General features: G+C 46.8%; 30 protein-coding genes across 53 annotated transcripts; 16 read left to right on the top strand and 14 right to left on the bottom strand.

Annotated features, from left to right (window-relative positions):
* Positions 1-16,636: 16,636 nt before the first annotated feature.
* On the top strand, positions 16,637-17,307 carry FAM163B (family with sequence similarity 163 member B; the record flags this gene model as incomplete). Its single annotated transcript, XM_080355806.1, has 2 exons — positions 16,637-16,729; positions 16,915-17,307. 2 exons carry the CDS (start codon positions 16,637-16,639, stop codon positions 17,305-17,307), a joined length of 486 nt encoding a protein of 161 aa, XP_080211932.1.
* Positions 17,308-20,397: 3,090 nt separating this feature from the next.
* Positions 20,398-43,415, bottom strand: ADAMTSL2 (ADAMTS like 2; the record flags this gene model as incomplete). Its single annotated transcript, XM_080355702.1, is given in 20 exon segments — positions 20,398-20,516; positions 21,787-21,931; positions 23,021-23,197; positions 23,308-23,478; positions 24,307-24,462; positions 25,877-26,090; positions 27,573-27,699; positions 29,337-29,440; positions 34,554-34,935; positions 35,614-35,956; positions 36,730-36,905; positions 37,338-37,418; positions 38,327-38,450; positions 38,553-38,698; positions 39,763-39,865; positions 40,264-40,339; positions 40,960-41,102; positions 42,106-42,217; positions 43,246-43,280; positions 43,284-43,415. Coding segments are annotated over 20 exon segments (3,066 nt in total).
* Positions 43,416-52,188: 8,773 nt separating this feature from the next.
* Positions 52,189-59,095, top strand: MYMK (myomaker, myoblast fusion factor; the record flags this gene model as incomplete). The annotated part of the gene is made up of 5 exons (XM_080355901.1): positions 52,189-52,323; positions 54,799-54,913; positions 56,935-57,083; positions 57,767-57,883; positions 58,949-59,095. The coding sequence occupies 5 exons, from the start codon at positions 52,189-52,191 to the stop codon at positions 59,093-59,095; spliced, it is 663 nt and encodes a 220-aa protein (XP_080212027.1).
* Positions 59,096-78,342: 19,247 nt separating this feature from the next.
* On the top strand, positions 78,343-82,617 carry SLC2A6 (solute carrier family 2 member 6; the record flags this gene model as incomplete). The annotated part of the gene is made up of 10 exons (XM_080356077.1): positions 78,343-78,443; positions 79,056-79,218; positions 79,301-79,507; positions 80,013-80,124; positions 80,642-80,853; positions 81,000-81,152; positions 81,478-81,586; positions 81,815-81,988; positions 82,239-82,384; positions 82,462-82,617. 10 exons carry the CDS (start codon positions 78,343-78,345, stop codon positions 82,615-82,617), a joined length of 1,533 nt encoding a protein of 510 aa, XP_080212203.1.
* A 5,642-nt stretch (positions 82,618-88,259) lies between these two features.
* Positions 88,260-94,711, bottom strand: CACFD1 (calcium channel flower domain containing 1; the record flags this gene model as incomplete). The annotated part of the gene is made up of 5 exons (XM_080356017.1): positions 88,260-88,353; positions 88,791-88,898; positions 89,036-89,161; positions 89,589-89,661; positions 94,588-94,711. The coding sequence occupies 5 exons, from the start codon at positions 94,709-94,711 to the stop codon at positions 88,260-88,262; spliced, it is 525 nt and encodes a 174-aa protein (XP_080212143.1).
* Positions 94,712-97,511: 2,800 nt separating this feature from the next.
* ADAMTS13 (ADAM metallopeptidase with thrombospondin type 1 motif 13) lies at positions 97,512-114,002 on the bottom strand (the record flags this gene model as incomplete). Its single annotated transcript, XM_080355748.1, has 27 exons — positions 97,512-97,670; positions 97,954-98,135; positions 98,482-98,658; positions 99,125-99,271; positions 99,622-99,928; positions 100,412-100,616; positions 101,121-101,250; positions 101,801-101,902; positions 103,069-103,204; positions 103,614-103,795; positions 104,068-104,148; positions 104,705-104,825; positions 106,144-106,292; positions 106,498-106,624; positions 107,174-107,237; positions 107,340-107,491; positions 107,936-108,040; positions 108,493-108,643; positions 109,184-109,318; positions 109,645-109,791; positions 110,513-110,637; positions 110,723-110,806; positions 111,576-111,715; positions 112,088-112,229; positions 112,429-112,712; positions 113,551-113,617; positions 113,928-114,002. 27 exons carry the CDS (start codon positions 114,000-114,002, stop codon positions 97,512-97,514), a joined length of 3,876 nt encoding a protein of 1,291 aa, XP_080211874.1.
* Positions 114,003-115,025: 1,023 nt separating this feature from the next.
* REXO4 (REX4 homolog, 3'-5' exonuclease) lies at positions 115,026-119,859 on the top strand. Its single transcript, XM_080355962.1, has 8 exons — positions 115,026-115,221; positions 115,482-115,834; positions 116,121-116,273; positions 116,349-116,542; positions 116,742-116,830; positions 117,382-117,456; positions 118,230-118,304; positions 118,980-119,859. Exons 1-8 carry the CDS (start codon positions 115,039-115,041, stop codon positions 119,079-119,081), a joined length of 1,224 nt encoding a protein of 407 aa, XP_080212088.1. The 5' UTR covers positions 115,026-115,038; the 3' UTR covers positions 119,082-119,859.
* Positions 119,624-131,348, bottom strand: STKLD1 (serine/threonine kinase like domain containing 1; the record flags this gene model as incomplete). Its single annotated transcript, XM_080355961.1, has 19 exons — positions 119,624-119,695; positions 121,455-121,534; positions 121,848-121,985; positions 122,511-122,639; positions 123,056-123,184; positions 123,705-123,833; positions 124,178-124,312; positions 124,701-124,817; positions 125,524-125,607; positions 126,213-126,343; positions 126,790-126,950; positions 127,048-127,160; positions 127,668-127,783; positions 128,263-128,333; positions 128,537-128,641; positions 129,276-129,350; positions 129,909-129,953; positions 130,422-130,517; positions 131,334-131,348. 19 exons carry the CDS (start codon positions 131,346-131,348, stop codon positions 119,648-119,650), a joined length of 1,917 nt encoding a protein of 638 aa, XP_080212087.1. The 3' UTR covers positions 119,624-119,647.
* A 353-nt stretch (positions 131,349-131,701) lies between these two features.
* Positions 131,702-144,733, top strand: SURF4 (surfeit 4). Its single transcript, XM_080356204.1, has 6 exons — positions 131,702-131,865; positions 138,438-138,624; positions 139,746-139,822; positions 140,420-140,463; positions 141,427-141,613; positions 141,845-144,733. Exons 1-6 carry the CDS (start codon positions 131,818-131,820, stop codon positions 142,109-142,111), a joined length of 810 nt encoding a protein of 269 aa, XP_080212330.1. The 5' UTR covers positions 131,702-131,817; the 3' UTR covers positions 142,112-144,733.
* Positions 144,734-144,871: 138 nt separating this feature from the next.
* On the bottom strand, positions 144,872-147,831 carry SURF2 (surfeit 2). Of its 2 annotated transcripts, none has more exons than XR_013923042.1 (6): positions 147,678-147,831; positions 147,227-147,381; positions 146,899-147,002; positions 146,310-146,501; positions 145,442-145,743; positions 144,872-144,970 (listed from the first exon to the last, which is right to left on the bottom strand). XR_013923042.1 is itself a non-coding variant. In XM_080356203.1 (6 exons), the coding sequence occupies exons 1-6, from the start codon at positions 147,783-147,785 to the stop codon at positions 144,887-144,889; spliced, it is 810 nt and encodes a 269-aa protein (XP_080212329.1). In that variant the 5' UTR covers positions 147,786-147,831; the 3' UTR covers positions 144,872-144,886. The 2 variants fall into 2 exon arrangements, 1 of the variants encoding a protein (XP_080212329.1); XM_080356203.1 differs by having other exon boundaries at positions 145,577-145,743.
* Positions 147,832-147,841: 10 nt separating this feature from the next.
* SURF1 (SURF1 cytochrome c oxidase assembly factor) lies at positions 147,842-152,117 on the top strand. The gene is made up of 9 exons (XM_080356202.1): positions 147,842-147,988; positions 148,933-149,014; positions 149,139-149,266; positions 149,634-149,716; positions 149,849-150,040; positions 150,327-150,399; positions 150,774-150,936; positions 151,342-151,423; positions 151,623-152,117. Exons 1-9 carry the CDS (start codon positions 147,923-147,925, stop codon positions 151,687-151,689), a joined length of 936 nt encoding a protein of 311 aa, XP_080212328.1. The 5' UTR covers positions 147,842-147,922; the 3' UTR covers positions 151,690-152,117.
* Positions 152,118-152,439: 322 nt separating this feature from the next.
* RPL7A (ribosomal protein L7a) lies at positions 152,440-156,624 on the bottom strand. The gene is made up of 8 exons (XM_080356205.1): positions 156,583-156,624; positions 155,868-155,988; positions 155,282-155,431; positions 154,415-154,555; positions 153,977-154,056; positions 153,519-153,649; positions 153,112-153,181; positions 152,440-152,608 (listed from the first exon to the last, which is right to left on the bottom strand). The coding sequence occupies exons 1-8, from the start codon at positions 156,583-156,585 to the stop codon at positions 152,504-152,506; spliced, it is 801 nt and encodes a 266-aa protein (XP_080212331.1). The 5' UTR covers positions 156,586-156,624; the 3' UTR covers positions 152,440-152,503.
* A 66-nt stretch (positions 156,625-156,690) lies between these two features.
* MED22 (mediator complex subunit 22) lies at positions 156,691-163,293 on the top strand. 2 transcript variants are annotated; one of them, XM_080356055.1, is made up of 4 exons: positions 156,691-156,830; positions 157,491-157,571; positions 157,904-158,112; positions 161,799-163,293. In XM_080356055.1, the coding sequence occupies exons 1-4, from the start codon at positions 156,708-156,710 to the stop codon at positions 161,989-161,991; spliced, it is 606 nt and encodes a 201-aa protein (XP_080212181.1). In that variant the 5' UTR covers positions 156,691-156,707; the 3' UTR covers positions 161,992-163,293. The 2 variants fall into 2 exon arrangements, with proteins under 2 accessions (XP_080212181.1, XP_080212180.1); XM_080356054.1 differs by having other exon boundaries at positions 161,793-163,287.
* A 392-nt stretch (positions 163,294-163,685) lies between these two features.
* Positions 163,686-165,981, top strand: SURF6 (surfeit 6). Its single transcript, XM_080356053.1, has 4 exons — positions 163,686-163,942; positions 164,266-164,481; positions 164,739-164,830; positions 165,286-165,981. The coding sequence occupies exons 1-4, from the start codon at positions 163,849-163,851 to the stop codon at positions 165,955-165,957; spliced, it is 1,074 nt and encodes a 357-aa protein (XP_080212179.1). The 5' UTR covers positions 163,686-163,848; the 3' UTR covers positions 165,958-165,981.
* Positions 165,982-166,422: 441 nt separating this feature from the next.
* Positions 166,423-188,032, top strand: CCDC180 (coiled-coil domain containing 180; the record flags this gene model as incomplete). Its single annotated transcript, XM_080355747.1, has 37 exons — positions 166,423-166,491; positions 167,049-167,272; positions 168,089-168,171; positions 168,708-168,817; positions 168,914-169,042; positions 169,234-169,344; positions 170,201-170,296; positions 170,399-170,562; positions 170,788-170,907; positions 171,437-171,516; positions 172,450-172,538; positions 172,768-172,890; positions 173,518-173,691; positions 174,195-174,310; positions 174,722-174,848; positions 175,601-175,640; positions 175,747-175,985; positions 176,507-176,724; positions 177,210-177,385; positions 178,004-178,184; positions 178,708-178,854; positions 179,481-179,625; positions 179,817-179,933; positions 180,344-180,442; positions 180,688-180,801; positions 181,463-181,662; positions 182,095-182,165; positions 182,519-182,705; positions 183,258-183,332; positions 183,714-183,780; positions 184,117-184,261; positions 184,458-184,618; positions 185,382-185,519; positions 186,355-186,466; positions 186,703-186,808; positions 187,351-187,489; positions 187,901-188,032. 37 exons carry the CDS (start codon positions 166,423-166,425, stop codon positions 188,030-188,032), a joined length of 4,824 nt encoding a protein of 1,607 aa, XP_080211873.1.
* A 3,321-nt stretch (positions 188,033-191,353) lies between these two features.
* Positions 191,354-196,354, top strand: LOC308047556 (globoside alpha-1,3-N-acetylgalactosaminyltransferase 1; the record flags this gene model as incomplete). Its single annotated transcript, XM_080356139.1, has 6 exons — positions 191,354-191,415; positions 192,084-192,146; positions 192,847-192,897; positions 192,996-193,031; positions 195,099-195,233; positions 195,670-196,354. 6 exons carry the CDS (start codon positions 191,354-191,356, stop codon positions 196,352-196,354), a joined length of 1,032 nt encoding a protein of 343 aa, XP_080212265.1.
* A 5,385-nt stretch (positions 196,355-201,739) lies between these two features.
* RALGDS (ral guanine nucleotide dissociation stimulator) lies at positions 201,740-255,618 on the top strand. Its single transcript, XM_080355775.1, has 18 exons — positions 201,740-201,888; positions 249,213-249,323; positions 249,820-250,013; positions 250,359-250,433; positions 250,604-250,797; positions 251,184-251,305; positions 251,442-251,657; positions 251,778-251,881; positions 252,227-252,311; positions 252,955-253,032; positions 253,121-253,207; positions 253,483-253,515; positions 253,730-253,851; positions 253,974-254,069; positions 254,225-254,426; positions 254,650-254,976; positions 255,120-255,234; positions 255,431-255,618. Exons 1-18 carry the CDS (start codon positions 201,868-201,870, stop codon positions 255,604-255,606), a joined length of 2,358 nt encoding a protein of 785 aa, XP_080211901.1. The 5' UTR covers positions 201,740-201,867; the 3' UTR covers positions 255,607-255,618.
* A 2,337-nt stretch (positions 255,619-257,955) lies between these two features.
* On the bottom strand, positions 257,956-264,114 carry GTF3C5 (general transcription factor IIIC subunit 5). The gene is made up of 12 exons (XM_080355774.1): positions 263,965-264,114; positions 263,096-263,321; positions 262,679-262,877; positions 261,808-262,003; positions 261,506-261,610; positions 260,880-260,994; positions 260,373-260,453; positions 260,033-260,130; positions 259,415-259,497; positions 258,967-259,109; positions 258,168-258,330; positions 257,956-258,060 (listed from the first exon to the last, which is right to left on the bottom strand). The coding sequence occupies exons 1-11, from the start codon at positions 264,100-264,102 to the stop codon at positions 258,173-258,175; spliced, it is 1,542 nt and encodes a 513-aa protein (XP_080211900.1). The 5' UTR covers positions 264,103-264,114; the 3' UTR covers positions 257,956-258,060; positions 258,168-258,172.
* A 605-nt stretch (positions 264,115-264,719) lies between these two features.
* LOC308047468 (bile salt-activated lipase-like) lies at positions 264,720-269,183 on the bottom strand (the record flags this gene model as incomplete). The annotated part of the gene is made up of 11 exons (XM_080355984.1): positions 264,720-264,930; positions 265,364-265,561; positions 265,778-265,981; positions 266,535-266,721; positions 266,860-266,977; positions 267,200-267,307; positions 267,577-267,707; positions 267,808-268,005; positions 268,350-268,472; positions 268,788-268,938; positions 269,118-269,183. The coding sequence occupies 11 exons, from the start codon at positions 269,181-269,183 to the stop codon at positions 264,720-264,722; spliced, it is 1,695 nt and encodes a 564-aa protein (XP_080212110.1).
* A 3,003-nt stretch (positions 269,184-272,186) lies between these two features.
* Positions 272,187-282,245, bottom strand: LOC308047498 (bile salt-activated lipase-like). The gene is made up of 11 exons (XM_080356030.1): positions 282,136-282,245; positions 276,447-276,597; positions 275,891-276,013; positions 275,382-275,579; positions 275,151-275,281; positions 274,774-274,881; positions 274,452-274,569; positions 274,125-274,311; positions 273,368-273,571; positions 272,668-272,865; positions 272,187-272,435 (listed from the first exon to the last, which is right to left on the bottom strand). Exons 1-11 carry the CDS (start codon positions 282,148-282,150, stop codon positions 272,225-272,227), a joined length of 1,644 nt encoding a protein of 547 aa, XP_080212156.1. The 5' UTR covers positions 282,151-282,245; the 3' UTR covers positions 272,187-272,224.
* A 2,046-nt stretch (positions 282,246-284,291) lies between these two features.
* GFI1B (growth factor independent 1B transcriptional repressor) lies at positions 284,292-295,657 on the bottom strand. The gene is made up of 7 exons (XM_080356031.1): positions 295,503-295,657; positions 290,698-290,822; positions 289,184-289,330; positions 288,529-288,791; positions 288,133-288,270; positions 287,508-287,673; positions 284,292-287,066 (listed from the first exon to the last, which is right to left on the bottom strand). The coding sequence occupies exons 2-7, from the start codon at positions 290,810-290,812 to the stop codon at positions 286,888-286,890; spliced, it is 1,008 nt and encodes a 335-aa protein (XP_080212157.1). The 5' UTR covers positions 290,813-290,822; positions 295,503-295,657; the 3' UTR covers positions 284,292-286,887.
* Positions 295,658-299,715: 4,058 nt separating this feature from the next.
* On the top strand, positions 299,716-330,731 carry TSC1 (TSC complex subunit 1). Of its 12 annotated transcripts, none has more exons than XM_080355771.1 (24): positions 299,716-299,853; positions 300,954-301,169; positions 306,857-306,919; positions 307,128-307,303; positions 307,996-308,099; positions 308,752-308,904; positions 310,934-311,078; positions 312,110-312,264; positions 312,584-312,657; positions 314,112-314,290; positions 314,735-314,844; positions 315,081-315,204; positions 315,590-315,705; positions 316,024-316,096; positions 316,835-316,933; positions 317,028-317,598; positions 318,308-318,351; positions 318,791-318,957; positions 319,601-319,783; positions 320,157-320,267; positions 320,651-320,773; positions 321,768-321,955; positions 322,056-322,217; positions 322,983-328,151. In XM_080355771.1, exons 4-24 carry the CDS (start codon positions 307,198-307,200, stop codon positions 323,467-323,469), a joined length of 3,474 nt encoding a protein of 1,157 aa, XP_080211897.1. In that variant the 5' UTR covers positions 299,716-299,853; positions 300,954-301,169; positions 306,857-306,919; positions 307,128-307,197; the 3' UTR covers positions 323,470-328,151. The 12 variants fall into 12 exon arrangements, 10 of the variants coding, with proteins under 10 accessions (XP_080211897.1, XP_080211893.1, XP_080211895.1 ...); XM_080355767.1 differs by having other exon boundaries at positions 300,769-301,169; XM_080355770.1 differs by lacking the exon at positions 299,716-299,853 and adding an exon at positions 299,942-300,018 and having other exon boundaries at positions 300,896-301,169.
* Positions 329,159-333,860, bottom strand: SPACA9 (sperm acrosome associated 9). Its single transcript, XM_080355773.1, has 3 exons — positions 333,334-333,860; positions 330,786-330,988; positions 329,159-330,318 (listed from the first exon to the last, which is right to left on the bottom strand). Exons 1-3 carry the CDS (start codon positions 333,475-333,477, stop codon positions 329,937-329,939), a joined length of 729 nt encoding a protein of 242 aa, XP_080211899.1. The 5' UTR covers positions 333,478-333,860; the 3' UTR covers positions 329,159-329,936.
* A 553-nt stretch (positions 333,861-334,413) lies between these two features.
* Positions 334,414-396,425, top strand: AK8 (adenylate kinase 8; the record flags this gene model as incomplete). Its single annotated transcript, XM_080355887.1, has 13 exons — positions 334,414-334,491; positions 336,862-336,946; positions 340,553-340,602; positions 341,320-341,433; positions 347,206-347,274; positions 353,969-354,050; positions 355,197-355,268; positions 355,476-355,676; positions 358,786-358,917; positions 359,863-359,952; positions 371,967-372,105; positions 393,569-393,649; positions 396,179-396,425. The coding sequence occupies 13 exons, from the start codon at positions 334,414-334,416 to the stop codon at positions 396,423-396,425; spliced, it is 1,440 nt and encodes a 479-aa protein (XP_080212013.1).
* Positions 396,426-399,788: 3,363 nt separating this feature from the next.
* On the bottom strand, positions 399,789-410,825 carry GTF3C4 (general transcription factor IIIC subunit 4; the record flags this gene model as incomplete). 7 transcript variants are annotated; one of them, XR_013923005.1, is made up of 6 exons in its annotated part: positions 399,789-400,354; positions 402,073-404,667; positions 405,262-405,350; positions 405,982-406,112; positions 407,900-409,720; positions 410,478-410,825. XR_013923005.1 is itself a non-coding variant. In XM_080355831.1 (5 exons), 5 exons carry the CDS (start codon positions 410,823-410,825, stop codon positions 404,603-404,605), a joined length of 2,454 nt encoding a protein of 817 aa, XP_080211957.1. In that variant the 3' UTR covers positions 399,789-404,602. The 7 variants fall into 7 exon arrangements, 1 of the variants encoding a protein (XP_080211957.1); XR_013923006.1 differs by having other exon boundaries at positions 399,789-400,189; XR_013923007.1 differs by having other exon boundaries at positions 399,789-400,189; positions 402,081-404,667.
* Positions 410,826-410,939: 114 nt separating this feature from the next.
* Positions 410,940-453,592, top strand: DDX31 (DEAD-box helicase 31). 2 transcript variants are annotated; one of them, XM_080355832.1, is made up of 20 exons: positions 410,940-411,184; positions 412,207-412,460; positions 412,650-412,725; positions 413,208-413,251; positions 413,683-413,753; positions 414,108-414,172; positions 415,024-415,068; positions 416,228-416,269; positions 417,671-417,735; positions 418,565-418,684; positions 419,060-419,166; positions 419,497-419,732; positions 420,073-420,249; positions 422,466-422,525; positions 428,250-428,300; positions 430,310-430,449; positions 435,684-435,765; positions 441,632-441,743; positions 446,473-446,653; positions 453,157-453,592. In XM_080355832.1, exons 1-20 carry the CDS (start codon positions 411,125-411,127, stop codon positions 453,302-453,304), a joined length of 2,136 nt encoding a protein of 711 aa, XP_080211958.1. In that variant the 5' UTR covers positions 410,940-411,124; the 3' UTR covers positions 453,305-453,592. The 2 variants fall into 2 exon arrangements, with proteins under 2 accessions (XP_080211958.1, XP_080211959.1); XM_080355833.1 differs by lacking the exon at positions 453,157-453,592 and adding an exon at positions 447,012-447,251.
* A 5,207-nt stretch (positions 453,593-458,799) lies between these two features.
* BARHL1 (BarH like homeobox 1) lies at positions 458,800-464,811 on the bottom strand (the record flags this gene model as incomplete). Its single annotated transcript, XM_080356076.1, has 3 exons — positions 464,078-464,811; positions 460,698-460,920; positions 458,800-459,094 (listed from the first exon to the last, which is right to left on the bottom strand). The coding sequence occupies exons 1-3, from the start codon at positions 464,526-464,528 to the stop codon at positions 458,800-458,802; spliced, it is 969 nt and encodes a 322-aa protein (XP_080212202.1). The 5' UTR covers positions 464,529-464,811.
* Positions 464,812-469,832: 5,021 nt separating this feature from the next.
* CFAP77 (cilia and flagella associated protein 77) lies at positions 469,833-526,538 on the bottom strand (the record flags this gene model as incomplete). The annotated part of the gene is made up of 6 exons (XM_080355983.1): positions 469,833-469,901; positions 477,876-477,971; positions 479,457-479,559; positions 491,532-491,763; positions 492,317-492,416; positions 526,410-526,538. The coding sequence occupies 6 exons, from the start codon at positions 526,536-526,538 to the stop codon at positions 469,833-469,835; spliced, it is 729 nt and encodes a 242-aa protein (XP_080212109.1).
* A 217-nt stretch (positions 526,539-526,755) lies between these two features.
* Positions 526,756-537,389, top strand: TTF1 (transcription termination factor 1). 4 transcript variants are annotated; one of them, XM_080355958.1, is made up of 17 exons: positions 526,756-526,864; positions 527,753-527,815; positions 528,130-528,984; positions 529,078-529,335; positions 529,424-529,666; positions 529,752-529,982; positions 530,087-530,338; positions 530,448-530,749; positions 531,545-531,795; positions 532,630-532,815; positions 533,102-533,180; positions 533,471-533,601; positions 534,114-534,342; positions 535,180-535,269; positions 535,483-535,548; positions 535,883-535,968; positions 536,403-537,389. In XM_080355958.1, exons 3-17 carry the CDS (start codon positions 528,142-528,144, stop codon positions 536,561-536,563), a joined length of 3,408 nt encoding a protein of 1,135 aa, XP_080212084.1. In that variant the 5' UTR covers positions 526,756-526,864; positions 527,753-527,815; positions 528,130-528,141; the 3' UTR covers positions 536,564-537,389. The 4 variants fall into 4 exon arrangements, with proteins under 4 accessions (XP_080212084.1, XP_080212083.1, XP_080212086.1 ...); XM_080355957.1 differs by lacking the exon at positions 527,753-527,815 and adding an exon at positions 527,851-527,951 and having other exon boundaries at positions 526,813-526,864; XM_080355959.1 differs by lacking the exon at positions 527,753-527,815 and having other exon boundaries at positions 526,815-526,864.
* A 1,389-nt stretch (positions 537,390-538,778) lies between these two features.
* Positions 538,779-562,411, top strand: SETX (senataxin). Its single transcript, XM_080356201.1, has 26 exons — positions 538,779-538,950; positions 539,232-539,374; positions 540,227-540,407; positions 540,682-540,892; positions 541,131-541,240; positions 541,400-541,619; positions 541,905-542,024; positions 542,543-542,714; positions 543,065-543,155; positions 543,839-548,350; positions 549,143-549,242; positions 549,748-549,924; positions 550,275-550,504; positions 551,027-551,194; positions 551,759-551,915; positions 552,256-552,357; positions 553,122-553,234; positions 553,629-553,700; positions 554,500-554,649; positions 555,172-555,279; positions 556,117-556,304; positions 556,671-556,763; positions 557,354-557,518; positions 557,983-558,081; positions 559,824-559,911; positions 560,918-562,411. The coding sequence occupies exons 3-26, from the start codon at positions 540,228-540,230 to the stop codon at positions 561,659-561,661; spliced, it is 8,370 nt and encodes a 2,789-aa protein (XP_080212327.1). The 5' UTR covers positions 538,779-538,950; positions 539,232-539,374; position 540,227; the 3' UTR covers positions 561,662-562,411.
* The last annotated feature ends 1,126 nt before the right edge of the window (positions 562,412-563,537 follow it).

Raw genomic sequence — 563,537 nt, 5'->3', positions numbered from 1 at the left:
GTAAATGTGAGGAAGGCGATAGCATAATTATTCGTAGGTTGGTGTTGGCAGTATTTGGTTAAAACAGCAGCTGTCTAGGTCTGCGCTCTCAGAAACACATGGACGTTGTTCGGTGCATTAAAAGGTAGTCTGCAGGCTCGGGGGGGCTGTGGGAGGGAGAAAGAAATCCCCCAAGGGAAGATGGCTTTTCATTTCCCCATATCGAGTGGTTTCAGACAGGATTATTTATATTTGACATAACAGATCACCAAACTAGGAAGGTAGTGGGGGTGTGCTCATACTCATTAAGGTAGACAGTTTTCTGACAGAATAAATTAAAGGTAAGAGAAGACTGCACTGGGAGGTTCAACAGATTGTCTTCCAGCCTAAAATGAGCAGTGAAATCAGCATAAAACCTAGATGGTAAAATCATGCGCTTCAGTCATTCATGATGGATGCCTGTCATTTTAGGAAACCTGGCAAAGATCCCAATGTTCAGAGTGCAGACAGTGCTCCTGAGTGACCTCATTTGAGCAAAAGTACCCAGAATGATGGGGGTTTTTTAGTCATTGTATCTTGTCGTCAAATATTCCTGTTAAGGGAAAATAGTTTACATGAATTGTGCATGAACTAAGTGCCTGAACTATCCACACACCTGTATTTAAGCACGTGGCCCGTTGCAGTGGCGTTTAGATAACGAAAGGTTCTTTGCAACCTTTTGTGGTTGTTTTTCATCTATTCTGAAATGAGCAGAAAGATGCATTACGGCTGTCAGTTGGTGAAAAGAGATTTCAAACACCTTAAAGACCATGCAGCTGTAATTAGAAGTGTAACCTCCTTCCTCTGCGTGTCAGGATTGCTGTTCAGAACGATGACAGGACCTCTTAGGGAATGGTGCTGTTGCTCAGTAGATATAAAGAACTTCAACAAAATCCCCCACAAAGTGGCTTGTGTTGATTTATCACCCTTCAGTACATTGGTTGTCACTTATGAAAGATGTGGGGATGCGAAGGGAAAGGAAAGAAACAGCATTTGTTCCTTTCTGCTGTCTTGTCAGTGAACGCAGATTACAAATACAGGCAGTTCTTAAATACCTGAGCACAAAAGAGTTGCAGAACATTACCAGTGCTGTGGTTACTGCCTGTATCTCTGCTGTGTTTCTCTTTGCTTTCCAGCAAAGCCTGGTAGTTCGATCTTTTTCCATTGAGACTGCAGCAGTCCCAAAACCCTCGTGTAGGTGACACAAGAGCCAAACCTGAAGGTTTAGGTCTCACAAGCCTTGCGATCTCAGGAGAACACATTCCAAAGTGGCTGAGGGACAGAGGACCCGCTCGCTGTCAGTGGCATGTTGACCCAAGTCTTTCTAAAAGTATTCCCATGTCTAAAGCTGAAGAACATTTGCCCACCCTGCAGCTGTACCTAAGCACCCTCCTTAGCATCCTTTAAAAGTTTTGCTGGGAGCAGATGCAAAGAGATAAAGGTGCTTAATGCCCTCAGCTTAGAGAACTTAGTTGCATCCTCACAAGCTGAAGAAGCCTGTGCCACTGACCTTTGGGCACAGCAGGTTATGTCCTCGCTGCCCAGCACGTGGGTCCATGAGGGGTTTTGCAGCTGGCCAAGCTGTGAGGTATTTATGTAACTCAGAGATTTTCATTTGGCTGCACAGTGCTTAGCGGTATTAGTGCTGGTGTAAGAAATGGGGATAACTCGGTGCCTTTTCACTCATCGTGTTCTGGTACCTGGCTGTTGTGTTGTCATGGATATGGAGAAGGACGTGGCCAGTGAAGAGGTGCTTGTTGCTGGCAGGGCTCTGGCAGGCACAGCTTGTGATGCAACTTAGAACATTGAAGAAGAGCAGGGAAGGAATGAAGGAGAAGTGGCAGGTGTTGAGGTTGAACTTGCAGCTTGTTCCCATTCTAATTTACACTTCTTCCCGTGTTGTTGTCTGTTATCTCCTCATCACCTAATTTATTACAGTAGGCAGGACTGGTTTGTCCTTTGCCTGAGAAAAAAGTATATATCCCAGCACCACACATTGGCAGAGGGATGACAAATATGTTGGGTGATGGACTCTGATCCTCTTCAGACCTTCAAGCTACAGATCACAGCTGAGGCCAATCTGTCAAGGCTGGTATGTCAGGAACCTGGGGAGCCTGTGATCCCCATGAGAACAGCCCTGGGCAGAGGTCAGCTGGGAAGATCAGGAAACAAATTACAAGTCATAATAATATTTTGATGCATCCTTGAACCCACTTCTCCCTTGAAAGCTTAATAATAGCCATGACTTGTTCAGGGCACCAGAGCAAGGACCTGGCTCCCATGGACTGTGCGGTTCTCAAGGTGGCCGTGTCAGAGGCAGCGTGGAGGTGGGATGGGAGCGGGGCTGATTTAGACCAAAATCTAAACACCGAAGATTTTGTCTTGTCCTCCATGGCCAGGAGTGTGGATTTCTCAGTGGAATCAGGAGGACAACAGTGTAAGCATCAGCCTGGGATGCTGTTGGGAGATGCTGGCATCTCCCTGGCTGTGTACTCATGCTCCTCTTGGCAGAGCACGGAGTGGAGACAAGATTAGAGTTGGGCTGGAGGGGGTTCGTTTACTCTGTCACTTCAGACAGAGTTTGATCTTGCTTGTTGAAACAAGCACCCATGGTGGGCCAGAGCTGGTGTTTGGCTTAATTCAGAATAATGGCACAAGACGGGCCGAGACATCTTCCTTGGGTTCACTTGGCCCTGAAGGCAACTCCTCATCTCTTACCTCCAGGACAAAAGCCACCCGCAGCAACACATCACCCAGCACGGCAGATTATGAGCTTGCCGAGCTTTGCTTGACAGCAACGCTGATTTTGTCCCCAGACGGAAAGCGTGTGCTGCTTGTACCTGCCCATGGGCTGCAGGAGGGATGCTGAGCTGAAGGTGCACGCAGCTCTGCCGCCTTGGGAATAGTCTCTCTGGTCCCCAGCTTTTAGCAAAGAGATGAAAACTTGTCACATTCTCTCTGCAACAATATCTGACGTTATCCAAGCAATTTGCCCTTGGTGTTGTTTCCAGAAATAGTTAGGCCTATGGTAGACACGGGTGACATCTGGATGCATTACTGTTGAGTTCAGAAACATTCAGTAAACAAGACAGGATCTGTTGTTTAAAGGTTATTTCAAAAGACTCCTAGTGAGTTATCTGGCTGTGCAATGGAGAAAGCCTTAATGGCACTGTGATAATTGCCTTTTTCTGAAGGACATTTTAGAGGAAAGTTGCCAGAAACTCAAAAGCAAGTCTCAGCCCATCCTTGTCAGGCCAGGAACCTGATCCAACCTGAAAACGTGAGTTTTTCTTTTTAGTTCAGTCAGATCAAGCCTGGGAATTGTGCACCTGGCTGTGGGAAGAGCAGGCTGGGGGGCACAGACGGGGGATGTAGGGGAGACCACCAGCAGTTCAACAGTCAAAAAAAGTCTCAGATCAGCATAATAGGGCAGCAGGGTTTGCATCAGCAGGGAGGGGGAGAGAAAGAGTCCTCCCTGAGGCTTTGAAAAGAAAATAAATGTTATTAGAAGCGAGTAAAGCAACAGCCTCTGAGCACCTGAGACGAGGGTGGGCGGCTCTGCAGGGAGAGGGGGGCTCAGCGAGGCCGCTGGAGGAGACACTCAGCAGCCCACGTCTTTATTTGTCACGTCGCTGTTCACTTAATAGCCTTCTTATTAAAAAATAAGGCCAGTGAATTTTTGGCAGAAGGAAAGCACCAGCCATCATCCCCTGCCCGCACCCAGGTGACAAGGATGCTGCTCACATGCGGCAGAAGGAAGGAGATGTGGCTTTGCTGTCACTCACACCAGCCTCACATCTGCATGCTTTCCTGCCAGAAATCACTCCTGGCTCCTTACCTTGGCCCCAGGGCAAACAGAGTTAATTCTCACCGTTAATTTTATGCCCCTCTGGGAGCCGTGATGGGGAGAAAATCATGTTATGGTCTCTCCATGTTCTCCAGCCCAGGCTCTTCCAAGGCTGCGCTGGTTGGCCTCTCTTGGGCAGGGGATAAATGAAATGATCCTCTCGCCAGGCAGGGGATGAAGCCCTTGGCACCACCAGCTCCAGGTGTGGCTTTGAGGCCACTCTATGGCTTTTCTCTAGGTACAAGTTCATCAAAGGGTCTTGAGCCGCTGAAGCTCATAAGCTCATTATATTGGGGGAATTGCAAGCAGCGGGTGCACCACACAGCTGGGATTTCCTTCCTTTCTGCTGGAGGGAGCTCGTAGCAAACTGGGAGGAAAAGTCCTTTGTGGTTTCATTTTCTTCTGTGCAGAACAGTCTCGTGTTCCTCAGCTGCCTGAAAATCTAGGCTGGACAATAATGAACAAAAGTGGCCTCTTGTAGCACTGCCTGCTCTGCTCATACCTGCGGAGCTGGCATCAGTCAAAGCCATGTTGTCTCTTTATTCACTTGGAGTTTCGAGCTGTTTGAGGTTAAAGGGGAAAACACATCAGCATTAATGAAAGGAAACTGGCTGCCTGGGGGAAGATAAATACCCAGGATTCTGGGTGATGTGGCTGCTTTGAAACCCTCTGGGGACAGCACAGCCTTGTGATGGATCCAGAAGTTGTTATTGCCCTCGACCTCTCCCCATCTTAGGTCACTTAGACCGAAGTTGATCAAAATGTCTTGAGATTCAAAGACTCATAAACTGGCACCAATCACAACAGGGAGATGTCTTAGATTTTGTTGTAAAGGATGATACACAAGCTCCATCGAGGCGGGTATTTGCTGTGATGATGCCAGAGCGTGCCTGGAGGCAGAGGGTGTTCACAGGCAAGTGCCAGACAAGTCCCTGAAGCGGCTGCGCTACAGCATGTGAATCTCAGATCTGCTAAAACATCCACTTAGAGGCACCGTTTCCTGTGAGAAAAATAGCTTACCTACAAATAGCTTTGCTTATTTTTATTCCCAGTATTCCACCTTCACTCCTCTGGGTTGTTTGGTTTTTTTTCCCTAGGAAATAACACAGTATTTTCCGAGCTGACCAGCAGGGACAGTGCAATCCCAGTACAGAGCCCACGTTTGATCCCCATTTAAGCAGAGGTTGTTGCTTGGGCTTTGCCATGCAGTCTACAGCTGGATTTTTTTTGCCTTCAGTGTGGATTTGTTTTAAGACCAGTCGCGGGTCCTGTCTGAGCTTTGGCAAACCATTAACTCTCTCCTTTACCTGTTACCAGCCTTTGGTATCATTGCTGAATTACAGCTTGTGCATTTCGGGGATGCTCGTTCTTCCTTCCCACAAACACCATGGGATGGATTACAGGGTACGGACAAGGTTTACTTAAGAAAAACATCCCGACCCTTAAATATTTAAATCGATTCAACCCTTAAATATTTAAATTGATTGACAGTCAAGAGCAGCTCTCCTTTGATGCAAGTAACTGCTGCGATTTGGCTCCACTGTAAAGTCGGCTGGAGAAAGCAGCCGCAGAACAATAGCATGCACGTTGTCGCTCTTTAGTTAACACAATATACGTGAGTTACATAGCGAGACGTGATGCCTTTTGTGGTGATCCAAGCTATACTCCCCCCTGCAGAAAATAATATAGTATTGAGGCTTCCAGAGGCTCATTTTTGGAGCAAGTGCTGCGGGAGAGTGGCCTGGGCAATGCGTGGCCTGGCTGCTGGGGATCTGTCCCCATGTCCCTCTGCAAGGCATGCGAGCGGGGATTTACAGGGATGCAATTTCTAAGGCTCTAATATGGAAGGAAAAGGAGGTGTCTCGGTTTGATTGGTGTCGCCTGCTGGGTAGCTAAGCCCTGGGAAGATTAGTGGTGGGATCTGGGGAAAAATAGCCGTGCTGCGAGAGTGGGAGTGGAGTCGGATAAAAAGTGTTGATTTGTGCTTGCTGTTAGGCAAATTTTGAGTTTTTATTGTTATATTACACAAAGGAGGGACTGGGGGGAGTAATTCAAACTTTTGTCTGTCCCATGGGTTTCCTTCGCGACTGCTTTCCTTGTGCAAACAGGGACAGGCAAGAAGCTGCTGCTCGTGGCCGCAGCTCTGCCAGGAACGTGTGTCCCCCCCATTCCCCATCCAAATGCATTGAAGTCTTCAAAAGGTGTTTCTCAAACCCCTCCACGGCTGCTTCAACTCGAGTCCGTGGGTGGGATGAGCCCGGCTGCTCTTTATCCCTCCCGGGCAGCCTGGATGTGACATCCCCTGGGCAGGCAGCGCCTCCTGAGATAAAGACAAGCATAATATTTATGCAATTAATATTAAGACAGTTCCAGCTTGCTTTTTCTGATTTGCAACAGTTTAGCATTACTGACTTCCCAAGGATTATTTCTGATTCTCACGGTAGCTCGTGGGAGCAGATTCAGCCCACAGAAAGTGGGGTTTTCTTGGGTGCGCATGTTTTCCCTTGCGTTTCTGGCATCACATCTTTGTTTTTGTTGTATTTTTAAATAAAACAACATAGGTTACAGAAAACACAAAACTGTGATACTGGTTTCTGAGAAACCAAGCACTGATCTTAATTGCTTTCTGGCTACCTTTGTAAATATTATGATATATTGGCAGACCAAGGGTTGGCTTTTAAAATACTGTCTGACTTGATTGGTAGTAAATATAAAACATGAATATTGCTGGGCTATGGCTGGAGAGGATTAGAGTCGCCCAGCCTCAGAAATGTGTAACACCAGCACGCTGTTGCTGTAGCCAGTGCTGGGTTTTGCTCAAAAAGAGAAGGTTTCCAAAACTGAATACAGAGGAGAACATTTGCAGGAACCTGAAAAGAAAAAGCGCTTTGGTTGATAGGGATGCCAGCATTGCCGCGTAACCCAAACATCACAAACTTGTGTGGTTTCATGATGTCCTAATTAAACCAGCCAGAAGCAGAACTGAGGCATCGTGTGATCGCAGCAGAAGTTCCAGGGCTCCCATGTGCTGCCTGGTCTCTCCGCTGTCAAGCCCAGAAGCAGAGGCAGCCGGGGCACAGGGTGGTTTATTCAACAGGCCGGTGGTTTGGGAAGCAGTGAATATATTCCCAGTTCCCAGAGGAGCCCCTGGTCTGTTTAACCTTGCGAGGGGCATCTCCTGCTGGCAGAGCTGCATTGCGAGCGGGGTGTCTGCGTTTTGATGAGCTGAGGTCTGCTAATTGGGCACAGGGCAGCAAAGATGCTTGCATTTGCAGGTCTGGGTTTTGTAAGACTTAAATTTATCCATTAAGCAGGTTTGTGCCTGGTTTACCATTGAGGCAGGCTGTTAATAGCACGCTCGTTGTGTTTCTACAGCATCAACATGGCCAGGGGGATGTTTAGAGAGCTACTTTGGTTATGGGTTCCCATTTCATCCCAACAGCTCTGGGGCAGAAGGTGTTATTTAACAGTATGACACACCTGCTTCCCAACGAGCTCAAGCAAACATGTTCAAGTGCCGTGAGCTCGCTGTGCAAGTGAAAAAAGGTGCAATTCAGCTGGGATTCGGGAGTGAAGTTGGGGCAGCGCTGGGGTGCGAGTCTCCTCCTGCTTTCCAGGAGGGTTGGAGGTGTTTTTGCCTGCGCATCCTTGTGGGTTATGGGCAGATGTGGTGGGAACAGCCTGCCTCAGTTTCCCGTGTTGGCAGTAGCCTTGCTTTGTCTCCTAGGGATGGCGAGGGGATGGCGGAGCCTGCGTGCGGGGAGCAGGAACCTCCGCGTCCCTCTCAAGGGCCTCTCGAGTATCCAGGAGTCATTTCAAAGACAGGGCTTGCGGCGTCCCGGTGCTGATGCTAGGCAAAAAGATCCATCACGTGTGTTTTGATTTCTGAAAGATGCTGTCCCTGGGAACAGTCGATATTTCAAACATTTGATCCCAGCAGCTCTGTTAAGCCCACGTGGTTTTGAGTAGAGCAATTTGTGTGAAGGTTTTCTCGGTTTCTTTGTTCATCTAATGACAGTTATCAGCTGAGCTGTATGAATTACTTTATCTTTTCCACTTTTTCTTGCTTATGATTTTGTTGCTGTGGGGTTTCTTTTTCCTCTGAGTTAAATACTTCCCTCTCTCATCTCCCAGGAAAAGCTGTAACAGAATTAAGGTGAGGACAAAAAGGAAAATTTACTGGAACTGGTTCAGTGTAAGTTGCCAAGAATCCGAAAATTACCCTCTCAGACGGGTCTGTATTAATTCCCCTGATGCAGCAATGATAAATCCTTATTTAAAAGGATAACATAAGGAGATTTTACTGCCTGTAGGAAAACTCCTGGTCACAAGCAGCGAGGCAGCCCGTCGCCCTCTTGTTCATGATCAGAGCAGTTTGCAATTGTGCGTGTCCTTCCCCACGAGCCGTGATGCTGACACCAGCCCAAAGTGACGTTGTCCAAGGCACAGATACAAAGCAAGACAAGCCCCACATTGCCAGGTCTTGGGGACAGTGCCTCTGCATTGGCGGCAGCACTAAATCTCTGCAGGTCCACTGCATATTTCCAAAATCACTGAGTTCTCTCTCCCCTCTTCTCTTCTTTATTCACACACCACACTACCTTGATGGGCTGGAGTGGGAAAAACACTCTGTTTGCTTCGCGTTCCATGGGTTGAACCTGAGCTTTTGCCAGAGCAATGTAAAGCTGTAGCTATGGAAACTCCCTACCCTTTTTTCTTGTGATTTTTTTTCCTTCAAGGCAGCAATGTATATCTCTGTGGAGATCCCAGCTGGGGCTGCTGTTGCCTGAGTGGTTGTTCAGGCAGCCCTGAGAGCTCATCCCTGGGACATGCTGGGTGGTCGCTTTCAAAATCCAGGTGAGCGAAGCAATTCTGGAAAGAGTTGCTCTTTCAGAAGGATAAATTCCCTTTTTTCCACCTTTGGTGCTGTGCTGTCCCGTGGGATTGTGATGGAGAAGGAGCAAGACCTGCTCAGTGAATTGCAGGAAAAAGTACTGGTCAGGAGTAAGATTTGTTAGTTCTCAGTAATCCAATACAAGCTTTTCAGGTTGGCCAGGGGACATTTCCAGCCTGCAAAACTGTCCTGCTAGAAGTTGGCTCCCCACCCCACTTTATTTCCCACTCAGCAGTGATTACGGTAGCTTATCTCAAGCTGCTAATACCAAAACCTGCTCTCTCTGATGCTAATACCTCAGGGAGACTAAATAATAATTCAAGAGGTGATTAAATGATGCAGGGTGGAAAGACAGCCTGTCTTTCTTCCTTTTTTCTTCTTTTTTTTTGAAGGAGTTTAGGCTGCTTATGTGTGTTTGGGATTACAGCCTGCTTTCCAGCTCGTGTATGGAAATAATTCCTGGTACTTAAGCAAAGTGTGATTGTTTGGGTAGTGAAAGGTGGGACTGGGGAGGGTAAAACCCTCTGGTGTGGTTTGACAGCAGCTCTGGAATCCTGACAGAGCCCAGCTGGCCGTGCCAGTTCACCCTGCACAGGGTTGGACCTGCAGGCGAGTCCATCGTGTCTGTCCCAGTTCCTTCCTTAGGCCTGGCTTTGGGTTTACCTCCCCTGGACTGAGGCCAGTGTAGGGCTGGTATGCAGGGATGCAGCGCTGGGCAGTTCTGAGTTGCTAGCATCCCTATTGATACTGATTGCATCCCTATTGATACTGATTGCATCCCTATTGATACTGATTGCATCTCTATTGATACTGATAGCATCCCTATCGATACAAATAGCATCCCTATCAATACCAATTGCATCCCTATGGATGCTTTTTAGGATGTGGTTGTACCGTTTTACAGAGGGTCAGAATGGCAGAGCAGTGTGAATATACCCTGCTTTATTCCAGACCATGCTGAGGTGTCTGCAGACACCTTCCCTAATCCCAGGGAGACAGCAGCACCTTCGCGATGTCCCAGGGGCACTGGAAGGGACATTCCCAAGGGCAGCACACACACCATCCAGGTGATTCAGCATTTTCCCCTGTCCTTCCCCAGCCGCACCGTTGCACTCCGTTTAGCATCTGCAGTCATTTAAATTCATGCCTGGAGTTGTGCTTAGTAAGCCTCAATGCTGCTTTGATGAGCTGTGCAAATATTATTTTTCATTAGGCGTGATTTGGTTGTATTAAATGACATTATTGCCTCATTATTGCAGAGCACATATTCCCTCTTGTGCCCTGCTGGGCCAGGCAGCCCCGAGACCGATTCGCTTTGAAGGCAGCCTGCTTAAGTGTGCTGAAAATTCAGACGGCTCGCTAAGTGCCAATCTCTGTTTTAAAACCTAATAGTGGTAATTGGCAGAAGGGGATCCCTCATTGTCCCTTGAACTTCTGGGTTTTTTAAGCTTGTGGAAAACTGAACATTTGGAGTGGCTGTTGGTGTGTGATGTATCTCCTGAATAGCCTGGGCCCCCTTTGCTGGGTTTTGGGGGTGATGAGCAGCTCTTGTGCAGGACAGCCTGGCAGGGACACGCATACGGTGTGTCCTCAGCATATGGAAAAAACCCTACACAACTCGTTGGAAAAGCAGTGGCTTTTCTAGGAGTTTTTGGGCTGCTGTGCCATATTTAACAAAACACTTTGGATTATAAAATTGTGGGGTTTAATGATACATGTGATCATTATTATATCCGGTTAAATGGGATGATAATCAGAGCAGACAGGAGCAGGTTGCTGTGGCATTTGATCATCCCCGTTCCCCAGCTCAGCCATCGGCACCGCTCGGGGAGCACCAAGGGAGCGTTTCTTGGCTGTGAAGGGCTGAGAATGGACACAGAGGAGGAGAACAGTCCCTGGCCCTTCCAGACCTTTGGAGGAGTTTATAGTGGGTTATGATTGATGCAAATCCAGGGGATACATCCCCGTATCAGCCCAATGCTCATTGTGCATGAGCCTGAACCTCCAGGCTGAACTCTCACTGCCAGGGCACTAAAACCTGCACAGGAAAGCACCGAGCCAGTGCCTGCGGGTGGAGAGGGTTCTCTCGCACCCCAGGTCTCATCACCTTCCCATTGCCGTGGTGTTGTCCTCCTGCCCTAGGCTGTTCCCAGCCATCCTGCGAGCCCTGGTCCCCAGCACAGCCCTGAGCTGCCACCCCAGCCCTGCCCAAGCCACCCTGTGCAGTGGGATCCTGTTCTGCAGAGCTCAGCACTATTCCAGCCATGTCCCATCTGCTGAATAATTTATCAGGCACTCTGGATAGATTGCCTTTGAAATGTGTTGTTTCTGGTCTGGACATCAGTGGGAGCTGAAATATCAGGGTCTGTCCCAGCAGGGTCACTGCGGGCTTAGCTGAACCGTCAGCTGTGTGTCACTTCTGTAAGGATATCAATGACCTCTGTAATTGGCTTCAACCCAGGTAACTGCTCTAAAGCCACCAGAAGGGGACATGCAGTTTCAAGTGGGTGTAAAATGTTTTGCTTCTCATTCTGATTTGTCATTTGAAAGCCCATGGCAGTGTCACAGGCTGCAGGTGCCAGCCCAGACCTGGCTGCATCTCCCAGGTGCTGGAGCCCTCTCCAATGTCCATAAACTCACTTCCAAAAATCCTTCTTATTCCAGAGACTGTCACTAGTGGTGCAAACCCCCACTTTCAACACAGGGAAAGCACTGAGTGCAGGAGCTGCTCTGCAAAAGACCAGTGTCCGAGCAGATACTGGGGTGAGTGCAGTCCCAGTGGGTGCAGATGCAGCCTCCAGCACCCCAAAGGATCTGTCTGCTATGGATGAGACCATGAAATTGAGAGTAGCATTCTCCAAACAGGGCACTGCAGGGAGTTAAGTGCCCTCTGCTTATAAAATGTTGAAAAGCAACTTGGAGTATGGGATGCCGGGAGGTGCAGGGGGTCCCACATGGGCAGCACTTGTGCTGAGATGAGGAAGCACTGATTGATGAGACATGTCTCATCTTGTCCTTGTGTTGTGTGCTCAGATGCTCTTGTCAAAGCGATGGCTCTGCAGACACTGAGCCCCCACGTGCCCCTTCCCCAGCCCACCCTCCATCAAACCTGGCTATTTCAATCCCTGCTCTTTGCACAGAGCATCAGCCCCCAGGCCAGGAGTGCGAGAGAGAGAAAGCAAACAAAAGTGATGCAGGCCTTCTGCTTGAAAGTGTTTTTTATATGGAAAGCCACGTTCTCTGCCTGTGTTTCTGGCAGCTGCTCTGTCCGCTGGCTCCGTAAAAGCAAAGTCTTCTGCTGGCACGCTGCCCAGCTGTTCCTAGCAGCCCAGCTCCTATTCATTGACTGGGTAGGATTACAGGAACTGGGGGAAATGCAGAAATAAGGCTGTATTTGCCACCAAACTGTGTTTTTGGCTTCTAACTTATTTGCTGCTTTCCCACCTCCCTTCACACGGGTGCTTTCTGGGGTTTGCCCTTGGGCAGAGCTGTAGCACTGACGTGGCACTGGTGGGGCAACAGGGGAGCATAAGCCAGGCTCACCCTGAATCTTTGCAGCATCAAGAGCTCAGGTTCAGTGTCCTCTGCACTGGCCAGTTTGTTATAGTGGGATTTCTTGTTACTCATGGCCACAGTCCTGGACCCTCAGTGCTGCCTTCACCCAGCTCCAGACTGGAAAGCAGCAGTGGCAGCAAGACCCAGCAGCTGTGGGGAAGCAGCATCTCAGACACTTGGCATCACTTGTGCTCTCTCATGTCACCGGCCTCTTGCTGAGCTCTTGTCCGTTCTTCTGAAGTAGGGCTTGGTCAGAAGCATCAGCATCAGGGTTTGTTGTGCATGGATGAGCTTGGAAACAGCCCTGTCACCTACCCATGATGAGACTTGCAGAGCTCATGACCCTCCATCTCAGAGGGTCAGATTTGTGCTCAGCTGCTCAACTCCCAGTTTCCACACAGGTCTTAATCTTCCCAACCTGAACTTCCCCCGCACCGAGGTCTCTCCCTTGGCTCTTCTACCCAGAGCAACCCAACAAGCTGACCCTCCAGCAGCCATCACTCATGGTGCTTGGAGGAGGCTCAGAGCTGGCAGAGGGACCTTGCCTGGGGCGCCATGCAGTGTCACTCCCCCCTCGGAGGCCATTCTGGGTGCAGGAGGACACCCCCGCACAGCACCGCGCAACTCGGCCAAGCACACAGCACAGCCAGGGCTGTGCTAGCGCAGAGCAGAGCCAGGACAGTGTCACTTCAGGATACGCTGCTGTCCTCCTCCACTCCCAGGGAAATGTGGGGTGGGTTTTTTTTCCCCTTTTTCTCTCCCCTTTTTGCATTTTGACCATTTGGAAGCCCGGGGCAGAGCTGATCTCCACTCCCCACCACGCATGAGACCCCAGCGGAATGGCGGTCAGAGCTTTCATGCAGGTCTGAGCTGAGCATCCCTCATGTGTGGGCTGTTTCTGGCTGCATGTTTATTCTGTGTATTTTTTATGGTGGGGTCCAAGCTCCTGCCTGCTCCAGGTGCTGGGGCACCAGGTGTGAGCAAATCCTCCCAGCACTCATGTCTGTGCTGCCAGTTGTTGCTTCTTACCTCGTTTGGCTACTTTAAATCTCCAGCTTCTGCAGACGGGTGAATAAGGGCAATTCCCAGCTTTCTCGTTAAGTAGAGAGCTGTGCTGCTTCTGGCTGCAGAGGATGCAGGTCCCAGGGCTGCTGGGGGATGCAAGTAGCACTGCAGGAGGACAAGCCCTGGGCTACAGCTCTTCATAGGTAAAACAGGGTCTCCTTGTGCAAGCAGTGTTTCAGTGGGACCCGCTCTCCCTTTATTTGGTGCTTGCCACGATGGCACTTTCAGCGACTGCAAAAGGCTTTGGGTTGACTGTGTTGCCCTGGGGATGCGAGTAGGGATCGAAGGGGATGGGATGGACAGAAGTCTCTTTCAGGTAGAGGTCTGGCCTGAAGATTGTTCTTAAGACCTGTAAATCCCAGGAGATGGCTTAGGTAGGCACTTAGGGGTCTCTTAGAGAAATCTCACTGTGGTCTTCTCAGCATTCCCTGGCTCTCATTCTCCCACAGCTTCAGCAGGAAGGGTCAGGCCAGCCTCCAGCTGTGGCTGGGGTGCCCCAGCACCTGGAGCTCAGCGTTTTGGAGCCGTGGTTAGCTCGGTGTTCACTGGAGCCCTCGGATGGGCTGAGCTCAGCCTCCCCAGCTGCTCTGGAGCCTTCCTCCCACGCAGGCATCCCGAGAGGCCCTGGCTGCACAGCCAGTCTGTCCTGTCTCTGCAGAGCTGGCCTGGGAGCGAGATGCAGCTGTGAGCAGCCTCTCCCTGCTCCGAGCATCCTCAGCAGTCCAGGGGATGCTGGGGTGGGGTGATTTCTCAGCCTCCCCTCTTCCTTCTCCTTTCTGCGTTGCCAAGTGCAATTCTGTTCTGTTCTCTGTTGCTTATGGGTTGGGCTGCAGCATGTCGAGAGGGTCCCTTGGTCCCTCGTGCCAGTGCCCAGGGGTAGTGGGGAGCAGAGGCTGCTGCAACTCTGGCTCCTCATGAGCAGCACAACCTCAAAGCCCATGTCCTCAGCTATGGCAGGGGTGTCAGTGGGAAAGAAGCTACTGAGCCAGGACTGGAGCTGATGGGAGCTCTGCTTGTGTCTTCTCCAGGTTGAAAGGAATAGAAAAGGCCATGGTGCCACTGTAGCTGCAGCAATAGGTGTCCTGCCAAAAGCAGGCAGGCAGCAAGAGATTGTGTCTAAAACCAAACAGCTCGTCCCAGAGCAGCCTGTAGCAACCATACAGTGACATGTCTTTGGTTTTTGCAGCACAACCTGCCTTTTGCACACTGGGAAGATAAAGCAGGTTGCTGGGGAAGGGGGAGGCATTGCACCCAAGCTCCCCTGTGCCCAAACTAGCTCTGAGTAACCCCAAGAGGCACCATCCCCTGTCACTCTGTGGCGCTGGGGACCACTTCCCTACAGCAAAGGGCTCCTGAGCCAGGGGCAAACAGCTTGTGTGGGGTTAGCATCCCACCAAAGCCCCTTCCCTGCTGTCTGGCAGTGATGGAGGACGTGCTGGGGGCTGGATTTGCATGGGGCAGAGGGGCTGGGGGGGTTCAGGCATCCTCGGTAGCTCGAGGGCTCCTAATGTTACCAAGGGGTGAGGACGGAGCCAAGCGACCGTCTGCTGGGACCACATCTCCCGGTGCCTGCGTTCCTCATACCAGGGCTCCTGCATACTTTCTCCAAGACCACAGCAGAGCTGCAAAGCACTTCCTTTTACCAGGATATTTATTACTAAATATATGAATCTGGGAGCCTGTGGAGCGTGAAATTAGGAACAAATGTATAAAGGAGGTCTAGACAGGAATTGTTCTGCTTATGGGCCACCACACGCTCTGCTTTCCTCCCCCTTTGCAGAGTTTAATGCTTCCAGGTACGCAGCTTTAATCAGACAAGTATGTTATGGGAGGAAAAAGAGCGAAATACAAGTGGTCTTGCCCTGGGTGGAGCGGTGGCTGCGATGCTGTGTCTGGCTGACCGTGACTGGACAGAAGCCACAAAAACTGGCTTTGTGCTACCTTGGCTTGTCCCCTGGGTAGGTGGCTGTTTAATTAACTGGTGAGGAAGCTGAGGAGCCATCCCTGGCAGAGCCCTACCTGCCACCTTTCATCTTGGGATGCTGATCCTCTCTGATGGGTGCAGCACCCGTCTCTGAGAGGCTGCAGGGCTGAGCATCCCTCTTTAAACTGGAACCGTAGTTTCTAAACCACTAATGCATTTTTTTGCAAACCCTTACTCTGACTGTGTTCCTTCCCCCCGAGCCTCCTCAGAGTATTTTGCCCAAGCACTGAGGGCAGGATTTGGCTCAGTGCTTGCCCATGGCCGCACGGTGCTAGAAGGCATTCAGACATCGTTATAAATTACCTTCCCTCCTACAGCGCTCAGCAGCAACATAAAATGCGATACTGCTTTATCCATTCAGCACTTACTCAACTTTAGCAGGACATTAAGCGCCTGAAAATATGACACCGATTTATTTTCTTTGGAAGGAGGTTAAATCCCTGACAGATACATTTGCTTTTCCTCGGGTGCTGAAGTAATTTGGGGCTGGGGTGGCTGGTTTTTTCGTTTTAACCTGATAGCGTGAGCTGGACGCCAGCTTTGTTAAAGTGCTCATAGAGTAGGTGGCCAGAGTATGATTTCTCTCTTAATTTATGTCACTTCTCATGTTCCCACCCTGATGCTCGCAGCACTAAAGGGCTGCTGGAGCTTTAGCTGCGGAGCAGTGCCGGTGTCGAGGCTGCTGTCTGCACAGCTGCAGGTGTGTGCAGGCAGGTCCGCATCTCCCCAGCATCATAGGATCATAAAATAATAGTCTGGGTTGGAAGGGACCCTGTGGCAAAGAGCTTGCGCTCATTCTGCTGCGGCTTGGCCGTGGTGAAGGCGAGGAGCTCAGCACTCGCTATGCCGGGCAGACACATCCCGGAGCCCAGCTTGCTGCTTGGGGAGGGAGGGCGCCTGTCCCTGCAGTCATTAAAGGCTCACTTAGCAGCTCCAGTTATTCCAAGTTAAAATAACACATTGTTTTCATGGAGAAAATGGATTACAGGCTCAGAGAAAAAATGTGTACAGCTCAGAAATCCTTACTGCAAAGCTCCTTCCCCCATCACCACAGCTCTAGGCCACCAGGTAGGAGCTGGGGGGGGTGCGCTGGGTGCCACGGACACTGGGCAGAAGGTTTTATTTCCCTTGGGTTCCCCCTCCCGCATGCAGATCAGCCCAGGGTGACCCCAGAGCTGCTGCTCACTAAATGTCGCAGCACCAGCTGATCCCCCACTGCACCCTGTCACCCCGTGTGCTCACTTTTACAGGCTGTTAATGGAGAAGAGGGCGGATGACAGCCGGGACCGTGGTCATCACAGGTGGAATATTAGCAACTGTTATTTTGCTTTGTATCATCGCTGTCCTCTGCTACTGTAGACTCCAGGTAAGGCTGGGGGGCGGGATGTGACCCCAAAGGGTGCTGCTGTGGTGACAGGAGCCCATGGGCAGCCTGCTGTCCCCTCCTTGCTGATCCCATGTGCTGACACACATGGGGCAGCCCCTCGGTGACAGGGGAGACGGTTTGGGATGTTGTCTGAGCCCCAGCCCTGCGCGGCCATCCCGTTTCAGTACTACTGCTGCAAGAAGGATGAATCCGAGGAAGATGAGGAGGAGCCCGACTTCGCCGTGCACTCCCACATCCCGCCGCTCCACTGCAACCGCAACGTAGTGCTGACCAACGGGCCGTCACTCTACGCGTCCTCGTCACCGTTCGGCAAGAAGCCGGCGCCGAACCGACCCAGCTGCCCCAGCTGCACGCCCTTCGAGCCCCCCACCTTCTTCCTGCAGGAGCCCCCCGAGGAGCTGCACAACGGGGGGGACCGGGTGAGCTACAAGACGGTGAGCCAGGAGGATCTGGATCTGCCGGTGAGCGTGGCCAACCTGCAAGCCCTCAACCCCAACCGCCTCTCGGCCATGCGAGAAGCCTTCTCCCGCAGCCGCAGCATCAGCACCGATGTGTGAGGTGCTGGCTGCTCGCCCAGCCCCGGAGCATCACATCGCACCTCGCCGCTGCTGCCGGGGCTTGGAACGTCAGGGAGAACTTTTGGAAATCCATAGGAGCGTTTTGAAAAAGGAAAAGAAGAAAATAATTGAATGTATTCCTATGTTCTGTGGGCAGGATTGTGCTAAATGGTGATATAAAGGGGTAACAAAAAAAATAACCAAAAGAGGAGTGAGGGGGAGGATGGTTGCAGCTGGGATGCAAGGTTTTCTAGGGTTGTGTTGCATTTTTTTTTCTCTTTTATAAACAGGATTTTGATATTGTGCGTCCTTTTATACAGAGTAAACATCCCCTCCTCCTCAACGTTCAGCTGGAGCGCTGATGACAAGCAAGTAATGGGGCATGGGGTTGGGTGCAAAGTGGCTCACACAGCACATCAGTGGGTACCTGGTGGCCTGGTGTGGGGACACGCTGCAGCCGATGGCTCCTGGGTCCCGTAGCAAAGCAGGGCTGTGGTTGCCCACCCCTCTGCCACCCCTCCTGCACTGCTCTGTGTGTGTGTGATGTGCACAGTCCTGCCCTATCCCCATTCCTCAAGCTGATTATTTATTCCTGGGTGACAGGCATGATCCCTGCAGGGTTAGGATGGCCGGTGGGTGCAGAGCCTGTCCCTGGCGCAGCCCTTCAATGGAGCTGGGCTGGGCGGGCTGCAAACCCATTGCATTACCTGGCTGTGGAAATTTGGATGGAGGAATACACCTGTACCCACCCCCTCCGAATAATCAGCATCCCTGCTCCAAATAATGCCATATGTGACTTCTGAGCGAGAGCTGGGCAAGCAAGAATGTGACTGTGGATGTCCCCACTCCCCCTGCATGCACATTTTTACATGCATTTGTGGGTTTTGTTTGTTTTTAAAAAAGACATGACACTTTCTCCCCACCCAGGAATGGATCAAAACACTTTAGATTTAGGCAAAGCCACATCTTTTGCATTTTTCATCGAGCCATTTCCCACAGCCGGGCAGCCTGGACCCAGCCAGGGCAAAGCAACAGGTACAGACCCTCTGCACTAAACCAGCTGCAAAGGAGCCATTCGGTTAATTCAGTGCTTTGGGAGAAGGAATCACTCATCACAGCAGCGCTGATGTGGGCACTTTCATGCTCTGGTTTCTCCTGCTTGTCTCGATTCTTCCCCTCCAGTCTCGCAATCCTCACCATTTGTCTGACCAAACAACCCTCTTTCTCCTGGATTGGGCATTATTCAGGTTAAAAGCATCGTGCTGGACTTGGGGATGGCTGGTGGAGGATGGACTGGCTGCAAGGGACTCAGGTGTCCTCGGTGCCATGCTCGGGCTCAGCTTTCTTTTTTAAAGATGACATGGGAAGCCACTGTATGCAGCCCAACTGGATATTTTACTTTTAACCGCGATGGCTTTTAATTCCAGAGGAAATCTTTTGAAGTACAAGTCAGTCTTTGCAAGTCTTTGACTTTTTTGGGGCGGGGGGGAGGGGGGCAGGTTCTGTTTGGGGTGGGGAGGGGGTGGCTGGGTTTGGTTTTGTACATGTTTAATATTCTGAGCTTGGTCCCTGCAGTGCCACATCTTGGGAGCACAATGTTTCTGCTCCGGGGGTGGGAAACAACCACTGTGGCCACGCTCCTGTGTACAGTTCTCACTGACGTTTGTTTCCATGCATTGAGCCCTCCTCTCTGCATTTCTCGTGGCCGTACTTCTCTTGCCAGCCTTCTTTAAGTCTTCTTTATTTTTTCCCTTTCTTTCCTTCCCATGTAGCTTGGAAACTGGGCAGAGGGTTGGCTTTTGCCACCCTTTACCTGGTGATCTGTTGTACAGGACTTTGGGGGAATCACAGAGCGGGGGGAAAGAATTAAAAAAAAATGTTTAAAAAAGAAATAAACTACTTTGCCATGGTTTTTTTTGAGGTTGACCTTTTTGTCCCTGCGTCTTCAACCAGAGGGTCCTGTTTGCAAAGCTTTCACCCAGGTGCGGGAAGTTCGTGCTGCTGTGGGAAGCAGGGGAGCAGTAATTGGGGTGCAAACATGAGCACAGGGGATGCAAAGAGCCTTTGGCCCGGCCTCAGTGAGTCATGATGCATGCAGAAACATGGGGCAATAACCCCCTTGGGAGCATGGAAAGGTCCTTTTCTTGCTGGCACCATATTGAGCCTCTTTACTTGCAAGCTCCTGAGAAACCTGAGGGCTCCGAACCCAGAGCAACCAACCTAAAATCCCCGGCTCCATGGGACTTTTCCTTGTATCACTGCCTGAGCAGCCACCATTCCCCATCTCAGAGCTGCTCTGCTCCTCCCGGGGACCAGCAAGTTCATACTTCGACTCCAGTGTTCCCAGCACACGGGGCAAACACCCGATACAAACTGGACAGTAAAACAAGATACCACCATAAATATGACAACTTTATTAAAATATACATAGAGTACAAATTAATGATTATGTGGATAAAGTTCACTGTCTGTAAACAAATATATTAAAAAAGAGCACATCTTTTTTTGTGATATAAAGTGCAGTTATGTTTCCATATTATATACAATATGTCTGCATTATGGGGGGGGGGTGTAAGGACTATGGAACTAACATTTGATTATAAGATAAAATTCTCTGAAAAAGTATACACCTACATATTACAAAAAAAAAGGGCTTGGGCTCAAGTTCATTTAGCAAACGAGAAACAGCTTCCCACCATGTTAAATGCAGCTAATGAGAGAGCACAGGGATAAATTAGGAAAGAGGCACCAACCCCCTTTGCGAAGGGAAATTTGCACTTCACAGAATTCACATCTTCCCATCGTCAACCCCAAACTTGCATAGAGGAGAGAATCTAAAGGACAAAGACCTTGTGAAACACATGCGTGTACCTGCAGTTCGGGGAGGAATCAAATATACACGACTTTATGTACAGCTCTGATAACGGGGGCTCCCAATGTACAGCTTGGCACCCGAGCCGTGGGGCAAGGAGGGTAGTTCTGCATTGGTGGGGGTAAAAAGAATCACAGAAAACCCAAAAGTATCCTTAACACCGGTCTGTGGGATGTGTAGCGCTTACTAAATGGAGTACGGAGCCCTGGCGAAGGGCACTAGGAGTGGGGCGTGCGGCAGGAGCGGCAGCAGGCTTTGCTGTAGTACCAGTGGCTGCACAGGTTCACTTTGATGGCCAAAGCGCAGTTGGTTCCTGCCTGGTCCTGGCAGCTGTCGTCTGGAGGAGAAAAAGCAAAAGGCAATGATACAGAAATGAAAAAAATAAACCATTGCGAGCTCATTAACTCATTTTTTTTTTCCCCATGCACAGCCTGGCTTGAACGCCACAGGCTGTGCAACAAATTAGTCTGGATATAATTGCCACCTCCTTTATATCTGGCAGAGCATCCCCTGGAAAAAGCCATGGAGCTTCTCCACAAATATCACCGTCAATGTAGGCAAAGGCACGAGAACATGCTTCAAACCCATAGGATTTATAGCTACATATAAAGAAGGTGCTTCAAACTCACAGGATTTACAATTACATATATATATATATATATATACACACACACATACATATATATATACACACACACACACACATATATGCGTATGTATATGTGTGTATATATGTAGCTACATATATATACACACACACATATATACACACGTGTGTGTATATATGTATACACATGTGTGTGTATGTATACACATACATATACACACACACGTGTATATCTATGTGTATATATATGTATATATGTATACACACACTTGTGTGTGTGTATATATATATATATATATATATATATATAAGGTGTTTCAAAAAGGACCCAATGGACCCAATTTCAAAGATATAGGAATTTCAGATTGGGTCTGTATTTTAGAAACACACTATTTTGCTGAAAATCCATTGGATGCATGAAACCAGGCACCTCCCAAGCACCGTGTCACATCCCGGACCCCACAGGACGCCAGCCGAGGGCACCCAGCAGGTCCAGGCCTGAGCCAGGAGCCGGCCCCAAATCCGTCTCCCATTTCCATGCTTTTCTCCCACACCGTCCTTATTCCCAAATCCCATTAAAGAATTAGAACCGTGTGTTCACTAAAGATCACGGGGGCTTTGAGCCAGCAGACGAGTCAGATAACGAGACAGTTACAAATCCCACAGGACATTTGGAGACCAAAAAAACCTCATTAAAATAATGGCACAGACCAAACTTCCTAGACATCAGCTGGAATCAGAACCAGCAACCGAGACAGCTCTCTGAAACTCCCTTTTATCTTGAGGTCAGAGCATGCTGCTTTTGAACTCGCCCCTTAATTTAATGGGGTTATCTCCAGAAACAGCCAGCCCATGGTGCCCCAATACTTGGGCACAGAGGGAGAGCTGGCCCCTCTACACCCTCCCCGGGATCACTATCAAATTGGGGGTTTGTGGTAGTTAAGATGCTGGGAGGTGCTGCTTGGTGCAAAATCAACGCCGGGGGTGCTGTGGGGCTCACCTGGGGGCTCCGTGGGGCAGGGTTGTAGGTCACAGGTCTGTTTGCCAACCGGCTTCACCAGCGGGTCGCAGCCCCGGACAATGTCCTTCCCTTGGTAGCACTTCACGTCCCGCATCCTCACGCCAATGCCGCAGGTTTTTGTGCACTGGGGAGCACAGAGAGGGAGTGAGGTGCGACCCTGCCATCGCGGGGGTCTGTGCTAAGCCAAACCCACTAAATAAACACAAAGTGCTTGCTGAAGATGTCAGGGTAGGGGGGGTGAACTGTTTCCCTGGCTGAATGTCACGTCTCAGCCCTGCACCGCTGGCCTCTTGCTCCATCTTTGCTGCCAGCAACATCAGCCGCCTGCAGCAGCTTCTGCCCCGGGACACATGGATGTGCTTCCATCCCGGTTTGCAAGACTAAACAAAATGAGGCGCCTGGAGCAAGGATGGGGAGGGCTGGGAGGGAACCGGGCGCAGACCTTCACAGCTCAGCCCCACGGCTGCTGGAGCCCGGCTGCCTCTGCAGGGTGCTGGGGCAAACTGCACACCCAGCTCTGCATCCCCAACCTCTGCATCCCCAACCTCTGCATCCTCAGGAGCCATCCCTTGGCCTCCATGCACACCCCCAGGCACACTTCCACCAGAAAGAAGAAAAAGGAACAAGAGGAAAAGAAAAAGGGGGGTAAGGGGAAAAAAGAAAAAAAGAAAAAGAATGAAAAAGGGGGAAAATTAAAAAAGGGAAATAAGAAAAAGGGGAGGAAATAAAAAAGGGGGAAAAAGAAAAAAAGAGGGGAAAATGAGAAAGGAAAAATGAGAAAGGAAAAAGAAAAAAAAGAGAAAAGAGAGAGAAAAGAGAGAGAAAAGAGAGAGAAAAGAGAGAGAAAAGAGAGAGAAAAGAGAGAGAAAAGAGAGAGAAAAGAGAGAGAAAAGAGAGAGAAAAGAGAGAGAGAGAGAAAAGAGAGAGAAGAGAGAGGAAAAAGAAGAGAGGAAAAAGAAGAGAGGAAAAAGAAGAGAGGAAAAAGAAGAGAGGAAAAAGAAGAGAGGAAAAAGAAGAGAGGAAAAAAGAAACCAAAGCCCAAGCCAGCCCATAACACCTCCTCTCATTGTTGTTCCCCCTGAGCCAGTCCCTTGGTACGAGGGGATGGGGCACCACATGCTCAGCACTAGCGCATCTCGAAGGAAAGGCATTTTTCTCCCGATCTCCCTCCCCCTGAACCCCCCATGCCCCCCTGAGCCTCCTCCCCGCTCACCTCCGACCAGGGGGTCGTGTACCACTTGAAGCACGGCCGCTCGAAGCATGTCGTCTCCTCCACGGGCTTCTTGGCCACGTCGCAGTCGGCGGGGTTGCGGGTCTTGATCTTGCCGTTGACAATCTCCAAGCAGAGCACAATCCTCTTCTTCACGCCCCGGCCGCACGTCGTGTTGCACTGTGGGGGTGCAAGTGGGACCGGCTGAGCCCCACACACCCCTGCCCGCCCCCATCCCTCCTCCATCGCCCCCCAAAACCAATCCCCAGCCTGGCGGGGGCCGCACTTACCCGCTCCCAGTCCTGCGCCAGCCAGTGCGAGGGGCAGTTCTTGTCCCCGCAGGGATGGATGGCCAGTGGTTTGGTCTCCAGGTTGCACTGTGACTCCGGCACCACCCGCCCATCGCTGGTTTTGCAGTAGACATGCCGGATCATCCTGCCCTGCCCGCAGCCGCCGCTGCACTGCAACCACAGCAGGCAGGATGGGTGCTCAGCGGCGGGGAAGGCAGCACAGCTCCATCCCCATCCCCATCCCCATCCCCATCCCCATCCCCGCAACACGAACAGAGATGCCTCCCCAACACCACCATCCCCAGATCACAGAGGGATTATTTGGGCTCAGCTTAAAATAGCTGCAGGGAAGTTCAGCACATCCTTCCCTGGGCAGCCCCACGGCAGCCAACACATCCCACGGCCTCAACACGCTGGTGCTGAGCAAAACTCAGCACCTCTCAGGGAAGCACCAACGATCAGGGAAACCTGGGGTGACACTCTGAGAGGTCACAGCAAAGAGGACAAGTGGCTGCAAATATTCCCCCATCACTGCAAAGGGCCAGGCGGACGCTGCCCCAAGCACCGGGGGAGGCAGCGAGTGCTCCCCGGGTCTTCTGCAGTGATGCACGGTGTTTCACAGAGCTGCTGCTGCCATGGAAACTGCTTATTTTTAGCTGATGCTAATGTACCAGAATCTGGGTAAAAATAGCTTGGGATGGAGGGGTCTCTGTAGCAGAACTGTGCGGGAAGGGGAAAAGGAAGGGGAAAAGGAAGGGGAAAAGGAAGGGGAAAAGGAAGGGGAAAAGGAAGGGGAAAAGGAAGGGGAAAAGGAAGGGGAAAAGGAAGGGGAAAAGGAAGGGGAACATCATTTGGAGGTTCTCTCTGTCAGAGCTGGAAGCTGCCGGAGAGGATGAGTCTGACCCCAAAACTCCCAGCACTAGGGACACAAACAATCCGCAAGCAGGGCCACCTGCAACAGGTCACGATGGCCACCTGGCCACCCCCCCAGGCTCTCACCGGTCCCCAGTCTGAGACGGTCCACTGCCGGTCGCAGGGCGGCCCCGTGCAGTTCTTCTCCGCCAGGGGCCGGGCGCTGGCATCGCACATCTTCTCGTCCTCCGAGCAGCGAATGTCCCGTGTCACCACGCTCCGCTCCCCGCACCGCGCTGAGCACTGCCGGGAGGGGACAAGGTCAGTGTCAGCGCCCCCGCAATGGGAACTGGGAGCCACTTTCTGTTTTTTTTACATTTTTACCATCAACTAAAACCAGATACTGAAAACACATGGATAACTTTCTGTAAAACAATCTGTAGCAAAGCCGCTCCTCTTGCCCAAAAACCTCCCAAGAGCTTCAGCAGTCAGGTTAAGGGGCAGGAGGGCTGTATCCTGCTCAGGTGCTGTGTAAACTCTACTGGGTAATGCCAGAGGGTGAAAATCCAAAGCACCAAAAATGCCCAATCAGAGCTGAAAAGTTTTAGCTGTCACTTAGAGACAGGGTGAGATCTCTCGCCTCCTTCCCAGAACAGCCAGCTCCTTTCCGCCTCTTTGGAGAATGTTTTCCCCAAACCGCATAACTGAAAATTTTTATGCTGTGGATAAATTTGGCACCGCACAGCCCAGTGACATTATTTAGAAGTGGATTTGAGTTACTACAGTCTCACATATACACATTTGCTCCATGCATAACGTAAAGCAGGGAAAAGTGTCAACAGCACAGCGCTCAGACGCGCTGTGCTGATATGTTAATCCTCAGATCCCTGAAATGTGCTGGGTTTTTTTTCTAATGCCTATTTCCCCAGCCAACTTGGCACCCTGCTTCAGATGGGATCCAAATGAGATTAGCTTTGCTGCTGGCTAAGAACAAACTACTCCAGGACTTGTCTCAAGCAATCTGTCCCTGACACATGCTGGAGGAGAATACAGATTTCTGTAAAATAAGCCACTCTGGTTTGCTACGCCAGTCAAAATAACGTGCCAGCACGTGCGCAGGGAGCTCCTCTCTACCCAGCTGGGAAAGTCAAAACATCCTGCAACACCAGGGAATGCACCGGCTCCTCCATCAGCTCGAGGGAAACGACGCACCCCGGTTTCCAGAGGAAAGGAGGCATTTAAATTAGAACAAAAAAAGTGTTTTGGGAGCCTCCCCGGAGGAAGAGTCCGATCACTTGTGGTGTAAAACACGGGGTGGGTTTGTGCCCGCAGACACTTGGCTCGGCGCTCGGTCTGCTCTTGCTTAGAAAGGTCTGGGCTTGATTTGGGAGCAGCAATGACATTGGCTCCTTTGCAGAGAGTCAAGGAGCGTGCGGGATCCAGGGCACAAAAGCCACAGGCAGAGACACCCAGGTGTCGTCAAACACCCTGCGAGTGACTGATGGTGTGGCCTTCTCACCCCAGAGGGGACCCAAGCCTTCATTTGAGGGAAAAAATTACAGGTACATGTTGCTCCACATGAAATAACTGCAGCCAGTGCCCTAAAAGGCAAAATCTCTGATGGCCAGGGATGAGTTTCAGCTGGAAAAGGAAAGGAGAAGCGCTGGCACATGCGCTCACCCGCAGCGTGACCAGCCCAGCATCCCCGGGGACTCACCTCGGACCACTCCGACATCTCCCACTGGGGCCCGCAGGCTGGGTTCTTGCAGACCTTGCGCTCGTCCGGCCGGGTGATGTCCGCGGACTCGCAGAGATCGCTGTAGACGGAGCTGTCGAATCCCGGAGAGATCATCTTCCAGCAGCGGACGATGCGGAACTGGTAGCCCTCCCCGCAGGTGCGGGAACACTCGCTCCAGCTGCTCGTCTCCCACCTGCGGAGACAAGAGAGGCCGCTGTGATAGGCACGGCTGGACCAGAGCTGGAGCATCCCCCAGGAACACCCTGCCTGCTCCCGGCTGGGGGACACGGCTGCAACAGGAACGAGCTGTGGTCCGGCTGCCAGCGTGCAGGAGGTTTTCCCATGGGATGGGATGTACTAACTAACGGTGGTTTCACCCAGCAGACCTGAGCTCATGCCTGCAGCAGCAGATGCTAAAACCAGTTTGCTGAGATGAAGGAGAAGCCGTTGCGATGAGGCATGGACCCCAGCAGGGACCCCACATCTACCAGCACATCTCCGCCATGCTTTTTGCCCACGTTTGACCCCTCTTTTCTGCCCATCCAGATAAAGGATGGAGAGTACATGACCATCCATCGCCCTGCAAATTCCAGCAATAATGTGACACAAAACTGCCTGTGCCCTGGTGGGACAGACATTCCTGTACCACCAGTCTAACTGCAAACCTCGCGAGATGGGCTGGAAGAGCTGGGGTCTGCTACCAGGCACTGCCGCTTACTGTCCCCTGGCACTACTGTCCTGACATTACAAGAATGAAGCAGCTTGTAAATCAAGGGAAAAGATATAAGAAGTCAAGATTTTTACAGCACAGTCACATTATATCAATCATAGCCATTCTGAACTAAAGAATAAGCTAAAAAATGTAAAAATCAAAATGAATCAGACTTCCAAATCCTCTGGACATAGGGCTGCCCCATGCACACCAGCTCTGTGTCCCATGTGGGGCTCCAGGCACAAGCAGCCTGGGAGATGTCACACATTTAGAGGTGTCACCTAAATTCAGAAGGGAGATGAAACTGAGGTCTTTCCCACCCAGATCAGTCAAAAATTTCTTGGTGCTTTCTGTTGGAAAAGTCTTGCCAGCTCTAACAGCATCCCATCTGCTGCTGTGCTGGTGAACGTTCTCCTCGGTTCACCCACCGCACAGCTGCAAGCCCCGGTAAATCACAGAGCAGCTCTTCCCTCTCCCCGTGCAAACCACGTAGCTGGAACAGCACAACTACGAGGAAGGTCGGCTTTGTAAAATCCTAGTGGGATAACCTAAGCATGAAAAGAGCCCTAGTGCTTGTGCTAAGATTTCTGCACCAGCCCTTGCCCTGATACAAGCAAACCTCAGTGACGTTTTGGATGCCCAAGGGACCACTTTGCAAGCTCGGTCCCTCCATCCAATTCATTCCAGTGTGCGCTGGTCAGGGCAGGACAGTGCCTGGAATCAGTGGCAGCCCCAGTGCAAATTTTGCCAAGACTTACAGAAGTTTTAACCTGGCAGATTCAGCTAAAGCACTCAGGAGGAAAGTCTTGCTGCATCCTGGTGCAGCCCAGGCAGATGCAACTGGGGGAGGATAAAGAGGGTGCTATAGGCCATCCCTGCTGCCGCAACCCCCAAATCCACACCAACCCCCTCCCCAAAATACATCCACGGTGGAGAAAGCGCAGAGCCCCCAGGAAGTGGTACCTTGGCTGGCACTCTCTCCCAGCACAGAACTCATGGACGGGCTCGGGGCGGGTCATGGCATCACAGTACGTATCATCCACTTCGATCCCATCATAGCGAACACACATCGCATATGTGGACATCACTCCTAATTTCAAAGAGAACACACACACACAACAGAGGACGCTTGGTGACTTTAACATCCAAACCCTTTTTTTCTTTAAGCTCTATATTCCCAAACTTCATCCCAATGGAAGGCGGCAAGCTGGAGTTTTTGGCCCGCGGGATGGATGCTGCTGGGAGGGAGGACCAACGTGGGCAGCATGGCCAAGTTTGGCTGGCTCCAAAGGCGGGCACGGCCACCAAGATCAATATATGACTAACGTTTTTATAGGAAACGCTCAGGGCTCCCTCCACCTCACAGCCATCAGCTCATGGGTGGAGGCAACAGGGAAATCAGTCCCCAACCCACTCCTTTCCCCACCCCCCCCAGCCTGCCATGCCAGTGTAAATGTTGTGAAGTCCTTTCTGGGACCTGGCTGGGGACCAGGAGGCTGCTCTGGCTACAGGTAACAAGAATTGCAGCTCTCAGGAACATATGGTTTACATGAAACTAAAAAAATCCCATAGATCTACAGCTCTTGACATGGTATTGCTTCTCGGTGATATGTCATTAAGAAAAGGCAACGAGAAAGGGGAAATTTAAGTAAAAGTTCTCCCTGCTAGCTGCAAACCAGGGCAGAGCAACCTGGCCCAGTCAAGGGGGAAATTTTGTCAAAGGGGATCAAAGAAATCCAAAATGTCCCACAACATGTGGCTGATGGGATCCCAGGGACAGGGACGGCTTGTGAAGCTCTCGCTGTGGGCATGTGGCTGCCGGACAAGAACAAATGCTCTGGCATGCTTAAAAAATTAAAATCCTCATGTTTGCTCTTTTAAGAGCTGTCCCTTAGATTGCGGTCTCCTCTCTCCCCCTTTTTTCCTTCTTTCTAATTCCAGAAGCACTGCGGGGTCTGGATTGTTTCATGGACAGGGGAGCGGTGCAGGCGAGCGCACAACCCGCACACGCTCCATCGCAAGTGATGGGGCCAGGACCCCCTAACCAAGGAGTAAAGGAGGAGAGAGACCAGGTGGCTGAGGCTTTTGGGGAGGCAAAAAGGGGGGATTGACGCAAAAATAATATAGGCCAGGTTTTGATAGCCCTGGCATCTACATTGCTGTTCCAGATTTACACCCTCGCAGCCAAAATCTGGCTCTGGGGTAGAAGGAGTGGGAGAAACAAAACAAAAATCAAAAAGCCAAATGCTATTTTGTTTCCTGCCAGAGCTGAACAATCTTCAAAATTTCACCCTGTGGGAAGCAGTCGAGCTTTACAAATCCCTCTGAATGGTCAAAAGGGGGAGGAAGGGAAAAAAAACAAGAGGCAATATGCAAGGTGTGGGGATCCTGCCGAGCCCCAGCGTGTCCCCACAGGGCTGGGAAGCAAAGATGACAATCGGTGCTCCCCAAAGGGCATTTAGCAGGATGAGGGATGCACTGAGCACTAACTCTGAGCCCCCACACACCTGCGAGGTCGCAGGGCTTTGCAGGCTCTCAGCCCCCGGCTCCTCTCTCCACCTTTGCACCCAAGTGGAGCAGATTCAGGGTCGTGCTAAACCAGCTCCAGAGATGGTGAGATCCCCTACACAGCACCAGGTCCTTCCCCTCCCTCACAGACAGAAAAGTGACTCACACACCAGGTGATTTCAGCAGGTTGTGCAGAATTTGGCTGCTTCATAGAACTACCTGTGGTACATGTAGAGCTGCAGGGTTCATGGGAGGAAAGCTTCCACCTGTACATGTCAGCAGCACTCACACCTTGGCCCTTTCTTAACAACTTCAATCTGTTTCTAGCGATAAGCAAACAAACAAAAACAAAAAAACAAAAACAAAACAAACAAAAAAGGCATTTACAAGGCGAGCGGTGACAGGCCACGTCAGACACACACATCTGCCAGCAGGCTGCATTCGATTGGGTTCGGGTTTGGGAGGGGAATTTGCTTTATTTGATGGTTGGGTTTGGTTTTTCTGATTTTTTGGGGTATGTTTTTTTGTTTTAATCAGTTTGGTTTGTTTCACAACATACCTGTCCTGAGCCCCAAGTAGAATCCCCAGCCCGGTTAGAGGCAGAGCTTCCACTGTCTAGAAATAGAGAGAATGGGATAAAAATACCCACAAGTAGTAACAGTTCAGAATTTAACAAAGTTTTCATTTTTTTCTGCTCAAATACACCTGGCCCTCGGCATACAGCGACTAAAGGTGCAGTATCTCCTCCCCTGTGTCTCCAGGGCTGTGCTGCTCAACCCGGCAGAGCTTTCGGCTGCTCAAATCTCAGCAGCTCACTCCTTCCGAAAGCCAACACGTGGCACAGGAGTTTATGAACTTGCTTCTCAAAGCACACTTTGCTTTTAAACACCAAGGCATGCTATTTGCCTACCTACTGCTTTTGCTGCTCTTGTTTGGGGTTATTTTGTTTTATTTTTAGCTAGGTAAACTTGCATCTCTCATATCCATGCTCTGCTCAAACACGTAAAGCCATCAGGAAAGCAGTAACGGAGTCAGCCTGGTGTACAAAAATGCATTTGTCAAACCAAGAATAACAACTTCTCCCAGTTCAGTGCATCTGACATGCTGTGAGGTTAAAACACACCAGGGATACTGCACCTTTACAACAAAAGGCTTTAATTCTGTTCTCATACCTTTGTTCAAACCCTTGAAACGGCTACACTGAAATAGCGTACAAGGTTGTATCCTGACATCCACTTGTCTCTGGCCTGGCGAGATATGCAGCTTGTATGATTTCTAGGCAGCAGAAGCTCTGAAATTGCCTTATTTAGTTGTTCGTAAGAAAAAGTTGAGGTCCAGTCTATCAAATCAACCTTTAAAAGGACACTGTTGAGAATCCAGCCGCTTCCTTTCGGACCCACCCTCCTTCCACCGCCAGCACTGAGCCTCCAGAAGGATTAAACACAACAACAATCTCGTTTTCCCTGTTGACTTTGCCTCTGTCAGTTTGGCAAACTGTTGCTTCCTGCGTTTGAAATGGAACCGAAATGAATGTGACTATTTTCTTGCAGAAAAATAACCACCTCGGCTCACTATAAATAGTGGTTTATCTTGCCCAAACAGCTCTGCCTGGGGTCCTGCATCAGCCCCTGGTCCTGGCTCAGCCCCAGCTGCTATTGGTGTGCTGGGAGAGGGCTCAAAGGATGGCAGTTTTCAGTAAGATTCAATAAAATATAGTCAATGTTTGCTTTTTGTATTTTTATTTTCCTGGAATACAGAGTATTGCCTAGATCCTCCAGTCTATACCTTGCTCTTAGAGGCACCAAAGTATACACCAAGTTATCCTGTGACTGGGAACCCTGTCCCTTGAAAGGAGAAAATAATCTTCAAAATAAACTTTACATAACATCTGAGGACAGAAAATCTTTCAACAGTGTCCCTTTAATGTATGTTATCCTAAATAAAGAGCTGCTTCCATGTGTAACAAGGGCACAGGGACAAGTTCTTTCCAGAGAAATCAGATGCGTGGTCATAGGGCAGCATTCAGCTCTTTTACCATTTCTAGCAAAGACAAAACTGTTGTTTTGTTCTCCTCTATATGCAAACAGCAGCACATTGTCCCACAAAGCTGGTGGGCTTTTCTCCTCAGTATGAACCTTTTTATAAAGTTGAGTATTTTCTTCCCTGCCTGCACTTCGCCTCTGCTTTTCTACCAAAAATTAGCACCAGTCCCTCACCCCGGCTGAGTTCTGGGCTGTTCATCTTCCCAAAACAATCCCCACGGAATAGTTATCCTAACAAACACACACAAACACCACAGGTCAACATCCAGAGTCTCTGGGTTTGTATTTCTGTGTTTTATTTCAGTTTTTATTTTTAAGCAAAGGGGGGAACTCAAGGCTCCTGTTGCAGGATCAGCCCTGGCTGCGCAGCACAGGATGAAGGACAAAGGGTAGAATCATAGAAAAGTTGGAAGGAACCTTCAAAGCTCATCTAGTCCAACCCCTGTCATGAACAGGGATATCTTCAACTAGAACAGGCTTTTCAGAGTCCCATCCAGCCTGGCCTGGGATGTCTCCAGGGATGGGATACCTGGCTCTGCCCTGTCTGGCCCCAGAAAGACTTGAACTGCTCCAGGAGAATAAAGCGACACAGCACCCCTACCCCGGCACACGAGCCATGTGCCCGTTCCTGTTCCAGCAAGGCTTGTTCCCAGAGAGGAAATAAAACACACCAGGCTGGTGCAGGGGGCTCCTGTAACTGGGTAACTCCATCCACACTAAGAACTACAACAGTTTAGAAAGAAATTAAATGCCCCACCTCTAACCAACCCTGTCCCAGTCTGCAAAGAGATGATCCTCCTTCGCTTGTTCATTGACAGGGAATGAAAGTGAGCAAAAAGCCACCGTCCATCCCAAACTAATCAGGGGAAGGATTTGGGAGGTCTCAGGTCCAAGTTCCTGCCCAGAACTAGGCTGACCCCAGTAACAGACTGGGTCCCACATGGCCCTGCACAGTGCAGTTTTACCCATCTCCACGGATGGGGATCCCCCACTCTCAGCCCCACACCCAGGACAAGAAGTTTCTCCTTCTGCCCCATCACCATTTCCATCAGTGTGGCTTCTGGCTGTCCCCTCCAACCCCTTCCTCCTGGAGGAACAAGTCCAAGCCCCAATGTTCTTCCCACACCTCATGCTCCAGCACCCAGCCCATGACCCACCAAACCACATCCCACTGCCCATTATGGGCTCATATCCTGCTGTGCTGGGTGCCAGCAGAAGCTTTAACCCTGGTCTCTGTGAGCTAAGCTGGGGCTCCTCATCCATCATTCCCACCCAGCAGATACAGTTAGTAATTAGTTTTACGATTGCAATTGGGCTTGAACCAATAAAGCTAGGGGAAGAAATAAAGGCCTTCTCCCTTCCACCCCTCTTTTTGTTTTGTTTTGTTTTTTTTTTTTAATAAAATGACATGTTTCCAACAGTGTATTTCCTATACCCCAGCTGCCACATATGTCTGCCTCCACTGGCCTTTCAACCACTCTGCCATGGCCCCTCAGTGAGGAGCTGAGTATCTCCCAGTCCAGGCTATGGATCCAGCCTTTTGGCTAGTGCAAAACTCAGCAAGCAAACACTTCTTTTTCAGATCTGAAAAGTTCTTGTTTTAGTCTAGAGAGCTGGGGGAAGAAGACCGAGCATTGTAGAACTAAAGCAAGGGAAGAATGGGTCAAAAAAAAAATAAAATGCAATTCACAAAGGGGTTTAAATCCCCATCTTGTCTTCAACAGATGGGCAGCCAGAAACAGTGGAAAGGGCTTTTCTGCACCACAAAAAGCTGCACTGGGGCCACTGACAGCCTTTTGTGATTATCCTGTAATAGCCGAGCTGCTCTGAAGTTTAAAGCATGCAAAGGTCCCTGTATTCCCAGGAGGTAGGGAAGCATTAGCCCCATTTAACAGCTACTGGAGGGGGTAGTCGAGGTCACCCAGGGAGAGTGGTGGGGACCCCAAGGGGTCACAGGCCCTTTGTCACCCCCACGGCACAGTAAGGCAGGGGCTGCCCTCGGCTGTCAGAGTGCTAATGAAATGCTTGCTTTGGCAGCTGAAAACAGAATTTCCAAGCCAAGCCACAAGAAGAGATGATAGACTCAAGCCCTTGGCAAAGTTTTAGTGTTCTTATCATTAAGAAGTTTGTTGATATGTTTGGCTGCTTGGACATTTTCTTTAGCATAAGTTGCTTTAGCATAAGCTGATGTAAGTTCTGGGTAAATACAGCTAACTATAACCAGAGAGCATCTGCTCAGTGCTTTACATCTCCCGAAGCTCAGCATCATGTTTTACTGCTGGTGAAGACTGAGAGACAGAAGAGTCGAAGCAGCAGAGCCAGGAGGAGACCCCCAGGGAGGTTTGGGTGCCATGAGGTGCACAGCAAGACCCACATCTATGGCTGTGGGTCTGGGACCTGGATGACTCTCAAGAGTCCAATTTCAGCCCAAACTATCCAGGGATTGCTTTAATTTTTGGGGTGCTCTGGGGAGCAGCCACAAGACCCTGAACACAGACTTGTGGTCAAGCACTAGCCCAAGACTCCCTTTCAACCAGCCCAGCCTTGCCTGGATCAATTCTGCTGCTAAAGATAGATTAAGCCTTTATTTTTTTTTTTTAAACCTTCTGTCAAGGTTTTGATTGCGGGGTTACACCTTCCCACTGCATTTTCTAGCACTACCACTCCAAACAAGCCATTAAAAGAAGCCTGAAGTAATGGTCCTAACGTCAAATCACTGAGCTGCTGCTGGAGAGTTTTTGATATTCTTGTCGAAGCAATGACTAATTGCACTGCTGCTGCGCACATGAAGGCAGCAAACCAAGGCTATTTCTGTAGGCCCTACAGAAAAGCTGCTGTTGTCCTACTCTGCCTCTCCAGCAGTGGTTAAGTGGGCAGGAACACGTGTGCAAGCTGCTGGAATCATGTTCCTGCCAACATGAGTGAGGAGGATCAGGGGTGGCAGTCAACAGGGTGGGTAAAAAGGGGCCAGGACCAACTTCTGCTGCATCAGAACTCAGAGGAAGGGGCTGGGGGAATCAGAGCAGGACGTCAAGAGAAGACAAAAGGAAGAGGTTTCTTTATGGCCATGGCTCTGATAATGAGCTGTGACAGGCAGAGAGCAATTCACAAGCTGACAGCCATCACCATGGACTTGCCAAAGTCCCCACTAAGGAGGGCAGTGAGTTTTCCTCTTTCTTAAACATTCTCTTGACCTTCTGCTCCCAAACCTCCAGTCCTTTCTTCCAGATTAACCCCCACCAGAAAGCTTTCACATACATCATCCTACCCCCACTTACCTTCTGGCTTCCAAAGCAGATAGAACCCATGCAATGGGGTCTGCGCTGAGTACAGCGCTGTTGAGTTAAGAATAGCAACAAACAGGATTGACTATGGTTAAAGACATGTATCCTACCTTGCTTTGTGGGTTCTGTTCCCTGGAGGGCTGGTCATGGTGACAGTGGCATTTGAAAACAGTGTCTCTGCAGATGTGTTGACAGCTTTGCTGTTGCTCAGCTCCATGTAGGTGCTATTAATGGTGTAGGTCACGACACCATCCGTGTCCTCGTAGTCAACATAGAGGCTGTCAATGTGTGGTCCCACATTGTTGATTGGGTCTCCCTGGGCAAAGATGCTGTTCACGGTCATGTTGAGCACCAGCTCCTTGGAATCCAAGGTCTTGTCCAGCAGCTTGTCCGTGATGGCATTCTCCGAAAGGAATTCCCTGGAGGTGAACCTGGGGTCCAAGTCTCTGTCGTCATGGTCTGTCTGGTAAGTAGACCTGGTTACGTTTGAATCTAGATTGGAGCCAACAGGGGGAAACAACAGTGACAACCACAAAATGCATTCAGGCTGGGAGGCGAAAGCAGGGACACGCTGGAGCAGCCACCTGGGAGGCCAGAGGCAAGAGCTGGGGTCTTGGGGAGGGGGAAATCTCATGGGGTTGTACCTCTCTGGGAAGAGTGTGCAGCTCTGTGGGTCTCACCCTGCTATTGCATGGCCAGAGGAGAGCTCAGCATCTGCCAGCACTGCCCCAAGCAATAGCAGAGGGCAGAAAGGAAGATGCCCACCCGGCCCCAGAGCCCACGCAGCCATGCTGGGAAAGCACTCGGGGCAGGTTGGTGGTGGGATGCCCAAGGGACTGGAGTGGGAAGGAGGTTGCTGGGGGCTGTGGAGATGTGGGAGGTGATGGATAGATGTTCAACGGGGAGCTTTGTGCACCCAGGGCTCCCTCCTGTCCTTGGCATGAGGCAAAGCACAGCAGGGCACCAGCAGGGAGACCTTACCCACAGCCACCCCCCACCCGCTAGAAACCAGAACCTGAAGGGCAAAGAGGATTTATGAGCAGAGACATTTTAAAGAACTTTCCAAGGTTTCCAAAAAACAATCCAGCAGAATCACCAGAGGTAGAAACAGAGCATTTCTCAACAAGAGCTCTGAGAAGCAGAACAGTGAGGCCCAAGTCTCCTCCTTACCTTGGGGTTGTTTGCCCTTCAGTTTTGGCTCACAGTCAATTGTTTCTGCTCTTTCATAGACCTCATTGGTTTCCTGACCTTTGCTCAAGTTTAAATCTTCCTCCGTGTCCTGCCTTCCAAACACCTGGTTCTCCAAGTCTATCCTTTCCCTGGAGATTTTCCCAAAATAGGTTGCATTGTGCTGGATAAAACCCAATGGCACTTCTCCATCAAACTCTCTGCTTTCCTCGCTATCTGACTCAGAGAAGGTGTAGTAGATGGGCTGCAGATTTTTTGAGTGTGGCTTCCTCAGGAGGGTGTATTCAAACGTGATGGATGGACTCTTGCCATTTTGATTCCAGACCTAGCAAACAAATTAAATTATTAGCGGATGCAGTAAACATATGGCACACAAAGCTTGTGATTTGTCTTCAGCTTGACAGTTGGTGAGCATCTACTTTGCTATTTCCAATCTGCTTTCCTTCATATTGCCAGCTCCCTACAGCTGGATCCCAGCATCATTTTCCAAGGGTTATTTGGCAGCACAGTCCTGAGGATCAGCCCCAGCTCAGGGAAAGGGACCCAGAGCTGCTGTACTACAACCAGCCTAAGGCTCTATCAGCACTCAAGGAGCCATCTCTTCCCCTTCCAGAGGAGCTTGGGGCTACATGGAAGATGGCAGGACCTGGGCTCTGGCTGGCTACCCAGAAGGAAATTAAATTACTTTTCTTCATATACCTGATTTTAGTTGGTTTTCTTTCAAGAAAGAGTTGAGGTTTAAGTTTTGTGCACTTCTCTAAGTTATCTGGCCCAATGTCTTTTACTTTTCCCAGGCAGGTAACTTGGCTAAAAATGCCAAGGAGTAAAAGAAACATCCCCCCACAGTGCTTGAGGTGTCTTCTCCTTGCAGAAGAGGGTTTCCCAAGCACACCTTCAATATTCACACACCCACACAAATAAAATAGGTTCATGCAAGGAACTGGGCACAGCCTCTACTCCCACTCCCCTCCTCAGGCTGCCCAGGAAAGCTGGGAAACCACAGCAGGACCCTGCTCCCTGCACCTCTTCCTCAGTCCAACAGAAATCCTCCCTTCCCCATCACCCTCAGCCTTGCAAACCTGACAAGTCAAAGCTCACCATTATATTCAACCCTTGATTTGTTGGTCCTTGTGCAACAATATACTCTATGCCAGTCTCATAAACATCCATGGGCCTGCGGTACTTGAACACCGTGCCTGCAATGTTGAAGTTCTTTGGACTGTCAACTTTGTAGTTCCCATTGAAGAAATAGTAGCCAGCTTCATCAGCCACAGCTGCAAACGAGAGAAAAATCAGCACCATCACATGCAAGAGCAGAAGTATGGAGTTGTTCATTCAGGGGAAAAGACTAGTAGAGTGTCACAGTAATAAAACAAGCGTTTCTCCTACATTGCAATGCATTTGTCACCCATTTCCAACACACATCATATGGGTACATGCCCCAAGTTCTGGGCTACACTACAAGCTCCTGAGCATAGGGGCAGGTGGCTCGCATACATTAAGGCCATCAAGGCATTGCTATATACAGCCCAGGTGCTCAGACTGCAGTGAGGAGAAATGCACTGGCTTGGACAAGGTGGTTGTGATTTACATTGACTACGGATTTAGCTCATGTCTGCAATAAAACTATGTTCATCTTCACATTGGAAAAAGCATTAGCTAGTATAGGCATGCATTGCAGGGAAGTACCAAGAGGTTATACACACCCAGAACATCTGCAGATTTTTTTCGTTCTACTATCTGAATATCCCTTGCTCCAGCAGGAATGTGCGTTACCAGAGAATAGCCTATGGGAAACTACAGATTAATGAAAGGAGCTTTGTAACAAATAATCTGAACAAAACACTCCGTAGTCAACACTGCAATGTATCAAGCAAACTGGCCTTGAGGCAAAATTAGTTTTAAGGATTTAGGGATTAAAATAAACTAATGTTGATAACTGTTAGGCTGCAAACGGACCTTATTGATAACAAAATAAAAACGTGTAAACTATGCATCCTGATTTATGGCAGAAAAACACAGCCAAGGGGAGAAAAGGATACAATCTTTATCTAAACATGATATTTGTGCATGTAAACTGGCATAAGAAAAGATATCTGAAGGCTGTTTTGTTAGCTGCAGAAGCAGTCCTGTGTTTCAGTATTGAACCCTGCACTGGCTGCTCTTCCCAAAACCACAGCAAGAGATGACATGGTTCCCCTCCAGCTCCGCTTTGCTCAGCACCAGGTAAGTGATGGGGTGAATCCTCCTACAGCCACTGATGTTCCTGTAGCTTGCTCCTCAGAGAGCATTAATCATTTATTCCTGAGTTAGGTCACTGTACTTAGGTTCTGTTGCTTTATATTGCACTCATTTTGGAAATCCTAGTCTTTCAAAACACCCGAGCTTCCTGTTATTACAAATCATTTAGTTCTAGTCTATTTTAGTCTTATTTGTCATTACCCAGTAAGAAGTCAGCCTCTTGCATAACCCCCTTGCACCATTCTGCATCAGAGACCTCAGGCTTCTGATAACAAGGGTCATGCAAAGGTTTTCCCTGCCTAAATTTACGAGTGGCATTAACACACCCAGAACATGTGGGAAAAACTGAATCAGGGCAGTTGGTAAGAGCTCAAAGCAGTTTATCAAAAAATAAATATATTTTATAAATGACCCTCTGATACAAATAAAGAAAAAGAGTCCCCAAAAGCCTTACCAAGATGAGAATTTCCTTTCCGGTAACTGCCGGTCACATGAGTGCAGCTGCTCCCATCTCCTTGGCAAACTCCACATTTATCCAAGGTGTGGGTGGAAAAGAGAATGCCATCGCATCCAATGGGCTAAAAAATGCACAAATAGAGGATCGAAGGTCAGGCAAGTGTCACACCCATTATAACTTTCTGAATACTACTAACAATATTTTTGCTATAATGTTTAACAACCTCACATTTTCCAGACACGCAAACCCCTCGGAAATCAGTGTATTTGCAGGATGTTCCATCCCGAGCCTGAACCATTAACTGTCTCTGACCATCCACAGTGGTGCAATGGAGGTCACAGGGCTTGCTAGAAATGTGAACATAGTCATCTAAGGGGAAAGCATATAAAGACACATTCAAAAACAGCAGAAACACAGTAACTTTCATCCTACCAATGTCAATGAATCTCTGCCAAGCTAAACAACAGCAGCAACAGCACAATTGCACGGCAGCCAGCAGTTCAGAAGCTGCCATCTCTTGTGTTCCAGGCTGGACAGGAGATTGCGCTTCTGAGAGCGTAACAGCCCACTGCTGCAAACCTTTGCACAGCCGGGCAGTCCCCTCTGCTGCCGGGGACACAAACGTCCAGTGATGCCAGCGGTGTCACCAACGGCAGCCCAGGGGACACATTGAAGCAGCAATTCTGTGCAAAGACTTGCAGTAGCGATATATACACATTGCACAAAAACATACGCATGTTCACTTAACATTTAATACACAAGTTAAATTAACATAGATATATTGATATAAAGTACATACACAAGGAAGACTATATTCAAAACCCTAGTAGCTTAACCAGCGCTCAGGAGCCTCCTCCTCAGGAGAAGGATCCTGGGCTCCCAACAGCTCTAAAAATCAGTCATGATTTTTGTTTAATGCCTGATGTTGACATGAGTTAGGTGCCTAAAAATTAACTAAAATCTCAGTCTCTGACTCCTAAGTTATTTCTGAGCTGCTCAGCCCAGCTGACCAAGCTGACTGACTGCATCTTGGTGACATTTGACAGAGCACATGAAGGGTGTGGGAGTGAGCAAATGTCACCAAAAATGCAACACAGCCAGTAATGGCCCCAGCTCAAAGGACACTTGTGAGCCAGACTCTTCCTGCCAGTGCTGTGCATCACCTCGTGCTCTCACATCCTCCTCCAGACTTTCAGCTCTCTGGTCCTCAGGAGCTGCAACCAACACAGGCAACAGCTATGAATTGATGTTATTTTCTTTTCAAGCTACCCTGCAGCTGCAAAATGCACCTTTGAACTTAAGAGACAATTGATTGTGTCTCTGAAAAATCACTTTAAAACATCAGAGGAGGAGCCTTCCTGCGGGCTATAGCATCATAACTATCAAAATATTTTGGCTAAGCATTATGAAGCACACAAAGAATGTCTTGTTACCAGGATATAAAGGTTTCCATTGATATGTTTTGCCGTTATACACATGGGAATTAAATGATGAACACTGCTCCTCTCGAAAGCTCCTTCCGTTTGCAGGGCACTCCTAGAATGGGATACATTAATATCCTGATGAAAACAAAATGTAGGAAAGGTTTCTGGCATGTCTCAAACAAAAGCAAGGAGTGTTTCCATTGCCTGCCCTGTCCAGAGCTGCATCCTCCTCCCACTGCACGGACAGCTGAAGAACCCCCCCGGGAGATGGTGCAAGAACCACCCGCTTGGTTTTATGGCCCCCAGAGCAGGCAAAAGGCCCAACACTCAACACAATGGTGATGGGCATCAAAGAAGGAAAACCCAATTGCTTGGAGGGGCAACAGAGTGACAGCTACAGGACAAGTGGTGTCACCTCTCCGAGGGACCCAGAAATGCCACCACACAAAGCAAGCATGAGTTTCTACATTTTGTACCAAGTGTTCCCAATGAGAAAAAGGATATCCTTACTTGGATTTTGCAGAGCTGGTATCTTTTGGATGTTCCAGTGCAAGTTTTATTAGCCAGCCCACTCACTGACTTTCTTCTGAATAAAGAAACGATGGTTAGATAGGGGTCAAACCTTTCATTTCCCTTTTAAAAATATATTTGTCCCCTGCCTCTACATAGCAGAGCCACACAGAGACCTATCACGGTCTCACTGGAGTTGACAGCAAAGGTCTCTCTGGCTTTGTTACCTGCAGCATCAACTACTCCTATGACAGCATCCTAGGAGGTATCATGGGAACAAGGTTTGGAAGGTGTCATCTAGCAACAACACTGCCTGGAGAAGGTGGAGCCATGCACAGAGCAGCTGGGATCAGTGGGTCCCCAACCAACCCTGCACCACAGTGTCCTCACTGCTGTGCCCAGAAGCCTTGAGAACAGAGTTGCACTAAAATTGTTGCCCATCCGCACTAATCTCTGCAGGAGAAACTTCAGGGCCAGCACAGGAATAGTTTGGCTGGTCCTCCTGGCAGGGGTGCCCAGGGCACAGCATCCTCAGAGACACACTTACCCTTCTGTGCAAGCAGGTTTGCTAGACAACACCTTTTCACCAGTGCTTATCTGCTGAGCGACAACCTCCTGGACCAAGTCTACCCTCCAGCAAGCTGGAGCTGCCCCAAGCCCGGCCGGTGGGTGCCGCAGCTCCGGCGGGTGCCGTACCTCTGCCGCAGGCAGTGCCGCTCCTGGGACTTCACACCTCCCCCGCAGGTCCTGGTACACGCCGTCCACTTGGTCCACTCACCCCACCAGTGCGCGGTGACATCTGCCCCATCCTCCAGGCTGTTGGAGCTCTGCGCCAGGTCCTGTGTGAAGCACCGGGCAGGTTGGGAGGAGAAGCAGCGTCAGCATCTGCACTGCAGAGCCCAAGGACATCCCCTGGCCAGCCTGCCCTGAGCAAACAGGGCATTTCCTTCTCCAGCTGAGGTCAAGCCTGAGATTTCCATCTTGCAAGAAACCCTGCATTTTTCCAATTGTGTTTTCATTACAAATTGGAATGAAATGGCAATATTTGGGATTCCTCGGGAAAGGAAACGTTCATTGTTTCACTCAGTTGGCAAAACCAAGCTCTCAAACAACCCTAAGCTCTCCAAATCTTTTGGTGCTCTCTGACTTTTGCTCCACAGTGAATTCAGGGAGCTAAAAAGTTTGTTGCAGCCAAAAGTTCCACTGAAAGCTTCAGCAGACCCTTGCAAAACCACTCTGCAGCGGGAGAGCGTGCCAGTGGATGCTAGCAGGCTGGAAGAGCCCTTGTGCTCCCTTTGCAAATGCCACCAGGTTTGTCACTTCAGGAGGGTCTTTGACACCCCATCTCCCACCCCTTGGCCACCACAGGCAGCAGTGTGACAATGCAGAAGGCAAAGGAGCTGCTCCACCAGCAGTGTCACCACCACTTGTGCTCAGTGCGGTGTTCACAACCCTTCACAAGGGGCACAGAACGTCCTGGGGAGTTCCAGCTATTGCTCATTGCAGGGGCAGGATCCAGAATCACCTGCTGGTTAGGAGGTTTCTATTAATTCTGCGTTTACTGGGAAAGGGAGAATACTGTTCTATGCAAAATAAATGAAAGCTCCGGACACTGAGAAAAGGAACAGTGCTGATCCAAGAGCACAGCATGGTCTTTCAGAGCCTTGGAAGTGATCCACGCACACTCTTAGCCATGGATGGTACAGCTCAGGTTAAGCCCAGACTAAGGAGCTAAGTCGAGTCACATCCCTGCACTTTCTGGAGACCTGACGCATGCACAGACCAGTCCTGAAAGTCCCAGGGGTTCCCTACCCCAGACCCCCAGCAAAGCAACACCCTTACCTGAGCTATCACAAAGACAACGTTGCCCACGAGGAGAAGGGCGAGGATGCCTTTCAGCTGGGATTGCACACTGACGGAGATGCTGCTCCACCTCCACTTAGATATCTTCATCCTAGAAAGTGACCAAACACCATGCTAAGCAAAGCTTCCATCCAGCCCCACCACCCCTCAAGAGCAGGGGCTGCTTTGCAGCCTGGGTTGTGCAGCATGTGTCTTCTCCAGCATTCCTGCTCAGCTAAGTGACACTAGCCACCACTGACTGCAAGGGCTTGATCCTGAAGTTATATTTAATTAGTAGAAGCATTAACATGGTACAGGTTCACATCCCACCTCGGTTGCTATCTTCCAAACCACAACCCTGCACTGGTTCCCAGTGGCTGCACCTGATACCACTGATGAGAGCTGGGGCTCCAAGCCTGTCTTGGTAGAGAAAGTGGCTTACATCAAAGCAAGCATTGCATGAGAAGCAGCAAGTAAGAAGTGCCTTTGGACCTACAGAGCAGTGCATTTAAATATCCTCATTTACAGAACTGTTCCGAAAAGAACAAGATGAAAGGCTTCATATACAAAAAAATGCAATTAACAGCCATTATTATTCCTTTTTTATTTGTTCCACTCTAATTCCCACCAATTCCCAGGGAAGAAGCCTTTTCTTATAGAAAAGAAACCACCCACAATTAAAGAGCAGAAATGAAGTATCCCAAGTGTAAGCCTTTCATCTCTTTCTCCATCTGCCTCATGAAAGAGAATAACCTAGAATGGCATTTTCTTAAATAAAAATCCAGCTCAAAACCACAATACATTTTATTGTGAACCTCGCTGCAAGAGCCAGAAAGGAGCAGGTTTCAGGAAATCATGCTTCCAGGCAATCAAAGCAGTTCATGTCTGTAAGAAAGAGGGGAAAAAATATTCTCCCTTAAGCTAATTTCCCTTGAAAAGTAACAAGACAGTATCTTTGGGAAGCAGGGAGGTGGGAGAGTGGCTACTCCTGGGGGTAGGGGGCAGGACTGCAGACCTGCAACATAAAAGAGCCCCCTTCCTACCCCTTTTTCTTCTTGGAAGGGCTTTTGTGGCAGCTTTGGAAATGCAGAATCGCTGGCAATGCCAGCACAACTTTGGTATCTGGCTTACAGAAATTACCAGAGGGCTTCCAGGTCCCCAACTCTGCTTTGCAATCACCCCAGGGTAGAGGTCCAGCATGCAAAAGACACTTTCCAAGAGGCAGATCCATTGATTAATGGAAGCCCAGAGCGCTTGGCTGGGGATCCTGGGGACAGGTGGCTGAGACTTGCCTTACACTTGGTTTTCATTAAGGCTTCCAGACACTTCTGACTCAAAGCCAATAACAGAGCTCGCTCAGAGTTTATCCTAGAGTCGCTCAGAGCTGCATGTTTAAATAGAGGAAAAATTAAAGCCGGCGCGGGGCGGGAGGGGGGAAATGTCGCCGACAAGTATCGCGGAGATGGTAGCGGAGGGAGCCCCGACAGAGCCCGCAGCCCGGCCGGAGGGGAATCCCGGAGCGGCGGCGGGGGGACGATCCGCCCCGGGCAGCGCTGCCGGGGCGCGGGGAGCGGGGCCGGGACGGGCCGTACCTGGAGGCGGCGGGGCCGGGCGGGGCGATGCTCCGGGGCCGGGCGGTAGCGGCGCGGAGCAGCAGCAGGAGGAGCGGCGGCGGCTCCAGACGCTCCCTCCCTCCTTCTCTCTCTCCGACTTCAAAGGGCAGCCAAAAGCGCCGGGGCTTCGAGCGAGGAGGAGCCGCCGCAGTGGCTCCCCCCAGCCCGCGCCGGCCGCTCTTATAGCGGCGAAGGGGGAGGTGGAGAAGCAGGGGGGGGAAAGCGGGCGGAATTCACACCTCTCGGCCCGGGATGCCCCCACCCCGGTTAACCCCTCGCCTCCCCCGGCGCCGGCTCCGCGGCCGCCAGCCGGTTTCCTGCGGCGAGGCCGGGGGGGCACAGGCGGGGGGAGCCGCACGCATGCGTCCCCGCCGCCCGCCCGGCACACGCAGCTCCGAGGTTCCCCCGGGGGGCTGCACGGCACCGGTACCTGCTGCCTCCAGCCCTCCCCACCTCGTCGGCACAGAGCGAGGTGGCCAAAACCCTCCGCATCCTGCCCCTGGAAATGCAGGGAGAGCTGGCTGGGAACGGGCTGCCGGGTTTTTAATTGCACTTTCTGCTGAAAAAGAATTCAAATCTCTGTGATCTTGTGCTTTCAGTGTCATTTGCTAAGGTGCCGCGTCAGTCATGCTGCTTGAAACACTTTTCTGCCACGCAGGAGAACAGTGGTGCTCAAAAAATTGCATTTGGTGCACATGAAGGGCCATTTTGGATGAGAACGGTCGCCCTGGCTCAGCAGTAGCTATGCATGTATTGTATCTGGTATCTGTGTGTGTGTGTGCCAGAGAGAAAAGCCTATGGCATAAAGATGGACACAGTCATACAGTAAATGTAACCTATATACAATATGCATGGTCTGTTCTCTGTGGTCTTACACCTAAAATATGGTTGCTGAGACACCTCACCTACATGGTGACACATGTTCCTACGCATTCCTTAGCACATCTCCCCTGCGCACACTCTGGTGACATCCCAGCAGCTTTGAGCAGCTCACCTGAACCATTTCCTCTATCGCTAACCTTCCTCCAGTGCTTTAGCTCAGACCTCTCCTCCTTCCCCTCTAGAATTGTCCTACACAGGGCAAAATCAGCGCTCCCAGCACTGGGTCTGCACCCAAGGTGATCACTGCAGTTTATGGTGGTTATTGTCACCAGCTGCTCCTGGCCCTCGATGGTGACGTTCAGCCCCATCACCATTTGCCATGTGCCAGGAGCCTCGGGGTGTACGCCCACCCTGCCGTGGGGCACAGATCCCTGCACAGCTCCCAGCACCCTGCCCAAAACACTGCGGGTCCGTGGTGGTGTTAATTTGGAGCCAGTCCTCCCAGGGATGGCTGCGTGAAGCTGAGCAGAGAATCCGTCCCAAAAAATTTACATGGGAAATGAAGTCTCCTTTTCTGTTTGGCTAAATGTCTGCCAGCCTGTTTTAATTTACCCAGCTAGGTTGATTTGCAACTTTCAATTTTCCATCGGTTGGCTGTGACCAGGACACTGGGAAAATTTAGCACTTGAGTTCACCCAACTACTGCATTTCAAAATATCCCAGCCGAGACATGCAGGAGAAAAACCCTTTCCGTTTCGGAACAACCAGGAGGGAAAAGTCTGAACACGAGAAGTTTTAAAAGCATCAAAATATTTCACATTGAAAATGCCAGAGCAGCCTGTGTCCATGCGAGCCCGTGTCCTCCCAGTGCTCCTGCTGTCCCCAGGGTTTCGCAGGAGGTCACACCCCAGGAGACCCCATCCCTGGGTGACCCCCAACCCCGTCCTGCCACAGGGATACCCCTGGGAGGACCAAGGAGGGTGGGGGAAGGTTGTCCCCGAGGCAAGCACTGGGGGAGTCAGCAGCAGGCGAGACGCATTTGGTTTCTGTGTTTCACCAAAAGTTCATCAAAGCCAAAGGACTTTTTTTTTTTAATGAAACAGTTGAGATGACTCAGCGGTTTCTGACGCAATCCCCATTTCATCGGAAAATTCCTAACCAGCTCCTAGTGGCAACTGATTGCTCCCATAAATCACGCAGTGTTATCCCTGGCCGCAGCAGCGCGGCTTACGCAGCCCCGGCCCGTCCTCGTGAAATCAGCAGGAGCGATGCCATCGCCTCGATGGGAGCACAAACAGCCCTGAAAACAAAATGCACCGGAGACCAGATCCAAAACACGAGCCTCTGTCCAGCTTCACATTGGCCAAACCCCACGGCTCCAACGTGGGGCTGGAACAACCCCAACTCCTCCCACCCCAAAACCCCCGGGGCCAGTGTTGCCCCCAAACCCCTGGGGCTGCGGGTGCTTCTGTCAAGGCTGCCGGCAGGTACGGCATTAATCACCAACAGCCCGGCTCAGACGACAAGAGTTTTTTATCTCCCAGTTTTTGGCATAAGTGTTAGAAATGATTTGCAGATGTTATTTACTGCTTTTGGGCTTGGAGTAAATCGAGACAAGATGCACCTGCATGGACAGCGAGAGGCTTTCCCACCCAGGGACGGTCACTGAGGGCTCATACTGGACTTTCCCAGGGAAATGTAGGATTTGGGCGAGGGTCCCTGAAAAGCCCTGCTCCTCGCATCCCACATTTCGGCAGCCCTGGCGCCGCGCATCCCCCTCCCAGTACCACACAAGGAGGCTCAGAGCCACCGGCACAATGCCTGTCCCCACAGTGACGTGGGGCCGGTGCGCTCTTACCCCGACATCCTCCCCAAGGGACACACGGCAGCCGTCCGGCAGGCAGCTGCCAGGCTTTCCATCCCAAACCGAGGCTGTGTGTAATTCAGAGCACAAATAAAAGGAGCGACAGACACTCCAAAATAACCTCTTCCAGCCGGGGAAGAGTCGCCGGCGACTGGCTGCTGGTTTGGCCAGAGAAGCGCCTGCAGAGGAAAGGAGTTTCCATGGCTGCGATGAGTTCCACAAAGTGCTGGGCTGGGCACTGTCGCTGCTCAGTGGGAGCCGAGGCTGCTCAGCCCAGCAGAGACACGCTGCACTCTGCAGGATCGGGCCCTCTCTCACCTCGGAGGGGTCGGGGGGTCCCTTTCTTAGGTAGAGAGATCTCTGTCCGTAGCTTGGAGCAGAGAATGATGGCAAGCTTCCACCGACGCACACCAACCATCTCGCTGTGGTCCCCACCACGGGACACCTTCCCATCCCAAGCCCAAGAGCCAGAACCCCAAGTACGTCCCTAGAGCAGGTTCTCCATGAACGATGCGCCACAGGACTCAGTGAACCACAAGCATGGGCTGCAGCATTCTAGCACCACTTGCCCAGCAAAATTCACCCTTTTCTGGCTCAGCCCTTGTGCCAGCACAGCAGATGGGACAGTTCTGCCACAACCAGCCCCACCAAAACGCCGTCTCAGATCCAGGAGAGCTGGGCTGGAGGAGAAGCAGGAGCGCGGTCTGGACCCCCAGCAGCTTCGTCTTTGCTCGGGGGCAAGGCAGATAACTGATTTTCTTATATTTTAAAGCTGCCTACAGAAGTGACCCATTTGTTCAACACTTCTGCACAACTACACGCATTATTTCCAGGTGAGTCCGATGTGGCGTGGGCAGATTTAAGCCAGACACAGAGCGGGTGAGGTCCCTGTATGGCCAGAACGTTGCCAGGGGAATCAAAAAGTGGTAAAGTCTACAAAAAAAGGCCCTGGCAGCCAGCCCTACCTTCTTCTCAAGAGCTGTGGGCATGGCCTACCACTGGGTAGCTAAAACAAGCAAGAAGAGACCAAAAAACATGTCCTTTGGAGACAGTCCTGGTCCCTTGCAGAGTGACCTACGGCACAGTGTTGGGCAAGGCGCTTCATCTCTGCGTGCCTCCACGCCGTGTGGATGGCAGTGATTTATATCATGGTAGCGTGAGGGTTTCATCCGTGGAGATTTGCAAAATGTTGAGTCAAACTGAACAAGCCAAAGCCACCAAGCTGCTCTCACCATCAGATTCCTATTAAAAAATATCTCTGGGCAGTTTGAAAGCCACAAGCGACCACAGTGACCCCAGGTAGAGTCACGGCCATAGAGTTTCAATGGCTTTAAAAGACTTTTTTTCTCTGCAGATTTCTTTCACTTTGATCTTATCTACTCCCAAAGTGTACACGTACCTGGAGCTTCCAGACAAGTCATGCTTGGTTCAAAATTTTAGCTATATAAAGATTAAAAATAAAATAAAGTACAAAGCCTTTTCTTTTAAAGGAATGAGTTTGACATAGAAGTTGTGCAGTATTGTGCTGAGGGACATCAGCTATGCAGCATTGCCAACCACAGGCATTCAGAACTCATGAGTCAGACTCCCCAAAACCCTAAGACTGGTTTCATTCCCTTCTGGATTTTGAGCCTTCAAGCATCACAACTTCAAGCCTTTCTCTTCAAAAAATGCCATTTTTGACCAACGGGGTGAGAGCTGAGACCTTCATATCACTACTGTGCTCCAAGAGTAAGGACTGGAAAAAAGACAAAACACAAAACTAAACACCATGAAACAAGCAATAAACCCCTGCACTGCCCCCCTGAATTTGGCAGCAGGATGGACACCCCGAGACACCACAGAGGGTACGAGCAATGGAAACCTGGTGACAAGAAACAAGATGTCCTCACCATTAACCATGGTAATGGGCCGCAAGAGGGTGGAGGAGAAGGGAAGAGTGAAAAAAACCCTAAGGCAGTAAGAATTGAGGATACCTGTGAGGAATATGCATAATAGATTTATCCAACAGGGAGACAGGAAGAGGGAATTTTTTTAAGGGCAAGTATTCAGCCAAAGCTGCTTAAAATGGGGCCAGGCCTTGCAGAGAATGGATATTTTAAGTGGCAATTTATTCCACTAATAAAACCAGGAGGCTGCAGGTGCTTTGGCAGGGCTGCGGCCGGAGCGGGCGAGAGCTGCAGCTGATGGGAGTGAAGGGGCTGCAGCACAGCTGGTGGCTCCGCATTTATTGGGCTCCTGTTCCCCCGTGCCAGGGCTCGGGTATGGATTTCAGCTCTGCAGAGAGCCCGACCCACACCGGCGTCTCGGGCAGCGGCTCTGATCGCAGGCTGCGGTAGGTGCCGAGAGGATTTTATCCAGATGCTGCAGCCATCCCTGCTCCAGCTGGGCAGGGAAGGGCTCGCACCGATGGGCTGCTCGTCGCTTGCGCCAGGTCCTTTCGCACCAGGGGGTTTCTTGATCAACTTCCTAAAGCAGAAAGGCAAGAAGACAAGAAATCTTTGCGAGCTGGATGGTGCTGCGCTGCTCCCATTGCTCAGCGCTCCGCGGGGCTGACCGTGCTGCTCCAGCGCCATGGTTCCTGCGCAATGCCCTGCTGGAACCAGGCCATGTCCAGCTTCTTGAGCCCGGAGTCAGTGTTGTAGAGATGACAAATCAAGACTCTGAAGTAAGGAAAGTGGTAAATACCACTTTGCAGTAAGCACTGAATTGTAGCTCACATCAGCGCTTGTATTGCAGGACGGAAAGCACATGGAGAAGCTGCAACCTTGACTCTCCATTTTGGTGTCACTACCACCATTATTTCCAACCTGGCAGTAACCAGGGACACATGATACAGTCTACACCACACACAGATGAAAAATCATCCTATACTTATCCCAAGGAGAATACACTCTCAATACTCTCACTTGACACAGATCCCTCATCCTCTGTTCCAGTATATACCACTTCCAAACTATCGCTCTCATATTAAAAATAAAACTATCTATGTCTCTCTCTCCTTTACTGCAGTGTCTGAGTTGAAAGGGTAGAAGTACTTAGAGAAAGTCATGGTTAATGTTACCCTGGAAGGATCCAGGACGGCATACCAGAACCTGGTTTTGGCATCTGGGAACGACTTTTCAGCCATATATATCACCGTTCCTGCGTGCACGCTGGTCCACACAAAATTAGCCCTGTGGAATGTGGATTTAAAATTCGCTTTCCATAAGTACTTAAATGCAGGAGCTAAAATTTGCTCTTTCTCCATTTCCTACCTGTTTCGGAGAGAAGGAACAAAATCCTGGCCCTTTGTTATTTGGGTTCCTTCCCGGGAAGGTTTGCAAAGCCCATGTCTAGCACTGCGGTTTGTTTGCAGCCTGAACAAAGACCTTTTAAGCAGCAGCTCCCGACAGGAGCTCGCCACCTGCCTGCCTCTTGCCTCGCAGTTTATTTTGGGGTCTCTTTTTCAATAATCGCTGGAACACATGTGCAAACCGGTGTGGGTTTTGTTTTGTTTTGGGTTTTTTTTCCTCTATGCCTACAGCGCTGGCTGCAAACCAAACGCCAGCCCAGGGTATGCAGCTGGGAGAGAAGAAAAAAGAAGGAAAAACCCAACAACCTGTGGAATGTTTTCTTGCTCCTGAGAGCTCCAACACTTCCCCGCTCAGGGGAGCGCTCGCCACAGCTGGCACTTGCTGCATCCAGCAGCCAACGGGGTTTCCTTTCCAGTGGACTCCAGCTGGATTTTGGGCAAAGGATGGGGATGAGGGGGTTGTATTTAACAACTGCTTGATCATATTTTTCAACTGATGCCCTTTGGCTTGTTGCACAACCACCACCTTTGCATGTCCTTGCAAATGGTGGCTTGTTGCACAACTGCCATGTCCTTGCAAATGGTCCCAGGAGGGCGAGGGAGGCTGCTTTGCACCCAGACATCGAAGCTTCTCCTCATCAACAAATTCTGAGCTCTGTTTTCACTTCTCTGACAACAAACTCATGACAAAAAAGCAGGGAAGACAGTTTGCTTAGCCAGGAAAGCAGAGTAGCTTGTGCAACCATCTATCCCAAACCCCACTCAAAATCCTTCCACAGACAAGCCCGGCCGTACAGCACACAGCAGCCCCAAGCACCTCCTCTGTCCAAGCAGTTCATTCAAGAACAATATGGAATAACAGATGTGTCTGAGGATATGTGACAGAAAAGCAACAGGGCACTTCGGGGTGTGCCGGCACTCGGCTCCTCCTTCCTGCTCAGGGCTGGACATGTGGGGAGAAGCAAAGAATTTATGTGCTGGCTTGGAGGGATTAATTTTCATGGTTGGTAGGGACACCAGAATTTTTCACTATTTATCAGCAGACATTCAGTTTTGCAAGGACTTATAGTAAGTTTATGGCTTGTCCAGGCAGGAGAGTGGCTGGAGAGGTGGTGTGGGCAGCGTGGAGGCCCCAGGCTCTGCAGAGGGATGCTGCCTGCAGCCCGCCAGGGAACGTGGATGGTCCCAATGTCAGGCAAAACCAGGAGCCCTATCCAGCTCATCTCAGCTGTGCCCTGGAAGGCTTTCTCAGCACAGCCCTCTTGGGTCAGTGCTTTCAGGCTGACGTGCCATTCTGACCGCACACACAACGCCCCCACGCTCCCCTTCCCGGAGCCCTTCAGACTTAGCTGGAGTGATTTAAAGAGCATTTTTCCTCGGTGCATGTCTGCCTTTCCACCGGACCCCCTCCCGGGGGACATGGGAGCCCATCCGGCCTCAGAAATAGATGGTGGCTCATATCACAGCTCGCAGCCTCCTCCCCAAACCCGCAACCACAAAGGCTGTTGCTTAAGCATAACATTCCTGCTCCCTGCGTCCCAGGAACAGCTGTACCGAAAAGACGCTGAGAATCCCTGCGACACTCCAAGGAAAAGATATTAACCCAGGAGGGAAGCAGCAGTGATATAATAAAAAGTCACAGTAAAAGAGTGAAGCCACTGAGTGGATTAGCAGCCCAAACGCCGCTTGGCTTTTGGTCTCCTTTTCCTCCAGCTTTTCTGCGCCGCACGGTGGTCTGCTCAAATTCCTCCACCTCAGCTCCTGAATTTCAGACACATCTCCTGGAGGTGTCCACACTGCAAAGCCTGAGGGCATGGCTGAGAAACTTAACTGTACCCAAGCGCATGGGAAGGCATGTACACATGTGCAGCAGGTGTTAGACGCTGTGTCACACAAGCTCCCAAATCCTATGCTCCACTCGAGCAGAGCCACCAGCTCCAGGTCTGCCCTCACGGGGAAATAAAAGGCAAGTTTGGAGCTTGGTGTGTATTTCTCAGGTACAGCAAAGGTAGCAGGATACATCCTGCTGTTTTAAAACCTCCCAGTACCTTCCATGTTCCGGTTGTTCCCTGCTTCGTGCCAGTGCAGAGCAGTGGATGGTGACCCAGGCTTGGCACGGGGGCAGCGGGATGCAGGGGTGGGATGTCCCCATGGAAAGCAAGCAAACCTGCAGCCCTCACCCTTTGCAAACCTAGGTTGGACACCCAGCACAAGGCGTGCAAAGGCAACATTCCCCTTCACTCCTTTAAAAACATCCAGGGAGGCACAGAGCATCTGCTGTCTGGAGCCACCGGCTGCCTCAAGAATGTCACTGTTGGGGAGAGACGGGAGCGAAGGGGGTGGCAGCAGCAGCTGTTCCCTGCCCGCAGCCCTCCCGGCCACGCAGGGCATTTAAATTTTAAAGCACACTCTCCACGGCTGTTTTCTCCGCCATCCTTGTCCGGCTCACAGAGACCCCGTCCCGGGAGCCACCAGCCACTGAGGCACCCATGGGTTCACTGGTGGCCAAGCTCCTTCTGCCCACCATCAGCACCTTGGTCTTCCTCCCCACCATCAGCATCGCGGCCAAGCGGCGCTTCCACATGGAAGCCATGGTTTACTTCTTCACCATGTTCTTCGTGGCGGTAAGATGTCCCCATACCCCCCCTGCATGTTTCATCCCCCTGTATCAGGTCTCTGCGGGGAAGGACAGTTGGATCCCACCCAAGAGCAGTGAGCGCGACCCCCAGAATATCCATTTTCAGGTTTTTTCCCTCCATGTGCGGTGCTGATTCTTCAGTTTAGGATGTGCTAAGGGGTGGCCTTACACAGCCTTAATGGTGTTTTATGGTTGTGAGGTTGGGGAGAAGGTCTGAATGCAAACGATTCGCAATGTTTTGGAGCTGGTTTTTCTCTTTGTTTTACAGCTGGTAAGTGGCCATGCTGAATTTGGGGTTTAAATTGTATACAGAGTCTCTTGCTATGCTTCTGCCATTTTTCTCCAAAAGCACGCAGTTGAATTATTGATTTTGCAATTGCTAACTGGCCATGGGAGCAATGCTGGAGTCAGGGGAGTTTCTTCTGCACTGGGAAAGACTAAAACATGCTGCTGAGCTAGCAAAAAAATTAACCCTCCACCCTGGCAGAGCGGTTTGAAAACCTGTGTTTCACCAGGCTCAGAATCACCCTCTCGCATGGGAATAATGAGCTGAGAAATCAGTTCTCTCTACTTATACAAATTAATTAATATTCCCGCTCCTTGCAACAAGCTGCCCTGCGCATTGTGTCACTGCTAAGTGCCTCCGTACACACATCGATTGAGCACCTAAAGCATTATTTCCATTGGAAAAAAGTCTTCTATTTATCTCCATGGCAATGCTCTGCTAAAGAATATGAAGGAAATAGCCCAGCAACCGAATCAATATACAGTTTACCTCTTCTCGCCACCCATTTCATGAGGACTGTTATATGCCTTGTATAGAGACAGGGAAACTGAGGCAGGGAGTAGATAAAGCACCTTTCTGGTGTGAAAAGCTTTTCTGCAGCAGCAGGGCTCTAAACCAGGCCAGTCGCTTCTTCCTAAGGATCCACCATTTAAACCTCCAATTAAAGCACAATGAGAGGGAGGGGGTAAACTCTGCCAATTCCAGAAACACTACAGGACTAGTTAATAAAAAGATCCCAGCTGAGTTCCCCCCCTCCAGCTCCCTGGGGAAGCCAGACAGCTACGATTTCATTTTGCATCGGCTTTGTGTCTGCTCCACCTCCCCGAGAAGTCAATAGGAAAATTGGCACGTGTTTTGAGGGAGGTGGAACAGGTTCTCACCAAAGAGATGGAAGAGGCAAAATATCTGGGGAAGGGAAGGGAAGGGAAGGGAAGGGAAGGGAAGGGAAGGGAAGGGAAGGGAAGGGAAGGGAAGGGAAGGGAAGGGAAGGGAAGGGAAGGGAAGGGAAGGGAAGGGAAGGGAAGGGAAGGGAAGGGAAGGGAAGGAGCTGCCAGCATGATCAGGGGTAGGAAGGGCAGCAGCTGCTGCTGTTGCCTTTCTTGTAGCATCCCACTCCTCCTCCCCCTCATCAGTCAGTGAAAGCACATGTCCATCGCAGACAAGTGCTGCGACGCTGGCCAGAAACACACTCTTTGTCTTCCACCCTTTCTCCTCCCTATGTCTGGGCTCCCCGAACCCCATCTCAAACAGAGAAAAGAATTACAGCTGTGGCGCGATCTTTTCTAGAAACCACAATGAGCCAAAGGACTTGCAGTAATTCCCATTATAAATAATATCAGCATCCCCGCTGGGCCATGACAGCCGGGATTGTTCCAAGGGCATCCTGCCAAGCAGTGAAGGGACTTCTTCAGAAACAGCGGAGCACGCTGGGGCTACCACGAGAAACCTCTCCGGGCTGAGCGCTCGGAGGGGAAGGCGAGCGCCAGGCAAACACTGGGAACATTCTTCTGATTGCACTGGAAAATTTCTCTTGGCTTGGTTTGCATCTATGTTGCATGACAATGGCTTTTTTTTTTTTTTGCAAATAACCCAATCAATGAGCTAATGGGCAAGAACCCGCGGCTTTTAAGGGAATGCATTAATGAGTGAATTCCCCAGTATTCAGACTCTGGCCATATAAACCCTATTTAGCCTGGACAGTGACCTGGCATCTATACACATTTCATCAGGACACTCATTTTGAATAGTTTTACAAGGATCTTTCGCAATTACAACCATAACCTCAGAGTCCTCCTGCTGGAGAGGACATCCCCACGCCGCCCGCGTCTCGGCTCGAAGCAGCTTAGTCATCAGATTGCAAATTCTGGCAGAGACCAAGAGGCAAACTAAAGTTTGTCCACAAATAACTTGTACTAAGAGAGAAGAATGCTGATTCTTGAGCAATTCACAATTAGGAATGGTGACATTATATCTCAAATATATTCATTACTGTGTATCAGTGACCTGGGTGTATTTGAGATTGCTCTGTTCCTGGCTGGCCATCCTTTCAACAGCCATGCAAAGACTGTTTCAAATCAGTTGGTAAGAATGTTTATGTTAACTGGTCTGTGGGTAATGGGTAAGGAACTAGTTTTCCAATGCTTTTCTTTGGTTTTGTATTTTTTAATTTAATAGATTTACCACGCATGTGATGGCCCCGGCTTATCAGTGCTGTGCTTCATGCGCTATGATATCCTGGAATACTTCAGCATCTATGGAACAGCCCTGTCCATCTGGGTGTCCCTGATGGGTAAGCACCGCTCTCTCAAGCTTCCCCCCCAGCACCACCTTTGGCAGGTCGGGCAGGATTTGTCACCATCACTGGTGGGACAGTCAGTGGGTGAAACCCCTAGAAATGCTGTTGCCTTTGAGCTGCCATCTGCAAGACTTAGCTCTGACTGGCCTTTTGGAAGTCATCCCGTGCTATGGTTAAATCTATTTTTATATAGTTCATGCCCTGGAAACCCATTTCTGTTGGTGGGGTCTAGACACACATAAAAACTGTCCCGAGTGGTGGCTGGGGGAGTTTGGCTCTTTGGAGATAAACAGAGCTCTGGCACCGGGTGATCTTTAGTGGGGTGTTCCTACACCTTCACCAGCTCTTATGCATGTCCTGACAACAGCAGAATTGTTTATTTCAAATTGGCAAGTAACACATGTAGCCTTGTGCTTTAGTTCAAGGCAGGGCAGTGCTATGAGACGACTTAGTTTGAAACCTCACATAGTGGGGAATCTCCCATTTCTCCTCATTTTCCCCATATTGAGCCCATCAGCTTGTCCTGTTCTGACTTGGGAGCACTAAGAAATGCAGAATGTGCTGGTGACATGCAAGTCCAAGTGGTTTAGTCAAAGCAAATGTATCTTCCTAGTTTCTCAAAAGCCTAGTCTGGGCTGACAGGAAACATTAGATCAGTTTAGAAAAAGCAGAAATATATTTCACTTCCTTTTTATTAAAAATCCCAACCTACTATTGCCATATTATTCAGTTTTCCCATATTTCCTTCACTTTCTTTTTTTTTCTCATTTTGTTCCTCATTTGCCACTGAAACAAGGTATAATAGAAATGGGAAAAGAAATGATGGAACTAAAGAAGGATTAAAACTTCAAACCTATTATTTTCCCATTTTGCCAACATGATTTTTGGAAGGACCTGAGTATTTCTGGCAGGAGAAGAGAGCAGGGCAAGGGCAGAGAGATGAGGGGACAGTCCCTTTCGACAGCAAAGGCTTTGCTCAGCACATTCGGACTCCCACACTGTCCGCAGCACTCCAGTGCTCTCTCTGCTCAGCTAGAAAAGGCAATGAGGCAAATCATCTCCAAAGGGCATTTTCAGAAGATAACAGCAATGTCAGGGTAGGTCAGAGCCGATCCAGACACTTTGGCTCCTTGCAGCAAAATTCAACTTGATTGCTTCATTACTGCATTCAAAAACCTTGCAAAAAAAAAAGTACAAATCCCAGACTACAACGTTTAAAATATTGACCCCCGGGGAAACAACAGAGATTAAAATGCGGACATTATCCCTTAGCCAAACTCCCTATAAAACCGCGATCCAAGGACATGGAAGGTGTGGTGACTGCAGCCCAGGGAAGCCTCTCGCTGTGGCTTGTAAAGCCCGAGCGCACATGTGCGGACGCAGACCCTCGGGCACGCTTCCCGGAATGCAAATCCAGGACAGCCATAACACAGCTGTGCAAGCTGGAAAAGCATGGAGCCCACTGGGATCCATAACTTTTATCAGTTATTACCCCATCCTGTGCTAAACAAAAGCCTCTAATAATTTACTCGCACCGGTGACTTCCAGCTTGCAAACCTGTGGCAGGTGCCAGCAGAGATGGGCAGTACGGTCCCCACGGCAGCGGCAAGTGTGGTCCTGATGCTGCAGGTGATGGAGGATGCAGTGGGGGGAGCCAGCAGGTTAGGGAAGGTTGGAGATGTGGGATGAACCCAAGAGCTGATGGTGAACTCACCTTTTCTGGGTCGGGGCAAGAAAGAGAAATACAGGTGGGAAATCTCCTTTAGCCTCCAAACACAACAGTGAATAAAAGATCTCTGAAATCAGCTCCTAGAGCTGCCACTCAGATGCCTCAGGACGGCTCGCTTTGTCCCTATGTGCCTCAGTTTCCCCAGCTGTGAGGCATAAGAAGGGCAATCAGACATGGATGCAATGCTAAGGGTCTCCGAGGCAGGGGGGACAGACCCCAGGGAGGCTTTAGGGGAGCAGCCAAGGAAGCAGAGGGGCTGAGCTGATGCTCCCTGTGCTCGGTGCAGCCCTGGCAGAGTTTGACGAGCCAAAGAGATCGACCTTCGTCATGTTCGGCGTCCTCACCATTGCTGTGAGGATCTACCACGACCGCTGGGGCTACGGCGTCTACTCGGGACCCATCGGGACGGCCGTCCTGACAATAACTGTGAAATGGGTATGTAGGGAAGGGCACCACACTAGGGATTTGGGGGATGTTTGTGATGGGGAACATCACTTCTTCAGGCAGAACACAAGCAGCCAGCAAGCAGCCTTTGTGATAAACGCCAGATTTGATCAGTCTGAGCAATCTACTACATCTCCTGCCCCTGTGTTTTGAATCAGGAGGAATGTATTTATGGAGTTTTTACAGCTACTCAGAGGCAGAAGGGTCTGGTGAACTGCCCCGGGGCTGGTAGAAGAAACACAGTGATAAAATGGGAAGGAATCTGTCTGTAGTCTGCCTGAATCTGGCTGGCAGCTCCTGGGACATTCGGGGACCGCGGTGTGTGTCCCACACACAGCAGATGCTGTGACAGGGCTGGGAGCGTGGGGGGCAGAGCCATTACTGGGAAAGGAGAAGGATTCAGCGATGGGACAAAAATTGCAGGAAGATGCTGCTGAGTGTCACAGAAATACAGGAATCCAAGTCCCAGCTACACATCATCACTAAGCCACATCTAACTGGCCAGTAGCTAAAATCTAGTGGCCACAACAGCGAAGGGATGGACAAGGAGAGGACTGAGAGCCAGTCTAGAGGCTTTGCCTGGTTTTATTTCAGCATTCATGAGTTGTTTGGGCTGCAAAGCAGGGAGCTAAACCCAGGTGAATACACTTAGGGTGCTCTCTCTTTCCTTCCAGCTCCAAAAGATGAAAGAGAAGAAAGGGCTCTATCCAGACAAGAGCGTCTACACCCAGCAGATTGGTCCTGGCTTCTGTTTCGGGGCGTTAGCACTGATGCTGAGGTTCTTCTTTGAGGTACCTATTTGCACATTCTCTCACTGACTTTACAAGGTGTAACGGATGTTACTGTGATAGGAGACTTCTCCCTTCACAGCGCTGGACAGCATCCAGCCTGGACAATACCCAGTTCAGGTGCAGGTCTCCAGCTTGGTGTGCCAGGGTCTGGCAGAAGGGACAAGGTCCCCCCACTTGTCCCCATCCCAGCCTCTGGCCTATTAACCGCGGTGTGGGCAGATGTGACAGCAAGTGACATGCAGGGTGCTGCTCGCTCTCTTTTCCCCCCATTAAGCGAGTCACAAGGACACAGGCCGCGCTCTCTTCAGCTGTGCATGTCCTCAAAAAGGTTTTGTTGAATGCAAGCGGGGTTGTTTTGGAAACCGGGCACGGGTGAATTAAGGACACCTTGTGGAGCCATGGCAGGAACTGGATATAACCCAGGCATGACTAGATCCAAAACTGGCTCACGCCAAAGAAAAGCCTCTCAGTTGACTCCCAGGGGCACTCGATCCCATGTTTATAACCTTTTGCTCTCGCTGCTGCCCAGTCCGCCCATCCTGTGCAAAACGGTCCGTCTGTCCCGTGCGGGGAAGGTGGTCACCCCCGACAGAGCTGCTGGTGACGCCCGCGCTCAGCCCCGCCGTTACAGCTGCTCTGTGCATTGGGAGCTGCTAGATACAACCTCACAGTCATCCCCAAGGATTATTTTTCAAAGCATTTAGTAATTGCAAATTCTAGCAGAACATAAAAATGTCACTTAGCAGAAACTGCCTCCCCCCGTGCTCCGGCCTCTCCGCCGCGTCCTTTGCGGGGTAATGAAACACTTCATTCAAAAATTGGGAAATGTGCAAATTGGAATGTGTTAAATCCACTTTGCTTTCCTTTCTTTTCTTTTCTCTTTTTTTTTTTTTTTTTTTAAGGTTGGAAATCCTTTCTTCTTTGACAGCAAAAAGAGGCAGAAGGCTCAGAAATTCTTTTTCTATTCCTTTCCTTTTGGCTACTCGCAGAAAGTTAATATTTTGCACCTAACCCCATTGCTCCCACAGCCCCGGCAGATCTCGCTAACGCTCTCCCCGTTTGCAGGAGTGGGATTACACCTACGTGCACAGCTTCTACCACTGCGCCTTGGCCATGGCCTTCGTCCTGCTGCTGCCCAAGGAGAACAAGAAGGCTGGGGGCACCGGGACCCCCGCCAAGCTCGACTGCTCCACGCTCTGCTGCTGTGTCTGAGCAGCTCCGTATGAGCAGGGCACTTGGTTTTCTGCTCCTGGGGTGACTGAGAGGTGCAAGCAAAAGCAAAGCGCCTTTCCTCAGGGACACTAGCGTCTTTTCCCACCAGCTCTGTGCACGCCCTGGGCTTTTCTTCCCTGGAAAGGCTTCACCTTCCCATGGCCAGCCCTTGCAGAGGCTGTGCTTGCTGCACACCCGGATTTCTCCCTGGAGAAGCACTTATCTGGGCTGTCACCTGTCCCCAGCCCTGGGGGACATTTGCATTCTCAGCCCATGTCACCACCTGGGCTGACCGCTGCACCAGCCTGGGAGGACCCGAGTTGTCCCCTCCATGGAAATTTGCCTGAGCACATGAGGCTTCGTTTGTCATGTCTGATTAACAGAACCTGTATTTTTGTGAGATATTTACTATTTTATTTATGCGTTCTCCTGATGTAAATAATACATACTAACAAAAAGCTTTGCAAGTCAGCATTTCTTAAGTGGTGCAAGAAATTTTCCAGCTCAGCTCTGCTCAGTCAAGGGCAGATGCCGGCCCCAAAGCCGAGCTCCAGGCACGGCCACCCCCTCCCCTGCCCACAGCCCCCTCTGTCCTGGATGGAGCTGCAACATTGGGCACTTTGTCCTTGCGGAGCTGCCCGGGCAGCGCAGGCAGCAGGTGCGCTTGTGGAGAGCATCATTAGTATGGAAAACACATGGAAAATGAGAGGCAGAGAAAAGAAGCTCCTGGAGGGAGGGGGAGGGCTGTAAGCTTATAACATCTCCTCTAACAGACTATTTACTATAGCAGAAGTGTATGATTTATTTAGACTGTCTGGGAATAACGCCAAGACTATATGTCATGGACAATTAGAGCAGTATCGATATACAGCGATGTCCACAGAAAGCCCACATTAAGCCTGGGTTCCTCTGGAAGAGAAATCCACCTCAGTCATTCATCAGAGTAACTTCCTGCAATGGGGCAACAACCAAAACTGGATGAGCTTCCAACAAAAATATACATGAATTATGAATCCCTGAGCATTCAAGAGTCACTGGCAAGCGGTGGCACAGCCGGTGCAGCTGCACGCACAGGCAGTGCTAGCAAAGACTTTCCAAAGGGTTCCCCAGCATCTAAAGCAACACAGCACATCAGGTTTGCTGCAGCATCCAGCCCCCAGGAAGTTTTGCAATGTGCTCTAAGGGTTTGCGTACAAAACTTTCCTCATTGTTCGTGTACAAAATTTTCCCTGTTGTTTGCATACAAAACTTTCACCATTGCTTGCACACTACTGGAGTACTTTGCCATGTGAGGGCTGCTCATGGCATTCCCAAAAAGCAGTCCCAAGTTCTCCAACTCCCAATTCAGAGCTGAATGCAAGAAGCACCTTGGCAATACATGCAAGTGTGCAGCTACTTCCCAAGCGGTCGCCCCCATGGGTGTCCCACAGGCAGGGCCACGCTGGCTCTCACTGAGCCACCCCAAACACATCTCCCTGTGCATTACCCCACCCGCAAATCCTCAACGCTGGGTCTCCACCAGCAGTCTCCTTCCCCCTGCACACCCTCTGCCACTCACCGCAGCCACTGATCAGAGGCATCCTGACCCCCCTGACTCATTTTTGTGATTGTTTGGCCTCCCCAGGACTGCAGTGACATGTAAAACCCTGAAGCAAGTCCTGGCGGTTTGTGGGCAGCGTGGGCATGGGGAGAGGCTTGTGTGGGTAAAGTACTGTGAGGAGAGACGCTGAGTAACTGCAACGCGGCTGAGCAGAAGGGAAAAAAGGTTGGCAAACCCCACACAGACAAGAAGGATATGTTAGCTAAAGCCCAGCTGAGTAATGAAAGCTGCTGCTCCCACCTGCCAGGTATTCAGGTGCTACACCAAAAAAAGTAACCCAACAAACACACAACTCAAAAAGCGTATTGCACACAGTAAAACAGCGGGCATGGTTTCCTTTTCCCCCCGTCCCTGCTGATGTCCTAGGACACTGCTCTGACTGCGCAAACCGTCCATCCCTTCACACCCCCATGCAGGACCAGCACCCGCCCTCAGGGCCGAAACGCAGCTGGGCACATCTGGAGGGGTCCCTGACATGGCATCAGCACCCGCTGCGGTGGGACTGGGCACCCCAACACCCTCGAGGAAGGTGCACAGACCGAATTCGCTATCACCGGAGCAGGATATCCCCTGCAATACAAACGCAGGGAAATATTATAAACATTTACAGCAACGTAGACAAAACAGTCTCTTGTAACCTTTTAGCGCTGCCGAGAGCTTTGCCTGTAAGAGCTCTTGAGCCCCTGCCAAAAATTCTTGCTGTTTTCATAAGAGTAGGTGTTTTCGTCTAAGGTGCAGTCTGAGTGCTGTGACCTTTGTCATGTCTGCTACTGAAATTTCCTGCTTCTCTGTTATTCTCTTCTTTGGTAAGACGATATGAAACCCAAAACTTTTATTGCCCCTTTTAAAGCGTCTTTATAGCTCCCTGTCTACTTCATATACTGTCTTATTCTCGAACACTGGGATATTACTTATGGGATTCGTGCTTGATGCTGCAAAAAGCATTTGGGTTTCATGAAGCCCAAACCGCCTGGGCTTTTTTTAAAATCAGCCGGAGAGGGGGGAGGAAACAAAAAAAGAGAAAGAAACAAGGAAAAAGGAATGAGACGGGAGGGACCGGGCTTTCCGCTCCAGAGACCTTGGCATCTGCGACCAGCGCAATGGCCGAGGGCAGCGACAAGGAGCCTGGCCATCTCCCCCTGCTCCAGTGTGCCTCCCCAGGCACGAAATCCCCTTTGCTTTGTTTCTGGGCATGGGGTGCATGCTGTCCCCACAGAGGTGGCATCACACAATGTGCAGCAGCTGGAGCACGTCTGTCCCGGAGCTGGGGGAGCTCAGCCTTGCTCAGGGAGCTCCCACACACCCCGTTTCACCGTTTGGTTTCAGCGTCGGGACAGACCACATGAAGGATGCACATCCCCTGGTGAGGGCTGATGCGAAGCCACAGCAGCCAGGCAGCCATGCTGAGGGTTCTGCTCCTGTCCCAGCCCTTGGGCTGCCGGGCTTCGTCTCTGCCACACGCGTGGACCATGGCAATGGGGATCCCGGGGACCTCGCTCAGCGCCGCCTGCTCCCCAGCATCCCCATGGTGGGATTAGTGGGGACCCAGCGTGTCGGGTGCTGGCCCCAAGGCTGCAGCCCCACCAGAGATCTTGGAACAGACTCATGCAAGACAGGGTGGAACTGTCCCCTCCCAGGGGACACACATTTCCCCACACTTGCCTAAGATAAAGCTGGGATGAGAGGGGAATTAGGACCTACTCCTGCTCAAGGGGAGGCTTCCAGAGATGTCTAGTCAGGCTCAGTGCCAGCTAATCTTCCAGGCAAACTTTATCCAGATCCTTTTGGCTGCAGAAAGTGAAAAACTAGCCAGACTGAAACATAAAAGCCTGGTTTCTGCTGCCAGCTGTATGGGGCACTCCAGAAAATGCCTTATCACCATGTGATTTTGAAAGACCGCTTCAGGGTCGGGTTATTTTCCACACGCTGCTATTCCCCCTTCACCCTTGCACCACCATTCCTCCACGCACATTCATGTGGTAAACCAGCCTGGACAGAGCAGGTCTGCAGGGGCAAAGGGAGTCACCACCGACGTCCTGCACACCCCCCGGGCTTCATGGCCCTGGGACATGGCACAGATGCACTATGAGAAACCAGCCCCATCCCCCAGCCTGGAAAAAAAGGGGCAGATGGAGCACTGAGACCACTTGGTGTCTCTCAGCTTTGCACCAGCTGTCCCAGCCCCTTCCTGGGTGCTAAATAAAGTCTCCAGCACTTCAGAGGAGTCAAGAGACAGAGGGGGATTTGCTGTGCCTGGTGCTACACTGCAGAAATGACAGGATGGAATCAGAGCAGATGCAACCATGGAGTTCAGCAAAGTGGAACCTCCCGCATGGTTGCAAAGCACCCTAACCCAGCACCACCGAGAGAGAAAAACAGCCATGCATCGGGGTTTTGCCTAAAACAGCGCCATACATTGTCCTGGGATGTCTCTCCTCTGCTCCTCTTTCCTCTCAGCAAGATTTCCAACCAAACTTTCCAGCCCAGTGCAGGTAGTGCAGCCCCATCCCAGCTGCCTCTGGCAGCAACGGGGTATTTTCGGGGCAGGGGGAAGCTTGGCCACAGCCCCGCAGACAGGCTGAGCCGCTCAGCTCCCGGGGGGAGTCGGGCAGGGAGCCCCTCGCACACTTGCAGGTGTCTGCTCCCCCCGGCCGCGCCGGAGACGGATGCGGATGGTGGACTCGACCCAAGTGACCAAACCCGAGCGCCGAGTCCCCGAGCCGAGGAAGGGCAGATGCGAAGCAGCCGGGCTCACTCGGCTCTTGCGGGGATGCTTTCACAGCTGCAAAAACCTGCTCCGGTCCAGATTCGGTGTCTCCAGCCTCCCCGCTCCTCCGGCGGAGCGGTCCCAGGGAGCGGCAGTCCAAGGTTTTTGGTTTAGGCCAATCTCCCAGAAATTCTGTCATCATGCAGTGCATCACGCACGCTGCCGGATCCGCATTACACAGAGGATGGCCCCGGGCCAGCACCTCTTAAAGTCAGTGGAAAAACCCTCCCTTGCTACGATGGGAGCTGGCTCGGGCCGCATATGATCTGACAGATACCACGGAGCGAGAGAAGTTGTTTTAACCTGGGAATATCTTGTGGCCCCAAAGCTGCTTCTGGAGACGGACAGGGCAGCGTGTCTGCAGAGCGGGTGCTGCTCAGGAAAGCTCCCAACCTTGCAGCAGCTTTTCAATGAGCATTTAACGAACCGTCATTGTTATCTGATCCATGTGCTCCGAATGCAAGGGAACCGCTCGAGTTTCCAACTGCACACATCATCTGATGCTCATAAAACGAGCTGATGTGTCTGGAAGCCCCAGACCCAAAGAAACGTTATTTCAATGGGGGGGGAAAAAAAAGTCAATAAAGCTTTAAAAAGCACTCACAGGGATAGACAGGGATGGGTGGCTGCTCCCCGCTGCTTACCTGTGGTTTTCTAACAAAGCAAATATTCACTGATAAAACTAACAATCGCCTTATAAAGGCAGGATCTAGTTTGCCTATAAAAGGGAAGGCTTTGGGGAAATTTTACATTCGTCTCTCCTCTCTTTCTGTATCTTCATTTGCATTTTCGTTTTCACAGTAGTTGAGCTAATCTGAATGGAGCAGGAGCAAGGGTGCAGGTTATAATCAAAGTATCAGGTAGCACCTTCACATCTGGAAGGGATTTTGACACAAGTTCTCCCAGACTGTTACAGACAGTTTAAAAGCAAAAATCTGATAAATAGCAAATGTTTAACAAGTCAATAGGAAGCTGCATTCGCAAGAACACATGGCTCAGACCAGTCTAGCACTGCCGCATTGCCAAGGGCCTGCAAACACACACACACATACCTGCAGCGTACAGGGAGGGCTTGCCGTGGTAATTTTGCACAGAATAGGGTCCAGAGCCCAAACCCACAAGCCAGAGGCATTTGTACCTTTGAAAAACCTTTGCGATCCCTCGAGAGCCACAATGTCCTCCCAAGGAAAAGTGTCGCTGCAAGCAAAACCATCCCAACACAAAAGCGCTTGCAGTGTTGCAACCCTGCCTGGTTCGGGGAGACTTCAGAGCGATAAACAAACGGCTACCCGGAATGTGGAAAGAGGCATTAAAATAGAGTGAATTATGCAAGGAGCGGGGAACAGAAGGGGAGATGGAGGAGGAAGAAATGACCAGGAAAACCACCAGAAACCCTCTGGGATGCCTGCCTATATTTAAAGATAATGTGTCCAGCCGTCTTGCCAAGTCCCACTCATTTGGAGCTGCGCTTATGTTTTGGATTAATTTTAAGGCAGTTCCTAAAGCATCTCGCTCGCGCAAGGAAGAATTTTTGCCTCCTTCGCCAAGGTGACCTTTTTAAAAAATCTCGCTCGTTATTTTTCAACCTCTCACTCATTTAAAATTGTCATCGCCCGGGAGCTGCGGGACACTCGGTGCAGACAATTCTTTTTCTGGTGCTCACCAGCCCCACAGCCCTGGAGCATCCTGGAGTGGGGCTGGGTGCAAGGATGGGGGACTGGGGAAGGCACCTTTCTGCAGATCAGAACCCTTCCCCTCTCCTGTGAGCATCACTTGGCCAAGCACTGAGAGCAGAAATCGTCCCTCCCTCAACTAGCAAAGAGAAGTTGAGCTTGGGTTTGGCTGGATTTGCGAGATGAAGTTTTTGGGCAACTCCATGGTTTTTATTTAAACCAGTTCAACCAGCCATCGCATAACCTCATCCCATGAGGGGAACGCAGAAACTCAAGGTGCTTCTTGTGTAATAGATGCTGCTCTCTGCCCAAGCAGGTCTGGGATAGTGCTCAGAGTTTTGCTCCATCTCTGTCCAGGCTAAAGGAAAGACCACACACAAAATGGTTTCAGGATGCCAGCAGCTGTGCACAAAGCATTTGGTTTACATTAATTATGTCTGGACCAAAAGAAAAAAATAAAAAAAGAAAAAGGAAAAAAGAAAAAGAAAAGAAACAAGGGGGAGAGAAGGAGAGCAAGCCAGCTGAGAAGACAGGAGGGACAGAGGGAGGCTTCTGCATCATCCTGATAAGATCTGCTCAGATCCCAAACGCGATTACAGCACTCGCCCTGTCTTAACACCTCCTGCCACCCGGAGCAGCGCGGTCCTGCCCTGCATGGCGCCTGCAAACACCTGGGTGAATGTGAGGCACAAATGCAGCCTGAAACCCTCTCGAAGACCCCGGTGGGACCCTTTCCTCCAAGCTTCACTCCATGCTCTGCCTCTCTCTTTCTCCTTTTCTGAGCAGAAATGGTCCCAAGAAAGACTGGGGAAGGTGAAGCGAATGGTGCTGCTGGCAGAGGGAGAGATGCTGGTGTGTGCTGGGAAGGGAAGCAGCAAACACCTGCCTGCAAGGACTGAGTGACTGCAATGAGCTGCACCCCTGCTGTGTCCTGCACGTCTCCTGCACATCCCCATCCCACACGGCCTCCCTCGGGCTCTGTATCCTCACCACCCCACCAGCACCAGGAGTGGGGCAGTCCCCGACCAAGGACCCTGATGTGACAGGAGCTGTATAAATCCTAAATACATCCAGTCTCTCAAGGGCCAGCAGCGTGCAGCTCTTCACCAAAACAGGTAACGAGGTCAGGTCATAACATCGGCAGGCAGCTGGCAAGAGTCAATCCACCACATCTCCCAGCACTGGACATCCTGGAGGGAGCGCAGTGGCCAAGCCCTCCCCCAGCAGCAGCTGCCCCCTCCCAGCCCAGCCAAAACCTGCTCCCCTCCCGGGCCGTCTCCTTGCATAATGAACTTTCGCATTGCAGCAGCACCGTCTCCGCTCAGCAGCTCGGGGGGCCCAGCCTGTGCACGCCAGAAGCTGGACTGACCCATGTCAGAGGTGATTAATTTATCAGGCTTTTGGCACCCACTGCTCCCCGCCAGAAAAACAATATCCCAAATTCCAGGCCCTCCCGCCCAGCAGATGTGTCTGCGGCGAGGGCGACCGTTCCAGCCTGTCTCGCAGAAGCCGCCGCGGGGATGCAGCACCCGGGACTCCCGCTCTGCCGGCCGCCTTCCCCATCCCTGCCATGCATCTGCAGGAAAAGCTGCCCGGGAGCAAAATCACAAAATGCAGGGGATTTGCACTGGGATGATGTCCCAGTGGGTCCAGCTTCTCGCCCCACATCAACATCCACGCTGTCAAACCACCAAGGAGAATCGGGATGGGTGCGCAGCTGGGGAAGGTGGCCGGATGTCACCCCACTGAGCCCTTGCGTCCTGGGGAGGAGCAGCACTGTCCTGTCCCATGGGGCTGCCTGGCATCTGAGTTTGAACCAAGCAGGCACTGATTTAAGGCCTAACTAAACTGGCATTAATCTGTATCATCAGGCCTTTAAGGGACAGATTTTAACAAAGTTGTTATCAATCGCAGAGAGGGCCAGAAGACAGGGATGGGGCGCAGCATAGCTGCAAATGCTCACTGAGCCCTGCAGCTCGCCCTCCCTGCCTCTGTCAGGGCTTAAAGAGAGGAATGGAGAGGGCAGTGATACCATTCAGATGCTGCAGAGCACTTGGACACCAGGCAGCCAAGAAGCAGGAGAAACTTTTCTTCCTTCCCCCTGGCCCCGCCGCCTCCCCTCGGGTTTTGGAGGAGGGATGGGAGCCCGTCGGAGCGCGGGACCAGCCAACCTCGGCCACGGGGAGACCTGCCGCCTTGTCTGAGCTCACCCTGACGTCAGGGTGAGGGGGGGAAAGGGGAGAACATGGGCAAACAGCCTCATATTTATCCCAAAAGGTCACAAGCGCCTTGGAAGAGGCTGGAGCTGGATCCCCACGGTCCGGAGGAGGCCAACGTCTCCTCGAAGGAGAGGTTTCACAATTCATCTCGTTCGTTCGCTGTGGCATTTTCATCACGGTAGTTCGACTTATGCAATTACATAAAAAACATCTAATGAAATCTCGGTGACACAAAACATGAACGTTTATGTTGGCCTCCCCGTGCCGTGGAGTTGATCTTGGCCGGGGCGTCCAGACAGACATTCTGCATTCTTCAGAGATTAAGCACTGAAACGCTCCGGAGAAACCCAGCTGCCCGCTCCCCCTGCAGCCGCACCGCTAATTCCAACCACATGCTCGCCGGCCGGGGAAAAGGAGCACGTACCTTAAACACACACACGGGTACCGCTGGGGACCAGCCTGGCACCCTGCGCAGCCCCCGCCTGCATCCCCATCCCCACCAGTAACCACAGGTCTCCAGAAATAAATACATGCACAGCAAACGCTATGGCTTGGCAGGTACAATGCTAGGTATAAATAAAGTACTGCAGTAAAATTGTTAATAAATAAGAGGAATAATGAGTAACAATGCCATGTTGCCCGTGCAGCACCTCACCAGTTCTCCCAGTTCATCAGCCCTTGAGATGTGAGGCCCTAGCCAAAAATCAGAGCCCAGGAGGCTCTGGGCAGTGAAAACTTCATCTTGTTTTGGTTCCCACCTCTTCCCTTTTAAAAATTCTTCTGTCGCCCATCAAAAATCAAGCTGATCTAAAAAAAAGGACAAGAAGGGGAGGACAAGGTGTAGAGGGCAGAGATTTTGTTCTTCAGGATGGTGCAAGGGGAGCTGAGTGAGGATCCACAGCATCTCTGGAGAAATGGAGGGGATGGGAAGGATGGAGAGGGATGGATGGGAAGGGGAGCAAATGCCACATCCCGCTCTCGCCCGCTTTAACCACACATGGACTTTGGGCATGTCACTGTGTCACTGGGCGATGCTGTCGTGGGTGGCCACAGCGCTGCCAAGCAGAACCACCTCGCTGGCACCAACCAGGGCACATCCCGCCACACATCCCTGCTCCCGCTGCAGCCATTCCCTTGTTTTAAGGCCCAGAGCAGTGACTCTGCTGCAAATGCCCATTGCAGCACCCACCACAGCCTGGGAAACGCGGCTCATCCAGCCAAAGCTGGTCAGTTCAGGGACAGGGACCAGCACCTGCTCATGGGCTGGATGCAGCCATGGGCATCCTGTCCCACATCGCTGGCTGTAGCCGGAGCTTTTGAAAAGCCCCAACTTGCCTGTTTTGCAAGAACACGGGTTCCAAAGTGCGAAAAACCCACCGAGGTACTCGCCAGCCCCACTACCCTTGTTTTAAGGGTGCAACATTTTTGACATACTACAAAACCATCGACAAAACAAGATGCCAGGGCTGCGGCTGCTGCTGGTGCAGGTTCTGCCAGGGCATGGGAGGGATCCAGCAATAACAAGGGGAGTATCAGGGAGCAGCTGCCCCCTCTCCTGGGTTGCACTGGGGCTCTGGCCCCACAGGCACATCGGCTGTTTGCCCACACGGGATGTCTGCAAAGGCTCGTGCGTTATTGCCTTGCACGGAAGGAGAAGGAAAGATGGAACAGGGGGGGAGAGAGAGGAAAAATAGCCCCTTATTCCACGTTCATCAAGGAAGCATCCAGCCGTCCAAAAAATTTAATGTCATATTTCAGCAAGAAAAACAGCTGTTGTGGTACTTTAAGGCCCAGAATATTTTGGCCAGGGTTGCATGCTGTGGATATTGGCTGAGTCAAGGTTAGCTGTTAAAAGGCAGAAATTCTAGACCCATATGAAGAAACATCGCGTTCCTTTATATTCAGATAATATTTACTCCCAGGCCTGTTTTGTTTTGTTTTCTTCTCCCTCCTGGAGCACAGCCTGGCCCCGGGGCTGCGGCTGCCCTTGGCATCACTGCTCTGCGGGCAGGGGGGCGGCTGCACCCGGGACACGGCTATTTGGGGTGATGGAAGCAACGGGAAAAGCGATGGGGACTCTGCCTGGTGCCCCTGACTCGAGCTTTGCCCTCCAGTTCCCAGCGCTGCCTGGCTTTGAGCCTCGTGCCCAGGGAGAGGCAGCGGGGCAGGGGACAGGTTTGCTGCCTGGTAGGGGACAACGGGTCCCCTCCAGTAGCACAGGCAGTGGTGGGGGGCGGGGTTGGTGGCTTCTCCATAGGGAGGACGGGGACCCACGAGGTGGCCCCTGGTCTCACGGCACAGCACCCACATGCTTTTCGCTGATCAGACTTGATCAGACCTTTATTTCCCCCAAAGGGATAAAGATTCCGACAAAGCTGTAGCAGTGAACTGTGGTGCCATCAACCCCATTCTCCTGGCCGAGGTGCCGGCACACCTACAAAAACCCCACAAAAATCGAGTGCAATTGGAATAAGGTGCTTTGCAGCTTTATCTTTTCATAGCTTTGTTCTATTAGAGCATATCTATGCTTTTTAAGCTATCACCCATTTAAACGTCTGTATCTAAAGCTGTTCTCCAAACCAGCTGTGCCTGGGATGGGCCAGTCCCCTCCAAAAGGTCTTTGTGCAACGGCAACATCTCCTGGGTCGAGAAAGGTGGGGTGGGAGGGGGTGCATTCACACCTCATGGAAATGAAACCCCAGAAACCCCCTAAAAACTTGACATTGCAGGAACTGAGAACTTCTGCATGGGGTGAACCCGCTGCCCCTCGACAGCAGCACCGGTGGCTGGGGGCACCCCTGGAGCCGCACACCCCAACAGCGAGAGCCTCCCCAGCTCTGCCGCCCCACGCCCAGCGCGATGCCACCCAGGCTGGGAGTGACTCATCTTCTCGTAAAGCTGGTTTGCAAAGGAAGAAAGAAAAGCCCTTGCCCCGAAACAATTCCTCTGCTTTTGCCAAGCTCGGCGGGAGCAATCCACACTGTTCCTCTGCTTCTCCGCAGCACCCAGAGTCTGTGTGTCCCCCGCCGTGGTGCCACCTCCAGAGCCAGACCCCCCAGCTCCCACCCTGTGCCGGGGCTTCCCTCCCAGCACCGTATCTTACCAAACACGGAGCCACCAAGCACAGCCCCACATATTTCACTGACCTCAGACGCTTGGATAGGGAAGGCTGCGGATTTAAAAAAAAAAAAAAAAGGAAAAAAAAGAAAAAAAAAAAACCCAAAGTCCAAGGTGGAACCGCAATGTTTATAAAATGGGTCACTGAATTATACATAAAAATATTTTCCTTGTGGATGCAATTACTTCCTGGACTTGTTATTCCACAGATGCTTAAGTTCGCCTCAAGCAACTCCAATAAATGCTTTACAGTCTGCTAGATCAACAGTAGCAGCACTGGAGCGAATTGAGCAGAGCTGTTTCAAATTTGTCAGAAAACCACACAGTGTTTTCATGCGCACGTTTTAGAAACCCAAACAAAATTATTCCCAACCGTCGTGCTCCCTTTCCTTAACGCTTTTAATGGGTTTCACATGAGCTCCTCCAGACACGGGCAGAATCCCAGGGGCTCGGGACACCCCGAAGCCGGGAGAACCCCGGGGTGAGACGGGGACCGAGCGGGGATGGCACCTCCCATTGCTCTCCCGTACAAACCCTGCTCCTCCTCACTCCCAAATTGTCCCATCTCATCCTCCTGCACAGTCTGGCTCTCCCGTTCGATCCCCGGGGGGCAGCGGGATGTGTAACCAGCTTCAGAGGCTTTCCCAAGGGAAATGAATTTTGGTAGCGAGGGGCCGGGGCTGGTCCCACCTGCCGTGGTGGCTGCGGGCGGGTGAGGGAGAGTTCAGGGGTTCGGGGGGGACACGCCACGTGGGGTTTAAAACTGCAATGAAAAAACCCCAAGGGAGCTGCAGCAAAGCTGGTGGGAAGCGAGAGAAGCTGAAGCGCTGGCACAGTCTGGATGCAACAGTTTTCCCGCATGGCAGGGACATTATTGCATTTTTTTCACCTCAATCCGGCCACTGATTTTTGCAAAATTCAGAGACACTCAGGCCATAGAGATGTGTAAAGATTTTTTCCTTTTTAGTGCATGTAAAGCTCAGCCCAAAGGTCCCTGAATAAAATCCTGATCCATCTGGTACATTTTGATCTCCAAAACCTCAAAGTTAGTTTCGTTTAAGAGCAATTAAAAATATTTAGTGCCACTTGCAATGACCTTGAACGGGAAAGCAACCGAGGGCTGAGGTGTTGGGGAACACCCCAGGATCACGGGGCAGAGTGCTGTTATGCCAATGAAATAAATTAATATCTGCCCAGGAACACTCAAGATTCACCTCAGGACTAACAGGTGGCTGTAACAAGATTATCCCGTTAACAGATCACCAGTGGAGCAGAAATGTGCTTTCAGGTCCCAGCTTTCACTCCAATTTCATCCACGAGATTTTCTCTCGGCAGGATAAATGGGTTAAGAGGTGCCTGCAAAAATGGGCTTATAAAAAGCTCCTTATTCTCCTGCTTCAAGGATGCAGCTGCCTCCTGTTCCCCCTTGTACGGGAATCTAAGCTCATCTTTGCTTTATCGTAGCCCATCGGGGCAACCCTGCTCCTCTCTGCCGGTGGCCAACGGCATCCAGATGCCAGCCTGCCTGTCACAGTGTCACAGTGCCAGGGGGACACAGCCCTGTCCCCATCCCTTGTCCCACAGGCAGCTGGCAATGACAAGGTCTCAGCAGATGATGCACAGTGGGAAAGTCCCATGGGACCTGAGAGAGCATCGTCCTCCTCAGCAAGGACACCTCGCAGGCTGCAAGCCCCAAATTCCCAGCGAGACAAATCTTTTATGAGCATTTTCACCCCACCATTGGTGGAAAGCGCTTTGCCAAAGGGAAAGAGCCGGGTTTCCCTCTGCCCAGCCCAGGGATGGGGACAGGGACAGTGTCCCCACAGCCGAGCTGCACAACCAGCACAGCATTTCCCACCTCAGAGGTTAAACCAAGGGCCCCACAGGGAACACACTGGCATTTTTATTTGGGATTAAGTCCCGGCACATCTTAATTTTCCAATTCAACTGCTGCTGAAAAGAAACATAAAATAAAACAAGCGCCGTTGGTGGGGAGGGAGGGAGAAGGCAGCACCGGGTCTGCCCACAGCCCCGAATTAGCTGCAGAAAAACATTAACGTTCCTGTGCTGGCTCCCGGCCAAGGGACAGAGCGATTCAGGAGACGGCAACGCAACACAAGTGGGGTCTGCAGGTCCTGGTGCCAGAGCCAGCGTGCAAAACCCCGGGACAACGGCTGTGAATGGGGGAGAGCAGGAGACCTGCACCCTGCTCCTGGGGATGGCCCCAAGGGGCTTTTAAATGCCCCCAGCATTTTTCTTCCTAAGGCAAATGGGTTGGAAAATGCCATGCAAGAGGTGATGTATCCTATGGGGGATTTCACTGTGGGTGGACAGCTCCAGGGCCCCAAGCCAGGTGTGCCCAGGTCGGAGGGGTCAGATCCTGCCTCCCGATGTCCAAGTCATTGTGATGGAACATGAGGAAGAAATGTTTTACCCTGAGGGTGGTGACAGCCTGGCCCAGGTTGGCCAGAGAGGTGTTGGATGAACCATCCCTGGAGACATCCCAGGACGGGCTGGACGGGGGGTTTTAAGCAACCTGAGCTGGTGAAGATGTCCCTGCTCATGGCAGGGGTGGCACTGGATGAGCTTTGAAGGTCCCTTCAACCCAAACTGTTCCATGATTCTATGATTTGGGGATGATGGGCAGGACAGCACAGGGGCAAGGACTGAGCACAGCATCCCACAGAGTGTCTCGGGTACCCTGTGCCAGCCCTTACTGCAAACATGCATCAACTCCCAATCCGCAGCATGCCACTGCAGACCCCCAGCACGCCGCTGCAGACCCCCAGCACCCCACTGTGGACCCATCAACATCCCATTACAGACCCTGCACCCCATTACAGACCCCCAGCACCCCTCGCAGCACCCATCCAAACCCTGGCTGTGGCTCAGCCTGGCTGCCGGCACAGTATAATAACCCTGGCCTGTACCCTGGTATCCGCCGACTGCCCCAGCCCTCCTGATTTTACCATTTGCCGGGCGCGGGAGGCAGCGTGCCGCGCTCAGCGCCGGCGAGGGCTCCAATCTGTTCCTCATTAGGAGGGCAGACAGCCCAGCGCGGGAGTCTGAGCCCTAATCTCCTTTCCAGTTGGTATCCGTCAGCAGATGTACAACAAGTGGTTGGATATTTTAGCGGGCATGTGTGTGTGTGTGACAGAGCCGTTCGAGCTTTTTTCTGGTTTGTTTTTTCCAGCTGGAGGAGGGGGATGAAATGCGGCGGCTCGAGCCGAAGCTTTGCCGGTCGCACGCGGAGCCCAAGGGCAGGTCCTGGCGCAGCGGCACGGCTGCCAGCTCCGCTCCGCTCCGCCGCCGGGGTGGGTTATTTTACCAAGGTCTTTCTTGGAAGAAACGGTGATGAAGTTAACAGCCTGTGAGCCATAATCGGCTCACATTAAATCAAGGAAATGATATGTTTTGTTTTGCCCTTTTTAAAAAAATATATAAAATTAAAAAGCATATTAAACAGGAAAAAAACGCACACAGCCAAGGAAGGAGCGGGCAGCAGCGCTCAGGAATTTGGGGAAAGATTTGTGTCCCAAGGCGTAAAGAAATCTACTCCTTGCCATCAGAGAAAAGCAACTTCACTGCAAATACACAGTAGAAATGCCCATGGGTCAGCAAGAGGGGAACCAAAAAACCCAAGTTGTGCCACCACAGCAGGCAGCACCTCGAAGGCTGTCCCGTCAGCTCACACTAAAACAAAACAACCCAAAAATTCTTTAAAAGTTCTTCTTGATAGTTGTTTGATTTATCTCACCATCTCTCAACCATCACAGGGTGTCAAAAACCTTGTTGCTGCCTTAACGTGGCTCTGAATATACAGGATATTTCAGAAGGGAAACTTTCTCGTGCTTGTTCTTTAAACTCTATTTTTAGCCCCTGTGCCTACGGGGTGATGGCAGAACCGTCCTCCCAAGACTGCAGGTCACCTAAGTTGTCAGCTCTTGGCACAGATAACGTCCAGCCCCTAAAGCTTGACCCAGCAACAGTCTAGCAAGGCTCGGCTTTAGCAAGCTCCCACAGTTGCTGAGGTGTAGCCTGTGCTCACCGTGTTTTTTCCCATCCTCACGAGCAACAAGTGCTGCTGCTTCACAGCACCCATGTCCCCTCCTGGCTTGGTACTGGGGCACCGAAAGCCACCGGGGCTGCAGCCACATCCCAGCTCATCCTGCCCAGAGCTGGACTTTGTGGAAAACCTGACCTGTTTCCCTGTCCAAAAGCACAACATCCTTGGGGATGCTCAGCCTCTGCTTTGCTGCGGTGTCGCTGCACAGATGTCCCTGCACAAAGATCAACCACATCACCCGAGCAAGGCCAGAAGTAAATGGGTGCAAGGACCACAGGGACCAGCTCCAAGCAGCTCTCCTGCGAGCCACCACAGCCCTGGGGAAATTCGGGCTCTGGTATATCATGATCATGGTCTGACCCTGCTCACACCATGGCCACCCAAAAGCTGCAGCAGGAGATGGAGTGAGGGACGAAGCCACCACATCGCATGCGAAGGGTTGGGAAGCTGTGATCTGCCCCACATCCCCTTTTTATTCACCACCTCAGTTTCACTTGTACCTGCGGATACTGGAAACTGTGGGTTGCGAGATTTCACGTGACCTGAAAAAAGCCCCACAAGCAGGAAAAAAAAAACATCCTGCATTTGGTAAATCCCACACCCAGCTGAAGATCACACACAGATCTTCCAGCTCATCTTGGCTTCTGGGTTAGCCAGGTCGGAAACGGGACACCAAAATCCCTTGCTGTTAGTATGGGGGATGAACAAGTCTTTTACTTGCATGGCAACCAGGAAACCCCCCAAATGCAACCCTTTTCCAATTTAAAAACAACAAAAAAGCCCTCAATGGGAAATTCTAATTTTGTTTGGAAATGTCATTTCCAAATGGCACATGAGAAATCATGCTCTAACCTAGCGCTGCTGACAGGCAAATATTTATCCCCACGAAATTTCCACATAAAACTATCACTTTTGTCAGTAGTTCTGGACACCAGGAGCAGAAGGGGGAGGCAGCGAGAGGGGAGCCAGGAGGCACAAGGACCCCTGCCCGGGTGTCAGAGCCACAGGCGGCTGAAAGCCCCTCGAACAAATTGCTGCAAACACAATGGGTCTCCTCAAGACTCATTTTGAGGCAAGATGCAGCCTTTTCCAACACTTTCATAGTACTTTTTTTCTTTTTCAAAACGAGCTGTACCATTTTTTCCAATACATTAAACTGATATAAGTCTCTGCTCCCAAGCCCCGCAGCACTTCATCATTCAGCACCGCTGCTCTCGCCCATGTCAGAGTGGAGCAGATCCTGTCCGACATACATTTCTCAGTCTATTAGGTAGAGTTATTCTTTTGCTCTGTGTTTTGATACTTAGAAAGCCATTACCATCCCTCGCATGCACATCCATCATCGGGGCTTCAAACTCCAGCAAGTCCCACAAAACTATTTTCCACTCACCATGCAGCCTGCCAGGCTCTGTTCTTCTACTCTGCGTTGCTTCATCCATCGAAAGACATTTCAGCAAGTTCTGAGGCCAACAAAATAAACAGATGGCAGCCTGAAAAGGTGGTGATTTTTTTCTGCAAGGGGGGAGCGGGATGAGGGATACAGCAGGGGAGAGCTGACTCCTGTCTGCCTAGTTGGAAAAGCCAACCTGGGCTCCAGGCACCAATGCCTGTCTGAAGCCAGGGGTGCAAGGCACAATTTTGCGTGTGAGGCACCGTTTTGTAAAGCCAAGGGGTCTTGGAAAGCTGTGGGGGGAGCAGCTGTATCTGCCTCCCCACACATGTTGCAAGGAGACTGTTCACCATCGCACCTCCGCACTGCCCTGATGGCTCCTTAGGGTGGACCATGTGCTCCCCAAAATCACCCATGGAGCAGCACCCTGCTGTGAAACACCAGCTCCGCTACAGCCTTACGGGATGCGGGTGATGCAGAGAGAAGCAGCCCTGTCCCAGCCCAGGGCAAAGCAGCCCCAGCGCTGCCCCTGAGTCCAGCCCAGGCACTGAGCGTTATTACAGCCTGACCCAGCAATCACCAGTTCAGACTTACGGGGAAGATTGATGGAAGGATATGGCCAGATGAGCGATAGAGACGGATAGCCTTGAGAAGTGACTGATTTCTCCCTTACAAGAGGAATAGAAATTAATTTATGAATTGGGTTAGTTAAGTTGCCAAGTGGCTTTGATGCAGTTTATTTTTTTGCATGTGTTCGTGATCTATTGCACAGCTGTCAGAGGGGGAGGAAGGTCCTGTTGAGCTGGAGCAATGCATCACTCCGGCCGAGGCAGCCAACAGCTCTCAGCAAAACCAGATTGCCCTTTAATCGGCCACAGGTTGGTTCACTACTTTCCCAAAACAGGCATCTTGTTCCTCCCTGGTTCACTCTCAAGGGCCTCGAGCCCCATTAGTTGTCACAGAGCTGGGGAGCAGATCAGGAGCCCCTTCCCTGTGCCGATGGCCAAGCACAGCCCACCGCTGAAGCAGAGTCTTCTTTCACCTTACCCACCCTATGTGTGTTTTGGTAGGACCAAAGTGCAGAGCAAGGATGTGGTGCTCACCAAAAGTGAGTGACCGACCTGCCCGAGGGGCACTGCCACCAGAAGAGCGAACAGGCGCTGCTAGCCCAGATACACACAGCAAAATGCGAGTGCGGGAGGTGGCCAATGATGTTTGCTGAGGAGTGGGTGCCCAGGGTGCAGGCATGAGGTCCAGGTCAGCTGGAGACTGTTGTAACATCCTTGCTCAGACCAATACAGCACTGGAAAGTTTTCAGATGAGCTGGCCTGCCACCCAAACATCCCCTTGTTCCATGACCTTTCTTGTTACAGAGAAATCACAGCCCCAAGTGCCTGAGTCAGCTGTAAATCCCCAGCATCGATCAGACACTAAAGGTGGCACTTGGTGGTTACAGAAGGGGAACCAGATTGCACAGAGAGAAGAACGTAGCAGGTTCTGGCTAATGCTGAAGCAGCACTGGGGCTCCCACACAGGCTTGGGGGTGCAGAAACTATCCCGGTTGTTCTAAAAGGACCAGGGACTAAAGTGAATGTTGAAAACAAGAGGAGCACTACAGTGGTTTAGGGAAAGACGTCTTTTGCTAATTAAATCCAAATGCAAAGCCAGGATTCCCCCATCCCTTTCCTACAGGGTGAGTTTGGACCTTGCAGCTCCCCTAGACCTGCAGATGCCCCAGCGCTGCCCGCTGAGCCCTGCGGGTTGAGGGATCAGGGCGAGGGGGCAAAGGCACCCATGGGCAGCTGCACCCAAGGCAGCAAAGATGCTGTCCCTCCCTTTTCCATCCTCATCAGCACTCCTCACCCCCCTCACCTGCCCCCCATATCCCCTGCATGTTCACCTACCTCTCATTTCTTCTCCTTCCTCTTCCTCAGCTCTGATCTACACTGAAAGCCCATCCCCAGGGTGGCTGCGGAGGCTCACACAGATGCAATTTACCCTTGTAAAAAGAAGCAGCATTGGGCCAGTCTAACTGGTACCAGTTCCTCGAGAGGAGAGACGTGGCTTTAGCAAAGGGAAGTTTCTGCTGGTGTAAACGGTTCTGCAAATGTTGTCCCTGTAAGTGCCATTGTCAGTGGTGGGTTTTGTGCTGATGGGGTCTGGGCAAGCACAGGGCAAAGGCTGTGGGTCACCATCATTTTCCCATGTCCTTTTGCCTGCTGGTTTTCTGCCCCCCCCAGTTTCCTCCCCAGAGGCCGGGCAGGCATGAGCCCATGAGGCACAGATTTCTCTGATTAGGTAATGCAGGGCAGCCTCTCCCCTTTCGCTTTCAGCTGCTTCTTCCTCCCCAAGGCAGCCCGAGCATCCGGCCCCAAGCGAAGCAGTACCCATACGGGCACCGGCTGCGGCACCGCCATGGAGCCCAGCATACGGGAGCCCCTCGTCAGGAAGATGAGCTCCTCATATCGGACCTTCCCTGAGCATGCTGGCAAGAGGCTTGACAAGGAGTACCTGCGGTACAGACTGGGCTGGGGACATGGGGCTGGGCTGTGTCCCCCATCCTGAGAGCACTGGGCTGGGGGAGCTGGGGGGAGAGCTGCTTCATGCCGCTGTTGTTCCTGAGTTGCCTTGAGATGGGGTCTCATCCTGCCTAGGGTGTGCGGTGCTGGGTGAGCCCACCTGGAAGAGCTACAGGTGTGTGTGTTTGGGCATCTGACTGTTGTGGGGGCACAGGGTCCTGCTGGGGGCAGGGGGTTTTGATAGAAACTCCCTCCCCACTTCACCGGGGTAAATCAGCTGCCCTCTGGGTCTGTGCTGCCACCCAGCTCCAGCTTCTGCTTTTCTCTGTTCGTTGAACCTGCTGAAAGCAGCCCGGCACAGAGGAAAGCATCAGCAGTGTCTGTGGGGACAGGGTCTCGCCCCCCACGACAAGGCAGGAGCCCGTGCTGCTCTGCTCAGAGAAACTCGACCAGCCTGTGGCTGTGCAGGGCTGTTCCCTGGGAAAAACCCTTCGCGGGTGTCACGAGAGCCTCGGCGAAGGCTGGAGGAAGCTGCATGACCGAGTTAAAGGTTCTGCCGGGTGTGATAAGGGCACCCAGCACATCATTCTCTCTCCATCCCTCCCTCAGGAGCCTCCACAACAAGCGGCTCTATCTGGCTGTGTTTGCCGCTGTCCTGGGGAACTTCAGTTTCGGCTTCGCCCTGGTTTACCCCTCACCGGTCATCCCTGCGCTGGAGGCTCACCCCAGCCCCGCACTGCGGCTGGACCAGCACACAGCATCCTGGTTTGGGGTAAGGATAGGGGTCATCCCTGCTGGGAGGTGGATGCAAAAAGCCCAGACCCATCGAGGCCCCTCTCCGTGTGTCCCCGCAGTCGGTGTTCACGCTGGGAGCGGCGGCGGGGGGGCTCAGCGCCATGCTCCTCAACGACCGCCTGGGCCGTAAGCTGAGCATCATGTTCTCGGCGCTGCCCTCCGCCGTGGGATACGCGCTGATGGCCGGTGCCCAGGGCTTCAGGATGCTGCTGCTGGGCCGCGTGCTGACGGGCTACGCGGGTGGCGTGACGTCTGCCTCCATCCCGGTAACGTGGCGTGGGAGGGATTTGAGCGGTGGGAGACGGAGTGGTGCCGTAGCTGAGCCTGGGGCATCCTGCTGCATCAGGAGAGCTCCAGGGCTGGGGATGGGGAGGATGCACTGAGCACAGCCAGCCTGAGCTGCCCCAACAGTGCTGGACTTTTTTGCCTGCAGAAAAGGGAAGGCAAGTCCTCAATCCCTTCCCTGTTCCTCCCAGCAGTTATTTCCTCCTGTGTTTACCAAGCACCAACCTCACAGTTGCATGCAGAGGGGAAGGCAAGAATTGTGTAACCCTGGGTCTTTCCAGTAACAGGAGTCTGATCATGCCCTGGAGCACTTCTCCCATGCTGGGGTGTGGGAGGGAAGCAGCAGTACCTGCAAGGTTGTCCTCTTCTCCTGCCAGGACCAGCCCGTGTCACTGGCCCCGCCAGGTTTCCACCGAGAGGGCGGTTTGGGTTTCCCCTGGCTGCAGAATATTGCAGCTCATTTAAGCATGTGTTGTCCCGCTCCAGGTCTACATCTCGGAGATCTCCCACCCTGGGGTCAGGGGCATGCTGGGCGCCTGTCCTCAGATCATGGCAGTGCTGGGCTCCCTCATCCTGTACGCGCTGGGCAAGTATCTCAGTGTTCGGAGGGCAGGAAACCCTCGGCAAGACCTTGGGGAAGGGGAGTTTATTTTTAAACAACTTTCTCAGCCAGTTGATGGATTCCTTCCCCTCACAGCCAGCTCGCAACCACCACCATGGGTGTGCAAAGCAGGGCTGGACAGGATTACCTTGTGTATGTGCTCAAAGAGATAAATACATAACCTGCATGGACCCATGGCCATCACCGTACCCACAGACCTGGGTCCTGCCGAGGCTTCACCAGGACTGAAGGGCAGAATATGATGACCTTTGTGTTCATCATGTCTCTTCTGCCAGCATGTGCCCTGGCTGCTGCAGGATCCTCTAAGATTCGGGGGAGTTTGCTGGAATTTCCCCAGCTGAAAACGCTTCTGTACTGGGAGAAAACCATGGAAAGTCATTCTCTAGTTTTTGGAATTTCTTTTTCCTGCTCTGGCTCTATGAAATCTCTGCTGTTGGGGTGCCCCTGTGGGGAGCAAGGCCAGGAGTCTCCTCCTAACCGTGCTGCTCTGCAGGGCTGGTCCTGGACTGGCGCTGGCTGGCGGTCGCAGGGGAGGTGCCCGTGCTCACCATGATCGTCCTGCTCTGCTTCATGCCCAACTCGCCTCGGTTCCTGCTCTCCCAGGGGAAGGATGATGAGGCCCTGGGGTCACTGTGCTGGCTGCGGGGCAGGGACACAGACTACACCCAGGAGTATGAGCAGATCAAGGACAGCGTGAGGAAGCAGGTGAGGATGGGACGAGGCTCACCTCCAGCATGGGGGAGATGTAATGTAAAAAGTGTAGAATCCAGCCTGCTTTGAGCAACTCCTGAGCCATATTCTGGGTGCCCAGAGGTGGTAACACCTCAGCTTTCTGGCTTTGTTCCCTCCAGAGCCAGCGGGTTTCCTGTGCTGAGATCAAGGACCCCTTCATTTACAAGCCCATCCTGATCGCGGTGGGGATGAGGTTCCTGCAGCAGCTCTCTGGTGTCACCTGCGTCCTCGTCTACCTGCAGTCGATATTCAAGAAAACATCCGTCATCCTGGTGAGCCTGGGGTTCTGCTCCATCTTCAGGGGTGCCTGCCCAATGCTCCAAGTTCTCTGCAGCTCTAAGACCCCAACTTCTGAAGCCTTCTTAAAAACACCTGGTTGGCAGCAATTGCCAAGCACCTGCCCTGCAAAAGGCTGCATGAGAAGGGGGAGCAGGACTGGCCCGTCTCTCTGCTCTCCTGAGCTGAAGGGTCTTCTTCTCTGGTCTCTTTCTAGAAGAGGATAGCTTGGACAAAGTCATCAGCCAGAGTCAAGGCAACACATGTAGGAACCCCCCCTTTCCCTCATTCTCCCATCTCCCACTGCTTTTGCCTTTGCAGAAACCAGAGTACGATGCAGCTCTGGTTGGCTTGGTACGTCTGTTCTCAGTGGCAATCGCTGCTATGTCGATGGATAAAGCTGGGAGGAAGATTCTTCTTTTTGTATCAGGTATGTGTCTCCCACGGTTGTGCAAGGGAAGTACTTAAGGGTTTCCAGGAGCTTCACAAACATATAGAAGTGGAAACTTCAGCCATGCAGGACTTCGGCAGGGATGGGGGTCTCTTTCCCTTGGTGGTGACTCAGTTCCTGAGCAGAAGTGTTCCCAGGCATTAAGCTCTTGGCACAGAGGGGATCACTCACCTACTGATCCCACTGTGCTGTTGCATCTCTCCACAGCTGGTGTCATGTTGGCCTCCAATCTGACCATGGGGCTCTATATACACTTCATGCCAGTTTCTCAGAATGGCACCATTGCCAACAAGACCCTGGTGAGCTCTGCCAACCTTCCTGCTGAGCCAACCAACTACATCACCCTCATCCCCCTCCTGGCAACCATGTTCTTCATCATGGGTAGGTGCGGAGAGCAAGACCCCAGGGTGATATGAAGCAAGGAGGTTTGGGCTTGGAACTGAATAGGAGCAAAATGTCCCTTGAAGACCAAGAAAGATGGCATCTGAAGTCACTTTGAGGACTGACAGAACATGAATTGGGGGCAATAATGATTGATGCGGAAGCAGGGGAAGACTGCACGGGGCTCTTCTGCACTCTGCAGTGAGCTCTGAAGCCTCAAGAGCCTCATCCTACCCCTCCTCCCCTGCAGGTTATGCCATGGGCTGGGGCCCCATCACTTGGTTGCTGATGTCCGAGATCCTCCCTCTGAAAGCCCGTGGAGTGGCCTCGGGCCTCTGTGTTGTCGTGAGCTGGCTGACAGCCTTCACCTTCACTCAGTTCTTCCTTCGCGTCGTGGTGGGTACTGCCCTGGGAGGGGGTCCAGCAGCCCCTCTCTGCACCAACTCATGTCTGCTTTCTGTCTTGCTTTCTAGGAAGCCTTTGGCCTTGAGGTGCCCTTCTTTTTTTTTGCCATCATCTGCACCGGGAATATCTTATTCACAGGCTGCTGTGTTCCAGAAACCAAAGGCAGGTCCCTGGAACAGATTGAGGCTTTCTTCAGGACTGGCCGGAGGTCATTCATGAGGTAGGAGCTGCCACTGGTTCATGTGCTCAAGGGCAAGAAAGAAAATGGTTGTGCTGCTGGAGATGGAGGCTGGAGCCATCTACAAAGGCAAGGGGAGAGAAACAGGCAGCAATGATCACCTTGCTTTGGATGTAGAAGTTGCCAACTGGAACTTGACCTTCTCTCCCCGTCATTCAACACTGCCTGCTGCTCTCTGGGCAAAACATCAACCCAAGGGATGGGACCAGGTAACCAGTGTCGGGCTGGAGATGAAGACGTGCTGGAAAACAGAACATGTGGCTGTGGACAAGAGACCATGGACATCCTCTGCTCAGCAGCCACCAAAGCAGCCCAAGAGCCCCAGGATGTGGCTGGAACAGAGTTAACAGCTGTAATCATTTTTGGCAAAAGTTCATCATGTAGTTGCAAGTATAAAACAGTTTTGCCTCCAACTACAAGGTGTTGCCTTGATTTGCAGAGAAGAGAGCTGCAAGTGGGTGGGATGGGAGAGGCAGACCAGGATGGTGACAAGAGGACCACAGCAGCCTGCAGCTTCCCAGGTGAGTCTCCTGTACTTAAGGGCTTTAAAAGAGGCAGAGCCAGATATTTTTGTATAAAAAGCTGCCACATTTTATTGTTTTAAAAACACACATTACACTAGAAGCCTAATGAACAAGACCAAATACAGTTCACAAAGAAAATCCAGGACAAAACAAAGAACAGTAACAGACAAACATTCAGCTGTAGTGCAAGTGATTCCCTGCAGGAAAGACATGGTGCATACTGACAATACTTTGTCCTGGGGCAGGTCCTTCCCATCCCAAGGAAGGTCCTTCCCATCTCCACAAAGAGGAGAGTGGTTGTGCCTCCATCACCGCTGTGTGTGGAGCCTCCACCTCCAGCACTTTGAGATTTCAACTGCATAGTTGGTAGCAAATTGCTCTTACCCCTTTGCTGTGTGTCCTGCAAGATTAAGGACTCTCTTTTAAAATTATTTTTAGAGCCTAACCCTAGGTAAAACACAGCTGCAGGAGGTGATTATGGCTGCGAGGAATGAATGGCCTTACTGAGTATCACATCCAACCTAACTCATCCCAAAAGGGCAGCACGACAAAGGCTGAGCTGGGAGATGATTTGCCCAAGCATTTGTCCAACCTCCCGAAATGCACTTGGCACCTCGAGGTCTGGTGGAGATGCTTGTGTCCTCCCATTCCTGGAACATTCATCCTCCTGGGACAAGGAAGCATGGGGTAACATAGCATATTTGATCCAGATCTCAAGAGACGCTAGCTCCTATTTAGATCCTCTGGAGGAGGAGATAAGAGAAATCACCTAAGAGATGATGTGCTTTATCAGAGGACTAATTTAAAGCAGCCTGGGACAGAGGAAGAGAGATAGGCCAAAATCAAAACCACAGAGAAAATACAGTATTAAACCTAACCTTGGCAGCCGAGACCTATTTCCAGAAAGATGTTCAGCCCTGGCTGGAATATGACTGTGTCTAAGCATGGCCTGATTGCGAGAGGTCTCGAGAGCCTCTGGTTTCCACTGACCTTCTGAAGATCAGGATCTCTGGCAGCCCTGTGCTAGAGCGTTCTCTTTCTCACATGGCTATAGACCAGGTCTTGATATCTTCACTTCAGTGAAACCCTTCCCTGAAGACAATGAATGTTTTTTCCTGAGGAAAAAAAATGACAAAGATGGATTGAGCTTCCCAGGGCTCAGCCTAAGGAGGAAATGCCCGAATATGAAATGAGGTTGGACTCTTCAGGTCCTGTGAGAACCTCATTGGAGAAGTATTTTCTGAGTGACCTCCTTTCTTCAATATAGAAAGTCTGAGGGTTTTTGCTACAACATTTAGAGTCAGAGAAATCACAGTGGCTCTTTCCAGAGGTAGAATGGTCTTCTTATTCACTGCACACACAGAGAATCAACTGATGTTACAAAATCAGCTCCTGCCCAAGTGTCTTTCCACACGTGCCAACTGTAGTCAACGCATCACCCGCTCTTGAGCTCTCATGTAACAGAACATCTGTTCCATGGTCTCCCAAGAGGCCTTTCCAAGACCTGGCAAGCAGAACCTCTTCCACAGAGACCCTATGGATGAACCATCCGGCCCAGACATCATCAGCGGGGACTGGGTTGAAGCTGTAAGATCTCTAGAGCAGGGATTTTAACTTCATTTATCCTTACACAACTCCAAGCACCCTGAAGGCGCCTCTAAACACAATTACTAACCACCATGCACTGTGAATGAGCATATTAACTACTGTGATGCTACTACTCTAAAGGTCCTTTCTATCTCCACAAATAAAAAAGCCTCTTGCCCACATGGAGGTGAGACCATCCACTAACTGTCACAGCAGCTCCTGAAAGCCACGGGTGCTGCAGGCTCTGTGTCTGCACTTTGCCTTGTCTGCAACAATAGCAGCATCTGGCTTGGTTTCAGCTGCATCACAGACAGACCAAACTCACAGGAGCTCCCGCTCCAGATGTGCACCTGTAGGAGCTGGTGCTCTTGGATCATGGATCTGAGAGCCCTCTGTTGAGACAGGCACAGGGACACTGAACAGACCCCGTGTCTTCAGGCATCATGGCCAAAGGCTCCAGCTCAGCTCTTACAGAAGAAACTCTTGAGAAGAGTCTCTGTGACCCATTTTCAACAGAAGCGTTGAGCTCCAAGCTGAGCTTCGCAACCTGCTGATGGTGGCAGCACTGGTGCAGACTATTCGACTGCTTTAGCCCCAGTGCCAGACCCCACTGGCACAAAGCACAGTGTGACAACACTGCTGGTGACCAAGCGACTTCTGCTGGCGGTGCCAAGGGAGCAGAGCAGACCCGTCCATGCCCATGAGGTGACCTGGAGCAGCATCTGCCTGAGCCAGCCCTGGGGAATGCTGCTGGTCTGAGGCATCAGGACCACCAGATGAAGCCAGCGAGGGTCCTGCTGGTTCCTTCCCACGGGTGCAGCTCAGCCTGCAAACATCACTGCGTTGCCTTGTCTCTGCCTTTTGCCTCCTGTCACTACAGCTTCTGTGGAACTACTCACAGAGCAAAGCAGCCACTACCAAAGACATGCTCGTAGCTACGTGCACCAGTCTGCAACATTCCTCTACTAAACACTACTTAACTACCCAACCCCCCCTGAAATCAGGGCAGATATCCTGTTTTCTGGGCAGGACTCTGCACTTTAAGCAGCTGGTAAATGTGCTGTACGGGGGCACCGCTGGCTGCGGGGCAGAAGCTGGTACCACTGAATTATCCTAGGGATCGTGGTATTTTCCTCCTGCAGCACCCCGTTACCAGCAGGACCCAGGCACAGGGAACACCAATGCCCCATGTATTGCACACAGCAACAGGGATCAGCCCAGACCTGGGGGCTCCAAAACAGCACAGCCTTTATTGAAACAAGCTGCATCTGGGCTGGCGGTGCCTGTTCTGTGTCCCAGACAAGCTGGTGTCAGAGCAGTCACGGCTCAGAGGCCTGGGGGAAAGGGGCTTAGCACAAAACAGCCACCCAGCATCCAGCTGCAAGGGGCTGTGTGTGCAAATAAACCCCAGCCGCGTTCCTAACGGGTGTAAATCCTCACACCTTCCTGAACTCCACCAAAGAAGCAACAATTATTAATAATAACATGAGCTGACGGCTTAGCTCCTCGGTCTGCAGGGACTGTGGCGATGCACAGGCTGCCCCCATGCCCGGCCACCCCCCAGCAGCAGCTCCATCCCGGGCACTGCCAGGGATGCACTGGCATCGTTCAACTAATACAAATACACACTGTACCTAGAGAAAGGAGGTGTTATACAGATATTTTCCAACATGACGTTGCTCAGAAGCCACAGAGCAGCTGGCAGACAGACCGCTGTGACAGATAGCAGCCAGGCTCCAGCATCATTTCTCAGACCCAGCACAAGCCCCCTGGTACCCCGGCAATTCAAATGGGACCATGAAATGTTGGTGACAGCAAGAGCTCTGCCGAGTGAGAACAAACCTCCAACACAGCAGTTGCAGCCCAGTTTTCCTCCCTTCTCTCTCCCAGAAGAGGGAAAAACAGATTTTGTCAAGTCAGTGGCCCAGAAGAAGACAAAAGCATCAACAGACAACACACTTTTCAAGTCTGAAAAATGTTCTGAAGGCTGAAGGAGGATTTTACAGCATCCCAGTTACAGCAGCCAGGGCTCTCCCTGGGTTCAGAGATGCTGTCAATGAAATCCTTCAAAGGACAGGAAACAGAGCACTTCTTTCTCCTGTATCCAGAAAAAAATAGTCCCATAAAATAATTAAATAACTTAAATAACTAGAAATAAGTTATTCCCCTTCTTCCTACTCAAAACAAAAAGCAATAATGTAAAAACCAAATAAATTAAGACCCCCAGAAGAAACCATGATGAGAAGACGGAGATCTGGACTTAACAAGCCGTTTTGTTCTGCATGATACAAAGCAAACAGAAAATACCATGTGTAAACCACTGATGGAACCTGGAATAAAGAAGCAACACACCCCAGCTACCCACACCAAAGTGGTGCAGACTTCTCTGTGTTTGCAGATGAAGGATTTGCCACCTTCCCATATAAAACTAGCTCAGGACTGATGCAAAAAGAACATGAGCCCAAAAACAAAGGCTGTACCAGATAGAAGCAAAGAGCAGGTCCCTTTGTGTGGAGGGATGGGTCACGGGAGAAGGAGCAGATGCAGGGAGAGACAACAGAGCAGAGTCCTGGGCTCACGAGGGAAGGATGCTCTTGCACATCAGTAGCCCTTACACCAGCAAAAAAACCCACTTGGCTCAAGCAATAGTGCCCTTTTTCAGCTGAGGTAAAGTAAAGCTTGTTTCCCTTCTTCCCCAGAAAAAGAGTGAAGCTTAAGAAAAGTACCCTTATTAAGACAAAGTAATTCTTATAATTCAAGTAAATTGCAGTAACTGCCTGCAGCTGTATCCAGAGGAAGAGGGGACTGTGCTTTGTAGGTGTCAGGATCTGCCCTGCAGCTCCTCTGCAGAGGTGGTCATGGCCTTTCTATGTTTCTTTTGCTGGAAGTCCTTCCCTGAGCAGCGATGTCTCCCATGCCTGGCTGAACTGGACCCATATTAAAATATACTCAACAGATGAAGACCAAGCTTAAGCATCACCATGTATTGCTAAACCCTGGTTTACTTTGTTACACCTGGGAAGGACCACACCAGAGAGCGTTACTAAAAACGTGTAACGTGCAATGGCAGGTTACCCTCAGGCATGAGGCTGTCAGCTCGCTGACTCTCGTGGGACTGGCATGGACAAGGGGCTGGCATGTCACCTTTGTCCCTCCTCACCCCTTCCACAGAGCAGCTCCCACATGGCTCTTTGTCAGGCATCACTCCAAAAAAAGGCTACCTATTCAGGCTTGCAAGGGGCCAGCACCTCTGCAGCAACAGCAAAATAAAAAATAGGGGGACTGTGAGATTTTTGGTTGAGGGATGAGGAGGAGAGAGGGGCCAACACACTGAGGTCTGGCTGCTGGTGTGAGAAGAGGGTACAGCCTGCCCTGGGCCCTGAGATCTCCAGCTGCTGCAGTGTCCAGGGAAATTGTGGTGTAAGAGAGAGGGGAGCAGGCAGAGGGAAGGGCAGGGTGGGTTTCTGTATCTTCACCATCTCAGTGTCCAGCAGAGGTTCCGCTGAGTTCGCGTGCCTCAGAGAGCCTGTCCCTCTAGGGCCCCTGTGAGCTTCTCTTCATCCATTTGCTTCTGCTGCTGGTGGATCCGGGCGTAGGAGATGGCATCTCCCCTGCAAGAGAAGGGACAGCATGGAGACATGAGCTCTGGGTGCCCACCATGGTGGGTGCAGCCCCGGCACAGAGTTCTCCCAACTGGGGCCAGGGTCTGTCCGTACTAAGGGATGCCAGGCGTGAAATGAGACTTGCTGGCCCCCTCCAAGCCCAGCTTGTCCCTTCAGAGCTGCTCATCACCCCATCCAACGGCTGCAGAAAGAGGGCTGAGACTGATGAGGCAGCCTAGATTGAGCTCAGAGCTTCAGCAGACCCCAGGATCTTCCCTCACAGGGCTTTGAGATGACGGCAGGGAGACATTCTCCAGCAGCATTTACACCAGGATGCATGGTGAGCACCAGAGGAAAGCACAGCCTCAGGGAGGAAGATTGGGGTGAGGGCTAGAGGTCTACATTCTCCCCCCTCACACCTCCACAAGCAGACTGGTCTCTCTTACTTTTTGCCAAGCGCCGACAGGCCATAGAGCACCCCAGTGGCAAAGGCAATGGCGTTTCCAAAGAGCGTGGTCAGTGTCAGGCTGAGCATCACCGGGAACGCGGCCATCCTGGAAGAGAGAAGCAACCCTCAAATCCAGGCTCTGCTCCCCATGGGATGCAGGGATGCTCGTCCATCGTGACGTGCATCCCAGCATGGTTCCTGGGATGGCTTCACCACCACAACACACCCCAGGAGCATCCTCACCCGCAGTAGAAAGCAGCTTTCTGCCAGGGCCGCAGCTTGTCCGCCCTCGTGGAGACGGCGTTCGCGAACTCGATGAACTGGCAGCAGAAAGGGGCTTCGCACAGGAACAGGACAAAGGCGTTGAGCCTCCAGACAGAACAAACCAGAGTTAATCCTGCCCGTGTGTCCCGGGACGAGGGTCAGCAATGCCCCCCAGATCCTGGAGACCAGCTGCTCCCTGTGCCCAAACACAGGCAGAAGGGGAATGGAGGGGCTGGACCCCACTATGCTCCGTCCCCTCTCCTTGATAATTCCCAAACCCCAGTGCCCCAAACTTATTTTGGATAAGGTACCCCAGTATTTACCTAAAAAGGGGTAGGGAAAGAATAAGAAAGGATATAAATAAAATAAAACAAGCATCTCAACCTGCCCAACAGTGCAACATCTGGCAATTCCCCTGCCTGCAGAGCCCAGTAGACATTTCACTCACACCCACTGCCCCTTGCTCAGCAGTTTCTAATTAACTGAACGTCCTTCCCAGCAGAAAAAAAAAAAGGAAAGGAACTCTGCTCACATCATCCACACACCGGCCGCAATGTTCAGGGGGTTGATGGTGACACAGTTCCAGAGACCAGCGAAGGCACAGGCTGAAAAGCAAAGAGGCTTTCAGTGACCATGAAGACCAACCCAGTGTGCTCATGGGGACAGGGGGGACAGAGCCCATCAGACAGGGCTGGCTGCTCCTTGAGCTCTGCCCTACAACAGGACCTCACAGCCACACCAGCACAACTCCGCTCTCCTGTATTTTGGGCTGTTTTGCAGAGCAGCGGCTGCCCAGAAGAGCCCTTTCCTGGGCCAGCACCTCCAAGCACCATGGAGCAGCCTGTGCAGATCAGTGCAGGAGGGCGGGTGGGAAGGTCTGATGGCCCAAAGAGGAGCCCAGGATGCAGGGGAGGTGGTTTGTTCCCAGCTCCTCCGGACAGGCTTCCTTTTTCTCCAAACTCTTTGTGTCTTAGCATGACACTCACACAAATATTTGACCTGCGTAGAACAGAGTATTTGCCTTTACCTGGAGTCATGTGTGTGGCACTCTGGTTTTTATTTGCTAAAGACTTACTGCTTTGCCTTAGGATGAAAAAAGAGGTCGCAGCAGGCACCTACCTCTGAGTAGCACAGGGAAAGTTCAGCAAAAACATAGTTTGCAGCACCAAGGCACACAGGCAAACAATAAATAAAGCAGAGGTGAACCCAGCCTCAGTCACACAGAGCTGGTTCTGCACTAGAGATGGGTGGAAAAGAGCCAAGTTTGGGTCTTCGCTAATACAAATGGAAGCAGATGCTCAATAAAGCAGAGCCCAAAATAGCCCCAGCACTCCCGGTTCTGTAACACAAGGAGAGGACCGAGGCAGCCGTGGCCAAGCCCAGGCAGCGTGTGCCTCCTTCCTGCCTCATTAAACTTGCAGAGCGTTCCCGGCACTTGATACGGGCCCTTTCCTCCACCGATACCGACCGGCTGCCAGCGCTCACCTGGAACCCGAGCACAGGGAGGGCAGCGAGACACGGGCTGAGTCCACCATAAACAACATCGCCCTGCGAAACTCCAGCTGAAATTATACAGCTCTCAGACACAGCCTTGGGGATGATGAAGAGCAGCAGAGTCCATCTCTGAGAATGGGACCAGCCCAGGTTCAGGTATTTGAGGTGTCTGCTCGTGTTTAGCTCAGGGGATCCCTGAGCAGGGCTGCTGTGAGCAGTCCTGACCTTCAAAAGCCTGGCACATGATTGCAAGGTTCCTTTTAAGCACTCACTGCTGAATCCTCAAAGTTCCCTTAAGAATAGTTGTCCTTATTTACCGGGCTGGGAAACACAACCGTGAGCCTATGACAGGACCCATCTAAGGTCACCTCACAAACAAGTGACACTCTGGTTTTAGGAAACAACCAAACGATTATTTTTAAAGGCACCTAGGACAATTCCACAGGACCCAAAATCCTTCAGAGTATCCTGCAAGAACAAGATCAACCAGAGGAGATGTTACTGTCAATGCTCCAAGGACATTTCTCATCCTCCCATTGCAGTGGGACCAGTTTCAGTGTCCCCACACCACAGGGGCAAACTGAGGCACTGGGGTGGGATAATCTACTCATGGTCACACATGCAAAGAGCTGGAAAAGCGATGGCAAGTGGGATTGCTGGGAGCAGCAGGCAGCACGGATTGCAGGGCACAACACCGAGGCTTCTATTATAATTCCTCTCTGTGACCAACGAACCCTTGGATGTGATGGAAGAGGCACTCCAGGGAAGCACCACAGGCTTGTGACACTTGCTCTCTCCCAGGAAAGCACGCTTCTAAAAATAATGCTAAATGACTTTCTGGCACTTCATAAGTAATAGGACAGAAAAAAGCAGCTGCATCTCTACCCCCAAAACACAGCTGGGGCACAACCCTCCCTTGCTGAACAGCCTGGCGGAGAGCAGAGGTCCAAGAGGTTCACAGCTACAAAACTGGTCTCTGCCACAAAACAGGGAGAAGCAGAATGTTACTTCCCAAGCAGGTTTTTTGCCTTACTTTTTTTTTAAATCTTTCTAACCAGTTGTTTGGTTTGGGGTTTTTTTTGTTTGGTAGGGGGGGTTTGGTTTTTTTGTTTGTTTCTATGGTCAGAGTTCTGGTTTGGTTCTGTCCTCAAACACCTCAAACAACCCTTGAGCACCCAGCACCCCCACAGCAGCCCCAGCCAAGCCCCACCCTGGTTGCCAATGGACTAATGACCCAGGAAGCCGGGGCTGAGCCAGCCCCATGTCAGCACCAGCACTAGCCAGCGGGAAAGGAGGCAAAGGGTTATAATTGCAGGAACTCTGCACTGGGTGGTGGTTGCCAACAGCCACAGAGATAACGATTCCATGACCTTCAGTCTCCTCTGCAGAGCAGCAAAGCAGCCTGGTGCACCCTTGTCCTGCCCAGACGGGATCTGTAGCTAAAAGGGGACAAAGCTGCCAACCCAGACACTTCTTTTTGTAAAGCAGGGGCCTCACAATTGGTTTAAAATGTAGATAATGCTCAATGGCACGTAAGCTATGGAAGACAGACAGTTCTGCCATTTGTTTGAGCGCTGTCCCATCCCGAATCCCTGAGGTAGCACAAATAACTGGGAGCTAAAATGGCAGGGGGGAGAACACCATCCCCACAAAGGCTCTATTCATTTCAAGCAGCTGGTCACCCTCCTCAACACACGCCTATTTTTGCTCCTAGAGCATTTTACAAAAGCCACAGACTCTCTTCGTTCTTTTACAAACAGGAACATGAGGGAGAGAAGGGACTTGGCCAAGGTCATAAGAGCCAGAAGCAGATACCGAACTGTGTTTGTCTTGTTCCTGCTCCAGCCCCTGGACCTTTCTGGCTGAACTAAGTCGTGGGCTGCAGGTGTTCACTTGTGGTAGACGTTGTCTGCCAGTCTCATCTCCCCTAATGAAATTTCTCTTCCTTTCTACAGGGATTTTTTCTTTCTGTAAGAAATAACCCAGCCCTGTAGCAGGAGCACAATCCAGCTGCTCAAAATCCTTATAGATTATTTCTGTTTTTCCATAGCAAGCTCTGAAAATAGCAGCCAACTCCAGCCTTGCTGTGTTATTAGTCACCCCTTTTCCAAACCATCCACCTTCAACAAGGTGATGCTGAACAAGGAGTGTTTTGAAGAGGGTGTTACTGGCACGGGACATTGGAGGGATCCTCTTGTTTCCCTGTGTCTTGTTTCCCTGTTCATAACAGAAGTTGTATCTCACGCTGCTTCATTTTCTGCCTGACAAACCTGGTGAAGGGACACTGTCAGGGCTACAGAACAAGCTGTCCAATTCCCCAAATCATCGGAACCTGGCTCTTCTTCCAAAAGTTGCTTCTCACAGACTCACCCAAATACATAAAACTCTCAGCCTTCCTTTAAAACAAGTCATGAGTTCTCTGAGCTGTGAATAAAAAGGTTGGGAAAACGATCCTAATATAATTCAGCTGCTTTGAAACACGAAGACAAAGAAAAAATACGCCTTCAGAGACTTGCACTGCTTTCAGGCTGCTCTAGCACAAGGTGGGCAACACCACCAACGTGACCCAAAACCCATCTTCACCCTCCATCCGCGTTCCCCTGAGCTCTGCATGGACCAAAGCCACACCAAAAGCACCAATGCTCCAGCTACATCCCCCGGCCCATGGCAAAGGTGCTGCTACGCTAAAGCCGGACCTGGGACCTGCGCTGAAGACACGTCCCAGCTGCTCTCCTGGCCACCTGCCCGGACCAGAAGCGCGGGGCCCTCAGGCAGAGCATGGCGAGGCCAAGGTGTTTTACCCCGTAAGAACAGCCCTACCAAGTCTTTCACACCTCCAGAATTTCAGCACTTAAGACGTAAAATGGTGAGAGCGGTATGCATTTCACCAGCTCGGCCAAAAAGGGTTGTGAGGAGCCTGACCAACGATACAGAATCGGCTGCAAAAATGCCGTGGGCTTGTGCAGTCGAGTCCTGAGGCAAAAGCCAGGCATGGGAAAGGGGCAGGGAGGGGGAATCAGATGGAACGCTACAGCCGAGGGAATAAATCAGGGCTGACTGCATTGGCTGAGAAATACTCTTGTTTTACTAAAAGTCGCAGACCTGAAGCAGAAGAAATTCTCCATCCTGTGCTCTGCAGGAGATCAGACTAAGCGGTCATAACAGTCCCTCCTGCTTTTAAGAGCTATTAATCTCCCCACAAAATGTAGCAAAACAGCACTACAGGACAGGCTGATTTCTGGCAAAGTTGCAAAGACTCTTTCCCTGGGAAAATTTTTTTCAGCAGCAGGTAATTCATTGCGCAGCCAACACGCTTTGCCGTATGCCGGCTCCCTTCTTCTGTGCGTCCAAGACTAAACCCCTTAAAAACACATAACACAAACCGAGTCCATTATTCACCTTCAAAAAAACCCACCGTAACAGCACAGGCAGGCCCTCTGCAATCAGCAACAGGAGTAACGGGAAACACGCTCCCGCATTCAGAATGGCAAAGAAAATAAGTTGCAGGAACACAGAAACACCCGACAGGCAAATAGGATGAACCAAACCCCTTGGCCCCAGTTCAAGCCCTGCACCTGACCCTGCTGAGCACCCCGAACCTGGCGTTTGCAATAAAATCATTGTCTGGTTTATCTGCCCACAGCCCTCCCGTGGGACCAGGGGCTCGGCCGCTGCTCCCATCCCTTCCAGGGAGCTCTGGATACGAGAAAGAAGTCGAGGATTTGCCGATCCCCCCATGCCGCCCCTTCTCCCAGGTGCCGGAGTTCAGCAAGTTTGGGGAGCACGAAGCCCATCCCTCGTGTGCGGCTAAAACCACCCAAACTTCAGGCACCTCCACGACTCTTCAACCTGCCCGAAACACAGCGAACAGATGTCTAGAGCAGACACAAACCCATAACCCCAAATGAGCGTTTTGTGGCGCATCCCCCCTGCACAAACGTGACCCCAACAAGAGGCAGAACCCCTGATACGCACTTTTGCATGCACGAGCGGCATCGAGAGGGACCCTTTGGCTGCAAGGGAATGGGGATACTTACACAGGCCCCCGAGGACCCCGGCAATCCTGCAGAGCCACCTGTACCACCAGGTCATGCCATCATCGGTGGAGGGAGCCGCTGGCTCAGGGGCTGCTGCTGGGAACTGCTCATCCTGAGAGCTCATGGCCCCCCTGCTCCCAGGGGGTCAGGGGGCAGCACCCCACAATACCCCCCCAGGTGAGACCCCCCCCCGTGTCCCCCTAAACCCAGCCGTGCAGCTGCTCCCCCATGCAGGGCCTGGCCCCCCGCAGCCCCCCCAGGGCTGACAATGGAGGGTCTGTGCCTGCAGTGGCGATGCCAGCGGAGCAGCCTCCACGTCTGCCTGCGTATTGCATTGTGGGTCCCCCCCTGCAGCAGGCAGGGCTTTGATGTCACCCGCATTAAAAGGCGGGTGGGCAGAGCCCGTTCTGTACATATTCATAAGCAGCTGCGCAGACACGGAATCTGGGGTTCACGGGGGCTTGGGGTCCCGCTGCCCCCGGTGAACGATGCGGTGCCATTATCCGGTGTGTGCTCAATAAGTGTGAATTTTTGCATTAACATGAATTGAACACTATTACAAAATTCTGCCCTCAAAATGAGGGAAACACTCCCTTTAATCTGGACGGAATCAGGTTTTCTCCCATGGAAACGAGCACAGAAGCAGGACTTTGCAAGGCAGAGGTGTCCCAGTTGGCAACCTGTTATCCAAACAAATGGTACAGGGAAACAGCCTCAATTCTCTTAAATTATTAGGTTGGTGCAAAAGTAATTGCGGTTTCAGACATAGTTTAGCACTAGATTTAGGTTATGGTTGGACTCAATGATCTTAAGGGTCTCTTCCAACCAAAATTACTCTAACTATTGCTATTATCTTTCAGATATATTTAGATTATAAGCCTTTGTTAAATACTCCAGCTTTTTTGCAACATGGTTTATACCATTTAACATTGTATGTCTCTGTTTAATCAACAGGGCTACCCTAAAACACCCTGAGAGCAAAGTAAATGTAAGATAGATAAACATACTTTTTAAAAAAGCATAAGATAATACACATATTTTAAAAACATATTTTTAAAAGGATGGCAAACACAAGCAAGCGTTTTTGATATGCGTCCACTGGCTAAAAACCTTCCTAGCCACAGATACTCTTTTGAATCAGCTTACAAACCTAAAACAATACCAAAAAAATGCAATGCAGTATAAATAATAATATATGCAATATAAATAATAATATATATAATATAAATAATATTAATATGAAGACAACAGCTGCATTTTTTGCAAATTAACATGGAGATACAGTCAGTAAGCAGAGCCTTGTCTCCACAGACTGGGAACTCTGCATAGCTGATCTGGAACAATATTTAACAGTGAGACCTGGGATCCATAGCAGAGTGGGAAGACAGATCCCATCTGCTAAAAGGTTACAAAAAAAGGATTAAGAAAAGGATGTCTTTTCATTAACATCTCCTGTTAGACAGGAAATGAAGGCCCGGTGCCTGCATCACCCACGCACCGCACCAGGATACCTGATATAACCAGCTCCTCGAGGATCTCGCTTCAAGAATCTACTTTCTAGCCCTTCCAGAAATGGAATGTAAATCTGGAGGCTGGTAAGCAAAAAACTCCAGGCTTAACCAGAACATTGAAAAAAAAAATTAAAATTAAAATTAAAATTAAAATTAAAAAAAAGCACACACTACTAGGATGACAGAAAAAAATATAAGATTTTGTGGTTGTAAAAAAGATGTCAGAGAATTCGACTGAAAGAAAGCAGAAGCAGGGTTAAAACTGCTCAGGCAGAACCATTTATTGAATCCAGCGTGAAGAGCAAGGGCAGATGTGTCCAGCCAGGCTCCAGGTGCGGAAAAGACCCCTTAAGCAGTATATTGTGATTTTGAGGAGGATGATAGATTTGGACCAAAGCACGGTGCAATGTTCAAGATATTAAATGCTCAATATATTAAAAAAAAAAAAAACAAACCACCTTAAAAATGTATTTAAATCAAACATGACTATTTGTCACTGCTCTAAAATACCTCTTCCTGCTACAACTTGTATCATGCAGTCTCAACAATCTCTCACTGCACAGTTCCTGTGAGATGAAGATACAAGCAGATTAATAGCACAGCTACTGTTACTATCTGTGTAAATAAGTCTTGGCACTAAACCCATCATTAAGAGACAGAATTACTTTATTTTCCCATAGAAAAGAAGTACTCATATCACCACCATATATAATAGTAGAACCACAGAAGGGGTGGTGGGGAAGTGAACCTCTAGATATCATTTAGACATCAGAGCCAACTGTCACCAGGGCTTGACTGGCTCAGTTGTGCCTTGGTCAGTGTTCAAGGACGGTGGTTCCATCAGCTTTTCTGGGTGACCTCTCCTTGTGCTGCACTACCCTCCTGGGCAAAGAAACTGTCTTGTCCTCATACATCTCTATTCTTCTTGTTCTAGCATTTTTTCCTTGTACACATCTTTGCCTTCTTTATAATATTGCAGAATTTCAACAGGCCTCAGTTTTAAGGGGCATTTCTTTAACAGCTAAACCGTAATTGTGGCTACTTGTGGTATACAGAGGTTTGTAACAGGGCACTGAGTAATTAAATGACTATCCTAAAAGATCACAGTGTATTACAGAAGCAGGACCTTGAGACTTCAGAGTCCAAGTCACTAACTGCAGACACATAAACTGCATTAATACCAATCAACACAGACAGAAAATCTGTATGAGGGCTATTTGCTAAATATTTGGTAGTTACATGTCTTTTACATAACCTTTATAAATACTGAGATCCCAAAGGAATCAGTAGGTATTACTGCTTTTGCTTAATAGATGGGGAAGCATTTGCAAAGAGATTAAATGTGACCTCGAGCAGTGAATGAGCAGCAGTCACTAACTGGCCCACAGCCATACTCAGTGGCCGTGGCCCCTTTTATTTGGGCTCAATAGCATAGTATTCAGCCCAGAAACTGGTTTGGTAATCCTTAATATTCTCATGAAATTCGATTTCAGCTTGGCTTCCTGTTGATTGCCAGAAGAATTGTTGTTTCCCATGGAACACCACCGTCTTCATGGTGCTTACATCGCGGACCTGCATAAAGCAAGACCAAACCATTATATCATAGCAGCCTACAAGTGAGGTACCCACGAAACACTGGGGATTGCAGTTTGGGCACTCAGGGGGAAAATCAGCCCTATAAAAAGTTTAGAAGAAATACAGCAGACGTCGGTAGTGCTCATCCACAGTTACATTAACAGAAATCAGAGCCTGACCCTCTAGGATTTGTGATGGGACTTTGCATCTGGATGCAAATACCTAATGAGGAGGTGGGTCCGTTTCCATCCAAATCATCCCCTTTAGGGTTTTGACTCACCAGGATGTAATTAAAATGTGTCTGGTTGCTCTCATTGCCCAAGTCAATATTTAGGGCACGGATAGCGATGCGATGCCGAGGAGCCACGTTGATGAAGGTCCGACACACTACTTGTCTCTGATCAGGCAATTGCACACGATTCACTATTTCACCGTGGGGACCAAACAGCTGCTTGTCACAGTCTGAGAGTTGGGAAAGGGAGGAGAAGAGAAAATTCTTTAGAGAAGTGTCCAGCATCTCCAAGAAAGAAATCATTTAAATTAAACACAGGCAGAAAAGTTTCTCTAAGGATTTTCATCTGGGAACCTCCGAGCATCAGCAAACACCTGCAGCGGGCTTGCCTTTAAAACAGAGGGGTAGTCCACATGTAATATTCATTCCAAAACTCTTCAAGAAGGGGCTTATTATCTGCTAAAAATGAAGCAAGGTTTCCATAGATTTCCATAGGCAATCATGACCTGTGGAACTCTGTAGGCCTCGTCATGGGTGCCTTAATCTAAAGCCATAGCAAAGCTTTCAGTAAGATACCTTGGTAATATTTTTTAGTTGCAGTTCTGCTGTTGTACTGAAGAATGACCCCATTTCCTGGCAGCGAAACGCGCTGTTTCACAATCACTGTGTTCGTTCTGGAATTTATCAGTGACAAAGGGAGGTTCCTGCAGCCCGTCCGCCACATCATTCGCCCAGAAAATAGCACTATCTCACCTGGAACAGATGAGCACAGGGACTAGAAACATTTTTACTTTAAGTAAAAGGCCACAACCTATCTTACATAGGTCTGGAATCAAGTAATTCCTGCATCTTGTCCCTATCTTATCAAAATCTGTCATGAAAACAGTCTGGTTAACTCATCTGACTGTACTGATTCCAGCAGGAGGCTACACAGAAAGAGTCAAAACAAGCAGTTTCTTTCACCCCATAAACTCATTTCAACCAATATCTATCAACAAAAGAGGTGAGAGTCCATTATGTATGGGAAGGAAAGACATCAATGTCATTTAGCCCTACCTGGCAAAGACTTGGTGGGACAGAAAAACTTGTAAAGTCATTGCAGAGGTTACACAGGTTCCAAGGCAACAAGAACCGTTCAGGACACCAAAAGCACACGGGCAAATGAGGTGCAGGTTTCCCAAAAGGGCCAGTTTCGTCCCCAGCACACCCTGGGTGGTACCTGCGCTGCAGTTGAGGGAGCTCTCCAGGACACGGAGCGTTATCTCCTCCCCAAGGGGACGTCCGATGGCCACCGTGCAGTCGCTGCTCTCGACACCCGTCATGTTGATGACCCCGGTGGCATTAAGAAAGAGCTTTCCACAGACACCTGCACAGCAGACACAGATGAGAAACACTTCCAGAAGGACGCAGAACTGCTGAAACACAGTTCCCATGGCACAGTGAACAAGACAAGTGCCAACAGCATGTTGTCCACATAATACATGGGAAGAGTCAGCTATTGCACCAAGTTGTCCTGAGTCAGAAGAGCTTTGGGAAGCCCACGGAAGGGAGTTTTTGTTCTGAGCTGAGGTAACATGGACAGGTCATGGCTTGCTGGAAGGAACAGCATGGTGTCCCTCCTAACCCATGCTCCTGTCCCCATATGGCAGCAAGGTCACCACAACCCAGCCACACGCAGCAAGCACCATCTCTACGTTTTGGCAGTGTCCTCCTCACCTCCACCGGTCTTTGCCTGTTCCTCAGGCACAACTGGCACAGCAGATGGAGGAAGATCCAGATCCCTGTATCTCGCCTCTTTGGCAGTTGTGGTGGTTGTCGGCAGGGCTGGTGTCACCGTCTGCAGTCCTGCTCCGTGCGACACGGTCCCCATTGCCTGCTCAGGACAGGGCCCTGTGGAGCAGCCGCGTACCACAATGGCCTTGGGGAAGTGCCTGCAGAAGACGGGGTTCACCTGCTTACGGGTTAGCGGGTTGAGGCAGAAATCCTGCCGTGTCTGAATGCCATTCCCACACGAAGTTGAACACTGCAGAGGAAGAAACCCACAGGCCTTTTTACACGTGTTTCAGTTGATGTTTATAAATAAATACATTTATTGGCATGATCCAAGGGGCTGATCTTTTGTTCACTGATGCTGTTCTGTCACTTGGCCTTTTAGTGCTCTGATGGCCCACCTCCCAGAGGATCTTCCAAACTATATCTTTGAATTATGGAACCACTTCCCAAAACCTCCAAAAATATCTGCATTCCAGAAGAAATCATGTCAAGGACCATCTTCAAACTGCGGCCAAAACCTGAGCTGAGAAGCATGAGAAGCAAACCTACGCCTGCTAAACATTGGACAGTGGAAAGGATAGAAAACACATCCCTAGAAACAGTTTAGCATTTCTGTGGGAAGTAAATGCACAAGGTGGAGGTGGTATTTCTCCACTGCCTGCCTTAGGGAAGTGAACGGGAATAAAACCACTGCACTAGACACCAAGTGCTGCATCTGAACAGGAGGAGGTACCTCTGTCCACTCGCTAAAGCTCCATTCATAAGAGCACATTCGGATGACACAGGGGACACTGGTAAGGGGCTTCTCTGCCACAGGACACAAACGCTCCTCCAGCAACATCTCCTTGCCTTGGTGAATCTGCACACAGGTGACCAGCTGAACAGCTAAGCCAAGCCCACAGCTGGAGGAACAGGGGCCAGCTGGAGTTACCTTCCATCTGACAGAGGACAAGGAGGAGAAAAATCAAGTTAGTGATGAATCCCCACCCTCTACTGCCTCTCACTGCAGAAAACGCACTGCAGCTCCCTCATCCTTCCCCCCTTCTGCTTCTCAGCAGCTTTCTTCACCCCTCAGACACTTTGCTTCCTACAGTACTTACAAGACAGCTGGCAAATGTGTCACTACCTTTTGCAGTTATGGATTTGTTTCTGCTTCCCCAAGGTAATGAGGGATCAAGAGTTTTCCAGCTTTCCCCTGGACTCAAACTCCAAAGACTTCACTTAGTTCTGCCTGGGAATATACCAGCCCAGGAAAGACTCTCAGCTAGTTTGCCAAGCATGGATCAGTGCTACTGTTTTTGCAGCTGGCTGTGCTTTCAAAGCAGAGGAGAGGAAGATAACATCCTCAGAGTAGCTTGACCCCTACTTTACCACGTCCCTGGAGACAGAGAGAGGAAGGAAAGGCCTCTCAGTGCCCCCTCGTCTCCTGGTAACTGCCTTACCTTGGCGGGCAGGGTCTGAGATCGCAGATTTCCATCCTGCTCTCCGGCTTTGGCACTGGATGACAGTTTTCTTCTTGGGTTTCTTCTTTGGTGTCAAAAGCCACACATACGTACTGTAGCTGCCTCTCACCTAGGATGGGAAGAGATATTACTGCATGGCACGTGTGCAAGGGTTGGAAAATTATCATTGTGGGTCCCTTCCAACTGAGGACGTTCTATGAAAATAAGCCAAGCGGTGCCAGCTGCACCTGTGTGTGCAGAACAAGCAAACTCTGCCCAAGCCCCAGGCACGCTTAATGCACTCATCCCCACAACTGGAACACATTTTGCTTTACCCAAATTATCTATGTGGGGAAAATGACATATTTGGGAATACAGCCTTTCTAGAAACACACAAATCCCTTATTTCTGATACAACTTTTCCTCAAGAGTTTTAAAGTGACTTTCCAAGATGAACAACCCCGAAGATCAGAAGTTTAACAGATAATCTGCTGACAAAATTGGAAGATCGCTCTAAACTGGCCGCTCGCAAGAGCAAGGATATGAATCGCAATTTGGTCCAAATTACTTCTGTGATCTTGATGTCTCACTGATGAGGGGCAGGTTGCTGAACATAAGTCCTAGCAGCCAGCCATTTTTAGACGATGTTCTGCAGAACTAATCACATAATATCATCTCACAACCTTTGTACCCAGAGAGCAGCGTGCCAATGTCCTCCAAGGGATCATCAACATCCACAACTACACTGGGGTACTGGGAGAGAAACTGCAGACTTGTAGTGCCTGTGGCACACAAGAACTGAAATATTCATGAACTACAGCTCTAAACAAGATTTTTAACAATATTGAACCTAACGGGCAAAGCAGGTGAAAATCCAGCTTAAAAAATTTACAAGCAAAGCTGTAATGAGTCTCCTTTGCAGTGAATGAGCTCCCACAAAGAGAGACCAGCATTCCTGCACCTCGAAGAGCATAAGCCTGAGAAGCAAATGTCAAGAATCAATCAGCAATGTTATCTTTTCACTCCTCTCCTTGTTTTCAAATAATGTCTGTTGGCAAGAAGGGCCTGAGCATCACTTGGAGCTCACGATGCAATTTCAGCTCAGATTTTCAACTTTCTGTTATTTTAAGTCCCAGATTATTTCCCCTTTGACTGCATTAGTTGGGAGGCCCTAGAGTGTTTCAAGTTCTTTACTTCAGGCTTTCGGCAACCGGTTCACCTGAGGAATCTGCTGGAGAAAAGCTCTCCAGACATAACTAGTCCTATAGCTTGACTTCCATAAGTATTCATTAATGTATTTTCTCAATCCTTGTCATAAAAATCTTGAGAGGCTTGCGAGTGTCATCTGTATTATCTGGTAAACAAGATGTCAGACCGTCTACCAGAGTGATCTGTCACAATCTGCATTACAGTTTCTTCAGGGAGACAGAAAGGATTAGCCATGGCACAGGAATAGAATTCTAAGAAGGAAGTTTCATAATTAGCTCTGAGGCTTTAGTTAGACACCACTTTGGTCTCAGACTTTTGATGTTTAGCCAACTTCAAATTACAGTCTTCAATAACTGAAACATCTGACAAAATTATTTAGTCTTAAAACCAAAAGTTCAGTTAAACCCTATTTAAAAATCCTCTTCACGATCAAACATTTTCACTATCATTTTGATGATTCAGCTCATTTGCTGGTTTGCTAATTTAATTCAACAGCTGTACCACGCTTTTCTTTGGTTCAGTTTAACACTGTTAACTGCAGCTCACTTTCAGCAATTTGCTATTAAATTCAGCCCAGTTGTTTAATAAGTTCTAACCAAGTATCTATTATTGATGACACATTTCTCTCAGTCAGCCCAGAAGAGCCCGTGGGGTCAGGATCTTGGTGACTACCAGCCAGCATAACTAGAATTACTTTTCACAGAGATCTGGGCAGAAAGACTGAGTATTGCAGCCTCACCTTCCCCACAGGTCACCGAACACGGCCCCCGCTGAGGAATCCACACATAGGTCAGATTCTCTTTGGGGACAAAGTAGCTGAAGGTGATGTCTGGGTTGGTGGCATTGCCATATTCTTTTGCATACCTTCGATAGACCTGGGGAAGGAAAAAGTTGTGGTCAATGCACAAATCAACTCTGACTCATTTCTTAGGATGGAGATAAGAGAAGCTGGTCCCCCTTTTCCATCCAGCCCTGAACCTCAATGCTATGACCCTCAGTTCTTGCCAGGTGCACTCAGAGTACTCACTGCGAATTCTGCGCACAGAGCACTGACAAAAAGATTAAGCCAAGGGAAAGGTTTAAGTCAGTAAGCTCATCTCCCAGACCTGCAGAAGGCCTGTAGGCAGCCAACCCTCAGCCCTTCCCAAGAAGAGCAACACTCTTAGTGAACACCATCTCCAGTGGCCCTGGACAACACCTGGATTCTGCACCGCAGCAGAGCTACTCAAACTCAGCCTGGCCAGTCCCGACTGGCCCATTTCCAACTCTGCTATTTGAATTTACCTGTATTTCAATTTCTTCTTGAGTTGGCCCATCCACATGGATTTCCTCCAGGCTTGGCAGGTTGTCCTCGGTGAGAAACACTTTGTATATGATCTGGATGTCTTCCAGAACTGACGGGTAGGTGACATTCTGGGAGATTTTTCCTTTTCCAGCCACCACATACTCTTCTTTCATCTTAACAGCTAGAGGAGCAAAAGCAGCAGTGAGGTTAAGAGATAACATGTGCTCACCAGAATACCCCGGTGCTGGCAGCTACAGACTCCCTGTTTGCTAGAAACCAGTTTGATATAAGTCAAGCCTCCCAAAGACCATGGCGTCCATCACTTCCCATTGGAAAGCATCCCACAAACAAATTGCAATATCAAGAAATTTCCTCCCACGTTCCATTTTCGTGTTTTCACAAGCTGTTTTAGCCCTGCCTTATTGTCCTTCCTCTCCTTTTCATTCAACTCACCCAAATGTGTGAAGAGTGGTCTCCGATTGGTAACATGGACCAAGGTGGTGTTGTAAGGCAGGGAGAGAAATGTAACGTACTCTGGAAGGATGGAAAGAAAAGGTTATACAGCTAATATAAAAAAATTAAGGATGTGACAGCTATGACCAGCAGGCTAAATTCACACTGACCTTAGCTCTATCAGCTTGGTGTGATTACACAAATAAAACTGAACCCAATTCTGTGTCCTGTTCTCCTCTTTCTCTTGTTCTTTTTATTTTCCCTGCTAGTATCTATATGTGATTCTGCAAGGGCCAGATCAGTTCCCAGACGGATGTTTAACATCTCAGGAAGCATCTGACACTGTCCTCAGCTCTCAATCATTTGCTGGATTTCCCAAGTGATTACATTTCTGGTCCGTGTCCAGAGAACTATGACCAAAACTCTTCCTGCACAACAGCTACCTCCCCGCTACAGCTCTTGGCTGCCTTCTCTGTTGCCTACCCAAGCTCCATCACCATATCCTCCACCAAATAAAATCAAGCAGGAGCAGAAACAAGAAGTCACATACAGAAGATTAAGAACGCTGAATACACGTACAAGTATGCAGGATATAAACAGCACCGTAATGTTGAGCCTGAGGGCGAGGACCACACACCTTTAGCTTTTCCTTCTGTGTAAGATCCGCTCACTTTGGTGCAAGTGGTATTATCACCCCCACACACCCTGCAAGAGTCCATTATCTTCTTGGAATCCATCTGGCCATCACAGCCGAATGCCTGAGCAGAGGAGAGTCTGTCAAGAACTTGCCTATTCCGAGAGGAAAACAAGTGAATCAAAGCAATATTGCCTGAATTCCTCAAACCACCTTTTTCATTTGTAATTAAATTAGATAGACGAAGATGCATTTGTACCTAGACCTACCACTGCACAGCAGTTTTAGGTGAGAGCACAAGTTTCATTAATTGTCTGGCAATTTCTTTCCCATAAGAAGCAGCCCAAAAAGTTTTCTCCTGTGACCTAAACCAAAAGCTCTGCACTCCCTCTCTTCTACAGACTCTTTCTGGAGGGGGAGCCAAAAAAATGCCCAGGAGAACTTTAAACATGAATGGCAGGTTCGAAAGGAATCTTTAGCTCCCTAAGCCCCAAACCCAAACCTCGCTCACATCCTTCAGCCTGGCCTTCAATCCCATGGAGCTCAGAGAAGAGATTCTATCCTCATTCCCACGAACAAGACTGATTTACACAAAGCTACAGGAGGATCTCAGCAGGCTTAGCGGCAAAACATGTGCAACTGCTGAATTTATGCTAGAGGCACTGATCCCAGGCTTTGGATGCTGCCATAACATACATATTTATCACAGAACAGCGGCAATCAGAACAGCTTATGCCTACACCCTCTGCTGTTCATTAGGTGGAAATGCATTACAAAGCATTGTGAACACCAGGATAATGAGAAAACCATAAAATTTTAAAAGTGTATTCTGGGAACATAAAGAAACAACAGAAAACATGCAACCAGGTCAGCATTGAGCAGTTACTAAAATGCAGACAGTGCGGGGGAGTTTTATTCACGTTCATCATGCCTTCACGTTCAAATGCCTTTCTCACGTCCAATCCAGAAAAAAAACCCGAAAGTTTTGATTCATGATGATTCAACAATCAGTTTGTCAACTTACAATTCCCAGGTTTTACTCCTTGTTTTGCCACTGCCCCGGTGTGCTCAAATCACGGAACTTTTCTCCAACAGAGTCAGAATTTTGTAGGGCTATTTATACCATGCAAAGTGAACGGCTAATGATGTCTCCTCAGCAAACACATAAACCAATTGCTTCTTGAAGCAGGGATGAATAGCCTTATGTACTTACTGCATAATTAGCAGGGTGCCTTATCTGGAGGGCATTGGCATTGGATGCACTGACAGAACAGTAGATTGGTTGGACTCCATCCAATAAGCTAAGAACAAAACTCTCTTCTTTTAAGACAAGCTCGCTCTGCTGTTTGCGACACTGTTTTCTTTTCCCCTGCTTTAAGCAAACTGATTCCTTTGGGGCAGTTGATGTGTCAGAGGTTCACCTGGATTCACCAGTCACTTACTCTGCAGGTTCCGGTTACACACAGATTGAAAGCCCCGCGGCGCTCGGACTCATCCTGCTCACATCTCGTTCCATCAATGAAACTGCCCTCGCGGCTCACCATAAATTCGTTCCCAACAGCCCTGCACATGTGCTTGCACAGCATGTCCCCTGGAGGAGGCAGGAGAAGAAAGGAGTTTCACTCTTTCAGAAAGGCACGGGCTGACCGTTAAACAATGGGAAGAAATCAAAAGGAACTGACAAAAAGTTTATCTAGGTTTCACGTGAAAAATAATCAATGCAATAGCTTTTTGGCATCGAAGTGCAGACAGGTCCATTTTCACAGGGAAACCACGGTTTCTCAGCCCGTCCTTACCTTTGGCAAAGCCAACAGCAGAAGTCCAGTTATAAAAGGATGGTTCTTCTCCAGTGAGATACAGCGGCTTTAAATTTGTTGCTGCACATTGTTCAGCCATAAAGTCCTGCTGGGTCATTGAACAGGCCTATATCCCAGAGAGAAGCATATGGGTAGCGAAAGGCAGTTACTGAGCACAGAATCCCAAAAGCATTTTACCCATTAGCTAAAGGCAGGAAATGGTGTCTGATAAGTAAAACATCAAAACAACTGCGAATAAAGAAAACCAATTTAAAGGAAGGCTGCGGGATACGCAGAGAATTGTGTTTGGAAGCTGATATCTGTGCTATTTATACAAAATAAATGGATAAGGGAAATAGGAACAATATAAGAATGTCCCTCTGAAGAAAACTATCATTAAGTGTGTCACTATTTTCTCAGTGTCTGTCCTGTTGTGAAGGCATAGAGAAAATGCTTCATTACACATGAACAATGCGATTGAATAATCCTGCTGTCTTTAGACACAGTGGGACAAACGCCTCTCCTGTTGTCAGACAGACGGAGGCTGCACGCCACATCTTTAGTCCTCCTTCCCAGAGCAGTCAGCTGTGAGAAGCGCGGTCCCAAACCACACTGCTCTCCAAGGGCTAAACAGCACTAAGAAAACAAGCTCAGAAGATGTGATGAGCTCCACTACCTGAGTATTGCACATCTCCACCTGGATGCTGGCGCCACGGCATTCCTGCCCCCCAAAAGCAGGCCTGGAGATGACAGGAAAAGAGAAGAACTCAGAGGCAGGTTTGTCCCAAGCAAAGAGCAGGACTCAATCAGCCACGAGGCACCGCCATCTCCCCAGCCCTCACCTGGGGTTGTTGCAGAACCGCTGCCGCAGCACAACTCCACCTCCGCAGCTGCGGGAGCAGGAGGAGAAGGGGCTCCAGACCGACCACTGCCCATGGACGACAGCCATGGGGTTCAGTTCTTCCAGAGAGCTGCACTGGCCCTTGGAGCACCACTAAGACAAAGAACATAGAAAATTGGCAGCAGGAACCAGAGTGAACCCAGCAGGGCTGGGATCTACAAGGGCGGCACAAGACCCCATCTTTTTGCAGGCCAGACTGTAACAAAGAATCCCAAGATGAATGAGGTACCTTCCCACAAAAGCCTAGCATAGTCCCCTTCCTAATTATGGTCTAACGTGAGGCTGGGGTTAAAACAAAGAGTTGATAGGTCATTTCAGACAGAAAGCCTTGGAGGAGAGCTCAGATATCAGGCTATAGAACTGCAAAGCAACTCCAGAAATGCAGACAAGGTGGAAACAGCAAGATCAGCTGGTACCAGTTTGTGAACTGGAGTCTCTGGCTGAGGGACAGTGAGTCCCCTCCGGCCACCAACGGTGTCTTGCTGTCCAATGAGCTCCACAGCATCCACACCCACTTCTGATCATCAGCCTCCTTACCTTGTTGATTCCACACTCAGTACCATCCAAGAGGGGAACAAGAAGCCGAGTACAGCTGGATTCATCTCCCGGTTGTACGTGGCATGAGAGAACTTCACATACGTCCTGGTGTGACAAGAAAATCAGGGAGTTCAGGGAATCACTTGGGCTCATCAACACCGCAGTCCCAAAAGCTGCTCAGTCTAAATGGCATGTATCACAGACGTTTGGTTTCCCCACAGGTACCCAACGGTGCAAACAAGACCCTTCGTTTCTCCCTCTGTTAGCTGAAGGAATCCAATGAACTACAGCTCCCTAAGACGGGACCTCGCGTAGGTGCACCCAGCACCGCCAGGCCCCAGTTTGGACAGAGGTCTTTGGGTACCGTGCAAACCTTAAAAGGTGATGGAAGCATTTTTTAAAAGCCTTTGAAGGTTTGTTCTTTGCCAAGAAGTCTGTGCCAGGAAAGCACCTTCCATCCCTTTATAATAAAAATGCCCCCAGGTCCCTTTTCCTGAATCTTGGTGCCAGAACATTTCCCTGCTGCCCCTAGCAAGCCAGACAAACCTTCTACCTACAACATTGCTGTCAGCAAAGGTGCACGCTGTGGCAAGGCTCCCAAAGGCTATTTTACACTGCTCATCTGCTCCGTAATACAACCCGGGCTTCCATCCAGGGATGCTGCCGTCCATGTCCGGCAGGTCATTTAAGCAGTTTGTTTGGCCTGTGCTGATAGAAACATAAGAAATATCACTTTCCCAGCTGCGGGCAGTAAGGACAACGACATGTTTGCAAACTTGTGCTGAGTTTCATTTAGGGAGTTGGCTGTTGCTTTCCCAGACAACACATGCTTACTGTGGGCTGTGATGGATTTAGTTGCAGCAGCTGCCTGGAGATTCTCGCAGTTCCCTGCTGCTGAATTCATAACAGAAACCCATTCCTGCTCTTCACCCAGCCAGCTCACAGCCCGCAATGCTTCTTTAAATCTAGATGCTCCGACATTTTAAATAAAATTCTCAGGCTGAGCTAGTGTCTGAGAAGTTCAACACAGCCCAAGCACGTTAGTCACCAACCAAAGTCATTTCCAGATAGCTGAAGCAAAAACTGGGTTTAACCTCAGCAACAGACACAAGTGATAAGAAATACATAACAGTTCCTCGTTTTCCAAGAATGTCCTAATTTATTCCCTGTCATTGCCTGCCCTCTCCCAAGCTCCCAGCACAGGGAAACGCTCCCGCAGGGGCACGTAGACCTGGACCGTTCCCTTACCTGACAAAGGCCAGGAACTCCTCCCGGCTGCACTGCGACCAGGTGAGGTCGATGCTGTTGTGGTTTCCTGCTGACCCCATGATGTACCCACTGCTGCTGCACCGGTTCCCCTCACCGTCATGGGGGATCCCCAGACTGTAAGAGAAGCAGCACAGTCCCCTGAGGAGAAGAAACCTCGAGGCTGGGTTCCCTCAGAGCCTCTCAGAGCAAGGGCTGAGCTCTCCCTGCAGCCTTTCCTTCTACTCCTCTCACAAAGGTTTTATCTCCTCTTTGCAGCTTCTAATTATCACAGAGCATGCGGGAATACAAGAATGGCAAGGAATTCTTTGCAAAAGTTTTGAGTAATCTATAGGAAACCCCCTGTTATGCCAAGAGATCCTTTTCCTTCTGAATCCTGTAAACCGGGGAACATTTTTACCCGTATAAAACATACTGGGCTGCTCTGGGGCTTTCCTGCTGACCTGTGCCCAATCTCGTGGGCTATAGTGATTCCAAGGTCAAAGCCGGTGTCCTGGGTAATAACACAGCTCCAGAAGGAGGAGCAGACTCCCCCTAACTGCGTTACTCCACGTAGCTCCTTGTTCCCATCAGGCAACTCCAAGTCAAACCTAAAGGGAGACAGATACAGAGGAAAGAGCGAAGAACCATTGCAGCCAATAAAGTCAGGTCTAGACATTCAACTGAATTTATTGGCAACTTCCTCATCTAACTTTGCCAGCTACCTAACATTGCTTTTGACACATGGAGCTCCCTGGGGCAAGATCATAGCAGTAGGGTCCCACGAACATCCACTGCTCAAAATTTGTGGTGATTCTTCATTAAAAAGTCCCCATGAGCCAAGACAAGCAGAACAGAATAAAATGACCTAACCCTATTCGCAGAGCAGTATCATCATCATCTCTTTGAGGAAAGAGCCCCAAAACAAAGCCATTACATGTAAGAAAAATTCAGCCTTGACAAATTTAGCCAAGGAGACTGAAAGTCAGACAAAATGTCTGAGTCAGAGCAGCACTAGAAATCTTCCACAGAAAAGACCAGTGGGTCTTCACTTCCAGTTACTGTTTGACTTTTCTGCCCACAACAAGCTGTGGTGGGTTTGGCTGTGCTGGTCAGTGCTTGGGGAACATTCCAGTTCCTTCAGCAACTGAAGACACAGCAGTTCTGACCAACTGCATCACACCAGGGCAGGAGATCAACCCCAAACAGGAGAATCAATCCACTTCGAAAGATCCTGTGATGCTGCTGGAAGAGCTGGTGTAAATCACTGTGTTCACTAGGGTGCCATCAGCCCTGTCCCCATCCCCTCCCAGGGCAGGGGACCCTCAGTACCTGGTGATGTAGAGGACAATGTCAGCGTGCTGGGGGTCAGAGTCATTCTGGGGATTGACCTTCTTGCTCCACTCACAAACGCTGATCAGCGAGGAGGTGATATTTGTGGTGATGTTCACCTCTGCCTAGAGTGAAGGCACATGGTGGCACGTTTCATCCAGCTTCTAGCAACCCCTTGGACAACACTTGAACGTAGTCCTCCCTGCTTACCTCTGGTTCTCTCAAAACCAGCATTTGCATAAGGTGAACCCTGAAATGAGCACCCAGCGAGGCATCTCTCAGCAGCTCTGCCCCCTGTTAAGAGACAGAAAGGATTCAGTAAAGGCGGCACCACAGTGACTCCCACTGCCTGTTCCCCAAAACTGGGCTGTGTTTGCTACAAAGGGAACACACCTGGTAACCATAAAGGGCAATTATAAAATCACAGGGAAGCACAACATTAAAGTATGTGCTACAAATGTAAATAAATCTGTCAACAGATGAGAACTGTTGTTAGACTTGTCAGATATTTCGAAGCAAAGAGAAACCCTGCAGCAAGAACCTGCAGGGAAAACAGTTTCATGGGGTAGGAGAGCGAATGCTAAACACTTTTTTGCAATACGCACACAGAGAAAATGCATAAACAAATTCTTAACAATAGCAAAGGGAGACATTTAGAGAAATTATGTAATAGAAATAAAATGTTGAAATGTGAAATGTAAGATTAATTGAGTGGATCTTGCTCGAACTCACCGAAAGCACCAGGGGCTGGATAAGGCTCTGGTGATAAAGCTCTTGCTACTGTATCTGACATACAACAATATTAGTAATAAAATGAAGAGAGATATTTTCTATATGGGCTTTAAACTACAACCCAAGAGCTTCTAAGATTCACTTTTCCTTGTACAAAGGACAACTTGCCATGTAGTGCCAAGAGAAGCAGAGCGGAACACCCTGCACATGAGCTCCATATGGGGAGCACGTAACCACAACCACCTCAAAAAATGCACCCACAGAGGTACGTCTGCTTGTGACACCACGAGCTCTGACACCGGGACAACAGTCCAAACAGAAAGCTACTCACGATGTTCAGGTTGGCAAGAATATATCGCTCCGTGTCCTCTTTGTGGTACAAGTAAACATCTGGACCTGCTACGACCATCAGCTCCAGATGTTTGACAGCTCCCTCAGCCCTCTTCTGCAGGCGAGAAGGAAACCGCCCTGCTGAGCAGCACAAAGGGATGTGGGGAGATTAAAATGCAAGACAACTTAAAAAGTCCTACAGATCCACTCCCTACAGATCCTGAAGAACTAAAATAACCAGCTGGAAGACCACTCCTCCAGTTGCTTGCTCAGGTTTCCCATTTCTGTTGGTTCCTTTCCCTTGGCAGCATCCTTAATAACACACGCTAACAAAAGAACAAATACCTAAATGAAAACACACTAGTAACACCTCAGTGAGGTGAGGGACATCTATCAAGTATGTTCGTATGTTTGTGGGTGCAGATTTTTCCTTTGAGCTCATTCAACCAATGCCGCTACCAGGAGATGCTTTCCCAAGCAGAACGAACAGGGATTCCTCTCCACGTACGTTACCTCTTGCTGTATTTTCCTCTCTTGAGGCACTTCTGAAGAGAATGTGGGGTCTGGAGAAGCCAAGGTCCTTCAGCAGGGCCAAATCTTTGCTTCTGACAGGCCTGATATGAATCTTTTCCTCATCTGCAATGACGACTCCTTGCTAAAGGAGAGGAAATTCCATCTCTGAGTTATTCCAAATACATTTACTACCAATGGAGAACTGTGTGCCATATCCTTCCTGTTCCTCCTTTGTACTGCTCAGATTTATTAAATGGATGGTTCACACGTGTTCGGTGCATCAAGCTGCAAACACGCAAAGGCTGGAAACGCTTGTGAGAATGAGTTCAGCACATACTCACCAGCTGCCCTTCACAGTACGTGACTCTACACTTCGCCCCAGGAGGCTGCAGAGAATTTCCACCTGCAAAGCAGTTGCCCGAGAATCGCTTCAGTAAGGCAAAGGAAGAGTTCACCACTTGCTTGCTCACAAAGGAAGAGGAAAGGAGGGCATGGTCCTCAAGAAACTCAAAGGTGTAGAGTTCTCCCCAGGCCTCAATGGAGCAATGTTGAACGCGACAGGACGTCAGCCCATTCTGCTCTTCTTTACAAGGGCAAGTTGGCTCAGCAACAACAAACTCAGGTACTGAAAGAAATGAAATCAGATCAGAACAAGAGGAGCAGTTAAGAGGAATGATGATACACAGGAAACAAATGTAGTGATCTATCTTCCTAGGAAAAAAAATACTCTCTAAATGACAACTGTGGCCTTTCAGGGTCATCACAACAACAGTCAAAGAACTTCTATGCTCTCATATGCTCCAAAGTGAGGATAATCTGATTGGGAACAGACAACAGCTATGAAACTGGCTCCTGATTTATTGGTGTTTTTGCTCTCTCGATAAGGAGAACGGTTCATTTAACAAAGGCTGAGACAGTCTTACTTCCTCAGATGTTCAGTATTACTGAGTGAGAATTATCATAATCCAGACAGGGATGAGCACTAGGTGAGCTCACAAGCAGACAACATCCTCGCTTTAAGGATTTGAGAATTTAAAATGTATCTTTATTCTAAACTACCATCAATCCAGACCCAGAATATCAGTCTCTCCACGTGTTTATTTAAAACAAAAAAAAAAAAATTATCAAGTGCATTTAAAGCTATTCTTAGTCCAAAGCTGCCCACTCAGAAGACCTGGTTCTGTTAATTCCATAGAAAAATACCAATACGGAGAACAAGGACCGCAGGAGAAATGTGCAAAAAGATTTATCATATCTCCTTCAACAGATGTTAAATACTGACCCAGTTCTTCAACCGCTTTCACACTGAAACACGGATTGCTTCACTGAGTAATGTGAGTCAGAAACGCTAAATGCTTGTCAGATCGAGGTTCATTAATAAGTGTTCTTAGTATTATCGAATGTACAGGATTAGAAATAAACTGACAGACGTGTTCCAAGACCCAAGAAGGAGCCCTGCGTACCATCAGACACTGAGCTGCTTCCAAAATAAGAGAAAACATCTTCTGCATCCAAAGCGCCGAGAAATTTCTGCAAGAAGAAGAATAGCCTCACATTTTTTTAAGAAAAACAAATGGATACAAAACCATCAGTTAACTGAACCTAACCTGGAAGGAACGCCAGCGAACAACTCAACAAGTACCGACGCCAAGTTCTCATGGCTTTATTTTGCGCTAAGCATGGCCTGCACAACAGCCACCCAGAGGAAACAGCTTTATCTTCTTGATTAGTGAGGCTGGATGGAGTCTGGCTTAGAACACGTTGTGTCGTCTCTTCTCTTTTTTTCCTAGAAATTAAAAAAGTCTTCCTGGAAACTGCATTTTCTGGAGGTCAAACTCACCTCTTGGAAAGCCGACGGCCAGCAGAACCCCAAGGGGAGCATCATGAGCGCCCGGAGCGTCAAGCTGACGATCATGCTGGAGGAGTCGCAACCAGCGCTGCGGACTCAGCGCCGGCCCAGGGGTGATTAAGCCGAGTTTTGGCCCGAAGCATCACGTGGAGCGGAAGGGGTCTGAGCAAACAGGGGAGCTGAGGCTCTGGGAGAGGGGCAGCCGGGGGAATGTCCTGCAGCCGGAGGCTTTACAGGAACAGCTGGAGGGAGGGAGGAGGGTTTGCGCAACGTTTGCAGCTTCGCTGCAGCCAAAGAGCGCGGCGATAGGGAGCGTGGAGCCAGACTGACACCGACGAGCCGGCAAAAAGACTCTTTAGCGCTGTTTGGAAGGTGTTAAAAGGCAGAGCTTTCATTACAGGGTCGCTCCTCTAATCCAGCGTGATTCGCGCTTCTCAGTATTACACGCGCCTGTTGCATATTCATTTGTTTCTACCGCTTAGTGAATGCGTTAAACATAAACTATTTACATAACCCCTCCCTTTGCCGGAAGCCTTTCTTTGGCACTCGGGAGGCTTCATCAGAGGTCTCTAGTGGTCCCCGGGGGTGTTTGGAGCCTGGTACCCCCCAGTGTCGGCTCCTTGACCTGATTTCTCCAGCACACATGGTGTCATTTTTTGCTGCTACTCAGCAAAAGTCATCATGTAGCTCTTTCTTCATTTAGTAGAACACTCCACTTTCCCAGCTTGCAAGCCTCGTGTCCAGTCTCTGTAGAGCTATTGCTTCTGTGTCAGGTTTCTGTTACATTAAGCCTGGTCTTGCTACATTAGGCTCAGTCTTAGCCTGGAGCTTTCCACGAGATTTTCGTTCCTCTTACCAAGACACACAAGGGCCGGTTTACAGGGGAAAAGCGGCTCCGTGCAGTGCAGCCCCACAGCGCCCACACCTCGGCTGCGGCACCGGGGTGAACCCACGCACACCCCCGCGCTCCCCCCGGGGCGGGTCCCGCAGCCGGAACCCAAGCGCGGGTGCCCGTTCCCGGGCGGGCCGGTGCAGCGGGAACGCCCGCTCGGCAACCCCGGCTCGCTCGGTGACCGCCTGCCCCGCGGCGCGGCCGGGCCGGATGGCGAAGCGAAGCCCCGAGGAGCCGGGGCCCAGCGCCGGGGCCCGCAGGAGGAGGAGGAGGAGGAGGAAGGTGGAGCGCGGCCCCGGGGAAGCGGCGGCCGCCCCGAAAGGCCCCGCCATGGCGGCAGCGCCGCCCCGCAGCCCCCAGGAGTTCTCCGCCAACTGGAAGGCGCTGCGGGAGGTGAGGGGAACCGGGCGGTTCGCTGCGGGTAGACGGAGCCACCCCGGGGCTGGCGGGGGAAACCGCCCGGGGAGGGCCAGGGCCGCGCTGGGTTTCCCTGAACACAGACACACGTTGTGTGGAGTAATTAAAAAATAACATTTGTGTCAATAAAGGCAGCGAATTACCCATTGCATGTAATTCTAGGACCAGCAAGAGTCTGGGGCCAGGGGGGTGGGGTCAGCAATGCAGGGGAATCAACATTTTTTTGGTCATTTTAGCTACTGAAACAAAAGGCAAATAGCTCCAACGAGACCCTCCCTACGTGTCAAACATCCACCAAAAAGCAGCATCTGCTCCCAGCTGGAAATGGCCGAGAGGTTCCAGCTATCAATGGGAAAGTGGGAAAGGCCAAACCCGCAAATCAAACGGACAGTGGTTCTGCTAAAGATGCTGCTCCTTTGGCTGAGCCAAAGTCCAAGAGAGGTGCAACAGACAAGGCTTTAAATGGCACCAAAGGTGATGGGAAAGGCTGCAAAGAAAAGAAGAAAACTAGTAATGTTTTAAAGGAGAAAGATGATATAAAGCATAAGAGGAGGAAAGCTGAAGAACACACAAAGCAGCAACCCAAAGAGTGAGTACTTCAGGCATCACACAATACTTATTTTGGGAGGTGTATATAAGGAGCACAGAGCAGTACGTTCAAAACAGTTGCACTATTCCACACTAAGTTTTGGGATAAATAAGCCGCATGCTGTCCCGCTCCTCAGATATAGCAATGAACCTGCATAGGTGACAGAACTAAACTGATTTTCACAGAGCTCATGTCTTGATGTAAAAAATAAATATGCTTTTCCTACACTTCAAAGATACAAAACTGCTTTAAGACTGTTAAATGTAATTAAATCTGTACTTACCAGGCCCGAAATCTGGTTTGATGACGTTGATCCCAAAGATATTGAAGCAGCAATAGGACCTGAAGCGGCAAAAATCGCTAGAAGAAATCTGGAACTTGAAACCAAATCCAAAGAGTCCGTGGAGAAGGTGCTGGTTAAAGAAACAGCTTCTGAAGGGTGAGTGACATCTCCCAGCAGAGCTATGGAGATTGTCCCTGTAAGAGGTGTCACCAAGCTGTCCTTGGTCTCTAGGCTGACACGAGCCGTGGCCATGGACTGCGAGATGGTGGGAGTGGGGCCCAAGGGTGAAGAGAGCATCGTGGCTCGCGTGTCCATCGTGAACCAGTTTGGAAAGTGCGTTTATGACAAGTATGTCAAGCCTACAGAAGAGGTGACCGATTACAGAACAGCTGTTAGTGGCATTCGCCCCGAGAATATAAATACAGGTAGGAGCCTTTTCCCAGAAATGTCCTTTAGGGAGGGAGGATTTAACACGCTATGGCAGAACCCTTGTTGGCTGAGCTTGGATAAGTATAATCCCAAGGATACAATTGCCTTCTCAAAAAAGCTGCAGTGTTCTAACTGTGGCTTGCTTAGCTGTCTCATGCATCTAATGCAAAGTGTTTCCTTGTGTGGTATTTTTAGGTGAAGATTTTAAAACAGTTCAGAGGGAGGTCGCTGACATCTTGAAGGGAAGGATTTTAGTTGGACATGCTTTACGCAATGATCTAAAGGTATGTGGCTGCAGGTTTGTTATTTTGAAGACAAGGCTCCAAAAATTTAAGATTGATTGAGTTTCTAATACATCTTTCTGGCTCAGATGAACACACCTGAGCTCCTAGAAGCTACAGCTTTGTTACCTCAGTTTCTTGTCATTTCATGCTACACCAAGTATAGCCCTAGTTACTTGACCACTGAAGTTCTTCCACTCCCAAATGCTAAAGGCACTGATCTGTTTACTAAATTAAAGAGCCAGGAAAGAAGCAGAATGATGAAAAACCAGCTCAGCAGTCTGGACATCATTACCAGAGACAGGTATCTCACATCCTGCTATACCAGCCCTGCAGGCAACTTCTACAGGTGATGCCTCCAGATTATTTCTGTTTCTTGTGCTAAGTAGAACCGTGGTTCTCAAGTCCAGCCGGTGGCTGGATGATCTTGGTCTTGTCCATTTATGGTTTTGAACTCTCTCTTACAATGGATGGAAGAGCAGGAAGCTGTACATTCAGCTGTATAAATTTCTATGCAACAGCACACTTTGGACTGGAAATGTTATTTCTTCTAGGTTCTATTTCTTGATCATCCTAAGAAGAAAATACGTGACACACAAAAATACAAGCCTTTCAAACAGAGAGTCAAGGTAAGAAGCTGCTGGGAAGGTGAACCTCAGCTGACTCTTGAGCTGCTGACTCACTCCTGCTTGCCCCTATTCTTTCTTTCCTCCCCAAAACAGGGGTGTCTGCTTTTTGTCATTTGAAAAGCCTAGTCTAGGTGAATGCTTAGAATCATAGAATCATTTTGGTTGCAAAAGACCCTCAAGATCAAGTCTAACCCTTAACCTAATACCAGCACTAAGTCATGTCCCCAAGAACCTCATCTATGCATCTTTTAAACACCTTAGTGTTTGAAATATATCAATAAGTTGCTTAGTTCAGTACAAACATTACCAATAATACCTGCACACAAAATTCTGTGTCTCTCTCATTCTTTAGCACTCGCATGGTCTTCATAATGATTTTCTGCGTAGCAAAATAAGACGGTACAGTTCTGCTTATGCGACCTTCTTAATGGTATCATTTCCATAGGGATATACAAAATATAGATGGCTTCAAGTTCCTGCCTAGACTGCAGGAGTAAAGGTTCAGATCATAGGGAGATATTTTAAGTTTCATAACTATATGCTCATGTTTTTTCACAAAGCATCCCAAACATAAATCTTAATAATAAATATAAAATCCTCTCAGCAGTGCTTGTGTAAATCTCTTAATTCATGAATTATTCTTGACAGCTCATCAGTAGAAGCTGAGATGTGCTATACCTTAATGAGGAATACACTTAAACCAGTATCTTTTATATAAATACACATATTTCCAATAGCGTAAGACACAACAATGCTATTTTTTCTGTTTCTAGTGTGCACGGCCATCACTGAAACTGCTCTGCGAGAGACTGCTGAACATTCAAGTGCAGACAGCGGAGCACTGCTCGGTGCGTATCTCACCAGAACATACATTCTGGGGTAGATGAACACATTAGCTGTAGGATCCAGGTTCAATCCAGAACACCGTGGCTTCATTCTCACCTCTCTGTGAAAGTTAATGAGCTCTGCATGGACACCAGCACGCAGTAAGATTGCTGTCTAAGCTTACTTACTGTGTCTCATACCGCTTGGATTATTCCTTTATATTCATAAACTCCTTTTGAACAAGTCGGCTGTATTTTGTTTAAATACTAATTGTTGTTTTAAGATCCCTGAGGAAAAAAGTAATTCTCAAGTATTGCCTGCTTACCTTAAAAGCAGCGTTCTGGTGGGCTGGATAAAATAGTGGACAGGAGGATATAACAGAGGAATGAAGGGAAAAGCAGGGAAAAGTGTCTTGATACCTCCAAGATACTGTATCAAGAGTATTTTTTCATTAGAGCTTTCCAAGTCACAATCAGAAAGAGAAGTGCGTAGCCTTGTGGTGAGACACACACTCTGAATATATATTCATCCCCTTCTGCTAGTCACTCTAAAGAACCTACACCTAGAAAGCAATTATGAAATGCTAATTAAAAAGACATTATAATGATGGAAGATTTAGCTGCTTTTTTAACAGTAATGTTCTTAAACCATGTCAGCTCTGTTTCATTAAGCCTCCTGTTTGTTCTGTTCTCTTTCAGATTCAGGATGCACAAGCAGCTATGAGACTGTACACCTTGGAGAAAAAGACATGGGAAGCTGCTGTTAAGAACAAGTCTAACAACAAAAATAGTAAAAGTTGAATGATTCTACACTGTGTTTCTATCTGCAGCATTTGCTGGTTTCACATCACATTCCAGGGCAAATTTAGAGAGAACTCAGAACTGACAGCAGCTACTTCATGAAAATCAAAGGACAATAGTTTCTGACATGATAACCAAGTGCCGCCATCCCTGTGGTACCCACACCTAATGCCTACTACTGTGTGTAAACAATACCTGTAGTCCTGCCTCTGTCAAGTACTTCATCAGTTCAATTTCTGCAGAAAATACACACAATAAGTTTTTTTAAAGTGTGTTTCTATTAGGATAAATGAAGGGAGAAACTCATCGCTTGACTGAAATTCACAAAACTAAAATCTTTATTTGAAATATTTTAAAGTCTACAAAGTAAGGCAAATTCTTGATTGCTGTTAGTCTCACAGTTGTGTACCTAAATTAACAGAATATATAGCTGGTTAAGTATTATTAATGGCCTAATATTAATCTTTCTGATGAGAAAAATATTTTAAAATATTTCTGAAGGATTCAAGCTTTTATATCTGAACCAGAAGTGCACAAGTCTTGTTCTTATACAGAAAGTTTCTCTCTTATTTCTGCAGTTTCAAAAGCATTGCATCCACAAGGGTTATTATCTCCTGGAGAGAAATATAAGAGTTATAAAATACAAGATTACCTTGTTGCTTCACTTATTTTTACATTCCTTTATTAATAAAAGCACTGTGTCTAACATAGGCCTTTCAAGTGAGTGATGTTAAAAGCACATGTGGGGTCTGATACTGCAAAATCCAAAGTAACCGTAATTAACAGACCAAATACTAATGTTCTGATTTAAATAATTTAAATGGATACTGGAAGGGAAATGGATACCAGGAAAGGGTTTTGGAGATTTAGCAGTTGCACATCGCACACTGTATTGCCAGAACAAGTGTTCTGGCCTGTCAACAGGGGACTCGGGGAACAAGGAATTACATTTACAATAGAAGGGGAAACATCAAATTACATTTACAACAGAAGAGGGAGCTTTCTTCTCTTTTGTGATTTTCTTTCTGCACTACCATATAGCTGCAGCATTCATTAAACTAGTGCAGGCAATGTCTGCAGGAGACACTGGAGAACAAGTTTGTGTGTAACTAAGAGGAAAGCTGTAAGACTAAACAGTTTTATTGGCTTGATGTACAAACTTGTCATTATTGGTTTGATGACAGCAAGCCATTGCAAAAGGAAATATTAGTGTAACACATTAAATAGCTCAAATAACTTCACCATTTCTGGTGTTTCAATACTTACCTTTTTTGGTATGACTACTTGTTGGAATTTATTTTAAGTTAAACCTGCAGGCAAATTGTCCCAAGGGTTTCTTTTGTTGATTTTCTCTTTGTATGGGGTCTGCTTAAGGATATTACAACACAAAAATATTTGGCGGTAACATGCTTTGTTCTTGTGAACCTTGGCATGTTTTAGTATGAAGAATGTAATAAATTAACAAAATGTTGCAAGAGACAAGAACATAGTTTTAAAAGATGACAACATTAAGAAAAAAAACTTAAGGGGAAAGGGACCTGGGGGTCATGGCGACAGCAGGGTGACCATGAGCCAGCACTGGGCCCTTGTGGCCAGGAAGCCAATGGTACCTGGGGTGGGTTAGAAGGGGGTGGTCAGTAGGTCAGAGAGGTTCTCCTGCCCCTCTGCTCTGCCCTGGGGAGACCACACCTGGAATATTGTGTCCAGTTGTGGCCCCTCAGTTCCAGGACAGGGAACTGCTGGAGAGAGTCCAGCGCAGGGCAATGAACATGCTGAAGGGAGTGGAGCATCTCCCGTGTGAGGAAAGGCTGAGGGAGCTGGGGCTCTGGAGCTGGACAAGAGACTGAGAGGTGACCTCATTAATGTTTACAGATATCTACAGGGTGAGTGTCAGGAGGATGGAGCCAGGCTCTTCTCGGTGACAACCAATGGTAGGACAAGGGGTAATGGGTTCAAACTGGAACACAAAAGGTTCCACTGAAATTTGAGAAGAAACTACTTCTCAGTAAGGGTGACACACACTGGCCCAGGCTGCCCAGGGGGGTTGTGGAGTCTCCTTCTCTGTAGACATTCCAACCCACCTGGACACCTTCCTGTGTAACCTCATCTGGGTGTTCCTGCTCCATGGGGGGATTGCACTGGATAAGCTTTCCAGGTCCCTTCCAATTCCTGACATTCTGTGATTCTGTGACTTCCAACTACTTGCTTTCAGTAGTTAGAAATATTCTTACAAGTTCATTCTTCACCCCATATACACATAATTCTGTAAATTTCTGCACTGTGTAATTGCAGCTATTTGAGAATGATACAATTCATAACCAGAAATAAGATATTAGCCATCTACCCTATATTATGACAGTGGCTTCTACATACCGTACTGGATGGAAACCGCCTTTTTATTTCAGACAGCAGTTCTTCCGTTTTCTGGGACAGCATATCCAGCACCATGTCTTCTGCAAATGAACAGCATAATATACAGTTACAACTGCCAATAGTATCAGCAGGCGCTAAAGGAGAGCAATGAGGGGACAGATCCACAAACAGAAGGCAGGATAAGATGAAGTTATATCACTACAACAGAGGGGCATTTATAATTATTCAAGAACAAGAGGGATGAACTCTCAGTTCCAATTCATCTTCCTTTCACAGATACATAAGTTAAGCTTTTCCTGAGATCAACTAACATCCCTGAGCAGCTGCCGTTAGTTTTCTTTACTATTTTTTGAGGGAGAGGAAGAGATTCATCTAACACCACCATGATCTCACCATACTGAACCATCTCATTAATCAGCATACAGATGTTTTCCACCACTTCTGGATCATTTATGTGAAGGCAGTAGGCATCTTTCAGCAGCTTTATTCCACTGCCTTTGGAATCCGTTATCAATCTCAAAGCTGGTATTTCTGAAAGGGAGACAAACACTGTTGGGTTAGTTGGTCACTGCAGCATTATCTGCTTTCCAGTCCCCTGGACATGTGTAATATTTTTCCGGGAAGGTGTGTCTGTTACTTTTAGTCTTCCCAAAAGCTATTTTGAAGCAAGTTTGGGCAACAAGCAGAAGAACATATACACAACCAATACTGTCGCACATGGCAGGACTGATATTTTCACGTTTACTGTTTTCACATTCACTTTAACACAATGAAACAACTTCATTGTAAAGTAAGTAAACAAAACACTCCATTTATTAATGGATCAGATTGTGCTGATCTAACACTTCTCATACATTCATGCTGGGGCCATGGGAAATTAAAAAAACTAAAATCACACCCCCAGTTTCACTATTTCCTCTCGCAGTCCTGGAAGATTAACTCAGAGCACATGTCAATCCAAATCCTACTACAAACTCAAACAATATAGAAATATCCACTTCTGAGCTGAATTGCAATTAATAATAATAATTTTTAAAAAGAATTGCTGAATGTTACCAGATAGCCTCAGAAGGCTTGCTAATGCCAGGCAGGTGTTCTTCACCAGCACTGGTCTTCCCAGGTTCATCCTGAGCGCATCCAGCAGAAGTGCTGTTGTGGGCTCATATTCATTTTCAGTTAAGCAACCTTAAAAAAAAAAAACAAAAACACAAACCCCCAAAACTTCAATATACTCAAAAGCCTTTAATACACTCAGCAACACTTCAATTTCTGCCTCCTGTTTCTGAAATGACTTTTTAATGATGTGATAAAAGTTACAAAGAAAGCATGTGAAAACCCGTACTACAGTAAAAAAAGGCCAAATAAAACTTTATGATGAGCTGATCCAGGGGTCATCCAGTTATATCATTGCTGTGGCTCATTAAAAAGAGCTTCATTAAGTAGAGTAAGAAAGTTCAGGGAAAACTGGTTGAGAGGATGCAAGTTCCTAACTCTGCTGCCATCTGCAGAGCCGGCTCAGACCAAGCAGCCGCTATTTCCCACTGACAGACAGACAGACACCTTTCCCATGCACAAGGAACAAAGAAGCTGGGAACACACACCTTGGAGTGACAATGCCCACAGAGCTGAGCAGGCTGACTCCGTAACTGGTCCATTCTGGAGATGCTCTTGAAGGACAGCAGAGATAACGGGGACGGCACTTTTCAGTAACGCGTGGTCTGTGTTGTTCTCTGGATGACCATAACAAAAAGGAAATACATTGAGCAGAGTTATTTAATCAAGTAATAATATCATAAGCACCTTGTATGTAAAATCTTAATGGGTGATGGCATTGGAGTAATGCATCATTATTTTAATATGGACAACAGCAGAGGGAAGGAATCCAAAAAGTACAAAAAACAATCAAATTTTACAGAACTAATATGTAGTAATATTGCAGAAAGCTGAGCTTCTCCTGGAGTTGGGTTTTCTTTGCCATTTGAATTATACATGGGGAATCACAGCAAGAAACTTCCAAAAATAACTGCCTTTGACAGAATAAGGTCTGCAGGATGAATATGTAGCTCATCACATAAATTGAATGGGTGGTTTGTTGCACAGAGGTAATAAAACACACCAAGGGCACCTCTCCGGAATGGGAGAAAGAAGAAAGATCCAGTTCCAGCACCAGGAATGTCTGAACTCAACTGGGCACAACACCCATGGCCTCCAAGTCACACCAGTCGAGGCACAAGACTGTGTTCTCCTTACCACCCACTGCCAGGCTCCAGAGAACTCCACAGCATGAGAGGCAGATCTCTGCATTATGAGGAAAACCACTCAAAATTGTCAGGAGGTCTGTGATTATTCCAGCTTTCCTCAGATTCTCTGCAGCAACTTCTGAAAAACACAGAGAAAGGAATTCTATACAGTCTGGTATTTTTGTCCCACTTGCTGTCCTCACACCAGACAGCACCACTAACCATATTTAAACAGTGATAATGAATCAGCACTCCACTAGATACAATTCTGTAAGTACCTGAAGCCTCAGCAGTGGATCTTATACTTTCAGGGCTGTTATCTGATAATATCCACTAGATATTGGTAAATGTTACCACTATTAAACTAACACCTACAGGCATCCACATCTCTCAGTGAAATCACAAGTTCTGTATCATATCTCAGATTAGACTATAAAAGCAGAAACATAAGAATATTCCCAAAATAGGAACAAGGTGACTCACCACTGGCTGAAATAATCATCAATAATGTACAGACCAATGAAAGTAACTCTTCATTTTCCGAGTGTTTTCTCACGGTGTCTAACAGAGAGGTAGCCACGTTCTCAATCAGCGCCATCACCACATCCTGTTCTGGAGCTGTCAAAACACATTTTAACAGAACAAAGATTTCAGTGTCTTGCAAGTCTGAACCTTCTGCTGTTAGCATGAGTAAAACATTCAATTAGCAGCATTTCTTCACATAACGTATCCAAAAGTTATTAAATTATTCTGTTACATTCAATTTATCCCCTAAAGCTGTAGATGTGGTCTATCTAGACTTCAGCAAAGCCTTTGACACTGTCTCCCATAATATACTCCTGCAATGGACTGGAGTTGGACCAAGGGTTGGACTTGATGATCTGAGGTCTTTTCCAACTCAGTTGATTCTGTGATTACTGAACCCATTTCAAACCTGATCTGCTACATCTAACTTTACAAGAGATACTGTATTACTCAGCATAAGTTGGAAGTCTCGTAACTGTACCTTGACTAAGAATTTCAAGCAATAAACTGCAACCATCTACTTGTAACTTGGGAGAATCTACATGAGTCTTCATGGCAAAAGTGGTCAGTTCTGTGAATTTCAGCAGATAGGGCCAGGCTGTGGGGAAAAGAAGTTATTTGAGACAACATCCAGTTACACAGCTTCGAACGCTCAGTGGGTATCGATGCTCCAAAATACAAGAGTTCCAGTTTCAAACAAGTTATTTTTCCTTACTGATTACAGATATGAGCAACCCTGTGTTTTAACATAATAAGCCAATACCAGTATTAAACAGCAACACATTTTGTAACTGAGTTAACATGGTGCTTCGAAAATATGAGTTGTGATCTGAAAGATTAGCCTGAAAAATGTGCAGATGCTGGGGAAAATATGAAGTTTTCTCTCATACACCTTTACTAGACACAGAAACTAGACACATGCAGTTTCCTTTTGCTCTCCCAGTGTTATAGCCCCAGGCATCACCCCCACGTTGCCCCAACACTGATACAAATTTACCTTCCTCAAATGTCAGTTTGCCAATTCACCTTAGTCTCCAATTAAAATATCATTTAGTTTTGGGTTTTTTTCCATTTGCCCATTCTTCTTATCTAGCAAAACACCTCTGCTGTGCAACAAAAGCACATACAAAACAAGTACCAACACAATCACATCAACTAGTGACCTATTCCAGTACGTTTCAAAAATGTGAAACAGGAAGAGAACAATTTCATTCTCATTTATTGTCATAAGAATATTTTTCTTCCTGTTATCTCAAAATGTAAGGAAAGAGCAGAATAAATAAACTGATAAAATAGTGCCTTACCACTTTTATCTCTCACAGAACTGGCAAAGAGCTGAATGGCTTTAACCTGTACTTCTTCTATATCCCAGAAAGCCTGCATGAATTCTACACACAAAAGGAAAATTCTTCTAAGCGCTCACATTCTCTATTTTGTGCAAGATATGTTATTTTCATTTACATGAATTCACAAGTCGTGATTGTTGAAAAGAGAAAAACTTTTTACCTAATGCATCAAACATCTAAATATTACAAAGTGTTACGATTCATCTCTAATGTGGTTGACATAATATTCCAAAAGGTCCCCAAAAATATACAAAATCAGAGCAGGGATAAGAGCTTTAAATATATTATTCTGGTAGCCTTTTCAGATTAAGATTGTATCTTCCTTTTCTAGGAGGAAAATAATGGAGCAGATCTTTTGTGGCACAAATCAGCAAACACATTAGAATGCAGACAACAACAGCAGGGGTCCCCAATTTTTTAGGAATGATCTCTGACCACATTTAACTCACACAGCAGGTATGGCTGGTAGCCTTAAGAGGTTATAGAAAAGGCTGTGTAGTGATCCTTCCTCAAAAGGATCCCATTTTATTTCAAGTAAAATGAACGTCCAGTAATTCATCTTCAGGTAGAGCACATGCTGACTGGGAAACACGCAGCTTTATTTCCTATGAAAATCACCATTACATTAATCTGATTTTCCTTATTACCTAGAACTTCTTCAATTCTTCCCTCAAGGAACACATCTATTATTTTGGGAGGCAAAGACTTTTTCAGTTTTACTGAAGAAGCACCTGCACCAGTCAGGCACTCCCTAATAAAAGGATCATCAGTGAGATCCCTAGAATTATAAGAGGCAAAAGCAGTAAAATAAGTTAGAACTGGTAAGTTACAACAACGAAAAATTCTACAGCCTTTGTTTCATTTTGATTTAGAAACCTAATAATACTTCTTTGAAGACTAGATTCTTTTTGACAGAACTTACACAATTTACTTCAAAATGGCTATTAAAAGAGCTCATACTGAGCAAGCCATGCTTGGGCTTCAAGTTAACAGCTTGTAAAATTATGTATAACATAACTCCTCAAAAAAGGGGCATCCACGCCTATCAGAACACACGCTTCTGAATGAACATCAAATCTTCACTTCTTTAATAACTCAATTTGTCAAGGCACTAAGATCAGCAACCTCAACTCAGCCTCTTTCAAACAGCAGCCAATGCTCCCATCTTCAAGAAGAGAGGTGAGGCACAGGATAAAAAACAAAGGGAAAGCATCCAGAACTCACTTTGCTGTGGGCCTCATGCAGGGCTCAATCTGTAGCATCATCAATAAAATTGGAAATAAAGGTGCAGAGCTGGTATATTCAATTTGCAGCGGTACCACAATCATCTCAAGATGGTTGGTATCCTGTCTGATATCCTGCAGAAAACACATTGTCTCTTCTGCCTGTAAGGAGCACAATATCAGAAGAGCTTCCACACACTCAAAGACACCCTGGTGGGCCCAGGACATTTAAAATGTATAATGAAACATTATTACATACATTCAGAACAGAGCAGGTCATCATGTCGAGTAGAATACAACCTAGAGACCAGATGTCAGATTTCTCAGTAAAAGAAAAACCAAATGTTTCCGGAGCCATCCAAGACTTGCAACCTGGTGAAATAAGAATCATACAGTCATGGCACTGACATTGTACTACACACAGTTTTTGCTTGCACATGCATGAACTGCAAACAATTGTTTTATGTCTAAAAATCATTTAGAGATAATCTGCACAGATTAAACATTTTTTACTGGTGATATACCACAAAAAACTAAAACACGCTATAACTAATGAATTATTTTCTCAGATGTTACTACAGAGGTATTAGGCTAAAAAGGATTCCAGCTCTATCTGTTGCAGAGTTCTGAGACTCAAACATATTATAGTTTTCAATTGTGAACACAATTAATGCTCCAGGCAGCTACCTATGAATATCCTATTCATGTTTCAGAAGACAAATAGTACAATATGGAGAGGTGGGACAGTAGATAATTTTTTCCTCTTTGGCTGATTTTTCTCTGAGAACTAAAAATATCCACCACAGCTGAAACTTTTAAAAATAAAGTAAAAAAAAAAAAACCAAAACACAAAAACACAACAGTAAAACAAATATCTACTTTCTTCCACTCTTATTTTCCATTTCATCTCATCTGTCATAAGTGTTTCTGTACCGAAGTCACTAAGCATGAAGGATGCTTCACCAGTCACAAGTATGTTTGATGGCTTGAGATTTCTGCAACACAAATCACAATGTCAGGGATTGGAAGGGACCTCGAAAGCCACCTTGGTGAAGCCATGTTGACTTCCCCTAATGACCCACTTATCCCTGATATGCCTTGAGATGGCACCAAGGAGAAGTCGTTCCATCAGTTTCCCAGGGATGGAGGGGAGGCTGACCGGTCTAGAGTTACCCGGGTCCTCCTTCTTGCCCTTTTTGAAGACTGGAGTGACATTTGCCAGTCCTCAGGCACCTCTCCTGTTTGCCAAGACTTGGCAAAGATTTCCCAACAGCATGTGAAATTAGGGTTTAATGATATTTAACTACAGATACCCAGCATCTTTATACATCAGGAGGTTTGGGTTTGGTTTTATTTTTTTTTTAGGGGGGGTGATTTGGGTCTTTTTTTGTTTGTTTGGGGGTTCTGTTTGGTTTCTTTGTTTTTAAAATATACAAGTGACCTGTCAGACAAAGTGCACGAGATTTCTACTCACCTGTGGAAAATATTTTGTGTGTGTATATAAAACAAAGCATCCACCATCTGTCCCAGGAAACTCATTATCACCTGTTGAGCAGAATATACATAAAAGTGTAACAAACAGAGTAACTTCCAAATATATTTTGGAAGAGGATTCCAAGCCCACCCTTCAGCAAAACACTGTGCCTCAGAGATTTTGGGGAGGACTTTAAGACGGAACACAGAGGAAGGAAATATAAAAGCAGCAAGATACTGTCAGTTCAGCCAGGTGCCTCTTCTGTACTTTTTACCATGTCTGTTATTTTTTCTGACTTGTGCCTTTTTTCCTTGATTACAGCAGAAAGATCTCCCTGGCCTGAGTGCTCCATTACCAGACAAAGGAACAGAGATGATATCTGTAACACAACATTACACTGGCATTGTCTAATTGTTTGCAGGTAATAACATGTTCAGTAAGAAAGATAAAACCGAGCACTTGGCCAAACTGGTGGGTGTGGTGTTCACCACTACCAAGGTGTTCTGAGATGATTCATCCCTCACAGAGAATACAATAATTACTATTTTTTATTAAAAATAGAACACATTTGTTGTTTTGGTTTTCGTTTGTGTTAAAAAACCCCCACACCATTATCAAGCATCTTATCTGAAGCCATATAGGACAATTCAAGTCAAATATATCAAATATACATCCATAAAATTTTGCCTGAGCACAGAATCTGCAAAAACTCAGGGCTTTTGGCTTTTCAGTTTCCTATAGTCTCCTGTAAAGCGTTTTTATGCAGCCATGCAAATCAGTATCGCACACTGATTCACACCAGAAGCTGTGAGTCAGTATGTAGTACTGAAATGTGATGGACTCCTTCACAGCATGTTTATTCAGGAGTTAATACAGCAGGTTTGTTTCATGTCAAATAATCTTTTTCTGTAGCATCTCACACCAATGACCCTAAATGTAAACCTGCAAAAATGCTTACACACCTACAATGTTAACCATGTATTTCAATTTAACCAATCCTATTTCATTCTCACCTCATTATCCCAAGTCACAAACAATTCCTTGTAAACACAGATGTTTGAATGATGAAGTTTTAGCAAATCTCTTGCCTGTATAGAAAAAAATACAGAGAGAGCTTTCCATAGCTACACAGTCCTTCCCACTGACCAGCACTGTAAATAATATCCTAAGCCAGTTCTTGACTTGTTCATGTCACATGTCTGATCAAATCTTTTCAATATGCAAGCTCTGTTGTATATTTGTATGTAGAGGTGTCAAGGAAAAACATTTCAATAAGACTCTACTCAGTATAGTTACAAATTGAGTTTACTAACAATAAACTATGAACAGAGCAAGGTTTTCCTTCAGCTTAAAGGCCAAAAAGATGAACTCTTCTCTGGTTTTGGCATAAAGCAAACACAGACCCTGAAAAAGGGCTATCCTCTGAGAAGAGTTGTCCATTTGAATCTACATATTCAAGCAGAGGAACATTTAATACAAAATCCTGGCCTGAGCTCAAGCAGAGGGCAGGGAGCACACCCCTCAGATAGCCTTACCCTATTTGCATCTTGACTATTTACTTAGTTAATCCTTACAGATAAAAAGCTTTGTTCTGTCAAGACTTTGGTCTTTGTAAATGAAGTAGTGAAGAAAAACCACACTGATACCTCCTTCAGGGCCTCGTTTGCTTGCTTTTCTTCAATGCATTCAACCTGCACCAAAAAGAAGATAAGATCATAACAGAGAGACAGCCAAACTCCAAGTCAGAATAATCTCGTCAGAATGACTAGAACTGCAAATTGTGTATGAACAAGCGTGAGTTTTCAATGACAGCTCCAATCTCACATTTGGAGCAGTCTTGTTGCTGGGAGGTGGCCAGAAACAGCATTTTAAACGAGTCCATGACAGCTAACCAGTCCTCCTGTACTGCCAAAGTGGCAGCAAGCTAAGGTGAACAAACACCTAAATAGGCTGGTCCCCTTTCCCGCTTCTAACCTCAATATTTTGATAAAGTGATCAAAACCTTTCCATTTCCAAATCAGCAGCATACTGAGAGGTAAGCCTACTGTGACTCAATGGCCAAGCTTGCCTTAACATGTTTGTCTGTTACTATCAGAAGGGCTCATGGAGATGACAAACATGTCAACGGACTCTTGCTTTCCGAACAATCATCTTCTCACCTGCTTTATTATATATTTCTTCTTTGCATCCATTTCTGTTTTGAGTTCAGCCACCAGCATAGTGCCCAGCGCCCCAGGCTGCAGCTGCTCCAGCACCTGTGGGGCAGAGGAGATACACCCAGGCACTTGCTCAGCTGTAAGCTGTAGAGCACCCAAGGCAGAAAAGCCCCTTCAAACCCCTTTCTGAGACACTCGGCACAGTGCACACCCCCAGTTCCCAGGAGCTGGACCACACGCACCCAATTCCAGAGACACACAGGCCTCCCCTTCAAAAATGTTTGTCCACGTTTCCCGCACGCTCAGCAAAACACCCTCATCTCCCCAGGGCCACTGGCAACCCCGGCACATCCCTCACTAGGACCACAGAATCATTTTGGTTGGAAGAGATCCTCAGGATCGTTGAGTCCAACTATAACGTAACTCTAGCACTAAGCCATGTCCCTAAGAACCTCACCTAAACACCTTTTAAACCCCTTCAGGGATGGTGACTCCACCATTTCCCTGGGCAGCCTGTTCCAATGCCCAACAGCCCTTTCTGTGAAGAATTTTTTCCTGTTATCCAATCTGAACCTCCTGTGGTGCAACTTGAGGCCATCTCCTCTTGTCCTATCACTTGCTATTGGGGAGAAGAACCCAACCCCCTCCATGCCATAACCTCCTTTCAGGTAGTTCTAGACAGCGAGAAGGCCACCCCCCAGCTCCTGTTCTCCAGCCCCCACGTCAGCCCCTTCCTCAGAGGGGTTCTGACCCTCCACAGGGCCACACAGCCCCTCCTTGGGGCCACCTGCATCCCCCTCACGGTCACATATCTACACTCTCACCCTTAAGCCACAAACCCCTCCCCAGGGTCACCCACTCCCCCCAAAACACCACAACCGTTCCCTTCCAGTCACACAAGGCCCCAGGCAGCACCTCGTACTTCTCCATGACGGGACTGGGCTCTCAATGAGGCAGCGGGTGCGGAAGGACCCTCAGGAAATGAGGCCCCTCAGCCGTTAGTGGTGGGAACCCAGCAGGGTCGGGCCGCTTCCTTCACCCTTAGGCTACACTTTCAAACCAAAAAATCACCGTTATTAGCACTGAGACATAAGCACACGGGAAAAACAATCGACCCCTCTCCCCATGACCCCTTAGGGGCGTTTCCCCAGTGGGGGCTGCGGCTCCTTTAAGCGCGCAGCGCCGGTGGGCGGGGCCTCCCCGCCCTCTCGCGGCCACCGCCCCGCCCCGCCCGCGCCGGCGCTGCCGCCCGCGCGGCGCCTTTAAGGCCTGGCCTACGTGGCAGCAGCACCGAGCGGCCTGGCGCTCTCTCCCGCCCGCCCTTCCCGCGGCCGCCTGAGCCAGCGAGCCCGGGCCCCAGGCGCGCAGCAGCTGGCAGCACCTTCCCCGTCCCGCCGCCATGGGCCAGAACGACATCATGAGCACGGCAGAGGACTTCGCGGACCAGGTGGGTACCCGTCTCTCTGGCCGGGCGGCCTTTGTGCGCTGGGCCGCTCCCTCGGGCCGGTGTGAGGGGGCGCCCCGTGGGGAGGGGCGGTGAGGCCGCTGCCTTGAGGGGCCCAGTCAGGCCTGGCTGGGGTGGTGGGGCCTGTCCCTCCGGTGGGAATCCCCGTGAGGGCCGGGGGTCCGGCTCCCCGTCGGGGTCGGGCCGGGTCGCTGCGGGAGCGGGTGCTCCTGTCCCCGGGCAGATCTGCGGCTGCTCGGCCACCGGGGAGGCGAGTTCTCCCGGGAACGGGGCTTCTCCGTGGGGGTGAATAAATGGGAAGAGAGCAGGAGGCTGAGCTGCTCTGGTTTTCCTGTAAGCCGTCTAGGCTGTTAAATAGGGCAGGAAGGTGTAGGAAAGTGGGGTGGTGGTGTCAGGAAAGCCAAAAATCAAACTTCTGAGCCACGTCTGGAAACTCAGGCTTGGCAGCACCATAGTGCTGTGCTTAGATTTGGGGCAGAAGGAAAGCGGACAAGCTTCCCTTTGGTTGGACTTGATGATCTTAAAGGTCTTTTCTAAGCAAAATGACTCCAAGCTGATGTTGTCTTGTAATCCTTCTTGCGTTTATTTCAGTGGAGACCCTCACAGATTTCTCTGTTAAACAGAAGTTTGTGATCTCTTACTGTATGTGAGAGCAGGAATGTTTCCAGTGTAAGTAGTTGATCTGCTGGTGGTGGTGTTAGCAAGACCTTCACTGTCATGGTGATTCATCTAATTGAGAATAAGAGGTGGCATCCTATCATATTTAGCAAGTTCTGTGGAAAATCTGATTCTGCCTGGTTCTACAACTGTGATTATTGAAGCAGTGGGAATCGTGTGGTGCACGATACCAGGTCACAGCTCTGAGGGGACTGTGCTACTTCTGTGTCTTTAACTGAGTTTTACTGGGAAAACCTGTTCTGCCCTTCCTCTCCACCCCCAGATGGAAGACTCATTGTGGAGACAGAGCCTCTTATGGCGTGTGGAGCATTCAGTTTAAGGGGTGTCTGGATCATCTTTGTCATCATCTGTTTACCTTGTCCTCTCATTCCTTTTTTGAGGAGAAAGTGAACTATTGCTATAGTGTTCAAATCGCTCACCAAAATTTACAGCACTTGTCCTGACCTTTTTATAACACCTCTCTATTTATTCCTGTGTGACTATTTCTAGATGTCCTTACCACCCCTTTTTTCATACTACTGAAAGCTCTTTTGTTCAGCTAAAATGCAGTTTGCTTTCTCCTGAGATGAGTTTTAAATGGCACAACTTTATTTGTGCTGGGCCACATTCTGTTTAAAGATGAGTCTTTCATTTACCTGCAGAGTTTGGGGTGTTTGCATACACTTACCCATCAGATTGCAAAACCATTTTTATGGCTTTCCAAGTAACTCCATTGATAATTCTGGCTCCAAATAGCTGCCTTGTAGCTTAATCAGACACTTTCAGTACTGGGTGTGCTGCTAAAACTGTGTCACACCAGTGCAGGAGTGGAGGGATTTACTGAACAGTAACCTTTGATATATATTGTGAAGTTAACACTTGGTGTTATGAAAACTGTTAGTCTTGGATTTTAAAAAAAAGTACTTGGAACATTTGGACTGAAATTATGTTGAAACTCCCCTTGCTGGAGGCGGAAAAAGTGAAGCTGGACAATGGCTGTTTGGGAGCTGAAGGCATTTTCCTTTCTGACCTTGATTTCTCCACTCCCTGGACTAGTGTTCAAGACCTAAGTCTTCATTTTTGTAGCAAAGAAATAAGGATCTTGGTTCAGAATGATGCCCAACTACAGGCTGTAGGGCTTGGTTTTTTAAGCCACATAACATCAGCCCAATGTTATTCAATAATCTACATACTCAGAAGTTAAGACCTTCTTTTAGTGATTGTTAAAATATTACATTGCAGTCACCATGTACTGCTGACATTGTTGTACTGAAAATAGCTGTATCTGGGGCCTGTACTGATTGTTTAGGGATACGGAACTGGTTGTCTCTCCTCTGAAATCCCCATAAGAGGGAGCAGATCTTGTGCAACCTTCCCAGTGTCTGTAATAAACTTTAGGAATGTGGGTGCCTAGTATTTCTGCCATTCTGAAAAAAAATATGGACAAAAATGCAGGGAAACTATTGAGTCATTGTGTTATAGTGAAAGGACTATAAGGGAGAACCAGACTCTGGGGATTTTATTTAATTTCCCCAAATAAATGCTGATGCACGTTTTTCAGCTAATTCTAATGTCTTGGTATCCTATTTTGCAGAAAACAGAAAGGAAAGAGAACATTTCATTGTTAGTCTGTTGGTGGGGTTGTGTGTGTGTTTTAAATTTAAAAAACTGAATTTGGAAGTGTTCCCTGTAACTTAGTCATATCAGTGCACTGATCCTTTATCGTTAGAAGCCAAATAGCCTATTCTATTCTAGTTAGGCTAGAAAGAATCTTCCCATAAAAAGTGATAGCAAAATGCAATACATGACTAATAATTCCCATTTTAAAGATTTGATTAATAAACAGCCTTTTTGGAAAAGGGCATTGGCATAAAGTACGCTTTAGAAGACAAAATGAGAAATTCCCTGCGATTAAAAACCTGATTAAGATCTCTCTGACCCACTAGAACACTGTGAGCAATCTTCTCGCCTTTTGAAACAAGCAGGAAAGCCTCTGTTTCCAGTTTTTGTGACTTGTAGACATTGAATGAGCCCGTTGTGATTGGTGTTGCTCTCCTTGTGATTTTTAGGTGGAATCTCCTAAGTAGCTTTATACAGATTGGTGAAAAGAAGTGATTTTCTTTGTGCCGTAGGATTGAGCATCCTATTCCAGACAAGATCACTGGTGTCCCGGGCTGCTGGATGTCTCTGTCCTGCCAGAACAAAGCAATCCTTTAAACGAATACAAGCCAGATATCTGGAATACGCCGTTATCAGAAGCTCCAGGCTAATAATGCTGTGCAGCCCACAAGAAGGTTTTCTGTGTAGATTAGCAGGCTGCGGTTCATCACTGTGTTCATAACTTCCATGATGCAAAACCAGACACGTGTACACACAGAAAAAAAGGCTTCTGTGTTTGGACAGAATATACCTAGGTGACAGCAAACATTCCCAACTCCTAGCTGTGTATCGGTCTTAAAATACCTGTAATTATGCTGTGGTATAAACACTTCTGACAAAATGGACTGGATTTTTATCAGATTTGAAACTGTTTGAGGTGGGATATAGTTTAGAAAGCGTGGTAAGAGTCAAAACAGAATTGGTTTATTACTTCTCTGTGGGCAGGTGTCGCCTGGGTTTGAGTATTTCAACCCTCCTTTTGAAAAATGGGGTTTGAGCAGAGATTTGATACAGGGATCCCTGGATCTTCTTGTGCATCTTCGCTTGTTAAACTTAAGAGGAGCATTTAAATCTGTCTCTGCCTTTCTAATCCTGTTAGAGGGGGGAAGTGGCAACACAAAGCCCCTCTGGTTTACATTAGTAACTTGGCTGCCAACACAGAGCCAGCTGTTCTACTTTAAAATAGTTTTACTTCAGCATTTTGTTGTCTTTTCTCCCAGTGTTTTGCAGGGATGCAGTATGTGCTAAGTACAGCTGATGCAGAGCTCATAGCTGAATAAACCACCCAGTTACTTGATGTCATGAATTTAATGCTGCCCCCTCCATTAATCTCAGCAGTTTTGTTTTGGCTTATGTGTATTGTGCTTAGCGGAGTGTGTGTTTCGAGTCCTGTGTCTTAGTAGGACACGTTTATTAACTGCAGTACCACGTTTCACGTATGTGCTGCTTGTATCTGTGTGGATCACAAAGGAAATAGGAAGTGGTCTCAGGGTGCAGCATTTGAGCCACATGTTGCTTGTGATGTGTAGGGATAAGACCAGGGTGTCTGGCAGTGTTAGTTCAGTCCCTCTTCTAGACATCTCCTGTTTCTTGTAAGTTACTCTGTTAGTTAAATTAGGTGATTCATGCTCTAATCCTCTAATCACAAAATCACTTCATGTCTGTTACATTCTCGTGGTTATCATGTAACTGTGTTCTTCCTTTCTCTTTGGATCTAGTTGTTCCTTTGGCTTGGATTTTTGTTCATACAGTCTGTTTCTGAAGGTTTTTTACTTCCAGCTTGCTATGTACAGGGGTTTCAGCTTGTTTGTGGTTGACTAAATGCAGCTCCATGCGTTACGGATGTCCGAAGATGTGTGTCGTGATAAGGTTGCTTAGCACTGCAGCTGCCTTTGGCTTTGGTCTCTCTGACTTGTTGTAAGCTGATTGGATGTGCACACTCATGTTCAATAGGTAGCATTAAATTCCCTCTATATGCTGGGAGAACAGGTAGAAGTGAGATGACTTCTTGGCTCCTTCAGCTGGACTGTCAGCAGCTGTTTGATTTTGGGTAAGGGGAAGAAGAGATGAGCTCACACGACCCATTTCAGAACAACAAAGATGAGGCCTGGGGGCAGATCTGTCATGTTTGCTTCTTTTTCCAGCCTTTCCACAGCCATGTTTTTTTCCTTTTCCTGCAGATGCCCAGCACTTGTCCTCTTTCATTTCCTTCTAGACCAAAGCTGCCTGTTCTGCATCTTGACAAGGCAGAATTAATTACAAAATACTTCTGGCTTTGTACTATTTTCAAAACATCCTTAATATTAGTCCTCAAAAGGTTTGGCCAAACACACAGTGAAATCCAGGAGAGAAGGAAGCGGTAAACCAAGATGTGTGTCTCAGTGACAAAGATCACAACATTTCTTCTGACTCATTCATCCAACTGGCTTAAAAAAGCCTGAAGTGGCAGCCCCGAGTCAGAGTACAGCTGCACTTCAAATGCACTTGATTAGCTTGAATCTTGACCCTTAGACTCTATGCATGCAGTACAACTAGTGTAGTTTGTTCCGATATTAACTGTTTAATTAACTGTTAAGTGGGTTTACTGGATTTTTTTTCTTGTGGCAATGTTCAGTTAGACAGCAAGCAAGGCTTGTCATTAGCATGGGATTTGGAGCAGCCTTTACTATTTACTAATCACTGTGGCGAGAATAAACTTTCAGGAATGGCTTTAGTCTCTCCGCACTCCCATTTACACTGAGAGCATGCAACACTGCCAGAACTTGGAAAGAAAATATTCTGCCCAAAAAGAAGCCGTATTGTCTAACCTCAAGTCAATGTAAATACCAGATTATAAAAGAAAAGGGTTGTGTGCCTTTTCTGTGGGTCCCCCCACCCCTTTCATGCTGGAAATATGCTAATATTGCATAAACTGGGTGAATCAATGAGCCTTACAGCACTTGGGCTTTGTGTGGGATAGTGGGGGTTTAAGTGGCTCCTCTGAGTTCTAACACGGGATCTGGCAGTTCTGCATGAAGGGCATTTACTGTCACAAGTAGCAGCATGTCCAAACTGCTCCTGTCACCTGAAGGTGGAAACCTGCTGGATAATCCTGTACTTAGTTTTAGATTATATTTATTTCTTACCAGCTTGCACTTGCTCAAACAGCAACATACAGTGACTCCAAATGTCTTTTTAGAGACCTGGCTAAGCTGAACCTGTGCGTGAAAGGGGCCAGCCAGGTGCCAGGGTGACAAAGCAGATCCTAGGGAAGTCTCCATTAAGTAATAATCAGTGCTGTTCAAGGAACTGAGTGACAGTTAATGCCTCTGGGTTATGACAAGCATTTAAGTTTTCCTGTGCACCTCAATCTGGTCTACATGCTGTTTGGCAATTCTGTATTTCTTCCTTTATAATTATTGTGATTGTAGAGCAAACTAACCAGTGGGTTTGGAGGATGAAGGGGTATATGGGACCAGACACATCTTGCATTCCCAAGAGCTAAGGCTCCGCATCTGTTGCATGATGATGTAATTTCCTTTTAACTACTGCACAGAATTGTATATAAAAATAACATCCTCTGCAGAAAGAAAATAGGCATTTATAATGGAAGTAGAAACTCTGTACTTGCATAGAGGGTGCAAAGTCATGCAACAGCCAGGCTGCTCTAAAATTCTGTTACACAAGTACAGTTGCTTTGCACTGTTGGTTTTCTGAGCTGTTAGAGGGAACTAGCTTGGCACAAATCTTATTTATGTTTTTTAATTTGTACAGAATTAATCTCCTGTCAGCCTGACTCCCTGAATTGGTTTGTTACATGGTGTTGAGTGCCTGAGCGTGTGGGTGGGAGCAAAACTGCCCTTTCAGCTCCTGGCTATCTGATAGTTGAGCTGTAACATGAAACCCCGAGATAGACAAACTAAACCCAAGGTCAGCCTTCATCTAGTAAGAGCTCCATCAAAACGCAGTTCTTACACAGAGGGGTGCTCCTGGATTCTGCTTTTCTCTGTCCATATCCAAAATGTTATTTGGGTGCAGCACGACAACAGGTTTCCCTTGCCGCTCCTAAATGTTCTCACACTGGAGTGGAGAAGATTTTCATTAGATCCAAATCCCAAGTCAGTGTTTCTCTCCCAATGTTGATGACCCTGTGTGCATGAGAACTGCTGACTTCAGTCTGCAGGGTGTGCGGATCTGTTATACCGTGAATATCGCCTTCCGTTCCTCCCGTCCCTGCTAACGATGCTGTCTGCCCGCAGTTCCTGCGGGTGACGAAGCAATACCTCCCGCATGTGGCCCGCCTGTGCCTCATCAGCACCTTCCTGGAGGATGGCATCCGCATGTGGTTCCAGTGGAGCGAACAGAGGGATTACATTGACGGCACGTGGAACTGTGGCTATTTCCTGGCCTCCATCTTTGTGTTCATAAATCTCTTCGGACAGCTGAGTAAGTGGCTCTAAGGCCGTTAAGGTGGACGCCAGAGCGCTCCAGTGTTTTCCACCCTGGCTCATGTAAGCACGGGATGCCTCACTGATTTCTTAATAGCCATTGACATCTTAGAACGGATAGTACTACGTGGGCTGAATGAAAAGAACTCTAAATTGATCCACTTCAGCCTTTCCTGGAAGTAGTGTTAGAGAATTTCTGGGGACACACTACCTCTGAGTTTGAGATGCCAAGAATCCATTAGAACAGTCTGTTTTCAGTTCTGTATATACCTCTATAAACACCTACCACACCCCCTGAATTCTCTAAATGAAATACTCATGTTTTCTTAAACTGGGCAGTGTTAAGACTTTCCCAGCCTGCTGATTTTATGGTTATTGATCTCAATGGCAAAGCCTTATCCTGCAGTTGATACACTGAAGCCTGAGGGAGGTGCTTGTGTCAGATTTTCAAAGCCCAGTAATTACAATAAGCCCAGAAGCAGAGCTGCTGTATGTGTGCTAGGTGGACTTAGGCTATTGGAAATGGAGAGAAGTAAAATTCTTTTCTGTTTCTGTTATGTCCCTGATCTACTGTTCTTGATTGCTCTGCCAATTTCTTGTCTTGTGCCTGGGTTTTAGATCTTTTTACCCTCATTTTTGTGTACAGTGTTGTCCTAATGTATTACAGTTACCAGTCCTCATGTGGAAGTGGCAAACGCTGTTAGTGCTTTGAGACAGGAAACTTGAGGAAGGATATAAAACAAAAACTCTGTAGGAAAAGGAGTGCAGCATGTCTCCCCTAACAGTTATCTCATTAAAAGTTTCTTTTGAGCTTCTTTTAGTGCTTGAACACAGAGAGCTGCTGTGCAGTGCTGTGTGTTGGGGGCTGCATTCAGCATGTGCTTACCCTTTGTAAAACAAAAGATACTTCTGGGGTTATAAAATATTTTAAAATACAGTAAAACTTCCTGGTTTTCAAACCTATTTGTGCCAATGTGCCATTAAAATTTCCTGCCTGATGTTTTCCATGGCACAGTTGAAAGAAATTGGAGTCTGCTTAGATCAAAATGAGTTGGTGTTCTGCAGCATCTCTTCCTGTGCAAGCCCCAAGTGTAACTGTCTTCAATTTCCCCAACTCAGGTGGCTGTATCCTGGTGCTGAGTAGGAACTTTGTGCAGTATGCCTGCTTTGGACTGTTTGGAATTATAGCATTACAGGTAGGAGGCTTAAATCTTCAGCCTTTCTAAATCATATCTTTCAAATCTTCTCTCTCAGCCCCAGTGCTACCGACATAGTTAAATACAGCTCACAACCCTGGAATTTTTCTCCAGCCTGGCCTAGTGCCAGTCCTCAATGGCATTGAACTATTTTGCTGCTTCTGTTCTTCTGCTGTGCCCAATAGATCCTTGGCTGTAATTGCAATTAGTCAGCTGGAGACATTGATTCAATTCTTGACCTTGACCAATTTAACAGAAGTAACTTGCAATTTACCTGTGTGTCAGTAAAGTGCCAAATGTGGAACTTGCAGTTGCTTTTGCCTTCAGCACACACTCGTATGAAGGGCTGTCTCCATCACCGAGGATCCTTCCTGTTCCAAACCGATAAGTTTTTGTGAGGGCTAAAGCACAAATGAAATTCTGGCTTCTGCTCCCTGTTTTACAATGACTCACTGGGCCACACTGATATTACCTAGTTTCCTTTGGTATAATATATAATTGAACTCTGCAATGGATAGTACAGGCTTGAGATTAACATAAATCCAGAACTTCAGTGTAATTTATATGGTGTTTCAACCTGTTTTCTTCTTTGCCTAGACTATTGCATACAGCATTCTATGGGACCTGAAGTTCTTGATGAGGTATGTCTACTTCTTGAAGTTCTTTTTATCAAACCAGAATGAAAACTGTTGTGTCACTGTCACTCACTGACAGAGGAAATTATCTTTGTATGTAGTATTTACCAGGAAGATTTTACAAATGATGCATTTACATTAAACAAGAAATGACAGCACTTAAAAAAATCAGTGCAGTCTGTGTTAAACCATAGACAGCAGGCTCAATACCATAGAAGGGAAAAACTAACCCTAACCCACTAGGATCTAAGTGCTTTTGCTACCAACCTCCTTGCTGAGAGCTCACAAACAACTCTCTAGACTGGATCTGTGAGCTGCCATTATTTCCTAAATGGCTAAAATAGCCACTGTGCTTATGCATGACTGAAACTGTTTTCTGAGAAAACAAAAGCATGTAGATCTTAGAGTGGTTTCTGGGATTTTTAAACCTCTAATACCTTCTGTAAGTAGACGACAGGGTTCTTAAACACGAGCTTTCTTGCCAAATCCCAAGTGATGGCTGGCTGTTACCTTTTCACCCCTCTTCTCTGAGGAGAGGGCAGGGGGCAGCACAAGAACTATACTCTGGGCTTACTACAACCCTGTAAATGTGTAACTTCTTTTAGCAGTACTGCTGTTCTGTTTTCTCAAAGCAACCTCTGAACTACTTTGGCGTATATGGCTAAATCTGAGGTACAGAATAACTTCAACACAACTAAATTTGTGCTGTAACAGACGCTGAGCAATCTGTGCTGGAGCTGTGGGTGCTGGACTGCTCTTGCAGGTTGTGTGTGTCTACACAGGCTTGTGTAAATCATTTTTGTGCACAGTGCTGCTGTTTCAGCTGTGAAAGTAATGCAGACACACATCACGAGGTGCAAAGTTGGTCACTCCTGCATGCAGATTCTGAGTTGATCCAGTGAGAAAATATTTTCAATCTATAGATCAGTGCAAACTATAATAAACCGCTTTTTCTCTGCGTTTCTGTAGGAACCTTGCCCTTGGGGGAGGCTTGCTGCTGCTTTTGGCTGAGTCGCGCTCAGAAGGAAAGAGCATGTTTGCTGGTGTCCCTACCATGCGGGAAAGCTCTCCTAAGCAGTATATGCAGCTGGGTGGCCGGGTGCTGCTGGTCCTCATGTTCATGACACTGCTACATTTTGATATGAACTTCTTTTCTGTAAGTACCTGAGTATAAAAGTATGAGTTAAGAAACTGGAGTATAGCACCAACTCCCAGACTGGCTGCAGGACTTAATGCTTATCATGTCAGTCTGTTTTCTACTAGAACTAATATTTAGAAAAGTGATTTAGTAATCTGTGCTACAGTAACTTGTTCTGCTGAACTTATCTGTGCTCTGTTCTGGTGTTTGTGTTATCTATATTAAGACCTGTGGCTTTTTCCCTTGCAGATTCTGCAGAACATAGTGGGCACGGCCTTGATTATCTTGGTGGCAATTGGCTTCAAGACTAAGCTGGCTGCCTTGACTCTCGTCATCTGGCTGTTTGGCATCAACATCTACTTCAATGCCTTCTGGACCGTCCCAGCCTACAAGCCCATGCACGACTTCCTCAAATACGATTTCTTCCAGACCATGTCTGTAATCGGAGGGCTTCTCCTCGTCGTTGCACTGGGCCCCGGTGGAGTCTCCATGGATGAGAAGAAAAAAGAGTGGTAACAGGAATAGCAACACTTCTTGGGACATAACATGTTAAGTCCAGAACTGATTCTCTATGGATTCAACAGAAACTGCCAGCATTTTACACGTACATGCCCCCTTCCTATTAAAGGCACAGATGTCTTGAATTTGATTTACAGTGGCACCAGTAATATAATAGATAAAAAGTCCTGTTTCTTCAAGGAATGTTGCCTAGGCTTATTCTAACTTCCTAGATTTGGAACTAACCCAAGGAACCTGCATTTTGCTGATGCTTCAGTGAGTTGCAGTAGAACTGTTGCTGTCTTTAATGTCAGCAATGTTTTAAAATTGGAAGTACTGTGAGCAGATACAGCTGTATGATTCAGTGTGCTGTTGGGTTCTAGCTATAACTGAAAAAGTGGATCCCCCTTTCTCACCTTCATCAAAACTGTCTTGTGCATAAGGAGTTCCATTGCTGGTTATAGCATTGCTTATCAAGGTGGAAAGTGGCATAAAAAAATCACTGTTATTTTGCTGCTCAGAGGCCTGTAACCCCATTTTGTTTAATGAGGGGAGGTCTTTCCTGCCCCCAACTAGATGGCAAAAAGAAAACCCTGAAAGTAGTTGTAACCCCCTCTAGGTAAGAAAAGGGAGAAGGTTTTTGGACATGTCCCAGTTCTGCTTTTGAGGGGAACAAGGGAGAATCCTGTATTGCTAATCAGATTTCAAGAAGGAAGAGGGGAAGATATTCCTGAAGAGACAATGTTAGATTCTGTGCCAAAGGAACTCTTTATTCAGCATTCTTTCCCCAAAGTTGCCCCTCCTGAATTTCCAAGAAGGGAGCCAAGTTGTCCTGCAGGTTCCATAAGAAAAGCTCCTTTCTGTTGTTAACCAACTTTCAGATGTATATGCCCCAAATACATATCTGAATTCTAGGTTATTGGTGAAAGTGTCTTCAGAATCACAGAACCCCCCTTTGCACTCAGTACATGCAAGATGAGAGCAGTTGATCATCTGATCTGTAGTCCTTGCTTCTTATTGTCCCTTCAGTCAGCCTCTCAGAGTCCCAGTTGGCTGAACAGTGGATGAATGGGGGTGCTGGACCCTCCAGTACAGCCCCTTCCCTCTGCTGTCTCAGACCACACCTGAGATGTGTAGGGAGGAAAGGTGGAATTTGGCTGTGCTGCCATAGCCCCAGTTCTCAACCCTCTGTGTTAACGGTTATATCAAGTGCAAAGCACAGCGCATAAGCAGCCAGGAATGTAAACTGTGCGTTCAAACTCCTCAGCGTGATGGTGAGGAGAGAGGAAGGCCCCGTTTTCAACTCTCAGTGCCATGACCTCTGTGCCATGAACATGCTTAGTGCTGCTCAGAGGAGGTGTTTTGTCCTCTTAGTAAACTAGGTGAACCTGTTTCATGAGGTGATAAAGAAAGCATGAGCCCTACCAACTTGCTAAGATCATGTTGATTCCTTGCACTGTTGTCTCCCTTGAGAAAGCTGCTCAGCTGTTTGTTGGAGGAGCGATTGAACTGAACGTCTCCAGCAGGAGCTGTTTACCACGGTCTCCTGGTAAGGACATTAACCTGGACGGTTCAGCTTAGCGGTTGCATTTTAAGAGAGAAAACAAGGCTTGAAGAACTGATGACAAATAGAAGAGCACTGTTGACTGTTAAACGAGTGATTTTTGCCATCTTAAGGGTAAAATAGCTTATGGAATAGCAGGATGTGCTGCTGCTGAAGGAAACAATGTGTGGGGGTAGATGGGAGGGGAAGCCAGCATTGAAGTTCAGGTCACACGTGGCTTTTAAATAGGTTTTGCAAGGGAAGTTTTCAGCTCAAGGGTTCATTGTGCCTGTCTCTTCATAGCAAGACTGGTCCTTTCAGTTACAGGTATGGGGAACAGGACACATTTTCTCACTTTCACTGCAGGTACTAGAATGGTTTTAGGCTACGTCAAAGCAGCCGTTCTCAGATATCCTCACTGTTGTTGATCATAGTATTTATAAATGGAATGATGAAACAACTCTTGTAAGTAGCTCTTAAGTTGGCTTTTTCAACTTGTGTCCTAAGGAGCTGGATGGTGGACTAGTCTGAAATATTGACCAGATTCCTCTGTGAAAATCGAGTCCCCTTTCCAAGAAAAGACCCCAGAAAAGGAACAGATACTGTCCCTTGCAGCAGAAATATTTTGGTCCTAAAGGGGCACAGTTAGCTGGAGGGCATTATAAGGTATTTCTAGGCAGCGCAATATGCAGACTTAGTAACTGTGAGTCCTGATGCAAAAGATTCTGGTTTCCTATGTACACTGCTGTATTCATACATCTCCCAAAAATACAGTGACCTCTCCCCGGGGCTGAGAAGCTCTCACAAGCAGGATGTCAGCTATCAATTGGCTCGGCAAAGTGTTCTGGAATTCATTCTGAATATATTTTTGCTTTCTATGTGGAAAAAAAAAAAAAAAGTATAAATTCTCATTTTATGCTGTATTTTGTACCTTAGTTGTGTTTGAAAATGTTTTGATTTTTGGAAACAATCAAAATAAAACAATGGCATCTTTGTATCCACTTGGCGGGTGTGACTGGTGACACTCCACAGCCATGCTGGTCAGTGGTGGCTTTCTCTCCTACTGCCAACACTCTTCCTATAAAGAGGTCAAGCACTGGGCCACCTGTATGTGGCTGCTGCAGTTGTCATCCTTCCCTGGGGGCTGTTAAAACACCACTTAATTCCACCCCACTGTTCCCCTCGCAGCTGTAATGGTCACCCACGATGGGTTACACAACAGGCTTCAGGCCATGTAGTTACCATAAAATTTATTTGCCGTTTGTTGCTTGCTTGAATTTCTTGGGTTTTCGATGATGACTCTTGAATTTCTTCTTTAAAGGGCCTGACTGTTTCTATAAAGAAAAAAGAAAAAAATAGGCTTATTTCCAAAACCCAAATCCAGCCCTGCCCAGGAGAACTTAAAGAAAAACTGAGTGTGGTTTCCTTGACCAACAGACCAAACAAGCCCAGCCCTGTCCTGCAAGTCAAGCACATGGTTTCCTTAGAGACAGTGGCGATCTCCTCACAGAAATGAACCTGAACTTCATCCAGCCCTCGCTTTCCAGTTTGATATGGTTATAAAGATCCAGTCCCTTCCTCAGGGGCTGCCTTAGAGAGCTACAGGTTTATCCATCTTTATGTATGTGACATTTTGGGGAGGAAAGTTACGGATCCCATAAGACGCAGCAGTCTCCCTGTTAACTCCCTGCACACAGTTAAAACAAGCGTGCAGCAGGAACCCGTCAAAGACGAGCAGTTTATACAGGCAGGAACATCCCTGGTTAAAGCAGATGGGATAAACATTTACTAGCAGTAATTCACACCTCGGTGGCTGGCACACGGGGAAAATCTATTCTCAACAGCTTTGCACCTTCTGCCGGTTCTCAGACAGGAACAGATCAAACACCTACAGGCTGGGATCCCGGTTCTGCGCTCCCACGCAGCAGCGTGATTCCCACCTTTCCTCTTTTGTTGCCAGCTGCTCTGCTGACATCCATTCTTCCACCATCCTTGCCGTTCACGTCACCATTCTGCTTGGCCCCCTCATCCTCGCTGTCTGTTGCAAAGTCATCGCTGCTCTTTGTGGTCTGTGGAGCTGCCAGGCTTTTTTCTGGGAAGAGCGCAGCTAAAATACAAAGACGTAGCTCAGGAGCAGTTCCCTGTGCACACAGGCTCTGCCTCCCCCTAGCTTTGAGGGCATCTTAAAGGTGATTTGCCAAGCTGCTTCCATTCCTGGAACACATACGAGTCACTACTGAAATCCTTGGGAAATACACACTGGTGTTTTATTAGAAAAGCGCTGGGTGCTCTCACTGGCCCAGTTCTGGGAACCGTTCAGCACAGGTGGTTCTGTGTGTTCCACCCCTGCTCTCCTGCTCCCAATATCAGTCAGAACGGCCTCACCAGCTTCTGTCAGACCCGAGGACTTGCTGAGAAATGAGGGAAGTGGAGGTGCCTAAAGCCACAAATCCCAGTGGATCTTGCACCCCTCCCCTCACACCTTAAGTAATCCAACTTAGTGATAACTGCTATTTTTTATTCGGTAGTGATAAGCTTTTCTGAAACAGAAGAACCCCCAGCGGGATGGAACTCTCAGGCCTCCGGCACACGAGCAGCAGGATAAAGAAGCTGGGAGAAAATTAGCCAGCAAACTCCCTTTAGAACATGGAGGATACCAATATTCTTACTCACGTGGGTACAGGTCGCTCATGCTGTCGTCTGTCTCCGCTCCATCCTCATCGCTAGACTTTGGCTCCCAGAACTCCTCTTTTCTGTGAGGTCGCGTGCTCCCATTCGTCTGGTCATCAGGGTGCTGCGGCCGCTGCTTCTTCTGCTGCAAGCAGGCGGGGACGTACTCCACTCCTTCCTTCTGGCACTGCTCATCTAACAGGGAGCAGCACTTAGCGAGCCTTCCCAGCCGCCCCAGTCCTTTCGTTCCCATCTCTAGTTTATACTGAATGCAACTCAAAAGTACGTCAAGCTCCAACTCTGATACACATTCACATAATCTACAGCGATACCATCAAAGCCTGGAAAGTTGTTAACACACAGACTGTGCCGGACATGTCAACCACCCTCTCCAGGCAAATTTTAGAACCGCTCCTCTCGAGTAAGGATGTTCCAAGGGCCTATTGCCCTCTACACCTGGATCTGCCTTCCTCACTCTGGAGCACACCCAGCAATAGCAGAACATCACTGTCCATCTAAAGGAAATTTAACTGGAATCTCAACAGCTCAGGGAAAAATGTTGTCTGGTTATATCTTCAGAAAAGCTACTTACATGTTTTTAGGGCCTTCTGATAGCGCTTCCCTTGGACGTGACGCAGCACGTGCTCTGGAAACTTGTTGATGTGCCGGAGAGTGAGCTTGCAAAACAGCTGGTGTCTGACAGATGCAGAGAGGAAGAAGGAACAACAGAGTTTGAGTATGCTATTACTTTATAACTTTTCACTTACAAGCACTGCGCTCAAAGTTGTTAAACACTTTATAAAGACTTTCCCAGTTTCCCCCAAACCCATAAACACTCAAGAACTTTGTAAAGCTCAACTGCTTTATTTCTGAGATGGAACACTGTGTGAAGCACAACGCACGAGAGCAAGAATACGTACAGGTTCTTTGTGCTGGGCACTATGTGGGGCTCAAACTTGGCGTAGTCAAACTCTCTGGCCGTCTTTATCAGCCGCTGGTACTTCTTGCCGTTAGTATAGGCCTGCAGCTCCGAGAGCCGACACGGCATCTCGTGGCCTGTCAGGCGGCACCTCACCTGCAGGAGAACCGGGCGGTGCGGCCGGGGATCAGCCGGGATGGGGAGGGCAGGAGGGGGCTCCGGGTCCCAGAACCACCCTCCTCCCCAACCACCCCGACTTCCACAGCAGCGGAGAAGCCCCCGGGGCAGGGAGCCACTGGGGCCGATGGGATCTGCCGGGGAACCCTCCCCGGCCCGGCACCAACGGGCCTGCTCTCCCCTCAGCCACCCCTCAATAATCCCGCAGGGAGTCACCACAGCCCCCCTCCAGGGGCAGCCCCGGCGCCCCGCAGCCCCGCACGACCCGGCCCCACCTTGCCCGGCTCCGCGAGGCTGAGGAGCGGGTGCTGCCGCAGGAAGAGCCGCTCCCGCTCCGGCACCTCCGCCATGGCCGCGCCACCCACAGGCCCCGGCCCCGCCATGCAGACCGGAGCGCGCTTCCACTTCCGGTGCGAGCAGCCGGCACCATAGAGAGGGGTGGCTAGAGAGGAGCCCGCCCGCGCCGGGACTGTCTGGGCCGGTGGCCGGTGGCGGCGAGGGGGACGGTGGCGGCGTTGCCATGGCGACGGGGCGGCTGCTGCTGCTGCGCGCGGGGCCGCGGCTGCTGCGGGAGCGACGGGAACGGGTGAGGGGAGCGGGGCCGGTGAGGGGAGTGGGTGAGACCTGAAGGGAACGGGGCCAGTGAGGGGAGCGGGGCCGGTGAGGGGAACGGGGCCAGGTGAGGCGAGCGGAATCGGGTGAGGGGAGCAGGACCGGTGAGGGGAACGGGACCGGTGAGAGGAACAGGTTAAGCCTGAGGGGAGCGAGACCGGGTGAGGGGAACGGGACCCGGTGAGGGGAACAGGTTAAGCCTGAGGGGAGCGAGACCGGGTGAGGGGAACGGGACCCGGTGAGAGGAACAGGTTAAGCCTGAGGGGAGCGAGACCGGGTGAGGGGAACGGGACCCGGTGAGGGGAACAGGTTAAGCCTGAGGGGAGCGAGACCGGGTGAGGGGAACGGGACCCGGTGAGAGGAACAGGTTAAGCCTGAGGGGAGCGAGACCGGGTGAGGGGAACGGGACCCGGTGAGGGGAACAGGGCCCGGTGAGGGGAACGGGGCCTGGTGAGGGGAACGGGGCCGGGCAAGACCCCGGCCCTGCCCCCGGCCCTGCCCGAGGCCCCGGGGCCTTGTCTGCCGTGGGTCGGTGCCCCCGTCGCGCTGTGGGGACCGATTTCACTGTCCGGGGAGAAGCGGTGGCAAAAATGAGAGGAATCGGTGGCAAAAAGGCTGTGAATGTGTCTGGAAAGGGGAGGGAGCGGGAGGGAAGGTGCTCGGCTGGTGTTTATTTCAAGAACAAATTACGATGGTGTGTGTTTTTGCTGATAGCATGGCTGGAAAGGGAAAGATCATTTTTTGTTTTGTTTATTTTAAATTCTAACCTTATCTGTAGTGTTTCTCAAGTGGTTGCTCAGATGAGATTTAAGTCAATGGGTAAACAGAACTCTGTGCAATCACTGAGGCAACTGATATAATCTAATACGAATTTTACAAAGCAGAGACATTATAAGGGATCTTTTTTGTTTCATGTAGGTATCACAGTGCTTGATCAGAAGAACGTTTTTTGGCTATCCCCTGAGTAAAGCAGGCTCTGGGCTGGTCCAGCAGACTAAAGGTAAGAACAGATTTGTTTGTGTTTCTGATTCGTTTTAACCTTATAGTAAGGGATGACACTTCCTGCAGGAATTTGGCATCTCCTCTCCTGTACAAATCCTGTTCCTCATTCTGTTTTCCTCTAGATCTGTGTTTGAGGTTGTGCAGACCACGAAGTTCTACAACAGCTGCTGACACATCTGGAGAGGATGTTTTACTCAAATGGGGGCTTCTCCTGGTCCCTCTGGCCACGTTCTGTCTTGGCACTTGGCAGGTACCAATAAATATTTCATTTTTTTCAAGGGATGAGCACTCGAGGGCTGTCAGAGTTTTCCATCTCTGGCTGTTTAATCTAGTTCAAATCACAGGCCGGGTAAAGACTTGCTGTTATTTTTACCTTTCTATTTTCCAAGTGTCCATTTGTAAGTCTTTAAAGGAGAGCTGCTTATTTTTTACACTTATATTTCACTATAAATATTTCCTCAAAATGAAGCCAGTAGCCTCCACTTTCATATCTCTAATTACCCAGTTTTAAGCCATGTCTGGGGAGAAAATCATGACAAAGATTTTAAGGCTTCGTGGGGTTATTACATTGCTCTGTTCTACCACGAGGAATTACTTTTGTGTTTGTGCGCTTTCAGGTTCAGCGACGCAAGTGGAAACTGGATTTGATTGCACAACTGGCATCAAGAATTACATCAGAGCCCATCCCTCTGACGTTAGAGTAAGGAAGCTGAGATAGTTATTGTCTGCAGAGCACTGACAGTGTGCTGGGGCAAAGAGAATCCTACAATTTGCCCTAATTTGATATGCCTATCACACAGCCATGATTTTGTTTTCATCCTGTTCCGTGCAGCCCCATGGAACTGAAGGAACTGGAGTACAGACCTGTAAAGGTCCGAGGGCATTTTGACCACTCCAAGGAGCTCTACATTTTGCCACGGTCACTTGTGGACCCTGAGCGAGAAGCCAGAGAAGCCGGGCGGCTGACATCCCACCCGGAAAACGGAGCAAATGTCATTACTCCTTTCTACTGCACAGAACTAGGGTAAGTTAGTTAAAGTCATGTTCATGTGAGCAACTCACCTGTGTTTTGAAAAGCTGAATCACGATGGTTGAGTTTATATAAATTTCTCCCTTAAAAGGCATCTCTCAGAGTCTTTAGGTCTGAGGCTTAATTCAAAATCGTATTTAAATTCCCTTATAATGCGCACTCTGACACAAAAAGGGGCACTAAATGTATGGGTTGCTTCTTTCTTTGGCACTTAGTTCTAGGCAGAAGCAAAAATAAACTTCATTTCACTCATGGGCCTTACTTCTTTATGTAACTCTAGGGTCACGATTTTAGTCAACCGAGGATTTGTGCCCAAAAAGAAACTGAAACCGGAGACCAGGCTGAAGGGACAGGTAAGGGGGGTACAGGGAATGTTGTGTGTCACCTTTTGCCCTGTGATCACCCAGAGGCACTATTGACAAACCTAGAGAGGCAGAAGCCACGTTCAGAATCACGGGACATTACTTGAATAGTCATTTCACTTCTCAAAAATAAACCTTTTCTTCCCATGTTTTTTAAGTGAGTAATGTTTTTATCACAAACAAGGAGATGTTCTTGATCTGCCTTTTTCCCTGCTGTGACAGCACTGCCCCACTGCAGGGCACAACCCCTTGGTTTATAATCAGACCCTACAAGTGCCATATTTTTCTACCAGGATCTTGTGTGCCAGAATATGAAATGAACCTTGACATTCAGTTCCTTTTTTCTCCCTTGCACTTCTCTTCAGATTGAGGATGAAATTGATCTCACTGGTGTGGTGAGGTTATCGGAAACCCGGAAACCTTTTGTGCCTGAAAATAACATAGAGAAAAACCGTTGGCACTACCGTGACCTGGAGGCGATGGCCAAGGTGACCGGCGCTGAGCCCATCTTTATCGACGCAGATTTCAGTAAGTCACAGAGGAACCCAACCCCATCTCTAGATCATGTCAGTCTCCCTTTCCGTTTAGTTCTATATTTCCTCAGGGCACTTGGAAAGGTAGAATCATGAATCGTGTATTAGAAAAGACCTTTGAGTCTAAGATATTGCATCTTTGTGTACTCTGCTAGGTTTGCTCTTTTGAAGGTGACAGGCAGCACTGGGCGGGGGGTAAATAGTGCAAGAGGTGCAAGTGGGGTTCAAGCACAACCAGCCACTTACCCCACAGCTCTGGCTTTGCTGGTGAACTGGGAACACCATTGCGTGAGAAAGAGAAGCAGGGAAAGACTTCTCACCTTCATCCCCTTTCTCACAGCAAGGGCAGCTCTACGTGGTGCAACTACAGATTTAACTTGTGCCTTGTTTGTACCTGCAGGAAGCACAGTCCCAGGGGGGCCCATCGGGGGCCAGACAAGAGTCAGCCTGAGGAACGAGCACATGCAGTACATTATCACCTGGTGAGTCACAGCGAGCGTCCCATCCACCTTCCACATCCCATCCTATCAGAAAGCTCTGCCTGGCATTCTTGCCCCTGCCTAAAACTTTTAACATTTGCACAGTGATCTGAAATAATTGTTTTATTGCACCATAGCACAGTTCAGGAGGTTGAGTCGATCGTAAAAAGAAGTAAATGTGTGGTTTTGTTCTCTTTCGTAGGTATGGCTTATGTGCTGCAACTTCATTCTTGTGGTACAGAAAATTTATACAGAAGATGCCTCTGTGAGGGGAAGGGCTGATCTCTTCTGTCCTGATCAAGAGCAGACTTTTGTGGAAGAGAGCACTCTGGTCAGTCCTGAGTAACTAAAGCACCCAGAGGTTCAGGGCATGTTCGGTAAACATATGCAGCAATCAAGCTACAGACTTTAAGCAAGACACAGACTGAGCTCCTACCAGTGTGTTTGGCTGCAGCTTGGAAGCACTGAACTTCAAAATTATTAAGTGGCTGTTGAGGCTAATGCATAAATCAGCTTCTCTAGACATCTCAGGATACAATTTTCTATCGTGGGTGGTAGTTTTAACTCCTCCACTGCTGCATTTTCCAAAAGACAGCAAGGGATTTTGTGAATCAAATGCTTTACACTGAGTAGTCATTCCTGAAGTCAGGAGTGGGTCACAGCAGTTGCACCAGAATAAAGAGAGGGACTATTGGTACCTTGTGACTTGCGTTGTACATCTTACACCTCAGTGACAGACCTGCACTAAAGGTTATTGTGGCTACTCCAGTCTAGCTGGGTAAAGCAGCCTGTGGCTTTGCAAGCGCACGAGGAGTAGCCAAAACAAGCAGCTACCTCAGCTGGAGCCGTACCAAGCTTGGTAGCATCCAACAATGCTGCAAAGACCACGTCAGCAGCCTGGGAAGAACAGAAGGACAAGAAGGTCCAGATTCTTCTCCCACTTTAGCCTTCACAAACCAGTCTTGCCCCAGAAGAGGCATTACAGACCCCACACCTGGTGAAGTGTTATAAGAGACCACTGAAACTTCATCTGGGGTTTATTATTTTTATGTACAGAAAACATGGTACCAATCCAGTACATCTTCAGCCCAGCTTGGTAGCCAGTTCCTTAGCCTTTGCTTTTTCAAGCTTAGCAATGCGAGCCACTGATTTTGGACCCAAGACGTTACCACCCCAGTGACGACGGATCTGCAAAGAAAGAACAGGTTAGATGTCTCATACAATCTCTTAATACATCATTCAGTCCACTTGCTCAATTCCACTCCTTGCTGCACAAGGGGAAGAGCTCCCTCAACTACAAAGTCCCACAGAGTCAAGCAGGGAACTGCATTTCAGAGCAGAGATGCAAGAGGTTAAAATTTTTCCCCATGAATGGTGCTGGATTCTGCTATCACTTAACATCTGGATTTAGGGGATGAGCTGAGCCTGGCTGAAGCTGTTGCCTTAGCTCCATCCTAGCCCTGCAATAGCTCCCTTTACTCCTAACTTGATGACGGTGTTCACAATTTAGCCCACAATCAGGTAAAGAATCTGGATACACTGTAAGCAAATCTTGGTACAACACCCCCAACAGGCTCAAATCTGATGTCACTATGTCTGAAATAATCTGCATTTCACTGGGAAGATTTTGGGGAGGGTAACAGTATAAATAACAGTATAAATTAAGAGGGTGGAAGCATGGAGAATCTTACCTCATCATATCTGTCATTGTAGTTGGTCTTGACAGCCTCCACCAGCTTTGCAAGGGCTCCCTTATCCTCCCTGTTGGTGATAAGTTTTAATTCCTTTAGAGCCTCAATTTAACATTTTCCATACATCTTTCACCTCAGGATTTAGGTGCTTGTAGTGGCTATGTGATTTTTCAAGTTAAGCATCATACGCAAAGGGTAAACCACCCCAACCATCAGTGCTTTAGGAACATGCACTGCTCAGATTAAAATTAACTAAAATAATCAGGATCCAACAGAGCTCTTCTTACAGAGGTAGTATTTTATTTAGTGTTACTACTTGAAACTAGAGAGACTCAAGTATAGTTCTCTGCTTACAAGCAGTTGCTTTCTCCACTACAGGGAATGGAGGCTGCACACAGAATACTTACGGGTTAACTTGGGTGAAAGCAACAGAGGTGCAAGTTTTCCTGTGGACCAGTCGGCCCAGTCTGGCTTTGCCCTTGATGATGCAGTACGGCACTCCCATCTTGCGGCACAGAGCTGGCAAGAAGACCACCAGCTGAAAAGAAAGGGAGCGTGCTGTATAACTGAGGGCAAACATGTTCTTATTCTGTGAATCAGCCTGGGCTGTGGCAATTGCTCAGTGTTAAAAAGCTCGTTTTGCTCTTCATTGTTGATTCAGGTGAAGAAATTCATACATCATTGCAAGGGCCAAGCCTCCTGGTAACTATGAACATGCATAAGCATTCTAGTTCTAGTAAATAAAGAGTTTTTATGCTTAATTTTTTCACACAATAAACTTAGCCTAAAATGCATTTTCACCCCAAGCCCAGTTCTGACCTCAGCTTAAGTTACACCAGTAAGATGTACCAGTGAGCACACTTACCTCAATGGGGTCTACATCATGAGCAATAACGACAAGCTGAGCTTTCTTGTTCTCTACCAGAGTTGTGACAGTGTTAATACCTGAAAAAAAGTTACAAGTAAGCTTTGATTCCGCTCAGTCTGTGTTCAGAGCTTTCATTTAAGCCTCATGCAACCAGCTCAGATTCCACACAGTGCAGCTTGATTATCAACAGTATGAAAACTTTTCACATCCATTCAGTAGCAAAGAGATAATATTCCATGGACAATGTGCTAAAGCTCAGGGTTAAAAAGCTCGTCTATTTTGCTCTTCACTTTGAGCTCAGGTGAAGAAATTCATACATCATTGCAATAGCTTGTCCAATTCTGTGTGGCTGGAGTAGAGCACCAACTCTCGAGTTTTCTACCTAAATACCACACTCCCTTATATGCAAACAGCCAAGTCCACATACAAAATTACCTGCTCGGAGGACCGGTGGTCGCTTAGTTGGAGCATCTCCCTTTCCTGCAGCTTTCTGCTCAGCACGAGCCAGTAGCCTCTGCTTCTTCTCTTGCTTATTTTCTGGCCTGTATTTGTGCGCCAGCTTCAGGAGCTGTGTAGCTGGAAGAGAACATCTACTGGTTAGTTAGTTGCATGAACTGAAAAAAATCTTGAGCATTACTTTTAGAAAGACTGCAGTGCATCAGCGATCTTGGTGGTTGTCATCAAGTGTATTTAGACTGCAAGGTTGGCATCATTTGCACAGTGCAAGGGCCGAGGTAGCAGGGCGCCTGCAGAGCTCGTATTCACCTCTATGTGCATCTCTGCACTGCCTGGATGAGGAAATGGCTGTAGACTCTCACAGCAATTACAGTGAAATGTGGTAAACCTTCTTCTTTAAAGCAAGCAGCATAGACACTGTCACCTGGAAAAGCCTATTTACTTGTTCACAGAAGACCTGAAGTCTTCTCTTCCCGTTTCAGTGTCAGCCTGCAAGAGCCTGCACTCATACAGACTTCTCGAACTATCTGTTTACACAGTTGAAAGAATCTTCCATGTTCTACATCAAGCTGGAAGAAGGGACTCCGATACAAACATGCAGTTAAGATAATCCTGGGTTTAGGTAATTAAATAGGAAATTAGGTATTTTCTATCCCTATCAAGAATTAAGGCAGCAAATTCAGACAGCAGCTTGCTGCTGACATCTCCCCAGTCACTATTAAAGCCTGAAAGGCTTCCAAAGATACTCTCCAGCTTACCCTTATTGTCTTATTTTCCTTTCTTTCCTTTGCTGATCATATCCCAATAATGACCCAAGCCAAGACAATTTTTGGGGCACATCCTTACCTGTCTGGCGATCCAAGGCCTGAGTGAACTGGTTAATGGCAGGAGGCACCTTCAAGCGTTTGTAGAGAATGGACCTCTGGCGCTGCAGCCTGATGTAGCGTGGCCATTTCACAAAACGTGTGAGATCACGCTTCGGCTGGATATCCTGTCCTGAAAATACAGGCTTTAATTCAAAGCTGTTCCTCACCCACAGAGCAGCAGTGTGGAATGGGCAGGAGTGCATCAGTGATCTTGGTGGTGATATGTCAGCACTATCACTCAGATAGCAAATATTCTTTCACATCATCTGCACACCATACAAAAACAGCACTACAGAAATCTGAATTGATTTACCACGCCATGTGCAAAAGCACGAGATTCATCACAATAGAATCACATAAGGCATCTTTTTAATATGGAAAATTGAGCAAATTGTCTATAACCACCTTCATGCACCTAACAAAGGACAGCTCTTAACTGCAAGGCAACTGCCTTCATCACTCTTCACACTATAGCTTTATTACAACACCCTTCTGTTTACAATTTAGACATCTGTCTCTAAACCAAAAAACCCTTGAACAAGTATCCCAAATTTCTACTTACTCACCAATGCCAAAGTTCTTGGGCCTCTTCTCAAAGAGGGGGTTGACAACCTTCTTGGCCTCCTGCTTCTTGACTACAGCAGGAGCTGGTGCCACCTTCTTGCCCTTGGCCTTCTTTCCTTTCGGCTGCAAGTAAGAAATACACTCTCTTTCCATCTTTTGCCTCTCATATTTGTGTACTTCAAAGAGCTTTCAGTCCCACTTGCAAATGCATTTTCCCAGGCATTGCCCCAGCCTAGCAGCCTCGTTCTCCTAGAGAGATCAAGTCCTTCGCTTTGACGTAGAAAAGTTTATAAACCTCCTTGAGAAAGACACGGTTTGATATCGCATCTTTCTCTCCTCGGCGGGTATGGAACCGCTCAAGGAGCAGCTGGCGCTCCCCAAAACCCACCGCGGTTACCGGACACCGAGCCCGGGCTGAGATTCGCCCCACACTGGAAAAAACGCAGCAGCCTGGCCGAGCTGCCCCGCTCCCGCAGCCCGAGCCGGGAGAAGCCCCAGTCGCTGGGCCGGGTGGCGCCGCGCTACCGGCGAGTAGGCCCAGATTCGGCCTCCCCCGGAATCATCGCCGGTCACGGCAAACCGGGCACGAAACACCCCTCCACCACCCCTTCAGGCTTCCGAGCACCCGCGCGGCTCTCCGTGCCACGCCGCCGCGCAGCGATGGGGATGGATGGCGGCGGATGACCCCAACCCCGCCCGAGCCCCACTGCCACTCACCATCTTGGACTAAGGAAGAGAAAGAGGCAGCAATGCATGCCGGGAAATATCTATGGGGCGCGACGTCTCGCGAGAGGACGGCGGGGGCGGGGCTTGAGGGAGCGGGGCCGGGCGCGCGGGCAGCCATGGCGCAGCAGCGGGTGCTGCCGCAGAGTAAGGAGACGCTGCTGCAGTCCTACAACAAGCGCCTCAAGGACGATGTCAAGTCCATACTGGACAACTTCACCGAAATCATCAAGACGGCCAAGGTTGGCCTGGGCTGTAGCCGAGCCCTGGGTGGGGGTTTTCCCCAGGGGCGACTTTGAGGGGGGATTGGGGCCCCTGAGGGGAGAGTCGGCGGCCCTGAGGGGACAAAAAAGCCCTTGAGGTGTGAGGGGAGAACAAGGGACCTGAGGGGAGAAAAAAAGCCCTTGAGGTGTGAGGGGAGAACAAGGGACCTGAGGAGAGAAAAAAAGCCCTTGAGGTGTGAGGGGAGAGCAAGGGCCCTGAGGGGAGAAAAAAGCCCTTGAGGTGTGAGGGGAGAACAAGGGACCTGAGGGGAGAGAGGGCGGCTCTGAGAGCGAAACCCCTGAGGGGAGAAGGAGCCGCCATGAGGGGAGGGCAGGGGCTGACAGGGGGGGTATGTCTCCCCTGAGAGCAGCTGTGAGGGAATGAAGAGGGTTTATTCCCTCAGTTCTCCCCGGCTGCTGCTGGCCTCCCTGCGTCCCAGCTGTGGGCAGCAAAGCGATGTTGCTGAACTGGGGAGAACCAAAGGGGAATGGTAGTAAAGATGATCCAGGGGTGTCTAGTCCAGAGACCAGCCCAGGGATTCCACGTGTGGATTAACTAAAATGCGATGCTTTATAATGTAGTAATCATGTATTGTGATTCTAGTATGTAAAGGTGGATGTGTATACTTTTTTCTTTAGATTGAGGATGAAACTCAAGTATCTCGAGCAACTCAGGGTGAACAAGATAACTATGAGATGCACGTCCGAGCTGCAAACATTGTGAGTAGCGCTCTGTGGTTCAAATCCGCAGGCAGCACTTCATTTGGGAGCTGTTGGGCTCATTACTGCATCTAGGGCAGTCTTTGTAACACTCACAAGGAGTAACTTGGGATTTAGGGTGGCTCTTGGGTGAATTTCTTCACTAGAGGAAAAGCCTGGGTAGCCTGGCTTGTGAGCTACAGGCTTCTGTCAGAATCCTCACGTAATATGGGAGTTTCTGCTTTATTCAAGGCTTGTGCTGAAGGAGCAGCTTGGGAGATCTTGTTTAAGACTTGGAGCAAAGTACTGTTTAGATACGCTATGTGCTATATGATTTTTCTCCCTGCTACAAGGTCCGAGCTGGTGAGTCCCTGATGAAACTTGTGTCTGACCTGAAGCAGTTCTTGATCCTCAATGATTTCCCCTCTGTGAACGAAGCTATCAACCAGCGCAACCAGCAGCTGAGAAACTTGCAGGAGGAATGTGACAAGAAGCTGATTGCACTACGTGATGAGATCTCCATTGACCTGTACGAGCTAGAAGAAGAATATTACTCTTCCAGGTACAAATAAGGCAGCGGATTTCTGCCTTATGAGTCCAACTCTTTTGGGGTGGTTAGTCCAGACAAACAAGTAGTCCTTACAGTGCAGGTCTTGAGAATGTTCCCAGCAAAACTTCACTGCTGTTTTTAATTGGGTCAAACTCTTTTTCTGTAACTAAAGCCATTGCCTTTTCTTTGTAGATACCCTACAGGGTATAAATGCCATAGTGAAAGAGGTATGCACAGCATCCAGCTCTAGGTGCCTGCTTTAGTTTGGTAGGTTCGACAGATAATTTGTTTCGGCTTCCTTTGTAAAAGGAGATCAATCTGCTTGAGGGTGTAGGCTTGTCTCTGACTATCCCTCTGGAGAAGCCTCTCTCTTTCCCTGGAGAGACTAACTTGCTGAGCTGGATCCTCACGTTAGATGAGATCACATCTTCGTGGGGAGTTCTTTCACAAGTGACCATGTAACACCTTGTGCCTTCACCCTTTGCTGTCCCCAGCTGCCTGGAGTCCTGCTGGGGAGAATGTTTGAAATGAGCAAAAAAGAGATGCTCAGTTTCATTGAATTCTGAAGCAGTCATAGGATTTTCTATGGAAGACTTATTACTGATTTGTTTGTGGGATTTTTAACACTTTTTTAAAAGACTCATAGGAAACAGACTTCAGAGAGTTCAGACACTTTATTTTTTAATTTTATTTTCTGCACTCCAGCACTTCTAGTTGATGATGCAGTAAATGAAAGCAGGAGAAAACAAATGAGAACCTGATTATTTTGGCTGCACTATCCCAGCTAAGTGAAGTCAGTGCGATAGTGCTATGACTTTTAAACAAAACTAAAATTTTCAAAATTTTATTTAAAATCTTAATGACCAGATTTTCTATTTTTGCTTTTCCCTTCTTTCTAAAAATGCTGAATGTCTATAGCCCCATCTGAGTCAACTAAACCCCTAATGGCTCAGTATCTTTGGAAGTTAGGCCGTTATGTATGGGTAATTTACACTTTTCAAGAGTAAAAAGATATTGATATAGCTTAGGAATTGCTGCAACATAGGAAGACAACTTGAGGTACAGATTTAGAGTTGTTTTTCAAACTTTACACAATTTTTTGAGAGGTGGCAAGGGATCCTAGGAATATCTCGGAATGAAGAGGGGTGGTCACAAACCCAAGCACCAGCCCGTGCCTTGGTAGCTCAGGGATGCGCCCATGACTTAGGCTGCATACAGCACAGCGATGAGCTGCATCCACTGTGATGCGGCATGAGCTGATAGTGCCTCACATGTGCCAGACGTGCTCCTCCCATGCTGTCACCAGCCTGTGACCGCTCTGGCAGTAGCTTTAACTTCTGGACTAAGAGGTTCTAACCGTGCTGGCGTGGTCTGTTCACCTAGTGCCATGTAGAGTAACCTTTTGTAACAGAGCTGGCACTTAAGCATGACCATTGGCGTACAGCAAATTGATTTGCCTTTGGGCAAAGAGTCAACGCAAGGGGAGGAAACTTGGCAACTGCAGAGCTGTGATCCCTCCACTGAAGCCTCACGTCATGTAGCACTTGATCGTTTGCTTTTAGCACTTGTTCCCTTCCTGTGCTTTTTCCTGTCTTTTTCTGCACCAAAGAAATTGCATGTGTGTGTAAATATAGAAACAGTGATTTATTCAGCCCTTTTATAATGAGAGCACTAAGATATTTTTAATGAAAGCTTATTGTCTAATGTGGGAAAAAGGGTTTATGTTATGTCACATAGTCGCGGAGTGATAATCGTGTTTAAATGGCTGTAAATGCAATAGCTAATTTGCACACAAACGGGCGTTCTGTGCTGACCTGGGAGCCCAGCTGGGGTCACTTCTCTGCACCATCCATTACTTTCTCACAGGGCTTGATCCTGCAGGATTTATCAAGAGGTGCACAGTCCAATGTAACTAACAGGCGTAAGGTCAGGTTTCGTTGCCAGGTTTTTTATGTGGACGTGGGGGTTTTGATGAGACCTGAAAGCAGGACTGTGACACTAAAGCTGAATAGATTGTTCTGAAGGAACCTTTGCTTTCAGTCCCTGTGTTCAGGTGGTTTCCTAGAGCTGTTCCTCTGCACACAGACCTGGCCACCTGCCCCAAGGGGAGCGGGGAGGTCCCTTCCCAGCAATGACAAACCCGCAGTCAAAGGGCAGAGCAGCAGGCTGGGCATTGCTGCTGTGGGCTGGGCAGCAGCTGCGCATTCACCCTGACTTCTGAGTAGTGTTAGGTGAGAGGCAAAGCTTAGACTTTCAGGCCTGTTCTAACTGGAGCAGCAGGAGAAACACTTACGCTTCTCATTCAGATAAAATGTTGGCACCTGCCAAAATGTGGTGGATGCTCTGGCCAGGTTCTTCTTGAAAACAACGGCCTGAGGTCTGAGACTGACAGATGACTCATAGTTCTGGTTCAGCGCTGAAGGTCTTTGCTGATTGAACCCGTCCTCATGGTGTGTTGGGGACTGTAGGGAAGGGCATCCAAAGGATTTTACAAAGGCCTCAGATATAAAACCTGTATCTGTTTTACTTCTATGGCAAAACCAGCCAGAAGAGAGCTCAGAAGTAGACGCTTTCAACTAGTGCTTTGTGTGCTTATTCCCCAAAGCGGTAACTCCAACTCTAGCTTGCCTTCTCTCATCCTAACCCCAAAACTTGTGTTTTTGTTCCATCGCTCCCTTCTCTGAGATCACAGGAGCTGTCTTGAGTGTGGGGTTAAATCTCAACATGTTTCATGTTTGTGCAATTTGAAGTGTCTCGTATCTCTGCACTTAAAATACTCCCCAAAGCATCGATTCAAGTCCATACATTAAAAATGTAAATAAAGCTGCAACAACAAAATCACTTGACCCATTGGGTTTGTTTTACTTTGAACGCAAGCTGCTTTCTGCTCCAGCGCTCACTTTGTCTTGGGTGTCTCTGTGCACAGCTCCTTCCTCTCTTTGGAATTTATTTCGGTTTTGTTCCTTTTTCTTTCATAATTTTTAGTTTTGGCCCTTCCACATTATGTTTTCCTCAGAGCACAGGCAAGAATGAGCCAGTTGTTTAAAAGCATGACTTTCCCATGCTGCTGGTTCATCCAGCTCTGCAGTGGTCAAATCCACCAAGCTGCTTTTAGAACAGCTTGGGTTCTGCTGAAAATGGTAGGAGCCATTAGTATGTTATAATCAGGCTGGGGAGCTTCAGTAGGAAGACCCAGATGTTCTGTGGAGCAGTTTATTGAAAGGGCAAGGGTGCAAAGAGGTTTCTTCTTTATCCTCACAGGGGCAGGATTTCTATATTTTTTTTTTTCCTCACATAGGTTGTGATCTAATTCGAAGTAGAATAATTCTGGATGAGTTCCTTGCCTCACTCAAATCAGTAGCAGAACTCCCATCTTTGGGGTGCCAACTTCAGCCCAGATCTCTTTGGGGACTCAGAGCATCTGGATGAGAATTGAGCCCCCGTTTCAGTCTGTAGCAACAGTTCTGTCTCTGAAATTCCCCTGATCCATGACGTTCAAGACCAACCCTTAAGGGTATCTTAGGGAAGCCCAGTCTCACAGGACTTTTGATGAATTTGTGATCACAGACCTTACCTCCATGATTGGTTTTTTGCCATTTTCTTAATGCTTTGCTTCTGTCTTGCTTCTCCCAACCTCTCCCTCCCTCTTGCCCCGGCTGTCTCTCCTTCCTGGGGTTGTTTGTTCTGGAAAGCTACAGTCTGTGTGACAGCAATGATCTGCCGCTGTGCGAAGCCTACTGGAGACAAGACTTTGCCACGCTCTCCCCCGAAAGCCTCTCCATGCCTCTGACAGCTGCCACAGCAGAGCAGAGCGTCGCCACCTCCCAGAGCTCAACCCCGTCGCACCCCCACGTCAACGGGCACGGGGCAGGCCCTGTGGAGCACTCCTGAAGAGGATCCTCTGCTGCCAAAGCTGTTCCTCCTGGCTGCTGGACGTCTTCCACCTGCTGTATCGAGCATCTCCCTCTGCCAGAAGGCACTGGAGCTGTGGTGACAGGTTTCTGCCCACTGGGTGGCCCCGGTGCTTTCTCCACCCTGGGACGTTGCCATGAGTGTTCCTCGCCCTTAAGAGAACACGATAAGTAAATAACAAAGCTGATTGTTCTAACAAATTAGAGTTAGGTTTGCTTTTACGTGGTAGTTATGTGTAGAGTTTGTTAGAAATCCAGTTTGTTTCCATGTGGAAGCTGTAGGAAGAGAAAAAAACAACCCAGCAACCACAAACAGAGCATTCCTGCAGATTTTTTTTCTGTTAAAATGTGAAGAATGACTCACATGAGAAGTACTTCACCCATTTATGTCAGGTCAGCATTGAGTTTGTTGTACTTTAATCAGGTCAGTCATGGTTTTTTGGGTATGTCTTTTCAAAGTTTATTTCAGTTGTTTTTATTTACCAAACATTCACTTTTCTCCAGACATTGGAAACAAAGTATTTCTATCAGCAAGTTCAATCTGGAATGTTGGGACTTGAACTTTTGTGGGATAAACTCGAGCCAAATGTGGGGGCAGTGAGTGTTTGGGGGTTTTTACACCACTTGCCAAGCTTATTGACGTTCTGGATGCTTTAAAGCTCTCTCAGAATGGCATCTGACAACCTCTGTTCTACTGAACTAGAGTAAGAAGCTTGTAGTAGTTTTTACACTGTCAGAGCGCTTCACAAACTTGAACTTCATGCTCATAGTTGTTTGAAAGAGGCTCCCAAGAGCCCCTTATCCAAGAGCAGTTTGGAAAACCAAGGAATCGGACTGAGGTGTTGATGGTGCCACTTGCTCAAGGCTGCAGATAGAAGCACTTCAGTTAATCTGCTTCCTTTTCCAGTGTTTACACAGAAACTTTCTGCTCACACAGCCTGAGCCAACACCAACCTGGCATTTCTTTTGGCTCCTAATTTCACCGGATAGGTCTGGAGGTGACTGGGCTGCAGGGAGGGACACTCGGTTACTCGCAGTTTCCTTCCAAAGCAGCACGTTCGGTGCTTCTGCCCGTTCCCTTGGCAGTTGTTCCAGGTGTCGTGGGCACCGCGGAGCCGCCCGTGCATTCTGGCGGCTGCATTGAACTTCTCTGGTGTTCTGCTGTAGCGTCTCCTTCCTTAGAATGTGAATTTTGCCATAACTTTTGTCCCATTGTTCTTCCATTCCATTTCTTTTTTGTAATTAAGTGGTTTAATAAAACTAACTCCTTTGTGTAATTGTTCAAGCGTGTGTTTTCAGCCACAAGGCTTCGTGACAACCTGATGGTGTTGAGTGTGCGTTGGGACAAGTGTTCCCCACGGCTCTGAAGGAAACCCCTGCTCCGTGCCCAGAGACCGCCGGTACCGGGACACCCGCCGGTACTGGGCACCGCGCACCCCGGCCAGGCGGGACTCTGGCAGCTACAGACCGAACCGGTTACGGGTCTGTCTCCTCCGACCCCGTCATCACAAATCGGGGTTTGGGAGCTCCAGATCGGAGCCGGAGCGAACCGGGGCACAGCCTGCGAGTGGTGGCCGGGGAAACGGGGCCAGCGGGGCGACCCGAGCGCCTCCCGTCTGGCTCATCACCCACGGCGGCTCTTGGCGCCGGTTCTTGCCGCCTCGCACTGCGATGCCGTCACTTCCGGCGCGGCGCGCCGACGCCACTTCCCGGCGGAGTGCCGCATGAGGAGGATGCCGCTGTCCTCCCGGTGCGCTGGGGCGGGAGCGGCGCCTCTGCGGCCCAGCCGGGGCTGCGCGGCCTGTCCGCGCTGAGCCGGGGCCACCGCGGGGCGAGCATGGCCAGCCTGGCCGCGCAGGACTCCTACCTGCAGGGCTTGGCCAGGAGGGTCTGCGCGCAGAACGGCCCGGAGCCGCGGAAGAGAAAATTCGGTAACGGAACGATCGTATCTCGGCCTTTGTCCCCCCGGGGCCGGTTTGGGGGAGTCTGCGCTTGGGGCGGGTTTGCCCGGGCGAGTGATGTTGTGTCGTTTTTTAAGAAAAAATAAACAATTTCTTCTGAAATACGGGACTGTGAGCAGTTCTGCTCACGTGGTGATCGGATGTGGGGGAGCTGAGGTGTGCAAGAGTGTTCGACTCTATTTAAATACATCCTAAGCGATGGAATTTTTGAAGACTGAGATGTGCTGTTGCAATGCTGGAACTTTATTCTTCAGAAATAACTGCATGTTGTGTGATTTGGCTCTGCCTTCCAGTGTCGACACCAGGCCAGCCCGAGGATGCTGGCAGACAGCTCAAGAAGAAGAAGAGAAAGAAGCCCAGGAAGCAAGCTGAGAAGACAAATGTTCCTTCAATCAAACAAGCTGCCTCTAACACCAATAAACCTCCCCCAGGACAGAAATCAGCTCCTCAGGCCAGCAAATCACCTCCACAAGGTGCTACACAGAGCAGAAATGAGAGCTTGGTCACAGGTAAGAACACCAGCGTTGCCATTGCCTGGTCAAAGTTACCTGAGCTGAGGTGGCTGCGTTTGAGTTGCATCACACATACAGAGTTTGGAAAGCTTTTCAGAAGTTCAGCTGAATTGAAAACGTCTTTGCTTATTCCACGTGCCCTAAAAGCTTGTGCATATGGATGTAAATTTGTAATGTCACCACTGGGTGGCTCTCTGGACCAGGAGCATTTAGTCTGAATCACAGATTTTTATCTATTTTCCTCTCTTTTTCAGGGAGCAAAAGTGAACTTGGTTCCCCTTCTTTTTCCGCGATGAATCTCTTACGTCAGAGACTACACGAGAAGATTAAAAAAGCTTCTGGACAAGTATGAAAACTCTTCATATGTATCTATATGTGTGTTTATACCATGTAAATTCTCCTTAGGCTCCCAGGGAACGTAGGATCTACCAAGGCTCAGGGTTTGCGCTAATTCCATCTCCTCAGGAAGCGTCTGTGGGTATTGCTGGAGATGTGTGTGTGTTCTGTGGGCTGGGAAAATTGTGAGAAAAGACCTGATTTGGAGGAGAGCCTGGCCCTGGGGATTTTTAGGACAAAGAGAAACACTAAAAGCCCGAACGAGGACATAGCTATTGAGTGTTAAATGAGAGTAAAGGGTTTTAAATGCTTTTTTGTGTTTAGTATCTAAAAGCTGAACCCCCAGCTTCTTGTCACAAGTGGTGTATTTCGTAGGAGAAGTTTGGTATCAGGAACTTGAGGACATCCCACTCTTAATTCTGCTTTATCCCTTTAAAGCTTCTGGTTTATGTCTCTCCTTTTTAGGACGATGCTAAAGAATTACCCCCTGCAGTCCTGGAGAGGAGGCAGCGCAGGAAGTACGAGAGAGAGAGAAAGAAGCGCCGAAGAAAGGAGTTGAAGATGAAGGCAAAAATGGAGAAAAAAGAACCTGAGGAGGTACCGGTGGAGCCAGAAAGCAAAAAGGAGGAGAGCACGTCTGAGATTGTCTATAACAGGGTTGAGGTCCATGGAGAGAACGAGTTGAGCAAGATCCAGAAGAAGAAAGAGAAGAGGAAAGCGGTGAAAGGCAACATCACTCCTCTGACAGGCAGGAACTACAAGCAGCTGCTGAGCAGGCTGGAGACCAGGAAGAATAAACTGGAGGAGCTCAAGGATAAGGACCAGCAGAAAGCTCAGGAGCTGGAGAACAAGATGAAGTGGACAAATGTTCTCTACAAGGCAGAAGGCGTAAAGATCCGTGATGACGAGGAGCGTCTGAAAGAAGCCCTGAAGCGTAAGGAGAAGCGTAAAGCACAACGCCAGAGGCAGTGGGAGAAGCGGACGGAAAAAGTGGTGGAAAGGATGCAGCAGCGGCAGGAAAAGCGCCGCAAGAACATCCAGAAGAAGAAGAAGGACAAGATGGAGAAGAAGAAAGCGAGGGCCAGGAAGAAAGGCCGGGTTCTGCCGGAGGACTTGAAAAAAGCTGGTTTAACGTGAGAGCGCGGCAGCTGCTCCAGGGAAGGGACGTTCTGCTGGGGCGGGGTGGGGGGGACTGTTTAATAATTTTTAAAAAAGTTTGGTAAGTGTGTGTTAATTAAATTTCCTATCGCAAAGAAACGCCCTCTGGCTGATTTATTGTAACATGCGCCTGCCGGGGTGGGTGGGTGGAGCCTCGAGGAGGCGTGGTCTCGAAGGGGCGGGGCTTGCCCAGGCTCCGCTCCCGCGCTGCCATGGCAACGGCGAAGCCTCCGCGCCACGCGCCCCTCCCGCCCGTTTGCCGCCTCGAGGGGAGCGCGCGGGCCGCGGGCGCTTCCCGCCTCAGCCCGGTCCCCTCAGCGCCGCTAAATCACCACAGGAGGCGGTTCAGCCCTCCGGATGCTTCACCTGCAGCAACGTTAAACAAACCCAGGCGGCAGGGCCTTTCTGTCCCGTTGGCCCCGGGCGGGGGCTGCGCTGGGCCGCATGCTGCCGCTGGGCGCCGTGCGGCTGGTTCCCCCCGGCGGAGTCTACAAACCCATCTTCGAGGATGAGGTAAAAAACAAAGAAGCGGTAGAACCATGTGAGTTAATGATGTTGGGCAGTTGTTGGCTGGTTGTTAAACTGACCGCAAACCAGAGGTCGGTTTCAAAGCAGAGGTCAGTTTCAACTTCCCTGCTTTTTGTTTGTTGTAGTCGAAAATATTTGTGTTATCTTTAGCATGTGCTTACTAATGCATCTCTGGGTGTTCCTGTGTCTTTGTGTATCAGGATGTATAACATTAACTGGAGGTAGAATAATTATAACGCAGCAGTAGATCAATTAAGAGACATCGTGTGCTGGATTCGGGCATTTCTAGCTCTGCTATTGACTTTCCATGTAACCAGCAGCAAGAGACACAATCCAGTTTGCTTCACTCTTCCTCTATGTGGAAAGGGATATATACATACATATATGTGTGTATATATATATATATATATATTTTGCATTTTGTAAACAGCCTTGCATGAAAATTGTTATGCATGTGCTAAGTGATGGTCATTATTTTGCCTTTCCCTGCTGCCTTTCCCCCTGTATTTTTATCACTTATATCATTATTCTCTCTTCAGTAGGCTGGGAAGAACGCTAACCATTTTGATTACGGTTCTTTGAAGGTTCGCTTAGTGCATTCTTTGCATGAAGTGAGGAACAAGCCCGGCTTTCCCATAAAGAATGAAAGGCTCGCTTTGGTTGGGGATCCAGAAATTTCTCCCGATGCCAGGCTGCTGTGTGCCCAGCAGGACTGTGTTGAAACAACACCCTACAATGACCCCACAGAAAAGCCGCCCTTGTCCAGGTAGAGAACAGAAGCATAAAACCCCAAGTTTATCTTCATGGCTATAGGTATGAGGCTGTAAGATTTGCACTGGGGGCTGGATGCTCCTGAATTCTTTATCTCTACACTAAGGATTTGTAATAGACTGTTTCCTTGCTGGGTGTGAATGGAGTATAATGAGCTGCTGGCTGTTGAAGAGCAGATTAGCAGGCTAATATTTGCAATGACATGCATCTTGTATGGCTTTTCTTTTAAAAAGAAATCATATGTCATCTTTGTTCAAAGCATAAGCCCAGTCTGATATATGTTATTGAACCACATTTTAAGCTATGTTAATGGTTTACATGATGCTGCACTAATGATTATATAATGAGCAAGAAAAGCAATTAGTGCATCCATCCTTTTCACCCAAACTCTTCTGCTGAATAGTGACACCCTTATTCTCACTTCTTCCAAGGAAAAACACAGTGCTCCAGCTGATGGGAAGGGCAGTGGGCAGATAAAACCTATTTCCATATTTCTCGCTAGTTCTTACTTAACAGTTCATAGATTTTTATACCTTTTAGAGGTAGTATGTGTGTCTTTGTAGTTTACACGTATTAAATCTAGCATTTATTGCTTTAATGTCATCATAGCAGACTTGTGATCAACCTAAGATAGATAATTACTCAGTTCAATTCACCTCTGGTTCTTTGAACCATAATCTTTGAAGTGAGAATGATGCTTATATTCACTTAAATGTTACATTTGCCAATTAAATTTAATATTACACCCATTGCAATTCCCTCCTGTTATGTATTTAGTATAAATCAAAGCTTTATTCTCTTTCTGTTTCAGAGAAGCTACAGTATTTCAAAAGGCTTGGAAAAGTGTAGATGTAAATGCAGCTGAGGAAGTCAGATCCCTGCCTGATTTTATTGGTAAAATTTATTTCCCTTGATGTCAGATATTTTAATTTGCATTCTTAGGAGGTGCCATATGTATAATTGTTTTAGCCAAACAAGGTACAAAATCAGTCTCAGAAACGACCTGATGGATATTTGATGGTTTGTAGGTTATTTTGAAGATGAGGAGTCTACTAATAGAAAAAATGGTTGTAAAATTGTCGATCAATCACAGTGTGTGTTGAGTTGGTAAATTCCAGTTATGGTGTAAGCAGATCTCACTCTTGGAATCTGCAATTTTTTGCAACATACCTGAACTTAGTTCATAGCTTCCATGCTTCTATCCTTCAGAAAATTGCAGATTAATAAAATCAAAGCAAATTTTGAAATATGCTTTACTGTTTTTAACCTACATTTGCATAGATTTCCCTTCCAGTGGGAAGGTGCCACGCGCTCTAACACCTGCACAAACAACACAGGTCAGAGCGTGGATTTGGTGGTTCGTTGTGCTTGCGTTATGTGTTCTGCAGCAACATTTCCAAGCTCCATCATCCTCATTTGTTTCCTGGCAGCTCCTGGGGAAACGAGGAGCGATATCTCAGAGCGCCTGGCAGAACAGCGGCGCGGCCGTCACGAGGAAGCTCTCTCCTCCATGTCGCGTGAGCTCGCTTGCATTGGCAGGGTAAGGCTGGGGTTTGTAATCCAGATAGTCCAGAGTGCTACGCTAAGGTCAGGACCTAATATTCAAGAGATCAGACTGACTTCCTTACCTTTTTAGGAGATGGAACCTTTTGTTTTGGAGCCTGGAAAATTCCTTCTGACAAAACTGATGGAATCTGACAGTAAAATTGAACTTCTGTTGAAAAAGCTTGAGTCTGACACTGCTCTGGAAGGTTTCTCAATTGAAGTAAGGCAGCTCATGCCATTGTCTCATCTTCAGTTACGTTGTACCTCACCTGTGTAAAATAACTTCGTATGTCCTGCTGTTTTAAGATATAAATGCGCTTTTTTGGGTTTTGTGGTTTTCTTTGTTCTTTGTTTGTTTGGTGTTTTTGACATTTACTTTTCAGTGAGATTGTGAACAAATTCTTCTTGCAGGGTTTGGAAGAACTGTGGAACATTATCCATCAGGAATCCTTGACCAGAAGGGAGTGGATTAGGGAAATGGATGAATCCTTAAAAAAGGTTGAATGGAGTCGAGCTGACAAAGTGAGCTGCAGTTTTAATAGCTGTTAATTTAAGCATAATATTATTATTTGCTCATAATGCTGGATGCAAAGCAAAGAGTAGTGTGTTTCCACAGGAGTAAGAAAGGTCTGCCGGGCGTTCTGTTGTGTGGGTGATTGCTGTCCTTTCACCAATAGATCATTCTCTCATTTTATTCCCATGTAATCAGTAGAAGATGCTTCTTTTCTAGTTACAAGGTTTTTGTTTCTCCAACAATTACCTGTAGTAAAGATGAAAGAAATACGTGAGCTGCTTGTGTTCTTCTACAGGGTTATTGAGGTCAAACTATGAAGAGGTGAAATGTTATTTAGTTGGGACTTAACTGTTCTGAAGCTGAGAATGTGCACAGGTGCCCTAATTTAGTTTGAGTAGGCTGGGTATCAATAGTAGAGATGCTACAGCTGTGTAGACCTCAGTGTAAACTGTGAAAGCTGTTGGACATCACAGTAAATGTTTGGATAAATCAATGGATAGTCCATAAGGATGTTCTTGTACGCAAACAAGTGCTATTTGTTATACCTGTGTCGGTTTGTCCTTTCTTTGCGATGTAGACATGATGAATAGGTCCAACAGGATCACCGGGGAATTTTCTGTTTGATTAGTTATGAAAAATACCAGACATGACTATGTTTGCTTAAATTGCCTGTCTGCTTAATTATGAATGATTTAACAAATCAGTATTTAAGGTATTTAAAATAGGTATTTTAAGATTAATTTCTTAATCTACCAGCCAATTTTATTTATTTTAATGGAAAAAAAAAAAGTCTTAAATAGTTGCTTGCCTTAGGAAATTGACACTTGAAGTATATGGATTTTTGTTTTTTCCTTTATTGCACAGATAACAGACGTACTGAGGAAGTATACTGTGATACTGGAGAAAATCTCCTTCTTCTTGCCAGCTGACATTCACAAGTTCATGAATAATGAGGCCATGGTAAATCTTTCATATTGAGAGTCTGTTTTTCCTGTGAGAAGATAACAATCTGAATATTCCCACGATGTCTTTTTTGTCTCGTTTTTATTTTTTAATACACAGCTGATTAACAGAGCACTGTTGGCTAATCAGCGGGCAATTGCCAAGCTGTTCGTTAATTTAATGAAATCAGAAATGATGAAGGATTTATCACATCGATTGAAATGGCAAGATAGAGTCAAGGACTGGAAGCTCACCCAAAAGAACTCTGTAATTCGTAGGTTCAGGTCAGACATTTTACAATTAGATTTTGGAGTATGAATAACACAAAATGACTAGTGTTCACTTATGTTTTCTATAAACAGTAATATTTTATCATTTTTCCTTTATAAAAATTAAAATCTCAGAATTCTTTTTCACCTGGTATGTATAAAACGTGTTTTGTGTTTGTATTTCAAACATTAAAGTTTCGTAAACAGATATTTATTTCAATGTATTCTTCTATCCTACAGAGAATTTATGGCAAATGAAGAAATACAGAATCCCCCAAATGTGAAAACAGAAATTGAAAATGTGATAACGGATCAGATTGCACTTAGTGAAAGGAGAATGGAGCTTTTGCAGCGCCTTGGGTATGACAAAAGAGAGAATGGGAACAAAGGAACATAGAATTCTTTCTAAAGTTAGTGAGCAAGTTGGCTACAAAATGCACTTTACTCCCTTTCAGTGTGCGATTGTACAACACAGCAGTTAAGCAGAGCCGAAACTTCTTTTGTAAAGCTCCTTTTAATGGAAAAAAGAAGTGTATTATTGGTTTTCGCTGCACCAGTTACACTAAATAAGGGATGTTCGAGGGTTAGAAATGCAGGAGCACAAAAGTAAATCTTACTGACATAGCAGAAAGGGGCAGACAAGGATGGGTAGATAAGTAAAAATTGGTGATCTTGTCAAGGCATTGTTTCCGTGTGGGAGTTTAATTCATATAATAAATTAAGAAAGAAGTCTTGATAGAAATCTAACACTACTATGTTGATATGATGACAGCAGTCTTCATGGTTTATTTTTAACAGTAATATGGTTACTCTGCTACATAATTTTAGCTTTTAAAAGGTGACTGGATTGTATTTGAAGATACCTGACTCTTGTTTGCTATTTTGACAGTGAGCTGTTCCCTTCAACATACAAAGCAGATGAGATAGATGAATGGTACATATATGTGATGAATTTGAACAAAAATATAGGTAAGCTGGAAAATAATAAAACAGTCTGGAAATCAAGCAATTCTTTATTTTATTCCAGGCAGTGATAAGTCAGGTGGTTGCTTCAGAAGTTTGTGTTTGCTCTATTCTGTGTGTTTCCATGTACCTTCTAAGTAGGTTTGAGCTAACAACATGACCAGAAAGAGCTTCCCAGGGATGGAGGTGAGGCTGACCCATCTATAGTTACCCAGGTCCTCCTTCTTGCCCTTTTTGAAGACTGGAGTGACATTTGCTCTCCTCCAGTCCTCAGGCACCTCTCCCATTTCCCAAGACTTGGCAAAGATGATGGAGAGTGGCCCAGCAATGACCTCAGCCAGCTCCCTCAGCACCTGCGGGTGCATCCCATCCGGACCCATGGATTTATGGATGTCCAGATTGCCTAACTGCTCCCTAACCCAGTCCTCATCAACCCAGGCAAACTCCTCCGTTGTCCTGCCTTCCTCTGGGGCCTCAGTGGTACGGGATCCTCAGGACAGCCTCTGGCAGAGTGGACAAAGAAGGTGTTCAGTAACTCTGCCTTCTCTGTATCTTCTGTCTCCAGGGCACACACCTGGTTCATCAGTGGGCCTACATTGCCTCTAGTGTTAGTTTTATCTGCCACGTATTGGAAAAAGCTCTTCCTGTTGTCCTTGACTCCTCTCACCAGTTCTCCAGAGCACATCCCGTCTTTATGTTTGTGGCCTGTACAGTAGCAAAGAAGTTGCTGGTGATTGTAAATAACTCACTGCTTTTAAGCATAATGATAAAACAATTTGTATTAAAACATTTCACTGGTTGGTAGTGTCGTACACATGTGAAGACGCTACCGGGTTATATTACCTATGCTGAGGCTTGGACAATTCCTCTGTCATGTTTCCATTTCACACTGCACTGTGAAATATTTCTTTACAATGGCCTGTTGTTCATATCCTCCAGATACCCACAATGCGCAACGTGTGAAGAAAATTCGCACCCAGTATGAGATGGTCCGGCAAAAATGTTTGGCAGAAATGGAGTTATGCAAGGTTCGTATCACAGCTTTGTGAATTCTTGGAAGGATTGTTAGTAGCAGTACACAATGATACAAGTTTGAGGATCTACCAAACATTGAGATAACAAATGAAATTACTTTTAATCTCTGTCTTGTTCCATTACAAAACTTACTGTCTGGGGTTTTTTTTTACAATAGCCACTGGTATTTGTACCTGAAATGAGCAAAATGCATGTTGATAACTTGGCATTCTTTTCATTTAGAATAACCTGTTGAATCTGAAACTTTGCACAAAAGAAGAAGCTGAAGAAATTGTGGATTCTGAGTTTTTCCAGTTGACTGAGAAACTACAAAGTCATTTTGAAGAAGAGCTGGAGCATATGGATGTATGTTGATTACACCTGGTATTTTTTACTCTCTGGGAGTAGTCTGTTCATCCTGCGCTACTGTCTGAAATGCCACGTGCGTCTTAGGCTATTGATGTTAGAAAGAGTTCCGTAGCGTGACTGAACACCTGCCCCATAATAAAAATAGTTTGGTGTCATTCAAGGAGAACAGTTCATAATTGTTTGGTTTATATTTATAGTAGGTTGTCAGGGTTTAATTTGTTATGGCTCATACTGCCTGGAGACAGAGAGAGACATTTAAATGAACTCCCAAATTTCTTTCAATCGGTCTTGTATGATTCCATACATGAAAGTGATTGGGCAGTTGTTACTAAAATGATAGGTGGCCAGATACTTCAGGGCATATGCAGAACGTAGTAATTCTGTGCTTTGCAGTACCAGGAGAATAAACTGAAGTTTTCGTATCTCAGCTTCTAGAACAAAAATCCTTATTCATATCCTATTTCCTTGGACTATTTTTCCCTCACCAAGTAGAAGAGACCATGTTGAATACTGATAGTGTAGTTTCAGGTGGCCTATGATCATGTCATATGTCCCCTTATACATGTATTTCACTTTCTAGCAACAGATTAATAATAACCTTTTCACTTAAACGTATTTCTTTAGAGAGACTTCAAGGAGCTGGCTAAACAGAATGAGCAGATCTGTCGAGACTTGTACAGCTATTTTCAGGGGGCCATGGCTCTCTGGGATGCCCATCAACATAACCTGTCCCAGCAGGAAAATGAACTTCAGAAGAAATTAGATGAATGCAGACGGAATCAGCATATCTTAATAAAGGTATAAGCAAAAAAATAAGGATGCGGTATGATGTAAAGAAAGGACTTCTCAATGCAGAGAACCCTCTGGAATTGAAAATACCTGATACAAAATTTAAACCGTAACCTTTGACATTTATACTGGAATGCCTACAGGGTAGTTTCATTCTGTCAGGTACATTTTTTGCTAACTGCTTGATTAACCCAAGTCATATCTTATTTTTGATGTGGCAATGATTATATTTTATATATTAAGTGGCTGCAAGTTTCTATTACTCATAAGATCTCATGGAGGTATAGTGTCTTGTCTGTTTGTCAGGTTCTCTTATTATGTGTATAATGTGCAATGTCAGAGGTGTTCATTATCTATGAAAGATCTTCGTAGTAGATGAGTTTTGATAAGATAACTTCCCTTCTTGGTGTAGAATATGTGTATATAAGTTAATTATTTGAATCATAAATAGTTATGAAGCAATTTAATAATTACTAAATCAATTTCACTAGGTTCTTTTTCTATGACCTTAGATTATGGAAGACAATCTGAGTATAGTTTTGGATAAAATGAGAAGAGCAAGCTCTGAAGAAAAGCTGAAGAAATATTTGAAGGATGCCCTTTCTTCTTTAGATGATTTCAGAGCTAAGTATGAATTTTAGTGCAAACTTTAAAAGTAAAGCATATTTGAGTGTTAGTTGTACTATTTAGGTCTTGTTTATGCTGTAGTGTGGAGGTGTTGAAAAACATTGCTTTCTACTTCATGCAAGAATGTAAAATAATGGCCACATTGAACAAGGTTAAGGCAATTAATACCCACATTTTACAAGTAGGACTGAGGAAGACTGGTACTGTTCAAAAAATATACCAGATCAATATTATCGTGTGGTATACCATGTCATCCGTGCCAATGGGATAATTATTTATTCAGAAGGTTGAAGTAGTAGGTTTTGAAAGATTGGTCAAAAAGTTAAATTTGGATTTAAAGACATTATAGTCATAATTAATTTAATTTCTCTATATACTTGAGTCCCTTAAACACTGACCTTAAATTTGACAGATACAAGACATTCTATGAAGTTCTAATGGATAAAGTAAAAACTTACCCAGAAGCCATTTTTCAGGAATTGATTTCTTACAGTACATCCGTGAGCCAATATTTTAATGTAAAGGAAATCTTCAAACAGGTATAAAGAAAATAAACTTCCAGTTTAAAATGTTATTGATGTATTAATTTTTGCTTCTTTGGGAAAATTTACACTAGCTTTAAAACTTACATTATATCACAGAATCACAGAAAGTCAGGGATTGGAGGGGACCTGGAAAGCTCATCCAGTGCAATCCCCCCATGGAGCAGGAACACCCAGATGAGGTTACACAGGAAGGTGTCCAGGCGGGTTGGAATGTCTGCAGACAAGGAGACTCCACAACCTCCCTGGGCAGCCTGGGCCAGGCTCTGCCAGCCTCACCATGAAGTTTCTTCTCAAATTCCAGTGGAACCTCTTGTGTTCCAGTTTGAACCCATTACCCCTTGTCCTACCATTGGTTGTCACCGAGAAGAGCCTGGCTCCATCCTCCTGACACTCACCCTTTAGATATCTGTAAACGTGAATGAGGTCACCCCTCAGTCTCCTCTTGTCCAGCTCCAGAGCCCCAGCTCCCTCAGCCTTTCCTCACACGGGAGATGCTCCACTCCCTTCAGCATCTTCATTGCCCTGCGCTGGACTCTCTCCAGCAGTTCCCTGTCCTGGAACTGAGGGGCCAGGAACTGGACAAAATATTCCACTTTGAGTGTTATAGCTCCTTGGAAAACAAGTGATCCACTCAAGACTATCTTATTGAAATAGCTTTATTTTAAGAAGGAATATGAACTTCTTCTAAGCAAGCAAATCCTTGTTTTTAAATAGCGTGTTTTATTTTGTTGTTGTTTTGCTTTTAGAACTTGCAAGGAGAGATAGACTTCACATTTCAAGATGAAGGTAATACGTGATTGGTAAAAATACGTCCTTTTGCCTGCATGTTTTTCAATCTGTATTTCTTTGGATTGTAACCAAGTAAAACTCTGCTTTAACTGGGAAGAACTAGTTGAGGCTTCAGAAGCTGAATGTCTGGTGGATCAGCAAGCTGAGAGCATTGTGCAAGAAACTGAAGGAAAGCAAAAGACAGATAGTTGTCAACAAGAAAATGAGGAAACCAGCACAGCTGGGAATGAGGAGATCTTTGCACAGGAAGCTGAAGAAATGGAGGAAAAAGAAGATAAGGAGAGTATTTCTCACGGAAGTGAAGGAACTGAGCATGCAGGAGAGGGGGTAAGCTTTACCCAGGTGAGCGAACAAGAGAAAGTGAAGTCTTGCACAAAATAATGATTAATAGGAAATCTGCTTTCTCCTCAGGTAGGTCTAAATTCTTTAAAGTAGATTAAATTTAGTTTTACACAAAGCACACAGGAGTCTCCATTGTTTTCATTTATTTCTGGACCGTTAGAGTTTTAGATCCTTTCTATGGGCAAATGGAGTTTATAACCATTCCTTATGCACGGCTTTTACCCTTGTAAGAAGCTTTTGCATAGATTTTTTTAAAAATACCTTTCTTTCATCACACTATTCTTAACCCTTTGTGAGTGATTTTAGCTGTATTTATATCTGACTATTAGTTTTTCAGTCTTTAGTTATGTACATTTATTAACATAACAAAAACCTTTTAAAACATTGGTGACTCTGCCTATTGAGACTTGCACACGTTCTCTGTATGAATGTTGCCGAAACTGAGAATCAGAACACTATTCTGTTGATTCTGGGCTTACACCTTTAAAGGTAACAGGTGATGATTCCTTGTTGTTTCCCAGGCTACATTCAACAGCAGCAAGGGAAAAAGCTCTGAAATTGCCATTGAGACCTTTTCCACTTCTAGTGGAAACTCTTACACAGTTTTTGGAGTTGAAGAGGCAGGAAAGACTGACATCCCAGAGACTTATTTTACAAAATATGAAAAGAAGGAATCGCTTCCTATGTACCTGAAATATGTACTTATCGAAGAAACGGTGTTTGTAGAGCTCAAGAAACGGTTAGTAGCAAACAGTTTATCTTCTTTCTTTCCCTTAGGTAACAGACAAATTTCAACTGTTTGGAAGAAACATTAGACTAAAGATGCAAAAAAAAAAAAAAAATCTAATTATATGATGCTCTTCCTCTTTTTAAATTGATAAAAATAAGGGAAAATTTTTATATTGCTTTTCATCCATGGCACTCAGAGTACCACACAAGCATTTACCTCTTACAGAACATTAATATTTTACAGAAAATTATTTAGTGACAAAAGATATTACAGACAGACAAGTAATTTGCCCAGACTTCCTGTAGAGCTGTGCAGGTAAAATGCTTGGTACTCAGTAGTGCATGCCAGCTCGAGAAGTCTGCCAGTATCATGCAAATGGGAGTGAAACCATATCTTCCTGTAATCAGAAGTTAAATTCTTAGAATTATTGTATTTGATAAATTCTTATTTATTACTTACTGTTCCTGCCTGTAATGTTTCTTTTTCAATCACAGGATTCGCCTCTGCTTTTTCGAAGACTTGGAGAAATGGTTTGCAGATGCCTTCTCCAACTCCTTTGTCCTTGTAGCTGTCAAGAAAGAGGACCTGGATTCAGAACTTGAGCAGCATCTTCAGTTACATCAACAAAGGCAGGAGAATATAGAGACAAATATCTACAATCTTCGAGCTGGTACCGACTATTTTTTACTCTGAGCATTGCATGTCTTCATTTAGAGATGATCATAAGTTGGCCAAAATATGTTTCAGCATCTGTTGACTCAGTAGTAGAGGAAAATATTTTACTGGTGCTTCTGATAATAGGCTGTCTGGTGGCTGTGAGAGTCCACAGTAAACATAGAATCACAGAATGTCAGGGATTGGAAGGGACCTCGAAAGATCATCAGCCTTCTGGCATGTCAGCCACTCCTCCCAGCTTGGTGTCACCAGCAAACTTGCTGATAGTGCACTCTATTCCCTCGTCCAAATCATTGATGAGTATATTGAATAATACAGGCCCCAGTACTGCCCCCTGAGGCACTGCACTAGATACAGGCCTCCAACTGGACTCTGCCCCATTGACCACAACTCTCTGTCTTCTTCCCTTCAGCCAGTTCACAGTCCACCTCACTACCCGCTCATCCAGCCTGCACTCCCTTAGTTTAGCTGTGAGGATGCTGTGGGAGACTGTGTCAAATGCCTTACTCAAGTCAAGGGAGATCAGTCCACCGCTCTGCCATCAACCATCCATCTTGTTATGTCCTCATAAAAGTCAATCATGACCCAATTGTAAAATTTATTTTCTTATCAGTGGAACTGTTGGTTCACAAAGAGTGCCTGGAGAACCACTGCACAGAGGTGGTGGAAGCTCTGAGAAAGGAGAGAGATAAATTTCTTGAATTTTGTGATCAGCAAAATAACATCAGCAAAAACTTACATTCCCAAATTCGCGACATGGAATCTGTCTTCCTCAGCACTCCTATGACTGAGAAGTAAGTGTGCCGCAGCTGCTCCTGACTGTGAATTTCCATGGTTAAATACTCCCGATTGCTGGTTCCTGGTTTGCATTCTTAATCTGGTTTATATGTCATTACTCTTCAATGAAGACTGCTTCATGAAACTTAAAAAAAATTGTAAAGAATGTTTTCTTCCTTTATCTCCTTGTGAAGAAATTAAAATCAGTACTGGATGGATGACAGCTTTCATGTATTTTCAAAGTACTGGCAGTCTTAAAATAGAAAAGATGTTTCATCCCTTTAGATTTTATCCAGCTTAGTGAACCTGCACAGTACTAGCAATTAACTAGTTAGTGTTGAAGAATACTTTTCAATAGCATCAACTGCTTGCTGTGGTATCTTCCAAGTGTCACAAAAGCAACAACAGTTCAGTGAGTTGTTTCAGAATACTGAAACACTCTTGAGTTCTCAGATTTTATTTGCGTCTTTACAGCCAGCAGTTTCTGAACCATAATGTGTGCTCCTCTTTCTACCTGTTTCCCCTGTCTTTTATGTTTAGGTTAGCTCCTTTCAGCAACAGCCTGCGCACAGAGCTAGATAATCATCTGAAAGTGATCCGGGTTTCCCTGAGGAATTACCAGAAGTATTTGGAGGAAGCTTTAGGAAAATTAAGGGATTCAAATACAGATTTTCTCAAAACTTGCAGGTACAGAGATTCATTAGAGTGTTGTTTGTAAATAGTTATTTCTGGGCGTCAGCATTTGTTGCATAGGCAGAACAGTAAAATTATTCTGTTATTCATCTAATTTGCTATTTTTAAAAAAATTATTAAGCCACAATTACTATACTGTTTTTATCACATCACAGAATGACAGAATCGACTGGGTTGGAAAAGACCTCAGAGATCATCAAGTCCAACCCTTGGTCCAGCTCCAGTCCATTGACTAGATCATGGCACTAAGTGCCATGTCCAATCTCAGTTTAAAAACCTCCAGGGCTGGTGAGTCCAGCCCCTCCCTGGGCAGCCATTCCAATGCCTGACCACTCTCTCTGCAAAGAATTGCTTTCTAATAGCCAGCCTAAATTTCCCCTGGCAGAGTTGAAGCCCATGGCCCCTTGTCCTATTGCTGACTGCCTGGGAGAAGAGCCCAATCCCCACCTGACTAGAACTACCCTTCAGGTAGTTCTAGAGAGTGCTGAGCTCACCTCTAAGCCTCCTCCAGACTAAACAACCCAACATTTGTGTTGGTATCTTTGTTTTACGTCTCTTTAGCTAAAATAGTCTCTGAGAAAAGAAAGACTGACAACCAACTGCTTTTACTTTGCTTTCAGATTATTTGTGGAGGGAGGTGAGTTTTCTTCTGATGAGGTCAAGTCTTTCAGCCAGTGTCTTCAGCAAGAGAGTAAGCGTATTGACTCTTTTGAAAGTTTAATCAAGGCAGATATGAAGAAAATGGAATCCAGATGCTTGCAGCAGGTGTGCACTTTCATTCTTCCAAATTATGTATTATATTGGCATATTTGATGGCTTGCTCCCAGATTGGGACTGTAAGACTGTTCTGTGTGGCAAAAATGGAAAAATTCAGTAGAAATTGTGAGTTTCTATTATTTAAGTTTTTAAAAGTGAAAATTAATTAGTTCTGTCTCTTGTTTCTGGCATTCTTAAAGGCTACTGAACTTATCAAACAGTCTGAAACAAAGTTCCGGCATGCCTTTACGAATCGAGTTTTTATGGAGAAGATCCAACGATTTTTGAGAAATCTACAAGTGCAAATCAAATCAGAGGTACAAACAGAAACATCAAAACTTGGTTTAAATGAATTATAATCATGTGTCTTTCATTCTGTTGAAGATATTTTTGACTGAATTCAGAGTGGACAAACATTGAGTGACTTTTTATACTCATTCAAAACCTGTTTTCTGTCGTTATCAGCTTTAATTGTGTTTTCACTAGGGCTGCAGCTTTGCTGGGACAGTATGGTCTTGCAGCATGTTGAGTACGTACATTTGAACTGACCAGCACTTTTCTGTGGTGCATTCAAGAACATGAAGTGGTGTTTTTGTGAATTATTGTTTTCACCTTCTCTTCTGAGTACCAGGGACTGAGTGTTTCTACCAGCAAGTGGTTTCCAAGTGGAGTCTCTGAAAACCCCTTGAATGGAATTTCACTTCCCCAATATCTGTTTCTGCTTTAGGTAGCGAATTCCAATCTGCAGGCAGAGACAATAAACTCTTACCTGGAGAACCTCCATCAGAAGCTAGAAGCTTGTGCTCATCCTACTGCAGAGAAAGAAGTAAGTTCTACTCAGCACAAAATGGTATTTAATTTGACTTGGTATTCATTTGACTCACTGTGCATGTTTGTAGAATGTAAAAACTGATAGTTTTGAGGCAGATTTCTATTCATACACATTTGGGGGTGGGTGGAAAGAGTACTTTCCAGAATTTTTGCTCAGGAAGGTTGCATGCAAGTCAGCATATTTGAAAAGACTGAAATAGCTAGTTTAGTAAATACCATCTGTATTATCATATCTTTCAGGCTTTGACTTCTGAAGAGTTGTGTGATTTTGCCCAAGTACTGTTGAAAGAACTGAAAAAGAGGAGCCAATATCTTGACTGCTTGCTAATAAAACCAATGACCCCGTGTGACTCTGTAAGATAACATCTAAGTTCTCTGTGTTTTATTTAATATTGAGTAAATTTTTGGTGTAGATGTTTGGAAGGTTTTTTGGAATCTGTGCTTCGAATTTTCAAATGAAGAAAGATGCTGCATTATGCCAATCTGTCCAAGACATTGTAACTTTAGGTCAGCTTTTCCAAGAGGCTGAGTAAATCAGTCACCACTGAGTTTACTTAATGTTAAAGATGCTCAGCATCACAATGAGCTGCTCAGTCCTTCGCAAGAGTGGATTTTCCACATGTAACACTATTCATAGATCCATATTTCATGGGTTTCTTTAAATAATTTTTAGAAAAAAAGTGTCCTGAAGAGATTATTTTATTAAATGTTGTTTTGGTTTTTAACTTCCTTGTCTGTAAAGTCTGTCTTTATTTTGTAAGCTTCAGTGGATCATTGTTTTAAGGGTATATACTTATACATGGCTTATGATAATTCTAAGAACCTACTCACAACTACTTCTAAGTGTCTTGGGGTTGTATAACTGTAACAATATTGCTATTAGAAATTTATTTCAGCCTGTGAAGCAAAAGAGTGTACGTTTGGAAGATCTGCTTTAGTAATCAGTAACTTCATGTAATGCTTTTACTAATTGCCAGCTCCAGTCAACAGGGTTTCATTTTTCTTCCGATTTCAGGAGAACTTCAGCCCTCTTGCAATGGATGTTACGTTACAAGGTCCAGTTGCTGTTGCCATTCGAACAGAGTGTCTCAGAGATGAGAACAAAGTGTTGTTGATGGGGCTGGATCCTGATGAATTTCCTGTGTTAAATCCAAGCAGAATGGGAAAGTCTGCACTTGATGATTTATCAATAAGCTTTATCAAAAATTTACTTGAGTAAGTACTTGTTTGCCTGAAGGTATTTTTCTGTAAGTTACATCTATTTAATAGCATTATGATATGTTTTGGGTATTTTTTTTCATCTACACTGTTATTTTAGTTAAAAGGTGATTACGTGCTACATAGTTGAATGAATATACAAAGTATGCAACAAACAGTATGACAAGTGTGTAATTTGCAGGTAAATATTTTAATGCACAGTGTCGCTTGTAGAAATTCTAGTTAAACAATTAGTTACTTCCATTGAAGTACTTATGTTTACACTGTCAGTTGTAAAGGTAATCTTACCTGTTAAACACTAGCTCAGAAATTTAACTGCATTTAGCATATGGTAGGGATAGAAAACATAACTAATTCTCCATATAATCCAGTATATAACTTAAAATGGCAGAGTATTCAATAGCCACTTAGCTCTTTTCTTTTTTTCAGTATTCAGCCATCCGGAAAATCTACAGGCCTGAATGTGGAGAGAAAGGATCGTTTACCTTCATCAGTAGCAGGTGTGCCAGCATTTTTTGATGTATTACAGTCATCTAAACTGTAGTTCCCCGTGTCTCACTGAGCAGGCCTAGCCTGTTCCAGCCAGTGGCGCGCACATGAACTTCGACAGAGTTGTGCATCCCAACTTTTTTCTTGGCTATCTTTACTTTGCAATAATAAGATGATTTTTGGCTCTTAACCTGTCTCTCTTCCCCATTCCTAAGTCCCCATCACAGCCAGTGAATGTAGCCCATTTATTCTCCTGCCCTAATGTTGTTTTAAATCTCCTCCCATCTACGTATTTTCTACAACATTCCTATTACTCATGCCCCAAATCACCACCTTTGCTGTTGCCACTGCTGGGTTACTTCAGCTCTGTCTGCCAGAAATGATGGGTCCTACAATGCCTTATACAATGTTCTTCATCTTGTTGAATACAAAGCACTTCTTCCCCCATCAAAGAAGAGTTCTCACGTAAATGTGTCTGGTGAAAGTCGTCGGACCTCCATTGCTCAGATCAGAAGGAAGTCGTCTTTTAACCAGAAGAAGCTAACAGCAAGGTAGGACCCCTGAAAGGAGAAATTCCACTTATAATGTTCCTGTGCAGATATTTACCTGAACTTTGCCCACAAATTCCTAATGCTTATTAGTATTAGCTGCCTTTCCGTCCATGCCTGCCATTTGGGATCCCTTTGTTTATGTCGTCACGATCAGCACTGCATTTTATTTCAGATTTTAGCTGAATTTTTGGCTCATTTTCTCCTTCATCTGCTGTTGTTTTGTACTGTGAAGTTGTTGACTAACCTCACTCTTTAATCAATATGGCTTAATTTTAGGGTGTGGTGTCTTCAGCTCAGTCTATAAATAGATGAAACGAGTTACTGTAAGAGTGAAAACAACAGAAAAGTTTTGAAGAGCCATTGAGGGTAGAATCCTAAGAATTTTTTTCCACTGAAAAATTATTTTCATGTAATACTAGTTTTAGATTTACATTTTTCCCAATTTTTCTTCAGTTTCATGTCCAGCATGTGACTGACTAGCTGAAATAATTAGCCAGAGAAGGAAAATATAATACTTGGGGATAGTTTCAAATTAATGTTTTCCCTCCCTAGGAGAAGGAAATCCAACGTGCTAGATCTCAGTGACGAGAAATTCCAAATATTTGGAGAGGAGCCTCCAGAATCTGAGTAAGTCACGTACATTTATTTGCAGAAACGGAAGTTAATCTGAAAAAATCACACCTGTCTATCTATTTAACTACTTGTTTGTTTACAATTGTGAACTATAGAGTTCACCGTTGAATTTTGAAGTATTTAACCTTGATATTTATCAGTCGAAGCGTTTACAGAATGGTTCCTTTTTATAGCATAATAATAGTGAATATAAAAATCATCCATTTTATTCTGTTTAACATCTAACATGGGTGGCCTCATTTAAGCCCATTTTGTACATTAAAATAAACATGAAAAAAATATTCGTAAAACAGTAAATATTGCCAACATGATCATTTTACAGTGTGATTGTCTTTTTGTCATTATTATTATTATTATTTGTTTTTTTGTTTCCAGTACTTTTAAGGGGATTATTATGAATATTCTCTGGACGGGTAATAACAGCTTGCTCTCTCTTGCTGAGGTAAGAAACCCCGGTGTTCTTCAGTCACTTTTGCTTTCATAGGTCTTCCTCTGTGTCAGCTAAATAACTTAGTTCTTTACAATTTTTGGATGGCCATCCAAAAATTTTCCTTTCTTCACCAGCATACCTAACTTTTAAATAGCATTTGACACGGTGTATTTTTAATCACAGGGTTTTTTATAAAGATTAACTGAGCATTTCAGAATCAGAAGAAGAAAACTGGTCTCAAGTAGAGGGTGGTTGGTAACCTTATGTATCCCTGCGACTGTTATATACCCAGATGTGACCTGTTTGAATGTGTTCTCAGTATTTCTGTTCTATCTTTACCTCCTGAAGGAGTTCTATGAAAACCAGCAGCAGCCTCAAATCACGATATCTGGAGATCTGCCAGAGACATTTGAACATTGTGCAGAAATGCTCAAACAGAACCTGTTGTCATACCAAAGTCAGGCAGATGATTACTACAATTCCTGTCTTTTAGGTGAGTTCATTCAGTTATGATACAGGCCTCCAACTAGACTCTGATGCATTGACCACGAATGTCAGGGACAGAATCTCTGTGAAAGAAAATTCCAGGTTCTTTGGCCCTTGCAGTGCATATTCAACTTGGCTGAGGGTTTTTTTTCCTTGCAACGAATACTTCTGTGTCACACGAACACCCTGTCTTTTCCAAAAAGCATTTCAGGACCAGTTGACGTTGTTTGAGAAGGAGCTCCCTTATGTCTCCCAGTTGGCAGCTGATAGTCTTTTAAGAGAACATGAGCAGAAGCTCAGCTATTCCACTGCTCAGATTCGGCACCTCTTCAATAACCAGATGGAAGAATGGGAGAATGTGAAGGTATTTATCTGGGGTACAACGCTAAATGCATCAGAATTCTAATTTTTTTTTTTTTTTTAATTAATCTCACTGTTTGCTTAATCATTCACTGCTGAGCTGGCCTCAGATTTAGTTTCTGTGTTTGCAGTTAGTCTGTGTAGTTCTTTGTGTTGCTAGTAACTCAGCCCTTTCTCTGGCTGCTTCCAGCACTGAGCTGCCTCTTTTTAATCTTGTACAGCTCTGCCTGACATCTTACACTTAGATTGTAAACTCTTTAAGGGCTGTGACATTGTGGTATGGATACACAGCTCATACTGTATGGGTGCCCTCATTTGTAGGTATTATGCTATACAGGTAATGAAATATCATTATTTACTGTCTTTCAAAAAAGAGACGTATTTTGTCTTGTAATATCAGAACTGATAACAGAATCATAACGGAGATCATGCAGACAATTTTACAGACCAGTATCTTGAGATTTTCTCATTCTGAGTACTAAGTTAAATTCAGGAAAAAAATCAAATATAAAGATATAAAAAATATCTTGTTTACCACTTGGTAGGAGAAATTATTTGTTGAAAACACAACCCAAGGTGAGATCAGAGGCCCTACTATCCAGCAGACAGGCAATTTGGTATATACTGCAAGGTTTATCTCTAGACGGCTAAGTTTTCTTTGTCTTTCTGAATCCTTTTATATAAAATGTGTGGGATTTACTTCCTTATTATGACTCAGTTGCACATTTGTTACTGAAAGGATTTCATTCTTATGTGTTTACTGAAAGGCCATGCACAAGAATCAATTACATCCCTCTTTGGGACACCCAGACAACTTACTTCAGCTGGACACTTTGTGCCAAAGGGAAATAAAAAGGCAAAAAGACCAAGCTGATGGGATTAATCTCAACACTAAGATGCTGCAGGTAATTGTAAAGCCATTGCTTAATAGGAACATAAGTGTTGCATTCGGAAAGGAGAGGACATCTTGGATACATTTTTCTTCCACATTGAAAGTAAACCGGAAAATGTAAAATGTTTTCAGTTTTAGGCAATCCTGTTCACGTCTTTTCACTTTTAAGTTATGTATCATCAGCATTAGGTCAATATATGCATTAATGCATACGCACGTGTACGCGTGCATAGATTTATTGTGGAACTAACTGATCTTTTGTATGATTCATAGAACATACTGAGGAAGAGATGATTTAGATCTTAATGTTGAATTATGGGATATAATTCTAAATTGGGAGCAACACTGACATCCTCTGGTTAGTTATATTACTTGCAGACAAAAGATGCCTGGAAGAGTTTCTTCTGTTTGTGTTTCATTAGTGCAGATAACATGCATACACACACAGAAACACACGTACCCTGCTTTAGAATGATACCTGACCAAAGCACTTCTACCCAAAGTACCTGAACTCCAAAATGGCCTTTGCTTTGGGCAGAAGGATGCATTTACAGATAGCTGCTTTTATCAAGTTCAGATGCTTAAACAAAATATGCAACTACTGGGCAACTACACACAGAAGTCTGTAGCTCTTTGTACTCTACCTTAGGCAATCAGGTAGTGTTGAAAATACCGCAGAGGCACTGCAAGACCTTTTATGCGCAACTTAGAGCCTTATGTCTGTTGTTTGCAGCTGCTGCAAAATGTCAAGGTTGAGTGCTTGTGTCGTTCTCTGTGAGCTAAATTAAAAGAAGAGGAGATCAAACTGTTAACAGATTTTCTCTCACTTGTCTTCAACGTCCCAACAGGCCTGTGCTGCCGAGTGTGCTAAGAACTTTGTTTCTGCACTAGCTGCCTTCACTGAAAAGCTGCTTCTGGAATTAGATGAGTGTGTCACTATTGATGATATACACGTAGCAAGTAAGTAAGATAATTGCTTGTTCGGGCTTCCCCTCTCTTCTCAAGATTGCTGCAGACTTTCTCTAGGAAGAGGAGAGTTTCATATGCTATAGTACTTTAAATGGACAGATTTGAATGATCAAGCACACAACAAAAAGTCTTAAAAGTGAAGAGCATCTAGCTGCTTATAGTTACTTCAAAACGTTACTAGTGCCATTGTTTTGTTGCTGCTGAGTCTGTCTTCTATAATCTCCCAGAAACTGATCCACCAAAACAGAAGACATCCACTTTAATCCGTCATAAACAAGCTGAACTTCCTCTAGAAATCTCTGAAGTTAAACAGTTAATTGAGCGTGGGAGCAGGTAATATTTGACCATACTGAACACTGTTCTATGAAATTTCTCTTGTCTAAACTGGTATCAGCCACTGTCCTCATAATTTTTTGCTGCCTTGTTGAAACCGCTGAATACTGTGTTCATCACTAGTGATGTCCTTTAACTAGTTATGGGGCAGTTTGGGTGGGTAATGATCTTAGAGAAAGAATAGCAATGGATCCAAATAAATAAAAGTGAATTACATATTGTATTGTAAAGCAACACAATTTCAGTGTTATTGCTATGCCACTTTCCTAGCCACTATTTATCTATTCAACACGTTTGATCTATGAATATACCGTGTATTTTCACTCAGCAGACAGGAATTCAATTGACTGTGCAGAGATCCTGAAGTTTTAAAAGAAAAGGTGGTTGTACTAAATAAGGGTTTTAGGCTAATCCTTTTGTGGAGATTAAAAAACTATTGAATCTTTTGCACTGTAAGTACAAGTAACATGTATTAGTATAATCTGTTGTCTTTTCTAACTTTCTTACATGGCTTTTTTGTTTGTTTGCGTTGCTTTTTAAAGGACTTGGCCAGGAATACCCATGACTACTCTTACTGACAATTCGGACTATATTATTTGCAGAGAAACCGCGTCAGTTACAACAGCAAAGACTACACTGGGCCATGTAGCAGCAGTAGAAGCAAGAGATGCTGTATATAAGGTTGGTCAGTGGGAAAGGACTGTGAGCGGGGCTGCTACTGTTGTGGATTTGCTTTTTTAAGAAGAAAACTGTAGCTATGTATAAGTTTTTAGTATGCACAGTGTTTTCAGATCTTAAAGCCATATTAGCTGTGTGTAGAAATCCTCTCTTGTCTATTTCTTTGTGATGTTGTCAAAAGCAGAGCTGGTTTCTCAGGGAGTCCACTCATTCTGACACGTTACAATGGGGAATTGTTTCAGCAGAGACCCATGGATGGTATAAGAAACAGGACACTTCATGCATTTCACCAGCATCACAATTCAAAAAGTGCCCTATATGCCATCTTATGATAGTGGATCAGGACCTGGATTTAGGCAAAGTAAAATTATATTTCATCACTACTAATTTTGTCCTTTATTGTTGTTTATCCAGAAATACAAATGTAAACTTGAGCAGCAGTTTGCCCAGATCAAGGAAGAAAGTGCAACTCAGTTGCTGACAATTCAGCATTGGGAAGATTGGTGGAAACGATCTGTCCAGAAGATTAAGGAACTCTATACGTGAGATCAGTCAAATCTTGCTGGTGTCATCCTGATCATTGTTGGTGTAAACCGACAAGTTTGTACTAATATCAGTGATGTTATAGATTCTGTTGCACTGAGAAAGTGCAATGGTCAAAGGAGCTGGTTTTTGCCTCTTGAAATAAAATAATGTGACGAATGTGCTGTAAATGAAATGGAGACTCTGCGCAGTGCTTCCTAGTCAGATCTCAGCCAGAGTGAAGTTAACTCGTTGTGGTGCTAGCTGTAATATGAGAACCTGAGAAGCCCAAGCAGCGGATTTGTACTGAAGTTCATGTTCAAGGCTCAGACACAACTGAATGTGTCTGTCATGGTGCACCCTGGGGTTATAATAGTCCAAGCCAGCCGGTTTAATAATGGAGTCCAGCAAGGAAGCTTTTTGTTCGGCACAGATGAAGGCCTTCCCATGGATATCCTCTTTCTTCACATTCTGAATGATGCTATGCTCACAGCTTGCTACTTCAGGCTTAGAAATCTGAAATACAGGTTTAGAAATCTGAAATAGTTGAAAAATAATATTTTGCATGGAATGGTCTGTAAGTGAAGTGTTTATCTGCAATCCAGAATGCTTTCCAAGGCAGGGCTTGAAGATAAAGTACTGCTTTGTTTGGGGAGCTCAAGCACATTCATTTAGGAGTGATACCAAATCGCTTTTAGAAAACTCTCTGAACAAATTTGAGGAACCTGAGTAACTATTAAAAAGGCTTTAGCTGTGTTTTGCTTTCGTTGGGAGATTCTGTCATTAACTGCAACCACATCTATTTAATTTTTGTTTGCACTCATTGTGAACCCTGGAGTTGTAAATCAGTTGAGGACAAACATGGTAAATGTCGATGAGATGGTTTTAGATGCCAGGAGATGTTCTGAATTCATCTGGCTCCAGTGTTCTTGCAGATTTGTAGCACAGAAACTGGAGCAAAAGGGGAATGCATCAGCTGTGCTCCTAATGATGCCATATTTCAAAATACATGTATTACTTTTCCTGAGGGATTAGATGTTTTGCTCTGTAAAGACACATGGAAGTACATGCCTAGTACAATAGCTGAAACCGCACTAAAATAACCAGAACACCCGTGTCTTTTTTCTTAATTTTGTGCTAATTTTACTATTCAATTTGAGGATAACTTCTATTCTCCTTTCTTCTATCTGTTCATTATCCTCTGCCCTTCCCCATCACCCAAGTTCTGTGCTATCAGTCTCTGGACACCATGGCAATAAGTGCATGAGAATGGTCAGGTGCAGGAAATGAGAATCTACAGGAGGCTTTCTGCGAAGTGGTAATGTCTGATGTTTCTAGTTAGGCTTTGGGGAAAAATTTTGAGAGGATGTTTATGAAATTAGAAAGTGGTATCAAGCTGGGGAGGGGCTGCAAGCACCATGGAAAACAACTCAATCAAGGCTCGATGTTTCAGAAAAACAAATAGCCTGGTAATGGAATGTAATTCTGTCAAATCAAATACAAAGTTTCATATGTCATAGAACTGGCTGGGAGAGGTTCTGTAGAAAAGACGTGTGGATTATGTTTGGCCACAGGTGGATTCTCATTGCCAGTGCTGTGTTCTTGCAAAATGTGCAAGTATCATGTAAGAATGTATGAACTCGCACAGCGTTTCTGTTCTGTGGGGTCATCCTGCTTTACTCAATATGGGTAAGGGCTCAACCCAAGTATTTGGGTTGGTTTGGCACCGCATTTAATGGGAATGGACTGATTAGAGAGAGTTCAAATGGAATTGACAGAAATAATTGTGGGTCTTAGAAGTCAGTGATCCACAAAGATTGAAGGAGTTGTGGTGGTTGAGCTCACGGAATAGAAGAGGGGAGGAAACATCATAGACTTGAGGTATGTCAAGGGAGTCTCCAGGTGAATGATTACTGTCGTAAAAAGGCACAGACCTGAACCACAGCAAGTGAGATCCTGGCTGGAAATTATGAAGCCTCCTGCTGAGAAGGGCAGGAAAGCCCTGGCAAGGCTGCCAACCCACTCCATGTCTATCCAGCTCTCGAAGAATGATGGAAAATCAACAGTTTGAACCCCCCTCTACATATTTGTCCATTTTGCATGTGCCAAAAGCATCAACCATGGGGGCAGATATGTGGCACTGAAAAATCTGGCATCAGTGTAGCAGCTCTCATTACAGAATTAGCACAGGAAATAGATAAAACTGGTCAAAGTGTAGAATAACAGCTAGAGGGGAAAGGCTGGCTGTAAATCCTCCGGCACTGGTGGATCTGCTGCATTTTTAGGCAAGAATCCAGGATTGCTCAGCATTAATCCATGAAGACTTTAAATGGTGGAATGCCTAGGGATATATATTTTAATATATATAAATATTTTTTAAAGTGGGATTTTGTGATGCTTCTTGGTAAAAGCCCAAAGCTGATCGGTTGAGAGGAGCGCGAGGAAGAAGCAGCAGAGAGGATTTCTGCATGGCATAACAAGGCAAGTTAAAGAATGTTTTGCTACCTGTCTTTTTACAACCAAATAAATTACAGTGGGAAAATCACACCTGACTTTTTAGATCCATTGGCACTGTTATGTGCCTCACCCCGGGCCAGGACAGAAAAGATCTCTCTGATGCTTTCTTCAGCCTCCCCCAAAGAAGCGCACCCAGTACTGGTTCCTCCCCCTAACATCACTGCTAATGATCTATAAATAGGAATTTGACAAACAGCCTTTTTTTTTTTTCGCCCAGGCTTCAGTCACATGGCACAAAGTGCTTTCCTCTTAACTTGAGACTGCATTACAGTCCCTCCAGCAGCAGCCTGGAAAGCTTGCTTTGCAGATGGAGGCTTAATGCGGGCGGACACAGAGGATGCTGTGGAGGCAGAAGCAAGCGTGCACACACCAGAGACTTCTCTGCAGTCCTGTAGTTCTGTATTCACTGAAGGTAATAATGAACGTAGCCTACAACAATTAATTAATTGGTTTGGGTGAGTTTATTAAATTGCAAAGGGTATATGCTTTAGATGAATCTACAGAAATGAGAATCTAATGAGAAAGGCTCCTCATGCACTTATACGTATGATTAAATCTCACGGAAATGGACAGTTTTGTCAAAGAGTTTACAGGAACTGCCTCAGTGACTCAGTGGCCTGCGTCATTGAGTCTGGTTCCTTCCGTATTCTGGAGTTCACAAAGTCTGAGTTCAAATGAAACTGCTTTGAGAACCTTCTGCTTCTGTGATAAAATAATCCATTTCTCTCACAGTGAGATATTTATAGCCAATTCCCCTTGCTTTTTTATTCTTTGTAGATAGAAAGCTGCTGGGAATAAGAAGTTGCCCTTACTTCTTCTCTAGAAGACATGATTTCCAGGAAAACACTGGGATCTCTTGTCTGTCTGTCTGTTGTTGCTGCATTTATCTGGTAAGCATTTGCTGGCAAGCTTGGCCATGTTAAAACATCCTGTCTATATCTATACTGTGGTAAAAGGCACAGCAGAAGAAAAATACAGGCAGTGCATTTTATAGGAAGTCTCTGTTAGAGCTGTAAGAGAACAGTAATTCGTAAAATAGATGAAGTAACACAAGTAGAGTGAGAAGCCTCTGAAGGGAGAGAGGAAAAAAAAAGACCGATTGTGTCTAAATTAGGCTGCTAACACTTTATCTGACTCACAAACAAATGTTCAAGTACAGAATATTCCGGTTACATTTCAGTTCAGGCCTTAAAAAAGATTATTATCTGTCTTTTCAAACAGTCTGAACCCACACCCATGTAGTTAGGGATAGCTTTACAGCTACCAAACATTGTTGCTTTCGAACATTGAGAATATTTACATTATAGCTTTGAGTATACTGACTGCTGAGTATGCCTTACAGATTGTCTTGAGCAGACTCAAACATTGTTGGAAAGGAACCCGAGATCAGGCATTTCTATTAATTATTAAATTAGTAATTATAGTGTATTTTTGATATTGCAATTGCTCTTATTTCACATTGTGAGTGGTTCCATTTCACCAGTAGTTAAGTGATTGTATACAAAAATCTATGCAGATCATGATCAAAACATCTTAAAATGTTTCTTTGTTATCACAGGATTACATTTGGGAATGGAAAAGTGCGCTACCTCCCATATTACCTTCCTTGCCCTGAAATATTGTAAGTATCCTGTTTTGTATCTAATGAATACCAAAGATCATTGTTACAGGAACTGTACTTCACTGACAGTAGAAGTAGTTCTTAACAAGTAGTCACTTGTTCTTTATTTTATTAATTTATAATACAAACTTTTCTGCTTTAGTCTGCTTGCCCTTCAAGACAACTCTATTTGTACAGCACCAGTGAGGACTTGTTTGTTGCAGGTCGCAGAGACTGGGATGAACACATTAACATTGGTTATTTCAAGCCACTAAAAACCATTGTGTCTAATGAGATGCTTATTTCTCTGAAAGCTATTCAAAGTGTGATGTAGTTCAGGTAGTTCAGCCCTTCAGGTGGACAGAAACAGTTAGGCAGGGAATGGAGCACATAAATGACCAAAACTTGCAGTGCCCAACAAGCATGTGCTTCCCTAGATTTTCACCCCTAAACTCTGATTTGCCCCCAGGCTCGGAGGGCTGCCAGCATCTCTCTGTCCCTATTCTGTTGTGTGCTCTGTTTCAAAACTGGTACTCATCTGACAGCCCTTGAATGTGCGTACAGGCAACATTTAACTCTCTGTACCAGAAAGAGCAATATGCACAGGAGCTGAAGCGAGGACTCGGACTCTGTCAGTACAGCAGCAGGTTCTGAAGCTGAACCTGGTTTGTGTTTGAGGAAAAGCATTACAATCCTATTCTTTTCCCACCCCATCCTCCAGCTCCATGAAACTACAATACACAGAAGAGAAGCTAATCCAGCTTTTCCCCCAGTAAGTACTGGCTTTTTATTTGCTGACCTTTAAACTGCTGTTCCTCTCTTCCGGGCATATTCATGTTTTATTAATTGGATATTTCTTCCTTTTTACAGGTTATTTTATCAGCAGCCAAGATTGCTGGCTCCAAAGTAAGTCTCTTTGTTTGAACTTGTTTGTTTCTACTGACTTTGGTTTGGGTGCTCTGTGCTGCTTATGGTTTCAAAGTCCAGGTACACACTGCACAGTACCTTGTTCCAAGAGAAGTCTGACCATATGGGTATGCCTATAGCTGTTGCTATAAGACCAAGTTTAGTCACTGTATCGTTGCTAACATGCCTACTGTAAACTCCCTGTTAATACATTAGCACACACACAGCCTGTCTGCATGGTCGCTGCCAGGAACTCTTTGAGGTGGGTAATATATAATCGCTGGAAGACAGTGAGAAACACCTTCTGGAACTGTGTTGTAGCTGTAACCAGCTGTGGGAGAGCTTTGAATCCATTTCAGGGCAAAATCAAGCAGGTGCCTTGTATGACCTTCAGCAATGGTTCCAGCTAACCTGCTGGATCTTACGCTGGAACAAATTGCAGGCACTCGCACAGACGAGCCACTGTGAGCAGCAGTCAGACCAGTGAGTTTAAACAGACGTGGAAGGTTTCAAGCAGCAGCAGCTAAGAAGTGACTTAGGCAAACGCTCCTTGTCGGCTCGTGTTTGTTAGCAGTCTCCTTCAGCCCAGCTCCTATGATCCAGCTCTTATCTCTAGCAGTTCACCTTCAACAACCACCATTCTTTTGCACATTAATAAACACACACCCTGTTGGTACAAATCTTCCACACCCCAGCCCCACTGTTTCAACAGGGTGTGTGAGGCCTGAATATTTCTCTCTTCCGTGTTGGAGTAAATGATTATGCGAAATTAGCTAGTATATACTGGACTAAATAAGAAGAGAATCGTGTAGCTTTTAGTGCTCTGTGTCTTCTGAAGGCTAGCACGCACTGAGAGGATGCATACCATGGAAATGAGTCATTGGGAAATCCAGAACAGCCCTTTAAGATGAAATTTAAAAAGCCCTGCTTAGAAAAACAAACTTGCAGATTGCCTTCTCTCTCTCTTTCTCTCCTCCTCCAAAAAAAGGATAATTATCCCAGAAAGAGAACAGCTCAGTTAGTACATTTCCTACAAACTTAATTCTTCTTCCTGTATAATTTAGTCTTTTAATCATATACATTACTATAGGAGGGAGTGAAATTGTTCTTCTAGTATCTGCTCAGACTGAAAGCGTTATATCTGGGTTGAAAGTGTTCCGCTGCCTCAGCCATCAAACTGCTCCCTACAGACCCTTCGGTTTGGTTTTTGTGCTATTATTGCCTGGGGAGTGTGTCAGACGGGAGACTGCTTCAACCTCCAAGCATGGCCCTGCGCCGCGCATGACGCATTTCATTAGCATGGTGCTACAGATGAGTGGGCAAATGTGAGTGGGCCAGGGTAAATTACACATCATGAACGACACCTTGTTTTAAAATCAAAACGGTAAGAAAGAAATCCTGAAAACAAGGAAGAAAGTTGAAATAGCATTGCAGAGCTGTAGTAGGGCATAATCAGACTCTGCTGCATGTATATTCAGTTTTTCCACTACCCACACAGGAGATTAAGGATTTTCTGTAACATTGTTACACATTTGAATGCTGGCTCCCATACAGAATTTTAAATTATATCTGAATGTGTTAAAGCTTTCCAGCTAAATACTGGAAAAATAAACTGTCATGCCACAAGCTGTGTTTTAATAACACAGCAATGGGGAATATTTTTATAGTAATTGTCATATTATTACTTGTGTTTTAATTTGTACGTAGCAATCAGCGTCAGACTGATCACAAATATGCATAGCTTCTCATTCTGTGAGTTGAGTGGTCATTAAACTCTCCTCAGTAGAAAAGTCCTATGAGCTTAAATCAGATTTAGCAGATCCTCGGGTTTTTGCCAATTCATTAAACAGTGCTTAATTTCATCCCAGGAACTGAAATGTCCATGCTTGGTAACCTTAAATAAGACAGCAGGGAAAAAGATCTGAAGATAATACCATCCATAATGAGTTAATGCTGATACACACACTCTTCTTCTAGCTGCCTTTTAAGTGTTTCTTTCCCATTTACGGGCCTTGACACTGAAAGGAACAGTTACATCTCATTAACATTCCCTTTTTTTTCCTTCAGGCGTCAGGACGTGCTGACAGTCACACCGTGGCTGGCGCCCATCATCTGGGAAGGAACCTTTAATCCCGAGATTCTAGACAATGCCTACAGGCCACTGAATCTCACCATAGGGGTGACGGCCTTTGCCATCGGAAAGTAAGTGAACCACTCAGTGCGCACAGTTCTTGGGTTGATTTACTTCCTCTGTCCGAAGATCATTTTGGCTTTTCTTGTCCTCAATCTGTAGTAAAACTTTTATGCCCATGTATTGTGTCCACAGTCATGTAAGCCCTCAAGATACAGACTCAGCACCCAAGGTACCTGGAAGCATGGTAAATATTTTTGAAGAACAAGCACGTGCCTTGGGAATTAAAGCTGTAGATAAGTGGTTGGTTGGTCAAAGCAGGGATAATTCACTTGTTTTGTCCTCCGTTGTGCTTTACCTATTGCATGTATAGTGTGTGAATCCTTGCAGCAACAGCTAGTCAACATTCCCCATCTCTTGTCTTTTTCCACTGATTAAAACGCCCTTCATAACCCACCATGCATCCCCTTGTCTCTGCTATGCTATTCACGTGTTGTGTCTGCACAGATACACAAGGTTTGTGGGCCGCTTCTTGGAGTCCGCAGAGAAACATTTCATGAAAGGCTATCGGGTGAACTATTATATCTTCACTGACAACCCCGAGACAATTCCTGATGTCCTGCTGCAACCTGGGCGAAGGTTTGTCATTGTCCCCATCAAGAAATACCCCAGCTGGCAAGAGATCTCCATGCGCAGGATGGAGGCCATAAACAAGCACATCGCAGAGACGAGCCACCAGGAGGTGGACTACCTCTTCTGCCTGGACATTGACATGGTGTTCTACAACACCTGGGGGCCTGAGACCCTGGGTGATATTGTAGCAGCCATACACCCTGGCTATTTCAATGTCCCTCGAAGCCGCTTCCCTTATGAGAGGAGAAGATCTTCAGCAGCCTACATCCCTGATGGAGAGGGGGACTTCTACTACGGAGGAGCTGTGTTTGGAGGGCTGGTCAAGAAAGTCTATGAGTTCACCAAGACTTGCCACATGACCATCCTGACAGACAAAGCCAATGGGATCATGGCAGCCTGGCAAGAAGAAAGTCATCTCAATAGGCACTTCCTCTCTCACAAACCCTCCAAAGTGCTTTCTCCAGAGTATTTATGGGATGACAGGAAGCCAAAGCCCCCTGAAATTCACCTCATACGTTTCTCCACAGTGGATAAGAACTACAAAGAGATACGAGATTGACCATCTGATCCCTGCAGAGGTGTCCTCCACACAATCAAACACACTGTGAATACAAGCATCCTGCTTGAGGCTGCAGCACACAAAAAGGCATCCAAAAGGCCACTTACCAAATGCAAGGCTGTCCTTATAGCAAGGCAGAGACGCCTTTGCCTGAGTGTTTTCCTGAAGCCTAGTAGAAACTTAGCAAGATCAAAATGGTAATTGACATTCCTGTGGATGAGAAGACCTCATTTTCACTTAAAAAAAATAGTTTTGCAGGGCAATACATTTTCAAGCATTGTGATTTGAACTCATCCTTTAGGAGGATCAGGAAGAAACTTGTGCTTGGACCAAGTTATCCCTGATTAGTGTGCAGCAGGATTTCTTGGACCCTCTCAGCACAGAGCTGGTGCCAGCCACTGCCAGTAAGAACCCTGGTCTGACAGGACAAATAGTGTGAATCCACATAGCCGTTATCTTCCAAATTCCCATCTGTGTTTTGCAGACCCAAGTTTAGACATAACTGGCACAGCTCAGACCCAGACTGAACTTCTTTGGGTTTATTTCAATCACAGATGTGCTCTGAACCTTTTCCCTGCTTCACATGTCTCTGTAGACCATGTAATCTTTTCCAACACAGAAAATCTGGTATTGAGAGGTTCATGTTCCTATCCATTGCTTCAGTCTCTTCCAGCTTTTCTAAGCTCTGTGAAATAAATTGGCTGGAAGCTGCTGGAACCAACAGCAAGAGCTGATGCATTTCCAGCAGAGAGGGTGATTTCATGTCATAACAAAATGGTCTAGTGAAACTGTGAGTTCAGTCTAGAGCTGGAAGTAGGCTGGGGTTAACATTTTCTTTGCATGAATGTGATGAGAAGCCGAACCAGGCGTTTTGCAGCCTTTAAAGCCTGACAGCTCACTCAGGTGAACATGCTGGGGGGCCCAAAGAGAGGGAAGCAGCCATGGCTTGACAACGACGACTGCATGATCGTCAACTGAGGTCACAGCATGGAGGTTCATGTGCCACTTCCCCTGCCATAAACATCTCCTCCATTACCTCCCGAGGCGTGCAAGTCTGTGCCATGCACATTTAATGTGAGCAGGGAGAGAGACCTCAGGGAGCAGCAGAGAATGATGGCAGTGCCAAGCGTTGCTGTCATGCTGTATGGCGTGGAGAGGAGAAGCAGGGGTGAAAGGGCTAAGCTGTTCCTAAGGGAACACTTGGAAAAGAAGAAAATAAAAGAAAAGAAAAAAGGCTCATTTGGCACAGAGAGAGAAAATGGGTAAGAGGTGCCTGACTGTTTTTGCTTCTCTTCGCATGAGAAAATTGCTGTATGGCAGTGTATCAAGTATTCAAAGCTTTAGGGCCCCACCGCTGATTGCAGATGACTTAACGAGCCATTTCAGTCCTGTATAAGCAAGCTGAGAATGGTACTTGCCAGTGTGAATGTATGCATTTCATCTTCCAGAAGCCTAATTAGAAAAGCTTTCACGGTACCCATAATAGAGATAAGGTACACAACATAACTGCAGTCCCAAAGCCCTAGTGGCAGTGGGTCTGTTGGTTGGTGCTCTGCCCTGCAAAGGGTCTACTCTGTTTTCTCCAGGCTGCTCTTGGTGCTGTGGCACTGGAGGAAGACACCTCTCTGCATAACTAAACCAGAACTGAATCTCCTGTGAAGATTCATTTGGTACATTTGGTAACCAGGCACCTCATTTCAGCCAACAGGGTGAAGAAAGATCTTTACCAAAATATTTCCAAAAAGATACATTCCTACCAAACCCAGGATTAATAGTGTATGTTTCCTATTTGTAAAACCATTGTGTCTGAAGGCCAGGACCGAAACTAGGGTCTCATTATGCCAGTTGCTATATATATGCATATGGATTCTTTTGTAAGCCAGAAGGAACTGTCTAGTCTGATCTGCATAGGACAAGCCAGATAATTTTATGTCCCAATGCCAGTATCAAGCTCACAATACCTGGCTGGGCTGTGCTACATCTTTTAGAAAAGCATTCAGTTCCAATAAAAACAAGAAGTGATATAACAGCCATAGATCAGCTGTGCCAATGGCTGATTCCTCTTATGCCTTAATTCTGCTCTAAACTGGTCTGTGTTTGCAGCCTGTATTTGCAGCCGTTGGGCTTCATCCTGCCATACTAAATTACCTGAATTCCTGCATAGATATTCACAGCCTATACTCGATCCACTCTGAGAGGAAGTTCTCCAGCACAAATGGTGCGTGATAGAGGGTGGTTTATGTTCCTGGGGTACCTGTTCTGAAAAACTTCTGTGAAAGGCTTGCTCTCTGGCTCCGCTTCCTTTTGGCTGAACCCAAGACCCTGTGATTGACTCAGTAATGGCCTGATTTGTGCAGTGCCAAACATGTTTATCCTCCTGGCAGCCCCACAGCTTCTCCCCAGGGAAAGGTCTTGTGTCACGTATTACCTGACACAGTTCTGCTTGACAGGGCTGTGATTTGAAGCAGTACCTAGAAACTCCCCCTGTCTCCAGGGGCCAGGAGAATGTGACTGCAGAAACACACTCCCCGGTGGAGTGTGGGAGATGCTCCCTGAATCAGCTCATACTCTCCTCTAATTAATGAAAGCCTGGACTTCTGTTGTCATCTCCTGCTGATTAATTCCCTTCCCCCAACACCAGCAGCAAGCTTGCTTTCTCTCATTTGGATTGTGCAGCTTGAGATTTGTGGGCAGTGTGGGGGCTTCGCAAGGACCTACTTTCTGATCTAAATTCTCCACCAACATCCATTGCACAGTGGGGAAACTGAGGCACGCGGTAGCAAGGCAGCAGACTGGCACTCATGCCTCTGGGATCTTCCTCCCCTCTCCACAGGGCACAATGCTGTCTCGCTTGTGCCAAGGGAATTTGGGCTTGGAAACACGCACACAGTACTGCATGAAAAGCGAATCACTACATGTAAATAAATCATCGGGTGATTTACACTGCCGGAGGATCTGATCGTGCTTTCAAGGTATTTCTGACTCAAGCCCTGTTTGTCCTTAACCAAGGCCCAGCTCAGTAGCTTGTTGCCTTCCCGAGGGCCCCTTGTTCTACCCGTCCCTTTCCACTCGGCTGGAACAGACTCATCATTCATTGTCCATCTAATTTAAGAACCCATCTGACAGGCTTTTTCTTTCCTTGCCCCAGCTGGTGACTTGCATGGTGCATTCATCCCCAAAGGAAAAACTCTGGGGGGCAAGAAACAGAAACTTCCAGCATTGAATATGATCCTAGATGGGGTGAGACCATGATCCTCTCGTTCTCCCCACTGACGGGACAAGAATAATTTCCACTAAGCCAGACTGGCACCATTTTTCACTCCTATTTGGATTTCCCTTAACCCCCCCCCAGGTGGTGTTGCCTGACATTATTGACCAGAAATGTCATTTTGAGTCACTTTAATACACAGCCACAGTTATGAAAGGACTGGCCGGTGGCTTTTCAAGGAAGGGACCATCTCTCAGTCTGTGTCCGCACAGGGACTAGTCTTCTTTGCTCACTAGAGAATGCGAGATACCCAGAGTGAGTTTCTCCTGGGGATTTGCTCTAAACTCAGAGCGCAGCTCTAAGCACCATGGTCTCTACTTTTTCACTTCAATTCCCCCTACTCTGTGTCACCTCACTGCCCCAGCAAGTCCCCGTGGGATCCCCAGGGCTGAAACATGCAGAGAGCAGCAGCTGCTCTCCAGGTGAGGTGACAGTGACAGGCGCTTTCAGGGACAGCAGGAGATGGAGAAGGAATTTACAGGAGTGGGTTGCGCTTTATGCTGAACCCCCAACCCTACAGTTCTGATCCACATGACAGTTAACACAAATAATTCAGGAAAGCGTTGCTAGCAAAATGCATTGAAGAAGTGACTTCTAAATGTCTGCCTACCCACCCAACTCCCTCCTTTATCTAAGAGTAATGCTGTACTGACTTGACTTTTCTTGAGCTATATTTAGATTAAACATAGATCCACCAAATGTCGCTGTGTCATGTAAAACTAGTGTAAAGCCATATGAACAAAAAGGCAGTTTTAACCAGAAATCCCTGCTGCTTGGCTGCCCACCTTGCCCCCTGCCCTCCTCGCTGAACCTTTAGCTAATTTAGTGGAAGTCAGATGAGTACAAATTACTTTAAAAAATGCATCATTCTGGGGTTTTTTAGTGAGTTTTGCCAGCAGCAAATTGCATCGTTATAAACCTTCTGAAGCATGTATTTTTCCCACTGTTCAGCACTGACATCGTTACTATAATTAGAATGATGTTGCTCTGTAGCAGCATCTAGTGCCAGAGCGAGGGCCCTGGCAGCACCTTTTCCTCTCCTGGCTCTGCTCCCCATCCTGAGCTGCTGGTTCTGCTGGCCTGGAGCTGCCGAGCAGCAGGACAGGCAGATGTGACGGGCTGTGCCTCATCACTAATTCCTGCTGTGACCCTGGATAAGTTGGCTCTTCTCTCTCGGTGGCTCTTGGGGCTGTTAGACATGTTGGCACTCGTATGGGTGCTGGCTGTGTGTGTGTCCTGGGGTCCCCAGGAGTGCAGTGGCCGGCTCTGCACCTCCAAACCAGGAGCATCGCACCAGCCGGGTGCGCTCAGCCGCGGAGAGTGACGCAGCCTGCTCTCAGCTCCTGCTTCTCCTGACATCACTCTGCAATGACACATGTCATCAGCCTCATAAATACAAACTGTGGGTACTGGAGCCATTCTCATGCAGCCTCTGTTTCCAGGGCAACCCTGCTCCACTCGGCCTCCGCTGTCTCACCAGCTCATGCTCCAGCACACCGACTGTGCACCAAAATCTCCAGCAGCTTTTTCCCCTGGTCTGTCTGTATCCCCGTTTTGGGTGTTGGGCTGTGCAGAGATGAGGCAGCCGGGGTGGGTGTTTGTGCACCAGTCGCAGGGTGCTGTGTTTGCCTCATTAGAGGTGTCCTGCTGGGGAGAGCGGGGCAGCAGTGCGTGCAGAGGGATCTCACCCAGCAAATGACCCGCTCTCTGCCCTGAAGCTCTTCTCCTATTTATAGCTTGCACAGCGCGGTGCCAAAACCCTCTCAACCGCCGCTCGCCCCCTGGCGAGGCCTGCACGGTGCTTTTCCAGGGCTTCTGCTGCCCTGCAGCACCCACCTCCAAGGGGGGACACCCCAAAAAAAAAGTGGGGTGCCCAGGGCAGCAGGCAGAGAGTGCACCTGGAGAGATGCCCGTGGGTACCCCAGGGGTGCAGGAGCCCCTGTGCGCACCCAGGGGTGCGGGTGCAGACGCGCACCCACCTGCCGCTGCTCAGCCGGAGCCGCGGGCGCGCAGGCCGGGCGGAGCCGGGCGCCGCCCCCGCCCTCCCGGTATCGCCGCCCCCGCCCCGCGCCCGCCTCTCCCGGCCGCGCTCCGCGCTGGCGGCGGCTCCCCGGGGCCCCATGGCCGGCGCGGTGCGGCCCCGGCCGCCGGGCAGCGCGGAGCGGCGCTGAGCCCGGCCCCGCGGAGCCCCGGAGCGGCGGCCAGCGGCTCTCCCTGCGCGGCCGGCGGAGGAGATGCGCGGGGCATGATGATGATCGACACTCAGGTGAGCTGCGCGTTTCACCCCTCGGCTTTGTCTCCCCGGAGCACTTTCCCGGTGCCCCCCGAGCTCCGGTGCGCAGCTGCGGGGGTACCCGGGCTCGGTCGCCTTCTGCACCCCGACTAGAGGGGGCTCACGGCGGCCCACGCGTGTCTGCGACGGGTGACTAATGTATGTGCGGTGGCAGAGAGCGGGTGGGCTCTGTCGGTGGTTTTCTAGGGGTCTGCCGCTGCAGGTGCATGTCCCTTGCTGCCTGCTGGGGTAGGGTAACACTGTACGTTCCAGCAATCCCGACCCCTGGTCTGCTGCGTGAGCTTTGGCAGAGGAAAAGCAACAACCTTTGCAAGGGGAGAACATATATATATATATATATATATATATATATATAGTTGTGGGTTTTTTTAATCTATGTAGTAGGTAACTGGAGCCGCTAAAAGTGGGGATGAAGTATTGGGAAGGAAAGCAGGGCAGTTTGGGACAGGCTCGAGCTGTTGGTGCGATGCTGCAGCCGTTCTGGAGCTGCGTGGCTGCTGGCAGGCTGCGGGGCTGCTGCGCGCTGGGCCAGCAAGCCAGAGCTTGGTGCTTTTCTGGTGCTTTTGAGGCAGGGGAGGATGAAGCAAAGGCATGACATTTTGGGGGTCTCATCAGAACGTGGCTCTCTGTTTGGTCTTGATGCTCTTTTGACCTTATATTCTCCTTCATATGTCCCCCCCAATCCACAGCCCTAGGAAGGGAAGTGAGGTCTGTGCTGCTGCCCTTGTGGGGGTGGCACAAAGGTACATGGGCAGCGATGGCTCCTGGGAGCACAGGGATGACTAAAGGGCTGATGCTATGATGGAAAAGTGGGCTGGGATCCATTTTTGGACTGGAAAATGTGCATACAAGAGCCTCCTCCTGCACCCAGTGGGTCCATCTGGTCTGGGCTTTATGTGCCTCGATCTAGGCCTATAAACCAAAGCTAAATTAGCTCTGCAGGGGGTAACCGTGTGAGATGGGAGCTAGTGGCATCATGTGTGCACTAGCATGCACTGTGGCATGTCTGTTTGGAAACGATAACCAAAATCCTGGGGTTTGGATCCTGACCCTGCCAGGGGTCAAGAACAAGAGTCCTCTGTTACCATGGCTGTGGACTAGGGAAAGTAATCTTGCTAGGAGATCCAGAAAATTAGAGGTGTAAAGCTGTCTAGAAAAATATGTCCAGAGCTCAGGCTCTCTTCCACGTTAGGAAATGCATGTTGCATTCCTATGGAGTGCGTTATATGAACGTTTCAACTTTAGCCTTCCCGTTGCTTCATTGTATATATGGGTAAACTGAGTCATGTCCAGGCATTTGTTACAAGCCCAGGATCCTGCGTGGTGGGTGGTACAGTGGAGAGCGCAGGTTGGAAGTCCTGATTCCACCTGTACATCCTGCTTGAAGAGGATGAGCCACTTTGCTGTTTAAGGGGCGCAATTCATCTAAGTCCCGTCATTTATCACTACCAATTAAGAGGAATTTCCAGCTGCACCCGCAGCCGCACCCTGTGCAGTGCTTATGACTGCACAGCTACATTTTTCATGCCTCATAGATGTTTCTCTCCCCGGTTGCTAAGAGAAGGACCCACACAAACAACTGGGAAAACTGAGTGCTGAAAAGTAAATAAGCTGAGCAAACAAGGAGTTGTGGGTTTTTTTTTTGGTCTCTGATCTAATTGCTGCAGGTGTGTTGTTCAGGGTGTCATGACACGTGAAAGCAAAGGTTCATGTGCAAGGGTGGATTTCAGTGCTTAAAACCCTGCACGTGAGCTGTGTCAGAAGGGAGCTTCTGTCCTCAACCAAGCTTCTGGAGCTGCGGACTCATCTCCTCTCTCCCTTACTGTCTGTTTGGGCTGGAGAAGGGAGCAGATGGTGGACAAGCGGTCTGAGGGCAGGACGCAGAGAGCCCGAGTCAGGCAAGCAAGGCTGGAGCTGAATTTGTTTCTGTCTGTCTCTCTGTCATCTGCCCCGAGGCAGAGAAGGGCACTGTGTTGAGATGGTTCCAATGGCTCAGACTTAACTCTGCCGTGGGCAGGAGGGCGAGCTGGCGACAAGTGATGGCAAGTGAGGGTCCAGCTGGCAGCAGGGGCTGGGAGGATGCCAGTGCAGAGATGCAAAGTCGCTCCTCAGCGTGGTTCAGCTGCTCCATCTGGAGCTCCCACTCATGCATGTGTGAATGTACCCGCAGACAGGGCTGATCAGACGTGAACAGAGGATGCAGCGACTGCTGCAAGCTCCAGAGTAAATTGCTGGGATACTGTAATGATTGATTTGCCATCCTGTAACTCAGTGCAGCTCATTATCTTTGGGGTCAGCTTGCTTTGAGATGACTCGTTACATAAGGAAAGGAGGGGATTTTCAGGACTTCATTTATTCTGGGCATCTTTGGGGTTGTGTTTTTGAGTTCCTCTCAGTGTTTTCACTGTGCTGTTCCCTATATGGTGCCTGGCCACTGGATCTTGAGAGTCAGGGGTCCTGATTGTGTATGCTAATCTTAAAAGTGATCTGCGCTATCTATCAGCGCTAGTTTTGCTTCTGATACCTTTCCCATTGCTATAGCAACACGTGTCTCATGCAGAATGCCAGCATGCTTTCCAGGCAGTTTATGTGCAGAAACTGCTTCACCTGCCACCAAACCACGATCACCTGCTCAGGGGGGTTTAATTGGCAACTGCCCACAGCTGCTGGGGCTGGAGGAGCAGAGAAGCTGCTCTGAGCTCTCCTGGGCTGACCCTGCTCTCTCAGGTGTCCCCACTACCTGGACTCTTCCTGGGATATCAGGGTACATGTGGAAATGTGTGGTATCTGGTGCCAGAATCTGGGATTTCTCTCCAAAGCAGAAGTTCAGGATGGCGCCAGCTCTCTCACCAAGGCTCGGTGGGTGTTAGGGACTGTTTGCTTTTTCTCCCTTCCTGTTGTCTGTAGAGATGCTGGAAGTTGTTCACCTGCAGGGTGCTGATGGGGAGAGGGCTTGTTTGCCTGCTTTTTGCAAGTAATCTTTGCTTCTTTCTCCATCTCCTTCACACGCTGCAATCACTAAATGTGCTCTGGGACACTCTTGTTCTGCTTCACCTCCCCATCCTGCTGTCCGTGCAAACCAGAGGCTGTCCCCAGTCATTCAGCTGCTGTAGGGTTGCCTTCCCACTGCAGTGATACTTGCTGCTGCCTCCACACCTCACTTAGTGCTGGTGAGGATGCGTTTTCCATGCTGTTGTGCCTGTGTAAACCCGTGCAAATGCCTTGTGCGGGCAGGCCAGGGGCTGTGCGGCCGCTCGGGGCCCAGCGGGGCTGTGCAGCAGATGGCACTCTTGTTTTCCCTGTGAGTTATTGCCTCGGGTTTTGCTGAGAAGGGTCAGTGTTGACGGAAGCCGTGGTACGGCTGGCGCCCGGGTCTCTGGGGAAGCGGCGTGCGCCAAGCTGGGCTCCGCTGCGGGGAGCGGATCCGCTCCACAGAGCTCAGTGTTTGTGTCTTGCTCACAAAGGAGGAGCTGTGCTTGGCTTCTTGGTGATGAGTCATGTGCGCCAGCTCCATCCTTGGAGACCCAGAGGTCCAATCCCAAAGCCACCCTGGGCCTGCTGTGAGACCCCAGCAAGGCCATGTCAATCACCATGTCCCTCCTGTGAAAAGAAAGCCCTGATCCACAGCTCCCTTTTGTGCTCATTCCAACTGTCCCTGGTCAACCCATCCCCCAGCTTTCCCTAGGGCTCTGTAAACAACAGGCAAACCCGTGACCTTTCCATCAGCCGTGGCTGGGAGAGGTGCCTGTGCTGCTTTCCAGGCTGCCACATATATTAGCGTTGGTGTAGTGGCATTTAAATACATGCATGGGGCAGTGGGGATGATCGTGCTCTTGCTGCTGCTGTGGCCAGAGCAGCGTCAGGCACTCAGGAGTGGTGCTGGCAGCTGTTTGGGTGCTGAGCTGTTGCTCAAATATCCAGTTTGCTCGTCCTGGGGTCAGCCCCCAGCTGCCACGGGATCCTCTGGCAGCGGCAAAGCCTCCAGATGTTCACAGGTTTCCCTGCTGGGACTGCCCGACTCCAGCCTGCGTGACCCGTAGTGAGGGTTCACCCATCTGTTTTTCCTTGGGGATCTGCATTTGAAATGACCTGATTTCCTGGGGACCTTTTGGCTTCCAAAGTCACCCTGGCTGTGCCTGCACGTTTGCCCTTGGCCCTCTGCCCTTGGCCTCCCAGGTCTCTCAGAACAGGCTCTCTTCGGGCTATCTCTGCGGATATTTGCTTTCTCCGCTGATATTCCCCTGCATTGCAAATTTTGGCTGTGGGTCAAAGACAATGTTTGCAGCCGTGAGCTGACGTCAAAGGCGGCTTGGCGGTGGCGTGCTGGGGGATCACAGGCTTGCAGGGCAGGACTCCTGCTCCCTCGAGGCCCAGGAGTGCAGTGGGAGTTCATCACTGCAAAGATTTACAGCGCCCGGTGCTCCTGGGTTTGCTGAACTGTGCTGTGGTGCAGCCCCACAGGCTTCTGCCCTCCTGCCCTGGGGCTGGTGGACATTGCCTGCTCCTCGGAGTGGGTGTAGCTGCAATGTAATGTCCTTCACCACCCTACCTGGAAAGACATTTCAAAGATGAGGGGGAAAGAAAGGAAAGAGGCAGGGCTGGGGGGGGGAAGGAAAGGGTGCTGTGGTGCCCTGATGCTGCCTGTAGCTCAGGAAGGGTGGAGAAGCGCTCTGTTGGTCTGTCCTGCTTCTGTGTAGAATCTGGAGAAGATCAGAGAAGCTTTAGATGTGGTGCCAGAGCTCTGGGCTGTCAAACCACCCCAGATAAGGCTCGGCGCTTCCCTGCAGGGTGTAGAAAAGAAAGAGAGGAAGCACGAGAGAGAAAATGAGTGAGGCGCGGTGTAGATACTGCTGTAGTCCGACCAGCGCTGTTAGGAGGGATCACTTGTGTGATGGGAGAAGCAATCCTGGCGTTAGCAGAGCAGGGGATGTGCAGCTGGGGCGCAGGTTTGCTGGCGCAGTCTACGGGCAACGCTGCCCAGGATTCTCCACGTGAACCCGCTCGCAGGCTCCCTGGAGGCACAGACCGGCTGACGTGACCCTGAAGCTACGTCTGGTTTGCATCCCCGCAGGTTTCTCAGCACATCCGCTGTTCCTTTTTATCTTTTCTCCTCCACGCGCTCCCAATCTGCTTCCCACTCCCTCGCTATAAACACTCTGCCTGGCGCGAATGCAGGAAGCAAACGCTGCAAAGGCCACGTTCGGCACAAGGAGCCCTCCTGGCTCCCTATGGACCACCGGCGCGGGGTGGGGAGGTCCAGCCCGTGGCCTCTTTGAAATCTGCCCTGCTCTTCTGGCCCCCCCTGCCGCCTCCTCCCAGCGGATTTCCCACTGCGTGTTTCCTGCTCGGCGCTGTGTCCCGTGGGGCCGCGGGTCTTTGCTTCCCTGGGGAGAAGACACCATTGGCATGAAAAACAGCGACTGACAGCTTGGCAGAGGTGGAAAGTCCCAGCAGGCTTCAAATCCTCCAGTTCAGCATTTCCATGGTGACAGGCAGACACTTCTTGGTGTCCTTGGTGGCACCAAAGTAATGAGGCTGGTGCAAGGGTTTTGCCTCAGTGTGGTGGGTTAGCAAACCAGAGCCCCTGGCCCCGCAGCCTTGTCCCAGTACAGGGGAATCCGACATGCTCCTTCCCCAGTGTTCGTGAGGGGCAGTTTATTTTGCTCCTAATGGGATAAGTGCTAAAATTGGGAAGGGTTTTGTTTGGGAGAGCTGTGCATGGCCGCTCGGTCACTGCACGTGGCACTGATGGGGACGCCTGCAGCATCGTGTCGCCTGACAAAGAGCCCATCCTGTGCCTCTATATTCATAACCCCTCATGGAAAATATTAGGCCTGGAAATTAGCAATGCTGTGTGAATAACTAATTAAAGGGAAGTGGAGATGACTGATAAATGCTTCTACAGACTGGGGAAGGTGCACTTCCACTGGTGGAAAGGCATTTATCTCCCTCCTGCCGCAGTGCAGACCCTCCTCCTCCAGCTAACCACTGAGATTTCCCGACCTTGCTGTTTGGGGGCAACTGGACCCAAAGGGCTTTTAATTGCATGATCTGCATCTTGCATGGTGGCACATGGCCCTTGGTGGGAGTTCTGGCCACGGAACCCATGGCTGCCCCACTCTCCATCCCTGCATGTGGCTCAGCAGCGTTTCCTTGGAGCTCCCCGAGGTGTGGAAGCTTCTCACCCCCATACGGGAATGCTTTGTGGCTCTGGGGTACCTGGGGCTGGGTGGGAAATGGAGATTTTTACGTCCTCTGCAAGCTTGTTTATTTTCCACACTGGCTATTGTTGCAAACTAGGGAGGAGGGATGCAATCTTGAAACGTTTTGTAAACAGAATTATTCTGAAACATACCGTTTCTCCTTAGGAAGTGGAAATGAAATTCACATTCTCCCACAAAATGTTTATATATTTTGGCCGAAACAGTGTATCTTTTGTTGGGAAACATCTATAAGTCTGACCAGGGTGGTGATAATGAGGAATAGATTGAAATGCAATTATAGCTGTTAGTGTTTCAGAGACCAAATCCTGCAGGTTTGCACACGTGGGCACTATTTTCCTGTGCAAGGCCTCCCAGCTCCTTTGTGCTCTGACCAGTGACCTGCAGCTGGGGCACGTGTTTCGTGGTAGGGTCCAACGTGTCTTTGTGGGGGCCACCACCGACACTGCGGGTGTCACAGCCTCGCTTTTGGGGAATTCACCCAGCACCTCCCAGAGCTGGACGCTGCACCAGGTGGCTCTAACTGCTTATACAACTCCCCTTTGCGCTGCTCCCAGTGCTGCTTGAAAGGGTGTTTAGTTAATAGGATTATAAAGCTTTCCTGTCGTTAGGCAACGGAAATCAATGGTGGGCCTCCAGGGCTGCTTTTCATCCGATTTACAGTGCAGTCACTAGATGGCTGTGCTGGGTGTGTGGTGAGAGGCTGGTACGGTGCTGGAGAGAGGGCGAGCTGCCTGTGGTGCTGCGTGCTGCTCTGGTGGGTCCTCCAGCAAATGCTGAGGATGCTCTTGTTCCACTGGTGCATGCCACCTGTTTCTCCTGGTCGCTGCATTGCCTGGGAGCCCACAGGCAGGATGCTGATGTAGCTCCATGATGTACCAAAGCACTGGCTGGTGTGGGAAACCGAGGAGTTTTCCCTTTCTCCAGCCAAAATTGGTGGCTTGGCCTCAAAGCTGGGAGCAGGCACCGCTCTGCAATGCCTTGGGGGGACTTCACCCCCCTCTCCACTGTCAGAAGGCAGCTGGAGACAGCAGGTTGGCAGGGTGGCTTGTTAATCTGTGCAATGCAAAGTGAGCTCACAACTCGCCATCCCCAAACCGCAGCAGGGGCTGTGGTGCTGGCAGGGGATGGGGCCAGGGGGTGCAGCCCCCTATGTGTTTGGCTGCACGTCTGCACTGTGCGGGGGCCAGGCCTGGGAAAGGTCCAGCTGCAGCCCTCAGGGAGGTCAGGGAAGGGCTCCCGCACTCTCTGGACTGTGTCCACCAAAGCTGACAGCCTTGGGGTTTGGTCAGTCCCACCCTGCCCTGTCCTTCTCCCCCTCACCCTCCTGCGGGGGGTCCAGGCTTAAAATGTCTCTTACACCCTGATCTGGGGCTGTGGCTCTTGAGAGAGATCTGCAAAAGGTATCAGCTCCCCTTGCAGCCCAGGAAACAACATCGAACCCTTTGCTGTTGTAACGGGAGGGTGGGAGGCAGCTGAATGGGAGCCCTGAAGGAAACTTCCAGGAAAAGCAACCTGCTTCAGGAATCTGTCCATGCAACAAGGGTTTTCCAACCCCCTGGCTAACACAAGCTGGCAGAGGGGACCGCACATGGTGGAAACTCCTTTAAACACACTAGCCTGCAAAACAGGCGTGGAGAGGGCGGATTGGGAGAGCCCTGGCTTTGGGCGTAGGGCTGGAAAACTCCGAGCCGCTGCAGCTGTGTCTCTTATCTCTTTGAGCCAGCGGTTTGTTGTCTGCCAAGTGAGCAGCAATGGCAGCAGGGGTGGGGGAACGGGAACCTCCTCCTTTGGGTTTGTTTAAGCTTCAACTAGGCTCTGGAGAATATGCTGAAGAGAACAGCCCTGCGCAGTGCTGGAGGCTTGGCCAGGTGGGTGAATTAGTTTGTCTCTGGCCAGTGCTCCAGGTAGTGATGCGATACATCTCGTCTGCGCACCCCCTGTTTGCATGCAGACATATGCCCAGAGGGGTGCCCTGGCCTTGCTGCCCGTCTGGTCTCTGACCACAGACGGCTGCTGCTCTGCCCTGGTTGGCACGTGGAATAAACCCTTGCAGAGAAATTGTAATTGATAACGGCGGGGATTGCCGTGGCTTGCCGCTGCCCTCGGCTCTCCATTCCCCCCAGGACCTTTTTCTTCTTTAGCAAAGATGTTGCTTGCAGTGGGAAGAGCCTGGCATGGGGACAGCTGAGCCATTTGGTGACTGTCTCTCTTGCCCGCCTGCAGTGTGGTGGTACAAGGTGCTGGTGCCACTTGAGGCAGGAAGGACCTGTTCTGTGACATCTGCCCAGGGACACAGGGTCCTCCCTCCACCCTGTGCACAAGCAGTGGTGCAGTGACCAGCATCATGGCCAGACCTAGAACAGCTCTGCCCACCCTGGGCTCCCCAGCGGTGCACACCTGGGGGCTACTGCGTCAGTGTCCCCAGCCTGGGCTCTGTCCCCACCTCCAGGGGAAAAGGCGGTTATGGAAACTCAATAAACTGTTGCCATGACAGCCGGGAGCTCAGCGCCCTCCCAGTGCCGTACCCACCGTGACAGCTCAATATTACCAGCTCCTGTGGGACTGATTTCAACAGGATGAAGCGCTTTCAGAACAGGACGAGGCAGCTGGATTGTGAGTGGCAGAGCCCTTTTATCCCGCTGATGCAGGGAAACGGTCTTGGAAGCAGAAAGGAGGCGTGTGGGTACCTGACAGTCCCTTTGCCATGGGGAAGAAGTGATCCTTGCTCTCCCTTGCATCCTCTCGCAGCCCCTTTGCTGCACCTCTGGTCTCCGTTGCTGCAGTGACCGTCTCCATGGAGACTGGTCAGGCACAGCAGCATCGCAGGGACCATGCAGGGGGATGCCACAGGGAAGTGTCCCCATCCCCTCCCCACGGGACGTGGTGTCTCCCAGGGTGCGCTCTCAGCACCCAGGGGAGCGTGGAAATTGAAATCCCTCAAGTGGCAAATGTGTAGAGGAATCCCAAGAAAGCTAATTGATTCCCCCCCTTTAATGCTTGTTGGCTTTCACTTTGCATTAGTAATTGCTGCTCTGCACCTATTAAAAGGCCGTCTCATGCTTCACGCGGGCTTGATTGCAAATTAATTTTGCATACATATCTATTCTGGGGAGCACAGGAATTTATTTGGCTCAGGATGCTGAATACCAGATGGGTTTCCAGAGGTGCAAGGTGCAGCACGGGCTGTGGCCACTATCAGGAGTAATTTTGAGGGAACAAGGGCAGCTTTGTCAAATAAATACCTCGGAGCAAGGGCGCAGATACGAATCAGGGGGGTTTGTTTTCATAACTCACTTGGACAAGACAGATTTCAGATGGGATGTACAGAGGCACCTGTGTGCTCAGATACCCAGGTGCCTTAAATTTGCACTGGACGTCGGTGTCCTACCTGCCCACAGCCTCCGCAAAGTCCCACTGGGCATCCAGCTTTGTGTCTGTGCCTGTGTCTGCCTCACTCAGTCTACCTGCAGGCTTTCAGTAAATGCGAGTTTTCTTCAGTGGGATGCTGTCAGCTTGAGGTTTCTGTGTTTTCGAAAGCAGATTTCCTCTTTTCTGTTATTGCTAAGTATCAAAGGGGAAGAGCTGTTGGGATTTTCCATTTGCCTTTTATTCGTCATGCTGCTTTGTTTCCTCTTTGCCTTTCTACCGGCCTCGCATAGTGAAAATAAACCAGTTGGTTTTGTGTCACTTCTCTTCAAATACAGCCTTCTTGTGCAGGATGCAGTGACGTTTGGGCTTGCAGACAATACATGGAGTTGCAATTTCCTTTGAAAAACAAACTCACCATTGTTATTTCTGTGGAATTTCTTTAATTTTGTGGAAGTCTTTGATGCTCGACTGCATCAAGCATTGGAGCCAGCCTTCCTTAGGTGGGCCTTTGTACTCATGAGTCACGGGGCATAAGGAACGACCAGCATGGTGGGAGAGATTGGTCACTGGTTCTCAGGGTGTTCTGGTTGTTCACACCATCGCAGCTCTGCTGGATATGAAGATCCTCCTGTGCATGAGTTTGTCACTGAAACCTGCATCCACCTATGCAGAGATTCAGTTGTGGTCCATCACGATATGCCCAAAACGATGTGTTTGCAGGGTAGGAAGGTTCAGACCTTAAGAAATAGATGCACTTCCCAGTGCAGGAGTCGGTCTCTCCCTGGGGCAGCAGTCAAGCAGTTGGGAGCAGGATGCATTTGGCATAGGGATTGCATTTTATTTGCCCTGCAGTTGCTCTGTTCCTGCCAAGACTGTTACTGGAAAACAGTTTTTTTTCCAGTAATGGTTGCTAAGCAGTGAGGTCTCATGATGGGCTTTATCTGCTCAGCTGGATCTGCAGGAAACAATAAAGCTCCAGTGCAAAATGAAATGGGGAATTGGTGGCAGTGCTGGGGCTTCCCTGTCTGCCAGGAGCGGCTGCTGGGGGACAGTGATAGCGGGGGGAGATTTCTCCCCCAGCCATCACAGGGCTCCCCGCTCCTTGGGTGCGTGGGGATGCTCTTCTGTCACCCATCAGCGGTACGTTTAAGGTGCTCAGCTGCTGTTGCTGGAGGATCTGGGATCGTAGCAGTTTCCACTCGTGGCAGCCAGACTGGAGAAGTAGGATGAAGCTGTCGTTCAAAACTCTGCGTAGGATTGTCCTATCTCGGCTGGTTTGATGCCGGGGGAATCTTTGCCTTGTACTGCTGAAAATCTCCCAATGGGAAATTGTTCAAAACCTCTTTGCTGGTTTCTGTTGGAGGACTGTGATGTTCCCCGGTGTTTTATGCTGGTGGCTGGGGAGGCTGGTGGGTGGACAGACCAGAGCTGGTGAGGAGGAGAAGGTTTCACATGGTCTCTAGGACTGTGTGAATGCCCACGACATCTGGCTGGCTACCTGGCCACAGCTTTCCATGCACAGAGTCTTCATGTCCCGTCAGCCCCGTCCACTGCGTCCCGTTGCTGTCAGTTTGAGACAGTTCTCTGGAGCAGCTGTTTTTTCATCCAGCCTCTGTTGCTATGCCTGGCATCAGTCCTGGGACTCTGCACTTGTAGTTTTCCTTTCGTTTGCAGTCTGCCTTTGTGGTTTGTGACTCTTCCAGAGGATTTATCCCTTTAGCATCTTTACGGCTGCCTGGTGGGAGCTTGCTGGGCTCTGGGGACCAGCAAAGTGGATTGAGCCCCTGCCAGTGTGTGCTCTGGAGTTACAACATCTGTCATCTGTCCTTTGCTGTTATTGTGAGGTCTGGGGAAGCCCCGCAGACCCAGACACCAGCAGATGATGGGACCTCCACACCACCTCACAGAGACTCTTGTTCCCATGGGAAAGATCAGTCGCTGAGCAGGATGATGAGTGGGTTGCTGGGGCTGGTAGCTCATGGAGGTTCTGGCACTTGAGTGTGAAATCTGTGTCCTTCTCAGGATGTTGGTGCAGTCACTTAGGCCCATTGAAAGGTGCAATCATGGCCAAGCACAGCTTATTACTGGAAAGTTGTTGTTGGAAAGCTGTTCCCTGCCGACCTGCTGCTGCAGGGACGTGATTAACCTGAGCTGGGGCTAAAGTGGGGGTTTGAATCACCTTTCCTGGAACCAGAGCTGTGGGCACTGCCTGTGCTGGAGGCACATCTCCTTACTGCTGATGGCAACGTGAAACGTGGGACTATCCTCCATGGGAGCACACATTATATTGAGTCAGCAAGACATCATGTACATAGAAGCACAGTAACTGGCCCTGCCGGGGTGTTCCCTGGGCTGTGGCACTACCTTTCTGCTATGAAAAGAGCCAGACAGTTGCCAAAATGCTGTCAGCCAGAAATTGGGAGGTAACCCTGGAAATATTGCTTTGTCCGTGCGCTGTAGCCGTGATCTCCCATCTCTCTTTCCCTGCAAGGCCGTTCCTGGGGCTGCTGCAGCGCTGGTCTCTGCGTCCTGTGCTGCTGCTCGTCTTGGCAGTACAGTGGTTGAAACTTCTGTTTGATTTCCAGTTAAAACTTATTTATGGTGCGTTTAGCCCTATCTGGTGTTGTTCCAGGCTTGTCCATTAGTTCCCATTGCTGCTCTGGTTTTCTCACCCTTGTGTTTCTCCCGGGAGCTGGACCCTGCCGTGGTCCCATGCGCTGCCCCAGCATGTTGGGCAGATGCCCAACTCCAACTGCGAGCAGCACGAAGGCTCCGTGTGTACGTGAGACCCGTCTAACCCCAGCGTCTTGGACGGCTCTGGTTCCTCTGCAGATGACTCAGCCCAGCCGGGAGGCCAGGAGGGAGCGGGGCTGGCGCTGAGCGGGGCTCACCAAGCCCAGCTTACCTAACACCGCAGGAATGCTGGGCTCAGCAGGGCGCCTTGGTGCTGCTCTGAACCCAGGCGTGCTGCGTGTGGGCAGTGGCTGAGTTTGGGAAAACCAGGACAAGGCTGCACCGTCGCAGAGCTTTGCCCGGTTGGGAGCAAAGGGCAGCCCTGAAGAGGGACAAAAAAAACCCAAAATGAAACAAAAACCCACTATGTTTTGTGCCATATTCCCTTGAGCAAAACTCTGTTTTGGAGTTGCAGACGCTCTGGTGGAAAAGGCAGCTGGTGCCAGGCTCACCTGGGCAAAACTTTCCATGCAGAATTGACCTACAAACAAAGTGATCACCAATATTCACTGTCTCTCAGTGCCGTGCTGCATTTTCAGTGCCATAAGGTTCCCAAGTGCTCTCTGAATGTGAATTATTTAAGCCTCGCTGTGGTCCTGGGAGTGCAGGAAGGCATTGAGCTGAAACTGCCTCTGACAATGGAAAGCAGGGATGGACACAGAGAAGGGAAGAAAAGGGGAGGCTCCAGCTCGGATCAGTCTCTCTCTGTGTCTCACACCCTCTCATCCTTCCAGCTCTGCTCGTTTTCCTGCCACAACAGCCAGAGGGAAATGCTGTAGCTACTGCAGGCACAGTTTGATCATAATCAGAAATCAACAGCAGGCAGGACCTGTTGTGTCTCGGAGACAATGCATGGGGTTTGTGAGCGCTGCATGTCGATGAGGCTGAAAGCCTCGCGCCGGTGCAAAAAGCAGCAGCCGGAGCCAGCGCCGAGATCGCCCTGAAAGAAAGGAGCGGCTGGGGAAGGCGGCGTGCCGTGGCACGCTGGCGAAGGGCTGTTTCACCGACCTCGGGAGCATCGCCGGCTACACACGCGCACGCACACAGGCGCACTCGCTCACACACGCGCACACACAGCCTCTCGGTGCGGCTCCTCGCAGCGCTTTGATTTGCAAGGAAGGAAGTAAGACCTCTTAGAGCAGCAGAAGCGGCAGCTGTTGACAAGATGCGCTGACAAAAATCGAGCGGGGAGAGATCTCCGAGCCGTTTCGCTGCCTGGGCTGGACGCTGCTCCTGGCAGAGGAGCCGCGGAGGAGAGGGAGAAGGATGAGCAGCCCCTCCATCCCTGGGAAGATGGAGGCAAAACCTTTGTTCAACGTGCAGAAGGCTCTGGTGCAGCCCGTGCAGATGTGCATGCTGGATATCCCCCTGAGCGTGCAGGATGATGATGTAAGTAGAAGGCAATTGAAACACCAGCCCGATTTCGGCTCCAGGGATGGGGTGGGTGTGCGAGGGGCAGAGAGGTGCCGTGACCCCACCCCGGCGCTACCCGGGGGTGGTGAACTTCTGGCAAAGTGAAAGCTGCCAAGGGCTGGCACCGCCTCCAGATGTGACTGTTTCCTCTCTGAAGTGGGGTGTTTTTGAGGCAGACTGTGGCACTTGCCAAATCCAGGGCACCAAAATGAACGGAGGAGTTTGGGAGGGAGAGGAAGCCTTCCTGGATGGTGAAAGACTTGGGTTGTCTCTCCATGCAAAAGGGAGTGTTTGCTGTGTCCGTCCTGGGGTGGCCGATGGGTGTGAGAACCCGGAAGGCAGCGAGGGCTGCAGAGCTCGGCTCTGCCTCCGCACGCCTCGGTGCTGCCCTGCCTGGTTCTGCCCTGGGCACCGATCCTGCCCTCTCACTCGGCTGCTGTGCTGCGGCTGCAACAACGTGCAGGGTCTGGCCCATGATGCAAAAATTGGTGTTGGTTGCAGCACTGAGGTGGAGGTTTCCTGATGTGCTCAGGTCAGGGGATTCCTGGTGATTCACCTTAACTCTGCCTCTCAGAAATACACCACAACCTGACTGTGCAGGAGGAAACCCTGTGATAAAGCTACTGGAGAAGCCAAAATAGGGGGCAATGCTTTCCATGACTGGTGCGTGGTGAGCGGTTGGTGTCCCGCCTGTGCAAGGGTTATGGGTGTGATTCAGGTGTTATTAAACGGCAAAAACTTGCTTTGATTTTGGAGCAGCAAAAGCCCACATTCTTGCTGTGTGTGTGTGTGTGTGTGTGTGTGTGTGTGTGTTCAGTGTTTGTAATGTCACTGCAGGAGCCTTAAATCTGAATTTTCTTGATGGCAAACAATTGGTATGTCACGGTTAATTTTACCTTCTCTTCTACATTATATGTGTTAAAGAGGTGAAATGACAGTACAGAAACCAGCTCACCTCCCTCGGAGGAGGGAGGACTTTCCTGCAGGGTGATGTGTTGAATCTCAACAGGGGTGGGCAGCCCCAGCCCCAGCTCAGCAACCTGCAAGTGTCTCTGCAGGGACAAGGGACTTGCAGACAGCCTCCTATATTTAGAAACGCCTCAGGGCTTTGCCGGGATCTACTGTGTTGCTGCACTAATGAGAATACCTGTGACGGCCACTGCAGAGCTGGTGGGGTGTGCCGGGGCTGGGAAATGTGCCCCAAAAGCACCGTGCTTCCCGCAGTGTGGGAGGGAGGGTGGGCAGCTGGGCGCTAGGAGGTGGCTGGAGCATGGGGTGAAGCGGGTGAACCAGTGCCTGGATGCTTTGTTCTCATTTAGCTTGATTTTTTTATTTTATTTTAATTCAAGCAGCAGATTTCTCAGGTCTTACACTATGCAATAGCCATTCCTACTCAGCAGCACAATCTGGTGCTGGGTTTTCCTGCGGCCCGTGGTGCAGCGTGGGGGATCCTCAGGGTTTGCCTGACACGGGTGGAGGCTTCGCTCCCTGCAGAGGGGGAAGCCTGAGCTGGACACCTGTGCTCACCTGGGAGTGGGTGCAGGGGATGCTCTGGTCTGGGTTGCTTGGAAACAACCTCCGCTTGCTGATCTTATTCCTGGTTTTGTTGCAGAATAGAAAAATAATTTGTAAGGGGTCATGCACTGTGTTAAAGGGTTTGTTGGTTGGTTGGGTTTTTAGTGAGTCCCACTAACCCCTTGGCGGCTGCTGGGTCACAGCGAGTCCCGGGAGCTGTGTCATGGTGAGGCACCGGTCAGTAATCTGGCACGTTCATACTCTGGCACATCCGTAATCTGGCACATCGGGGCATCCCCAGCACTCAGGTCATCGCTGGGGCGTCACCCACTGTGCAGGGCAGAAAGTGGAGACTCAAACTGCCACGAGGTCAGGCTAGGAGCATGGTCTCCACCATCCCCATTCCTACTTAAACTGAGGCTCCCCGTGTTGCACCGTGTGCATTTCCCACCCGTCATCACCTCTCCCAGCTCAAGGCTCTGCTGGTGCTTCTATCCCCTGCACTGGGCAGAGCAGGATGAGCCCCCAGGGCTGAGCTTTGGCTGGCAGCACCCGTGAGCAGGAGGTGGATTGGGGACCGTGCTGCCTGTCTGTGCTCAAGTACCGCTGCTTCGGGGCTGAGGATGCTCACTCCCATTTCTTCTCCTGGAAAGTAGGGGTGTAGCAGCTCCTGCACCGGTGTGGAGCTGGTACCCCCCTCTGCTGCAAAGCACAGGCCGGTGGGGAAATGTCAGCGGGGAAGTCCCAAGTGGCATTTCTGTCTGGGGAAAGATGGGGAAACTCCTTTCGCAGCTGAGAGATTCCGCCCAGCCAGGCAGGGTTTGGTGTCTCACGCCCACCCATGTGCCGGTACCTGCTTATCTCCCAGGTCTGCGTGGGCATGGTGGAGGGAGCCACGTTGGCATTCCCACCTCTGTTTCAGGACTTTGAGGTTCATGAATTGCTCTTCTTCTTGGAGGTGGCATGAGCAGGCTGGGAAAAGTGTAGGAACCGTGTTACATGGGGACCTTTAGATGCCGGCACCCAAAGGAAGCCCTAGTGAGAGATGGGGGTCCAGAAATTGATTCAACCAGGGAATGTGCTAATGAGCAGTTGGACCCTGCCTGCGCCACAGCGGGCTGGCCCTGGCCCATTGCTGCCTTCCTGACCTCTTGCAAGTTCAAGTAAAACAAATCAGCTTCATGGGAAGGGAGTCAGGGGTTTCCCTGCACTGCCCTGAGCCCCGCTGCCCATTGCAGAGGTGCTCTGGGATGGTGGGTGTTCCTCTGCAGCTGGGCTGGCACTTGGCAACCTGCTCAACCCCTCTCTGGCCTTTGCAAAAGGAGCATCACGTCTCGTCAGGCGGGAGGTGCTGGGGCAGCCAAAAGCCACAGGAGAGGAGCGGTGCCCTGCTGTGCTCCTGGCTCCCGCTGGCAGCTGATCTGATGTGGCCACGGGAGCATCTGGTCACTGTTGCACGTCCTCCTGCTGAGACCTGGCACACCCGAGTTGCTGTCAGGTCTGTACCCTTCCCTGAGGACAAATCCTGCCATCTCTTGTGCCTGGAGCTTCCAAACATGCAAGGCATGGTGTGGAAATAACCTCAGCAGAGCTCTTCTGCAGGATCCTGTCCATCATTCTCCATCACCAGTTGGAACATCGCTGTGGGAAGGCCTGGCTTTAATAATGGGCTTTCCTCATGCTGCAGATCCATTCACTGAACACACAGCTGACCCCTTTCAGGCTGCTTCCCAGAGGAGCGGGGATTTGGCCTCAAAAAGGAGTGAAGGAGACAGGTGGAGCCCAGATCGGGACACCCCACAAAGACATGAGCCCCCAGGTCAAACCTGTTCTCTCAGGACAGCAACACTGTTGGGTCCATGTCTCATGCTTGGGTTTTCCAGGGATACTGCTCTGTTGCAGCATGGAGCGGGGCTCCTTTGGGGAGTGTTTCACCAACAGGCAGCAGAGCGTGTGTGGTGCGTGTTGGGCAGAGGAGGCTTGTCTCTGTCTCTGTCTCTCTTGCTGGCTTTCAATGAGGACGTCAGTCCCTCCCTTTCATAATTCAACCACAGCAGTTGCAAAATTTCCCAGGGTTCCTCTCTTGCTTTTATGGGTTGGGATCTCCAAAGCTTTGCTAATAAAAGAGCAACAGTTTCTATATCTGGGAGATGGGGAAATCAATGAACGGACTGTTGCAAGTGATATAACGGCTTTTTGTGGCATCTCGGACAGTTCTCTGACGTGATGGAGCTTTATGGCACATTGCTTTGTCGGCTTAATTGGCAATATCCGCTGCCTGTGAGCAGGAGCCCGCAGGGATGGGCGAGCTGGTGTCCTGGCATGGTGGGGAGCTCCTGCTCACCTTGCACAGTCCTGGTGCATCCCCCCCTGCCCGCTCCTGGTTGTGCATGCAAGGTTAATAACACACAGCTGCCCCAGCCCTGTGGCATGGTGAAAATCGCTGGGAAATCGCCTGTTGCAATGGCCGGTAAATGGCAAGTCAGAGGGGGTGCAGCACAGCCTTTGGTCACCTCCAGCACGGCTGTGGTTGAGCTGGACACTTAATGCAGCTCCACAGAGCGAGAAGAAAAGTGATCAGGTGAAATTCTGTGTCCTGCTCAGGCACTTGCACCCTCCAGAGCCTGTCCTGGCAGGCTCCCCCTCTTCGCCTCCTTTCTGTCTCCTCTGCGACATCCTAACAAGTGCGCTAGGTTTGACTTCAAAGTGGTTAGCGAGTATTTTCCACTCCAGTGGGCTAATTAGTTAAATTACATTTCGTATGCTAATTTATTCCTCTAATATTATTTTTTTCCCAGCGTGCTGGAATACAGGAGAAGATAAAAGCTTAGTTTGACCTTAGAGCCGGGCTCAGAGGAGCTGGAGATGGGAACAAATGATTAGTTCCCAGGTTTGCCGTAGCACAGACTTATTACCTGCCGCATTTGAGAACTTGTTCAGTTGAGCCTTAAGTGTTTTAGCTGACTGCAACCTGGGTGACTTGGGTGAAACATTGTCCTCTGGCACACAGAAGAAAAACTTTCAGATCAGCAGTAATGAGCTACTAATTTCCAGCTTTGTTGTTCCTGTCTGCAGCACCGGTATTCCCTTGGAGTGCAGTGTAAATGGCAACTAATTAATCTGGGTGTTGGATATGTGGCTCAGCTCCCTCCCGGGGGCTGCTCCTGCGGCACGGATGCAGCGGGTGCCTTTGGGTGATGGGGTGGGTTGGATGGCGTGAAATCTCTTGTCATGGTGACAATGCAAGGGCTGAGCCACTCGGCATCTCCCGCAGCCCCGGCAGCATCACCCGCTCCCTCGGTGCGGCTCTGCCAGCGCTGGAAAGGATTTAACCGGGAGCCAAGCGAGGCCGGGGAGTTGTTGGTTGTGTTGGTCGCAGGTTGAAGCCACGCACTGAACACTGTGGTGAAGCGATAGCTGCAAACTGCCATGAATCAAACTCTGTTGTGTTTATATCAAAGGCTGTTTCTTTTCCACTCGCTGCATATGATAGATGTTATCAAGAGGGAGGAGCTGAAAACGAGCGCTGGGACTGTTTCCTGACCACAGTTACAGTCAAAAACAACAAATCCCTCCATCCCTGCTCTTGGCCAAACTCTCCTTTTCCCTTGGGTGAATCATCATTTTGGAGAAAACTAGAAACTGTGGAGCTAGGTGCTCACCGGTGCTCCCCCGCTGCAGGAGCTGCCCAGCCGGCTCGCACTGCTGCCTCGATGGAGTTATTGGTGCCATTAAAGCAATGCTAATTCTCCGCGTATTACAAGCGTGGAAGGAGCTGAAATTTCCAGTAATTGGTCAATCGATCTGCTTTCGGTATATTTTTATAAGTGGCCCGGCTGGATCTGTGCTTGCTAGTGCTAGCTGCAGAACAGAAACTGCAAAGAAAATCTGGTAAAATACTGTGTGCCAGGTCCTCTACTCAAGGCAAATCCACCGATTTTGGTGGCATTGTAACCTGTCCCTAGCTAGGGACGTAAATTATTGTTCAGGGTGACATTCTAGAGTTTCTCTGTTGCTTTGCTCTTCTCTCCCATGGTTTAGCAGCATCTTCTCTGTCTGAAATCTGAGGGCAGCGTAACAGCTTGTTCCTCTTGCAGCTTTTACTCTGTAGACATGAGGCACAAGCTCTGCCTCTCGCACTTTCCCTTTCTCAAGTGAAATGGGATCTCTTAGCTGTGCTTTTGGCTTTCTCACTCTCTGCTCTCATTTTCCATCCTGGTGATACCACGGGGACCCTCGAACTCAGCAGAACGTTTTTCATGGCCCTGGGTGCTGCCGAGGCAGATGCGCCGTCGGGTCCCGGTGCTGCTGGTGGCACTTGGCTCCATCCCTGCACCCCGGGACTGGCACCCCGATGAACGGCAGATCGGCAGTGGGATGCGGAGCAGCTGCCTCCTGACAGTTCCATTCAATAAGCGCCCGTCAATACAATTTGCTGTCAGCTGTCACTTTGCATCGGGGCTCAGGGCAGCACCGGCAGAAGCAGCTGTCGCAGGAGCGTGCCGCGAGGGCTGCCAGTGCTGCTCGGTGCCCACTTGTCTTCAAATAAGGCAAATCCGGTTTACTGACTGGTTTGGCACGTTACAGGCAATCAAAGGCGGGTTGTGATGCCCATTCAGGGTCTTTGCAAGAGCACAGGGGCACCTTGGCCCTAATTGTCCTGCCCTCCCTATGCAGAAATCACAAGGCGGTAGGTTTGGGTCTCTCCTGCATCCCAGTGTGGTCCCATCCCTCCTCTGTGCAGCTTCCCATGCTGCGTCCTGCAGTGGGGCTGGGCTGGGGATGGGGCTGTCATTGATACAGCCCCTTGATTTGGAGTGTACCAGCTGCAAACATAGGTGAAACGGAGGTTTTGCTCCATTTGCAGCCAAAAATCTGATGGCAGAGCATGGATGTAGCCCTGGGCATCTCCCATTGAGGGACTCCATGAGAGCTGGCCCTATTTACCCCATGTTTCGGCAAAACCAGCAAGCCCAGGGGCTGTGCTGCAGCTGAGACAGCCGAGAGTGGCAATGCTGGAGCAGAGGGCTGCCCTGTGTGCACCTGGCCTGCAATTAAATGCCTTGAGCTGGCCTCTGCCTGCCTTCAGATGCGGCTGCTGATGCAGACATGGGTGATGCCGCTTCTTGCTGACATAAGCTCTGCTCTTGCGGTCCGTGGTGTTGCTGGAATGTCCTCATGTCGGCACGAACTCGCTTCACGGCTGCTCCTTGGCCAGCACCGACGTGTCTAGGGCTCTCAGCACCTCTCCAAAGCAAACACGTGGCTTCGGTGGATCCCTTGGCCCTCGCTGTGCTCTGTTGTCCCCATGCATAAAGCAGCGATTTTCTTCCATTTAAGCATTGCCACACATTATAGGTACCACTGCAGTTTTCAGGTAGGGCTGAATAATCACGTTCAAATAAAGCTAAGGAACTACTCTGCCCAGAGCCCTGTCCTGAAGCAGCTTGGTTCCACTGTTCTTACTATCCAGAGCTGTTTTGATGCAAATAGCATCTTTGGTTTCAGTGTGACGTGCTTGTGAGGTGGTAAAACACTGCAGCCCACGTAGCAAAGGACAGCTGGATGTAGCTCCGTGTTGGCTCTGTCTGATGTGAACCTGGGGTGCTTTAATTACGTGATTTTAGTATTAATACTGCTGAAAGAATTGGCTCCATCTTGCCCTGGGGAGATGGCTCTCACCAGATCCTCCTGCCCAGTGGAGGAGCTGTTTGCTGTGTCATATGACGATGCTGTAATGTACGGACCGGGCAGGCTGGTGGTTCAGTTTGGGCAGAACTTGTGATATTTGGTATTTTTAACTCCTGGCTCCTTAGTCATGTGTGTGGCATCATGCACACTGGCTGGAGAGGGGAGCACATTGCCGGCACAGCAGCCTGCACCCCGCTGTTGTCCAGAGCTGGGGGTTTTGGACGTTACCTCCACGCAAATGCTGGTCGGCAGCAGAGTCTCAGGTGCTTGTCCTCCTCTGTGCCTCTATGGTAAGAAACTTTACCTTAAAGTCTTGATGTTATGAACCCCAAGGGCTGTTTACATCTAACAACTGATTTGATTATATATGTATCTGTATATATTTTTTTAATCATCTGATGTGCAGACTCATGCGGGCATCTCCTCCGCCCTGTGTCCTTGCTCCTTGGCAGCTGGACACCTCATGTCTTTGCTTCCGATCCAGTCCTGCTGCCATCTCCCTTTTGAATTTGGGGCTGGGTGCTGTGAGCTCTGGAGGACAGCCGGCAGGATCAGGCCCTGGACCTGGGGATGTTGAGGAGCTGTTTGTGATGAGCGGTGTGACGGTCTCGGTAGTGTCTGGCTGTGATTTGGTGACAGGGAAGAAAATGCAGAGCAACACCCCCAGTAACGCTGGTGTACCGAGACAAGGGAGTTTGTTCTTCTGCCTGCCAGGAAATAATACCCAAAACCCCCACCTTAAAAACAACCCCTTTCTGCTCATCCTTTTCTTCTCCATTTAGTCTCCCATGTGCACTGATCTGAGAGTCTGGGGGTTTTTCTTTCATCATAGACCTTCCCCAGCACTTCTGCTTCCCATGCTGGAAATGAAGTAGAAGTCAGAATCTGTGACCAAGTGAGGAAGGAGGGGAAATGTGGTTTGTAGTGCCAGATCCTGGGCTGACCGACCAGAGCAGCTGGGAGGCACGTCTGGGGGCTCTGGGGAGATGTGCCGAGGATGGGGGGACACAGGATGGGGACAGCTGTTGGAGCAACGCGGGGACCAGCAGCGTCGTGGGTCGGGGAGCCCCTGACCGGCGGGCAGCCCCTGTGTTGGAGCCAGAAAATGGAGACTAATCCCTTCCCCCCCACTGTGAGCAAGAGGGAATCAAAAGCAGGTGAAAATCCTGGATTTCCCTTTCTATTTGGCAAAGGGATGGAGGAAAAACAGGAGAGGAGATGGTCAAGCTACGGGACACAGCTCCATCTTTTCCTACTGTCTCTGCACCCACAGCCGCTGCCCTGGGGGGAACCAGCCCTGGCCATCCATCCCCGCTTATTGTGGGGTCAGCACAAGGCAGAGGCGAAGAAGCAGGGAAAGGGAAGTTTTCCAAGGGTTTGGCTTTTGCAAAAAGGTGACTCAGTGCATATCCCGGCTGGTGTTGCACCTGCGTGCCGCCGGGTTACGCGCCCACGTGTAATGGAAACACTGACACTGGTCCTTACCAGCACATCGCAAATAGCAAAGGGTAATTAACCATCGATACTGATATGATGTTCACTGCTGAGATGACAAAAATTGACCTGCAACAACGTTGGCTGCCCAGGAATGGATTCATCGGCCCGTCCTTTCCGTGCCACGAGAAGATCAGAGAAGTTTGGGGGTCAATGCTGCCTCACTGCTGCAGAAAGTCTTGCAGAAACTGGATGAGACCTTGGGGAGCAGCTTGTTTGACTCACTCTCTGATCCCTGACCCTCTTGCAATCGCTCAAGCATGTTTTCTAGCTTTGTGGGGCAGAAAATTCTTAAAATCTTAATTTCCGCCCAAAATGAGGTTAGTGCCATCACAGTGTCTGTCTGCCTGTGTCCTCTCTCCCCAAATGACTTCTGAACCCGCTGGCCTGCTTCATGCAGATTTGGCCAAATGCTCGCAGAGAATTAAGTCTGTGCAAATGATGAAACGAGATGGTTGAGAGGAGGAACAGAATCTTGTAAATGCTCCAAAACGTCTGTAGCATGAGTTCATGTATTATTAGACACCAGAAAATCCACGTGAGAGATGCCGCTTTACAAACACTTTAACCACAAAAACATTTTCATTCTCAGTTCAGACATTTTTAGGCACTGGAGACAGTCTCGAGACACAAAACCATAGGAAGCAACATGAGTAGTTTCAGTGCTCACAGGATGACCTTTGTATTTTAATGACAACTGAAATTCTTGAGCACTCAACATGATCCCTGGAGCCGAGACTTGAAGGAAAAACAGCATAAATCATGGAACTGAAGGTAAAAAGTGGGGAGGGTCAGCAGCACCGCGGCTGGACTGAGCTCCCCAGCGGGACTCGGTGGCACTTGCCGAGTGTGTTGATATTTGTGCCACTGTAACACGGAGATAAATCTGGCCCTTGGCCACCAGTGTACAGTATTGTTTGGAAGAACACCGCTTCCCCATGCCAAAAAACCCACAACAAAAAGAGTTTTGCTGCCCATTGAGAGAGACACTGGAATAACTTCCCCCCACTAAAACAATGTGGAGCGGAAACCTTTTAAAGTGGTAATTACCGAAGGGAAAATCATTTTATTTTAAACATCCTTTGTCCAAGGCACTAACAATACCTGGGAATTCTAAAAGACTTTTACAATTCTTAATTGACTTTTCAGCCATGTGACTGTTCCATCTCCGCAACACCCGCTCAGAGCCGGGCAATGAAACTTTCCCTTTCCAGCTCTTGCCAGCCTCTTTTCCTGCTTCTCACGTGGCCGGCACCACTAAGTGTGTGCTCCGGCTGTTAAAAAGCAGAATATTTTCATGTCCGCTCACCGTGCCCCAGACCGAGGTGAATTTGGCCCAAATGCGGCGGCAGGGGCTGTGCGGTGTCGGCATCGCCGCAGTGCCAGCTGCCGGTCCAGCTGCTGGACGTCTCTCCCTCCTCGCCCTCGTCCCCGTGGCTGCTCGGTGCCCTCTGGCTCCACTCTCGGCTGCTCACTTTCAATCACATCAGCTCCCGGCTCTGCCGCAGCCTGGCTCCAAGGTTTCACTTCTCACTTCGAATCAAGTCAGTTTTCCTGCAGCTTCCACGGCGGCTTCCCAACGCCTCCGGGTTTTGATGTATGCTTTCCCTGACATTTGTGCAGCTGAAGGAGATACAGGGCCATTGTTGGAACATCCTTTTCCATATCCCCCATTAAGAGGCTTTGTTCCTGTTTAACTGGATTTCTTATTTTAAGTTATTTACTTATGGTATTAACATTATAAGTGTGGACACTTTACTGTTGCTTCACTTATTTCCAGGATCTGGCATTTAAGCCTGTTCTACCTTATTCATATACTGGGCTAACTCTCCGTACTAAGCCTAGGCTGCATGTAAATATGTTTTAATTCGCTACCTGTAGCTCTTCAGATCAGCTTGGCACTGCAGCCTGTTTGGCTCCCATGTTTAACCTGGTCTTTGGACATAATTTCATCTTGTGCAACATCAATCTATGTGCTACTTCCCTGTACTTGTGCTATGGCATCACTTTTCTCTTGAACTTCTTAGCGGCTTCGTGGCACCATTCCCTCCCCACGTCATTCCAGCGATAAGGGAACGTACGGTGCTGATCAGGTTTGGGGAGCTGAGTCTGAGTGTGCTGGGGCAGCATTTCCATCAGTTGTGATAGTCACACGGTCGCAAACCTGCATCCCGGTCCCCAGGGAGAACACGCAGCGTGGGGTCAGAGCACGTTCCTGGTTACAACACAAGTGCTCAGTGATGCTCTGTACGTGCTGGTATGAACCCTCACAGGAGGACAGCCAGAATAAAGCACCCTCCTGCTCCCCTGAATGGAGAGTGGGACCCAAAGGCTGGTCTGAGCTCCCCGTCTGTCTATCTGTCCACCTGGTGCAGGCTGTGTGGCTGTTCATGTCACTTAAGGGCTGCAGCATCGCTGTCCGCCTGTGTTGTCCAGGGAAGGTGTGAGCGCAAGCAGGGCCAGAGGAGGGGCCGGGATGGGAGCTGGGGTGAGGGTGGGCACTCCACCAAGCAGAGCTTCTTCATTATCCACCGGGATTTCTCTGCGGATCGGTTGCCAGAGCTTCTTGTTTCTGAGAGTCTCCTTTTACACGATTCAGCTCAAAGTGTCATTTGGGCTGGTTATTGTTGGTGGAAAGACGTACTGCCTGCCCTTGAATGTATTTTGAAAGGTGAGCAGAGCCAGAGCCACCTCCTGTTTCTTTTCCAGCTGGGCTCATGCGCCTGGGCATGGAGAGCACTCACTGCTGGGGAGTGTTTTGGAAGGGGCTGCATGAAGCTGAAAGGGAGTTTGGGGAGGGATGGGGCTGCTCAGCACTACACCAGCATCCCAAAGCTGTAACAGCAAGTGATGCTGCTCCCTGTTCCATAGTCACTTACCAGCCGGTTGTTCAGCATGTATTTCGCATATTTAAGAGCAGTGTTTTGAACTGAGCTGATGCTCCCAGCCTGGCCCCAGTAGCATAGTACAAAGGTACTGGAGGAAGCAACAGTTGTGTGCACAAGTCCAGCACACACATCCCTCACCAAAGCTTGTAGTGAGGGGAATAAGTTATGTCCAGTAAATCCCTTCAGAGGTTGAGGGTTTTTTTGGGAAGCGATGCAGCTGAGAGGCAGATTAACTTAATTTTGTGCATCCGTGTACCCCTGGCTGCTCCGGGTCTGAGCGGGGTGTCCTGGGAGCGAGGGGCTCGGGGGAAAGTGACCCCAGCTTTGGGGGTCCCTGCAGGGCATGGGGTGCTTTCTCAATGAAACTGCCAGTTGGACCTTGCCCAATGTCACAGTGATCGCAGATATATGTTTCCAATATATAATGAAATCTCACTATGTCATTTTGTTTTTCTGGTGGATGAGGAGGGCTGCTTTGATTTCAGAAAGGAGTTTCCCCTGTCTCCAGTGGCTACACCCATTCCCATCTTTCCCTGCCAATTTTTATGGCTTTATAACCTTTCTCCTCTTTTTACCAGTGATTTTTTTTGTGTGTCCTGTTACACAGAGGGCCCATGCAAGCAAGGGATGGAAATTACAATAACTCCGAGCACCTGGGAGGCTTGAACCCGCCAGACACTGATCGCTAAGCAACATGGAAAAATGTTTTTCCTGTTTTCCTTTTGGTTATAAGCACCTTAGGTGGTATTTGTTAAAAGAGCTGACTGAAACATTCTGGCAGAAAGGTGATAGGGAGATAAAAGCCGCCTTTAAAGACAAACAGCTCAAGAAATAATAGTCTTTACTAGGGGAGCTCTGGTGTGTCTGCAGCGTGTCAGGCTTCAGCAGCTTAATGCCTGCTGAACCCTGCACTCGGGGGAGCCGCGGCGGAGAAACACGTGGAAAAGCAAAACGCTGCGACCCAAAGCTGCAGCTGCAAATCCCCTCAATGCGGGGATGCCGTGTAACAAAACCCACGGCGTGTTTTGTGACCCTCTCGAAACAGCGAGCCTTGTGCTGGTTTTGCTGCATCCCCCTGGCACCAGTGCCCTGCGAAGTGCTGTGAGGTCTCTTGGTGCTTTTCACAAGATGGACCCTGTTGTGTTTGGCTTTCTGAGCATATTATAATGTTATTAGTTATATTTTGCTGCTTATTTTTCTGAGCGTTTTCTTTTCACTGTAAATGGCTGTGCAGCACTTCGCTGTGAAGGTATCAAGGTGCCTCCCCCCAGAAATACCCTCACAAAGCAAGTTGTGCTCAGTTGTTTCCTAGAAAGTGGCTCGATTCCCTCCCACCCCGCATTGCCCTTATTCTGCTGAGGTTTTAGAGGTCAGCAAGCTCGAAAGAACGAGGTTTGCTTGTCACTTGCTGCCCTAATGGAAGATGCTCAAATACTACAAGCAAGTGCATGGCATAAGAAGCACAATTGAGGGGAAATATTCCTGCAAGCTCTTGAGTCTCTGAGGCTCGTGGCATAATTGCGTTGCCTTGCCGAGCTCCAGGAGCCGGCAGGCTCGGCGGGAGATGCCGTAGCCCAGCTGTGCGCAGGGGCTGCAGGAAATGAGACGCAGAATAGCTGGATGGAGGGGTTTAGATCCTAATTGCCCGGGGATTTGGTGCGCTTCCTCTGCTAGGAGCTGACAATAATTAGGAGCTTGCCTTGCTGTGTTAGGCATTTGGCGTGTTTCACAGAGGCTGAAGGAGAGTGGTGTTCCTCAATTAACCCGGCGTTTAATGAGTAGCTGCCCATAGGGGGGCCGTGGGGATAGGGGGGTTTGCAGCTGGAGAACAGGTGCCACCCGCGGAGGGGACACAAAGTTCAGGAGAGCCCGAGTCAGCCTTTGTCAGCATCAACTGCCCTGGATCCGAAATATTTGGCGGAGAATTTCCTAATAATCCATATTTTCTGTAAGCCGTGGCAAGTGGTGTGTGGCTCACCCCTATAATCTAGTTAAATGGGGACACTGATGGTGTTTGCAAGTGCGAATTGGATCTGCAAGGGGCTGAGGGCTGGTGGTGATCTGTTGGTCCCTAAATTTTGGGAGCAGCTGCTCTAATCTAATGTCTGTATACAGATTGTACTGAACAAGGCATCGTTTTCCCTTTTTACAGAAGCTCGGAAGTTTTTTCCTCATCCTGAAGTAGAAGAGATAGTGTTAGTTTATTATTATTATTTATTATAAAATAATCTTCCTGTTGAGCCTGAGCAGTGGCAACTGTTTCAAACTAAAATCTGAATGTCCAAAAAGCTTTGATTTAGGACTCAATGCAAGTGTAGCAAACAGCCTGACTTTTAGTGAAGAATTCTTTTCTCTTGGTAGCACTTTTCCTCCTAAGTGCCTTACAAACAGCAACAAAAAGGGCTTTCCCAGCCCCTACAATAGAAGGAAGTGTTGTTGTCTCCATTTTATAGCGAGCGGCCTGACCCAGAGCACTGCGGGGATTTACTTGACGTGCTTTGTGAGCTGGTGCCAGAGCTCGGGATGGAGGATGGATAATGCTGTAACTCCCCAGAAAACAGCCCGGTTCCCATCAGAGGCAGCTGATTTGGGTCCCGGTTCACTCACTTGTCGAGCAGGGAAAGCCAGGGGTGTGTGATGCTCGCGAGGGGCTTGGCTGGGGCTGATTTTTGCCTTCTGCGGCCAGGGCTGAGATCAGCTTTTTTCTCAGTTCTCTGGCATCTGTCCTGCTGTAGGTTCACTGAGGCTCAAAGGAAACAGGGGTTTGGTGGTGCCCTCGGGACAGTGACAGGAGCTTTGGGGGCGTTTGCAGGCGACTGGTGCTATGGAGAAGGCAGCGACCCCTGTGTGAGTATCTCTGAGCGATGCTTTGGGGTGGGCAGCCTCGCTTGCTCAGCCTAGGGCTTGATGGAAAGAAACAACAAAGCAAACCAGCAATATCGAGCACGGGAACCGGGTCACAGTGAGTTTCGACCTGTAAGAAACATGCTGAAAAGCCCTTCTTGGGAGCGGAGCAGGGAGATGAAAGGGAAGGGGGCTGCAGGATGGAGCTGAGCAGGATGCTCAAAGGCCACACGTTCGAGCTTGTAGTGCTGGGGAGAGATGACTCGGGGTCTGCGCTGGTTATTTAGAAACAAACTAAGGTCTGAATGTGCAGGTCCTGACCCAAATGGATTGAGCTAAACCAGGAAACTGCCTTAGGGTTTGCAAAAGCCCCGTTGTATTACCTTCTCCGTGTTATTTACCAGGCAGGGAAGCCTGCGGGCCGGACACTGCAGCAGGGGAGCAGAGACATGTGCTCTGTAGATGCTCCAGTGCTGGCCATGTGAGTTTGTATTTATTCAGCCAAGTGAGTGGCAGAAAGAAGCGCAATATGGGATTCCCCACAGCACCCAGTTCCCGTGCCCGTCTTTGCTCGATGGGACATTTACAGCTGACGTCAATGCAAAATGCTCAGTGTGTTGTGAAAAGCTTTTGCTGAGGTTGCCAACTGTAAAATGATACATTTATGTGTGTATATATATATTTTTTTTAATGAGTCACTTAAGTGTTGATCATTTTCTTAAATCTCCTGCTCCTGGAGTCATGTGCATATAAAATAATTGCATTTTTCAACAATTTCTAGACTTTCCAGGGTATAAGGAAGAAACCCAAGGGTGTGATCTGCATGTTCCCTTTTGGCTCTTTGCTTAGAGGCAATCAAGAAGCCCTGAAAAGTTATTTGTTTTGAATCTTGCAATTTTCAAGAGTGTGGCCCCTCGCATTTGAGTGATTGGGGTTAGTTGTGCTGAGCAAACATCCTGAACTTGGGCTCCTGACCCTGCTTTGAGTGTTTTGCTTTTCAGACCCAGAAGGTTCCCAGGGGAGGAGAAAGGAAACTGGCTGGCTATTTTTAAACCCTCACAGTTGCTTTCCTGCCTTATATTATTTATTATCCATTATCAGAAGTGTTTCTCCCCTGAAACCATCTTTAGCGGTCAACCAAGGGACCGGTGAAAATTGCCGATCAAAGAGCTGCATCTTTCTGTAGAGGTCAGACAAAGCTGGAGGGTTTTGGAGGGTTTTGCCAACTGAAAATGAGTAGCGCTGTTATTTATTATGTGTACTCAAGCAGTGCCAAGCAATTCCAGCGGTGGGCCATGATGACACTGCCCTGAGAGATAAACACCAAAGAAAAGCGCAGTCTCCCTCCCAAATTGCCTACAGCTCGGAGTGGCAACACTGGTTTCTGCTGGAGAACCAGGCACTGTCTCCGGTTTCTGTATGTTCCGGGTGAAACGATGCACGCCACCAATCTCATTTCGTAGCACATCTTGCACTATCAGGTGGTTTCTGCATGAGACGCCAGTGGGTCTAAGGACACCTCTGTGCGGAGCATCGTCACGTCCTTTCTGCAGCAGAGAAAGCTCCAGTGATCTGGCCAGCACCACAGGGTTGTGATTCTGTACCTGGGCAGTGTTTAAATCTATGTTATCCCGAAGGTGTGGGGCTGCCGTGGACAGCACAAGACCCTGGTGCAGGGCTGGATTCCCTTTTCCAGGGTGTCCCGGGAAGTCCCCTTGACCCTCTGTGGCTCTAGATAAGCAGGACAATAGCCCACATTGTCCTCACATCTCTGGCAGCTTAGTTAATCCCTTCCTGCCCAGGCAGGAGCTGCTCATGCCCTCAGCAGCGCTGGACGTGTCAGCCGCAGCTCCATGTTCTCAGTGGAAATAAAGCTGCGGGGCTGGAAGGCCCTGGGAGGCTGATGTTATTTCAGCTGTGCAGGGAGCTGAGGCGTAAAAGTCTGGATTTTGGTGTTGTCAGCAGGAACTGCCTGGACGATGTGATGCAGTTTATCGGCAGCGTGTGAGGAGGGAAGGGGAAGAGCCAGGGGAGGGTGAGAGCACGCTGTGCTCAGCGCAGGGGGATGGGGAATGACAGTTTTGCCTGTTTCTCTTTGCCTCTGAAAACACGATTACATTGCAGGTTCCAGCATCATCTTGGGGGCTTGGGGCCTCTTTAAAGAGGGATCTGCAGCCCTGCTGTCCCCTGGGCCCACTTTGCTTTCCCCAAGTCCCTGCTGGGCTGAGTGCAGGTGCCTTGGTCCCTGTTTGTCACTTTGCCTGTGCCTTGGGGACCTGGCATGGAGAAGGGGTCAGGCTCTGCTCCTGGCACTGACAAGCTGCCAGGCCTTGGTCACATCCCTCCTTCTCCTCGGGGAGGACACTGCCTGCCGCCCCCATGGTGACCGTGACTTTGTCACCCCATGAAGTCCAGCTGTGGAGGGTGAAGGGCTGGGCAGTGCTCTGAATGAACAGAGCGCTGCCAGTGGGGGCTGAGCTCATGTGAGGAGATAAAACTTGTCTGTTCAGGCAAAAGCACGTGCTGTTCATATCCATGCGCTCGAATTTAATACTTTCTGTTTGGGTGGTGGTGTGTGAATCTCAGACCTCGGTGCTGCACGAAGCCCTGGTGATTCAATGACCAGCTGTACAGCTTTGCTCCTTCCCGCCCCATTTAAACCCCCCTGCTCACCCCTCCGGCTGGGGCTCCGGCAGCATCCCGCACCCCCCGAGCGTCCCTCCTCCGCACCCTCCCTCGTGTTTTTTTTTCTGGGCTCGGGGTTTTTTTCACAGCTCGTCCGCCTCAATGTGCCCCCTCCCGCGGGGGGCCGGGCCGTGCCGAGCCGGGCCAGCCCCCGGGGCGGGCGGAGGCTGCGGGAGGAAATCCAGTGCCTGGTTTTACAGCCTCACTGGCTCCGTCCCGGCCCCGCGGTGACATCAGGCTCCTCGGCGGCGGGGGCGGCTGCGGGTTCCCGGCGCCTGCCCCGCTGCTGCGGGCGCTCCCGCACCGCTCCTCCCGCCCCGCTCCGCTCCGCCGAACCTCCCGCTGCCGCTTTCCCGGACGCCGAGCATCCCACCCCACAGCGGTGCCCTCCCGCCCCGGTGCGGCTCCCCGGGCGTCCCGGGGGCGCTGGCGGGGCCGGCGGCGGAGCGCGGCGGCGGGGATGCGGCGGCGCTGCCCATGGGGGGCCGCCGGCGCGCCCCCCCTTCCCGCCACAACGCCTCGCCCGGCCCCGAGAGGATGTTCGAGGGCTCCCGGCGGGCGCGGAGCCTCTGGGGGGGCGTGAGGCTGGAGGTGGCGGGGGAGAGCAGCCCCGTGGTGCTGCACAGCTTCACCCAGCTCGACCCCGACCTGCCGCCGCTGGAGGTGAGTGCGGGGAGGTGGGGGTGCTTGGGGGTGTCACTGCTGCGGTGAGTTTGGGGGGCTCAGCAATCTGCACGGAGCGGATCCCCCCTCTAGTTTGGGATTTGCCGCCTGCCCAAGGCTGACCCGGAGTTTGGTAAGGGGGCGGCGGTGCTGCTGCACGCAGCGCTGTTTGATTTTATTTAATAAATGGGCACCCCTGCTTGATCTTCTTACCATGTGTCCATGTGCCGTTGACTGGCAGGCAGGCCGCCAGGCTCTGCTGGGAGAAACCAAAGAGATGCTTACCCTCAAGATGACCAAGGAGGGGGGCAGATTGCTAAAACCCGGGGCTTTTAACATTTTCTTTGAAGTTCTGGCTGCTGGAGGCAGGAGTCTGCACAGATCTGAGCTGCTTCTGAAGGCTTTGGGCTTGTCCAAACCACAAGTGTCCTCTAGGAAGGTTACGGGCATCGGGAGGACTTTGCTGGAGGATGCAAAATATTTGTGCTTCTTTGGATTCGACCCCAGGAGGTTCAGAGTCAGACTGGTCCCCTGGAGTGGTTTGTTTGTTGGCAGTGGTGTGTGGAGGCACCCGAAATAATCTGAGTCAGAGCTGTGCCTCTTTTCTTAGTAATGGATGATCGTCTTTGGCGTGCCAGGAATGTCACTGATTCTGAGCAAAGGATGTGTTAGGAGAAGCACAGCTGGAGGAAGGCTTTGGCGTTCAGAGGTGCAGGCTGGTGGTGCAGGGGTTAATATCAGCAAGGGTCAGCAAGTCTGGCTTCACTGGGATTTAGAGCCAGCTGCAGATGTGCTTCTCAGCTCTGGATGCTTCCCACTGGAGGGGGGTGGCGAAGCCAGGGGAATCACCAGTAAAACGTTTGGAGTTACTGTTTAGATATCCTTGGGGACAGCCAGCCTTTCGGGGGGCGACAGCGCCTTCTCCCAGCGCTAAGCTATCTACCCCATAACCTGTGATGGGAAGTCTTGGTCGCCCATGGATGGGAAGGGATTTTCTCGGGCTCTGGCTGTATCGGTTCATCTCTGGCCTGGTTGCAGGGGCTCCTCAGCTCTGCCAAGAGTTCATGAAAGCTCCATCCAGCTTATTTTCCCCCATTTCTCCTCCCTGCTTCTCTCTCTTGGGGGTGGGCGTACTGACATTGTTTGGAGTACATCATCTGGTTCGTGTTATGCCTGGCAGGAAGTCCAGCCGCTCCGGGAGGCTGAGGGGCCGTGCTTTTGGCAAGGGGAGCAAGAGGAGTGGGGAGGAAAAGAGGGGTGATGCAGCGAGAAGCTCGTACCCCCGGGGAGAAGCTGCCTGGCATGTAGGAGCCCCCGTGCACCCCAGCTGCAGGAGGCTCCAGAGAGGGATTGGCAGCATCTTGGGCAATGGAAGGAAAAAGCACTGGGGCTGAGGGCAGCTTTGCATGCCCCCCCCAGCCCTGAGCAAGTCCCCGTGCAGCAGAGAAACTGCCCACCAGACCTCCTCTGAAGTCACCTTCACCCAGATTTCTGCTCCGGGCTGTACGTGGGTCCGTGCTGCGTAATGGTCGGAGCACAGACCACGCATCCGATCACTTGCGCTTTCCTCCCTGCCCTGCAGACAAATTCCTCCTTTCTTTGTACCATCCATTTGCAAGCGATGGCAAGAAAAGGTGCACCCCAGAGTGGTGTATGGTGACCTGCTGCCTCCCAAGCAGCTCTGAGATGCTCAGAGAGCTGCTCATCTCCAGTGTGTTCCCGTGCAAGGGCCTCCACATTGCTCGCTATGCCCCACGGGACAGGTTGCGCTTGCTGGCATTACAGTGCACGAGTGGGGAAACGGGAAAAAAAGAGACAAGTGTCAGTGTTGTGACAACCGTCCTGGCAGCAGCCTGGTGTGGTTATAATCCTCGGGTAGAGTTACTCTGCAAGATGCACGCTGGGAGGGGAGAGTGGATTGTTTGAATAAGAAAACCCCTGGAGACCTTCAGTGTTTTGCTAACCCCGTTAACAGCCCCGCAGCGCTGCCCCGGGTGCGCGGTGGGAGCCTGGGGCTGCCGCCTCCGCCAAAGGGAGCTGTGCTTCCCAGGCTCGGCCTGCCCCTGCGCTGGGACGGAGCTGGTTTCGGTGGAGCTGTGCCAGTTTACGGGGTGGATAGGCTGGTCCCACAGGGAATAGAGGATCCCTGGAAAGCGGCTGGGCAGGTTGCGGAGAATGCGGATCTCGTTTTCTGCTCATCAGCCGACCCCTCCTGCCCCCAAGATGTCAGCAGCGCGGACCTTTGCCTGTATCCCACAGCAACGGTATCGATCACCCGGGCATCGCTTTGAGGTCCTACTCGAGGTCTTGTGGCCACGTGTTGCCAAGTGTTCTTGCTGTGATTTTAACTGCAGAGAATGGAAAATTTAAACTGACTGTCTCAAGCAAGGGATAGAGAGAGAGCTTTGCAGACCTTTTGCTTTTGACCTTTCCCATTCCAGTCCATCCCAACTCAACAGCAAGTGTCAAACCGTCCGCAGGTTGAATTCGGTGTCTCTCCTCCCGGTCCTTGCTGAGCAATTGGACCATAAACACCCCTGCAGATGACACAGACTCAAACTTTCATGAAGCTGACATTGTCAAACCTCCAGACAAGGGGCTGGGCTGACACGTATCAAAAAGCTTGTGTTCTGTTCTAGCTCTATTTGTTTTCCGAACAATTAGGAGATTTTCAGTTGCTAAACGCATCCTAAAAACTTGAACTGCTCAGCCCAGATGGCCTTGGGGGTCAGTGCTTGTTCTTTACAGCTGGGAAGGAGGCGAGGGAGGGGCAAAGATATCTCTTAAAAGCCATTTTAATTGCCTTGGAAGAAGATCCTTTTCTCCCAGCCTGTTCTCCTCCCCCAGGCACAACCCGATATGCCCCTTGCAGTTTGCCAGATGAACATCATCTGTTGGTATTTCTTGGATGGGGACCTACCTTCTGGCTCCCTTCCAGAAGGGTTTGGAGCTGGCGGTGAGGCCAGGAACAGGCTGAGATGCTGATTATTGGTGGCTGGTGCAAGATGGGAATAACAGAGGTGGGAGGGATTTTTAATTATTATTTGATATGGTTAGAGAGGAGCTGGAGAGAGATTTCTAAACGTGTTTGTATAAGGATCGTGTTGCTGTGCCGTGTTTCCATAGGGGTGGGAAACCCCCAGTGCTGGGATCCCACTGAGGTTTTAGTGGATTTGGTACCAGTCTGGCAGCCCTGGAAACCAAAATCTTTGTTTATCTGCAAGCTGGATGGGCAACTCCCCCCCAGGGCCACTTCAGGGCCCCACAAATCACACAATTGCCCCGCTACAGCCACCTATTTTCTCTCTGTCGAGGTGAGATTACCAGACAGAGGCAACTAAATGCAGTCTCCGAGGATTTTCACGCTTCCCTGTGCCCAGGTTTGGGGTGGGATGAGCAGAAAGAGCATCAGACCAGCTGTGCCTGTGGGGATGGGTCTTGCTCAGCTGGCACCGCTGTTTTGGAGAAGGGGGGTTGGCTGTGACCCCCCTCAGTTAGGGACAGAGCATGGGCTGGTTTTAGGGCCGCCTGAGTTGGTCTGGCCACTGGAAGGGCTGCAGCACCAGTGGCCCCTCCGTCACCCTTTCCGCCTGTCTAATCGCCAGCGCTCTGTCTGTCCCCCGAGGGACGTGTAATTGAAGGAGCAGAGAGCTTATTCAGGTCACTTTAGACCACATTTAAAGGCTGGGCATCCCCTGCTTGTACTTTCTCTCAAGCCGTTATCTCCAGAGCTGCCTAGTGACTGCCTTTGAAGCAGATGTGCTCATTTATTCAAATACACACTTGCAGCAGGGCTGTTTCAGTTCTCAAATACTTCTTCATCTCCCACAGACCCAGCAAGAGGGGGGGGAAAAATGTCGTTGCTAAGGAGCGGGATTTGGATACAAAGCTGGCTGAGCTGCTGGCAGGGGGGCCGGGGGGCTCCAGCACAGCTCGTGGGGGCTCAGACTTTCTGCATTGCTTTGGTGGGATGGCACCTGCGGAGTCTGGATGGTGGGGGTTGAGTTGTAGGACTCGTCCCCTCCATAGATTAATTTGTTCATCCTGTGCTGTTAGTGTGCGTGGTGCTGGGTTAGACCCAACGGCAGCATCCACAGCCTGTCCGAAACGTGTGTCGTTTGCTGCGGGGGTTTGCGGGACCGTTGTTCTGTAGGCTGAACGGTGGGGCTGGCGCAAGGAGGGACTTGGTGCCCAGCGAGACCTGTTGAGCGTCGCTCTGCACCGCAGCCTCTGCCCGGGGAAACTGGTAGCGGGGGAAGAAATGAGCTGTTTGGCTGGTTTAGTTGTCAGTTTGTCTGATTCCTGTCCCCACGCGGGGACTCACCCACTCATCGCAGCAGCCCCAGCCCCGCTGGCTCACGGGGTTCCAATAAAGGTGCATTTGGACTTTGCTCCTGAGTTGTTAGGGAAAGGGAGCACTGAGCTCCGGCACGGGGCAATCCCCACTGCTCCGGGGCTCTGCCCAGCAGGGTGGCCTTCGGAATGGGGACGTGGAGAGGGACCGGGGCACTCATCCTCTTCCTCCTTTCAGGGCCATGTCTTGTTAACTGTTCAACAAAGGTTGATTAACATCCTTTGTCATTATTTCTCATGTATGTCCATCAGGAGCAGAGGTGATGCACGGTGAGCCTGCTCCGGGCACACGCTGCCCGCTGGCACAGGAGCAGCTTTGCTCTCGTGTAATCTGGTGTTTGCAGAAGGGCTTTTGTGGTTGTGATTTCTGTTCTCTTCACACCTGGGAGCAGCTCTCCCAGAGGTGACAGGAAAGTCCTTTCCTAAATCTCTGCTGGCGCGTGGTCTGCAGCGAGCAAAAACGGGTCTCCTTCAGTGCAGTGAAGTAGCAGCTCCACAGCGCCTAAAACCTCTTTCTCCATGTGATTTTGTTTGTTTTGTTTCGATGATGTTATGCAAATAATCTCTAAAGTCTTTGGTTACATTCCCCAGGCTGCGCTGGTACAGGTTCTTATAGGGCAGAGCTTTTACATTAGATAACCGCCGCGAGTTTCTCTCTAACATACCTGAGGGTCAGGAGTTATGTGGCAGCTGAATGTCGGGGGAGATTAAGCACGCACAGAGGCATCTGCGTGGCCTGTTTCACTTGCGTAGCTCGACAGCAGCGGGTTTGTTTTCATTACACCGTTGGTATTTTGATGAGCCCTGCTGTCAGAAACACGCAGCGATGGGGAAGGGAATCGTCCCGCTCCGCACGGGTGGTGCTGGGTGCCCATGGGACGGTGGGCACGGGACAGAGGTGGTTCCAGCTGCCGGGGACCAGAGAGTCCTCAGAGCTGACAGGGGAGGAAAAAAGTTGGTTTGACTTGGAAACGGAGCAGATTGGAGAGGAAACTCATTGGAGGCAACTTCATCTGGAATGCTGAGGCATTATTTTTAGAGTGGCTTTTCTTTCTGCTAACCACGCTTTAACAAACAGCAGCTGAGCTCAGGGCCTGTGTGGAAACCTGCTTTTCAAAGGGCTCGCTACCCGTCTTACCAGAACTTCTTTTCATGTGATGGAGCAAAACCACACAGCCTTTCCCTGCTCTTTGCAGTGGTCGGGTCTCCGTGGAGACTCGCAAGCCGAGAGCCTGCGCTCGGCTCCCTGCTCGAGCCGCGTTTTCGTTTGCGAAATGATGTGTTTAGTTTGGGTTCACTTCTTAGAGTTGGAACTAACTTCAGGAAATGGTCGTTTAGCCAAGCTGGGCAAAGCAAAGCATGTTGCCTGAGACTGGCGGGGTCAAAACTCAGCTGTGGGAAGAGAACAAGGATGCTGAAGCACACACCTTCATGTGGTGGGGCTGTTTGGGACCTCACCTTCCAGTTTAGGCCAAAACCCTGGGCTTTTGTTCAAAGACACTTGCTTAAAAGGCTCCTGTGATGACCTGCAGTTGGTGAGGTCTGATTCTGCACAAATTTTTCAGAGCTGGACTAATGCTCAGTTTGGTTTATCATCTTGAAGCAGCCTATCTTTTCTCCAAATTTTGCTATTTACTTCTGATTATTTTATTTGTTTTGTAATGGATATTTGGTCCCAGCCGCCTTTGTGCTGGTTGGGGCCCTTGGCCGGATCCCTGTGCTGAGCAATGCGGCGGCAGTGCCCGTTGCTGGTGACCGTCACTCATTACTGGGTTTCTAGACGACGTGGTTTACTAGATGCAGTCCCGCTTGCGACAGTGAGAGCTGGCATTAAGACAGGCCCAGCTGGTCCCTCCCTCGCAGACACGCTGGGGTGACTCAGAGTGTAGCTATGGCTCACACCAGTGTCACAACAAACACTCCCTGAGGTGCTTCTTTGGGGGGTATCCCACAAACCCCATCTCTCCCAGCCCTCATTCCTATGGATTTCAGTGCGTTCCTCAGTAAAACTCAGCTCTGGGAGGATGGGGCTGCTTGGGGCTTGACCCATCTTAGTCCAAGCACAACATCAAAGGAGCCGGGGGAGGAAGGTGGGCACCTCTTTGCACTGATGCTGCCCCATGGTTACTGTGCACACCTTTTTGGATATCCCAGTGTTTGTCTCCCAAAATAATTTTAAATGGGAGGGTGAGCTGCAGGGATGCTCACCTGTGGCTGGTAAACAGGGCAGGGTGGCAGGAACAGACAAGTCGGGATGGGAGCGTGTCTGCACTGGCTCGCCAAAGTGCCGCGGCCAGGAGGAGCTGACTTCTTGTGCGGTGTTTTACCTACCATGAAAGAGCTCTGGTAACGTGAGGGAATGCTTGTCTGCAAGTGCCTGCGGTGACCCAGCGCTGGGTTGAAATCTCAGTGCTTGCTGTCCCCGAGCGGACGCAGGTACTCTGCTGCGAACGCTGGTACGCCTTCGTCATCAGTAATCACTGGAAAAGGGCTGTGTCTTTAAGTGGTGACACAAAACACAGTTCCAAAAATCTGTGCTGAGTCAGGGTAGGTGAGAAAGTGGAGCAGCCCTGGATGAAGCTGCCTGCGTGACCCGGGTGATGCTCGGACGTGGTCCAAGGCACCTACAAGTGCAGGTCTGGGGAGAGAACTCATCCCAGCGCCCCGGCTGCCCGTGTCCTGCCCGGCCACCCGCGCTCCTCGTGCCACAGCCGCTCTCCACCCTTCATGTGTGCAGGATCCGGCACACCCAGCACTCAGGGCAGGGACTGCGTCCAAACCTCGCTGCTTGGGCTCCCAGTGTGCATGTTCAGACACTTGACAACAAATGGGTTTTTTTTAAGGTGTTGTGGGTTTTTTATCCTTTTTTTTTTAAGTAGTTTTCTCCCCAAAGGTGCCAATTAAACTTAAGTTCTCAGTTGCTTCAGCTGTGGAAATCAGACTTTAATTCGACTGAGCATCCTGATTCCAGACCCCTCCCGGGTGTTGGCTTGTTTACTCCTGCCCCTGTACCTGCTTATGTAGCACCTACTGCCTCGTTGACACCTATTTAAGTAATGCTCTGAAGGTGAGATTTTCTTGATTACAAAGCAAAAGTGCTTGCTCTTCCCCCTTCCAGCTTCCCACAGGCACCCCAGGGAGGAGAACAAATAGGGGGGGACCCCCAGAGAGGAGAATCTCTGCAGGTTGAGCCCTGCACTGGGACGTGTGGGACACACCGGGGCTGCGGGTGTCAGGAGGAGGCTGGGACGAGTTGTGCTCAGCCCGGAGCTCGGCGCAGGGAAGCACACGGCAGCAAATGGAGGCACCGCACGTCATCCCGGCCGGGGTGGGAGTTGGGCGCGAGGGGCACGGCCAGAGAACAAAGACTCGCATTTATTCCTCCCGTCCTTTCCCCGGCAGCCCCTCGCTGCCTCCCTGCACTGGATTGTTCCTGCATTTTCTCTGCTTCAGCTGTTTACTGGGTCACCCTGATGCAGACACACACACACAAAGAACGAGCTATCCGGCGAGGCCGTTCCTGTGCCACCGGCACCGCGAGCCCTTCTCCGGCCCCGGGGAGCACAGTGGGGCCATAGAACCGGGCTGGGAGAGCGGCCGAGCCTGCCCTGCTCCGGGGGGCCAGGGGCATCCAGAGCCCCCGGGCATCCTCCTCTGCGCGGGCTGGGGCGGTGGGATTTGGGGAGGGGGGCCCAAGAGGTCTGGGTTTGTTGGCTTTGCCCACACTTCATTCACACCAGTTCTAACAGGGGGAATGTAAGTTGATGTAAGGTGGTGTAAACACATGGGTGGACACATTTATTTCACGAGGGCTTTTTTTGGTTCAGCTTATCTGAGCTGAGGATATGTCTGAGCTAAATTGAAATTAACCTTGTTCAGATTGAAAGGAAATGTGGCGGCGCAGTTACCGTAAAGCCAGACTGCAGCCAGACAGGGCTGTGCCTTTTGGACAGCCTCCAATTCGTCCACCCCAATCTGTGCACCTTCAAAAATCACAGAAAGATAGAACTTTGCTTTCTTTTTCCCCTCTGCAAGCTACAGCAGGTGAGTTACTGCGTAGGCAGTAATTTACAGCTTCTCCAGGCTGCTCGGGAATGGTATGCGGCAAAACTCCTTGGGAATATTGGCGCGGGGCCGGTGGGTTGGTTTAGCATGGCACGAGGGGCTGAAAGCCGCCTCCTGGCTCTGGGCTGATGTTTTCTTCCTGGCATTTGCTGGAGCCATGATCGTTGCTTTGTCCTTTCTGTACATCCCACGTGCCTGGTTGGTGCCGCAGGTGTGTGCCCAGGTGTGCGCTTTGGACACGCGGGTCACTTAGATGATGGGGGCGAGAGGGAGGTTTGACAAAAGCAGCTGGTGATACTTCTTTAAATTTATTTTTTGGCTGTCTGGACCGGCACGTAGGATACAAGCTGAGAGCAGGAGAATATTTATTTCAAGGCTTTGTGTATCTGAGAATGTAGACCTGACTTTTGGCATAGATGAACTCACCAGCTTGCAAATACTGATGTGTGCAAGGGACGAGCATTGCCCTGGAGCTGCCGCAACGACCAAGTCTTGGTGTTCTGGTTAACAAGTGTTAAGACATAACTGGTATTTCAGGAGCGAGCATACCAATCGGTTTGAGGTACATCAGCTCTGAGTGCCGACCTCATCGCCGTCCCTTTCCAGATACATATGGCAGTTCTTGCTACAGCAGAAATACCACACTTGATACAGAAGGGCCCTGTTTCAGCAGTGGAATCAATAGAGCAGCATTAGATCAGGCTTGAACTATAACCTCTTTGGGACACATACCCAGTTTTTCTTTGCATTTGGATGAGGCATTATGAAGCTGACATGTTGCGTGTGACTTACAGGTGCTACTGTTCATGCACCAAAAAAAATAATCAATTTTTGAACTTGTTTCTGTTACATTCCTTGCAGATTTTTCTGTTCCACGGTGGTGAAATACAGACCTTTGTTCTGAGCTGAAATGACTTACTATGAGCCACTCAATCTTTACTTAGCCTTGCAAAGCAATATGTTTTAATTCTTTCATATACACCAGTTGTCACCAGTCATGTCGTTCTGGTTTCACTTCCAGTAATTACCCTCCGAGCTCTAGGCGAGTTTGTAGCGGTACAATTGCTCCGTAAGCGCGGGCCAGCTGCGTCCCTCGTATGCAAACCTGACCCTGCGTAGGCGTTGGTGCTGAGCATGGATAGTGCCGAAGCGCACGCCGAAGCGATCACGAACACAGAGCCGAGGACTGTGGTGCAAGAGCTGGAACTGATGTGTCGGCGGGATCTTTTTTCCATTGACTTAGAGAGGAAGCAAAACCTGCTGCCCTCAGTTTTCTTCTGAACTTCACCAGCCTGCGAAGGGAGCCCTTCCTGGCATGTCCCCTGGTAGGAAACATGAGGAAGGTCCTGCTTTGGTGGGGTTTTCATGCAGGATGCAGATATTTAGGTAGAGATGCTGGTGGTCTTCTATACTCCTGGGTGTAGGAAACACAGAGTTTGGAGTTAAGCAGGTATCTCTGGTGTCTCTGGCTCTGCATTTGCTTTTCCCTGGGGAGTCCCCATAGCAAGGCTGATCCCCCAGCACCTGCATCCCTCCTTCATCCCCCCCTGCATCACGGGGCCTGATCCCCTTGGAAGCTGAGTAGACACAGAGCATCTTTGCACATCTTTGGCTCTTGGTTTCCAGACCATAAAAAGAGCGAAAAAGTTTCTACACGTGGGAAGGCTCTTCCTTTTCTTTATAAAAGCAAAACAAAAGGCAATGGGGGAGGAATCCTCTGTATCTGCTCTGTCTCATTTCTGAACCTGAGCTCCTAATCCTCGCTCCAGCCTCTGACTCACTGCGTGCGAGTCACAAGATGCCTTTGTAACCCATCCACTAGCTGCTGTTTTCTCTTCTTCTAAGCTGCGATGGTGGAGAAGGCAGCTTTTAATATTGTCTCTAACCCCTTTGGGTTGCAGACACAGGATCAGACCTGCCCTCAGTCTCGTGCAGCCCCAGACCATGAGACAGGAGGTATAAAATCCCCCCAGGAGGCAGGTGCGGGGTGATGTGCGCCCTCCCTCTGTCCCTGGGGTGCAGTGGTGCTGGGTGATGCCCAGCCCAGGGCTGTTCCCCGCGGGCACTGGGTGCAGCTTTTCCTGCTGAAACACCCGAAGTAGAGCAAAAGCAGAGCTCGGAGTGTCAGGAAAGCCCAGCTGCAGAGCCCAGCGGCTGATGGGGTGAGAACAGACTCTCAGCTGTTGCCACTGTCTTGGTGTCCTGGCAAAAACACCCCCTTTTCACAGTGAGTTTAAGTTTAGCTTCTGGTCCTTTTTCTCCTCTTTTCCTGTTTCCTTCTTTGTCATTATTTTTTAATGGGCTGTTGGAATGCGTCCTGGTCTGAGGCAGCTCTGAGCAGGCAGGAAGGAAGGCAGAGAGTGTTGAAAACCCAAAGGAATCGCATCCATCTGCCTGACATCTCTGCGTGGGGAGAAGCGCCTAGGGCTGGGGACAGAGCCAGCAGATCAGCCCCCAAAACCAATGTACCCCAGTGCCACTATGGTCATCGCTGGGATGGTGTTGAGGAGCAAGAGGGCTCCTGTCCGCCGTGGGGCTCCCAACACAAAACACGTGCCGGGGGTCCCTGGGTGGGCAGGCGCTGCCATGGGGCACCTCTCTTTCCCCCAGCACCGGGGATATTCGGTGCCTTCCTCACAGCTTTAGGTGGACTCCATAGCCTTCCTGAGCACATCTGGGGGAAGGAAACCGCTGATGAGCTTGAGGAGCAGACGGGACGATCCCAACCCCATGGGGGAACAGCCAGCACGGGGCTTTTTGCCTGGAAGTCCCCGTGAGGAAGGGGGTTGTGCTGCGTGCGCTTGTTTTGGATGGGTAGCACAGAGGGTACTTCTGCTTTTGCGGTCTTTCTTTAGGTCACGGAACTGCAGTTGTTTTCCTTTCACTAGATGGGGGTGGCTTTTTTCCTATTTCCTTTTACTTAATGTCATATGCTTCAGTTTACATAAGAGGCCTCAAAGTTGCTGCAGTTCATTGCATGGGTTCGGGATTTGCTAATGGGAGTGAAACGAAAGTTAACTTGGGGCTTGTGTCGGGCATGGAGCACACGGTCCTTGGTGGAGCCGGTTCCTTTCGGTTCTGGAAAAAGGCCCATTTCCCGTTGCCGGTGTGAAGCGATTATTCTGAGAAGGGACTGGGGACTGTAAAGACCAAACCCTCACTTTCTGTTTCTAGCTTTACCAGCTTTCATCAGGTCCTTTTGAACTTGTGCAAACGTGGAGCTTCACCAAGAAACTCCTGGTGATGTCTCTGAGGTTCAGCTCTGCCTTTTCTTGTCTCTTCAGCCAGCGAGACTGTTAATTCCCAACAGACTCAAGTTCCCGGTTTCCCATGGGTAGGGTTAGTATCTGCTCCTCTCTTCTGGCTGGTAGCAGCAGCCCTTGGAAATCATGGTGCAAAGAACCTCTTGGTGCTGTGTTGTACCTGTCTGTAGATCAGGCATTTTGTGTAGCCAAGCTGAAAGGGAACAGAGCAACACGAACATCTTGATCTTTAAACCAGCTGTTGTCCAGGGAGCATCAGTAAAAGCACTTTAAGCAGTTTTGTCTCTTCCACGTGTGCTGAAATTAATACCTTTTTTCCAATAACAGTTCATTATTTTGTGTCTTTGGAGGCCAATGCGCTAACCCAGGACACGTGGGACCAGAGCTCTTAAGACCTGGTAATTGTTGGCTAATTGTCTGTGTAACGTGCAGGGATGCTGTCGTGCTCACACTTAATCCCTTACATTGCTCTTGTCTTACTGAAATCACCATTGTGACTGATCTCAAACGCTTTCTAAAATGCACATCCCTCGCCAATAATATGCTTTGCTGTTTGGCTTTTGCATTCTCCCCCCCGTTAAGCTGATGAGCAGGGACGAAGGCAGATTCCCTGCTGCTCTCTGCCTGGCTCCTGCGCAGGTCCCTCACACCGCAGCCCTTTCTCCAGGCTTGCAAGCCCTGGCAGCGTCTCACAGCTCATTATTAAACCTCTGCGTGAAGACGTGGGGTTCGACGCTGTGCCGTGTGCTAGAACATTCACCAGAGAGTAGCAGAGTTTATTGCACGGAGCAGGAATTCCTCCCCGGTGTAGTCACCAAAGCTTTGAACTATCGGAGGAGCTCTCGCTGTTGCTCACGCAGCCCGGGGCGATCTGCGGTTGGAGGAGGCGTCTCTCAAACCAGGCAAGCCATCTGGTGCAGACCTCCAGTTTCATATTTCAGGGGATGAACTCCTGCCGAGTTCACTTACCGCTGCTTTTGCAAAAGGCTCCGAGACTGCAGAATTGGGCGTCTGATACCCCGAAGTTAAACATGTGGTTTTTCCTTCTGCCCCTCCATCGAGAGGCCCTTTTCCTGTTGTATGGAGAGGAGCAGGACTGCACGCTGAGCTGGAGAAATCATGGACAAATGTTCATTTTCTGAGTCTTCTCTATTTTGGTGCCCACCTTGAAATGCGTTGGATCTCCCTTTTTGGGATGCTGAGTCCCTTCTGTATGAGTTTGGGGGAAGATGCAAAAACTGTAACCATCAACGTGTTCAGAGTTAGTGCTCTCACAGAAAAGCTTTGTTTAAAGCCCTGCCTGGGCCTGTTGACCATGTCTCTTGTACCAAGGCGATGCAGTACACAGAAGGGACGACTCATCTGTATCTCTGCCACAGTTCAGTGCTCAGCTGTTTGGGTTGAACCACTGATGCAGGAGGTTTGCACGTGGGTGCTGGGCTCCTCTTGTGCTGGCTGAGGCCAGAATCATGTTCCCTTCTGCTTTGAGAGGCAGAAAACTCAGATGTGTAGGGCAGGCAATGGGGAGCAGTAGCTGTTGCAGTAATATTTACCAGCAGTTGTGCGTCAAAACCCTTTAGAGACTATTTTGAAGACATTCGTCTTTGGTTGACTTGCTGGAAGTCCTGGAGGGAACTGGTGTGAGTGCCAGACTTAGGACTGCAGAGTTCTTGGTGCCCACACACACACATAAGCCACAGTTTGAGGTTTTGTGTCTCCCTCACCCCTTGTCTCCTCATCTGCAAAGGGAGAAACGTGCTCTTGGTGCAGGTGTTGGAGTGGGACTTCACTGGCTCCGTCCTGCTGCTGCTTTTTGCTTTGTTGGTTTTTAACCAACATGTGCGGAATGCACAATCAGCATCTTGGAGAAGCAGCGGTAGGAAAGAGGAAGCTCATGCAGAATATAAATAGCCAGATTTTAAAACGTACCAGTGTAGCAGCTCGCCTGGCTCTTGGCATGAACCTGGCTGAGGACCGCTGGAAGCTGCGTACTTCGCGTGTGGTTTGCAAAGGGAGAACTTTGGGGGATATCGCACAAGTCAGCAAGACAAAAAATGAATGAATCTGCCAGTCTTGAATATGGGAAGGAAATGAAATTTGCTTCTACGCGCATAAAGCTGGGTGTATCCTCTGCACGTGACATGAAATAGAGTGAAAACCCCTGCATAGTCATGGCAATATTTTCCACTGTAGTTGCACAGCAGCTGCCAGTGATTCATGGTTTGATCCTGAGACGTTTGATTTCTTTATTAACTTAATTGCATCTCAACAAGCATCTGATCTTTCTTGATATCTGTGTCTGGGGTTTACAACTGCCCAGCCAAATCTCTTTGCTGAGTTAAACTGTGCAGGGGGCTGCTCCTGCTGGACCCAGAGTTTTCCTCCAGCCCAAAGTGTGGCTGGAAGATACTCAGGGTAGGGCTGATCTGCAGGCTGGGTGATAAAAGACTGAGAGAGGCCAGGAGAGCTGATGGGAAGCACTTTCTCCATCTCTTGAAGTTCAGACCTGTTTATACATGAACATAAATTTATGCCATAATTCATCCCAGAGCATAGAACAAGAGAGGGACTGACACAGGTGTCTGGAAGGTTGTCTGTCTGTCCGCTGCCTTGTGCGGGTGCTGTCAGGGTTGGTCCAGAAGCCACTGAGTCCTGGGAAGGACTTGTGGTGTTCACAGCACGGCTGACCTTGGGAGCCTCACAACTCCTTGAACTTCTGCAAACCGAACCTCTCCATAGTCTGGCGTGACTGAAGAGCAGGTTCAACAGAAAGTGAGGAAGAAGTCCAGTAACCCTGCCCAGGGGGATTCTCTGTCCTCATTCATTACAGCCATGAATGAGAGGCTTTTTAAGGTTTTCCCCTAGCTCTTTGTGCTGGCTGTGGTTCTTTGCCTTCATTCCTTGCAAATAACGAGTACTTGACTTGAGCAGGGGATGATAACAGCAGAGACGGCTGCTGAGATGGTGATGATACAGGATGGTGGTTAAAGAGCATGTTGGGCGCACATTTGATATGTCACCTTGGGGTCTCCTGAGATGTTCAGCATTGTCTGGAGTCTGGACCTTGAGTATGGCTGTTCCTACATTTGTGGGGAGCAATCTGAGAGGAGGATGTTTTGCAGGGAGCAGCAGCGTTGCTGGGGTTCCATCCTGGGTCGCCCCACAGCAGCTTCTCCGGCAAGCCGGGTGTTACCATTGCCCAGGGCTTTTTGTGCTCCTGATGGCAGCGAAAGCCACAGGCTGGCTCTGGTCCCTGGCTGGCAATGTGATATGCAGGGGGGACATGTCCCCAGGTCCCTGCACCCCAGCGCATGGTCACCTCCCCCTGCTAACCGGCTTAATGCTTTCAGGCATTTTCCCCATCTGCTGAGCTGTGGGTTTTGCTGTGTGTTACACCGTGTCCCGCCATTTGGCATGGGGGATGGAGGGTGGGGGAGATCCCTGCAGTGGTTAAAAGGATCTGAGTAAATCCTCTTAAGAGAGGCACTGACTCAGCACAGCGTGGTGAGAGAGGAGGAGGGAGCCCAATTATCCGTGTGGGGCTGGAGCCACCGCCAAGCCCCACGCTGGCACATGGGGCTGGGGGAGCTGGGGCAGGCGTGTGCCGGGGGACCTGCCCCGAGAGCATCCCCTCTTTCCTCACTGAGTTTTAGACAATCTCCATCTCCCCAGAGCAAAAACATGAGCTTCATAGCTGGGTTGGGCTGTGGCCTGGAGGTGCCTGTCCCCAGGGGTGCAGGGATGTGTCTCAGCTGTGCCTGAGCCCACCCTGGTGCTGCTCCCTGAGGTTCCCCCCCAGCTTTGATCTCCCCCTTTGGATTTCTGCCTTGTGTGCATGGCCAGCGCTGCCAAAGCTCATGGACAGATTGTTTTCATGGTTATTATTTATTACCGAAGGTGCACCGAGGTGCTCAGTTCCCACAGGGGCAGATTACCGAGATTACGGTCACACCGGGTGGCAATGTCACCTCCTGGGAAAGCAAAGGCTTGGGGAGGAGGAAGCAGCCGGCCAGCTGTTGCCTAGTGTGAGCCCACAAAAGCATCTCAGCCACAGTTCAGCCTCCTTATCTCACGGTGTATCTTGTCCTCCCTTGCAGAGCTCCACACAGGAGATCGGAGAAGAGCTGGAGGATGGTGTGATCTACAGCATATCGCTCCGGAAAGTGCAGCTCCATCACACGGCCAACAAAGGGCAGCGATGGCTGGGGGTGAGCTGGGCTGTTTTCAGATGTTTCCCTGCTGTCAGGGCTTGGCAGGGTTAATACTAACTCATATCCTGCCCTTTTTGTACTCTCCCATATGCTCCTGTCCAGGGTGCCCCTTCAAAGCCTTATCTGGGAATCATGCATTTATGTGGGAGCACCCACTGGCCTCTTCCTCACATGGAAGGGCATAGGGGAAACAATCTGAAGCCTCATTGTGCACAATAGGGAAACCCTGATTTGCATCTAGATTTCAGCAACTTTGAGGCATTTTCTGGGATTTCCCAAATGCTCAAATCTTCTCAGCCGAGTTGCTGGTATTTGGTGTCTGAGGAGACCCAGATTCCCTTTCCCCAGGCCCATCACAAGAGTCTTGGGCATTGTATGGGATCCCCAGTCCCAGCCTAGACCCAAATGCAGCTTGTGGAGCTGGTGGGATTGTGTTGCACTCGAACATGTCTGTCTTCATCCAGCCCACTGACTTCTGCTCCTGTCCTGGCAGTTTGAGAACGAGTCGGCCTTAAACCTCTACGAGACGTGTAAGGTGCGGACGATAAAGGCTGGGACCTTGGAGAAGCTGGTGGAGTACCTGGTCTCAGCCTTCAAGGGCAATGACTCCACCTACGTCACCATCTTCCTGTGCACTTACCGGGCCTTCGCCACGACCAAGCAAGTGCTGGACCTTCTGCTGAACAGGTGAGGATGCCCTGAGCCCCAAAATGCAGCTGGGGGTGGCTGATGTCTGAGCCCCTTTGGCCAGGAGAGCCCCAGCATCTTCTGCTGCCCTGAATTGGAGAGCCAGTGAGCTTCTCCCAACCCCACTAGCATGAAGGGACACAACTTCCCAGAGAGCTGGAGTCCTTCCAGCTGCTCCCCTGTTCATGTGATTTGGGGGCTGTGGCAGAGTGAGGGGAGCAGGACAGTACATGAGAGGTTCATCCAGATCCCTGGGCAGAGCTGGGGGTGATGTGGAGGGAGAAGAGGCAGCAGTGAGAGGCAGTGAGCCCAGGATGCTCAGTGCCTCCTCAATGTGCCCCCCAGGTACGGCAAACTCCACGTGCAGGCAAATGGGGACCACGCCAGGCACACCGTGGATGAGAGGACGGAGCTGAAGAAGTAAGTCTGACCGCTGTGGGTGGACAAGATGGGTGGCTCTGGTGGATGGCTCTTTAGTTTTTGTACAAAGGCATGTTTTGTCCTGGGGGCGCTCCTGGTGCCTGGGGCTCATCGGGGTGCTGGCACACAGTTCTCACGCAGGCTTGCCTGTGTTTCCCTCCTCCCCGCAGCACCATCTCCTCCATCCTGGGTGCCTGGCTGGACCAGTACTCAGAGGACTTCCGCAAGCCCCCGGACTTCGCCTGCCTCAAGCAGCTCATCTCCTACGTGCACCACAACATCCCCGGCTCGGACCTGGAGCGCAGAGCCCGCATCCTGCTGGCCCAATTCCAGCAGCAAGAGCAGAGCGAGTCCGAGGGGGAAGGTAGGATCCTCCCCCTGCTTTCAGGGGCTCGTTTGGGGCTGCAGGTGGAGAGAGTGCTACTGGTTGGCATCGAGGGTTTCCAAAATCTTGGGTCACTGAACCCTTATAAACCCTGCATTTACATGGAGGTACAACAGAAAGCTAATCCAACTGAACCAGAAGTGGGATTTCTAAATGGATTAGCTAATCTGCCTTTAATCCTCTGCAGATGCTTGTGTCCAGGTTTAAGATGACTATCCTTTTATCTGAGCCTCGTTTCTCGAGGCGTGAAGCCAGATGGGAATTAAGAGCCTGGGAGGTGGGACGTGGGTGCCCGCGGGGGCTGGCGTGGGTCGGTGTGGCTCACCGCAGCTCCGCGGGGCTCAGCTTTGTACCATCTCTCACAGCTGTGGACCACGGCGGCTGCACCTTCCAGCTGGTGGAGGAGAACGGGGTTGGGGATGGGAAGCCAGATTTCCTCTCCTTCTCCCCAGAGATGGTGGCAGAACAATTCACGCTGATGGATGCTGTGAGTATCATTCGACAGCGCTCTGCCCACCTGCTGCTCTGGGCACAGGCTTGTTTCTTCCCATCCATCTTTTCCCCTGATCTGTTCCCTTCCCAGGGGCCCCACAGAGACCCATCTCCATCCCTTTCTCTTCCAGGAGCTGTTTAAGAAAGTGGTGCCTTACCACTGCCTAGGCTGTATCTGGTCCCAGCGAGACAAGAAGGGCAAAGAGCACCTGGCACCCACCATCCGTGCCACGGTCTCGCAGTTCAATAGCGTGGCCAACTGTGTCATTGTCACGTGTCTCGGAGACCGGTCCCTGAAGCCACAGCAGCGGGCCAAGGTGGTGGAGCGGTGGATCGAAGTGGCTCGGGTAGGACAGCTCGCTCACCTCCCACCTCGGCAAAGGGCTGAGGTTTTGCAGTGTGAGAATCCCAGCAGATCCTGGGCTTTCTTTGGCGCTGAGTCCTGTCGTCTCCTTGTCTGCCCCCAGGAGTGCCGCATCCTGAAGAACTTCTCCTCCCTCCGAGCCATCCTGTCGGCTCTGCAGTGCAACGCCATTCACCGGCTGAAGAAGACCTGGGACGAGGTCCTGCGGTAAGCAGCACCTTGTTGGGCTCCTGCGGCCGTGGGGAGGGTTCGAGGGGGAGGCCGGGCTGTGTCTGTGGCACTCAAATGTGTAGATGGGATCATCTCAGCTCCAGCATTGCCTCTTGGGGAGTGCCCAAAACCCAGGGGCCAGCATAAGGTGTCAGGGACCTAAGGAAGGTGAGGAAATAAAAGCTCCATCACCTCTTCCTCCTCCCCATGCAAAATAACCTGGAATAGCCCCCAAAAAGCAATGCCCTGCTAGAGCTGTGAGCATTGCAGAGTCCTTTGGGTAAGGAGGAGAACCCCCCATGGCAACATTGCTGACTTATCTCCGTGTCTCTCCCTGAGCAGGGAGAGCATCCGCACTTTCCACGAGCTCTCTGAGATCTTCTCTGACGAGAACAACCACTCGCTGAGCCGGGAGCTTCTCATCAAGGTACGGGGAAGTGGAGCCACGTCCTCCTGTCTCTGGCAGGGAGCTCGGGCTGATGCTGGCACAAGTTTCCACGTTGTTCCAGCCACCAGGTTCAAGCCCTGGCAGCGCTGCTGGGGTTGCAGGCAGGGGTTTCAGACAAGGCTGGGCTTTTTGCTTCTCCGCCCAAAAGTTGTCATTGCCTGAAGATAGCAGAGCAATTTAGCAAGCGGAGATAAGCAGTGGGATAGGATCCAGTGCACCAGGTGACAGCTTCTCCCCAGAGGCAGCTGCATTCGGTGTAAAGTCCTCTTGATTTCAGGTGGGGCTGTAGGTTTCCTGAAAGTCTTTCTGCAGAAAAAAGTCCTTCTGCATAGAGCCTCTCCACAGCGTCCAACCTAGCTCCAGTTTGGGGGCTGGGAGGACACAAAACGCAAAAGGCTACAAAACATCCCATTGAGGAGCTATTTATACAGAGCTGGAAATGGGAGCAGCAGTTCCTATTCACTAAGCCTCTCCCCTGTTAGCCCTGAAAAAGCTCAGCTGTGATTTCCTCCTCTTCCTCTCTACAAGGAAACTTGTGGCAATAAAAACAGGGGTGAATTTTAGCTCATCTATTAGTGCAGTTTCCCACCTGCACTGATCCACACCTCTCCCCACCATCCAGGAGGGCACATCCAAATTTGCCACCTTGGAGATCAACCCGAAGAGGGCTCAGAAGCGGCAGCAGCAGCAGCGAGAGATGGTGAGTCTGGCACAGCCATCCCCATGTCCCCTCACCAACATCTGCCAGGGCTGGTACCCACCCTCTGCTGACCCTCCTGTCCCCACAGGGTGTGATGCAGGGCACCATTCCCTACCTTGGCACCTTCCTCACAGACCTGGTGATGCTCGACACTGCCATGAAGGATTACCTGGATGTATGTAGCTCCATTTCTATCCTCCCTCTCCTTCCTACACGCAGCCGCCCCAGAGCCTGGACTGATAAATGGAGGGCTGGTGCCCCATGTGTCGTATATTGGACACTGCACCCTGTGCATCCACTTCTGTCAGCCCGTGGCCGTGGGCCGCTGTCCCGCTGTCCCTCTGTCCCTCAGCAGGGACACCCGCACGGCAGTGACAGTGAGCTGGGGGGCAGGGAGCTATGGGAGCCATATTTTTTCCCCACACTGACATTTGGCTCCTTCTTTTCCAGGGTGGGCTGATCAACTTTGAGAAGAGAAGGAAGGTGAGAGCTTTGCCCTGGCAGCAGCACAACAGGGTGGAGGGAGGAGGCTGACTTGATGCAAGCCCAGGCCGTGCTGATCACTTTGGGGTTGGCCCCTCTCCTTTTTTGCTGTCATGTTCTTAGTTTTTGGGGAGGAGGATTCTGGTTATTCGTATCTGTCCCTGTGCGTGGCGCTGGCAAACAGATCTGGTCTCACGGTCTCTGTTCGCTGCAGGAGTTTGAAGTCATTGCCCAGATCAAGCTGCTTCAGTCAGCCTGCAACAACTACAGTTTCACGCGGGAGGACCAGTTTGTGGACTGGTTCCACGGCCTGGAGCGGCTCAGCGAGGCTGAGAGGTGAGCGGGGTCCAGGGCTGCGCTGCTGCTGGGGCACTGGGACGTCCCACCGCTCGTCCCCTCCAGCACGGCGCTCCCCGCGGCAGCTCGGAGAGCTCAAACCCTCCTCTCTCCCCTCCCAGCTACGGGCTGTCGTGTGAGATCGAGCCGCTCTCAGAGTCAGCCAGCAACACATTGAAAGCAAAGAAGAACACGGGCATCATCAAGCGATGGAGCGAGTGAGTCCCTGGTGGGATGTGGGGAGGAGGTGGGGCCAGCGAGGGGTGACACCAGCTGAGCATTGCGAGGATGGAGCTGGGGTGGCCCTTGTCCTGGCAGCCGAACGCACCCTCGCTCTGCTCGATTCTCACCTGCTCCACATGTCCTCTGGCAGCCGGCAGCCACCCAGCTCCGAGCCCTGCGCCAGCGGCAGCTCCCACTCAAAATCCTTCGACCAGCTCAAGTGCGGGCAGTACCTGTGCAGCGGGGACACCACCGACTCAGTGAGCGTCACCTCCGCCGGCTCCAGCAGCTCCGACGTGGAGGAGATCAACATCAGCTTCATCCCCGAGTCCCCCGACTGCCAGGAGAAGAAGGTACGGGGCAGCTCACAGAGTTGGGGCCTCCAGAGGCAGGTGTGGCTGGGGGGTGTGGGTTGGGGGGTCCCTGGGGGCTGTTTCTGACCCACTGCGGCTGGGGAGGCCCCTGCCCTTTGCTGCTCCAGCAGCATGGCGGGGCTCTTGTGCCTCCGGTGGCTGTAGTTGTGTCGGTCCCCCATTGTCACAGGTCAGTGAGATCCCTCTGGCCTCCCTCCCCCAGCGCTGGTACGCCCCGTCTGTGGCCGACGGAGAAGCTAAAACCACTGTGTCCTCCGCATCCCCTCTCCTCCCTGCCCTCCAGTTCTGGGAATCCACCTCTCTCTCGTCCCTGGACACGTCGGGTATTGGCTCAGGCTCCAGCAGTGCCTCATCCTCTTCCGTCTCCTCCACGCCGGTGACGGCCTCCCGCACCCACAAGCGCTCGGTCTCCGGCATCTCCAGCTACTCCTCCCTCTCGCTGCCCCTCTACAACCAGCAAGTCGACGACTGCTGCATCATCCGTGTCAGCCTGGCCGTGGACAACGGCAACATGTACAAGAGCATCCTGGTTAGCACGGGGCACCCGCAGTGACACCACGGAAGGGTGGCTTGTCCTGCTCAGCTGTGGGCATGGCCCATTTGGGGAGGAGACGGTGGTGGGAGGCTTGAGTGTTTTGCACCCCTACAGTTAATAATGCTCTGTGCTCACAGGTGACAAGCCAGGATAAGACCCCAGTCGTTATTCGCAAAGCCATGGCCAAACACAACTTGGATGGAGACCGGCCTGAAGACTATGAGCTTGTTCAGATCATCTCAGAGGAGAGAGGTGTGTGCTGGGGTGCAGGGGGCCTTCCTGGGGGCTTAAGCCCTGGCTGGTCACGCAGCCCGGGCAGCACTGGGTTATAGGTGGGCTGGGAGGTGACAGCAGAGGGGTCCCGGCGCCTGGGGACAACTCTCAGCCCCACTCAGGGCCCCTTTTGGGGAAAGGGTGCATGCCTGACCCCATCCTTGGTCACTTCCAGAGCTGAAGATCCCTGACAACGCCAATGTCTTCTACGCCATGAACTCTGCTGCCAACTACGACTTCGTGCTGAAGAAGCGAGGCTTCTCCAAGGGGGTGAAGATCAAGCACGGCTCCAGCTCCACCCTGCCCAGGATGAAGCAGAAAGGCCTGAAGATCGCCAAGGGCATCTTCTAGCCTCAGCCCCACTGCCACCCATCACCGACGGGGCCTTGGGGACAGGCTGCTCTGTGCTCAGCTGTGGCCGGTCCTTGTGCCACCCGGCCCGGCGAGAGGAGCGACCCTGCCCCACGGGGGACAGCCGTGCATCTCCTCCTGCACGGAGAGCCGGGGTGCTTTGGCAACCTGTGTCAGCCTCTGCCTCTCTCTGCACAAGCTCCCGTTTCAATCAGGTGTTTTTATCTACACAGGAAGGCAGCGGAGGGGATATCTCTCCTTTCTTTTCTCTTTTTAACCTTCCATGGTGTGACACTGGTCCAGCCGCCAGCCAGCCCAGAGCTGGAGCCCGCCTCTGCCGTAGGTGCCTTGTGTCCCAGGGAGCGGTGATGTGCAGAGGGGCAGTTTGCAAGGAGCAGAGCACGAGTCATCCATCGCCTCTCCCACTTGAGCTGGGCTGCCCATGGGGCGCTCCTGTTCCTGGCTTTCCCAGCTCCCAGCATTGTTGTACCTCTCCATCCTTCCTCCGCGGGATAACCGGCATCACCACCGCCACGTCTCTGCCCGTCCTTCCCCTGGGAGAAGCCACGGAGAAGACGCAGCCCTGTGCTCGGAGCCCCGTGGAAGGTGCTGTGTCTGTGTCGTGATGGAGCTGGTGCCTCGTGCTCTCGACGACGGGAAGCCTGCATGGAAGCCTGCATGGTCTCGCTCCTCTCCCCGATCCAGCGCATCCTCCAGCTGGACTTCGCCAGCCCGTGTTCAAACCTGCACCAAAGATCAAACGCCAGCGCCTCTTCTGCTGGTGGGGGAAGCTTTGCACGCCTCCCCATGCCCCCAGCGCTGCCAGCCTAACAAGGAGGAGGAGAGCCAATTTCTGTCCGAACTTGTGCAAACAGAGACTTCGGGTCTGCTGGGCAGGCGAGGAGCCAGAGAGCTCAGGGTGCTCCAGGTGCCACCGCCTGACCCGCAGAAAGTGCCACTCACCTTGGGCTTTAACCAGACTTTTTCAAACACTGACCATGGGAGAAGCAGCAATGAGACTTTTTTTTGTATAAAACAAAGTTTACTGATTTTTTTTTTTTTTTTTTCAATATTTATTGGTTGTAAATAGAAGAGACGAACTTGTACATTTTACTAATCCAGCCTCCCCCTGCCCTGCAGCCCAGTCCCTCTCCACTCCCCACCCTGGTGTTTAACGCTGCTGGGAGGGACGTTGGCAGCAGCAGCATCACTCTGTCGTGCTCATGGGGCACAGACCCCACTGGCCACCCCCTCCCTTCTTCCTATACCACTACTCACCCGAGCAGCAGCAGAGATGCTTGTTTTAATCATTGTAGGAAACACTAACCGAAGGGGGACCTTTTTTTGCTTCTGGTTCCATCTGTTGTTATTTTTTTAAGCGCTTTGTTCCTTTCTGTTCCCTGTCTGTGGGTGCTGTGCTGCCAGGTGGGTGCAGCACCTTCCCCAGCTCCAGGAGAAGGGCCTGGGTGGCACCTGGGGATCTCCCAGCCCCGTGTCCCCTCAGGCAGCATCACCCGTCACTGCACATGATGGGAGCCCCTGGCTCCCTGACGCAGGGGCAGCCTCCTGCCTCCCCCCTGCCCAAAGCCCAGCGCCTGCCTTTGTTTTCCAGCACCCCAGGGTCTTCCCTCTGCTTCGTACCTGCCAGCTCCTGCCCCGCACCTTCCCTTCCCCTCCCACCAGTGTCCCCCAGCAGCCCAGTGTCACCAGAGGGACCGGCTGTACCATATGTATTTTGTACCACTTCAATGAAGGAGCACACCGCCCGGTGTGACTTGTACACAGCAATGTAATTAGTCTTTGCAATAAAATACTGATGCTCAAATGTCTCTGCCCCCAGGGCGGGGGTCGTCCTGAACTCCTTCCCCAAAATGCTGGCGTGTTCCTGGAGAAAAAGGAGCGGAGCTGGCTGTGGAGGAGGCAGCACTTGGTTTATTGTTTATACCTTACATTAACTCAGCCGAGTGGAGCTTTGTTCTGTGTTTGAACTAAGATACCAGTGTTTGATTTTCAAATGAACCATGTTCATTTGAACCTGGGAGATGTGGGACCAGCACACTGTCCTGCTGCATAAATGTGGGAATTACTCACTGCCAGAAAGTGGGTTTTCCTGCTGGCTTTGTTTCCAAGATCACCAGCGAGTCCCAATGCTGAAGTCATGGCATGATTTTCGCTCCCCTTAGGCCAGCAAAAGGGCAGCACCTGCCTCAGGGACTCCACGAGCACTGGAGTGTTTCTCCAGCACCTCAGCACCTTTCCTATCAAGCCTACACAGGGAGAGATCTGGGAATGCAATTTCTCCTCTTTTCTGGTATCGTAACAGCTGGTTTGGATTCTGGGCTCTTTCTCGGCAGTTTGTTGAGCTTGCTTGAGGGTTTATTAGCCAGGAATTAGGAAAATGTAAGCAACAGCTCCCAAACATCCAGAATGACAGCGACCAGCACGCACGGCAGCCTGTGCAGAGAGATTGTCGGCATCTTAGTACAAGTTGCTGCTGAACCCTCAGCACTCGAGGAACGCGAGCAGAGGTGATTCCATCCAACAGCAGCCAGACTGCTCACCGAGTTCACACATAGTCCAGAATTTCTGTCTCCATTTCATTTTCACTCCCATCAGAAGGCTTGAAGTCCTCTTCCTCCTCCTCTTCGTCATCCTCATCCTCTCCAGAGTCGTATGTCAGCTGCTCTTTGCCATCTTCGCTGCTTGTTGTACTTGAGAAAAGAGCTTAATTGAGAAGAAACAAAGACACTGTGATGCCTCCTCTCAGTGAAACCTGGGGGCGTTTGCAGCAGAGTTCATAAAACAAGTGAGAGAAGACAGAAGTCAGAGGGGCACAGCTCATGCTGCACATCTTAGCAGAACTGGATCAAGCCCAAAGCAACGTGTTCCCATACTCCAGAAACACCAGCAGCTCTGCAGGGCGGTGCCTCCTCTCCTGGCTGAGTCTGATCTAATTCACAGGGATACTGCGTGGGCCCAGCATCATGCAAAAATAATTTCCTCACTTCTTGTTCAATTAATAACATCAATAAAAAGTAAAATGCCACCAACAGATACATCAGTAAGAATAAGAGCTTGATTATCACTGAGCAAAGACATCTAAAACTTGAAGGCTGTGGAAGATGGAACTGAAAACCTTTACCCAGCCCTTCCTAGTCCCAACCCGTATTGATGCTGCAGGACAACAGCCCCAGGTCATGTGCTGTAATGAACTAGAACACAAAGAACTCCAGATGTGGCACAAAGGAGGAGGTAAACACAGGAACACTACTGCTGCAGTGCTGACTGCAACATCCTTATTCAACCCACAATGTCTCAACGCCATCGGGAAGGCAGTAATATGCTTTGAAGCATCCTTACCAGGTCTTGCAGATCTGATTATCTGCTTTATCATCAGGGACATGCTGTCTCGCAGATCATCACTGGTCTTTGGAAGGCACCACCCATCTCGCTCTGTGCATTCTGACTCTGTGCCATCATTCCGATGGATAATTTTCTGTAGGCTAAAAAGCAGCAAAAGAGAAGGAGATGTTAGCCTTCTACACTCAGGTGTAGGCTTCAAGTGAGACAGACTATGGCTTGCTTCCATTTTACTACGCTGAGCTGGAATAGCATATGTGGTTATTCAGGTAATTATCATATGGGGAATGAAGTTCAGGTGTGAAAAATCTGTTCTATTTTTATTCAGAAGCTCAACACCTCTTAAGTTTCTGGTCAAGGAGAGAGAGGAGAAGGGAATGGACTGGATCTAAACAACAGACTTTGAAATCTAGCTCTAGCAGAAGACTCAGTTGCCAGCGTGTCGTACCTTTCCACGTTCAAGTCACAGAGCTGGTAGAACATCTGCCGATAAGGGGGTAAGGCTCCTTCTTGGAAAATGTAGACAGATTCCTAAGAGGAGGAAGGAAGGAAAGGATTAATGTGTCTGCACAGGGCAAAAGGTAAAGCTGAATGAGGACTGCGGCAAAATTTCGTGGCATCCATTGTCACAACAGCACAGTTGTGCAGAGAACACGCTTCACCTCTCTTCACTGCAGCTCTGTCACCTCATAGGTTTAATTCGAGCAAAAAGAGAAGAATAAAAGACTCCTGTTTAAATATTTATTATGCCCCACCGATTTTGCAGGACAACCTGATAAACACATGGTGATTTTTTTAACTTCACTGTCCATAAAGTTCCTGTTTTATCAATTGAAATAAAATGCTCATCAGGCCTAAGACCAGGGCTTAGAGCACCAATCCCATCTTGCAGCAGGTAAGAAATACATTTAGTGCACAGCAGGTGAAGTTCTGCAGCGACATGTACAACTAGTGGCTTCCTGGGTAACCCTGAGGACATCAACTCACAACTGTCCCCTTAATGACTGACAAAACAGGAAACACCCTGTTTTTCACTGAGATTCTGGTAAAAGGGAGCAATGCTCACCTTCAGTTTATACATGCTGGAGGCAGACTTTTTTGCACCAGATGCACCGGACGTACCAAGCCCCTGTTTCAGATCATGTACGCTGACTGTATGACTTACTGAAAGACAAAGAGTCGTAATTAGGGACATCTTTCACCCTGTGTCTGCCAACAGGTACTGTGCCTCAGCCAGACATGCATCCAAGACTCTCGCAACACTTCTACTCCCTAAACAGCAGCACTACATTATAACCAGAAATAAAGCTCCAGTTTTGGCTCAGCTAGAATACAGACAACCCTGTGGGGATGGTGTGAACAAAGAAACAGAAGAGCCAGCCAGCCCTTCTGCGGGCACAGCGTACCTGGCTTCTTGACAGTGATGGGCAGACTGTAGTTATACGTGCTGCGTTTTGCTTTCACAGGCATGTCGTTGGAGGCGTAACCTAGAGGTGAAAAAAGAAAACCAATAATGAACTGAGGGCCAGCACCCTGCGGAACATCCCTGCCTGAGTAACAGAGGTGCTGGGCTGGTGCGTGAAGGGCTGGCGGGTCCCTGGGCTGGGTGACTTTAGCAAGGTGGGGAGAGGAGAAGTGTCAGATCAACAAAACCCCACCTGGGCTTTGAACACGTGGGAGAGAAGTCAGCCAGCTGTCCACTGAGTGTGGGATGTGCCAAACGAGCAAAGACACATACTATGAAATAAAGTATTACAGGAGTTAACGGAAGAAATACAGTAAGAATGAGCTCAAAAGGCGTCATCTTCGTCAGAGTAGAAATATGGTAAAAAGAGTTTGAGAAACAAGTAAAAAGTACTACCAGGATTAACCAGAAAGCAGAGAGAGCGTCTCTGGGGGTTGGGCCCTTTTACCATATTTCATTCCACAGCGAATTCGGAAGTCCAGCACTTGATAAATCTTTGCTTCGGGGTGTTTTCTGGGGTCATAGCCAAACCTAACCCATAAGCTTCTCCAAGGACCTGTTAACTGCATAAACACACATGGGAGGAGATGGTTACAAAAAGCCAGTACAATGTTGCAGAGGTTCTTAAAATAACTCTAGCATTTTCCCTTGTTCCCAAAGATTATTTAGTTTACCAGCTCTTTCCTCACCTGCCACACCAGTGTTTATATACTGAAACTTGGACAATCAATGCATCAAAGCACAAATATTTGTGTGCTTTTACAAACTAACTTGCAAGGTCACAATCAAGTGCTCGTATGGAAAAATCCTGCTGCCATTGCCAGATGAACAGTCAACTTGAGTCTCTGACTGACTTGTAAAGCAGATTAGAACCCATGGTGTGAACAGTTACTGAATCCTTCATGGTTTTAACTTCTGTTTAAAAACAAGGCTTTTCTTCCCTCCTCCTCTTTACATAACATTAAGCTCTGGTACTTAGTGCTAGGACCTCAGAAACAGGGAAGGACCAGAACTCTCAGCTGATGCTCCTTTGCTCTGCCTCCCCGCAGCCCCCGCAGGCACATACAGACTCACCATGTAATAGGCCAAATACGGCAACAGAAGTTTCAGCTTGTCTGGGTGGACACTGATATTGGCTTTTACTGCATTCCGAGACCAGACAGGACGGACTTCAAAGAGCTAAAATAGTAAGGAAACAACTATGGGAACAGTAGGAAGTGGGTTACTAATGGCAGTTCAGCTTTCAAAGTGGACTTTCTTCTGTATTTGAAGCTCTTAGTATGAGCTACCAGAACAGCAATATAAGAACTAGAGGCAGTTTTTTTCCTACACAACACGCTGCAGTATAGAGCTCAAGTCAGAAATAAGGCACGTACCTTCCTCAGCTCTTCCTCCACCTTTTTATCCACAGAGTTGGTGCACAATTTCTTCCAGGTCTGTACAGCAGCATCCAGGGGTTTAGTTGGGATTTCTTCATCATCAAAGTTCACAAAGATAGCGTTGTGTGAGCGACGGGCCCTGCTGAGGCCAATGAGGTTCTCACCAGACACCTGGGGATTGTTGTATCCCTCTCTAAGAAAGAGGAAAGGATCGGGTTTGCTTTCTGCCTGTGGCAAACACGGACTTGGGGCCTTCACGGGAACAAGTGAAAATGAAAGTTTGTGCTCCAGATTTTGGAAGAGAAGGGACTGGGCCATGTGAGCAGTGGGTTGCTTTACCTCTGGGCCCAACTCCCTGCAGGGTTTGGAACCACATACTGGTACCATAAAAGACTCTTGTGACACCACTGAGGACAGAAAATTTGAATTAAAAAAAATCCCTGCAAAGCTACACCCAGTTGCTGTAGTTATTGCAGCTCAGCAGGGTACAGGGACAAGGCAAGATAGAAACACAGGTATGAGTTCAATCTAGAAATAAGAACTTGCTTTTTTTTTTAAAGGAAAAAAAAGTGCCAATGAAGGACTACAGTGAGAAAACAAAAGATGTTTCTTGTGGGAGATCTGACAGATTGTTCTTCTGGCAAAACCAACTGGGGCCAGGAGGGAACAGGTCCGGTGAGCGCGGTCACAGGAACGTTTGGCATCGACTCCCATGCACTCTCCCTCAGCTCCAGCCGCTGGAAGCTGCAGAAAGCCGGGCTCACCGCACCCCACGCAGAAGTATATAACAAAGCAGCAAACTGTCTCACTGCCTCTCCATTCCAGAATGAACACAGCTATTTCCTACATAATGAGAAAAGGCACTAACCGGTGTTGTATATCCGGCCGATAAAAATAGTCAACGGGAGTGTCCAGTCGTGAGAAAATTGGGGGTGGGATGTAGAGGGGTAATTCTCCATTAAAAAACTCTTCCTTCTCTGGCTTGAGCATCAGGACTTTGTCATACATGGAGGTTTGTTTGCCATCAGGACCAGAGTGCATCGCCAGGTACTGGAAATCTGACATTCCTGCGAGAAACAAAAGTTAAAACATTGTGAAGTTCATTGTGAATATCACAATATTTCTCACAACACAAAGAAGCAGGAGCCTGATAAGTTTATGTAAAGGCTTATACAGCAAGGAGACTTGATTGTCCTTCCAGCTGTAAATTCTTAGAAGGACACACTTCACTTTCCCATCAGACACACTCACCTTTAAGCCACGTGGACACAAACCCAAGTATTACCTTGAAATTTGTAAACGGTGGTGACAGTCCCAACAATCTCCATTTCAAACTGGACTTCTGGCTGGATTTCTTCTCCGCCGTCCAGCTGCTTCTTCTTCTTCTTGGTCCTCCTCTTGACCTTGAGCAGCATGGTGGAGGTGGGGAAGCGATTGGCGCAGACGGGATGGCAGTAAGGGTCCTTGGGGCGGAAATACAGCTCCAGCCTTTTGGTAGGGTCTGCGTAGATCTGTCGGCGACGGTGGGCACAGGATCCATTAGCATCGTTAACATCACACCCACACAGCCCGTCTCCCCTGGAACCTGTTTGGCACCAGCCCATGACCCCACACCCTCAACCATGGGGCTTCCCCCCACAGCACCTCGGGGAGCAGGAGGGGCAGGGATGAGCTCGTCTCTTTAGTGACCAGCGACAGAACCCAAGGGAGCAGCAGGAACATGTGCCAGGGGAGGGTCAGTTGGACATGAGGAAAAGGTTCTTCACCCAGAGGTGCTGGACACTGAACCGGCTCCCCAGGGAGGTGTCACAGCCCCAAGCCTGACAGTGTTCAAGAACAGACTGGACAACGTCCTCAGACACAGGGTGTGAGCTGTGGGGTGTCCTGTGCAGGGACAGGAGTTGGACTCCATCATCCCTGTGGGTCCTTCTAGCTCAGGACCTTCTATGAACCCCGCTCCACCAGCAGCACATCGCGGGGACGCGCAGCCGCCCCCGTCCTGCCCGACACCTCCCATCCCCTCGCTCCTGCACAGCAGCGACCCCGAAACCACGCGTGGAGCCTGCGGGGAACCTTCCCCCGCTCCCCGGCAGGGGGGTCCCACGGGGAACCGCCGCCCTCCCCAGACCCTCGCAGCCTCGGGGCCCCGCTCACCCGCGACACCCCCTGCTCTCCTCCCAGCGTCCGCAGCATGGCCCCGACGTCCCGCACCAGCCCCGGGTACTCCACGCACACCAGGCGCGGCGTGCGGGGCAGCTCCAACACGGCCGAACCCCGCTCGGCCGCCGCCATCGCTCCCCGCCCCGCCCCGCTCCGTTCCGGCCGCCACCCCGCGCGGCCGCGCACGAAGGTTCCGCCGCACGAAGGTTCCGCCAGTGGGGAGTGCGGAGATGGAGGTCGGTGGGCGGTCGTACTCCCCTTCCAGCCCCGGAGCCGGAGCTCCCCAGCCCGGCCTGGTCCCTGCCAAGCAGCACTTGTGCCCATAAGTGCAGAACAGCCTTCCCCTTGGCATTACTTTCCCCTTCGAGTTTCTGAGCTGGTTTCCGTGCACTCGTGGCAACAGGTTTGCTTGCGTGTATTGCACTGTACTTATTGATATGAGTGTGGATGTTGATGGTAAGGCAGGGATATCCAGAAGACAGCTTAGGCTTGGCCTGTCCTGCCCGGGTCACACAGGCAACAAGGACAAACAAACCCTGAGCTGCAGCTCCGTGTGCCGGCAGCTCCACCAGGACATTGATCGCTCTGCCATGGGCCAGGGAACACGCTTTGCAAGGGACTGGATGTTGCTTGTTGCCTGACCTTAATATCAGGGAGAAAATCTTGTCACAGCAAAGACAGAAGCCAGAATCACTCAATTACAAGCAAGACTTTAATGAATTGGGACTCTCTTTAAAAGGTATTTTTTCTTAGCTCCACAGCAGTTCCAGAGTCTGGGAGATGTTGGCAACCACCGGCAGATTCTGATAGACCGTGTTCCAGTAGGTCACGTACCGGGATCTCAGGTTCTGCTTCACAGAGTTCTTGTTTAGGTCGCTGTTGATTTCCAGGTAATAACCACCATCAGTGGTGTAGGCTGGCCAGTTAACAGGCACCTCTGAGTACCCAGTGTTGGGATCTCTGGGGAAACACAAGAAACAGTTATGCAGTTTTATCAGGGCAGCTTGTGGATGCAATAAGGTTTGTGGTGATCAGCAGGAACTCCGTCTGCTCAAGGGAGGCTTTAAGGGGGTGCAAAGAGAGAGTTTGACATTGGGACAAGCGACCGCAATTCTGCCTGATAGGAGCAACTTGAGTCTCCCTCCTTGGTCCCCACTCACATCAGCCCTACCTGCAGATGGGGACTTAACTCCTGTCTGAGTGCCGGGATTCAGAAACAAACATCATAACTAAGTTTAAACAGAGTTCACAAGTTCTGAAAAAGCTTCTGCTGTCCCCAGGTGTTCCCTGGATGAGGAGGACCCAAAGCAAACTCCACCACTGGGAGACACAGAGCCAGGCTCACAGCAGGAGCACTGCCACGAGCCCCAAATATGGAAGTGGAATCACTCACCCTGTCCTGGCAAAATTGGTCCAGTAAGCAATCATGGCTCTTGAGAGCCTCCTGTGCTTGGGCCAGTAGCCCAGGGGAGTGGAAAAGGGTTTCCCAAACATGTACTGCAGGTCATCAGCATGGTCTGCCCCTATCCACTGTGGGTAGACGGGCATCCGGCAGTGCTGGGAGAACAAATAACTGTATGTCTTGCCAGTCCTGGAGAAATAAGATAGACTTGCTGAGTGGCTTTAAAACAAATTCCTAGCATGACAACACTGCAGGATTAGAGAAATAATGGATGTCTGAGCCACATCTAAGTGTGTACTCCGTACCAAAACACCTGCCTCCTTCCAGTTTAGCCCCCTGTGCTAGAAAAGTAGCATTTCAGCCCCCAGGCAGGCTTTGGGCTCCTGCCAGGGCTGAGCTGCTCACCGGGCATGCTGCACGTGCATATTCAGTGTCCACTGCGCAGGAATCAGGAAGATGTAGTCAGTAGCCAAAGCCACCACTGTCTTCTTCATGACCTCCTGGTCTGGGTTGTCGCCCCACGTTTGCGTGTAGATATTGTACGTCGCAGTGGCTCCACGCTCGCCCCTGTCCATGGTGAGTCCTCTGACCAAATTATAGACCTCATCCCTGAAAAGACAGGTAGTATCAAGTGATTAAAGACTGGCACCTTCCAGTGAGGCAGGACTCATGGAAATGGATCTCAGCCCCCACTGATGGTCACATCCAACCCTGCGATTGGCAATGACCTGGTGGAATAAAAACCCAGGATGTGAGACCAGATTTCACATGGTGGGCATGTGCTTCCCAGGCTTCTCAGCAGAACAGCTGGGGCCAAATTGGTCACAAGCTCCTTTCATCCCCAAAGAGGAGCCTTATGGGGCAGGTGGCCAGCACAGCCGGCATGTACCTGCTCTGGAAAGAAAGCATCAGGGCTGCCAAGCCTATCGCTCGTGCTGAGATCAGGAGCACCTTCAAGGCCGATGGGGAGGCTTCCCCGCTAGCTGGTCCTTTCTCTTGAAGGCCATGGACTTGGCAGCATATGCCCAAGGCAGCCTGGAGTGGCATGACATCTTGTTTTGGACGTTGTGCCCTGTCCACTCAGGTCTGAGTGGTCAAAGTTTGGGGCACATTAAAGATAAGTTTCCTCCTGTTAAGGGTTTTAGGACCGTTCCTCACTTACGCAGTGATTCTCACAAGTGGGCGGTTGATAGCAGGCATATCAATGCCAGCAAAGAAGTGTCCATCCATGTTGTTGACCCCAGCAAGGTAGTCGATATCAGCAGCGTTGGCAAAGAGGTTCTCTGGCATGTCTGGGAGGAAGTCTCCATCAATGACGGGAGTGAGGGCGAGTGTGTGAACTATGGGAACTGCAGCAAGAGACAAAACCTGAGTGCATTAGGAGCTGCAAAGAGAGAAGGGTGACCTGGCACATCCCAAGTCTCAAGGAACTGTAGAGAGCACAGGCTGAGTGGGTGTGGGACCACAGGACAGCCCCGGGGACTCACCGGGCACGTTAACCAGCTGCAGGGTGTAGGCTGATGTCAGGGCTTGGGGGTCAGAGACACGCAGGCAGTTGGCCAAGGCAGCGGTGTTGTCCGTGGGGCAGCCCACCTTCTCTCCAATCTGCAGGAAGGGACAGAGAGAAACCTCCCAGCCTTACCTTCCAAAGCCAGGCTTTGCTCCTGGCTTTACAGAGGCAGAGGTTGGTTTTAATATCAAAGCTGCGTGTTTCCATAGCTCTGTGTTTGTCAGCACAGCTCCTGTCAAATCCCTTGCTAGTTATGCTGTTCTTTAGGGGATCACGTCTTGGTTTTCCCATTCCCTTAGGCAAGACTTGCACGTTACCTTTTTAGCCCAGGACAGAGGGTCCTTCTGGATGGCCCAGCTGCACAGGGCGACACCGCTCTGGCTGATGGCTCTCTTGAACAATCCTGTGTTCTTCGGGCTCAGCATCTGTGGTGCACAACAAAAACAAAGGCGTTTCAGGTATGAAATCTTGAACAGACCAGCGCCTGCCAGACCCGGCCAATCTCCTCACAGCTTGTGCATCTGGCCCGCGGAAGCTGCCGGCTCTCGTGCTGTGAACAGCATCAGCAGTGCAAATTAAAAAGCCATACAGTGAAGAGCAGAGTAGGTGGACATGGCAAGTAAATGCTGTTTCACCAGAGGTCCAAAAGTGAGGACACGAGCCTTCTGCAGAGGAACCAATAAAGACAACACACCTGCAGGGAGACGCTGACAGCACCAGCTGATTCCCCAAAGATGGTGATGTTATCTGGGTCACCCCCAAAGGCCCGGATATTCCTCTTCACCCAGGCAATAGCCATGTGCTGGTCCTTCAGCCCGTAGTTCCCTGAGCAACAGAGAGCAACCACCATTGAGCAACGGCACAGCAAAGCCGACACACCGGGGACACGGGACAGGCTCCCCCGAATGGGCAGCGGCTACAGTACCTGGCAGGTTTGCGTCTCCAGTGCTCAGGAAGCCAAGGGGCCCCACACGATAGTTAAAATTCACCACGATCACGTTGCCCCGCACAGCGATCTCCTCACCATCATAGAGGTAGTTATCGAGAAAGTTGGCTCCCTGACCCCCTCCAAAAAGGAAGGCACCGCCATAGATCCAGATCATCACCGGCAGGTTGGTAGAGACTGGGAGAAGAGGAAGAAGAGCAGTGTGAGCCACAGCACAGCTGGAAAGTGCTGCCCATCAATCTTTGTACCCACTTGCTGAGCATGACTGCATCTGGGCAGGACCAGACATTATGCTTTCAATAGCTTATGGCCACGAAAAGCCATGCTCCGTACAATGGCTGAAATTCCCAACAGGGTGCAGCTGCAGGACACTGTTTGACGTGGCTCCCACCCTTCCCCCTGCAAATCAGGACTCCTGCAGCCGCCCAATATTGAGATGCAGTTGCTGAAGGAACTCCAGAGCAATTTGGCCACAAAATGCAACTGACAATCTCCTCCCTAGGTCTCTGCCAAGCACATACCCTGTTTCCTGCCTTGAGGGATCCAGATGTTCAGGTAGAGACAGTCCTCACTCCCTCGGACATCAGTTTGTGCAAGTGTCACCTGCAGGCAGCGCTTTTGGTATTCTTTTGCCTTCAGTGTTCCTGAGAGGAGAGACAGCAGGTCCTAGTTAGAGGCTTCAACTCCATCCTTTGGTTGCCCATTCATCCTCTCCTCTGTGGGCCCAGTGGGTAGCAATGCCTCCCCAGCCACTGGGACCAGTCTGAGGGAGTGACAAAGTGGGACCCTTTTCCATATGAACTAGCTTGGGACACCCGAAACATGGTTAGGGGAGACGCAGGTGCTGCTTAGGAGATGAAAGCAGGCAACAACTCTTTGGGCTTGTCAAGAAAGGACTAAAGAGAGAGAGAGGTGAGAAGGAAACCTCAAACCAAAGGCATCCAAAAGCTGGATCTTACCCTGCCAGCCAGGATGAGGTTGGGGGTCTTCCAGAGTTCTTGGAGGGGCAGCAAAAGGAATCCCTCTGAAGATGTCGATGTAGTCACCAAAGAGTCCCAGTCTTTTACTTTCGCCTTCCACAAAACCGCCCTCGGTGTACACGACACCCAGCTGCATGTGATACCATTGAAAAGACAAAATCCATTGCACAGTCCTTCATGCCTCTGGCTTCCCACGTTGCCCACCTGCACATTTTGCCCTGGCCAGTCCCCCAGATGGACGGATTTGCAACCCTCTTCTCCAGCCACCTCCTTGGACCCTTGTGCAAAGCCCACAGCTTTTGTACTTACAGTTGCAGCCCACGTCGCCCCGAGGTAGGAGCACAAGGCAAAGCAGAGGATCTCCCAGCGAGCCATGGTGAGCACACACCGGAGAGCCCTTCCCGAACTGCAGCCGTACGTAAATATAGCCTGGAATGCGTCTGTGTGTCACTGTGTGAGAGCCCTGCAGGTGTTGTTTTCGTGGGCTGGAAGCCAAACCCGAGAAAATATCTCAATCTAACAGAGAACAGAAAAAATGATAAAGCCTTGAGAAGCCTCGTACAAGTGCAGAATGCTGAAATATTATTAAACCATGCCTTAGAGCGTATTATCAGCAGCTAATGAGAAACCTTGCACACGTAACACACTGGGGATTGACAAGACTCAGAAAATGCCAGCAGATCCTTAATTTCAGTGGCTTGGTGGTAAGGATCCAGCCAGCAATGACAGACTAGTGGCCAGGCTCTGTGGACCCATTTCCTGCATCCTTCCATACTTGTTATTTACTGGGGATGTCAAAATGCAATCGAGAAGTGCATCGGCTACTGAGAACAATACACGCTACATGCTGCAGAAAGGAATTACTCACTGCAGAATTTCCTCATTTTCACTCCTGTCAGAAGGCTTGAAGTCTTCTTGCTCCTAAATTCTTTTTCAGAGCACAGGCAGCTCTAAGGAAGACAATTCCAGAGCCCTGGGTGGCATTTCAGGTATGTCCTGACATGATGTTTTCATGCCTTGACAAATTTTTATCCCATCCATCATTTCAAGGGGAGCTGCAGCTGTTCAGGAAGCCAAATATTCCTGTATCCCTGGCAGAATATGCCAGCACAGCCCTTTTTATTTGATAGATAAGAGAGCAGAGAAAGCAAATATGTATTCAGCTAATGGCACAAATGGCAGCTGATATTGAACCAGAGTGGAACTCAAAGTCTTGCATTCAAGTTCCTGACCTAATTACATAGGCCTGTGCCTCACTATTAACAAGGTTAAACAGAAAACAGAATCACAAAACCTTCAGAGAAACCAGCAGTAGTTACAGCAATTATTGACAAGGTCTGCATGCCCCAGTATCGTCCTCAGCCCAGCTAAGAGTAAGGCACGTACCTTTCTCAGCTCTTCCTCCACCTTTTTATCCACAGAGTTGGTGCACAATTTCTTCCAGGTCTGTACAGCAGCATCCAGGGGTTTAGTTGGGATTTCTTCATCATCAAAGTTCACAAAGATAGCGTTGTGTGAGCGATGGGCCCTGCTGAGGCCAACGAGCTGCTCACCAGACACCTGGGGATTGTTGTATCCCTCTCTAAGAAAGAGGAAAGGATCGGGTTTGCTTTCTGCCTGTGGCAAACACGGACTTGGGGCCTTCATGGGAACAAGTGAAAATGGAAGTTTGTGCTCCAGATTTTGGAAGAGAAGGGACTCAGCCATGTGAGCAGTGGGTTGCTTTACCTCTGGGCCCAACTCCCTGCAGGGTATGGAACCACATACTGGTACCATAAAAGACTCTTGTGACGCCACTGAGGACAGAAAATTTGAATTAAAACCCCCTGCAAAGCTACACCCAGTTGCACACTGACAGACGTCCCCTCTGCTGTCTGACAGAAAACCCTCAGGCAGCTGGCCTCTGATTTCTATGAAATGCATTTGCTGCACAACAGGTTTCACCCTCTGCATTTGCTCTGCTGTGGTTTCTGCAGCTCAGCAGGGCACAGGGACAAGGCAAGATGGAAATGCAGTTCAGACTTTATTTTCAAGTGCAGATGAAGGCCAACAGTGAGAAAACAGAAGATGTTTCTTGTGGGAGATGTGACAGATTGTTCTTCTGGCAAAACCAACTGGACCCCGGATAGAACAGGTCCGGTGAGCGCGGTCACAGGAACATTTGGCATCAACTCCTGTGGGCTCTCCCTCAGCTCCAGCCGCTGGAAGCTGCACAAAGCCGGGCTCACCGCACTCCACGCTGCCTGGGGCGTGCTGGGGATGCAGACATCATCGCCACATCACCAGGTCCATTCCTCAGGTGGACTTCTGCTGATGTTTCTGCTGTCCAGGCAGTTTCGCAAGTGTGCCTGCCTCTGTTGTTCCAAATTAAAAGCAATAAAACAGAACAGGGTGGCAGCTCAAACAGGTGACATACATGAAGGAGGCGGGTAGTGCTGCTCTGATGCTTCAAGAGCACAGGTCCTATAACAACACTGAGGTCAGAATGGATTGCAGGCTTCTTCAAGTGATGAAAAAGAAAGAAAATAGTAACTTGAAGATGTGTCTTCTAGAGGAATCTATCAAACCAGAAAAAATATTTCACTGCCTCTCCATCCCAGAACCAACACAGCTATTTACTACATTGTGAGAAAAGGCACTAACTGGATTAAGTGCACCTTTCAGTCAGTTTGCAAATGACACCAAGTTGGGTGGGAGTGTTGATCTGCTGGAAGGTAGGAAGGCTTTTAGAGGGATCTTAAGTGGCTGGATTGATGGGCTGAGGCCAATTGTCTGAGGTTCAACAAGGCCAAGTGCCAGGTCCTGCCCTTGGGTCAGAACAACCCCATGAAAGCTCCAGCTTCAGGGAAGAGCGGCTGGAAAGCTCCTGACGGAAAAGGACTGGGAGTATTGGTGACAGCGGCTGGACATGAGCCAGCAGGTGGTCAAAAAGGCCACCAGCATCTTGGCTTGTGTCAGCACCAGTGTGGCCAGCAGGACCAGAGGACCGGGGCAGTGACCGTCCCCTGGACTGAGCACTGGGGAGGCCAAACCTCGAATCCTGAGGTCAGTTTTGGGCCCCTCATGACAAGAAAGCCCTTGAGGTGCGGGAGTGAGTTGAGAGAAGGGAACGGAGCTGGGGAAGGGGCTGGAGCACAAGTGTGATGGGAACGGCTGAGGGACCTGGGGGTTCAGCTGGAGAACAGGAGCTGAGGGGAGACCTTCTGATCTCTGAACTGTCTGAAAGAAATCTCTTCTCCTAAATAACAAGTGAGAGGACGAGAGGAAACATGCTTTGCAAGGGACTGAATATCGCTTGTTGCTTGACCTTAATATCATGGAGAAAATCTTGTCACGGCAAAGACAGAGAAGCCAAAATCGCTCAATTACAAGCAAGACTTTAATGAATTGGGACTGTCTTTAAAAGGTATTTTTCCTTAGCTCCACAGCAGTTCCAGAGTCTGGGGGATGTTGGCAACCACCGGCAGATTCTGATAGACCGTGTTCCAGTAGGTCACGTACTGGGATCTCAGGTTCTGCTTCACAGAGTTCTTGTTTAGGTCGCTGTTGATTTCCAGGTAATAACCACCATCAGTGGTGTAGGCTGGCCAGTTAACAGGCACCTCTGAGTACCCAGTGTTGGGATCCCTGCGGAAACACAAGAAACACTTACGTGGTTTTATCAGGGCAGCTTGTGGATGGAGTAAGGCTTGTGGTGTTCAGCAAGGACCCCATCTACCCCATCTGCTCAAGGGAGGCTTTAAGGGAGTGCAAAGACAGAGGACATCCCACTTTTGGGAACTGCTTCAAGCAGTTAATAGGCAAAGCAGCAGGGTGAAGCACTGCAGCGAGCCCCAAATATGGAACTGAAATCACTCACCCTGTCCTGGCAAAATTGGTCCAGTAAGCAATCATGGCTCTTGAGAGAGTCCTGTACTTGGGCCAGTAGCCCAGGGGAGTGGAAAAGGGTTTCCCAAACACGTACTGCAGGTCATCCATATGGTCTGCCCCTACCCACCCTGGGTAGACGGGCATTCGGGATGGCTGGGAGAACAAGTAGCTGTACGTCTTGCCAGTCCTGGGGAAATAAAATAGACTTGATAAATGGTTGCAAGTGGAGAACAGAGAAAGGGGTGCGGGTTCATAAACATGCTCCAAATACCATCAGAACGAGAGCTTCAGGCCTGGAAAGGAGCTCCCTTGCATCTAAGAGGTGTTCTCAGTAGAAAACCTCCTTCTATCTGGTAATTTTTCTCTCTCATTTCTGATTCTCACAGTAATCCTCATTATCATCCAACTGCCTTGTCTTGTGGCATCAAACATTGCTAGGATGAGGTCTGAAGTTTTAAGGAGCAAAACCTTGTTTTAATGGGAATTTAAAACAAATACCTAGCGGACTGCCCGGTAAAATTAGAGAAATAGTGTGTGTGTGAGCCACATGTAAGTGTGCACTCAGTACCAAAACAGCTTCCTCCTTCCAGTTCAGACCCATTAACGTGCTGCTCAACCCCCTCTGCTGGAAACGGAATGTTTTGGACCCCAGGCAGGCTTTGGGTTCCAACCAAGGCTCAGCAGCTCACCCGGCATGCTGCACGTGCATATTCAGTGTCCACTGTGTGGGAATCAGGAAGATGTAGTCAGTAGCCAAAGCCACCACTGTCTTCTTCATGACCTCCTGGTCTGGGTTGTCGCCCCACGTTTGTGTGTAGAGATTGTACGTCTCAGTGGCTCCACGCTCGCCCCTGTCCATGGTGAGTCCTCTGACCAAATTATAGACCTCATCCCTGAAAAGACAGGTAGTATCAAGTGATTAAAGACTGGCACCTTCCAGTGGGGCAGGACTCATGGAAATGGATCCCAGCCCCCACTGATGGTCACATCCAACCCTGCGATTGGCAATGACCTGGTGGAATAAAAACCCAGGATGTGAGACCAGATTTCACATGGTGGGCATGTGCTTCCCAGGCTTCTCAGCAGAACAGCTGGGGCCAAATAGGTCACAAGCTCCTTTCATCCTCAAAGAGGAGCCTTACAGGGCAGGTGCCCAGCACAGCCAGCATGTACCTGCTCTGGAAAGAAAGCATCAGGGCTGCCAAGCCTATCGCTCGTGCTGAGATCAGGAGCACCTTCAAGGCCGATGGGGAGGTTTCCCTGCCAGCTGGTCCTTTCTCTTGAAGGCCATGGACTTGGCAGCATATGCCCAAGGCAGCCTGGAGTGGCATGACATCTTGTTTTGGAGGTTGTGCCCTATCCACTCAGGTCTGAGTGGTCAAAGTTTGGGGCACATTAAAGATAAGTTTCCTCCTGTTAAGGGTTTTAGGACCGTTCCTCACTTACGCAGTGATTCTCACAAGTGGGCGGTTGATAGCAGGCATATCAATGCCAGCAAAGAAGTGTCCATCCATGTTGTTGACCCCAGCAAGGTAGTCGATATCAGCAGCGTTGGCAAAGAGGTTCTCTGGCATGTCTGGGAGGAAGTCTCCATCAATGACGGGAGTGAGGGCGAGTGTGTGAACTATGGGAACTGCAGCAAGAGACAAAACCTGAGTGCATTAGGAGCTGAGGAAAGAGAGAAGCGTGACCTGGCATATCCCAAGTCTCAAGGAACTGTAGAGAGCACAGGCTGAGTGGGTGTGGGACCACAGGACAGCCCCGGGGACTCACCGGGCACGTTAACCAGCTGCAGGGTGTAGGCTGAAGTCACGGCTTGGGGGTCAGAGACACGCAGGCAGTTGGCCAAGGCAGCGGTGTTGTCCGTGGGGCAGCCCACCTTCTCTCCAATCTGCAGGAAGGGACAGAGAGAAACCTCCCAGCATTACCTTCCAAAGCCAGGCTTTGCTCCTGGCTTTGCAGAGGCAGAATTTTGTTTTAATCTTAAAGCCGCATGTATCCACAGGGCTCCTGTAAAATCCCTTGCTAGTTATGCTGTTCTTTAAGGAATCACGTCTTGGTTTTCCCATTCCGTTAGGCAAGACTTGCACGTTACCTTTTTAGCCCAGGACAGAGGGTCCTTCTGGATGGCCCAGCTGCACAGGGCGACACCGCTCTGGCTGATGGCTCTCTTGAACAATCCTGTGTTCTTCGGGCTCAGCATCTGTGGTGCACAACAAAAACAAAGGCGTTTCAGGTATGAAATCTTGAACAGACCAGCGCCTGCCAGACCCGGCCAATCTCCTCACAGCTTGTGCATCTGGCCCGCGGAAGCTGCCGGCTCTCGTGCTGTGAACAGCATCAGCAGTTCAAATTAAAAGGCCATACAGTGAAGAGCAGAGTAGGTGGACATGGCAAGTAAATGCTGTTTCACCAGAGGTCCAAAAGTGAGGACACGAGCCTTCTGCAGAGGAACCAATAAAGACAACACACCTGCAGGGAGACGCTGACAGCACCAGCTGATTCCCCAAAGATGGTGATGTTATCTGGGTCACCCCCAAAGGCCCGGATATTCCTCTTCACCCAGGCAATAGCCATGTGCTGGTCCTTCAGCCCATAGTTCCCTGAGCAACAGAGAGCAACCACCATTGAGCAAGGGCACAGCAAAGCCGACACACCGGGGACACGGGACAGGCTCCCCCGAATGGGCAGCGGCTACAGTACCTGGCAGGTTTGCGTCTCCAGTGCTCAGGAAGCCAAGGGGCCCCACACGATAGTTGAAATTCACCACGATCACGTTGCCCCGCACAGCGATCTCCTCACCATCATAGAGGTAGTTATCGAGAAAGTTGGCTCCCTGACCCCCTCCAAAAAGGAAGGCACCGCCGTAGATCCAGATCATCACCGGCAGGTTGGTAGAGACTGGGAGAAGAGGAAGAAGAGCAGTGTGAGCCACAGCACAGCTGGAAAGTGCTGCCCTTCCATCCCTGTGCCCACCAGACACTTCACAATAACCTATGGCCAAGAAAAGCCATGCTCTGTACAGGAGGCTGAAATTCCCAACAGGCTGCAGCTGCAGGACACTGGTTGACGTGGCTCCCACCCTTCCCTCTGCAAATCAGGGCTCCTGCAGTTGCCCAATATGGGGACACAGTTCTGAGAGAGAGTCCAGAGCAATTTGGCTATAAAAAACAAACGAGAATCTCCTCCCTAGGTCTCTGCCAAGCACATACCCTGTTTCCTGCCTTGAGGGATCCAGATGTTCAGGTAGAGACAGTCCTCACTCCCTCGGACATCAGTTTGTGCAAGTGTCGCCTGCAGGCAGCGCTTTTGGTATTCTTTTGCCTTCAGTGTTCCTGAGAGGAGAGGCAGCAGGTCCTAGTTAGAGACATCAATTCTGTTGTTTGATTGCAACCTCTCTGTCCATCCATCTGGTCCTCTGTGGGTCCAGTGCAGAGGCAGTAAAGCCTCCCCAGCCACTGGGACTGGTCTAGAGGGAATGACAAAATGGGACCCTTTTCCATGTGAACTAGCTTGGGACACCCGAGGCTGGTGAGGGGAGATGCAGGTATCATGTTTTGGTTTTGTTACTTAATGTGGTTGCTTGAGTGGCTTGGGGACACTTAGACATGGACTGTTGTACCGGCTGTGAGATTAAGGGCTTTTTCTTGGTGCTGCTTAGGAGATGGAAGCAGGCAACAACATCTTTGGCTTGTCAAGAAAGGACTAAAGAGAAAGAGAGATTAAAAGAAAACCCAAACCCAAAGGTGTCCAAAAGCTGGATCTTACCCTGCCAGCCAGGATGAGGTTGAGGGTCTTCCAGACGCTTTGGAGGGGCAGCAAAGGGAATCCCTCTGAAGATGTCAATATAGTCACCGAAGAGACCCAGTTTTTTACTTTCGCCTTCCACAAAACCGCCCTCGGTGTACACGACACCCAGCTGCATGTGATACCATTGAGAAGAGAAGATCCATTGCACAGTCCTTCATGCCTCTGGCTTCCCACGTTGCCCACCTGCACATTTTGCCCTGGCCAGTCCCCCAGATGGACGGATTTGCAGCCCCCTTCTCCAGCCACCTCCTTGGACCCTTGTGCAAAGCCCACAGCTTTTGTACTTACAGTTGCAGCCCACGCCGCCCCAAGGTAGGAGCACAAGGCAAAGCAGAGGATCTCCCAGCGAGCCATGGTGAGCACACACCGGAGGGGCCGCCCTCACCTGCAGCCCTATGTGTTTATATAGCCTGGAGTGCAGCTCTGCATCAAAGCCACGACCTTGGCTTGGCTCTAAGGTAAACCGGGGCAGCCTCTACACACTTGGCTTTCAGGGGGCTGAGGCCAAACCATGGCTGAGGTAACTGGCATTGCTGTGTGAGAGCCCTGCAGGTGTTGCTTTTGTGGGTTGGAGGTCAAACATAAGGAAATATCTCAGTCTGACAAAACTCCAGACAACAGAAAAAATGCTAAAGCCTTGAGAAGCCTCATACAAGTACAGAAGGCTGAAACAATATTAAACCATGCATTATATATGCTTTCTGACTGTGACAAACATGGACTTGGGGCCTTCATGGAAACACGTGAAACTGGAAGTTTGTGCTACAGATTTTGGAACAGAAAGGACTCAGCCATGTGAGCAGTGGGTTGCTTTACCTCTAGCCCCACCTCCCTATGGGGTGTGGAATCTCCTACCGGTACCACAAAAGACCCCTGTGATACCACTGAAGAAATAAAGTTTAAATTAAAACCCCCTGCAAAGCTACACCCAGTTGCACACTGACAGACGTCCCCTCTGCTGTCTGACAGAAAACCCTCAGGCAGCTGGCCTCTGATTTCTATGGAATGCATTTGCTGCACAACAGGTTTCACCCTCTGTATTTGCTCTGCTGTGGTTTCTACAGCTCAGCAGGGCACAGGGACAAGGCAAGATGGGAATGCAGTTGACGCTTTTTATTTCAAGTGCAGATGAAGGCCAACAGTGAGAAAACAGAAGATGTTTCTTGTGGGAGATGTGACAGATTGTTCTTCTGGCAAAACCAACTGGACCCCGGATAGAACAGGTCCGGTGAGCGTGGTCACAGGAACATTTGGCATCAACTCCTGTGGGCTCTCCCTCAGCTCCAGCCGCTGGAAGCTGCACAAAGCCGGGCTCACCGCACCCCACACTGCCTGGGGCGTGATGGGGATGCAGACATCATTGCCACATCACCAGGTCCATTCCTCAGGTGGACTTCTGCTGATGTTTCTGCTGTCCAGGCAGTTTCTCAAGCGTTCCTCCCTCCGGTGTACCAAATCAGGAGGGATAAAACAGAACAGGGCAGCAGCTTATACAGGTGAAGGTTTCCATCCCATCTCCACCCCATGAAACCAGCCTCACCCCACCCCTGCGCTCCCCTTTCCTGGGTGTCCCCACACTCAGCAGCCGGGGTGTTGGGGACGGATCTTGCACAGCTGAGCCCGCTCCCCATACAGAGTCCTGGAGTCAGGGCTGGTGACACGTCTGTATTTGTACATGTGCGTGTTTGTGTGTTGGTGTTACAGCCGCAGGATGGGCCGTGGGTCTGTTCATTTCGTGGGAACTCCAGGATAGGGCTGAATCAGAACCTCCCATCTCAAATACCCAGGAGCCATGAGCCAGCCTCCCAAAAGTGCTGAGCCTGGCTTAGAGAGCGTGATTGTAACTAAAAGAACTACCTATCGCTGTTTTCAGCCTGTAGGGTGCAGCAGTACCGCATTTTCAGTTTATAAACTGTAATCCCCTTGGCTCTGCCACTGGAGCTCTAAGAACACACCTGATTATTGTTACACTTGAGAGGGATCCCCCAAACCTGTGAGAACAGGTGAGAGCACTACAGAGGGAAACGCTTTAAAAGCAGACAGCCCTGGCATTACTTACACATGGTGTATGCAGCATTAATTCCCTGGGTGGGCTTGAGGGCAGATTTTCTGCCTGGTGCTGTGTTTGCATCTTTTGTGTTCCCTAGGGAAGAGCAGGAGGCACTGTGGGTACAAGCACCCAAACCCTGCTCCCCTTGGGAGCCCTCAGAGAGGGACAAGGAGCTTTTGTGAGCTGGAAGTTGTTGGTGGGATGAATACTGAAATATTCACAAAGCATATACAAGCCCGTAACAAGGTAAGTCAGTACTGCTTAGTTGTATTTTAGTGTCATTGATCTCTGTGCTGGCTGGCAAGGTTAATCAGATGGAGTGTAAAAGCGATGTGAGACCAAATCAGCTTCAGTTTATCCATCCGTAATACCTGTATACACAGCTCCTGAGCTCCTTTTCCTTCTGTACTTGGTTTTTGTGTTGCATTTAATCTAGTGGAAAGCTGTGTGTCTGTCTCACAGATGTGAGAGGACCCACTGGGCTGAGAGATTCCACCAGTGTGCCATGGGCTCTGACGGGAGTGTCTGGACTGAATACCATGGGGGAAATATTACACCACCTAGCTAAGGTCTGGCTCAAGTTTCTTCTTTACTTTCTATTCTATAGACTGTGTGCTGTTAGTTGTTAAGCTGATACCAAGTTCCACCTCAGGAGTGGTTACAGCAGGGAAAAAAGAGTTTATGGAAAAGGCCTGTAATATATAAATCTCATACAGTGGTCCAAAATGTCAGAAGTTAAACCATTATTTCTATCTGCCCTCTGCCATGCCTTGGATACCGGATGGCTTACAGAACTTTTTTTTTCAGGGAGAGTGATGTTCAAAGTACCTGCTAATGGGCTTCCAAATTATTGAAGGTCTTGGTTATGGAGAGCAAGAAGTCCTTCTGGAAATAGTTTGCTTGGTGGAACTTTGTTCCAGTGTAAACCAGGATGGACTATTCAGCTTTCAGCTATAGCAGTAAAAATCCATATCAGCCATGTTCAATGCCCGGATAGCAGAGGGCAGAATATGCTTCATTTCCTTACATGTTATGTTCCTTTTATTGTTACCAGTGTTTCACAGTGTAAAGAATCCAAATTACAACCCTATTTTTCACATTATTATTGCCCCGCTCCAAAAACCACATCTTTGCCAGGCCTTTCACCCTTGGCTCGTGCAACTTCACCAGCTTTTATCTCCCTCCTTTGCGCCGCAGTTTTTCCCCCGCTCATCTTTGTAATCTGACATTGTGATTTGTTCACTTGTGCGCTTGTTTTTCTGCTGGAAGAAGATTTGCTGAATCATTGGGGAGGAGGCAAGAGCTCTAGAGGCAGCTGGTGGACAGTGATAAAACCACGGCCACATCCAGTCGTCAGGGTTTGCAGATGACAGCCCTTCGGTTGGAGGCCTGAGTCACATTCCCTTCCGAGCTAAGATTGCTGGAGACTTTGGGATTGAGGAAGTGGGGCTGAGGAGGTGGTGCCCCAGAAATATAAATTGTTGATCCTGTCAACCACAAGGCTTGTGTTGTATGTCCTGCAGAGTTTATGATGATGTTGTGAGAGCACTTGCAGACAAGGGGCTGAATCCTGCAGACTGTTGCATGCTGTGCCTGCTTCAGTGGGAACACACAGGAAAATAGGGATTTGGCTTGAAATACGTTGTGTTACATAGTGGCTGCTTCCAGACATGCAGTAGTAAGGTGCGGTGTGAAGAAAGATGTGTCAGGGCTCCAAGGCATTTGTGTGCATGTTTATTTGGAGAGGATACACCAAATTCCACTGGTGTAACTTATGCAGCTGTTTTTGTCACAATGGGTCTGGATTTTGCCCACTGCCTAATGATCAATATAAGAGCTGGGAACTAAAATGCTTTTGCAGATGGGAAACCTGGGACATAGAGAGGGATAGTGACTGGCTTAGATCAGCTGAGAATGGCAAAGCCAGGAATACAATCCTTCTTTGAATTTTGAGACTCGTTTAATATTCTCCATGACACTAAGAAAATGCAGCTTTGGTTTCTGGACTCTTTTCCAGGTGCTGTCACATCTGGGTGTCCTTTGGGTCTGACTGATTCACAGTCAAGCTACTACAGGCTGGATCTAAATAAGGAGCTGAGGCATAGATGTCTGACTGACACACTGGTTCACCATGTCCGCACTCCCAGGATGGGGCCCTTTCAAGAACAGGAATGTTCCATCATCTCTGACTTCCCCTTCCCCAACTGAGACAAGAGATAAATTCTACTTCATAAAGAAAAGAAACCAGCGGACTTGACCACTGCCAAAAATCCCACCAGAGGTCCTAATATAGAAGGGTCTGGGATATAAGATAAAGCCTCATTGCTTTAAAATTATTCAAAAGGAAGGCAGAATCAATGGGGTAGGGTTTTCTAACTCATTTTTCATGAGGAAGCCTTGATCCTCAGAGTTGTGTTGGCCAGTGCTGAATGTGGCTGTTGTACTCACAACTTGCTTAGGAGTCCCTGATGCACAGAGGAATTAAATGGCTTAAAGGTTGTTAGTGGCCTGGAGAAGAGCAGATTACAGGCTGGAGCAGAAACAGCTGTGAGAAATTTGGCCAGAGAATAGTGCAGAGACCACATGACTCATCTCATGTAACTTTAGATGCCTGCAGATACCAGGCTCCCCAGGGAGAGAAGGAGGTGTGTTGAAGGCATGAGTTCTGTCCTGGTTTAGATATGTGCTTTAGGAGGAGGTAAATCCCTCCCTAGATATGTTACTTGCCAGAAAGGGAACCGTTGAGGGACTAGCTCACATAGGAGACATCCTGCCCTTCATCGGTGCTGCAGGTTTCCTGCCTCATATCCCATGGAGGGCTTGGGACAGCACTTGCACCCAGACAGCCAAGTGTGATCCCATCCTCCCAGTACAGGGTCAGAGCTTGCAATGGGGCCAGTTCTCTGTGAAATCCCCTGATATGGGCAGGACCCAAGTCACCACCTTGAACCCAGCCAAAGAGCCAAAGGTGAGCCAGATGCAGAATGACAGCTGTCTGAATGGTCTCGTGCTAGTATGTTGAAGCTGCTGATCTGATGCTGGTTCTACCTTGCACAGCATGTCCTCAGTAGGGAAAATGAGCAGAGGATGTGTCAGGAGGGAATCTTTTTTACCCTCCTTGTCGCGGCTGAGGTGCACACACAGGGAGCTTGCACAAATGTCAGAGAGTCTCTCTGCTATGACCTTCAGCTGCATTGATATGGTTATTGCTGCCCTGGTGATCAGCATGGAGGGGTATTTGCTGGCCACACTTTTGGAGCTCAGATGGGAATGGTCAGGGTTTTCCTCTTCTATTCACTTAGGTTTTCTTACTATTTTTCAGAAACGGTAGAGGGAAAACAAAGCCATTTGCTGTACACCAAAACTTGGTGACTAGATTTATTTTGAAATGCAAGGTTCTCTTCCCAAACCTGTACAAGGCAGCAGGGGCGAGCACTGCTGCTCTGGGCACTGAACAGGAGCAGCTTGCTCAGTAAGCACCTGAATTGTTTGCTGTAAATCTGACTCTCCGCGCTGGGCAATGCCCCTAAGAAAACCTACCCCGTGCATTCCCTCGGGCCACTATGTTCACATTTGCGACTCTCACGCTGCACTTACCAGGGCTGTTTGCATGCATGGGGGCTCCCTGCTGATGGCTGGGTGGCAGGAGCGAAGGGCTGACAGCCCTTTCCTGCCAATCTGTCTGTTGTTCAGATGAAGTGGTTGGAAAGTGCCCGCTCTCCAGTTCCCTCTTTGGCTCAGGAGCTCTGATAAGGCCTGGGCTGTCCTATCTTGCCCTGGGAGCTGTTCCTCCTCCCTAACAGGCCCTGTTCACCGGCTGACAGTTAGCAGCCGGCAGTGCTTGATAAACTTATCAGACCAAAGCTGAGGCCAGTGCAAGCTCAGCTCCTCCCCAGCCTCAGATTTCCCCATTCTTGGGGACTCCTCGCTCCCTTTCTTGCCGCCTGGTACCGTGAACACAGATCACCCTGGGGCCAGCAGGTCAGAGCAGCCTAAGGACCAGATTGAAAAATGCTTGTGCTGACACAGCACCTTTAAAATGCGGGTGTTGAGTGGGTTGTTTGTAGCATCGGTATCCAGCCCTGTCTCTCCCCTTGGAATATTATTCACCAGTGGAAATGCTGCTCATTTTTATCCTCTCTGTGTTTTTGTTCACTCTGTTTCTCCACTTGTTTAATTGTTTTAATGTGGAGTTCTCACTGGAGGGTTTTTTTTCTAAACCAGTTACAGAATTGGGTTGCTTTGGTGAATTAAGTTTCTATCACCTTTATTAGTATTGCAGTAGCACTTAGGCGTTCCAGCTGAGATCAAGGCTCCATTGTGTGAGGTGCTGTATATAGAAGATAAAGAGGAGCAGTCCCATTCCTGGCTATCTTACTGTTGAAATAAACAAGTGAAATGAAGGGGATAGGGGGGATTATTATCCTCCTCTCACAGATGGGGTGAAGCTTTCTGTGAGCTTCATAGTGTGCTGAACAACTTCAGAAATCCAGCCCTCATGTCTTGCTTGAGGTTGTGCAGGAAACATGCAGCAGATCTCAAGTCTCAGGTCAAGGCTGCAGCCTTAAGATCAGTGTGTGTCCATGGTGAATGTTAGTTGGAAGATGGTAGGTCAGGAATTATGCAAGGGGGCTAGGACTAACCTGATGCTGTGTCCCCATAACCTACAACTGTGTGGCCCTGAGGGGAATGACCTGCTATGAGGACAAGGGACTCTGCTCTTATCTTTTTTTTGCACTGAAAATGCTTTCTTGCAAAGTCTTGGGTGGAAAGCAACTGGACTTAGCACGTATTTGTTTTCCAATCCAACCTGTACCCAACTGCAGCCTAATTCTTCCCTGTCCTTTCTCTCAGTTCCTCTTAGGTCTTCCCTAACCATTGTCAACACAACATGAAAACTTCAGGTTTTTGCCTTCTCTAGGATTCCACTCCATGGAGGTGCCTGCAGGCTGTCTGGAAGGCACAGAGGCACCTCTCTCCTCCTGACAGATGCCCAGGGTTGTTGCTTTGCATGTCCCTCATTTGCTAAACAAAACAGCCCAAAGATCAGGATTTTTTTCCCCTGGCAGTAAAGGGAAGAAGTCTAAAGAGGACTGGGGAAGTACAGGACACAGGGCGGGCTCAGACCAAGGTAAAAACAATCAGCTCTTTCTTCAGCCACAAAGATTAGTTGAGATTTTGCCTTTTGTTATCTGTTTCCTTGATTGACTGACCAGAATATTTTTTTTTGCAAGGGGAAATGGTGGCAAAGGGGTTGTTCTCAGAGCACTCCTGTTCTCAGAGCAGAGGTTTTCCTCTAGGCTGCTGACATCCATGTACCCAAAGGAAGGATGGGGCTTGAGGAGAAAGGAGGCAGGTGGTGGTACCTGGATATCTAGAGAAAGAAACTGTAGTGCCTTTGTGGAAAACTCTGCAAGCTAATTCTCTCTCTTCTTCCTCCCCTCTTGGGTCACGTCCTGACTCTGGCTGTACCATCTCACAGTGTCCCTGCCAGCTGGCGTCCATCCACAGCCCGTGGTTCTGCAGATAGGATCCCAGCGCCTGGGGGAGTGGGTCGGATGGGGGCCCTGGGCTGTTTTGGCCACAGATGTTTGTTGGAGGCAGTTAGGCATGCTGCCTAATGCCATCCCAGTGTATTTCTCTGCTTGCTGCCCATACATCTAAACCCACCCTTGCATCTCCTGGGATGTGCTCACCAGGCTCCTCACAAATAAAATGGTAAGGCTGGCACTGTCTCATCTGGTGTAACTGCTCTGCACTAAGCACAGTAATGGTGAAAGTAGCTGCCAGCCCTAGAGTCCTGGGGAAATAAAAGCCAGGGTGCTTTGTGAGGAGGGAGAAGCCAGCTGTAGAAGCACAGCTTTAGGACAGAAGACCCCAGCTGCCTGTTGAAGGTTATACCTCCCACATGCCATGGAAATCAAAGATAGGAATGGAAATCTAATGGATACAGTAGCCCTTGTTCAGCAGGCTCAGAAGAACCAGCTGATTTGTTTTTACGAGTGGTTTTACAGGCAGTCCTGCTGATCAGCCCGTGCCAGCACTTCCCTCCAGAACTCCCCCAAACCGGGGAGCTCCAGAGGAGCCAGACACACCTGCTGTCCCCAGGACACAGCGGGGAAGCCTGTGCTGGTGTGTCCATGTGCTTTGGGGCTGGAGGGTATTAGGTCCTGGGCAGTTCAGATGCTGACATGCTCTTTAAATATTTCTATTTGCAGATTTGTGGAGGACAAGGGGAATAACAAACACAGTTTGCATTTTTGGCAGCAGCTTTAGTAAGCTGATATGACCTTACCTTGAGTAAGACTTGTGCATGTGTGAGAGTGTTCACACATGCGTATGTGTGCCTGGTGTCATGGTCACAACAGGTTAAACATCTCCACTGGAATCCTTGCCCTGACCAGGCTCTGGCATGACTCAGAGTTTTATTTATTATTTCATATCTAAGTTTAGGAGCCCTGTCCTGTGTGTGAATTTCCATTTGAACTGTATGGGGCAATGCTGTACTCTCTCCCTCCTCCTTTTCCCCTCTATCCCCACTGCCTGTACCTCCAGAACCACGTATGAGCCTTTCTTGAAACGGATGTTTTTAACATGAAATAAACTACGTTAGCCCAGTTACTGAGAGGGAACAAATTTACCAGATAAAACCCAGCAGGCCTGTACATGTTGTTACTGTCTGGTGTAGTGCAATAAAAATATACATTAGAATAAGTATAAATACATATTTACAGTGTACAAGTAAAGCCAGGAGTACAGACTCTGTTTGGAGCTTCCAGAGTGCATGTTAATGACTAACAGCTTAGGCACAGCATAAAACAGGAGTGAGTGCGTTCTAGTTCTCCATCAGGAGAATGGCTTTGGATTTATGGTAGTGTAACTGGGGGTGGGAAAGGACCTCTTTTTCTCTTGGCAGTAAATGAATTTTCCATTTGGATTTCCCCCCCACGATGACAGTCTTCCTTCAGAAGCATTTGGAGTGAAATGGTTTGTGCCAGAGCCTGTTCTCCAGGCTACTTTCTGCCCGTGTCATTGTCTGAGGCCACGTGTTCAGGGATGTGGGTATGGAGGGGGCTGTGTGCTGCTGCAATGCCCTGCTTAACTGAAAGCACTTGTCTTTTTTAATGCTATAATAATACTTTGTCCTTCCTGTTAAGAACTCAAGGGACTCTACAAACCTGAGTGAATGACTCCACATCATCATGAGAGGTGGAGACAGAAAAGTCCAGTGCAGTGACTTGCTGAAGGTTGTACAGTGAGAAGGCAGCAGAGCTTGGAGGGAAACTGGCTTTTTACTTGTTCTAGTGCATTGCTTCAACCCCTACACCTGGAAGGAGGAAATGCTACTGCTCTGTTTGTATAATATTTGTAAGGTACTTGCATATTATGCCAATGTGTACAGGCCAGGTCACCTCTTCCTTTAAGAGTGTGGCTGGAAAGCAGAACTCTGGCTCTTGACATTGATATCCAAGGGCCATTCCTGACCATGCAGTGACACGAGATTGCCCAGGACAGCTCTAAGCCGGTATGTCCAGCATGCAGCGAAATATTGTGGGACATACTAGCCTGGATTCCAAGAACAGCCAGTCTCTCTCACATGGCACTGAGACGTGGGGTTTATTAGGTTATGCCCAGCTCTGTGGCACGGCTCTTCCTGGAGCTCGCCTGGTTGCTGCTAACCCAGGGATCTTCGCAGTGTAGCGTGTATGAGGAATGCATTTAGAGACCCCTGTTATCAGGGATAGGAGCTGTTTTCTCAGTATTTTCCTCCCACTCCCAGCTAAAAATACGACACAGTTAACTTGTCATTTGATCACAGTAAATGCTCCGCTAAAAGAAAATGACTGAGGTGGCTGTTGCCAGAATTTATGACCTGGGCAAGTCTCTGCAGCAGCCCTGTTCAGGTTGCACACAGCTCACTGAAGGCAATCTATTTGCATGCCCTAGCCTTATCTTCCTAACTATCAAAGCAGAACATGGTTACAGCACTAGCTTGGCACAGATTTTTGCTGCCACTAGCCCAGGAGTTTCTACCTCACTGCTGGTAAGTCTGAACCAGATTTTGCACAGGGTGTAAATCCAGAGTAATAGTGACATTGGAGGAATTCCTCTGGATTTGCACTTGAGCAGGTGAGGTTATATCTGGGCTGATGCCTATTTTAGTTGGAAAGTGAGAGCTCCCACATGTTTCTGTGTCACCTACTGGGATGTGCAAGGCCCTGGAGTGCCCAGAGGAACATAGGAAGCTTTATGAGATGGGCAGCCCAACACTGGATGGAGGAGTTGGAGTCATCTTCCCTGGTGCATGCACTGGCAGCGGGAGCTCCAGCGGAGACCTGGGGCTGTCCCTCACTTGAGACTGTGTTGGGTCTCCCGGTGCCTCCGAAGATCCACCTTGCGCTGGAAGCCCTTGGCACAGAGCTCACAGCTGAAGGGCTTGAAGCCGGTGTGCTTGCGGCTGTGGGTGATGAGGTTGGAGCTCTGGCTGAAGGCTTTGCCGCATACCTGGCATTTGTGGGGCTTCTCCCCTGCAGGGCAGAGAAAATAAGAAACAGTTAAGAGATGAGAGAAGGGAGGTAGAAATGCTGTTTAGCAGACTCAGACCTGACTGCCTATGCTTGGGCATCAGGGTGCTGCCAGCCCAGCTGTTCTGCTAATGCTGCTCTGCTCCAGCACCAGAGGGTGAGAGGAGCCAGACAGGCCTCTCTGGATGGGTGGTTCCTGCCCTGTCTGCATCCAGGGCTGGCTACAACCATCACATGCTGGTCAATAACCCCCTCCTTGTGATACAGAGGATGACACGCATCTCAGTGATGCTTAGACCTTCTGCTGTCTTACCAAACAGGGAAGAATGACTTTCCAGTGCCTCTGGACACATCCCTGGTCCAGCCTCTCTCTGTCTGGGGGCTGTGTATATCAACATGATGGACTCTAATTTGCATTTGCTTCTAAGGAATATTGTTTCTTACCAGTGTGGATGTAAGTGTGTTTCTTCATATCTGACTTCTGGTGAAAGCGCTTCCCACAGTATTGGCAGGGATAGGGCCGTGTGTCTGAATGGATCAGGAGATGAGTGGAAAGGGTGGAGGAACGTTTGAATGTCTTCCCACACATCTTGCACTCAAAACTTCTTTCCTGTTAGGGAAAGAAAATCATGGGGTGCCTGTGGCTGCAAGACATGTGACAGAGCTTGAAGAGCGTTAAGCCTTTGAGAACAGTAGATTTGATAAGCAAATCTCCTCAGCTCATGGACCGATGTGCTAGGTGCAGTACAAAGAGAATGCAGGCAGAATTACTTATGGAAATGAATTGCATCTTGTGATCCAAACTCCTGTGCCCTTCAGGAGGAGGTGAGGCACAGGAGAACCAGTAGAATGATTCTCCCTGCCCACCCAAGGAATTCTGAAGGGCAGTCTGAGATTTGTGAGACCAATATCTGTGACTTATGGTCTTCAGAGCTCCTATAATTGTCGTTGCGTGCTCCAGGAAAGCAACCTAGGGAATGTCACTTCCTTGATAACTGAATAAGCAACAGCTAAGGTTCAAGCACTCAGGAGCTCTGGAGAGCTGGTTTTCTGGAAACACGCTACCCACCTGGGAGTGAATATTGGTGTGCTGCTCCAGGCTCACAGCGTGTCCAAAGGTTTTGCCACATACTTCACAAGCAAAGGGCCGGGTCCCACTATGAGACCTGCGGACATGGACCTCCAGTCCATGGGGAGTGGAGAATACCTGCAAAACAAAATGCCAGTGATTTTATTTTTGTTGACATGAGGTAGCTGTGTCTCCACCTCCGTTTTCAATTCCTTCTCTTCATTTGATTTTTCCCTCTTGTGGGCCATGTGAACTGCGTCATTCCTAGCGCCCTTGTCCCCTAATCAGGAGAACAAGTAGGTACCCATTTTGAGCTGTGGTGTAACCCAGTGAAACGCTGACACGCGCAATGAAAATCACTGCAGCCCATCCCTGAGGTTCTCGTCCAACACGCACCTTGTTGCACTTCACGCAGTGGTAGGTCTCCATGTCCGAGGAGAAATGCATGCTGTAATCCAGAGGAGGCTCAGTGCTTGGCAGGAGGTGGCTTCCGTACAGGCTCACTGGGTGCTCCAGCAGGGCTGACTGCATGCTGGAAGACATCTGCCGGTAGCTGTATGGCAAATGGAAAGCCTCCCAAGAAAAGCCGGTTTTGTAGAAGGAAGGGGTGCTTGTCAAGTTAGTGCAGTCTTTGATTTGCAGACCTGGGATGGCCATCTCTGCATTTGCAAAGGAGAGGGAGAAGTGAGTGTCATGCCATTGCCTGCAGCTGAGCACCAGTAAAAAGGTTCCCCAGGTACCATTTCCCCCATTTAATGTCTGGCCTGACCTTGGGAGTTGCAGCTGGTAACACCTCCTTTGATTCAAATCCTAATCCCCCTACAAAATTCCTATTATGACTGATTTCAATCTGAGGAAATTTTATGGGAGAGGGAATGCTAAGGGAATGTTACCCCCCCTACTAGCCCTGCTTCGTGTGGTGGTTGAACAAGTTATCATGTGGACAAAATGCTGTCAAAATAAGAGCTGCCATTTACTTAAAATCTGGACCCACTTGTGGGGGCTCCATAAGCCAGCCCATCTTTTGCAAGTGTGGTCTTGGGTAGCAGACCTTGAGCTGAAGGCCCCGCTGGCATCCTGCTCAGGTACTGGACAGGGACGCTTTCTTCTTTCAGTTCGGGTGGGTCCTTTTCTTGTTTTGGAACCACACATTCTAGGTCCTGTTTCTTGATGTTCTCGGGTGTCTTGTCTCCTACGGCTGTAATCACACAGTGGAGTCACAGTTAGTTTAATTTAGCTGTTAAGAGAAGAGTCCATTAAGGTGGGGTTTGTACTTATGTATGAATTCATGCTCAGATACATGAGCCCGTGCTGAATTCTCTGAATAAGTGCGGAGTGGTGCAATCAGCACAGCAATCAAGGTCTGTTCATTGCTGACAAAGGGAAATTCCAAGCAGGATGAGATAGGCAAGGCAGAGGGAGGCAGAAAGAAATGATAGGACAGTTGATACCCTACATAGTTAGCGAAAATTAACCCTAGAAGACCACATGTCTGTAAGAATCACTTCCCTATTTAAAACCATTTCCATTTGTGTGGGTAACTAATAATCACTAACTTATTAACTTCCCCACCCCGTCCTAAGAGAGTTTGGTATTGTTAACCTGAATTTATGGACAGCCAAGTAGGGAAGCAGAGAGGGGAGGTAACTGCTTACGCAGTTGCAAAGGTGACCACAGAGCCTGGTCTCATCCTGCCCACACTCCCATTTCTCCATGCTTGTCCCAGCCCTTAAAGACATCAACCAGCACTTATTGAAAGTGAGAGAGACACAACAAATGGCCATAGGATGGTGGCAGGAATTGAAATTAAAATGTCACCTTCTTTCTTTTTAATCAAACTTATCATAGGGTTGGACTCTAATTTGACAGCCAGGGCTAGAACAAAGGGTAAGCTGATCCTAGATTTGAATAAAGAAAATTTGAATGATGCCTGAAGGACTAAGATAATTGCCTTGGCCTGGCAGTGCAGAGGTGGCTGTGGGAGAGCAGGAACGGGAGCAGAGGGAAGACAGCGGGAACAGGCAGAAGCAGTGTTGGTTGATGTTAATATAGTATATCACCTGGGACTCCTTCCACAGTCGGTGTTTGGGTATCACTAGCATTTTCTCACTCTAGCTGTGACCTTCCTTGCAAATTATCAGGAAGAGGTGGTAACACACTGAGGTGAGAGAATGTAGGTCCAGAGAGAATGAGAACAATGAAAAGAGCAAGCTGGAGATTGAGGTGGCAAAGCTGTGAGTTTGTAGACCAGCAACCAAGTGCAAGCTCTTTTCCTAATTGTTAGTTGCCTGAAGCTGGCCATCTTTCCCCAAAATGATCAACTCTACACAACAATCTTACATCGCCAATCTCCGCAGCAGGAAACAAAGGGAGGATCTAAATTTGGTTTCAGTGGAACAGTGTGGATTTGGCCTAGAGAAAGAGGGCACAAAGTGGGGGACCAGCCTGTCCTCAGACTGACATCACTATGTGGAAGCCCTTAGTTGCTCTTCAGCTCACTCATCCTGCTCAATTATTGATTTGCCCAGGTGTATTCTTACAAGCCACATGGCTGGATTGACTCACCAGTGAAGGGAGAGGGGACTGGGTCCCATGTGAGGCTAGGCAGGTCATCTTCCACAAAGCGATGTTGATGATAGGAGTGAGCCTTTTTGCTCTTCACCAAAAAGGAACGTGGCATTTTCCATTCACTGTCCAGGCAGAAACACAGAAAAATAGCAGGTAAAACCCTGTGGTTTGGGGGGTAATTTATCATTTGTTTCCCCAGCACATCAGCTCTGTTTGCAGCAGCGATGAGAATTAAAACCCTTCTACTTGGGAGATGGGAAGTTCAGCTGAAAAGTCCCTTCACCCAGTTTAAGACCAGGGAGCGAAATTGCTGCACAAATAATAATGACAGAAACAACATCTAATAATAGGAGAGATGCACTGGAAAATCCCCACAGCCATGATGTGTGCTGGGTTTCATTCTTGTTGGCCATAGCTTGAGTATTTTGTAATTCTGGCTGACAAACAACGGTCAACCAGAGGCAGCGCGGCAGTGCTGGGTGAGACAGGTTACCTTTTGGATCTGACTCAAATATCACAGACCGTTGAAACGACGGGTTAGAAACAAACATCAAATGCTGAAATTTAATCATACAAAATTCTCTTGCAATGCATCTGTTATCTTTACTACCCAGAAGCCAGCCCGCCCTGTGCTTACTCCCCGTGGCCAGTAACTGTTCTTGTGTAAGCAGAATGACAACAGGCTGGATGCTGCGTATGGCAACATCAGCTGGCATGTTATTTGCATATGTATTTGCATTTTCCCTTGCAATTGTTCAGGATAGTAGCACTAAAAGCAAATCTTGCTATATTTCATATGAAAAATCAGCAGTGAGTTCTGGCTCTCTGGGAAAGTGTATTATTGTTCAGGTATTTTTTCCCCAAGAGCAGCTGAAGCGTAGCCTACTTCTTACTAAAAAAAACTAATAAATCCAAGTTTGCTCCTGTTAATTAGGAATGACCTGCAATGTCTGTGTAAGTCAGGACAGAGCAGTGTGGGCTCCTGGAATCCCAAGCAGCCAGGAATGGAAAAGATTTGCTCCTTGGGGTTCAGAAGTGCCCACATTTCCCCTATACGATAAACACAATCCGATAGCCCAGTGGTGTTTTGTTGAAGGGTCCGAGGGCCAGATTTGCAGAGGTGGATCACCCAGCCCATGGTTGTTGGTGAGAACTGGGTGCTCACCAGTTCAGCTGCCTTTGGAAATGCAGTGATAGGTGTCTTTTAAATCCAGGATTCCACTGTTTCTCCTATGACTTCAGGGATAACTCTCGGTGTCTCTAGCCATTTTTTTTCTCCTGAAATGACTCACCTGTTTTTCTTCATCATTTTCCTGAGAAATTTGCATGTAACTTGAGATGAATAAGAGGAAACAGAGGCCAAGAGTAGATTTGTTGATTTAATTTTAGAGGGCAAAACAGTACTGAGAATGAACCATGAGTATGCCCTTGAGAGAAGCAATGCTGAAGCATGTTGCTGTATTTACTCTTCTGTAACTACTAATGAGGTTCTTTCTGAGTATTGTACAGTGCATCTCTGCCTGGCAAAAGGCTGCGTGCACAGAGATACCCCCTGCTCAGGGATGTGATGGGGATAAGCCTTCCAGCAACGTGCTCAGCCTGTGCCCCTCACACCCCTGCAGACCCTCAGGGGGTCTCACAGCTTCACAATCAGTCCCAGTTGGGGTATCTGTGCACGGAGCAGAACTCTGCAATACAGACGCACCCCAAGCTAAAGTCCTGCCACAAACCCTTTATACATGGAATTCCCACTCGTGCCAAAGGGATTTTCCCATGTGGTGGGGCAGGACTGTGTCCACAATGGAGGGTATTGATACCACCATCTTTAGATGCCTGAATTAACTAGTTAATTGCCCTGGGCTTCCTACACAGTGAAGGATGAGGCTGTGGCAGTGGGTGAAGCCTATGCCCAGCAGTGCCAGCTGGAACAGTCTCTCTGCCACCAGCTCGAGGACCCCAAGGTATTGCTGGACACTTACCCAGGTACATCAGGGGACTGGTGACAGGTGGCATAAGCACTCCTGCAGTGTTTTATGGCGGTACCAATATGCAAAGTACCTGAAGGCACAAAGTACAGCCCCTCTTTTCTGATGGCAGTTGAAAGTAGACGTGCATGAATCAATGGGATTTTTTGGGATGTGTTTGCTGCAGCATATGTCAAAGTCAAATTTGGTCCAGTATCTTGACTGCTGATAAGAGCCTTTGCTGAGCACAATGATCTTTAATGCACTGCTGAACGTTACAGAAGGGAAGTTACCTTCCTCCACCCCATTTTACAGAGAAAACAGGAACTGGGAACCCAAAGCCGAGTTAATTAACAACTGCATTGGACTGTCTATGTGATTCACACAACGGGGTTAAAGGAAAGCAAGAAGCACAGATTGAGGGGAGATGATAGTATACTCTCTCTCACAAAACTCAAGATTATCAGTAGCAAGCTACTAATGGTTAACCATATTTCACAGGGACAGCACTGCTGTGGACAACAGACCCCGTTACATCTTAAAGTCTTTTAAGCTTCCAATGTAATTTAGCTTCAACCTGTTGCTAAAAGCTTTATTTCTATGGAGTCTGTTCTTGCTGGCCCCTGTGGCAGCAATTTCTGCCTTGACTGGCGAGTGCACAAGGGAGTTCATTGCCTGGGCAGGAGCGAGACCCAAAACCCAAGTGCTGTGTAGAATATAAAATCAGTAGCTGGCTAGAATTTACATTCTTATTCGTTTGCCATTCATGTAGCTGTACAATACTGTTGTAGTAATCTGCCATGAGGAAAAGACAGTGAAAGGACCCAAGGGAAACCTGCTTCATTATTTTAGGTACCTAATCTGAAGTACCTTCGAAGGACTTCTGCTACCAGTTATAAAATCCCCAGTCACATCTGAAAGGAGACTCAGCATTTGCATGTTCCCCTCCTATGCTCGAAGGTCCTTTATCCTCAGTGATGCTCTCTGGTGATTTTGCAGAGAATGACATGTAAAACTGTAACGTGAAACTGAAGCGCTGGCGATTGTGCGAGAACCAAATTAAAAGTTGGGGTTGTTTTGTTATGTCTTTTTTGTTTGTTTTCCTTATATATATAGGGGGATGTTTCTGACTTCAGAATCGTAATTTCACTTAATCCTGTGTTCCTTGTGAAGCCCTAACTCCCACTTAACTGCATAGGAGCTCGTGGTACCCAAAAATACAGCATTGGGCTCTTTGATACAACTTAGAACAAATTCGTATTCTCACTGAAGTAGATTGTGGAGCTGTTGTCTCTGGTTCCTTCAGCGACAGGATTTATAACACCAAACACCGTATTTGGGAACAGGTGCTTGCAGGATTGTGCCACGCTGAATCGGGAACCCAATTTGCAGAGTAAGTTCCATTCTTAAGCTTTTATTTTCCTCTAAAATGACATAATCCTGTTTTCAAATTTACCAGGTTAATTGTAGAGATGAAACCCCTTTTCACTCTACACTCAGCAGAGAGACATAATTTTAACTTGCAATTGGGATATGTCTTCATATAAGTTGATGAGTGTAGAAAGTTTTAGACTAAAAGAGGCTTATTTCCTTCCCATTACTTATATTTAAATCTTAATATTGCTTTTTTGTTGTTCTTTCTGATAAGGGTGAAGCTTCCAAAAAGAAAGAACAGTTTGTCTTTCAGAACACTACCTTTTTGAGGAAAAAAGCACAAAACAGGACACAACCTGTGTGTGAAATTTTTAAGCCCAAATAAAATAAGAGGTCTTACGGACTCCTAACTCTTTAAATAGAAAAGAATATTCACAAAGAATTCAAGTTCTTTACAACAATATTGATCACGTCCACCGTTGCGATATCAAATGGGGCAAGTAACTCGGATGCAACTTTGTTAGGGGGAAAATGAGCAGAACCTTTTTAATTGCTGTGGTAAGATGGGGGAAGTGGATGTGATGGTGGGGACAGCAAATTCTGCTGGAATTGTTGTCCAAGAAGTGGAATGGAAATGCTTGTACACCCATAGTATAGAGAAAAAATGTTTGGAATATAATCGCAGCATTTGTTATTCAAGAAACTCATTTAGCTCGGAGTGATGCTGGGAATGCCACTGGCTTTAGCAAATTTTGCCTTAGGTTTCCATGGATAGAGTTATATAGAGCAACCTGCCAAATTCTATATCACCTTAAAGTATAATATAGATGCTTTCATGCTTAATGTATTGAATCAATGTGGTGGTATACGAGCATCTGTAAATAGCTAATTCCATATACCAAAAATTGTTACACTAGATCAGCCTGTACTTAAAAAGCATGGGAAAATAATAAAATAAAAGATAGATTTGAAGCAAAACTCAACAGGAGAGACTGGATTATCATCTAGCAAAATTGGCACAGATTACCTGATGTCAGCAGAGGTGTGTTGCTTTCTGAATTTAAAGGTCTGGCCCCGTAAAAGAGCAATTAAAAGGGAAAATAACATACACCCTCTCCTCAATGCTCAAGTACAAAAGTTGACATTTAGAAACTATTCCTGCTGTGTGGAGCTTGTTGGGGTGCGGGTACCCGAGACCATCATCATATCTTTTATATTTTGTCCTGCTATTACCATTTTCACAGGTGAGACTGAAGTATATAGTGTATAATTTTTAAAGGCTTGACTCATTTGAATTAAGTGAACTATTACCATAAAGGCACCCTCAGGACAAGTGGCTTAGGCAGTGGAATATGTTACATATTTGCAAACACAGGCAAAGAAGAAAAAGCTTAGAAAAACACATGAGAGAAATGAGAAGAAAAACAATGAAATGAGGAGCATTTAAAATAATAAATCAATCACCTGTTTGGGGGACTTTGCTTTACTGGCTTCGCCTTGAAATCTCCCCGGACAAGCGGGACGTTGTCTTCTCTCTGGACTCCTCTTCCACTTTTTCACTTAGTCGCAGTCTGCTGAAATAGATACTTCTCCTTTTTTCTCTCTCTATTTTCTTGCCCTCGTTCCCCTCCCTGATTTTTCAATCAGATTATTTGTGTCAAAATCTGGCGGCGAAGCAGCAGCCAATAGAGAAGCAGAGCCCAGCAAGCATTTGCTTATCAAAACTTTCCAGGACTTTTAAAACTTGAAGAGAATTCACGATGCCCAGCTCGAAACCCCAAGGGCAGCACCCTTCACTTTCTGGGGCAGCTTTCCCTGCCGCAGGAACACTCCTCTGTCATATTGACAAAGAGCATGACACAGTGAAATAATGTACCAAGCAGACATTTGTTATTTTGTCTTTTCCTTTTCTTTTTTTTTTTTAAAAAAGACCTCTTAAGAAACCTGTATTTTTACACACATTCATCCACGCATCATATCTTTCACAAACAGACACACCATCTGTCTCGCATACACTCACATACTTGGGTCTCATAAACAAAACCATCTAGCGCATATGCACAAAATTATTTTATTCCAGAATGGATCTTTTATCTCTCCAGTTTCCAAGGAAAAAGGAATAAATACTTGCACAGTAATAACAGAAAAAGATGTGTGTTAATCAGCCTTCGTTTTCCTAGGCATATGTGTGTGCAATCCATACATATTTTAGGCACTGCTCTATCTATATACAGCTGTATATAGGATATAAATATAGATTTAAGGAAGCTCATTAAGCAAGCTCATTAACGAGCATCTTTGCAAAAACCTCTTGAAGAGCAATAATAAGAATTTGCACTTCTATCACTTGCTTTCAAAAAAGGCTTGAAAATGGGTTTGCAAATGTGAAATAATTGACTGTCAAACCCCTACAAGGGCAGGGTGGAAGGAGGGAGAATGAGGCAGAGTGACTTTTCCTATCTGGGGACAAACAAGAAGAGCTGATCTCCACAAATGCTGTTGCAGGGGGCAGTAATTCCTTGATTTTCCCTATTCTCTGATTTTCATAACCTTCCTGGCTGTGCAGGAGCACAGCAGCGTGAGCTCTACGTGCCCTCGGTTGTCCCTCCTGCGCTTGAGCAGACTGTGCGTGGCTGGAACTGGGACAGCAGAGATGCCTCGTGACAAGTTTACAATTTAAGATGTATATAAGCGTACACACAGCTGTTGGCTGCCAAGTACTGGGACATCACCATCAGAGAAATGCCTGTATAGCATGGATGTTTTCTGCTCACTATGAGCTTTCAAATGCACTTGGCTCTTTTCTCCAGTTGGCTGCATTGAACCAGAGCTCGGACTCGGGTCCCTTTTCCTGCTGCAGCTCGGGGTGGTGAGGGCACCAGGAAACAATAACCTGTTTTCCTGCCCTGTGGCAGGGTCGGCGATGGGCTGGTGTTTCCAGGATGGAACAGACGTGATCCAGAGACGTTTCAGATTTGGACAGAGGTATTTTGCATCCCGCGTGGCTCTACGGGACAGCCACACGTCCCGGCTCTTGTCCTGTGGCACCGTCCGGGCTGTGCATGGGGTTTGATGCAACTCGGAGACAGGAGTGCAGACTTCACCCACATTGAGAAAGATTCACATTTTGATCTTAACCTACCTGTCATTTACTGAGCATAATTAATTCTTGTTGTTTATAGAGGCAAACAATCCCTTTTCCCCTCCTTCATCCCCTCCTTATTTATCTAGCTGGGTTTTGTATGAAAGAAGCGTTCCCAAGGCATTGTGCTGGCAAGCTGATTTGCATTCTCTTAAACACAAGCATTTGAAGGATTACATTTCCCGCTACAAAAACAAGCACTGTAACAGAAAACCAAAATGTACATGGCAGCTTCAGGGTTTCATATGAAGACAGTTACAGGAATTAAACAAAACAGGAAAATGACAAGCTACTGAAAGGACTGAGATGTTATTTCATGAAACATTGGAGCCAGCTTCTGCCAGCACCCCTGAGCAGAGGCTTCCCATTGACATCAAGTGCAAATGGCTGCAGAATTAGTTGTGCAAAGAAATCTAACAGCATGTTCAGTAGAACCTCAGCAGCTGCTTTCAGAGGTGCTCCAAAGGCACAGTCCTCTGGAGAAGGAGGTGACTACTTCTCCCGGTGTCAGCAATGGATGTGTAGAGCAGTTGCAAATAAAACATCTGTATCAGCTGTTCTGCTTCCCCAAGGAGCCATCATCCCGCAAAGCCCAGATGTAATTGCATACAAACTGATACCTGAGATAACGGGCGAAGAAACCCCCTTTTAATTATTACTATTATCACTACACTTGAATGCCTGAAGAGAGATGGGGACGCTGCTGTGTCAGGTTCAGCTCTCGCCTGTCCTCCCTTTGTTTTACATCAGGAGTTCCTATGGAGCAGATAGTTGCAGGATGGGAGCGCAGTCACTATCACCTCGGCTTGTTGTGTTCTTACTCTTCCCCAGATTTCTGTTATGGCTCCTGTCAAACTTGTCACCTCTCCTCTCCATTGAAATCGCTGTCAAAAGGCGATTTGTACAAGCTGAATTAAAAGCAGAGTGCTAGAGATGCATTCACTCTGGGCTAGAAAGACCTTTGAGCTGACCCCGTGTGGTCATTCTTATGTTATGCTCTTCCTCTTGCTGTAATTTCCCCCATCCTCTCGTTTTGTTTCAGGGTCAGCAGAGAACCGAGAGCTGCCCAGGGCTTATCTGGGCTCACAGGGGCCTGTGCTGGCCTGGACCCACATGGGCCGTGGGGGATGTACAGGGAGCTGTCTTGCATCTGAGGACACCTTAGTTTTGTGTGTTGCCATGAGTTCTTACTACACGTTATCCGCTCCAATGCATCCTAAGCAGAGATTATTAAATGTATAACTCAGTAACAATAAACAGGTTAATTATAGCACATCATGCCCGTTGTAATGCAGTCATTTTCCTTTTCAAAGCTAGCAGCAAGCCCCTCCTGTAGCATCCATGTTCTCTTTGTCGATTTGAATGTTACGGTAATTAAGTCACAGTAAAATAACACAACTAATTGTTTGCAGCTCTTTTCTGAAGCTCATCCTAATTTCCACTCTTTTCTGTGGCAGATTTAATAAACACGTCTTCTGCACAGCAGGAAAAAAATACCATCGCTCAGTCCAGACTGTAATAAATATAAATTGCTGCGCACAAGGCAGGACCAGATTAAAACCGCAGCTTGATCTCCTCCAGACACGGGACGAGCCATCGCAGGTGCAGTGGGAACGCTAAAAATCACCCGATGCTTCCTCAGATGGGGTTCTAACCTGCTTTTATTATCTTAACACCTTGCAAATTTAACATCTGTGGCTCTTGCCAGCACCTGAGGACAATTCACACGCATTGAGGAGCTGGAGCAGCAGCTTCCCAACATCCCCACCCAACCGCCCCTCCTTGGAGAATGAGAAATGTGAGACCCCGTGGGTCTGCGGTCAAAATGTTGTCTTGAAAACCCATTGGCACAACACACAGAAGTGAAGGCGGGAGAACCCGTCCAAAGGCGATTTCCATACTTCTTTCCTAAACTCTGGATTTTCCACAAGGAAGAATAAACCGTATCTAGAAGGAAGGATGTTTTGTGTTCTATAGCTGCTGCGCTTCAGCAGAAAAAAGAAAATAAATCCTTGTCCGCGGTTTGCATGGAGTATTATGGGGTGCAAAATAAGAATAATGAAATGCACTTTGCATATTTAAGAATATAAAGCATATTCGTGGGTGCCTGCCCCTGGGGTTTCCATGGCTCGGCACACACGGCTGTCCCGTTCACGCCGCTCCAAACACACACAGGTACTTTGGAGACCTTTTTATTCCCTTTCAGCACATTCCCGCAGTACAGGAATCGCTCTCGGGCAGGAGTTCGGAACCGGGTCACGGCGGAGCGGCCGTCCAGCAGCCTCGCCCGGCCGGCCACAGGCCCGCGGGGTGCCGGGCTCCCGAACCACACACCCTGAGCGCCACGGGCGAAGGGGAAATAGAGAAATAAAAGAAAATATAAGGCTCGACCGCAGCCGTCGCCGCCATCCCTGCCGGCCGGGCCTTGTTTACCGGCCGCCGCCCGGCCCCGCCCCCTGTGACGTCGCCGCTGCCCGGGGCTCCTCGCGGCACCGCCCGCCGAATCACGCGACCTCCTCAGGGCCGCATCGCTCCCGCGCCGAGATACCTCCGCCACGGGACACGGGGTGGGCGCCGCACCCGTCACTCCCACTCTTAATCCCCAACCGTGGAGAAAGGCCCTTAAGGGAGAAGAGACGAGCGGGGCGGTGTGAGGGACAGGCGCGAAGCTGGGTGAGGTGGAGAGTGGGGCGGAAGGGTGGGACTAGTTTGTGCGGCGGAGGGATTCGAGGGGAGAAGCGGCTTCTGAATGGGAGGGGGAAGCAGGGCCAAGATGGCGGCGCCCTGTGGGCTAGAGGAGCTCTGAGTGGTAAACAGCTGAGGGGAGGAGAAGGAGAGGTGAGTGCTCTGGGCCTCCTCCTCCCTCCCCCAGCGGGGCGAGAGCGGGGACAGCCGCGGGGGCCGGAGAGAAGGAGGCAGAGAACAGCGATGGGGAGGCAGCGAGAAAGGGCTGGGGAGGAGGCGGCAGGAGAAAGGGAAGGGGCCGGGAGGATGGGGAAGGTGAGTGTGAAGCCTGGCGGGGGGCGATGTTCCCCCCTCTGTCCCCTTTCCTTCCCCTCAGGTAAATTTGATGTTGAGGTGGGTGCCGCCTGGGGGGGGGGCGGGGCTGGGGGCGCTGCCCCCCACTGTGAGTCCCCCCCCAGCCCTGAATTTTGCGCGGTTTATCGAAAAAGCTTCAGCACCCCCGTTTTCAAACGCTGAGCAGTGATTTGCAGGCTGCTCCTGCCTCAGGCGCTTGCTGAAGAGGTTCCCTGGTCCGGGCTCAGGCATTAAAACAGTTGTTCAAAGTCTGTCCCCTCGGTGGGGAAGGGTTCTCTTATTTCCTTGCTCGTGGGTAGGTGATGTGCAGTCAGGATGTTGTTTATTGCTACAAAAACAAACAAACAAACAAACAAACATTTTGCTTCCTGTTATCACAAAAAACTTGGAAGCTGCAGTTCTGAAGTTTTCACCCTTCGTTTGCTATGGATGCAGCCTCTGTTATTGTTTTATCAGTTTGGTCAGTGCTTCTTTCCTTGTTTGTTTGGTTTTTGTGTGTGTGGTTTTTGGTTTTTTGGGGGGATTGATTTGTTTTATTTTTTTAATGAGTCTTTTACAAGGCAATGAGTGAAAGAACATGCCTTAAAGGAGCACATGATTCAAACCCCATAGAAATGACACAGAAACCAGGATCAGGTGTTGTGTGCAGAATCATTTCCAGAACTGCTGTTTCCAGAGAACCTTCCAGTGGATGCTCATACCGAAGGTTTTCACTCTTTGGTCTGATCCCGTAGTTTCCTGGCATTAACTTCTGCAGCAAGTTGTTAGAAATCCATCCTAATGGAAGCACTACTGAAGTGATCCCAGGAGGTGGAAAAATTCCTCTGAAGTTTACACATATGAACAACTAGAAACTGAATCTTTGGAAACTCAGGATGTTTTGATAATTAGTTCAAGCATCGGGAATACTTCTGTCTGCAGTTGACTTTGCTTTGCTAAGCAGTAATCAGGTACTCTGCTTATCAGAAACAGCTATGCCATGTTTAAGCTTAAAATAAAATCATGACCTTAAAATCCTTTACCCAGTAAAAACCATTTTGTTCATTTGTTCTAGTTTTTTAGGGTTTTTGTAAGCAGCCTAGTCAACCCAATACTAACTTGCCTTTATGGGGAGTTGCACAGACTTACTCAGATGAAAATATAGTCAGAATATCTAATGTGTCATGAGATGAGCTTTAATTAAAATGATTTTATCTCTGGCTGTGTTTAATCCTGGCTCCTTAACTCTTTGTTACTTGAGAGTTTACTTTTCTGGTGACTAATAAAAAGTAGTGTTATTAAAGAATTCCCACATGAGATATACTGTCCAATTGCAGGTATTTTGGTGTTTGAACAAATATTTGACTGTAGTAAATATTTGTAATTTCGAATGAATGCCAGCCCTGTTTAGAGCTGGACTGCTGGGATGTCGACTTGTACCAATTCCTGAAATTCTTACAACTACCAGACACCTTCTTGGCAGCTCTGATAGGAGCTGGTGGGGCGATAACCTGTCAATCTCTCTAAGAGCTGAGCAGCCTGTAACACACATGCACGTGTGCACACACATATCACAGAATCACAGAATGTTAGGGATTGGAAAGGACCTCAGAAGATCATCCAGTCCAATCCCCCTGCCAGAGCAGGAACACATTTATATCTTTGGACAGGATACCTTCTCTTATAAGCCAATAAATAATCAAAGTTTCAATGGTGGAGGCAGGAGAGAAGTCTTAGATTTTATGGTGTGTTGCAGACATATATTTTTTGAAAGAATATTATCTCTTGGTCTGGTATGTAGCTGCTATGTTTTCATGTAGTTTAATAAATGTAATGAGGACAAGTAATAATATTTCCTTTGTTAGCAAAAGCAGTTATTTGAGTAGCATGTTAAAATGCAGAGTGGTGAACTACTCTCACTGTCCTGGGTAATAGTCTTTTTTGTTTTTAATTTAAAAGGTACCTATCATTTGGTATTGTGCATAATATTGAGTTATATCTAAAAATAATTATCAAGTTCAGGAATGGGATCTCGTATCAGATCTTAAAAAATACAGGCTACTAGAAGAAGCCAGAGACCTTCATTCTTTACAAATAAATAAATAAAATTAATTGTACTGTCAATTTCAATGATGAGTTTGAACTGAGGTGAAAAAGTGAGTGATCAGCTGCTTTCTTTCCTATTGCCACTGGTGTTTTTTCACCCTACTGTCAGTTTTCATTCATTCCTTATGTCACTTCTATAATGGTAGTGTTTAGTTCACCTGTGAAGAAAATATAGAATTGAGTATTGTCAGGAAACATAAAACAGGCTTGGATTTTTGTATATCAGATGGGAGGAAATGAGGCTTATCCTTTCATGACAGACATTGCAAAGATTTGAGTGAGCAGGGCTGCTTTGCTGTCAATCTGAATTTTCTGTGAAAACGACGATTGCTGTAAAATTCTCTGTCCTCATCCGTGGCCTCTGCCGAGGCAGCACCCGAGGACTTGACCTGCAGCAGGTGAAAAAGTGTCAGTGCTGAGCTCTGGCTTTGTGTGCTGTTGAAATCCCTTTTGTCTTATTGGAGGGGTGGAATAACCATTTACTGGGATGCCCCACATTTAACATATGAGTGATGAAGAGGGCTCAAGTGCTGATGTTGATCCTGGAGTAAATGGTTCTGGTGTCTGAATTTCTGTGTTGATCCAGCAGATGCTGAGGAGGTTCTGGGAGGAGTGTGTGTTTGTGGAGTGTGTCCCCTCCTCCCCATAACTGGCACTACCAGCTGCTTTTTCATTTGGCTTGAGATAAAAATACACTGAACAGAACATCTTCTCTTGACAGAAATACTTACAGAAGTCATAATCTCTTTCTCTAGTTAGCCTTTTCCCCTGAATATTTTTACGGTCTTTTCCTTTGTCTTGAGTCTGTAGCTTAACTGTATTGTGGTTAAGTTAGCTACCAAAAACATTTTGTAGAACAGATTGGTTCTTGGCTCGTTGGCTTCTCCTTTTTCTCCTGAAAGCTGGATCCAAAGTTGTATTGGTACTTAAAATTAATGCCTTTTATTACAATTTATTTTTATGAAAGCTCTGTAATATAAGAATAAGACATTTGCTATTGGCATTTATATCTTCCAGTGAGATTAAAATGTTGCATTTTAAAAGGTATTTAAACAGGTTTTTTCCCCACTCTTTATTATTTAGTGCCTTGGATCTTTTATATAAAAGTAATTGTAAAAGTTAGCAAAGAATCAGCAACTCAAACCATTTGGAAAAGTTACTGACTTTGTTTCAGTCCTGTTGGTTCCAAGTATGGCTTCAGGGATGTGGAAATTCTAATAGAGGAATGATTGCAATAGCCAGGGCTGGGAGCATTAAAGAGGCTCATATAGTATGTATTTCTGAGGAAAGACGTTGTGGTGATATGATACTGTGAAGATTTAAGGGAGGTTCTGTTCACCACAGATGCATCAATCCAAGAAACAAAATACTGTGGCATTCAGTGAGTGATCTCACTGTTTTACGAGGTAATGGAAGTTCCTTTACGAGGTAATGGAAGCCCTGTGCTGAGTTCCCTTATCGAGAAGATTTGAAAATCACAAATTACTGCTGGGACTGGTCAGAAATCACACCAATACTGTGGCCCCTGGGAACAGTACTTCGTATACCAGAACACAGTGTTTTCTGATTGAAATTAAAAGCCTCTTGCCTGCAAACTAGTTATTCAGCTGTCTTTGCTTAAACAGAGTGTGACACCATCTAAGACTACTGCAGGAATTTCCTGCTTTGTTCATTTGTGTTGGGCATCGTGGACCCAATGTGATTAGAGGATCTCAGTCTTACTTAGGATTTCAAATCTGTTCCTCACAAATGACTTTACAAGAGATCCTGCATTGAGAAAGCTCTGATTTGGTTTTGGTTTTGTTTTTTTTTTTAAAATATTATTATTTGTGTATAGCAGGGTGGCAACATTTTATTGGTGTTTTTACTTCAGCAGGTAAACCTTCCACCTAGTGAGTCACAGAATTAACTGGGTTGGAAAAGACCTCAGAGATCATCAAGTCCAGCTCTTGGTCCAGCTCCAGTCCATTGACTAGATCATGGCACTAAGTGCCATGTCCAATCTCAGTTTAAAAACCTCCAGGGCTGGTGAGTCCAGCACCTCCCTGGGCAGCCATTCCAATGCCTGACCGCTCTCTCTGCACAGAATTGCTTTCTAATCTCCAGCCTCAATTTCCCCTGGCAGAGTTGAAGCCCATGGCCCCTTGTCCTATTGCTGATGCCTGGGAGAAGAGCCCAATCTCCACCTGGCTAGAACTGCCCTTCAGGTAGTTCTAGAGAGTGCTGAGCTCACCTCTAAGCCTCCTCTTCTCCAGACTAAACAAGTCCAGCTCCCTCAGCCTCTCCCCATAGCTCTTGTGTTCAAGTCCCTTCACCAGTTGTGTTGCTCTTCTCTGGACCCGCTCCAGCACTTCAATCTCTTTCCTCACCTGAGGGGCCTAGAACTGAACACAATACTCCAGGTGTGGCCTCCCCAATGCAGAGCACAGGGGAAGGGTCACTGCCCTTGTCCTGCTGACCACACTATTTTGGATACAGGAAGTACCTATGTGTGTTATTGTCCCATTTTTAGATGTGGTTTGGAATACTTGTATTAATATTTTGAATGCTGGTATCACTTCACTTTGCATAAAGTACTTCAATGCATGATTGACAAGTGTATTTAAACTATGCTGGATTTAATGGCACAAGGTCACTTGAGCCATCTGTTTTAATTAGTTTAGGGAGCTTGGGAAATTATTAGTTACCTATGTGTATAGTTATCGGCAGCTAAACTTGCGCTATCAACCTTGCTTTTATCTGATTTTAGTGTTTGTGTGTGCCAGCAGGCCAATAGCATAAAATTTTAAATCCTCTTACCTACTGAATACTTAAACTGGTGTTTTTCCCATCTGTCTGCAAGTGTATTGTTGAACCTGACTTCCAGAACCCAGCCAGAGTGTCTACAAAGGTGTGTTTCTTCATTTCAGCACGCTCTAGGTTTTTTTTTCCTCTGGCAGTGTCAGAGTTAGTGAAACCTGCTGTTGAGGTTTTTACTGGTGTGATGAAGATCTGGTCCAAGTGTAATAGTATTACTAGAGGAAAATGAGAAATAAAAGCATCTTTTACATGCTGGTGGGGGGGGTGGAGAATCAGAAAGAATTGAGAAGCTGCTTGTGGGATAAAGAAGCAGAGACATGAATTTATGCTGCTTTTATTCTCAAAACAGGTTTAGCTCGCGGCTGGTTCGGGGGTGTGGTCACACATCGCTTTTGTTAATAAGACATTAAAAAACTAATTCATGGTGCTTAGGAAGCTGGGGAATCTATTGCTTAACCATAGCTGAGACTGTATGGTGAGATGAATTCAGGCACCTATGTTAGCAGGCCCTATATAGTCTCAAATATGTTTTTCTTGGGTATCTCAGTATAGCTGTAATTTAGTAAATTAAATATTACAGCAGTTACTAGGAACTAAAAAATCAGTTGACTCCTGAAAATGAGTAACGAAGTGGAAGGTTGACTCCTTCAGCTGCATGGATGAGTGGCTTTAAACTTGTTGGAAGGCTGGTGTCGCTCACTGAACATTGTTTGTGTCCTGAACAGCAAGCTCTGGGAGGAAGATGTTGAAGCCTGGGAGTCTGTGCAATGTAGAGAAAAAAAATCAGAATCCCAAACCACAAAATTTTAGAGCCCTAATATGTATTTGAGTCAAAAGCAACTCTTTTCCCCCAGCTCAAGTTTCTATTTTCTTATCTTTAGTTGAAAGTTTTGCTGACACTACCAGCCAGTTTTAAGTCTGCAGTTCTTAAGGTTTTGCCAGTGTGGGATGCGGAAAGAAATAGCATTTAAATCTGAAACGCTTCAATTAGCAGACTCTGCTTGTAGATGGACTGAAATTTTATTTGTTCTGCTCAGCTGTGCAGCTCTGATCATTGAGGGTGGGTTTTTTTTCTGTATTCTGGAATAGTGATTACTGGAACACTTCAAGAAATTTTGTTGCTAATGAAATGCTTGTTGTGAGTGTGGGGCCATATTGTCACCTTTGCATTTGCAACCAGTGCCAGATTGTCTGGTGTCTTGTGGCCCCTAATAAAAGTGACCTTGGGCAGTTCTGCAACTACCAGTGATATGTTGCAAATGACAAAGTTTACTGGTAGACAGGTTAACTCCTGCTGTCCAGTTACATTGTTAAACTTAAGAAAATACTATGTAGGTAGGTGCAGATTATCATTTAAAATAGCACTGATACATGGTTCTTGGCCAATGTCTAACAATGTTTTGACTAGAATCTAAAGACCTAACTAATTACCTTAATTCTATATTCAGAATTTAGTAAGATTTTGCCTACCATAATAAAACTCTTCAGCAGCTTTGGAAGACTCACAGTACAAAACTAGAATCTTGTGAAAGCCATGTAGTTGGAGGCAATTGCACAGCTTTACCTGTGGACAGTTCTGGAAAGGGTGATTGTGTAGCACCTTTGATGTTTTTCAAACTAAGGGCTGAATTTCTTCGTGCGTCGCTCAGCTCTGCTTAGTAAAGAACTTACTGCTGTTCCACATAAACCAGGCTTGATAAGGAAGAAATAAATTGTCTCTTTTGTTAACCTCTTCATGTTTTTTCTTTATTAGTGATCATGAAAGGTGTGTGGCTGACAGCATTACAGACAGAAGCTCAACTCATCCACAGAACAGGTGCTGTATACACAACTGCAGTAAACAAAAATCTTGTGTGTAAACTTGGTATGTGTCAGTCTTGACTTCCATGGGGGGAGCTTGCTAGCTGGAAGCAATCATTGCCATGTAAAACCTTTAAATAGGCAATAATGCAGAAAAGAGGGAGAGATTTAAGATGGAGGGGGAAAAAGGAAGCCTCATTCATCTGTTCTTTCTTCTCTCCTAGTCTGGTAGAGAGGCACCAATGAGGAACGGCCTGAAATTTTAACCCCCACATTCATGTTGGTACATGCATCATGGCACAGCAAGGAAATGTTGGAGAGCTCCTCTCAATGCTCGATTCTCCAATTCTGGGTGTCCTGGAAGATGTAACAGCTGTGTTCAAAGATAATCTCATTTGTGGTATGTATCCTTTTTTGTAATTGGAGGAGAGTTTTGCTTTTATAAAGGCAGAATAATGGCCTTTTTTCTATCAAACACAATCTTTTCAAGTGCCACTTGAAAGAAACTCTTGGTATTTGGGTTTGAAATTGCTTTAAGGATTGAGGCTTCTCTTACGTACATTATGCTTAATGGCATGGCTCTCCCCAAACAAAACAGCACATCCAGACTTTCTTGCAAGAATGATTTCTGCTCTTAAGGCATCTCTAATGTTGATAGAGCCTTTTCAGAGCATGAGAGCACTGTCCGTGTCCTTGTCCCTGAACGTGTTCTCTTTTATCTGCTCAAGGGAGAGAGTGTAAAGTTATTCCTGAACGCTTTACCTGTCCTGGGTAAAATACTCTTGGAGTTCAGCTACCTCTCTGTTTTTAAGGTTAGAGAGTGCCACAGTAATTGTGCATTATTAAAAGTCTTACTCTCCCTGAGCCAAATGCTATTGCTCGAATCTTTAGGAGCTAGAAAATGTAGTTGGGAGGTCTCATTTTCCTAAAGATCTGGTAACAGTAAATACTGGTTTGTGTTATTAATTATGTAACAGTTGTTAAAAAGTTGTGCAATATCCATGTAACAAATGTTTCATCTGTAATCTAGTGTAATGTAGTATAATGAGAGTGTATGGTTTATTTTTTTCCTTGCTGTAAACAAACTGTCAGACCGTGGCCCTGTGCTTGTCAACAACCTGGTGGACTATTACTTGGAAACCAATTCTCAGCAGGCACTGCATATACTGTCCACGCTGCAAGAGCCTCATGACAAGGTAAAAAGAACCAAATCTTGTTACTAAGTATGGCAGATTTTAGCCTGGTATTGAAGCAGCCTTTAAACAGCATCTGTTAGAAATCTGGTTTTCCATTCTGATATAGAATGACCTTGTTGTAGAGATGTAGTATCTCTGTAGTAAGAGTAGTTACGTTTTTAAAAAACTTCCAAGGTCTCAGTTTCTTGAGTTGCTTAAACTGACCCAATTCAGCAAAGAACCTTTATAAATGAAAGTTTTCTGAGGACTGCTGTTGTCTCTTTGCAATGCTACTGCTGCTTGTTTGGTGCTGGATGTGATAGCCCAAAACAAATAGGGTATTTTGAGAGGAAGTAAGAATTTTTAAATAGATTGAGATAATGACACTACAAATTGTTTTACTTCTGCTGACCAGATTTTTTTTTATTTATGATAAATGTAAGGAAGTGTAGTGACTGCTTCTGGACTGAATAGTTTGTATTTTGCTACCAGCAGGCTTAAATTTATTGCTTGATTTTATTTGCTCTTGCATGCTATGTATTTGTAAAATGCTCATAGTTTCCATAATTGGTGATGGCAAACTGCTGAATATAAATTGGTGAAAAATAACATGCACCATTTAAATATAAATACCTTCCTCTTTTTTACCACTCTCTGCAAAATCCTCTATCAGCATCTACTGGACAAAATTAATGAATATATGGGCAAAGCTGCTACCCGTCTACCCACGCTCTCTCTGCTGGGACACGTGATCAGACGACAACCATCCTGGAAACATAAGCTTTCTCAAGCACCTCTCCTGCTTTCATTACTTAAATGTCTCAAGGTAAGAACTGTAGACACTTGTACGCCTGATGGAAACGTATGTTACCTGTAATGCAAGGCATTTGTTTTCTGTTTTGATGTCATTTATTTAGGCTGTGAGAAGAGATAAAATGAATACTGAGCCACAGTGGAATTTTGTCAAGTAAATACTCTGTGCTGATCCTGTTGTTACTGACAGTCTTGTTTCTGAAAGCCACTGTCACCGTATGAATTTGAGTTAGGGAAGTTTACTACAACTTTTCTAAACGTAGGTTAAAGACAGAGGGCTGTCAGTGAAGTCAATGGATATGTTAAATATTAATTTAATGAAAAATACAGTAACTTCCCATTGGTGCATTCTGAAATTTCGCATGTAAGGTCAAATACGTGCCGTGTAGATGGGCCACGCACGAGGCTATTCCATGGTGAAATTACCTTGGAATTAGCTGGCTCTCCCTTCTTAGTTACAGATGTGCAAGGAGGTAGCTCTTTCCCCACGCTTTGTGTGTTTTTGTTGATTTGTTTCATTCAGCAAATTTATCAGTTATAATACTGTACAGCATTGTAACAGTGAAGAAAGAATGGAAAGTGTTTTGAGACCTAGAATGCATTGTCTGTAGTATCATTGAATATGATGGTGTGGAATTCATATTAGTCCCATTAAAGTGCACGATGTAGTCAAGTGCCAGTGCTCTTCAAAATAAAAACACAAGTTTGTAACTGCCAAAGCAGCAGCTCCATGTGCTGTTCCTGGAACTCCTGATGTGCCTCACTAGGGTTTGTTATCCTTTCCAGTGTGAGTCTTATGTGATGGCGAGAGGAGCGAAGTGTGTCAGAAAGGTTTTGGGAGCAGAACAGATGTGGAAGTGCTCAGGATGTGTACAGCGAGATGGGGATGGACATGAAATGTGATGTGAGAGGTTGTGTCTGACTGAGGGAGAACAGCAGCTGTAGATCACACAGAGGAACAAAAATCCATAACACTGGATATGTCTGATCAGCCCAAGCAGCTCTTGGGAGATACCAAGACCAACTCAGCAGCATCTGGCTGCAGGTTCACAGAATCACAGAATGTCAGGGATTGGAAGGGACCTCGAAAGCTCATCCAATTTGAACCCATTACCCCTTGTCCTATCACTGATTGCATCCCATCCGGACTCATGGATTTATGGATGTCCACATTGCCTAACTGCTCCCTAACCCAGTCCTCATCAACCCAGGCAAACTCCTCCATTGTCCTGCCTTCCTCTGGGGCCTCAGTGGTACGGGGCTTCTCAGGACAGTCTCTGGCAGAGTGGACAGAGACAAAGAAGGTGTTCAGTAACTCTGCCTTCTCTGTATCTTCTGTCACCAGGGCACCCACCTCATTCATCAGTGGGCCTCCATTGCCTCTGGTGTTAGTTCTCCTGTGCTGTTTATACCCTGTCCTGGCAAAGCAGAGGAACGACCCAGGAAAAAGTGAATTAAACAAGGGAAGCAAGTAGGGACACTACTGTGAAAGAGCTCAAACATTTTCTGTGTTCTGTCCTAAAATCTGATCCTCTGTTACATAGTTTCATCGAGCTACAGGTTTTACTGCCACATTCCTTTCGATCCCTGTAAACCATGGGGTTCTAGCTAATGTCTGAACTACTGCTGTATGAAATATTTAGCAGCCAGAGTAATCAGCCAGGTTCATTAGAAAAGCTTCTGACCCTTGCACTGGTAATTAGCCAACATCTCTGAATACCCTGATCAGATTTGCGATTTCTTAGGCTCTGAACACTTTGTGTTCTTAGCTCTGGGAAAGAAGGAAGGTGGTACATAAGATACTTCACATACCAGTAATTTTTTTCTACTCAATTGTGGAACTGTGGTGATGTTCCCTTTTTAACTAGGTCAAGCTTTTATGCAGAAAAGCGGCAGCAGAATAGTTATGGTAGGTTTCAGAGGGAATGTTTTCAAAGTAGAGAACTTTTTCCATGATGATGATTCAGTCTTCACCTCATCCTTGGAAAAAATAAAGGTCAACACTTTTAACTGACTAATGCAGGTTTTCTCCCTTCTTGCAGACTGACACAGATGTAGTAGTACTCACCACAGGTGTCCTAGTGCTAATAACCATGTTGCCAATGATTCCTCAGTCTGGCAAACAATACCTTCATGATTTCTTTGGTATCTTTGGGCGTCTCTCAGCCTGGTGCTTGCAGAATCCAGGTGAGATTTCAACTTTGTTGCATGCAGTTATGGTTTAGTAGTATCCTTGTGACTCTTGCACAGTTGGTGAGTAAATTCTGTTTTGAGACTCTTAATGGTCTGAGATTATTTAAATGCAGAACAAGCTATTCTGTTCTTTGATAGTTAGCATCAAGGAGTGCTTTTTCACTCAAAGTTTGGAAGTCTCTTAGATTCTTCCATGTGGTGCTGCTGCTACATGAAGTTTCACTGGACCAAAATGCTACCCTGATAACAGTGAAACACAGAGACTGATCTTAATGGACAGAGAAGGGAAAATGCTGACGTTTGAGTCAGATATTTGGGAATTTGAGATTCCCAGGTATGGTTGGGGAGGGGGAAGAAGCAACATGTAAGAGTTTATTCTAGAGTGCAACTATCAATAGTCATGGAAGTGTCGGTAAAACTCATCTTCTCAGTTACGGCATCGGTTCTGATGAACTGTTTTTGCTGAATTTGTTGTAAGGTGTCTGATGTCTATCACTAGTGTTACCTGTGTGTGTGTCTCATGGCTGTATGCACAAATGCTGTGTTAAGCCCATAGGGATGTTATTTAGAGGGCCATTTTGCATTGCAAGTAGGATTGGAGCTTACAAGATGGCTAGTAAGATTCCAGTCTGTCATGACTGCTTTTTGTGAATACAGGCTATTAATTTTTACCTTTGAAGGGATGCAAACCTTAGTTTTAATCTTACAGTCGGTTTTGCAAACTCTTGCTCACTATCTAGAGGGGTTTCAGGTTCTAGCTTGAATTAAGAAAATGTTGTGCTTTGGGAATGGCAGGATGCTGGTTGGAATTAATGGTCCATGTCTTAATTTTTGGTGTTGCTGTGAGCTGATGAGTAGGCATCGCCTATTCTCTGAGAAGACTTCACAGTTTTGCCAGAAATTATTTGTATCTCAGAAGACTTGTTTGAGTTAACATTTCAAATTTAAAAGTACTTTGCTTGCATTCTTAGAAGTTTTGTCCTTTTCTCCGGTGTAATGAAAAAGATTATAACTACTTTTTCCAGGTCATGTGGCAGACATTTATCTTGTCCATCTTCATGCCAGCATTTATGCTCTCTTTCATCGTCTTTATGGAATGTATCCTTGCAATTTTGTGTCCTTTCTGCGTTCTCACTACAGTATGAAGGAAAACTTGGAGACCTTTGAAGAGGTAGTCAAGGTAAAATGCTTCTTCTCTCTGAATTATCTGAGACAAGCAATTAATAGCTGTAAAAGGGCAGATATTTTCCAATTCAACACAGTACATTGATATAACTGAGTGCTGCTCAGCAAAACAAAATAAAAACTAGCTATTGGAGGACTGAAATCTCAGTTGGGAGCAAGATCGTCTCTTGAAATTGCAATGGTGTGCATTAGCTTTATCTGGAAATGTAGCATTCTGAACTATTGGGATCAGTAGGTTGCTCATCAGCTTTGTGTAGTTTAGTGCAACCAAACGATGCTGTACTGATAATACGTAATTCTTCTTGCTCATCCAGCCAATGATGGAACATGTGCGAATTCATCCAGAATTAGTGACTGGATCTAAGGACCATGAACTGGACCCACGAAGGTATATATGTTCACTCTGCTATTAGGAGAGGCTATAAATGAGCAGCTTTCTGCTGGGTTCTTTCAGAAGGCTTTACAGCAAAACCTTTTCTGTCAGCAACAGTGTGTGGCAGTGGTGTTTTGCCACCCATATAAACATGGGTACACCAGGTAAACACGTAGACTTTTTTTCATCCAAGCTTATGGCTGGATGAATGAGCAAAAACTCTTGTGAAAAGCTATCACCAGCAATATTTTGGTTCTAAATTCATTTTGTGTCTGGGGTAGAATCTGTCTTCTACTTAACAGTTGACTTTGTCTTAATTTTATGACTTAACCATCAAACATGCTCGTAAAGTTCTAAAAGATTTGGTTAAAATGAATAAAAAGAAACTACCACTGACCTGCTTCATTGGCATAAGGTTTGGGTGATATTTTTTTTTTTTTGGTTTGTTGAAGTACTTGGTGGGATTTAAGTGTTTAAAATGGCTTCAGCGTGTCTTGTTTTGGTACCTAGATATTGATTCAGTTAACAGATCAGTTCTTTTAACAGGTATGTCTTAACATTATCAGCTGTATTAGTTTTCTTTAGCAATAGGCTCATTTGCCTGCAGCAGCACCACTTGCTGCTTTTCTCTTGTCTCCACAGGCCCAGCCACTGAAGAGGAGAAAATTGACTCTTGTTGCTGCACAGTAGTGCTCTTGCCCCGCTTTTCAGAGCCACTAGGAAAACACTCCTAAATGGGAACCTATTGAATATCACAGTGCTCAGTTTTGCAGGCTTCTCCCAGACAGGGGGGAGGGTGGCACCACTAACGAGCACAGTTGGCACAGTTGAAGCCTTCTGATTTGGTATCTTGCACATAATATCTTACATTCGAAAGCAACTCAGCCTTTAATAGGCAGCCTTCTGTGCTTTCTCTTCTTTACAGTGAACTTCCATCCCCTGAGATAGTGGGCAGATCTAATCTGGCTGCTTAATTTAGTGAGAAAAGTTTTCGGAATGAAGGAGGTAGTAATATAAAAAAAGAACATTCCCAGAACTTGGGAAGAAAAACACAGACCTGAAACTAACATTGCAGATGGTGTTTGCTTAAATAATAAAAGATTCCCTCACTGCTGGCATGTCTCAATTTTGACTACCAACATCTGAGCCTAGTTGAGCTGATTTCTACAGCTGCTGAAGCTCAGGATCAACCAAGTCTCCGTGCGCTGTTCCTCCTTTCCAGAGTGCTCCATGGCAGACCTTTATGGATCTCTGTGTCAAAGCTGTTTGTCTCCTCTTTGAGACCCCCTCTTACAAGTCATCTGGTTGCAATTTCTGTGTGGTGCCTTGTTCCAGTTTTGACTGGGAGCGCGCAAAGCTGTCTGGAACAAATGAGCCATCCTACAAGCCAATTCCTCATATTTCCAGGAACTCTTATTTGTGACAATAATTGACTAACTTACTCTTTTGGATCCAAAAACTGTCTGCAGGTGGAAAAGACTAGAAACTCATGATGTTGTGATAGAATGTGCCAAAATCTCCCTGGACCCTGCAGAAGCCTCGTATGAAGATGGTTATTCCTCTGTGTCTCGGAAACTCAGCACAAGCTTAAAACATCATCAAACTGACCCCAGTGCCAGCTCTGACATTGACACACAGAGCAGCTATGGTAAGACCTGCTTGACTGCTGGTGAATACCCAGTTTCAGGAGGAAAACTGACCCTATAGCAAAAAGATGTCTTATTAATTTGTCCCACTTAAAATTTGATTCTTAGGCACCAGAAAATAAACTGTCATTTAAAAAAATATATAATTATATATAGATATATGCTCTGGTCGTATAGACATACAGAATGTTGGCAAAGTTGCCTTTCCACTGCCTCTTTCTCCCCTGCCCTAAAACGAACCAACCAAAAGAAAAGCTCTAGTATGTAATATGTTAAAAAGGTATTTTCTTGGGCTGGAAGAAAAGTCTCTTGTTTGCTAGCTACGACTGCGTATATTGAATGGATTTGAAATGTTTTGGTTAAAAACCTTTAAATCTTACCCAGAAGAATCATTGGTTTGTATTTGATGTGCTGCATGCTTTTAATTTTATTTTTTTAACTTTCAGGGACTTCTACCCCATATTCCACTCCTCGGCTAACACTATCACAAATGCCAGGGCAGCTACCTCAGATTCTGAGCCCACAGTCAATACGGCTGCCAACTGAGCCACAGCAGGTAAAGCAGAACACACAGCGGAGCCAAAATGCTTTTAACACTTTGCACTTTGCTCCTGGTTTCTTGTGACAATCCAAAGAAATTCGTGCTTCTGAAAACATGTTTGTGAGCTCTTCAGAAGCTGGTGTACATTTCAGGTTTAATCCTCATCTGATCTCCCGTGTCAGAACCTGGATATGGATTATTCACGTGTTCCTTTCGCTGATTTGTGTTTGTTGTGTGTTGCTTTTCCACAGGTTACCATCTGGAGTCCTTCTGCAGTGTGTGGGATGACCACTCCACCCACATCCCCTGGCATTGTCCCGTCGGAGCCATCCCAGTCTGCCTCACAACCTTACAGCAAAGCTCTTGGCACCTCTGGTACGTGCTGCGTTTTGGAGTTAGGCCTTCGAAGTTTATTTTAATAGAAATTCTGGTTGAAAATTTTACTGTCAACTTCTTAACAGGGAGTGCCACACTGTGCTGTTTGATAGGTTCAAGTCATTCTGTGGACTGAATAACCTGGTCATCTAGAGCAGTGCTAATGCAAACACAGAAGTGGGAATTAAGTCACAATTAATTCACTGCCAAATTCTGGAGCAGGTCTTTTAAAAACTGTGCACTCTTCTTTTGATAAATAGTTGAAAGAGATTTAAAAAGTAAATGGTTGAGATAGTGCTTGAAACGTACAATTCTTCACATACAATATTCAGCTGAAAGGAGGAAGTGGGAGCCTGCTGAGAAAACTTTTGCTCCTCCTTTTCAGCAGGGGGGAAAGGAACACCCTTGGGAACGCCAGCCACGTCTCCTCCTCCACCCTGCACTTCCGATGACTTTGTGCATGTTTCACTCCCTTCAGCTGCTGCCATGCCTCCTAAAAAGGTATAACAAAACTCTTCTGCCAAACAAATCTGATGGTTTTTTTTGATTGACTCATCATACATGCAGAGACCAGAAGGAAAAATCAGAGTAACTGATTTACAAAAAATGTTGCATTTCATTGCAAAAACTCATTTTCTTTTAGGTTTACATACCTATTGCTACTTCCAGTTGCACAGTTTGAAGACTGCTTAGGTTGGTTTGCTATTTAAGCCATCTCTTTGCAGGAATTCCCTTTCTATGAAACTGTCCAAGAGGTTTGTTTCCAACAAATGTCTGATGTGAAGGATCTATTTTGGTTTTTGTTTTGTATATTTTCAGGAGGACAAACCAGATTCTGGGAGGCCTTCACTGTACCGACAGCAAAATGTCATAAACAGCGATAAATCATTGGGTAAACTCTATTTTCCTCTCCTTATTACAATAACCTATTGTAAACCAACCCTGGTTTTATTGACACCTGTTCCAGTTGCCAAACACTTTTCCACAGGTTTTTGTCTTTTTCTGTGCCTCCCCCGACACAAGTTCTTTGTAGTTCCAGGATCCTGCTTTAATCTGTGGTTCAACTTAAAACCTTCTTGTGATGCTTTTGATTTCATTTCATTTTCCCTTGGGCTCCTAATCTGTGACTGAGCTGCGAGTAAGAGGTGTTTCTGCCCTGCGTGCTTTAGTGTGGATCTCCCTGGCAGCTGGCTCAGAGTTTTCATTAGTAGTCACGTTGTTGAGTTTTTATTACATTAGTTGGCTAAACTTCCTTTTTTCAGGTAAGTTCTGTGGCCTTGTGTAGCCAGATCAGAACCCAAAGGGGAGTTTATTGCTAATGTGGAAGTACAGTAATCACTCTACACTTAAGCCTATTGGTTTAGTTGCAAACAGCACATCCTTATTCACAGAGGTGGTCGCCTACACTTGTTGTACAACAGCAAATGTTAAGTTTACAAAATTACATTTTGGGATCAGGACCAACCAGTGACTGATCTCTGAATGGAACAGGACTTGGATAGTTTCCTCCTCTGGGGAAGGATCTGAAGGAAGGACAGGGTTTTTCTAGAGCTCTTTCAGCAGTGAAAGCTGAACCAGTAAGGCTGGAGAAAACAGCATCTGTACAACTAACATTTCTTTTTTCTTTCAGACACACCCGGTAGTAAAAGTTCAGTAACCTTAAGTGATCTTCCAGAGTTTTTAGGTGGTTTGTCTTTTGAAGATAGTGCTGAAAAGGACAGAGAGGAAGGTAATTTCTGTCATCCTTACATACATCTTAGCTAAGGAAATGTTTGTAATGTTAAAATACAAGATATTATGCTCCCTCCTCCCATCCTTCTCAGATGCAATATCTAAAGAGATCTCCGAGATCACAACCGATGCTGAACACATGGTGCCTAGAGGAGGATTTGACTCTCCGTTTTACCGCACAAATGAAAGTCTGTCAGGCTCTCAAAAGAAGACCCATTCAGCAGTCTCTGGTGTTCAGGGACACAGTCAGACCTCTGAGCCTTTAACATCTTCTCTGGACAAGCCTGGGCCTGAGAGTGCGCGGGAAACACCCAAACAAACATTTACTCCCATAGACAAGCCCTGCGGAGGCTCTGCCGAAAGCCCTGCTGGTAACAGGGAAGGAACCTCTGGGGAGACGCGTATTCTCGCTCCCAGCCCTTGCAAAGTACCAGCACAAAGACGAATGGTGTTTGGGAGCGGGCAGCCTCCCCTATACGACCACCTTTTTGAGGTTGCATTACCAAAGACTGCCTACCTCTTCGTTGGCAAGAAGACTGAGGAGCTGCTAAAGAAAGCCAAGGGAACCCAGGATGAGGAGTGCACGTCCTCCACTTCTCCTGTGGAAGTGCTGGACAGGCTGATACAGCAAGGAGCGGATGCACACACTAAGGAGCTGAACAAGTAGGTGACTGAAAATCGTACTTTGCAAACTTTCTTCTTAGTCTTTTTTGTGCTGGCTTTCTTTTCATAGCTTTACCTGAAAGCAGCTGTGTCTGGAAATCTACAGTGAAACCACGATCTGTGGAACTTTTCTGTTAACTGAGCTAGAGGTTCTGGGTGAAACAATTGTATATTTGCAGTGGTAACTAGTTTACTTTGCTATAAAAAGAAGGGCTGTGACCATAGGACTTTTACTGCCTTCACTGACAGGGCTTGGGATGAAGAAGCAGGGCTGTTGGCTGTGCCCAGCTGTGGTTTGGTACCACTGGTACTGAGATTTGTTCACTTTATCAGGTTTAAGTCCCACACTAGGTAGGCAAAAGTAACTGTAGAGGCCAAGGGGAGATTGACTCTTCTAATACACACGAAGCTAAAAACTGGGCAACCGGATTTAAGGTTTAGGTGTATCTGCTGTATTTCTTCTTTTCATCTTACTACCATGTTTTTTGATTTGTTCTATGCTTGTGAGAACTTTTCCAAGAAATTCCCTCCATAATCTGCCCTTGCAGTCTGCTGCTTGCACGATTCCTCCTTCTCACATACTGACTGACCATAATTGTACTTTTATTAGACTGTAAGCTCTTTTGAGGTAGCCATGCCATTTTGAAGTGACTTGCAGAGTGTTTGCATATTTAAACTGACTATTTAATGCTGCATTTTCATTTTTCAGATTGTCTCTGCCAAGCAAATCTGCTGACTGGACTCACTTTGGAGGTGAGGAAGTTTCTTGTGTTTTGGCAATCTGTTCATTTGCATTAGACTTGCTAACACAACAACCTGTGTCCCTTTTTGTTTGTTTATTAATGCTGCAGAAAGATGATGCCCTCCATTAAGTCCTGGTTTATCTGCTTAGCAGGTAGACATCTGCGTTCCACTGAGATGAGCTGGGTTTTTTCATCTTTGAAAAGTGAAAACTGCCTTTCTCACTGTTCTAGACATTTCTCCTTTTGACCATTTAAGATCTTCTAGCCTTCAGAGTGATGCTGGTCATCTAAAAGATCCTCCCACCTTTTCAGTACTACTTGAATCTAAACCTGATGAAATGGAACAGGCAGATTTTTAAGTTGTCATTTCAAAGAACTCTCATTTGCTTATTTTAAAAAAATATGTGGAACAGGGACAGTAACCTCTTCTGTCTTCAACTCCAATCCAGGTTCTCCCCCTTCAGATGAGATTCACACCCTGCGTAACCAACTGCTTTTGCTGCACAACCAGTTATTGTATGAGCGCTTCAAAAGACAGCAACATGCCCTTCGGAACCGTCGACTCCTGCGAAAAGTGATTAAAGCAACAGCGCTGGAGGAACATAACGCTGCCATGGTGAGCAGGGGTGCAGCTCCAGCAGTGAGTGAAACTCACTGGTGCTAGAACAAGTATTGATTGGTTTGGCCAGTATCTTTCAGTACTACCCAATTTAAAAAAAAGCCTAATTTCTTGCCTTAATAAAGTCACTATTTGTGGGATAACTTGTAGACGAGTTACATGCACTGTGATTATTAAAACCCGTAGTGTATATTGGCTTGTAGACAACTGAATCAGTGGACACCTGCAGGCTTGACCTTTGCCAGCACGTACTTTTTTTGCCTTTTGATAATTCAACACAAGAGCCAAAAATAGACTTCCAAATACGTTTTGGAAAATGAACTGTAGCTTCAGCTGTGAAACCCAAGTCCCCATTGGAAGTGTGAGGTGCAGTGGGAGAATCTGCTGTTGCTCATTGTGCCTTTGGATGTGACTTTGAGTTGTCAGCTTGTCCACTCTGTCACCACTTTATCTCCTTTTCAGCCAAAAAACCAAACCCCAAAAGCCTAAAGAACATGCTGTATATAGAATATTCTATCTATGAAAAAGTGTCACACCTGCATGCGATTAATTGATAGCTTTCCTTAGCTAGCAACAGGACAGATGTTCTAACCGATAAAGCCGGTGTCTTATCTGCTGCTTCATATGGGGTTCTTAACAGAAAGATCAGCTGAAACTACAGGAAAAAGAAATCCAGGCCTTGAAACTGAGTCTGCAGAAAGAACAGGCAAGGTACCACCAGTTTCAGGAGGAACATGAAAATATAGTGGCTCAGCTTCACAGCCAGATCAGACAGCTGCAGCACGACCGGGAGGAATTCTACAACCAGAGCCAGGAACTGCAGGTATGGAGCACAACACTGAACAAAATTGTTATCCGCGTACTGGCTTTATAAATAACCTTCCTAACAACATGGTGTGAAATATCTGAGAGTTACATGTGTTAGAGATATTGTCCTAATTCAGAATGAGACAGTGCATAGTTGGAAAGGCCCAACTTAGAACTCTGAAAGGGTGATGACTGTTTTGTCCTCTTTTCATTTTGGAAATAGCAAAATGTAGTTTCTTAACTGGTTTTGGGACTTTGACAAGTACTCAGTATAACTTGATTTACAGTGCTGGGAGTTCCAACCCTCCAGCCACGTGCCATTGCTGCTCCTTATTCAAGTTTCAGAACCCTGGGTGAGGGTTGGTATGTTGTTTTTTCCATTTGAATAGACCAAGCTGGAAGACTGCCGGAATATGATTGCAGATCTGAGGTTAGAGTTAAAGAAGGCTAACAACAAGGTGTGTCACACTGAATTGCTTCTTAGCCAAGTTTCTCAAAAGGTAAGAAAAGTCCCTGTTCCCAGGGTCCATTGAAACTCAGTTCAGAGGCTTCTGAAAGTTCTCCTTTGAGCTGCTTTTTCCACAGTATGAATTTGCAGATTGAGCCATGTGAACTTGTATTAAAGCTTTGCTAAATCCACTTCTGTATGTGGAGACACGATTATGTTAAGGGAAGCGATATCTATATGGTGAAGTTCTGTATGGACTGTCACCAGCTTTGAAAAAGCTTGTTTATTTAACATTTATTACCTGTGATGCGTTGGATTCTTCTCTCTGTCTCCCTTCTTTATAAAAATACCCTGTGCACACAGTACTTGTCAGCTGGGACTCTCCCACAGAACGATTTGTCCCAACGTTTGACTCTGTTCAATCTCTCTGTAAAGCTTTCCAACAGCGAGTCGGTGCAGCAGCAGATGGAGTTCTTGAACAGGCAGCTCCTGGTTCTTGGCGAGGTCAATGAGTTGTACCTGGAGCAGCTGCAGCACAAGCACACGGACACTACAAAGGTACGATCGCAGCGTTGGCCTTTCGGGAAGACGTCACTTGAGGTCATCGTCAAGCTGTTCTCAGCCTTGGCTGCAGAATGAAGGAAATGCTTCATTACTTAACACGTACTTGCGTTTAAAACTGATTTTCAGGGATTTGTTCTCAAATTTAATCTTATGTTCAGATATTTTGGTGCACCGTGTCGTTACGGAATCCTTTCAGTGCCATGTGCTTGGAAGCTAAGGAGGGGATCTTAGGGTGCACCTGAAGTTTTAACCACCTGGTGTAAATGCTTAGCAATTTTTTCCTGCCAAAGGCCAAGGCTTTACTGTGCTTTTAATGCGATTGTCAGCAGACTGTTGCTGGTAAAGTAACATAGGGCTTTTATATTTGTGCAAGTGTATAACATTAGGGTAGTATTGCTAGAATTCGTAGAAAGATCTTAACTTTGTGATTTGCTGTTTTAAAATGAGCAGTCTTACTCTTCTCAGTCATTTTCTTACTAAAAGTTAGTGTTACCTTTAACAAAACTTCTGTGGTTCATATGGTTTTACTTCCTGACTTCAAAGAAACCTTTTTTTTAATTAGGAGCAAGTAAATTGCACAACAATATAACTGTTTCTGCATGAGAGCAAGTAATTAAAGAAGATGAATGATAAGCAAAAAGTCTTTCACTGGTATTTAATGAAGGTCATGTTGCAAAAATGGTTTTAAAATGGAGTTTGTCTGTTCTAATCGGGTGCAGACCTGGCGAGTTTGCTTTGCTGAAAACAGCTTTTCATAAGGAACATTAATGTGCTAATAAATGCCAGTGATGTATGATTATTTTCACAGTAACTTAATAGAGTACATCCTCAGAGTAGCCGGTTTTCTGTATCCGTTTTTAGAAATGCTTCTCTTTTATTCCATCTTGCTTAAAAATGCACCTATTCATAGCATCAGAAACGTGTCTAAATATCAATAAAAATAACACATGGTCGCATTATACTTTAACATGGTGTTCTTTCCTTCGAGGAGGTTGAAATGTTGCATGCTGCTTTTCGGAAGGAACTGGAGAAAGCAAAATTGTGTGTTCAACAGCAAAGCCAAAGGCTTGATGCTTCTCAGAAACGGATAGTTGAACTGGAATCTCAGCTTGCTAGAAAGGACCACCTCTTCCTGGAGCAAAAGAAATACCTGGAAGATGTCAAAATCCAAGCACGGTAGGGGCTTCCTATGGAAAACATACAGATGCACTGTGATAGTTGGGGCAGAATCTGGAGACACTGGACCTGATGGGTTTTGGTTTCTTTTTCTGTTCAGAGGTCAGCTGCAAGCAGTAGAAAGTAGGTACAAGGCCCAAAAGAGAATCACCCAGGCGTTTGAGCTGGAGATCTTGGATCTGTTTGGCCGGCTGGAGAAGAGCAGCCTACTGAAAAAACTTGAAGATGAAAAAACGGAAGCAGCTGAGGCAGCAGAAGAGAGGTAAGGGTGATAATGTACAATGTGCTGAACTCATGACCAGCTCCTTGGAAGTTGGTATCCTGTTGGAATTCCTAGAACTTGGATGCATCATCTCAAAATATTTCTGTTATCCACGCTTTAACAGACTGAGTGTTTCAGCACTCTGCCTGGGTTACTGAGAGTCACTGACAAAACTGAAGGTGCTGGTGAAGTTCTCTTCAGATAGCGGAACCCTTGCTCACAGTTTAAGAGAAACCTCTGGTTTGTCTCATAGATGGGTCTCTAATCTATAAATTGTTACAGTGTTGTTGAGTAGTTGTTTTACTTACCTCTACCTAAAGTATCTTGCTAGTGCTGGATTTCCTTCAGATCAAACCTTTTTTTTCTACACCAAATTCTGCTGCAGCATCAGGATAATTTCTGGCACTGCCAGCAGATTTCTGGCAATCACCTGTGCTTGGGTGAGCTAAAAGAACGATCAACAGTCCAAGGAAGCTGCTCAGATCTCTACCTTAGCTGACCAGGATCCAGTTCCATTCTGCTTTGATTTTATTGTCAGCTTTGAACTTAAACCACTGGATGTTGCAAAGCTGAGTGTGACACCTTTCTGGTTATCTTCTGTCGCTTCTGCTTTGCTACAAAATGGTGAAAGGAAAATTTAAAGTACATATACAGTAGCAGAAATGGAAAGTAATCAAAGTAACCTGCTTTCGCCAGGATTTCACCTCCCATTGTAAACGTTGCTGCAGTTCCCTTGACACTGTGTCCTCTCTCTTTCCAAAACAGGCTGGATTGTGCTAATGAAGATACTGTGGTGGGATACAGTGAAGAAACAATTGGTAGAAACGGAGAGACCAAACCTCCCAGCACTCGAGGTAGCAGTAGCAGTAAGGGTGGCAGCAACAGCGAGCTCTCCACCCCAGAGAAACCCCAGAACCAGAGATTCAGCAGTCGCTGGGAGACATCCGTGTTGCTGGAGCCCTCGACTACTGTCCCACTGACTGTAGGTTCACTCCCCAGCTCCAAGAGCTTCCTTGGCATGAAGGCACGTGAATTATTTCGCAACAAGAGCGAGAGCCAGTGCGATGAGGAGGGTGTAACCATCAGCAGGCTTTCTGATGCTCTAAAGACCGAACTATGTAAAGATCCAAGCATGGAGGCGAAGGCCCCTCCAAGCCCCGATAACCTTAGCCTCTCGCCGAAGATCCAGGAAAGCAGTGTTGGACAGCTTCATATCATGGACTACAATGAAACTCATCATGACCACAGTTAAAAAGGAAGATAGTCAATCAGTGTTATTTTCATATTCTTGGCATAGAACAGGAGGCGTGAATGCAAGTTTAACTAAAAGCTTTTATGTTTCTTTGGTCTGAGCAGCTAGCTCATGCAGCGGAATAGGATTGATGGCCAGAAACGGGAAAAAAAGGCTGCTGAACGAATGCTAAGTGGATTTTTGGGTCTGGAATTGAAACGCCCAGCCTAACTCTTGCTTCTTTCTCAAATTCAGTCCTTAGCAGCGTGTACTAATTTGAAGGGACAACTGTTAACATTTGCAAGTATTTTTTTCCCTTTCTCCCTGTCCCCGGTTGAGTGGCTGCGTTTATGAACTTGAGTGCAATATGAGGCCAAATTAACATTTGTGAGTCTACTTTGAATGCTTTGTATTTCCTTTACAAGCTTCCAATTTAGAGCCGTTAATTGTGCTGCCTGTCCAGGTGACTTTGGTTGCTTTCATCCTGGAAAGAAGCAGCACTAGAATTTCTAGTGCATTCATCTAAAGGTCTCTATTTTGCCTGTCCCACATCCCTCAGAGCCCACTCTGCCTTAAGTTGGACTCTGAATAATGAAATGTTTAAAAAAACAAAAAATAGTGTACTTCTGCAAAAGGATTCATTCACCCTAATTCATGATCATTGTTTATATTGTCCTTAACATTTCCTGGAAAGTTATATTTGAACAGACACGAAAGAACTGGAGCTTGTAATGCAGAAGAGCCCGTATGTGCTGGAGACTTGTTAAAACACTAGCTTCAGAGCTTTTTTGGTATTTTAAATGTTTGCCTGACAGAGTGGTACTGACCTCAGACTGGTTTGTATGGGAAAGCAATCGAGGTGGGAGAAGAAGGAAAAGGAAGCTTTACTCGAGCAGGGCGAGCGGTGCAGAACACCGATGTAGAATCGCACGCTTATGAAGATTTGCAGAAGAGCATTTGTTTCTCTAATTAGGCAAATACTTGGGTTGCCTGACCCTCCTTCATAGTTTTGGTCTTTGTTCCCAGTCTGAGCAAGACCTCTGTGTTTTGAGTCCAAGCAATTGGCTTCATTCTTCCTGGGAATACGTTTTCAGGGTTTCCTTTGAGTGCTGTTCTGCTCAGACTGCAGCACATTTTTCAGCTCAGTAATGGCCGTTTGGCTCTAGGTATCTTCCCTTTGCCCTCATCCCCTTCCCTTAGAAGACAAGGCTGACGACGAAGCGTGCTCCAACCGAGCACTGGAATTCTGTCGTGAAGCCTTTCTGCGTTAATCATGTTTTAAGTCGATGATGAGCCTTCTGTGAAGGAGGATGGTGAGATCAGGGCTTGTCAGTGGTCAGACTCAGTCTCCTTTGTGGCAGAGCTGTTGGGGAGGCAGTGTGCTTGTTTTAAACGTTAGATATGTCCGGGTCCAGGCGTACTTAGACATATCAGGTTTCAGTTACCCTGCATCACATGTGGCCTCTTTCCTTAAACATTCTGTGGGTGGCAGCTGCTGTTTAAGAATCGTCTCGCATACAAATCAAGTCCAAGTACACTTGCACTTGTACAAATCCCTTCTTAACCTGAATGGGAACAAGACTCTGTCAAGGCGCCAGCAATACGCTAACTTGCGCCTGATGGTACTTTTCCTCCCTTTTCCACTTCTTCCATAACGCCCAGGGTCTAAATACATTTCTGCCTGTTGAAATTATTCTCAATGTCCTTTCGGTTGGTCAGTACGAACTCTGAAAGTAAAGGTGAACTTCAGTGGTTTTGTCAAAGCTTGAATCTGCATGGAATAGAAAATAGAGAGTTGGTTGTAAGTGACAGACTGGTTTTGTCGACATGTCTATAGACTTTCTAAGACGTAGCGGTAGCAAACGTGGTAGCGTATGTTTTGGTAAGATTTGGAGGTTTCCCGCCCCTTTCCCCCCTGCGTCCCAGCCCCAGGAGTGAACGGTTTGCACATTGTCCCTGAGGGGCTGGGTCACGGGAGGAGCTCATCCTGCTCTGCCCAGCCCCAAAAGGTGGATCTTGCTTGAACAACAGCGTCACTTGCCCTGAAGAGAGGCGGGTTTTGTCGTCGGTTACAAAAATGCCCTGGCGGTATGCAAGCTCATTGATAAGGTGGCTTTTTTCTTCTTTTAAAAAAGGATTTTAGCACCGGAATAGTAATGGAAACCACTTTAGGTTTGTTTGTGGACCACAAAGATTATGGAGGAACAAATTTTGCAATTTTTTTTCTTTTTTTTTTTTTGTAAGTCTAAAAATCATGGATCTGCTGTATGTAGTTAACTTGCTGTTTGTTCGAAGGGGTCCCATCAGTGAAGTGGAAACAGATTTTTTTAACTGACTGCTTTTAGTTAAATCTAAAATTGCTGTCTTTGTCAAGTTAATCTGTTCCCTGCCTCGCTCTTTGTAAGCATGTTAAACAATCCACATTAAATGCCATAAATATGAAATACAAGGAAATGGTACAATCGTAAGCTAAGAGAGAACTTAAACCAAAAGGAGGTTTTGCTGTCCTTATTAGAATGTTCTAAAATGTCAAGGCAGTTGCTTGTGTTTAACTGTGAACAAATAAAATGTATTGTTTTGCACTACTCTCTGTTAAATTCCCTGCAAGCCGACTTCCTTGAGACCAAGCTGTGCTGAGACAAAACATGCAGAAACAAGTTGAGTATCGAAGCATCTTCCAAGATCCGTGTAGTACAGAGCAGATAAGTGGTTCTGCCCCTTTTTGCACTGGGTTCTTTGTTCGAAGCTCATTTTTCTGCATGGAGCCAAAGTCTTTATTCTTCTGCAAGTAACAAACTCAATGACGACATCCCGGTATAATCCATAAATTAACTGCAAACAATTCAGTGCTGCAAATCTGTGTATGAGCTCTCTGTATGGTATTGTTCATGTAGCCTAGAGACTACACAGTGATTAGCCAAATTAATAGGTCCAAATGTCAAAGACTTGTTTGCAAAGCTGGGGACAGTGTCAGAAGCTCCGTCTGCCCTTGTCCATGTGCTTTTCTCTTCTGTACCTCACTCAAGAGTCACTGCTCACGCAGGGGGGGCAGTTTCTCAAACCAAGGGGGACTTTGGGGCCATTTTACTTTAAGTTTAACCTGGTAGGTTAAGGTTGTATTCTTGTTCTGTTTTTTTTTCCAGACTGGCAGCCTTATGCATCTTGGGAAAATGACCAGGGCTGCAGCGTCTGCGAGTTTCGTTCCGTGTGACAGACGTTAGAAAGCCCCTGTGGATGTGGGACTGGCAGGACAGCATGACGGTCAGAACTTTTCAAATTGCTTTTAGGAGCCTTCGCTCGTTGTCACTAATGGGGTGTTTCCTGGCTGCGGCCACTAGAGGCCCCACGAAGCCGCCACTTGTCTCCGCATCGGCTCTGATGACATTTGTGGGATGCTGAGAGATCTGTGGGATGCTGAGTTTCCCCTCAAATTGCCTCCTCCCTTCCTGCAAGAGCCCCCAGCCATCCCTGACACTTGATCTTCTTGGGATCTGAGCTATGAGCACCTCTAGGACAAGAGGAAACGGCCTCAAGTTGTGCCAAGGGAGGCTGAGGTTGGATCTGGGGAACAATTTCATCCCAAAGGGCTGTGGGGCATTGGAACAGGCTGCCCAGGGCAGTGCTGGACTCACCATCCCTGCAGGGTTGAACAGGCGCAGAGATGAGGTTCTCAGGGCCATGGGGCAGTGCCAGGGGTGGGGGAATGGGTGGATTTGATGATCTTAAAGCCTTTTTCCAACCAAAACGATTCTACCATTCCATCCTCTCAGCGTGTGAGATGCTGGAGCCAGGTATTTAATGTACAGAATATTTTGGCCTGGTTACAGGTTGACAAAAGCATGGATTGACTCTTACCTGAATCAAGGGGAGCACAGAGGTAATTTACAGCCTACAGATGCCAGGATTCTGTTGAGATCATCTCCTACCAGTCTGTATTTCTATTTCTTTGAACAAAAAAGCAGCGTTTATTTCCTGGACTAACTGACACATCTCTGGGTGAGTCAATTTTGGTGCCCTGCCTGGTTTCTCAGTGTGTATCTCACAATTTTATGCTCACAGAGGCTAAAGTAGAACTTTATTGCACTTCTGTGTTTGGCATTTACATCCTGTTTATGTAAATTCTTCAAACAGCTTGATTTGTAGTGGAGAAAAACAATTCTTGCTGTATCTTTTTGTCTTTTGAAGTGTCCATCCAATCTGGAAGAGGAGAACTTGTATGGAAATTAAGTAATTTGTCTAGATGTTTTTGTGAGCCTTAACTTTGCCGTCTTCCAAGAGATGCTGGTCATGTCATTACCAAACCTCAGACTGCAAGATTTATGCGCTCATTTTTCTACTTGTGTCTTAAAATTTTGGCTGCTTAAAAACTGATTGAAAGGATAAGGCTGGGCTAGAAATTAGTATTAAGGTTTGGGAACTGTGTTTGTCATGTGTATCGTAGCCTTGGTCAAGTACGAATGGACAACAGCACCGGCAGGGTTTGGTGGGAGTGTTCTGACAAGGAATTTGCGCTGTGCTGTACCATGAAAGCTGAAAGTGAACTACAAACTAGAGGATAATTTTGGTCTCAGCCTGTGTGTTCAAACTTAAACTTTATGACAGGGTTGGAAACAAGATAGCATCCCTGGTGTCCCCAGCATTTGTCATCTTTTAGCCCACGTACTTGTGTACATGTACTTGTTTTGAAAAAGACAGCAACGGTCATTGGACACTTGTCTTCACACCATCAAACACAACAGGGCAGCTGTGAGCAGCTTTGATTTTTCCGCCTCTGCAGCCGGGCTCTCAAGCAGAGCACGAGAGGGGAACGGGCACATTGAGCAGCCCCACACTGAGCCCCAGCAGCACCTGCAGGTCTCCACATCACCCTGGCAGGATTTGCCACCCTGATGAGTTCACCAAGGTTCCATTTAGTTGGATCATGATGTCTCCTAAAAATAGGCTTCTCCTCCAGCGTGGACAGCTGGATTGCATTGCAGCACAAGTCCACAGGGGAAGGGGAAAAAGGTGCAAAAGAAAGTGTGGACTTATGTGAGGGAAAACATGATCCTGAAAATCCATTTCGTCTGAGCTATCCTTCCTTCCTGTGCTCTCTCCTTTGTTAATTCTCCCTTCTTTCTTGGCTGCTTGTTGCCAGAATCTGGCCATCTTAAGGCAAAAACTTGGTCACAATTTTAGCAGACTGAGCCAGGCATGCAAGGGGAAATAGTTTATTCAGGAGTGTCTTCCAGCAGGAAGCAAAGAACAGGAGCTAATTTGCCTGTGGGAGGGGAAAAGAGCAGTCAGATACAGGGAAGGCGCCGCGTCATTGAGATCTTTAGTTTGTAATTAACAGTACTTCAATTAAAAACACCCCCAAAAACGTGTATCTGCTCCAGAGAATGGGGAGAGCCTGTGACTCTGACTCTCCCTGAGCAGGCTGGAAAGAAAGCTGTTGTCAGCACTGGTGTAAAGTCACTGTGCTGGTATGAAAGCAGAGTGAGACTGTTCCAAATGCCTCACAGTTTTAATGATCTAAGCCTAATAATATCCTTGAAAGTTAGGCAAGCTGGATTCTCATCTCCAAAAGGGAAATCACAGACATTTTCACTTGCACTTTGAAAAGAAAACATCTGATAATGGCCACAGCTTTCTCTCTGCTCCCACCAGATTCCTATGAATCACGTCGACTGAAAATGACTTTGTTAGCTTTGTAGAGCTCTGGGGAGGACAGGGGTGTTTTTATTCAAGTTTGGATATTGTTAGTACACCAAACGAAGCGTTAAATGAAGTTTACATCCTTTACATCTCCAGCTCTGACAGCAAAGGAGTCAAATGGGTGTAAGAGATGTTCTGAGTGGCAGGTGCTGGCAATGGTGTGAGAACCTGCAAGGAGGATGCAGCAGAGCAGGGTTGGTGCAGCTAAACCTCAGTGATCTTTCTTGTAGCCAGTGACATGGGAGGGAGATATTTGTGTCCTGTAAACTGTGATTCTTTGTTCCAAACAACTGGGCAATTTCCACGGGGGTGAAGGAACTTTAGGGACAAGTCTAAACATCAAATACATCTGAATCCGTAATGAGCAGCCGTTGCTGCTCTGCATCGCGTCCTTCAGACATGCAGGTTCTTCGCACCTCCAGCTTCGGACAGTGAGTGTTCGGACAGATGTTCCTCAGAAAGAAATCTGAGAAAGTGTAAAGTCATATTTCAAGTATCTTGCCCGTGATTCGTATCTGTGCGATGAGAACCTGGTTGCTCCTGACCATTCCCTGCTCTCACCGCAGTGCTGGTCAAAGGGACCAGCTGCAGTGCTACAGCTGCTTCTGTTGGGATATGACATTAAGGAGCAGAAACATCAGCAAGGGAGGGAAGTTTGCGTCTGTCCAAGGCTGGTTTACAGGGCTAACTCTTCAGAAAGAGGATTTGGATAGGAAGGATCTCTAGTATTCATTTCATTGACTTTAATCAGCCACCTGATTAAAGGTGGTAAGCAGAAGAACTTTGATCCTCTAAAAGGCATGTCTACCCGGTGGTTTCCAGGGACCCTTAAGTTTCTCCCTGTCATTTTCTGTGTCATTCAGCTTCTTCCAGACGCATTTACTCCCCTGTACCACTACATTATCTTTGTTACTAGCTGAGGTCTGGGCTCCAAGGTGCACAGCAGGCGGTGTTTGGGAAGGGGCCACCCTAGCTGGTGTGTCCTGGGGTGCCCTCTTCTCAGAGACAGCACTTCCACCACTCACGTTGTGCAGCACGCGCTGTGGCAGCTTCTCGGTGTGGGTCACCCACTCCTTCATGCAGTCTAGAACGATGGGGATGAGGCTCACCACACCTCCGTAATGGTTCTTTGCCTCGTTACAGCTCAGGTGATTCACAACATCATGAGGGTATCTGTGGGACAGAAGGAAACAACTGGCAGAGCAGTCTCAGGAATGCAGCCCTGGAGAGCCCACAGTGTCACCCTGAGAGCCCCTGGCAAGAGCAGGAATGGACAGTCAGCAATAGGATGTGGCACGGATAGAATTACACCTTGAGAAACGAGTCATGCCAAACACAGGACTCTGGCTGTTGGGTTAGGGCTGGGAGAGGTCAAGAGACACTTGCTGGCACAGAAATGAGCTACACACAGCGCAGGAGGTGGAGGTAATTGCCTGAGCATTGCATGGGACTTCAGGGGACTCACCTGCCTGTATGTGCCTTTCCATGCATTCGTGAAATGATCAAATAAACAAATCAACCCCCTTTTTGTGAGTGGAGGCTATAACAGAACTGATGGAGAAGCGGGAATCTGTCTTTTTATGACAGTCCTGCAGCACTGAAAATCACCTCAAAGAAACGAAGCTGATAGAGAGACCTACTTAGCTCGGATGGCGCTCAGGTCGTTGCTGTGGCTCAGGAGCAGCTTGCATCTCTCCAGAATGCCGTTGGTTATGTTGTTACCAGGATGCACGGCTTCCAGCTTCTGGCAGAGCCTGCTTAGGTCACTGCAGATGTTCAGGAACATGTTGAGGATACGCCTGTCCGTGGTATTATTACAATAATGGTCCATGTAGGACTGTACCTGTACGTGGGGAAAGACAGGGTTATGCGTGTTAAATTAATATAACTTATGCTGCAGAGTTGCTTAGGTTAGTGATGAGAAGCTGCTTTCTCTTGTGACTCTGCACTATGGAAACTGCAATACCAAGGCAGGTAGTAAGATTTCTACAGCATGCCTGAGATGTTTGCTGAAGAAGGCTGGGGTGATGGATCTGCTCGTCAGCACACCAGGAGCCTGCCTCTCTCTTTAAAGCAGCGTAGGAACGCTGCAGCCAGAGCCACAGCTCTGCTCTGGACCGAGTATGAGGGGAGTTTTGTGTCTGCTCTGAGCAGGGATCCCTCTGCCACAGCCATGGCTGCCTGTGCAGAGCAGTGAGCAAACTGGGAATGGTTTGATGTGTTTGCATCGTGCGTTCTTCATGGTTCTTTACTCAGCACCACTAGATGTGCCTGCCAACTAAACTCATTTAACTTAAATTGTTCTCACTAACCTATTAAAGCAATGGTATTCCCTATTTGCCTTGAACGCATTGTTACTTAGAGCAAATGACGTTGCATGATGAAACATTATGCCCAGAGATTAAGCGAGCGGCTGGTTTGAGCCATAACTGGACTCTACCACCTTTGGTGCTTTCTGTAAGATTTCAAGACAAGAAGTAGCTGTTCCAACATGGGTACAGCTCCTGCATACAGAAAAGCCGTGCTTTGTGCTTGGGCAAACCCTCAGCAGGTTTGGAAGAAAAAATGCCCCCGACGGGGCCATTTCCAGTGCAGATTCCTCCTTCCACACTGTTCGCTGAGCGTTGTGCCTGTGTGAGTGGCAGGATTTTTTATCGCTGCTGTGAGCAGAAATAGTTCTAAAGCGAAGAGCATTTTAGCTTGGATGTTCACCAGTGGGATAATGACTTCTTGTTGTCTACATCCACAGCAGAGAGGTAATGCACCTGCACAGCCAGGACAGGGCCCGGGACATGAACGGTGCTTACAGGGGGTGCCCAGCTCTGCATCAGCCAAGTCCTGGCCCTGGAGCTGTGGCCGGGGGGCTCACAGAAGCCCCTGCGCTGGGCCAATGTCACAGCCACTGCCAGGCTCTGCAGTGCAGGGACACGCTGGGTGATCCGAGTCTCTGGCTGAAGCAGTGACTGGACTTCGAGTTTATACCCCACTGCATCCCAAAGTCTTCAGGAGCTGTTGCCATTGCCTGACCACAGCACACTCTTCAACCTTTCCCCTGCCTATGCTGTCATCTTTTCTCTGAGAAATGTCATCACTCAGCACACAATCAGCTGCCACACGCAGCTTTATGGGTTGGAAATGCAGCCATATTCCGAGCTAGGTGCAATATATATATTTTTCTCTAGTTTCTGTGTTTGCACTCTGGGAAAGCTGGCAGTCAGGTCAGCTGCAGGCACATGTATTTCTGCATCTGTTGCTTTTATTCTTGTGCAATGCAAAATTTAAAATAGGAGAATTGCTCAATATCACAAAAATATTGGCAGTTTTTAAACCAGCATAATGTTATCTAAAACCTCAATGCCTATTTTTGGAAAAAAATGGTTCAGCATTACATTTGCCTTGATCTTCTTGATGTCATGAGCAAAGCCCTTATATTAGAGAGAGTCAGCCCTCAGAAATGACAACCAGCTCACTTCTGTGTCCTAATCCGAATACCAGCTTGGTTTTCACTCTGGCTTTGGCATCCACCTGGGTTTTGTGCCTGAGTTCTGCTGTCTCGCATCCACAGTTCCAATTTCCTTTAGGTTTTACTTCCCTCTCTGTCTGCCAGTGCTCTAAGTTCTTCGCACCACTTAAAACATCCCATGTTATAAAAATTCCAAGACAATTCACTTACCAGCCCAGAAAACCCCTCGCTCACTTGGGACTTTCAGCCCTCAATCCATCATCCTACCTCGGTAACACAGCCATTATTTTTAATAAGCTCTATAGAAAGATACAGCAGCACTGATACCAGGGGGAAGAGCCATGTATGTTGGTTCCTACACGTTAAGGATTACAGATTCCACGTGTGGCTGGGGAAAGGAAGGTTGGCTTGATTGTTTTCTTGTAGCCTGTATTTTTGGCTGTGCCTCAGCAGCAAAATGTTGGTGTTAAACTAAATCATAAATTGATGCTTAGGAATAAAATTCCTTCTCTGCAAATGGGAAAGCCTAACACAGCTACGTCTCTTCCCTGCTTAATCTTTTGCCGCTGGTTTGCAGAGTTACACGCCAACATCACTATAGAGTTTTTGTGCATCTTCTGTTAGTAAAAACATTTATTCATCCCTGAACTAGACCCAAGTGCACGACAGCGCCGTGTTGGTCCCTGTTCTCATCGGCAGAGAACTTTGTGCTGAGCGCTTTGTACCTGGCTGATGCTCGCCACCGGTCTGATCAGGTCGTGCGCGTTCTCTCGGGTGTGCTGCAGCACCCCGATAAACGTGAACTGCTGCTGCAGGAAGAGCTTGTAGTTCTGTTCTATATTTCTTAGAGCCTCCTTTACCTCATTCATGTTTTCTCCCTCCTGGGTTTTGGGAGAGAAGGAGAGAAAAGAAGCTACTTTTTAGAAATGATGCAGTTGTACATATGTCACTCTGTCTTTCACTCGAGTTGGAAATGTGTAGGTTAGTAGAAAACTTTAAAAAAAAAAAAACAACAGAGATATATTGTGTTAAAGCTCTGCAGTCCCAGGGCCCCAAACAGCAAGTCAATGAGGTAGTAATGATGCTGCAAAAAGAGGCAGAGAACCCAGCGGGGAGCACTGACAATCAGATGCCATAAACCCTAGTGGGTCTATTGTAAACATAATGTGGCGATGCATCAAACGCAGCGCGGAGAAAGGCCCGAGGGGAGCGATGGCTGCTCTTACCCGTGTAAAACCATTGCCCAAGTGGCTTCACAACTCCGACACTGCAGGAAGGTGGCTGGAGGAGCTGGGGGGGCCGTGGTTAACCCCATCCCTGCCCGCCAGAGGGGCTGGTTTTGACCTGTTTTGACATTGTGCTCCGGGGCAGCCTCGCCTGAAGCCTCCACCCCCCACCCCGGAGACCCGCCGGCCCCCCAAGCCCCGTCCTGCTGCCCGGGGCCTCGTCCCTTCGCTCCCGCCCGCCCCCGGCAGCCCAGCGAGCCCAGCGGCTCCTACCGGCGGGCGGGCAGGGGCGGCAGCCGCGGCGAGAGCGGCGGGAGCGGCAGCGGCTGAGCGGGCCGACCGGGCTCCCCCGCGGCCTCTCCCGCCGCGCCGCCGTCACCCCGGCAACCGCGCCGCCGTCTCCTAGCAACGCCCGGGGTGGGGCGCGTCGCCGTTCGATGACGCCAACCCCCCCGTTGCTGTGACCGAGGCGGCGGTCGCGCCCCGCCGTGCTGAGTGGGGCGGGGCCTCGCTGCGTCGCGGGGTGGTGACGCACTACCTAGCAACGCAACGCGGCGGAGCTGGTTGCTAGGGGCGGCCATGGACGCCCCCGCCCGGCCGTGGCCGCCGCCGGTGGGCGCCTACGCGGAGGAGCGGGAGCTGTTCCGGCTCCTGCAGGTGAACGGGCCGTGCCCGCCGCGGGGAAGCCCCCTCAACCCCTCCGGGGCGCGGGGGTGGCCTGGCAGGCCCGGGGGGGCGGTGAGGGGCACCCGGTCCCGGGTCTCCGGTTTCCTCCCGGGGGAAGCCCCGAGCCAGACCCGGCCATGGGGAAGGTTCCCGGGGGGAAAGCGACGCGGCCGTTCCCCCCGCAGCCGGTACCGGGCTCCTGTGGAAACGCGCGGGCGGGTGTCTGAGGGAACGTGCGCTCTCTTAATGAGTTAATTTATTTTAATAATAGCCTGGCGCTTGCAAGGGTTCATGCATGTCAGGTTGTGCGGAGGGTGGTGAGTCCGCGCTGGGCCGGGCAGGGAGGAGGAGGAAGGAGCAAACCGAAAGCGGGACCCCCGGGCGGCGGTTCCGCCGGTGCCGAGCGCGGTTACCCGAGCGCGGTTACCCCGGTATCCGCACCAGCCGCTCAAGATTGTTCCTCCTGCTGCTGTCGGGGCGTTTCTGCGGAGGCGTGTGGCAAAAATACACCGAACTGCGCTTCTCACAGCGTGGGGATTCGGTAAATAGCAAGACGGGTTTCCCTGCCTTGTTCTGTACGTTCGGAAAAAGCCCTTTTGTGGGGTTTGTGTGGGGGATTAAATACTCTGGTGCCGTGCGGATGTGAGAACCTGTTAGAGACACTCGTGTGTACTAACTCGGAACTCTGCTTTCTGTGCCATGAGGCCTTTTAACTTCTTCAAATCTCACTGGAAAACACACAAATACTTTTTTTCCTTCTTTTTTTCTCTCTTTTTCATATAATTTCAAGGCCATTTGGTATCACCAGTGTGGCATAATATTAGTGGGGTTTTTTTTAATGGAAATACCATATTTTGGATGCCACGAGGCATTGAATGCAGCTGCAGGACCTCATGTTACATAAACTGCTTGTGACGTTTACTCAGAGGGCTGTTTTCTTTTCATGCTTCCCTTCTGTTGTAGCAACATAATGGTGCAAATAAACACAGCTTGAAATTATCGTTGTCAACTTGAAATGTTTACAAAACCCCAAATGTGAAACCTAAAACATGAGACCCAAACCATGAACCTCCCCCAGAGATGAACAGAACTGCTGGTGTGAAATTAAACAGGATAACATGAAGCGTGTGTGTAAGTGCTGGTAGGATTTGGGAATGAAACAGTGAAAGCGTCAATTAGTGTCGGCCTGAACAATTTTGCGTTGTAATAAGACCAAATATTCTAGGTTTGTTATTTTTCAGGCTTCTGAGAACTGTACTGCCAAATCCTGATTCCTTAATTTACATAAATGTTGCTGGAAAGTAATACTTTTTAAATTAACTTGCAGTTAAAATACAAATTTCATACTTCATGCTCTGTGTTCCTCAGACCTTTAAGCACAGAACTGCAATGTGAAATAGTTTATCAACAAAACAGAGTGTTTTAATTATTCTAATGAAGTGGATAAAGCAGAAAACAGACCACACCAATAAAAGACAATCAGTTGGTTAGAGTATAAAATTCAATGGAATACACAGACTTTAGGGAATTTACTTGCGAATATTAGCGTTATGGCTGATCTTTAGGAAAAGATGTCCTGTTCCAGTGCGAGCATTTTAGTGGATAATCTAAGGCAGAACATTAGTTGCTGTTTGATGTTTAGTTTTAACTGCACAATTTTGGGCTATGCTGAAATGTCTGGTAAGAAAACCTCCATGTCGGTCCTTCCCCTGCCTGTGAATCAGCACACGATCCCCACGGCTGTCGGTGGGAGCTGACACGAGACCCTGTATAGCATCAAACATTTCAAATTACAACGTGCTTCCAAGCAGACGTTCAAGGAAATGCTCTAAGCCTTTCCCCCTCTCCTTTATTCTTCACGTAGGAGGAAGACGAGTGCAGCTCTAAAAGTGAGACGTGCTGCTTTGGTTGTTGGTTTTGTGTTTTCTGCAGTTCCCTTGGCTGGTCGGAAACTTGCGGGAACGTGGTCGAGAGGGTTTAACCTGCCCTGCAGACACTAATTGAAGTTCACTCTGCTTTTGAAACTCCTCGTATGGCTTTTATATCAGTGCTGCCTCAACTGTTATTGACACCAACTGCTCAAGCCAAACCTTTCTGGTGTCTGTCTGTGCCATAAATAAGCCCAAGCAAATAGGTTGGGGGTTTTTTAATTGGCAATTTTCTGACTATGCTGTAGTTTAGTTTTTCAGCATCTAAAATAGGTTTCTTGGTCTCAGTTTTGTCTGCAAATGGGGCCTTGAGAAAATAAACAGACATTTATAAACCCTTCAAGATCCTCATTGTAGCATCGCTGTAAGAATACAATATGACTGCACAGCTACATTACATATTTTCCTCTGACTTTGTCCTATTTATTTGCAGAACATGGTTGAAGAACTATTAATTCATAAGCCAGATGATCCCATTCAGTTTCTGATAGACCATTTGAAGCAAAACAACGCTGATGGTAAGTGCAAACTGAGGCACCATAACTCATCCAATTCCTGTTTAAAGCTGCGTGTCAGTCGGCACACGACGGATAAAACTTCTCAGACTGTGTCTTGAGGGGGAAAAAAAAGGAAAAGGTGAGCATTTTGGAATAGTTATAGGTAAGATGCTTTTAATTTCTTTTTTTTAGTGGGTAATCTAATAAAAAATGCACTTTAACAGTTATAACAATGAAACCCTCTAAGGGAATAACAAAGAGTTCTAGTGTATCAATTATTAATGTGTTCTGTGCCCCATCTGATATTTCCTGTTGTCTTTAAGCTCGCTAATTACTCCTTTTGTCAGGTGTAAATTTGGTTTCCTATTCTACCTGGGCTGGCAGATTCTCTGGGTTTTGATTAGTTTGTTACTCGCTGCTGTTAATGAGTTGCAGTGCTCAGCGGCATCTCGGCTGCAGGAACAGGGAGCTCGCGTGTCTAACAAAACCCCGTAAATTGAATGGGAAGCCTGTATTCTGCACAATAAAAGCGTGTAGGCTCAATCAAATTATTTGATTTACAAACTGTTCACCCTTAGGCAGATTATATTTGGATATGCACAGCTGAACTGTAATTTTAGTTCTGCGTGAGCTGTCAGGGGTAGCTGGTGTCACGGCGCTTTGATGTTTCTTTAAAACCATAGTAAACCATTATGAAAATTCTGCTGCAGCATCAATGAAATCATTATGACTAGAGGTGTGTGAGCTCTTAGTGGTGCTGATCAGATGGGTGTTGATTGAAATGCTGCTAAATATGAGGGAAAGAACAAATCCAATCCTGCAAATTGTGTCCAGCCTTTTCCCATGCAGGCAGCACGAGTAATCAATCTGCTTTATAGACCCGTGGAAAATATGGGGAAGAATTTAATGCAGTTTGATAAAATTTCTTTGCATTGAGCTAACATTTGCCCTTAAGCCCCGCAGTGTTATTTGAACAGAATTAGGCAGGTTTCCGCTTCATGACTTAGAGCCTAAAGGTAGAACTACAGCAGCTGTTTGTCAAAGGAAAAACGCATCTGCTTTGGGTCTGGAAAGAACTATTAAGAAAGGAACTCCAGTTAAAATTAAAGCCTAAATGTTGTTTTAAGAATAAATTATATGGAAAATAATGTAACAGAAATCTGTAGCAGAGTTGATTTTATTTTTTGATCATGGCAGAAGGTGCTGACTATTTAGAAGGGAAAAAAAAACCTTATTAGAGCCATCAGTGGAGTGATGAATTTTCATGATCTTGCCTTGCTAGACAGTTTTAGCCCTAGAGGAAATTTCAAACAGAGATGTGTGGAAAAGAAGCGTTGCATCTATCCCAGGTGTGAAGTTAGAACACCTTTTTAATTAATAATAGCATCTAAAGAACTCTTAAAAATATAAACAAGTCTAATGATGATTGTAGCTTACAACCGTCTCGAAAATCTCGCAGGTCAAATGTGCGGCTGCGTGTTTGAGCTTAAGACTCTGAAATATTGTTCTAAAAACCTTAAACACACGAAGACTGATAATTCTTTCATATACAAAGATGATGGTTTTCTACAGTGTATCTTGGTTTGTGCTAATGAGAAAAGCTTTGAGGATCCAAGGGGCGTTTCTGGGAGTTCTTCCTCTACAGCCAAACCCCCGAAGAATGTGAAAAAGTTCTGCAAGAATGTTCATCATGTTTTGTACTATGTGCTTTTCCTATTTGACAAAGGATTTCCCTTACAAGTTAAGCTAATTTTGTCGCATTAATATTAATCATTGAATCTTTTGGTCTTAAATGGAACTCAGTGTCTCCAGCTTTTTTGTGTGTGTTACTCCAGGGTTAATTTTGTCATTACTAAAATCATTGTTGAATGTTAAAACTCGCTTTACTTGGAAGGATAAATCCTGTAACGTGCCATCAAGACGAAACATGGAATGAAACGTGATAAGTTACTGAAGAAAAAGGCATTTTCTAGATATTTCTGACTTCATTTGGCTGCTGATTCAGCCATCCAGTATTAAATACTGATGGGAGGGGGTTAAACGTGACACACAGGGGTGTCCTGGTTGTGCCCTTGTGTCATATGTTTAGGGAAAATGCTTTAGAGGAGTCTTACAAGTGTGCAAATGAGTAAATCAGTGAATTACGCTGCCCCATCTGCTGCCAGCCACTAAGCAGAGAGAAAACCAGATTTAGTACAAAGTGAGCATTTACAGTAGCCCTGGGCAATATTAAAGCATGATATGGTGTATATAATGGTATGTTTCGTTTTTTATCAAACGTTTGTCCAAGAAAGCTGTGTATTAAAGCTTCAATACCTAAGGGTTTTCTTGTGAATTTTAAATCACGCTCCTAGTTAAACCTCAAAAGGATCTGTGGATGGAAAGGTTTTTTGATTTTCTTTGAAGTGGTTTGAAGAAGTTGATTAGTGTTGGCACCCGAGCACTCTTTTATGACGCTGTTTATAAATAATTCCTAAGTACCGGGCTGGAGTTTCAAGGTGTTAGATTAAAAAAAAAAAAACCCACCACCCTAAGATTTAATCACATTACATTTGAAAGAAATTAGGTGATAAAAACAGCTGATGTATCCTTTTAAAGTATTTTTCTACATTGTGTACTAGTTCTGTTGCACTTGCAAGAACCAATAAGGGGAGAGTTTTCCTTAAACCTTCCAAGTCAGATAACTTTGTAAAGATGAATCTGTAATTTGGGTTTCATGTATGTTTAAAAATTGCACCTGCCCAATAACTGTTAAGTGCATGGAAGCGCTCATAAAAATACATTTCACATCCTTCCCTGTCTGCTGCCATCAGACTCTGTGTCTCCCTGGGTTATCAAGAGCTGGAGAGGTTTTTGGGCGAGTAGATCCCTCCTCTGTTTTGACCTGTGTTCCCAGTAAATCCTCATCAGTCTGGGGAAGGGACTTGAACACAAGCCCTATGGGGAGAGGCTGAGGGAGCTGGGCTTGTTTAGTCTGGAGAACAGGAGGCTTAGAGGTGAGCTCAGCACTCTCTAGAACGACCTGAAGGGCAGTTCTAGCCAGGTGGGGATTGGGCTCTTCTCCCAGGCATCAGCAATAGGACAAGGGGCCATGGGCTTCAACTCTGCCAGGGGAAATTGAGGCTGGAGATTAGAAAGAAATTCTGTGCAGAGAGAGTGGCCAGGCATTGGAATGGCTGCCCAGGGAGGTGCTGGACTCACCGGCCCTGGAGGTTTTTAAACTGAGATTGGCCATGGCACTTAGTGCCATGATCTAGTCAATGGACTGGAGTTGGACCAAGGGCTGGACTTGATGATCTCTGAGATCTTTTCCAACCCAGTCCATTCTGTGATTCTGTGAAGACTGAGATACCTATAGGTATATGTATATATGTGCTTAAGTGGCGTATTTAGTGAGAGTATTAATCTCATTGGTGATGGAGATTAAAGGAAGGCCCAGCTGGCACTTAGTGTTTCCTCTTTCTTCCTTTTCCCCAGTGGAGCCCAGTCCTGGCATCTCCATTCAGGCAGATTTCCAACCGAAATAGTTGTTTGTGAACACTTTTGTGTTATGCAATTCAATAGTGGGAAACTGGTTGGGATTTTTGCTCTTCTACATCTCTACATTCACTTATTCTTGTTTCGTAGCTCCAAGGATTTGTGTACTTGGTCCAGCTGCTTCTGGCAAAACGACAGTTGTAAGTGTGCTGTCTTCCGTGTTATAATACGCTTACCTTTGTACTTTCTGTTGCACTCAGCACTTGTGAAAATGTTATTCTGGGATAAGAACGTTCAGAATCATCTAAGTGATAGAAGAGCACAAGGCCAGTGGAAGGGTGGCTTTCCGAGGGATACACCTGTATATTTATTACACTGCAAGTTACATGGAAATGTTGGAGTGAGCTCTGTGAGAACTCACTCAGGTACTGGTAGTGATACCGTGAAAGAACTTTTCCTCCCATATTTTCCCAGCCTTTTAACAGGACTAATTAAGCCGGGAGAGCTACTGTAGCCACACATGTGTGGTATTCCCATAGTGCGGATTGCTTAACTTACGTGATCAGTTGTCCCTCATGTCCACTGGTACTGCTTAATCAAAAATGTCCAGGTTTTATTTGAACATCTCAAAGTTTTATTTGAACCACAGAAGCTTTGCAGATGATGGTGCTGTGGGCATGCTAGGAAGAACGCTTTCTTCTTTAAAATCTGTGTTGTAGTACAGTAGATGAAAAAGCCCGTATTGAAAGCTGTAGATTCTTGAACATCTTTCTAACAAGCTGCTCAAAGTTACACGTACAGTCTGTTTGCTTAAATGGAAGGCTAGGAAAACACCCTCTGTCTTTCTGCAGTCTTCTGAAAAAATGCTTCATTTTCTTTCTAGCTATTTCAACCTGTATTTTTTCCTCTTCCCTCAGGCAATGTGGCTTTGTAAACATTTGGATGCCATACGTATCTCTCAGGAGACTTTGTTATTGAAGGAAACATTAGCGCTGACAAAGGAAGCAGAGGCATATAAAGAAAGAAAACAGGTGTGTAAGAGAGTATAATTATAGTTCTCATGTCAAAGAAGAGGAATTTTAAGGCATTCCCGTGATTTCCACTGCTACGAATTGAACAGATCAGAGTAAATGTTCTTATATCTATAGTGATTTGTGTTTTGCTTTGTGTATATGTAGGTGCAGGGTCTTTTAGAGAAGGGTAACTTCTGCTAGATAAGGAAAGAAGAACAAGGATAAAAATGTATCAGGGCATAGAACAGGTGTAGGAGAGGACAGGAGAGTGTAAAGTAACGGAGGTCCTGAAAATATTAACCTTAGATATGAGCAACAGAATTGAGAGAAGGGCAGGTATGCACAACACAAAAAAAGGTTCATTATGTCATAAACCCAAACATCTTCTATTTGAGAATCTCAATAAAATAAGTGTTAATCTCTGAGGTCTCCTTTGGTACAAAATGCTCTGGAAAATATGTACACAAAGAACTTTTTTTTGATCTGACAGAGCTGCTTGGTTGTGCGTGTTTGATTTCTCTGCAGCGTGACACGAATAACTTCCTTGGTGCATTAACTCCAAAGGAGTATGACAATCCAGTCAGTTATTGAAAACCCTCAAAGCTCTCAAGCTGAGGCATCAGAAGATCATTCGGTTCTTGAGCTGATACACTCTACCCAACTCTGAGTACCCGGTTTGCTCCAGACAGGTTTTAAAATCCATTCATGCATCATTGTGGGCCTCCTAACTAGTGTTCAAAGGAGTTGGGCCAGAGAACATTATTTCCAGATGTCATGGCTCACAGGATTAGTTGTATTTGTCTTGTTATTAAAGACTGGTGACAAACAGATTGGAAAAATATGTTGAAAGAATATCCTGCATTCACAGAAGCATCTCTGCTGTTGATTCCTTTCTCCAGACATCAAGGTGTTCCACAAGTAATAGAATGAAAGAAGTCTGATTTTCTGTGACTCTCTCTAGCAAGTCCACTAGTTTGAGGGTTTTTTTTTTCTCCCTGGTCACCTATTTTCATAAAATTGAAGATGTTTCCTATCTATGAGAATTCTATATCCCTGCTAAATCTGACTGAAATTGATCAACAGATTCACAGAATGTGAGGGGTTGGAAGGGACCTGGAAAGCTCATCCAGTGCAATCCCCCCATGGAGCAGGAACACCCAGATGAGGTTACACAGGAAGGTGTCCAGGCGGGTTGGAATGTCTGCACAGAAGGAGACTCCACAACCCCCCTGGGCAGCCTGGGCCAGGCTCTGCCACCCTCACTGGGAACAAGTTTCTTCTCAAACTTCAGTGGAACCTTTTGTGTTCCAGTTTGAACCCATTACCCTTTGTCCTATCACTGGTTGTCACCGAGAAGAGCCTGGCTCCATCCTCCTGACACTCACCCTTTAGATATCTGTAAACATGAATGAGTCCCCCCTCAGTGTCCTCTTGTCCAGCTCCAGAGCCCCAGCTCCCTCAGCCTTTCCTCACACGGGAGATGCTCCACTCCCTGCAGCATCTTTGTTGCCCTGCGCTGGACTCTCTCCAGCAGTTCCCTGTCCTGCTGGAACTGAGGGGCCACAGCTGGACACAAGATTCCAGGTGTGGTCTCCCCAGGGCAGAGTAGAGAGGCAGGAGAACCTCTCTGACCTACTGGCCACCCCCTTCTAATCCACCCCAGGTACCATTGGCCTTCCTGGCCACAAGGGCCCAGTGCTGGCTCATGGTCACCCTGCTGTCCCCAGGACCCCCAGGTCCCTTTCCCCATTCAGAATTTGCTGAGATGGTAGATGACATGATACACAGATTTATTTTTTTTTCCTTAGGCTGAATTCAGGGTAGTGTTTATTTTATACTGAATTACTAAATGAAGTTTGGAGATGTCTCAAGTAAAATACTTAAAGATCTGAGAGGAAAGAGCTCATTGAACTCACTGAACTTACTGGCAGAAACATTTGCTTTGGCTGGGATGATAGAAAATAATCCTTATTGAGAATGTGTGCTTTGAAATCTTCGTTCTAATTATTAAAGATTGTTTTGCTAGAATCATAAATTTCAACTTAGAGGGGGAGAATTTAAAACAAAAATTCCCTTTGGTTTAATTACTGTAATTATTAACATATTCCAGACCATACAGATGCACTTTCAAGGGTGTCCTTTTGGGCTTACTTGATTTAAAAAGATGGATGGTGTGGAAGATGAAAGTCAAAAATGTCAAGCCTAATCAGGTAGTCAGGAGCATCCAAAGAGCAGAATCTGGTGGTGGTTTAGTGCTGTGCAGTTTGTTTTTGAGATGATAGATGCTAGAAGAACATTTTTAGTAAATCATCTATTTGGTTCTTTTACATGAGTTTGATTCTTCAAATGTAGCTCTTAAAATGAGGAGGGAACTCCTTGCTTCGTCTAAATCAATGCAAGCTTTACAATGACTTAAAATTGTCATCTCAAGAGCTGTATCTTCCCTTACTGACTCGTGTCCGCTGGCTCAATCTGCTGGTGCCGTAACTGAGCCCTGGTTCTGCTGAAACAAGCGCTAAACTTGACTCCTCCAGCATCCGCAACATCCATTAGCGCTGATGGGGTTTGGGTATCTCTTAGGAACAGAACAATAGCTGCTCGTGCTGTCCTGGACACATCCAGGGCATTTAAAAGTTGCAGTCCTGGGCAATGCAATTTAATAAATGGAAAGAGGAAAAGCAGGAGCTAAGACTTTTTTCCAAAGCGTGGTGTGAAGATCATATAACGCAATTTAATGTCTTAGAGGAACTTTTCAAGCATATAAGGTTACTGTGGTGAAATTAACCCTAGTGCCAAAGGTCGTTCATTTTTGGGTCAGTAGATCAATGTTATTAGATCTGGGCAAATGCTGCAAAAAGGTCTGCAAATGTTTGTTCACATATTTTACTTACCTTTAGCCAAGCTTTTATTTCCTGTGTTCGCTTCCAGCGAACATTAAAGCATTTAAGATTTCCTGGCACAGGAATTCAGGGAAAGTGTATTTAAAGTATGAGGTTATTCTCTGAAGCTCAATTTTTCAAGTTGGACATGCAATCATTCCCTAACACACACCTGGCCACTTACTAATGAGCACAGCTCAGGTAGTGAATTTTAAATATTGACTGTTCAAAGCAAAATGTGATCATTCTGCATGTAAAAATATTCCAAAAAGAAGTCAAATATTTTTGAATATTCAATAAATTTCACGAACCGTGAGCTATCGATAAATATTCCATGAACCAAAAAAGAGGCTACATTTTTGGATAAATCATTGCAAATTATTCCCTCATCTCTAGTTATTATAATGTTAATAGGAAGCACCTTCAGGTTTTTCCTGTAGCAAAGTCTAATGATGAGCTATTGCATGTTTCACTTTTCCTGTTAACTGGATAAAATAAGAAGTTGAAACAACTGTGGTAATTGTGGGCTTGTGGGATGGGTGTGCTCTTAACACTATACTAAATTGCAGTTAAGGTGTTTGGATACTGCTTAATGACTTTAAACTGCTTTGCAGTTGCATCATATACCCATAATATAGCATATAAGAAATATACTAGAAGAGAGGCAAACCCAAGGCATCCTTATCTATGCATGTTCAGTGTTCTAATGTATTCCAATGTATTTTCTAGCTGTTTTCAGAACAAATATATCCAAAACTTCCAATAAAAATGTCTAGTGAAAGTGCTTCCCCCCCAGAAAAGTGCAGCAGTTTTGTGAAAAGATCATTGAAATGAATTCTGAGTAGAACAGACATCTGAGGTGAACTATGATGTCCCTGAAATAACGTGGAATATTTAAAATTAATCATGAATGAGTGTGGTTTTTCAGCAGGATGGAAATAGTGATTAAACCAGCGGATACAGGAAAGTGGTCTGAACATAAAAACATAAAATACCATTGCAGCAGCTCTTGCCGTTAACTACACTGGGTGCTGGGACAGGCTCCAGTGGCCTCGGATAAGATGCGGTTCTGCAGTTGTCAAATGTACGTGTGTCATTGTCCATTATTGCACATTTCTGGGAGGTGTCAGGTCTATCTGCCAGGCTCATGATGTATTCCTGTGAGTGTTTATGAGAGAGACATAGTAAGTGTTCTATCTGATATGTATCAGATTTAATGATTTCTAGTTGAATAATTAAGCATTCTACAGGCAACCTATTGAAAAGGGTTTTATCAGCCACTGCTTGGTATGAGGCAAACTGACCGATAGATGAGACTGGAATGGAGCTGCAGAGAGCAGAACTAAACCACCGAAATACCCACATGTGTCTTGATCATTTTTATGGAATAAACCCTGCTCAAAAGAGAGGACTAAGAATACCACCGCACTGAAATAAGTTACTCTCATTTTGGTTTCTAGTGGCTTGGCAAGGCTGAGCAGAGTGGACCCCCGGCGGTCGGTCGCCCGCCTTGACGTGACACATCAAAGCGGGCAGTGTGCCGCTGGCTGTCCCCGCAGCAGCGTGTCACCTTTGCGAGGTGACAGACTCAAAGCCACCGAGCCGAGAGGCTGCGGGAGGCTCTGACGCGCCACCCTATGGGACGCACTGGCTTTCAAGAAACACAGCGATGTCTTTCAATTTTTTGCCTGCTTGGATGTTGCCTTATGAATGGCTGATATTAGGAAAGGCATCAAGAACTGGGGACAGCAGAAATGAAACAAGCAAACCCACCGCTGGGCTGGGCCACCCGCTCCGTCCCACAGCCAGACGGGGACTGGTGACTTTCGTGTGTTCCGGAGCGCTGGTTCTGCTTGTCTGGCAGCATTTCCAGCACTCCTAGTGAAATTGTTTCATGATCTAATGAAGAACATGGTGGTGAAATCTTCCCCATGGTCAGCCACATTTTCATTTTATCCATCTGCATCCTTTACTATAACATAAACCTACAGAAATCCTCCTTTTTTAACCTTATGCCCTTCAGATGGTTTGGTTAGAAAGAGAGATTGGAACCCACAATACGTGGAACTGTGTGGAACAAAGAATCAAGCTCACATGGGAAAGGGAAAGGTAATTTCTTGACTTGGGTAGCAGAGAATCTGACTGCAGAATTTTTTCTGAGCATTCATTTTACCAATAGTGACAAAATGAATGAGACAAAACCAAGGCATTTAGTCAAGGCATTTAGCTGCTCTAACTGGAATGGCTAGAGTTTTTCAAGTCTCTTTCCCCTACGCTGCTCTCTAATAGGTCATTCCTCTACTTATACTGGAACCTGGGGTTGTTCCTACCCAGATACAAGACTCAACACTTGCCCTTGTTATATTTCATTCAATTTTTCCCTGCCCAACTCTCCAGCCTGTCCAGGTCTCTGATGGCAGCACAGCCTCCAGTGTCACCACTCCTCCCAGCTTGGTGTCATCGGCAAACTTGCTGATAGTGCACTCTATTCCCTCGTCCAAATTGTTGATGGATATATTGAATAATACCGGCCCCAGTACCAGAAACTCTCCTTTTCCACTCAAGCATACCCAGCAGTTCCATGTTTAACCACACAAGATGTTCTCGTGGATCCCTTTGCAGGTTTGATATCTGTTGTGTTAGTGTGCAAAACTTGGCACCACTTCCATGTCAGCGTGCAAAAAGCACGGATGTAGGCTTTGTGTTCAGCTTACCTTTAACACTGGGGTTTGTGCCCTTATTACCACTCTGATATATTATGTTAATGACTCAGGGCTTGCACAGATTGATTGATTTATTCATTTATAAGAAGACATCTCCGTTCACCTTTAACCGGAATACGCCTGCACGGTAAAATTCCTTTTGAACTCAATTGTGAATATTCAGCCTTTTTTTTTTGTTCTTTCTTTAGAAAATTCCCAACGCGCTTTGGGCCAATCTGATCCAGGAACGTCTGTCAAACGTGGACTGCATCAAACAAGTAAGAATTGCTCCTCAGAGGGCCGGTGGATAAGCACTTACACAAGTCGTGAGGAGTAGTTAGCATTCCGAGTCCCGAGCAGAGGAGGGAATGGGGGCAAATCTTTGGGGGCTCTGGAGTGGATTGCTTTCTTGAACATCAGCAGAGGGAGTTTGGAGCTTTATTAACAGGATAAAGGGGAGGATGAGAGTATGCATATGCTAATCTTCTAGCACAGAGATGATCAAAGGCTGAACAAGCATAGCTTTGTTGATTGCCTGGGGCAACTGGCAGAGATATAGTGGACAAAACAGATAAACAGAAGATATATAAAAATCAATATGTTAAGATTTATACTCTTCTTGAGGAAAGGGGAGGGGAAGAGTCTAACATTCCTTATCTAAATTTTCTTTATTTCTCATTGTGTCTTTTTTTCGTCCTGTATTAGGAAAAACTGCATTTGAATATGTTATCTTCTGAGTAATAATGAATATGTTCACTGTTAGGCAACTGAATAGGTTTAGCTGTATTCATAGATGTGTGGCTTTTCCTCCCTCCATGTATGCTAAGCCTTAATCAAAGTAGAAACTTTTAACATAGAACCAAAACAGAACTTAAGTAGATTAATATTGGTTGAAATTAATGTCTGGAGTCAAGGAAAGCAAAATCTCTTTCATGTGTTTCCTTTAAAATCTCTGGTGTTGTTATGGTTTATCGAGTCCGTAATCGGCCCATTATAAGGGATTATTTATAAAAGACATACTAATCTAATGGATAAAACTCTGTTTCTGAACTGTGCCTAAATACAGACTGCACATTATTTGATGCACTTCTTGAGAGGAAAAAGCCCATACTCCACAGTGGGTGTCATGTTCAGGAAGGACCAAAGAGGTTTTTTTCAGATAAACATCAAGAAAACTAGCAAGAAGAATTTAAAAACGTGTTTTCTGCCCCAATTGAAGATTTCAGCTTTTGTAACTCAGATAATGTGAATGGTTGCCAAAGAAATCTTCACGTGCACCCGTGCAAAGTCAACTGTCTTGGCTTGAGCCACTGATGGACGTGGCTTCCGATGAACCTGGTTTGTGTAAGCTGGATCGGATGGTCGGTTACAGGGTATGAACTGCGGAAAGGATAACTTGATCGGGATGGTAATGAATAGCTGGGATGTAATCTCTTAAATTGTGCCTGCCTGACAGGTTTGCTGGAGGACATCTGTCTGTGTCATATTTCTGGTATGAGCAAATAGCTGTAGCAAAATCAGTAGCTTAGAACTAGCGATAGCTAAACTTCGTCCTACCACATTCTCTAATCCGCTGGTTGCATGAGAATTTAATTTAGGATACTTTCTGCTGATGTTTAATGTTATGGAGAAAAGTCATTATGCTAAAACAAACCCTTTCTTGCCCAGCTAATGTTGTTCTTTTGCCAGGTCATAGAAGAGTGTGTGACAGTGTCCTCATTTGCATGACAGTGCCATTATTTGCATAACAGTATCCTAATTTACATAACAGTACCCTAATTTGCATTGGGCAGTATCTTGTTATAAACGTCCCTCCTTTTCCATCAATAGAGGAAGCTCTGAAGGAGTAAAAATAAGTGAATGTGGGTGATTTTGAAACAGTTCATTGCGTTATCAGCTGAATTTTTGTGGTTTAGGATCCTGTGTTTCTTGGTCCGTGCTTCAGCATCTGATTTTTGGATCCTTAGAAAGAAAGGAGTAAAGGGATTGGCAGAAAACCTAAGGGTTTTTGATTTTTCTCTACAAAATACTGTACAGCTCCATAATTGATCTATTAATCTTGAATTTGCAAAGTAGAATTAAACTTTCGCATTACTAGTCACTGCACTTGAATTATATGGGTCTGTCTGGTTTCTCTTAAGGTCTTTTTAGCGGAGCTTCTTTATTTATTATTTAGCACACCACATCAAATATTTGGTAGTATTTTATGTATTTGTTTATCTGTGCTGAATTCACACAGGACTTTGGCCTTTCAATTGGCAGGAGAACCTGTGTAAAGACATGCAGGTGTTGTACCATCGCATTCATTTTTGTGGCATTTTGAATTAAAGAGGGTAGCTGAGGAACACTTGAGCAACCAGTGTTGTAGTGTTGTCAGCTCTGGATATACCAGCAAATGAGCAGGAAAGAAAAAGACAATGAATGTCAACATTTTTTATGTAAGCAGTGCAATGAGACATCATGGATATACAGCAAGTCAGGTGATTGTATGATTTACCGCCTTGTCCTTGTGGCAAGACATGGAACATCTATCTTGAGTGAAACTTCTCCTCCAGTGAGTATGTTTAAAATAGCTTTAAACCTGTAGAAATGAAAGTAAGTTAGGGAGGTGATAAACCCAAGAGAGAAACTGCTCTTCCGACTGTGAACTACCGGGTTTTAGGCTGGTTTCTGTCCCCACAAGAACCAGGGGGGAAAAAATACTCTTTATAAAGCTGCCCTGACATTCAGCAAGAACGGAGTGGATGTTATTGGGCTAGTTAAGGTTTCAGCTCTTTTTAGGAAAAACAGAGGTTGCAATGGTTATTAAAAATCTTATTAATAGATGGTAATTCGTGGCCACCAAAACTTCCTCACATAGTGTATGTCTTTTCCATTTGCAAGGGGATCTATGCATTTTAATTGCAATATTTTCCTTGCATGATTGGAAATAGAATTAATACGGTGGATTTTTTACATTGTTGGACAGATTTATGCCATTTCTTTCAAAACATGAGTCAGCTGGTTTTTACTGAAAATGTTAATGGATAGGAGCACTATGTTGGACCATAGTACCACCAGCTGTCTGTTTTATTTCTCCTTGTGGTGTCATTGGCTTGGCATTAATTGTACAGCTTTCATCCCACTGACGCTAGGAACACAGGATTTTTTGTGCCATTGTTTTGACACTCACAGGTTTATAGATGTCACCGGCATTCTCGAAGGAGAACATTTTTATTGATCAACAGCTCTGCCGAGACCCTGTGTTGTGTGTTCTTCTAATACAAATGTAGTTGGGACTGCGAGAGATCAGACGGGTGGGTGTTCCAGCACACGCGGAAAACTTATGGCAAGCTTTATGTTAGAACCTGGGACTTGTGAAGCTGATGCGAAGGCTTTTCATCTTGCGGGGTTAGTCCATGTTGGCTTTGGCACCTCCGACTGTTGTGGAGGGAATTTACAGAACTGGGGAAGACTGGTGAAGAGATTGCTCCGTGGTGAATTCGGGAGAGAGAGCGAAGCAACCTTCCTCATGTCTTAGGACCATTTAGTAACTAAACTTAGGGCAGTGATTTGCATGAGTAGTGGAAAAACTAGTCTTCATTTGGTATTAATCAGTTCACAAGGATAGCAGCTATCGTTGAAAGGGAAGGCACAGAGAGCAATGACTACTGGTTCTTTCTAGCTTTACCTTGGCAGATAAAGATCATCATGTTGTCCCTCTGAAATTCCACGCAGAGATTTTTCTGTGGAGAGAATCTGCCTATTGAGCACCTTTTTTTGTTTTCCAAGAGGAATGTGGATGCTTTTTTAATACCTTTGCAACTTACTCAACCTATGAAAATAATGTGGAGAATAAAAGGTTTATTTCTAATGGGAGATTTGGTGAAGTTGGAGTTCCTTCCATTAGCCATGCTGCTAATGGTGGTGGGCTGCAGGAGCCGGGCTGACAGTATTTCTACTGCACTCTTCAGCCTGGTGTTTTCTGAAAATCTCAGAAACTTTAGGACCATACTATTACTATTATCGGTAAATCTATTACTGATTTTTTTCCCCCCATTATTATCTGTTCCCTTCTTCAGATGAGATTGAAAGGCATGTAATACTTTCACAAAGACACTGAACGATGATGTGGGAAAACGGTTGTGATGACCCATTTTCCCAAAGGCAGGAGTATTCATGACCTTTGACCTTCATGCTTCTGGCTGAGATTTCTTTCCGATACACTACGTAATTCAGTATTATTTCTTTGCGCTATCCCTTTTCACTTTTCTAAAGCAATGTCAATTTTGGATTCTATAATTAAAAAAAAATGGGGATGTGCAGATTGAATAACAAGGGAGAACTGAATACCCAAGCCATTATTATTGGGGTGGAAAGTGTGAAGGTGTGTAGGCAGGTATTGTAGCTGAGAGCAGTGCGCCAGCAAAGAAATGAGATTTACATTTGGGAACGACCTCAGGCATTCCCTTTTCTCCAGATTCCTTAAATCTGGAGGGAAAAGTGATGGCTTTGAAAGTAATTCCTTATTGCTGCTTTTCAGTGCGGCCCGGGACAGGGAGCGCCTGGCATTCCGGCAGCAGCAGAATGCTGCATTTACAGCAGTTTTCATACAGGAAGATTGGAGGATTCCAGATGAAAGAGAGGGACCAGTGACCACCGAGTAAAGGCACCGTGGAATTACTTTTAGCCTTTGTTCCACCCTTGATGTGATCAAGTGCAATCCGTGCCTGGATGTAAGGTTACTGCTATCAAGAACAAAAAATAGACGGCTTCTTAAAGAAACAAATTTACCATGTGAAGTTACTAATTACACTTTCATGATAGTCAGGAGGGCAAAAAAGACCAGTGTTTGCATAAAGCATGATAGGCATATTTTAAGTCGGGTCTTGCTCTGCTGTGTCTCGCTTCCTCTCGCTCCGTTCCCAAGCCACACTCCCTTTTTACTCTCTATTTTTTTTCTTTTCTCTTTTTTTTTATGTGTGACATCTGCTTGGAGCTTGTCCCTCCTGTGATACCATACTACTGCAGCTGTTCAGACCTCCAGCTCCGAGCTGTGCACGGGGTGCCCTGAGCATACGGCCTTTTTGATGTGTGATAAAACAGAACCAAGCCACTGGGGGTATGGAGAGGGAATGCAGCAGAATATCAATAAACCTGTTCTGAACAAAGCTGCAGCTCTGTGGTGGAATAGACATTTCACTGAAGTGTCAAGTAGACGGATAATGTATTCTAATTAGGGACTGACTGATACCCTGGAACTCGGAGACCTTTGGAAATAAGATCCAAAATGCGAACTATTTTTGTGGGGTGTGTTTATTTTGTTTAATGCCTTAAAACATATTGTTGCAGGAAGATATTTATTCTTACGTGACAAGAACTTTTAGTTATAAAATTGTTTATTGCCTGTTTTAAGGACCATTGAATTTTTTATATGCACCTCTTAAAGTTTGCTATACATTGATAAAAACCCCAGTGTTCTCTGTTTACTGCCTGTTGCCCAGTATGTGATTTTGAGCAATAAGCTGTATCGACATCAGAAGCAATGGTTTTGTGGGGTGGTTTTTCTGTTTTGTTTTAGTTTCCAAAAGCGTTGCACTTGAAGTGGAGAAAATGCACCAGATTTGTGTAAATTGGCATTGATTTCTTGGCTTCAGACCTCTGATGCCGTTTCTCCCTAGAAGAGGATCTGGACCTATATATATTTGTTGTACAAGCACAATATATTCAGAACTAGTGCTGAAGTTCATAGCATAGCGCTAAAAATATTGTGCAGCCTTGTCTCCTACAAGTCCCAAGGGATCAATTGATTTCTCAGCACCTGTGTGACCTTACACAGCGGTTCATTCTCATTCGATAGCGCAAACACCGGGAGTGGCAAAAACGCCTTGCGGTTACTTCAGTCTCTTATTTTCTACAGATATCAGCAGGATAACATGTTCCTGAAACCAGGCTAATTAAGGAATTTTAAACAGTCTACTCTATTTTCTTGTATAATTGGAATGTCCCAGTTTCCTCCTACAGAAGTCATGGAGATACGTTTCCCCGAAATACTTCTAAAACCTTTGGACCCCATACTGACAGAGCTTCAGATTTATGTGGGAGATGATAACGATTGCTAGCTAATGCAATACTAAAATACCTTCTTTATTTCAGTACAAAGGTGGTTTCCAGATGTCCTGTAGTATCACAAAGTTATTTGGAGGTATAGGATAGAGTGACAAGGACGTGTGCGGTTAAGCAACTAACAGATAAATTAGCCAAAGTTTAGATGATTCAGACCTGAGACTGGGAAGTGGATTAGATTTCCAATACCGCATCGCACAGAAGCTGAGTGAGGCTGCCGCTCTCCTACGGTATTTCACAGATCTGTAAATGTATTTTTAAAGATGCTCAATCCAACACTTAGCTGGCTATAACAAGGACTTAAGGGAGCAAAAGGCTCTTTTTTCTTCTTCCTTTCTTTTGCTCTGTTGCTTCATTAGCTTTGGGAACACTGATTCCATTACTGTGAGTTTTCCTGTATAATTTAAGAAAATAATGAAAGCATGCATATTTTCCTCAGTGTTGTCGGCATTAAATCTGTCTTTAGATTTGTTTAGCCTCTTTTTTTATACACAGTGTGGGCTGGCATCCTTTTGAATATTTCAAAACCGTAGAAATGGGTTTGGGTTGTTTTTATTCAAGATAGAAGTTTATTTTTTTTAAGATTGAAACATGAAAAAAGAAAATCATTGCTACAATACAGAAGTTCCCGTTGCTTTGTGGCAGCGGTATTAGTGCATGCCGTTTCACAAAAATATTGGTGCTCCATGTAAAAAGAAAAGGGTTCATGTGTCTTGTATTCTTCTCTCACAAGCATCCATAACAAATACTGTGCTTTTGTGAGATCAGAATGAGGTCACTTTTGTGCAGATAACACTCATATTTAGTGCTATTTTTTGTATTTTTCTCTTCCAGGATCAATAACTGCTTCACGTTTTTGTTCAATAGGGATGGATTTTGGAAGGCTTCCCTGAGAATCAGGAACAGGCGTGGATGCTGCAATCATCTGGCATCTTTCCTAGGCACGTTGGTAAGCAGAACAAGTTTCATGTGTGATTGCATCAAGTAGGAAAGACTAGAAGTGTTTCTCTCCAAAAATCCTCCATAAATTCAATACTGATGCTGAAGACATCAGAGTCACCAAATGGCAGAATATTTCAGTATGACTTGAGGTGGGTGCCCTGGAGACAGAAGATACAGAGAAGGCAGAGTTACTGAACACCTTCTTTGTCTCTGTCTACTCTACTAGAGACTGTCCTGAGGAGCCCTGTACCACTGAGGCCCCAGAGGAAGGCAGGACAATGGAGGAGTTTGCCTGGGTTGATGAGGACTGGGTTAGGGAGCAGTTAGGCAATCTAGACATCCATAAATCCATGGGTCTGGATGGGATGCAACCAGTGGTAGGACAAGGGGTAACGGGTTCAAATTGGAACACAAGAGGTTCCACTTAAATTTGAGAAGAAACTTCTTCTCAGTAAGGGTAGCAGAACACTAGAACAGGCTGCCCTATGTAGAATGTAAGAAAACATAATGATTGTGTGGAATATGGTGTAAAATGATAAATGTAGAGCTTGGCAGTGGAGAGTGAACTTGCCAGAATGTTAGTGAACGTGATGGATTGTCACTTTGGATTTGATTTGGATGAAATTCGGCTGTTAATGAAGAATTCAGAATCAGTGCTATAGAGCTAAGCAAAAATGTTTAATGTCTAGTACTTGCATGTATTTTTAATATAGCTAATAACATCTGAAGTTGAGTTTTGCTCACAATTATACCTGTGCAACCAAGACCTGAATGAGAATCTTAAAGCTCAGTCTGTCTAGTTAATCAAAAAGAAGCTTGAGAGGAGATGAGATTTACAGTGCATGAGTACCTTAATAGGGAGAAAAATCATCTGAAAGAGCTGTTTGATACAGAGAGGAAAGTCATAAGAAGAACCTGTAATCAAATGCACTGAAATTAGTAATTAAATTACAGTGTTTAACTGGAAGGATGATTAGCCAAAAGAGAATCAGACTTGGGTGATCTGTGGGCACTTCTGTCCTCAGCTGTGGGTACAATGTGAGGGAGAACCTTGTTAATTGGCATGGATGACTGGCACAGCTCATATTCATGGGTACTGTGCTATTATTAACATTTTGGGACTTTTTCCCTTTTTTTTTTTTTTTATGTCTAGTTGTGCTTTATGCTCCAGACACGGTGCTGATTGAGCGGAACAGTGGGAAAAGGCTCGATCCCGTCACAGAAGGTGCAGTATGTGTTGGTTTCTGATCTCCACTAGAAACTGGAGTCTTGCTTGGTCCCAGAAACATTGTCATACCAGTGGGATTAATATTTAAGTGGTATCCATTTAAGAACTAGAAGGAATTTATAATTATAAACTCAAACTGTCTGGGAAAAGCATTTGTTGGCATTGCATTATTTTGTGTGCCAATAAAATATGTCTAACTTCTAGAGGTGTACCATACGACCTTCGACTGGCCAAGTGATGAGCTGGTACAGCAACGTTTGGTGAAACCAGAAGATTTGTCTGAAGAGGAGACGTCCAGGAAACTGCTGGAATATCACAGAAACTTCCCTGGGGTTTTCCAGATCTACCAAAAAATCCTGAAATCAATCAACGCAGACCAGCCTTGCATGGATGTCCTGTCACAGGGTAAATATGTACCTTTGTGGCAAATCTGATGGTTGATCAACTCTTATTTGAAAGGTAGTTCCCAACCATTAGAGACAGTCGGTGGGATTAGAAATTGAGATGGCTCCCAACTGAGTTGTTCTCTCTAATACAGAGTCTGGGATTCCTGGTAATTATTTTACAGGTTAGAATAAGTGCAGATTACTGAACAGTCTTAGTTGCAGAGTCCAGCCAAGGAGCAGCTGCCTCAGAAGAGCAAATGTCACGGTTGTTCCCACCAGAGTCTCTTCTCAAAGGCTGCGCTGGGGCTCAGTTGTTAATCTCCCGCAGGGCTGGTACCTTCCACAAGTCTTGATAACATGAAGTAGGAGTAGTTCAAAGCCAGTAACATTTCATTATTTAAAAGCTGTTTGTGCTGGTAGCTTTTCTGTTCAACAACCCTTGTTTGCCTTTGCTTGACTGTAATGCAATCTGACTTTTAATGTTGATTCTTCAAGAAGAGAATAAGGAAACTGCCAGAAAGACCAATTGATAATGTACTTTGTAGCTGTCAGTCTGTAGATGATCTGTTATATCTCAGTAATTTTGCATCTCAAAAAGGTCTTTTTTTTAATAACAAGTGCTGCACTTTTAAGATAAACAAGTAGGAAGTTTATATTCTGAATTTACACATTAATTACCTCTAAATTACTTAATTAAATTTAAAAGTTCATATCATCATTCATAAAGAATTCATGCCTTGAATTGTAAATAAAAATGCAAGTGTCTGAATATTAATTATTATTAATTAATAATGTAGTGAGATAAATTGAAAACCGGAATGGAAAAATCCTCTCTAGATCTTTTTTCTGCAGTGCATCAAGCAGCCAGATTTTTTTTTTTAAAGAATAATTAGATGTGGAGACCGTCTAGGGGATCATTACTCCTAATTAACTTGGTTATTTACTGCAAATTAAGCATCATTTGTAAGCAGGGTGCTTTGCCTGTAATGTTTGTGCTTTTCAATACGCTGGGTTATGGAAAATGTTCTGAATAACTAGAGCACTCCTTGGGAAGCTGGTACTTGCTTTTTAGGACATTATGCAGCAATCTGTTAGGGTTTTCCTGGTCTTCTGTTAAGTATTTTTACTGCTACAGATAGAGTTTAAAAAGAAAAAGGAGATATCCTACCAGTAGTATCACAGAATCACGGAATCGACTGGTTGGAAAAGACCTCAGAGATCATCAAGTCCAACCCTTGGTCCAACTCCAGTCCATTGACTAGATCATGGCACTAAGTGCCATGTCCAATCTCAGTTTAAAAACCTCCAGGGCCGGTGAGTCCAGCACCTCCCTGGGCAGCCATTCCAATGCCTGACCACTCTCTCTGCACAGAATTGCTTTCTAATATCCAGCCTCAATTTCCCCTGGCGGAGTTGAAGCCCATGCCCCCTTGTCCTATTGCTGACTGCCTGGGAGAAGAGACCAATCCCCACCTGGCTAGAACTGCCCTTCAGGTCGTTCTAGAGAGTGCTGAGCTCACCTCTAAGCCTCCTCTTCTCCAGACTAAACAAGCCCAGTTCCCTCAGCGTCTCCCCACAGGTCTTGTAGTAGTATGATTATGGCTTGTTTCATACAATTCTAAAATTTTGTAAATGCTTAAACTTTGATCAAATTACTGCTAACGTATACTGGGATGTGCGACCTCAAATTCCATGGTACAGTGTCATATCCTGGTAGAGCTTGTGGTGCTGGAGAGAGGTGGATGTGATCCTGCGGGGTTGCAGATGTTTTAGTTTCTCAACATTTAAAGTTCACTGGCTAGAAACAGCAGGTCTGGACTTTGCTGGAGAGGCTTCTTTATTACAAAAAGATTTTTTTGGTTTGTGTTTGCTTTTTGGGTTTTTGGGAGGGATTTTTTGAGTATGTGTTTGTAGTTGTTTTTTTTTAATATGAGCTTACAATTCACATAAACATTAATGTTTAAGCCTGTCCCATTTGTTAGACTAAATAGCATTTTATTACAAGGTCTCTTTAGTCTATAGACTCTTCTCTTTGAACTGAAGATTTCTGGGCTAACACTTCATTGTATCCCTTGCAATTACAGAGGAAATCAAAGCGTGTGTAGGTGTGTCCATGGGTAGCGGGTTGGTCGGGATGTGGTGTCATGAACTTTAGACCTGGCTTGTGAATCTACAATCCTTTTTAAGCTTGTGTAGCTTGTGCTAAGCTTGAGCTGCGCTCTTCTCTACTACATTAGCCATAAGAGGGGCACAGGGACTAAGAATGTTTGGCCACATCCAAACTCAATCCTGAGCACAGCCAAGCTGTGTCTTCTTGTAACTTCTTGCTGATCCATTGAGTTCTCTTTTGAGATCGTAACAAAGTTCAAATCTCTATAATTCAGCAATGTTGATGATGCTTCTGTTGCCCTGTTGTCTTTCCAAAGCTCTAATAATCTGTAGGTTGACCTGAATGTGATATTTCCTGTGCAATACTAAACTCAGAAGAATGATGTCCAGCAAAAAGAGAAGCTCAAATAGTCTTTGCAAGTTATGCAAAAATGATGGACAAAAGAATAAAATAATACTCAGTTGCATGTTGTCAATGCCGTCTTGTGTCATGACATCTATGCTACAAGTCTATAATATTGTAATTAGGAGACTGTTAATCACACACGCAGCTGGATAAATGTCATATTAATTTAACATCTTGAGTTTTCACACTGAAATATTTGTTCAGAAACTGCAGAAAGTATTAAATGTAATTATATCCCTCTATAATTTGCATGGTGAAATTGTACCGATCAAGCAAAAATTACTTCTGTTAAAAACAAGATGGTAAAAGAGCAATTATTAATTGAATCTGCTCTTTATAATGGTTGATGTCTGCTGATGAAAGAAAGTATAAGAGTGTAACGATAGTCAGATTTCTAAAGTGTCTCTCAGTCGAAGTCGCTGACATGACAGTTTCATCAGAGTCTGATTTGGGTTGGAGTCTGTAGACGTTTCAGCGGTAAAATAAATGATGATCAAAATGACAACCTTTTTTCTTAAAAAGAGAGAAGTTCATACATGTTTATATTATTAAAAGAAACCCCCACACCCAACAGGATATAAACTGTGTTTCTTGCCTTTCTCTCATGTTCTAGTTCTCACCTACGTCCAAACACGGCACCGATCGGCCGCCCCCTTTACACCGCGGATTGTCTTTTGTGGCCCCCCAGGCAGCGGGAAGAGCCTGCAGGCAGCACTAATAGCTCAGAAATACCATCTTGTCAACAGTAAGTTCTCACTAAATATGCACTTTGCTCAACTCCCCCTTTCTCTCTTTTTGATCACTTATCTTTTGCTGTCTGTCTTTCTTATTTGCTCATGAAATTTCTCTGTTTGTCCATTGCTATGGATGTCAAATTCTTGAGGGAAGCGAGTAGTATTTCAATGAAGAAATATAAACCAATAAAGCATATGTTCTATGACAAACCACTTTAAGTCATCATTTTTTATACCCTTTATATCAGTATTTTTCCATGTGTTAGATTCCTGTAGGGCTCTGAATTCTTCAGTGGATCACAGAATCACATACCCTACAAAATCAGGGCCAGGTCTGTTATATCTCAGTGGCGTGGGGCAGTAAAACTCAATAACTTAGGTCAGAAAGCGCTGTCCAAGCCCAAAGCAGCAGCATTTCATATACAACGGTCCTGACTAAAACTTTAAATCTGCATCGCCTGGTGTTCTGTGTATTTGAAGTCAATGATGATATTGGATTAGCACAGTTTTTAAAAGATAATTCTTACATGGGAGTCACTTCCTTGAACTGCGTATTATCCTGCACCTCCAGCAGTGCCGTTCAGATCCTGTTCAGCAGGTGTAACTTTATTCGGTAATTATAAGTTTATAAAAAGTGAAAACTGCTGGCAATCCCCTGAGTTATTATTTCAGGAACATATTTGATTAATATCTTTCTCTCTGTCTCTGTTTTTAATACGTTCTTTGCCAATGTATTCCTTTTTATTCAGTATTCTCCCCTGCTCGGTCTCTTTGCTTCTTGCTCTGCTTGGCCAAAAAATATAAAAAAATTCCTAACAACAACCCCAAAAAGCCTGCAACTTCTATTTTATTCAGTGACCTTATTCCAGTATGCACCTTCTTGGGTTTTTTCTTTTCTTTGTTGCTTCCTTTTTAAAATTTAACCTTGTGTCTTTTTTGTTCTTCCTTCCTGTTAGTTTGCTGTGGGCAACTGCTAAAGGAAGCTATTGCAGACAAGACAAAACTTGGAGAACTCGTTAAGCCTTATATTGACAATGGATACCCAGGTAGGGCACGTTGCTGTCTCATTACACCGTAGTTACAAATTGGTGGGAAAAAAGTAAATCGAGAGAAGTTTTCTTGGTCATATTCTAATGTGAGTTATACCAGAGTAATCTGGAAGTTGATTAATTCCTTTAATTACCTGCGATTTGTAGCACTGTGTGACAGGAGTTAGGCTTCTAAGATCTTAGATACCTTCAAAGCAAATAGTTCACTGTTCTAGTAAAATTCAGCTAGAATTCTGATACAAATGTATAATTTTAAAGTGTTTAAACTGTAGTGTTTTTATTTCAAGTGGACTGTAATAAGGACTCTGCTTTTACATGTAGGTTTTGACTTGTAGAATGCTGCTGTAGATACCTCTACTTTCACGCAGATACTTTTTAGCTGAAAAATAAAGTTCCTTTGAACTTCATTTCTATCAGCATTTTTGGTTGTAGGAGGGGACTACCACAAAGAATATCTAAGCATGCTTTGCTTTTGGAAGGCTCGGCAGTGGTTTCAGATAAATCATAAATAGTGTAAGCTCCTTAGGGCAGAAGCTTAAACTTAGGTGTTTGTTAGTTGTCTTGCGCGAGGATAGCTCGCTGTATGTGGTGGGTATTGAAAACCAGAAGAGATCTGTAGTTCTGAAGGATAAGCTGGATTTCAGTCGAGTGAAGAATGTTTATTTTGCTGGATTACAACAGCCTGGAAGAGGAACTTTCAGTTACCAGGGATACAAATATGGAGTCCCATCCGGACCCATGGATTTATGGATGTCCAGATTGCCTAACTGCTCCCTAACCCAGTCCTCATCAACCCAGGCAAACTCCCCCATTGTCCTGCCTTCCTCTGGGGCCTCAGCGGAAGATAGGTCCTTATTCAAAGATAAGTCATTATTCAAAGATAGGTCCTTTAAGAGCTTTCTTTACTAAAATGCTCTTCATGGTTTTTTATAAACTTCATCTTAACCATCGTAGTTCCTTAAAGGAGATACCAGAAGCATTCCCGGTAGACTAAAAGAATTGCACAGATTGTAATTTTTAGGCAGTTCTAAAAATATGTACATCCATAGTCCAAGGGAGCTGCTTTCACTTCAGGAAAATGAAATTGAAGTCGCAATTCCTTTCTTCTTCCAAATTAGAAATTATTTGAGATTTAGATTATTTTTTTAATACAGCATGCAACAATAAAGCTGTACGATGCTTCTGAATATTAGTGGGAAATATAGCTATATTTGTGTGCATTGTGCTAAGAAATTCGCCCTCTGTTTTTGCTTGTATGCACATATATTTTATTTGGTGGGACATACTACAAAATTAGAGGCTGAAGAAAAGTAAATATTATATAGCAATCCCAGAAATAATAAGTTCTGTCATTTTGCTAATCCTCCTCTCCCGGGAATAACAAATAATGAATTTACATTAGTAAACACTAACAAGAATTCATTACTGCCCTCACAAGAGGCTTGGAGAAAATGAAAGAACATAGTGTACTGAAGAGGAAAGATGATCAGAGAATCTGTTCTGTCTGGCTACAGAGTTACAACCAGGTTAATACAAAGGAAAGATGCTGACACTATTATTGACTCTATTAAGTTTCAAGAAAATCGTGTGTGAATAGAGTTAGTTTAGTCAACAGCAGACAGTCTTATAACTGAAAAACCAATTAGAACTTCAACATTTTCATTGCATTTTTAGTTCTGTACCAAGTAAGAGTAGTTGTTCCTGTAGGCAGGGAATCATGCAAGTGTTATTGTCATAAAAGACCCTGGAACCAAAGGCAGACCACGAGAAACGTTGTGCTCAAATCATTGCTATTCAAAATGAAACTAGTGCCATAAAATCTTGAGGGCACGCCTCATATATTCTTAAAATGCTTGCCCTGGGGACAGATCTCAGTGTGGTTTCCCTTCTTATGGACACAACTGATTGCATACAATTAGTCATTTAAGAGATGCCAATAGGGTGTGTTGTGGTGTCATTAAAAGGCTGAAAACCCAGCTTATTCAGAGCGAACTCGTTATTGAGGCTGTCCACTGTCTATTCTGTTCTAGTTCTGGTTGACTAACTCAGGGCTTCTCTTGGTTTAGGATTCACAAACATTCTTTTTATTGCTTCTTCCTGTAATGCTGCTTCATATATACAACATGTTTTTCAAGAACACCCCAAACAATCCTATTATTCACCCCAGAAGGCAACTCAGTGCATTCCCATTTTCTATATTTTCTAGTGTTTGCTGTTTCATAAAGGCCTTTTCCATTGCTTTATCAAACTCCTCCATTTTGTATATGGTGATTTATTTTGTGTAATGAAGGTAGCATAGATATTTTTGAGCCCATTAATTTTTTAATTCCCAGGGCATTCTAGTCTACAGTTGGTGCACACTAGATATTCAAAAATGCGTTTTCAGTGAAGAGTTCAGCAACCCGACTGCTTTCTGCCTGTCATAAACATCCAGTCGTTCCTTGGACAACCGGTCTGAAATGCACAGACTTTTCCTTTAGGATATTGTGGTTTTCAGTGCATACGAGGCCATTATTGCTGGCTATACTCTGGGCAGAAAATTACCAGCATTGGACTGATACCAGTCATCTGGTCACTAACTCCAGTTAGGTTACATTTTGGTCAATAATACCGAGTTTAGCACACACCGTTTCCTTGGGCAGCCTATGACGACTTCCATTTGGAGTAGAGGTGAGCGTAGTTTGATTCCTTCTGAACTATTTTGAAGAAATTGTTCCATAGTCTGGTCCTCGCTTTCTAGAAATTTAGGCTCCGAACAAATGATACATATGGAGATGGCCCGTTCCTAGACCCCTCTGGCTTGATTAAGACCTTTATGTGGAATTTGTGTCCCCAGGTTGCTGTAATTCTGAGGGGGGCTGGACCCCACCCTGGGCCTGTCTCATTTAAAACATGGGCATGCATTAATTTAAAGTTCCATCTCCTCTATCTACCTACATTCACCATTTTAAAGGTGTCTGTCAGAATTTGATACCCTGTGAGGAAAAAGACAAACCAAAACCCCACTGCAGAAAGGATCTCTGCCTTTCCCCCCCTTAAAATGTCCCTGGTGTTTGCGTTCCTGAAAATAGAAGGAGAAACATTTTGGCATTGGGGGCATCACAAAAATAGGGAAGGTCATCAGTCAGTTGAAAAGAAATTTGCATGCTGTTCTGTCTGTTCCATTTTCTGTGTTTTCTTGGTGAAACAGAACGGAATGGTCATTGCTAATTAATATATCTGTTTGCAAGGCTGCAATAAATGGAGCCAAGAAAAACAAACTCCATTCCCAAACCAGTAAGATTCTGCTTTTCATCTGGGAGACCTGCTGTTAGTTTCGGTAATTGTTTATCCACCAAAATGAAGATTCAGGTGGTGAGGAGAGCTGATTGATGGAAGGCGCATAACACTGCACTGTTTGCAGCCTGTTAGACTTGAACACACACAATCCGTGTTGCTTTTTCCCCTTCCTTTTTCTATTTTTTAAGTAGTAATACCTGAAGCTGTCCCCCATGGCAGTCTGCATGTGGGGGGTAAAATCTGGAATTCCCTAATTTCTCCTATTTTGTAATGAAAACTATTACTGTACAAACGTAGATTGTTTTCCCCCCCCTTATTTTAAATCAGGATGTTTTTAAAGGGGTGCTTTTTGCTGCAGCCTCTGAAACTCGGGGTCCCCTGGTGATTGCGATCAGAGTCTCACTGAAAGCACTCGGGGTTCTGACACCCAATTAATATTCTCCTCGCTAAGTGCCAAGCAAAGGGTTGACAATAGAGCGCCGTCCTCTTTGTTAAAAACTTGCAAAGAGTTGCAGAGTTGAAAGGCCGAGTAAATCTTTCCATCTGAGGAGGTAAAGCTGAGCGTTATTTCTTGTTTGTAAGAGCGCTGTGCTGGCGAGCAGCGAGCCGTCTGAACATTGCGGAGACCCTTTGGGAGCTCCATTGGTTTTCAGCAAGTCTTTGCATGCAGTGTGTTTGTACTAGCTGAAGACAGCGCATGGCTCTCTAAATAATTTACAAGTTGATTAATAGACTCACATGGGTATAATTAGAAGAGGGAGAGACAGCAGCTACAGTAACGGGTACAGTGCTTGGGGGAACTAGAGACTTTATTTTTTTTAAAGAAACTTTCTAGGGTGCTGGGCGTTTGAAGATAAGTTGGGAAGAGCTCAGTGCCTCTTCTCTTTTGAAGTGGAAATAGGACAGTTTGAATCCGTCGAGTTTAATTTTTCACAAGCTTTAGGGGCCCTGCAGTGCAACTCCCTTTTTATTATTGAAAAAAACTCGCCATTTTCTTTCATTTTTCACACACACACACACACAGAGCCCAAACAGTAGCTAATAAACAAATTGATTTTCTACTTTATTTAAGTTAGTTTTAGAAATATGATCCTATATGTTCACCTATATATGCACCTCCATCACAAATACACCGTGCAAAGTTGTGGAGATATTTATGAATATACCATAGTTTAATGTATGCATTTTTGAGGAACCTTCACCTCTGTTTGACAATGCTTTTGAAGTAGCTCCGTTTTTCAAGTCAAACTTTTGACTTTTCCTCTGGGACTGCTACAAAGGTTTTTTTATGGAAAATAGGTAGCAGCCTCTTTTCCTACTAGGAGTAAATTGGTGGTCAAGAGAACAAAATAAAATGTAATATATTTTTTTCCCTGCTTGAGGTGTCCATACTTTAATAAAAGATGCAAGGCTGTAGAGTAGAAAGTTTTACATGAAGGCATACAGGCAGTAAGTTGTCCTCTTCTTTCCTGAATTTTACTTCGTGTGCTGGATCATGTTACAGTGGGGTCCTCTTTCCCTTTATTTGACAATCTAGAATATATTGTCCTTTATTCTATACAACATGAAATGAGCAATCGAAATTGTCCTATCTGGCCAGCAGATATTCAGGGCTGAAGTACCACTGGGGACACTCATTCTACACAGACTTCTTAAAGGCCATCCCACTTAAGATTTAAAAAACCGATGACAAAACAACCAAAAGACCCCTCGCCAAAAAAATTACCCCAAAAAAACAACACTGAATGACAAAATAAATGTCGTTTTTGTTGAAGAGCCTAGTGCGGTAGTTTTCTGATGCAGTTGTGATCAGTCACTTTGTGGATATGGTCCTGCCTGTATGAGTTTTGCCAGTCTCCTGGTTTTGCAGCAGTCTGCACCACTATTGTTCTTATTGGTGTATCGATAGACTGAGATTAAGCATCGTAACTCCCAGGGACAGTGCTGCTGGAGTCTGTGGGTTTGCATTGAGAGACTGAGACACGTTGCATTAACATTTTAACAAATGCATTTGGTGCCTATAGGTCCTATTTTTGGTCAGTTGGCATCACTGTGGCGCCACAAACCCTCATGGATTTGAGTGAACTTGTGGCTCCTTGACCATACAGCTCCTCATGCTTTACAGGGGCTTTTAAACAGCAAAGCACAATAGAAATGCTGAGAATTAATCTTTTATATTTATTGTTATCTTTATTGCTGACAGTCATTCTTAAAAACTGAGAAATGTGGTGTTTCCTTTCCTGCTTCTCTTCTTGCAGCGCTTGGTTCTCAGCAAAGAGCCGCTGGCTTGAATTCGGTTTGTTTTTCTGTTTGGAGCTTGAGATGGGGAAGTCACACGAGTTTTTATAATACAAGTGGAAGGGAAGGCACATTGCATATTGGCAGCATCCCCTTTTCTGGGCTTTGGGGCTGAACATCAGGCTCTGGCGCTGTTTCACTGGGTGCCATACATGCAGCATCAAGCTCCTCTATGAACCAGGCTGGTTTAATGACAAGCAGAACATCTAAGAGCTCATTTACTCTTTTTTGTTATTATTTTTTTAAATATTATCCCTGTCAAAAAGCTTTTTGCAGGCCAAATTCTGTCCTGTCACAAGCTGTGTATTCCTCACTAGAGCTGAACTAGTTTAGAAATAAAGATGAAATAGGGAACTTGGTTCATAATGGAAATGATGTGTTAGCTGGGGTAGAACTGAGCTTGCTGGCTCGTGTCTGGCTGTATTCTGTCTGCAGAAGCTGAAGGAGTAAAAGGAAATAGCACAAATACAGATTTTGTTGCTAGTTTTAGAAACTTTCAGGCTAGCAGCATCCCTGTGAGGTAATTCCAAGCCGCTTTTTTCCTGCAGGTAGGTAAACTGAGGCAGAAAACCTAATTCAACTTGAGCCACATGGCGATGGGTGAGCGAGCGCAGATGGGAACCCAGATGTGCAAATGCCGACCTTGGTGTCAGCCATGGTATCACCCTGTGGCTCATTGATAGCCCGGGCCAGTAGCCAAACACACACAGACAATGACAACATCACAGAGCCTATTTTTAGGGGAAAAAACAAGCTTTTTCTGTTCGTATGCTGGATACACAATTTGGACTGAATCTCAGTGCTAAATGTGAAGGTGCCACTAGCAGGTAAAGCAGAGTAAGGGGCTGGAACCTTATCTAGTTACTATATGTGATCAGATGTAGATTCCTGGATCTCTGGCTTGATAGCTGTAAGAATGATGCGCTCCTTTTTCGTGCATTTCTGGAGGTCTTAATTTATCACTCGATCGATGGTTTAGGATTGTACTTGCTTTAAAAATGTCATCGCTTCCTCTTTAATACAGCTAATGCCTATTTAAACGACTAAAAACGTCAAAAAAAAAAAAAAAGGTTCTAATATATTTGAAGGAATAAAAATACTTAAAATGTGGAAATGAAATATTTTATCATCTAATTCACGTTAAAATAATTATTCCAATTCTTACAGGACGCCATTCTCAGCAGTGCTGCCTGTGTAAAATGAGTGAGCGGCGGCTGTGTTTTCCAGCTGATGAAATTACTGAGTATTCTGGCACTTTGCAAATGTCGAGGTTGTCATTTATTCCGTTTGCCGGCTTCACAAGCGGCATCGCAAATGAGACAACCAGAGACGCTTTGGCGTTTGCCGCTGTGGCCGGAGTTAAACCGGGCAGTGTCCGGAGTTAAGCCGAGCGGTGGCCGGAGTTAAGCCGGCCTAAGGATGCTCCGGAGCGCTGTCCCTTTCCGTGAATTCCCGACATTTCGGCGGTTCCAGGTCCGCGCCGCCGCCGCCGGGCGGTACCGGCTGCCGCCCCGCGCTGCCCGCCGCGCCCGCCAGGTGGCGCTGGAGAACAGCGAACCGGGGTCGGTCCCGCCGATGTCACCACCCCCTAAACCCCCCATCACCTCCCCGGTCACCACTGACCCTGGTGGGGGTTGAACCGCTCAACCGCTCCCCTTTTCGCTGCATCGGGGCAGCAACGGACCTTTTCCTCCCGCATTGCGCTGAGGACAGACCGGGGTTATTCTTTATTATTTACAGTGAAATGGGAAACCAGCCGCTTTTCCCAAATCCAGCGTGTTGGCGGGATTGAATAAAAATCTCAATCTACCCACATGATGCTAAATCGGTGTTAAACTGTTCTCAAACACGCTACAAATAAATGGGTACAACTTCTGAAAACCTGAGTATGGGCAAGAAAATAGAGTATTTGAAAGACCCAAATGAAATGACCCATTGTGAATAACCCAGAGTTTATAGAGCAAGAACATAAGCAAATCTCATGCTTTGCTAAGTTTAGGATTGACAGGACAATCCAGGAAAGTAGCCTTTGGCGGTAGCTTGTACTCTGGGCAAGATGTTAACTGTCAAGTACTGGAATCAAGCCTCAGGCATCTGAATTAGCTGTGAAAGTGTTCAGACCTAGCTAAATATATATATATATATATGTCCAAGAGAGGGATAAAGGGTAAATGGACAATATTGTCAAAAGGACCTTGAACTTTTTACATCACAAAGCTGACAGAATTTGTACCTGCAAATGCATTTATGCTATACTGAGAATCAAGGAGTTTTAGGTTTGGAGAAGTGAGTCAATACCCTTCAAAAGTCTGTTTTAAAGGGAAATAATGGAGGAGGAATCAATTTAAATATGATAATTGTATTGCTTGGAGCACTGACAGCATTGAAACTATTGGAGAATAGCGCCCTGTAATCTCTTGGGTAGTATTTTTGCCTTTCAGACTGTGCCTTTAATGTCGGGTTACTTTTGTCTGGAGCAGATGGTATGATTTTGTCAACTGATCGCCTGATACGCTTTTCTATTAGTCCTGCAGATCTATGGGTTGAGTAGGAGCTAATAGGCCACACTCCTTGGAGTTCCATGAGAAATCACTTTCCATGAGAAGTACCTTATACTTCCGAAAACCTTTGAAGCTCTGGGAAGTAAATGTATTTTTTTAAATGGTCTGCTGGAAGGTGCTGATTGACAGCCCCGGTGATAGAAAATCTCTAGGTGTCCACGCAGCAGTTCCAGCATGAACAGCAGCGCTTTAAGCCTCCGTTCCTTGCCTGATCATCCCCTTGAATTGATTAGATCACTTCTTAGGTCCACAGCTGCTAATTCAGCTGTGTAGTCTAGACCATTAACATGGTTGGGGCAGGCTGGGAGGTAAAGGAGATATGATGTGTGGTATTGATGTTAGGCAAGAGCGTATGCATGAATGAATCACGTTTCTATACGGAGTTGGTTGTGGCCTCATTCTGCCATGTACACCAACCATTTCTGAGGTTCACTGTGACCTTGGTCCACAGCTATTCGTGGTGCTCTCGGCCCAGGGTATCCCTGGCTCTGTGTTTCTGCAGCCATCCCTTCTGAGGGGTGATTTTCACTCCTGTACCTTGATTTCTCGCCTTAATAGAGATGTGCTCCCACGTTACCTAATCTGGATAGCTCTTTGTAGCACACTGTAATTTTTACAAGAAACTTATCTTTGGACTTCTCTAATGATAAAGTAAAATCTCTCTAGAGTCTCATTCCCTCAACTTTCAGAGTTGGAAACTCACACAAGCTTATGTTGAAAAAGAATTGATTATTCAAAGCCCTTGTGCTTCATAATCTGCTTAAAACATGTAGATTGACCGTCTCATCAGAAAAGCTCTAACTTTTGCTTTGCTGTAGAGCCCACTGGGTCATGCGCTTAAGGCCAGGAGACCTCTGGCATTACTTACAGACTGTGTGCCCCTCCAATTACAGGTTATTAATTTGCCTTACATTCAAGAGACAGTTCCACATGAGTGAAAAGAAATACCATACTGCCGAGTTCTTCATTACCTACTCTGTCTGTACTCCAGCAAAATAAGAGAAATACTGATTTCTTTCTTCCTTTTTTTTCTTTTTCTTCCCCCTCTGGTCTGCAGAAGATGTTTTACAGTTTTAATGCAGCTGTTTTAAGTGTGACTGTTCCTGTTCAAGGGCAGCTGATGTACTTTGTAATGCCATTGAACAGCCAACGAGCTCTGTTCCCCCATTGTGTTGAAGTGATAGGTATGTTTGCTAATCAAGAGGAGAGCAGAGCTTGCTGTCTGACTTGTTTATGTTTTATTTCTCACCATCAAGCTTTAGAGGGAGGCACAGAAAATATGTAAGCATCTATATTATTCAGTGATGTATATATATACATGAACGTACACACAATCTGGAGCGTGTCACTGATATCTTCTAGTCAGTCATCACTGAATTTAGCAAGGTGTCAGAGTTACCACATAGCCCTCAGTTACTCGAAATCCCCCAAACCCAGCATGCCATTAAATACTTAATTAATTATCACTGCATTTTGTTAGATTTTTTTTTTTCCCTCTTGTGATTGCTTCAGTTTTGTTCAAAAATCACGACCGAAGTGGAGGATTTCAATCACCAGAATGTCTATGGGAAGTGGTCAGATCGAGGAGATGCTGCCCGGTGCCCATCATAATTACGTTTTAATTTCCTTGTAGGCTGTAGTGTTTCTCGTTCCCATGTGCAGGATAGAAGCAAATCGTCCCCTGGAACTGGAGAATCTCCTACGATGTGCTGGAAGCTCAGCAGCACAGGACACCCACTCATTTCTCTGTGCCATTGCTGGGGCTTTCAGCTTCTGTCCTGGTTCCCTGGTTGTCCCCCAGGGTTGTGAGCTCTGGCAGAATCCTGCCCTAGTGCAGTTTTACTCTTGTGTTCGTGGGTCTCATTCAAATCACTTACAAAATTGTTCTAAGCATTCTGGAAACATTTTTAAAAAATGTAATTTGGCGTCTTTGTAAACCCACGTTAATGATTCCAGTAGGAATCGCAATAAAATAACATTCATCAAGACAAAAAGTTTAGCGCTGCAGCCAGAAATTCAGGACTACCAGGAAATTTCCACTGGTCTTTGTCTGGAATATGTTTGAGGGAAAGAGAAGGTGGGATTTTATTTTATTTTATTTTTTCTACCAGGATGTCTTGGGTTTGTATTTGTTCTTGTAACCCGGAGGTTGGGAGGAGGAACTGCCCTGCAGAGAGCACTGAAATCCCCCCGTGATCCCCTCCGTGCCTGCAGCTCAGGCTCAGATAGAGAAGTATCATCTGTCTAATCACATTTCTACCTGCTGCTGCAATATCGTATGGTTAATTTTATGAATCCCATTTTTAACAGGATGCCTAGTTTTGCATTGTCATTTTGCTCTCTACCAAGTGTCTGTTTTTATTCCACTCCTTTTTCTTTTAGCAGATGGAGGATATTACTCTCCTTAACTCGTTTGTTTTTTGTTTTGTTTTTTTTATAATGTGGAGTATCCTCAATTAATACACTAATCTGTTTTCTAATTAATTCCCTGTGGTTTTCCTCCCTTTTTGCTGGTACATTGAATCCTGAGTGCAATCCCGTAAACCCAGTAATTTGATTATTTAAAGGAGAAGTAATGAATTTCATGATGGAGGTGTAAATCTTTAGAAAACGTTGAATTTCGGGAAGCAAATGGATTTTATTATTGCAGTTTAAAACCTGCTCGTACCCAGGGTAGAAATGTGCACTGTTAATAATATACTCTACTAAAATCCAGGCGCGTTCCTGTCAGCCGGTCCTAAAGAGAATTGCATTGTTAGAAATCTGACACGTACGCTCTCCTACAAGCACTTGTTGTTGTGTTTCTGTATGCAGATGGGATGGCAGGGCGAGCATCAAAACATCAACATTCCATGATGTGGATTTATGTAGCATTTTCTTATCGCTTGTTTCCAGTAGAGGCAACAGCGCATCAGGCAGACTGAGCAAGTGAGGAGAAGGGGCTCTCATGGCTGCTCAAACATTGCTTTGGCTGCTTCCTTGGGAAGTAGCTTGAGGTGATTTTGCTGATCTTTCCTTGTGGTTGTTTGACACTGAACTCAACACATTACAAGAACCCTTGGAAAATTTATAATTACTCTTATTGGACCCAATATTTTTTTTATTTTGTTAAAAAAAAAGACAAGATACATAAGTTTAAGTATCTTGATTGAAGCATTCTACTTTATAAAAGTTATGGTGAAAATATGCAGGATGCTCATTACCACTGCGTCACGTTAAATACAATTTTAAAGGCTGAATACCAATTCTTATCCCAGTCTTCATCTTGCTCCCTTGCCCTAAAGAAGAATAATAATAGAGGAAAGAGCACTTTTATCTCTAAAATTAGGGAGTCATCAATGTAGTCGTTACAGGAGTTGAAATATATTTTGGAAATGTATTTTCAGTTATAAAAAGCTTCAAGCCTTTGGGCAAATTGGAGAAACATTACATCTAGCCCGCTGTGGCAGAACCATTATCATCCGCTAAGTTAAATACAGAATGCTACAGACATTTTTTTTACTCTTTTAGGATTTGTTTTACACAGCTCAAGTCATTATTTCTGTATTTTGATAAGATTGTGTCACACACTTCACTGTGACATCAGCCCGGTATGGCTGAGAAAAAGTATATTGCGAAATTATGTGGGCATCAATCTTTACCAAGTACTTTGCTTTAGTCCTACAGTTGCTTCTGAGTTTGGGGTTCCACGATGGCACATTAGATATGCAAAAGTCAACAGTAACTCCTTTCTCCAACACCTATCAATCATTAGCAGGAATAACTCTTTGTGTTTAAATTCCTGTAGCAGTGTAACCTGAGAAAGTGGAGTGTATCCTCCTTAATTGCAGACGCAGCATACGAAATAAATGTCATGTTTTTAATCCTTGGCAGTCCCAGACAAGCTGGTTCTGAAGGTCCTGGCAGACCGGCTGAACGCACCGGACTGCATGGCCAACGGTTGGGTGCTGCACGGCTTCCCAAGAGACATAGAGCAGGGAGAAGAGCTGCAAAAATCACACAGTCCAAACAGGTGAGATATACATTTAGCAATCATGGCATCACAAATATGCAGAATTTGTTTATGGAAAGATACAGGTACTTATTGACATTGTATAGGCTCTTGTATCTTCTTTATTTGTCACTTCCTTAGCTAGAAAAGGGGCCTTGCTCCTGGAGAGTAGGAAATAGAGCACTGGCCTTACAAATCCTCCAGATGGCCAGACTGTGGGAGAGAGAACAGGGTGGTTGTTCTGGTTATTTGTTTGAGTTGCCTTTAAAGGCAAACCATAAGAAATGGATTAAAGGTTGGATTATATCAGAAGGTGTATTTTATTTGCAGCAGGAGAGGGGATCTGTATCTTCTTTCTTTAGCATTGGCATAATATCATGGAGGTATATTAGTATTCTGAGGAGCTCATTATGAGACTTTTGGGTTTTGTGAAATAATTAAAAACAACACGAGAATTATATTTTATTTGAGCTATAATGAAGTGTTCAGAAATGTAATATAAGAGAAATGAGCATCAACAGAGAACTGTTATGACTGCCAGGCAAATAAAATAGGGTTACTCTTTACAGCTGGTCCAAAGGTGGGGAGGATTTGAAACGCTGGTGTCCTCATCAAGGCTCTGAGGCTTTTCCATTCACTGAATCACAGAATCAACTGTGTTGGAAAAGACCTCAGAGATCATCAAGTCCAACCCTTGGTCCAACTCCAGTCCATTGACTAGATCCTGGCACTAAGTGCCATGGCCAATCTCAGTTTAAAAACCTCCAGGGCCGGTGAGTCCAGCACCTCCCTGGGCAGCCATTCCAATGCCTGACCACTCTCTCTGCAAAGAATTGCTTTCTAATCGCCAGCCTAAATTTAAGTTGAAGCCCATGGCCCCTTGTCTTATTGCTGACTGCCTGGGAGAAGAGCCCAATCCCCACCTGGCTAGAACTGCCCTTCAGGTGGTTCTAGAGGGTGCTGAGCTCACCTCTAAGCCTCCTCTTCTCCAGACTAAACAAGCCCAGCTCCCTCAGCCTCTCCCCATAGAGCTTGTGTCCCTTCCGCAGTCTTGTTGCTCTTCTCTGGACCCGCTCCAGCACTTCAGTCTCTTTCCTGACCTGAGGGGCCCAGAACTGAACACAATACTCCAGGTGTGGCCTCCCCAATGCAGAGCACAGGGAAGGATCACTGCCCTTGTCCTGCTGGCCACACTATGTTTGATACAGGACAGGATACCATTGGCCTTCTTGGCCACCTGGGCACACTGTTGGCTCATGTTGAGCTTCCTGTCAATTAGTACCCCCAGGCCCCTTTCTGCCTGACTGCTCTCCAGCCACTCTGTGCCCAGACAGGACCTGCTGCTCCTAAACCCATGCTGGCTGGGTCTGATACCTTGTCCATCCTGAAGATGCTGTGTGATTGCATTCAGGATGATCTGCTCCATAACCCTGCCCCCCAGGGGTTCCTGGTTCAGCCCATAGCACTGGCTGACACAGTGGCCATTCCAAAGGCATTCATTGGAAATGTGTAGTCTTTATGCTTTCAGGAAGATTCATTCTTATCTGAATAGTAGTGGAAAATTTATATTACCCACGTAAGTGTTTAAGTTGGCAAAGTTACTCTCCCTGTGTCTTCTGTGTGTCTGCCCAGAATCCCCTTCCATACAGGGTCTGGTGGAACGATGTAAAAGGGTAAGATTGAGCTGGAGAGAAAGAAGAGGAAGGTGAACAGGCAGGGAGTTAGCACTCATGCCATCAAGGTTTGAAAATGAAGGTATATGAAAACAGCAGCAGCTTTATTTATTAAAAGACAAAATGCACGCTTGAGTATTCCCACCGATCTCAGGTACTCAGATACATATTTGGGAACTCAGGACCTACCTTCTAAATGCACGTGAAAAATAATCCATGGGAAATGTTCTTTAACTGAATCTAGCATCACTTTCCAGATTCTTTCCCCCTTTTTCATGAAATGGATTCCTGCAAGATGCACACACTTGACTCATTATAAAACTGTATGTGTGGTAGTTCGGCACTGATCCATTTGCTCAGCTTCCATTTTCTTTAGAGAGCTCTGCACATTCACATCTGAGTTAAGAATTTGGCCCCTACTATTTTATACCGGGGTTGAAGTAAGGGACAAAAAATAGACATCATGCTACCTGATTGATTTTGGAGCTGGTATTTTCTATGAAACTGAAGTAGCAGGTATATAAGGGAGAGAGGGTGATTATAAACAAAAGGACATATTGCAGCATAGGATAGCAGGGCAGTAATTCAGTTTCAGTTGTGATGCTAGTTATAAAATACTATCTGCAGAGGTGGTGTTTCTGACATCAGGAGAAAAACCTGATAGAATTATAGCCTTGAAATCAATCTGGGAATAGGATGCAGAAATCTATAAATCAGACACAGAACAATCTACAAAGTCTCATTTTTAGGAGGGCTCCGTTGATGAAATTAGATTAAAATAAATTTACATATATATCAAGTTTATTATTAAAATCTAGTCACATCAGTAAACAAAATTATTTGTGAAAGAGTATGTTACTCTGTGTTTTGAACTCAAAGTAGACCTCTTTGGCTGATCAGAACACAGAGTTATTGTCTGCTTGTCAAGTCACAAATCTATTCCTTAGAGCTAATAAATGGTTAGTGTTCAAATACTATGTTTTATCTGACTCCCTCCTCATAAAGCTACTACACATAATACTAAATTATACAGCATTGAGCAGGATCAGTCTCCTGACTCCTCCATCTTATGGAAAGAAAAACAAACCTAGTAATTGATGGTGGAAAAGAAGGAAAATAAAGTTATTTGAAAACAAACAAAATGGGCTATAAAGTTTGTTAAAATGTAATAATAAAAAAAAAAAACTCATACAGCATCAGCCACAGCATCCAAAGAACTGCCCAGGAACAGAAAGGAAAATAATTCATTTTCCGCTGAAAAAGTAAAGTATAGGGTTTGCTTTAAATGAGAATTTGCAGTAGAGCAAGGGCTTGCAGACTGGTACAGGAAAACCCGCCTGCATCAGACAAAACCTGTCTACCAAAGAACTGCTCTTTCTGTGCTCGGAGAAGACATGTATTGCTTTCTATGTTCCTCCCTATGAAGCAGTTACTGCTTAAGTGGACAGGATCCTAATCGTATTGAACTGTGGCAGCCTTTAGGGCAAATAAGAAGCTGAATCCATTAGTGGTCTCTCAGCTCTCTGGTACAAGAACTCCGTTAACCACTGAGCGCCCACGGTAAGTGGGAATCCAAATACAGGTTGGCATCTGAAGCTCCGAACTACTAACACAAAGGACTGAATACAGTTCCTCATTTAAATGAGAGTAAGTAAGTATTTTAGCTTTTTTTTTTTTTTAATTGTTAATGCTTAAGGAACAATAGGAGATATATAGTACGGTCGTGGGTAGTTCTGATACACAGAAAATAATATCTAGCAAAAACCTTACAGAATCACAAAATCACAGAATGTCAGGGGTTGGAAGGGACCTCGAAAGCTCATCCAGTCCAATCCCATCTGGACAACCGTCTAATTGCCCATTTTCCTTGACTTTATAGTCTCTTTTCCAACACACCGTACTTTGGGCCTCCACTAAATTGCATGAAAAAGACTCTTGCTTTTCCCTAGGTGTCAGAGGAAAATCCTTCGTGGTGGTTTTTCCATGTTCCTTTCTCCTATTGAAACATGGGTGTGAGTGTTCCCTGCTCACGCTCTACTAACACTCCTGGCTTTATAAGCCTCTTGTCTATGCCTGTTCACTCATCTCTTTCTTGGTCTGGTTCTCCTCTCCTTCCCCAAAAGTCATTTCCCTCTTCTGATCATCCTGTCTCCCTGTTCTCTACCTTCTTGAGTTATTCTAGCTGTTTCTTTTCAAAGGTGAGACAACCAGAACTGCATTCAGTTTGGAGGGTAGCACTGTGTACTGGATGTTCCATCATTTCCTTTGTTGTTGGGTTGTTGGGTTTGGTTTGGTTTGGTTTTTTGGTTTGTTTTTTTGTCTGATCTGAGTCCAGAGTCAATTGTTTTGTATTTCAGTGTTACTTACATTACAGTAGCACCTACGAAAAATACAAGTAGGCAGACAAAGCTGGGCAGACAGGGGAGGGTTGAACTTGAGGACTGACCTAACAGTACATATATAATAGATTTCAAATACCCATTTTTCCAATATTGAAGGTTTTTCTTTCCCGATAGAGAAAATAAACAGTGCTAGCTTCTCCAGTGCAAGTTTTCCAGCAGTGTTTCCTTTAGTCTTCAAAATGATGTGTCTGTATCCCCAATTATGTCATCCTTTTACATAATATATTTAAAGCTTCTTTTTCATCACACTGCTAAGAACTTGTATTCAAACAGTTTAGGATAATGAAGTTCCTAATTTCTAAGGTAGAATCGCAGAATATATTGAAAAGGGAAAAATCCGGATGGAAAAAAAATATATATATTTTAACTCTTTGGTCTTTACATGGGGCTTTCATATTTCTGCAGCTGATCCCAACGTGGATTAGAGATCATAAACAGCCTATTAATGGAGGCCTGAACTAGGAAATGGAGTTTGAATCAGCAGCAAAATTCAATGGCTGGCGAAGGTTAATAACTCCATTACTATCAGCTCTATTTTTTAGCCGTTTGAAGAGCGAGGTGTTAGCCTTATCTTACTCCTCATTAATTGAGCTAATAGAACCCCGGTGACCCTACCATGCTTGCCATTATCTGAGAGTTTACCAGACATGGACTGGAATACTTATCACTGAATATATATTCCTCACGTTCATTTTGATATCAGACAATCTTTAACAAAAATATTTCTATCTTCTGGTTTCTTTTTGTCTGTTCATTTCCTTGCTGCCTTCTGTAATAGCTACATATTTGGAAATTAAATGTAAATGACTTAATTAAAATCCTATCAAGGAACAAGCTAAGTCCCCAAATAGTTGCATCAAGGAAACATAATAGTGATTGAATTGTTCTGACATGGAAAAATCTTACAGGGCATTTTTAAAACTTTGGCCTAATTTAAATGATGGATATTGTGCATTTATAACAGATGTGTTTTTAATTGATGGCATACAAAAACCTGATGAGTAACAAAGAAGAAATTATATAATTATATCTTATTTTCTCCTCATTTTCAGGGGGAAAACCAAAACAAAACAGAAAAATGATGTGGTAATCAAGATACTAAATCAGCAGAATAACATTTGCCTGCACCAGGGAGAGAGAGAAACAATAGGAAAAGTCCAAGCGACCTATGTAAAATTTGACCTAATTTATAAAGAAAGCAGGAAAAATAATAAGCAGACCAATTCACTGTTTCAGTCGTTCTCATTTTTTGTCTCTTCTCGCTCTTACCAGAGCCATTATATGGTTGCTGGTTTATTGACTCTTGTCTTCACTAATGCTAATTGGTTTCCTTTTTATTATCACTTTGCACACGGGTGCTCCCGCGGCCGCTCGTCTCTTCCTCCTCCCGCACGTGTTCAAAGTCAGACTGACCGGTTTGGTAAAAACTAAGGGGCAAGACCATGGGAGTAATAGGGGCAGGATCTTCTCGAGGTCAGTGCTGTGCTGCAAGTGACATCTCTTGAGTCAACTGTTTTGAGTCTGTTCATTGACAACATTATAATTAAGTTATTTACCTCTGTTTCCTGATCCTTCTCTATTGCAAGAGGCGTTGCTGAGCTCTCCATAATGGGAAAAACATATCAGGGAAGCTCCCGTCTATGCAGTGTTCATAGGGTCACATATAGTGACACCTAATTCTCCACGTGTGGTGTGAAAAGCTACACACACACACAGAGCCTTTTTCCCTACACAAATGTGATGGGAGCAGCTCCTCTCTGAGGTTTGGCCATCAGCGGAGAAACCTCATTCTCCATTATCCCTCTTGTCTTTAGTAGATTGTGCTCTCTCTTCCCTCGTAATGTAACACTAATCCAAATAGAAGCTATTGCTATTAAATAATCCAATAGTTAGAAAATTGGATGATTACAGTAAAAAAAGATTATGTCACTTCTGCTGCACATTCTGCCTGACGTATATTGGTACCATGAGAGTCTTTCTATCCTGGGGAAAGGCATTAATGTGCATCTCGAGCCAACAACAGCAAAACATCAAATGCAAGTTTAAAATCCTTCTCTGGGCTTTCTGTAGGATGCTGCATTTGCTGTCACAAGCATCACTTCATGTTTCTTATTCTGCTCCAACAAGAACAGGAGGTATATTTGGCTTCAGTTGTGGGAGGCAGGTATTATTTTTAGAAGTTACCTCATACAAGCTCTTTTTGATGGCTGGAGTTTGTTTGGTGGAATCCTGGATACAGCAATTAAGGAGATCTCTGATCTCAGCAAGCTTCCGAAGTCTCCAGGAAGAGAATGAAATAAAGCTTCTATTTATGTCAATATTTTTATTTTTAAGGGCCTGTACATCTGTGCAGGTTAAAACTGAGTTTATGAAAGCCTGTTACTGCATTTGCCGTCTGATATTGAGAGCACAGGGGCAGTACTTTTAGAGGAACTACATTGCAAATGTGCAATACCTTTGAGCTCCATGATTACTGGAATTCAGCGATTCCGGAGTAAAAGCTGCGGACAAGATTGTGCCAGCTGTGCTCTGATTTAGTCTTTCTGGTTCTGAGCCTAATCTCAGAGTAAGCCAGTGCTCAGAGCCAGCCTGGATGGCAAAATCAGCCAATACTGCAAACCCCAGGCAGAACAGGAATTACGCTGCTTTTGCTTAGATTCTCCAAGCTGAAGATCTGGGAAGACAAGTGCATCAGTCTGTAGCAAATATAATATGGCTTGGGTGATTAAAACTGTCAAGTAATATTGCATATTGAGTGGAGACTAGTTTGTCATTACCGTGAGGATTAGAAAGTGTAATCTTCATTAAAACATCAGTGGATTTACTGCTGTTTGCCTTGGAACAAGATATTTGCTCAGAATTTTCTAGTAAGTAAATTTTGCGAGTGCAGGGCGATTTCAGAGAGAGGAGCTGAATGCTGTCATAGCTTTTGCTGCAGAGACATGGAGAAATGATCTCTGATGTCTGGTGCATGCACTGGATCTCATTCGATGGGCCCAGTGATTATTAAAGAATTCCTTGTACTCTAATTCTATAATATTTACAGTAAGTAGCTGTAAAATCATGAAATAAAACACAGCAAAACCAGCGATGGCAGGAGAGAAGCTTGGACATAATGTCAAGGTGATGTAGGAACAGATTAAATTATTCAGGTGTCTTCTATGACTATAAATTTGCATTACACACATAGAAAGCTCGATCAGCACAGCTTCCAAATTGTCCTGTCTGCAAAAACTTGAGAGTAGCTTCCTCTGATTAATTAAGCATCACGTTATTTTACTGCTAAGTGCAGGAGAGCTCCATATCAGGCTAAATATTTGGGTTTAGCTCCTGCCTCATAGAGAATTTCTCCGGCGGTACCCAAGTTTCTCATCACGCTGTCTTCCTTCCCCAACCCCTACCTGACCCCGCTATAGATCTCAACTGTTGTTTTACCTTGTTGATGGTTTGTCTATATTTGCTTTAACCAGATGCCCCTCTTTGCATGCAGCACTGGGACTCATCCCCTCTCTCCTATCAACAATAATTAGCCTTGTAAGACTAATGGAAGAAATCGTGTCTAATTACCCTGTTGAAGGCCCAATTATGTTATTAACATTTGTGGGCTATAAGCTAATGATGAGGAGAGCCTCTCATTTGCATAGCATTAAGTTAATTGAGCTGGAAGCTATGGGGTGGATAGCAGTGATGCTAGCAGGATTCTGTTACTGAATGGATAATGATGACCGGAGCAGGACGATTCACCTGACAGGTTTATTAATTAACGGCTATCTGATTACCTAAAAGAAATGGCAAGTGGCAGTCCTTCTGAAAGAAGCTGCAGTATTTTTCTTAATGAAAGATGCCATATCACTGCTGATATTGGAGGTGATTGATGGTAATGGCAACATAAGCTCTGTACTGGAAACCCACACAGGATCCTGCTCTGGGTACCTCTCTGCTCTTGCAAAAATGTGCTGCAAAGGTCCAATATTTATAAATATGCTTAATTCTTACATGGTGCATGAAGCAGGGCTGTGCCAGCGGATTCGTGTGGCTGTATGAACAGCGTATTTTGAAAATCCTTAATTGTTAGATAATCTGGGAATTTTGCCCTTGGAAGAACCGGAGGATTAGATGTTGTACAAAGGGTTTTCTTTCATTACGTTGTTAGGCAGGATTCTGTGTTGTATTAGGGAGAAAATAACTATAAACACTCAGCTTTTCACACATTCCTGGTACGTACAAACTGCGAGCGACGGTGCGTGCCCTTACCTTCAATTTATTTCTAGGTACAAACAGTTATGCAAAGTTGTTAGACCCTTTAAGGAATATGAATCCTTTTTATTTAAAACAATTCAGGTTCTGTCTGGATAATTCCAAACACATTGCGATTCACAACTGATTCAGACAGAGTCTTGTTTGAACTACACTATCTTTTAAATGAAAAAAGGTATTTTAAAGTTGCCTGTGGAATCAGTCCAAGGCTGAGGAACTTGCTACGCAGTTACTCATCCTTAGAAACCCACGCTTTGGTTCCGAATGTATCTGAATGTCAAATACAGCCTCCAGTCCACAGATCTTATTAGATTTTTTCAGCTGCATTGAAGAGCCCATTATTAAATCATGTGAACTCCAGACCTCACCTGGTGACTGCGATACCTGGTTCATCCTGGAACAACCTTTGACCAGACTCGTCCCAGGGAAAAAGAGAACACTACGAATTTTAACCTTTCAGAGAACGACTTTGATGGCCGTTTCAATTGTAATAGATCTGTGAGGAATAGAGACCTACAGATAAAATACAATCGCTGTTATTTTGCTGTTGAAGAACTTAGGATCACAAAGTCTCCCTTCATTCTCCAACTGGCATTTGTTGGGTACTAAAGAGATGGGATCATTAGCTTTCTGTAATCACGAACCCACAGTCAGTGCTGGATAGAAATATCTTTCCTGCATAAATTAGTTTTTCTATAAGGTGTTCTGTAGTTTGCCACAGTGCCTTGCCGTGTAAAATAGACAAACACAGCATCGAGCCAAGGTCTGAGAGATCAGGAATTATGTATTTAATTCAGGGTTCTCTATAGAGTGCTCATAAAAGCCTGATCATGATAAAGAGGCCAATAAATATTTGGGAACATAAATATTTCTGTAGGAAATGGCTTTGTGAAACATTTAGTTCTTGAGTAATAAGAAGAACAGAGAGAATCAGAAGAGTGGAAATCTCCAGGTACTAATCTGATGGGTTATATATATTGTGATTGTAATAATGCTGAGAGACAATTTTTATGGGACCGGTAGCAACAAATACATTGAGTCCTGCACTTTTTACTGATTTCTTCATCTTCTTGTGCTTGCCTCACTTGTTACCTCTGCTCCAAAATTCAGCTTTAAACCTACAAAAGCGGTGGATGAGACCTGGAGATGCTGAGCTGCTCCTCTGTTTGGACACGGGGGTGTGAGTCCTCTGAATTTGAGTGGTTTGAGCAGGAAGGGCAAAGCTGTGGAGTCTCAGGCCATGATCAGATGTTCACTAGATCAAAGTCTATGGGAGGTCAGGCAGCGTTGGTTGTCAAGGAAAATGTGAGGATTTCAGGGGAAATTATGTGCTCTCTTTGTCTTTTGTTTTCCTGGAACACCCATTCCTTGGGTATTTAGGCATCAGTCCAGCCAGACAGCACGAAGAAATGTATTTTAGAAGAGCACACATCAAAAAGTATTTTAAATGACCCAAATGTAGAACAAACATTCTGGCAGCGCAGCTGATGCTCTTGTCAGCCTGTAGGCTAGAAAATAAGGAGAGAACCTGTAAAAGAAGTAAAAACAACCTAGGAATAGCTAATCGGGTCAGAAGTGATGTTTCGGCAGCGAGGATTTTGAGGGCTGTAGAGAAGAATAGGATAAGATTAGAAAATGTTTGTCCATCCTGTATGACAGATGTGGGAGGAGATGTAATCATTTGTTACTTCTGTTTTCTCCTCTGAAAACAGCAGCAGCAATGAGCTGGCAGGCACAGTGAAATGCAGTTAGCAAAAGTAATGGGAGTTGAAAGTTTGACCTTTTGTGATGGAAATTTGATATGAAAAAAGGGTCTTTTGATAATTTCTCCATCCAATCAGGTGTGGGAGATGTCTTGATCCTGTTTCCTCATTTGCATGCCGACTGATCTCATTTGAAAACCCAATCATTCAGAAATATTGGGACGTCAACAGAAATGTTACAAGCAAGGAGCTGTTTTATCTGAAAGGTCTGCAGGATGTCAGCTCTTGTTTTTCACTCCAGTGGCCTGATCTCTTCTTCATGATTCCATGTTTTTATTGGCAAGATAAGTTGAACATATTGAAATGCAAATAGCCCTTTCCACATCGAACCAAAATATAGTTTTTTTCGATATGATTGATTGTATCCAGGGCACTTCAAAAGCAACAAAGAAAATACTTTCCGCAGCGCCTCTGATTTCTTGACATTGCCAAGTTCTGATGTTTTCTCTTAGCAATCATTGGCAGAAAGTGATTTCTGAGCCTCCACTTTTTCCCCACGCCGATGCAGCTCACATCTGGGATCAGTGTGCGAGGGCGCTCAGCTCATCTACACGGACACACACACTTTGTTGTTGTCCCAGGTGTCATAATTGTGTTTAATGGATTTCACCGAATTGCAGATGTATTTAATCCAACAACGGGATGATTCAAAGCCTACCAAGATCACGCGTTGGCTTTCAACTGGGTGTATAACTGTCCAGATGATTATCTGGCGAGTCAGGTTTCAGATCCTGGGCACTGTCCACTTAGGGGAGTTTAGGATCAACTTTATCTCCCAGACAATTTAACCTTTCTCTTTTCTAGAACAGGCAATCCAATTTCCATTTTACTTAACCACACAGTGGCTTAATGGCAAGTTTTCCTGCTGTGTAACTGGTGTCATCATCCCTTATTTTGGAGGCTGCCTGTTCAACTAATGTCTTAAGCCAAAGTTTTGCATTACTCCACCCAGAAGCCAAGGGCAAACAAATAATATAGAGTAGTTCTGGACCACAAAGGGATTCTGCTTTTCCGATTTGGTATAATTCTTTATACAAAGGAGAGTGGTTCAAAGAGGAGGGCAGAGATGGGTTTTTGTAGTTGAGTGTCGTGGCTTGGCTGGGAGATGGTTCATAAATGGCCTGTTTCGAAGAGTTATCCTGAACATCAGCTGTTGGCTGCCCCTACCTAACAAAGCCTTTCTTAAAACTGGTGTGGTTTTGCACAGAGTTTTGCTTCTGGCAGACCAGCGCACCCAGTTTCTTTGGAGTGGGCAGGTTTGGAGAGGGGGTTTCATGCTCTGCGGTGGAGGATGGAGATGTGAGGAGGAGAAGCTTTCCGCAGGGATTGCTTTCCGAAGCCAAATCCTGGAGGGAGCGGGTGCGAGGAGAGGGATGAACCAGATTATAAGCTTTACATAATAGGATCACTTGAAAGTCATTGAGTTGGTGTTTGTACAACACTTGGAAATGTAAAGCTCTGAATTAGACAGGAGGTCAAGATTTACCACAGTGTTCCTCAGGTGGGTGAATTTATACCCATCAGGGACCCACAGAAGTTCACGGGCTTCATCACCGAGCTACAGAAATAACATATTTACCTAGCTTGTTTGCTATTCAATAGACTTCAGGGTCTAACTACAAGTTAGTTCACATGTTTGTAATGTTTATCTGATAGTAACTAATTTCTTCAGCAATATATGTATTTCTGTATATGTGTTGAGGATTTCACTGCTAGAAAATGTGCCTGTTTGAGAGTGAGGACAGGAGTAACTTGACTGATAGGCCTCTTCAAATCGAGAAGATTCATTTCATCAAATCCTGTGGCCCGTCAGCTGGGGAGGAGCGCTTTGTAAAACAGCAGGAATGGGAAATTCCCCCATTCCTTGTGTAATAAGCTGAAGCTGTTGGGATGAGTAGCTAGCACGACTCGGCAGCTCTGAATTAGACACCGAGCATTCTCCCAGGTGGGAAATCAGCCTCCTTCATCTCTCGTGTATTTTAGAATATCGAACCATGTAAGTTAAAATGCGATATATTATTCTTGATAACCACGGCAATCTCGCTCCTCCCTGCTGGATTTTTTTGAACTTACTTCCCTCTCCACCACCTTCTTTCACTCCTCGGTATTAAAAAACAACGCGGTTTAGCGCACCAATATTTTCTCTGCGGTGAAGTCAGCATAGAATATTAGTGTCCAAAAAGTTGTAAAACAAAAGACTATCATATGTTGCACCTTTTAATCATGTAATTGCTGAGTGACATTTAACTCGGAGGCTTTAAGTTACTCCTTTGTCAGCCAGCCTGCTCCTCCTGCCCCTCTCATTCCTCCCTCCTCCCGGAGCAACCTGCTTTTGCAGAGTAGTGCTTTAACTACACTGAAGTTTGGCTGGGCTTCTACATATTACAGCAGCAACACGAAAGCAAACAATTGAAGTATTTGAGAACAATGAAATATGTATGGCTATCTGTGACAGCCCTATAAAGCAGAGCAATTAGCCGCGTAATCCGAGAAAGCCAAAGCGACCAGCAGCCCACGGTTCCCTATTAGTTAAATGCTTTTTGTACGTCCTCATCCCATCAAATCAACTAACACTTCCTTTAATTGGTTCATGAATTATACAGCTTGGCTGCATTATAATTTAATCACCAGTAAACATTCCTGGGGCCCGCTGTAAAGTGTATAGCGCTCATTAATTCCTTAATTTCAGCAGATGGAAGGGGAGATCGGATGAACGGTGGCAGTACAGAGCGCCTTGGGCAATGGAAGAAGGAAAAAAAGGTGGGGGGCCGTTTAGGTTTTTTAAGGGCTGTCAGAAACTCAATCTGTGAGCTGTCAGCAGCTTGGACCCGGCTCCCCCCGCCTCCCCTGCCTTCACCCCACCTACTGCTGCAAGTGACTGACGGATTCATATGGAGCCTTGTCAACCCGTCTTTAAACATCAAGCCAGCGGGTAAACCAAGCCCAATGTAAATTAATTCTTGCCTTATGGGCCCCCCTTTCTCTGTCCCCATGAATATTTCATGGCGGGCAGCATAAATATTAATTCTAATAGCTCTGCACAGTGGTTATTATTTCTGTTTTATGACAAATATTCATAAAATATTCAGGACCCTTTTTTAGAACATTTACACACTTGATTGTGAAATTTTCCAGCTTCCTGGGGACACAGTAAACATATTGGGGTTCTCTTGATGGACTTTTTTCTCTCTTAATTAATACTACGCCACATTAATATTTAATCAGATTTAGTTTTCTTTTCCCCAGAAGTGAACCCTATTACAATTGAGGATTTATTTGACAGTATTTAAACAGGGAATTTTTATTCCCTATTATGAAATTGGTTTCCTTTGACACATATATAAAATGACACATTTTAATCCATTCTTTTATTCCCTCCCCTTGCCCCCAAATCATACACTTTTTTGGTGTCAGTTCTTCATTTTATTTTATATACCAAATATCCTACCAACAACAACAGTCAGCGCTTAAGTGATGGAGGTGGGGGGAGTTTAATGTAGCGTTTTATAGGAATGCTTAAGATTAATATCATTTACTATAAATTTGATTTGGTTTATTTAATAAGGAAGCAATTCTGGGTTTCCTTGTCAGGTGCAGGAAGTGCTGGGGAAAAGCTGCAGGCAGGTGGTGAAGGCAGCAGTTCTGAAATGAGTTTGCTAGTGCTTAACCCTGGAGTTCTTGCTCCACTCCAGATTTGCTTTGCAGAATCTCATTATTGCAGGGGATGCTGCCAGCACCTGAGGAAACCTGCCTGCGTTTGGGGAAGCGGCTTCAGGTTCCTGACCTCGGGCCTCCGGGGCTGCCGAGGCTTTCGATTATCTGAGACGGGGTTTGATTAACCCTGCGGATCGTGGAAAACGTGCCAGCCCCACGATTCTAAAGCGGCGCTGGCTGCCATCTTATTCTGTGATTCGTAAAGCACTGCTGGAATGAACTCCAGGGGGAATGCAAAGATGCTGGAATAACAGCGGAGAGTAAGGAGGAGGCAAAGAATGAAAATGAGGGGAGAAACGTAAAGCGGTTTTGACTGGAGGTACTAATGCATCCGAGCCACTTATTACATATGGAAAGAGTTAATATTGCCTTCTCAAAAGAGGCTTTAAAAATGCCTTGAAGCCCCTAGTATGAAAAATTTGCTCTGTGTACGCTGTGCTGTGTAGCACTTGTGCAGCCGGGAGCTTTTCAGCCCGCTGTCCTGTGGAACGGCTCTCGCTGCCAAAAGTCCTGGGGCTCTTCGCTGGTGTAAATCTGCATGATGCCCTTTGCTTGATCCCGGCTCGAGATCCAGCCTGTTGTTCAATGAAACAGCCTGACAGTGCTACCCGGCAGGGCTGTGCCTGTTCCCCCTGCGAAAGCTGCTGTGGCACCTGCTGGGATGCTGCTGAGGTACCAGGTTGTGGGGTGGGATGCAGGAGGGACCCCGGCTGGGCTGTTGGAGGCTGAGCACATTGAACCGGTGGGTGGAAAACATCTAAGAGTCATTGCCCGACACTGCTGGGGAAGAGAAGGAACATCTGCAGCTACCAAGGATGTTGTTCATCTTGCTCCCCTGGCCAGAAGCCATGTCCTGGGAATAGTGCCCCACTTAGCTGCCTTTCGTGGTTATTCGACAGAAATGCATCCATTTGAAAAGAAAAATCCGGTGTCTGGAAATAGCTTGTTGTCACATGAATCAGTATAGGAGCTCAACAAGCAAAACGCTTGTGCCAATTAACCTGTGTTTTAGTGTTTATGCAATGTGTTTTCCCTTACGGTCAAAACCTAGAGGGTGAAATAACTTCCCAAAATAGAGTTAAGCACCTTTCATCAAAAGATATCCCAGAATTTGAAAGACATGAGTGAATAAAAACTCCCAGCAGCTCCTTCCATAAATAAGAGATAAGGATCATTTAATCCATTGCAGAGATATGCAGAAGGAGTATTTAGAGTAGAAAGTAAACTAAGATCCATGTCCAGCCAGCAGTGCAACCTCACAAGATCATTTGTAATCTGGTTATTCGTGGGCAAAATACCTTGTTTATGGCAACATTGAGAGAAAACTGAACAACACTGGAGAAAAGGTAGATGTGATCTGCGTAACCAGTTTAATTTTTAAAAGGGGATTTGGGGATGCAGGATGTAATAATGAAAATATAACGGGCTCGGGATCCTGTGGCTGTGCTCCTAGTTCTTGAGAAGAGGCTTAGCCAAGGGTTCAGGTTCAAGGTGTCATTATACTACAGGAAAGGGAGCATCTTTTAGGGGAACGGATTGATCCAAGTCAGGTAATTCTAGCTAGGAAGTCAATAAAGACAAGATAACCTGGGTTTTAGCTGGGATTAGTCACTTGAATTCAGATCTGAACTTCCTTATTCCTGTCAACTTGAACCACTCACTTGGTTTGCTATATTATTGTGATAATTCAATGGTACTACCTGAGAAAAAGACCTTTTTGCAATGCAGATTTTTCTTGTATCTTGGCCAAGCCTGCCACCCCACCTCTGTCTGGCTTGTGTTCCCTGTATGATCCAGATTTTGTACAGCTTTATTCATTTTTTGAAAACTTTTAAAACTAAAAAACATGGTCAATTTTAAAAATGGGTCTTAAGAGTTTAGCTAAATTCAGGACAGTTGCTAGAGATGGTACTTCTCTCTCTGCCAGTTCAGTCCGTAATGCCCCCCAAGGCTTTTCCATCCTTTTGTGAGAACGGTGTTATTTCCTTCTCCGCCTGCTTTGGCTGGTTTATGAACCAAAGGGAGGAGCTTGTGTTTGTGCCAATGATCACATAAGGATTTTACCTGTGGTGGCCTTTTAGAGATCTACGGCATCCATACACTTCAACAGCCTCATCTCTCCTTCAGCTTTACATCTCAATTACAAAAATTGTAGCTGTTGCGTTTGCCAGAACTAAGTCCTCCAGGAGAGTTATTTTCCATGGGGAATTGTGCCATAGCATCAGGTAACACCGTATTGATATCTCCATATTGAGTAAGATCTTCTGTGCCTTTTGAAAGGCTCCATTTTCTAGCCTTGAGTTTGACATTTTCTGTTTGTCTGGTGGGAAAAGAGGGTCACTTTGTGTCCCTTCCTCTCCTTTCTCTCTCTCTTTTACTCCCTCTTGCTCTCTCTTTCCTATTCTCTGGCCCTGATTTAGCTGGGCTTCTGTCAAAGTTCTACCAGCAAAGTTTGCTCAAACTTTGAGACCACACAAGCATCTGATCTTCACATTATTATTATTATTACTATTTTTTTAAAGCAGACTGATGTGGTACATTGTAAACTGCCAGGAGCACTTGCTAATTTAGTAGTTAATGACAGTCACAGAGAGTGTTTTTCTTGCCCCTGGAGAGGTTTTAGACACAGCTGGGGTAGATTTGCCACTATCAATTATGTACAATTTTAAACAAGAATTGGCCAGCAGGGGCCTCTTTTTTTTTGCAGAGTGCAGAGCGTGAAGAATGGGAACATGGCAGCTGGTACCTGCTACGAGGGAGAAGAAATATAGGAGTCAAGAAAATGTGGGAAAGATTAATAGCTTACTATTTTTAAAGTTGCACTTTCAACTCAAAAGTTTAAATGCTACGTTAAAAGTGTCCCAGTGTTGTTTGGTGGTATGTTTTTTTGGGTTTTGTGGGTTTTTTTAAGTCAAGCATCATAACTTAATTACAAGGCTTGATCTGGCCCTGGTGTAGCCACAAGCAGGTCAGTAGTGTCTGTTCTTAAAAGCCAGCTAGGGAGTCGGGATTCTGTCTCAGATATCACATTGTATTACTTTTCATCCTTAAATGAAAACCAGGTATGAATTAAATCAGATTGAATGGTATAGGTCAAATTTCACAGACAATAATTTTACAAAAAGGGCTTGGCTTTGGGCTCCCCTCTGCCAATGTCAATCCAGAGCATCTTCACATAATGGGAAATGCCAAGGATGAGAATCTCACCTAAGTAAATAGTTCAGGTCTGGAACAGTAAACACCTGGATCCATCTAGGTCAGCTGTGTTTAAATTACAAGGCCAAAGCGGTGGAAGGCCGTGGCTTACAGGCAGAGCTTTAGTTCTCTGGAGATGTACAGCAGCTGGAATGGCTGCAGAGCCGTCCTGGCCGGTGACTGTCAGTCCATAGAGCCGTCCTGGCCAGTGACTGTCAGTCCATAGAGCTGTCCTGGCCAGTGACTGTCAGTCCACAGAGCAGTCCTGGCCGGTGACTATCAGTCCATAGAGCTGTCCTGGCCGGTGACTGTCAGTCCGCAGGAGGAACGTCCCTTCGTCCCCGCTCAGTCACATCAGAACTCAGGCACTCAACATTTGCTCTTCTCATGGCAACACTCATCATTCTCCATTACAGGCGCTTTGAGTCAGTGATGTTATTTCCACAAAACAGGAAAACCACCACCAAAAAATCCCTCTCGAGGACCACTCTGAGCACTGTCAATTGTTAATGACTTGGGTTAACTAGGTTGGTTGTCCTCTGGAACAAATGCAGTTTGGAATTAGATGAATACTGTTGCATAGGGCAAAAACCATTTCTTTGCTTACTGTATGGTTGTCCTGCTGTCTCATGATCAGGTGTGAGATGAAACTTCTACCACCCATACTTTTACCTTCTCCTCTCTCTGTGAAGGGAAGCATCGAGATGCCCTGGTCACCTCTAAGATCTTAGATGGTGCTGTCTGAATAGCCAGAAGCGACTGGAACACTGTTTTGGAATGCCAGATAGCCAGTAGGAAAACAATATTATATTCCAGCTGTTAGAGACACTATATATTTCATTGTCATCCAAAGGCGACTAGTTCTCATTTGGCTGGGTACACAGTGAAGGTGTCATCAATGTTATTAATTTGCTGGAATTTAATCTCTCTAATGTATCTGAAAGCTGTACTAGATTAGATAAGTGATGTCAAGTACAATGAGGCAGAGGGAGGATTCTGACACTGGTGGTTTTTTTTCTTATTAAGGTTTGTGTTCAGAGTTTTATTATCTGTGAGAGCCGGCTGACGAGACCGGACCTTCCCTCACATCCCTCTCCTGGGAGAGAGAACAAAGCAGAGAGGACAGAGCATTGCTTACGAATCACTTGCCTTCAGTCCTGCATTTACCAGCGATGTCACCACTCGGGGACATTTGTCCTCAGAGACCTGTGCCAAGAGGGTCTACCAAGTCACATCCCACAGAGCACCAGTTTGTAATGGGCTGCCAGTGGTTTTTAGTTCTGACACAACTCAGGAGCACATGAACAGGAAACTCCAACAGAAACTTGAATTTGAACATAAACCACATCATTTTAGTTAATTTGAGAATACTCAAGCAGTAAGTCTAAGGTATCTCACCTCTCAAAAAGAGAGTCACAAGAGGGAGTGCATTACCTCATATTCTCTAAATTGTGTATGGCAAAAGATTATGTGGATGGTCTGTGCTGTGAAGAAGTTGATGAAGGTGATATTTCAGTCTAACTTGCATCACCATGAGAGAACAGATGGAAAACATGGGTCTAATTAGGACTGTGGAGGAGAGTCAGGCTTCTCAACGTGTGAATCATCGAAAGGACACTGGATAAGAAAAAGAAACGATATATGTAACGCTATATATATACAATTAGCTATTGAAAAATAATTTTAAAAAATCAAGTTTAGAGTGGTGCTGAGCAGAGGCTGAGCCTGTGGTGCTGAGCAGAGGCTGCTCGGAGTGTCCCCCCGTGCGCCCCTCACATCGTGGCTGATTGACGGGGTTCACCTGTTGCGGAGCCGAACGAACAGCTTGCCAACCCCGCAAGAGAAGCTGCGCGAGATGCTAATCTAGCGGTATAATGTAGTCTACTTTGATATGAGGCTGTGTTTCCTCGCCTCCCTGTCTACTGATTCTGATGACATCTGTTTCATATTTCCCGTTGATAGAAGTTGTGACACATTACAACATACAAAGCCTGGCTGATTCCTAAAGCGAGCTTTACAGAGGATGCGTTTATCTGAAAAACAAAATGTGTTTGGTATGTGAACGGGACCAAGCTCTGCTTGGAGATGAATCTGGTGCTCACAGGGAGTTGTACCAGTTGCTGCTCTAAATGCTGGATCTGGGTCATGGGTGCAGCTCGCTCTCTTATGAGGATTTCCATGAGAAATCCAAAAAACATGTTCCCTGGACAGAGGGAGGACTGAGTTTGTTATGTGATCAGAGTCACAGGAGCCTGAGAGAGGGACACAGACGAAATGTTGCTCAGAAGTACCTGGAGTAGCTACAGGAGGTGGATCATACACCCAAGACCAACTCTTCACAGAGCGTGCATGTGTGTAAATCAGTGTTACTCATGTGAGTAAACCTCCTGGGGCTGCATAATAGACTGTGTGTGGTATGTGTCTCCTTCAAAATGATAATAAAGCTTTCTAATTGGGAGTATTTTAAGTCTAGACGGTAGTTCTGTCAGTGGTTTTTCCCTTAATCTTTTTCTTTTTCCTGCTTCTGAAGGATTTTAAACTGACAGCCCCGGGGAGTGATGTTTCCTCTCATCTGTAGGAGATGTGCGGTATGGCAGGGTAGGGCATCCCACCTCCCACTGGAAGGACCATTGGATGAGGAGTTTGTGCTGTTGTACAGTATATTCTGTGTGTGCCATTATACAGTGCATGTGGAAAAAATAAATAAAGAAAAAAAACAAGCAACATATTATCAGGGATGTCTATACTCTTCCACATCTTCCCCCCACACTCTTATTTAATGGTGACACCACACTGGATAATAAGAAGCATCTTGTATAAAATAGAAGGGAATCTCAGACAAGGCTTTCAGAGTTCATTTTGTTGGCAGCTTTTTAAGTGGAGTTTTTTAGGCTCTTCTGTTTCAAATACCATAATACTTTTTGAGTTAGTAACTATGAATTACGACAAGCTTTCTTGATATGCCAGGTTATAATCCTTTAGTGGTTTTGTTTATTTCAGAATATAATAGGAAGCCGTATCAATTATCATGACTGTATAAATGTTGTTCCTCTCTACTAGAATATTCATCTTGAGACACATCATCAGATGTTACCTGTTCTGACAATCACGTTTTTGTGCCGTTGTTGGGCAACAGAAACAAAGAAAAACAAAATGTTAAGAGTGTAAGGGATAAAAGAGCATTGAAACTGTTGTTCTTTCCCTGTCTTTGGAATCTCCGAGATCTTGAATGTTTTATTCCCGGCTGTTATTTTGTTACCACAGTGTGAGTAGAAGTCATTATCTGTAAACATTTGAAAAGAGAGATGATTTTCATAACTTTAAATCCTACAAAGGATTCTAGTAATCTGCTATGTGCATGCCAAGGTAAAGCTCAGGCTTTCATCTGGTCTGATCCCACCCCGTCAGTGTAAAATGTTCCTTTGGTGAATGTCTAAAGCACACAGTATCTTTAGAGAGAGGCAGACAGAAATGAAACGGGAAGCCTGGCCTTGAAGGCAGCAGCAGGAGAAGGTATATTATAAAGAAGAATGTGTTTGCAGCCTTCAGGCTGTATTCACTTGGTAGAAGTTTATTTTCATATGTTTTCAAGAGAAGGCTTATTTTTTATTTTGTTCCGAATTAATCATTTAATGTGATCTTAGCCCATACCTGCTTTAGCTTCCAATAGCTCTAATGAACTAAAAAGAAGAGTCGATGTGAGATGGGCACCACAGTGTGATGTGACTGGGGTCAGTAGTGCTGTGTATTGTTTGCTAGTTCTGCATCCTTGACTCAAATCAGCGTTTTTGCATCACCCGTATGACATGAGCTGACAAGTCCCACTCCATCCCCTGGTGAAAAGCTGCTCATGGCGTGGAACCACTGACACTGAGAGTCCGACTTTTTAAGATCCCGAGCAACCACGTCTTGTTCACACTCAATGGGAAAGGCAGATTTTGATCTTAACAGCCAGAGGGAAAGCCCATGGTGGGCACTGAGCTGTGCCCTGCTGTTATTAGGATAGAATGCATAATACTGGCAGACAAGCTCTTCCCATCCTCTACAGCAGCAATTTGTTATTTACCTTTTGCAGAATGTTATTGTGGTTGTATTTGCTGGTTGGGATGAGAAACTGGATCCAGAGGAAGGTCAGAGCTGGACTGTGAGCAAGCTCAGCCAGGCTGAGCCAGGCTCTGGTTCTAATTTGGTCACTGGTGTCCACACTATTACTGTCCATTAAGTCCTGTCAGCGCACACAGCACCACACACACCGTGTGTTGAAGAGCTTCTGCTCTGATGAGCTTGGAGACTGAATGAGATGTGAGAACCAGAGGAGTCCTGTCCATCTGCTGATGTTTTCTGATGCTGCAGGTCTGAGTGGTTCTGTCGCTTCCACATTTGTGTGTGCTCTTCGTTTGAGTAAGGATTAACTCATACTCTAAGGTCACAAGTGATGTTCTCGGGGTGTTAATGCACTTAATTGTTTTGTTCTCCATAGGGTATTTTTCTTTAATCTCCCCTATGAATCCATCATGGAACGACTGTCTCAACGGAGGACTGATCCCGTCACCGGGGAAAGGTGAGCACTCCTGTCTCATGTTTAACACTTTTCAAGACTGTCAGTGAGATGAAAGCACAGATAGACTTCATAGAAATCTAAGGAAACGCAGGAATATTGTACTCTTGCTTAGGGACTCCTTAAAAGAAAAGGTAAAATTTTCATAGCTCCTCGAGCACCAACCCCCAACCTGCTGCAGGAAGCTCCTGTTCTCAGAATAGGGCATTTTAAAATCTCGGAGCGTGAAATCTACAGTAGCAAGTAGCTCAGCTCTAATATTTTAATGGTAACCAAATTGGTTGGCAAAGTAACGCTGAGGGAAGATGACTGAAACCTAGCCTAAATGCAGGTGGGTTTCAGACATTCCCATGCGAATTTCGAAGGCTTCCCAACTGGGGAAAATGGAAAACTTGCTGCATTTTGCTTCGCCAGCCCCTGTGATGGGTCTGTCTGCTGTGAGATATTCACACATTTCCTGCCCAGCAGAGCAAACTCGTTCGAGTCGCCGGGTCACTGTGAGATGGGTGTCTCCAATGTGGCAGTTCTGCTCACCGGCAGCCGCACCACCTTGTTTCACCCCAGACCCTCACGTTTTCTGTCTTCTCCACCCTTGTTTGTTGGGGAACAAGTAACAATGAAATATCTTCCTAAATACCTGCTGGAATTGGTGTGGATTTGCAACTTCACTCGTGCTCTATTGTTATCATCCCTCACACTTAAATTTTAAACAACTGTTTTACTTTTCTAATGTTAAATTCATCCTATTGTGTCAAAGGCAGATACTGAACCCTCAAAGATTAAGGCCATAAATCCTGGATTTGTCCCAAAGTGATACATGATTATTCAGACATCTCACTTGAGGTGCAACATTATCTCATGACAGCAATAGTGATTTGCTATAACTGTTCTCTTTGTTTTAGTAATAAGTGATGCAGTTGTTCAGAAGAAATGAACAGTATGAAGCAAATCATTCACACATCCTTGCATTTCTTATCATTAGGATTAGCCTGTTCAGTATCTGCTCCAGTTAACACGCTTCCTCCTTCCAAACTCTGGGTTTTATTCCTTCCAAATTCCTTGTGAATTGAATTGTTTTAGATGCTGGATCTAATCCCCAGCATTCTGTGAAGCGTGCCCGGCTGGCTGCAGCGTGCTGAGGGGGGTGGCTGTGCTCTCAGGAACGCTCACGTGGAGTGAACTCGATGTCCACATCACAGCAGCAGCTGGAGCTGTAACGCAGTTCTGTGCGGAGACACGGGGTCTCTGCCGCTCTCCTCGGGTTTGCATTGGTCCCAACAGCTTCAGAATGTTCGTCTGTGTTCGGGGATGCTGATTCAATGCAGAGGAAGTGCTCAAAGTTGGGCAGATTTTTCCTGACTAACGTCCAGCGTCAGCATAACAGTAAACCCCGGCAAAGACTTTGAACAGATGCTAAGGTTTAAGGTTAGGCTTTTATAAATAGGAATCAAATGTTACAGGTAAAACACGTTACCTTGGGATTGGGTCTGGAACAGATCTGGAAATGCGTCTGAACCTGGAGCACTGGGCACGTAACAGGGGTTTCTCCACACCTTGTGTGTGATCTGTAAACAGCAGCAGCTCTGTGTGTCACCTCCAGAGAAACTCTTGGCTTTTGAGTATCCAGGATTCTTGAGAGCAGGAATGGCAGCTTATTTACCCTGAAATTTCCAATCATTGTTTTAAAACCCCATCTTAGAGTAGAAAGAGATGCTTCCAGGTTCCAGTACAAGTTAGGGAATGACCTATTAGAGAGCAGCGTAGGGCAAAGGGACCTGGGGGTCCTGGGGACAGCAGGGTGACCATGAGCCAGCACTGGGCCCTTGTGGCCAGGAAGCCAATGGTACCTGGGGTGGGTTAGAAGGGGGTGGTCAGTAGGTCAGAGAGGTTCTCCTGCCCCTCTGCTCTGCCCTGGGGAGACCACATCTGGAATATTGTGTCCAGTTGTGGCCCCTCAGTTCCAGCAGGACAGGGAACTGCTGGAGAGAGTCCAGCGCAGGGCAATGAAGATGCTGCAGGGAGTGGAGCATCTCCCGTGTGAGGAAAGGCTGAGGGAGCTGGGGCTCTGGAGCTGGACAAGAGGACACTGAGGGGGGACTCATTCATGTTTACAGATATCTAAAGGGTGAGTGTCAGGAGGATGGAGCCAGGCTCTTTCGGTGACAACCAGTGATAGGACAAGGAGTAATGGGTTCAAACTGGAACACAAAAGGTTCCACTTAAATTTGAGAAGAAACTTCTTCTCAGTGAGGGTGGCAGAGCCTGGCCCAGGCTGCCCAGGGGGGTTGTGGAGTCTCCTTCTGTGCAGACATTCCAACCCGCCTGGACACCTTCCTGTGTAACCTCATCTGGGTGTTCCTGCTCCATGGGGGGATTGCACTGGATGAGCTTTCCAGGTCCCTTCCAACCCCTGACATTCTGTGATTCTGTGATCCACTGAACTGTGACAGGCAAAAACATGGGATATCTTAGGAAGCGGCAGCTTTGTCCTCAGCTTGAGCTGAAGCCGTGGCATTTGTGTCTCATCTGCAGATACCACACCACGTTCAGACCAGCGCCCACACCAGTGATCCAAGCCCGTCTCAGGCAGAACCCTCGAGACAACGAAGAAAATATCGAGAAGCGTGTGGAAGCCTATTACAGGAACGCCAAGGAACTGGAGGATTTTTATGAAGACGCCTTTTATGTCAATGCTGACCAAGACCCTCATGTTGTCTTTGAGTTTATAGAAAGCTGTATCATTAAGCCCCTTCCATGCAAAAAAGTAAAAAGCTTATAATTAATAAGGATGATTTCTGGAACAGCCGGTTTTAAGCTTTTCCCTGTAATGTTTGCATCCTGGTCACTGAAGCAGCAGGTTGCCACAAGGGCAGAGGGATCCAGCCAAGCTGTGTTAAACTTGCAGCTCTCCAAGGCTGAGTGAAGTACAGAGAGCAAGAAATTGTGCTTTAAGGGTCATTTTGTCTGCTTGTGTTTGGTGATCTAAGCCACAAAGTGCTGTGGCTGGCAAAGTTCCTGCTTTTAATTCAAATATCTTCTTCCGATGCTGGGACTGGGCGAACAGTAGTTTTGTCTTGACTATATAATACTCACGAAGACAATTTGGAGTATTAAAGCTATTTAATGTGTTTGTGCCTTAATTCACTCCGTGCTCTCAACCAAAACTACACAGGCACGACCTGTCTGCAAGCAAACACAAACCCAGAGCCCACAGCTCCACACTTTCCCCAAAGGCAACCTCAGTGTTTTCAGGCCAGGGTGCAGGCGGTTTTACTTGATAACTCAGATTGCTTTAAAAGTCCTGACAAAACACCCTGTGGGTGCAGCAGCTGTTCCTGTCACCCCGTTCTGGGCCCAACCCCACAGCCAGAAAGACTCAGAACAGCTGAAAAAAATATCCAGAGCCACAGAAAACTGATTCATCACTTTCAGAACCCAATTAAGGACCTAACGAGCTGCAGGAACAGATAGGTTACTACATCCTGTTTTCCTCAGGTTCCAGTCCCGTGGCTGTCCTGGCTGAGCTGTGGCTGGGCAGGTTGATACCCAGGTGGGGGTTTTTTTGTTGTTAGTTGGGTTTTTTGGGGTGGGTTTGTTGTTTTGTGAGGTTTTCTGGGGGTTTAGGTGTTTGTTTTCTCTGGCTGTGGTAAATACTCAGGTGGTTTTTAGCTGGAAAATCCTTGATGAGAAGCATAGCCCTCTGTTAGCTGGCTCAGACTCTGGCTATGGAAATGCACATTCTAATGCTTCTAGGAAAGGCTGCGATTTGCCGTGGTGATTCAGAGGAGCACTGAGTTTGATGCCTTTATTATGTTTTTCTCTCGATTTCTCCCCTTGACCAGGGGATGGGTTGGAGTTTCAGCTTCTCCTGAGCCCTCAGCGCCTGGGAAGATGCAGGAGCACGAGTTCTCCTCGCAGAGAGCACAGGTCTCCAGGACCCTTTGGTTCAGATGATTTCTCTGATCCTGTTGCTGTAAATAAGTTCGGGTCTTTGTTGCTTGCTGATTTTGGTCATGTGTGTCTGGGTCTATACAGAATGCTGTAGAGATGTACGTGCCAAATTTCTTCCTTGCACCTGTAGGGTAAATTTGGGTGGGAAGACCCTGGTTATCTGGATGGCTACAGGGATATTGTGGCACTTGGGAAGAGCTGACGGTCAGAATTTTCAGTACCTTCAGGGGGTTTGGTGAGTGGGAATTGGACTTTTCAGCCTTGAAAAATCTGAGAATAAATATCTATGAAATCTAAGCAAGCCGAGCCCCTTGGCAGCAGCAACACGAGCTGAGTGCTCTGTGCCTCGTGTGCTCGGGCACTCAGGTTGTAGCTGCAGGTGGAGGCAGCGGCTGCTCGCGGGGCCCAACCGCAAACCCCCGTGTAACGCTGGGCAAGGGCATTTACAACAGCTCTACCTGTTACAAATGTGCTGTTTGTGGGCAGCTGGTTTTTATGCTATTGCTATAAAGACATGCTGTAGTATTCATGCATAATTGGGAGCCCTTCTATTAATAATACATGGGAAGCTCATCTTGCTAATATCACCTTCATCTGAGTGTTCCTACTAAATATTTTGATAGATGAAATGGATAGAGAGTGTATTTAAATACTGTTTGTACTGCGGCTAGGGTACAAAAGGGACAGTGCATCTTTAATTAGACAGGTACATCTGCTTAATTAATTTAGCTGTAAAGCCCTTTTTCCTCTTCATTCTTTCATCTATATGCGGATGCTATATTAGTTCCGCTCTGCTAGTTCCATAGAAACTGAGAAAAAGAGCTCGTCTCATTGAGATGCGCTTGGCATGTCTGGGTACGGAGTCTCAGGTCAATGGTCAACCCCCAAGGGTTTGCAGCAGGCCTGAAGTGCAGAACGTAAGGGTTAGCAGAACATGCTAATACTCGTGTAGAACTCTCCCTCAGAAACAACTAAAACAATTGACATTCATTTAATTACTGTAAACGAAACAGCCCCTGCATCACTTTGCATAGTAAAGCCTGTTAATACCAAAAAGGTTCAGTGGGTGGAAGAAGGAATTAGGCTTTTATAATTGGAATGCAACACTTGAAAACCAATTTGGTAACTACGCTTGATTTTATTAGCATCTTATTCTGCCAAAACAAATGTTGAGCAATGAGAAAAACAAGGTAAAGAGGAGGTGGTAAGAGCGCAGCGGGGATCAGACATTACTTATGGTCCAGCTTGCCCGATTCTGCAGTGGACATCTTTTACCACTCCGCTTTCCGAAGGCGCTTTGCAGAGAGGGTCGCGTGGAGGTTGTGCTGCACCCTATATATTCTACTGCTAATTATGGAAGTTCAGCAATAGGATGAGTGTGTCCAACTGTTCCACAAACTTCTGTGTCCACCTGCTCCAAACAATAGATCCTTCAGTGCCTTGTGGTGGAAGGATGACTGAACATCCCCAGGCAGGACACCCAACTTGGGTGCTAAAAGCCTTAAATGTAGCTGGTTTTACCACCACCCACCCACAAAGTGCTGTAGAAGCTGTAGGGCTGTAATGAAGGACAGGCCAGCAAGGTGTTCGTACAGGTCTCTAAGATTTGGTTTAGGGCAAAGCCAGGCTTAGCAGGTTCCTGTAACATGGTTCTGCTTCCCAGAGCCGCAGCTGAGTTGATCTCAGGTAGGAATGAACTGTGGCTTTGACCCTGTAGCTGCTTGTCTGTGTTGCAGAAAGAAAAGGTGACGTGAAGCCCCTTTCATCAAATAAAGTTGGTTCTTCAGCGTAATTATTTTCTGGAGCTGGAGTTGCCACGGTGGTTCGGGAGGTCAGAGACAAGTGGGGCTGAGCCTGTGCTGGTGAGGAGAAGGGGATGGTTGTGTGGCTGAAGGCACCATCAGAGCCCAGGTCCTCTTCAGCCTTTACCACCACTGTTCTGTGACTGGCCACACTGAGAGTTTTATTATTAAGCTTTGTTTTTTAAGTGTGAAGTCTTATGTCAAATGAATGTGTAACCACACTGCTCTTTGTTGTCACCCCACATCCCTTCCAGGAATCTAATCCCTTAAAATACACATATTACAAGCAAGTACTTTATTTATTTATTTAGAATAAAAAAGGAGCAGGATTACAATGCTACTGTCCAAGTATACAAAACATGAATCCATTTTACAAAACGTGTCATATACACAGCATCAATATTTACAGCAACTCTGTCAGAGCCTCCCATGAACTAAGGCTCAAAGGAAAAAGTCCAGAAACTAAAAGAGTCAAACTCACCTTTGCTCTTTGTTCAGCCTGGGGACCGTGTGGTCGGTCAGCTACACTTGCACCCCAGAACAGAATTAAAGTCGCACGATCAACTAGATTAGCGGAGCAATCAAATAAAACTCCCCTCTGAGCAGTTCCATTTGAATGGCTCTTGGGTTTTCCCTTTTCAGGGCTGACCTCTGAGTTTCATGTTAAATAGGAACGTGGTGGGGCCAGCCGGCCCTGTAACTCCTCTGTGGGCTCTCGTGGTGCCCCAGTCCTCCTGGGTTGACGGTGCTTCAAGAGGGACATTCACGTTTGGGTTGATTCAGCTGCAGCCTAAGACAGCACAGGGAATTACTCCACTTTCTGCCCCAAAATGCAGTGTGGTTAATGCTTCTTAGTGCCTTGAGTACCAGCTGTGTTGCAACAGGGAAGCTGTGACACTCCTGAGGTCACCACTGAGACCATCACAGAGCAGCAAGAGTTCAGGTCTTTTAAAAACTGCATTAACATTAAAAAAATAGTGACAGGATAAGAATATTTCTACTGACACCAAGGGGCCTGGGAACATCTCTAGTGTAAAGTATGAGTTAGAACTGAGTGCAGCCAAAGATCAGCACAGATGGAAATTGAAGCGTATGTATCAAGGTCCTCCTCTGTTAGAAGTGAAAACGAGCCCTGTAGGCGTTGCTGTGCACACACACCAACGTTTGCACCCTGGATTGAGACTTCCAAGAGAAGGCTCAACTCTGTCTTGTTGAGATTTCTGCACCTTCAACAGGTAGGACAGGACTCCAGATGAAGAGCCAGGCTCAAGTTGTCCTTGCTCACCCACAGAGAGGGGAAAGAAGAACAGCTTTCCAACCTGGTATTTACCAGCAGAGCTATAAACTATCTCCACACAGACATTTGTACTGGTTCTAGTTAAAGAATAAACCCTTCCCACTCTGGTAGCAATTGTGCCTGCAAGGCCACCCAGTTTGTGAAGCAGTGGCCAAGTAACAAAGGGTGGGCTTTGTATCTGAGAAATTAAACTTGTACAAACAAGTCTCCCGTAAATGTTAGTTTAGGGCATAACAGCACAAGTGTGATTTGTTCACCTTTAACTAGGGCAATAAATGTTTGCGTTCAGTTCTTTTATGTCAAGAAGCCCTTAATGAGGATAGAATAAATGGTGTTATGCTGCTCGTAATCACTGATGATACATTAGCCAGTGGAAAACCTGGCAAGCTTAAGAAAATCAGGGAACTATTTATTGCCTGTATGTATGTATTAGCAACCATCATTTTTCTTCTGTAGAAATATACAATAGAATTAATAGGGTGGGGGAAAAAGCAAATGGAAAGGATGATTGAACAACAAAGTCCGTGGGGGCTAAACTGGGGTAAAAGGCAGCAACGAGTTCCACTGTCACCCGTTCCAGAGCAAGTGTAGGTTGGAGACCCAAAACAGAGTCCTCGTGACCCCAAACTGTCACTTCAGTTCCAACAATGGCACCAGCACCTGGGCACCAAGGAGCCGAGCAGCCCAGAGCTGTTCTGCTGATCCTTCCACCTGGACTAGCTTGGAGTTTCTCATCCCAGGGGGGAGGGATAAACTCTTGTTAGCAGCACAAGCAGTACATCTTAAATGCTCTAATACCAGAAGCTACTTATCAAAGATAATGACGCATTAGCTCCAGCCACAGAACATGGCCTCTCTGGCTGTTAATTCTCAGATGCAACAGCAAATACTGCAGTTAGTGCTGCTTCCTCTGGAGGTGACGCACCATGAACAGCCAGAGCTCACCACCAAATGCAGCTGAGGAGAAATACTTGTTTGAAACATCTTGCAGAACGTAGGGCAAAAACTTAGCAAGATGAACTCTGATTGTGCGCGATTTATTCTTTGCATGCTTCATATCGCAAAACAGGCTAAGCCAAATATTGGATAGGTTGACCGTGTGTTAGTTTGAGAAGGCAGCTCTGTTAATGGCAAAATAATGTGAGGATCTGGCAGCAGGTGCTCGTACCTTCCTCACCCACCCGCCTTCCCTGCGTGGGGTGAAACAAGGGTTTGATTAGGACAACGCGAGGGATAATGCACCAAGGGGCAGCTGCAGCCCTGTGGGTTGTTACAGACCCCGGCAGGAACGGGCCTGAGCTCCACAGTCCCAAACTGCGAGTGCCAAGGCCAGGACAGATTGAAGGTTTTTTGAAGGAAAAATGAAATCGCAATACCTCTTTACCTGTTGTGAATGGGTCAGGGTGAGAAGGGAAAGCTTTGCGCTAAAGGATCTCCACTGACATCGTTGGCTTTAAAATCCCATTCTTCCAGCAGTCATAAATCAGGTTAAATAAAGTGGCAATGGTATATTGAGTATATACTGCCTTGAAAGACAAGGAAAATAAACATTAATGCTGTGACATGAATGCTGGGGGTACTAGAGCTTCTACATGTCTAAAGCATTAAGTCAATCCGGGGAAATTCAGGAGAACTGCCAGAAGTAATCACCAGGAATTAATCTAATGAGATCACGTTGAACCTTTTGGTCAGCCAGACTTAAACATTTCAGCAGATCAGGATGTTATTATGGTTTTTAAGCCACTATCAAAGAAATGGTCTCTGACTTGTTTTAAAAGCACTTACACGTGGTTCTGGAGAGCTCTCTCACCCTTTCCAGTCAGGTGAATTTGTAAATGGGAACACTCGCTGATGAACTGGTCAGGATGGCGCGGACAGGGCTTGCAGCTTCCACTTAATTCTCCACCACTGTGAATAAACCCTCTGTTCAGCTCATACTGGAAGCTGATTTTCCACCCCAGCGCTCCAAACCCCATCAGCACTGGGGAGGAGAAGGTACAATACCCAGCCTCGAACTACACACACGTTGGGTATCAAGGTTACTCGCTGTTTTACTGGATGCTATCACGATCTACATCTTCTTTCCTTGCAGACACACTGAAGTAATTTCGATTTGCAATGCACAGCAATAAAAAACTAAACATTTCTTTAATACAATTATGGTATCGCTTCCAAGGATATTTACAAACAAGGCTAATTATTTTACAGATGAATGTGCTTCTGCTGCTCTAGTCTACTACATTAATGTTATTCTCAGTCAAAGCACTGTCATGCTTAATGCATGAAACACTGAATAGTAAGGACAGTTGACTTGTTTTAATGTTAAGCTGAAGACAAATTTGCTCCTACTAAAGGTGAAGGAACATTAAAAAAATATGCATAGTCAGTAAATCAAGGAAACTGAAGCACCAATCCACACATGCATTGTTGGAGACTGATACTGGCAGGACAATCCCTTGAATTCTCAAAGAGTTGCAGAGGACTTTACACACCATTAGAAATGTCATGAATCACAAACAGGGCAACACATCCGAGTGTCCAGATCGGCACTCCAAAGAATGCAAATACATAAGCTTTAGATTATTTGACAACATGGATTTAAGTTAACAAGACAAACCATACCAAATAACCACACACATTTTGGAGGTATTATTCCTCTAACACTGCATAGGAAGTTGAAAAGGATTCTCCTGCTCCCCACGGGAACGAGGTGCCAAAGAGAGACAGATGTGTTCTTCTGACAGAAGGCAGAATGAATTTCTGGTCTCGGCCACGCTACATTGATTTAAGGATCTCCTGATGGAAGTCAGGGTTATGCAAGAACAGCCTCACCAGACCACAACCACCTGTGGAAACTTTCCCTACAACATCTTAACCACAGGGTGATTGAGTTTTGGGGTGGTTTGGGGTTTTTTACTGCATTATTCTGAAAAGAGAAACTGTCAGCTGGGAGTGACTACTTGTGTGTCGAACTTCTGTAAAGCTCAATTTTTCTATGAGGGAGACTCGATTCAATTGAAAATAAGGTAAATTGGGAATTTTTGGTAACTGAGTTGCGCTGGGAAAGAGGATTCCTGCTGGTAGCAAGTGAAACCAAAGGCATTTACATCAGCAAAAGCAAGGAAGTGGTTAGAACTTAGTTCAGAAAAAGAAAGTGGGGCAAAAGACTGAAGAACATTGGAAATTAGATCTATATTAGTGTTTAATCCAATTGCTATTAGTGTAATAATTATTACATTTAAAAATTATTCTTACTGATCCATATTTGACCCAGGCAGCCAGTATTACCCTTCTGACTGCAATACTGCTGTAGCAGTCAAGAAGCAGTTATTCTTTTCGACTTTAAAGTGAATATAATATAATGGCCAATTTCTTTCATATGGCTGTAACTGGCACATGCTTCACTCTGCAAGAAATTAAAACTACAGATTATTTTGATAGTTTAACCTTCTGCAGCAAGTGCCAGCGCTTGTTAAAAAGCAACCAAGAGCACTACAAGCTGAAGCCTTCTCTACCCACCAAGACCATTCAAGAGGCAGCTCCGCTGTTTCCGTCCTAGCTCTGGGGAAACCTCACGTTTGTGGGGCAGAAAGGACAGTTCACCCCACGCACTTAAGACTTCAGTGCCTTGTCAGTGAAAGGAAGCGTGTCCAGCTGCTGATGCTTCAATCAGGTGCATTTCCAAACCCTTTATAAACTTGCTTTTCCAGGTGTACTCCTGTTTCTGGAGCATGGAACAGGCTCTGGATTTAAGGAGCTTCTAGAACCTCTGATATGTTATTTACAGGGTCATGGACAATGTCTTCCCCCTCCAGTAAAGTCTGTATTCCTGCGCTCAATATCCTTCCAGACTGAAGGGAGCCCATGCAGTACACAAAATACTTTGAGTCTTTTCATAGCTCATCTCTAGAACACAGGAGAATCACAGAACGTGCAAGGTCCTTGCAACAACCTCTTGATCCATTCAGGATCTGCAAATAAGAAAACAAGTTGTTAAAAGCTGGAGGTAGGCGGCATTCCTGTTTCATCTCTGAGATGGACAAACTAAATCATAATCCTGAAAGAGTTTGTGTATATTCGCCACGTAGGATTACCTGAGAGTTCAGAAGGAATCCGACTCTCATTATCGTCTCTGGATGATGTACTTACAGGAGGTTTGGGACCTAAGCCAGCAAGGTGACAACTATTAATATTTCTTAACCTGTGCTTGATCAACACAGCTTGCACTGAAACAATGTCAACGACCCTTAGCTCTTGCAGAACTGGATGCTAATATATTCCGATCCAATATAAACTAACTGTTGTAGCACTCCAGCACAGATCGTGTGTTTACTCAGCTCTCATTAAAATGGAGTATTTATAAATTAATTTCTGCAGTCACTGTTTTGCAATTAACATGTGCCACTAATGCATGGACAACGACAGGACTCAGTGAAATGCGGGGTACTGGTACTTCACGTAACTGTCTAAAAGCGGAAAGTCAGTGAAATTAATTCAAGTCATGCAGCTAAAACTTAAGAACGCAGAACCCTCTGAGCCCCTCTTGGCCACAGGAACAGTTTTACCTTCTGGGGTCGGATGTCGCGCGATGCTGTCGTGAAGCAAACACCTCCTGTACACCAGACTCTGACAGGACTGGTAGGTTAGAAAGCACCTGTAAAAGGACAAGTGGGTTTTATCAAGAGGTTTTATTGGTTTGTGACCTGCTCCTATCCTGTGACGTGACAGTTACCATCCAGGGGAAGAACCAGTGTCTTTGAGGCAATGACTATATAGCCAAATCAGCATGTAAGATTTTTAGGCAAACGTTTTACTTTAAGTGACAGATCACTGACTTGCTAAGTCTCCAGGGACAATCACCATCGCTGTTGGAAGATTTTCCATTTTGAGATATTCCAGAACTTGTCTCACTGCTCAGTGTGGCTGCTTCCTATCATTTTTTGTTAAATTACTTTGTTTCCAACAAACTCTCCTTCCTGTGCTGTTCCAAAGGATGGATGATGTGTGCTTGAATTTCCCCAGCCAGTTTCTCCCTGGCCCCTTGAAAAGTTAAATTACAAATGTGTTTTATTTTAACAACACTGTCCTGATAAGAGAAACAAATCCAATCTACAATGCCCTCTCTCCCTCACAGAAGGGGACAGATAACAGCAACAATTACAATTAACAGCAGCATAGACAAAATGCTTTATGACTTTTGACTCTAACACTAGAAAGTGCGTTACATTAGCTATTTATGTTTAAATCATCCAGAGGAGGGCAAAAACCCTTTAAGAACCAATTACCTGAGCCAAATATGTCCATTGGAGCAGACTGCTTGTTTGCGATCGGTGAAGGGCAGGATCTCTTTACACAAGCTGCAGTGCTCTGGAAAAGTCTGTTTGTTCATTTTCTTGAGGATATGGCCGATCAGCACCTGGGAACACAGAGCGGTCAGCACTGGTCAGAGCAAAGCAGCCGCCTACTGAAAGGTGGAAACGCCTTGCAGGATATTGCGGTTTCTGAATAGGATACAGGGTGCAAACATCAGTGCTCTGCACTGAATTCAAAGAAATAACAGCATAAGAAATATAATACATTGGTAAGAATTTATTCTCATTTTATTGTAATATAAAGATTTCTGTCGCACAGTGAAGGGATAGAGAACTTAAGAGCACTGGCGTTATGTTACCCTACACATTGACAAAGTACTGAAGACACTGGTATCGTGTCACTTCAGAGGACACCACTGATGGTTCCAGCAACGCTTTGACGTTCTCATGCCTATCACAAGAGATGTACTAAAATATTCCTGTTCAGAAATTACCTGAATACGTGTCTTCAGCAGTCACCTTGGAGTATGTGTAATGTATATAGCAGAACTTATACATGATCAAGTTTGTCTTTGACATTTCAATAGATACAAACCACATCCCAAGGACCTTTAAAATGTGGCAGCAAACTGAATAGATAAAATAGAATTTGGAAGTCAGCTTTTAATCACTGTAAGAAGAATAATCTTGTTTACAAGATAAGAAAACTCTCACACCTTCAATTCATAGTAATGGGATGCTAGAAAAACCCAGCTGTTCTGCCAGAATACCCTCCCAGTGAATTACTGAAGGCCACACCATGTGGGCCACTTGCTCCTAAGCAGCAGAGAGAACATCACGCTCCATCAGTGCTGGAAACGTGCTCCCTTCCCCTGCCCGTCTGGGGGCAATGGAAAGGGTGATATTTAGAGTTCAAGTGATTTAAGGACTTAGGTACTAAACAGAACTGTTCTCTGCTCGCACAAAGAGATGCAGAGACATCCAAGATGTTCTTTTCATCAAGTCATAAGTGTCAGGAGGCTGATGGCAGCGTTCCTGCTGAAGCTTCCTTTGTCTGATGTCTACATTCTGAAAACTTCCTTGCCCAGTGCCAGGTTCACCAACCACTTATTTCCTGCCACATATGCTTACTCCACACATTGCAGAAGTCAGGACAAGGTCCTCGCAGTTCTGCTTTTATTTTGGAGGCAGTATTGCAAGTTTGGGAAGATTTCCTATCCTGGCTAAGCATTCAGTTATGTTTATTTACTGTAGTTCAATAAATGCAAGTGTGCCTGAGGGTTCAAGCCATATATGTTGTAACAAAGACATTCAGCCAGCTTGGTGAAAGTCCTGGATCACTGGATTTAACTCATAAGACACAATCGCTTTCTGAACCCATCTTTTCACTGCAGGCTCATGGAGCACTGACAGATGTGACACAGCACCTGAACAGGCACAGGACTTTCAATTAGAAATACTTCAAGAAGTGATGCTACAACTCTGAATATTAGAACTGCAGACTAACTACCTAACTAGAGAAAATACCTCCTAAGCTTAGTTTTGTAGAGATCATAGATTAAATAATCTTAGCCATGAAAGTACATGTTCTAAACCCACCAAACCAGTGGAATAACTGTGGTTCTCTCCCTGGTTCTGCAAACCTTCAGATACGCTTATTCTTCACTGTACCTGATCCAAATTTCAATATCTGTATTTACATTCCCTCCTAATCCATAATTTCAAGTAAGGACAACTTAAACTGTACGCTCTATAGAAGCTGACTGGCAAGGAGGACATGAGTACAATTCTCTTTCCCACCCCCAAAATCTTATTTTCATTTAAAGATATGGAAGGGGGAGAAAGAAATCCCTTGTAACAGCGAATCCCCAGAGCATAGAGGCACACTTACTCGTGCTGTTCTGTCATCGTAGCCATCATCAGACATTAAGAAGTCACAGACTCCTCTGGTGGGAATACTGGTGTTTTCCGTAATCCACGTGTGTAGATAAACTTCTCCCAACACCCGTTTCATGTGTTCTCGTGTCAAGTGCATTTCTACTGCGTCAATTTGCGCCTGTATTTCGAGCAGCTTTTCTTCCATTGGCTCGCGGCCTCCTATGTCACTTGACGGAGGAAGAGAATCGTCTGCAGTGTCATCTATGTCCATACCTTTGCCCGCATCACACGTGCTCTGCTTACTGGCTTGTTTAGAAGTTCCTTCCTCTTGATCGTCTTCAGTGCTGCCCATTCCAGGGGAGTCCGATATCAAGATTTTTGCATCCTCATGTGAAGGTCTCCACATGACCTCTGAGGGAGCTTTCTGCATTGACTGGTACAAAATCCTCAGGAGAAATAGCTTAAACCGCCAGAAGTAAGTAGAACCGCAGCTCTCAATCTTTTTATCCAGTGCTTCCTGGAGGAATTGAGGAATATGCTTATCCTTCAAAATTTTCCAGCGTACAAGATCTGTCAAATCCACTTGCCGGAAAAGGTTCTGAACAGAAGATTCCAAGAGCTGCGCAGCTGCCTCCTCAAAAGTCTTAAGGGTTACAAACTGGACTTGGTAGTTTTTGTTAACTGGGTGAAGGCCGTTAGTCATGCCCTCTGTTGTAATAACCGCCAAGTACGCACCACACGGGCTAACAGCTATTCCGTGAGTCCTGACAGAGCCAAACACCTCCGAGACCTTAATCAGCTGGTGCTCAAACTTTAAAGCAACGTCCGTGAATATGGGAATCAGCTGCCTTACCTTTCCATCGCTGGAGCACGTGTACACCGTGCCGTTCTGCTTGTCCGCCGTCATGGATACGATCGGCAAAGAATGAAGCCCCGTCACGTGGGAATTATGGACGTTGAGACCCGCTTTGGATATTAACAGGAGACACCAGAACACATAAGGTCCTCGTGCAGCCACCACCAAGCTGCAACTACATTTCTGGTAGGGGTGGTAAAGAGGAATACATTTGATGCTATGCACGGGTAACTGGTCCATTTCTTGCCACAAGACTACGGGCTGTCTCAGCGTAAAGTAGCCTTTGACGGCTTTTAGATTGACAGGGAGGATCTTAACAGGTCCAAAAGCACTCCCTACAATAAGTCCGCTCATCTTTCGGTTGTTATGTTCATATTCCCACCAAGACAACACACTAGGGGAACTTATTCCGGACTCTATGGTATTGCAAGAAGTAATCGATTCCTTCCCCAGAAACGGAAGCTGAAATTGCCAAACCGCAATGTTACCGTTTTCAAAGACGACTGCCAAGAGCACGCTGCCGACATCCCAGCATTCGTTGTTGTGTTTGACCTGCTGAGTGGTGCAGATGCCCGACCACTCCATGCGCACCGGGGTCTGCATGCTGTGCCGGCGCTGAAATTCGGAGAAGTCTCCTAGCTCTCCCCTGGGAGTGTCAGCTTTGGTGAGTGTGTAGCTGGCTTCATACAAACGCTCCCCGTAGATTTCCGTCAGGTCCACCAGCTGCACCCACTGCAGCCTGTTGAGGTTTGCGTGGATGGTCAATCGATTGTCCATGGTTAAAGCTGCCAGAAGGCACCTCCCGTTGGCGTCGCAGCCCAGCGGTGACCAGCTGGAATACTTGAATCCTCGCATGGGCGGTAGCGACTTCCCCTCGGGATTGAAGACTCGGTCCAGCATAAAAGTTTGACTGATGGTTGGATCCACTGAATTTGCAAACTTTTCTCTACATTCTGCTACCTCCTTTTTTGGACCAACCTAAAAGAAAATAAAAAGTACTTTTAAAAACAGAAGTAGAATTTTTTTTTTTAGGGACACTTTCCTGGAATTAATCCCATTCTCTATCACAACCTACACTATGCTATTCTAATGACTGATGAACCTCACTCTTAAAGCCTCAAGCTTCATTGTTGACCTGAATTTGTACAATTTTGACTTTCAGCTATTGAATTTTTCCTGAACGGTTTTCATACTTCTGTTCTCAAGTGCATATTTAAAGGTACGTGGTATAACATTCAAGCTGCAAAGCACTCAGTAGTTCAGATCAAGTTATTCCACACTCTCAGCCTTATTTTGGAACATAAGTTCAGGTCCACAACAACAGAATTATTATTTACCAAGATAATTCACCCAGACTTGTGACCTCCCTGTGCTAAGAAGTTAAAGATGCGCCCTAAAGCACAAAACAGCCCCTGCTGCAAAAATCTTCCAGCTTAGAAAGCAAACCAGGAAATATTTGTACTTGACACTGCACTGAGATAATCGTCAAAGTAGCAGAGCTCGAGCAATTCAAAAAACAACTGAGCTTTAGAATCCCTGGAGTGCACTTGGTACATGAGCCCGTTGCACCCTGACACTGGGCTGGACAGAGTTACCCCCTTTTAAACGAACCAGCGCCGCGCTGCAGCCAGTTGTGCGGGGGCAGGACCGGGAGCAGCCGGGGGGAGGCGGCCCCGGGGTCTCCCCTGCCCGGGGGGACTCAGGCGGCGGCCCCGGGGCCGCTTGTGCCGCTCACCTTGAGGTGACAGGCGGCGGCGGGCGCGGGCACGGCCGTGCGGTGGATCACCATCTCCTGGCCGCCGCTGTGCACGTCGCTGAGCTGCTCCAGGACGGCGATGCTGCGGGCCGTGCTCACTGACACCCGGTGATCCTCCGACCAGGCCAGCGGCTCCAGCCCGCTAACTCCGTGCTGCAGCCGCACCGCCGGCTCCCGCCGCACCGCCGTCAGCCGGAACCCCGCGCTCGGAGCCGCCGCCGCCTCCTCGACCAGCGAGTCGAGCCCCAGCGGCGGCTCCTCCTCCCCCGCCGACAGCGAGGGGCTGCCCGGGCCGCCCCCGCCGTCCCCGCGCTCCGCCGCCGCCATCTTCGCCGCCGCCTCCTGGGCCGCAGCGCGCATGCGCGGCCGCCGACGAAGCCCCCGGCTGCCCCGGCTGGGGCTGTCCTGCTGCCGCCTGCGCTGTCCCGCACCCCGGCGGCGCGCTTGGTGAGGGACGCACCGAGCCCCGCCGAGTCCCCGGGGCGGGACGGTTGCGGTTGGCGGCCCCGCGCGAACGGTCAGTCCCTTGGGGAGGCCACCTCGGCGCCTCATCCGCCTGTTCGCCACCCTCGCGGGCTGAGCCCGGCCCCAGGGGCGGCCCCGGGGCCCTGCGGGAGGCGGAGGCCATGGCGGCGGCCGGGACGCTGCTGCTCAACCTGAGCCCGGCGCCGCGGGGCCGCAGCCAGGTACGTGCGGCCGGGGGCGCTGGGCGCCCGGGCCGAGGTGCCGCCGCTCCGCCGGGACCCGGGTGCCAGAGCGGGGCGAGGGGAGGCAGCGGCCGGGGGCCGGGCCGGGGGAGCCGCGCTCAGCGGGGTGGTGGTTCAGAGTCTGAGAAGTTTATAAAATCGAGCATTTGGCTTTTTCCCCCCCGAGACGGGGTTGAGACCCGGCAGAAGGGCGGGCCCGGGCACCCTGCGCCGTGGTTGGGGACGGGGAAGCTTGTCAGGGAGTGAGCAGGAGGCGGCAGGTACGAGATTCTCTTGGTTACTTTAAAAGTGGGCTCCTGCGGGACCGCCCTGCGCTTGCTTTACCTTCCGAGCGGGTTTCGGGTTGTTGGGGCTGGTTGCTGAACCTGTGGGTAATGCTCTGCACCACTCCGACACTTCTGTGTGCGGGGGAGAGCCCTTCTCATACTTTAGAGAAAGCATCTAAAAAGGGAAAGCGTTCTTCTCCACTGTTCCTGGAGATATGGGGAGAGCAACAGTTTATTTTCAGAAGATGATTGTAAGGTCAGTAAAGTGAACTGATTTCTGTAGGAGAAGGAATAAAGAGCTCAGAGATGCTGAAAGTTGGCAGGAACATAAATGGAAGTACGGACCATTCGTCTACAGAGAGAAGGAAGCCTACAGGGATCGCTTTAATGTGATAATGACATTTGCAGAGCTGTTAAAAGAGACTTTTAAAGCATGTTCTGCTCAGTTACTGGAGAAGTTAGATGAAATCCTTTAGAGATGAGCGCTGTATATGATTTTAGGTTTCTGTTTGCATTTCAGCGGTGTTCAGATGTCTCAGGCATGGGGGTGAGTCTGTTACAGTAGGAACTGTCTAGTGGTAAAAATCAGACTTAGTTTCTTTAGTCATGCGGTAGGAGATTCCAAAAATAAGGCGTCCACTTGTGGGCTGATATTTGTGTTCAACATGATACTACCTTGTTAATTCTCCATTGTTAATGCATTCTTGCTGTCTGGTTTGTTTGTTAACATTACAGCAGTCTAACGCGCCGAAAAGAAAGCTCCAGTCACCGCATGGAAACCCACCTTTGAAACGGAAGCGTAAGGCATCAGTAAACACCTTCAAGAAATGTGCTACGGAAGCTGATAGCAGGGAAAAGGGAAATTCATCACAAAAATCTCTGCCTAAGAAGCACTTGACTCACAACCGAAATGAAAGCCAGAAAAGCAAACCTTTCATTAAGACGTCCAGCCTGTTTAAAAACAACCCTGATATCCCAGAAATCCACAGGTATTTTAGACAAATGGGAGGGAAAAAACCCCTTTCAGTGCCTTAAAATGTAATGTCTTGAATTCTTGCCCTTGCTTGGGCAAAGCAGTTACTTGGTATGTGTAGTTTCATTGCTGTTTACGTAGAATACTATTGTACAATTTTTGATCATGCTACCTGCTTTGTTTTGGTTTGTTTCCCCGAACTCAGAAAAGCAGTGCAGCAGGTGCAAGAAAACGTTTTCACTACAGAGTCTTTTAGCGAGTTGGAGCTCCATCCACATCTGGTGAGTGGCAGGAAGGCTGTGTGCCTTGAAACGTGCTTTGGTTTGGGTGGGGGGCAGGTTAGAGAGCTGAGAGATGCACCTTTACTCATGGTGACTTGGACAGAATCACCAGGTCTTTGCCTGATTTTGTTGGAGTCTCTTAGCTCAGCATGCGGGACAGTGGCCTGACACCCCCCCAAACACGCTGTTCTAACACGCGTCACTGTTTGCAGTTATAATACCAAAAAAACCACAGAAAACTATTTGGGGGTGCAGTATTTTAACAAGTCTGGTATCTCATGATACCACCAGCAGTGTTCCAAGTCTGATTAACTAAGAAGTATTTTGAGGACCTGAGACCTTTTACATCCAGTTGCCCTGGACCAGTAATGTAGGGAGTAAGAATCAGTCTTCTGGTTTTTGCTCTGTCTTGTACTACAAAAAGTAACAAAAGGAACAGTTTGGCAATGAAACCTGTTTACTGCTCTTTATTATCTCTCTAGATATCCACAATAAACACTGTCCTAAAGATAAATAGCATGACCAGGTAAGCAAATTCATCTAAAAACTTTGCCCTTCACTACCCCTTAAAGCAAATCACCTATGATTGTTTAATTATAATGTAATTGGTTTGTGAAGACAGCAGGACCTGTTAAGCTGTCCCATTTGCCATAGGGCTTGTTGCTTTCAAAATCTGGGAGGAGAAATAACCTGTTGGTTACACAGCGAGTCCCTTGTCACAGCTGAAGGTGGGACCCTGGAGTCCTGCCTTCTAACTTTGTGCGTGAATCATAAAATCACCTTTTTTCAGTTTGTCATGAGATGTCTTACCTAGTGACTTTCCTTTGAAATCACCTCTACTGATGTAGCTACACAGCAGAGATGATTGCATGGAATTTGGGGTAAACAGTGTTCAAACCTTAGGATTCTGTCATGTGTTGCATTTGTATTTCCTCACCTGTTTTGTTTGTTACACAGTGTTCAGAAGCAAACGATTCCCGTGCTCCTGCAAGGCAAAGATGCTCTAGTGAGATCTCAGACCGGTTCAGGTCAGTATTGAATTATCACTCTCCTTCCCTAGGTCATGTTAAACCAGAGCAGCACACGCTCTTACCAGCTTGTGCTACAGCAAACTGTGTCTGGATGTCTCATTCCTTTGGGTGGCTGCGGGTATTTATTTAGATAGATCTTAGTGGGATACCACCACCGCTCTTTTTTAATTTAACCCTTTGGTGAATTGCCTGTCAATCTTCCATTCTGGAAACTTTCTACTTAATTAAAACTTTCCCGCACTCTGACCTCAGTTTAAGAACGGTGGGATGAATGGTACTTTAATTTGCTGGAGTGCTGTAATGGCCACTTTTTTTGATGGCAACTATTCCAATTTTCTCCCTTTCAAAAAGGTAAAACTCTTGCCTATGGGATTCCACTTGTACAGTCTTTGCAAGGAATGGAATCCAAGATACAGGTAGGTGTAAATGAATTAAATATATTGGCTTTTGATGCTAAGATTAATAACAATAAAATCCAGCTCTCACCTTGTGGTCATCACTGTCTCTTCTTGATACAAAGGTCAAGCAGCCTTTCTCCCCCTTTATTTGTACATGTGGCTTGTGTGATCCCCCTGTACTGTTGAGGTGCAGGTGATACAGGAACAAAGTTACACATTCCCGTTTACTTCATGGATTAGGCTAAATTGTGAATAGTCTAATTGTCAAGTTTGGAGAAGGCAGAATGCAGCAGAGGCAATGGTCTGGAAGCTGGAAGAACTGGAAGCAAAGGTTACTGCTGTGTCTGTAGGAGTAATAAGTTTCTAATCTTTGACATGGAGTGCGGTTTGGTAAATGCTCCCAGTTTGGATCGTCTGGTTGACCAGAAAGTGCTGCTGTAGCTCTGCCATCTTTGTGTTTTATGGGAAGAGATCACCCTGACTTGTCTTAGGGGTTGAAATGTTTCCAACCCATCCTGGATTGTTACTTTTTGCAGCTGCTACCTACAAATTGGTGCTGTGCATCAAAATGAGAGTATTTCTGCAACTCAGGAATACAAGAGTGGAACAATACAAGTATGGCATAAAATACTGGGTGAGACTTTGAGCAGGTTTCCAAGCACAGTAGAGGGAAGGCAATGCGCATCGATATTCAAAAGACTGTTGGTGGTTTTTTTTGAGCTGAGAGGGGGAAACACCCCAAACTGTTGTGTACAAATGTACTAAACCCTTCAGGATTCACTTTGGCAGCTAATAGCAGTTAGATGTGGAAGCACTCTGTATCAGTACTACGTTCTTCTTAGTGGACCTCTTGTCTTCTCTGTTTGCAGCGCAGCGATGGACCTTATGCACTCATCTTAGTCCCAACAAGAGAGGTAGGTGGCCTTTTCTCTTTCTGATTCTGTCTGAAGTGTTTGAACACTGATTTTTTATTTTAGCATGTAGCTGTGGGTCCACCAGGAACTGTCTTAGGAAACGTTGTCTGTATTTGCTTCAATCTTGCCCTCATAGAGTGTTTGCTCTCTGGATGTGTGTTATCACTTTTATTCAGTGCCATAGCAAAGTAAGAAAGAAGGAACATAAGTTTTCCTCATGCAGTTGGAAATAACTGTGAAGACTGCGGTGCATGGGAGGGAGAAGCTTGCCCAGCTCACACAGGGGGATGAGTAAAACCAGATTTGCAAATGTGGAGCTTTATACAAACGTTTCATTTTTAAAGCCCTTTTTTTTCAAATCCATAAGTGGATGCTGAAGATGAGGCTTCCAAGAGTTGGTTTGTCCTCTGAACTCTCTTCTATTTGATTTATATTACTTGCAATTGCAAAGGCAATTTCGTAGGAGGGTTCCATGGAGGGAGAAAGCTCTGAAGCTATTGAAATTTTTACAGCAGCAAACTTACTGCCTCTCTAGGATGCTGTATGAATATTGAGCACTTAGAAAACTGTTCATAAGCTTCTTTAAAGGGCTGCCATTGAGAGCACTTATGAAGGCAATTTATAATTGCAGTTGGTATTACTTTGTATTGAAAGCAATGGCCTTTCATGACAGCTTAGCAAATAGTTGTATGTAGCATGTGTAGTCAGAGTGTTTAAAGGAGTTTTACTACCATAATTAAGCCCTGCTCACAGTCATTCCAGGGCTGGGTCATGGTGGCACCTCTGCCTTTCTGGGTCTTCATCGTTGCCACAGCAGAAGTGGCTGTCAGCAAATCCAACCCAACAGCTAAATGCTTCCTCCTGAGCAGATGCTGAGCTTTGCAGGTGTTGTATGTACCATCTCTGTTCCGCTGACCAGGAGACAGAGAGGGAGGAAGATCCAGCGCTGAGATCGCTCCATGGGTCAGTGCTCTGCAAGATTTTGCAAGAAAGTAAAATAATAAGCAGCTTCTAAAAGAAAAATTAAGGCCGTGTTTAGAATTCTGATGGACATACCTAACTAGATTAGCTTACAGATTTTTTGAGCCAAAGGGCGTTATAGTCCATCTTTGTAGTCCAGGGACTTTTTGAGCTCACTTTCTTCTGTTGCTTTCCATAGCTTGCCCTCCAAAGTTTTGATACGATGCAGAAACTACTTAAGGTAAGAATCTGCTGCTTGGTGGTGTTCTTATTCCTTGAGCTTCTTGCTGTAAGACGCTGAGCAACTTCAGTTTCTTTGAATTCAACTGTATGTCTATATGTGGCAAGATATATGGTCCTTAAAGATAAATCTGTTTAAGTGCATGATTTCCCTGTGTCGTTTTTTAAACTATTGCATGACCAATTCAGTGATTAATTGTGGCACCTTAGTTGTACATGTTTGATAAACAAGTGTAGCTGATTTTACCAGTTTGGGTTTTAGAGGAGCCTACCCTTGTTTTGGTCTGAGTTCTGAATGGAAACTCTTATGATGACCAGTACCATTTCACTGAAACTAATGCTGGGCAGATGGGTTTCAGATGGGGAGTAGAACTTGGGGAACTGCTTTGCCAGTTGAATGGCTGGAGAAATTAGAAGCCTTTTAAAATCATTAGGTGATAGTGTTTTCCTTTGAATTGAGGCAAAGTATCTTACCATGGGGCTAGAAGGCATCTAAATTGTTTATCTGATCCATAGTCCCGCTCCTGTTTTTTCCTTGAAATAATAAGGCACTTTCCAAGTCTCTTTTTAGCGCTGGAATTACCAAGTAAGATTTTTTTGTGTCATGCTGAGGTTTAAAGTACTTCAGCCTGCTAAGGTTATATTGCCTGGATCTTGCTTAGACGTCTTCCTTATTTTAAACCTTAAAAATGAAGTCTTTTTGTAGAAACTGTTTTGTCGGAGCATTTCTGGCGAGCACTGACCCGTGCAAACTTAAGCCTATTTACCAGTCAGGCGTTTGTGCGGTCCCTCCAAGCTGTGCTCTGCTTCTGGCCTGTATTTCGAGTGAGGCAATGGCAGTGCTGGGCTTTGATTATCTCCCCCGTAAATATTGGACACTATTGGATTCAATGAAGGATTAGACTTCATTAAACTAAGTGGCAAAAACTCCTACCAGTATCCATGAGACTGACATTTAATGTTCACAGCCCTGGTGACTATGTGCATGTAGGTCTAGATATGTATAAATAAACTTGTTCGATCCTGTGTTTCTTCTTAAATTTTCCTTGGCCACAGGAAGATGCTGCTTAAAGGCAAGATGGAGCAATAGCACTATAGCTTGTCTTTGAACGTTTAGGCTACATGGCGAGAAGGAAAAGAAATATGATTATGTGATTGGAAGTGGTGCGAAAATGATTGCATTTCTGTCTTCCTGGCGATATGGGAAGCAAGTTCCATGGCTGGAACTAAAGGTGCCGTTGATATGTAGCTGTGGGTGAGAGACTGGATCTGAGATCAAATGAGGTGCACACCGCTGTCAGCCCCAGTCTTTTCTCTTTTTGCCAAGAAACATCATTGTTGGATTAGTCTCTGTCGATTTATTAAGAAGAATCGATATTGGTCTTGGTTTTCCTTTCTGTAGCCATTTGCCTGGATTGTGCCTGGAGTGCTAATGGGGGGAGAAAAGAGAAAATCAGAAAAAGCCAGGTAGGAAGCCAGCTTCTTAAATCCTATTTTGGGTTCTTCTGCTCTGCAGCGTTTTTATCTGTTACTCTTCTCTGGAGTGCTTTTCTTACTGGGAGAGAGGATGGTAAGTTTGGATCAAGCTGTGATCCCCCTGGATCTGACACAGACACAGTGACTGGGTCAGCAGGAAATATTCGCTCGCCCCAGCCGGATCTGTTTCTAAAATGTTGATGAGCCTTCTGAGAAGATGATCTCTTGTGTCAGTAGGTTTTTTTTCCTCTTCTGACAAACACCTGTATTTGCTTACCACCAAGTGCTGTCTACAGTATTTGTTACAGGGGAAATTGCTTTCTGGAGAAGAGATTTCCTGGTGTTAGAAATCTCTTTCTTTTCCCTTTTCAAGAATTGAATTGTAAGCTGGTAATCCACAATGGAATTTTCATTTCTCTACACGTAAGCATACACAAAAAGAAGTTTACTCTTGACAATAAAAAAAAAGAGCGAACTTAATTAGAAAAGAAAACCTAGCTTGGTGGTTTTTATTTTTTAAATATTATTAATATTTCTTTCCACCCTGTCCCCATCACAGAGCACGCCTCTGAGTGTCAATGATAAGCAAGGATAAAAATGTGCCAGAAATTTCAGTTTTAATCACTGAGGAAGTACTATCGCTGCTCATTTTACTGTGGCCGTGATTTTTTCCTCTGCAGGTTCCATTTCTCCACTCTGGTTTCCTGTTCCAGAGTTACTGATAACCTGTATGTCTGCTTTTCTTTTTTCTTATTTATTTTCCTTTTGTGTGTGTGTTTTGATTGGTTTTGTTTGGTTTGGTTTTATTTAATCTAAACAGATTACGCAAAGGGATAAATATCCTCATTTCAACTCCCGGTCGCCTAGTTGATCACATCAAGTCCACAGAATGTATTCATTTCCGTCGTACTCAATGGCTCATTATTGATGAAGCAGACAGGTAAACTTCCAAGTGTTTCAATGTGGGAAATAATTATTATAGCCTCTGCATCATAATTCACTAAATATTTTTATAAAAAAAGAGCAGGCACACACACAATCTTAAACTATTCATGCCAAGTGGCCTCGGCCAAGCACCAGATGTCTGGGATTAGGAAGAAGTGTCCCCTTTGGACAGATTAGTGTACAATGATTCCTGGCAGTTTCTCTCAGTGTCTTCTGACCTGTCTGACCATGGCAGAAGTTGAAGATGGAATGTGAAGCTGGATGGGCCAAAGATCTTATCAGCTCTAACACTTCCCTTAATAATGCTCCATGAGCTGATTAGGAATAAGACTTTCTCCTCACTCTATCATCACCTCTGCTGTTTCTGTAGGATCCTGGACCTGGGCTTTGAGAAGGACATAGCTGTGATACTCAATGCTTTAAATGCTGAGAGAGACACACGTCAGAATGTCCTGCTCTCAGCGACCCTCACAGAAGGTACGTTAGAGACACACAGTGTCTCCTTCAGCTGAAAAATGCACAGGCAGCTGCAAAATAGTTGGTTGAGTCCGATTACATTACATTACAGCCCAATCTGAAGCCCTTTGCACAAGTGGAATATTGATTTTCTATTGATTTCCTTGGGCTTATGACACTTGTCCTCCGTTACTGGAATTTGTGTCAGTGTATGCACTTACATGGTCCTTACATGTGTCTCACAAATTGCATTAGTTGTTTTCTTGGGGTTTTTTATGTGAATATATTATCACACTCCCCAGCAGCTCCTCAGACTGAACCTCATGTATTTTTTCATTTTCTGTGATTTAGGAGTAACGCGCCTGGCCGATATCAGTTTGAATGATCCCATCAGCATCTCCATAGCAGATGAAATCCAGAACGGGCTCAAACCAGCATCACAAACAGACAGACCAGCCAGTAGTTCATCAAACCGCATGGACCAAGAAAACTTTGCTGTTCCAGAGAAGCTCAAGCAGTATGTTGTGATGGTCCCCAGCAAATTGAGGCTTGTCGTGTTAGCAGCTTTTATCCTGGAGAAGTGCAAGGTGAGATTCTGTTTGCATTTATATTATTAAGTAGCCCTTTGCCCTTTCCAACTCCTTTACCTATTACTCTGTCAAGGACAGCATGGATTGGATATAGGGCTTGAGGAGCATCTGGTGTACAGGGAGCCACAAGAGCTGAGGTGTTGTTGTATCTTTCACACTGGCAGTATGTGCTCATACATCTTCTGTGGGCTCAGTATTTGGTGTCAAACTCCGTAATCCTTTCCTGTGTAATCATGTCTTCAGAAGTAGAAGCCACATAGATCTTATAATGACCAGGGAATTAGGAGAGGTCTGTGGAAATGGCCAGGTGTGATTTTCTTGGTTTTTTTTCTTGCAGTTTGAAAAACACCATAAGATGATCATCTTTTTCTCCAGCTGTGAACAAGTGGAATTCTACTACGAGCTCCTTCTAAAAGTCCTTTCAGGAGGGCTAGAGTCAAAACAACCTGAACATTCTTCTGTCTCATCTGCACACTTGGAGTTTCTACGACTGCACGGCAACATGGACCAGGAAGTAAGCATTCTCAAAATGTCAGGATACACAGCTTTATTCCTTATTCCCTATGATTTATTGTGTGGTTATTTTGGGGAGGAGGGCAGAAGAGAGGATAGAGTCATTTCACCTCTAGGGGCCTCACTCTTCCATCTGCTAATGAGAATAAGAATATTGTCCCACTTACTAGAAAGTACCTTGGTAGCTATATCTGAAAACACAGCTGAAGAGGCAAGAGGTGTTATTTCAGCAGGCTGAGGCAGCCGTTCTCTATTCCCAGTGGACAGGCTTAAACCGTTTATGTATCCATGGTTCTCTCTCATGCAGTCAAGACAGGCTTTTAACAGCAAAGGAAAACCTCACCCAAGCCCCAGAACATTACTACACAATAAGTTGCCCCCATTAGATGAACGGTGTGGCTTTGATTTTGAAAAACAGTGTCTTGACAGACTGCTCGTTTCCCTGGGATGGAATGACAGTAATATAACAGTGATTATCGCAAAATTGGTCTATGTTTTAGCTGGATTGGCCTGGGTGATGAGCTTGGAGCTTGCTGTAGGGGGCTGAAAGGCCAGGAGAAGAGTGTCAAATGAGCTGTTACTGCAGTGTTTCTCTCAATAGCTGAGGGACCTCCTGATCCTGCCCTTGGTCTGTGATAGAGTTCCCACTCTATGCTGAGCTGCACAGCAGAGATGGTAAATGAATAGAGCTCTTCTGATGAAGCAAGAGGTGAAGAGCCATTGTTTTTCTCACTCATTCCCATCCTGTGGAGACCAGAAACATGTGCTTTGCTGTCCCTGCAGTCTGGCCTTTCCTCAACCTGCCTGCCTGAGCGAGTGAGCAGGCCTGGTCTGGCCCAACTCTACCCTGACCAGCTGTTAAGCCAACAGAACACCACTAAGTAGCTGGCACCAGGGGAAGGGTTTTGCCTTTTTAGTACCCAGTGTGTAATTAGTGCTTGATGTCTTCAAATTAAGAGCATTAATGGAGCTAAATTGTGGATCCCATATGGTACTGCTGAGCACGGCTGCTGTCATTGTCAACAAGATACAGCGCGCTCTCTTCTTTAATTTTTGTCAGCAGAGGGTTCAGTGTGTCGGTGAGACCCAAGTTTCCCTTCTTTCCTAGAACAGTACCTATAGCTGGAAGTCAAGCATGGAAGGTTTCTTCTGCATCATCAAGATAACAGGACATTCACTTAATTCCTTGCTAGAACTCTGAGGAGGAAGGCTTGAAATGTAGAAATGAGGATAGTTTAGGAGAGAGCAAAAGGGACAAGAAGGAAACGAGTAGGATGTTTCTGAGGCCAGAGACAGCCTGAGCTCTGAGAAGGAAAACTGAATGGAATCAGATCAAGGAATGTTGGTGTGCCATTCTTTCCCAGAGCTAAGGAGAAAGAGCACAGGTAGAGCTACTGAGGCCTTTGGTTGCTAGTGCTCGGAGATTGTCGTGTGTGACAGCAAATATTGTTGTGATGGAAGGTGACACTCGTGGGAGGAATGGCCTCCGTCCCAGTGTCAGCAGCCATCAGTGGCCCTCACCAGGTCAAGGCCTTTTCTTGCAGGAAAGCCGTGGAGGGTGCCCTGGAGCTCTGGCCCAGCAGTCCTGCCTCCTTGCCCAGGGGTTTCTGGCCAAGGTCTTATCTCTCCTACCCTGTTACTTAGAAGATTTATCGCACAGCGATTCACATGAGCAACTGTGCAGCTGATACTTAATAATTACACAGTCAGTCAGTCCGGTGACTGCCTGCATGCCCCATTGGGCACATGATGAGGCTGATCTCTTGTGATGTGACTGTATCGCTGTGTCAACAAAATGCGCTTATCCTGCCCACAATGTGACTGGACAGACAGCAGTTCAGATGTCTGGCTTTTTCTTGCGTTCACAAAAGCCCGTGGTGCCCATCAAGTATGCCAGTGCTTCAACTGTTCCTGCTTTTTAACATACATGGGCCATGCTTCTGTGTAAACTGTGGAAGTGTTGGCTGCTTTGATTTGACCAAATGCATTCAGCCTTGTCGCAGGTCCTACCTGGGACCTACCTGTATGCAATAGAATTTCTTTCCATTTGCAGGAAGAGTCTGATTGTACTTTGTTAAGTCAATTCCTTTGCTTTTGAAGCTGTACATGATACAGTGAACAATGTGTGGTTGTTTAAATTGTTGTGTTAGCTAATTTGCTTTATGTTTGATTGTGATGTGCATAAGCACTCTTCACTTTTCCATTTCAATCCTCTAGGAAAGAACAGAGGTCTTCCAGGAGTTCCTAAAATCCAAGACTGGCATCTTGCTCTGCACTGTAAGTAACTTGGAGTCCCTTTGCAGCTCCACACTAATGGGCCTGTCTGATATCTAATGGTAGGGCAGAGGATTTGGCACTGAGCTCTATTTCCAGCTCACTGTCTGACCTTGAGGAAAGTCATCTCCTTTTTCAGCATCTCACATGTTAAATAAGGACTGGTGCCCTCTTTGCAAACTCTTAGATGATCTTTTGCTGCAAGGTACCGTATACAGAAAAAGTGCATGTCTTGTACAAGAGGCCTCTAAGTATTTTGCATGGTCTTACATCTGGAAAAATCTGTTCATTCCAAGCTGGAACCTTGCCCTCTACATGCAGTCAGTAGAACGCCATCCTAATTTGTAGTGTGCCCCATAACTGCCAGGTAAATTAGATGTAATGTGATATTTCCCATCTTAATGACTACCCCAAGGTTAAAAACAAAAACCTGCAGGGATGGAAGAGAAGCCCAACCAGAGACTGGTGTCATTAGAAATGCACATGCTCTGCTGCTCTCCATGCTTTGCCCTTCAAGCTTCCTTCAAGGGTGCTGAGGGAGAAATTCTTGTCCTCTTCTGAAGTTTGCTGGCACCCTTGTGTCGTGGTGGCACCTTCCATGTCTCGTTTCTGACCTGTCGGTGCCACAGCTAGCCTGCTGCAGTGGTGCAGAAGGCTGCACGATTTGCTCTCTAATAGTGGCAGCTGTTGATCTGAAAATGTGTGAATCTTGGCGATTTCTACCCACCGCAAACTTGTAAATTACAACGATCGGGAGTAATTAGAGCTGAGAAACCCTCTCCAGCTCTGAAATGACTCCTGTTCTTGCAGCACATTATTCTTAAAGGAAACTAGTTGCAATTTCTTTTTCAGAGAGTAGGGGCTAAATTTTATTTTTATCCTTGCAGTTCAAACTAGGACCGCCATGTATATAGGAGCATTTGATTTAGTGTTGTCAAATTATATATTGTATCACCTGTAAAATTTTACTTGTTGTACAGTAGTCTTGGTCCTGCTTGTGTGTACAGCCTTTCAGTGATTTGATCAAGGTCAAAATGCATCTTTTCAATGCATAAGTATAACTATAACTGACTTTCCCTGTGTATGGAGATAATACTTAAGTGTCTCAACTGAGGAGGATAGCAGAGCTTAATCAGTAGTGTAGATTAAGTGTTTTGAAGTTAAAAAGTGTTTGGTAAAGTCTAAATGGTAAACACTTCATGCATATGCTGTCTATAACTGAGAAATTTTAGGGACATGTCTTGTCACTGAAATTTCAGTTTAATGAGTTTGGAAAGACAGTGAATGTTCAATTTTAGACAAAGAAAATAAAGTCATTGTAGTAGCTGAGATATCAGTTCCTGGGTTCCCCCCTGTTCGAAGGGGAAATGCAGCCTGTGGCAGGAAAAATCTGCCAAGAAACATACAGCTATTGACAAGGTAGGAAGAAGAACCGGGATTGCTGGGAAGAGGATAGTGCAAGGCAACGCATTTATCATAACCCTCCTTCATTTCAATCTAAGCTACTCTGCATTTACTGCAAAGCGGGGATGCAAATCCTGACAGTTACAGTTCTGTGGCTCAGCTGGCACACGGTTAGCGCATTAAGCACAGTAAGTTGTGTGTCCGAGTCCAAAATCTCTCTGCACTTCAGCTCCCCATCTGTAAAATGGGGATAGCAGCACTGTTCTATCTTACAGAGATGTTGGGAGGACAAATGCATTGAAACCAGGAGGTGGCCTGTTACCACAGTAATGGGGACCATATGGACACCTTAATATAGAGATACACTTTGCGCTAGTCCCACATTACAGGTGCCTCCCCAACGCAGATGTCCAAAGGGCAGCCAGGCACTGTGACCACCTCCTGCCTCCGAGGGCATTGCTTTTTCCGATGCTTTTCTTCATATCGGCAAAAATGTTTTGCAGAAAGGTGGTTCTGTTCTTTACACTGCAAAATCGTGATATGTGCCCACTACATTTTGAAACCTGGCTCACAAAAGAGCAACATCCATAGCGTTACCGTCCTTCCCTTGTCCCTTATGCCATGTTCTCCACCCATCTTTCCGCTCCAGTAAGCAATGGGACCTGCTGTTCCTTTTATTAATTTGCTCTGTGTCATATGTATATTAATATATTCCATAAAATATTTTTGCCAGACAATATAAGCTGGCAGGCAAGAAAATAAAGAAGGGCTGCGTATCTCAGAGGGTCTCATCCAGATTTATTTCTCTCTCCTTCACTGAAGTTCTTTGCGGCTTCCTTTGGGATGTGCCTTTTAAACAAGTTCATCTCTTCCAGGGTGAGAGGAAAGATCATTTGGAGATTGTTTGCTGTTTACTCAGTCACGCTAACTCATCTTGCCAGTTTTCTGGCGGCCCCAGCCAAGAGCTTTTGCCTCTGACAGCTTCTGTGCTCTCTCCTTCCTCCTCTGATTACGCAGCCCAATCTGTCACCCTGCCGACGGGGGTCTCTACCCTGCTGATGGCTTTCCACACTCGGCAGTAATGACTTTTGGCAGGCCGGGAAGGCGCGAGAGCTTCTTCCCCAGCTTGGAGAGCCGTTAGGCCCTCTCTGCCTGTTAGCTAAAGCACTTTGTGAGGTTCTTTGGTAAATAAATGAGTCATTTTAATCCAACTGACAGCCTGGCACCTGAGCAAGCTGCCTTCCATCTGTACTTCTAGGCCTCATGTAGGCAGCCAATTGTCAAGCTCAGGGCCTTCAAGACCTCACCATTGAGTGTCTTTCAAAAGCAACTTTAGCAATTTCCTTTGCCCTAATTAGATTGTGCGAGAGGGACTGAGCAAACCAAAGCCCTTGCAAAACTTTTGTGGCTGCGTTGGCTCTGATATTCCACAGGGATGTGCCTCGTGCCTCACTTTTGGTGTGGCCTTATTGTCCCCCGTTCCATTCCACCCACCCGTTTGTACCCCAGCACCACGAGCACAAGCTGATAACGTGAATTGTTGGGAGCTAAGTTCCAGCGTTTCTGGGGGTCTGCAGGCAGATTGTACCTTGGCCCTGTCCCATTCTGTGGCTTGCAGCTGGGATCAGGGCAGGAACCCGGTTAAAGCTTCAGATTATGGTGTTTGCTGGGCATCTGGGCTTTCTTCAACAATTGTACCAGTGGAGATTATTTCTCCTTGCTGCTGTGAGATGGTCACTTAATTCTCTGTTCCATTGCGCATTGAAGGGATTCGGCGGTGACCTGCTGAGATGTCGTATTCTTGATTTCCTTGTTACTAAGGAATGGTGGTCGTGCGTGGAAAGGGGAATGCTGACTTGGGCAGTGGAAAGAAAAGGGAGGGGTAGTACATTGGAAATCCATTGGCTTCTTGAAAGAGCACTGGCAATAGGTTAGTGCTTCTGTACGTGAAATAAATGTAGCGCTAGTAAAACTGGGTAGGTTTGAGCTGTATTCCCTTTCCTGGTAAGCTGACCCACAGGTATTTTTCTAGAGATCTGAGAAGTAAAAAGCTCATGGGCTCTGCCAGTGGAGAAAAGCAAATCAGCTCAAACTTTTTATCCTAATTCTACCTTGCTGCTGTGTACTGGGGTCTTTGAGGAAAAGGAGCTATAGGAGATGCAGGTGGACTGATACTGAGGAATCTTTGAGAGTTTGCAAAACACTCCAATTACCAGTAAATCCCAAGACGCTTCTGAAAGAAAGCCAAGTTAAACCCCGGGAGAGTAGCTGTTGTTGTGTGTCAGTAACAGCTGAGCAGAGTTGGTGGCATTGTGAAAGCAATAGTGAATACAAGGCCGATGACGGGAGAGAACATCCTCCTAAAATGTTGTCCCTGGCTATTTATTAGGCTTCTGGTTAACCTTTTCAACTTTCCTGCTTGCTTTGACAAATGCACATGAGAACAATACTGGCTGCAGCAGTAGTTTCCCAGCTGGAGGTGTTAAGAAAAGGTGTCTTAGAAGAGGTGGAAAAGAATCCTTTTGGATGAGAGGGATGGGTTCTGCCCCTGCCATCTACTTCTCCTCTATGTGTTGAAGGTGCCTGTTCCTGACCACAGGGATGGCTTGAGAATCTGATTATTTTGGGTAAACTGCCCCTGTCTCAAGGTAGCGCCCTCTCATCAAACACAAGATCTCATAGACTACTGAGTGTGAGAATAGGCAGTATAGGCAAAAAAACAAAGATTTGTCAGCTTGGAAGTACATAAGAGCCACCCAGATCGGAATCAGACGTCAGCGCTCCCGTCTGATCGTGCTTTAGAGTTTATAATCTTGTTATCCTGGTAACTGCTGTACACGTTCCCCGACTTCTCTTGATTTATTTTCTCCAGCCTCCTTTAAATGGCTTTTTGTACATCTGTTCATTCCGAGTCTGGGAACGAGTCGTTCTTAATGAGCGTGTTGGAGCGAAAGTGTCTGTTGTTTTGGAGTGGGCGCTGTGGAAAGTGTCTCCTCTTTTACTGCAGTTGGAGCCACAAAACAACCTGGCTAGTGCTTATGGGAGGGCCTTTGCTGCCAAAACATCAGCTTCCTTGTCTTTTAACGTGTGTGGGAGTTGCATGAAAACACTTCAGTGGGTGGCTGACACATTTTTAGTACATTAAGCTCCTGCTTATGTTCTTAATATATTCTATTTTGCAACTAGCTAAAAGATACATGTGTTCCAAAACATTTCCTAACAGAGTTAAATCTGCACACCTGCTCTGCTATTGCGCGCGGTGAATGTGAAATCCAAGGAGTATGTGAGGACATTACTAATGAACAGAAAATCAGGAAGGGAGATTGAAACATGTTTGCACTACCTCTCTGTTTTGAACAGTATTTAAACTCTCTTTTCTCTTTGAAAGGACATGTTTTTTGAGCTATACTGGCTGTGGGTAACTAAAGGGTCTCATTCAAGTTCTCTCCAAGTTGATGGGTTTTCTTACCAGCTGGGACATCAAATAACACTCCTGACAGCAGCTTCAGATGCTTTTCTTTAGGGCTGAGTTTTATTTCTCCAAATCAAAGCCAGACTGGTGAAAACCTAAGGGGCAGCTGAAGTTCCCTCTCTTCAAGCTGTACTTCAGCTTCCTGCAGATTCTGCTAAATTGTTTGTTGGCCTTATATCATAGGGCCAGGTGACCTGTAAGTCATCTGCTCCTCAGCTTCAGACCATCACCTAGGAAACAGTTAATTAGTTGTAGGTGGAGGTGAGTGTATCTTTGGACATTCCACTCAGGGTTTAGGATCCTTGGCCATATGCTTCAAGGCCATTTTCTTTTTCATCAGGAGCAGCCTGGTTTTAGTTCTTAGGCTTGCTCTGGAGAAAGTTATGCTGAGAAAGAGAGTTGCCTTCCATCGCTTTAATTCTGCCTCTCTCAATGTTTAGGTAGTAGGTGCCTACAAGAAGATCCGTTTTCATTGATGAGACAAATTGAAGAACCAACACTTTCACTACCATTGAGACAGTTGGTTTTGTCAGATCTAATGCAAGAGGACTGTAGCAGACAGCAATAATTCAACACCACCTTCCTGAAATTAGTGGGTTTATATCCTCCAGGCTTTGAGCCATAGTAGTGGAATATTCTTTATTGCATTAGTCTGTTAACAATATTCCATGCATTTTAAACCCTCAATATTATTTCTGACCTTCAGCCTGTCTCTCCCCAAACTAGATACATAAAATTCCTATTTGCACAGGCAGTTGTTTCCTGGCATAATCGCCATCACTGAAGAGTTCTCACTTTGCTGGCATCTTCAAAGCATTTTTACTGAAGTATTTTCCTTATTAATTTTAAAGGATGTTGCAGCACGTGGACTAGACCTGCCTCAAGTTATGTGGATTGTTCAGGTAGGTTTGCTGTGTGTGTATGTGTGTACGTATGTATGAAGTGCAGTCTTGCTCCGATGAGATCCCTTTCCAGTCCAGACCCTCTTTCTGCAGTTTGCTTTGTGCCAATGCCTACAGGTGCGGGAGACCCATGTTTGCAGAGCAGGGACTCAAGGTTTTGCTCAGATACAGCATTGCTATCGTATCTTTGGTTTTGACAGTCTGTATTCCTCTTCAATAACTCCAGTATCATCATCGGTGTAATAGTATTCCACTGGCTGGGAGGAAACACCCTGTTTCCCCCCTTAGGAAGCCAAATCCTGTGAAGTACTGGCCATCTCCTGCCGTTCTGTGTTTCTGAGCTTGCTGGAGAGGCAGTTCCAGGAGGAGTTTAAGTGCGATCCTAATGTTAAACTTTGAGTAGCTCAACAGTGCCTGTGCAGTGACCTGAATGTTTCGTGTGGGGCTTTGCTGGGTCGGGGCTGGGTAGCTGTAAGCATTCGGATTTCAGTAGAACTGCATAGTTCAGGTTTTCTATGGAAGGAAAAAACCAAAACCACCCCACCCAAAACCTGCCGCGTTGCTATTGACAGAAATATTGGCTTTGAAAAAAAGTAGGAATTAAGGGAGATGGATTGAACCTTAAAAATAGCATCCTGTCATTTCAAAGGGGGAAGTGTGGGCATGAGGTAGATTTCATTTTTATAAAAGATTTATAATTAATAAAAGGTTAGTTGAATTGGGGAAAAACTGATCTACAGATTCTCTTGTATCAAGCGGCACTTGGGTAAAAAGAACAGGGCACAGACCCTCAACACAGCCCTTTAATTTCTACCTCATCCCTTCAGGAGCAGATTTGATTTTAATTTTGTGGTTTTGAAAAAGAAAGATTGTGTAGCAAGTAGCTACTTGGAGAAGGCTGGGGAAGTGAAGTCTTTAATTCCCAGATCTGTATATTAATATAATTTAACCAAAGATATAGTTGCCAGTGTTAGAACGTAGTGCAAATTACCTAAAGCCCTTGGAGACTTCTGTGTGTCCAGAAGGCGAAATCTCAGCTGTCCTGAGAGCTGCGTCCAAGAGCAAGGACCTGCAGGGAGCAATTAGATTGCTCACAGCATCTTACTCACACCTCTAGCCAGTAGAAACTTTGCCAGAGGGCACAGGTATAAACACTAGAGTGGGCTTTGGTTGTTGGGTTTTTTCCAGTTAAACTGCTGAGGGCTCATTTCTGAGCAGTATCTCTGTGCATGTTCATTTTTCTAGAGAAAAGGGGGGTTTGGGGAGGTGGAGAGAATAGGGGGAGGTTAAAGGGAGGGAAATATGTCACCCTTTATCAGATCCTGCAAATGGCTGGGCAGTTTTGATCCTCAGTGAAATAAATGAGAGGCACTGCTATGTTAGGGGGGCTTTAAGCAACATTTCTGCAGTGCCTGGTAGTTATAGATGGGAAGCCAATTGCTACCTGTATCATACGCTGCTGAAAGGACTTACTCCCCCATCTCTCTTAGGTTGTTTCTAATGAGTAACCAGCCATTTTTTGCTTTAATACCAACAAAGCAATTTAACCCAACTCCAAATTTGAATCCATCATCTTTTGGTTTATGGCTTTTCTCCCAAAAGCAGAGCAGGCAGCGTCCTGTATGGGCAGTCCTGGGGGGCCCCTTGATTTGAGCTCTTTGTGAGATGATTTATTATTTTTTAAGCGAAGCAAACATGTTCCTGACGTGCCTGTATAGAAATAGAATGTAAAAGGCAAAGAGAGACACTGAGATGGGGAAACTGTCCTATTATCTGAAAGTTGGCCAATGTGTCACATTCACATGTCAAAAAACTGCCGCAGCTGAGGGGGCTGAGTGATGGTTACAGGGATGAGCCCGACGGGCTCTTTATAAACAGGCCAGTTCCGAGGGAGGTGCTTTTGCCGACATCCCTTTTGTTTCAGATGAGCAGGCTGAGCGTCTCGTTTATAATTAACATGCTGTGTTCTGTTAATTCCTCCTTTCCCTTCTCATGTTCCCTTTTTGAAGTATAACGCTCCGGCTTCACCTGCGGAATACATCCACCGGATCGGGAGGACGGCTCGCATTGGCTGTCACGGGAACAGCCTGCTTGTCCTGGCGCCTTCGGAGGCAGAATATGTCAGCTTGCTGGCTTCTCACAAGATTAAGTGAGTCAGAAACGTGAACAAAAGTTTCAGCTCATCCTTGCTAATTAACCTTCCATGGCACTTTCAGCGGGACTGTGTCTTGTGCAGGTTTTAATAAGAATTTATTAATTCTTGTGATCCAGGACCGGCCCCAGACTAGCAAAAGGCAAAAGGGAAAGTGTGTGAAAATCATCAGCCTGACAGATTGTGCGTGAGCGAGTGTGTGGTGAGGGGCAGAGAGGAGACGATAGTCGGAGATCCTTTACACTCCATTGTTATCTCTCTGGCCCCGGGTTCAAAACGTGGCTACGCAGAGATCACAAGTCAAATGAGCCTGTCAGATGCTAACTGGCCATCTGCCGGCTTAGCACCATCTTGTCAGAGATGGTGCTTTCTCTTCAGGAGAGATCCGGTGGAGAAATAGCTAGGGAGCCGTGGGTCGTATCTGGCAGGTAATTGGTGTGTAAGTGGCTTGTGACAGGAATAGTAGAGGCTTTTGTGAGTGGTGAGCGCCCAGGATGGTCCTGGAGGGCGATACGGGGGTGGACTCTGCAGACCGAATGTAGGATGTGCTTTCAAGCCAGCTGAAAAAGCTTCTCCACCGGCTCCAGCTCAGAGGGTAAAGACCAGCCCAAGGTGCAGCTGCCTGATGGCCAACACACCATGAGATTTTAGTCCAGCTCTGTTTGCGCAATGGTCCTTTTGTGGAGAAGACCCCCAACTCGCTCAGGATTGCTGGTCAGGAGCGCAGTTAGGTCTCCATCCTCCTCAGCAGGCAGCCGGATGGATGCGACTCCCCTTGCTCCCTGTCTCTCAGCCTTCCAGAGCATCAGCCGAGTCCCTTTTGTGTTGTACCAGAGCTGATGGAGCCCTTTAAACTCATGCACAAATTAGTTCCCTTTTATTTCTGGTGTTTATGTCGGGTGGAGCTGCTTGGAGTCGAATTTGGTTTTGCATCCTTGGAACAAACAAATGTTGGCAGTAAATACAGGCTTATTCTAGGCTGTGAGCCATTTAGTGGTCTAACAAAGAGCCATCCATCATCCCAGGTAACTATCTATTAAGCAGACACCAGCAAGACATGGAGGGCTAAGCTGACAGGGGTTTTTTTCATGTAACAAACAGCACTGACATTTACAGGTGAAATCCCACATAATTGTGAATTTTTAACTCCAAGTGGAAAGTTCTATTTTTCTATTTTAAAATATTTTGGAAGTGTTGGAGGAAGGAGAGGGAAATTTCCTTTTTTTCATTTAAAATGTTAATGCTTTTCTCCAATTTTATTGTTTTCTAACAAGTTTAAGGAGGAGTGTCACTCACACTGGTAATTATATCTGCTAAGGAGACCTGTTGTTGAGCTAACCACTGTTCTTCAGGAGTCTGTAGAAGACTGTGCCGAATGAGCAGAGCAAGGTTAATGTGAATATGTTTTTTCCTCCACTACTCAAATCAGAATAACCAAACGACTCTGGCGATTGTCTTTTCTTGTTTGTTTGTTTTATGTTCTTCATAAAACGTGCTGCCCTGCAGGTAAGAGACTTGCCAAAGAAGGAGTATAATTTGCCTTCCTTGACCCCCTTCTTCAGATGGAAGAAAATGAGCCTCTAATTGACAAGGATGGGCAATTCAGCCTGTTTGCAGTCAGGTGTCCTCTGCTCTTCCCACATTCTAGCGCATGGTGTGAGAAGGGGCAACGGGATAGAAAAGAGCTGATGAATTGCAGTGAAGATGCGGGAAGGCAGCTTGAAGCTCAAGGCAGCAAGTGCCATCAGCACAAATTGCCGTTACCCTTCATAAACAGAGCATTATGGTGATAATCCTGACAATTTAATTCAGTGCGAGGGCGAAAGACAGCATGTGTTGGACTGTCACCGATCCTCTTAAGCACTGATAATTTTTGTTTCTTTATCCTAAGTCTTTGTAGCTTTTGACTTGGACTGCACGAGTTACTGGAGTTGGCATTTTTTTAGTCTTTGCTTAATTTTTAAATCTCTCGGGGTTATTTTTGTTGGGGATGAGTGCGCGTTGTGGATTTGGTTTATTTGTTTTATTTTTTATTTTTTAAATGAAATTCCCGCTGGGTTTATTGAAATGTAAATACTTCATAAAATATGTATTTCCAAGGAGACAAAGCACGAGACGGGTCCCCGCAGCCTTCAGCTGGTGTAAATGAGCAGCGCCGTGCTGATTTGCAGTAGATGAGGATCTGACCCGGAGTTTATTCTTACGCCCCTCCACCCACCCCAGCGTGCATGGGAGCGAGTCCAGAAATGTTGAGAGTCGGAAGTAATGAGAGCAGACGTGGCTTTGTTCCTGGATGAAAATCCACTTTGGAATTAGGGATGACTGCCTTTGAAATTGGAAATCGCTCGCAATTAATTTTCACCGGTACCTGAAGCCTCTCCTTGGCTTCCACGGTGGAAAGGCAGCGTCTGCCTTTGCCAAAACGATCTCACTTTGGCTCTGCTGAGATCAGGAATTCCCGGTGGGGCTCGAGAAAGCCGCATGCCGCTCTCAGCAACTTTCTTCTCGGTCTTTGTGTGGCTTGAAGTTGTGGTTCCTCCACCTAACTGTGAATGTGTGTGCACACTCATGTTTTCTGTACATTTCTTCTTTCTTTTTTTTTTAAAAAAAAGGTTAGACTCCAAAATGTTCTGTCTCAGCTCTAAGCATAACTAACAGATTTCCCTTCAAAGGGAGGAGGCAAGAAGCAGAAGAAAGTCAGTGAGGTTCACTTTTTTTTTCCTCCCTTATGTCTCTTTTAGTTCCTTCAACTGCAATCTAGCAGCGCCTGCCTCGACAGCTATCAGATAATTTCTTTATCTCCTAACGGCAGCCTAACTAATTTATAAAGGGAAGCGCATCACCGTGGAGGCACGAGTCATTTCTCTGCCTTCTCCCCGGTTGTGCTCGCCCCCCTTGCACGATGCTCCCCGCTGCGAACCAAGTTCGCGGATCTGTTCGGCTGCGAGCTGGCGGCGCGCCAGAGAGGGGGTGACATCGCAGACAAATCAATGTCAGGGGCTTTGACGTTTTCATTCATAGCGGCGTCAACGCAACCTTTGGGGGGGAGTTGGGGAGGAAGGCTTTTCTCTTGCGTAAGTGCTTGCCATTTATATTTTAATTTACTGTTATAGTTTTCAAAGAGAAACCCTCAGTTGTCTTTTTATGCTCCGTTTCCCTTTCTCCCCCATTGCTCCCCCGCCTTTCTGCATCTTCTGCGGAGGAATCTGCTACATCGGGAGTCCCAGCTGCGCAGCGATGGGGCTTGTCTCCCATATAGGATGTACCTGTACCTTCCAGGCTCAATGTCCGATTCTCTGGACCATGCCTTTTCCTTTCCTTATGTTGTGGTGGTGAGCTGGCTGAGGTTGAAAAGGCAGATTGCAAAAGTAAAGGTGTTTGTTGCTTTAATTGGGACAGACCAGCGAACAGGCGAGGATCATAGTTACTGTTAGTTTGGCAAAAATTAATCCATTCCTCCTAACCAGGTGTTTGGAGATCTTTGAGTGAAGAGAAAGGGGATATCCTTGGGGTTATAATTTCCTTTCTACACTTTACAAATTGAAGAAAATCAGCAATGCTTCCTTTCAGAAACTGAGACTCCGGAGTCTGAGAACTGTTGGACCCCCAAGATTTCTCTCTTCCTTAGACTGGTGTAACCCCAAATAAACTCCTTGGCTTCCATACAGTATTCATGGTATAAAAAGAAAAGCAATCTCTTCTAGTGATGTCCTTTGCCCATTGCTGAAAATTTGGGCTCACAAACTTCAGCTTTTATCATCAAATTCCCTTGGAAATGGGACCCAGTTTGGATGCAGCTGTAATATTAATGGCCTGGAGCTGCACAGCTGTTCCTGTGCTGTGTCACCTGGTGTGCGTGTGCCCCACAAGACAGCGTTAAAGAGGATGAAGAATTTCTAGTCTCCTGTAAATGCACCTCTAAGTAGGACCAGTCACTTGAAAATGAAGCAGGTTTGTAAGCGTTTCCAGTATTTGGGCCATGACAGTGCCCAGCGGTGTCTTGCAAGCAAGAGTGGAGAATAAATCATCTGGTTGAATCTACAGGAGGAATGTGAGTCGACAGAATGAAAATAAATGCCCGGTGTGAAGCCTGGCCAGGACAGCTGACGGAGCCTCCTGGATTTTAAAGTAGTGCTGCAGGGTCCCTAATGGGCTGGGCTTTGGCTTTACACTTCAGATGAGAGGGAAGGAAATCAAACCATGTATTTTGTGCCAGAGGTGGATTTTGAAGCTGTAAATGAATTGGAGGGTGAGCGTGTCTCTGAGCTTTGACCCAAGCGATGTAACAAGAAGTTGGAATGATGTAAGATGTGGGAAAGAACGATGACGTGACCGGGGAAAAGGAACCTGTGGGAGAGTTGGCTCGATCGGAAGAGTTCCTTGGAATCCTATTGTTACCCTCTGAGCTCGAGTCACAATGAGAACGAGTAGCTGTGTCTTTATACAGCTTTAGTTTTAGCTGTTTGGTTTTGGGAGCATGGTCACTAACATGGGTGAAAACAAACATGTGGAGACATCAAGGCAGTGTGTTCCTTTGAATGAGGGTTGAACGATATCTGCAAGGTAAATTGGGGGAGATATGATGCAAGAGAAGTATAATAGCGAAGTAAGTGGAGCACATCTCGCCAGCCTCGATGTGTGTGTCTCAGTCAGTCTCACACTTGCACAAGCAACCAAATGCAGGCACATTCTGCTCCCTGCCTGTGGCACCTAATGTACAATAAAAGGTTTGACACCCTCTGGGTTCAAAGTAGGGGTTACGGATCTTATTGTTTATAGTTATAAAGCAAATCTACAAGAAGCATTAGTGTTATGCGCTGCTTCAACTCTGTTTTGAATTTCTTATGGTTCCCAATTGTCTCGGTGCTACTCAATGTAAGGAAAGAAAAATTATAAAAACAACAGTAATATAATTAAAAGCCATATTATTTTTCTTCAATCAGTTACTTTTGTTGAGAACCAGGGAGAACTGCAAGCCCACCATCAGTTATTTTGATGCTGTTAGAATTTGAGTGTGTGTTGGTCACTTGTAGCAGTGACAAGGTTGTGGGTAAAATTGTGTCGCTGTTCCAGTGAAAGCACCAGTAAGACTTCATGTATTTCAGGGATAAATTCTTAAGCTGAATGTGTAAATCTCAATCTTTTTTGCTCTCCGTTATCAACCTGTGGCTCGTTACACGCTATATTTGAAAAGCAGGAGAAATGGTAATTTCTTGTCTTTGTTGCTTCAGTGTTTCAGAGATAAAGATGGAGAAGGTGTTATCCAGCCTGATGAAGGATGATCGCTTCAAGGTGCACAGACCAGGAAGGAAGGTGAGTTGTTCTGCTGACTTGGTATTGCTCTGATTTTCATTTACCAGCTAAACATCATCAGTATTCCTCCCTTACCTTCTATCTTCACAATACGAGGGTGGGTATATCCATGATGTCAGGCAGTGCAAATAATGATAGCACTGCCTTATTTCACAATTGTCCAATCTTTACACCGTTGTCCCCAAAAAGCAGTAGCTTCCAACATCTCAGCAAATACTTTTGTAACAGACAGTAAAGGTTTCTGGCTGCAGAAGCTTTGGGTTTTTTTCCCCACGATATTTCTGTTCTCCTTGGCTTTTCTGCACTAAAATGCTGTTGGAGATCACAAAAGTTCTCTGAAGAAATGAGTAAAATGTATTTGGTGATGTGTTACATTAGGTTTTTTTATTATCTGTATTTACCTGGAGCTTAATACAAAGCTCACTGGGTTGACAGGCGTCTTTTCGATGGATTTCAGCAAGCTTTGGGTCTGCCTTCAAGTTGCTCATTCACAGAACTCAGTCATACGCAATCGATGTCACAGGCATCGTTTCTGCATTCTGGCAAATTAAATCCTCCAAGAACGCTCGTTTTGAATAGAAGTCAAGAATGCATCAAGCATGATGCAGCATGCTCTTTTTTTCCCCCTCTCTTGTTGCTGTTTTGCCTGCTCGTTCTTTCTGTTATACCGTGTATGAGCCTTCTCGTTTCCTGCGATGACTGTTAGGAGCTGTGGTGTTCTTGGTAAACACGCTTTTGAAAGGCGTTCAGTTCTCTTACGTGTCCTATATTTCACAGAAAGCCAGATCTGTGGCTCATCGGAGATACAGCTCTGTTTAAAGCGCTTTCCCACCACTGCACAGTTTTTCACTGAAATAACCCTGTAACGTCTACATTTTAAATGCCTAGAATTTCACCTCTTAACTCGTTCAACAAATACCTAAAAGTTTAGGTGTTACTTGTTAATGCAGAAATTATTTTAAATAGTTCTTATGTGTGTAAATACTTTCCTTTTCTCCCCAAGGTGCTTATAGGTGGGTAACTTTGCATTTCCTTTGGAGAGTTTTTCAGCAATTATATTTATACCAAAACTGCACTTTACATTTGTTGCTGGTGTGGGACAGAATATTATCTGTTCTGGACTTGAGGACAAGTGTTATTTCATGGGAAATGGGGAAAAAGATAATGTTTTTTTATAGGAGATGATCATTTGGCTTTTGAAAAGTGGCAGGAGAAAACGCCCACTGAATGTTACTGAACGTCAGAGCCCAGTGCTTGAGAAGGTTCAAAATCATTGATCCATTTTGAACATTCTCACCTAGACATCTCAGCACAGCTTGGGCACAGCAATGAAAAGCTAACAAGCCTGTTTGCTACCAGGACTGATCAAATTTCTAACACACTTTCGAATTGTAAAATACTCTGCGTAGCTAAGCACAGAATGCTCTAAACACTCTTTTGTTTTTCTCCCTTTCCTTCAAAAAATTTAGAAAACCAAACAAACAACATATTACTCATATTACACCCTGCCAGGTGCTGTATGTGAGTACACATGCAGCCAGAGCTGCTTCCTTTCACTTGCAGTCAAAGGTGGGAATGAATTCTCCTCTTCCTTTGGCCTTCAAAGCCAACAGGGTTTTGCTGGTGACTTCACTGGAGCTGAGATAGATCCACCCTGGCCATGGGATGGTCTGAATCTGCGGCAGGAGCTCGTAAATACAGAATAACCTATTTTTATGTGACTCAGAATCTGGAAGGATTGGGACTGAGAAGTAGAGTCTCTCTTTATGGAAAATAAACTATATCATTTAATGGGGATGAAATTACAGTAGTTCTGTCAATATCAAATAGACTTTTTCAGGAATTCCTTGAAAAATGTATTAAATGCAAGCGAGGCCTCATTCTGTTTGTTAGCGTTGTATTTTATTGCCATTAGAGGCTCGTAAGTGGTCTGCAGACCTTCCTCAGAAGCCGCAGGGATATATTTCCAAGTATTCAGGAGAGTTAATCTCTATTAAATCCTGTACGTTTGCCATAAAGATGGTACGATAAGCTGGGAGCGCGATGGGACGTAGCAGAGGTCAGAGAGAGATTGAGGACTCGTGAGGAGCTGGACCCAACCCGTTGGTGATGCTGCCATTCCAGAGGGAGTTAGTTTTGCTTATCAGCTCGCCATACATTGAGTAATGTATATATGATAGTTGTGCACACAGGAACCTCATTATAATGCTCTCCGGTTCTCATCGCCTCAACTCAAGTCCATTATAAGTACCACATTGGAGCATGTATTTTTTGGGCTTCGGTGTGCAGCTAGGGAGCAAGCTGAAGTGCCTGTAAAATGTATATTTTATATTTAGGTGTATAAAATATATATGTGGCTATGTCTGGGTGTGCGAATGTTCACCTGCCTACAAAGAGAATAAATTTGATCTTTCAACTTTTATGGAGGGGGGCAGGGGGACTCGGTGAGTTCTAGAGGAGGTGTATGGAGGTTAGTAAAAAGTTTTTATTAAGACAAAATCCTTCATTTTGTTTTGAAGTATAATGGAAGCAGGAGATGTTACAGCCTGGCTTTCTGCCTTTTTTTTTTCCCTTCCTTTTTTTTTTTTCCTTTTATTTTTTTCATCCTGTTTTAAGGAAGAACTTTGCTACCTCAGTCTAGTTTTATTGTGTTTCAATCCCTTCTGCCATTAACATATTCTCTTAATGAAATCAGAGGCTTTTGGGCCTTACGCCAACCTCTCAAACCTACAAGCTGCAGTCCTCATAATCAAGTTTCCTTCTGCTGAATGTCTTTTCCTGGTGTACTTGGCAATTGGAGAAGCCCCCCAGATGTCTTGAACTGGTTAAATGACATTGTAACCATGCTCATTTCTTCTTTGAGCTTATAAATATTGTTATTGATCACAGTCATTACACCATTTCTCAGGGATCTGCCAGAATTGGCTTTTACTCTGGGCAAACACAGTAGAAGTTCCCCTATCCTGCTATTTCTCCATAATGAAAAGAATGCTTCTTACTTAACAGATGAAACAGATTCATCAAGTTGGAGAGTAGATCAAGCAAACCTCTGGGGTATGTTTTTATCTTTTGGGTCTTGGAAAAATGTATAAGGTTCTAAATTAGTTGTCCTGTTAATCCCAACCAGGATAGGAGCAGGATGAAAGCTCACAGAGCACCCAGGTTGGCTCCCAGTGCACATCAGTAGTGCTGGTTTACTTGGTCTGCCCAGACACTCGCACAGTTTGCAGGTTTTATTCTCACAGTTTGGCTCTGAGTCAGTTTTAAATTTAGATTTTTTATTATTATTATTATTATTTTATTTTGGATGAACCTGGAAGGCAGGAATCAAACACAGATTTCTTGTTTTCATGCCCATTAGGGGGCAATTTCAAAATGAGATCTGTCTCAAGGGGCTGAAGAGGATAAAAGACAAGGTGGAGATGGGAGGAGGGGAGAAGCTGTTTTCCGAGTACATTATGTTTCCTGCCATTTGCTTTTTTTCCATTTACTTCTCTCGGACTGACCTCACACTTTAGAAATTATGCACCTAGTTTTTTATCCCTCATTTTTGTCTTACTTTTTTTTTTTCCTCTTTTTCCCCTAGCACCAGGAAGAAGAGATGCCTCATTTTGAAACCTAAAGGGGGGAATAAGAAAAGTCCTTTGTAATATATTGCCATATTATCACTAAATCCCCTGACAGTTGTGACACAGAAGCAAGTCACCTGTCACTTAAGCTTGAGGTCTCTTTAATTTTCTCCTGGAATTCGCACCAGGCTGTCTTTAATTTGAGGCCTTTATTGGAATTCTGAAACCTTTCTGCCGCCCCGGTGCTCAGATCTATTCTGAGTGCTGTTACAGAATGTATACAATAACCAACAGAGGGATTCAGAGGGGGCTGAAGCACTGTTTATTTAACACTCTGGAGGGATTTTCGTGCTTATTCGGTCCTGGCTACCCGGCTTTCAATATCGCTTTGACAACCGTTATGCCCTTCTCATTAATTTTAAACAGTTAAAACACAGGAAAAAGAGAAAAAGTTTTCATTATTAAAGTGCTTTACTTTTTAATAACAGAGGATTCTGTCCGCCAGGGGAAAGGGCAAACCTCACTAATTTCACATTCATATTAAAAAACGCTGGGAAGGTGACACTTTGTGCTGCCAGGAGGCTTAACAAAAGAAAAGTGATGGGGGCCAGGAGGAGCAGGTGGGGGGAGAAAGTTTTATGTTTCACGTCAATGGAAACTTGTTAGTCCCGGCGACGAGTGTCCACTTCGGGAGGGCGGCTCCACTTGTCGTTTATTAAACCTTTAGAGCGGCCCCTCGGCTGGAGACTGTCCCAGCTGATTAATAGGCGCATGTTGAGTCCAACTAAAAGGCGTCTGTGAAACAGGCTCTGCTGTGAGTTTCTTGAGGGCATTGGGAGACAGCAGAGACCTGAAATCTGGGAGACTCTTCTTGTAGCTGTAAAATACCCACCGTTGTGTTTGCTGGAGATGCAGAAGGGCGGTTAGTCCAGGTGGTGAGCGAGCAGGAGCTCTGGTTTCCACACGTTTGGAAGAATAACCCAGTGCCTGGAATCTCTGGGATCCCAGGTTCAAAAGATTACACTGTGCAGGGCATTTAGACTAAATTTGAGGTCTGTCTCTGGGCAGATCTGCTGTTAGGCAGTAGACAGGCAGATCTAGGTCAGCAGGATATGTTGTTTAGGGTGCCAGCAGCATTGTCCGGCTTCCACAGTGGCCAAGGCTGGCGGTGTTGGTGGGATTTGGTTCCCCTGGACCGGCAGCAGCGCAGAGGTGATGCTCGCACTGAGGGAAGGAGGGTTGTGCAGCATTAGTATGCAAATCTACCGGGCAGGAACAACAGGCTTGTTGCCTTGGCACAGGCAGAATGATGGAAGCTGGATGTTTGTTTTCATTCAGCTTTGGTCAGATGAGGGGGTTGACCAGGATCAAGTTACTGCCTTGGACCTGATGTTTTTGGATGCTGGTTCCTGTCTGAGTAGCTTTGGAGAACTGTGGTCCTTTCCTGGGACAGGCTGACATCTGTGGGTGCTTGGCTTTGCACTTTGCTGCCAACTTTCCATCAAAAATTCTCTTGTTTTCTGGTCCACATGCGCTTTCACTGCCTGGACGCTTTAGAGACGGCCCCTCTTCTCTCCCAGTAACAGCTTGCACTCAGGAATGTTTGCTTTCCATTTCCTGAACTGCATCCCACAGCCTGATCCTGGGAAAGCTTGGGCACGTGCAAAATTGCCCTTTTGGTCTAAGTAAGTTTCTTCTGTCATGCTTTTGGTGCAAGGCGCTCATCTTATTCTAGAGGAACCACATGACAGCAGTTACAGTGAACTAGGGCTTGTTGACAGTGAGAAAACTTCACGTAGACATCAATAGTGAGAAATTCATTTAGTTGGCTTTGTTCACAGGTGCACAATTTGGTCCGTTCTCTGGAAATTAGGGCTGAACATAGAGCTCCTGCCCCACGAGTGCCCAGAACAGGCCGGGTCTTTGGGGGAACTGCACAGGGCAACTTGCAGTGTAGAGACTGGGGGAGTTGTTCCAAATAACTCCAATGGAAATAAGTGGTGGGATCTGTCTGAATCTGACAGAAAAAAGCGAAGCAATGGAAAAAGATAGGTGATAGATGTTAGAAAACAAAAAATTAAAACTGATTTGCTCGCCTCACCGCAGAGCACTCACTGGCTGCTTTGACTTTAACATCTTTATCTGTGTCTTTTTTTCTCTAGTAATATTGAGAGGATTACCTTTGTTGGCCCCTGGGTGGTTACTGTGTGATTTTACTGTTATTAAATCTATTGTAAACTGCTTCATTATTCCTGACTCAAATTCTCTTTCCTCTAATCCTCCCACCGCCCGTGTAGAAATCCTGTGGCACGGACCCTCAGGAAGTCCGGGAACGGGCCACGGTCTTGCAGACGAAGTTTGAAAATCACGTTCACTCCAGCGAGGGGACTGTCCGATGGGCAAAGAAAGGTCAGTGTGCTTCTTCTCAGTTCATCCCACACGGGCTCATATCAGCTGCCAAGGTTTTCTTCTCAGGGAGAGCTTCAGGGAAAAGGCCTGGAAGAAACATTTTGGGGCCGTCAGGCTCTGTAGGGGGTTGAGATGAGCCCAGAAGGCTTTGCGATGATATTAAATGTTAATTTCTTGCATTCCCATATTACGTGCAAATGAGGTTTAATCTTGGCTTTCGACAGGGTTCACATCCAAGGGCTCTGACCCAATCGCATGAGTGAATAGATTATGTGTGTTATGCTGGGAAGGTCGTGGGTGATCTGCTTAACCACATCCTGGTCTAACACCCGTTAGGTGTTTCAGTTTACAACAGGGATGAATTTGAAGCTTATAAGACATGTTACCTTGGGAGCAACTTTGAACAGTCAGGGATCTTAAACTGAAGGTTGTTTTGTGGGATGGGAGAAAAATGAGAGAACAGCTACTCAGAAGGCAAGAAGAATCAAAACTGGGATGGATTTAAATAATAATTGTAGGTAGGTGCAGATCTGGGATTTGATCTCCCATCTTTGCCAAGCAGGATGCCCAGCAGTTGTCATTGAGCAGTCCAAGAAACTCTTCCCTTCTGCTTCTCAGTCCCAGTCAGGGTTGGATGGGAAGGGGTCCTGATGAGATGAATTTTAATGGTTGACATCACTTCTGTTTACCATTATATATATCTGCTGTATGCGTGTGTGTATAGGTGTGGTACAAGTGTACCGTATGTGCTAAACTACATAAATCACATACCAAGAGGTCCAGAACCGAATAGGGAAATTGGCCTTTGAGCTGTACAATGTTGTCATAGAAACTGGGTAAGGGAAGGCCGTTCTCAAGGTAGAAGTTCAGCACTAAAATTGTTTGGAATCGTGAGAAGCGATTGTTCGAGAAGTCAAAGGCCCTGGTTTTTTTTCTGGGTGTTGTACTAACTTGTTAGGTGATGATACAGCAGAACAATTAGAGCTCGTACTATAACTACCTGCTTACCTCAAATTATTCTGTGTGCTTTTAATGGTGCACGGCCGTATTGATGGGCGAGGTGTTTGAAATCCTACCGTTTCACTCTTAGCTCTTCTCCCTGCCGCTGTGTGTCACTGCACTGATTCTCACCTCCTCTGACAGCTGCAGTGCTGATTTTTTTCCTCAGGGTTTCGAAATACCGTTCCCCTACAGTGCCAGTGCCATGGCTACACTACTTTCTTGCACCATTTTCAGCTGTGCTGTGCTACTTGACTGCTGCAATTACTCTTATAGCTGCACTTGCAGTCCACAATCTCAAAGCTTGTGACTAATCTGATCAAATCCTTGATTCTGCATGGATGAGCTTCTTGTTGCTCCCCTGGGATTCTTTATGCCCCATGCGAACTTCTAACCTGGAATGACTGTGACGGGGAGAACGACGAGTGGTCACACGTGGAGACCTCTGTGGTTTGGCTCTGTATAGTGTATGTCACTGCACACACACACATACCCCAAACACACTTGTTGCTGGCCTCAGCACTAATAACTTCTTTAGCCACAGACAAGAAGTACAGAAAATATATCAGGAAATGCTAAAATGTTGTGCATCCCGTTTATCTCCTACAGGAGCACTCCACCTCTTTTTCCTACTCTGCTATCTACATATGCAAATTTTCCAGTGCTGAGTGGCTTCCATAAACCCCCTCTTCCTCCCCTCTGCGCCAAGCATCATGAATAATTAACATGGCAGCTGGCTTTTGCTTTCATGGCAGACAATCAATTGGAAACTGTGCCAGAGATGCATTTGTTTCTCTCTCTTTTTCTCTTTTTCCCCATTTTCTGACCTAGTCAATGTTAATAAGCAGTGTTTCGGCTGCAGCCTGCCTTCAAAAGGCAAGTGGCTCCCTGCCCGCTCCCTCCTTCTGCCTCTCGGTCCCGTGTTTTCCAAACGCAAATCAAATGGTTCAGTGAAGGTGCTGCCCTTCAAACTTGATGGACGGATGGAGGAGGAGGAGGAGGGGAGGGGTACGGCCGGGTCCTGCTACCCAAAGGCTGAATCTCATGGAGTGTGGAGCCTCTTTTGGGAGAGGGAAGACTCAGGTCCGAAGGGTTGCATGGTGACAGGTGCTCTGTTTCGGAGCCGTGGGGATGGACAGAGCTCAGGAGACTGATCCTTCGTGACATTGGGGTTATAGAAAGAGTAAGAACACAAACCCTGCTTTTCTCCTCTGTGTTTCCCTATTTTATAGCCAACAGTTGAGCATTTTGCCCCATCCTGTGTATCCTCAACACCCGCCTATGGACAGCAGAGTTCCCGGAGCCCTCTGCTGTGGCATGATGCTCCTATCCGTGGCGGTTTTGGTGCCTTTTCCCTCCCGTTCCCACACGCTGGGTACGCTGGCGAAACGCCGACACCGGTTTATCCAGCCGTGCGCTCGGGGGCCGGCGCTGGGAACTGGCTGCCAGCTGAGAGCACGGTGAACAGGTTATGTCACCTGTCTCGCTTTCATATCTCATTACCCTCTTGTCCCCTGTTTAAAAAAACAACAAAACAACCTATCTAACCTCCATCATATGGAGCTCTCCTTTTTTTTTTTCCTTTGACTTTTCACACTTGCAAAAAGTGGGGCTGTACAAGTGCAAAGGACCAGTCTAAATCCACTCTCTTACATGAGTACAAGCCTGAATCCCACCCTAGGCCAATCTACGTTGCCTTAGACTCATGTTGGTGTGACAAAAACCATAGCAGCTCGGGTAGTTTGCTCCTGTGGCATTAAGATGAGGTACCTTTTATGTGAATTATGGCCTGACCAGTGCTGTTACCAGTCTTTTTGAGTTGTTTTTTTGTAAGCTCTGTCTCTTTGATCACAAAACTATTAAAAAAAAAAAGGAAGCTTTTAATATCAGGCCACTGTAATCGCACGTAAAAGCCAGAAAACATGACTCTAGCAACACTGAGAGTCTAAAGACCTGGTCGTACAGATTTAAAAAAGAATCACATCCACAAAGGTCTTCATTTCAGTCTCCCGGGTGCTGTAATGAACGTTATCAGCTCTGAGCTCCTCACAGGTGAGAGCTGCACGAGCTGAGGTTTCGACCTGCTGGTCTGGCTGGGCTGTCAGTTCAGCTTTGGGTCCGTGTCTTGCAGCTCTCCCTGGTTTTTCATGCTCCAGCTGAAGCCTGAGTCCTGCAGTTTTCTGTCGGGCTTTGGGAAGAGAGCGGCTTTTGACACTTTGATTGTCTGACTCTGATCCGGGGAGTTAGTACCAGCAGCCGTTCCTGGCTAAGGAACTGTGGTCTGAGCGCTCAGCCTTCATCAGAACAGGGTCTTTAGTATCAACCATTTCAAATGCAGCAAAAAATACAGCTGGATTGGCTCCAATGGGACCAGATTTGGAGTGGGAGCAAGTTCGTATTCTTCCTTTTGAGGAGTTACACCTTCTTATGGCAGGTGAATTCAACAATAACTTGTTGAAAAAGAAAGCAGCAGAATAGGGGGGTTGAGAGCATTTGCGCTGGTTTGTAAGCCCTCAGAGGGGTGGCCTTCAGATGAGACACCAAGATGAGGTATTTGGAATTTAGCATTCTCTTTTTTGGGAGAACACAGGTCTCTTGACGTTCAGATGCCTGTAAAAGAGTAACACTGTGAAATTGGGAAGAAGGTGCAAAAAAACCTCAATCTTTTCTTCTCATCGATTGGGAAAAGGAGTTCGCTTTGCTCAGTAAACAGAGCTTTGATGGATTCCCTGGGTCCTTCCAGGAGCTGATCTGCTAAAATGACATTTTTATTACTGTTCATAAACTCCAATCTCCGGCTGCTGCCAAGAGATTAGACATAAGCTGTGGGCAAACTTGCTGGTCCGGTGGCTCAACAGGCAAGGGCAGGAGAGGTGAGAGTTTCGAGCTCGCTGCTGCCAGGGGCTGGGGGAGAGGAAGATGCAGGTGGTGGTTGGAGTCAGGGCTGGGGGAACACGGGAGGTTCAGTGAGCAGAGGATTGAAGAGAGGCATTTTCTGAGCTGTAGAGTTTCTTTACGAAAAGTCCCTCTGTTCCCCATAGCAGAGAGGACAGCCTGGGTGGAGTTAACGTTCCGGGTGGGTGGAGGAGCAGTGGTAGCGTTCGTATTAGTGGATGATCGTCTTTAGAGCAATGAGCCCTGAGGGAAGGGCATTACAGGAATATAAAGACGTGAAGGGAAATTTGCACGCAATTCTATTATTTTTCCCTGTTGAGAAGGTGAGCTCTGTTCTCAGTGAGATGATGAGTCAGGAAATCCATCTGGCTCTCAGATATTTATAAGGGACTAGCTAGTAACTGGTGAAAAATGCATGGGCTACTGGGACCGTAATATCAGAGGAGTCTTCCTGTGCCATCTCCATGCTTCTCTTCCCCTGTCTTCATCCCTGTATCTCTGTTCCCTCTCCCCTACCATTTGATGTCAATGACTCTTCTTGTGAGCTGTGCTCCAAACATCACCCTTTCTGGCAGAAGGGGCATCCTTGCAAGAGGCAAACCTTTGTTTCGGTTCCTGATGCTTCTCCACCTCCTGCCTTCTCCTTTTGGGATTGTACTAGTCCTGAATAACCTTCACAGATTTTAACATACCAACCTTTTCTACCAGCTGCTGACCAGAAGGTGTCCCAAAGGACAAGACCAACGTCCTTTCAGCTGGAACAGCTGAATCTTTAAGTATATATATATAAATGCAGTAGCAGACAGAATTCATTGTTTTTTCCTTTCCCCCTCAGCACTGCAGTCTTTCCTTTGTGCCTACACCACCTATCCCAGGAACCTCAAGCACATCTTCCACATCAAATCTCTCCACCTGGGTCATGTTGCCAAGAGCTTTGGCCTGAGGGACGCCCCCCAGAACCTGACTGCTCTTCCCACTGCAGGCTCCAAGAAGAAAACCAAAGGAAGACCAAAAAGGTAGGCTAACTTGATACACCTGCACCAAAGAATCCCACATATGACAGGCTGTGGTGTGCTTTACTCCTCAAGGTGGTTGTGCTTGCTCCAGGAATCATAGAAGGTTTGGGCTGGGAGGGACCTTTGGAGACCATCTAGTCCAAGGCTCATGCTGTGGGCAGGTCGTGTGTGATTGTTCCTGAGAGACTAAATCACATTGAGCCATGGCTTAGGTCGCATTGCTTTCTGAGCTTTTGTTTCATTCCCCTTTTTCTAATGGCTTTGGAGAGCCTAAAAATTAGATTTATTAAACCAGCTTGGTTGAACATTCGAGTTATTCAAATTATTCAAAGGAGGAAAATCTTTCTTCTTTTATCAGTATCCGTTGTGACTCTTCCTGTGTAATTGCTGCTGCAAACTCCGTTAGCCATGCAATTAAAGCACTAATCACATAATTGTTCCTGGGCTGGTGACATCTCTTGCACATGTACATATCTTGGGGGAAAAAAAAAAAATAAAGCAAGGGGAAGGGACTTTAAAAGAAAAAGTTGGAGAGCGCATTGTCCTGCCTTGAGAAGCCACCAGGGACGGGCCACCGATCTGCCTCCTGCTTCAGCTGACCCTCACCAGCAGATGGGCAACAGGATGGGAATGCCCCTGTGAGCAGGGGATTTAACGGAGCTTTATTTCAGGAAGAATAGCCTGATTAGCCGATAAAGAGCATGTAAGATGGTATGGGGTGGGCTTTGATGTCTTGCTGGCCCAGCGGGGTGTCGAGCTATGACTGACAGTAGCATGTCACAGGATTACTTGGCCTGCAACAATGCCTCTCTCTGTTCCTATGATGTTGCTACTCTGTTAGAGCTACTTTTTCCCTTGTTATGAACCTCTTCTAGATGGAGTTCCTCCTCCCCAAGTCTTCATCCCATTATAGTACAGACAAGCTCAAGATACAGTAGGTAGTTTATGCACAGGACGCGTGGGGCTGGGGGATGTGGAGGTGTTGGAACAAATGGTCTGAGAGTGATTCGAAAGCTCATTTGCACGTGGATCATATAATTGCAGCTCAGGGAAAGTGGGCAGACTTTGCACAAGTTCGTCACGGCTCGAGCTCCAGATTTCAAATCCGGGAGCATCTGGAAAGTTAAGACCCTGCAGAAATAGCCAAAGTTGTGACGTGCAACAATTGTTCTTGGCTGTGAAACTTGTTTCTAATCAACTTTCTCTCTGTGTGCTTAAAAAAATAAAAAGAGAGAGAGATGATGTATTAGTATTTATAGGATAGTTTAGAGAAAGTGAATATAGATTCAAATTTGGTCTCCATCAAGATAATGCTGTTAACTTACAGAAAATTGCTTTTGATTTCGCACTGACAAAGCAAAAAGCAGAATTTAGCCTGCTGCTTAGAAGACAAATGGGTTTTAATTGTGAAATGCAAGTCTTGAAATTATAACATTATAGTCACAGAGCAATCTTTTAAATTATAATTCTCACATGATACTATGAGTGTTGGTCGTCCGATACTTGTTTTTAATCAGTCTGCTCACTAAAGCCTCATCTCTCAGCACCTGCCCAGAGAATAAAGCAGCAGCAGTCCAGGTTCAGAGTGGGGTAAAGATATTAAATCATTATTAAATCATCATTAAATGTTTCCTTAAGAGAACAAAGACTTCTCGTTTCTTTTGAAGTCTCCTTTGTGCTCAGCGCCTCCTTGGAGAGCCCTGCTTGGGGAAGGTGAGACCCAAAACGGAGCAGCCAGGTGTGGGATGGTTCCGTCCTGAAATGTGGAAACAACCTTCTCCTAAATGCACATATAAAACTTTGAGGTATTTTTTAAACCTATTTGTGCAAACCAACTGTCCCCTTAACCATAGTGGTTCTTGCAAAACCCGCTCCAAAGATGGAAAAATAATTACTCGTGATTTTTTTGGAAAGTTGAAATGCTGTACTTAGGTAAGAGACGAGCACATGAACCAGATACTCTATATTAAGTTACAATACCTCAGCTTAGTAAGTGCCTGGGCTCGTGCTTTTGCTGAAGGGGAGATGCAAGGAAGCCGATCTCACTTCCATTGAGGGATTAACCGTCTTTCCTTCACTGCAGAGAAGCAGCGTGTACGGGAAGTAGCCGACATGCCAGAAAGACGTGTCTTCTGACTCTTTCACAATGTAGATGCCAAAGGCCTGTTGCCATTCCACCAAGCATCCCTGTGCTGCTCAGTTCTTTTGCATTTTGGATCAGTGGGTTTTATGGCATTCTCTGGCAACTGAATGTCTCTTTTCTCCTTTTGAACTTTGGAAGACTGGTGTATGTTCCCAAAGAGTTTCACTGTAATGAGGAGTTGCAACCTAATTTGCCTTGTTTGTGAATTCAAGCCATTATTGAAGAAAGAGAGAAACCTTTAGGTTCGAGTCTGTGGAACACATGGCTACAGGATATCTCTGGTACCAGAAATGCTCAGAAAGATTGAATTTATATATCAGTATCAAGTATATTCATAGTTGCTAAAGTATGTGCAAAAAGTGAGTATAAAAATTAAGGTGAAAATCCTCTCATGCTTCAGAGTTCAAGTCCAACCCTTAACTAAAATGGGATCAATAAAAGGTGTCCAGGGTGCTTCTATTTGAAGGCATTGATTGACATCATTATTACACTGCCACTGCTCTGAATATGGATATCATCATGCCCTTAAGGTTTTGGCTACGAGATGATTGTGCTAATGCATTCTTCAGCATTTAGGGGTCAGATAGAATTAGACTCCTGCTGGGGAATACACCTTGTAACTGTGTGTCCTCGTTTGTATGGGGCAGCAGTCTCCTTTGGGTGAACACAAGAAGCCTTTTACCTTCTACCTTAGATCCTTGAGTCCACGTTTGAAAGTCTTGGCATTGACAGCTTTAGAAATACTAACGCTCCTATTGAGAGCGCTAGCGAATCGAGGCTGCAGCTGGATCTCCCTGCACAGCAATTGTCTAATCATTAGAAGCAGTTTCCCTGCCAGTTTTTTGCGTGCCATTTACAGCTTTCCTAATATCACTTAATTAGTCAAAATGCAAGTTTGGAATTCTGCCCACTAGGAATTTCACTTGGTTTGGGCGATCTGCTCTAGAAAGCCAGACTGGAGCTCAGGTGAGAGCAGGGATTCATGCACTTCAATGCCCTTCGTCGCTGTCCTGTTCCACCACAGCACAGAGCCTTTGCTCCGGCTGTGGGCAAGCACAGGGCTTCTCATGGAGCTGGAAAGCCTCTGTGCTGTTTGGTGCGCACCAAAAAAATGATCAGCTCTCTCTAATTGAAATATATTCCTCCCTTTAAGAGCCTGACAGAAGCAGGAATCCTGTGGGGAGGCTCCCAGCCCCCCAGTGGTGCTTTCGTCCTTTCTCCGTAGGGTGGAGGCCAAGGGATGGTGGTGAAAATGACGCTGTGGGGTTTTGTCTCTTCCTGTGTAGCTGAAATACAGTTGACTTCAGCAGGTGTAAGGTGGGCTTTGCTCTTTAGTGTGTCTTGGCATGAAGACTGCTCTGACTGTATCGGAACAGCACTTGATGCTCAGACCGGGTAATAATTTTCCTTGATCTTCTCAAGCTGGTGTCCACATCAGCTGATAACAGAGTACCTTGGCCATCTGTTGACTTGTCGAGAGCAGTGTAGGATTGCTGATGAATTTCTTGCCCCAACTCTGTATAAAACAACACGAAAACCAACCCAAACAGGGTTGCATTGGCTGCAGATGGTTCATCCAACACTATAAGTAGAAAAAGCAGGTGTTGCAGCAGCCTTGGCCCAGAGGTAACCCAGCTCTGCTGCTGGCACCACTTCAAAGAGCTGTTGGAGATGCTGTCAGGCAGATTGATAGCGCGGTCCATGTTGAAATGTTTTCTGATAAATGAAACAGCCTACTCCTGTCTCCTCCAAAAACACCCCATGAGTTCTGGGGTTGTGCATCAGAACTTTCTGCTCCTTCTTCCTCAGCTGGAGCAATTTGGGAGCCTTTGGCTGCTGCAGATGCTGCGATTTGGGTAGAGGTCACTGCACTTGCTGCACTGCATTGCACCAGCATTTCACGCAGCTCAAGACAAAGGAACAGACAGCAGTGCCAGCCAAGTTGAAGGAGATATTTCTAAGAACGAACTCACTCACCGTTTAGGTAAAAAGACTAGCAGAGGCATCTTCGAGACATCAAATTATGTCCAAGAAGCCATGCATGTGTAGGTACCACAGCTCTGCTGGCTCCTCTGGCTACTTCCCAATCCCCATGGAAGCCCTGGTACCCTGTATCTAGTGTAAGAGAGCTGTAGTTCAGTGGTGCTTCTGCCTGACAGCCAAACGTGACAGCACTCAGCTGCACAGGAACCCAGAGAAGTCAAATAGCCCCTGTTCTGGGACAGGTTCTTCCTAACTCACATGTTGCAACTGTTTCATTTTCTGAGTTATGACTTCTCTGTTCCTGTCTCCTTTTCCCCCAGCCAATAAACGTGCCTATTTTCTCATCGGGTTGAATGTTTCTTTCTCCTTTAAGCCCTGCTCAAACCTTGGCACTGTAGCACGTTGGGATGGGTCAGTCCTTAGTGAATCCTTTTTCCCCTGCAAGTTCCCCTTAGCTGCACTGGTTTGTAGTTCCGCACCTAAATACTCACTGTTGTGTTTGGAGGGAGGGATTTCAGGGGCTGGGGATTGTTGCCCGTTATCAACTTGATGTGTTCTCATTAGGGCTCAATGTAGCACAATATCTAGACTTGAGATCACAGAAAAAGATGCTGACAATCCATGCGTTTTTCTAGTGATGGGAACATGGGTTCTGCCTGTGTTGGAAATGCGTCTTACATTTACAGATTTTCTGTGAAGCATTTTGCCGTAGTATCCAGTATCACCACACAGTTCCCTTAAATTAACATCACACCAGCCCTCCCAACAGGGAAAATGCAGTTGTCCTGGGTTATGGTGTGTGAGAATGGACACAAAGGCCAAAGAGATTAAATACCTTGCCCAAAGATGCTCAGAGATTGAGTATCAAGGTGTCTCTCTGTTCTGGTTTGTCTCATAACATTGGTGACAAAGGTGCCCCGTGGTTATCTGGACTGCGCTGGCAGAGCCCCAGAGACTCTCACCAGTTGAGCAGAGAGGGGAATTTACAGGTTTACAACAAGAATCAGGATCCGGACAGGGCTCCCGACCTGGTGCGCTTTTCCTCCCGCCTGTGGCTCTTCCATCTCGTGGTTAAATGGGGCCTTGGCAGCAGCTGTTCTTCTCTCAGCCATCAGCACAGGTTCCACAGCACAGCCCCATTGATTTGTTTTTGTGGCCCTAGTTAAAGGGGAAAATGTCCCTTTTCGCTGCATCCTTGCTTCCCTGTGTACAGCTGATCACCACAGCAGGGGGTATTGATTTACTAATTGGGCAATGATTTCACCTGATTGATAATAAAGCGTTGGACAACCTCCCTGCTGAGCTGAAATTCAGCCCGACAGCTACTGGTGGATTACTTGTCCTTTTGCAGTAGATAGTTCCCTGTTGTTAAGTAAACTGATCTGTTGCTTGGTAACCCTTGAATTACTGTAGTAAATGCTTGGAGACACAACGAAAGTGTCAAATAGAAACTTTTATCAAGTGATGGAGGGGGCTGAGTGGAGGGTACAGCTGCACTATGAAGTTTTTGGAGTAGAGCTGGGCTGGTTGAGCACACCTTGTTTGACTGGTCTTTATTATGGAGCAGATACCAGTACCCTGTTGTGCCCAGGACCAGGAGAACATGGTAGGGAATGATGGGTCTTGCACCAAAGAGATCGCAGTTTAAACAAGGGAGGGTGACGGCAGCAGTGAGGATGACATTTCCCCAAGGTCACAGAGCAGGACAGTGGTAGAACTTGCAGTGAAAAGATGCTGAGTGGGTTTTTATATTTATAGCTGGCAGTTCAGGGCTGCAGGGAGATCCGTGTTGGAGTTTCATGGCCGGGCAGAACGCAGCTACCTCTGCAAAAGCCGGTCCCTGGAGAGGGGGCTGGAAGGTGCGTGTGATGTCTGCAGGACACTGCAAGAAAAAGAGAGTCTGTTGGGTTTAGACTCCTGATGTGGGGTTTTCTTGCTTGTTTGTTTGGGTTTTTTGTGTTTTTAAGCTCTGGATTCGAGCTCTGTTTATAAAATGTTTCCATTGTTCAATGTCTTAAGGCTGATAGGTCTTTTTATTATTATAATAATTTTCAAACTGCTGTGTCACCTAATTCATCAGCCTTCAGCGCACAACCTTCCCTCCTTCTCCCCGCCACCCCTGCAAGAGCATTTGTACAGAACAAAGGCTTGCTTTTAAAAACGCCATGATATTTTGCCACCTTTGTGAAAACCTGTCACAACAATATCTAATTTTGCATGAGACAGAATTTCAAATCAAGCTTCAAGAAAAGGAAGCTGTTCTTCTGCTAATGCGCAAATGTCACTTTCCACAGCTGTAAAAGAAGTAACCCACCTAGCAGCGTTTCAGAGAGAAGGAAATCTAATTCTGAATTCCTCTTCTCTTCCCTCTGCCCAGGTCTGACCTTCTCAAGAAGACCCACAGAAAACACCGCCTTGCTGAGATCCTGCGATCTGAATATTCCAGTGGGATGGACACTGGTGTATCCAAGGTCAAGAGGAAGAGAAAACAGAGGAAACCTGGCAGCCAGCAGATTCCAACATAAGCCGGGTCCTTCCAGTCATTGGCTGCAAAACCTGCTCGAGCACCTCAGCCGGGGGCCGGGGTGACCTGCCAAATCAACTGAGGAGTGTTGCAATTTATCAGGCAAATATGGGAGGGATCCTGGGGATCTTGGCCTCCTCCCCCTCATTCCATAGGTCCAAATGGAATAGAATCCAGGCGTTTCCTGTTGCACTGCTGCAAGTGAATGTGGCTTCTTGAAGATGCACCGTGTTTCTGAGGTGGTTTTTGCAAGAAAAATAAAAAAGGTTAAATATGTTTTTCAAAAAAACTTGATGTCTGTGTGTAACATAAACACAGGAGATGTGTTTCTGTTTAAAAGGCCTGCAGAACCACTCCCCAATCGGTTTGCTTGCTTATTTTTAACCAGATGAATAGTCAGGACAGAGGAGGGGTTGGTTCTAGGAGCACGTTCTAGAGGAGTGGGGTGGCCCCCCTTCCCCCTGTCATTATACAGGGGGACACTTCTGCTCCTGTTTTGGGTGACACACCCACATTGCTGTCACCTCCTCTCCTGTCCTTTGTGCAAGCCCTGCCTTTGGACACTGATCGTTAGCCAGATGTTGCCACCTGTAAGGAGTCTCCCTGATCCTGGAACATGCGGGAGGACTGTGGAGAGCTGTGCCGTGGAATAACACACGGTCCCTTTGGGGCAGAGCTCACGGGCACAAAACTCCCTGTTGAAACTCCTGAGTTTGGGAACAAACGTTGTCACAGTGGAATCCAGCAATCTCCAAACTTCTCCTTGCCTGCAGCGTATTGTCATACTTAATTATCTAACGCAGAGTGTGTATGAAATGTCTCACCTCTCCCAACATTGAAGCCTTTGCAGACTCTTGCTGACACTTGCCATAGTAACCCCGGCTTTTGGGGCCCTCCCTGCTTGTCTGGGCCTTTTCTGAGTCTGTCCCAAGCTAATTTCACTTCTTGCTTTTCCCATTTGCCTTTTTTCATGTTTATCGTCGCAGAATGGGGATGCAGTGTGGCCCCAGCTGTGCCCAGCTAAGGAGGAGCAGTCCACCCCGACCCACGCACATCGTTTAATGCAGGACCAGAAAGTGTTCAAATCCAGGGATGCAAAGGGAGTATAACCAAACGAAAACAATACTCACTTTGTGAATACAGAATTGAGGACACCCGCTTTGGGCTGTAGTGAGTCATACTAAGGGCTGTAGGAGGGGAGCAATCAGCCCAAAAGTATTTAATTTCTGAAGTGAATGTAACTTCTGAGAGCCAAAATTATTATTTCCTCCCAAGCAGGTACGAAATGTGCTGATTTTACTGCGATACTTTTTTGAACGCTAAAGATGTTCAAAAGGCTCCAGTAAAAAAAAATAACCTTGTTTTTGCAGAGAGAATGAAGTTCCTAATGTTTATTAGATAAAGATAAAATAACAACAAAGCTTGGTTTTGTTATGAGCACTGTTTGAAAGAGCAATTGGGTTTAAGGCAAATGTCAACTTAAACTGAAAAGAAACCCCTGAGGATGAAAATGACTCAGAGAGAGTGATGCAGAGTGTAAATTTGGGAAGAACTGATCTTGCTCATGAGGGGAAAATATATGACCTTCTCCTGGCTGACTGTCATGTATGAATTAATAGGGGCTATTGGCAAATTCATAATAATAGGAAAAAAAGCCAACAGCACCTTGGTCAGAGAGAGCTCATTGCCATCTGAATTAACTGGCCATGTAGGGTTACAAATGGTTATGATGGATAATGTTATTTAAAAATATATAGAGAGAGAATGGCTTTTTCTTTCAGCTTCACCATCTTTTAGCAAATAGCTGTGGATTACTTGTGTGATTAGGGAAAGCGAGAGGAGGAGATTGTTAAACAAGGAAGTGTTAATTGCCATACACCTGAAGCTATGCCGAGTTTACTCCTAATGAACTTGAAGGCCAATGTGTGAAATGCGGTTGGATTGTAGCTGGGTCAGCAGGAACCAGTTTCTGCCCTTATTTGTGCTCTCTGAGCTCTAGGTGGGCCCTGAGCTGGTGTTAACCTGCATCACTCAATTCAAGGAGAACCCGATAGGTTTGGGTTTGGAGCTGCTCGTGAATGTGTCCCCTTCTGCTCTGAGGTATGTGGTGTGTGTTTTGGGGCTTATGGCTGGGGGGAGCTGCCTGTGCCACTCCTCGGGGTGGGGAAATCAGCTCTTGGCAGCGTTTGGTGGAACTGCAGCTTCGTTTGGCTGCACTGGGATTTGCTTCGGTCAGGTTTGCTTTCTCGTCTGTATTGTGGTGAATGGCAGGGGCCTTGCTGCCCTGCAGCTTGAAGTTTCTGTGATTGCTGTGGACATAATGGCACTATGGAACTTTTGTATAAAGCTGCCTGTGAGTGAGACTTGAGCTCAGTTTGATTTGCCTTCCCTGCTGCTCCTCTGCTCCTTCTCTCAGCCTCAAGTCCTGTTCTCTGCCAGGAGATGCTCTTGTGCCTTTTTTCTCATCTGACTCTGTGTCTTTTGCCAGTAAGAGGAGCCCACGTCCTCCACTCTGCAGCTGGGACATCCCGAGTTAAACCTTCGAGACTTTGGGATGGGAAAAAGCAAAGATGTCATCTTGGTGCAAGGGTCACACCTGGGTTCGGTGTCTTGGTCAAACACAAGGTGCCTCGGTGCTGGTATCTGCCACTGAGAAGCACCTATAGAATAGAAAGCAACAGAACTTCCCTGTTTACAGTGATTTATTTTCTCTGTAAGTCTGGGGAGAGGACAGGAAAAGGCACCAATTGTTCGGGCTTTCCATTCTGGCATAATTTTGGTGTTCAGATGAAACCGTAAAATATCTCAGCTAGAAACCATTCTGCTGATTTCGTTGAATTTGTGTGTTGGCATGTTCAGAGGAGCAGCTTTTGTTCTTTGTCTGTTCCCAGGGTGGTGGTCCTGGTTAAAGCTGTGCTGGGAGGGGAGGTAGGTGGCCCTCAAGCTGGGTAAAAGCCCAGAAGGGCTTTGAGAGCCAGAGCTGTGTTTGGTCCTGGCAAACCCACCGCACCAACTGGGTTGTGTCTTGGATCTGACAGAAACCAGCCTGTCTGTTAGAGTCTCTGTGCCCTGGAAGAAACTGGTGGAGCAGAACTGGTGCGATGTTCTAAAGGTTTCTGCAGTGGGACCGCTGGTCTGGGGCTACTGGAGGTGCAGGACCAGCACCGGTGGGTTCTGCTGGTGGACACACAGGCTGGAGCTGAGGCTGGTCCTTCAGCAGCTTCTGATGCTGCTGAGATCCTGCCACACAAGATGCTGTTCATGTGGCCAGCATGGTGCTCTCTGACGAGAGACAACAGTGCGTGGTGTCTTCCCTAAACTGATTTATTTTGAAGCTTGAGGTCTCCCTGGAGGACCTGTTCTCTTTCCTTCCCAGCCAGACCTGGCACGGCCATTCCCCCTTCCCAGAATGGAGGTTTCCTTGGGGCTCTGCCCCACTGTTTTTTATCATCCTTGTAACACAAACTGGACCCTGTCACTGTGTTATGGCGCTGGCTCAGACCCATTCTTACAGAGGAGTTTCCAGCTTCTTCCAGATGTGAAATGGCAAATTTAAATATTGCAATTACAAACGTGTAACGAAGCCTTGTACTTCATTAATGTAAGAGGAAGATTCTGCTATGGCTACAAGGACAATTAAATATTAGAGAATGTCTTTGATTCACATTCCTGCTGTGTAAATGGGAGGAAGGTTGCTGTATGCTCCTTGCCTTTGCGCTCAGAAAATGAAAAGCACACCCACTGCAAGTTGTCCTTTGATAGATTTTTAATATGATTTTAAAGAGTTTTGTTTGGCCTCATTCTTATTCAATGAGATTAATTTAAAGCACTTATCCCCTGGGTTTAAGTCAATCCATGTAGGATTTGGGACGGGGGTTTGTTGCCCAGGGAGGGGGGTTGTTTGCAGGCCCCTCTGAAAGACTCCTTTCCCACTTCATTAACCCCGAGCTGAGAGCGACCCCCCTTCCTCCTCCTCCTCCTCTTCGCCCCAGCCGAGGCCCGGGGATTTACCAAACTCCCCCATTCACATGCAAAGGAACAGCCCCGTCCACAAAGGCCGGGGGCTCTCTCCTCCAGGCGTGGCTGTGCATTTGGCCGAGCCGACAATAACCCTCCCGGCGGGGCTCGGGGGTGCCGGGGCAAAGCACCCGGGGCCGGGCGGGACGGGGGCAGCGGGCTGGGACCGGAGCCGGGGATCTTTGGGGCCGGTGGGTGCGGTGCGGGGGGGGCTCGGCAGACAGCCGGACCGGGGGGAGCGGGGAGGACCGGGCGGGCTGAGCCCGCAGCCCATCTGTCGGCTCCCCGAGCCGGCGGAGCCGCTGCCCGGCTGTCCCGGGGACCAGCTGCCGGGCTCGCTGGCCGCAGCCAGATGAGCGACACTTTTAAAGGGTGGAAACAATCCATTTTCCAAAGCGATCATTTAAAGCACTTAGGCAATTATACACTTAAGATTAGCGTTAATAATTCACCAGCGCCGCAGTTATCGCCGCGCCGGGCAGCACCGTCCCGGTGTCCCCCTTTCCCCACCGCCCCCAGCCCCACGGCGGAGGGACCAGTCCCACATGCCGGCACTGGGGCCGGGCCTGGTGGGCGAGCAAAGCCCGGGAGAGCGGGGGGGCTCCCTGCGATGGGAGGTGGGAAAACTCCTCTCTGCTTGTCGCTCTCCCCCGGCGGCGGCGGATCCGCCAGAGCAAACAAGCAGGAGGGGAAGAAAGGGCCGGCGGAGGCGAAACCCGTTTGTTTGTAAAGAAGTTTTATTTCCACATTTAAAAAAGGGGGGAGCGGGAGCGGTGCCCCGAACCCCCCTCCGCTCTCCTTGGCCGGGCCGGCCCCGGGATACAGACTGACAAGAATCACTTACACAAATACGCCCTCAGGGTTCACAAATAAATAATTCATATACATTTTGCGCACCGTATTTACATTTCGCCGCTTTTTGTGGTTTGGTTTGGTTTGGTTTTAGTTACGGACGTCCCAAAGTCTCCCAAAGTGGCGGGCGGGGGCCGGCGGGCCGGGCCCCCCCATAACTCTTCTCGGCGGCGGGGCCGGTGCCTTGCGGTCGGGGTGCCGGAGAAGGGGCTCCCCGGATCCGTTCGTAGCTCGGTCCCCGCGGCAGTTCCTGGGGAAGGGGCGGAGAGGCAAACCCGCCCCCGGTGCAGCCGGCCCTGCCCCTGCTCCCGGCGCCGTCCCAGGCCGGGGAGAACCGCAGCGGCTCCGTTGCCCTTCGGGGGCACAAGGGGGTAAGGCGGCGAGTACCCCGCGGCCGGGGGGTGGGCAGCTCTGCCGGTTCTCCGTCCTGCCAAACCCTCGCTTCTTGTATTCTTTATATATCTATATATATTAAAAAACGAGGGGGGAAGTTCTCATATATGTATATATATTTGGGGATGAACGGGAGTCTGTAGCTTGCTCGCGGCTCCGGAGTTGGGGTGGTCCCCTCCGACCTCCCAGCCCGGGACGGGGGGTGCCGGTGGGGCTGCCCGGGCTCACCGGGGCTCACCGAGGCTGCGCGGCCCGGGGCAGGACGCCGGGCAGCGGGGGCAGGGGCGGCGGGGGCTCGCTGCCGCCCTGCAGTCCGTGGATGAGGATGCGGGGCACCAAGGGTCTCTGGAGGGCGGGGGGCGGCGCGCTGGGTCCGCGGTACAAGTAGAGAGCGGCGCCGGGGTCCAGGTTGGAGACCAAACTCTGAGGGTAGAAGTAGGGCGAGGGGAACATCCTCTGGAGGGCTGAGTAGTTGCCGGCCTCGGCCAGCAGCTCCAGGCCCACTGCCGTCTGCCTTTTCCACTTGGTCCTGGAGGGGACAAGTCGAGAGAGGGGTCAAGGAGGATGCTCCAAAAGCCGCTCCCGGGCTCTTTTTACCCTTCGTGTATCCCTTTTCCTTCCGAACATTCCTCCTCCCCGCCGCTGGCTCTGTTGTATGGCTGGGGTGGGATGGGATGGAATAGGATGGGATGGGATGGGATGGGTGCCGGGAGATGTAGATCCTATTAACGGGGCGAAGGGTCCCATCTTCCCGGTGTCTCTGCCGCGGCAGCACCGGAGCCACAGCCCGGCTGGTATCCTATGGCGGGGTGAAAAGCCCGGCGATATAAATCGCGACCAACATTTAATTCCCTTCCTGGGGTGTAAGTTCCAGGCTGCAAATGATGAACTGCGTATGACATCTCGTGTGTGACATGGGCGATCCTTTACCCGGCAGCCCCGTCGCTGAGCAGCGATGCTGCTGCCGCCGAGATGCTCCGGCCCGAGGTCGCCACGGTCCCGCTCCGCCACCCGGGGCTCTAGGACCGCCACCCGCGGCTCTGGGACTGCAACCCGGGCCGGGCCTCTGGGGCGGCTACGGGAGTCCCGCGGGGGCACAAGAGTGGGGTCGGGTCCCGGGGGATTCGTTTGCAGCATACATACATATCCATATAGATACATATATGTGTGTATATATATATGTATGTATGTATATATGTATGCATATATATATATATATATATATATATGCATGCATACAGGTATAGGTATGTGTGTATATATGTGTGTATATATGTGTGTGTGCCGGATCTCATGGAGAAGCCCCGGACCCGGCCCCGTCGGGGCCGCCGGCGGGCTGAGGAGGGTGGTTGGGCAAGGGGCTGGGAGCCCCGGCTCCGGTGTTCCCTTGCAGGAGGGATCTGGGGGCCGGGGGGATGTCAGCGCACAGCCCCCACCTCCTCTAAACTCCCCAAAACTCCCGACGAGTTGATAAGTCGCGGGTCTTTGCAGATGGCGATGGAAATTCAAGCGGGGGTGGAAGGGGGAGGAGGGTTAAAACCTGGCGGGCAGCGAGGTGACGGGGTGGGGGCTGCAGCCGAGTGTCCCTCGTTTGGTGGCGGTGGCAATAGTCGGGGCTGGGGAAGAACCGATAGGAACTGAAGCCACTGAAGCCACCACACATTTCCAGCCCTTTTACAGATTTGTCGCTGAAGCGCTAAACCTATTTCCACCAGTAAATTATTCATCATAATAATAATTGTGTAATTACTGTAAGGGGTGTTAATTATTGATGCCCAAAGCAGTAATTGGTATCTATTATTAATGTGTCTATGTGTTATGCTGTTGTATTTAGCTACAAACCCCGTCCTACCTCCTCGCATTGATGGGGCTGGGGGCACAGATTGCCCCCCCCGCCCCAAATCTGCCCTGCCCCGGCATCACTTTTCTCACCTTTACATTGGGATAAAAGGCACTCGGGACACAAGGAGACGACCCAGGGTGTGTGTGGGACATCACAACTTCCCTGATGCCTAAAGGGACGGGGTGGCTGTGAGATGCAAAACCCCTGCCCGGTTTGGGGGTGTGGGGCCCGGGAGAGAGGCAGGATGAGACCCCGGCGCTGTGAGCAGGAGAGAAGGGTTCATTTTTACCTTCTGTTCTGGTACCACGTTTTCACCTGCGTGTCGGTGAGGTTGAGCGAGGCCGCCAGCTCCATCCTGTCCTGCACGCTCAGGTATTTTTGCCTCTCGAAGCTGCGCTCCAGCTGGGCCAGCTGATGGTCGGTGAAGGCGGTGCGGGCTTTGCGCGGCTTTTTCAGCCTCACCGGGGGGCTGTCCCGGGAGCTGGAGATCTCCCTGTCCCCTTCTTCTTTCACTGGGCCGAGAAGGAGGAAGAGAGGCCAGGTCAGGGCAGGAAGGGAAATACCCTCAAAAATGGGGGGTAAGCCCCTGGCAGCCATAAGCCGGAGGAGATGGGCTCAGGAACTGAGTCGGGCTCAGGGCACATTTGCCCTGTAAAGCCGTGAATTTTAACCGTGGCTGCACACAGAGGACTCACGGGGGTCCCCGAGCCGGGTCCGGCCTTTCCCCTTCCCAAGGGCCCGGGAGTGGGGCCGGAGCTCCGGGCTGTGCTGTGGGGAGCCCCGGCCCCCCTGCGCTCCTGCCCAGAACCCCCCGCATCTCCCATTTCTCACGGGGCAGGATCCTGCTTTGGGATTATTCCCCCAAACCAAACAGTTTTCTCGATGTTTGGATTTTTTTCCCCTTTCCCCTTCCTCTCTCTTTTTTATTTTTAAACCCAAACGAAAAACAACCCAAAATGAAAACTGCGAGCCCACATTTTTGGAGAGGAAAATTGCCGGGGGGTTGCTACGTCTTCCCCTTCGGGGAGAGGCCTCCATCCTCCCGGGGATGCTGCCAGGGCACGGAACAACCCTTCCCTCTCCAGGGCACACAACGAAATACTGGGGAAGGGGCTCCACAAGCCCGTCTCCATGCTGTTATTTATCTTTACAAAACGCCAGTCAGGCGGTTCGTTAGCGCTGCCGGTCCATACGCACCGGCGGAGTGACGCGGCAATTTACTCCGCTAAATATTATTAGGTAACGGGAAAATATACAAGCAGGAAAAAAAATAGTGGGGGGAAAAAAAATCTGTGTTTGTGGTCGCCTTCCTACCATCCTGAAGGAGATTATGTAGCAAAAAGACTCAGTTTATACTAATCGGCGACGCTTGTGTTTTCTTTTGGTTTTTGATTTATTTTTTTGATGGGGCTTTATGTTGAATTTGCTGGTGGTGGGTGTTAGCAGGGACAGGGCTGTAGCCGAACGAGAGCTGATTTCTCTCTGTAGCAAGACAATAATCCGGTTAATTGAGCCACCGGGGAGCGAAACCCTTCAACCAGAAATCCCGGCTCTGGCCGAGCAGACAGAGCCCGAGCCGGGGACGAGCCCCGAGCACGGAGACCGGGCTCCGGTTCCGGGGAAAGCGGCAGCTCCGGCACCGCCCGGGAAGGGGCCGAATCCGGACCGGGAAGGTCGGGGGGTCCCGGTCCTGCTCCCTCTCGGGAAAGGCCCGAAAGTTTGTGCCGAGTTTTTCCGCGGTGGAAAGCGGGGTCTGTCCTTCCGCACCCCGGGAAAGGCAAATGCCCCCCGACCCCCCGGACTGGTCCTCGGCTCCTAAAAAGTTCCTGTTTGTTGGCGGCGGCTTCCCCGGCCGGCTCCGGCTCTCTCGCCATGCTATTACTAGCTTTGTAAAAAATTAAATATATATTTATATATATATATAGATATATATATAAATATATAGGAATTACTTTTTTTTCAGCATGGGCCAGATCCTGCCGCTGCGGGTTAGGCCCGGCACCGCAGCCCCTTTGCGGGATAAACCAGGCGCGTTTTGCCCAAGGAAAGGCTATTTCCAAAGCAGCAAAAAAAGGGATCGTGTTCGCAGCAGGGACTTTCACCCGCTACCTCATTGAAGTGGTGTTTTTCCCCTCGCTTAAACTGTCGTTCCCTACCCATTTAAACTGTTTTTTCAACCCCATTGAAGTGGTGTTTTCCCCCTCATTTAAGCTGTTCGGCCCCCCATTTAAGTGGTGTTTTCCTCACGATTTAAGTGGTGGTTTCCCCCGATTTAAGGGATGTTTTCCCCCAAATTTAAGCGGCATTTTTGCCTTGGTTGCCGCATCGCAGGGACAGGAGAGGAGCCAAGTGCGGTGGGGTAACGGCCCCCACCCCAAACCGGCTCCCCCAGCCGGGGCTTGGCAGCTTAGGGGGATGCGGACAACCCGCGTTTCTTCTCCTCCCTCGCTTGTTTCGCGATTTGGGCGAAGGGGAGAAAAGCTGAAGGAATTCGGGGGGCGGGAGGATGTAGGAGGCGAAAACAAAACGCCAAGCTGGGAATCGCAGCTGTTTTCGATCCCGGCCCTGCAAAACGGCGGGGCTGATCCCGGCCTTTCTCCCGGGTCACTTCCAGCCCCGGCACCGACCCGGAGCTCCGTCCTTCGTTCAGAGCGAAATTCCCCCGCGATGCCCAGAGCCTCTCGTTCGTTTGGGTGAATATTTTTTCTTCCATGAACCGGGTTTCAGGACGGCGGCTCCGAATGGACCGAAGGCGCATTTACAGCCGGAACGGGGCTCGGCCGTTCCCCTCTTTTCCTGCCAGTTTCCCTCAAAATCCAGCAGCCCCATCAGGAGCCATCGCATCCCCTTCCTCTCCTCAACTGGGTACCCTCGCCTTGCCATCGCAAACACCCGGCGAACAGTTTTCCCGGGTGAAAGTTTTTGCAGGGGGATGGAACCCTGGACAAATTTCTCCGATGGTGGGGACCGACCCAACCCTTCCTGTGCTGTTCCCTTTCCTCCCCCTGCCCCAGCTCTCGCAGGGGGGGCCGGAAAGGGGCTAAAAGGGACCGGGGAGGCCGGAGCCCCTGGCCCGGGGCGAGCAGCACCCGCATCCAGCCCCACTCCCGCCGGCGCCGTGGATGCGACCCGGGACTCCCTGTCTGCCGTGATCATTTTCAAACCGTCTCCAAAATAGTAATTGAAATAATAAAAATCCAATCGAACCCCGCCGACTTTCTTGTTCGTTTCTCACCGAAGCAGGGGAATTACCCGGCAAATTCGTGATTATTTTATTATTGCTTGCCTTTCCCCCCTACAGGCAGAAATCCCTCCCCCGTTCTCCTCTCCCCTTTCCCCGCAGGCAGGAACGAAATGGCCGGATCTTCACTGAGGAAAACAGCCCAGCGAATCCTCTGGGCGCGTTTGGCGAAGCACCAATCGCCCCCAACCCTTCCACCGGTCCGAGCCCCACCGAGCCCCGAACCCCTAAGTTTTCTCAAGTTGATGCTGACTCCGCGGTCATTTCGGGGCGATCAGTGCTGCGACCCCCCCCCCCCCCCCCCCATCACCGGGACACGCCGGAGCCGTCTCCGCAGCGAGCTCCGGGCGCTCCGGGAGGATTCGGGGCCGCCAGAGGCTTTGGGTCCAGGCCGCCCTGCAAAGCCCAACGGGGTGAGCGGCTCTTACCTTTGTATTCCGAGTCCGAGGAGGAGCTGCTGGTGTTTTTTTCCATTTTCTCCCTAAAGTCCTCTCCAGGTTTGGTGGGGATCCTGCCCGCCGGCTCCTGCCCGCCGTGAGGTCCATTGGTGCTGGAGTAAGGAGCGCAGGCGGCCAGGGGTTTGCAGTCAGCCAGGATGTCTCTGATGAGGAAGGAGGAGGTGACGGTCCGGGACTGGGAGGGAGCCGAGACCTGTCCCGGCTGGAGATGCGCATCCAGGCCCGGCCGCGGCACCGCGGCTTCCAGGCACTCGCGGCCCGGCGAGCGGGGCGAGGGGCACCCGCTGCTGCCCTCCGAGCGGGGGCTCAGCTCCAGCGGGGACCGGCCGTCGCCCACCAGCGGGTCCCCCTTGGGCACGGCCGGGCTGCCGGCTCGGTGGGAGAGGATGGAGTCGATCCCAAACCCGGTGGAGCCCTCCATGGCCCCCGCAAGGTGCCGGCGCTCACACGGGCATTGGCGGGGAGGGCGCGGCGGAAGCGGGTTGATAATGATAATTAACAATAACAGGAAAAAAAATAAAAGGTAATATTAAAAAAAAAAAAAAGAGCAAAGTTCAGTCTGGGATCCGGGCAAAAATTGCTGCAAGGCTCTTCGAGGCGCTGCGCATTAGATCCAGGGCTGCTCCGTCTTCAGCATCGCGCCCAGCTGCACTCACAGACAGACAGACAGAAGAGGGGGGGAGAGGGAGGCAGAGTCAAACTTTGGCCGCGAAGGGGGTGGGTTGCAGGGGGGAACGGACCCCAACTCCACCAGGGGCCCCGACTCCTTACCCGGCCACCCCACCCTTGCCCGGAGCCGCGGCGACGCGGGGCTAGGGGGCAGCCCGGGGGCTCCCAGCCGGAGGTGGGGAGGCAGCGATCGATAGTGAAGCTTCGCAGCGCCTTAACCACTTAATGATCCAGAAATCAATGGGGAAGGGCGAGGGGAGGGCGGAGGGGGTGGCCAGCCGTAGGGCCGCCGCCGTGCCCCCCCCTTCCCCGACAGCACCTCGGACAGCGACGGGGGGAGGAACCGGAGTCACTCCGGAGTCAGTGGCGCCTTCAGCACCTCGGACAGCGGCGGGAGCGCCGCGTCCTCCGCGGGGGAGGGGGAACCGGGGGGGAAATGGGGGGAAAAAATGAACTTGTGCCACTCCGGCTCGGGGACGCCTGCACCCTCCCCCCCACCGTGTGAACGCGCCCATTGGCCGCGAGGCGTTTTGGGGGATGTCACTCCCCGGCGGCGACACCTTGCAGCTTGATTAACGGGAATTAATTGCCGCCCGGATCCTCACGCTTTCCGGGCGGTTTCCGCCCTCTTTTGCTGTCATTATCCCGCTGATGGGGCTCGTAATGGGGTGATTAGCGGGAGGAGGGTGTAGGGTGGGTGGATGTCGAGGGGTTGCTGCTTTCTGCTCGCCTACGCAAGCAATTAGCCGATCTACCGGTCCCTCCAGAGCAGGGAAAGTTTTGCCGGGCGTTGAAAATAATAATAATGATAAGAATAATAAAAAATAAGAAAGAAAAGGAAAAGCATCGAAACCTGCCCCAAAGCCCAGCGCAGAGGCGGCTACTCTGAGCCCGAGGTGAGATTCGGCGCTGTGAATTTCGTTGAATCCTCTCGAAATCGGTTGTGAATGAGCATAGAGGTCCTCTACCGCAAGCGGACGCGGGGCCACCGGGCAACCGCCTCCCCAGCGCTGCCGCGGCGGCGGGGACCGGGCATAGCCCCCCGCCCGGCTCTGCCCGCTCTCCCAGCGGCAGTACCTACTGGTGCAACTGGGAAGGGACTGGGCTCAGGGCGGATTCTTCTCGCCGTCAATCTCGTTTTAAATAAAACCCCGATGGCTTCAGACTGTCCGCCCTGCCCGTTTCTCCTGGAGACACCAAGTTTCCTCCCTCCCGCCCCGTCGCGGGGTTTTGAACTCTCTGGTTGGAGAGGGGCCGGATAACGCAGGACTCCCACCTTCCTCCAGTCGGACTGGCTCATGCCTCCTCGGGGGTTTATTTAGGGGCTTTTCCTGGGAGTAAATCCTTCGCCGCGGAGATGAGGAAGATGTCCACACCCGGGTACGTGAAGCTGCGCCACTTTAAAACGATGTCGCTGGTTATTTCTCAAATACTCGATTTCCCCTCTTCCCGGCCAGGCAGCTGCATCTTGTCCCTCTTCCAAAGCCGCCCTTGGCCGGCAGCTTGGAGGCGATCAACGAGGGGAAAGCCCCCGCCCGCCCCCCCGGGCAGCCCGGCTGCCAGCTGTCGGGCAGCGGCGCAGGCAGGGCCCCCGGCACCTCCTGCCCTCGGCCCTGCAGGCTCGGGGCCGGCTGGGATCGGGGCAGCGGAACAAAAGAGCCTTATAAGAGGACAAGTCCGGGGACAAAATCAGGATCAGCCCCAGTCTGCCCCCACCCTGGGGGTCTGTACGCCCGGTGCTGGGGGTGCTTGTCCTGCCTGTCCCTGGGTGGAGGATTCCCGCTGCTGCTCTGCTCTGGTTCCCTCCCAGCATGGAGATGCTGCCCCAGTGCCAGGAACTGGGGGCCAGGCTGAAGGGTCCCGGTCTGCCGGGGGCTGGTTTTGCAGCATTCACGTCCCCAGGTGAAGCCAGGCCAAGCGTCTGGACCAGAGCAACAGATGTGCAGGAGCTTGTCCCAGTGAGAAATGGGGCAGAGATCCCGATGGGTTTTCCCAGCTCCTTGCAGTGTGACTGTTGGCCCCTGAGCCCTGGCAGCCTCCCTGTTCAACCCTGTTCAATCCGCCAGTGTACCCTGTTTGGGATGGAGCTCAGCACTGGGATCAGGACCAGCACTGAGGTTGTGTTTGGGACCAGAATGGGGCCGGGACTGGATTTGGAATCAGCATTTGGATCAGTGATGCATGGACAGGTTTGGGCTGGTGGGTCTGCTGCTGTATTCGCTTATGTTGAATAAAGCACCTGCCTTCAAACAACCACAAGGAACTTTCCAGATCAGAACCACTATGTGATGCTGTGCAAGACCGGGCCGGGGAGGGAGTGAGGGCATGGAGGGGTCTAATGCTCATCCCTGAGCAGATACTGTGTTGTGCCATCCCCAGCCAAGGCCCTGAGGACAGAGATTATCACTCCTGGGCCATATTTGTAGTTCCCAGCAGCTACAGAGTCACTTGCTACTCATGTTCTTATGTCAGTGTGGCTGACAATTAATATGAATTATTAATGTTATTATTATTAAGTTGTTTCAGAAGTAGACTCCCCAAAGTGGAAACGTGCCCCATTCTGTCCATGAGTGGTGTCCCCCTGCATCACTGGACAAGTGGGGTTCCAATGATTTGTCTGTGGCTCCTAGTACAGGTAGGAAATCCTATGGATCTCTGGGCAGCCCACACTGCCTTCCGGGTGCGTGCCTGCCTTTAAAACCTATTTCATAGGCTGTTTCTGTTCACAAATACATGGGCACGCACCACCCAAGGAAAGATCCCCGATGCCAGCTGTGTTTCCAGTCACCTCCTCACAAGCCCCAGCCGCACCCCAGGGCTGGCTCTAGGACTCTGACAGCTTTGGGACTTGCCGTGCACCCCACCTCGCTGGGTGCTGCTGAAGGACAGGGTCAGGCTTCAGTGGGATGCTCTGGTAACGAAATGAGTATCTTCTGGGTACAGAGAAGTGCACGGAGGCTCGGGGTTGGGGAGACGGCAGAAAGTGCGGGGGACAGTCAGCCGGAGAGTCGCAGTGACGGGGGGAGCAGAGCGCGGCTGTGGGGAAGCTGCAGCAGCGTTAAAATTCCCGTTACCAGTGGGTGTCACTGCAGGACAAGGAGCGTCCGGCGCCTGGGGCGGCTGGGGATGCGCGGGGGGTCGGGACCCGCACCGGGCTCCGCCGGGGTGGGGGGCGCGGGAGAACCCCCGGGTTGCGTTTTGGTCGTGCCCCACGGTGAGCCGCGGGCTGGGGGCGATGGGGAGCGGGACCGCGGTGAGTCCGAGGTGGCTCCTTTTTTGGGGGGACGAGGCCGCCCCGCCGGCTCCAGCGCTCACCCCTCGGCAGGGCCAGGTAGGGGGACCCGTCTTCCCCACCCGGTGGGTGCCGATGCAGCGGGGGGTGGGTGCCCACGCTCCCTCTGAACAGCCTGTCTGAGCTGTAAGACTTAGGCAATTTGGGGCACGACTCTGGCCAGGATTTCAGTTACAAGTGCCACAGAGCAATGTCTCCTCCTGAACACAATTTGTTTTTGACTCAGCTGTTGCTTTTTGGGTTTCTGGTATCTTTGGTGGCTTCTTGGACCTGTCCTGAACCAGCAGGTCTGCATGGGCTTGTTTCATACCGTGTTTGTTTGCCAGCCCTTTGCCAGCCACGGGACTCGCTGGAGATGCTGCCATCCCTCTGCATGCCCCAAGGATTTGAGCAGTTGCTGCAGGTGAGCACAGATGCTGTGGCTGGACTAAGAGCTGGATGTGGCTCCAAGCAAACCTCATGCCTGGGTTTCTCCCACACTTGTAAACACCATCTTTCTTAGCAAGACAAGTCATTTAAGGGCCAGCTTTCTCCCTCCCTGGGGAGGTGGGAAAGGTCTCCAGTTATAATCCACCTCTGCCAGCATGGCAAACCCTACTGTTACCCTCCCAGTTATTTGAGATGGGTTTTATTTAGAAGCCTGTACTAAAAAGAGGGAACCCAATACTAGGATTTCCCTGGTGCTGAGCAGGTGATTTCTTTCTCCACTCTGCTCAGGTGTGGGCAGGGTGGAATTTGCTACAGCTGCTTCCCTATATAAAGGGCAGATTGAGGTACAAACTGCCCCTAAGGATGAGATGTGGGACATGCCAGAGCAGCTGGAGGTTTTTTTGTTCTGTGAGAGGTAAGAAAATGTGCCCTTGCAGTTTACTTTGTTCTCATGTCTTGAGCAATGCAGTTTAATGTTATGAAGGACTCTGCTTTTGGGGTTGGGGTTTAAAAGTTTGGCTGGAAATCTGGTAGGGGACAAGCCCTGAGCCCAATGTGGCTTCTTAGTGTTAAATGGGTGTTAAATGTATTGGTACCTCTCTGAGACTCTGCTGTCACCTGTTGAAGACCAGGCTGGTGTTTGGCTTCTGTGACGTTGAGTTGGTGTTGGTGGAATTTGAGTTTGTTCAGCAACTGCTTGGAGATGCTCAACTGGGGGGGATACCAGGTACCAGCAGCTGTTGGAGGGTGAGCGTGGAGCTGGCTGGGGCCATCTTCAAGCAAAGGCATCAGTCTGTGGTGAGGCCTCTGTTTGGCAGAGCACCTAACGCAGGTGTTTGGATGCCTTCACACAAGCAAGGGCTTTGCTGAATCAGGCAGCGGTGGGAAGCTTATTTGGCAAAGAAATAAGAAGGGCTGATGGATTATGAGATATTGTAGACTTGATATCGACTGGGATATGGTTGCATTTAACATGTTTGTTCAGAACAGGCAGTGAAGGAGACTGTTGTTCTTTCCCTCTGAGGCTGCACTGGTGCAAATACTGCCCTGTTCCTGGTGTGTGATGTTTCCTTGAGCGTGATGAGACTTGGGTGATTAGGCTGAGTGAGGTGTTGTGCATCTTACAGGAAGCAATGAATGGGCCGAGACAGAATAATTCCTCTCATATTTATGATTTAATCAGCTATATCTGCATTAGCATAACTTTTTCAAACCAGAAAGAAATTCTATTACCTATGGCTATTGCAGGATCTACGGGTTGTGGTGTCCAGCACAGGGCTGTGGTCCTTGCTGTGTGGATGCTCTGGGGAAGGGACTGTACCTCGCAGGCACTTTTCAATGGGAGGCACTGAACGCTTTTTTACGAGCATCACGACCTGGAAGAGTACTGAGGTGAGGCCCAACCTATAATGAAAGGAGCACATAGATGATTGGTTACAGTGAGCAGCCGGCCAAAGAAAATAGGTTGTAGCACAAACAGGAAAGAGACTGCAGATTAGCACAGGGGTTTTTACCTGTTTGGAAAATGTTGCTCTAGCTGAAGTTAAACACTTCACCTGTTTAAAATGAGGACTTCAGGAGATTATTATTCTGCTTTAGTAACAAGACCCTGTAGTGTTACTATGGTGTGCTGGTTGTCTGATGTTTTCAAATTCTGGTATGCCTTAAGGTGGACCCTAAAATAAATATTTCTTGTTTCCTGCAACAAAGGACTTGTGTGCTTCACTGCAGGGGCCAGGACGGGCTCAGAGCTCCCAGGGAAGCCCCTGTTGGGGTCAGGGACTTGTGCATGACCTGCCCAAGCAGCCTCCACCAGGATCCTCCTTTGAGGTGGGGAGGGAGTGAAAAAATGCCCATGACAAATAAACAAAGGGGAAATTGCCTTGGGGAGAAAAGTCCCAGGGCCCTTTGGGGTGAGCACACAGCTACATGCAGCAAACCTATGCAGTAAATGCTGAGTTACTGAGATGTGTGTCTTCATGTATGGAGTGGGGTCACCACGGGGGGCCATGGGCTTTACCTGCTCCGACACAATTCCTTGTGCCATCCATCTGCCTTGTGTAGCTGTGCCGAGCTGCCTGCTGCTTCCCCCACCCTGCTCAGGCTGGCTGGATGTCAGGTTTTGCATATGTAAAAATATACAGCAGTCTTTGCCCTGAAAAGCTTGCTAGTGATCTCATTAATCAAGACAAACAAAGCGTATTTAGCTATTCCCCCTCTCTGGAGGAAGGCATTCAGGTACTTAAATATGCATTTGAGAGCCTAACTTCAGACAGTTGTTTCTGGATGTTTTTGCTTTCTCTCAAGCAGCAGCAGTGACATAACCCTGCTCTGGGAGGGGAAGGTGGGGGAGGCACAACCAAGGGCTGCTGCAGGAGGTGGGCACCCCTGGGAGCTGCCAGGGACAATCCCCAGCTGGGCCAACTCCAGCCCCCCATTAAAGATGCAGGAGCTTTCCCCTCAGAGCTGAGATTGCTAGAAAAATCCAGTGCTGCAGGTAAAAACAGCTGAGTTGCTTCTCTTGAATGTTCCTCTGCCTTCTCCAACATGCTCCCTGCCCACCAGGGACTGGACAAGAGGGAAATTTCTGTCTGGGATGGGCTTGAAGCCACAGGGGAGGAAACAGCATTCTTTTCACTCCAGTCTTGGAACAAAGCTCCCAGGTGAGAAGGGTCACACTGAGCTACAACTGGCAGTAGTTAAAATTAGCAGAGCCTTGACAAAGTTGTGAGGGATGCCGGGTTCTGCCCTCAGCATGAGTAAGTGGGAAGCACCAGGTGTAGGACAGGGGACAAGTGCTATTTTAAAAAATGAGACACCCTCTCATAATGAGGGACAGTTGAAAACTATGGATTAGTCCCAGGCCAGTAATTAGAGTCAAGATAAGGGTGTCCTTGGGTCAAAGGTCTTATTATGACAGAGACTGGTGTTGAAAAGTCAATGCCAGTGATGAATTCTCATCTCTGATTCTTCTAATTCATATTTTAAATGATGAACCCAAAGGTACTTCCTCTAGAGACAGCTGATGATTCTACCATTACTCTGATGTGGTTAGGAACCGTTATGCCAGGATTTTGTCTGAATCGTGGATTTGGAGCACTGGATGTAGCAGGACAGGAATATACTTTGGAGGCACAAACTTGGTGTTTTTCTTGGCAGGATGATGGACCTGCAACGGTTTTCAGCTGCTGATTAGAAGCAATGTCTTCCTGTTGTTCTTTGCATTTGTTATAGGCAAATTAAAACCTGCAGGACAATTGCAGCTGGGATACTGTAATGATGTCAGCCTTGGCTTCAAAGAATTAAAGGGGCAATTAAAAAACCCTCGTTATTCTTGAAACCTAAATATATATCTTGGGGTTATTTTCATTTGCGTTTCTCAGTTATTGTAATGTTTTAAATTGGAGGACTATAAATGATCACTCAGCAAGCATTAACATAACCACATGTATGTTGCAAGCAGAAGCAGGTCTGTTAAGGGAGGGTTAATAAATCACATGTGGGACATGGAAGGCTGAGCTGACACAGACTGGCTGCAGAGCTGGGGTTTTGTGGTGCTGTTGCCATTGGGTGCTGTTGCCATTGAGGTGAGTGCTGGGGTGTGTGTGCTGCAGGTGCTGGGCACACTCAGCTCTGGGGGGAAGGTAAAGGAGAGTGACCCTGAGATGGAAGTTTTAATTGATATAGCTGGATTAAACGGTTTGTGGAGGGTGTTCAGAGTGAACCCTGGAAAAGGCTGAAGCAAGTATTATACTAAGCAGCACCAGGTTCTCCTCCTGCTCTGGAGGGCTCCATGCTTGGCTGTTGGGAGATGTCTGTGCCTGCTCCAAGGCAGCTTCCCAGCCCTGTATGATTTTCTACTTTAACAGCTAAGCTGCCCCTCGCCTCTGCCTGTTTTTTCCATCATCCATTTGATCGAACCCTTTTAGTGGGTGACAAAACACTTTCTTGAGCTCTCTTTACAGGAAACCAATCTCTATTCCTTTTTCAAAACCTTCCTCATTTACAGGAGTCTAACAAATCCTGGGCCTTTTAAGTCCTCTCCTTCCTTTTTTTTTCCCCAAAAAACAATAGTGCAATGTTTGTAGAATTTTTTTTGGTGGTTAGGAGGGAATAAAATACACAATACGGGAGAAGGGTAGAGTGTACACACTGACGCACACCGCACCGAGCATCCCCGTACAGACAGACAAAAACCACACGCGCGCGCGCATCGAGATGCAAATGATTTCCGTGAAGCTATCACTTGTAAAGCTTGACAGAAAATAATGAGAAACACTAAATCTTTTATAAGGTCAACACTCAAGCAGCTGTCAAACAAGAAAAGAATTTAGCGAAAGATCTGCAAAAAACTTCCATCGCCTCATTAAATCCAACAGGGCCGGGGCCCGGCGTGGTGAGGAGGCACCGGGGCGCCTCCGTTTTGTGTCAGTAATTTGCGGCGGAGGAAGAGGGAAGACGAAACAGCCGGAGCCGAAGGGGCCTTGGGGGAGGCTGGGGAATCGTTAGTGCGCCAGGAGCGGCCTCGGCTCCTAATTGGAAGCATTGGGCATTATCAACGAAGGATTTGCCTCGGCTCCCTGACAGCTCTCTAGGCCTGGAATGATAGCCCACTTGTCAGTGTAAAAGACCATTAAAAACAAACCATTTTGATTTAATTGGAGGCGGTGCGCTGGGGGCCCAGGTGAGGCGCTTCATCAGCCGATGTTGGCTGCTGATGCCTTTTCCCCTTGTATTGATGGTGCTTTTTTTTGTGTGTTTTCCTCCTCTCCCTTTCAAAAACTGTCTAGGAAAGAGAAAGAGGTGCTGAAAGATCCTTCACAGCTGCATTGAGAGCGGCTTTCAATAGGGTTGTCAACAAATGCCATGACAAGTTAGAGAGAGGCAGGTATTTTTAAAACAGACGTTATTCTGTCCAAGATGAGCTGCGCTCGGAGGTGTGCGTTGGATTATTAGGGTTACAAATACTGTGGCTTTTCCTGGCAGTAGTGCACTTAACTGGTTTAATGAATGGGGTTGATTTTTCTCTTCCCACCTTTCTAATTCCAAGAATGTGTGGAATTGCAGGACAAGGGAGTCTGGGCTAAATGGTCTTTATTTGCTTCAGACCCAGAAAGGCTTCAAAAAGTGCTCGGCAATTTTTTGCTACAGCGTTTAATGCCCCATGGAGATCTGGGATTTTCTTTAGCTTCCTGAAGATAAGGGCTGCAGATGTTTGCTGGACTTCACTGGTCATTTGGCCTGGCAATAGTGTGACTAAGTGAGAATTAACCCACTGGAGCTGTAACCCAGCAAGTGTCCCTTTGGCAGATGTCCTGGGGTCAGACCAGAACTGGCAGGTTTTGTACCGACCTTAAGCATTTCTGAGGTTTGAATCCTGATCCTTTTCATGCCAGCCAAGAGTTTTACATCAAACTAAGTTGTCAGCTGGTAAACAGCATCTCTGCAGAAGGCAGAATAGGTCTGTGAATGGAACCTCAAGTCCATTTAGAAAGCACTTCTGTGGAGTTGTGTACAAAACAGTAGGTAACACTGAAAGCAATGGAAGGTGTTCACCTGTAACTCAACACAGCATGTGTGGTTTTACTCTACTGCAAGCTGTGGGGCTGCAAGAACCCCAAACTTGTTCCTCCATATGTGAATATCTTCATAACAGAAATGAACTTTGGTTGCCAACATGGCTTGGATGCAGGTGGAACCTGCCCTGGAGAATGTCCAGACTGGAGGGTTGCACAGGGAGGGGTGGTGTTTTATGGTGTGATTTAGGAGATGTTGGAGAGCAATGAAAATGACAGAGGAATGCCAGGTTACCATGTCTCCGAAGGAGACATGAGGAAGGGGCTGAGCATGGCAGAGGGCAACATTAGGGTGTGATGGAGTGGTTGAGTGCCCAGGACATGTGCAAAGGGACACTGGGAAAGGCTGGACCATGGGAGTGCTTTGCTGTGATTTAAGCTGTTTAGGCAAAATGAGAAAACCTGCAGAATCTGCAATAAAATGTAGTGACTGGGACCTGGAGCTTGTGTTTGGTTATAAAATGGCTGTGGTGTGTGAGGTGCCATCTCTGCTGTGGTCCCGGTGGAGATAAGCAGGGGATGTGCTCAGGGTAGCTGGGTCTCTGCTGCCCGCCTGGAACCCTGCAGAGTGTTTTCTTTTTGCATTGTGCCTGTTATAGCACTGAAGGCCACTGACTGTCACCACAGGGCTGGGACCCATCAGATCATGGTGGACATTGAACAGCCATCAGGTGAGCTAAAATCCCAGCTGAAGGGAGGTTTGATCTGGTGCCATGGTGACAGAAAGCTCTCGAACTCATTGTTTTATTCTTTAAGCGTGATTTAGGCTCCAGGAGACAAGTTCTATTACACTCCAACTTCATTAAGTTTTGCTGCCCTCAAATCTGGGAGGATAAACACGGTATCTGAAAAGCCAGCCCACCACATGCTGCACATATCAAGCCCAGGTTATTTAGGCAGAATCTATGGCTTTTCAGACAAGACAACAGTTGCAAGATTACATGAGCTGTGCTTGTCAGTTCAGCTCTTCAGACAAAAATAGAGGTAAAGCATTAAAAAAAAATGTGGAACATTTTTGTGTGTACGTGTTAAAACTCAGCCGTTAATTCTGATGAAGGATCAGGCTGTGAGCAGATATCGGATCCCTGGTGAGAATCAAATTCTGGAGCCCAGAATTTTGCTGCAAAGTTTATACAGTGGGGATTCCTCTAATTACTTTCAGTGGAAGTTTACCTGACAGAGCTTTCCCAGGTAACGCGAGGCACACGCGGGAGAGCCGCTCAGCCGTTGACAGAGCCTTTGATTTTGTGCCAGGTTGCAAATTAAGTCTTTTGCCAAGGTACCCGAACACTCGCTCGTCAATTGCTTATCGCTTATTCATATCGCGCATCGAGCGCAGCTCTTTTCATCTGCTCGGGAAAGGCAGTGCATGTTGACAAAAGTGGTGTCCAAAGTTGCTGCATTTTCTTTCCTCTCCCTGTTTGGTCAAGTAAACAAGACTCTTCTCCTAGGAAAGCCACCTTGAATGTCTGTGTGAGTTGGAATTCTCTAACAAGCAAAGGAAAAACCCCGGTGTGTGTCAGTGACACATGGTATATGAGGCTATTTTGACACATGGGTGAATTCTGTCCTACATCGAAGTGTGAGGTGTTACCACCAGAATCCTCCTAGGCTGACTTGACAGAGCCCTGGAAATCTATTGTGGAGTGGTCAGTGTTGGCTTACTGGTTTGTATTGTGACTATCAAATATGTCACAATATGGAGATGACAGGCAGCAACTGAGTGACGAGAAGGATGACGAGTGGCTTGAGGACATGTCACACCCTTGCACCAGCCACAGGTCACATGGAAAAATAGTCCAAATAGGGCTGTGGTCAGGGCAATGGGCTCTCAGAATCTGAAGTTGTTCCCAGGTCATGAGCAATTTATGTAGTAGCCAGAGCATGGAAGAGCCTAAGAAAGTGATTTCATGAGGACAGAAACACTGCAAGAACAAGCTCCCTTACCTCTTTGGAGCACTGCTCTCTATTGTCGCCTTTGTGAAAGAGGCATCGAGAGTGACTCCTGGAGTCCCTGAGTTTGGCTGAAGGGTTAGGCCAGCATGTCCTTGAAGGCCATTCCACCACCAATGGTGTAGAACCCAATTTTACAGAGATGGTTGAAGTTTGGAGGGTACCAAGTGTCTTTGGAAACCGTAAACTTTCTCTGGGTTGTTACTGATTTGAACTGGGTAAACGTTTATGGATATTCAAGATAACTCAACCATGTGTTGAAACTCAACTAAGCCATTAATTTCCTGATCCAAGTTCCAATACGGGCCATGCCTGTTAGGTCTGCAAGCCTTCCAGGTTAACGTAGTGAGAAAGGAACACAAAAAATCTGCAGAGGCTGTGCAGAACAAGCTGTTCCTACTCCCTTGGATGCTGCTCCTGGGAAGGAAGGGGAGAGGAAGGAGAAGAAAGGCAGAGAGACGAAAAGACCCATAGGTTTGAGATCTGTGGCTGGGGGAGGAACCCAAACACAATCAGGGAGGGGAAAAAGGGAAAGCATGAAGAAAAACACAGGCTGAAAAATGAATAGTGATGGCAAGGTCTAGGGTGAGAGGAGCTCTAAAGAGGAGCCTTGCCCCAGTATCTCGTGTGACTTACACAATCTGTTTAACAGCGATCGGTCATGTTCTTTCCCTGACACTAGCTGCAGCAGCAGCTCTGTGCTGACAGGCAGCGGGGATAAATGATTACTGACATATGCTAATCGGACAGTCTTAGACAGGACATAAGAGGAATATATCAAGGTGGAGCAAAATACATTTCTTGGTTGAAACTCTCCAACTTGTACAAGTAAATTAGCTTCAGGAAGTCACAAGGCTTCTTAGTTGTTTTAAACTGTGGTTAGAAACCAACAGCATGGCAAAAAAAAACCCCAACCCATCAGAACAAGGGCTGGGTGGAGGGCTAAGGGGCTCTTTGCAGTGGTATCTATCAATGCCAGATATTATTTTGGCCATGTAAACTCCCTGTGGGGTTTCAATGCTTTCAGACTTTCTGGTGTCTCCTTTCCATTCTCCTCGCCCACCTCTGTTCCCTTCCTTTCTAAAATGCCCCCTAGCTCTTCACTTGAAGTGTCCCTGTAATTTACACCACAAACAAAGCCAATGGAATTCAAACAAGTACCCCAGAGCACAGTAGCATGAGCAGAGGAATTCATGGAGATGTTCCAATCCCATTGCTGGAACAAGAAATCTTCACCTTGGCTCTTATTTGGATCAATTAAAGGAAATGTCATGTACATCTGTAACCTGGCCAGACCCTTTGCTCAGTCTCAGAGTGAATATTGTCAATCAGGTAGTTTAGAGAGGTATCAAGAGTACAGACTTTCTGGAAATCTCTAGTTATTGGGTGAAAATGCTGCTTGAAACATCTGGTGTGGCTTGAATTAGTTATGGTGAGAGCTGGTAAAATGGCAGGTTACCAAAATGCAGGTTTGATAGTACTGCTCGTGTGGGATGGTTGTGGGAACACCAGCAGAGAACAGAGGCCACCCTGATACTAACAGGGAGATACAAAAAAGGGTTCTCATCTGATGAAGCTTGTGAAAGTGCACACAAGTTAGAATATTTTAATAAGTCATTAGGCCCTTATCTGGGCAACTGCTGCCTATCTTCCAGTGCTTATGGCTGCAAAAATCATCCCATCTGGAAGTCCAAAGGGGATTGAAGTTTCAATACATCCAACATGGGAGTATTTTAGGGTCTGGGTCTCAGAGGCAAGAGCATCACGTCTACCTTTGTTGTGTGCTACGGGTGTTATCAGGGCATGTGGACAAGGTTAGAGGGTGTCCTTGAGTTCAAGTGCTCCATACCTTCTCCAAGCGGGGCAGGTGCCAGAAGGACTCCTCCTTGGTGGGTTGTGGGTTTTTTCGCAGAAGTGTTGTGCGAGTTTCACGCGGTTTGATTCTCTGTAACTGAAGGCAAACAAGAATGGTCTGAAACAGCTGCACAGCTACATCCATCAGGTTGGTGTCATGCGATGTTGTGATACTGGGACGAACAAGAATCAAAGTCATTTTGGGCTGATGGTCACAAGTGCCCGATCTGGGTAGTTTTTCATATCCATGTGGCTAATACTGATGAAAACACGCTGGTGAGGAAAACATGAGCAGCTGCCAGCTCTCAGGACAAGTTTTATAGAGCATCCCAGGGACATGAGCACTGCCTGCAGGAAGCCCTGTGCTCCAAACTGCTCATCACCAGCTGGGAAAGTCACTTCCACCACCCCTGCCATGGGGGGGGGGTTCCTGGCTGTCCTGTGTGTGTTACTTTCCTGATTAATTGCAGCTTGTGGTGCTTGATAGTCCCAGCATAAGCCTATGCAGGTACCTGGGGAATGTTTTGGCCACTGTGTGAAACCCTGGGGAATCTGTCTGTTCTGTGGTCCAGAATGTAGGTTTGTGCTGCCTAACTAGGTAACTGGTGGCTGGAGGTTTCAGGAGCTTGATGTAGGGAACTTAGTGATTAAAACTACCAGTTCTTAATAGATAAGGTAGGGATGTACTTTCCAACATCCTAGGCTTGTGTATTCATACAGTAGCTGCTAATTAAGAACACTGTATTCTTGTACTTCAACTATAAAGCATAGTTTGTGATGGCAGTAAGCCCATTGAAATTGGTCATTACCATATTAGCATGACTCTTCTTTGAGCCATTAACTAATAAAACAGTCATTGGCTCCTTTTAAATGTTATTACAATATTGGTATAACAGCACAGTGTTGCACTCTAACAGCTGCCAATGCTTGTTGGCTGCTCTGTTGTTTTGTCCATTGTCACAGGCAACCTGAGCGGAGCTGATGCTGTTCAAAGGACAATCTGCAGGGCTCCTGCCATGAGGATGACATAAATACCAGATAATTTGAAGTGTAATTCTTTGTTACAGAAAGGGCTTTTAGTATTGTGGTGATGCAAAGACAACCAGAGCCTCTGTTTTAGCTGAAAACAGGAATTTAACCATGTCCAGAGGGATATTGGTGCAGACAGATGCTTAGTGATGGTCAGAAAAGTATTTCTGTGGGACAAGGTATTTAAGCGTTTGAAAGGTCTTGGCCAAAGCACCTGCAGAAGTTTGATTAGCTCCTGTATATATCTCCAGATAGAAAAATACTTAAGAATGACCCGACCAATCAACCCTTCCTTTTTGTCTCCAGAGCACTCTCAGATGCACACATTGCAATATGCACAGCTAGTGCTCACTCCCACAGCATCACCCCTCAGGATGTGCTCTGGCTGGAGCTGGGCTCATCTTGGCTGAGAAGCAGCTGGGCTTTGTGTGACCAGCTTTCTAGTGGTCAAGGAGGATGGTTCCCCAACTGGGAGAAGCCTCTCTGTTGTGGGGTGGGACAGTGGGAGTTTCTGCCTGGTAGCGGTGCTGTGCTGGAGTATTATCACCTTTTTTGTTTCCACTCGCTGGGCTACTGTCAGTGCTCTCTGCTGCTCCATCCACAGCTCCTTGTATCTGTGTTGGAGGATGTCAAAAATGGGAGTGGGAGGCCTGGAAAACATTGAAAAGAAAGCAATATAATCTCCAGGGTTAATGCCTCTATTCACCTCCCCGTGCTCTGCCCTTTGGAAGATGTGACTGGTGAGAACATGCATAAACCCTTGCACTGGGAAAGGCTTTGAACTGCCACCCTGGAGCTCAGTCCCGTCCAGGCTGCCACAGCCATGGCAGCTGCCTGGGAAGAGCTGCTGGGTGCAAAGTGTGTTTTGCTAAAATAAAACTGCTTTCACTATCAACATATCACTACTGTGGTACATCAAAAAGCTGCAAGCAGATGCAATGATGGTTTGAGTGAGAGGACTAAGTGCTGTCCTAAGCAGTCTGAATAGGATTAAACCGGACTCAATGCAGATGGTGAGGTGTCTGCAGCAAAGAGGGGAGCTGAACTGCTGAGCCTGGGTCTAGTGCCTCAGCTGCACAGACCTGAAGTATTTGCCCCTTGAAACAGGGTACGAGGGAGCATTCTGGCCAGGGGGGACAGCAGCAGAGATGAGCTGCAGATAACCATGATTCTATTAAAAAAAAGAGACAAAAATAAAAGGCAGCTGCTTGTTGGCCAGTGTCCTGTTCAGCTGCTGTGAGCTGGTGTTAGTCTGACCAGCTTGTGGCAGACCTACAGCCTGAAATTACTCCTTGCAAGTGAGATACTTTAACTTCATCGGCCACCGTGGGAGCAAAACTGGCAGTGGCAGCAGCAGGGTTCTCACCTTGAGGACAGCATATCACTTATTGCTGTGGTTGTGCTGCTATTCTTTACCCCCAGAAGCAGACACTTGAAGGTGATGGAGAACATCAAGCTTAAGTTCTATTAGTCCTTGTACCTCTTGCTGGGGAGGGATTTTTCCCATCTTAGCAGCAACTGGTGACAGTGTGGAGCCATCAGCCATGGCTCTGCTCCCACCTGTAGCCTGTACTGCCTTCAGCTGCAGCTCCCACACCAAAAAGACAGAGCTCTCCCTGCCTGTCTGAGCCAACTGCAAGACCTTGGGGACTGCTGGGCTGCTTCTGGGCCACCATCTCCACCAGAAGGTGGTTTTCTGCAGAGAGTGCCCATGTGCCATGAAGCGAGCTGGTGCTTTGTGGCTTTGGGCAGGAGCAGGTCCAAAATCAGTAGCAGCCAGCTTTTAGCAGCCTGGAGAATCTTTGACAATCACGGAGGGTGCCAGCAGTGCGTATGCAAATAGTAACTCTTCTGTTTCTTGTTCCTTCACCCCTGTGGTGACTTTTATTACTTAATTATTGCACACCGCATGCTTCAAAACAGCCTAATCTATGGTCGTGTTTTCTAATGATGCTAGATGTGCGATCCAGCAATATACATCCCAAGGGGGCATTCATATCAGAGGAGACATCCTTCTGCAGACCTCCTGTTTCATAGATCACATGCTGCAGGGCTTTTCAAGGCTTGGCTTACAAATCAGCTGTGCTGCTTCAGACTGTTGTCTGGAGACACCCTGTGCCAAAGGGTACACTAACATTTACCCTTTGTCCTCTTTTATCTGCCCTCCTTCCTTTCCAGTTTGGCATTTCATACTGATCAGAGCAGGGCAAAATATTTACAAAGGATGAAAAATATGTGGCAAACCTGTGGCTGAGTGTGTATTGTCTGGGTGGGTCTCCAGTCTCATTGCATGGTGTAAATTTTGGTAGTCCTGGCACAAGCACATGGTGCTTGTTTTCTTGGCCTGTCCATTTGCTCTCCAAGGCAGGAGCTTTCCTGGTGCGCAGGAATAGCAGGGAGGGATGCAGGAATACACTGAGCCTATTGTGCGTGGTGTTTGATTATTGATTTTTGTGGTAGCTGAATGTGTTTTCACATCTCTATGGAGGTGACTTTTACCATCTCCAGTGGACCAGCCAGTTGGTGACTGATTAGCCCACAGCTGGCTTATAAGTAAATGCTTGAAAGGACACATTTGGGTTGATGCTCTTCAGAGATCCTTCCCTGCTGTGTGATTAATCGCATTTAAGTCCTGATCCAGCAAAGTATAGAATCATGCCTGCAATGATACGTGCATGAACCGCTTCTTTGAAATTGGTGGGAATGACTCATGTGCAGAGTTACACACGTAAGCTCTGGTGGGGCTGCAGGATGTAAGGCTTTGTCTGGCTTTTCCTGCCTCCTTTGAGAAGAAATACTAAGAAACTGGGCAAGAGTGGGAGGTATCAGGTAACACATTTCTTTGACTAAGGTGACCAGAGAAATTTCAGCTAGGCAGCTTTTTCTCTGTAGGTCAAATGCTGATCGCATTGGAGTGGATGCGGCATTTTGGCCCCGGTACTTGCGCTGCTTAGCAGTGCAACCGCATTTCTGATTTGCAGCTGGTCTTTGGGAAAACATCCTCTTGCCTTAGTGTTACTTAAGGACAAGGTTGAACAGCTTGTGTGTTCCGTTTGTTTTTGTCACCCCTCTGAACTGGGAGGATTTTGCTGTAATTGAGGATGCAGTGGGGGCAGCATCCCCTGAAAATGCTTATTGTGGATTAAAATCCATCTCGTTTGGAGTAACTCAGATCTCCTTGTTTTGGCACAAGCACCCTGCCACAAAAAGGAAAGGGAAAGAAGTTCTGATAGTATATAACAAATTATTTATAATTGTGGAAAAAAATAATCAGATGCTTCCTTTTATAGTCAAATAGTTGGAGCCAGTTCTAATGTTGACATTTCCTAAATATTTTAAAATTTATCTGTGCACATTTTCAAAACTATTATCCCTGAAGCAGTTCCTGTCTCTTTAATAGAATCTCTCTCTAATTTACTTTCAGGAGTCAGGGTACAGACCTATTTTCAACTGAAATGACAAGCGCCTGCTAACTTGGTTATACAATGTGGTATGCTAGTCTGCCAGAAATCTCTTGGAAAAGAAGCTGCAGCCTCCTAATAGGCTATTTTACTGTGAAAACAATGTTTAAAAAGTATAATAAAGTATTAACAATATTAAAATAAAACAGTGTAGGCCTTAAATGAGCTACAAACTAGTTAAATCTATTCTATTCAATATGAGCCTTCAGTGCTTTGCAGCTGATACCTCAGAGCTGGGATTTATCTAAAATGAAGGCACCAGGGACATGCAAGAGAAATGGTAATTATAATTTGCAAACATTAGGCTGACACTTTTTTTGTGTATGTGTGTATAAATCCTGACAGCTGTGATTTGTGCCCTGCCAAATAGTGCTCTAGCGCGCTGGGAAGGGCTCACTTTGTGGCAGGCCATCCTCAGAGCAGCAGCTCATTAAAACTTTGGAGAAGGAGAAGTTGCCGAAAACAGGAAGGCATCAGAACCATCTGAGGGACTTTTGGTACACGCTTGTTGAAAGGTGTTTGAGAAGAGAGCCTTGGGTCTGACAAACTGGAATTTTAGTACGCCTTTCCGTTCACAGTGGGGCAAAATAATTGGTCATCAGTGACTACTAATTTGGTTTAGTAGCCAGAGGCGGTTTTTTTCTTCCCAGAAAATCAATGACAGTGCTGAGGTCTGTTCAACGTGCTTCAGCTCAAGATGGGTCCTCATTTAGCTCTTGATGCTTCTTCCACTGGAGACAGCTATTTTGTTAAAATGAAATTAAAATCTATCTATAATACTCAGCTCGGGGAGCGGCACCCGTCAATGGCACGCTGCTCTCAAGGTTTCAAGGTTGTCAGTCTCCCCTCAAACTTATTTTCAAAGGTTTATCTATCAACTGGAAAAAAGATACTTGGCAAAAGTGGATCCAAAGGACTTTGCTCAGGAAGGGGGTTTATAGCGGCTTAAAAGGTGCAGTCAATTTGATTGCGAAGTTGTGTTGTAAAAGGATAAAAACTTGACTTGTGATCGCCCTTTCCTTAAATTATTTGAAAGCAAAGGGGTTTGTAAATATTTTAGCATAAACTTGAGCCCTTGGATTTTCTGGGTGACCCCCCGGGCAGTGTGGACGGCTCCTGCAGAGCTCAGGATGGGCTCCAGCAGCGGCGCAGCTCTTTGGGCTGCACCAAAAACACTGCTCTGATTTCAATGGCAGCTTAGTGGCAACAGGATCTGGCCCTGCACAGGTGCATATACAACAGATAAATCATATAACTGCATTTTTTTTTCTGTTGTGATATTAAACCTCTGTTAAAACACCACTGGCTATTCTGAAACTTTAACCCTTTCTTGAAAGGTTAATGAGGTTTCAGTGAGGTTTGGTCCTTGTTGGTGTTCTTCCATTTAAGATGATGTGCCTTTGCTGCACAGCCAAGATCTCTCTCTGGGGTTGACAGCTGCAGAGGTCACCACCTTGTATTCCTTTCTTGTGTACTTCATGATGGGAAGGATTTGCCCTGGAGTAGCGGTGTCCATACAGAGATCTTCCCCTGGCTCGCAGCCGGGTGAGCCAAACCAGCTCATGTTGGTTTCTTATTGGGAACTGATTTGGTCTCTAGCATCTCTGGAGCACGGGGCTCCTCGGTGCAGCTGGTGCAGATTATCTTCAGCAAATAAAGCACAAGCTGGGGTCTGTGATGCTGTTCAGGGTCTGTGATGCTGCCTCAGGGCTTTGGGGTACCACTGATGCAGGCAAGCAGTGAGACATTAATGCTCAGCTCCCTCTGCCCTGCAAGGGGGCTGATAGCACAGGAAAGCTCTGATTACAGCTCCCTTGGACTGCTATATTGTCTCCCTTCCTCCCTCGTTACTGATGGGTTGGAGCTAGCAATCTATCCACCACTAATTTGTCTCTGTGTAGCCCAGCAGGAATCTGGGGCGTGATTACAGCTTTGGCCCTCGTGCGAGAGCCGGCACAGCCCCAGCATCGCCCCGCAAACTGCCTGGCTCTGCCTTGCCTTAATTTTTCCCCTTTGGCCAGTGGACCTGTCTGTTCTAACGAGGGCAGCGAGGAGAGCCGAGGTAATTGAAGCACTTAGCCACACTCCCCAGCATCGCCTCCTGCAGCTAATTAGGAAAGAGGGCCGCTGGGCTCTTGGTTATTTCTTTCTAATTGTTTGTGGGTTTTGCATAAGGGTGAATGGCAGAAGAGGGATGTGCAGTTGGTGGTGAATTCTTGACTTTGAAATTTGTATAAAAGGTCACTTACAATTTGTCAATGCTTTCACAAGAGTGAATTCAATTAGCGGCTCCGGTGGTTCCCCCACATGTGTGGGTGTGTTTGTAAGGAGAGGGAGAGATGGCAAAACAGTGTGTGAATGTAAAGGCTCTTCATTTTCCTAAGGAGCTTGTGGACTATGCAGTAAAGTTATCGGCCCCTTACAGCTTTATGGTCCTCTAAACAGGTTCTGGCAATAAACCCATGGAGAGGCCTGAAAGATCATTTTTAAATGATTTCCACTTGTCCTCACTTTCCATTAACCACTGAAGAAAATAACAAGAGAAAAATTGGTAGAAAACACTCAGGGACCAATTTTTGTTTGTGGTTTTTTTGCAGTCTTTGGGCTGGAAAAACTCTGAGTTGAAATGGGGGGTCTTCCACCCGCCTGGCAGCTGCAGGATCTGTGCCATCGAAACACTGATTACTCTGAATTTCTGAAGCTTCTTTACAGTGCTTGTAATTTGGATGGGGAGATAACAATATAAATTATTTCACTGTGGGCAGCCGATGTGGCAGTGGCTTCTTCTAAGTGTCAGAGGATCTGTTATTTTGCTCAGAGGGCTCGTATGTATAGAACAGTAAAAAGAATAAAATCCATTGTAAACATGCACTTTAAAAGATTTATCAGATGCTCATAGCTGTACTTAGGTGTACACATGGTTACAAGAGCACCAATTTGCTTTACTATTCCCTCCCAGGCCTGGAGTGAGATGTTTGCTTGGAACGGTCCTAAATGCACACAGGGAAACACGTATCTTGCAGGGGAGATACTGAGCCAGCTCTTACCCATTAAATACTTGGCTTCAAAAGCTGGAATTTGTGTATTAGCATTGATTTTTGGGTTGAGGATGCCATTTTGCTGGCTTAATTGGAGATAATTTAGATTTGTCTTTACCATATTTGCCTACTGACTGGAAATCTGCTCTTACCCTCTGAGAAACTCAGGTGGGGTGTGATTATGGGACCTCTGCCTGGAGGTCTCAGTCCATGGCTGAGAGTGAACAATGCTCAGGCTGCAGCCATCAAGAAATGCAGAATATCCTGATGAGATTAATAAATAAATAAAACTCCACAAAGCTGAGCAAAATAAATCAAAGAGCAAGGTCTTCCCCTTGACCTCCACCCTGTGCTTTAACCTCTCTGGCTGGGTGGGAACATGACTTTGTTTGAAAGGAAGAGACGTCAATGAGGGCTGAAAAGCTTTGCTTTCACAAAGAAAAGATTCTGTGGTTATTTTGCCCTCACCCAGGTTTTCATTGCATGGACTGCAAAATTTTGCAAGGGAGAAAGTACACTTGTGGCAAGAAGTAGTTTTAGATGCTAAAAGTTTTGGTAGAAATTTTTCAGGCAGCTGTGATCCATGGAGAAAAGCCCATGGACAACACTCTATGTGAGAGAGTAAATTACTTCCCTAATCAGTGTAATAAGGGACCTAAATCTCCATTCCTTAGATCTTTTTACCCAGCTCTGGGGTTGACGCGCAGGACCTTGAACCTTATGCCAAACCATGGCTTGGCTGTTTATTTTCTCCTAATGCGGGAGCCTGAAGCAATCAGAAACTATTACAACTGCAGTACATAACTATGCTGAAGGAGAACCAATATCTTCAGAGTGCACGCAGGATTTTTGACGGGGGTACCAGGTCTTTCTGCCCACTCAGATGCTGCGGCCACCCGGGCACAAGGCAGCGCAATCAGGCGGATGAGGTCTGAGCTCCGTGGCTGCCGATGCACCCGCAGCGATGCGAGCGTGTACCCAGCCTGGAACATCTCCAGCAGGAGAAAATTATTCTTGAAATAGAAATTGTTATCTTAGCCGTGCGAGAATGGTGGCAGAGACACAAAGTGCTTTTTTGCTGTGGAACTGGATAGGATATGCAATTATCTGAACTGATAGGAGTCCTATATTTTTTTCTCACTTGGTTGCATTTTTGTGGTGCCTTCAACCTGACAGTGATTCCAGCCACTATGTTACATTTTTATGATTTGTGTTGTCAGTGCTCAGATTTTTTTTTTCTAAAATTTGTTTGCCCCAATCTTTTGGGCTTTTCTGGCTTTACACTCTCTGTATTTGTTTGGTTTCCAGTGATTGTGGACCAGGTATGAGCTTGCTGTAATATTGATCTTTCTTGCCTGTCCAGCTTTTCCTGGTGGGCTTTTTCCAGGAACAAACTCTGCTCTTCAGTAGTTTCTTTACATATCTTTGCAGCTGGTCTATGGCAAGATTAGTTTCTTTTTTTCTTTTTCACCAGGGCCCTCTATTACTGACCTCAAATGTTCTTTAAATGTCTCAAAAATAAATCCACCAGTGCATTCCCTGTGCCAAAGAGATGCTGGAAATACCTAAACATCTTTGGGGCAGCTTTCTAAACTTTGTTCTGGCTGTGTGCAAACATCACGGACACTTTGGGTGGAAAGGCCACTTGCAAAGAAGGATGAGCATTGAAACCTCCCTTCTGAGGGAAGGTGAAGGGTATTAAGCCAGGAAGCTGCAGGGACAGCCAAGGTACCAGCTGAGCTGCTAAAGGCCAGTGAGACAACTGTCCACAGAGCATTAGGACAGTTGCAAATGATACAAAGAAAAGGGGAGGTGCTGAATAACTGACACCCTTGGCCAACTGTAACAATTTGAAGAGAAATTGCAGTGAATCTATGCTTTGGAGAGATGTGTTTGCCGCAGGAACACCGTCAAAGCATCTGTCAAAGGATTAGGACCAGTTTTAGAGAATGGCAAGTGGAATGGTAAGAGAAGATGAAGTTAGAAGGAAAGCGGGATGTAAAATTCAGGAGAGGGATGGTTGGAGCGAAGGCAGACGGTGGGTGGGACCCGGCAGGAGACATGGGGATGACAGAGTGCCAGGGAAATCCTGCCAGCACACCCAAGGTCAGCCCAACCTACAGGCCAACTGCCAAGTGATGGCAGCGCGTTGCAGGAGGGGTTGTGGCCATGCAGGGTTTGAAGGAGGTGCAGGCGTAGGATGGATGGGCTGTGCGGTCCTTGTGTGCAGGAATAAGTTCTGTGACACAATATGCAGAATTAGGAGGCTTGCACTACTAAGAGGCAAATGGAAACTGTTTTCTAAAAGCAGCGCTGGAAATGCAGGACAGTGTGTTCATGCTGAGGATGAGCTCTGCGCTGCTAGCTCCTGGGGAGAAAGCTTGTGCTTGGGGTACCAACTGTGTTTTGGCTTCAGACTCCTTGTGTGACCTTGTGCAAATCAATCTAGCTGTAGACAGCATCCATATCTTAGTGCTTACTTCTAGTTCCAAAAATGACCATTTAATATCTGCTGATTTCGGTGCACAGTGAACTTCAAACAGAAAAGGTGGTTAGGAGGATAAATGTGGGTCTTGACGTGTATTGGAATTTCCAAATACACCTTGAATACCAAGCTGTATTGATACCAGTGAAGATCCTGGAGGTCTTCACAGACCCTCTGTCTTCAGATCTCCATTATCTCTGTCTCATCAGAACCCAACCTGCTCAGTGCCCTGGATCCTCCCTCTTGTAAAACATCATCATCACACAAAGAGCATGGGGGCTGGATACACCTGCTAGTAGCACTGTGTTTGGGGGTTATTTAAAAGGAAAGGACCCTAGGACTTGGGTCCAGGAGAACAGGAACCCTATCCACAAACTTCTTGCAGTGATGTGTCATGCACAGAGCATGTGGATGGGATGGGTTTAGCTCCTGGAGAGGAGGTATTGTGATAATGGGCATTTTCCTTGAATTAAAACCTGTAGACCCATTTGTGGTGGGGTTGAGGGCTGGGACAGGTGAAGCTGAGCACGCCTCTACTGTACCGTGGTTGGTACCCCCGTACCTGAGCTCTGTGGACACGTGCGCTCTTGCAAATTGTGGCTTGCACGAGGCAGCTCTTGTAGAGATCAGAAACAGTGTGAACTGGGGGAGCCTGACTGGAGGATGCCCCATGGGGGAGGCTGGGACCCCACCGCATCCTCGTTACCGCTGACCTTGGCACGAGCGCTGCCTGCTGATGGATCGGCTACGGCGCTGGACAAGACCCTGGGGAACCACTGTATTATCTATTATCGTCCCATCAGTGCCTCCCCTGACCCCTCCCAGCTCCGAATGCCACAGGCATCAGGGAGGGAATAAATCTCTGTCTGATACTGAGAGCGAGAAGGGAGCAAGAGCAGGAAAAAGGAGAGATGAAAAATGTCCTTTTTATGACTCTCACAACAAAGCTGGCCACATGATTCGTAGCAAACATTTCTTTGGGAAAAGAGAGGGAGAGGATGGGGGGGAATCAGCAAAAAAGCAGGGTTGTTTCTCTCCTGTGGAAGATGCCCACAGGGAATTAATAGAGGGGTATGGGTGACCTTTGAAGGTAAATATCCCAGGAAAGGAAAGAGGCCTCAGAGCTTCAGAAAGCTCACTCCAGTGTCTGATGCTGCCTTGTGAAATGCAGCACACGTCCATGGTGAACGGAAAGCAGAGGTATAAGCGATCTGCTATGCTAGAGGGAGCAGCAGGGCCAGGGCGTGATTAATAAGACAGTAATAGCAACCACAGCATTTGTGTTCATTTCTGTTTGGGATGATCCATGAGAGCTTGTACTCTTGAGGGCTAGAACTCCTGACCTTGGTGTCTTTAGGAGACAGAAGCCTTTAGCAGTGCAGCCCAGGGCCTGAGAAGGGGCTGGAGATACATTGCCAGGGTTTAGAAGACCCCTGGACATCACCCATCGACAGCTGCAACACCACAAACATGTTCCTGTGACAGCTGTGGAGTTGTTTGGGCTTTATAAGCACGGGTGCTGCTTCCAGATGTGCAGAAGAGCTGCAGCGGGGCTGGGTGTGCAGACCGGGAGGGCTGGCACTGGTGCTCTGGGGACTGTCCCATGGCATTGCCAGCATCAGGCAGGGTGGCCGCAGCAGCTCCCAGAGTGGTGTGGAAGCACCTTTGCTCAGCTGTCCTGTCTGCGCTGTGCTTCGGGTTAGGGAATGACATGCAGGCTCTGTTCTTGTTGAAAAACCTCCCTGCACCTGAGATATTTATCAAAGTGGGTATTTCCAAAGGTAATCAAGTGCTTGGAGTCATGGAAAAAGACTGTATGCCCCTTGTTCTCTTGTCCCCAGACAAGTGTGTGTGTTAGTTGTGAGAGCCTTCCCAATTAGCAGCACTAAAACACAGTTGTATGGGGCTTAGAGTCCGAAAGCAGAAGCAACTTAAATCCACTGACAGGCAAGTCATTGTTAACAGGGCAGGTCTTGCTGAACCTGGTCAGCTGTGACGAGGGACCAGCTTGGGCTGGGAGCACTCACCAAAGCTGTTATCTTCAACTTGTCAGTCATGGAAAAGTGTGTTAAATTCCCCCTTTTACCGAAATGGCTGTAAAAACTCATTGGTAATTCCAGTAATTTGATTTTGTGTGTAACGTGCTTTTAAAGTAAAGGGATAAATACAATCAGTCTGCATAAAAGGTAGCTATTAGGGAGCAGGCAAGTTGTACAATAACTTTAAATTAAAAGCCCTTTCCCACTACTGCTGTTGTGGGGTCTGCAGATTTTCCTTAAAACTTTTGAAACGTGCCTAGACTTCTTACAGGCAGCCATTTAACCTCTGTTTATGAAGAAATAAAGCAAAATTGATGTTGATTTTGGTCTACATTGGGGGATACTTTTGCAACATAAAAGCCCTTTTGCCTGCAATTTGCAGAGCAGCCCTGTCACATCGGTGAGGGCTGATACTGATAAAGATAAAGCTTTATAGCTGGGGCATTTGCAGCTAACAGCAAGCTAATGCTACATTTTCATTTTGATGCAATTAATGTTAATGTCTGCTACGAAAATTGTCATTAAATACCATTTTAAAATCCATTCAATTTGCATATGCAAAGCCCATTTACTATCATGTAAAATACACAGTGCTGTTCATCATGTCTTTTCTCTAGAATTTGTAGCTGTTATTTTTCTGGTAGTGATTGTTATCCAGCTCTTAAAATGAAACCTAATGTCTGGTCCAGACCTGTATGGAGCAAGAAAACCTTCCGTGCTCCAGCAGCCACAGGGCTGCTTTAGACCCCCTTGCAGGGGCTTTGAGTGCCTGTTTGTGCTGGACTTGCACTGGTGTTTCTGGAGCATCGTGCTCTCATGGAGAATAGGCAGTGGAAAGACCTAGAAGTCAGTCTGATCAAGGTGATGATGTTCTCTTTTGCAGACCCCCTGTTGCACCATTCCCTGGGAGAAACAGGCACAGCAGGCAGTTGGGAGCTGGTACATGAGGAAGGATGTTAAATGGGTCACTTCTAAATGCTGCACCTGTTTGAACTCCAGGAGGGGCTCATGTATGCTGGATGCTTTATAAAAATCTTTTGGAAGATGCTGCGATGCAAAAGACCTGACTCAATGTGAAGCCTTAAACCTTCTGCATTGCCAGGGATGAATGGGTAGGCTTATGCCCTACTAGAGAGGTTGCTGGGGAGCAGCAGGTACCAGCTCCTCTCCAGCCCTTGGGAAAGATCTCCAGAAAGCAGAAGATGGAGCAGTGAAAAGCTTTTTTGCCTCTATCCTGCTGTACTAGTACCAGTTTCTGTCTAGTGCAGGGAAATGAACTAACAAATGGGAAAGAGTGGGATAAAGAACTTGAACTGATCTTTAAGTGAAAGGATTGGCATGGAACACATTTTCAAGAGGTTCCAAGCCCTTAGTGCCAGAGGTGGAATGAGCATGTGTTGTGGTATGTAGATTAAATTTAGGTAGTTGATTATCTGGCACAGAGATGCAATCATACACAGAAGTGATGCTGTGACTTCAGTTGTAACATGTCCAGGTTCAGGAGACTTTTGTTTTGGGGACTCTGCTAGCTGAGAATCAGATGTGAGGGTAGGAAGGGATAATCTTATTCTCAGAAGGGTCCCAAGCCTTCCCCCTTACCGTGCTGGGATGCCAAAAGTCATGTCTGCAGGAAGTTTAAGAGGACCTTTCTTGAGGCGAGTGCATTCTTCTTCTTTGCGCCGAATGTCCTTGTCCTTGTAGTACAAATTATATTCACGGGCTGTGGTATAACCAGCCTTCAGAGCACCACGATTCATGGTGATGAAGTCTCGAGGCATCTTCTGAACTAAATCAGTCCTGTTCTGATTCACTGTGTTCCAGTGGCCTATGGCTGGAGATGGAAGGAAACACGAGAGGCAAAGAGAGAGGATCAGCATCTTGGGTAACTCCTGTTTGGGAAGGCAGGCTGGTGTTTGTTCACCATGTACATGGGCCTTGTAGGGCTTGCATGCATTTTGCTGTGGTTTCACTGTGGAGTGAGCTTTGTGTCCTGTCCTCTGTGTTTCATATGGGGGCATGTCTCATCTGAATTGGCTATGTTCTTACCCTCCTCCCTGGCTTGCTCAGCAAGTCTGATTACACAGGGGATATGTCTCTGAGAGCACAAAGTCGGAGCTCTAACAGAGTTATGAAAGCCACCACATGTATCACCCTTTGCAGGTGCTGTACCCACCTCTGCTTGGGCTCTGTGTGATCCTACAAAAGTTTCCAATATGACACAGAAACTTCCCTAGTCACCAAGCAATTTGGGTGATGATAACACAAGCAGGTGAATGTTGGAGTTCTTTACCTCCAGCTTGACAAGAAGTATTGAAGAGCACTGGGGAGTCCCAGATAGCATTAGGACTTTGTTGCAGGTCTGTATTTTAGAGCTGTTGTCATACCTTCAGGAACTCCTCCATCTGTCCTGGGGATGTACAGACCGTATGCAAAATCAAAGCCTGGCAGGGTGTAGCAGTTTCTCAGGGGCTTCCCCACTTCTGCCTGCAGAAGAGTGAAGTTAAAGAAGCAGCATGAAGACCTTTCCTAGTAAACTAAAGCCCCCCAAAAGAAAAAGCTGCAACAGAATGTGGCCACAAGTACCAGAAGTGGCTCTGGATCCACTTGCACAGGTTTGAATCCCATTGTTTGGACACAAGCTAGTGTGACAGTGTGAAAGGAGAACTCACAGCCATGAGGCTTCCCCAGAGCTGATGTTACACAAGTTTGTACCTGAGTTATAAAGCGACCAAGCCTTGCTGTAAATAGGGATCTTGACTTGGTATATACAGACTTGAAGTCTCCTTATTTGGCTTAATTTCTCCATTGTCTGGGATGCTTGGTCATGGTGTCTGTGGGGGAGATCCTGCAGCTAACCTTAACTTTCCTTTGAGTTATTTCATCTCCAAGTTGTGCATCCCCCTAGAAAACTGGCACAAACTTCCCCAAGCACAATCACATTGCCACTCCAGCCTGGGAATAATCAAGACACAAGGCATATTTCAGGGGGAGGATAAGGAGCAAGAAAAAGGGGGAGCAGAGCCTTAGATTTATAGCAGAGTAGAGAACTTGAGCTCAATAGCCTCATTTCTATTTAGTTTTAAAATGAACTCTTCCCCAGCCCATGTGTATCCCAGTCTGGTGGTGTCTGTGGGATTAACTGACCTCCGCTCCCCGCTTTGTCTCTACCCTCCCATCTCCATGGTGAAGTCACTGCAGGATGTGTGTGTCTTGAAACCTTATTGCTGCTTGAAAAGGAGGTGGCAGAGGAGGGAAGGGGTGAGAGCCTGGCAGCCTGGTCTGTGTGTTCCTGCTGGGAGAAGCACAGCAGGGCTGGGCAACAAGTCCCTGGAGCCCTAAGGGGTGGTGTGGGTGCTTTTCGATGGGCTATTTTCTATGAGAAAGGGTGTTGGAGGAGCTGGGGAGTTGTAGGTCTTGGCTGGTCTTGTTGGGAGAATGAAAAGGCTTACATTCTACTATAGCACTTCTCATGGGTGATTCATTGAGCACTGGTATTTAAATGACTGTTATTACACTCTGGAGTGAACACTGCCCTTTTTGCAAGGACCAAGAGAGTGAGACTGAAAATGAACCACCTCCAACTTGCCCCTATGGCAGGCTGAGGTAGTATGGCAGTTAACAAGGGGCACAGCTTACCAGAGCTGCTTGTACAGGGACATTATCCAAACCCAAATTTATGTTCTGGTCCCAGTCAGCACGGTGCAAACCCGGCCAGGGCCTTGGAGCAGCCACAGCTCTGCTGTGTGCTGTGTGCTGGGCCCTTCCCAGCGTGCAGGTAAAGGGCTCTTAGCAAACGTGCGTGATGCTGCTGAGCAGCTTGAGCTGTTCTGCGTCACCCTCAGCTCAGACAAAACTCTCACTGAGCCAGTTTTACCTGGAGAAACAAGGTTAATAACCCTCGCCCAAAACAGACACCTTTCCAATGCGCTACGTGTTGATGTCTCTAGAATTTGCTCCTGTTTCCTCAACCTTTTTTTGACTGGAGCCGTTTTTTTGTGCATTCGGTTTGGAGTTTCTCAGCTCCCATCTCTAAATGCCGCTACATAAAAACTTAAGCACACGGTGGCTGTGGCACTGGGCTCCTCACCGGTGTGTGCAGGGGTGAGATTGTTCCCACTTGCTTGGGTGGCTTGTCCGTGTTGTGATGGTGGCTTGGTCGTGTTGCGACAAGTCTGCTCCTTCACAGATCCTGGCAAACTGGCTGTTGGCTTTGGCAGTTTGTGATCACTGAGTATGCAGGTCTGTACAGTGATTCTTTTGGGTAAATCCAGGGTCTTGCTTCCCAGGTCTGAGAGGGAGATGCTTCCCCTCGGTCCTGTTAGGTGCATGCAGTTGTGATGCTGTATACTAGGTGTGGTATCCTTCTGACTCTCAAGAGCACAAGTTCACTAGAAAATGGATTTTCTGGGCTTGCTAAAGTCCTTTGATAGACTTGAAAACCTCATCAGGCTCCTTGCATTGTGCAAGGTGATGTAACAGCAAACAGACTCTATTAATTAGCTTTTTGAAAGCAATTGACTTGGCGGGTACCTGATACAACCTGTGTATACCATGGCTGCATTGCCCAGCTGCCCCTTGTGAGCCTGTGATGGAGGAAGGGACTGTCCCTGTCCCCTACAGCTTTGTTCAGCACCGAGCATGGTGGCACTGAGCAAGGGGGTTTTTAGTGCTGTCGCAACTGCAATATCACCCGGCTGTGCTAAACCATATGTGCGCGCCGTGCGTGAGTTAGGGAGCTCCTGCAAAGCCTATAAACCGGTGCCAGGGATGATAAAGTGGCTTTCACTGCTGATCTGTTTCTCCTGTATTTATAGGCATTTGCATGCTAGCTATTTTTGGATTAGTTGTCACTGATGTACAAGGGAAACGGTGTGGCGTTCCTCAGATGCATGGGAAAAGGCTTTTTTCAGGGATCATGTTTTGATTCCAGATCAGCCAAGTGAGGTCAGCAATGGGCTGTGATGGCAAAGGCGTGGCAGATGGGAGAGAGGTTTGTAACCCATGGCAATGCTGCTTCTGGAGCTTTGAATGCAGAACTCTGTAGAACGGAATGAATTACAGGATTTAAAGATTCCCTTGTTTAGAGTATGTGTAGTTAACACAGTTGGGTATTTATTCCATTGCAAAATGAGTGCATGCTGCTTCTTTTTACAATTGGGAGGCATTTTACAGTCACTTTGCACTGAATAAATAAAGCTGAAGGTGCTAGATAATTAATTAAAGAAAAAAATCTGGTGCAACATGTTGAACATGGGGAGAACCTGTGCCTGAAGAAAATCAATGGACTCAGAAGACTCTGGTTTCTTGCCAACATCTTTTACCCGCAAAAGCAAAGAATGGGAAGGAAGTAGCAGGAAAAAATCTTGCTCAGTGTAATCCAAGGTTACAGCCTTTCGCATCCATAAATTAGCAAAAGGATGTTGCAGCCTCATGGGCTGGATTCATTTGTTTGTCCTGGGGTGCTGGAGATGTGCTGTGTCACAAAGCTGTGGGGAGAGCAAGCCAAAGTTGATGCAGAAGGTCCTTTTCTCTTCCCCAGCTCCAGCACTGTTCCCTGTATTCAGGTTCAGCCTGTCACAAAGCTGCTTGGCTGGAATACAGATCTGTCTGACAGCTGTGCCCATCAGCAGACAACTTCATTAAACCTCATTAAGATGTCATTTCTCTGCCTTATTTCCCACCTCTTGGCTCTAATTAAAACCATCTCTCTCTGCATCCCAGGCGGTCCTAATTTTCTCTGGGTACCTTCTGCAAGTTTTTCTCCCTTTACGACCTCAGCAAGGAAAATCCAGCATCTTAAATACTGTTTACACAGCCTGTTTGGAAGAGACAGCTCTAGACGTTTTCCTGAAGCGTTCCCAGAGCATCCTGCAGAGATCACCTCCTTCTCCCGGGGCTGCGAGAAATGTGTGCCGAGGCTTTGTTTGCTCTCTCAAATTGTCTTTAAGGACTCAGTTAATGCATCCTTTTCCCTCGGATGTGATAATTTTCATGGTTGAGTTGGGTTTGGAGGGTGCCATGCTCAGACTGGCTGCAGAGCAGTGCTGGGGTATTTGATCAGTGGGATACCCTGGCTGGCTGAAGAACAAGTGGTGTTGGGTCTATTGAGCTCCCTGGCCTTTGCCAGACAGTTTCTGGTTTGTGCAGCCTTGGTTTTTGAGCCCTAGATTTGTGTTTGAGTGTCTAACGGTGCTGGAAGATTCTGGCAGTGAAGGAAGAGGAAGGTTCGGATATGGGTCTGTTTGTGAGGTGGGTGCATTACAAAGGTGTAAGGAAGTAAAAAACCTTTAAGGATTCCAGGTTTTGTTGCAGGCCTTATTTGTGTTTTATCCCCTGGTATTTATGGCCCATTGACACACATTGTGGTGATTTTTCTGAAGATGACAAACTGCGAGAGGGCGAGGAGATCTGTCTGTAGAGGTGCAGTGAGAGAGGGAGGCACAGATTTCTAATCCCTGCATCTGAGGCAGCCCGACCCTGCGAGGGGATGCTGGGCAAACACAGGAATCCTCTGTTCCAACTCACCCGGGGCTGCCCTGTCCCCTCCTGGACAGCTCTGCCCCGTGGACCCCCGCAAACCCCTTGCCGGTGCATTTTCAACCCACCAGGCTCTGCTTCCTTCCCTACCTTCTGTTCCCCTTTTCATTACACCCCCTTGTACAGTAAAGCCTCCCGTCACGCTGCCATTACTATTATTATTGCAGATTTACTGCACTTGCAGAGTGAAGTGATTGCAGTGACAAGGCCCAGCATTTTTCCCTCCTTCCCCCCGCGACAGCTTGAAATCAAGCCCTTCATTTGCATTTACATGATCTTGCTGTGCAGCTTATGAGATTGGGAGATTTATTTGCTACTTAGCTTGATGTTTGATTACACTCTAAGAAGGCAGTGAGCTACAAAGTGCAGGGATACATCAGAACTGAGCCACTGAAAGCCTCTGGGGGACAGTAACTCAACATCAGGTTTAGGTAGATGAGAAAGGGAATGTTCTGTGTTTTGAGAAAGGCAAATTTGATCAGATTTTTTTTCTTTAAAGGTGGAGGGAAAAACTTATTTTCCCTCTCTCACAAAAAAAATGGTTGGGAAAACAAGAATATTGCTATGAAAACACACCTGAAAATCTGGGTTTGTTAGTGCAGAAGAAATCCTAGCAGGGGCTGGTGGCTGTCGGGCTGCCTGGTGCTAACTGCTTGTAACTTCCACTCCCAACATTATCAATAGCAAGTTGGCAGTTATCTTTGAAGCTTTCCATAAACATTAAAGGTCAAAGGAAGTTTTGCTTGATGAAGGACCACAAAATCTCCCCCTGAATTATGAAGCTTCAAAACAAGCCACTGAGCATTAATCCTGCTGTAATAGTGGGGAAACTGAGGCGGGGAACTAATGTGCCCATGCAGGACAGCAAAGGGAACTGAATTTGGATCAGGGAAAGATGCAGACAGTTTGAGAATTCTGTGTTCAGTGTGGCAGACCAAGTTATTATAGTGTCCTACAGCAAAATGAGAGTTTTCCAGAGCAAAGGGTGGGCAAACTGCTGCCATCGTAGTCAGGAATAGCGAAGCTTGAGGGTCTTACTGTGGCTTTAACTCATTTCATTAGAAATAGTCCAGATAGAGATGCTGCTAACCCAGAGTACGTCTACACATGATCTACCCTAACCTGTGCTCCTGACTGAGCTGCACTGGGAGTTGTAGCCTTATTAGCAAGAAACCTTTGAGTATCACATCTCAATTAGAAAGATTTTCCCCTCTGGGAGCGATGTTCCATGCAATGCCAGCAGCGGAGGACAGTGAGGACAAGTGGGACACGAGTGTCCCCCTCGCTGGGTTAGGTACAACGGGTACATGAGGCAGATGGCACATCCAGCCCAGGGTTTCACCCACCCAACCCCAGGCACCAGCTGCCCCTTCCCATATTCTCACTCACACCCACAACCAAGGGCCACACACGTGTTCCCGACAGAAATCCATATCTAAGGAAAACCACCTGCTATCTGGTACAGTAGCTTTGCATGCAAACTGTTTGTACTTAGCTTTTAGTCTTGAAAATTGCTGTGAGATATGCTATTACAATTAATCATTAAAGACTTAAGAAAGAGTATACCCCATTACATAAAAGACTCGGGCATGATCTTTATCCAACTTGTAAAATGGGCAGACTTGATGCGACTGAATAATTTTCCTCTCATCTGCACAAAATCATGAATGCAAGTCATACTTTGAGCCTGAAGTGAACACTGCGAGACCAGCCTATAATTACCAAAACAGAAAAAAAGAACAGCATTTTCTAATGAATGACAAGCCGCTAGGTGGAAATCTAATTTAGTCTAATTAAGCAGCCTTTGTGAGGATTTGTCTTTAGATGAAAAGAGAGAGCCAAAGAGATCTAAATGCAAATGAACTCTATCATTTTGGTTTTAAAGGGCCAGACAGATATGAAAGTATCTGCGCACACAATACTTTCATTTGTCTTCATGGACGTAATCACCTTCTAGTTTTGCCTTGAAAAATTCTTTGCCTCAAAGTGCTGGAACTCTTAGTACTGGTCACTCTTTATTGAGTTAGAAGATAATGCACTCTTAGACAATTATAGCAGTAGGGTAGCGCGACTGTTAAAATTGCCTTTTGCTGCTTCTTCCTGCTGTTTGGAAACGGTTTTGGAGAAAAAAAAGGATGCTCTTGGCTAGGGAGCCAGATGCCAAGTCTGCAGCTTTCAATGCGTGGCACCAAATAACTCTCAGGTCTTCGAGGGCACCTGTGGACCCTGAGCTTCTCCTCAGCACCTCTGTGTCAGTAGGAATTACTTCAGCATTGATAAATCACCACCACCTTGCCCAGTTGTGCTATTTCTGCTGATTCTGCCGACTGTGTCAGTGCTGGGAGCAGACAGCCCAGGCACAGCCCCAAAGGCTGAGACTCACCAAGGTGTTTGACTGTAATTGAGACGGAAATAGTGAAAACGCTGTTCTCCTGCTCTATTAAATCTGCTCCTGACTTTAAGACAAATTTGTGTCTGTGTAAGGTTTTGTGCTGATGTTGAAGGTCAAAGAAGTATATGCAGTTCTATAGTGGGTGTCACAGCTTGTGAAGTCCACATCAGCCTCTACTCGCAAGTCCTAAAGCAGCACCCTGGTCTGTAGTCGTCAGATAAAGCTGCTGGCAGCTGGATGGGTTATTCGGGGTAAATGGAGACGGGTGCAGTTTACAGCTACTGCTAGACTATGGTCTTACCTGGACATGATCTTTCCTGAGCTACAACCACCATTTGTCTCTGAGAGGTGGGATGAGCCTGGGAGATTTGAAGACACGTAGGGACAGCAACAGAAAGGTTTGGTACAGCATGGGGTGGCCCTGGAGCAGCTGAATGGGGAGATACACCTGAGTCCTTGCTCTCTCCACAGGCAACACCAGGGGATAAATGGAGGTAGGTGCGGACAGGTCAGGGTGGGAAAATCAGTGGAATAATTCTGTCTTCATAGTGGCAGTTCTGGGCATTTTGGAGAGAATGTGGGTAGAATAGCATGTAGCACCTTGGCAAAAAAACCTGTTTTACCATATTTGCATTTGACTCTCCAGAGAGCAGATGGAAAGAGTGTAGTGATGGTGCCGCTTCCCAGAGAGTCACAGCCTTGGGATACCTGTTGTGTTGTGAACCCTGAAGTCAAATTCTGCCAGGGAATGCTTTTGCTCAGTGTGTTTCGGCTTCAGTGGGAGTGCTGAGGTTTAGCTGAGAGTAGGATGTGGGTTGACTGAGAGAACATTCTTTGAATGCTAGAGGTGGAACAATCTTTTTAACAAAAGTTTCCTTCCCCTGCCAGCAGTTCTGACCTTTTCTCTGTGCTTCATCCTTAGTAATATCTGTTCCATAAACCTCCCCATCTGCTACTCAAAGAAAAATCCCCTGATGTTCGCAAGGCCAGATGTTGTCCCAGATTATGTCCCGCACAGCTCAACTTGGTGAAGCTGCTGTTTACACCACGTAACTTGCTGCTGGCTCCTTTGACTACATACAGGATGTTTTAATTTCTTCCTCCTGAATTTCTTTGGGCACTATAGAGCATATTAAGCTAAATGCTGCCAGTGTAGAATCTGTATAAGTCACAATGATATTAAAAGAGTTGAATGCAAGTGAGAATTTGACTGTCAGCCTTTTTGAGCAGACTGAATGCGGCCGCATTCCCCATATAGCAAAACAGTTTCCCAGTGGCACAAGTCTCTTATTCTTAGGGCCAAATTCAATCCCTGGCTGCAAATGAGATACTGGCTGCCTTGAAAGCTACCTGTTATTTCCCAGCAGAATTTGCCTGGAGTCAATGCACCTGTGGTACCTCCTAGAACAAAATATTCAAATATTTCAGACTAACAGACAACTTGTTAAATTCAGGCAAACCTCTGGTTCAGGAATCTCTTGGCTTTCACTTAAGGAGAAACTAATCTCCGATCACAGATGCGGGAACGTACCAACTTCAGTCACCTCATGTACAGAATAATCTCCATTTTCATTAGAGAATAGATAAAAGTTTTTGCTGTTAAAAAAGGATGCTGTTTCTTTAATGTAGTAAAACCTCAGCAGGACAGAATGTCTTTAGTAGACTATTCCCACAAGAAATCAAATATAATCCTATTTAAGAAGCTTTAAATAATTTTGAGCTTTCATATTGACTTATTAAAATGCAGCTTAAAATAACGCCTTCCTTGCAATCCCTTTACAAGGGTTAGGGATATAAAATTTGAAGAAATATGATTAGTAGATCAATTGGAAAGGTATATGCGGCAGCTTCCAATTTTATTATTTAAAATGCCCTTTTAGGAGAAAAGGTGATTCTGTAAGAAGAGGCACCATCTCCCTGAAGGAATCTAGTCCCAGGGCTTCCAGTCCCATCTCCTGCATCTAGCACCCAACACATCAGCCAGGTTTTTCTTAGACCTGAAGAACTCTTGCAGCTGGGACAGAAAGATTTGGTTTCCATGTCCTCATAATCCAGCAAAACAGGGGCTTGTTGTGCTCTAGGCACAGAAGAACCCAGCAACACTTGTGGCCATGCAGAAGGCAAAGTGATGCTAATAGAGATGTAAATATGGACGGAGCCACTGCAGAGCTGTGAGCACATGTACATTTTGGCCCCCCAGAGCCTTTCTTTATTGCTTGGAAACTCTGAGGGATGAAGAGCTCCTGTAACCTTTCAGATGTTGGTTGGAATGGGATGAGCCCTTTTTTAATGTTGTAAACACTGTGTTGGAATGGAGAATCCTAGGATGAAATGGGGACCCTGCTGTGCTGATTTTGAACTCCCTGCAGGGTGAACAGCATCTTATCCAGAAAACAGCTACAGATTCCACAGGTGTGTCCTGAGGGGTCCAGGCAGAAACCTCCTTCCAACAGACTTCAGTCTATTTGCTCATGTATGGTCTTATTGATCTGGGAAGAACTGGGACTGTGACCAAGAGCATTTTGGGGCACATTGCTAGAAAAATTAACTGGAAGGTGCTAAGAGGAAAAAATTGAGTCAGTTAGAGATTGTCCTGAGCTTCGACTCTGCCGTTCTCCAGGGATTAGCAGGGTTGTATGGATGTAAATGATGAGACAATTTGACCCCCACTCTTGAAGTATATTAAATACAATGATGACCGAAATTGTGCTGTCAGTTAGACAGAACTCCCATTAAGCACAGAGGGTCTTGTGCTAATGCAAGAATCTGCACGAATCATTTCCTCTGTCCTACAGCAAAATGTATTCAACATTGCTGAAATTTAACTGCAAAACCTAGTGAGCAAAATCACACCCTGCCCATTACACTTACAGCCAGTTACTGTGAAATCCTAATGTGTCAGACTTTCTCTGGGAAATAAGGCAACTAATAATTTTACTCCTGCCTAAGGCTGGACTTTGGTCAGGGCTGTCAAGGCTTCTATGATTTTTCATGTGGTTTTTTTCAAAAATATCCATGATTTTGACACGTTGGGACTTTTGTATGTGAGTGAGCAGGGAGATGTAATAGCTGAGCTTCCCCGAGAGCTGCAGTGCTCGACCTTGCGCTCTCTGCAAGACAAACACCAAAGGGTCCTGAGCCCACAAGTGCCTCCATCTCCAACTCCCCAAGAAGTTAATGGCAGTCAAGTGTGATTGACTGCTGGCAGGATCTTGCCCAGAGTTTTCTCCTGTGGCAGAAAAGCAGCAGTGACACCAAAGGCAAGACCAGCAAACACTGGGGAGAGCCTTAGTCCCCCAAGGAGTTGTCATGAGGCTTTTCCCTGCCCTGCCTTCCTAATTTTCTACATTTATGACAATAATTGTGAAACTAGGCTGAAAGAGCACTGGGAAGTTGCTGCCAATTGTTTAAAAACTATTGTTGCCTATGGGTTGATCTTATTAATGGTGCTAAAAACACGGCAAAAGTTATCTGGCTTGCAAATCAATGCTCGTTATCTTTGCAAGATATATATATATATATACACTCCTAAAATTCCCCCATAATCCTCCATCTGACTCTCTCATTGCTTTCCCCACTGAATTTTCTCAATACAATTTCAGCTTTGCTTTGTTTCATTGTTGTTTTTTCTCCAGTCCCATATTTATTTGAAAGGCTGGAACAGGAGGGGTCAGTTACTGCTCGGGTGACGTACACAAGTAGCCCAATTGCTTTTGAAGGGGCTACCTTGTGAGGCAACCAAGAGTTGGCTTGAAAAAGTCACTTCATAATTGCACCATATTTGCTAAATCAGATGTTTTACATGCTTAAGAATTCTCTGTTTCCTTCGTGCTCAGCCATTACAAAAGGCTCCTGCTTTGCTGGAGTTCTGACCCATATTTTCCCTGCTGCAGACCAAGTTTGGTTGCTAAAAGGTAAATGGAGAAAAATGTCTGTCTCATCACATCTCTCCCAAGCCCTGTTCAGCTGCTGTGGTATTTTCCTTCATTATGCTGCTGCCTCAGACTGTAAACCTCTCTAATTTCCTACATCGCAGCTATTTATTTAAATGCTAACTCGCATTATGAAGTGATAATCCACAAGCGCAGGAGATAATTTATGAAGCATTTAAATTAAGAGGAGCAGCTAATTGGGAGCATGTGTCTTATAAGCCTTGCTAACACCAGAAAACTACAAATTAGGGAGAAAATGGAAGATATTTTTATCTTGCTTTTTTCTTTTGTAATGCACTGAGGAAAAATATTACCATACATCACACAAACAGTGCTGCTCACTGAAGTCTTCTGTTGTTTGCTTCGTAGTTAGTCTAACACACAATGCTCTCGTTATTACATATTCCTCATTATAACACACAAAATAATCTTTGCTCTTGGAGAAGGTGCAATGAGGTGGGGTTTTGTCTCAAAATAAAGTGGAATACATTTTCCAGGAAGGGTCCCCTTCTCGGTTACATGCATTAATTTAAAAGAGCAAAGACTCCCTTGTTATATAGGATGTTAAAGTGCATTTAATTTAGGACTGCATCGCGCCGTAAGAGTTTTATAGGTTTCTGTTGAAATGAAAATGAGCATAAACGGCTGTGAATCGGGGAAAAACAAATATGCTGCAGCTTCGGGGCTGGAGAGAATGTATTTTGGATGCTCTGTTTGCGTTTTGGCACCTAAGTCACAAACTTTGACTTTGCCACAGCTTTGAGACTAAAATTGACCCGAATGTGAATAACAATGTGCAATTCCCAGGATACAGCTGCGTGATGGAGATGGCTCACTAAATGCTGCTGGGATGGACCGATGGGTAAAGAATGGTTTTGGTGCCTAAGCCAAGATATTAATAACAGCATTGGGGAAGGTGATAACCGTCCCCAGCTTGAAGCTCACAATCATGCACCAGATTCCCTGGGCTCGCACTTGGAGGCTGTTGCCTCAATGGGGAAGGTGCAATGCTGTGTGTCCTTGGGAGGCAGCTGCTTTTCCCTGTAAGCATAAAGCCCCTTTGGCTGCTTTTTTTGGGATGTTGGTGCTTTGATCAGAGGAAACATCTGGGATGTTCTCCCATAGGATCAAGAGGGTTCTCTGTGCTCCCCAAAGAGCATCCTGGGCACCCAGAGGATTGCATTAGCGCAGCTCAGGGGGAACTCGTGGGATATGGAGAGTGAAGCTGACAGCGAGGACCACCTTAATATACAGCCCTCTCCCAGCCTTCAGCAACCACTTTAGAGTAGTTTTCAGTACAGTTGTGTGAGATCTTCAGTTAGGATCCTGCTTTACTAGGCAACCAATTCTTGTGGCTCCCTTGTGTGGTTACTTGAGACAGATTCGCTGTTAGAGTAAAATATTGTGTGCTCGCTCTGCCTCGCAGGGTGCTTGGGAACCGCAGAGAGGCCCTTGGACAGAGGATGCTCTGGAAATGTGTGTGTGAATTCAGCTCCCAGACACGACTGCATATGTGTGCACTGCGTGTCTAGAAAATACGTCGCTTTAATCTTTGCATCCCTGTTTCTGCTCTTACAAGTCTCCATTTACAGATATCCTGTCAAAAGCAGTCAGCAAACAGGCTCTGGCATTATTGGAGCTGCTCCTCGATTCGAATGAAACCATAAATCTGAAACTTCAATCATATCTTTATGATCATTCAGCAAACAGAGATGGAGGATTTATTCAACATGGGATAGCAAAGGGGAAACTGCGGGGGGTTATTGCAGGAGATATTGGTTTAGCTAAGGCAGAACTGCTCCCTCGGGCCTCTCTACGGCCGAGCCAATGAACAATGGCACCAATGACAATAACAAGGCAATTATGGGGAAGAGGGTGAGGAGGGGGTAATGCTTTGTTAAAGATAGAGGTAAGATTCCAGCATGGTGTCTCTTTTGTGTGCCTTTGAAACTAAAGGATGGTGTGTCTGTCTGGGGTGGTCTTATTAGGAGATGGTGATCCTAGAAACACAGCAAGTCCCTCAAAGAGCTTGTAGCTTGTGTGTGATTGTGCTGCTCTTAGGAAGTTATGAATATTTCTTCCCTAATTAAATAGGGCTAGTAATAGGTTCCCCTAATCTATGCTGCACTCCAGGGCAGGAGGTAAGTACCTAAACCTCTGCTGACAGAGGTTTATCTCTCTGGCTGTATGATCTTATTGGGTTTTCTGCATTTAGGACTAACCCTTGTTCCCAGGAGGGGACTCAGGGGACCACTCTTTGCTGGAGGGATGCTCAGACCTTCACCCCAGGTCATGGTGTTGTGCCACAAACATTACAGCAGCCCATCCACCAACTTGACCTGGAAAGGCTGTTTTGAGATTGCTTGGTGAGCTGGTGCCCAGCTTCGCGCTGCTCTCAGCTTTGTATTTTATTTCTTTAATAGTTGTAGCCAACTTTCAAGAGCCTGACTAGAAAATGAAGCTGAATCCTTAGGGTTTAAATACAAAAAGACTTTGGAACACCGTAAGCAGGTGTGTCTGTATCTGCTCTCATGGGGCAGTGCTGGAGCGGGCTCTCCTGCGGTACCCCCACTTTGACACGGTGCCGGGATCAGCCTTGACCATGGGCCCCCAGCAACAAAGTTTCCCGAGTGCAAAATGGGAACACAAAAGCTTTGGCACAAAGGGGTGGAAATGTTCATGGCCAAGCTGGATCCCGCCACTGCTGCCAACGGATGGGACTTGCATGAAATTTGCATCTTTTCAAGGCGCGTGAGAGACAAATGTCTCATTTTAAAAAGATGCGATTGTGCAAAAGCAGGAACTCAGCGATCCATCCCCACCTGTCCTGCCACCCCTCCCCTTCTTCTGGCCATTTTTCCTCCCCTTTCCCTCGCGAGCCCCTGAGCAGTTTGTTTTTGCCTGCAGAAGGAAGCTTGAAATATTGCGCAGGGGGTACGGGCAGCACTCCCTGCGGCCTTGCCCCTGATGGCACGAATGCAGACATAAAATAACCCAGCGCCATCAGTAACCTGTCGCCAAAGCCCCACTACGAGGTGAGAGTTTTCCTCCCTGCCGTGGCTGTTAGCTGCAATGTATTTCTCCCTGCACTAAGCACCGTCTTTCCCAGGGCTGCATTACAATGATTTATAAACCCCATTTCTGGGGAAAACTAATAGATCAAAGTGAGGAGAAGGAAAAGGAGACATGAGCAGCTGGAAGAAGAAATTGAAGCATGAAACAAAAACAGAAATGAAAAAGTAGTTTGTGGCACTAGTGAGTTGTTCTGTGCTGCACTTCTATTATTGAAAAATAATAGGGGGATCTGTATTTTAATCCATTTTTTTTTAAGAAACATTCAAGTAATCTGAAAAGTTCTTCCTGGAGCCAGCTTGCTTTTGTGTGTTTGTGCATCTCGTACAGAACCAAACACTTATTTTGCTGTTTAGCCCTTCCTTGTCTATTCTCATGTCATTTTCCGACTTTCCATGCTTTAAGCAGCATCTAGATTTTTCTAACAGGGAACTAAAAGCATCTCTTGGAGGACTGATGCTCAGCTGGACCAGATCCTAAGATGTGCTCGTTCTTGAGCTGGGTCTTGGCCAGGTTTTACAAAGGGACACGGTGGCTGACACCGGGGTGACCAGTGAGGTGCTTTGCCTTTGTTTCTGTTTCCACTCCCACACAGTGGGGATGAATGGACAAGATTCATCGTATAATTCTCAGCGCCAGTCGTTACACCCTGAGTGAACTGAGCCAGGAGTACAGACCAGTGCTCATCTCTTAGTTTTACAATGATTAATGCATTAGTATTTGTAAGAGCTTTGGAGATAAGAAGCTAATTGGGCTTTTGCGTGTGTTCTGCTTGTCTGGTTCAGCCACCAGACATCCCTGACTTCAAACATAGTCGGTGGTGGAGAATTACTATGAAAATAACCGTAATCCTTGTGCAGCACTCCATATATTCACAGGGCTGCACAAACCTATTTACGGTATAAATACACCCTTCTAGTGTACAAGTGTGAATGTTACACACAACAGATGAAATGCATCGAACAGGACAAACAGCAGATTTGGTAGAAAATAGACACATGTGGCAAGACTGCAAGGGGGGACCTTCTAGGACATTGTACAGACCCATGAGATGGGAGCAGATTAATTATCCCCAGGCGTGTTCCAGACTTGTCTGAAGTTTGCAGGTTTCCGTTCAAAGTACCTTCTCTACATTCCTGTAGTTTGTCTTATTTAAATTTTCATTCTCCCTGGCAATTTTCTGTTGCCAGTTAATGCTGCAGTGTCATCTTGACTTCAGGCTGGCTGGTTTACCTTGGTTTGTGATTTCTCTTGCATCTTTTGGCATTGGTAAAAAGGTGTTTCTGGGTGATTGCAGGTGGAGGGATATGTTTTTGGACATGTATAATTGATACTTCTTGCAGAGAACACAGGGAGCAAGCACGTGTTGGGTGTTCTCATCTAGGACGGTGTTCAGGAGTGAACATACATGACATGATCTGCTTTCAGCTCCATTTCATAGCTACCAATGAGTGAGCTAAATATTGCCATTCAGCATCTGCCCATTCGATCAGCCTGAGATGACCAACAGCCTCACAGCTGAGCCTGGATTTTGGCTCAGGGCTTTGATCAGTAAGAGCTGAGTGAGTTAAAATGGAAATACTGGTGGAAAATAATAGGTGGCCCTGTTATTTTCGTTGCATGTATCCTGCTTACTGCTGACCAGAGCCTAACAGCTGCCTCTTCCATAGACCTTGCACTGGTGGCTGCTGACTATTACAACAGGCAGAAAAAGCTGTCTGTGCTCTAATAGCTATTGTAATCCTCCTAAAACTATGATAACATCTTTCTTCTGACTCCCTATGGCCCAGCCAGGCTTTACTCTTCTTCTGTTCCCTGTCTGCAGAGAGAGCTCTCAGGATGAAAGACACCAGGAGGGTACGGTGAGCTGAACGTGGACTAAGAGCTGCCAGAGGAAAATGAGAGGAGAATTTTGCCCTATAAGCTTTAATAGGGTGGTGAGTTAAGAGAAATGCAGCTAGGGAGAAAAATGGGGAATGTTCTCTCTCCAAATGGGCATTGCTTCAGTTTGTAAAAACACCAGGGATTCCCCATGTGGCTTAATTTATTATTTTCCCACTCGTTAAATGCCAAAACAATAAAGCAAAATCTATTGTTAGCTTTAAAATGCAGGTGATTTGCATATGGCTGTGATAGTCCTACTGCTGCCTTCATTTAAACTCGCTAAGCCGAGGTACCTTTAAAAATTATTACTTGTTTTACATTTAATATACTGAACTATGTTAACATAATATTAAGGGGCTGACTTCACAGCTTAATTGCTGATCACGTAGAAGGCGGCTTTAGCAGAGCGCGAGTCTGGCAGCGCCGTACAGCCGCCTGCACAAAGGGGCTGCAAGCTGCTCCGTCCCTGCCGCCGGGCTCCCCAAAGAGCACCCTGCAAACCCAGAGTCGCTTTCACTCTACTCCTGGTTTACTCGCTTGTAGTAGAAGGTATTTGGTGCCCTATTGTGGAGCGGTGCCTGTGCAGTACAAGCAGGACATAATTATACATGTATAAAGCTGTATTGGAAAATCAGGTGGTGGTGGGTTTTGTTGTTTTTTTTTCTCCATTTGGTAAAATTTTGCAGAGGGGAAGGAATGCACCATCTCCTGGCAGAGCTGAGCACATACTGTATTTCCCAGCCTAAGGTCTCCAAGTTTGCTGTACAGACACTGCGCAGTTCTAATGTTTTTTATATCTTCTCATTTTCTTCGTTCTTTGACCCTTCCTCGTGTCAGCTGAATACAAAGAGGTCCACAATTAACCTCTCCTTGAATTCTGAGACCCTGTGACCGTATTTTGGTATGTGCATTGGCTAAGACTGCAAGGTAGTGCTTGGGAAGGGTGAATTGTCACGGTTTCCTTGACATCTGCTGTGTTTTTGGCACTCGGTGGCAGGACGTCACCTCCAAGGAGGGAGCTTCTGCAAATGGCTGATTTGTTCTTGATCCCCAAACCCTCGAGCAGCAAAAGGGCAACACGGTGCTGCCCTTCCTGTCCCCTGGGTCAAAAATGTGATTAAGGTCCAAATACCGCCCCAAGACGTGTCCAAAGTGAAAGGCGCTTACAGGCTTTTGAGGAAATGAAGTGGTATCCAAGCATTACCAGCCACTCGCATCCATGTACCTGTGACTTCCACATATGGCTCCAATTTGGGAGTTCTGGACTCCTTGAAACACTTGCTTTTCTTTTCTCAGTTAAAAAAGCATATAGATTGGCAGATGTACACCAAGTTCCAGCCCTCTATGATTTGAAAGAGCAAAGTTATAGGTCTCTGAAAATTCAGGTTTATAATAGAATGACTGGCAAGCCCTTAACGACAGAGAAGCTACCAGGCATTGCAACAATAATTGGGAAGGGAGAGAAAAAAATCACACTGTTTTTCAGTGCTTAGCTAAGAAATACAACAAGAGAGTTTATTGCTTGCAAAACACAGCTGCACTGTCTCAAATTGGATGGAAAAACGAACCCTGATAATTTATTACACCCCTAAAGTCACAAGAATGTACCCATAAATTACTTTTTTGGAGGGGGAGGGAAGTGGTACCACTGTAGTCCGTTCTGCACAATCTACTTATTAGTATCATAATTTATTATTATTATGCCCTGCTGCAAATAGAGAGGCAGATAAAACTCAAATCTATTAAAACAACCGCTCCACTTTCTCTGAGCCACTGAGGGACACCATTCCAAAGAAAATGAGATAAATTACGAAGACGAATGTATGAGTCTTGCATTACAGCATGTAGCTTGTATATATGCAAGAGCAGGAGGATAATTCAAGCAAAAAAAAAAGAAAGAGTAGTGTTAAGTTTTACCATTCAGGATTCAACAGAGAGAGACTGGAATAATATCAAGTGGTCAATTAAATATTTCTAATGTGTAGATTTTTGTTTTCCTGAAGATCCTGTGTGTTAACTCAGAATGAAGGTGCAACACTGAAATAAATGCCCTGCTTCTGTTGCAAGTGTACTTGGATCAGCGTGTATTTTAAAAAAATGCTTTATCCAGCTATTGTGAGGAATTAGACACTGTATTGACAAGTCTGAAAATTGTATTGATGGATATGTATGGATATATATATTCTAAGTGGTGCTGATTAATTGCAAAGCTTCTTTGAATGTAAGGTGGGTGAAAGATGCTGCTTTGCAGTCTCAGAAGGGCAAAGTGGCAGAGCCAAAAGTGCAGCTGTGAAGTTCACCACGTGCCTCTGCTAATGGCTTTCAGATAAGTCAACAGGAATTTTGTAATGTTTTTCCTTCTCTTTATGTCCTTCTGGGGCAGTCAGCTGGAGCAGCAGTTTTTAATGGTGTTCTCTTCCCTGCCACACGGATGGATTAGCAGAAGTAATAATTGTACTGGGAGGTTCTTGTTTATTGCCCTCTTCAGGACATGGGTCAAATGCCTGTTAGGTTATTGTAATCCAGGGTGAGTTTGGTGCTCTCAGCCATAGTCACAGGGGTGTAATGGAGCCCTGATTCTGGAGGCTGTTGGTCCAGAATGGGTTTGGGTATGACAGCTGCCAGGTCTTAGGATAAGCCTAACAGCCATTGTCTTTCTACACAGCAAATTTGTGGCTTTCATTTTTTTTTTGGAAAAAAAGAAAAATGATGCATGTGTGATAAAAGTTCTCACTGAACTTTAAGTAATGTAAGAGTTGAGCAGGTTTAGCTGGCTTCACTTTTATGAACGCTGGGGATTCTCAAAGCAGAGAACATGAGACGCAAAGCCAGCGAAACCTCAATGGTCCGCAGTGTAAACAAACTTAATGAGAAGAAAAGAGTCAGCAATCATTTCATCTTCCTTGCAAAGCCTGCTGCTCTGATCGGGGAAAACAACAGCCCGGCCACACTGCCAGACACCGATACTCGGGGCTCTTGCTCCAGAGGGTGGGGGAACAGGAGGAACTGATGGAGGAAGGGAATGAGGGCACCTGTTCGCTGGAATGCTGCAGAGTTTTGTATTTACAGGCTGGTAGTGGCACACAGCAACCTGTACGTCAGTTTATTGCTTCTGTACTCTTGCACTCTTGTAGCAAATGTGAGTGTTTCTGTGCCTCTCTTGAATGATTCTCCACACCCTTTTGTATTGCACGCCTTCACTTTTTGTGTGTGTGGATTACTTATCATAATGATGGGAGTGAAGAAATAAAAGTCAAGTCACTCACTTTGAGCTTCAAATGTACATGAAATACATTCATAAAGCTATATTTAACATTTTGCCAGGTTTAGGCTTGGACATTTGCTCCTTCAGTTTCTCTTAAATTGTTTAAGATGATGAGGGAAAAGAAGGCGGGAACTTGTTCCACCTTCACTTGAGCATCACTTGTCAGATGCAATGACTTTGGCTTTTTCTATCTAGGCCTTTGTTCACTTCCTAAATATCAAAGTTCCCAAGCAAAGCTGAATTTCTCACTTCCTAATTTGCTGCTTCCTGTACTACAGGTGATGCTGGGGAGCTCTTGTTCAAACATTGCTGGAATTTTTGAGGGCTAAAAAGGTCTCCATGTACTGAGAGGTGGGACTAAACAGCCTGGCATCCCCAAATCGGGGACATCGGACAGCCTGGCATCCCCAAATCGGGGATGTCTGAGCCCAGTCTGTACATGGCGAGGACATGTGCTCAAAGGGGAATATGGAAAGCTTGACCTCAGTGAGCCCCTTAGTGTTGCTTTAGGACACATGTTACTGTTGAAACCAAATCTCCAAGCCAATATTTCCTCTTCAAAAGAGAAGAGGATGAGAGGAGCCGAAGCTGAGCAGGATAGCGAAATTTTAAAGTATTATGACACACATACATTTAATATTACATCACATGTAAGGGAACAAGCACATACAATTGCAGTATTACAAGATGAATACAGGGCCCATGACATTAAATTTAGTGCTTTGTGATTGATGATCCTTTGTTTGCAGGTTTTCTTTTATGTGTATATTATTTCTGTAGCATAAGCATCTTACCAGCTGGAAGAAACATACAACTTTTTTATTTTCTAGCATGTAATTTCTGTTTGATTCACAGCTAATAAATAGGTCATCTTGTACTTTTGAAATGCCAACATGCAGTAATTCAGTGAAATAGAGGCTCTACATTAAAAAGCTGTCAACCTCAGTGCAATTTTCCTGCACCCTGTGCTCTGGAAAGATACCTTGTCACTCATAGTTCAGCTCTGTTTTCCTGAAATATCTCTTCTTCTGCATAAATAATGAATATAGTTGCATGAAAATATCTGGCACAATGTCTGTTCTTCCTCCCACTCTAAGGAGCTGCGGTACAGGCTCAGTATTTATTGGTTGATCTTCCCAACAAATCTTACTGAAATCACAGGTGTGGTAATAGCGTGGCCCCCTCCCAGCTGCAGGCAGGTGTTCTCCGCTATCCCCATCCTACCCACCTGAGCTCGGGGAAATACTGCCTTAACAAAACCCTTTGCTGTTTAGTACTTCTCCAAATGTGAAGGCTACACAATACAGAATAATTTAAACCACTCGTTTTCAGTCTCTTTTTCTAACACGTTATGCAGGTCGTGCACAGAAAAAGGTATTAGGCTGAGGCAGATCCCAGTTAGGAGTTTTAAAAATTAATTATATTATTTTAAAAGGCTAGATATAAAAAGCATCAGATTACTAAGCCTGTCTTCTGTTTCGTATAATTTGAAATGCACAGGGAAGGAAGGCAGCCCCGTTTACTCACAGACTGAAGGCCAGAAGGACCCCTGTGATTTTTCGAGTCTGACCTGAAAAATCATGATGTGTTCAAAGGATCTCATTTTCATAGGCAATGCAGGGAGATTTTTGCAGTGCTGAATCCAAAATCTGAGTACTTATAACCCACCATCACAGCACGCACACAAAGTTTCAAGCCAAAGATTTAATCCTGCAGGTGTTACATGAGTGGTTTCCTCGACCCTAAGTTCGATAATACCATGTGAAGCAGGAGCAATGCTGTTTCAATGAAAATCTGGGCTGGCTCAAACCATGAAAAATTCCCCAGTGCCTTTTGTGATTTTTGAATCGATAGAAAGTTGAAAGTTGCAAGATGTCAACCCCTTTAAAATGGGAAAAGTGGGGTGTGCTAGTCCCCTGCCAATGAGGTTTTACAAGGGATAAAGCTGCTGAAGCCTCACAGTGAGGTCCAAAAGTAATTTAAATCTCTTACCCCCTCTCCTTGCTCCCAATTTCCCCATCCCAGTTGTTGTTAGATGCATCAGCCGAGAAGGAAAGTTAGAGAGTGACACTAATAGGGAGAGCTCAGACACACTAAGAGTATTAAAAGGTTAGGTCATGGTGTGTTCTATTAAATAGAATATTAATTGAATTCTTGACATCTGAGGTGAACTGTGACATGCTCATGGGATAAATATTGCATTTAACAGGGCATCATGACCTAAAGCTCTAAATACTATTGAGCATCAGTGCCAATCCTTCACAATAGATCTGAGCCTTGGTCCTTGGGGTATGAATGCTCCCTTGGAGTTTTGGAAGCTTGAACTTAAAAATGAATCTCCCATTTCTTGTTTCTGTTTTCAGTTAAGTCCAAAATTGCTTCTTCTATCTCAAGGCTACATGCTGTCTCATACTTTCAGTTACAGACTCTTGCTACATAGCTAGAACTGCACATTTCAAATGCCAATGTAAACCTATTGGGCGCAGTACAAGGAAGGTTGAAAGAAAATTTCTCCATCTCCACCCTCACACCGTAAAGGAGATTAAAACATTAAAAAGACCAATTAAAAATAGGGAATCTCATGGCAACATTTTCATTAACCCTCCCCGGTTCTTCTTTCTGTCTCATTAGTCATCACAGGGAGAGGAAGGATCATTTTAATTAGCAGCATTGTAAAGCTTTATTTAAGGCAACTGCCCCTCCTGCTGCTCTCCAGATTACTCTGCCAGCTTATAAATACAATACCAAATCATTAACAGCCCAAAACAACACCACTGAAGGGTTTGGAAGAAAAAAGATCCACTATGGTCAATGTTTAGGGCTCTTTAACAATGTCCTTTCTCCTTATTCAGGCATAATTCAAGCGTAATATTGGGCTTTATAGAACAACTCAATATCCTCTTAGAGCAAAGCCCTTTCTAGTTGAGGATACCATGTGTTCAACTTTCTTGCCCTTTGTTTTCAAGGCAGTGAAAGAAGAGAACCACATCTAATAGGATATACATGGTAGATAGGATCACAGGTTTTCCAACATCCCAATTTAGAATCACTTGTTAAATTCCCAAATTAAAGGGAGTGCTGCCTTGCAGGAGAGAGGGGAGCACTGAGACCCTAACAGAGAGTTGCTACATTTCAATCAGGAATTAGATGCAAATCAAGTTCTCTCGCCCTCTTGCAGGGTCCTGGGTCAGAGACACATTGATGGAAACAAATAGGACAGTGTGGTCCCAGATCCTAAACACCCAACTACTTGGGAAAGATCCCAGTGTTGCCCTCCATCCCCTGGCTATTCTGTATCGTCTCAATCAGAACGTTCTCCTTCTGGGCCAGCTCCCTTTTGCGTCCAGCAGAATAGTGATGAAAACATCACATTTCTTAAGACATAAGCTGCATTAAATGTCCTCCTTACAAAAAACCCCACAACTCAGACTATTAGAATTCACCATTTAGATCTGTGCCCTATTTTCCCTGACCTGAATATGTGGCTATAGACCCTGCAGCGCACCTGGGTGCTGCAGTCTCTAATTGTTCATCACTGCCCAGCTAAGGCAACCCTGTCTTTCCCTTGGAGAAATAATTACTTACACAAAGGAGTTTAAGCACTGTGAGCATTCTGCTGTGGAGTTTTCACATTGCTAACACAGTCAGGATTTTATTTTCAAAGTTCTACCATCACACAGCTGAAGTGAACTGAAAGTTTGATGTATTTTCTTTGCTGCTGGGTGCTGAGCTGCATTAAGATATATTAGCCACCTAAATCTTCCACATTATTGCTTGATATGACAAAAAGAAAACCAGACCAGAGGACAAAAACTCTTAATGTTTGTGTCTGAAAATACAAAGCAAGCTCACCCTGACTTCAGTTGGAGCACTATGGAGAATGTGGAGATAATATTGGCTTCTTCAAAAAAAGGTGCATATTCCTTAAGAAAGGTTTAAAAATGATTAGGTGTACTTGGCTTTACCTACATGAACTACTGTTCAAGTAATAACAAAAAGGAAGACAGTAATGGTGTATCACTGAATGATTAAATTCTTCATTTCATCTGTATCTGTAGAGGTTTGCAGGGAGAGGTGATATGGAAGTAACTGCTATGTATGAAACTGACACAAATGGAATTGAATTGGAAATAAGTAAAATATTTCCACTTCTAAAAAAAATGGGGGCAGAGGGTGCTGCTGGGGGGAAGGAAAACCAACCAAGTTCCAGTTTGGGACTGAGCGGCCCTTCTGTCCCCATCTCATCTCTGCTCCCTGTGACGGGCTCTGGAGACTGAGCAGGTCACAGACCTGAGCTCCTGTCACCATATGTTGGTCACCAGACCTGGGGGCGAATCCCAGAGATCAGCGCACGGCCCATGCCTGAGCAGATCTGCAGCTTCAAGGGGAATCGGCCTCTGGAGATCACGGGTGCTAAACTCACTTAAAACCAGACAGTGACTAATAGTCTGAGTAACTGTCACTGTTAAAGTTTCTATAGGAGTTGCTTTGTTTTCTATTTATAGCCACACTGTATTTTTCTTGTAATACATTTTTAATGACTTATAAGGCCTAGTTATTTATTTTCCTGAAGTCAAATACTTTCTCACCCTGATAATACAAGAGAATGAGCTTTGCATAGAAGAGCTACATGAGAGACGGCTGGATCTGCTCCCTACATTGGCAGCGGTTTGTGGGGAGGGCCATCCCTGGGCCAGAATATTTCCAAATTACTCATTATTCCATCTGCACACAAGGGAATATCTTCTTATTATTTTACTCTATGTTGCCTAGCTCAACATCAACCTTAGTTACAAAACAACCCCCAAACCTGCAGCACCACGTAGGCAGCAGCCCCATCCATCATGTGTTGAAAAGTAGCATGAACAACAGACCAAAGAAAAGCAGAAGATGGGACTCTTTGACATAGCAGGTATTTGCATGAAATATAATTAATCTGCTAAACCAGCATCCATCCCTAAGTACAAATGCTGATTGCCTCATGATGAGTCTAACCAGAATGGTATTAACTCTACTGCTTTTTCTAAATTGTTATATATCCAATATTGTCTTTTGACTCTTCTTTATGTTTGGATTAATAACTATGTAATCACTTCATTAGTTTATTTAGATTATGTTATTTTAGGAAATTATTGTTTAGATGAGCCTTGTTCTTCCCATCTATCTGTGCCGTCCTAGAATTAAATAGTATCTAAAGAAACCAATTAATTGCAACTCGACCGCTGTAATGGGGTCTGCTCTACAATGTGGCAATGTCTAATGGAGTTTTAATTTCCTCGTGGTGAGTCAACATTTGCTTAAAGAGAGAAACTGCCAGAGCAAACCACTGCCTGAGACATGCGCAGCTTCTTCCCAGCCTATGGAGCTGAACAGGCACCTTAGGGCTGCAGCTTTTATTGGGGGTAACATTCATAGAGGGTCGTAGCTGGGGCATCACAGAGCATCCCGTTCCCACCCTGGGCTGAGGTTTCCCAGTGACTTGCAGAACATGGAGGACATAGAGCCCTCCGTGGCTCTATGATGCATCCATGGCCTCAGGATGCACCCCAACCTTGATGGGGTCCTGGGTGCTAAAATGAACTTGCCAACCCATGAAGGTTTGAGACCCTTTTTTCAATGCATGATCTTCCTTATAAAATAGTTATTTAACTGTCCTGGGTTGCAGTTGCACCAGCAGATCCTTGTCATGGCCCAGAAGCCCATTATGGTGGGGGCTGTCAAAACCCAAACTTTCATCCTCAAGGAACCTGCTGTACCCATGTAACTCATGACACACTTGGGACAGCAGAATTTATAATGAGCTTTGTTTGTTTGTTTTCCATTAATTGGATTGTTCAGAGTGTTTAGTAACCCAAGAAGTTACATTGGGATTTTGGAGGGAGGCAAAGCACCTAGAGCCCTTTGAAACGGCCCCAGTCCCTCCCTCACTCAGGCCATGGGCATCCCTGCAATCCTCAGCCTACCCGCTGTTGACTAATGGCTGTTTTGCTTGGAGAACGCTGACAAACTTCTGAAGCCGGTCTGCCTTCCCCAATCTTCTGACAGCTTAAAAGATTTGAAACAAAGCTACATTATGATGCAACCAATTTCAGCAGCATCTGATTAACTAAAAGGAGGCCACAGCTACCTGACAGCAGCTGGTGGTTATTTTTTATTTCTAAAACAAACTAATGGCCTCAAACATTCATACATGTATTTATTTTTTTGTTTAAATGTCTCGTTTCCAGGTTGTTTTTTTGGGGGATCGTGCAGGGAAATAAAGTTTTGCAATTCTTCTTCTCATAATAAGTCTGTCCAAAAATGATGTTGCTCGTTGTGTTGAAAGATGGTTTCATTTTCTACTCAAAATTGGTATGAAAAATTTGCCTTGCCAAATGAACATTGTATACTGAACTTGTCAAATCCTCTCTCCTGACACAAATAAAAGATAACATTGGGTGGCAGCATGTAAAACAGCCCTGACAAGACAGCTGGGATGGAAGCAAAGAAATGCATATTTTTCTCTTTCTCTCTTCCCGAGGAGGGTAGGGGAAAGATCCAGGTGAGTGAATGCTGGCGTGTTACAACCAAAAATACATCATCTAAAGGCTTAACAAGCCATTTCAATGCGGGTTTTAAGATGAACATAAGCGATTCCATTTGTGATTAGCAAAATCATGACAAAAGTCTTTTTTTCCCAGGCAACCAAGAAAGCTGTTAAGTAAGAAGAGTAGCTGGATGAAAGGGGGGTATTCAGCTAAGAGTTCACAACTTTGTTGTGCAGGCTGGAAGGAACTGCTTATAACACTGCTGAAAACTATTCCAAGTATATTTAAAAATAAATAAGGCAATGATAGCACTTTCATTAGATCTGCAATCATGCCATGTAAGTGAGATTTTTTTTTTTCCCATTAAAATTGTTGTTTGAAGGCTGTTAGCTATTTATCAGCCCAAAATTACATTTCTTCTCTCCTAGGGGTTGCATCTACTAAAAATCACAACCACCGCCTGGTTAGTAACAAGAAAAGACTCCTAAAACTGCAGTTTCAGGTTGCGGGGGGAAGGAATACAAGCATGAAACACAGATTGCACCTTCAAATCCCCGATGGCATCACGCTTCTTTGTTCTGCTAAGAAAAATTAACCTCAATCTCGGCTCAAGGTCCCCCGATTGATTATCATAGTCATTTAAATACTGTAATCTCATTTTCAGCATCAGGGAAAGGGAGCGAAAAGAAGAAAAAGAGAAAGAGGTGGGGAAGCGAGGGGGAAAGAAAGAGAAAACAGAATAAATTATCTGACAAAAGGAAAAAGGGCCTTTCTGCTTACGGAGCCTATTTCAGATCCTTCCACTTGATTGGAAAAGTTGATGAAGTTTAAATGAAGCAGAATTAGAGGCTCAGGCCACTGAGTATTGACAGGGGCCCATGGAAGAATGTGTAATTCAATAGGCCTGATTTCTGTGGAAAACAGGGGAAAAGCCTAAATGGTATAATCTTCAATCAAATCTAACATCGACACTGACAAGGCAGGGTAATGAGATAGGCCAGATCAGGCATGTTGGTTAAAGAAATTAATCCCTCTCGCTGCACCAAGAGTTCAGCTTTGATGCCTATTGTACGGACCCCCGTCCCAGCCTATCTAAATGCTAACTAAGCACGAGTGTGAGCTGGGACTGTGCTTTTCATCGCTGGGGCTAAGCTGAGCACAATTTTAGCTTTAGATTAGGGCGGCAGAGGTAGCGCGGCGGCCCCGAGGAGAGGGGCAGAGTGCGGCCGTGGATGCAGCTGCGCCGGTGCGGGGGAAACTTGCGCTTCGGCGTGTATTAGAGCTTTAACACACCGTAATACATGGTAATTAGTGTAGTTACAGTCGCCTCCTGACCAGCTGATTAATATCTCCTGGGAAGCACCAAAGGGGCTGGGCGGCGAGTGGGAGGGTGATGGAGAGAACAAATGGGAAGTTGAAAAATGTGCTGCAGACAAAGGGGCTTTTCTACCTGGGCGAGGAGCCCGAAGCTCGTGATTAAAACCATCTTTATATTTCAGGCTAGCTTGCTCTTCACTAAGCAATACAAGGTTCGCTGTGTTTGCTTTCCCAGCTCCCCCTTGCCCCAGCCTAAGGATTACGTTATTATTTTTGATCAGGTTTCACTCAGATTTTTAGGCATGAAACCCATGCCGGTTTGCTTAAAAAAATCAAACTGAAGATATTTCCCCTGATATTGAAGTTTTCTTAAAGACTCTTGTTGGAAATCTAGTAGTGGAGTCCCACTTTCATTAATCTGTGCTACTTCAAATAAATGTGAGTAGAAAAGTCAGTGTAATTTGTTTTATGAAGTACAAATGGTTAAAGACGAAAATATCCTCAGAAATGCCGGTTCTGTCTAATCTGTACAATGTGAGCAGCCAAGCAAGAACAAAACAATCCCTACAAGATGACAAAAGCTTCTTGAATTCAATAATTAAGCATAAGAGCATCTCTAAGAATTTGCATGGAAAGCAACCTACTCTTGGGGAAAGTGTGGCTAAAAACTTGCAAAAACATGGAACTGAAAACACCGGTCTCTGTGATGGTCACGAACGTGCTTCGTTTGCTCTATATTCTGCTAGGCAGCACTCAAAAAAGAGGGGAAATGACTGCAGAAAGGTTTTTAAAGGAAGGGCTTTTCACTTTTCACTTGGGCACCTGCCCACTGGTTGCCTGCCCAGTGCCCTCCTGTCCAGGACGGTCTTTACTGAGCCTCCACCGGCTATTTCTCCTTGCTTGGGACATTCTCTTGTGCCTCTTCCCAAGAAAGAGGGATGGTTATTGTTGCTGGAGAAATAGGGCAGAGATAACCCCGTGCTCCTGCAAGGTTTAGCTGGGTCTCTGGTGCTGCTCTCAGGGTTCAGTGTCTTGGGAAAAGGGTTGGAGGGTAAGGGCACGTTATCGGGGTTTGGAATATCCTTGCCTTTCTGTGTGGCATCTTCAATTCAAATTAGTCTGAAATTCATCTCTTGGCTTAATATGGTTTGGGGGTAATGCCATAAACTGGTGGTGGCTCTCCCTTGAAGTTTCTTAAATCTTTCAGACAGTAAAATCTCAGGTTTATGTTCATCCTAAAAATGTATAGCCTGCTGCAGCTCTGGATGCACTGAGAGTGCATGGACCAATCTGTGGTCTTTTTAATATATATTTTTTTTCTATTCTGCCTACATTCTCTTGTCCTTTGGCTTAATTTCTGCTTTTGCATCACCAGCAACTCAGGCTGTAAAGACATTCTCTGCTATGACAGCGCTACGATTAGGGTCATGATGCAACAATTGGGCCTAATGGTTATTATCGTGCTGACTTCAATAATGCACTTTTAAATCAAAGGGCCTTTGAAGCTTTATTTCCATTGTATTAGACAAATAAACACGGAAGATTTTCATAAACATAAAAGGCATTCACCTTGTAATGTTTCTGGGCTTATTAGTCTCACCGATTTGCATTGTTTTGTTCACATAAAGGATCAAAATGCCCTTTTGCTTGCTTTTACGTACGGCGCGCTGCTCTTGGGGGTGAGCAGCCGCCAAGGCCTGGTGCTGCTGGGACCGTCGCTCTGCCCGCTGAATCGCAGTTGCAGTTTGCAGCCTAAGTCCCGGCTTCAAATAACCAGGAGAAAAACCCACTGCTTTCGCTAATGCAAAATGTTTACTCGCCTCTTGGAAATGCCGCCTTTATTTCCGTGGCGTCTGTGCAAAATGTGGGAGGGCACGAAAGCTCGTAAGGAGTTTAATTTTTAGTGTACCGAATAATTCATTTAAAAATCTTAAATGAGTTCACGCTGAGAAGAAAACCCTTAGAAGTCGCAGCATTGGCAAGAGAAAGCACAGAACCAAACCTAATGATTATTTGACTAACCAGCCCTTCATTAGCTTATTTCTCTAATGAATTATTAAGCTGTACTGTGTAGACATTTCAGAATACATTTTTAAAAGCACAACACTGGGTCTTAGATTGCAAAAATATAATAGTAGTGGTAATATAATAATAATAGTAATAAGCACACAAAACGCTGCATAAACACTAATTAATCCTCAGCGTCCCCAAGCAGCAAGCACAGAAGGTAGGATGCTTAGCACATGTAGTGATTTCAGGTAAATAGTATAATTAATGGCAAATAAAAGACAACGTTATTCCAAACATGGCTCACAGTACTTGTGATTACTCTGCTCTGTGTTACAGGGGTTCTTCACCCGAGACAGACAAACTAGAATCTGAGCCCTGCCCAAGTTTTCAATAGACACGTTGAATTCAAATGGCTGAGAGCAGGTGTGAGGGAACAGTGTTATTTAAATCAACTAAGGGAACACCTGAGGGACGTTATCCAAATGCTTGTGGAAGATGCTTTGCAGGGTGGTGATGCTGCCAGCAGAGTTTGCCACACCTGAACCCCCAGATCACTGGAGCAGAGCAGAGATGATGGAAACCTGGGGACCTGTGCTGTCTTGGCATGATTGGAGCATGGATGCTCCTGTCCGTCCCAGCCGTCACAGACACCTACATGGTTTCCAATGGCTTGTGCAGCTGCTCTCTGAGCATCCAGCAATGGGCGTATATCTAAGGAAGCCTTTACTTTACCACCTTCCTTCCCTGTGCAGGTGAGTGGTCCTTGCACGAAGGTGGATGAGGATGACAAAGGTGGATGAGGATGATAAAGGTGAGCGTTGCCTCCTGGCTCTGCCCTGAGAAAAGGCTTTGTGAGATGGGAGCATGGTTCCAGGTTCACCTTGGCTCCTCGCTATACAGGTGCCCAGAGAGCTAAAGATGACGAGCGGATTTGGAGAGAAGGTTTAAAAAGGAAAAGAGGAGGGTGAGGGTTAAAGGCTTCAAGATGGAGCACAACATCCAGGTGTAAAAGCCCTGTTACAGCCACAACGCAGGTCTATTAATAAAAGCTTCCACTCCAGAGTGATGGAAAACCTGCTCTTTCAGTAATTACTGTTGCAAGAGATGTTTGTGATGAATGCAGTTTACAACTCAAAGTTGTAACATTCTTTTTTACACCATGCGTTTGTCCATGTTTGTCTCTTGCATAATTAGAGGGTATTTTTTTTCCACGATGTGACAATTTGAGTTTGATAAAATGCCCCTACGTTCTTTTCTTAGCTGTCCTTTCTATGGATCCCTCTAGAAATCAAAACGAGTTCACAACCACTCTCAGCAGCACCTTGCTCTGTGACAAGTCAGACGGCTCAGAAATACTTCATAAGGAAAATGCGGTGAGTTATTTCTGCCTTTACTTGGTACCCAAGCAGTGAGTGGAGTCCCATGGCCACCCAGCCCGTGCCTTGGTGTCCCCCACCCTGAGCTGCTCTCCCAGGCCATGGAGGAGGCTCTGGGGTGACCTGGGGTGAGCTCTCCCATGTGTCCCCTTTTTCTGCTGAAAACAGCAGTTCAGCCTCTCTGGCCCGGTAAATCGTTCCTCTGCTGGCCTATCTGTGTGGCATTTTAAGGGGGTTTGCAAGTTTTTTGATCATATATTCTTCCACTGGAGACTGTAGCTGCTGCAATGTTTTTGTCTGAATTTTGTAGCTTTATGCAATCTTATTTTGGAAAAAGAAAGAGAAAAAAAATCCAGCCTCAGGGCTGGAGAGAAAAGCTTAGGAAAACAAACCCTAAATGGCCTGGCATTCAGACCAATAAAAACTGGCATCAGTTGTCATGTAAATAACAAGATTTTAAAACAAATAGTGTGCATTCCAGCAGTGCTGAAAACAGTCTGTTAAATGTGTTTCTCCTGCAGCCTGGATGACAGGGATTGAGAGCTGGCACTTTCGTGACCTGCAAAGCACCGTCACCATCCTTCCCCTCAGAACTGCCCATTCTGAAACAACTTTTTAATGTGGAGAGATGCAGCTTGGGCTCTGAAGGGGAGGTGGGTTCCTCTCAGCTCTGAAGGTGTTTTATGGCAAGCAGTTCCTCTCTTTCTGCACATTCCCGTTAAGCAAGTAAGAGGATGCTTTGGCACATGGGTCTGGCAGCTGGAATCTCCCATTCACCTTCACACACCAGGGATACAAACGCTCAATGCCAAGCTGGTGACACGGTGACTTTTGCAGCGATATGTTGAACTTAACCATGGTGTATTATCCAAAAGATGATAATATAAATGTAACCAAACTTGTGCAGGCCATTTTTTCTGGAGTGCACATCAGGCATGCTGGGGGTTAAGTGGGATGAAGTCTCTTTTCCTGCCCAGAGCTGCCTTATTTTGTAATGCGGTAGTTTTCAGTAAGTTTGTACTGAAAAAAGTACTTGACTAAGGTTTTTACTGGTAAAAACAAACAAACCAAAAATGCTTTGCTTGGATTTTTACTGGCATCAGTACATGAAACACTTTCCTCAGGTTTATGCTGCAAGCAGATGGATGTTAATAAACTAAATTAATTCCTTGATTAATTAAAACACACCGTACATTCTGCCAGACAAAAATTAGAGCATTCATCCCCATAGATTTTTATGTGAAAAGATGATGGTTTTAATCTTAGATAGCCAGTGTGTGTGGATGCATCCTGGTGGGAGGATGGGGCTGGGCAGAGCTGGGGCAGGAGGGGCAGCCAGGAATTCAGGCAGTCGCCTGTGCCGTGGTCTCTGTTCGGATATGTGATGTGATGTAGAAGTGAGAGAACTGGGAGGGAAAGCAGAGGATCCTGTTGTTAGGTGCTGTAAAGCAGGAGATGTCCCACATTTACACTAAGGTTTTGGGGACCAAGTGCTAGCTGGAGGAAGACCAGGCAGTGAGTGTCCCATCATCACAACTGGGCTTCAGGTTCTTCTGTGTTTGCTGTCCCATGTACCTTAAAGACAGCTGTTGGAGCTGTGCGTTCCTCAGTGCCCTCCCATGGCTGCCAGAAGTACTTGTCCAAGCAGCATTTGTCTCGATACCTTTTGTCCCCTTCTCCTAAACCATCTTTGTGTCCTTGGTTTTCAGGTGGCACTGCACAGTGGGATGGTTGGGACCTCCTGGCCAGCCCCTTTGGCAGCTCTTTCCAAAATGCCTGGTCCCCAGGGCTCTTGAGGGGGGTAAGAGATCCCAAACTGCAGTTGGAAACATCAAGAGGAGATGTAGCAGAGGGGGGACGCTGTGAATATGCCACTACTGGTGTGTGTACCAGTGCCAGCACTTACCCAGTAAACTGCTGTCCCACCACTGTCACCTCCTGGCAGCATAGGACACCCCGGTAAATTCAGCATTTGGAGGGGCACAACACAACATGGAATGGAAGTCGGCAGGGGGTCAGTAGTTAGCTGCACAGACTTTACAATATAATTACCATGAGGTGAAATTACCACGGGTGCCAAGAGTAAAAGCATCCCTGTTAACAGCCCAGTTACTTCAGATGAACGCAGTTCTCTTTACATCCCCACCAGCTGGGTTACACCCTCCTGCAAGGATGCCCTGAGAGAACAGTAGTTGTCCAGAATGCTGAAATTTAACCGTGCTTTTTCTCAAAACTTGCTCAAATTCTAGTACCACCTGGCCAGATCACAGAAATCCAGATTGGCTCTTATTAAAACATTCCATGAGTCGTAACTGCTCAGAATTCCTACTGCCAGGATGCTCCGCAACAGATATGCTGAGAAAGAACTCAAACCCTTAAGCTGGGACTGAGCAAACTGTGGGACCTGAGGGGAAAAGGCACCAGCTGAGCTCTGGGGACAGACAGAGCTCAGCCGAATGTTCCCATCCAGGCAGGGAAAACTCCCACATAAATCAACATAATCTTAATGACCACAGAGAATCTACCTGCAACATATACACTACAGGATCCTTTGCAGGTTACCCCAGTGTTATATTCGTAGACCTGGGATTTATAGCGCTGATGGGTGGTTTATATAACACCTATTTCAGTTTAAGGAATGTAAACGTATTGTGAAAATAAGTAGCATCAACCCAACCCCTGCAATTATTCTTTAGCATACCTTAAATGCCATATAATTACATGTTCTTCCGATTCATATTCCTGCATCACCTAAAAACGTATTTTACTAGCATGCTTCTCAAAAAAAAAAGGCAGAAACAGTTTGGAGAGATGGGGAAGAAGTGGAGCTGCCTCCTTTCCTGTGCAGCTGCCGGCATCCCGGGGAGGTTCATCCTGCCTACGTGTGTCCACACCAGCTCTTCCTAGGGGCAGCAAGGTGAGGAAATCTCACCCCGATTCCACTTCTAAGCAAATATGCTGCCGTTTCCTATTAAACTTACGGGATCCAGAGAAAAGAAAGTAGAAATTTAAGATTTGAATAAGTGAAGCTGCTTTTGAGTTATGATGCAAACTCGACTTTTTTGTTGTTTTTGCCTTCCTAATGTAATTTCCAAATAGATTTTTAGTGTTTCATCAGGGGAAAAAAAAAAAATGGTTCGATGTCGCAAGACTCAAATTTCCCGTGATATTCAAAATTCCAAAATTTTATGGCCGACTTCCGAGCCTGCCTGTGCCGGGGTAGAGTCACCAAAGGAGTTCAAGCCCTGAATTACCGCAGCAAAGGTGGAACGGCCGCGGTTGAACCGTCCCCGCTGCGGGAACACGGCGCTTTGGAGCAGAACGGGCTGCCCCGCCCGGACAAGGGGAAAAGCGCAGGCGGGGGAAGCGCTGGGGGGCAGCCAGAGGTCTCGCACCCTCCGAACGACGATCCCGAGCATCGGGGGTCGGTTTGTCCCTCGATGGGGACGGGGATGGGAAGGAGCGGGTTTAGGGCGCGAAGCTGTTCTGCGAGTGCCATCCAGGGGACGAGAACTGAACTTCAGCTGCTGCTCGGAGAGGCTCCTGGGAAGATGTGGGGGCTAAAGCGGGACTTTCTGTGCTGGGGGATGTTGAGGAGGAGGCGCTGAAGCTTCCTAAGCCCCCTCTGGAGCTCGGCCCATCCTCAGAACGGGGGTACAAGTGAGTCGGTAACACGGAAGTGTCAGGAGTTTGTGCAGTGACCATAACCTTCATAGCCAATATAAAAATCCTGATTTAGGGGGTTACAGTTTGTGTCCCACCCCCACCCAGGGCCCCTCTATTGCAGGGGGTGGCAAAGAACAGCCCCAGTGCCACCTCTGTCCCTGTCCCCGAGTGCTCCTCAAGCCGCGGGGCTATTGCTTGGAAAAACACCCGAAACTCGGAGGGAAAACCATCCCGGGGCTACCGGGTGTTTAACGGTGATAAAACACTAAAGAGCAGCGAGAAAACACACCTTTCCCCCTCCTCGTCATATAAATCAGTGTGGAGGGAAAAACTTTTAAAGTGTTGCCACCTTCCAGGTGCTTTAACGGGAAACTTTGCTGTGTGGCTGCGGTGACCCGGGGCTGCCCGCGGGGACCGTGACACCCCCGCACCCTCTCCGAGGTCCCGTTCGCCGCTACCGGCGCTAGGATGGGAGGGAGCGGAGGCAGCCGGCGCTCACCTTGAGGATGCGCGGGTTGCGGAACATGCTGTCCCGGGCCAGCCCCAGCCGCTCGTTCTCGCTGCCCGGCTCCACCTCGGCCAGGGACAGTGGTGGCCGCCGTGAAGAAGCCGCGCTGCCGCCCGCCATATCACCGCCCGGGCGGGGGGAAGCCGGGGCTGAGGCGGGCGGTGTTGCCCTGCCCGTGGGCGAGCGGAGAACCGGAACGATCCCGCCGTGGAGCGGCGGCTCCCACCCGTGAGCGCTGGCGGGGCGGCACTGCCCTGTCTCCTAGCAACCGCCGGGCGGCGCTGCCCCGTCTCCTAGCAACCGCCGGGCGACGCCTCGGGTCCGTCGCTCTGGCGGGCCCGGCCGGGAGCGCTTCCGCGGGGAGGGCGGAACGGAGAGGCCGGTGGCGCGGCGGGCGGGGGAGCGGCGCTGTGGGCGGACACCGGGAGAGCGCGTGCGGCGCCGAGGTGAGGCGGGAAGCGCCGGTGGGATCGTTATCCGGTGCCCCCGGTACCCGCGCGGGGCGGCGGGACGGGCCGTCCCGGCCGGGGAGGGGGAGAGGCCGGCGGGGTCACTGAAGAGCCTGCGGTTTCCCCGCCCCGCCGAGGGGCCTGTGGTTGCACCGGGCTCCTCCCGTAGTCGCGGAGGGAGGCGGAGGGTAACGGCGGGCGGGCCGGCCGGCCGGCCGCTGCGCAGGACGTGTTTCCGGACGGGACGTGAGGCGGGGCCCTGACCTATGGTCCGGCCTCAGGCTGCCCGCGGCCTCGGCCTGTGCCCCGTGGCCTGGCTGTGATCGGAGCTGGGGAGCTGTGGGGGTCCTTGTCCCCAGAGCTCTGGGGGGCTGTGGGGGTCCGTGTCCCCAGAGCTCTGGGGGGCTGTGGGGGTCCGTGTCCCCAGAGCTCTGGGGGGGCTGTGGGGTCGGTGTCTGTCCCCAGAGCTCTGGGGGACTGTGGGGTCGGTGTCTGTCCCCAGAGATTTCAGGGCAGCCCCTTCCCCGTGGCAGTGAGATGATCACACCTGCTACTGGTCAGTGCTGGAACCTTCTGGGAATGTGAAATTCAGGGTCTTATGTTTCATAGATGTTGGGTTGTTGCTTTATATGTTGTTTTTTTTTTTTTTAATGTGCTGGCTGTAGAAAACGTGCTGAAGATACTTCCTGCCTGCTCTGTGTAATTGTAGCTTTCAGGAATGTATTTGTTCTGGTTAAAGAATCAGTTGGAGCCAGCAGGTCCTGCCTGGGCAGGGCCCTGTTTGAACACGGGCAAAGCCAGTCAGAAACTTCTCACTACAGAAGGTGGTTTTAGTTCTAATTACTTTAGAATATCTTTGTTACTTTTACCTCCTTGCTGTTTCAGTGCTGTGAGCAGAGTTGAATATATCAGTCTGTTGTTGCTTAGCTATTCAAACTCAACCTAAAGGTAAGAGTTATTATAATGTATCTTTGTTGTTATAGGAAAACAATTTTAAGGCTGAATACATTTGTGATGCGTGTCTGTTTGATGAAGAAGGTGTTGCTATTTCATAGTTACTTTGCGAAATTAGCTGTATTGAAAAGTAAGTATCTTTATTCTATGTTTCTAAGATAATGTTGAGTGGTTCCTTAGTATGTTGATCTTTTGGATGGGTTTTTGGTGTGGATTTTTTTGTTTATGATGCTTGGTGTTTTGTTTTTTTACTGTATAATGGTATATAAATCATAGCGCTTGAGTAAACTTCATGTCTTTTATTTAAGGTAAGAAGAAATATGACAGAAGAAGCAAGTGCAGATGATATTCAAGTGCAGGATTTTCTCAAGAAAAAGAAGAAAAAGAAGAAAATACACAAAGAGCACAATGAGACACATGAAAGTTATGAAGGAGAAAGTGTACAAAATGAGGAGCTTAGCTGTACTTCTCCACTGCTGCTTGAAGATCAAGCAGCACAGACTGAGAAAGGCCGTAAAAAGAAGAAAAGACACAAAAACAAGGGAGAGACGCAACAGCCTTCATTAGGTGATTCTTCTGTAGAGCTGGAACATGAAATTAGTGATGAAACTGCAGTGGATACTTCCAAAAAGAAGAAGAAGAAAAAAAAGAAGCATAAATGTCGTGATAGTACAGATCAGCAAAGTGATGTAACTTATGGCACAGTGAATCAGCATCTTACTGATTGTTGTCAGGAGATCAATGCTGATTATGTTTGTGTAAAGCGATCTGCTAAGAAGAAAAGAAAAGAAAAATTGTCCGAAGGGGAGGAGGTATATGAGCTGTCCACCTCAGAAACATGTGATATAAATGAAAATGGAAGATTAAAAAAGAAGAAGAAAAAGAACAAAAGAAAGAGAAGTACTGAAGATATGCAGGAAGACACAGCTGTAACCATTGACCAGTCACTGTTATCTCCAAAGAAAAAGAAGAAAAGGAAAGACAAAGGCTTGCCATTGCCTGCAGAAGAGGTTGATGTGGCAGCGCCCCAGCAGTGCCATGAAGATGGTGACTGTGACTCTTCTTCCGTGTGTGAAGATTCTCTCAATGTACCTGCTAATTTTTGGAAGCTGAGTAAAGCAGCTGATCGATCTCATCGAAAAACTTCAGTGTGTGCTGAAAAGGTAGTAAAATGCCGAGCTTCTGTCATGGAAGCGAGCTCTTCAGAATCTGATGTCGTGTAATTTAGTTGTGGTTTGTTTTGTGTTTTTTTTCAGGAAGACACAGCTGTAACTGTTGATGAGTCGCTGTTGTCAGCTCCAAAGAAAAAGAAGAAAAGGAAAAAGAAAGACAGAGTCTTGCTGTTATCTACAGAAGAGGTTGATGTGGCAACACCCCAGCAGTGCCATGAAGATAGTGACTGTGATGCTTTTCCTGCCACACGTGAAGATTCTCCAGATGTACCTGCTAATTTTTCTAAGCTGAATAAAGCAGCTGATCGATCTCATCAAAAAGCTCTAGTGTGTGCTGAAAAGGTAGTAAAAAGCAGAGCTTTCGTCATGGAAGAAAGCTCTTCAGAATCCAATGTAATTTAGTTGTGGGCTTTTTGTGTTTGCTTTTCAGGAAGACACAGCTTTAACCACTGACCAGTCACCATTGTCATCTCCAAAGAAAAAGAAGAAAAGGAAAAAGAAAGACAGAGTCTTCGTGTTATCTACAGAAGAGGTTGATGTGGCAACACCCCAGCAATGCTACAAAGACGGTGACTGTGATGTTTTTCTTACCAAACGTGAAGAGTCTCTGGATGTACCTGCTAATTTTTCTAAGCTGAATAAAGCGGCTAATCGGTCTCGTAGAAAAACTCCGGTGCGTGCTAAAAAGATAGTAAAAAGCAGAGCTTTTGTCATGGATGAAAGCTCTTCAGAGTCTGATGTAATGTTTCTAATTGCAGGAAGACACAGCTGTATCTGTTGGCCAGTCACTGTTATCTCCAAAGAAAAAGAGGGGAAAGAAAGACAAAGTCTTACCATTATATACAGAAGAGGTTGTTGTGGCAGCGCCCCAGCAATGCTGTGAGGATGATGACTGTGATGCTTCTCGTGTGCGTGAAGATTCTCCGGATATACCAGCTAATTTTTCTAAACTGAATAAAGCAGCTGATCGATCTCATCGAAAAACTCCGGTGCGTGCTAAAAAGAGAGTAAAAGGCAGAGCTTTTGTCATGGAAGCAAGCTCTTCAGAATCCAATGTCATGTAATTTAATAGTTTGGTTTTCTTTGTTTTTAGGAGGAAGACACAGCTGTATCCATTGAACAGTCACTATTGTCAACTCCAAAGCAAAAGAGGAAAAAGAAAGACAAAGTCTTGCTGTTACCTGTGGAAGTGGTTGATGTGGCAACGCCCCAGCAGTGCCATGAGGATGGTGACTGTGATTCTTCTCCTGTGCGCAAAGATTCTCCGGATATACCTGCTAATTTTTCTAAGCTGAATAGAGCAGCTGATCGATCTCATCAGAAAACTTTGGTGCATGCCAAAAAGGTAGTGAAAAGCAGAGCTTTTGTCATGGAAGCAAACTCTTCAGAATCTGATGTCGTGTAATTTAATTGTTTGGTTTATTTTGTGGAGTTTGTTTGTTTGTTTTCCCCAGGAAGACACAGCTGCAGCTGTTGACCAGTCACTGTTATCTCCAAAGGAACAGAAGCAAAGGGAAGACACAGTCTTGCCATTACCTACAGAAGACGTTGGCGCAGCCGTGCCCCAGCAGTGCCATGAAGATGGTGACTGTGATTCTTCTCCTGTGCGCGAAGATTCTCTGGATGTACCTGCTAATTTTTCTAAGCTGAATAAATCAGCTGATCGATCTCACCGAAAAACTCCAGTGCGTGCTAAAAAAGTAGTGAAGAGCAGAGCTTTTGTCATGGAAGAAAGCTCTTCAGAATCTGATGAAATGTAAGTTTAATTGTTTGGGTTGTTTTGTGTGGGTTTTTTTTTTCCACACCTCCTGATATGTTTCTCTGATTCGGGTCCCAGATTTTTCTTTACTCTGTGTTGTGTGCGTTCTGAAGAAAGACTTAAAAAACCTTTACAATACATTGAGATGTTATAGGGACCTCCTTTAAGAGCTTAGTTATTTTGTGAAGATACAGTGAAAATTTGTAATAATGTATTACAATTGCCTTCAACACCAAGTATTTTATTCTATTTAACATCTGTAGGAATAGAAATAATTTATGTGCAAGCAATTCATATTCAGTTAGAAAAAACAAAAGGGCGGGTATTTATAGTGAACAGATGCATTTTTACCAATTAACTAGTAAGGTCAACCAAAGAATTTAATGTTCTGTTTGAACAAATGCTCATGTTAGTTGTGTTTAGTGCTTTTATAGCACCTGGAACCCACCATAAGAGCACTAGGAAGAGACCAATGGAAAAGTTCTGTGTTGCCAGTGGTAGCAAGAGACACTATTTCTTCTGTGTGTCCGTGTGTGAGAGTATTGTAGGAAAGGCGCAGATTTTCCCAACTTCAGCAAGCTTTTTGAATATTGGAAGAAGAGAAATTTGATAATAAATTATGTCTGTGTTAAGAGGTTGGATTACAAGGGGGTGGCTCTGTGAAATGTTGCTTGTACTTTAGTTAATGAACATATTTGTTCTTTTAATGGTAGAGATAATAACAAAATCTCTGTTTTGGAGCTCTAGTGGTATATTTTATTTTACCTTTTTTTTGATATATATAAATATTAGGACATCAGAACCCTCAGCATCAAATCGGAAGAAGGACCAGAATAGTTACTTTACTGAAACGGTAACATCTGAAGAACGTCGTCCGAATGATGAAGAGCATGTGGACTCTAGGACGAGTTCAGCCATGGATTTGGAGGCTGCAAAACAAGAACTGGAAGAGTTTATTCCTCACGTGAGGAATATAGCAGAGTGTTCAATCAGGAAGATGGCTGGAAAAGACCTAGCGAGATTTAAACAGTTTAAAGAACAAGGTGAGCTCTCAAAATATTGTTGCAGGGAGAAAGGACTGTGCAGCTGCACTAATGTTTTGACAGAGGGAAAATAGTTTGGTTTTGTGTCAAGTCTGTTGCATCCATGGAGTCTGGCTCACTTCATTCCAATTGACATATTTTCTTTTTATCTGCTTCTTGCATCTGCTTCCTTATTGTCAAATTGCAACCCAAAGCGTGTGTGTGAATAACCTGCTCCCAGCTCACAGAATCACAATGTCAGGGATTGGAAGGGACCTGGAAAGCTCATCCAGTGCAATCCCCCCATGGAGCAGGAACACCCAGATGAGGTTACACAGGAAGGTGTCCAGGCGGGTTTGAATGTCTGCAGAGAAGGAGACTCCACAACCCCCTGGGCAGCCTGGGCCAGGCTCTGCCACCCTCACCAGGAACAAGTTTCTTCTCATATTTAAGTGGAACCTTTTGTGTTCCAATTTGAACCCATTACCCCTTGTCCTATCACTGGTTGTCACCAAGGAGAGCCTGGCTCCATCCTCCTGACACTCCCCCTTTAGATATCTGTAAACATGAATGAGGTCACCCCTCAGTGTCCTCTTGTCCAGCTCCAGAGCCCCAGCTCCCTCAGCCTTTCCTCACACGGGAGATGCTCCACTCCCTTCAGCATCTTTGTTGCCCTGCGCTGGACTCTCTCCAGCAGTTCCCTGTCCTGCTGGAACTGAGGGGCCACAACTGGACACAATATTCCAGATGTGGTCTCACCAGGGCAGAGCAGAGGGGAAGGAGAACCTCTCTGACCTACTGACCACCCCCCTTCTAATATACCCCAGGTACCATTGGCCTTTCTGTATATTTTAGGTCTTGCTGTCAGGTTTGGCAAATTTTCCAAGAAGGAGAATGATCAGATCCGGAAAAATATTGAAGAGTTCTTATCGATTACTGGAATAGACAGTGCTGAAAAACTCCTGTTTACCTCGAGGTATCCAGAGGAACAAAAAAATATCAATCGTCTAAAAGCAAACCATCATTTTTGTGATAAACTTTGTAAGTATTTAAGTTCCTTCTCAATCTTACCCTGGTCATAACAATTGCATCTTTGAAACTCCTCAGGAGATTCCATTCAGACTATTTTCTGTGTGTGTGCAGTTACTGAAGTGTTGTAGAGCATATTTGCTTGAATGGTGAGAATTTATCATTGGCAGCGTGGTCATAAAAATGTGTGTTACTGGTTTTTTGTTTTGTTTCATTTTGGCTCTTTCTTTTTTGGTTTGTTAAAGTGGTCTCACTGGTGTAAGAAACGTTTCTTAAAAATGAATCATTTACTTTGCAGCTGAGGGCCTACCGCGACCCTGGAGGCTGGTATATTATCGAGCAAAGAAGATATTTGACCCAAATAATTATAAAGGGAGGTAAGAGACTAATTTGAAAGAGTTTCTGAATGCTAATCTTACTCTCTGATGTTTATTTGTACTTTAAAAGTGGATATAAATGAAGATCATCTCTCTCATTTGTGCTAGTTACTGTGACTTAATGGGCAGCTCATTTTTCCGACTAGTCCTTATCAATTCCTTTGTTCTAAAATGTGATTTGGAATGGTAGTGATGAGCAACTTTATAAACATCTATAAAGATGACAGCTCTTTGGAGATATTGGGATGGTTTGAATTTACAGCTGAAGCTGTGCCCATTTCTTCCACTAGGTACACTAAGGCAGAAAAAGAAGATTTGAAGAGGTATCACGCTCTGCACGGCAATGACTGGAAGAAGATTTCCGAGATGATGTCTCGCTCCAGCCTCTCAGTTGCTATGAAATACTCTCAAATCAAATCAGGTATGGAATTCTAAGAAAAAACATTCTGTCCATTGCAATTTGAGAAGGTATTTTAGCTGTGTGTTGGACGTGCCTGAAACTTTAGGAAAAAATCCCTAGAGTAGATTTATATTTTTTTTGTAATTAACTTATCGTGGTGGTTCTTTTTTTCTAGACCACTGATTGCGTTTTCATGTGGAAGGGATCAGAACAGTTTCTGATAGAACAGAGAAAGGAAGTGGAACAAATGCAGCTCTTGATTAGGTAGAACTGGCATCTAAACCTGCTTTCAGGGGGAAGGCGGAGAGGAATTTGACGATCAGATTTTAAAAGATAGAAACTAGGGATCAGTGCTGTTATTTAGTGATTACGCTGAAGTCTTTCAAATCTGGTATGCAGAAGAGTTTCTGGAAAGTGTATTAAGAAGCTGGTCCTTTAAATAAGAATAATGCAAAGTTAAGCATTTGATCTTTTGCCTTTTTTTCCTAATCATTTATGAGAGATTATGCCTCAACCTTATTTTTCAATTTTAGCTGTTAATTATGGTCCTTGGTCAAAGGAAGAGGTCCAGAAGTTAATGCATGCAGTGGAGGAGGTGATTAGGAAAAGAGTGGGAATGGAAGATGCAAATTCTCGCTCATCATCGAAAACGTCGAGTACAGATCACTTGATTGACCAAGAGACGCTGTACCAGAAATTACCATGGACTGAGATTGAAACTAAAGTGGGAACTCGACATTGGAGACAATGTAAACAGAAATGGTAAGGGGTTATACTACGTTGAGACTGTAAAATGTGTTCTGGGGAGTGTTTAATGCTATTCTGCAAAAAAAAACGTTTGTACCATGGTGAGACCACATCTGGAATATTGTGTCCAGTTGTGGCCCCTCAGTTCCAGCAGGACAGGGAACTACTGGAGAGAGTCCAGCGCAGGGCAACAAAGATGCTGAAGGGAGTGGAGCATCTCCCATGTGAGGAAAGGCTGAGGGAGCTGGGGCTCTGGAGCTGGACAAGAGGACACTGAGGGGTGACATCATTCATGTTAACAGCTATCTAAAGGGTGAGTGTCAGGAGGGTGGAGCCAGGCTCTTCTCGGTGACAACCAATGATAGGACAAGGGGTAATGGGTACAAACTGGAACACAAAAGGTTCCACTTAAATATGAGAAGAAACTTGTTCCTGGTGAGGGTGGCAGAGCCTGGCCCAGGCTGCCCAGGGGGGTTGTGGAGTCTCCTTCTCTGCAGACATTCAAACCCGCCTGGACACCTTCCTGTGTAACCTCATCTGGGTGTTCCTGCTCCATGGGGGGATTGCACTGGATGAGCTTTCCAGGTCCTTTCTAATCCCTAACATTCTCTGATTCTGTGATTATTTGCGAAAACAGGTAATAAATAGGTTGTAAGCTACAGAAGAGATACTGCAAATGTGTCTGAGACAAAGAAATAACTCTTTGCTCGCTGTGGTCCAGTTTTCTTCTTGCTGGGATAGTGAAGCCTGATTTCTGCTTCTCTGTGGAAGCAGTAGCATCTTGAAGATTCTTCCTTTTGATGCCTAGAGTTTCTTGAAATGACAGAAACCTTTTCTTGTGTGTTTTCAAAGGATGGTAATTTTAACAAACAAGATGACCAAAGGGCAGCCGTTATATAGAGGGACCCAAGCAATAAAGGCCAAGATCAATCTGATTAAAAGGTATCGTTATCGTTCAGAGTTACGGGAATGTTTTTGTGTCTCTTACTGTTGTATTTATAACAACTTGCAGGGTGAGCAGGGCAGACCTGCAGTTTTGTACGGTTTCACAACTGCTGTTTCTTTGGTTGGAATTGTCCTGTGACTTCTGACTGGGGGAGCTGTGAGTTATTTCTCGAATTCTGCCTGCAAACTGCTTCTGTTTTGTATTCACAGGTTGCATGAAATGCAAGTGGAGGATTATAGTGACGTAAAGTGGGAAGAACTCACTGATATTATTGGGTAAAGCTTTTTTTCCCTTTTTTATAGATACATAGGATAGTTGAAGCAGATAGCCTTAGACATTCCACAAAGGAATCAAAGTTCTTAGGCCTCTGCAACTATAGAAAATGACATTTGGTTTGGTAATGTACAGCTGGATATCTTTGCGGAGTGCTGAGCAATAAATGCCTATAAACTCTAAACTTAATTCTAACCACTTCAGGCAACCCGTGTTGTATTCCCAGCACATTCTGTGTGCTGCGACTGTGTTACGTGGGCTGTGCTAGTCTCAGAAACAACTAGACTTTGTAGTAGTTCCTTGCACCAGTAATTCCCTGAACTCTTCTCTTTCCAGAAATGTCACTGCAGGCTACATTCAATCCAAGTTTTATAGGCTGAAAGTGACCTCTGTCCCTTCTTGGCAAAAGAAAACCTTTTCTGGTCAGTATCCCAGCTCTTTGTAAATACTGTGTTTGTTTAAATCTCAGAGGACAAGTATTGGAGTTCAATACTTTCCTGGTTAGCTTTCCCTAAAGTAAATCGGCTAAAATCACAGGCTTTATACTTACTTTACTAAATTCCTTTTTAATTTTATGTTTTTAAGTAACAGTTTACTTTCAATGGCATCTTTCTGGAGTGCTTATCAACCTTGTCTAATACGTTGGCTTTACGAGTTCATCACTGTGCGTTTTGAGTTGATCTTTGCATGTTTGCGTCTGATCTGCCCTACAGCCACCGGGATTGCTATGGAATAGTGAGATTATTTCCATTTAACACTAACAAACTAATTTCTGTCTGTGTGACCCCATTTCCCCTGGGCATCCAGTTCCCCCACAGATCCAATTAAGACTACTTTTTTTTCTTTTTCCCCAAAGAAATTATTGATTATCTTTATGAAAAGAAACTTCCAGAGCTTGAAGAAAAGTTAGGAAGCAGGAAGGGGATACGCAATAGTTCTGATAATTCAAAAACCACCAACCAGAAAAAGGCTTTCCGACTCATGGACATTTTTGACTCCAGTGAAGACAGTGACTAATTGATTGCCTTGGAAAACCAATTCCCAATCTGCATTTTAACTGCAAAATGGATCTGGTTAAAAGTGGGCACAGATCAACAACTGCAGGTACACTGGTTACCTAATCACGGAAAAAGTAAAGATGTGATTTTTCTTGTTTCCTGTTGAAGACTGAGGTAAATACAGTTTTTTTGTGTCACCTTAAATTAGCTCTGGTTTTAGAAATCTTTATTTAAGCATCCAAGTTGCTTTCTGAGTGTCTCAAAAATAGTACTTTTCCCACTGCTTTGTTTTCTATGGACTTGAAAGCTGCTGTTTACCCTTTGTGCGTTAACTTGGTTTTCAGAACTTTAATGGATTTGAAATAAGTTTTAAAAATAAATTTGTGGAATTGGGAAGAGGATTTTCATTGGCTTTTAAATCTCTATGATAAATCTGAAGACATCTGTGTTGATGGAAACAGCACAACTTTTAGGTTGGTTTGCTTGTTTTCAACAGATACCCCGGTCTTAAAAGCAACTGATTTTATCAACCCTTCTAGAGAAAAGGGGTTTTAGTCCACTGGTATTCATAAACTGTAATGTCATTTCATGCTAATTAGAACAATGCATTAAAATGTTTTTTGTTAATATTTGGAATACAAAGGCAAAACGTATATTTATTTTGCCAAGGAGAATTTCTACGTTTTAATAAGTTGACAGGTAAGAGGGGGTTGTATTCATGTTGTATGATATTTTGAACTATCTGCCTAGAGCGATTATTTGTAAATGGATGGACTGAATATTAAAAGAAAGAAAAATCTTACTGTGCATGTAAAGTTTATATTTCCTGTATGTTGTATTAAAAAGTAACACACAAAGACTTGGTCTCTGGCATACTGCTTTTTGATGGGCCTTTTGATAAATGAGAATTTCCTTTCTTAATTTCAGTAATTGCCATTGAAAATGCAGAACTTTAAACAGTGTTAAATAAAGACCATGGTGGTGGTTCATCTGGATTGTGACTTATAGAAAGGGTGGTAAATGAGAATTTTCCATATTTAACTGCAGTCTGGCTTTGGTCTCTCTGACCGTGGAATTCTGTGTGATTTTTGTGGGACAGGCACGACACCCTCTGGGCTGCATCACAAATAAGAGCATGACTGATCCTTCATGTCTAAACAGCACCATGAGTCCCGTAAAAACTTTGGTGATTCAAGCAGATGTGTCACTTTGAGCATTTTTCCTGAATGGTGTTCTAGAAAAAAATCCTCAGCTGTGTGTCATTATCAATGATGGGTCATCAGGGCTGGGTTTGCAGCTGAGAAGCCTCCAGGAGTGTTACAGTGGCAGCAGCTGAAGATCAAGTGCCATGGGGGGACTGAAGAAAGGCAAACTGACCCCATTTGGCTCCTCCGAGCCCCCAGCCCGGGGGGCAGCGTCATCCGTGTGAGCTGGAGGGTCAGTACATAATGGGTTGGGACAGAAGCCTCGAGTGAAGTGGCTCTGGGGACACGGGCCAAGCCTGAGTGGTGACAAAACCTTCTGTTTCAGGACGTGTAGGAGCAGCTGAGCTGTACATGGGAGCTGTTTCCATTGCACTGCGGCTGTGAGGAACCTTCCCTCCAGGCGTTATTGCTTCAGAGTGATGGGCAATTCCCTCCCATTGGTTTGACTGGGCATTTGGGGTGGGATTTTGTTATTTTAGCATCCTTGAGGCTGTGCTCCTTGGAGCACTGACACCACTTCGCCCTCCCCTCCCTGCGTGCCTCAGTTTCCCGCCCGCACTCGCCCCGCCTCTCCCCTCGGTAGTGGCCCTTTAAGGCCGCGCCGCTCTCCCCGCGAAGGGGTGTGGCTTAGCGGGCACGCGGCGGCCGGCTCCGCCCTTAGGGCGTGGTCCGGCGCCCACTTCCGCCGGCGGGGCCGGAACCGCGGGCGGTGCTGCTGCCGCCTCAGGTGCGTCTGGCGGGACGGGAGGCCCGTGGCGGCCTGAGGTGAGAGCGGCCGGACGGGGCTCCCGCCCGTGACGCTCTGGCGCTTCCAGCTGCTTCCGCAGGGGAGGCCGCGTCCCTCTCGAGTTCGCCTTTGTCCCGGTCTCTCTTCCCTCAGGCCGCCTGAGGGGAGGCGCTGCCCCTTGGGCCCGCTTGGCGGGAAGCGAGCGGCGCGTTCCCCGGCTCGGGCGGCCCCGCTGAGAACGGGCGGCGCTGCTGGGGAGGCGGCGTTTGCAGCAGCCGCGCGGGGCCCGGCCGGGGCTCTCGTGGAGCAGCTGTTGGCGAGTGTCCGGGCGGCCCCGGGAGCGGGCAGCCGGAGCTGGGGCGGCTGAAACCGCGAAACCGGATCGCGGCTGCTTTCGCTTTCGGTGCCGGGGGTTGATGCCCATGAACGAGCAGCCGGTGGAGCGGAGCCACCGCGGAGCGGCGCGGGTGCGAGGTTCGTTTTGCAGCTGAGGTTTATGGCTCCGTGTGTACTTTGAGCGGATTTCCTTGATGAATGAGCGCGGAGAAAGTTTTACACCTTATTTACAAAGCGGTGCGGTAGGCATTGTGTTGATTGTGTTTGAGTGATAGAAGGGATTCAGTTGCAAATCACTTATCGCTTCAGGAAACGTGCGTTTAGTGTACAGTCTGTTAATCAAATTACCAAAGCAATTCTCAGTCTAGAACGCGGTGAACTGAACCGAACCAAATCTGGTAACTACTGTTTTGCTCCAGATCTCTGAAACACCAAGAGCCGGTCCCCAGGGATGCGTTGCTGATGGTGCTGGGGGCAGGTGTGGCTGAGGGTGCCAGCCCCAGTTTTCCTTTCACAATGTGACCCGACACACCTGCACAGCAAAGAGCTGCCTTTGCCAAAGGTAAATGCCACGATTTGGGGTTGTTGTGTGTGGTTGGTTTTTCTCTCCGTTGTATAGGTAGGAGGAAATGTATGGTTTTGCTTTATCTCTTTTGTATTCCTTGTTATGCTAAATAATAAGCAGTTGCCTTCTTTTCATTTTATATAATTAGTTCAAGCGTTAAGGAATAGAACTTTTCTAACGTCAAGCATTCATGCTTTTCCAGTGTTGTTTTTCACACTAGCAGGGTCTGAGATTACTGTATTGCTGCTTAGTAGAGAGCTTGTGGCTTTAGAGGAAACAATCTGTGGTGGGAATTTTGTGATGGTTTCTAACAACAATAATTATGCAAGGCAGGAAAGTTCTGCTTAAAAATACTTTGCTTTTGGCAACAGGGATTTGTTGACCTATAAATTTTAGCAGGAGATGAAGAAACAAAGCTAATTAGATTTTGTACTCCTTAGACCTAGATTCCGTGGATACTAGTAAAACAACATAATGGACTTTAGCATTGTAGCTCTGGAAAGGGTGCATGAAGCGTGGATGAGGGGTTTTTTTGTATGTGAAGTGAATTTTCTTGTGTTTTCTAGTTTGCGTGTTATGTAACTTAACTTCTTTTCAGTGCTTCTAATATCTGCCATTCAGTAGGCATTTTCCTGTAATGCTCATTTAATGCCGTAATCTCTACTTGTTTAATTGCATGTGCTTATATGATATAAGAACGTTTAAGAGCATATGCGTGCATGCTGCTGAGTTACCTAAATCCTGAAATTCATCACACTTCAGCACTAGGTACTGTTGTGGCTGAAAGGAGATATTTTGCTGCTTTCAGTTTTCAGGCTTCTGTTAACTCCTCCTTCTTTCTATCTGCAGAATGAGCACATGCCAATGGTGTACGCCGAGTGGTCCTGACGCCACCGAGTTCCTCAAGAGCTATGCTTCTCAACAGCTGTCCCCAGAAGATTTTGAAGGCTCCAACGATGATCTCTGCTACTGTCTGGACTGTGTGGTCGAGTACCACAAAGCAAGGGAAAAATTGCCGAATTTGCATGAGGTAATTAAGAGATTTGGCTCCTGCCTGTTACTGAGTGAGAAGACTCGGAACTGAAGGAAAACTTCAGAAGAGGCTTCTGTGGTCGAGGAGGGAGTTTTGTGCTGGGGTTGAATTTTACTGGTTTTTGGGAATAGGGCATGTTGCACTTTAACTGTCTGCTTTTATTATATTGAGTTGCAAAGAGCCGATCATAAAACAAGAGGACCCTTAAAAAATGTCCTTAATCACTCCTTCGCAAATACATTCTGATCAGTTGTTTTTCCCCACTGAATAGGTCTTGTGGGACTTGGAAACCTCCCGTCTTGTGGCCCATATGGAGAAATCCATGCAAGAAGAAGCTGCGGAAGATGATGAATTGTTTATAGTGGATGAGAACGGAGAAACACAGCTGTCTGGTTATTTGGGCCCGGATTTTGAGAATAACCTGCGAGTGCCCCTTCTAGAAATACTGAAATACCCGTATCTGCTGCTCCACGAGAAAGTCAGTACGTATCCTGTTGTCTACGCTTGGAAGGGCACAGTGTTGTTTCTACCAAAGGAGGTGAAAATAACAACAAATAGTAGTTGAACTGAAGTATCAGTGTGTGTGTATATATGTCAAATATTTATTTTGATGCAAATATACATAAATATATGCTAATAAATATAAAATATTTATTTTGATGCTTTTTGTTTTGTGAGCATATAAATTAGTCTTTACTCTAAGTGTGTTTGTCCTTGTAGGTGAGCTGTGTGTGGAAGTGCTCTGTAGAATGGAACAAAGTCACAGCTCCTTTCAGGTCTTTGAGAAATATCCAGGAATTTATCTGTTTTTGGTACACCCCAATGAAGTGGTAAGTTACTTTTTCTGTTCCGCTAAAACACATTTTTAATTGTAAGGAGTTTTATTTGTATACATTACTGTCCCCTTTGTAGCAGCGATGATTCCTAATCTTACAGCATTGTGACTTTATTTGTTCTTAATGTATTATTTTCTTTGTTTCTATCCTTAGATTCGTCGATGGGCCATCCTAACAGCAAGGAATTTAGGGAAGGTTGACAGGGATGATTACTATGACTTACAGGAAGTGCTGACGTGCCTGTTCAAAGTTATTGAGCTTGGGCTTTTTGAGAGTCCAGATATTTACAGCTCTTCAATGGTTGAAAAGGGGAAACTCATCCTTCTGCCGTCCCATTTGTATGATACTGCGAACTACAAGAACTATTGGCTAGGTGAGTATTTATGGTCAGAAATTAACCTGTACATGTAGTCTCTTCCTTTTAAGAACTTCTGTCAGGTCAGAGCTTCGCTATTTCATGGGTGCTGTTTATTTTGGGGTATGTCAAACGGGAAAACTGAACGTCGCATAACTGTTTAATTAGTTTCATCTTGCTACCCATCTCTTTGGTCAAGTGTTTCACTGGTAATGGCATTTGGAAAATGGTCCTTGATTTGGTCAAAAGTAGGACAAATTTTACAGATGTATGGATAGGTTGCTTCTTTATTATATTTTATAGGGATTTGCATGTTGCTAACAGTGCTGGAAGAACAAGCTATGGACTCCTTGTTACTGGGCCCAGACAAACAAAATGATTTCATGCAGACTATACTTCACACCATGGAGAAAGAAACAGCTGGTAACTAATTTTAATACTGAGATTAAGACAGTTCATAGGCTATTTTTAATCTTTATTGCACTTCCTTGTTTAATTGAGTAGTTCTTAGTTTGTTTGTTCTTAGTAGTGTCATGCTGAGTTGATTTGAACTGGGGCTTATTTATCTTCTGGAAGATGGACCAGTATTGCACAATATTTGGGCGATACTGACAGATACTGAAAAAGGACAGAAACAAACTCTTATGCTTTGCATAAGGCTGGCTTATAGAGGTTTTGAGAGGACAAATCTATAATATCTACCATACTGTCTTCATTTAATGTGTAGGTTGTATGGGAATGTGCATATCACTGTACTGTTAAGTGAGGATGACTTTTTTAATCCTTTTTCTGTGTTAAAAAGTATAGTCACAACTTATTAGAAAACGTATTAGTATTTAAGACAAGACAATGAAAACCAATTACTTTCAATTTCAGCTTAGTCTAAGAATGTGCAGGACTCTTGCATTTCACCTCTCCCCAATATTGCTGTTGTGTTGCAGATGATTCCACTGACCCCTTCTGGCCAGCGCTCCATTGTTTCATGGTTATTTTGGATCAGCTCGGATCTAAAGTGTGGGGTCAGCTTATTGATCCTGTTCAGGCCTTTCAAACCATTATCAACAGTGTGAGCTACAACAACGAAATAAACAATATACGCAGTAGCTTTAAGAGGTCAGTTTTATTAAGACACTGGAAGGGTTTTATGATTTTAACACCAGGTAGGACAGTTCAAAGACAATGGAATTTTTCGGGGTGTTTGTTCTAGGTGGGCAAATCCATGACTTAGTAGAAAGCTCCTTTTCCAGAGGCAGTCGCTTTCCTCCCCTCCTCTTAGGAGTAGGATAGAACAAGCTTTACAATTTTAAATATAGAATCTTTTCATAGGGATGTTTTACCACTAATAAGTTCTAATAGTCACATTGTTAGGGTCTAAAAAGTGAAATCTGTGTCTCAGCCAGTTGGGTTTCTTACAGTTTCAGGTATCTGTGTGGATTCTATAATGATTTGTATTTTCTTTTTAGGACAAAATCTGAACCAGAGTCAGACTACAATGATGGCATGGAGACCTGCAGTCAGATTGTGTATAATTATAACACAGAAAGGCCTCAAAAGGTATTTAAAAATATTTTATTTCCCTGTTCTTTGACAGTGTCGTGCAGTCATCAGACTACATTTTAAACCATCTATAAAATACGGAGGGGAAGATCTTTTGTTTCTACTAATACTGTTGTAAAGAAAAAACGTATGTCACTGTTGTGTGCCTTAAATAGCAGCCGGTCTGATCCCTTCTTGTTTACCTGGTGCTTTCAGGCTGTAGAGGAAAGAAGATTGCGTTTGTGAATTAGGCAGAGATGGTATTAAAGCTGAAGAATTCGTATATTGAAACAAACATTGGTACCTCAACGAAAACTGTGAAATCAATTTAAGAGGGAAGCTGCTCATTGAGTTATTGTATTTTACTTTTTGTTTCTCAGTATTCTAAACTAATACATTCACTATGGATTAATTGATGTACTTTGAAATGTTAGACCGTGCTCCAATATGGCACTGTTTTTTTTCTTGTTATAAAGCAGAGGAAACATTTATGAGGGTGTTTTCTTGATGTTGGTGCATTGTATTTATGAAATGTTTTTTTAATTTAGATTTTGACTTATTAGTATGTAAGAGGTGCTATAAATTAATCAACATATATTTGAAAGAAAGTAACCTTTACAGCTGGGGAAAAAAAATACAGGCAGATTGAAATGTACAAGATGTGCACAATGAGGGTGATGCGTGGTGAATTTGTTTTTCAGGATGCTGGGTGGAAGACAGCCATTTGTCCAGACTACTGCCCCAACATGTATGAAGAAATGCAAACGCTGGCTAACGTGCTTCAGTCTGATATCGGCAGAGACATGCGTGTCCACGACAGCACGTTTCTGTGGTTCATCCCTTTTGTTCAGTCACTTATGGATCTCAAGGACTTGGGCATAGCATATATAGGAGAGGTCATTCACTACCTCTGCTCAGAAATCACAGGTATTCTCAATGAAAGAATCCAGCAGTGCGACAAAGTCTCTGAATTTTTTCTCCTCATCTTGGTGTCGATTATTGAGCTGCATCGCAATAAGAGGTGCCTGCATTTGCTATGGATTAGCTCCCGGAAATGGGTAGAAGCAGTGGTGAGTTGTGCGAAGCTCCCAGCTGTAGCATTTACACGGTGCACTGAGAAGGCGTCTGGACCCTGCGTGAGGAGTTCAGCAGTATCTTCACAAGCTTCCAGCTCTGTGCAGCATGCCTGCGTGCAGCTGATACGCAGCCTCCTTAGACAAGGCTACCAAATTGGGCAGAATGCCCTTTGCAAGCATTACCTAGACAAACTCAATCTTCTTCTGCGAGGAAATCTCTCTTTAGGTTGGCAGCTGAACATCCAGGAAACCCAGGAGTTACATACGTGTTTAAAGCAAGTTATAAGAAATCTAAAGGACAGACCTTCAAATTCCCCTGTGCCTACAGGAAACAATGCGAACTCTGCAACTCCGCCTGCCGTTTCTGTAAAGCAAGAGAAGGGTGCGCATGGCAGGGGTGAGCCTGGGTCACCATTTGCGGATGTATCGAAGGAAGGTGGAGATGAAGGTTGTCAAGAGAACCCTTTCGCTATAAGACAGAGCACCTGGGAAGAGGAATGTAGAGATGCATCCAAAAGTTTGACAACTCAGACATCCACAGGAGACCTCTGTATGAATATTAAAAAGGAACCTGGTGACTCAACAAATCAGGAATATGCCTTTCCACAGAACTCTTTGGCAACAAAAGTATGTGGGGCAACTCAGGAAAATAGGAACAACGATCTTGTGGCAGGGAAATGCGATACAGACAATCAGTGCTTCAATTCAAATGCCCAGCCTTCAGATTTCAGAAGAGTCGGGGAGTTGGAAAACAAATGTGAAGCAGGACCCAAAACAGCAATGCCTCTGGTTACTCCAACTCATCTTGGTTCTCCAGAACACATTTACAGTTCAGATGTAAAGGAAAGCAACATGTCCTCCAGTTCCTCCTCGAAGTTTAAAGTAGATGCACATAGGCTCACAAATTTGAAAACCAAGTTACAGAAAACTGGATGGTCTTCAAAGTTACTGTTGCTAGCAAAGCCGCATGACTTGCAAAACTGCACTTTAGCAACAAAAGCAGAGGTAGAACAACCGAAGTTTTGCACTGACCATCTGTGTACAAGCAAAGATTGTCAGAAACACCAGGGAGTGAATGCTGTGGGTAAAAATGCAATCCCTGTTGATACTTCCTCTTCAGGGAGTTGTGAAAGTACACGGGAGAAAAGTGTCAATGGTGCTTTTCAATCCAGACTGGTCCCCACTAAAGAAACACCACTAGAGTGCCCTGGCTCCTCTAAAAGTGAACCTGGTATGTGGGCAAATGAAGATAACAGGAATTTGCATTCAGGGATTACTGACACCTTACCAAAAAAAGTGTCCACTGAAGAAAAATCAAGTTCATTGTTGAAGTCTGTGTTTAAGCAAGACTCCAACATAGAAACTTCAGACCAGGAACAGCCTAATCTAAATGACTTGGTTAAACCTGACAGCAAAGGTCAAATTTCAAATACATTCTGTATGGATAAAACTTGGGCAAGTAATTGTGTTCCATCTACTTCTGAAAACAAGCGGGATGTACCCAGCCCTGCCTCTCAGAGACCACTCACGCTGAAGTGTGAATCCAGTGACACGTTGCTCAAATTTTCAGAATATTTCAAGAGAGGAAACAACTCAGTGGTGAAGAAAGAGGAGGATTTTGTGAAGGTGGTTGCTGAAGATAATACTTTGACAGACTCCCAGATTGACAGAGATCTCAGTAAACTATCTTTAGCTGCGTATGCCAAAAGTGTCAATTTTTCCTTTGATTCAAGCCAAGAAAGCTCAGTACGTCATAATGTATGTGATATTAAAAGGAAGGTGAAAGGTGCTGTAAGGTCTTCCAGTGACCAGCGTACCAAGTCTCCCTGTGATGCAGATCGCCTTGACGATCAAATCATTACAATTTCAGACTCTTCTGACGAAGAAAAAAGTGTGGCTGATAAGGAGGAAACAAGAAAAATGAATGCAAATGTGTGTCCTGAAAAGCAGCCTTCAACTTCCAGCTGTGTTTCTGATAGTGGTATCAAAACAGAACCTGAGGTACCAAGCTCTCCCTTGTCACTGGAAGACTGTGAGTCTCAGTACTTTGAATTTGAAACAGAAGATGATGTCTTTTCAGTTTGGCAAGATACTCAAGCAATGGAAGCAACTCAAGACTATAGTACGGAAACAACTCGAGAGTATAAACCAAATTGTGAATCATCATCAGCTGATAGTAATCCAAGTGACTTACTGAATGATCACACAAATGAATGGGGTTACGATATGGATTACATAAGTGATGATACCATGGAAGAAGAAGCAAACTTGATAGAAAAGCAGATAGAAAATACTTCTTATCAGAAGGAAGCTGGTAATACAAAAAGAGCCACTGATTCCACAGGGCAAGAATCTGTTAGTAAGGAAAGTGCGAAAGGTCAACTGGAGAAGTTTGCAGACAAAGATGCTGTTGCTAAAGACTTCACGCAGGGCTCAAAATTGACTGAGCCCAGACCATCTACATCAAAGATGACATTAGCTTCAAAGCTGGCCTATAAGAAAAATAGCACAAGCCCACAGCAGAATATAAGAAAATCTAAAGTAGCAAGAAATATTCAGAGAAGTCCTAAAAAACCTTCTGTTCCTAAACCAGCTCAAAGTAAAAAACTACAAAGTACGTCAAAAAATTCTCAGTCTGGCAGGTCGACGCCTGCTGTGGTTCCTCCCAAGAAAGTTCGGCCGTGTCCTGCACCAGAGTCAGCTGCAGAAAACCATGGTCTGAAGAAGGGGCCTCGCAAAGCGGTTCAATTATCCCAGGGCTCTTTAGACCGCATAGCTCAGCTGCGCAGCCATGGTAAAGCTGCGGGGAGGGTCGGGGGTGCGCAGAAACAGAAATCGTCTGCGAAACATAATAAAAACATGTTAGCCTCCCGGGAGGTTCAGTTTTTAAGGCAGACAAGGCCCCAAAGTAGTGTCAGAGTGAAAAATCGCGCAGGAAGTTCTGAGAGCAGGAACAAAAAAGTCGGCAAAGGGAATTCGGAATCTATGAAACAAAAGCCTCAAAGTTTTGAATGGCGATATGTTGAAAACCAAAGAGGGAAAAGAAATGAGGAGACTGTTTGTCCCTCTGCCAGTGGGAGAAAATTGGAAAGCCTCGCTGTGGAGGAGCAAACGAGTGTCTCTGAACTGCCTGGTTCTTCAGACTCAAACAGAAAGTCAGAGGGTGACAGTACGATGGTTCCTCCAGTACTGATGGATTCAGGTCTCTCTTTATCATCCTCAACAAGTGCAGCAAAAGTTGAACCTTCAGGAAGAGGTTCCATTGTCCAGCCTGAGTGTGAGAGGACAATTTCAAAAGAAAATGGAGGTAAACCAAACGAAAGCAGTGAAGATGATGACGACGGTGATCTATTTCTAACTCAGTTAGATCCTGTGGATATGGAATTATGCTCTGAGGAGGAAAGTGTTAAAGATACTACTGTAGATAGTAAAAACCCAGAGGAAATGGATACTGCTGAAAGCCCTCGGCAGAATGAATCCTCAGCTACTGTGAAATGTAAGTACAAAGACTGTATGGAAAAAGTGGAAGAACCAGGAGAGCACTGCAGCAAGCATTCAGCCACCCGCTCGGATGCAGATCACTTATTTGCCAAACCTTCTATCCCGCCACCTTCTAAAACAAGAAAGCCGTCCACTACTAAAATTTTCAGCTCGGCGAGTTCTTCGCGGAACGCAGCCTTCAGCAGGGATCTCGAAGACGTCCAAAAGCTGCCGCCAGCTTCAAAAAGCAAAGTGAACATAGCGAAAGCCGTGGCGGTCAGGCCACCAAATGTGAGGGCTGTGCCCCCGGGAAATCAAACCTGCGCGGCTCCAAGTTCTAGTAACATACCTCAACCCCGTATTTTTAATAACGTTCTCCAGCCACAAAACAGACAGAACGACAACGCTTCAAATGTTTCCAGGAGGCCTGTCCGAGAGGTGTCTTATTCCTATCCTGCTGCTCGGCAGCTTGATCACAGTGTTTTTGTTAATCAAGTCCTACAGTGGACTTACGACATGTTTGCCAGCTGCAGCCGGTTCGGACCTCCAAGTCACCTCCTGCAGTCTGTAGTGGCCCCTGTTCCTGTCCAGTTTCAGGGATACACTGACTATTTTAATACATTTTTCCCCTTGATGATGCTGAATGCCTTTGAAACGGTAAGTAGCTATCTGCTTCTTTGTTTGTTTTCATCAAGCTTAGTAAAGCCCACCAAGAGATAAAAAACTATTTTATGACCTCTGTTTACCTTCTGAAAAATGTTCATATACACATCTGATTTGGGGGAAAGAATCTAGACATTTATGTTGAAGATTGAGGGCTGTCAGTGTTATTCATCTCACAGAATCACAGAATGTCAGGGATTGGAAGGGACCTCAAAAGATCATCCAGTCCAATCCCCCTGCCGGAGCAGGAACACCCAGATGAGGTTACAGTCCACCTCACTACCCGGTCATCCAGCCCGCACTCCCTCAGTTTAGCTGTGAGGATGCTGTGGGAGACTGTGTCAAATGCCTTACTCAAGTCAAGGGAGATCAGTCCACCGCTCTGCCATCATCCGTCCATCTTGTTATGTCCTCATAAAAGTCAAGGAGGTTGGTCAAGCACGACTTCCCCTTGGTGAAGCCATGTTGACTGCCCCTAAGTGATCTCAGTGAAGCTTTGGGTTTTTTTGGCTGCCCATCCACAATAGGAGGGGAAAAAGAGGTGATTCCTCTTTCTTTAAGCGTATAAAGCTTGAAATAGAAACCACACTTTCCTTTGCCCTGTGTGTGTGTTTCTATATGATGTCTGCATGTGTTAAAAGAAGAAATGGGTCAGACTCATTGTTTTCTTGTACTTCACGTTCTGTTAGCTGTTATTTCTGCTCCTTTGAGTCTTGATAAGCTATTCTTTTGATACGCTAAACCGTTCAAAGTATTTTTATTTAGCTTTTACTTTCCAACATGTAGCTGGCACAAGAGTGGATAGAAAACCAGAGAGTAAGAGAGAGGAGTTACTGCTTCTGGTTACAGAACTTCTGTGCTGACTTGAATAAAGCAGATTTTACAGGTAAGAGGTTGTGGGGTCTTTTTAAGAAGGTCCTCTTCTCATTTTCAAGTAGACAATGCCTTGTAATGAGCTAGCACTTAAGTAAATTTTAAAAATTCTACCTTTTAAATACAGAAAGGATTTTGAATTTGTTGTTTTCCAGAATGCACGTAAAAGAAATGTGTATTCTGCAGGGAATTTGTGCCTTAAGTGTTCAGTGCAAAAAGTTATTTGATTGCTATTGGAATATTTTCCATCTCACTCATTTGTGATTTTGTGTCAGCTGCTTTTGGGTAAATAAAAGAGTCCTTTACTTCCTTGGTTTATTTTTTTAGAGTGCTATGTTCAGGGTTAAGGCTGCAGGATGGACTTAACTCTTCTTAGTCTTTTGCTGTAGCTTTTAATGGCTTTAGAGGTAAATAGATGGGAATTACTGGTGTATATGCAATATGTTAATTCTGTGGTCAGAAAGTAATTGTAACCGCTCTCCTTTTAATATTCTAATTGTAACATGTATTTTGTGTAGCTCATTTTCAAGAAAGCGATTTGGCAAAGCAGCTGCATCCAAAGGAGGATGACTTAATCTTTCTGGTGGTCCAAAAGAGAAAAGACACCTTTAGGGAAGAAAGTGAGATGGACTACGTTATAGTGAGTCACGTGGGGTTAGTGACACGATTTTCTCGTGCATCTGGCTGTTTATCTAGTAAGTAAATGGAGTTGAAACAAAAGTGGGATTTTTCTTGGTACCATAAATGCTACTTTGAAGTTGTGAATTGCCAGGATTACTAAGTATCAAGATTAGTGTTGCCTGATCAAATCAGTGCTCTGAGTTGTTTTGCAGAGCACTGAGGGTATTTTTTGGGGGAGAGAGGGTACAGGGGAAGGGGGTTGAGTTTTTTGCAAGAATTAGGTGTTGGCTCCTTAATAAAAGGCAGCACCTGGTTCTGGTGAATTCTTTGAGTGATCTGTTTGAATATCTTTCAGTTAACAATTTGGATGTTCTTGGAATTAACAAATTGTCATTTTTCTTCTCTCCCAACCCCCTTTTAATAGGACAACAGGAGCACCATACTGCCTGTCATCTTTCTGTCCAAACTCGAGGCAATTTGTCACCCTTCCTAAATACGCAAGTGAAGTGTGTGGTGATTGGCTCCCTGGTGACCACGCGCCGAATGTTCAAAGGTTTACTGCTGTTGAACAGGAGTCCCCTGGCCAAACCCATCATAAATCCAAGTTACAATGACTTCTGTCCCAGAGATTTGCTCGTGGCTTCAGAAAATGCTGTAAGTCCTGCAGATAGAAGCGATTGAGGAGTGACAAAGTGGGCATTTGGATCTCATGAGTTTTCTGAAACTGGTTTTGTGCACTGTTTTTCTGAGATGATAAAGTGCAAACAGAGAAGTTTCAGAAGCACTGAGGCACTGGGCTTTTCAGAGTTGGATGACTGTGTAGGTAGAAAGGAGTCCTTGTTTGCTTGGGTGTTTCTGCTGTGTTGATACAGATACTAGTAATGCACTTCAAGCAGCTTTCAGTTTCTTTTCCTTGCTGGGAATGTGTCTGTTCGGGAAATACAAGACATAGCATGACAAACACAATGTAGCATAAAGGTGTGTAAACAAACCGTTGTTACAGCTTTCAAGTCAGGATCAGGTGTGCGTCTAAGGCAAACCTAGAATCAAAAGCTTCCATGCCCTTCAAGTTTTTGCATTGTAGCTGGAGGGGTGGGGGACATTCTGAAAGTACCTACAATGAACATAGAATGTTTGATCCACATTAAGTAATTATTTTTTCCTTTGTCCCTTCAGGCATCGGATATGAACGAATACAATGAAGATCAAAAGAGAGCCATTGAGACAGCTTATGCCATGGTAAAGCAACATCCAGGGCTTCCCAAGATCTGCCTCATCCACGGACCACCCGGAACAGGGAAATCAAAAACTATTGTTGGGCTTCTGTCTCGGGTTCTGAAAGAAGTAAGAGAACGGGATGTGATCGTCACGCGCTGGTGTTTGGTGTCCCAGTGGAAGTCAGTGATAGCTTAAACTAAATGGAAGTGTAGCATCGGTAATAACCGGGGCTATAATTCGTTAAGCTTACTTGATTAAATCTGTACTGTGTAGGGTGTAAAGGTGGAGATAATACCTTTTGGGCGTCTTGGGAAACACTTATTTACGGAACTTAAAAGTAAAATCAATAAAACATGCACAATTGAAACACATTGCTATGTGTTTTAATGTAACAATGTTACATTAAAAGTCCTTAATATTTTGAAATACTGAAGAATGTTATTTGACCTGCCCCATTTAATGGTTTTCATATTAGTATCCAGTAGATTTGTCAAGTAGGGAAATTTATGCAAATAGTATTAATACATTTGACAACTTGTTACTCATGTAAGGCACGTCTTGAGAGATATCGAAGTGCAGTCGTCCCCATACTCTGCATGTTGATTAAGATGGGCGTACAGTCTGTTTTTTAAATCACTGATGAAAACAATTTAAAGAGCCTGTTTTGGTTTATTGTTAATTAATCTACAGAACACTAGGAATGAGAAAGCAACTCAAAAAACAAATTCCAAGATGAAGCCAAACCGTTTTCTAGTTTGTGCACCATCAAATGCTGCTGTCGATGAACTCATGAAAAAGATCATCCTTGCATTTAAGGGAAAATGCCAAAACAAACAGGAGCCTTTAGGTATGGTTTATTTTTAAATTCTGTTTATGTGTTAAATAGACAAAGCCTGAAGGAGAAACTGGAACAGTTGATTACATATAATACTCGTATGCTACTCTAAGTAGCATTTGTCTCTTGCAGAACATGACTGGTACATTCTCATACTGTTATTAATTTTAATATGCTTTTCTGAAAGATGTATTATGATTTTTAAAAATAAGTTTGGCTTTGCAAACCCCATAAACAGAAAAGGAAAAGCCTTATTTGATATCCATGATGTCTGTTTTTTTTTTCTCTCGTACCAAAGTGCAGAGGTGGTTGGAGCAATCTGAAAATATTTTGACTCTGCTTTTGTAAACAGGAAATTGTGGTGATATCAAATTAGTGCGACTTGGTGCTGAAAAGGCAATCAACAGTGAAGTCCGGGGATTCAGCCTGGATAAGCAAGTTGAACACAGAATGAGTAAGTAACATGCAAATCAGACTTTTCTCCAGTATTCTTTAGGAGCTCGGTGACGTTTCACGCTTCAGATTGTGTCCTTTAAGAGAGAAGATCTGGTAAAGATTTTTCTGCAGCCGTGCTTCATAAGCATTGTTGTTCTCAGTCGCAGTGGGAAAGTGTCACAGAATCACAGAATGTCAGGTATTGGAAGGGACCTTGAAAGCTCATCCAGTCCAATTCCCTGTCCAGGTCTCTGATGGCAGCACAGCTTCCAGTGTCAGCCACTCCTCCCAGCTTGGTGTCATCAGCAAACTGGCTGATAGTGCACTCTATTCCCTCATCCAAATCGTTGATGAATATATTGAATAATACAGGCCCCAGTACTGACCCCTGAGGCACTGCACTAGATCCAGGCCTCCAACTGGACTCTGCCCCATTGACCACAACGTGAATGTGGCCTAACCACAGCTTGGATGTGGCCTAAAATCTAAGCAAAGCCAAAGAAACAAGTGAGATAACTTCTAGTTTGTTTGTTTTTAAAGAAATTATAATAAATGCAGCTTAAAGCCATCATTTTTAAGCAATGTGGCTATGCAGCACTTGAGATCTACAACTGGAACCGAGTCTCATTTTCTTCATTTTACAAGATAAGACCTCAATAGAAAAAGGCAAAATGCAACAAAAGATGAGTTTGTCCATTTGTTCTTGATAACTGAAGGTTCACGACTGAGAGCAAGTGTTATTGTAACATACTTGTTCGATTTTTTTCCTTTTTTTTATTATAGAACGAAGGCCAGCTGACTGTGACCAGGATATTCAGAAGAAAAAAGCAGCTCTGGATCAAGAGCTGGACCGGTTGTCTCGTCAGCGTGCCAGGGACAGATGTGAGAAGAGGGAGGTAGGAAGAAAATAGTACTTTTAATCCTGTTTGTGTGGTGGTTTGTTGTGATTTGGGTTTTTTTTGAGTTTTCATAACTGAATCCAGAGAGTAAAGAACTTTTTAATGCTGTCTCAGAGCAGTAACTGTTAATTCACCTCCTTGTTTAATTAATGGAAGTGTGTGTTAGCGCCGTGAAAGGGAACGAGTCACTTTACATCAGAATTGTTTTTTAATCTATTTATACTGGTATTTTCAGCAGGTCAGTCGTGCTGCTTCTTGCATATTAGGAAACAGTCTGAACAAGTTTAAATGTTTAGGAAGTGAATTAGAGTATGAGAGGAAAAAGAGTATATGGGAAATATGTGTTAATTATTGCTGATATTTATGTAGTTTCTACATCCCTTCAATATAGAGTCACATGTTGGCTGATGAAATTTCCAGACTTGCAAAGGAGAGACAACAACTTGCTTCTCAAATAAAGGAGGTAGGAATTTATCTTTAATAAGCCTTGGCTAATCTGTTTATATACTTGGTATCCTTTAATTGTGGTGATTTGGTTTTGATGTGGCTGAGAGTATTTATACAACAGTAGCTAAGCAGATAAAGCTCATAAACTGAGTCAGTTATGGCCAGCCTGCTGTGACATCCAGGTGTGCTCTGGCTACATATTGCAAAAAAAGACTGGGAACATTAACTTTTATAGTTAATTTTAAATGAAATGTATATTTAGCAAAGAAGATAATAGAAATGTGCATGTCCTCGTGTTCTAGGATGTATCTTCATCACCACTTTTGTGGCCCTTACAGTCCTGCTGAAGTGCTTTAAAATGTTTTTAAGTAAATCAGCTGGAAGAATTTGTGTGTGTAGGAAGAGAGAGGTTTGAAAATGGAAATAGGCTCTGATAGCAACACTGGTAATTAAGGCTGAGTAGCACGAACCATGAGATGAAAGTTCAACTTCAACAAATATTTGCAGACTTAGTGGTCACAGAGGTTTGGAGTCACAAACCTGATGGCAGGCTAAACTTTGCTGGCGATTATGTGTCTAGATTGAGATTGATATACTTCTTTCCAGCTTGCCACCTCAACATTTAAAGCGAGAGTAACACTTTGATTAAGCCAAGTTGCAACTTCCATTTGTAATAGAGATGGTTTCGTTGGGATGCTGCATTACGCTCCACCTGTTTGGCGGTTAGAACTGTCCAGGCAGTTAGAAACTGCTCTGAGGTGGTTCAAGAAAACGAAAAGGGAAGAGGAGTCACGGTGTCCTGTTGTACTTTGCAGGTTCGGGGGCACTCTCAGAAGGTGCAGGCGGACATCATCCTGCAGGCAGACATCATCTGCTGCACGCTGAGCACCAGCGGAGGGGGGCTGCTGGAATCCACTTTTGCACGACAGCGACTCGATCCTTTCAGCTGTGTCATTGTGGACGAGGTCAGGAAAGCTGTTTAGAACTACAGGCTGTTCCACCGTTCACGTTCTGCCTTGTTCCCCGCTTAAGCTACCTGTGATTGTTTGGCTGCCGGTGTAACATATGGTGGGTTGACTGTCCTGTCCCACCTTTTACCTGATAACAAGCCTGTCCTGCCATTTAGAGCCATAAGGAGAAAGAATAATCCAGTTGCTTCTTTTTTTCTGACTTGTTTGGTGCTTTAATGGCAGATGGCTTTTCCTTAAAAATCATGGCTTCAGTGTGGTTCTTGCTTTAGAGCTGTCCAGATGGTTGGCTTATATTTCTATCTATTTGGAGAGAGCTTTCCGTATTTAATAATAAAAGAAAAAGACAGTTGGGGTTTTTTATTAGGTAAAAATAGTTATTTTCCTCTCCTTTATTTTTTTTTAAGCCTCAAAAAGCATTTCTGAGTTATTCTGGCTCTGTTACAGGAAATTTAACATATGTCCCTCCACTCTTTTGTTTATAACTTCTGGTTTTTGTCCTGTTTGCATTTCCCAAAGGCAGGGCAGTCCTGTGAGGTTGAAACGCTGATTCCACTGATCCATCGCTGTAATAAACTTGTCCTTGTTGGAGATCCGAGACAGCTCCCTCCTACTGTGAAATCAGTAGTAAGTATCCAAACTGTATTTTTTTCATGCTGTATAGCATAAGAAGACTATAGAAAACATGTATAAAAGGAAAAACGGTGTTTCAATGTCAGATCATGATGTGTATCAGATAATTATTTTTACCCTGCCAAGTTTAGTCTCTGTTATGTGGAGACCACATAATTACTGGGTGAATAAAGCTCATATAGGTGTGTGAGCACAACCTGTAGAAACTCTCCTGGCGCAGCCTGAAGCTGATTTCATGCACCATTCAGGATAACTGTGGCAACACAAACTTCAGTGCAACTCGGCGCTTGGTTTGTGGATGTTGCGTTGCAACAGGCTCTAGTGTTTCATCAGGTGAGCTTCAGTCAGTGTCACATTCCTTAAGGAACAGATGATGAAGACTGCGTATTTGTGTGGGGTATTCCTCACTCTACAGATGTGAACATATAGGAGCACTTGTATCCAACAGTAAGGCCTCTTTTAAGCATCTGATAAAGGGGAGAAAACAGACTGGCTTCTCTACAGGTTAAATTATCTGGAGGCTGTGTGCTTGTTTAACAAGATCCCACCTAGAGGCTCTTCACTTCATTACTGTTGATGTTAAAATTTTACTATGTTGCGACTCACAAAGGAAAGTTGTCTTGCTGAAGACTGCACTGACAAAGAAATCAGATTCATGCAGCTGATCCTTACTGAAGTAATAGGGCTAACACAGAAAAATGAAGTGCAAGTAGTTGTCATTTTGTCAGCGATTTAGAAGTTTACAAGAAAATACCAAATAGTACAGCAAATTCCTGTTGTTAATTTGGGACCTAATTCCCCTAAGTCAGTCCCGTGTTTGCCCTCTGGCAGAAAGCTCAGGATTATGGCTACGATCACTCCTTGATGGCTCGTCTGCACCAACACCTGGAGCAGCAAGTGCAGAACAACGTTTTACGAAGCCTCCCGGTTGTGCAGCTGACTGTGCAGTACAGGATGCACCCCGACATCTGCCTCTTCCCATCCAATTACGTTTACGGCAGGACTCTAAAGACTGACAAGTGAGTAGCTCCCTGCTCCCCTTTCTGAGCAGGGGTTATTTCAAAGAAAACTCTTCATAGCAGGATCTTCCTTTGAGTCCAAAAGTTCTTGAGGTTGTATGGGGGAAGACAATGGGAGAAACGGTGCATTCCATCTCTTGTTAGTGCTGGCTGTGATATGTGAGTTAACTAGATTAATTAAATTGAGCAGATTTATTGCTTGGAGTTCATTTTCAGGCCTCAGCATATGCAGGCAGCAGTGAAAATTATGGGCTCTGGAAAAAAAGCTGAAAGTTGCTTGTATTTGTTAACCATGGTGTAAATAAATGAAGTACCAGTTGGTAGAATTCTTGTATGATTACCTGGTGATAAAAATGTTATTTACAGAGCAACAGAAGAGAACAGATGTTCTTCAGAGTGGCCATTCCAGCCTTACCTTATTTTTGATGTAGGAGATGGTCGTGAGGAGCGAGACAATGAGTAAGTCCTGCGTTCTACTCAGCCAAACTTTACATTTGCTGAAAATTAATGACTTGCAGAAGAGTTGTCTTCTCTCTTCTATTGTTCCCAATATGCTTTAAGTAACCAGAACTGTGTTTTCAACTTGATTGAATTTTACAAAAAAGCAAGCATTAACTGCTTTTGTTTGTGGGGTGGGTTTTTTTAGTCTGAAACCAATTTTAATCCTGGTTTGACTGTCTGTTAGATGCCAGTGAGTGCCTACAGTCTCTGCTAACTCTAGGAACAGTTTGGGAGTTCCTGATTTATTATTATTTTTAATATATTTTCTTTATCAGTGACTTTGCAGCTGCGTGCTGAGGCAATGCCAGAAGGTGGCAGCTCTGTCCTCCCCTTTGCCTGTTCTGTAAGGAAAGCAAAGCTGTGCAGTTCTAAGGGAATGTCTGAGCCCCTCATCAAGGCCTGTTTGCAAAGTTCTTTGAGCCTCCATACAAAGGAGGCTGCAAAAGTTCACGACAGGCACTTGGACTATCAATCCCCCTACAGATTGGGCTGAATTCAAAAGAGCCACCAAATGTATTTCTGTAGCATTTCCATTCTGTCTTGTTCAGCTCTTTTAGTAATCCTCAGGAAGTGAAGCTGGTGATGGAATTAATTAGAACAATTAAAGAAAAAAGAAAGGATCTGGGTCTTCGTCGCATTGGAATAATTACCCCTTACAGCGCACAGAAAAAGAAAATTCAAGAACAGCTGGACAGAGTGTATAGGAATAACAGGTAAAGAAACCCTGGCTTTTCAAATGGGACTTGACTCTTGCTCATTAGTCGTTTATTTATCGTCTTGAAATAATGAAAAAATCTCTAAGACTTGTTTCTGTACTAGTAAAAATCTGTACTTAGTCATTTAAAGGGGACATACAAGCCTTTTGCTTAAAGGAGGCATGAACTCGCTGTACCATTTCTTACTTTTATACATGCTTTGATTATATTGCTGCTCCGAATAAAGTTAATTTAAAAGAAAACCTAAAAGTCCAAGCTACATGGACCCGAACAGCTTTTCAGTAATGATGCTAGCCTCAGAAAAGTAAATATAGCTTTAGGCTTGTACACTGAAACAAATTTACCCTCGCTTGTTTTGACAGGTGGTTGTTAAGGGTGGTGTTTAGGCCATTTGTGTCAGTGTGTTGCTTAAAAATTCAACTTCTCCTAATTTTATGGCTTGCTGATTCTTTTTTCAATAGCCCAGGAGAAGTGGACACAGTGGATGCGTTCCAGGGACGAGAGAAAGACTGTATCATAGTGACGTGTGTGCGGGCAAACAGCACCAAAGGGTCCATCGGGTATGTTTCTCTTCAGCAATATGCAAGTTCCATTTCCAATGACGCTCTAGATACAGTCGTCATATTTTTAATATGACCAGTATGAAAGTTATCGAGAACAAGTCACTACAGCCAACAAATTAAAGGGTGTCCTGATGTGTGAATTAATGTTACTGGTTTGAGATCTCTGAACAAAAAGGACATGGAAATGAGAAGTATTTTGTTCTGCGTTGCAACTGATGAATTTGCAGAGCTGCCTCGGCCTGCCACTGGTTTGGTTTGGCAGGATTGGTCTTGGGAACCTGGCTCTTTGCATTAGTACTGCAGCAGTCATTTTTCTTGTAGCTTTTGATATATATTTTGTAACTTTCTGAATGCTGCTCTCTTAAAATGAAATCCATTTGCTGTGACTGTCACTTGTCCTATTAATGTAGCATTCTGTCCAAGTTGAGAGTGCAAAGCCTTAGAAGCTGCACATACTAATGACTTGGACATCTCTGTTTCAGGACCAGGTGTCGTTGGCAAGGTCTGGTGGCAAAGTTTGCATCACCCTTACCTGCCATCTTGTAGCCGAGCAAAGTATTTTCATTTCCAAGGTTGCTAGTCCAGCGTTAAATTTACTCTGGAAATAGCTTGCAAAGGGAGGAGAAAACTCCAAGAAATAACAATGGGGCTTTTTGCTTTCCTGAGAAAATAATCTTGTTGTCTTTCAGTTTTCAAAGCTGTCAGGAATATTTAGGAGTTTCTCAAGATAGTGTTGGTTTGTTGTTGGGGTTTCTTTGTTTGTTTTCCCCACCCGAGGCCTGGAGAACTGTTATATTTGTGCTGCTCGATCCACTCTCCCACTCAGCCTCCTACCTCTCTCTTTTTTTCCTGTGCTGCCCAATTCTCTGGGAATTTTGCAGTTTTACTGCAGGGCTGTGAATGTACTGAAGAGCAGGTCTCGGTGCCACGACCACAGTACCAGACGTTGACTTTGGGTTTGCTCAAACTAAGATGTCCAAGGACTTTGTGTTGCAGACTCTGGTATAGAACAAGCTGTGCATTTTGGGAGCTTTTTCATTAGAGAATAGTTGATCTTACTTTCACAAACCTTTTGTGGAGTTTTGGTAAATAAATCCTAACAGAAATCAACATTTAAAAGCACTAAGCATTTGTTTAGATTTCAGTACCTTGGTTTGTGATCCCACAAAACCAGACTCGACAGTTTTCATAGTGCTAATACAGACTTTCTTCTGCAAGAATGTACTTTTCACTCTTGAAGCATGACAAAGCAAAAGTCTCCCTTTATGTGCTTACAGTGCAGGTCACCTTTAAAGTATTCATATCCAGCATTCGGTATTTCAGTAGAAAATTTTCCCATTAATCATGCTAAATATTATTAATCTGTTTCAGTTCAAGTCAAAAAGCAGCTTAAAGTCTTGATAGGTGAAGTGAGGTTGACATCTTCTGTACTATGAGGAACATTTAAGGAAGCAACGGTTGGCATTAAGAAGGGATTTGCTCTAAGAAAGGAAACATCAAAGGCAGGAGCTGGAAAGAGATGGAATTCCCTGCAAGGAATCAGGGTGGTGAAGGAAAACACAATTTGTGCAAAGCCCTTTGTGTAAGGCAGGGCTGCTGAATGGGTTATGAACTGTCACCTTCTTTCTAACTGCTTCTATTAGCTCCATTCCGCTGAAATTAAACACTGTCTCTTTCTGCTAATGCTTAAACCTCACGGAAGAAGTAGTTTAGGAGCTTGGTTTTGTCTCGTCACCCAGGTTTCTGGCAAGTCTTCAGCGTCTGAATGTTACAATTACCCGAGCCAGATTCAGTCTCTTCATCCTTGGAAGACTGAAAACGCTCATGGTAAGTACAGTGTTAATCACCCTTTTAGGGCACATCAGGGTTGGGGAGGTAAAACCATCCTCAGACTGCTCCAGTCTGAAAGGGACCCATTTCTGGGATGTTGTTAAGTTAGTGCGGTCCAGCCCTCTAAGGGTTCTCTTTGAAAGCTTTGACTGTAACTGTTGTAAATGCTGCTGCTTTTTTTTTTTTAAGTCTGTTTTCCTTGCTTCCTTCCTTCCAAGAAGGAAAGTTAGAAATTACTTTCACAATATTTTTAGTAACTAAATTGTAACACAGTCCTTTACAATTCAAGTGTGGGGGTTGTGAAAAGAAATCTCTATTGCTAAGATAGCGTGATGGCAGAGATACTTCCCTGCTCGATCCTTACTGTTCCTCCAGCTATTGCAGTTGTCACTGGCTACCTGAGCAAGGAAAACGATTTAACAAACAAGCCACCCCAAAACATTCCCCTGATCTTCAGAATATTGTTTTTGACACTACATTGCGTAGCCTTGTGGTTTCTAAGGATACTCTTTGCTTGTACTCTTTGAAGCAGCTGTTTCTGAAACAGAACTACATATTTGGGGGACTAGAAAGACCCACTGAAAGTACAGGGAGTGCTGTTGAATAGACTTAATGTCTTCCAATACTTGATTTTAATTCTTTTTTCCTAGGGGGTTGGTAGCTGCACCACTAGAGGGCATTAAAGCTGGGTTCCTCTTTCGCTCTCGTGTGAGAGAACTTTTCTGGCCTTCATAAATACAGAAGTTGTCATTTTAAGTAGTAGCTCAGTGATGGTTGAAAGTACCTTCCCTGTGTTGCAGCAGCCAGAGTGCCAACTGCTGTTTTGCAAGTGAAACATAAGATTCTTCCATTCCAGAAGGAACATAACAGTGGTTTCCATGACAGTTGTGTCAGGTACCTTGATTAAAGAGGTTGTGCCTCCTCTGACACCTCTGTCCGTTTGTGTTGATTTCTCTCTCTGATAACTTTTTTTTTGGGTGGGTGTCTTATTTCTTTTTGAAAGGAAAATAAAGACTGGAACAAGTTGATTCAGGATGCTCAGAGAAGAGGTGCCATTATCAAGACATCAGAAATAAGCTACAGGAAGGATGCCGTTAAGATTTTGAAGCTCAAGCCAACCATCCAGCCCCCGACCGAGCCAGGGACGAGGAAACCTCTGCCGGCTGCTTCTTCCAGCAGCAAGAGGGGCGAGCATCCCAACCCACGGGACCTCACCAGCCCCCAGGGCAGCCGAGCGCAGCAGCAGCCGCAGAGGGCTCAGGCTGCGGACTCCAGGAGAGGCGGCACCTCCGCCCCCGTGGAGGCTGCAGCTGTTCCAGCCGATCACGAGAAACCACGCGACCCGCGGCTGGCGAGTCTGGCTAGTAGAACTGAAAGCAAAGGGAAGGAGCCGGCCTCGGGAGACAGCAGTCGCTCAGCCCAGAGCAACCCGGGGTCGACGTCGCAGCAAGGCCACGATGTGTCCTCGGCTGCCAGGAATCAGATTTCCAGAACGGAAAGTTTTAAGAGGCCCCAGCAAACGATGGGACAGTGTGACGCGCCTTCTGCGGCACCATATGCCGCTCGGCACGAGGGAGCCTGGAGAGCTGCTGCGTCGACAAGCGGTTCGAAAGCCCCCGGTGAAGGGGGTCAGAGTACCAGCGGTAAGTGGAGCAGAGACTGTCGTAGTTTAACGAGAAGAACGTCAGAGGAGTTGCCAGAGGACGCGGATTCAAACGGTGCGAAGCGAAGGAAGACAATTCACTGACTTCAGTGTTGGCTCATTGCTGAAAATCTGTTCCTGGATTTCTGGCTAGCAAGGACTGTATTTTAAATTATTCAGTACACCCGGAACCTCCCTTGTATTGATACCTCTGCTATCAGTAGATCTGTCTCTTTCCCATCTTGTCCTTAATTGTGAAGGGGACTTTATACCTGATAGCTTTGAGCCTTTGAAAAGAGAAGTTGGGCAGCTGCTTTGCTTGGAAGAGCAGTGAATTTTGTCACCTAGGAAGTTAAGGTTGTAAATGTTCAATGATGTATATTTGTACAGTATACAAAATTATTTTAAGATTTAATTTGGCAAATACATAACTGCTTGTTTTCTTGTGCAAATGCTAATCTCTTAGTAATGTAATTTTTTATGAAGAACCAGAGCAAAGCAAAAAAACCCAAACAACAAACAACCCCAAATCCACAAAACAGACAGACTTCTTTTCCCCTAATTTATTTGACAGCAAAGACTGAACGTTGAAAATGTGGTAGCAGTGATTCTTCCCCATGCTCCACTAGTGCCTCAGGAAATAGTGAAGGAGAGAAATTCTACTTGTTTTGTATATTTTATTGCCTGTTTTTATAGGAACGGAAGAGCTTTCATTTATACAAATGTGCCTTGAGTTTTGCTCTTGCTGCTGCTTCATCCGTTGGAATCCTTTTTGTGTTGCAGATCAAAGCCCACGAGGTCTGTTTGGTCCCAGCGAATCCATGTGGAATCTTAGTCAAAGATCTAGTTAACACTTACCGGTAATGACACTTGAGTTTTATTTAGAGCTCTACAGAGATGAAAAGGGCAAGCAGTTCATTCTGAGTGTTGCTGAAGAATATATAACCAGTAAAATGGGGTGGGGGGGAAAAACGAGCTATTTTTAAGAAAGCCCTCATCTCATCATAACATTTCGCAATAAAAGTGGCATTATTTCTGCCTTTGGGTCGCTGAAATGTCACTTTGTGGAGTACATGTCTGTCTCGAGGAGGTGAAGAGCAACATTTTGTGTGCACAGAGTTTTGCGGCGCCTTGTGATGTTAATAGGTGTTGGGTGTGTTGTGAGTGGGACAGGTTGGTATTTTCATGTGTCAGTGTTGAATACAGCCTGTGCTGAAGTGGGAGTGTCCTGCTGCCCCTTACTAAATAACTTGTGCTTAACCAATGTAAGGGCAGCAGCTTTCCCAAGAGAAATGATCTGCCAGACCTCTCTGGCCAGAATTGAGCCATAATCTTTGGTTATGTCTATGTCCCAACACATTAATTGCAATTATTATTGTCAGCTTTGTCCTCTTAACCTGCTGCCAAAGAGGTTATGTATTTTAGTGAAATACAGGTGCCTTACTGTGCAAAACCTCAGGAAGTGGTTCAAACTGCTGGTAAAACTTCCATCTCTAACACAACCAACCCAGAACAAACAGGCTTTACCGGTACCAGCTGTATTGTAGGTTTGGGAGGCTCTTCCTTGCTGTCCAACTGCCCAGCTTATTGCGCTGTGTAGTGTTTTAAGATAATAGGAGACAATCTTTGACGTGCCCGTGAAGTGACATCAGAATACATGCATTGTTTAGCTTTAGTTTTTCCTTAATCGCTCCAGCAAACCCTGACCCTGTCAGCAGCACCTGCGCTTCTCAAGTCGCTGCGACTCTTCCTTGACGTCGTGTCCCTCGTGTGAGGAGGAAAGCGGCTGGAATTAATCTGGCTGTCATGAATTGGACATTTCGGTCACTGGCGTATCACAGAATCCCTGCCCTGTGTGTTATCTCCCTTTATGTTAATAGGAATATTTCAAAACACTGTCATCTTTCAAACCTCTGGGTTCTTCTTGGCAGGGCCGTGCTGACCTGCCTGCTGTTCCTGCTTAGCACATTCACAAGGCTGC

The sequence above is a fragment of the Nesoenas mayeri genome (genome assembly GCF_963082525.1).
Source record: "Nesoenas mayeri genome assembly, chromosome: 18".
NCBI classification, from domain to species: Eukaryota; Metazoa; Chordata; class Aves; order Columbiformes; family Columbidae; genus Nesoenas; species Nesoenas mayeri.
Note: the sequence above shows the minus strand (reverse complement) of the source record. Positions and strands in the feature narration are given on the sequence as shown.

Bases quoted from the DNA above. Each gene is read 5' to 3' on its own strand.
- REXO4 (XM_080355962.1), top strand. From the start codon at position 115,039: ATGGCGAAGCGAAGCCCCGAGGAGCCGGGGCCCAGCGCCGGGGCCCGC. The intron at 116,831-117,381 runs GTATGTGGCTGC...TATTTCTTCTAG, and splicing joins CTTTACGCAATGATCTAAAG to GTTCTATTTCTTGATCATCC. The intron at 118,305-118,979 runs GTGCGTATCTCA...GTTCTCTTTCAG, and splicing joins AGACAGCGGAGCACTGCTCG to ATTCAGGATGCACAAGCAGC.
- SURF4 (XM_080356204.1), top strand. From the start codon at position 131,818: ATGGGCCAGAACGACATCATGAGCACGGCAGAGGACTTCGCGGACCAG. The intron at 131,866-138,437 runs GTGGGTACCCGT...GTCTGCCCGCAG, and splicing joins CAGAGGACTTCGCGGACCAG to TTCCTGCGGGTGACGAAGCA. The intron at 141,614-141,844 runs GTAAGTACCTGA...TTTCCCTTGCAG, and splicing joins TTGATATGAACTTCTTTTCT to ATTCTGCAGAACATAGTGGG.
- SURF2 (XM_080356203.1), bottom strand. From the start codon at position 147,785: ATGGCGGGGCCGGGGCCTGTGGGTGGCGCGGCCATGGCGGAGGTGCCG. The intron at 147,382-147,677 runs GTGGGGCCGGGT...GTTCTCCTGCAG, and splicing joins GCCTCGCGGAGCCGGGCAAG to GTGAGGTGCCGCCTGACAGG. The intron at 147,003-147,226 runs GTACGTATTCTT...TGCATCTGTCAG, and splicing joins GTGCCCAGCACAAAGAACCT to ACACCAGCTGTTTTGCAAGC.
- SURF1 (XM_080356202.1), top strand. From the start codon at position 147,923: ATGGCGACGGGGCGGCTGCTGCTGCTGCGCGCGGGGCCGCGGCTGCTG. The intron at 149,267-149,633 runs GTACCAATAAAT...GTGCGCTTTCAG, and splicing joins TCTGTCTTGGCACTTGGCAG to GTTCAGCGACGCAAGTGGAA. The intron at 149,717-149,848 runs GTAAGGAAGCTG...TGTTCCGTGCAG, and splicing joins CCCATCCCTCTGACGTTAGA to CCCCATGGAACTGAAGGAAC.
- RPL7A (XM_080356205.1), bottom strand. The intron at 154,556-155,281 runs GTAAGGATGTGC...GTTCTCTTCCAG, and splicing joins GGCCTTGGATCGCCAGACAG to CTACACAGCTCCTGAAGCTG. The intron at 153,182-153,518 runs GTAAGTATTCTG...TATCACCAACAG, and splicing joins GCTTTCACCCAAGTTAACCC to GGAGGATAAGGGAGCCCTTG.
- MED22 (XM_080356054.1), top strand. From the start codon at position 156,708: ATGGCGCAGCAGCGGGTGCTGCCGCAGAGTAAGGAGACGCTGCTGCAG. The intron at 157,572-157,903 runs GTGAGTAGCGCT...CCCTGCTACAAG, and splicing joins ACGTCCGAGCTGCAAACATT to GTCCGAGCTGGTGAGTCCCT. The intron at 158,113-161,792 runs GTACAAATAAGG...TGTTCTGGAAAG, and splicing joins GAAGAATATTACTCTTCCAG to CTACAGTCTGTGTGACAGCA.
- SURF6 (XM_080356053.1), top strand. From the start codon at position 163,849: ATGGCCAGCCTGGCCGCGCAGGACTCCTACCTGCAGGGCTTGGCCAGG. The intron at 163,943-164,265 runs GTAACGGAACGA...TCTGCCTTCCAG, and splicing joins GCCGCGGAAGAGAAAATTCG to TGTCGACACCAGGCCAGCCC. The intron at 164,482-164,738 runs GTAAGAACACCA...TCTCTTTTTCAG, and splicing joins AAATGAGAGCTTGGTCACAG to GGAGCAAAAGTGAACTTGGT.
- RALGDS (XM_080355775.1), top strand. From the start codon at position 201,868: ATGATGATGATCGACACTCAG. The intron at 251,882-252,226 runs GTAAGCAGCACC...CTCCCTGAGCAG, and splicing joins ACCTGGGACGAGGTCCTGCG to GGAGAGCATCCGCACTTTCC. The intron at 254,070-254,224 runs GTGAGTCCCTGG...GTCCTCTGGCAG, and splicing joins ATCATCAAGCGATGGAGCGA to CCGGCAGCCACCCAGCTCCG.
- GTF3C5 (XM_080355774.1), bottom strand. From the start codon at position 264,102: ATGGCGGCGGCCGAGCGGGGTTCGGCCGTGTTGGAGCTGCCCCGCACG. The intron at 263,322-263,964 runs GTGAGCGGGGCC...CGTCGCCGACAG, and splicing joins GAGAGCAGGGGGTGTCGCGG to ATCTACGCAGACCCTACCAA. The intron at 259,498-260,032 runs GTGAGCATTGCT...TCCTCCTCTTAG, and splicing joins CCAGCATGTATAAACTGAAG to GAATCTGTCTACATTTTCCA.
- LOC308047498 (XM_080356030.1), bottom strand. The intron at 275,580-275,890 runs GTATGTGCTTGG...CTCTTCTCCCAG, and splicing joins CCCTCAAGGCAGGAAACAGG to TCTCTACCAACCTGCCGGTG. The intron at 274,312-274,451 runs GTGAGTCCCCGG...CTCTTGCTGCAG, and splicing joins GCAGCTGGTTAACGTGCCCG to TTCCCATAGTTCACACACTC.
- GFI1B (XM_080356031.1), bottom strand. From the start codon at position 290,812: ATGCCACGTTCCTTTTTGGTGAAGAGCAAAAAGGCTCACTCCTATCAT. The intron at 288,271-288,528 runs GTGCGTGTTGGA...TTTGTTTTGCAG, and splicing joins ACTGCGTGAAGTGCAACAAG to GTATTCTCCACTCCCCATGG. The intron at 287,674-288,132 runs GTGGGTAGCGTG...TTTCCCTAACAG, and splicing joins ACACCAATATTCACTCCCAG to GAAAGAAGTTTTGAGTGCAA.
- TSC1 (XM_080355769.1), top strand. From the start codon at position 307,198: ATGGCACAGCAAGGAAATGTTGGAGAGCTCCTCTCAATGCTCGATTCT. The intron at 320,268-320,650 runs GTAAGAAAAGTC...CTCTCTGTAAAG, and splicing joins TTAGCCAAGTTTCTCAAAAG to CTTTCCAACAGCGAGTCGGT. The intron at 321,956-322,055 runs GTAGGGGCTTCC...TTTTCTGTTCAG, and splicing joins GATGTCAAAATCCAAGCACG to AGGTCAGCTGCAAGCAGTAG.
- SPACA9 (XM_080355773.1), bottom strand. From the start codon at position 333,477: ATGAATGAGGTAAAGGAGGCTCTAAGAAATATAGAACAGAACTACAAG. The intron at 330,989-333,333 runs GTACAAAGCGCT...CCCCACGTACAG, and splicing joins CGGTGGCGAGCATCAGCCAG to GTACAGTCCTACATGGACCA. The intron at 330,319-330,785 runs GTAGGTCTCTCT...TCTGTCCCACAG, and splicing joins CTGAGCGCCATCCGAGCTAA to ATACCCTCATGATGTTGTGA.
- DDX31 (XM_080355832.1), top strand. From the start codon at position 411,125: ATGGCGGCGGCCGGGACGCTGCTGCTCAACCTGAGCCCGGCGCCGCGG. The intron at 430,450-435,683 runs GTGAGTCAGAAA...TTGTTGCTTCAG, and splicing joins CTGGCTTCTCACAAGATTAA to TGTTTCAGAGATAAAGATGG. The intron at 435,766-441,631 runs GTGAGTTGTTCT...CCGCCCGTGTAG, and splicing joins TGCACAGACCAGGAAGGAAG to AAATCCTGTGGCACGGACCC.
- TTF1 (XM_080355958.1), top strand. From the start codon at position 528,142: ATGACAGAAGAAGCAAGTGCAGATGATATTCAAGTGCAGGATTTTCTC. The intron at 535,270-535,482 runs GTATCGTTATCG...TTGTATTCACAG, and splicing joins AAGATCAATCTGATTAAAAG to GTTGCATGAAATGCAAGTGG. The intron at 535,969-536,402 runs GTCAGTATCCCA...TTTTCCCCAAAG, and splicing joins GCAAAAGAAAACCTTTTCTG to AAATTATTGATTATCTTTAT.
- SETX (XM_080356201.1), top strand. From the start codon at position 540,228: ATGAGCACATGCCAATGGTGTACGCCGAGTGGTCCTGACGCCACCGAG. The intron at 551,916-552,255 runs GTATGGTTTATT...TTTTGTAAACAG, and splicing joins AAACAAACAGGAGCCTTTAG to GAAATTGTGGTGATATCAAA. The intron at 553,235-553,628 runs GTAGGAAGAAAA...CCTTCAATATAG, and splicing joins ACAGATGTGAGAAGAGGGAG to AGTCACATGTTGGCTGATGA.